At 39.9% G+C, this 554,844-nt stretch overlaps 72 protein-coding genes and 1 long non-coding RNA gene across 111 annotated transcripts; 36 read left to right on the top strand and 37 right to left on the bottom strand.

The window, feature by feature from the left end:
* Positions 1 to 152: 152 nt before the first annotated feature.
* Positions 153 to 2,216, bottom strand: LOC108100003 (voltage-dependent anion-selective channel-like). Its single transcript, XM_017203705.2, has 4 exons — positions 2,156 to 2,216; positions 1,066 to 1,663; positions 558 to 788; positions 153 to 506 (listed from the first exon to the last, which is right to left on the bottom strand). The coding sequence occupies exons 1-4, from the start codon at positions 2,214 to 2,216 to the stop codon at positions 206 to 208; spliced, it is 1,191 nt and encodes a 396-aa protein (XP_017059194.2). The 3' UTR covers positions 153 to 205.
* Positions 2,217 to 2,481: 265 nt separating this feature from the next.
* LOC108100081 (voltage-dependent anion-selective channel) lies at positions 2,482 to 3,972 on the bottom strand. The gene is made up of 3 exons (XM_017203822.2): positions 3,469 to 3,972; positions 3,015 to 3,239; positions 2,482 to 2,952 (listed from the first exon to the last, which is right to left on the bottom strand). The coding sequence occupies exons 1-3, from the start codon at positions 3,798 to 3,800 to the stop codon at positions 2,604 to 2,606; spliced, it is 906 nt and encodes a 301-aa protein (XP_017059311.1). The 5' UTR covers positions 3,801 to 3,972; the 3' UTR covers positions 2,482 to 2,603.
* Positions 3,973 to 4,341: 369 nt separating this feature from the next.
* LOC108100082 (voltage-dependent anion-selective channel) lies at positions 4,342 to 8,368 on the bottom strand. The gene is made up of 4 exons (XM_017203823.2): positions 8,252 to 8,368; positions 5,681 to 6,000; positions 5,183 to 5,410; positions 4,342 to 5,112 (listed from the first exon to the last, which is right to left on the bottom strand). Exons 2-4 carry the CDS (start codon positions 5,998 to 6,000, stop codon positions 4,812 to 4,814), a joined length of 849 nt encoding a protein of 282 aa, XP_017059312.1. The 5' UTR covers positions 8,252 to 8,368; the 3' UTR covers positions 4,342 to 4,811.
* Positions 8,369 to 8,842: 474 nt separating this feature from the next.
* LOC108100092 (SET domain-containing protein SmydA-8) lies at positions 8,843 to 12,808 on the top strand. 2 transcript variants are annotated; one of them, XM_017203836.1, is made up of 4 exons: positions 8,843 to 9,262; positions 10,966 to 11,295; positions 11,763 to 11,989; positions 12,048 to 12,808. In XM_017203836.1, exons 1-4 carry the CDS (start codon positions 8,907 to 8,909, stop codon positions 12,644 to 12,646), a joined length of 1,512 nt encoding a protein of 503 aa, XP_017059325.1. In that variant the 5' UTR covers positions 8,843 to 8,906; the 3' UTR covers positions 12,647 to 12,808. The 2 variants fall into 2 exon arrangements, with proteins under 2 accessions (XP_017059325.1, XP_017059323.1); XM_017203834.1 differs by lacking the exon at positions 8,843 to 9,262 and adding an exon at positions 10,215 to 10,595.
* On the bottom strand, positions 12,647 to 14,944 carry LOC108100093 (palmitoyltransferase ZDHHC3). The gene is made up of 3 exons (XM_017203837.2): positions 14,438 to 14,944; positions 13,932 to 14,375; positions 12,647 to 13,651 (listed from the first exon to the last, which is right to left on the bottom strand). The coding sequence occupies exons 1-3, from the start codon at positions 14,551 to 14,553 to the stop codon at positions 13,381 to 13,383; spliced, it is 831 nt and encodes a 276-aa protein (XP_017059326.1). The 5' UTR covers positions 14,554 to 14,944; the 3' UTR covers positions 12,647 to 13,380.
* Positions 14,945 to 15,168: 224 nt separating this feature from the next.
* On the bottom strand, positions 15,169 to 16,486 carry LOC108100077 (aurora kinase B). Its single transcript, XM_017203817.2, has 3 exons — positions 16,221 to 16,486; positions 15,451 to 16,168; positions 15,169 to 15,388 (listed from the first exon to the last, which is right to left on the bottom strand). The coding sequence occupies exons 1-3, from the start codon at positions 16,352 to 16,354 to the stop codon at positions 15,251 to 15,253; spliced, it is 990 nt and encodes a 329-aa protein (XP_017059306.1). The 5' UTR covers positions 16,355 to 16,486; the 3' UTR covers positions 15,169 to 15,250.
* A 242-nt stretch (positions 16,487 to 16,728) lies between these two features.
* On the top strand, positions 16,729 to 20,235 carry LOC108100076 (signal transducing adapter molecule 1). Its single transcript, XM_017203816.2, has 4 exons — positions 16,729 to 17,101; positions 17,566 to 17,843; positions 17,902 to 19,099; positions 19,162 to 20,235. Exons 1-4 carry the CDS (start codon positions 17,059 to 17,061, stop codon positions 19,716 to 19,718), a joined length of 2,076 nt encoding a protein of 691 aa, XP_017059305.1. The 5' UTR covers positions 16,729 to 17,058; the 3' UTR covers positions 19,719 to 20,235.
* A 6,981-nt stretch (positions 20,236 to 27,216) lies between these two features.
* LOC108100013 lies at positions 27,217 to 27,794 on the top strand. The gene has a single exon (XM_017203720.1). The coding sequence runs from the start codon at positions 27,284 to 27,286 to the stop codon at positions 27,704 to 27,706; it is 423 nt and encodes a 140-aa protein (XP_017059209.1). The 5' UTR covers positions 27,217 to 27,283; the 3' UTR covers positions 27,707 to 27,794.
* Positions 27,795 to 40,667: 12,873 nt separating this feature from the next.
* Positions 40,668 to 41,300, bottom strand: LOC108100014. Its single transcript, XM_017203721.1, has one exon. It carries the CDS (start codon positions 41,230 to 41,232, stop codon positions 40,822 to 40,824), a length of 411 nt encoding a protein of 136 aa, XP_017059210.1. The 5' UTR covers positions 41,233 to 41,300; the 3' UTR covers positions 40,668 to 40,821.
* A 14,664-nt stretch (positions 41,301 to 55,964) lies between these two features.
* On the bottom strand, positions 55,965 to 57,192 carry LOC108100011. The gene is made up of 2 exons (XM_017203718.2): positions 56,617 to 57,192; positions 55,965 to 56,560 (listed from the first exon to the last, which is right to left on the bottom strand). The coding sequence occupies exons 1-2, from the start codon at positions 57,118 to 57,120 to the stop codon at positions 56,240 to 56,242; spliced, it is 825 nt and encodes a 274-aa protein (XP_017059207.1). The 5' UTR covers positions 57,121 to 57,192; the 3' UTR covers positions 55,965 to 56,239.
* A 6,483-nt stretch (positions 57,193 to 63,675) lies between these two features.
* On the bottom strand, positions 63,676 to 66,644 carry LOC108100120 (protein I'm not dead yet). Its single transcript, XM_017203873.2, has 9 exons — positions 66,493 to 66,644; positions 66,294 to 66,435; positions 65,970 to 66,235; positions 65,801 to 65,915; positions 65,511 to 65,560; positions 65,321 to 65,443; positions 64,580 to 65,249; positions 64,012 to 64,128; positions 63,676 to 63,960 (listed from the first exon to the last, which is right to left on the bottom strand). The coding sequence occupies exons 1-9, from the start codon at positions 66,498 to 66,500 to the stop codon at positions 63,883 to 63,885; spliced, it is 1,569 nt and encodes a 522-aa protein (XP_017059362.1). The 5' UTR covers positions 66,501 to 66,644; the 3' UTR covers positions 63,676 to 63,882.
* Positions 66,645 to 68,583: 1,939 nt separating this feature from the next.
* LOC108100020 lies at positions 68,584 to 68,989 on the bottom strand. The gene has a single exon (XM_017203726.2). It carries the CDS (start codon positions 68,987 to 68,989, stop codon positions 68,681 to 68,683), a length of 309 nt encoding a protein of 102 aa, XP_017059215.1. The 3' UTR covers positions 68,584 to 68,680.
* Positions 68,990 to 76,676: 7,687 nt separating this feature from the next.
* On the bottom strand, positions 76,677 to 124,014 carry LOC108100115. The gene is made up of 8 exons (XM_017203864.2): positions 123,277 to 124,014; positions 120,103 to 120,402; positions 87,294 to 87,565; positions 85,306 to 85,383; positions 84,825 to 84,957; positions 78,870 to 79,113; positions 77,740 to 77,837; positions 76,677 to 77,669 (listed from the first exon to the last, which is right to left on the bottom strand). Exons 2-8 carry the CDS (start codon positions 120,254 to 120,256, stop codon positions 77,416 to 77,418), a joined length of 1,233 nt encoding a protein of 410 aa, XP_017059353.1. The 5' UTR covers positions 120,257 to 120,402; positions 123,277 to 124,014; the 3' UTR covers positions 76,677 to 77,415.
* Positions 96,225 to 103,534, top strand: LOC108100116. Of its 2 annotated transcripts, none has more exons than XM_017203865.1 (3): positions 96,225 to 96,339; positions 102,959 to 103,121; positions 103,183 to 103,534. In XM_017203865.1, exons 2-3 carry the CDS (start codon positions 103,053 to 103,055, stop codon positions 103,456 to 103,458), a joined length of 345 nt encoding a protein of 114 aa, XP_017059354.1. In that variant the 5' UTR covers positions 96,225 to 96,339; positions 102,959 to 103,052; the 3' UTR covers positions 103,459 to 103,534. The 2 variants fall into 2 exon arrangements, with proteins under 2 accessions (XP_017059354.1, XP_017059355.1); XM_017203866.1 differs by lacking the exon at positions 96,225 to 96,339 and adding an exon at positions 102,794 to 102,834.
* A 726-nt stretch (positions 124,015 to 124,740) lies between the features above and the next one.
* LOC108100074 (transmembrane protein 214-B) lies at positions 124,741 to 129,914 on the bottom strand. Of its 4 annotated transcripts, XM_017203810.1 has the most exons (8): positions 129,717 to 129,914; positions 129,348 to 129,649; positions 128,671 to 129,285; positions 128,402 to 128,606; positions 128,163 to 128,308; positions 125,870 to 126,286; positions 125,636 to 125,754; positions 124,741 to 125,572 (listed from the first exon to the last, which is right to left on the bottom strand). In XM_017203810.1, the coding sequence occupies exons 1-8, from the start codon at positions 129,835 to 129,837 to the stop codon at positions 125,458 to 125,460; spliced, it is 2,040 nt and encodes a 679-aa protein (XP_017059299.1). In that variant the 5' UTR covers positions 129,838 to 129,914; the 3' UTR covers positions 124,741 to 125,457. The 4 variants fall into 4 exon arrangements, with proteins under 4 accessions (XP_017059299.1, XP_017059300.1, XP_017059302.1 ...); XM_017203811.2 differs by lacking the exons at positions 128,163 to 128,308; positions 128,402 to 128,606; positions 128,671 to 129,285; positions 129,348 to 129,649; positions 129,717 to 129,914 and adding exons at positions 126,369 to 126,489; positions 127,901 to 127,988; XM_017203813.2 differs by lacking the exons at positions 128,163 to 128,308; positions 128,402 to 128,606; positions 128,671 to 129,285; positions 129,348 to 129,649; positions 129,717 to 129,914 and adding exons at positions 126,369 to 126,489; positions 127,872 to 127,927.
* Positions 129,915 to 130,160: 246 nt separating this feature from the next.
* LOC108100075 (vacuolar protein sorting-associated protein 72 homolog) lies at positions 130,161 to 131,647 on the top strand. Its single transcript, XM_017203815.2, has 4 exons — positions 130,161 to 130,413; positions 130,469 to 130,601; positions 130,716 to 131,016; positions 131,081 to 131,647. The coding sequence occupies exons 1-4, from the start codon at positions 130,280 to 130,282 to the stop codon at positions 131,566 to 131,568; spliced, it is 1,056 nt and encodes a 351-aa protein (XP_017059304.2). The 5' UTR covers positions 130,161 to 130,279; the 3' UTR covers positions 131,569 to 131,647.
* An 839-nt stretch (positions 131,648 to 132,486) lies between these two features.
* Positions 132,487 to 133,253, top strand: LOC108100029 (circumsporozoite protein). Its single transcript, XM_043209400.1, has 2 exons — positions 132,487 to 132,723; positions 132,758 to 133,253. The coding sequence occupies exons 1-2, from the start codon at positions 132,557 to 132,559 to the stop codon at positions 133,152 to 133,154; spliced, it is 564 nt and encodes a 187-aa protein (XP_043065335.1). The 5' UTR covers positions 132,487 to 132,556; the 3' UTR covers positions 133,155 to 133,253.
* LOC108100027 (DET1 homolog) lies at positions 133,182 to 135,261 on the bottom strand. The gene is given in 3 exon segments (XM_017203743.2): positions 133,182 to 133,976; positions 133,978 to 134,085; positions 134,182 to 135,261. Coding segments are annotated over 3 exon segments (1,638 nt in total). The 5' UTR covers positions 135,133 to 135,261; the 3' UTR covers positions 133,182 to 133,397.
* Positions 135,262 to 135,778: 517 nt separating this feature from the next.
* LOC108100030 (ATP synthase subunit g, mitochondrial) lies at positions 135,779 to 136,449 on the bottom strand. The gene is made up of 3 exons (XM_017203747.2): positions 136,373 to 136,449; positions 136,260 to 136,314; positions 135,779 to 136,179 (listed from the first exon to the last, which is right to left on the bottom strand). Exons 2-3 carry the CDS (start codon positions 136,297 to 136,299, stop codon positions 135,920 to 135,922), a joined length of 300 nt encoding a protein of 99 aa, XP_017059236.1. The 5' UTR covers positions 136,300 to 136,314; positions 136,373 to 136,449; the 3' UTR covers positions 135,779 to 135,919.
* Positions 136,450 to 136,706: 257 nt separating this feature from the next.
* LOC108100026 (wiskott-Aldrich syndrome protein family member 2) lies at positions 136,707 to 142,477 on the top strand. Of its 5 annotated transcripts, XM_017203742.2 has the most exons (7): positions 136,708 to 136,923; positions 137,949 to 138,757; positions 138,926 to 139,027; positions 139,642 to 139,722; positions 140,445 to 141,115; positions 141,309 to 141,555; positions 141,750 to 142,477. In XM_017203742.2, the coding sequence occupies exons 2-7, from the start codon at positions 138,013 to 138,015 to the stop codon at positions 141,926 to 141,928; spliced, it is 2,025 nt and encodes a 674-aa protein (XP_017059231.1). In that variant the 5' UTR covers positions 136,708 to 136,923; positions 137,949 to 138,012; the 3' UTR covers positions 141,929 to 142,477. The 5 variants fall into 5 exon arrangements, with proteins under 5 accessions (XP_017059230.1, XP_017059231.1, XP_017059227.1 ...); XM_017203738.2 differs by lacking the exon at positions 138,926 to 139,027; XM_017203739.2 differs by lacking the exon at positions 138,926 to 139,027 and having other exon boundaries at positions 136,708 to 136,940.
* A 194-nt stretch (positions 142,478 to 142,671) lies between these two features.
* Positions 142,672 to 150,838, bottom strand: LOC108100025 (protein piwi). Its single transcript, XM_017203736.2, has 8 exons — positions 150,671 to 150,838; positions 145,316 to 145,966; positions 144,931 to 145,251; positions 144,713 to 144,867; positions 144,449 to 144,649; positions 144,188 to 144,379; positions 143,953 to 144,063; positions 142,672 to 143,816 (listed from the first exon to the last, which is right to left on the bottom strand). Exons 1-8 carry the CDS (start codon positions 150,743 to 150,745, stop codon positions 142,934 to 142,936), a joined length of 2,589 nt encoding a protein of 862 aa, XP_017059225.2. The 5' UTR covers positions 150,746 to 150,838; the 3' UTR covers positions 142,672 to 142,933.
* A 101-nt stretch (positions 150,839 to 150,939) lies between these two features.
* LOC108100028 (putative nuclease HARBI1) lies at positions 150,940 to 152,319 on the top strand. The gene is made up of 3 exons (XM_017203744.2): positions 150,940 to 151,289; positions 151,426 to 152,116; positions 152,178 to 152,319. Exons 1-3 carry the CDS (start codon positions 150,969 to 150,971, stop codon positions 152,297 to 152,299), a joined length of 1,134 nt encoding a protein of 377 aa, XP_017059233.1. The 5' UTR covers positions 150,940 to 150,968; the 3' UTR covers positions 152,300 to 152,319.
* Positions 152,320 to 152,717: 398 nt separating this feature from the next.
* Positions 152,718 to 161,016, top strand: LOC108100023 (tubulin polyglutamylase TTLL4). 5 transcript variants are annotated; one of them, XM_017203732.2, is made up of 12 exons: positions 152,718 to 152,921; positions 152,992 to 153,179; positions 153,395 to 154,073; positions 154,337 to 155,154; positions 155,275 to 155,625; positions 155,676 to 156,033; positions 156,228 to 156,352; positions 156,412 to 156,851; positions 156,913 to 157,083; positions 157,148 to 157,426; positions 160,656 to 160,746; positions 160,814 to 161,016. In XM_017203732.2, exons 3-11 carry the CDS (start codon positions 153,478 to 153,480, stop codon positions 160,719 to 160,721), a joined length of 3,204 nt encoding a protein of 1,067 aa, XP_017059221.1. In that variant the 5' UTR covers positions 152,718 to 152,921; positions 152,992 to 153,179; positions 153,395 to 153,477; the 3' UTR covers positions 160,722 to 160,746; positions 160,814 to 161,016. The 5 variants fall into 5 exon arrangements, with proteins under 5 accessions (XP_017059221.1, XP_017059219.1, XP_017059220.1 ...); XM_017203730.2 differs by having other exon boundaries at positions 153,369 to 154,073; XM_017203731.2 differs by having other exon boundaries at positions 152,989 to 153,179; positions 153,369 to 154,073.
* On the bottom strand, positions 160,994 to 165,847 carry LOC108100024 (protein aubergine). The gene is made up of 9 exons (XM_017203735.2): positions 165,675 to 165,847; positions 164,043 to 164,172; positions 163,485 to 163,978; positions 163,231 to 163,423; positions 163,033 to 163,160; positions 162,817 to 162,971; positions 162,369 to 162,758; positions 162,202 to 162,312; positions 160,994 to 162,142 (listed from the first exon to the last, which is right to left on the bottom strand). The coding sequence occupies exons 1-9, from the start codon at positions 165,765 to 165,767 to the stop codon at positions 161,242 to 161,244; spliced, it is 2,595 nt and encodes an 864-aa protein (XP_017059224.1). The 5' UTR covers positions 165,768 to 165,847; the 3' UTR covers positions 160,994 to 161,241.
* Positions 165,848 to 166,944: 1,097 nt separating this feature from the next.
* On the bottom strand, positions 166,945 to 168,462 carry LOC108100058 (60S ribosomal protein L9). The gene is made up of 3 exons (XM_017203790.1): positions 168,328 to 168,462; positions 167,819 to 168,069; positions 166,945 to 167,341 (listed from the first exon to the last, which is right to left on the bottom strand). Exons 2-3 carry the CDS (start codon positions 168,057 to 168,059, stop codon positions 167,010 to 167,012), a joined length of 573 nt encoding a protein of 190 aa, XP_017059279.1. The 5' UTR covers positions 168,060 to 168,069; positions 168,328 to 168,462; the 3' UTR covers positions 166,945 to 167,009.
* A 357-nt stretch (positions 168,463 to 168,819) lies between these two features.
* Positions 168,820 to 174,059, top strand: LOC108100056 (nuclear pore complex protein Nup154). Its single transcript, XM_017203788.2, has 12 exons — positions 168,820 to 169,088; positions 169,146 to 169,308; positions 169,368 to 169,861; positions 169,919 to 170,091; positions 170,166 to 171,127; positions 171,185 to 171,421; positions 171,537 to 171,698; positions 171,760 to 172,306; positions 172,499 to 173,018; positions 173,083 to 173,549; positions 173,614 to 173,736; positions 173,800 to 174,059. Exons 1-12 carry the CDS (start codon positions 168,990 to 168,992, stop codon positions 173,930 to 173,932), a joined length of 4,080 nt encoding a protein of 1,359 aa, XP_017059277.1. The 5' UTR covers positions 168,820 to 168,989; the 3' UTR covers positions 173,933 to 174,059.
* On the bottom strand, positions 173,994 to 175,249 carry LOC108100057 (probable protein arginine N-methyltransferase 6). Its single transcript, XM_017203789.1, has 2 exons — positions 175,124 to 175,249; positions 173,994 to 175,063 (listed from the first exon to the last, which is right to left on the bottom strand). The coding sequence occupies exons 1-2, from the start codon at positions 175,160 to 175,162 to the stop codon at positions 174,077 to 174,079; spliced, it is 1,026 nt and encodes a 341-aa protein (XP_017059278.1). The 5' UTR covers positions 175,163 to 175,249; the 3' UTR covers positions 173,994 to 174,076.
* Positions 175,250 to 175,377: 128 nt separating this feature from the next.
* On the top strand, positions 175,378 to 176,171 carry LOC108100005 (deoxyuridine 5'-triphosphate nucleotidohydrolase). The gene has a single exon (XM_017203707.2). It carries the CDS (start codon positions 175,451 to 175,453, stop codon positions 176,015 to 176,017), a length of 567 nt encoding a protein of 188 aa, XP_017059196.1. The 5' UTR covers positions 175,378 to 175,450; the 3' UTR covers positions 176,018 to 176,171.
* Positions 176,172 to 177,774: 1,603 nt separating this feature from the next.
* LOC108100033 (1-phosphatidylinositol 3-phosphate 5-kinase) lies at positions 177,775 to 246,043 on the bottom strand. 5 transcript variants are annotated; one of them, XM_017203754.2, is made up of 7 exons: positions 245,612 to 246,043; positions 232,639 to 232,795; positions 207,036 to 207,765; positions 200,883 to 201,308; positions 199,770 to 200,286; positions 198,344 to 199,123; positions 177,775 to 179,164 (listed from the first exon to the last, which is right to left on the bottom strand). In XM_017203754.2, the coding sequence occupies exons 2-7, from the start codon at positions 232,691 to 232,693 to the stop codon at positions 178,715 to 178,717; spliced, it is 2,958 nt and encodes a 985-aa protein (XP_017059243.2). In that variant the 5' UTR covers positions 232,694 to 232,795; positions 245,612 to 246,043; the 3' UTR covers positions 177,775 to 178,714. The 5 variants fall into 5 exon arrangements, with proteins under 5 accessions (XP_017059243.2, XP_017059247.2, XP_017059242.2 ...); XM_017203758.2 differs by having other exon boundaries at positions 232,639 to 232,792; XM_017203753.2 differs by lacking the exon at positions 245,612 to 246,043 and adding an exon at positions 233,870 to 234,917.
* Positions 180,482 to 181,600, top strand: LOC108100034 (accessory gland protein Acp32CD). Its single transcript, XM_017203759.2, has 2 exons — positions 180,482 to 181,447; positions 181,516 to 181,600. The coding sequence occupies exon 1, from the start codon at positions 180,497 to 180,499 to the stop codon at positions 181,433 to 181,435; it is 939 nt and encodes a 312-aa protein (XP_017059248.1). The 5' UTR covers positions 180,482 to 180,496; the 3' UTR covers positions 181,436 to 181,447; positions 181,516 to 181,600.
* LOC108099997 lies at positions 181,577 to 184,187 on the top strand. The gene is made up of 3 exons (XM_017203698.2): positions 181,577 to 181,589; positions 182,202 to 183,477; positions 183,677 to 184,187. The coding sequence occupies exons 1-3, from the start codon at positions 181,577 to 181,579 to the stop codon at positions 183,993 to 183,995; spliced, it is 1,608 nt and encodes a 535-aa protein (XP_017059187.2). The 3' UTR covers positions 183,996 to 184,187.
* LOC108100036 lies at positions 187,987 to 197,774 on the top strand. The gene is made up of 2 exons (XR_001771966.2): positions 187,987 to 197,428; positions 197,509 to 197,774. It is a non-coding gene; the product is annotated as an uncharacterized LOC108100036 (long non-coding RNA).
* LOC108100035 lies at positions 204,466 to 206,340 on the top strand. The gene has a single exon (XM_017203760.2). It carries the CDS (start codon positions 205,878 to 205,880, stop codon positions 206,256 to 206,258), a length of 381 nt encoding a protein of 126 aa, XP_017059249.1. The 5' UTR covers positions 204,466 to 205,877; the 3' UTR covers positions 206,259 to 206,340.
* Positions 246,044 to 251,378: 5,335 nt separating the features above from the next.
* On the top strand, positions 251,379 to 251,851 carry LOC108100016. The gene has a single exon (XM_017203723.2). It carries the CDS (start codon positions 251,396 to 251,398, stop codon positions 251,756 to 251,758), a length of 363 nt encoding a protein of 120 aa, XP_017059212.1. The 5' UTR covers positions 251,379 to 251,395; the 3' UTR covers positions 251,759 to 251,851.
* Positions 251,852 to 257,990: 6,139 nt separating this feature from the next.
* Positions 257,991 to 258,525, top strand: LOC108100017. Its single transcript, XM_017203724.2, has one exon. It carries the CDS (start codon positions 258,009 to 258,011, stop codon positions 258,201 to 258,203), a length of 195 nt encoding a protein of 64 aa, XP_017059213.1. The 5' UTR covers positions 257,991 to 258,008; the 3' UTR covers positions 258,204 to 258,525.
* A 243-nt stretch (positions 258,526 to 258,768) lies between these two features.
* On the bottom strand, positions 258,769 to 264,718 carry LOC108100119. Of its 2 annotated transcripts, none has more exons than XM_017203868.2 (4): positions 264,516 to 264,718; positions 259,781 to 259,896; positions 259,583 to 259,722; positions 258,769 to 259,520 (listed from the first exon to the last, which is right to left on the bottom strand). In XM_017203868.2, the coding sequence occupies exons 2-4, from the start codon at positions 259,877 to 259,879 to the stop codon at positions 259,391 to 259,393; spliced, it is 369 nt and encodes a 122-aa protein (XP_017059357.1). In that variant the 5' UTR covers positions 259,880 to 259,896; positions 264,516 to 264,718; the 3' UTR covers positions 258,769 to 259,390. The 2 variants fall into 2 exon arrangements, with proteins under 2 accessions (XP_017059357.1, XP_017059361.1); XM_017203872.2 differs by having other exon boundaries at positions 258,769 to 259,517.
* A 2,731-nt stretch (positions 264,719 to 267,449) lies between these two features.
* LOC108100109 lies at positions 267,450 to 269,342 on the bottom strand. Of its 2 annotated transcripts, none has more exons than XM_017203856.2 (4): positions 268,921 to 269,342; positions 268,112 to 268,292; positions 267,969 to 268,054; positions 267,450 to 267,894 (listed from the first exon to the last, which is right to left on the bottom strand). In XM_017203856.2, the coding sequence occupies exons 1-4, from the start codon at positions 269,290 to 269,292 to the stop codon at positions 267,712 to 267,714; spliced, it is 822 nt and encodes a 273-aa protein (XP_017059345.1). In that variant the 5' UTR covers positions 269,293 to 269,342; the 3' UTR covers positions 267,450 to 267,711. The 2 variants fall into 2 exon arrangements, with proteins under 2 accessions (XP_017059345.1, XP_017059346.1); XM_017203857.2 differs by having other exon boundaries at positions 267,450 to 267,873.
* Positions 269,343 to 271,145: 1,803 nt separating this feature from the next.
* On the top strand, positions 271,146 to 275,326 carry LOC108100107. The gene is made up of 2 exons (XM_017203855.2): positions 271,146 to 271,585; positions 272,903 to 275,326. Exons 1-2 carry the CDS (start codon positions 271,530 to 271,532, stop codon positions 274,962 to 274,964), a joined length of 2,118 nt encoding a protein of 705 aa, XP_017059344.1. The 5' UTR covers positions 271,146 to 271,529; the 3' UTR covers positions 274,965 to 275,326.
* A 585-nt stretch (positions 275,327 to 275,911) lies between these two features.
* Positions 275,912 to 279,691, top strand: LOC108100038 (GATOR complex protein Wdr59). Its single transcript, XM_017203762.1, has 6 exons — positions 275,912 to 276,330; positions 276,398 to 276,608; positions 276,664 to 276,947; positions 277,007 to 277,180; positions 277,236 to 279,089; positions 279,456 to 279,691. Exons 1-6 carry the CDS (start codon positions 276,013 to 276,015, stop codon positions 279,528 to 279,530), a joined length of 2,916 nt encoding a protein of 971 aa, XP_017059251.1. The 5' UTR covers positions 275,912 to 276,012; the 3' UTR covers positions 279,531 to 279,691.
* A 43-nt stretch (positions 279,692 to 279,734) lies between these two features.
* Positions 279,735 to 285,881, bottom strand: LOC108100037 (enhancer of mRNA-decapping protein 4 homolog). Its single transcript, XM_017203761.2, has 11 exons — positions 285,675 to 285,881; positions 285,335 to 285,594; positions 285,064 to 285,272; positions 284,384 to 284,784; positions 284,069 to 284,322; positions 282,277 to 283,865; positions 281,848 to 282,085; positions 281,547 to 281,787; positions 281,321 to 281,486; positions 280,671 to 281,193; positions 279,735 to 280,602 (listed from the first exon to the last, which is right to left on the bottom strand). The coding sequence occupies exons 2-11, from the start codon at positions 285,577 to 285,579 to the stop codon at positions 280,413 to 280,415; spliced, it is 4,056 nt and encodes a 1,351-aa protein (XP_017059250.2). The 5' UTR covers positions 285,580 to 285,594; positions 285,675 to 285,881; the 3' UTR covers positions 279,735 to 280,412.
* Positions 285,882 to 285,982: 101 nt separating this feature from the next.
* Positions 285,983 to 291,786, bottom strand: LOC108100040 (ralBP1-associated Eps domain-containing protein 1). Of its 2 annotated transcripts, XM_017203763.2 has the most exons (7): positions 291,189 to 291,786; positions 290,728 to 291,132; positions 290,326 to 290,645; positions 289,433 to 290,217; positions 288,862 to 289,292; positions 288,315 to 288,401; positions 285,983 to 288,164 (listed from the first exon to the last, which is right to left on the bottom strand). In XM_017203763.2, the coding sequence occupies exons 1-7, from the start codon at positions 291,333 to 291,335 to the stop codon at positions 287,619 to 287,621; spliced, it is 2,721 nt and encodes a 906-aa protein (XP_017059252.1). In that variant the 5' UTR covers positions 291,336 to 291,786; the 3' UTR covers positions 285,983 to 287,618. The 2 variants fall into 2 exon arrangements, with proteins under 2 accessions (XP_017059252.1, XP_017059253.1); XM_017203764.2 differs by lacking the exon at positions 288,315 to 288,401.
* A 313-nt stretch (positions 291,787 to 292,099) lies between these two features.
* On the top strand, positions 292,100 to 296,280 carry LOC108100078 (coiled-coil and C2 domain-containing protein 1-like). Of its 3 annotated transcripts, XM_017203819.2 has the most exons (7): positions 292,151 to 292,168; positions 292,226 to 292,288; positions 292,374 to 293,963; positions 294,021 to 294,452; positions 294,510 to 294,661; positions 295,291 to 295,435; positions 295,504 to 296,280. In XM_017203819.2, the coding sequence occupies exons 2-7, from the start codon at positions 292,232 to 292,234 to the stop codon at positions 295,621 to 295,623; spliced, it is 2,496 nt and encodes an 831-aa protein (XP_017059308.1). In that variant the 5' UTR covers positions 292,151 to 292,168; positions 292,226 to 292,231; the 3' UTR covers positions 295,624 to 296,280. The 3 variants fall into 3 exon arrangements, with proteins under 3 accessions (XP_017059307.1, XP_017059309.1, XP_017059308.1); XM_017203818.2 differs by having other exon boundaries at positions 292,100 to 292,288; XM_017203820.2 differs by having other exon boundaries at positions 292,101 to 292,288; positions 295,345 to 295,435.
* On the bottom strand, positions 295,776 to 298,472 carry LOC108100080 (alpha-L-iduronidase). Its single transcript, XM_017203821.2, has 4 exons — positions 297,865 to 298,472; positions 297,403 to 297,805; positions 296,354 to 297,309; positions 295,776 to 296,131 (listed from the first exon to the last, which is right to left on the bottom strand). Exons 1-4 carry the CDS (start codon positions 298,319 to 298,321, stop codon positions 296,052 to 296,054), a joined length of 1,896 nt encoding a protein of 631 aa, XP_017059310.1. The 5' UTR covers positions 298,322 to 298,472; the 3' UTR covers positions 295,776 to 296,051.
* A 1,471-nt stretch (positions 298,473 to 299,943) lies between these two features.
* On the top strand, positions 299,944 to 301,557 carry LOC108100069 (gustatory and pheromone receptor 32a). Its single transcript, XM_017203804.2, has 4 exons — positions 299,944 to 301,105; positions 301,166 to 301,228; positions 301,290 to 301,379; positions 301,451 to 301,557. The coding sequence occupies exons 1-4, from the start codon at positions 299,966 to 299,968 to the stop codon at positions 301,547 to 301,549; spliced, it is 1,392 nt and encodes a 463-aa protein (XP_017059293.1). The 5' UTR covers positions 299,944 to 299,965; the 3' UTR covers positions 301,550 to 301,557.
* A 17-nt stretch (positions 301,558 to 301,574) lies between these two features.
* Positions 301,575 to 306,107, bottom strand: LOC108100068 (endoplasmic reticulum transmembrane helix translocase). Its single transcript, XM_017203803.2, has 7 exons — positions 303,952 to 306,107; positions 302,984 to 303,893; positions 302,724 to 302,920; positions 302,464 to 302,606; positions 302,265 to 302,397; positions 302,068 to 302,211; positions 301,575 to 302,012 (listed from the first exon to the last, which is right to left on the bottom strand). The coding sequence occupies exons 1-7, from the start codon at positions 305,965 to 305,967 to the stop codon at positions 301,893 to 301,895; spliced, it is 3,663 nt and encodes a 1,220-aa protein (XP_017059292.1). The 5' UTR covers positions 305,968 to 306,107; the 3' UTR covers positions 301,575 to 301,892.
* Positions 306,108 to 306,476: 369 nt separating this feature from the next.
* On the bottom strand, positions 306,477 to 308,470 carry LOC108100113 (dynein axonemal assembly factor 4). Its single transcript, XM_017203862.2, has 2 exons — positions 307,327 to 308,470; positions 306,477 to 307,153 (listed from the first exon to the last, which is right to left on the bottom strand). The coding sequence occupies exons 1-2, from the start codon at positions 307,491 to 307,493 to the stop codon at positions 306,598 to 306,600; spliced, it is 723 nt and encodes a 240-aa protein (XP_017059351.1). The 5' UTR covers positions 307,494 to 308,470; the 3' UTR covers positions 306,477 to 306,597.
* Positions 308,471 to 308,665: 195 nt separating this feature from the next.
* On the bottom strand, positions 308,666 to 309,438 carry LOC108100114 (exosome complex component CSL4). The gene is made up of 2 exons (XM_017203863.1): positions 309,195 to 309,438; positions 308,666 to 309,138 (listed from the first exon to the last, which is right to left on the bottom strand). Exons 1-2 carry the CDS (start codon positions 309,351 to 309,353, stop codon positions 308,683 to 308,685), a joined length of 615 nt encoding a protein of 204 aa, XP_017059352.1. The 5' UTR covers positions 309,354 to 309,438; the 3' UTR covers positions 308,666 to 308,682.
* A 124-nt stretch (positions 309,439 to 309,562) lies between these two features.
* Positions 309,563 to 314,981, top strand: LOC108100070 (nuclear pore complex protein Nup160 homolog). Its single transcript, XM_017203805.2, has 14 exons — positions 309,563 to 309,736; positions 309,800 to 309,902; positions 309,957 to 310,448; positions 310,510 to 310,694; positions 310,800 to 311,209; positions 311,279 to 311,945; positions 312,012 to 312,117; positions 312,186 to 312,347; positions 312,405 to 312,647; positions 312,706 to 312,824; positions 312,889 to 313,503; positions 313,562 to 314,077; positions 314,137 to 314,534; positions 314,795 to 314,981. Exons 1-14 carry the CDS (start codon positions 309,640 to 309,642, stop codon positions 314,918 to 314,920), a joined length of 4,239 nt encoding a protein of 1,412 aa, XP_017059294.1. The 5' UTR covers positions 309,563 to 309,639; the 3' UTR covers positions 314,921 to 314,981.
* Positions 314,917 to 316,254, bottom strand: LOC108100071 (replication factor C subunit 3). The gene is made up of 2 exons (XM_017203806.2): positions 316,090 to 316,254; positions 314,917 to 315,997 (listed from the first exon to the last, which is right to left on the bottom strand). The coding sequence occupies exons 1-2, from the start codon at positions 316,147 to 316,149 to the stop codon at positions 314,987 to 314,989; spliced, it is 1,071 nt and encodes a 356-aa protein (XP_017059295.1). The 5' UTR covers positions 316,150 to 316,254; the 3' UTR covers positions 314,917 to 314,986.
* Positions 316,255 to 316,502: 248 nt separating this feature from the next.
* Positions 316,503 to 322,181, top strand: LOC108100090 (MPN domain-containing protein CG4751). The gene is made up of 6 exons (XM_017203832.2): positions 316,503 to 316,937; positions 316,999 to 317,356; positions 317,412 to 317,499; positions 317,738 to 317,907; positions 317,972 to 318,220; positions 318,538 to 322,181. Exons 1-6 carry the CDS (start codon positions 316,611 to 316,613, stop codon positions 321,588 to 321,590), a joined length of 4,245 nt encoding a protein of 1,414 aa, XP_017059321.1. The 5' UTR covers positions 316,503 to 316,610; the 3' UTR covers positions 321,591 to 322,181.
* Positions 322,182 to 322,592: 411 nt separating this feature from the next.
* On the top strand, positions 322,593 to 325,322 carry LOC108100084 (homogentisate 1,2-dioxygenase). Of its 2 annotated transcripts, XR_001771969.1 has the most exons (9): positions 322,593 to 322,653; positions 323,390 to 323,659; positions 323,721 to 323,907; positions 323,975 to 324,095; positions 324,174 to 324,304; positions 324,368 to 324,649; positions 324,714 to 324,895; positions 324,959 to 325,142; positions 325,218 to 325,322. XR_001771969.1 is itself a non-coding variant. In XM_017203827.2 (8 exons), the coding sequence occupies exons 1-8, from the start codon at positions 322,639 to 322,641 to the stop codon at positions 325,082 to 325,084; spliced, it is 1,314 nt and encodes a 437-aa protein (XP_017059316.1). In that variant the 5' UTR covers positions 322,593 to 322,638; the 3' UTR covers positions 325,085 to 325,147. The 2 variants fall into 2 exon arrangements, 1 of the variants encoding a protein (XP_017059316.1); XM_017203827.2 differs by lacking the exon at positions 325,218 to 325,322 and having other exon boundaries at positions 324,959 to 325,147.
* Positions 325,323 to 325,417: 95 nt separating this feature from the next.
* On the bottom strand, positions 325,418 to 339,712 carry LOC108100083 (guanylate cyclase 32E). 2 transcript variants are annotated; one of them, XM_017203825.2, is made up of 23 exons: positions 339,554 to 339,712; positions 331,819 to 331,952; positions 331,622 to 331,733; positions 330,713 to 330,787; positions 330,547 to 330,654; positions 330,372 to 330,495; positions 329,953 to 330,102; positions 329,772 to 329,880; positions 329,309 to 329,393; positions 329,058 to 329,210; positions 328,796 to 328,948; positions 328,554 to 328,735; positions 328,390 to 328,498; positions 328,231 to 328,297; positions 328,041 to 328,138; positions 327,675 to 327,985; positions 327,344 to 327,513; positions 327,091 to 327,280; positions 326,734 to 326,874; positions 326,482 to 326,674; positions 326,215 to 326,421; positions 325,931 to 326,089; positions 325,418 to 325,878 (listed from the first exon to the last, which is right to left on the bottom strand). In XM_017203825.2, exons 1-23 carry the CDS (start codon positions 339,710 to 339,712, stop codon positions 325,507 to 325,509), a joined length of 3,561 nt encoding a protein of 1,186 aa, XP_017059314.2. In that variant the 3' UTR covers positions 325,418 to 325,506. The 2 variants fall into 2 exon arrangements, with proteins under 2 accessions (XP_017059314.2, XP_017059315.2); XM_017203826.2 differs by lacking the exon at positions 329,772 to 329,880 and having other exon boundaries at positions 329,949 to 330,102.
* Positions 332,538 to 333,378, bottom strand: LOC108100086. Its single transcript, XM_017203829.2, has one exon. It carries the CDS (start codon positions 333,327 to 333,329, stop codon positions 332,694 to 332,696), a length of 636 nt encoding a protein of 211 aa, XP_017059318.1. The 5' UTR covers positions 333,330 to 333,378; the 3' UTR covers positions 332,538 to 332,693.
* Positions 335,380 to 336,251, top strand: LOC108100087. The gene has a single exon (XM_017203830.2). The coding sequence runs from the start codon at positions 335,448 to 335,450 to the stop codon at positions 336,069 to 336,071; it is 624 nt and encodes a 207-aa protein (XP_017059319.1). The 5' UTR covers positions 335,380 to 335,447; the 3' UTR covers positions 336,072 to 336,251.
* Positions 339,713 to 342,819: 3,107 nt separating the features above from the next.
* Positions 342,820 to 347,406, bottom strand: LOC108100085 (D-3-phosphoglycerate dehydrogenase). Its single transcript, XM_017203828.2, has 6 exons — positions 347,200 to 347,406; positions 346,616 to 346,666; positions 345,249 to 345,403; positions 343,933 to 344,152; positions 343,738 to 343,870; positions 342,820 to 343,291 (listed from the first exon to the last, which is right to left on the bottom strand). The coding sequence occupies exons 1-6, from the start codon at positions 347,281 to 347,283 to the stop codon at positions 342,936 to 342,938; spliced, it is 999 nt and encodes a 332-aa protein (XP_017059317.1). The 5' UTR covers positions 347,284 to 347,406; the 3' UTR covers positions 342,820 to 342,935.
* A 2,392-nt stretch (positions 347,407 to 349,798) lies between these two features.
* Positions 349,799 to 366,721, bottom strand: LOC108100043 (voltage-dependent L-type calcium channel subunit beta-2). Of its 5 annotated transcripts, XM_017203773.2 has the most exons (12): positions 366,226 to 366,721; positions 364,655 to 364,681; positions 361,896 to 362,146; positions 361,066 to 361,182; positions 360,463 to 360,684; positions 360,276 to 360,390; positions 357,855 to 358,351; positions 357,628 to 357,795; positions 357,033 to 357,147; positions 356,312 to 356,575; positions 353,917 to 354,361; positions 349,799 to 353,742 (listed from the first exon to the last, which is right to left on the bottom strand). In XM_017203773.2, exons 1-12 carry the CDS (start codon positions 366,299 to 366,301, stop codon positions 353,262 to 353,264), a joined length of 2,778 nt encoding a protein of 925 aa, XP_017059262.1. In that variant the 5' UTR covers positions 366,302 to 366,721; the 3' UTR covers positions 349,799 to 353,261. The 5 variants fall into 5 exon arrangements, 4 of the variants coding, with proteins under 4 accessions (XP_017059262.1, XP_017059260.1, XP_017059263.1 ...); XR_001771967.2 differs by lacking the exons at positions 349,799 to 353,742; positions 356,312 to 356,575; positions 364,655 to 364,681; positions 366,226 to 366,721 and adding an exon at positions 355,726 to 355,938 and having other exon boundaries at positions 354,284 to 354,361; positions 361,896 to 363,164; XM_017203771.2 differs by lacking the exons at positions 356,312 to 356,575; positions 364,655 to 364,681; positions 366,226 to 366,721 and having other exon boundaries at positions 353,729 to 354,361; positions 357,855 to 358,339; positions 361,896 to 363,164.
* Positions 366,722 to 367,150: 429 nt separating this feature from the next.
* Positions 367,151 to 367,668, bottom strand: LOC108100044 (vitelline membrane protein Vm32E). Its single transcript, XM_017203775.2, has one exon. It carries the CDS (start codon positions 367,650 to 367,652, stop codon positions 367,320 to 367,322), a length of 333 nt encoding a protein of 110 aa, XP_017059264.1. The 5' UTR covers positions 367,653 to 367,668; the 3' UTR covers positions 367,151 to 367,319.
* An 8,487-nt stretch (positions 367,669 to 376,155) lies between these two features.
* On the top strand, positions 376,156 to 377,257 carry LOC108100045. Of its 2 annotated transcripts, XM_043209343.1 has the most exons (2): positions 376,178 to 376,243; positions 376,332 to 377,257. In XM_043209343.1, the coding sequence occupies exon 2, from the start codon at positions 376,482 to 376,484 to the stop codon at positions 377,106 to 377,108; it is 627 nt and encodes a 208-aa protein (XP_043065278.1). In that variant the 5' UTR covers positions 376,178 to 376,243; positions 376,332 to 376,481; the 3' UTR covers positions 377,109 to 377,257. The 2 variants fall into 2 exon arrangements, with proteins under 2 accessions (XP_043065277.1, XP_043065278.1); XM_043209342.1 differs by having other exon boundaries at positions 376,156 to 377,257.
* Positions 377,258 to 417,212: 39,955 nt separating this feature from the next.
* LOC108100032 (protein abrupt) lies at positions 417,213 to 470,838 on the top strand. The gene is given in 9 exon segments (XM_017203750.2): positions 417,213 to 417,726; positions 429,675 to 429,938; positions 440,501 to 440,939; positions 440,941 to 441,338; positions 441,955 to 442,582; positions 442,688 to 442,978; positions 443,315 to 443,513; positions 467,376 to 468,080; positions 468,654 to 470,838. Coding segments are annotated over 7 exon segments (2,754 nt in total). The 5' UTR covers positions 417,213 to 417,726; positions 429,675 to 429,938; positions 440,501 to 440,840; the 3' UTR covers positions 469,088 to 470,838.
* On the bottom strand, positions 470,779 to 478,859 carry LOC108100031 (kinesin-like protein KIN-7O). Its single transcript, XM_017203748.2, is given in 13 exon segments — positions 470,779 to 471,230; positions 471,286 to 471,779; positions 471,840 to 471,957; positions 472,016 to 472,264; positions 472,322 to 472,468; positions 472,527 to 472,820; positions 472,879 to 476,512; positions 476,731 to 476,895; positions 476,996 to 477,129; positions 477,132 to 477,914; positions 477,972 to 478,318; positions 478,375 to 478,497; positions 478,558 to 478,859. Coding segments are annotated over 13 exon segments (6,783 nt in total). The 5' UTR covers positions 478,706 to 478,859; the 3' UTR covers positions 470,779 to 471,083.
* A 252-nt stretch (positions 478,860 to 479,111) lies between these two features.
* LOC108100104 (zinc finger protein 182-like) lies at positions 479,112 to 480,269 on the top strand. Its single transcript, XM_017203850.2, has 2 exons — positions 479,112 to 479,238; positions 479,305 to 480,269. The coding sequence occupies exon 2, from the start codon at positions 479,309 to 479,311 to the stop codon at positions 480,242 to 480,244; it is 936 nt and encodes a 311-aa protein (XP_017059339.1). The 5' UTR covers positions 479,112 to 479,238; positions 479,305 to 479,308; the 3' UTR covers positions 480,245 to 480,269.
* On the bottom strand, positions 480,266 to 482,589 carry LOC108100105 (ras-related protein Rab-30). Of its 2 annotated transcripts, none has more exons than XM_017203852.2 (2): positions 482,251 to 482,589; positions 480,266 to 482,112 (listed from the first exon to the last, which is right to left on the bottom strand). In XM_017203852.2, the coding sequence occupies exon 2, from the start codon at positions 482,038 to 482,040 to the stop codon at positions 481,360 to 481,362; it is 681 nt and encodes a 226-aa protein (XP_017059341.1). In that variant the 5' UTR covers positions 482,041 to 482,112; positions 482,251 to 482,589; the 3' UTR covers positions 480,266 to 481,359. The 2 variants fall into 2 exon arrangements, with proteins under 2 accessions (XP_017059341.1, XP_017059340.1); XM_017203851.2 differs by having other exon boundaries at positions 482,262 to 482,588.
* A 362-nt stretch (positions 482,590 to 482,951) lies between these two features.
* LOC108100073 (RNA-binding protein 39) lies at positions 482,952 to 488,354 on the top strand. Of its 2 annotated transcripts, XM_017203809.2 has the most exons (6): positions 482,952 to 483,080; positions 483,145 to 483,268; positions 485,622 to 485,782; positions 486,034 to 486,432; positions 486,624 to 487,164; positions 487,228 to 488,354. In XM_017203809.2, the coding sequence occupies exons 2-6, from the start codon at positions 483,215 to 483,217 to the stop codon at positions 487,864 to 487,866; spliced, it is 1,794 nt and encodes a 597-aa protein (XP_017059298.2). In that variant the 5' UTR covers positions 482,952 to 483,080; positions 483,145 to 483,214; the 3' UTR covers positions 487,867 to 488,354. The 2 variants fall into 2 exon arrangements, with proteins under 2 accessions (XP_017059298.2, XP_017059297.2); XM_017203808.2 differs by having other exon boundaries at positions 482,961 to 483,268.
* Positions 488,355 to 488,484: 130 nt separating this feature from the next.
* On the top strand, positions 488,485 to 495,819 carry LOC108100106 (dedicator of cytokinesis protein 7). The gene is given in 13 exon segments (XM_017203854.2): positions 488,485 to 488,625; positions 488,709 to 488,790; positions 488,846 to 489,015; positions 489,067 to 491,546; positions 491,597 to 492,186; positions 492,245 to 493,441; positions 493,500 to 494,231; positions 494,289 to 494,420; positions 494,484 to 494,664; positions 494,725 to 494,903; positions 494,965 to 495,043; positions 495,046 to 495,334; positions 495,500 to 495,819. Coding segments are annotated over 13 exon segments (6,195 nt in total). The 5' UTR covers positions 488,485 to 488,584; the 3' UTR covers positions 495,543 to 495,819.
* Positions 495,820 to 496,244: 425 nt separating this feature from the next.
* Positions 496,245 to 517,123, top strand: LOC108100041 (trafficking kinesin-binding protein milt). 5 transcript variants are annotated; one of them, XM_017203766.2, is made up of 6 exons: positions 496,245 to 496,527; positions 498,742 to 499,055; positions 499,461 to 499,670; positions 511,731 to 512,009; positions 512,372 to 513,977; positions 514,597 to 517,123. In XM_017203766.2, exons 2-6 carry the CDS (start codon positions 498,875 to 498,877, stop codon positions 515,705 to 515,707), a joined length of 3,387 nt encoding a protein of 1,128 aa, XP_017059255.1. In that variant the 5' UTR covers positions 496,245 to 496,527; positions 498,742 to 498,874; the 3' UTR covers positions 515,708 to 517,123. The 5 variants fall into 5 exon arrangements, with proteins under 5 accessions (XP_017059255.1, XP_017059257.1, XP_017059254.2 ...); XM_017203768.2 differs by having other exon boundaries at positions 496,245 to 496,608; XM_017203765.2 differs by lacking the exons at positions 496,245 to 496,527; positions 498,742 to 499,055; positions 499,461 to 499,670 and adding exons at positions 501,254 to 501,381; positions 505,294 to 506,258.
* Positions 517,124 to 517,406: 283 nt separating this feature from the next.
* Positions 517,407 to 519,353, top strand: LOC108100009. Of its 2 annotated transcripts, XR_006245883.1 has the most exons (6): positions 517,407 to 517,553; positions 517,771 to 518,228; positions 518,290 to 518,325; positions 518,417 to 518,602; positions 518,719 to 518,872; positions 518,930 to 519,353. XR_006245883.1 is itself a non-coding variant. In XM_017203715.2 (5 exons), the coding sequence occupies exons 3-5, from the start codon at positions 518,546 to 518,548 to the stop codon at positions 519,103 to 519,105; spliced, it is 387 nt and encodes a 128-aa protein (XP_017059204.1). In that variant the 5' UTR covers positions 517,407 to 517,553; positions 518,290 to 518,325; positions 518,417 to 518,545; the 3' UTR covers positions 519,106 to 519,353. The 2 variants fall into 2 exon arrangements, 1 of the variants encoding a protein (XP_017059204.1); XM_017203715.2 differs by lacking the exon at positions 517,771 to 518,228.
* Positions 519,354 to 520,372: 1,019 nt separating this feature from the next.
* On the top strand, positions 520,373 to 528,237 carry LOC108100047 (menin). 2 transcript variants are annotated; one of them, XM_017203778.2, is made up of 5 exons: positions 520,373 to 520,477; positions 520,686 to 521,000; positions 521,516 to 521,977; positions 522,253 to 523,058; positions 525,550 to 528,237. In XM_017203778.2, the coding sequence occupies exons 2-5, from the start codon at positions 520,733 to 520,735 to the stop codon at positions 526,276 to 526,278; spliced, it is 2,265 nt and encodes a 754-aa protein (XP_017059267.1). In that variant the 5' UTR covers positions 520,373 to 520,477; positions 520,686 to 520,732; the 3' UTR covers positions 526,279 to 528,237. The 2 variants fall into 2 exon arrangements, with proteins under 2 accessions (XP_017059267.1, XP_017059266.1); XM_017203777.2 differs by having other exon boundaries at positions 520,403 to 520,515.
* LOC108100048 (basic-leucine zipper transcription factor A) lies at positions 523,072 to 525,527 on the bottom strand. Of its 2 annotated transcripts, none has more exons than XM_017203779.2 (2): positions 525,349 to 525,527; positions 523,072 to 525,289 (listed from the first exon to the last, which is right to left on the bottom strand). In XM_017203779.2, exon 2 carries the CDS (start codon positions 525,173 to 525,175, stop codon positions 523,415 to 523,417), a length of 1,761 nt encoding a protein of 586 aa, XP_017059268.2. In that variant the 5' UTR covers positions 525,176 to 525,289; positions 525,349 to 525,527; the 3' UTR covers positions 523,072 to 523,414. The 2 variants fall into 2 exon arrangements, with proteins under 2 accessions (XP_017059268.2, XP_017059270.2); XM_017203781.2 differs by having other exon boundaries at positions 523,072 to 525,225; positions 525,349 to 525,370.
* A 347-nt stretch (positions 528,238 to 528,584) lies between the features above and the next one.
* Positions 528,585 to 529,078, top strand: LOC108100050 (probable 26S proteasome complex subunit sem1). The gene is made up of 2 exons (XM_017203783.2): positions 528,585 to 528,805; positions 528,857 to 529,078. Exons 1-2 carry the CDS (start codon positions 528,694 to 528,696, stop codon positions 528,982 to 528,984), a joined length of 240 nt encoding a protein of 79 aa, XP_017059272.1. The 5' UTR covers positions 528,585 to 528,693; the 3' UTR covers positions 528,985 to 529,078.
* On the bottom strand, positions 529,038 to 530,484 carry LOC108100049 (microtubule-associated tumor suppressor 1 homolog A). The gene is made up of 3 exons (XM_017203782.1): positions 530,121 to 530,484; positions 529,642 to 530,002; positions 529,038 to 529,581 (listed from the first exon to the last, which is right to left on the bottom strand). Exons 1-3 carry the CDS (start codon positions 530,419 to 530,421, stop codon positions 529,068 to 529,070), a joined length of 1,176 nt encoding a protein of 391 aa, XP_017059271.1. The 5' UTR covers positions 530,422 to 530,484; the 3' UTR covers positions 529,038 to 529,067.
* A 327-nt stretch (positions 530,485 to 530,811) lies between these two features.
* Positions 530,812 to 535,244, top strand: LOC108100022 (dynein-1-beta heavy chain, flagellar inner arm I1 complex). The gene is made up of 6 exons (XM_017203729.2): positions 530,812 to 530,875; positions 530,928 to 531,626; positions 531,776 to 532,115; positions 532,179 to 533,697; positions 534,072 to 534,753; positions 534,865 to 535,244. Exons 1-6 carry the CDS (start codon positions 530,812 to 530,814, stop codon positions 535,242 to 535,244), a joined length of 3,684 nt encoding a protein of 1,227 aa, XP_017059218.1.
* A 791-nt stretch (positions 535,245 to 536,035) lies between these two features.
* Positions 536,036 to 537,632, top strand: LOC108100121 (UDP-glucuronosyltransferase). Its single transcript, XM_017203874.2, has 2 exons — positions 536,036 to 536,721; positions 536,780 to 537,632. Exons 1-2 carry the CDS (start codon positions 536,060 to 536,062, stop codon positions 537,630 to 537,632), a joined length of 1,515 nt encoding a protein of 504 aa, XP_017059363.2. The 5' UTR covers positions 536,036 to 536,059.
* Positions 537,624 to 554,290, bottom strand: LOC108100122. Its single transcript, XM_017203875.2, has 5 exons — positions 554,160 to 554,290; positions 553,132 to 553,613; positions 543,221 to 543,329; positions 538,856 to 539,366; positions 537,624 to 538,497 (listed from the first exon to the last, which is right to left on the bottom strand). Exons 2-5 carry the CDS (start codon positions 553,522 to 553,524, stop codon positions 538,347 to 538,349), a joined length of 1,164 nt encoding a protein of 387 aa, XP_017059364.1. The 5' UTR covers positions 553,525 to 553,613; positions 554,160 to 554,290; the 3' UTR covers positions 537,624 to 538,346.
* Between the last annotated feature and the right edge of the window lie 554 nt (positions 554,291 to 554,844).

Here is a 554,844-nt window from a genome sequence, read left to right as displayed (position 1 = left end):
TAATAATTAGTAAAAATGCATAACTTTAGTTATACAATGTAAATTATTTGTATAAATTATACATTACTAAAGAACAAGTTTATCTAAATTACAATTTTAAAATACAACTAAAGAAAAATCAGTTAGAAAAAAACATTTAAAATCAAATATAGTTTTGATTAAAATATAGTCTGTATTTAATTAAAAACCAATGATTATTTCAATTCTATTCATTGAAATACCAGGAAGTGCCGATTGAGTGCTTTCCATTAATGGGATTGTTTCCATCGAAGCCAACGTGAAACAAAACTGCAATATCTTTACGGATTCTCCGTTGGAAAGAAAACGCAATACGAGAATTGCCTCTCAATTTTGCTTTAAGTAAGGTACCAGGCTTCCATTCGTATTGTCCTCCAAATGATAAATGCCTAGCATTCACGTTTCCATAAAGGTTAGTCTTCAAAGCCAAGGCCCACTTCTCTCCAATGCGCTGGAATATTGATCCTCGGAGATGCTCGAAATTCTCCCTAAAAAATTGGAATGTAAGTAGGTTAAACAACAAGTCGGGATAAACCTACAGTTTAATTCCCACTTCCGTTGAATTATTGCTGAAGCCCGCACAAAAGGCGTGCATTTCGAATTTTCTATCCTCCACGTTGAATACTGTGCGGTAACCTAGCAAATAATTTGTGGCTGGCTCTATAAGAATGTAGCCCATCAACAAGGGTTCCCTATAAATTGGAACGAATAGCTCCACTTTTCCCGGATTGCGTTCAAAGCCGCACTTCAGCTTGCACTGACACTCACATCTGTAAAGATATAAATATGAAGGGAAATTTAAAAAAAAAACACATAAAATACACATAATATTTTTATAGTCCTTGGTTCTACAGAATCTCTTACCGATCTTGCTGAATTCAAAGGTTTAAAAATTGTTTAAATTTTATTTAGCTTTGTTTTACATACCTATGTATATGACTTTTTTTTTAAGTTTAAGAATCCTTGAAAGATTCTTAAAAATACATTATATGCGTATGTATATCTAATATGGAGAGAAATCAAACTAATTGACATTTAAGGACTTACCCGTCACTCGTGGTTAGGTTGGTCTTTAGAATGGAGGACCATATTCCTCCCAAAGCTTCACCACGAGCCCCGAGATCGGACAACAAAGAACGGTCAGTCAGCCAGGCTAGGGATGCGTGATAGTTTCCCTTCTCCTGGTAGGCCTCCAGTCCTCCGTAGATCGAGTTCCACGTCGGGTAACCCTCGCCAAAACTGGTCAGGTAGAAGTCGTTCTCCGTCTTCGAAGTGGTCTGCAGCTTCCAAACGCCGTGGTCGTAGCCGTGGATAAGGCACATCTTGGCCAGGAATCCCACATGGAAGTAGGAGGCCATTTCACCCTCCACCGGCGACGGGGGCAGGAACTCCAGATCCTTCTCGGCATTTTCCTCAGTTGTTTTATCACCTCTTTCACCTTTATCAGCTTTTTTATCTCTATCACCCCTTTTATTTCTTTGAGCTCTTTCATTTCTTTCACCTCTTTCATCTCTTCCAGCTCTGTCACCTCTTTCGTCTCTTTCATATCTTCCAGCTCTTTCACCTCTTTCAGATCTTTCATCTCTTTCACCTCTTTCACTTTTTTCACCTTTTTCATTTCTTTCACCTCTTTCATTTCTTTCACCTCTTTCATTTCTTTCGGCTCTTTCATTTCCTTCAGCTCTTTTATTTCTTTCACCTTTTTCATTTCTTTCACCTCTTTCATTTCTTTCACCTCTTTCATTTCTTTCACCTCTTTCATTTCTTTCGGATCTTTCATTTCTTCCAGATCTTTCATTTCTTTCGCCTTTATCATTTCTTTCACCTCTTTCATTTCTTTCGGATCTTTCATTTTTTTCAGCTCTTTCATTTCTTTCCCCTCTTTTATTACTTTCGAATTTTTCATTTCTTCCAGATCTTTCATTTCTTTCATCTCCTTCATTTCTTTCGGATCTTTCATTTCTTTCAGCTCTTTTATTTCGTTCAGCTCTTTCATTTGTGTCAGTTCTTTCATCTTTTTCACCTCTTTCAGCTCTTTTATTTCTTCCGGCTCTTTCACCTCTCTCATCCCTTCCAGCTCTTTTCCCTCTTTCTTGTCTTTCAGCTCTTTCAGCATCCTGACTTTCCTCTGTCTTACGTTTTCGTTTGTTACACTTGCACAAGTTGCGTATAAAGTCCCTAACCGGCCCTGTGCACATCTAAAAATGACTTCGAATTTAGAGGCTGAGAAAAATTTGATTAATCCAGCAACGGTAATCTGATCAAATAAAATGCAATACTGGACATTACCTAAATTTTTATCCTGTTAAGGCTTGGAAGGCAAAAATTTTAAATTCTACTGATCGTTAAAAGGCTATCAAAAATATGACGGATAATAAAAATGGATTTTGAGATTTGTTAGACGTTTTATTTTTATAAATGTTTGAATTAACAAACGTAAGTATATAAAATAAAAGACGAAAATTTTGATTTTAAAACCTTTTTTCCCGATTTTGCATCTTATAAATAAATAAATTGCTATGATGCAAAAAGTTGAACGAATTTGGAAATTGAAATCATTGAGTTACTGCCATTGGAGATGGATCCTAGCACTGGAGGGCCACGCCCACGCCCAACCGATGGTTGCCGTCCTTGATGTTGTTGCAGTCGAGGACCGTGGAAATGGATGCAGTGATGCCCTCGCGGAGTTTCTGCTCGTATCCCAGGCCCAGCTCCACCACGTTGTTGATCTTGGCGCGGATGAGGGCGTCCTCCTCCAGGTGATAAATCATGCCGAGGCCGACAATCAAATCTCCGCCCTGTTGCTCCTCTGGAGGAGGAGCTCCATCGGCAGGAGCCTCACCACCTCCTGCTCCTTTGGTCACCTCGACACCCACATCGATCTTCTCGTTCGCCTTGTAGAAAAGCGAGGCCAACCAGGTGTCCCCATTCTTCCTGCAAGGTGGAAAAAGATCTCAGAAATATTCAAAATATATAGAATCCTCTCCAGCACTTACAGCTCGCCATGAAGGGTGGCCGTCTCGTTTGTCCAGCCAAGGGCCACTTTCCAGCTCTTGAGCTCGGTGTTGCCAATATCGAACTCGGTTCCAACGCCACCGAGGAACTCTTTGTGTCCCAAAACCAGGGAGCAATTCAATATCGGCTCCGAGTTCAGACCAATATCGGCCAGGAAGTTGAAGTTTTCCTGGGCATAGCCCATCTTGAACTTGCCATCCGCCTCGCTGTTTAAACAGAAAAAATATTTTCACTAAAAACAAAAAATACAAACGGAGGTTAACTGATCAAAAAATATAAACATTCCACCTATAAAAACAGTTTATACTAGTATAACATACCTATCAAATTATATCGCAAGTTATTAACGAATATCTAATACTTTTTTAAACCCTTTTCTGATACAATCCCAGTCCCAGAGATTATATAAGAATTTATACTTCACCAATTGCGTACTTTGATCCCGGCTGGAACTTGGCCTCGACGGCCAACATCAATCCCTGTGCCAGCTTGTCCCGCTGCATGATCTCGCCGAAGAGCCAGTTCTCCGTGTTCCATCGCTCCGTGAGGGTGAGACCTTGATCCTCGATCTTGTACTTGCTCTGCAGGGAGCCGGTCACCTTGCTGTTGTCCTGGCTGGCGAAGCCCGTGGTGAAGAACTCGATGCCCGAGCTGGTCAGGGTCTTGCAGTCGATCTGCCAGATACCCGGGTGGTAGCCGCGCTTAAAGAGATCGCGGGCCAGCTTGCCCAGGTCGGGATACACCGGTGGCGCAGACGTTTCGGCCATTGCAGGAGGAATGAATAGGTGGTAGGGTTTTAAAGGCCCGACTGATTTCAAAATTTTTTTCTCTACGCTTAAACAGCCTCGATTAGCCGAAAATTTTTGTATAGTGCTGCCTAATCAGTATCGAGTTTTGTACAGTCTACAGGCCTCTGAACTAAAATACATGGTGTCCTTAGCTAAACTGAAACTTAACTTGTGATCCGCAAACTATGTTTTCCTAGGTTGCTAAAGGTTTAACATATCTCATATAATGAGTATTATAAATAAATCTTTCACGTTTAAGTACTTGATAAACTCCACTTCAAAATTATGATTGGTGCAATCCAAACCAAAACGTATTGAATTCTTCAAATCAATCCGATCCCAACGCTGACATCGTTGTATTATTTGCTTCTCAATTTATTTCTCAAGTAAATGCACAACGAAAAGTTAGAGATGGTTAATAAATATGTGGTTTGGGGTTAAGTGTGTCCTAAAATCGCCGTCAGTTTGTTGGAAAAACCCCTGACAGCTACAAAAAAGCAACTCCCCTCGAGCCATAGTATTCCTTTTGAATTTTGTTTTGTATTTTTTTTTTTAATAGGTAAATGTATTTTTACTGTACTTTTGCCAACAACAAATTTGCTAATTTCAATGCACTAATCAAAGCTACATCCAACGACGTCGACGGACTGACCGACCAACCGACCGATCGATCCACCCACCTCCTTGCATCGTTTGTTGGCAGTGTCTCTTCTGCAGATTCGGGTGGCTGGGGGCAGGAAGTGGGGGATGCGGACGCGGATGTGGATGTGATGGCCGGCGACACTGATCCAATCTAATCGTTTAAATGTGCAGATTCTCTGTATATTTGACTGTGTATTACTTTTTGAAGAATATCTGTACTCTTTTATTTTTGCTTGCTCTTGTTGTTACTGCACTTTTGTCTTGCTGCTGTTGTTGTTGTTGTTGTTGGGCGTGTGGGGATGTTAGACAACTTTCAAGGATTCCACGACTGACGGGGAAACCATCAACTTAGGCCTCCAGCTCCAGACCAACACCGATCTTGTGGCCGCCGGCGTTGAAGTTCTTGCCATCGACCAGCGTGGACAGGGTCAGAGTGACTCCGTCGCGGAGCTTCTGCTGGTAGCCCAATCCAACCTGGCTGGCGTTGTTCACCTTGGCACGCACGCTGGCATCGTCATCCAGCTGATATTTGGCGCCGATGGCGAACTTGGTGTTGCTAGTGCCGCTGGCCCACGACAGCTGCACACCCACATCCAGCTTGTCCGAAGTGCGTTGGAAGATCGATCCGCTGAACTCCTGGCCATCATTGCTAAACAGGAGAAAATGAAACCATTAATTTATATTCCTCTTGACCAAAATAGTTGGTAGTAAGTACTTACACAGCTGTGTGCAAGACAAAGTCCTTGGTGGTGTAGCCAAGGGCAAAGTTGTTGGTGGTAAGCTTGGACTGTTGTGTGTCAAATGCGGTCTGGTAGCCGGCCAACCATCCCTGGTAGCCGAGCACGGCAGAGGCATTGATCAAGGGGCCCTTCAGATCAATGTTCACATCCGAATCGGCCTTGACGTTCTCGTGGCCGTAGGCTACCTTGAACTTGCCGTTCTTGTTGCTGTTGAAGGTGGTAAAACAATAAAAATAAGTAATCTGATGCAATCAAATCAAAATGAAGAACGCCACAATTGATGGCAAGATCGTAAAATAAAACTTTAAGACCCAATAAACGTTATTACGAAATAAAACCATGACTAGCAGTGATATTTTTATGGAAAGTTAAGAAAAATTAACATCATTTTAATATATATCAAAAAAACCAACCCTTTAATAGTGTTATCATAATTATATTCTAATCATTACTTTAGATTTCAGTTTTAAATCTTACCCAGACTGGGGAGCGAAGTTGCCCTCCAGGGACAGCTTCAGACCCTCGAGGAGCTGATCCTGGACAGCGACCTCGGTGAAGAGGGTGTTGTCTGTGTTCCACTTCTCGGTGAGGGTCAGGCCATAGTCCTTGACCTTGTACTTGGTCTCCAGGGAGCCGAAGACCTTGCCCGACTCCTGGTTGGAGTGGCCGGCTGTGTTGAACTCGATGCCCGACGAGGTCTTGGTCTTCAGATCAAGCTTCCACAAGCCGAAGTTGTAGCCTTTGCTGAAGATGTCGCGAGCCTGTTTGCCCAAATCGCTGTATGATGGAGGAGCCATCTGGAATAGAGTGGATTTAAGCACGCCGCCAATTAGTTGGTGAATAATCGATAGTAGTGACGATGAGGCTATTTAATGCGAAATCATTTCACTCGCTGGACATTTATTGCGCAAAGCGAATGATAAGTTAAGTGCTGGGGGCTGGTTTAATCTTATCAGCAACATGATGATAATTACATTCTGTTTGACTCAATTTCAAAGCGTTCTATCGCCCCAAAATAAAAGTGAAAAGTATAATTCAGCATCGACATGGGCGAAGAATTTTGCAGGCCATTTCCTCTTTTCTTTTCACTTTGGCTAAATGTCAATTTTGTGCGGCGAAAATAAATAAATCAATTTAAATTAGTGTTCAAGGCAGCCAAAGGCACAGAGTTTTCCAATGAGGCAAAGAAAATTGGCGAGTGCCTGAGAGAGGGGGTCAATGCACGTCTGGGGCCAAAAGAAAGTGACGAGGAAAAGTAGAAAAAGAAAGACACAGAGAAGGAACTAATCGTACTCAATGATTGGTTTTTATGATTTGTGAAAGGGCTGACTAACGTGTGAATAAATTAAGGAATAAAAAAGAAATTACAGTACGCTAACTGCATAAAGGCTTATGTACTTATCCACGGTATGGGTCTTTCGATATAATATATTCTAAATTATTTTAGGGAACTTGAAATGAACTGTTTAATATTTTTCTATCACCTCCGGAATTTGAAAACCCAATTTTAGTAATTCTTGTTTACTCTATTTATTGTCGGCTGCTATTACGCTCTACTCCTAATCAATTGACAAAAGGGTCGGATGATATTTTTCACATGATGTAAAAATATTTGTTACGATGCTCACATCCACCAAGTTATCAATATTATATTAATATCATTTTTTTTAAATTATGAATCAACAAAACTATGCAAAGCTACGTGAGTCGATTTTTTAAGAGCCTTCTAGATCTTTAAATAAATCTATCCCTATTTGTGTGGCCGTGTATGTGGGCATCTATGTTTACGTTTCGTACTTGTTGGCATTAATTGCTGGTCAGTTCATTCCGCTGGGGAAGCGATCATTGACACAGAAGCTAACTGCAAATTTGCAGCCTCTGCTTTGGGCTCTTTTTCGCTGTTTCTATTTGCGTGACGTCAAGAATGCAAGGCAAAGACACGGTGGGGATATTGGACACAGTTCATACAAAGGAAGATATAATTAAAAAAAAAAAAAAAACTATTTCATATGTACATATATTTAAACAATTGAAGTTTTTATGCGCTGTAAAAAAACCTCCAAATAGATTTTCTTTTTTGCAAAATTTTTTTTCTGTGTATACCAAAAGATGCAGTGGTTGGGAAATATCAAACGCGACAGCCAAGGCGGAAAATTATGAAAAGTGGCGTGCGGCAGACAAAAGTCGTTATGGCCAGCAGCCAAACGGGAAATGGGATAAACTTATTCGGATGTCAGGTGATATAACCTGGTCACTAGATAATGAAAAACATCCCATTGTATTCCCTCCTTAAAAAATTGAATTGGCATCTTTTTATGACCTTGACAAGGAGGTTATAAAGTGGGAGGGGGCAGGCACCCCATTTACCCCAGTTGCATAACAGTCAGCGAAATCGATTGGGAAAGCCAAACTACACAGCACGAAAAGGTGTCATACCGAGCAGTATTGATTTTCCAGGTGATGTCACTGCTAGAAAAACTACCACCCACAATCAAAAGTGCACCACCTCACATGACCACAAACAAACAGTGATAAAAGAACAGTCGAGAAAGAGAAAATCTGAAATGTTTATTGAGGGACGAGGTGGGTGGCAACATAACGATAACGAACGGAATTGATCAAAACAATTTAAACGAGAGCGCTACTAACACATTGACTGTGAGTGTTACGTAACAAGAAATTCGCCAGGCACTTTTCCATCGTTTTCTGCTTCTTGTCTTCTATTTTTTCATACGCCGGCTGCCAATGAACTGTATCTGCAGTAGTGTGCGTGTGTATCTTTTGATGTGTGTGTTAGCTGACCGGTAATATTTCTACTTTGATTTACCGTTTATCAATTAATTATTGAGCAAAACACTGATAACAAATTCGATTTTTGTCACCCGAAAAAGATCTCAGCCCTTTCGCGTTCATGCGCGTGTCTACTTGCAATTTTTTCGTTTCGAGGTTATGAAATCACTTGCAGCGAAAATCCCAATTCCCGGTTCTTGGGGGCTTTCCATTGTTTTTTTCTTGTTTGGAATATAGGGTCCATTAGGCTTTACTTACTTTTGATGAGTTTTAGTTTAGTAAAGTGTAATGCGAAACGCAGAGGAACAGAGACACGACAAACGCACACCACAAAATTTTTTTGAAAATTCTGCAGTGTGGCCGAGTGGAGCTGCGGTCTTCCCAAACTTGCAATTTACTAAAAAATCCATATTCTTTAAAATTTGTTTTCTAAACCTTGGAAGGCAGTGGTTCAAGGCTCGAAAGGTTAGCCTCCGCTGCTCTGATACCGTTACAAAAACGTTAAGTGCATTTACGTTATTTAACACAGAAGATTTAAGATTTAATTTAAACTCTCAGTTTTAAGTTTTGTTGCCCTTTTATTGGATAATATAAATATTTCTTTTTGTTTTTCGTAAATATACATTTGTAATTTAATATTAATTCAATTTTTACATTGCTGCAGTTGCAACCTCGTAACAAATGTCCCAAACAATTGCAAACAAATTAACAAATTTTAATATATTTTGACTATTCAACCAATAAGTAAAAAGTAATAAATTACCACCTGGCTCTTTGACAACACTCGATTGTTTGTTTTTATTTATAGAAGTCGCATTATGCACTCGTGCAGGGCGGCAGCTAATCGACCGAGTAAACCGAATCAGATGGGCCTAATCGAGGGCAGTGATTTAAGTTCTTGTGCGGCGACAGCATGCTGAAGGCCCGCCTGGAGGAGGACGCCGTCCTGGGTCGCTACTTGGCCACCTCCTCCGCCGTGGAGCGGGGCGACCTCGTCCTGGAGGAGCTGCCCTTTGCCCGCGGGCCAAAACGGGACAGTGGGATCGTGTGCCTGGGATGCTATCAGTTTCTTCAGTTCGGTGACGATGGTGATTCGCTGGATCGCTGCGAAGTCTGCGATTGGCCACTGTGCGGATCGTGTGCCGACGACGATGACGCCACCGACCATGAAGGAGAGTGCCAGGTCTTCTCCGCCGCACGTGTCACTTTCGCCGGGAATGTGAGCGATGACGGTGTCTGCCCGCAATTAAATTGCATAACAATATTGAGGTTAGTTCGATGGTGCTTCCAGCGGGGTGAGGGTGGTGCTGTGGCATCTCGGGGTTCCGGGGCTTCTGGGGAACCTGTCAGAATATTAGTTTTGGCAGCCGCGGCCCATTTCTCAGAGATCATCGCCTGCCGGTTCGGCAAGCGAAAATTCACGGCGACTACGTCAAGAAAGACGATGGATCATGCACAAAGTAAAGGGCACAGTGGGGTTCATCTCGGATGAAGTAAACAGAATCTTTTTCTGTTTTACTAAAACAAAATATATATTGCACAATTTTTATGTTAATTTAAATCACAACAAATAACCTTTATGTTTACCAAAATCACAAATATCAACGATCGTAAAAACTAAGCTAAAGCTAAATTAAATAACTTTTAACGTGTTAAAATATAGCTTAAAAAATATATTTAGATTTTTTAGATATTTTAATTCACCTATAAGGCAAATTAAAGTATGCTCTCAATATTTTATTTGTTGTATATTATCAACAAATGAATTGCCTAAATTATAATTGTTAACCATTATATAATTATGTATTATATGTTATTCACTAAAGATGTTAATAATCATATATATATGGATACTTAAAAATGAAAACATCTTATCAGTATGTATTATTAATTTGAGTGAATTTTTAAAACTAAAACGCAAGCATGTGAATTATTCGTTTTTGTGTATTTAGTTAATCCACCGCATATTTTATTATATACGTAGAACATATAATATGTACAACTAGACAAGAAAGTCTTAGCAACTCAAGATATGTGATTAGGGTGGACCTCTATGTATTTATAAAATGTATGAATTTGTCTACAGATGAACCTTTATTTCCACTGTGCCCAGCCGATATGATGCTTTATGCCCGAGCAGCCTGAAATTCAGCTGAGTAGTGGGGCATATAGCATCATCTGAGAGGTTGGTTGGCCCAAGATATGAGTTCGGTTAGCCGGCGTCAGTCAGCGAAATGACATCGAATCCAACGCTGTCGGTGAATCGGACGTCGGTTGAATGGAGTCCGCTCTGCGGACGATTTCTGGTGGCCAAGAGTGCGACTCCTGGTCGCGAAATCCTGACCGAGGAACTGCCCTTCGCCCTGGGACCCAAGTGCAATGGACCAGTGGTGTGCCTGGGATGCTATGAACCCGATCCTGATCCCGAAGAGGAGCACTGCCTCGAATGCGGATGGCCGTTGTGCGAGGACTGCTCCCGGAATGAGGATAACCACCATTCCAAGATGGAGTGCAGTGTTCTGAGTGATGCTCGTGCCAGATTCTTTCCTCTGCCCATCGGGAGCAGCCACTGCCCCCAGTTGGACTGTATCTTGCCGCTCAGGTGAAGCCCAGCGGGAGGAACAAAAATAGACCCAGGCAGCCAAATATTTTCGCATTTTTCCGCACATCGGGGGTGTTTAAAGTAATCTCTAGACGTTCGCAAATCGGTTGTGTATAAAACTTGCTATAAAAAGTTTTGCAATTAGTTCATTCAAAAAGTTATCACACATATAAATAATAAATTGTAAAAATGCTAGTTAAAAAATTAATTCAAATTGAATGATCTAAACGTAGCAAAAGTTTAAAATTTATGATCATAGTTAAAGATTAAAGCTGATTGTTTTCCTAACTTATGAGTTATAAGTTCCTGTTTAAAATAGACTAATTTATTAGCAAGCTTTTTAACATTTGTATGTGTTTTCCTCTTTCAGAGTTCTCCTGGCCAAAGAGGAGGATCCCGAAAGATGGGACAGCAAAGTGGCTCCAATGGAGCATCACGAGGAGGAGCGGAAAAAGGACGCTGATTTGTGGCATGCGGATCGTGTGAATATAGCTCAGTATCTGCGGGGTCCTTGCAAACTGGCCTCCCGTTTCAGCGAGGAGCTGATTATGCAGGTCGTGGGAATCCTGGAGGTAAACGCCTTCGAGGCAAGGAGCTCTAAAGGATATCCCCTGAGGTGTCTCTTTCCCTACACAGGAATTCTGGCCCACAACTGCGTGCCCAACACATGCAGGAGCATCTATCCCAGCGAGGGCTACAAGTAAGTAAATAAACATCTCGAGATGTTTTGGCCGAGAAATATGTCAGAGATACAAACATTTTTATTTTTAAAGTTCTAAGAAAAATGGCATCGTTTACAAAAAGTCTAGAATCACATTACACATAACTTTTAAAGACAACAAATCTAAGAAACATAATACAGATCATTATAACGATGATGTTAAAAATGGCTTTCTTGTGTTTTTGAGTTAAGCCAAACATATTTTCAACAATTTACACACGAACATAATTTAAGACTCGTTTAACTTATGAAAACAAATAAGGACTGAGTTATACAAACAACTATGAAGACTTTTTAATATAATGAAGAAAAGGCAAACATATTTGCGATACAAAATTGGTTATAGCAATACCTTAATCATAATAATAAATAAATATTTTAATGTGCCAGTTTTGGAGACATTTTCATGATCATTATTGTAAACTCTTAATTGTTTTCGCCGATAGAATCCGCCTGCGTGCCATGGTGGACTTGGAGGAGGGTCAGCCCCTCCATCACAGCTACACTTATACCCTGGATGGCACTTCCCAGAGACAGAACCACCTGAAGCAGGGCAAGTTCTTCAGCTGCAAATGCGATCGCTGTCTGGATCCCACAGAACTGGGTACACATTTCTCCAGCCTAAAATGTGGCCAGTGTGCAGAGGGATTCCAAGTGCCCAGGGAACCCACAGGTGCGCTCTTCAGTTACCAAATTCTGTTACCTTATCAAGTCAGAACTTTACCTTTTAGAAACGGACACCAGTTGGATCTGCAGCAGCTGTGGCGCCACCACCAGCAACACGGAGGCGCAGAAGATGCTTCAGTCCCTTCAAGCCGAAGTGAATGCGGTGCAATCCCTGGAGAATGGAGCCAAGCGGCTGGAGGAAGTGGAGCGCCTGCTGCGCAAGTACAAATCCCTGCTCCATCCACTCCACTACATCGCCACTGGTTTGAGGCAACTGCTCATCGAGATGTACGGCAGGGTGAAGGGCTACGAGATGGTCCAACTGCCGGACCAGAAACTGGAGCGTAAAGCGGAGCTCTGCCGGCAAGTTCTCCGGGTGCTGAACACCTTTGAACCAGGTCTAAGTCGAACTCGAGCTATGAATCTCTATGAGTTGCACGTTCCACTAGTGCTCCTTGCCAAAAGTGGTTTTATAGCCGGCAAACTAAAAGGCGGAGAGCTGCGAGCCCGCCTTGTGGACGCCATAGATCTCCTCACGGAATGCGTGGAAATCCTGGAGTTCGAGGACAAGAGCTCCCAGGAGGGAGTCCTCTGCGGCGTGGCCAAGCAAGCCCTGCAACAACTAACTCTTAGCGTAGAAGGCCTGGGCAGCGAACTGGATTAATTACTTATGCATATCGGTTAGCTTTATTGGGAACAACTGTTCAAGGGGCACAATTTGCGGATGACGGTGTTACATTCAAAATCTTGTTAGTGCTGGTTGATGGTCGTGAATGTCAAAAAAACAATAAACTACAACTAAAGAAGGTGATTACAAACATTACAATCTATTGCTGCACAGTATTTTATACGAGTGTTTGATCTCCTTTGTTTACTTGGTTTTTGGTATATGCGTCTATCTTCGGGTTTATCGTAAATGCTTTCTTAAGGACTTATACCCTAGCTCGGTACATAGCTATTTTAGTATTGTATACAATTGAGATTTTCCTACGTCTCATATCAGAATGTGCTGCTTAGTTGGATACTGGTAAAAAATACCACGGGTGGCCGAAGATTTCATTGGTGTTCCGTTGACATCGGTGTACCAATAATCTACGCATGCATTTCTAAACAAGCGATTGCAAAAAGTTCCTTATAAAATAGCCATGTTCATTTTGAGTATGCTCCTGCTCCTGCTTCCTTTATATTTATAATTTCAAACGATTATAAACTAAAGCATAAATTAAGTGGAATCTGCATATAATACACAATACGATTTACGAATCAATTTGACTGGCTGCGGGTGGGGAGGCTGATTAAAAGAAAATCACACACAATAATTAAAAACTAAAAACACTCGCGGGCCGCCTTGGCCGCACAATAAACACAAGGACAAAATACAAAGAATATTCCCGGACCCTAGACCTCGTGGCTCAAAAGAGGCGTGTCGTGGTAGCGGGAGGCGTGGTTCAGACTGGTGCAGGGCAGCAGCCACAGGGCCGGATGCCCACGTCCAAATACATCCGCCAGCAGCTGGTACTTGCGCCGATTGGGCCGGTAGGCGCCCTTCTGCTGTATCGCCTCCACGGCCGTCTCGTCGTACAGAATCGCGTGCAGCTGGTCCACCATGATGGCCGTTACGAAGAGGCCAAATAGTGCCGACACCAGCATTAGGATAACCGAGTGAATCCTAAAAGGAAACAAGTATTATACTATTTGCAAAAGAGAAATGTTTCATGCGTAAGTCAGGAGTGTCACAATAATATCTTTCTACCGTTGGAACTCGATATAAAAAATATCAATGACACACCTGAATACGAAATATAGTTATTTTCCAGCTAAACTAACAAAGATTTTACTCTATCTGACAATGCAATTGAAATTCTACTTTGTATGCAAATCATTCCAGCCCAAAAAAGGCTGCAGGTTCCCCTTTTGTAATGGCGGACCACCTCCTCTCTAAAACTTACATTCGCAACTGGGTTTCGATCACGTTCTGGCTGCACTCCTCGCAGGGCCACACCCACGAGCCGACGATAAGGGCGATGGAGTAGAGCGACAGCAGGGCCACGTAGATGAGGAACTGCAGGAAGTACTTCTGGTTGCGCTCGCCCACGCAGTTGTTGATCCAGGGGCAGTGGTGGTCCATGCGTCGGATGCACCGCTTGCAGATGCGACAATGGTGGGCGCGCGGCGGCCTGTAGGTTTCGCACCGGGTGCACACGGTCCACTCGCTGCTGTGGCCGTTTCCGGGCGCCGGATTGTTCTTGTTGGTGGTGTGCAGGTCGGAGAAGTCCAGTCGGTTGGCGGGCAGGGGCACGGTGCCGGGATCGGAGAACACCGCCTTCGAATGGGACATGGCCAGCAGGAAGACGACGGTGTTGAAGAGCACCACATGGAAGGACATCCACAGACTAGGAAAAGGTGTTGAATCATTTGATATGGTTTTTATTGAGTGCATCACTTGATTACTCACCTGCCCGGCATCGTAGTCAGGATGATCCAGCGAATGACCACATAGTCCGCATATAAAACTGCGCCGTAGGTGACCACCAAGCAGGCGATGCCACAGGGATCCCGGATGAAGACCATTGCTAGGTTTTATTGCACTGACCGGGGTATTATTGCCTCTTCCCACCTTTTTTTTTTTTTTAATTCAATTAGAAACCGAAGGGGCTGATGTTCGTAGCCCCCTCCCCCAGAAAATCAACGGGCGAAAAATAACAATTGTTGCTGTACTTCCTCGACGCTTTGAATGGCCCTTGATCCGTTTCTGGTCGAGATTTTAGGCTCCTGGTGACGGTAGCCTCGTCTGCCGCACTTTTCCCACTCACTGGTGGGTGCACAATTCACAAATCGAGCGTTTCATTGACTTTTTACGGGTTTATTTTACGCTTGAAATTGTCATTTATTTATTTAGGGTGACCGTTCGCTAGAAGCGCGAAAATATTGCACTGCCCATTGAAGGGAAACCGCCAGCGGTCATAGATGTAGCGCACATAGATTGAGAAGGGATCAAGTAAGAGGATAGTATGAGAAAAAAAACAATAATTTTGACAGAAAATATTGTTTTTATGGTAAGCAAATCTTGCCTACTTGATCGCATAATTTCATGTTTTAATATTATACCTCTTTTAGCAAACAATTTATAAAATTTTAAAGGTATTTAAATATCTGAAACATTTAAAAATACCAAACTGCAGGACGTTTTTTTAATTGCTTAAACCGTTTATTTAACATTAAAGTAGAATTGTAAAAAAGTCGTTAAAAAATTCAAGCTCGAAACCATTTAGTTTCTGGCCGTGTTCTCCTTCCCGCGCTTTCGTTTCTCGAGCTCCATTTCCCTTAGGGCCATTCCCTCCTTCACCCAAGGATGCGTCATAACTTCCACCAAGGTGATACGGCCAGCGCTCTGCTTGCGGAGGAGCTACAAGGAGTAAACCAACGTTAAGCAATGGGTTGACACCTTGATAATTTCCCACTTCTTACCCCGCCAATGAGTTCCTTGCAGCCCTTCGACAAATACGATGGATAGGCGATTTCCATGCGTCTGATCTTGCTGTAGGTGCTCTCCGTGCTGTTGGATTCAAAGGGTGGACTGCCGACAACAAACTCGTAGCACAGAATGCCCAGGCACCACTGATCAACCGAGTCGTCATACGAATTTCCATCCACCATCTCTGGCGGCAGATAATCCAAAGTGCCGCAAAGTGTCCTCCGCTTGTTGTTAGGAGTGTGCGCAGACCAACCAAAATCGGCCAGCTTTAGATCATCGGTGCTGGTCAGCAGGATGTTCTCCGGCTTTAAATCGCGATGGATTACGTTGTTCAAATGACAATAGTTCAGGGCGTTTGCCACCTGGTAGGTGTACTTAGCGGACCTCGGTTCATCGAATCGGTTATTGGGTGCTCCGCGCAAGTGTTTAAAAAGCTCTCCTTCTGAAGCGATTTCCAAAGCAAGGTATATTCGGCTCTCGTCGTGAAACCAAGTGAGCAAGCGCAGAATGTGTGGGTGCTTCAGTCGAGACTGGATCTCGATTTCACGCAGAACCTGGCGTTGCACACATCCTTTGCGGAGCTCCTCCTTAAACATGACCTTCATGGCCACCAAATAATGGGAATGCCGCTCCCGGGCCAAATAAACGCGTCCAAATTTACCACGTCCCAAGTGAGCGCCCATTTCGAAGTCACGGGCACTCCAGTCGTACCTAGGGAAGCCAAATTGAGATGCGGTCTTTTTATTTTATTAATAAAACATACGATTTTCCATAGGCGTCGTGGGACATCATCTTGAGGCACATATTTTTGATCGGCTCCTGGTGCTCCTCAGGCACTTTTGTCAGCAAGTGCGGCAGATGGTTGCGGTTAGCGTGCTTTGTACGGGAAAGCGTCATGGCGCTTCTTTTTAAATTATTGTTTATCAACAATGAAGGAAATCGAATATTTTTATTTTATTTTGTATTTTTCCTTTCGGCGTCTCTTTATTTGCGCGTTTTTTTCGAATGCTGCGATTAATGTGGCCGCATGCTACAATTAACTTATTCAGTGACTTTTCACCAAAACTGACGAACTCCTGTAAATGTTACTATGACTATCGAAATAAATGTTAAGCAGAATTAAAATATTAATAGTTTTTAAAATTGGGGTCACTATGACTTAGAAGTTAGTAGTACTTAACCTTCTAGATATTTGGTAAAATGTTTCACTTACCAGTCACAATACTCCAAGAAACAAACACCCCTAACCAAGATATCGATATTTCACTTTTTCCTGAATTCAAGCCAACTGGTCACATTTGCCATTAGTCACTTTTTTACACAATAAACGTAAATTAATCAAGTTACTAGTTCTTTTTGCCGTTTAAAGCAAGACAGAAGAAAGTATAGCAGCGAGAAAGATATTAAGAAATCGGGATAATCATTTCCGAAGGCAATAGCAACTCGAAAACCTTTTTTTAGGCGGCGTGACGCACCGAAAATCGATTGGACAGGAAAAACAATAGGGGAAACCAGACAAAGATTGTACTGATTTAGATTTTATTGACCCCGAAGCAGCGGAGATTGTTTTTAGGTAGCTGCGCGTTTGTTTGGTCATAAAGATGGGAATCTTTGGGCAGTCGTCGCCATTCGATGCCGATGTGGGTGAGTATAACAACAGACGATTGGTTTTGCTGATTGCTGGAGGCGCAGTTTCCAATTGGACTGCACATCGGACCATTGCATTTCATAGTTTTCTATTCTTATCTAGGGGTTTTAACCCTCGCGAACATAACCCCCATTACCCTGGAAAACCGATTCCCAATTAAACAGACAACAAAGAAAGTCATGTGAGAGATGCTGTGCGCAGCTTTCAATCGTTCGTTGAACTTCTTATTGGAGTTTTTTTCCTCGTCTGGCAGTCGCTGACCTTGAGTGACGTAGGCAGACCACCACCCCCTTTTTCTTCCGCAAAGTCACCCCCTCTTTTAATGCAATTTAGCAGGCCATATTTGTATTGATTTTCTTTTATTATTGCAATCAGTCTTATCTTTGTTATGGCATGAGTCAGAACTCGATTTCTATTCAACTGATAAGCTAATTCGTTCTTTTGTTTAATATCTTTATAGAAAAAGCCACCAGTGAGACCAACACCAATGATAACTGGTCTTTGATCCTGGATGTGTGTGATAAGGTTACTACTAATCCCCGTTTGGCAAAAGATTGCTTGAAAGCGGTAATGCGCCGAATGGGACACACCGATCCTCATGTGGTGATGCAGGCTATTACTCTACTGGATGCTTTGTCCAACAACTGCGGAAAACCTCTTCACCTAGAGGTGGCTTCCAGGGATTTCGAGACCGAGTTCCGTCGACTGTTGGCCAAAGCACAACCCAAGGTTTCCGTGGTAAGTAAATAGAAACTAATTCAGTGAAACTCCCTTCTAAATCTATATTATTCCTCAGAAAATGCGACAAGTGCTCAAGAACTGGGCTGAAAACGACTACAAGAACGACCGGGAGTTGGACTTGATACCCGCTCTCTATGCCACGCTGCGCCAAGAGGGCTACGACTTCAAGAACCTAGGCGATAAGGCCAGCAAGACGGTCGCTGAGAAGGCAGCCGCCCTTCCCAAGGATCCGAATGTGGTGAGCAGCCAGCAGGAGGAGGACGACATTGCCAAGGCCATCGAATTGTCGCTGAAGGAGAACAAGGGCAGTCCGAAAACGGGAAGTGCTGCTAGTGCCGGTACCACCAGTGCCTATCCTTCGTTGTATCCCTCTTTCGGTGGCGCTGGAACCTCCAGTGCACCCGAGGCAAACCCCACTCCTGCTCCGGAACCGAGAAAGGTACGCGCCCTGTACGACTTCGAGGCGGCGGAGGAGAACGAACTGACCTTCTTTTCGGGCGAGATCATCCATGTGCTGGACGACAGCGATCCCAACTGGTGGAAGGGCTACAATCAGCGCGGCGAGGGTCTCTTCCCCTCGAACTTTGTCACTGCCGATCTGTCTGTGGATCCCGAGCGCCTGGACATCAATCAGCAGCATAAGACAGCCGCTGCCGGAGGGCAAAAGGAACTGGACTCCGCTGCGGCGCTGCAGCAAAAGACTGAAGCGGCAGCTGCTGCCGCCGCTGCTCAGCCCGTGCAGATCGACGAGTCGAAGATCGATCGACTGCTGCATCTGCTGCACGAGGCCAATCCCGAGGATCCCTCGCAAGATAGTGATGAGATGCTGCAACTGGAGCAGGAGGTCCACCAGATGGGTCCGCTGATTGATGCGGAGTTGGAGCGAGTGGATCGCAAGCACGCCCAGTTGACGCAACTGTCCAGTGACCTCGTGGATGCCATTAATCTCTACCATACCTTGATGCGCGACGATCGTGTGGCGGCTGGTCAGTTCGCCGCTGCTGGTGGATTCATGCCCGGACTGGCTGGCTTTCCGGGTGCCGCTCTGTACGGAGCTCCAGGTTATCCCGCAGCTGGTGGCTTTCCTCCGGCCCAAAACTATCCGGGAATGCATTCGCTGCCCTATGGCGCCGTTCAAAATCCTCCCGCTGGTGCTCCATCGCAGGCCCCTGGAGCTCCCGGTGGCTATCTGGGTCAACCGCAGAGTCAAGTGCCACTGCCCTATCAGAATGGACATGCGGCACAGATGAATTGTGAGTATAAAGCACGTTTCGAAAGAAATGTTATGATTTTCATATGCAATCACATTTTCCAGCGCTGCCACCTCATTTGGCTCAGCCGGCTGCCCCTGGACAAGTTCCCCAATCTATTTACAACTCTCAGCCCACTCCTGTGACCACCCAGCAGCAGCAGCAGCAGCAACCGCTGGCCCAGCCAACACCACAGCATCCCCAGCAGGCACCGCAGCATCCCCAGAACAGCTACCACATCGACCCCCAGTCGCAGTACGCGCAAGTTCCGCCCGCAGTAACGCAACTCCAGCAGTCGCAACAGCCGCCAGCTCCCCACGTTTACATGTCGCCGCAGCACCAGCAGCCGCCGCCTCCGCAGGGATACCAACCAGGACCAAATCTGTATGCGCCAAACGGATCGCCGGCCGTCAATCCGCAAAGTTACATGTCGCCACAGCCGCCGCAGCATCAGCAGCCCCAGGCACCGCAGCAGCACCCACCACACGATCAGTTTAGTCAGCTGCACCAGCAAATGGCGGCCATGTCGATGGCCGGAGGCCCGCCCGTTGGCGCTCCTGGCTACCACATGCAGAACGATGCTGTCAAGAACAACATTCCAATCTACCAGCAGCAGCGGTAAAACCGCTGGATTTAAATAGAGCCCTTCACCTGGTTTGCTTAGTTTGCCCAAACCGAACTATGTGTCCTAATTTGTCGAAAAAGATGCAAAATGTATGTTAATTTCGGATAACTTTCTCATGAACGGAAGTTGTCACATCTCTACTTTGTATATTTAATGAGGGGCAAACAAAAAGCAATTTTCAGGAACCAAAAATTTTGTTAATCCTTTAAAAAGAATGAAAGAAGCCAAATTAATTTAAAAAGTGTACCCTCACATTTTTCGTTTTTTATTTGTAATAACATTTGATTTTGGCCAAAACGTTTTGCATCCAAACAATGTATTTTTATGGAAGAAAGGGAAACGAGTCAAAAACGATATATACCATATAAATATTCTATATTCAACGCCCTGTATAACTTTGTATTTAGTGAAGGAGAGATAACTATTATGTATTATGTTTATTGTACGGTTTATGATATGATAAAAATAACGAAACGAATCACATTCATTAAAATCATAAAAATATACTAAGAAACCCACGTCTTCAATAATTTTAAGGAGAAGACTGAAATACCAATTTATGGTCTAGTTATCATCTTCAGTCTTTTCCAGCTTGAGCGTTCGGAAAGAAACACTTTCAGTCGGTAATTAAATTTTATTTTCTGATTCTTTACTGATTTTCTGCTTATGCCTAGTCATCGCTTCTGCAAAATGATTTATATGTTTAGCTAATGAATTCAAAAGCTATTTAAAGCCTATTACAAATTTATTTAGTTTTGTGTTTGATGAACAGTACTAATATTTAGTTCCTTGCAATTAAATTTAGTTTTTTAAAAGACTTGACATTGAGATTATGAATCAGAATCTTTGTCCCAAAAAAAACACGAGTATTTGATATATATATTATTTTGCAAAGACAGCATTATTAATTAAAAAATAAACATAATAAAAATGAAAAGCAATCATAGAATCTCAAATTATTTTTTCTGTTCTTTTTTGGATGCAAAGCAAAGCAACAAACTAATTTTAAATACTCACATTTTTTTAGACTTCAATCAAAGTTGAAATAACTGTTAACAATTCCCTTTAGATGTTGTCTAAGTCAACGTGGTTGGCTTCAATCAACTTGTCCCGTCCACTTTTAGTGAGGAAACCAACATCCGTGCGTGTCAGTGCACTTTTCAGATGGGATTCCAATATATTTCAAACAATCCTTGCCACATGCCAATGTCTCGCATGCCAGCTAACATGCAACAATTCAGCAAATTCCCATCCGGCGCTCAATGCACAAATGTCCCATGAAATAAACTGTCAAAATGGGAGACAGTCTGAGCCTGGTAAATAGAAAACGTCAATAAATGCGAGAATGTCACAGGATCCGAAAAACAGGGCAAAAGACAGGAACGAACAGGTTATGCAAATATTTGTTGATTTCTATGCCCTGATAGTTGCCGCCTGGCTGCCTAACTGCAGAAATGTCAACAAATGCAGGGGATATTTTTTAAATTAATTGATTTTGCTGCCCTTGTGTCCTTCGATGATAGTGGGTGGTGGAGTAATTGGGTGGCGTGGGTGTGGGCGTGGGAACACCTGCATCTTGTTCGTCCTTTGCCCTTGGGCAATGCAATTGTGTGCTGTTTGTTGCCTTTGTGCAGCAGCTTCCGTTCGTCGTCAACTTTGATGCCGTTTTGCTCAGTTTCGTTGTCGATTTGATTATTCCGCCGGGTGATTTGCATTTTGTGCCGTGCTCCGCTGCATCCTTCACGTCGGATGGCATTAATCAGAAACAACTGGCTCAAGGACGACCCTTCAACCCATCGCCCATCACCCATCGCGCGGAAAGGATCTGTCTGCTCCTGCTGCCTGTTTTTTCACGTTTTTTTCGGGGCTTTTCCTCCTGTTTCAACACTTGGCAATAAAATCAAATGATGCGGGCATCGTAAAGCTTCGCGCCCTTCGCGTTTTCTATGTCGTAAAAGTCGACACGTTACCGTTATTGCGTTATGTATCGTATTGCCATTTTTGTCCCCGGCCGAAAATATTCCCATGGACCGCGGACCATGTGGCCCAAACCCTGACTTTTTGGCCCAGCGATTGTGGCTTTTAAAGCGGCATAAATGATTCCCTTTTTCAGCTCTTCATTCGCTGTCAATGGCTCAAAATATTTTCCCGCCATGCGGGAAAGCGGTGAAAATCTAATAAAAAAAATTGTCGGAAAAACCGTGCCGAAATGGGGTAAAGAAAAAATATTTATGGCTATTTGCTTTTGATATTTATTCAATGGTCTATTGTTTGCCGATAAGCTGTGAATAGTTTTTTGGTTTGTTCAGTTAGTTTTTTTTTTAGACGTTGTTTAGTCAACAGTTAGTTAGGTTGTGAAAAATGTGAAGTATTTAAACGGAAAAAATGAATGAACCCAAAATAGTTATTTTTGTTCGAGAGTTAAATCTTTACCAGTTTAACAAAAAAGTGGTTTTTATTTCTACTTAAACGTCAACCGTTTTTGACAATTGAAAAATCGTGTGGAGTATTGGGAAACATTTTCGCAAACGCTCCAGTGCAATTTTCTCAGCATATGAAAGTGGCATGTGAACTGGCAAAGACTATTTATTATTCGCATTTTCACATTTTCCACAAGGTCACAATGTATACTGTTTTAAATCCTTCAAACGTCTCGTTTTCGTTCAGTTTTTTTTTTCCAAGGAAACTTAGTTTAAATCTATCTATGATGAGCTTGCAAAGTTTGCCAAAGAAAAACTTTGTTTTTAATGGAAAGTGGTTGGGAAAACTACGCACATAAAATAATATCCGCTTGATTGGGATCGTTTGTCATATATTGCTGCACTTTTAGTTTCTTTCTTGTCTATTTATTCTTGTATATTTGCATAAACTAAGCAAATAAATTGATGTTTGCAATAAACAAGTTGATTTCCAATTTCTTAAATTTAATGCAGGCAAAAACCAGCAAGATGTGTAAACAAAATTCGCAAAGCTGTTTTCCCAGAAGGAAAAGAAAAAACGCAAGCAAAATGCCTAAATGAAGGCGTGTATAAATTTGCATACTCTTTGTTCTGTTTTCCCTTGTCTTGTGTTATTTCCTTTTTTTTTTTCGTCATTTTCATTTGGCACAACACACATTGGGCTCGCATTCCATGTGCTTACCTTGCCTCTCCAGTTTATCATGCATTAATTAACGATTCAATCCAACTTCCATGGCAGCTCTCTTGAGTCGTGCGAACAGCGCACACAAACTTGAGCGAACGGTTTGCACTGCATTTGGATAAGTTGTACTTGAGCCACACTACAAATATCCAGAAGTGGGGAAAGTGGCGAAAGTGGGCGGTGGGTGGTTGGCAGTGATGCCGAGGTCTATTCAAGGTTGGCTTCACAAAACGCAAATATTGTTTTCAGCAAGTCACTTTAAAGACTACAGAAATATTAATTTACTACATTTTTAAGGGTAACCTAACTATTAACTACATTTATAATGCTAACATATTGTCTTCAAAAAGGTTTATCTGCCGTAAAAATGCCAAAAGAAATATTGCATTCATCCTCAAAATGCATATAACTCTATTACTACAAATGAACAGTTTTAAAACAAACAAACGTAAAGAAAAAACTTTTGCAATGCAAAAAATTTATTTAAATGACTAAGTTTTAAAATACTGTTTTTTAAGTGTGACCTTTATTTTTTACCCCGCTCCTCCTAGTAATTACTAAAAGTAAGTACCGTTCGGTTAAGTGCGTAATGGCCAACACTACTTCTGGGCGGCGAATTGTGGGTGGGCTGTAGTTTCTAAATCACAAACACGGGCACACACTCATTCACGCAGTTGCATATTGACTCCCGTTGAAGTTGAGCGCGTGATTGAGCCAATGAGTGATTGGAGAGCTGTGAATGATTGAAAGCCTTTGTCTGAGTGTAATTTAATTAAACAAATCAAAGTTGTGCGCCGACTGGGAGGCGCTGCTGTGCCATCCGAGTGTTTTTCTGTTAATTGAAAATACGTTCAACGAACGCGAACAAATATGCCGACAGTTGGAAATGGAAGGGAAGGGGTTTTGGGCTTGGGTTTTGGTTTTGGGGTGGCTGCTTTTCCCGGCCTTAAATAATTAACGAGGAAATTCGCATATTCGTTTGGCTGAATTCCCTCCACTGCCGCCTTTTAGGCAGTTTATTATACTTCACTTTTTGCCTGAATTTGTGTTTTGTAATTGTGTTTGTTATCGCGTTCTATTTGTGTTTAATTATTTGCACCATCACCTCGACGAAATGTAATAAATATAAAATCAAATACTTATGCATGAGGTGTTTTTCTGTGGTTCCAGACGAAAATAAGTGCTGCAAAAACGGCAAAAGTTGTTATGCTCACTTACAAACATACTCACTTGCAGTCTAAGTACTTTGCTTAATTAAAATTTGTAAACAATAAAATGCTTTTTGTTTCTGGGCAAATAAACAATAACAAAGGAAAACAAAAGAAAATGTGAAACTTTTGTTGCTCTGTTTGCCAAACTGGTTAAGAATTCGTTCATTTAAAGTTGACAACTTAAAGCGAGAGTTAAAAATGTATTAACAAAAATATTAAAAATTGTTTTTTTTTTATTAAACTTTAACTATAAACTTTATTAATCCAAATTTATGAGGATAATTAAAAAACGATTTCTCAGATTTCTTTTTTATTTGTTATATACTGTAAACAATAGTAATAAACTTAATATACTGTGGATAAATGGTACAATACTATTACTACTATGACTTTTTTAAATTGAGAACAATTTGCAATAATTTATTATTCTAAATCATCAGCTCTCCTTAACTTTCATATGTCGCTTTTCTTAAAGACGTTTGTGTTTGAAGAAAACTTTAGCATTGTTTCGCAGGATTCTGTTCATCCTGTTGTCCTGCGAGCGGCTAACACGCTTGCCGAACGAACACGATAACTTGGCTTTGATGCATCCAGCCACTTGCAGCTGCCGTTGACACATTTTCCGCCCACACACACACACACACACACATACAAAACGGAGTCATTAGGAAAGTGAGGGAACAAAAGAATTTGTTGGCCCGTTCTGCAGCCAGCCGCTTTATTGAAAACTTATTCGCCAGCAGGGCTGCAATTAACAACAAGAGAAGTGCAACAAAAACAGCAAAAACAAGAGCAACATCAGCGGGAAAAGTAAAAGCAGGCAAGAGTTTGATGCACGAGTAGATGGCGACAAAGTGGATTTAATGCCGAAAGGGTCCAAGGCAAGTAAGTTTTATGCAAATTGCATATAGCATATATACACACCCAGTGGACGGGGCGCAAAAAAGATAAATTACTTTTAAAGTGCGCAGAGGCAGAAATTGCTATCCTCCTTCTCGGTTTCTCGGTTCTCATTTCCCAGTTCCCTGGGTTTTTCCGAAAATTCCGGTACTACGAAATGCAAATGGAGCTTTCCCTGCACTTCTCGTACTTCTGATGATGACTTTCTGATTTGCTTTGGCAAAACAAGTTTCACATGTGCAAGTTTCTAGATAGTTTTGCCCTTTGGGCTTTTCTGTTTGCCAGCTGTATATTATTTGTTAATTGATATGTCGCAAAAAGTTTACGCCTTCTATTTCTGTGTGTGTTGGTGTGCGTGTGTGTGGGTGGTAGTCCATTTGTTATAAAAGTTTGTAATGCCCGAATCATTGCAAAGCTTTTAAAAATGGCCTGGGTTTCCTTTCATCGATTGGCAAATTCGTTGGTTTGCTTTCATCAAAACCACTTTACATTCTCGCCCATAAAAGCCATATATTTTGCCTTAAAGTAATCACTTTATAATTTTACATATGGCTGCAGGGCAGGAATAATCAAATTGTGAAGCTAGAGGGAACACCGTTTGCCCGGAAAAGTTACTGGACAAGGTGCCGGTTGAACTTCGACCCGGGATTTCTGTCGACCCAAGCAAAAAGCCGGTAAAATAACGCCAGGAGTGGCAGAAATTCTGGGAGGAGCACAGGTGCAGCTGCTCTGCATTCGGGCTTGTTTAACTATTTTCTATTCATTTATGCATTTTGCTAATAAAAATTTCATTTTTGCTTAACTAAGTGAAACGAAAAGGTTAAAGGCTGTGAGGCAAGGCAAGGAATCCAGGGAAACGGTCTGCGAACAAAGGAGGCTTTTATCTTGGCCGACTGCTGTTTGGTCAAGCCTTTCCGCCAGTACAGTGGCCACTGGCTACAGTGGCCAGTTATAATAAAAACGAAATCACTTGGAGTGTAATTTCGTATTCCTATCGGACACAGAAATTATTTGGCCAAGAGCTCTGGCACTGTACTTCCGCTTTTGTGCCCGTTGTCTTGTTGCCCAGATAACATTTCCGTCATTCCCTTTTGTTGCTCCCCTTTTTAGTTCCTGTTTGTTTGCAAACATTTTTTAAATTGTTTGCTGTAATTTGTTTCCGGACCCGAACAACAACCAAAAGAAAAAAACAAAAAATAGGCAAATGGCCTTTGCGCCATTTTTGCGATAGTAGTGGGTGTTGGCCAGGCTCGCCTTTCTTTTGGCCAAAAACGTACTAGCAATATTTGCAGCAGTCGTTGTGTATGTTTTATGATTAAAAAATTATAATTTCGATGTTTGTCTCAGCACGTTTGGTCCTTTTTTATGGTTTGTTTTTTTTTTGTGGCGGCAACAGCTGCGGGTAAATATCCTTTCACCTCTCCCCACTCCACAATTAATCGGCCACGCCCCCCAGACAAACGCCCACTATCCAAATCAACCTCTGCACGTCCCCATAACATTTATTAGTTTCACTTTTTTGCCGGGGATTTATGGCGGATTCTGTGTATCTATGCAAATGTTTTACATCTGTGTCACCCAAACGCGCGATTTTGCAGACGGGAATGAAAATATTTTTGTTTGCTTGGCTTGTTGCTGCTCAATTATTAACAATTACACCGCTTTCCCATTTAACCAGTTGAAATTGGGTAAAAGATCAAATTGGGACCAATCAGTTATTTATTTTAATTATTTTGTGTAAATGAAATATCAATTACAAGGTTTATTTGGTTAGAAATACAGAGAGATATGTTTAAATAAATTCAGTTTACTTTATGAAAATCCCCGCTTGTTTACGTGTTGACTTAATTTGACTTGAATTCGTCAACTTTTAATTCCAACAAATATTTGTGGGCAAACATTGACGTCATTTCTAGTCTAATTCCGAACAAACCGAAAAATAATCAAGTAAAAAATAAAGTTTGCGGCTTTAGTGGCAGCGTGCTGCACTCAAAAGCAATCGAAAGTCACGTAGCATAGTGACTCAAAGTTTATTATTAAAGTAGAATAACGAAAAATAATTTGCAACGCAAATAGTGAAAGTGGTAGGACAATCTAAAACTCAATTAAACTCGTAATTTCACAAAAAGTTATAATTTGATAAGTTTCCGGTTTTAAATTCGCTGCAACTGAACTGTCATTTGAAGAACCAAGCACAAATCACGTAGAAATGTTTGAACAGTTGGTATGGTTTTTCAGTTCAAAATCAAATTTGCTTCAGCACAGTCGCGAATCCGAAGAAAAAAACTCCAACGATATTTTCTAAAAATCATGAGTCATCAATCTATTAAATTGCTTATTTTACTCAGTTTTTCTTTTCATTTTGTTGAACTTCAACTGGTTCCCTTTTCCGATCCCGAATCTCTGGCAGAGAACGAGATATTTTACCCAGAGTTGGAGGACCACTTGGATTGGAGTCAGGCCAACTGGAAGCTGGTGATCCCGTGGCTAATGGAACGCCAGCAGCTGCGTTTTTGCTTTGCGTTGGCCAAATTTGATGAGCGACTGGTGCCCGGAACAGCCTGCCAGGCCATTTTGGCCAACGGGCCGCCAATGGCCAACTGCGACATTGGCAACATCGAGGATCTGACCATGACCATGCGATATGCCTTCGGGGGAATCCTGCTCGATACGTCGAGAAAGTGCCGACCAGGATTGGTCCTTTTTGGAGTTCGCTGCAGGCGAATGGCGTAGTTGAGAGAAAGCCTTTGGCAAGGTTTTATTATTTTAAAAATTGGTATTCAATTTGACCATTAAAGCAGAAAACTTTATAATGTTTAAATTTATAAATTACTCTTAAGCGCTTTAAAACAGTTTTAAATCATGAACTACGTCAATATATATTATCTTTTCATATAAGAAGTTGAGGAGCTATCAGTTTTTTTATAAATTATTGAGTAAGAGCCATAAAGTATTTAATTATTTTATTTTTATTTTCTCAAAACAACACAAAAATTTGTGAAAGATTTAATTTTAACACTTTTTTGACCATTTTGAGGTGCAGTTCAATTTGAATTTATATCTTTTTATTTTAATGTCTGTATAATTTTATTAATTCTTTTTATAAATGTTTCCCTTCTAACGGATTCAAATCTGTCAAGAAATCTTTGGTACTTTCCCCAAATCGTCAAATTAGCTTATTATTGATAAGTCATACTTAGTGCATAAGGCCAGTAAGTTTATGTGACATTTCTGCTGGCTGTTAAAAACTACTAATTGTTCCCATTTCGTCTCCTAAGTGCATTGCTAATTCACTTTATTGAGCAATTTTTCATCGTCTGCCCGCCTCGGTCCCCTGTCATTTCGACGTGTCAATAAAAATCAGAAAGGGACACTCCGCCACTCCACACCCCGCATCGCATCCTGGCTGGAAAGTGGGTGAAGGACTGAGTCCGAGTGGCGAGTCCTTGTCGAGTGCAGTGCCTCCATGACAAATGACGATTATAATTTGTGAAATGCGCCCATCTTGTTATCCCCTCAAATCCTTGCATCGCCCCTCCGATTTGTTCGACTTGTGGCCTAGATGTTGCTGTCCGGCTTTTTATCCATTTCTGTTTCTATTTCTGCTCTCGGATTCAGTTTGGTTCGCTGCAATTGTTGTTGCAATTAGCAGAGCTGGGGAAACATAAGCAAAACTGATGGCTTCAATGGGAAAAATGGCACAGTGCAAATATAGTGGCAGTTTGTGGGGGAATGGCTAAAGTCGTATTGTTGCTTTTGGCAATTACCGGCAAATGTTTAAGAGTTGCAGCTCCCATTGAGTGTTTTCCAATTTCAGCCCGAGTGGTGTTATCTTCTGCATCGGACTTCAGTCCATTTGCGAAACACCTTCAATCAGAGGAACACTCCCGAGCGGAGCTGCCAACAAAATAAATGCTTTTTCAATCAGTTTCAGAGCTGATTTTGATGGAATTTGTGAATCGAAAGTGCACAATAATACACAATAAATAAAATAGAATTATAAATATTATATAGTTTAATAAAAAATTAGTTAATAATATATTAAATATTTAAAGCAAATTTTTTTGATTAATTCTGAAAGATTCGGAAAAGCTAGATTTATTTCTGTTTTTTAAACTAAAGATTTTAAACGTTATTTAAGCATTTATCTGTCACTTTCGAGGACTTCTCAGGCTGTTCCCTAAATTATGGACAGCTTTTCCAGAACACAGCCAAAGCTAAATGTAAATTAATGAATTGTTTAAAGTACTTAAAATATTTACGCTCAAAGCAAGTGGATGAGCACTGCCACGCCCCCTGGCTTCCGCCCCCCGCGGACTAGCTTCAATTGAGGATTCAGGATTCAGGATGCTGCGAGCGCGGCTGCTGACCAATGAATATGCAAACGATTCCACCCCCCATGGCCACTCCTCGTCCAAGTTCGTTAAAAACGCAGCATAAGGTCAAGGAGATGATGCTGGGGCAGAGCGATAGGCAGCGGAAGGACACTGGTTCCAAAAATAGATATTTCTACCAAGTTTAGGTTTCTTTCCAGAAAAAACAATCAACATTGCCTTTACAAACATTTGAGATCTATTTTTTTAAAGTACATATCCGTAAATAGTGTGTGAAAAGATCATTGATTATAGTAAGAAACAAAATAACTTTAATGAAAACCTAATTTAAATTCCAATAAACTTTAAGCAACTTATATTTATATTTAAAGAAATTGTTAAAAAAATATACTTAATGTTCATATCTAAGAAGAAAGATTTTTCTTGGCTTCCTCTAACAATTTCAAATATTTTTAAATATTTGTGTATTAATATTTTTCATCAAAAAATAACCCAATTTCCTGTTGAATATACGCTATATAATATCCATTTTGAGCCGAGAGGGTCATATTTGTGTTTGCAAAGAATTTTAAAAATTTATTTGGATTGTTTATTTGCATTGTTTTCTCGAGTGCTCTTTGTTTTCTCCTCCTCCGTTCCACGGTGCGTATACTTGTTGGTGTCGAACGGTCATTAAGGCGGCGAATAGAGAGCTGAGCTCGCTGTTTACGCAACGAGGAAAGCAGCAGAGGCAAAAAAAAGGAGAGGAGCGGCATCAACTACAGTGGCAACAGCCTGTCTTGCGACTTTTGCTGTACAGTTTCTTGCCACTCAACCCCCCACGGTTTTCCCGCCCACAGTTTTCCCGCCCACGCTTTTCCCGACTGAAGCATCCTGCGGAGCCTTCGGTGCCCCCTGCTTTCCCACCCGTCGCTTTTCCAATTGCTGACTGTTAATGTGCAGCCCGCTTGCTCCGTAAAATATGCATAAACAAATGAAACGAACTGACTTTGCTACTTGCTCGGCGAAACTGCAGCTTTTGATGCGCGGCAGCCTTGTGTCCTTTTGGTCCTGCAGCTCGAGTTCAGCTCGAGTAATTAAATTTTGCTCGAAATTCTTCGCATTTCCTTCTGCGATTTCGAGCGCGAGCTACCAAACTGTCGGATTCCTCTGCGCTATTTGCATTGGCAAAAGTGAAGAAAATGAAAAATCTATTAATGGAACGCGACTGGATGTAATTTATTCAGCAGTCAGCCGATGGCTGAGGTTCATTTTGATAAGGCGAAAGGTCCTTTAAATTGGTCCTGTGTCTCCTTGGAGTGGGTCACAAATGGCCGGAATATGGGGTCGAACGTCTTCGAGGATTCCAGGCAAATGGGATCGAAGCAGATTGCAATCACTGGCCAGACGGACACTCCCCTTTGCATCCTTTTGATTTCGGCCAGGACACAACAAACTGGCAAACTGGCCGAAACGAATTGATTGCATTACGGCGGGGCCAACGAAAAGCGATAACGGAAGACAAAAGAATCGACCCATAAAGCCCGATGATTTCACGCAACAATTTTAAAGGGCCACATGACAATACATGTGATACTCGTACCAAAAATGGAATATGGATGTCCCCTGACTTCAACCCACCAAAGTGGTGGAAACGAGTTGATTTACTTTTTAAATAACTTAGTTTTTAAATAGCTTTTAGTTTTAGGAAATATTAGATTTATATAAAATGTGATTTTATAAGTTCTTTAAAAGGTTAATAATTATTTACCTTGATGTTTTTTACTGATGTTTTTGTTTAGAGGTTTGTTGCATTGAAAAATAAACTTCTTTAAAGATAAGCGAACTATTTTAATTCTCCTCTTGAATTTGTTCAACCAAAACATTAATTGTTGGAATTTTATTATTAAAATAAAATTTTTTTTATACACATCGTTTTTTTAGTCAATTGTAAGAATAATTTGTTCATTGAACAATAACCTATGAATATATCTCAACCTCAAAAATTACATTTTCATTATTAAGTTAGTCGAATGTTATTTTTTTCCAGTACAAATCTATTCATCCTTTAAACAACAAACGACTCAATATTGTGCTAAAATTTAAACAGATTTCTAAATCAAAATATAATACTCTGTGAAGAAAGAGCTCACGTTCCTAGATTCAAACTCCCTACCGCTCCTCCTCAAAATAAAATGAATTATTCCGCACATGTTTTTCGAGATTATAGTTTCCCTTACCTTTAATTTTTCTCTGCTCCTTCGAATCGCCGGAGGACATCGCCGAATCCTGGCTGACTGGTTTGTCGGGTGGCATCCTTTTGCGGCAAGGATTCGATGAGTGTGTGTGTGGGTGTGGATGTGCGATCCTCTCGAGCTTTTCAAGGCTCATTTATGACCCTCATCGCTGGTCACTTTTTATGCATTTTCCCACGCTGTTTGCTTTGTATACAAACGAGTGGCACTTACTTATTTTGTGCCACATAATGAGCGCTCCTGATGGCCGCTTATAAATTATAAAGCATACCGACTCGTACACTAACACAAAGACACAAACACATATAGTATACATATACTCTTATACTGGGTCCAATAAACTTACCGCTCACACCCACCCAATTTGATTTGTATGGCTTTTCAATTTGTGCTCTGGTGCTCTTTAGTTGCTTTCTACTGCTGCTGCTTTCCCCAATGCTTTCCCCAATGCTTTCCTCGCATTTCCTTTTATTTCTCCTTGCTGCATTTGGCCATTGTATAAATTTTTGGTATTTGCGCCAATTTCATTCCAAATTGAGCGCTGCCCACAGTCGTTTATTTTTAATGCACCCAGGCCATCCGAAGCGAACCGAAACGAAACCAAGCAATATGGCTTGGTCCTCAGGAAAAAAGGGGTTTTTTGGGTTGGAGGTTTTTTGGGGGAAGGGGGAAAGTTACGCCATCAGGAGTTGATTTTTTTCCACTTTCAGCATGCCTTTTCCCCTCCTTTCTATTTCTATTGTGAACCAGCAAAGGGATTTTGGCTTTATTTGGTTATATGTTTTTAGATCGGAACACGTGTTGATGTACCAAACACATGGCCATAATGTTTTGCCATGTTTTTCCCTAAAAAAAAGAACAGCATTCCCCATTGCAACTAAATATCAATTTTTTGCTTTTTACTTTAAATCTTTTTGTGAGGGAATTACGGTTCCCAGTTAGAGCACCCAAATTGCGTTGCGCCGCCCACACGAAATCCCATTTTTTCCCAATTTGGCCCTTTGTATTATTTGCAGTGTGCATTTTGGACATTCTGCTGCTGCTTTTGGATGCCAAACAGCAGGACACTCAGGCGAATTGCAGTGGCAGGAGCTGGTGGGAGGAGACGGATTAGGAGGACCTCCAAAAGAAGAGGAGGAAGCAGGAATCCAAGTGCGCCCAAGATTTATGGCTCAGAGTCCTGCTTTTGCGGTTCGGAGGGCACAACATTGCTGTAGAGCCATCAAATACAATCAAATTGATTGCCTTTTCTTTTGCTGGGAAGGTGGGTGGCTGGCTGACCTATAATGCGATTTTGATTTTTTATTAATTTCTTCATTTGCAATTAGTTAATGACTCACCGAACGCCACAACAAAGGTCGTCCGTTGTGTGTTCGGAATGTTTTGGAATTTCAAATATCGAATGCAGAATGTAGCCCAAATAAATAACAAAATGGCGTTCTTCAATATCCGGCGAGCGGAAATTTCAATAAGGCAGCGAAAGCGAAGGCTTTTTTCGGGAATCCAAGGGTGTAATCAGGATATGAGCCCAAATGACTGGACGAAAAAAAAAAGAAGAAATGTGTGGCAATCAAAAGTTCGTATATGGGCGGCCTGAATGGGGCGTGGCAAGTTTTGAATTAGTTGCGCCGGGAATTTCTGCATAAATCATTTCCTGTTTGTGTCAAAGGAACAAAAAGGAAAAAAGGCAGAAGATAAAAGCCTCGCAAAGACAACGACGGAATGGAATAAAAAATGAAAGGCGAAGGAAGCTCCAAAATGACATGACAAAGTCAAAGAAAATAAAAAAAAATTTGGCGAAAAGAAGAAGAAAAATAAAAGCAAGACAAAGCAAACAGCAACAATAACATTAAATTAGCATTTTTTATTACTTGTAGTTTTCTTTGCCCTTTTGTATTTTCATTCCTTTGTGTGTTTTTTATTCCGTTATTCCGTTTCATTGCCAGATATTTGCATAAGTTGACACGAGAAGCACTAAGTAATATTGCGCATTCGACATGTTGGCCAGCGACTTTAACCGGCAAATCAGTCAATACAGTGGCTTTAACTATCATTACGAATGTTATTTGGGTCGTGGATATTTTTACAGAATAATTGTGTTTTGTTGCAAAATAGATACATTCAAAACATCTGAAAATTAAAACAAAATTAATTACAATTTGTTGTAATTTCATATAATTTAAGCAATATTTTAATATTATTTAATATCATTTTTGTTTTGAACATTTTAAAACCCTTTGAATTATTTTTTACACATCAGAATTTGCCAAGTTTAATTTCTGGTACTCTTCAAATTAAATTTATAATTCATTCATGTTGATATATTTTACAGAATAATTATGTTTTGTTGCAAACTAGATGCAAAACATTTAAATGTTAATAGCAGCGTTCTTTTTTAATTTCATTTAATTTTACCTTCACTGACGTGCAAAATTGTAATATCCACAGCATGTTTATTTTTAACAATTTAAAAACCTTTGAAATATTTTTCCACATCAAAACTTCCAAGTTATATTTATTTCTGGTACTCCTCAAATTAAATTTATAATTCATTCATGTTGAACTCGCAAATCTTAGGAGCATGAAATACATGTTAATAGCTTGCCTCGTTAGTATGTATATATTCAAAAAAATGTTAGTACAACCATTTAAAGTAATTGCAAATTGAATCGCCCGAAAGATGGAAATGGAAAACTGCAGCGTTTCGATTTTCCATCTTGAGAAAGACGTAAATGGTCCCTGTTGTACGATAGTTTGACTGTTATGGCTCCTGTCTTCCCCCCCGAATCGCCTTCCTTCACTCCGATGTCTGCTGAAATATGTATGAAATCTTACACATTTATTACAAAAGAGCGGAGGAAAACAAAAGGCGAACGAATGGAGGAATCCTGGGCACATCTGCATGGATTTCCACAGCTCCCCGGCTCCGGTCCACGTATAAATTTTATGTACACTTACTTACTTCTGCAAACAATGAAGGCTCCGTGACGTGACTTAGTCCGGTGGCTGGTCAGCCGGAACCGGAGAGCCGGAGAGTCCTGCCCGAATCCGAGTCCGAGCTGTCTGCCAGTGTCCTTTGTCTGTCGGCCACAACTCCTTACCATCCTTTGCATCCTTCCCATCCTTTGCATCCCTTCTGGGCCGTCCTTTCTGGGTCGTTGGCTGCCAAGTGCAACGATTTCGGTTTCCATTGGCATTATGTAGTTTAAGATTTCACCCAAACGGGCATGCATATGTGTACTCTGTGTATTTACATATATTTATTGTTCTCGGGACCGGACTAAAGTGAGGCATGTCCTGCGGCCGAAAGAAATTGTAAACATCAACGGCTTTGTTTGCGATTGGAGCACAAGTATGAGCCGTTGGCCGGATACTCATCTTTGCGAATAATTGAAAACTTCGGTGACTTTTCAATAACCTCTTCGGGGTGAATGCCTGTCAAAAAAGTCAGTTCGAAGTATGTTCAGATACAAGACAATATTCACAACAAATCCTTTTTTTTTAAAGAAAATTCTTTACATAGTTGTGAAGAATCTTCTTTACAAGTTTCTGTAAACTTTGGGGTCTTTTCAATAACCTTTTTTGTTTGAATGCGTTGCAAAAGAAGTCAATTCATACATTTCTTTTAAATGTCTTTTTTTTCCTTAATAAATATGTGATTTCCGAGCAGTTAATATTCCTTAATATATGTAAATACATAATGGGAATATTTTTTTTTAATAAAGAAGATAGCCTTAATTTTTAAGATTTATATTATGTGTCTTTAGTCGTCTTATCTATCTTCTATCTTTCTTAACTATGAAAACACCCATCAATCTTAAAACTTAAATTGTTGCAATTGCAAAACGCAATAAATTTTAATTTACCTTCCCATTTAATTCAATTCATTTAAGCAAATTAATTAAGCCGCATTAAGCAAACTTCCGCAACAATGGCCTCATCACTCATCGCACTTATCATCGGCCATTAGATGGCTTTAAGCCGCAAATAAGCTTTAAGTGGCCTCTCGTTCCAGGCCCCACTGTGCCGCGCCCATTGATCCTTTGGGGAGACAGTGAACCAGGACACCGCCCCTAACAACATTGTCAACATCGAACAAATCGCTGCCATCAGTTCTGCGAACATTGTTTAAAGAACATTTTAAAATTCAGCATCAGCAGCAGCATCTCAGTAAAAGCAGCAGAAGCTGGAGCAACAAACTGTTTGTTGTTGTTGTTGTGGCACGAAACATGTCCTTGCCCCGCCGACTGGTGTCCTTTTTGTATATTATTTCATACGCACGCTTCTTAAGCATGGCAATAAATTGTCGTGCGAAATTTTCATATGCGTCGCCGTCAAACCGGAGGGCGCTGAGCCACGCCCCCATCTGACCCCATCCTGCCACAGGATGTCCGCACATCACGCGTCCCTGCGGCTTCACTGGGACACCGTGCCATTCTCGAAGGCTCCTCGTTCCTCGTTTCTCGTTCCTCCTTCCTCGTTTCTGGATCCTTCCTGCTGGCTCCTCGCTCCTCGGGTTGCGTGCTTGTTTGTATCGCTTTTTGTAATTTTCAATTTAAGCTACACAACGTGTTGCTCGCCACTACCACATGGCTACACTGGTAAAAAATTAGCTTTAAATATTGTGTAATAAAAAATAAGAATAATAGAAGTAAATACTTACAGGAAATATAACTTTTTTTTATTTAAGTGACAGAATCATCATACATTTAAAAGAAAATTTTAATTTACTCAGTTTTTCCAAGCTGGTAGATTTATTATAATATATTCTTTGTTTTCTGGCTTAAGAAAGTTTTTATTTATTAAAATATTATTGCATAAATAACTTTCGTCCTTAAAATTACTTTTAAATTACTTAATTTGATAGCAGCAAAAGTAATGTGATGAAATAATTTGTAAGTTTTTATAATTTTGTATTTATAACTTATAATTGCATGTGCTGAAATTTCATTAATATACTCGAAATTATCATTTTTCCAGCTTTAAAAAAAAAGTTAAAAATTAAAAGAAAAAGAACAAAACCTAATATGTTGATATTATTTTTCTTTTTGAGGCGGTTTTTTGAGAAGATTATCAATATATCTTTAACTTAACTTTTTTATATTCAATAGGGCTAATTTCCAAGTGTAGTGCCTCCTGTTTTTTAGCGTCTTGGGGGAAGCCATTTAGTGACAAATTAAGTGCCGTCGTATGCGTGTTAATTTCGCAACTCTTAGCAAATGACGTATACGACACGTGTGCCCGGTCCGTAGCTTAGTTGCAATTTATTAAACGTTTCGGGTACAAATTGATTATTTTGTTCCCGGGCTTTATGATCCCTATTACCGCCCCTTCAAGTGTCGATTTACGATTCCCGCAATCGCACTCGCACTCGCTTTCTTTTTATGGGACAACCAGCGAATTTATCGTTCGCATTAAGATGACCTCGGAATGTACGAAAAAGTGCCACACCCTCGCACACACAATGTAGTTGCCACTCGCTTCCTGCACTTTATGATTGCCGCAAATCGCATTATGACTTAATTTTTACGCCGCCGCGTTCATAACATTTATGAAGTGTTAAGAGTACTCACATGCCGCGCATTCGGTTTGGGCCCCATCAAATATTTAATTATCCGCAATGATCTGCGGCTGTGGGCCGCAAAACCGAAGCCAACTTGTTGCTGGTCACGTCGCCTGTCGCCTGTCAAATGCAAAACTCGGAAAATTGCCACCTGGCGACCAAGCTGCACTTGTCATTGTCACTTGTCTTGGCCATCTGCCTGGCGGGAATCGGGCTTTCGGGCTTTCAGCTTTTCCGGCGGTTCAAAGGGCCGAGGTTGAGGTCCTCAGGCTTAATGTCCTGCCAAAATAGTGCCCGCAGATGCTGGCAACAGTCACTGCCACAGCCGCTGGAAGTGCAACTGCAACTGCAGCTGCTGCCCGTATGATATTAAGCCATTAACGAAATCCGACCGGCCACAAATTGGTCATCACCTGGCATCTGCAGGTGGACTGAGGTTTTCCCGGACACTCTGGGAAATATAAAGGTCAGAATCGGAGACAAAAATCATAGGGGAGTGTAATTGGTTTCTGGTTAATACCAGAGATATTTTGATAGACATTTTGGACAACAATGCGTTTGACAGATTTAGTCCAATAAAATAACCATCTTGTGACAGCAAACTGATAGTTATAAATGTTGTTGTTTGTTACTTTAAGCTACTAAATATGCATGGCAGTTGGGTAAATTTCAAAACACTTTTAATTTCGTAGTTCATTTATGATTTATTTAATTAAATAGAAGTGTAATAAATATAAAAAAAAATTAGTTAGCTTTTCTTTTTAATCAATATTGCTCATTAAAACAATGATTTCTTATTTTATTTGAATGAAATAATATTTTTTTAATAGTTTGTTTTGACTTTCACATCCTTCTCCGCAAACAGGTACGCAACAGTACTCCGCATGCCAACCTAATAACTTAAGTAATAATTTAAGGTGCTTACGTTGGTGGTTACCTCGGTTAGGCCTTGTCGCCCCACTTAACTTCTTACTGCATTCGCATACTGCAAGATTGCCGTGCTGCGCAATTACGCAAATTAGCAAAGCGGAATTCAATATGCTTGGGCATTCGAAATGGCAGGCAAAGGAGGTCTCCAAGCGCACATTATCATTCCGAGCTGCTGGCACATGTAATTGCCATTAAATTGATGCGATTCAATAAGCCGCACAGAGGGTCTCAAATGCAACTTCCAGATTGAAGGGAAGCCTCATAAGAAATAGTAGAAAGGAATTCAATAATGATGTATTCATAATTTAAGAGTAACATACGAAGTCAAGAAACACCTAAGATAATTAACAAATTTATTCTTAGCCCTAAGCTAATTAGTTAGTACGATATAAGGTACGAAGAACTAGGAACTTAAAACATAATACTAACTTAAACCACTTTTAGTTGGAATATATGTATTTATAGCATTGAATCCCAAGTAATTTATTTCTGTCCCTTTACTAAATTTTTCTAGTCGCATTTTGTTGAATGGTTCCATTTACTATTTTCCTACTTCTTGTTAGCTTTGTATTAGATACTTTTTTGTATGCCATTTATTTGATTTATGTGTGTAACGGCTGTAACTAGGCTCTTTTTTCCTGTTTCCCCCATTGTTATGTGGCAAAAATATTCTTATCTGCAACCTTATCATACTGACCGTATTTTATGCCCATTTTGGTATAACTTAGTGTGCCAAACAGGTTTGCCTATTTATGCTTGCCAAGCAAATTGAAAACAAATTGTTCTAATAAATTCAAGAGCTTAGTTGGTTTTTACATAATTGTATTCATACCAACCCGAAATTGTTATGCTTCTATGATTATTATAATCAATACTTATCGACATCCAATCTGTTGCTGGGTAATTAAAATAAAGTATATATAAAAGAGGGTCCTTTTTGGGCACAATTTTATTTTGATGTTTTTGTGTAAACGTCCTTTTTATGTTCTCGAGTTACAAACCTATGGTGTAAGGCTTCAAGGCGAAAGCCTTGAAAAAGGCAACGTTGACGGTGAAAGAAAAGAAGTTTAACACTCGCCCATTCTTCTGTTTATTCAAGGTTGGCTTAGGAACACGAAAAAAATAACTGACCGTCATTTGTTTTCTTGACACTTCTGAAGGCTCCTCAACAAGAGGCGGCTTAGGTTTTTGTTTTTTTTTTTTGTTTTTTAAGGGTTTTTAGCAGTCCAAACATTTTCTTATACTCTTCGCCTTTTTGCATAATGCCATTTGCCTGTGGCACCAAAGGGGTTTTGTCACTAAATAAGTCGCAAGTTGATATTAATAACATCTCATTATCGCCTCGTTCTAAATTTCAGCGCTTAGATGAAATATGTTCGCATCGTCAATTTATCATAATGAAGAGAAATGACGCCGAGGGATGACCTTCAAAAAGTTATGATCCAAGTTTTTTAAGTTGCGGCAATTGTAATTGATGAGCTTGAAATCTTCAGATTAGTTAAGAAGCGATTAGAGATTGATAATTGAACAAGTTCATATTTGGGAAATGATAAGCTGCTAGGAAAGACAAAAGGATTTAAACTTTATAAACCATTTTTGGATGACTAAGTGGTTGTAAAGTTTTCTATACTGCAAATTGCTATTATTTTTTTAGGGAAATTTATCTTTCACCTGTTTCCATTCTATAAGTGTACCCTTTTTGCAAATATTTCAGAAAATGCTTTGTTAGTGCGAATTTTCCAATTGACTGGGATGAAAGGCAATCAGAGTCACAGCGATACAAAGATACAGTGAATGCCAAGCAGGGACCCAAAGTGTCTTATTCTCGGTTCACTGACCAGTCGAGATGATTGACTTCATGCAAATGTTCTCGTTAAGCCCCGTGCCTGGTTAGAAATTTGCATTTGGCTTGTTTGACCAGTCTGCTGACCACTGAAACAAATTCGAAATGGTTACCTCCTCCAAAATTCCAATTTAATTAATTAAAGTAAGTAAAGACAAAGACAAAACGGTCTGCCATTGTTTAAATGTGTCTCTGGCACTTCTTATTAATGCTTAACCAATTCGAAGTAACAACAAATATGTAATCAGTTTCTTGTCTCAGACTTATTTAAATGTTTCCTTTCCCATTTTGTGGTTCTTTTGGCCATTGAAGTTTATTATTGCATTGCCTTGTCCAGTTTAAATATTATTTTAGATGCTCAGTAAAAGGAACTTTTTTTTTTAGACTTAGCTGAATATTTTTGCAAGAGAGCCTTGCTTTAGATTTTGTCTGCTAAGTCAATAAATTAAATAAATGCAGGCCACTTTCATGGCGCAGGAAATTCCATAAATTTTCAAGCTGTAGCTTTATCGATCGGCCGAGTCTATATCTTTTTCAGCCCGTTGACACCGCCAGACGCTCGGCATTATTGAATTTATGCACTTAACGATAGAGTCAACGGAGCGTATCTGCATCCATGGAGGAAGTTGTGTTCGCGACTGCAGTGGCAACAGTGCGTATACGCAATTAAGTTGGCAGTGTCTTCTGCTCCTCGTCGGATTTTCCGTGCCAGAGTGCGTTAAAAATGCCCGGAAATGAGATTATTGTGGTTTTAAGTGGTTTAAGGGGGCCAGTAAAATAAATAAATAGATTTTTGCCGGGAATGTAACATATTTTTACAGATTTTTGCAAGTTATCTCTCTGTTTTCAACATTTTTATACAGCATTACCCATACAGATGGTCTTTAATATAGTAAATGAAACAAAAATTTGAATATTCAAATAGATAAACTGGAATAATCGCTTCACATTGAGGCTGCGGCTGCAGATTCCTCATTTGCCGCCGAGATTTCCTTTTCAATGGTGCCCTTTAGCTTTCTGATATCGGCGTCCATGTAAATAATCCGTTCATATACGGCGGATAGCTCATTGATAATCCCACCGAGGTGATTCTTAAGGATGCTCTGAAGTTCATCCTCAGTGGGTCCTGCGAACTGCTGACCCCTCAGATTGCACTGAAACTCATCTTCGGCGAGAGCCTCGGCCAAATTATCCTCGGTGTCGTCCTGCTGCTTACGCAATCGGCTCAAATCATTATCCAGTTGAGATCGCTCGGCGGTCATGGCCTCGAAGGCCACTATCTTCTGATTTAGTTCCGGATGGAGAACCACGCCCGGATTTATTAAGCGAGCAAATCCCTTGGTCCCTCGGGACATTATCAAATCAATCAAATAGTGTATTTGAAAAAGTTTGAATTGTATTTATTGAACTGTTAATAGTTACCTACTTGGTAAACAATAGGAAACTATGTTAGTATAAATTTCGTCTTCTAGATTTGCAATTCCAACTTTATATTTAAATAAAATGAATTATATTAAACCTGATTAACATTAATTTGTTATTGTTTTTTCTCTATTTTATTATTATTTAAATTACACTAAATGTATGGCAGATATTTGATACCTAAATAAAACTTTTTTCCCATAAGGTATTGCGTGAGCTACAAAATATTATTGTAGTTTTTTCCTGGCCCATTTGGCATTCTTATGCAAATGGAATTTGGCAATCAGGCTGAGGCGGCTGGGAAAAAATGGTTGTGCATTTAAATAACAAAAAACCGCTGTCCCTTTTACGGTTCACGTATATATATGTATATATAGAGTGGAGTATATTTGGGAATAAATATAACTCAGGGCGCGTGTCCTAATTAATAAGACCACCTCGACGCCATCATTGCCATTTGAGCCCAGTAGATTTTCCTCCTTTTTCTTTTTGTTGTTGTTGGTTACACGAATTTCCCAGCGGCATTTCGCGAAATGCAAAAACAACAAGCACACACTCCGAAAAGCAAAAAAAAAGCACAATGGACGGAGTGTAGCAGAAAATGATGAAAAGAAACAAAGGAGAATAGAGATATCTCATTATGGACAAAAGCGGGCCAAACGAGTCCAAAATAAAATGAAAAAATTATGCAACCGAAAAAAAAGCCAGCTGGCCTGTTTATCTGCCCCATCCGGATTCTTTTCCCGTTCCCGTCCCCTCAGAATTTTCCTTTCGTACTTCGAATTTGTTTACAGCACTCGGCGCGGAGTTCCTCGCTCTGAAGTCCGGATGGAACACGCGTGCCAGAAATAATCAAAATATAATAAGCAGACTCTTCAGACTCTTCAAGGCGCCGGCAAATGAGGCATGTAATAATTTCTGCCTCTTCCGAGAGCGCTGTCCCTTTCTGCTGGTCAGAAGATTTATGGTGGGTAGTTTGGCAGTCCGATTGTTCCGGAGTGTGGGTATATAGCTCAGGGACAAAGAAGAACACTCCGTTTTTTTGTAACTTTAAATTGTGAGTAGGAATAAGATGAACAAAGCAAGCTCAATTATTAGTTGTATTTATTTTTTTACCCATGTTTTTTTTCTTTGTTATTTCCCCTTTACTTTTTTAATTTTTGTTACATATAATAAATCAAAAAAAAAAAAAAAATACATAACAAAAACAAGTATATTATATTGTGAAACTCGGTACTGTGCAAACAATATTACTTTCAACTGCATTTATTCAAGCCAAGCAACTACATTTATATTTATAAACTAGTCTACAAGCGTAAAGCATTTTGTACTTTGTACTTTTTACCTGAGAATACTTACAATGGATTTATTATAACTAGTATACTAACTTTTTAACAAATGACACCCTTGTACTCCACAAATATCAGGTATGATAAGTCTTTGTGTTATATAAATTATAGTTTTAATAATATTTTTTCTTGTACTCTCGAAGACTAAATTTGACTAAATGAGTCTTATTTAAGAATACATTTTTGTTGCACATTTATCCACAGTATCCAACAGTCGAGAGGTACGATTCTAATCCCCGTCTCGTCAAATTAAGCAATTTCCAACTGAGTTATGGAGTTACATTTTTACGAGTAGTTCACAAACAATTCTATCTGCTGGGATTTTTTCATTTATTCGCCTTTTGCAGCTTGATAGGCTTTGCACACTTTTAGGTTATCAGTCAGTCAGTCAGTGAGTAAGCTGGATTACCGAAGGATTTCGTGGGGTTTTCCCCGGCATTTCTCTATTACTCGGTCTTTTGGGGGAATACAACAATGGGGGAGCAACAGTAGCCTACGGTTATGCAAACCGCTTGCGGCGAAACTTGCTCGAGTTTCCCCAAAGGCCAAAAGGTGGTCAGCTTAAAATTGCAAACGGAAACGGAAGGATGGCCTAGTCGTCCTTGGAATGGATGAAGGTGCACCTAGTTTACCTTAATTTCCGCTTCTCCTTCTCCGCTTTTTTCTCTGTTGATTTTTTTTTTGGCAAATATATGCGTTGCCAGGCGAGTGCTTTTTAATAAGTTAGTTGCCCGACATTCGCGCTGCTCCGTTTTCGCCTCGGCGCTCTGTGTGCGCTCGCATAATTAAAAATGTACACACGTGCGCTGACACGAAGACCACGTGTTAGAAAAGGCGGTGGTTGGTGGGGGATTTCGGTAACCTGCGGTAAAGGATAATGAGTCCGGACTCCGGATTCCGGACAGGTAATATTTACTCGACGCCCAGCTGCCTCCCGCTGAAAGTTAAAATATAGAAACCTTCGCATCATCATTGTTGCCGGTGGCGTATACTTAATACTGAACAGCACACTAAGCGAGATGAAGTCGTCGAGTGAGCTGAAGAACCGATGTGGAAAGTTGCAAGCTCTTTTTTGAGGTAATAAATGATCCCCTCCACCGAGAGCGAAACCGTTTGAAGGAAGTTTTCTTTGAGTCCTTCATTATCTGAAAATATTGATTATTAATCATGAAGGGAATATTCTATTTAAGAAGCAAGCAATCTTTGCTTTTTTAATATCTGAAATACACCTACGAAGTATTTTAACTATTCATATTCATATTCATTTCGGGTAATAAAGAACCCAATAGTCATTTAAAATATATATTTTATTTTTTTTTTAAAACGGTGTTTTGATATTTTGAATTAAAATTCATTTTCACATTTTGAAAACGACCCCGTAAAATTACAACAAAAGCCAATTCAAAATGTTTTACTCATTTAATTTCGTTTAGCTCACGAATTTAAGCCAAAATATAAAAATTAAAGGCTAATGCACATATATCCAATTACCAAATAATTGGATTTTAGTGAGCGGATATCCACCCTCCCTTTTTGATTACGAATCATCTGAACAATTGCAATTGTTATTCAAACGTTATAAATAAACCACATGTTGCATATCTAATTTCCAATTCAAAAGGAAATTTAGTTAGGGAATCGAGTGAGAGCAGAAATCACACACGCGCAAACAACTAACCAATTTGTTTGACAAATATGTGGGCCGTGGCCCGGATTCCCAAATGTGATATTCGTACTCTTGACTTTTAAAACCCGTGCGTGACCCTCGTCAGTTGAAATGATAAAAACCAACCAATTCCGTGCGAAACATTTAATATTTTTGCATTGGCTTCAAATTGCTGTTATTGATCGCTTTCGCATCGATGGAAGATTTTAAATTTTTTCTGGAATTCTGGGCTACATTTTTTCATTGCTTAATTGGCGAAACTAAGAGAAGCCTTATCGTTGGCAGCCGATGATATTGGGATTTTGTGAATTTCTGGTTTAAAATCAATTAAAAACTTCATTTAATAATTGCGAGCACGCACAACCGATGCAGAAACAAATGCCATTAATTAATTTTAAATTTAGCTAGACGCGTGACATGCCGATGGATTTCAGGCGGCTGATTTACCAATTGAAGGTTCATTTCAGCTGTTATTCGGCGGTTAAATGTGAAAACTTGATTAACACCGCTTAATTGACAGCTTGGAAAGTGATAAATAATTGTGCTTTTCATGAGTTTAATTTATCAATATGGTTAAACAGCTTTTATGGCATTTTTGATAAATATTTTTGTTTTAGCAGTAATTAAACTGGTAATTAGTTTGGAAAACCTTTAAGCCAACAATTGTTGTACAAGTTTAATTTTATTTTAGCAATTTCTCAGTAAACACTCAATTAACAAATATATTTTTAAAAGAAAACAAACGATAATATGGCATTTAAATATCTATTTTAGATGAATTTTGGTTCTATTATATTAGAATATAATTTCTTTAATGTAAAAAAAACTGAAATACTATTGTTATGTAAGGTCTTAGTTTTTCAAATAACAATTAAAAATACTAACTGGAAATACAAATCAAAATTTTTAAAATAAATTTAAAAGTATATATATTTATTAAGAGCTCGTTTCTTTTGTTTTTAAAGCCAAGCTAAGCAAACAAAAGCCCATATTTCCACCTTTTACGACCGCCGAGGTCGGGAAACCCTTTGGAGCATTTTCGCATATGGCTTCTGCTCTGGTTTTAGCGGTTGGCAATTAAATATTTTCGGCGCAGTTTAATTAAATGCACGGCTTATGGCGGCTTAAGAGGACCATAGAAATGTTTTTGGCAGCTGTCAACTGGGCCACTAAAAGCGCGCATAGACTTTTCAATATTGGTGACGAGCGTGGCGGCGGGAAACCTTGAAAATGTTGAGTGCGGATTTGGCAGCTAACCCCGTTTGCCACGCCCCCCCTAGCAAAAACGCCCATGCATAATCCATGGGTGTGTCTGTGCCTGTGTGTACTATATGTGTGTGTGGGCGCAGTGGGCGTGGCCGGTCAGCACTCATGTGCGAACGCCGCTGCTGATTGTGCGTGACAAAATTTCGAGTCGGCATTTTGGCATTTTAACGCACTGCCTGGCGGCCCTGGAAAATAACTAAAGTTTGGGGGAAAATGGAATTGCTCGTTCACATCTCCATAAACGCGGAGCTTAGGCACATCAATTTGGCTACGGACAAAACCCCATTCCCTTACGGCCAACACATTTTACCCACCAGCAGAGAGAGAGCCAACTCAATTAGCGCTCGCACAAGCTTTTAGCCAAACTAAGTTATTATTGCCTGTGGTGCTGAATTGAAATGTTTGCCGCGACTGCAACAAAATGCATCCGAATTAGCCTGTGCATTATGCAACGTCAAGTGCGCTCAAATATTAATTATCGAAAATACGCAATTTATTGCCATTTTGTTTGTTTTACATTATGCCATGCAAATACAGCAGGAATTAACATATCAAGTTGAAACATTGCTGATTTTGCTCCGCTAAAGTGGATTGTCCGAAAATTGCTCTTATTTATTGCTGAGTTTTCTTTGTGGGCTTGGAATCGATTACAATTTAATAACTTGTAAAAACTTAAAGCATTATAATCATCTTGATTGATACTAAATAATAAAAGGGTGTGAAAAGATCACTTGAAACAACTTTACAAATATTGGAAATTTATATTTTCATTCAATTTTGGATTTTTTTTTAGATGAACGAAGGTTTAAGCGAAATTAATTTGTAAATCTTATAATTTTTTAAAATGTTAGGATGTTGGTAAAAAAATATTTACAAATTAAAAAAAAACTGAGTAATAGAAGTAAGTTTATCTGTGAGTTGAAAATCGATTTCTTATTAAAGAAAAATAGAATTCTTTGCTCTCAAATATTTTTCAGAAATAAGTTACTGCACAGTTGATGAAGTATATAGTATACAACTCTCAAATTTATGATGGATTGCTTGTCTCTATATTATACTCAACTCCATCAGTTCAGTTCCTTAAGTACAGATGTAGTTGACACTAAAAGGCTTATATTTCCGTAAAAGTTAAGCAAATTCCAGGTATTCATTAACATTTTTTTTGAATATCGCAATAATCGATTCTCATTCTGCGCGTTGTTCCTGCGGAGCAGCTTCGAAGACATAAAGCACAGAACGTGCCTTAAAGAATGCCAGGCATTTTAATTAAAACTCGTTTGCGCCATCCTTCCATTTACCAACTCGCTCTTCAGGTCCCCAAAAAATGGTAGCAAGCGTTGTTCCAGCTCTTGCCTTACCTCAACTTAATGGCAGCTGCTGTCGTGCTTGATTACCCAAGTGCCACGCCCCCGCCTGCCATTCCCCCCCTTTTCCTTTGCTCACCCTTGCAGCACTTGAAAACTTTTACGCTTGTCATGTGCAACATGTCCAACTATACCGTTGTCGTCCGTCTCCTTCGGATCCTTTGGCAGAAGTCCTGCTCTTCCCTGTTGTCCTGAACGTCCTGAATGTCCTGAACGTCCCACAGCCTAGGGGCAACAAATCCACAGCACAATGCACATGTAGCCACCGAGCGGAAATGAAAAATCAAATAGAACAACTCATAATGGCATATGGGTTCTGGTTGCCAGAGAATCAGGGTTGCAGATAAATAAAATAAAGATACGCAGGGGATTATTAGCTGGCAGATTGTAAAAGTTTAAAATTCATTTTCAAATAAAAGTAAAAGAGCTTTTTTTAACATTTTTTTTAAAAAAAGGAAAAATCTTAATGGGTAGCCCTAGAACACAAATGGGAAACGATTATAAAATTATAAAGTAAGTAGTTTTGTCATACTAGCCAACATTTCTTTTAGTTAGTAAAATAAACCATACAGATTTAATTGCAATATGAGTGCTCACCATTTTTCATAAGGTGAGTTGGCATCTTTTACAAACGAGTATTTGCAAAAGCAACTCTGTATTTGTAAAAGCAACTCTGTATTTGTAAAAGCAACTCTGTATTTGTAAAAGCAACTCTGTATTTGAGATTACTCGATTACTTGAAGTTCTTGTGGGACGTTTGCAGCCCTGGAGAGCAACTCTTCCGTCGTCTGTGGCAATTTTCTTGAGCATTTTTTCGTACAGATGCCTGCTCCCTGTTGCTCGTGCACCGTCCACTTGGCAGCGTCGGAATTGTCTGTTATGTGGCACTCAATTACACTTTCGTTGTCACTAAAACATCTTTGCTGGGGAATGGAGAAAGAAGAAAATGGAGGAAAGTGGGGAAAAGCAAAGGAAAGCAGAGCTTTGCATACATGTGTGTGATTGTGTCCCGGCTTTGACACTTCAAGTGGAGAACTTTTCAGGGAGATGGAGATCGAGATGGAGATGGAGATGGAGCCATGAGTCTAGTGTGTGTGTGGGACTTGACATCCAATAAAGATTACCAACGATTGTTAAACACAAATTGTGCTCAATGATGAGTTATCTAAGGAGAGGCTTCCCTGCTCCATTTTTACCTTCTTTTTTCTCATTTTTTTTTTGCCCAGCAAATCAGCTTTTGCCGCTCGAAGTCCTCGGAAGCCATAAGGTATGCGTTTTGGCCTCCGAAAAAGAAACCTCCTGGCAAAAAAAAAGTTTCCAGGCTTTTGACGAAGTTGTCAAATGAATTCCGAGCATGGGTGCCGCATTATCAGAAAATGAAATTTAAAACGTTTTTGTGTTTGCCAGGGCAAGTTTATTGTACTTTTTTTCTTTTTTTTTCTCGGGGAAGCACACACAAGTTATGGGCTGATTTTTTCGTGCCATCGCATGTAATTCATCAGATGGGAGATGAATGAGCCGTATTCATATACCTTCGTATATCGTAGCCCTTCGATGGGTATTACTATCTCTTTTTTTACGGCATACTTCGCGGTTTGCCTGCCTTTTATTTTTACGGCAGAGTTTTCACTTTCAATTCATAATGATTTTACCCTTCGAGCAAATTTCTTTATATCAGATTGCAGTACATGTTCTCTGTTTTAATTTTTTTTTACAGATTCGATGTGTGAGCATATCTGTTTCGGAAAATCTGGAATTTCCATTTGCACAATTGAATGAGTCCAGCATTCGGAGCAGTTGGAGTATTTTTCCGTATGTTCATTAGATGTGGCTTCATGCAAATTTGCTCTCTTATTTCGGTACCCATTTGGTAGGAGATACTCCTCGTCCTTTTGTTCCAGCTGCCGTTCATTACTGTGCTCGGTTTAAGCCAACAATGCGAGAATCGAGACCACAAGGAAGCTGCCATTGTTTGGGGCTCGTTCCAGCTGACTGGGCCAAATCACAAATAGATTTCTGGTTATGCATTCTGCTTAGGGGCATCAAACCGAGCAAATATTTTTTCAGTAACAAGATAGACAAATAAATGCAAATGAATGAACTTCTGCGGGAAATGCAAAATTTCAATTAGAGCTGGCATGTCATTTGGCAGCCAGGAAACTCGACACTCGAACTTCATTAAAATTCTATTATTGCATGTAAAGAATGCTGATTTTGTTAGCGATTGCTCGGCAATTGATTTTGCGAAAATTAAACTTGACTGTTGCACTTATTTTGTAACGAATAAGTCTTTGGTGAAATGATAATGTTACTTGAAATATTCATGCAAAATTGCACTCAATCAAATAAATTATGCCTTTAACAGTACCTTAAGTAAATGATTCCTTCTAATTTAATTATAATAATCCCTTTACCTAAATGTGAAGTGAACTTTGACAGACATCTTGATATTTGCCGTAAATTATTAAGCCTCCTTTTTAGGTGAGAATGTAAATCACTTTATATCTGAAATCGACTCCTTAATGTCCAACTTTGTGGATCTTACTACCAGTAATTATTCCATTCGCTGGAATTAATTAACAGAAAATGTTGAATGGCCGTGCATGCTGCTTAAATAATGCTGTGAAAGGCAACCTTTTAGCCTAACTGCGAAATGTTTTGAATTGCATTGAAGCCCCTTCTGTGTTCGGTGTCCTGTATTCTGTGTCCTCTGGCGAATCCTTTATAATTCGGACAGGAGAGCAACATGAGTCTTCGCTTTATCCTCGTTAGTTTTGCGACGCCTTTGGGGCAGTATTGTCGTGGCCATTACTTTAATTAAATTACGAGCATATTCGCACGGGCTCGACGTCAATCGTAAAACCAATACGCCTAATGCATCTGTCAACGCGCTACACACCGACCACAAAAAGTATGTGGAGCTGTGCTAAAAATGTTCAAAAGCAAAATCACGTACTTAAAGGCAATAAGCATTTTTATATCCCAAACCCTCGGTCCTTTCCCCCCTGAGAAAATGTTTAAAAAAAGAAAACTCCATCGCGAAAACATGCCGCAACCCACACTCAATGCCACCAAAAAAAAAGCGAGGAAAAAAAAAAAAACACATTTCTATTAAAACGCAAATTTCAACAGATTAACACGGAGACCGCGAGTTGCGGGGATAAATTCGAATCTGGGGAGCTGGAAATCCAGCGCGTGTCATTCGCCGTGTAACAATTTGAAACTTTTATAGAGTTTTGCGCGCTGAACAAAAAACCAAACGAAAAAAAAAGAAAATCCATCGATGGTCGGCGGACAAGTTTAAGAACACGTTGAACTTTTTTACGACCGCCGTAGATGAGGATTTTGCGGCTCGAAATGTATGCGGAAGCGGAAGTTTGTTCCGCTTCTCCAAAGATAAAGCTGCAGTTGGGAAATTTAAGGCAACAGCTGCTACTAATTAACCTGGCCATTTGGACCTTGATGCCGCCGAGGCTTGCTGTTAGTTAAAAACTCATAAAAAATGCCATGAAGGCCGATTGAAAAACACCAAACGCTGCCGATGGCCGATACTTTTTGCGTTTTTGCCTTCGGATGCCAAGGAGCTTTAAGCCGCTCAAACTTCATTGCATATTTATGGGCTCTATTCCCCACACACTGGCTTTTTTGCCGCTTTTTAAATATTTAAATTCCGCTGCTGCCGTGTGGGAAACCAAACAGAAGACGGGGCGCACATCTGGCATAAATAAATAGACTGTCCTTTTTCGTAAGTCGAAAAGGTGAAAGCCATGTTAAGACAAAAAGGAATGGGGCTCCGAGTTTGGAATGATTTCGCGCGGCAGAAATCCTCTTAAATTGAGCGTGAATTCAACTTTCGGCGATCCTGCAGCAGCACAATGCCTGCGTAATTTAAGTTTCCCCTTGGAAATGCAATTAAGGCCTGACTGCCGAAAGTCGCGATGAGTTCCGGGCCATCAGACGACTTCCATGTCAGCATGTATCTGAATGCGGGCTCAGCTCTTGTAGCACTTTTATTTAACTAGTCTAAGCGGCTTTCGCCTAGACAAACTTTGCCCCCCAACCAAATCCGCTTGACTTTTGGCCAAGTCTTTATGGCGAACGAAGCTTTGCATAGACGAAAATGCAGAGGAGTTCTCTTTGGCGGAGTGCGAAAGTTGGCCTTTGCCAAATATTAATATGAAGCATATGAAATACAATTTAAATACAGGAAATGCATAGCGGAAATCACTTTGTTCTTGAGAGTTTATAAAAATTTAAATTGAATTTCTGAAGGGGTATTTTCCAAACATAATTTAAAAAGAAACTTATAAGTTCCATATAAATTAGTTATTAATGCAAAACTATACATTTATTTACTAATTTATTAATTAGTGGCAGCTGTCTTTTCTCGATGGTTGGGTTTTTGTAATTATTCTTTGAAATTTAATTGTACTTGTGCATAAATAATTTAATTCTATTAAAGGAGCAGAAAAACAATTGACAAGCTAAGACAAGGTTTTAATGTATTGGCTTGTCAAATAAACTGAATAATTAACACAAAGAATATTTAATTGCTTTGAGCTTTTATTTCATGTTTTCCAAGGGTTTCAATAAATAAATTACAAGACAGAAAGAAAATTCCTGAGCCCAAAGCAATAGTCTCTTTCCCTAATTTTGCCTTTTCATGCAACTAATCTGTTGAAAGCATTAAATTATAAAGAGAGTGGGAGCTGAGAAAAATTAATACTTGACTTCCTAATAAGTATACTCCAATAAAATGCTTCCTAGAAACGTATGCAAATATTTAAAATGATTTTCCACGGAAAGAGCACATGTTAAATGCTCTAATTTTTTTCGGATTTTGATGGAGCAGCTTCCACGAAATATTTCGGCGCCTTGGCAACGAATTCCGCATGTATGAATAGCCGGCTCTTATTTTTTTGTCGGCTGTTGCCACTCGACAATCAAAGCTGGCCACAAAGACTGGCCACATTATGTGCTCATGGGCCTAGGCATGTGCCACACAAAAGTTCCAGTCCAACAAAGGAAGCCCAACTGCGTCAGATCTTTTGTACGGCTTCGCGTGTAATTTATTTGACAGTTTGACAATTTGGAAAAAATGGTCGCTAAACAGCGCAGGTCGAGCGGTGAAAACGCGTGAAAGTGGCCGCCGGTTCCACAAAAGGTTCCAACGCAACGCAACGGTGGGAAAATGGCTGAAACTGCTGCTGGGAAAATTCAGGGGGGGTGAAAGCCTGGGGAAAAACACCTCGGACCGCTGCAAGGCGCTAATGTTGAATTAAACGAGCGCTGACAGCGGCATAAACAAAAGCGAGAACCGCGTCGCCCAAACAGCAGCAGGATTTATATGCCTCACATGCCGTGTATCCTGTATCTACATATATACTATATACATTCATATATATCTTTGCAGGAGCAACATATATGTATGTTTGGGGGGCATGCATATTTATGATAAATTGTCGCCGTAGGAAAACGTGTCGCTGACATTTTGGCGCCTACGAAACAAAAAGGCAACACAAACAAAAAGCAAAACCAAAAGCAGCCAGCGAATGAAAGAAAAACTCGGCGCGCACACAAGTCAAAGTCAGCATGAATGTTTGTATGAAATTTTAATAACCCGGCAAACTGGTATTATTATTGAATTGCCGAATGACTTTGTAATGCGAAAAAAGAACGAAAAATGGAAAGAAAAAACCAAGGAGCGTCAAATATTGCGAAGCGAATTTTTATGAAGCTCAAAAGCCGTTTAATGTCACGCTGGCGAAATAATCCAGCTTCGGAGTTGATTGGAAAATGCTTAAAAATAGCAGAGGAAATAAAGGCGCATAAAATGAAGCGAAAATGCGAAAATGCGAGCGGAATGAGTCGGCAGTTGGCTCATTGGAGCCGCTCTAAGCTTTATTGTCTCAGTCGCTGCCATTTGCACACGCTCAAATCTCTGGTCGCATTCAACCTGTTAGCCTGTTTTTCTGTTTTTTTTTTGGGCCTGGCTCTTTGCGGCTGCTCAAATGTAGTCGTAAAAGCGCTTTTACGTAATGCGACATTGTCGCTGGCACCGGGACGATAATGGTCCCCCAAGAATTGCGACTCGTACGTGTTTGCCGGCCTTGAAGCGAAATTTACAATCCCCAGTCTTAAAGACAAATTCTGAGGGATTATACAAGTGGCGGAAGAAAATACGAAGGCAACTCCTTTCGCTAATCTCATCAGGCTTCGATTTTGTTTAAGCCCTCTTCAGTCGTCTTCAATTTACTGACATTTCGGAGTACAAAGTACCATTTACTATTTCCTAAAAAGCTCACTTTCTAAAAGAAATGAGAACAATTTTATATTTATTTTTGTTTTTAACAATAGGAAAATTTGCAATCGAGAACAGGTTGTTCTAAAATTAAGGTTTTACAGAATAAAAAATAAACAACCCTTTTGAAGGAATATTTTCCTTAAATAAAAATGAGAACACTTTTATATTTTCCAAGAAAAATAAAACATTGGCATATAATCAGGTAAATAAAGAGTTTCCTTTCTTCAATTTAGAAAACAATAAAGGGTTTCTTTTTTTTGCGCTGAGTTGATATATCTAATGGTACTAAAATACAACAAATTTAAAAATAAAATGCCCAAATTAAATATTAATGGCCAGCTAAGAGCCATTTGTGAGCTAGCCCACACAGGGGTTTACTTACCACAGTTTCCTCGGCTGCAAATTGTTAGCTTAGATTGGCCAAATTAATTATACACATTTATTTGGTTACGTTCCCCCAACTGACGAATGCTCTATTTGCGCTGGGTCTTGTTTAAGCAGCAGCCATTCAGCCTCAGATCGGTCTGTATCTTGTATCTTGTGCTCCAAATCTGGATCTGAAACCGAGCAGGTAAATAAACTTAAATGCTTTGACTGCTGTTTGGCCAAAGAGTCGGCTTTTCGGGGAGGAGAAATGTCTGGTAAGTTGAATGCAGTAGCAGTTGCAACTGCAATTGCATACAATTGTGGATTTTTGTGTGTACTTTACTTATGCAAATGGTGTGCGCCTCACAGGACAGTGTTCACTTTGCACACACGAGCATTTTGTTGCACTGTTTTAATTAAACCAGCTTCAGTTTTAGTTTCAGCTTCAGCTTCAGCTTCAGAATTCCTATTCCTTGTTGCTGTTGCGGTTATTCTATGGTAATGCCCCGTGATGCGACCCATTTCGCTATTGCATATTTCTCGCATGGCGAGTGGTTATTCCTTTTTTATCCCCACATATCCCGTCCTTCACCTCTCTTATTTTTTGCCCGGCAACCACTGCGATTTTATTAATATTGCCAGCGAAAGCTGCGTTTTTGCATCCCATTGTTACCTCCCCTGTTTCATTTAGAAAATTAGAGGCGAGCGCTTTATTATTTGATGTGTAACTATAAAGACTATACTCGGGTTGCTATCATTTAGCATCGTAATTTTATTTCATTTCATTTAATTTAGAGCATTACAAAGGAAAGCTTTGTTACTGGATATGCAACTCTAAAATACTTCTCTGATGTTGGTTTTATTTAGCATGTGGCATCAAGAGTTCTATTTGATTTGATTTGGTGTGTTTTAAAAGAGATATGTTTTACATGCGACCATAAAGTTGAATACGAGTTTTAGTTTAATAAAAGTAACAAATAAAATCGAAAAAGAGTTGAAATGGAATTGCTGTAGATATTAAGGAAATTAAATGTGATTAATTTTGTTAACAACTTTGATTAATATTTTAAATTGCCTTTGAGGATTAAATAATAAATTCTACATTTTTAAAAGATTCAAATTTTTTGTTAAAAAATGTATAAATTTTTAAGTGCATAAGAAAGAGGTTAATTAAGAATTAACTCAAATTTATTAATAATAAAATTTCTAAATTTGCGAATGTATAACAAAGTGATTAACTATTTAGTAATTAACTAATATTTAAGATAAATTAATTGATAGCTCACCTAATGTAATGCATTGCTTTTGATTGGAAAAACATTTCTTAATTGTCGTACTATATTTCTTTACTCTAATTGAGTAAAGGTTGAACTTTTCCAGTGATTAATCCTTTTGACTTCCACCAAGTGACATTTAAAGGAAACGGCGAGGAAAAGCGATTCAACGTAACGATAACTCCGATGCGACTGCAAATCGGTCGGCTTACTCTTTCTGTGTCCTTTAACCAAACCAAACATTACGGCGTTACACCCTTTTATTGTCGGATGCAGATTATCCGCTTTCCTCGGACTCGGCCGCTCACTTGTTTATCATACTGTCAATTACTTTTAACGTTCGCATCTTAACGGCGAAATCGCAACTGCTTTCCAATTAAGAGAAACGCATTGCGGGTAAGTAAAATAAAGTAAGGGGAAAATGCGAGGGCATTCGTGATCCCTTCTCTCCAGCTGAGTTTTCTGGCCTGGTCAATTCTCGAGAGCTGCACTTTCTGCGCCCACATGTCGTTGGCATTCGCATTCGCGACTTTGGGGAGCACCACCACCCCCAACAACCACCCCAACCACCCATCCACCCATCGGAGCAACCGACCAACCGCTTATGCAAATGGATTTTCAGATGGGAGCGAAGGTCACTGCGTCCTTTGCGGTTGTTAAATGCATGCCTGCTTGGTATCTTACCATTTTCTTCTTCTTCTTCCCATACTCCTCCTCTTCCTCTTGCTCCTTGATCCTGGCCCAGAAACTCATTAACGGCAGTGTTGCTTTTTAAGCCGGTTCCCCGTTCTCGGTTCTTTGCCCCCTTGGTGTTCTGGCCCAAAGTCACAATAATTAAGTAAAGACGTTTGCTGATGGCAGTGAAATGCTTTTAACTGCCGTAAAGGTCCTTTGGCATTTACTTAATCCGCTCAGCGGGCTGTTAACCCCTATTTTCGGTGAGTGTATTTCCGCTTCGGTGTTAGAACTTCCGCCTTGTTTTTGCTGGCTTTATCGCATTTAAGAATTTTTTACCCACACCAGACTAGTTCCAATTTCTCTTGGCAGGAAGAAAAAAAAAAGTATGGGGAAAGTGGTAAGGGGAAAGCCGCTTAAACGCAACTCGAGACTTTTTAATAATTTACGTCGGCTGAGGCGCGAATCAAAGAGCATTTGGAGTGCCCACTTCGTATTTTTTTTTTTTTTTGTTTTGCTGCGAGGCAGGTGCACAAATAGAGATACAAATAAAAATAAACATTAGCTGGAGCTCCAGAATTTCCCATTAAAGTTTATGCAGATCCCCCCAAACATTAAAGGGCGTGGAAAGTAAGGAAGAAGTAAAGATAGAACTCAATCCGCTGGATAACGATTTTTAGGCAGGTGGTTGGTTTTTGACGAGTCGGTAACCGCCTTTCTGCTCCCATTTCTCGGCCTTCCTGTTCCTCAATCCGTCCAAGGAAAATCTGCCTCCTCCGAGCTCGGAAAGCATCATGAATCCACCGATTTTACAAAACAATAAGGAGAAGTACTGCAACGAGAGGAGAGTATCATTCCAGCCAAACAACATACTCCAATGATTGCTGAAAACATCGTGATACAGCAAGGCGATTACGGTCAGATAGGAAAACAGTTTGCATTGGAAGCCCAAGCTTATGAAAAACAGCAGAACAAATGATACAATGGTGAAAGAACTCTGGGAAAAAATAAGAAAATTATTATAATGTATGAAGGTTAAGAAACCATATTTACCTCCAGTTCCTCATCCATCCACATAATAAACAAGCTGGACAAGCAAAGTCTTCCTCCCAATAATAACAGTTGATACTTCCACTTTTCCATCTGCGGCCACTCCTTTTGATCTCTCAATTTGCTTTTGGCAGCAACCAACATTAATAAGGAACCCACATCCAAGCTGTCGTTGACCAGAAAGTAGAAAAATATGGTCCAAATGGAGAAGAAGAGTCGATGGATGACTCTTCCGATGAGCAAGAGGGTCACTCCACTGGCCTCCTTTTTGGTGCAGAGATTGATGAATATGGCCGCGATTGTCAGCAGGATATCGAAGAAGGTGTAAATGTATCCAAATGCATCGTGGACATCCATCACAATTGCTCTTTCTCTTCCCACAAGGGAAGTATGCACCGCTGCATAAAGGACCTCCATGAAGTAATACGACATTACGAAGTAAGGCATAAACTTCAGAACAAATGGCCTTATCCTTCGCTTAACACCTTTTATAGTTTTTAAAATCATTTTTAGTTCGCTTAGAGATCACAATTCGGAAATAAAAACTTCGCTTTGTAATATACAAACATGTATACTTTAAATACTCAGCACACTTTGTTTACTTTGAAGTGTATTTATCAATAAATTCTTCTATCTACTGTATAAAATTTAAATTCTACTTAATAAAAGGCGATGGTTAATATTAAAAAAAGAAGAGATTTTAAACACTCAAGATTATAAGCCTTATAAATGGATTATAGTTAAGAAAACATTTAATTAAGTAGTGAATATTAAAATATCAGATTAAAAACTTAATAAAAGAAGAGATTTTAAACACTCAAGATAAAATGCCTCTTAAATGGATTTTAGTTAAGAAAACATTTAATTAAGTAGTGAATATTAAAATATTAGATTAAAAACTTACAAAAGGAACAGAAAATGCTTTACACTGAACCGCATTTGAAAACTACATTTCAATGTGGCAGAAGCCACCTTAACTTTATCAAAAAGTTATAAAGTTTTCAAGAAGAAAGTATTGCAGTTGAATATTTCAAAAGACATGGCCTCCTCACTTCCTTTTTGCTTAAAAAAATATAGTTTTAAGCAAGTTTAATCTAAACGAATTAAAAACTCCGCAGATTCCTTATAACATGACTTGTTAGTTTGCATTGAAGTTGCAAACTCCGCCCAACCGCCCCGTTTTAATTAGTTCATCAGCGGTGAACGCCAAAAAGCCCGTGGGCATTGTATTATGAACAATGTTTGTGGCTCAGATCTGGAGGGAGTCTTGATAATGTGGCAAGAGAAAAGACGCGGACTGCAAATCAATGCCGGGCCTAATTGTCTGTAATTGTTGCCGATGCCCTGGGCAGGCCTCAACTGGCACATTAGCTAATTGTCGGCAAACAGGCAGTTGGTCATCTTGACACGCCCGATTAATTTCTGGGCTTACTACACGTACTCCCCATAGCAACTTCATTCCGAGTCTTAACCGGAAAATGCATTTGGGGATCTCGTTTTGTTGGTTTCCGGTTGGTCGCAATTTGGTTGCACAAGAACCTTAAATAATGTCATTAAATCTCTCTCCTAGGTTTAGGGTTCACCAAAAAAAAAAAAACCTAATATTTAGTTTTGATAATTAAAAATAAATATCTTAACTTGCAAGCATCTAACTTCCAAACATTCAAATTTAATCAGAAATAATATACTTAATTTTAATATAACCATTCATAACCATTCATAAATGCATAACAAAGTTACATATCTCGTTGTGTCATAAGAACTTCAGAATGTCTTTACATAAAATATTAACAATTCCGAATTTCTGGGCCTCTTGATAAACCTATTGGTTGCCAAGGAAGCTAATCACCTTTCGAAACATTTTCATTTGGCAGCAGCTAAGGAAATTATTACTGCACCATAATCCGACTGCTTCGACCTCCACAATTTATAAAGCGTTCAAGTTTACTTTTGCTTCTCGATAAACACCTCGACTTGCTTTTTGGAGAGACTGAGGGTCCGGCAAAGTGACTGGATAGCATTTTAATGCCAATGACTGTCAACAACTTTTGACATTTTGCAATTTATCTGCTTACACAGCAGAAATTAATGCCACAAGTGGAAAACATTGAAGCTGCTTCAAGGTAATGAGCAGTTGGGCGAGAAGAAAAGGAAAGATACTGTGAAAGCGGAAAATGAAAAAATCAATCCTTGTTGTTGACATCTAAGTGCTCCTTTATCCCCTTTCTTGTAAATGGCAAAAAGGTATTTACCAGAAACTACCCAAGGTCCTTGGAATAAAATAGGAACAGCCCAATGGCATGGAAAAAAAGAAAATCTAATACGCCAACAAAGGCCAGTTGGTATACAATTCTTATGGCCAAATAAGTCTAAGAAAAAGAACAACAATAGCACAATATGTAAACAAGATGATGACCCTTAGTTTTAACCAAGCAATATTCATTTTTTCCATCCTGACAACTTGATCAAAGTGAAACTATATCCTGAAGCCCTCATTACCACTAAGATGGCAGTGAAAAAAAATGGCAGTAGCAGTGGCCTTGGTATGGATGGACTCGGATTTGCAATGAATGCTTACCAGTAGCCTTCGAAATAAATGAGCTGGAGGAAAAACTTGGTAAGCAACCATCACAAGTTGACTTGCCTGGGGAAAGTTTATTAATTGAGCCTATTAGTTCGCTTCTTCTTGTTGCGAGGAAAGACGTGATGAACGTTTTCTAAAGCCATTTTAAACAAGCGAATGGCATCTGAATTTTGTGAGGAAAATAAATAAACATGATACAGGAAATTTAGATGGTTACTATGGAAATGGTAAAGTATGTAATATATACTACTTTGTAAATATTAAATTTAATTTTACAAGAAAATTAGCATAAATGTATGTATAAGTCATACTAAAGAAATATAATACAAGCCAATAATATTTTAGGTATCCTAATAAGACATTAATGTTTTTAAATAAAAGGAAAAACTTCGAAATAAAATATCTTTAAAACTTTCTACTTTATGTTCATAGTCATTTTTTATACTTGGTTGGTTTTTGTTTTATTAAGTACCCTCTCATATTTTCATTGAAAGAGCATAAGGCGGTTCATTATGTGGTATTCGCTGGGACATTTTGCCGGGCAATCAAGTCACCAACAAGTCCTTGGGGCGTGAGAGGACTGAAGGATAAGCCGGGCAAAAAGGGGGCGTGGCAGTGGAGAGAAGGGAGGAAGCGGAGTGGACACAGTTCGTTGATTTTGTTACAAATAATTTAAATCTATGTCAACATTTGGAACGCGACGCGATAATAATTCATTTTTGCCTTTCGCCGCAGTTTCGTGACAGCTAATCACCAGAGCGAGATGGCGATAGACAGACGCCAGACAGACAGAAGGAGAGAGAGAGGGAGAGAGAACGAGTGACGAACGAACGGAAAGGCAAATAAAAATAGACAGCAAGAACCATTTTGAAAAATGGCGTCATGGCTGCCCGATTTCCGGCAGAAAATGAATTTTCCCTTTTCGACTTGGTCGTCGATGTTTTGTGTGCTAATTTAACGGCTCTCTATCATTTCGATGGTTAAATTAAAAACAACATAAAACCAATAGGTCGCTTATTATGGCTGGTCAAAAATGAAAATGAGGACTTTATCGCGACGAGCATAAATTTAATACAATTTGCCATGATGTTTATTGGTGTGTGCACATGCGCGACGCCATCAATGGCCATTGTTTATTTGTTTCGATAAAATCGCTTTAATTTCATTAGTTTCCTCTTTATTGTGTGTTTTGTTGTCCGAATTCCTCACCGAGTTGTTTGCATATATTTGTTTGTTTCGCACTCGAAAAAGAGTCGTATTGTTCGCCCTCTTTATCTGTGACAAATGTCAGACATCCGATTTTATCTCAACCGTTCAATTGTTATGGATATTGTTATGAATTCAATTAATAATGTTCATTATGAATGGTTGAACTGTAGTTAAAGCTTGTGAAAAAACAGGTTTTAAAAAATAAGTTCCTGATTGCCCATGTAAAACACGGTATTTATAATTGTTGTCCAGCTCGAATTAATTATGTAAATAAACAAGAAAGGAAGCTAGCTTCGGCAAGCCGAAGCTTATATACCCTTGCAATATGTCTAACAAAATACAAAACGGCTAAACAGCATCAAATCTATGACGATTTTTCTATTAATTTTCCATATTGTTCATATGACAGCTATATGATATAGTCGTCCGATTTTGATAAAATTTAATTTGTAACTCAAGACTCATAAGAAAACTCTATATTCCAAAAATCATGATTGTCTGATGAAAAACATCGAGGTAATAATTTTGTTTCCGTTATTTCTATATAGATTTTTCGATCTTTCCTATGGCAGCTATATGATAAATTACTCCGATTTTTCTGAAATTTTTTTCTCGATTTAAGAGTATTTGAAAAACTTGATGTTCCAAAAATCATGCTCGTGGGATTAAAAACAACGACGTTATAATTTTTTCCATTATTTATATATATATTTTCTGGTCTCTCCTATGGCAGCTATATGATCGAGTTATCCGATTTTGATAAAATTTAATCCGAAATTCAATAGTGGTTAGAAAACGCCATCTGGAAGGAATCAATTCGATCTGATCAAAAACAACGGAGTAAGAATTTTTAATTTCATTCCCTTGTATGGGAGCTATCCGATATAGTCGGCCGATCCGGCTCGTTCCGACCTATATACTGCGTGCAACAACTAGACAACTTTTGGGAAAGCTTCAGCCAGATAGCTTTAAAACTGAGAGACTAGTTTACATAGAAACCGACAGGAGGACAGACGGACAGACGGACAGACGGACAGACGGACAGACGTACAGACGGAATTGGATTCAGATGGTGATGCTGATCAAGAATATATATACTTCCTCGGGTCTGAGGTGTCTCCTTCACTGCGTTGCAAACTTCTGACTGAAATTATAATACCCTTTTGCTCTGCAAGGGTATAAAAAAGGTTTGGACAATTAAGAATGCCTTTGGGGTATCCTGTATTATTACATTTGAAAAGTACTATTTATCGGATTAATTGTGTTTGTATTTACCAATTTAATCTGCACACTTGTGAGTTTACCTGCAATGAAATCCTAAAATCCCTCTCTCATTTTTTCCAGACTGAATTTTCCATGTGCAAAAGGACAACGACCGATCTTAGCTTCCTGTTCGGTAGTTATCTTAAAACCTTCGGGCTGTGTCCATAAAGCAAACAATGAAACCCAAGAACCCCCAACTAACAGCAAGAAAATCTATTATACTTCGGAGCACATGTACATACATATATAAAAAGAGTAAACTCGGAGAGTTATAATGAATGGAAATAATGGCGCCGCAGGTGAATAATCCGACACCATGTTTGTTTCCAAGGAGCTCTGAACTGACGTTCATATTTTTTTCCCCATTCAAACCTGTCCGTTTTGTATCCCAATTTGCATTGTGACTTTTTGTTTTAAGACAATAGTAAAATATTCCCCGCCTTTTGGCATTTGTTTCCCTCGATTTTTTGTCAGCACATCAAAATCAGTCACAGAGGCGATTGCACTTGACAGCGCAGCTGGAAAAATAATCGCAGAAAGCATTTTAATTAAAACATTCAGCATTATCTTCATTTTAAACATGAATTTTTTTATAGAATCACAAATCTGAAAAAATTGCAATCATTTTTATGTATGAACTACATATCTTTAATAAAGGAATTTGTTTCCAATGGCTTAACCAGATAAAATTAATCTTAAAATAACAAAAAAATAGTGGCATATTATCAGAAGAACAACCATAATAGAGACAATTTTATTTGTAATAAAAAAATCCATGTACTCCAGAATTATTTCGATACAAAAAAATTCCATTGGTGATAAACCTCTAAGAGGGAATAATTTTTTTTGCCAATTTTTTCGCGAATCCCGTGCAGAAGTCAAGAAGGATAATGAGCCTAGATTTGGGAATGAGGAAATTCCAGTGAGCTTGGTATTTGCCGACGTGGAAAATCAGCTTAAGGCGTGCATGATATTTGAATATATATACATAATTTGTGCGATTCCCTTTTGGGTTGCCAACGTCTTTAAGATGAAAATTCCGCATTAGTCTAAGAAGAATGAAATCCTTGGGGATTTCTATAACAAATTGAAAAGCATAACAGAAAAAAAGGGAAAAGTGTTTTATTAGGCAAATTCCACCTTTATTATTTGTATTCCAATTTGAATAATAGTTTCGAAAATTTCAGTGGCAAAAGTAGCGGTCATTGCCCTTGGCCAAATCAATTAAATGAGCCATTTTGAATAGTCGTGAGTGTTATGAATATTCATGAACTATATGCCACGAATTTAATAATTAAATAGTTGGAATATAAATGCGGCCCAAAGCTAGTGACGCCAGGACCTCCGGCGGCAAATGTATTTTAGCAGGATGGTAAAAGGACCATGGCCCGAGCAGAAAGTATTCAGCCGGAAAGAGTTTGCCGACGAGATACATGAGCCAGGGTCCGCTGCCAAATTAACAAATGAATAATTTAGTGCCAACACTTGTGTGGGCAATGTTTGGATTAGAGCAATGTGAATTAGGTGCGAATGACCAGGAGGGGATTACCCTAAATGCGAAACTGTCTAATTTGCCCCAAAGCATTTGCTGCTCTTTAATGTGGCAATTAAATTGGCTTCAATTTGTTTTAGTTTAATAACAGAGCGATATATTTACAGGTAAAAAAAAAAAACAAATTTTAAAATAATAAATAAATACCTAAGTTAAAGTTTACATTTGTATTATTTATTATGTCACCTACTGTTTTGTGCTATTTTATTAACATTTTAGGGGAAATTCAAACTCGAAATCTTTATGCACCTGTGTCGGAAGGTTCCAGTGGCTTGTTTTTTTTTTTTGTTGTACAATCCTTTTGACTTTTATTCCTTGAAATGTCAACTGTGGCAGCTTCCTTTTTTGGGATTTGATACCACCTTTTCTAGAGATGAATATCCTCTCAAACAGATGTTGCCGAGCAATTTCAGTCCAAATGTTGCCCAGATTGTGTATGCAAAAAGTCAACAAGTTGGTTTCTCAATTCAGTAAAGCTCACTAGGTAATTTTTAATAAACGCACTTAAAATCGAAAGATAAATTTGGTGGGTTAATATGAACTGGAACGGATTAATCTTAGCTTAAGACCATTAGTAAAGCTCACTAGGTAATTTTTAATAAACGCACTTAAAATCGAAAGATAAATTTGGTGGGTTAATACGAACTGGAACGGATTAATCTTAGTTTAAGATCAGCAGTAGGGTGAATGCGCCAATCATAAAGAACATGATTATGGAAATGACGCTTCCAGCAATCAACTAAAAAGTGGGTGAGGTATTAATATATTTGATAAGACACCAAGTACTTACGAATTGAAAGGGTCTGATGTTGCCCCATCCCGAGATAATGGTGTTCGATGGCGTACTGACGGGCAGCAAGAACTGATTGTGCAAAGCGGTGGAAAATGCCAGTCGGAAAATGTCTCCCTGTAATTTTATTTGCCATACATACATTAAAGTGTAAGTTATTTCAATTAAAATTACTTGTAACTCAATCAAGAAAATCTAATTTTAAACAGCCATTAAATGTGGCATACTATTTCTTAAATACATTATAAATCTTTTATAAATTGGGTTTAGTTTGATCATCTCTAAGCTAATAAAGATCTTGTTGGTTTCAAATGAAATCAGATTGTATATAATTTTTTTTTTTTTTTGACTTAGAAATAAAATTTCTATCAAGTTTTTTTTTTAAACAATGACTACCGCCTTTAAAGAACTAATTTGATAATGGTTGATAATGAAATGGTTTTTTCATCATTAAATTTCTCTAATATATATTTACTTAAAATATAAAAAGCAATTATTCAGCTTAACGAAAAGGTATTTTGTTTAATATTATTATTAATCTTATTATTAAAATAAGAAAACTACTTACAGCGTTTAGTTTGGGAAGTATTATCCTGCAAATGGTTGTGGAGGGGGCGAGGTTCCCCATGACGGTCCCGGCAAAGGTGCCGTACAGAAAGGCCATGGAGTCGCCGTGATCCTCGATGTTCACTCCCGCGAAGCTGACGAAGCCGCTCTCCCGGGCACAGAAGACGAGGCTGAAGGCGGCGCCCAGCATGAAGATATCCGCCCAGGGAGTATTTGCATTCACCGCCTTCCAGCCCAGAAGGGAATTGGCTGTGCCCTCCTTGGTTGGCTTCCGGCAGACATAGTATCTGCAGAAGAAGTAGTTGGCCGGAATGGCGAAGAACAGAATGGCCATTCCAATCGTGGGAACCGAAGAGCCGGACTCGATTTTCATGTTGAAGTCGGCCCAACCGGGAACGATGTAGGGCTTTCGAGTGGCCACCAGCAAGAAGGTGATGAGGATCAGGATGAAGACCAGTATGGGGTAGATTGTCCAGGGCCCCATCGCCTCCTTTCTGTTGTTCATGGCCTGCTTGAAGCCCGCCTTGTTGCCCTCCAGCTCGGCCAAGTCGCGCTTCACTTTGCCACCCAGAAGTCCAAGGAAGATGAATTGAAACCAGAAAACCATTACTGCAATCCCCAAAATTCCCGGTCCAATCATAGCCAACGCCAAGGTCCCAATCGACAACGATCTGAAAAGAGAAGAAGAACAGGATTCAAAAGTTAAAGCAATCCTTTTTGGAGTTGCAGGATCCATAATTACTTGGAAAGGGCATCGGCAATGCAGCCATTGGGACTCATTAGGGGTGAAAAACTAGCAGCCAAACTGGCAGTATAGCAACAGGTTAGATAAATTCCTATGACAGGACGTGTGGGATATGGTTTGCTGAAAACAAAATTAGTAAATTACTTTAGATATAGAGATATAGCCAGAGTAATAAGTATAAACTTACGATCCCGGTTCGTAGGGCTTTTCTTCAGAGTCCATTTTCACAATGCCCGCCTGAAATGTAAGTTGATTTGGCTCAGGTAAATTAATACTGAGATTAAATATTACATATATAAATGAAAAGTGTACACAGAGGTTTAAAGCACTTTTTCAACTTTTTAACTGAAATTAAAAATTATATAAATAAAAGATGTTCGGTTGAAATATTTTCAGTTACCGAAAATTAGAAGAAGGAAGTTTTTTTTATAAAATCTACATTTAATTAAAAAATAGGGTTAAATATGAGTTCCTTACATTATTATATTCCGTTATCACCGCTTGAGAAACCTTCATCCAAAAGGCAGCGGCAACTGTGGGATTTACAAGAAAGGCAAGCCACAAAACGTTGAGAGTCAAAAAAATCTGTAGACTGTAAAAGGTATGTAAATATTAAGCTGTATAATTTCTCCGTTTAGTAACCTACAATTTCAGACTGCTACCCACAATGGCGATGACCCAAGCCGCCAGTCGTTCACTCAGCCCCGAAGAGTCCATCATAATGCCCAAGAAAATAGCACCGAACACCAAAAACAATAGGTCAGTGTAATAGGAAGTACTGACCTTTCCCGAAGATGCGATTCCAGCGATCGGTATAAATACGACATAGAGAAAGGCTATAGCTCCTCTGGCCATCAAATTGAGTATGTAGATCAAGTACAAGCATAATGTCAAATATATGAAGCGGCATGCCTTCAAAAAAGAGCTAATTATAGTAACTTATTTTTCATCAGGTGAGCCAAACTCTTACCAAAACTGGATGTCCAGCCAAAATCGGTCCAAGTAAAATAGGTATTAGTACAAGAAGAACACCTTTGTAGTGAAATTTACAGAACAATCTTCGATCATCCTGCTCTTCCAATGGAACTGATCCCGGTTTGTAATCTTCAGCTCTGGCAATTAAATAAACTGTGTAGTTAAGCCTCTTGAGAAACCAATAATAAACTTACGCTGCCATTTTTAAACGCAAATATTTTTAATTTTCTCAAAAAACAAAATTTTTGTTTTAAACTGTTTGTGTCATTGACGTAAGAAAGGTTGCTGTTATGTGCTTATAACTTAAAACCACAACTTTACTTTTACGATACCAAATCAAAACTAATTTTGTTTCAAATTGTTTATGTTATTGACGTAGAAAAGGTTGCTATGCGAATACATTTCAAAACTAGAACTTCACTTTTATAATACCAAAACTAAAGCGATTAAATAATTTATTAAATCCTCTGCCAGGATATAAAAAGTTAAAGTAAAAAAGTCCGAAGTAAGAGTTATTTATGGCTTGCATTCGATTGTGCCTAAAAACACGTAAAACTCCTTTTAATGCAGGCTTAGTTTTTTCTTTGGAATAATTTAAGAGTATTTCTTCTTTCTCCCTAGAAATATTTAGCAAATCGTTGGAATTTTTATTGGTAAAGTTTTTTTCCTAATGGCCAAGTTAACTCACGTAGTAGGTCAAGATTTGTGCACCGGTTGAAAAGTGCAACGCGAACATCAGCAGGGAATTTGGCCAATAAAAACTTTCGCCGGCAGTGCGGTGAAAGCGGAAAGGACACTGCAACGCAACGCATTGCAATTCGGGTCGATTCTGATTCTGATTCTGATTCTGACTCGGATCCTGTTCCTCATTCCGATGGCGGTGGCAGTGGCAGTGGCAACTTTGTGGCACCACGTGGCGCGTAACAACGCGCGGTCGTCGGCAATTTTGCGTAACTATTCGCCGTTCCGCTTCGTTAGTGTTTGAGCACAAGTCGCAGTCATTTCGCAATGGAAGCTGCTTAAAGTTGGCCAGTTGTCATTGCAGGTAGTGCTGAATCAAGTGTTTCACGAGCTCTTTTTAATTAGGCAAAGAAAAACTATCCGCTGAAGCAATTTAAACCACAGGAAGTACATAGATTGAAAAATCAAATTTGTACTGTCAATGCAAAAGCACTTAAAGCTGTATTTTTAAAGTTAATTTTAAATCTGTTGGCCGATTTTTATAAATATTTATCATACAACTCGAAATTTCCAAAAAAAATGGTTTGCTGAATTACCAATATTCACTAACTTTAAGTACAAACTTTCCATACGGTAATCAGATCTTGAAATGGCATACCTTTAACAATTTGTATTTTAATTCTCTAACAAACTGCATCATTAGAAATTTGTTTATTTTTTTTTTTTCCATTTTTCCATAGAATAGGTTTGCTGAAATTTGACCCGAATTTACTATAATATAATTTATAATTTTAAACAGATTTTTAAGTGGCATACCTCTTAAAGTTGTACTTTAATTCTATAACAAACTGCATCATTGGTAAAATTTTTATTTATTGGCCGATTTTCTTCCAGTTTTATGAAATAATCCCTTTTCATATTTCCTAAAAATTCTGTTTCTATTTCTAATTCCGAGGGCATAAACTTTTTAATTTTATTCCATTTTTGAAGTGGCATACCTCTAAAGGCTTTTATTTTAATTCACTAACCAACTGCACCAATAGTAAATTTTTTATTTTTTGACCTCTAACTGTAATTTGTTTCTGAAAGTAATTTTTTGCATAATAATAAAAATTATTTTTTCTTCCACGAGTTATTCCATTTTCGACATACTATTAAAAGCAGATATTTTCGCTGTCGGTTAACGAAACCACCTACAACACGGGCGTCAACACTCCGTTTTTGGTTCTCGGACTGACACTCGGTATTTTAGCGTTTTAGTGGCGATGGCAACCAAGCGAAACACTAAAGAAAGAATCCATAGACTAACTGGCCAAACAGCCAAAAAAAAAAAAGAGAAAATGGCAACAGCAAAAACGGAAGTTGATTGACTCCTTTGGAAACTTTTTCCATACGGAAGGTTGATAAACAAAAATGGCCGAGAAGGCTCTTTCAGCCTCATCCGTTGGCCATTGTTGTTATTTGCCCGAGGCGAGCTGACAAGCCAACATGACGTATATACACACAACGAACCATTTCTTGATTAGGGTTAGCACGACTATATGATGGATGCTTGAGTTTTATGGCAGACGTAGCCTGAAATCAACTCAAAAATCTGCAACCCCTTTGCCATTCGCCATTGTGTTTCTTTATTTTCGTTTGCTTAAAGTGTTGTGAATTTGCTTATGATTAGAGTGAAGGTGAGACTTAAGGACTCCGGATTCAGGCCAACTTGCGGCATCTCCTGCCAAAGAGTTCCCATCCGGACCAGCAACGCGGCAGAGTCTCGAGTAGCAATTCACCTGTCATGCCGAGTTGGTTGTTCAGAACGGAGGCGCACTCGCTGTTTCGGAGTGAAGTCCGCAGGTTCTGGTTCTGCTGGAGTATCCTGCAGAAGGCCAACTTGTCCGGCTGCTCCTGCAGCTCCAGATCGATTTGAGCCGCCCAGTTGGCCGTTCGAGTGTCCTGTTGCATCAACGCCAGTGGCAGGAATATAACCAGGCCAAGTGCGGTTGTCGGCGACGTTTTCATGGCGACAGCTATCAGGAAACTGAGCTAATTACAGGTTGACTTGCCACTCTGGCTCTTAAACAGCTGTTTTGCTATTTAACTTCGATTGCAACTGGAAAAAATTCTAAAGAAAAAAATACAATCGTTGCAAGTTTGCTTTTCGGTTTCAGGTTTAATTTAATCAATTGTCTTCTGTTACTATTTTTACTAGCTATCTGTAATTTGTTTGTCCAAAGGCATTTTTTCTACCTAAAATGCTAACAAAAATTGCTATGGAAATAATAAATTCGATTTGATTGAGCGAAATACTTTTAATAAAAACATTTTCACTGCAAAATTCCTTAGTTCTTGACACATTTTTAACATAGTTTAATTATTTTTGAATATGTAATTTATTTGCTATTCGCAGACAGATGTCGAAATATTTTTTTGATTTTACCTTAGCCTCTTAAATGTTGTAAAAAAGTGAATCATTACAATGTTGGTTTTGAAAAAATTTTTGTAATTTCATTAAATTTGCCACCCTGTGCTCTCAACAAATTATTTCTTTCATTATTCGTTTTTGGGAAACCGAATTTTAATCAATATTTTTTCATCACCCCAAAGGAAAATGGCCTTTAATATTACCACTCACCGTTTCCCCTTCCCACGCTTTAATTTGCACAAAGTTTTCGTTTGTTTTTGGCCCCTTTCAATTGCTTGTTAGCCATTTTTTCTTTGTTCGACCCTTTCATTATCGCCACCTCTATTTTTTTGTCGGACGCCGTCATTCTTCTGGTTGAAATTGCATTCGGTGAAATGAATGCCCGTTCCGCGTAACTTTTGCCACTTCCCGTTGCAACATCGACCTCGAATGATGCATGCAATCGAGTGTAAATTTCTCCGTTTTATTATTTAATAACGTGACTGGGGAAGTAACTTTTACGCTATCTATATGATGGTTACTGCTGGTTCGAGGCTGTCATATTTACGCGCCCATTTCCCGCATTTTTTCCACACTTGTCAGGCGATATAAACAAATTGTCCGTGTTAAATGCAAGTGCAAATTGGTGTCTTACCCATGAAAAGGCAATAAGCGAAGGGAATTTGCAGTAAAATAAAAAACTACTATGCAACATAGTTTGTGACTTGAGGAATTGGTAATTTATTTTTGATTTTTATAAGCGTTAAGTAAAAAAGCTTAAGTATTACCTCCTGCTGAAATCTACGCCGCTTGGTGGAAAAATCTCAGCATGAAATTCACTTGGAATTAAGCAAAGGATTAGGGGAACTTTCTGAAAAGGCCAGTGTTCACAGGTCCTTTTTACACACCGTTTGTAGCTTAAGTAGAGAGTCTGGCAGCCATTGAAAATAAGTGCAGTTGGAGGCCCAGAAGCGTACTTAAGCGTTTAAGTAAATTTAAAAACTTGTTAAGCCCCATAATGAAGCGATTTCCAGCAGAGTTCGTGGTGGAAGGGCCGCGAAGGAATCCAATTTCGTTGGGTACTTGCTATCTATCCTTTCTAGCCTTTCTAACAGCGATTTTCGCAACTTTTATTAATTAGTCGTACTATTAAATCAGATGGCAGGCCAACGAGCTTAACCTTTAGGAGGTCCTCGCAAACGGCTAATGATGTTTGTTCAACACGGTTGAAACTCAAATGGTAATGGCCCAACCAGCCAACCAACCAACCAACCATGTGCCAAACATCGATCCTAGCCCAAAAACAACTCCATTAGGGCCAAAACAGACACAAAGGGCTGTGAAAGCCAAAAATGAAGCCCACCTGCTGGCTCGCTTTATTGTTGATGTGGGTAAATGCTGAAATTAAAAATCCTCAACAGAAAAATTCAATTATGCCTTTCATTTCTGCCACTGAGGTGGTTCTCAGCCTTTGTTCGCTTCATTTAAATGAAAGCCATGTTTAAATTGATGTATAAATGTCAAAAGGCAAGTTTGTCCTCTGTAACTTGGTTTTGATTTAAAACAAATTCAATGGATTTAATTAATTTATAATTATAGTCTGAAAAAACTCAAACGATAACGCTTGCGGATCTAAAATAATGAGTATAAATTAGTTGTTCAGCCATTAAGAATGCGTTTCTATATCACATTTCAATAACTTCGAAACAAAAAATAAAATAATTACCGTCATGGCAACAGATAAATGTTTATAAAAAAAAATTACTGGTTTCCAGAACAATAAGAATTTTCTCGTACAATTAAATATAAATAGTTATGGAGTTCAAATATTTGTATTTGCTGATTTACATACTTCATATGTTATTACTTAATTAATATTAATTGGAGTTCAAATATTTGAATTTACTAACTTACATAATTCACATGTTCTTACTTGTTGTTGTATAAAAAATGTTCCTTATAATAAACAAATTGTTTACAAGCCCACAAAAACATTAAACATACTGAAATGAAATCAAAGTAATAAAAACAAAATTACAAATTTATTATAAAACCCATTTTCAATCAATTCATTTTCAGCTGTAATTGTTAGTTTGCCTGAATTTATTTCAAACTTTCCCAGTGAACATTTTAAACAAATCCCTGATTGACTCCTTTGAATCGCAGGATCCATTTGAATTTGATATAATATTTCTGAGCAACTCAGCGGAGTAAAAATGGAGCGAAAGCTAATGACGCGCAGTAATTACTCCCTGGAAATTACTGCAATTATTCCTACGGATCTGCAGTTGTTTTTGGAATGCAGTAGTAATCGCAGTGGTAAGAAGTAGTGGCATAAACTATCCGCTGGCAAGCACACACATACACACATATGTCTAATGCCCCATAAATCTTCATTCATTCGCTTCATCATGCAGAAGCCACGGGGCGACAATGTGCGCATCATCAACATCAACATCATCAGCACTGCGAACATCATCGTCGATGTCGACTTATCCGCATCTTGCCGCACATTTGTTTCTCTTTTGGCCATTTTGCCCATTGTGCACCCTGAGGAGGCGTCATTTATCATTTAGGGGTCCCCCGGCTGTCATATTGCCACTGCAGCTGCCGGTTTCCAGTTGCCGGCTGCACTTTTGGTGTGAGGCGATGATTTTTCACACAGCGCATCGACAAAAGTTCGCCTGGCAGTCAATCGCCTCAAAATGAGTGGGGGGCATTGTGGTCAGATTGCCATCGGACATTAAAGTCATGCAGCAGAATATTCATGGTGGCATTATGACACCCACACAATGTGCGGAGTCTTAATTTCCGCCGGAAATAATATCATTTAAAAAGTGCACTTTTCAAGCCCCCCAAGCTCCGTGCGTCATAACAATGATAATAAAAAGGAAATGAGCTCGAAAACAACATCCTCGTAATGATAGCCATTGTTAATGGCGAAAATGTCAACACCACCCGGAATCTCATAATGCAATTTAAGCCTTAAACAGCGCAATTCGTTTAAAACAATAATTAGTTTGACCTCCCGTTCCGGCTTCTTTGTGCGAATTCGATACCATATTGTGGTGCGGATGGAATTTTCCTCTAGTCTCTTAAATAATAAAGGCTCTTTAGCCAAATGATGATGGAAGCATATTTTCGGCATCCACAACATTACCATACTTCATATTAAATTGGCAAACGAGTAATTTAAAACACACACATGCTATTTTTACACATTCCCGCACACGAAGCCGTATACCCTACTTATAGTAAATGAATATTGTGTACAGAATGTTTTATTTAAGTGAATATTAAATGCCATGAAATTGACCAGGCCACTTAAGGGCTCAGCACCCTTTTGCTCTGTTTGCCGAAACATACTCGTATTTAATTTTCTCTGCTGGTCCTTTTGCTTTAACAAACTTATTTACCAAGGTGCGTGGCCTAAACGCCCACAAGCTGGTAAATATAGACCGGCCGAAGCGCAAACAAGTGGCAATATAAGTACGTAAATAGGTGTATTTATGTATTTGCCCATACATGAATGCTGACTGATCCAGCCGCACCAAATAGGCAAACAGAAGTAAAAAACAGCTAGAAGAAGCTTAGCCCTTTCGTATACCCATTAAAGTACACTTTCTTCAATACGAATTTATTTACAAAATCACGATTAGAAAAGCTAATTATTTGTATATCTATTTAATAAAATTTTTGATTTGTCTTAATATTTTCATACTTTTAAAATAACATTTTTAACATTGTCTTTTACTTTAAAGCTTAAAAGCAAATATTTAAAATCCCAGGATAATCTGAAGATACTTCTAAATTCATTAGCTTTAAATAAAAATTAGATAGATTAATAAAACATAAACTTAATTCTCTGTATATTTATAAGTTCAGCAAAAGAAAAATTAAAAATTTATTTAATATAAATAAATATCACTGCACACTGTATTGCATTCATAATAATCAACTACTAAGTTTATCCAATTTATTAAAACAAGATTAACATAATTTCTTACTACAAGAAACCAATAAATCATCGAATTTTATATTTCAAATATTTTAAGGTACTAGATACTACCCATCTGTACCCCTTAGTTTTATTTTCAAACCCGCAATTTGTTCTTTAGCTCACGGGCAGATCTGTAAAATACAGAATGTGAGTTAGTGTTGTCGGCCTTGCTGCTGATGTGTTTACCCTTTTTAGCATGAGTTGCTCTTTTTCAGTGGCTGAACGTGTAAATTTATAATTAAACGCCAACATTTTTTTCCCAGTCCCTGGCCCAAAACTTGGACTTTGGGCCGGAAAACTGGCAACTGAGAACGGAGAACAGAGAACGGAAAACGGAGAAAAGGGAAAACTCCAGCCGATGCCGGCTGTTTCCGCCTTCGTTTTCAATTTTGCGTTTACACTGTGTGTGCTCTGGCCATTGCGGCATTGTGTCCCTTTTTGCTTTGAAATCTTTCGTGTAAGCACTTAATTAGTGGTAAAAGTTAAACAGAAACCGGCGCAAACACGCCGCACAGAAGAAACGAGAACAATAACATCAACTCGGTTTTTAGTCCCATCCCGCAAATGGGATGAATTTATTTCATTGGACGCAGATTAGATTAAATCGTACAGGCTTTTGCATTTCGGCCCGTCGAAGGTGGGGAACACACTTTCATGTAACTGGCGATTTTCCACCACCCAAAAGGCCCCACACATCTGTGGTTTTTCCGGGCAAGTGCCAACGTCAGTGGTTTTCCCGTTTATTTATGCGATAGTGTTTTGGTCGCCGGTTGGGAAGACACCGCTCCACGGGGTCAGCAAACATTATTGTTAATAGATGGCAGTTTTTTGGCATGTAATTTATTTTTATCTGGCTAATAATGCTTTTTAATAAGTGCCTTGTTATGCAAAATTTCCCGTTATAAACTTTGGAGCAGTTTTATGGCCGAGATGCATGACTAGAGATGGCCAACTGTGGGTGAATTAGGGAATCTACATGGAGAACTATAAAGAAAATATAAAGAGGAATTTAATTGAATTTAAATTAAAGATTAATAAATGATTTATCTTTGGTTTTAATAGTTATTATTTATAGATTCCTTATGAATTTTTTAAAAATAAATAATGGTACAAAACAAAGACTTTTAAATGCATTGAATTATATGAAAAATATGTATTAATTGTTTAATGGATTTTACCTTAATGATGATCTTTATCCATAAAGTGTTACTATTGCTAGGAAAATCAAATAATAATAGCTATTAGATATTATTTTTGCCACTTTTTCTAAAGTTTTAATCTGGGATTAATTATTTGAAAAACAAGAAAAGATAAAAATAAAATACGAAAATAATTTTATCATTTCATTTAAATACTATAAATGATTTTGTAATAAATATTTTTTAAGTGTTTGTGTTCCTTTGATTTACACTTTCCTCAGGTTTCTTAAAAGGATTTCCCCTAAAAGGTTGTCCCTGTTCCACAGTACCTTTCGCTTCCAACTTAAATGGAACTCGCACAACGTAATGATTTGTATCTCAGAGCCATTTGCACGCATGCAGCAGGTTAAAATTGCAAAAAGGAATATTTCCCCCCCAGGCACTCTCTGCCCCCAAAAAAAAATAAAATAATGCTAAAAGTGACTTACAACTCCCTTCCTTCGTGCTATTTGCTTGCGGTGCTTAATTAACTTTCGCAGTGTAATTGCTCCGAGAACTTTAAAACGATAAAACTTTTTACAAGCTGCCGTTTTGGCCCGTTTGACTTTTGTCTGCCGAAATTACAATATGAAAATTTAGTTTCGCATGAAGCCTCGAATACAATTAAAGTTGAGCAGTTGAGCAGCGCCCGCACAAAAACGACTCCTGGTTTTCGCCTGGTTTTCCCTTCCATCACTGCTGACGTTACGAATTGCATAAATGTTTGCCTTTGATGACAGAACAGGACGAGACAGCCAGGAACAGGGAACAAGGAACAAGGACCCAGGACCCAGGACCAAAGGGATCAGAGGGCAAGGAGCCAAGCCCAACGGGCAGACAGGTGACGAGTTGGACTCCTTTTTTTTTTTTTTATGGTTTGGTTTGTGGTTATTTTCCTCGCTTCTGTCTCGTTTATTGCGGGCCTGCGGTTATTTCTCCGCAAGTAAACAACAATGGCAGCGGGAAAAAAAAAAAACAAAACCAAAAAAAACAAGCAACATCAACTGGACGATGGGTGAACTTTTCGACTTTCCGTGCTAATGGTTCAATTTATTTACCCGAGTTACCTCGACAGTTTGCAAAATATGACAACAACGAATTTAAGTAGCCATGAAACTATTTTCTGATTTTAATTGCAGCCGCTCACGGGAGTGCCATCCCAAAATTAGCTGCAAACTTTGTTTCGCTTTTCGTTTTAAATTTCTATCTTGCTTTTGGGCTAAATGGCTTGGATGGCAATCATGAAGCGACGAAATTAGACGGTAAATAAATTTTAGAACTACAATCAGGGCTTACCTTTATGCAGTTTGTATTCGCATTCGCATTCGCATTATTTCCGCACGGTAGCCATTCATTTAAATCGCAGGTAATTACATTAAGTGCATCGCTTGTCAGTGGATTCTAAACCATTTTCAAATTAACAGCAAAGTCAGCAGCTGAAACATGTATCAATCAGTGCGAATTGCGTTCGTCTGGAAAATATTTGCACACAATTAAGTGAAAGGCCGGCGAGCGTGTGCGGATAATTTATGATTTCATTTAAGCGACTCAACTACGCGTAATTATGCGGAGCCACACACGCAAACATACTCACACAATCACACACGCACCCTAACATGCAGACATGTTGTGCCATCAGATAATCGCGCATACGCCCCGTGTGGCAGGGAAATTAGAACCCCTCGATGTATTGTCGTTGACCAACGTGACCCGTGGCCCAGCCTTTTTTACACCCCTCTATTTACCCTCCCCCAAATGCCAGTCAAGTGGCGCAGGTGAGGTCAAAGTTCGGAATTAAGTATACGCCGCGGTGTGCCTGAAAATGCGTCTGCGAACTGATGACGCGTGGCGATGGCTTATCGAGATCCGCTTAATTCCAAATGAGTTCAACGTGGCTCTCTCTGTTGATTAGACATTCCGGGTTTTCATGTCGCGGCACAAATTAATCGAAATTAAATTAGGCCTGTTCGCATTATCGGGACTTTAACGATGTAATGATTTAACAAAGGGCATTTCCCAGTAACCTTAACTCGCATAATTACACACTTCTGCGCTGGCAGACAAACTTAATTAATGTTCTGGAAAATCAATAAACGTTACAAAATGCCAGTGTGTTTGTTCAGTAAATGTGGTTAAAATCAGGTTTTTTATTTCAACAAAATACATTTTATTGTTTCTCATTGAGAAATTCGATATATATGGTTACAAATCGTTCTCTTTTGCAGACTGATTATCTATAACTAAATTGAGGTGAAATTAATTGTGGGCTTTTCATGTTTTTCTGCTGATAACGTAATTTAATACAGTAATTTCTTTAACACTTGTCGCTTTAATGAGAACTGATTTCAATTAGTTTTCGAGTGTTTTCGCAGTGACAAATATAATTAGCTAATTGCAATAACAGAAAATTCCCGAATAATAATAATATTTGCATTCTGAAATTAAAAATGCAATGCTGTTTTCCCTCTGTTATCGCTAATGTATGTTATTATCGGGCGTAAATTTGTTTAATGTTCAATGTTACACTTGATAATTACTCGGGCACCATCTTTTAATTTTATTGTTACATAAATTTTTACGCTAGGCATAAAAATTAGCATTAAATGTAGTTTATAGTTTACTGTATACTGTATGCCAGATGGGAAACCACTTGAATTCTGCATAAAAGCGGGGAGCTGAAATGTTTTACAAACAATTCGTAACAAAAGGGGTGAAGCATGGAGATAAACTATTTATTCGGTCGATTTTACAGTACAACGGTTTTCCCATCTTCCATTCTCCACTTTCCGGATTTACACAATTAATTATGCTTAACTATGAATTCAGTTTATATACAAGATGCTTAAAAGTGGCCACTACTTAATTATCATGATTCGGCTAAATTCCGATGCGGCTTCGAGTTGCTGGTGATTTTTGCGTGCAGGTTGCAGTAATTGATATGCAGAGTGCTTAAATTCGAGCAGGAAATGTGGCAGCTGTTGCTGCTTCTCTCCAGGTGGCAGCCACCACCGATGAGCCACCGCACCACCGAGCTGGCGACCAAGGCCAAAAGGAGCACCAGTCGTCGATGGCAGCGACTCCTGTCACTTGCGCTTTTCTGCATCGCCGCAGGACTCTCGTCTGAATGGGGATAAAATCGGAAAGTAGGGCTATATGATCCACGGGAGATACAATGGTGGTTGAGTCTTACCATTGATGACGTTGACCACCACGCTGGCCGCTTCCGCTGTGGTCGGCATGCACGTATAGTTGCCCGTATCCAGCAGCTGGGCATTCGCAATGCGTAATCTGGAAAACATGGAAACCAAAGCGCAGAGGAGCTTAAGGCCAGCTTGAAGCTTAATTGCGTCAACTTTGTTGTCATCCCCTCCCCCCTTTCCCCACCCCCTTTCTCCCTCCTTCCTCTTCGATTAAATCAACTTCATCGATCAAAGCTCAACATACCAGCCGGCAAGCAACTGGAAAAACTCGCACCTGATGGCACGTTAAATCTGCCCTGGCATTCCATCTGCGTTGCTGCGGGAAAATTCCAACACTCGAAAGTTTTCCCCCGACTCTTCGTTTGATCCCTTATGAAGTGGGACTCGTTTTCCCAGACCATAGAAAAATTAAAGGTCACCTTAAGTCTCTTTTTCCTTAGCTAATTAGCCAATAATTTAAGAACTAGATTTTCGTTCAGAAATCGACTTTTAAGCAGCAAGTTTCTATTAAATTATGTTGAAGGGAAGAACCAACAAATTGTTAAGTCTCAGGCATGTGTTTTATATTTTTTAAAATTTAAGATCTTGAAAAAATTTATTTCTTGTTAATGGTTGATTCAAAAAATTAAATGCCGTAAGAATTTAACAAAAAAAAAACTATTATTTATCTCAGAAGTTGATATAAACACGAATACTGAGTGTCCGACTAGTTAAAAAAATATTATTTGTATCGCAAAGGTATTGAATATTTTGTATTAATGAATCCTTCATCTCCAATCTTCAATAATTTTAGTTAAGTAATTTATTTCTTTTTACTGGCAAATAACAAAAAAAAATGAGAATCAAGGAGACCTTTAATTATAAATAATTTTTTTTTATATATTTTTTTGATGTCATTCTTAAAGGCAAGACTAGCAAGACATTTGATTTACGAACGTTGAATCAACAAATATATTTAAGAAACTAGTTTGGCTTAAAAAAAAGAGCATCTCTTCTTTTATTTCATTCATATTTTACTGCTCTGAAACTCTCCATCTTTTTTTAGTGTGCCATGTGGACTAGTTTCCCAATGAAGGCACTCAACGCCTTGTTTGCCCCCAATGGATTGCTCATTGCTCACCTGCTCTGGAGCTTCTCGGCGAGCGTGGACTCCATGGAGATGCGCTGCAAATCGATGGCTGCGTCATTGGGATGGGCCACGAAGGGGGTGAGAATGTAGGGGCCGCGGTACCAGTAGATGGGCCCGATGTCCTGGGCCGTCGACGTTGGCTGCTTCACGAGGCACGTGAGTGTCACGCTGCTGCCCACTTTGACGTACAAATCCGAGGGCCCGGCAATAATCGCCTTGGCATCCGGCGGCGTTACTGCGATTCCCCGTTGCAGATCGGTTTGGAATGGAACGAAACGAGTGCCCAGAATTGATTAATAGCATTTCCAGGTGGTCCAACACCCCCGAGGCTCCGATTATGAGGTCGGTTTGTCGGATGCTTCGCTGGGTGGGCAACTGCATCTAATCATGCGTTCAGGCAAACGCAGATTTCAATGGGTCTCAATTGATTGGGGTTCCGAAGGGGTTGGCTCGGTTTGGGTTTGATTTGGCTTGGGAATGGTTACGGCATGGATTCGGTTGGGGGATTGAGTTTGGATTGTATTGCTGGCAATTCCAGCAGGGCCAGCATGCAAACCGCCCTCAGATGTCCATTGAAGTACGTGTGCTTGTGGTCGAGTTTCATTTTGAACACGGAATACCTTGCAGGCACAAAGGTAGCAACTGAACAGCCCAGATTTCGACAGAAAATGAGCTGCTACTGGGTAAACCGAGAACCGAAAGGGAGCAGTCCATTCTGCCAGCAGGCTGCTCTAATAAGCTGATCTGAACTTTGACCCTAGAACAGAAACCGGCTCTAGACACAAACATGTTCCGCCTTTGGCTAATAAAGTTTCTCATTGTGATTAATTTCAAATTCAATTGAAATTTCAAATCGTTTGAGTAAATTGATTTCTCCAATGGATTTAAGTGATTTTATAAACATCACTTAATTGTTTCATTTTGAAATGTGTCTCCTATTGAACTTAATTAACTTAAGTGTTTATAAGGAACCGACTATTAAAACTTATATTTACCAAGGTATATATTGACATTCACATTGAGACCTTAGGATAAATAGAAAGCCAAAATGTAAAGATTTGTAGTGCAATCAAAAACAATTTCAGTTTATTTAATAAATTTATTTAATTTATTTAGGCGTTATATGGCAAAACCTTTATTGATTATAAAGTCTCTAAACTCTGTTCACAAAAACCTAAGCAATTTAAATTTCACACTAAAGTCTGCAAAGTAGTAAAATCTGGCAAACATCTTAAGCACTTTTAATTTTACACGGAAGCCCATGGAGTAGTAAAAACGTTCAATATGGCCGAATCAAAATTTCATTCCTTGATGGCGAACAAATTTTATAGTTTCTGGCAGTGGCAAACGCATTTCCCTCGATCGTTCAAAAGGCAAAGAGCGAAAATTAATGAAAAAACTAACACATAAAAATTTGTTGGGTTCCTTTGATGGCCTTGGCTTTTTTTTGGGGTGTGGAAAAAGCACCTCCCACTTGCCACTTTCCACTTGCCACTTGCCACTTGCCGCTTGCCATATCATTGACCCATTGTTTGTCGATGAAGCTGTTGGTTTTTGCTTTTTGGCTGGTGGTCTCGCATTTTACACACATTTTAAGTGTTGTTAGCCGGTTGTTATTGTGAGCCAGCCAGTCGGACGGTGTGTTGTGGTGTGGAGCGATGTTGCCCAATGTTGGCCGATGTATTAGGAAGCCCAGACTGCGGACGTGCCATTAAATGTTGTTCCCGCATGCGGATATGTGTGTACGTGTGGCTTTTCTAATATTGGCGCTGGGTTTTCCGAGGGGGGGGAGAGGGGGAGGGGATAAGCCCGGCAGCTGCCGCAGACAGAGACAAATGTGTGTGTGAGTGGGGAGAAGGGGGAGGGGGTTTGGTGTAAGGTCCTAGCCCCTTTTTAGCCTCCTGTTGCCACGACCACTGCCACGTTATAGGCACTGAAAATTGGTTTAATGTTTTTTCCGTGCGTCGACCGACCGACCGACCGTTTTTGGCCAACACAGCAGGCCAACAGGCAGGCAGTCAACAAAGTCAAATGTTGACGTTGTTAATGATGTGGGGGGCAGGGAGAAGGGAAGACCAGGACTCCGCAAAGGACTTGGCCAGGACTTGGCGGCACAAAGCGGATTTCGGGACACCCAAACATTTGAGCAAAGACCAAGCAAACTGCACACTGAACTCGGTGGCCAAAGAGAGAGCGATTCAGTTAGTTAGTTAACTTGGCATTAGTGGATCCCATTGAAAAGCCAGCAGATAGCGTCTCAAATGCCATCGACTTTCGAGGCACCGAGATTGGAAATTCGGAGAATAAACAAGCGTAAGTGTTTACTATTTTGAACGAGGGTCGACGGGAATGGTGGCTAAATCCTTTTACTGCCTGAGCTAAAAAATGTTTACCTCCCCGTCGACATAAATTTAATAGATAATTTAATGGCTCTGCTTTGCTAACTTCTGTTGGAAAATCAATAAATTGATAGATGGGTTCGTTAATGTAAAGGATTTATAGTGCAAAAGATATGGTAAAGCCATTAAAAAATGTTTTCATAAAAAAAAAAAAAAACGCATTTACTATTTTCTAAAATAAACAAACCATAGAACCAATATGCATCTAAGATTAATTAAAATGTTTTCAATTTATTATCAAATAATTAAAAACATTATTAAACACTAAATATTAGAAATTATAATTTAAGAAAATTATTTTAGTAAACATTGAATAACTATTTCATTGCTGTCTTTAATAAAAATGTATTTAAAATTGATAAACTAATGTTTTAAACTTAAAATCATAACGTCTCTCTCTAAAACATGTTTGTCATTTTAATTTACTTTGGCAAAATAAATTTTGTGTGGACTCGCGGCATAAATCAGTTGAAAATATTCCTTTGCCGCGCCACGTGATTCGCGTGACGACGGGGCAAATATTTTTATCACGATTTCATCGCCGTTGAGCGCTTCCAGCGGTGCAAATCATTAGCATAAATTCCTTAACTTGGCAGCAGCGCGGCGCTTAGAATTCAGCTTTTCCCAAGGATAACAAAATGGCTGTCGACTTCCTGTCGCCGATGAACTCGCCTCCTCGAAAGAACCCTTGGAAGCTCGCCGAAGGATTACTACATCCGCAGTGCAGTTTCCCCGGCGAGAAGGATGTTCTGGATGTTCCACCATCGCGTTGCAAGTTGCGAGGAGCTGCGGAAGCTGAAAGGTTGATATTCTACGGCCTTTGATGAGATTTACACCCTTTGACTCCAGTTCGTTACAAACTGGTGGCATGCAGCTCGCCGGTGGCAGGCAATTTGTTGCCAACAGTCCTTTATCCTTTTATGCTTTATCAGCGGGGGTTGCACACCCATTAAACAAGGTTTTTTTTAAGATGCTTACATGAATTTACTGCCGACTACGTTATTTTAAATTTATGTTTGTATTTATTTATGTGTTGGCCAATAATTTTCGTATTAATCCTAGCAATTATTCGATGCCAAATTGTTATTGAAAAATATTTATTTTATTTAATCAGGTCAATTATCATTTTTTTTGTATGTATGTATGTTGAAAAATAAAAAGGGATTGATTTTAATGAAACAGTTAATTTACAAGATTTCCTTTTGTTTTTATTTGTTAATTCATAAGCTAATTATCAGGCTTTAAAGTTTTGCTATTTATACCGCAATGTGCTTTATTCAATAATAGATGAAAAATAAAATAAACAATACAGATTATACAATAATTAATAATAACTAACACTAATTAGTTTTGTTTACATTTTTAAAAAATTTCATAAAATATATGTAATTAAAAATGTTTTCCTCCGTGTATCTAATCTTCGCGAAACAAACATCACAATAAAACAAATGTCGACCGAAAAACTAAGCCAATCACTGCCAAAGTAGCAAACTCCCCGCGATTATTTCAATTAACTTTCCCGCTGGTCAAACAAAGTTTGGAGGTCCTTTTGGACGACAAACGAGGAGACTAACTGCGCGGGACGTGGGATTTTCCGGAGATTCCCTCCGTGGAAAACTTGCTTGTTCGCTTCGCTGGCAACGCACGGCGAAAAAGTTTCAAATCAATTTCACGTACATGAATGAAACATGAACGTGGATGCTTTGTGTAGCAATTTATAGGAACACACGGAGCCACAAACAAACAGGGTATCCTTATCCTATTCTATTATATATGCTCCGACTTTTGCATCGGTTCGCAGCCGGAAATCCATTGTGCGAAACTTGTGAAATGGCTGAACAATGGGTGAAAAGGGGGTGGGATAACCCCTCAAGGCAGGGGAGTCGAAAATACCCCCCCCCCTTTCCCCCCTTTCCCCCACAGGTAACCCCTTCAATCGGTTCTCTGGTGTGTATTACAACAGCCAGCATATGAATTTAGTATTGAATTTAAATGCAAATTGCGTTTGCATGCAAAGCGTGTAGAAAAATAGACAAGTTGAACATTGAGGATGAAAGGGGGCGGATTGCGGGGGGAGGGGAGAGGGGGGGGGGGTGGTACAAGTAACGGGGTTTGGCAGGTGCCAACAGTTGTTATTCTGTAGTCTATAGTCTGACCTACAGTTGGCAAACAGAGCATCCACTTCACCTTTAAAACTTAACCCCACAACACTTGCGAACGGCAGCCTCTGTGCATACTAAAACACGAATATTTGATCAATTTATTTGTGGGAATTTTTACTGAAACGAGTCTCTGGGTCTTCGGCCTGACTTCGATTTTCGTATTTTGTATTTATTTAAAAAAGAATGCTTAGTAGAAAAATCTAGGGTCAACGGAGTAAGAAGCTGTTACAGGTAGTTTGTTAATAAATAAATGTTGAGGTGTAAAGTGATTATAAATAGTATTTTTGTATGATAATAATAAATAAATAAATAGTAATAACTGTATAATTTTTGTATCATATTATGATTATATTAACTTATAACAATGTCTTTTTTACTCTATTTAAACATAGTTTTTGTTTTTTTTTAAGTTTGGTTTCGCTACAAAACTATTATTCTTTCACCTCAAGACTAACAACTAAAATGAAATGTTTCCTTTCAATTTTAAAGCTTCCCTTTTCTAGCTCTAAAATTGTATTTAGTTTTGATTTTTTTAAAGAAATAATTGAAATGCCTCAAGTTTAAAAAACTTTCCCGCTGACCACTATAATATTCAACAAAGTGAAAAACTTTCGCTTTCCGCAAATCGAAAGTATGATAATATCCTGCAGCAAACCTCGTTTTCTGCCGTTGACTAACCGGCAAGAAATATTCCACTGATGCCAAGAAAGCCCTAGATGGCAGGGATAAACCATTATGACGAACGGGCAGACATTTCCATATAGCGAAGAATGAACTTTTGCTGCACCCACTCCGCATTCAGTAGATCTTGCCAAGCCCTCAAAAAACTAGCAAAGTTTACGGCCAATTTACAAAGCCCTTCGCTTCTGGGAGTGAAATGCAGAGTGTATAAAATGTTGCCATTGCAGGTCCTGCGAATGCCAGCAACTTGCTGACAATGCGTATGCATTTGGTGAAGGAGGGGTGCACTTCGAGAAAAAAAAGTACACCAAGAAATTATATATAATTTATGATACACATACAAATTTAATAAAGTTTTTTGTATATATTTTTTTGGGAAGAGTTTACACAAAAATTTTTAAGAAAGACAAAATAAATATTTAAGTTTCCAAGAATCCGTGTCTGTATATACATACTTAATAATAAAATTTATACCGCTTTTAAGAAGTATTTGCTTTCATAAACTTAAAATTAATTTAATAAAACAGTTCTAAAAATGAATAAATTTTCAATACAAATTCAACATGACTTCAATGAATAACTTTCTCCACTTTGCAAACGTTTATGAGTTTTGTTTCAGTGTAGGATTGTGGGAGAGGACAGGGATTGTGTTTCCAGGTGCCTTCGGAATGGGGAAATGGAGCAGAGAGGGCTGCTTTACTCACCTATGACATTCAGGCGGAATGCCATCGAAATCTTTGGCTCCGTATTCACTTGGCATTCGTAGATGCCGCTGTCACGTGGCTGGGCATATTTCACATGCAATGTCCAATCCTTGGAGTCGGCGGTACGCACCACCTGCCCGGGTGGGAAAGAGATGGCATTAATAGAACACAAAGCAGACAGGGAGAGAGAAAGAGGGAGAGAGAGCACAAGAGAGTGGGTGAAACAGGATGCCAAGATAAATCGTAGATGGGGAATGGGTTTGGGTTTCGGGGGTCCTGAGTCCTTGGCAAATTTAATCAATGCATACAAGTTGCTTTTGGCCCGAATTGCATACGCAATTAAGCTGACTTGGCTTACAAGCCTGGCGGACATTTAATAAGCTACAGCTACAGCTACAGCCACCTAGCACTCTGCCTTGGCCAAGATTGCGAATAAGGGAAAGCGGTTGGGATAACTTTGGCCCAGATTACGTATACGCACCTTGAAACGCTCGTCAGAGGTGTAGGTCAAAATGCCTGCAGTCAGAATGTGCAAATCGCGTTTTCGTATCCAGGATACCTGCAATAGAATCACAAAAAAAAAAATATATATATAACGATGAGGAGGAAAAAAAAGGGACACCAAATGCTGTTAGTGCTTAAGTCAATTTTCAAAATTGCCTCTGGTCCTGCCACTCGACTGCTCAGGAACTCGACGAGAGCTCCCAGATACGAAAATTTAATAAGCCAAGCGGCAAAATGAACTAAGCAGGCAACTCTTAAACCTGCTGACGGTTATTGCAAATACAGTGGAACCTGGCGCAAAGTGGCACCTTCTCCCGAAAGATTATTACATTTTGAAGGGTGACTGTCTGCGAAGTTTAATGGGATTCGATATTTACGAAAAAGACAATCAAATTGAACTCTGGAATCGACTGCAAATGGTTCGGAAATGCCTGCGATCTTAACTGAAAGCAGATTTCACCGTATCTTATACTGAGTCAATTTTCTTCACTTTTTTCTCTTTTTTTTCTCCTTTAGCCAGTAAAAGACGGCAAGCTGGAGAAAAGCACGGTGGAAAAAGAGCAGATGGGGGGAAGAAAAATGGAGACAAGTGCGTGCCCAAAATGTCAGCGGCTTAAAGTTGCCAAAAGCCCCGCAAAATACCAGGCGAATTGAAAGGACATCCCACCATCGCCACTGCAGCGGGCAAAAAGTAATCTCCCAGACGGCCGCGGGCAAACAAAACTTTTCGGGGCCCCAAAAGGCTGCGGAAAATAAAAAAAAAAAAAAACAAAAAAAGGGGGAAAGGGGGAAAAGCGAGGAAAACCAGACGAGATATAAGCGAAACTAAAAGTGTCAAAGTGGCGAAAGGGAACGGCATCTGAGTCGCGCTCCCGGGAAATAGATGGACCCACAAGGTGTGCGATAGTAAATCTGGATCAGACCACGCTGCCGGTGAGCAGGAGATTGATGGTGATTGCAAAAGATGGTTAACACGGTCACAAGAGGTGACGGAAGACTGAAGACCCAGACAAGCTGCACTTAAAAATTACCCAAAAAGGATTACTAATTAACCTTTCAGGGAATACTTGAACAGTTAAGAGTGATTATAGAGCTAAATGGGTAATAATAACATGGTTTCAAATAGTTTTAATCAATTTCTACCTTCTTAAGCTTTTAAATCCAAAGTATTGTATAAATTTTTGTTTCATTTTTTTAATTTGTCAACACTTTCATAACTCTTTAAGAATTGAATTTTAAAGTAGCTTTACATTAATGATATTAAATATTTCATCTTTCAATTATTGAAAGATTCCTTTGTAACATAACTGTTCTAAACAAGTTTCTGAAAAAAAAAGTTACAATTTTCAAAGACAACAATTATTCGTAATCAAACTAACTTGCCATAAAAACTATCTGTACAGTGAAAAAAAATGCTCTTCAAAATGTAAGCAATAATATAAAGAAAACTTCAAATCAGAAATGTCAAAAGTTTGTGTCTCGATTATCAGTAGCTTTCTTTCTTCTTATGAAATTTTTCTCTTGTTTTTATCAAGTGCAAACTAGTTTTATAAAGAGAATCGAACGAAAAATCGGATTAAACTCAAACAGTCGCGGGAACATGAAGCTTAAAGAAAATGAAAATGAAAATAGGGGGAGCTGAGTGAAAAGAAAATGAGTTCACAAAGTAAACTCGGCGATGGTCAAAGACCAGAATGGAGGAGGTTCCGAGGGGCGGGGCATAAACTTTGTCATTGAACCGGCAAAACAAGGGTGGCCAAGATCCAAAAGCGATGAAGAAGGCAGATAGAAGTTGGTTGAAGGAAAACTGCATGAGGAAAGTTAGCGCTAACTTGATTTTCAGCTTGACTGGCGATGAACCAAATATTGCCCTTAAAAATGCATTAAAATGAAAATCCGCCAATGGAAAAATGTTTTCAATGATAAGCTGGGGAAAATGCAATCACTTGACTCTCCGCTACTCACCGATTTATCTCCCAGATTTTCCACGCGGCAATTGATGGCCGCCGTGTGTCCCGTCCTGGTTGTGATATTCCTCGGCATCCCGAAATCAAAAACTGGCGGCGGATAGGTGGTCTCATCTGGCTGCTGCTCCTCGGCATCCTGGTCATCGTCCAAAGCGTTTCCGAACTGGGGAAATTTGCTGTTGACCGAAGCAATGTAAACGTAATCGTTGTCGTTGGTCGATGGCGCAGAAACAATTGGCAACAGGTTGTTATTTCCGTCCACAATGTGAGCTGTAATAAGAAGAAAAATTGGGTTAAGAAAATTTAAACTTTTAAAGCAATTTATATTAAATTCAATCTTCAATTTTAAGAACTTAAATGCTCCTATTTCTTCAGTTTATGTGTGCTTTAATCGGTTTACTAATGAAAATTCATTACCAAAATAAAAACTTCTCTTTTAAAGTACATTAAATTCAATATTAACTTAAGAGCTTTCCCTTTTATCCCTTCATCACCCCTTTAAAAGCCACTAAACCCATTTGAATACCAATTTGTGATGGCAATCTCGCAACTGCTGGCCAAAACATCTAGATAAAGCCAACCAGTTCTAAGGGAACTGCATTTTCTGCTAACCCTTTGGTGGTTTTAAAGAGGAAAAGGAAAGGAAATAGCTTAAAGGGGAGAACATTAATTAAATGCCACTCGATGCTCAGTAAAAATGCTTCATCCTTAAGACCAGAAACTATTTCCCAGAGTTAGTTCTGTGTGTAAACGGGTGCTGTCACTCGAATTCATTTCAAAAATGCACGATGACATACCATTTTACGGCTCGTTAAGATGAAAGGACAAAAAGCGAGAGACAGAGCAATAAAGCCGGCACAATGGGGAAATCGCTCGTGATAATTATACACATCTCATATGGCAAGCAATTAAATGATTTCCTTGCCTCTTTCGACTCGGAAGACACAGCTTAACAATGGAAATTGTTTTCAATTAAAGAATGTGAGTGCTATCAAATGCCTGGAGTGGCAATACTTCTCTAAACAAGGATGCAGAAGCATAAGAGCCGGAAAGACCCCAAATCGTCACTCAGTTCAGGAAAAGAGAATTTAAAAATGAAATCACGACAGGAAAAAACCAACAGAAACTTGAACTGCAAGATAAAACTATAATATTTTTCTGTGCCAACTAAAAAAAAAAAAAAATCGATTCAACTTCAAAGATACTTAGTAGAGACCACCTGTATTCAAAGTTCGTTTTACTATTCTCATTGCCAAACCGCAACGTGCGAGGTTCAGCAAAGTTCAAAGAACGCGTTTAAATTATAAATCACTGAGGAGCAGCGATGCGGCACGGACTATCTACTATATATTCCGTACTCCCGGTGAAATTACCGCCTGCAATTCACACCTCACGTGCGAAAAAGCCGTGCACTGGCATTCCCATTCGCATTTGCACCTTCTGGCGAGAAGCGAAAAATCATGTTTTCTGCATTTGAATTTATTTGACATTTTAATGAGCGCATAATGGCAGCGGAGCAGTCGCCGAACAGCGACGCGACTCGCTTGTTGATAATGGCCAGGTATTCGGTGTTAACTCACCATAACTCGCAAACAGCCAGCCAGCCTCCACATCTATATCACCCATCCCAGTCCCCTTTCCCCACCCACATTCCCCCTTTCACCACCCACATTCACATCCACTTCTATATCCACATCCATATCCGTCCACTTCCTACTGCCAGTGCTTCGAATCTCTAACTGGGTCACTCACTTTTGCCGGCTGCACTTGAATCTTTTAGGCCATTGGGGTGGCACTTGTGCATGTTAGACACAAAAATCTAAATTATTTAAGTGCCCACCCCCCGCACACACACACAAGCACACACATACAGGCACACTCATGCATACGTATGTGTGGAAGGTGGGAGGAAGAAGGGGACTGAAATAGCCACACACAAATATATTTACACACAGTGGGTCACGTCTTAGTCACATCCATTTTATACTTGTTTATCAACTAAGGAGAAAACAACTGTGCTCTAAACAATTGACATTAATTTGGTAATTTGATAAAAAAAATACTATTAAATAATCCAATTAAAAATTTTGTATTTGTTTTAAAATTTATGCAAACAAATGTGCACTTTTAAATATTGCGTATACGTTTAGGATAACAATACCTATTTAAGATATGTATGTTCAATTTAAGTTAAACTGATTAGGTTTTAAACATAATAAAATATATACGTATGTAAATACGTACCTATATATAAACAGGCGTATATATTTTATAATAAAATGTGATATGTAAGATATGTAAAAAAATGTTAAATGTTTTTTTGAAGGAGGATTACAAATTCAAAGAATAGGTTTTAAAAATCACTTCTTTATATTATTAGTTTTCATTGACATTTCAATCAGAAAATACTTCTTTGTAAAGATTTTTTAATTATTATTATTTTTTATATGTTTTTATAAGTCGTAAAGTAGTTTTAATAATTCAAGTCATTAATATTATTCCATGTCCTCCAATTTCACATTTATTTAAATTTTTACATTACACCTTAACATCGTTTTAAAAAACTTTCCAATATTTTAAGTCCATAAAGAGTAAAGCCCAAAAAAGTGGCAGTAACGATGGAAAGCCGATTACAAATACTGAATCGGACTGAAGCACCATAAAAACTATAGCAGAGTTTCGCTTGGACAATGCTCACTGTAAAATGTGCGGCAAAAGAACTCTACGCTTTTATGGAAAAGTAGTCTAAACATGAAAAAAACTCTCTTGCAAAAAAATAAAACTAGATACGAAATGCCAAAGTGAGTGCAGCACTTTTTGCAGCTGCATCCTGCACTCCTTTCTTCTGCCCCAAAACTGCCGTTACTGTTGTTGTTGTTGTTGGCATTTGTTGTTGTTTTAGCAGCAATGCTGCACTCACACAGTTGCAGTTTCAGTTTTGGCATCATTTAGATGCTCGTGGAGCAACTGATGCAAATTTAATTTGGACACCTCGCAAAAAATGGCGGCGCATGCGAGTGCCTCAAAAAGCGAGGGAAAACTGGGAAACTGGTAAAAAAAAAAAAAGAGAAAAAAAAGAGGTGCGCTCGATGAGTTTCGGGTGCGGTTTGGGGCAACTATCTGGTGGCATAACTTGCTCTTCAGCGTGTGTGAACTGCAACTAATGATGTTGCAGGCACTCGCATGCGGCTTTTTGATTTAACGATCGACCGTTGCCTCGCTTTTTTTCGTTTTTTTTTTTTTTTTGCCTTTTGCCACATTTTCTGTGTTTGTGTTGTTTCGGGCCAAAAATGTTGACTTGATTGCAAAGCAGCGGAGGAGGAGCTTAATGGCTAGGTTTGGTTGGTTACCCGATGGCTGCGGTTGATGGTCGTCATCCACTCCGCTTTTTTCCACACTTCTGTCATAAACTTCATGCTTTGTTTCCGCCGCCGTACATTTTTATTCTCCTTAACTGCTGTGCAAATATCAACAGCAGGCAAAAAAATTATTTTACCTCTCAAGAGGGGTCATAAAAGACAAATAAAGCCCTCGGTTAACCGGCGCAACAAAAAACACCGCGTTGATTGTCCCCGAAATCGATCTCCTGCAGACGGAAAATCGGCTTTTCTTTTGAGTGCTAAGATTAATTTGGCACCCCTTGTCAGCATAATGAATTTTGAGACGAGTTTACTTTTCGGCTTTGGTGTAAATATATAAGCGGATTCAACCTTGAAGGATTTTCCTGGTAATAGACAATGATAATGGAATGACAAAGGTTCACCAGACTGAGTATAATAGTGTTGATGACCCGTCTTCTTCAGATAATGGAGAAAAAAAAAGATCTTAAATAGTTTTATGTTGACTTTTTTAGCGAATTTACAGGTAATAACCTAAGGTAAATTTAGCTGACGCAAAGTACAAAACATTTTTGATTAACATTAAGCAGCTTTTTTGCAGTAAAATTTAATGGTTATTAGAGAGAAATCAAAAACAATATTGTTTTTATTACAATAAAAAAAGACAAATTTTTCAATACATTTTTGTTTAATTGCAATGAGAATTAAAAAGAATAAAATATATGTAAATTAAGCCTTTTTTAAATAGTTTTTATTGATTTAATTTATCTTTTCAACAGTACAACTTATTATCCAGAAATCAGCTTCAGATTATATTTTTATATCGTAGGGCGGTTTTCAAATGCCTTCTTAATCCGAAAAAATCCGACAAGCACCTTTCTAAAGGGATGCAGCCAAGCTCTTTAAAATCAGTTGGCTTAAAACACTTTAAACACGTTCTGCTCGAGGGAAATGGCTAACAGCAGAAAAGAGCTTTTGAAAAATTCAATAAGCAGCCCGTTCTATCAATGTCCTCGAGGAGATCTCTAGTCGTCTGTCTGTCTGTTTTCGGTCTATCGTCAATGGCGAGTGGGTGTGTGGGGAATATTTATTAAAATCGTTGTTCACAATTTTTATTTTGCATATCAAAAGGCGTCCGTGGGCGTTTTGCCCAACATTCTTGTGCGGAAGCATGTCCCAGAGGTTTTCCATTTCTTTCTCGCTGCTATTTTTTTTTCTTCTGCCTTGCTTTTCTTTGGATATATTTGTTTAAGCGGAGTATCGTTTTGCCAGTGGCCAGCCAAACATATTTGAGGCTCAGACCCATTGAAGTTTTCTGTGGCCAAAGCAAACTCGCCTTCGGCTAGGGAGTCTCTGCTAAATGGACCCGGCCGAGATGGCCCAAGATTATACGGCTTATTTCGCATACAACACATACGAGTACTCGTACCATACTATTCAACACATCCGTTCGCGACTTTCGTTCTTTGGGACTCTGCAACGTGTTGAAGTTGAAAGTGCACCATCGCCGAAGGCTGTTGGCAAATGTCTCGCTCACATGAATTCCTATGTGGCAGCAAGATTAATGTCCTCACTTTTCACAGACATTTTCTGCAAAGGCGTCGAACGAGCATAATGGCTCGTGGAGGAAAAGTGGAGCGTTACTTCATTGGTGCCCACTGGCTATTAATTGCCAGGAATTTGCTTGAAATCTCAGTCATCAGTTACTTTTTAAATTTAGGAAAAATTGAAATAATTTATAAAAGCATGGACATTTATAAGAGCTCATAGATTTACAATAAGTCAATATTATTTATTGTAGGAATGGTTAACAGTATCACACAATCGAATTTATTTAGAATTTATAAAATTAATGATTCAAAATTCACTTGGTTACCTAACTAAAAAAAAAAAACAGAAAAGATAATTTAGAAAAGCAGTTTAATACAAATTTTGTACGGTTAATTATAAATACATCTTTTAAAATATAGATCTTACCATTATAGATTTTTTATTAAGTCAAAAATCGTATTTTAAAACCAAAAGAACTGAAATTGAATGTTACCAACAATTAATGTGTGAATATTCCATATAATTTTTCAAATGAAATTTCATTAAAAATACTACAAACAAATTTGTAGTATAAAAAGATCCTATTTAAAAATCCAGTGAGCTGCAAGTATGCACTACAATTCTTTGGATATCGAAAGTTTTATATACTGGCGAACCGTTACTCAAAGGTTTAACTGTTATTACCATGTTAACTCACCCGGCCGAAAGCCATTTGGAACAGCCCTGACTAGACTTTGAAAATCCCTTTGTTAATGAATGCTCCGCCAGACCAATTGCTTTGAGTTCTTATACTTGCGCTGCCAACATTGTCACAAATTCTGGGCCGGCAAAGTTTCAATTTAATTTCATTAGCAATGCAGGAGGAAGGCATCTCGGCTGCCTAAATCCAAAGTGGAGATTTGATAAAAATCGGTCTGGCATCGCAGAAGTACTGAGATTGAACTGCTACCCGCTGCCATTGCAACTAAGTCGCACTGAGCTCTTTGGACACATTTCTAAGCTCAAACATTGGCACACATAAATATTTACGACTATTAGTTTTTACTCGAAGATCAAAACTTTTTCGATTTACCCCGGAGTCACTTGGACTTGCCCAAATTTGCATATCGATGTGGAGCAGCCAAACAGCCAAAAACGAAAAACGATGGAGAAGGCGCCAAAAAAAAAACAATTAAAATAAATTTAACATAAGTCCCCGGCACATTGCTATTACTTTGTCTAAATGTTTTCAATATTTTATGCTAAATCTTTGCGAAAACAATTTTGCTGCACGAATTGAGCCTAGCAAAATGCAAATTAAAAGCCAGGCAGTTCGAGCATGAAGCACCGCCAACTTGAAACCTTGTAAATCACAAGACCCAAGACAAGAAAAGATACTTTCACGTACACCATCATCATCGGCCGGAAAAGGTCCCAAAAAACCCCGAATATGTCATGTTGTGTTTGTGTGTGTGTAGAACCTTGTGTATATTTATTATTTATGTAGCTCAACTAAACGTTTTGCCGCAGGAATTATGGCATAATATGTCAAAAGGCAAGCCGAGCCCCACGCCTTAAATAACAAAGGATGGGAAGCTCCCCGGTGAGCTGTCCAAATTATGGATACCCTTACCCCTTATAAAATATGAAGAAAAAAGAAAAGAAAAAGATGAGAACTCCAAGGGATTTGGTAAGCTTCTAATTGGTGACCCAAAACCCAAGGAACTCGAAAAAGTATCACATTGCAGTTGTGTCTTATTCACGATACCATCAGCCGACAACCAAGGCGGAATAAATATTAAGTCGACCCGCTCGGTGGGGCAATCACTTCGGCCTCCTAAGCCGTCTGCCAGTCCGAAAACTCTATAAATTTTAAAGCCGCTATTAGCCGAGACTTAGTAGCCGTAATGGCAAAAGCAGCAAAAGCAAAAGCAGAAGCAGAAGCGTTATAGCCGAGGCAACAACTCATAAATGCCAACGGAAAGTGGATTTCTGCTGTCTGGCATGAATTTAAATGTGTTAAACGAGCCGCAGTCCAGTTTTCTTGCGGTGCGGTGCGAACTTTTGAGCCTTCGCGAGCGAGCAAAGGAATCACCTTTAATCAGAAGATTTAAGGCATATTGTCTGGCAGGCATAAAAGTTTCCATTTATTGTGTGTGGTATTTGGGCGGAACTTTTCTAGGGTTTCGCCTGGCTTCTCCGCCGAACTTTTAGTTCTCCCCCACAAAAGTTGTGAAAACGAGAAGGGGCGAAAACACCCAAGTCGGCTAAACTTCCCGGCCATTTAAATCATCGCCTGCCAGGAGCACAGGACGCACAAGTGAAAATCGTCGGCACACCTGCACAGTCATAGAATAAGACAAATAAAATGAATTTACATCCCGATATGTACGAGTATGGGAGAACAAATGGGCAAAGTGATGCCTTTCGAGTCGCTTTTGCTTACTTTCAGGCGACGAGCCTTTTGTTCTAATGTCCTTAGAGGTTTCGCGAGTTTCCTGTTAAGCGTTTAGTCTTTTAGTCTAACGATTAGTGACAACCTTCTTTAACTACGGGGAGTGTTAAGAGGTATTAAAAATGTACATAAAAGCAGCGGGTTTTAAAACAGAGTGCAGCCATACAAAAATTACATATTTATAAAAATCAAACTAAGCGTTTAGGTAAATGAACTACAACATACGTGTTTTGATAATTTTATGAATTATATTTGCATTGAAAATTTTCGACAGCCAGATGTCGCAACAAAAATACATTGCGATGCTGCTAAAATAAAATAATGAGAGCTAAAACTGATAACCAAACAATGCTTTTAATTTAATCAGAATAATAGCTAATGTGCATAAATCTTCGTATTTTGTACGCTCTATCAAAAAACTTGCATGCAAATAATTTTTAGCTAATTTTGGCTGAATATTTTTTTTTATAAACAAACAAAACAAACCATTTGTGAGCTTGAAAAAAGTTGCAAAATTGTATGTTAAATATTGTTATTATTATAAAATTCAACACATTGTAATTATGCTTATATTTATATGAATCATGCTGGCTTTAACCGATCTTACTTTGTAAGTTGTATCGATACTTTTTTATTCCTTATTTTAAAAGGAAATTCCGATATTCCTTAGCTACTCTGTCAACTCTAAATCGCACAGCTATAGGAAATACATTTCGGGGTATTGGCATAGGCGCAAAATAATGGCTGGCAATTTGTAGAGCCTACTTTTAGACACTGCCAGACAATGAAATATTCCCCGGCAAACACACGATGCACACACACGTGGCACACACACGTGGCACACACACACGTTGCTTTTTGTATATTCCCCTAAGCACCATCATCAGTTGCAAGTGTGAACAATAAATTGTCATCAGCTCGATTCGATTCGACTCGACTCGACTTTGCTTTGCTTTATTTCTTTTCAGTCAGTCAGCCTCCGTTCGCCAATTTATGGCGGATTTCAATTTGTGCGGGGACAGGCTTTCTTCGACTGCTCACATAAGTGTGCTCTACAAATTGGCACGCACACACACACACACTTACAAAACGGAAGTCCTGGAAAAGGAAGTTAAGCAAAAAGCAGAAAAAAAGAAATAGGAAAAACATGTGAAGTTTTCGTTTGTAGCTGACATTTATTGCGCACATGGCTCTTGCCGTTGGATTTTTTATGCGTTTTTGAAGAAGTTCGGGGCACTTTGAGGCCCGAATAAGTGGGCCACAGTTTTTTCAATTTCCATTCTATTGTTGCTGTGGCTCCTCCTCGATTATCAGTTGTGCGGCACACTCTGCTTTATGATGCCGCATATTCCGTTGAATCCACTAATGTTGACTGCCGCCGAGTGCTTTTTAATACGGTTAACGTTCGGCCGGAAAACTAATAAAAGTTTGTTTTTTCTCTGTCCTCCTGGGAGGGAAATTGCGATGGCGATGTCGATGGCGACCTCCATGGAAATGGGGATGTGGATGTGGATGTGGATGTCGATGGAGCGAAAACACGAACGCAACTGAATTGACAGGCAACGGCAAATAAGATTTACTAAGTTGAAAACGCCAACGAAAGTAGTTGGCCATGAATTTCCTATTATGTTTGACTGACATTTCAAAATTGTGTTTTCATCTTGCTTACAACTTTTTTGGCACCGGAAGGAAAGACGGGGATTTACCATAAGCACTTTTTGGTGAGTATGCGAGTGTGTTGCCTTTTCATTGGAATTTTGGGATTCCTCCAACCGTTTTGATTATCGGGTTGTGTGTGTTTTTTAAACTTTTTGGGAAAACATCCGGCAGAATGGGATTTTCCTCGCTTTTAAATTCATATATGCATTTGAAATATGAAAGACAAGAACAGATACTTTCCGTCACTAACCCTTTCCCATTTAAAAAATGTAATATTGTTTTGTTAAATATTTTTTTACGGAAATAGATATGGTTCAACAAATCATCTTATGTTAAGAATTCGTTGTGATAACATTAGAGAGTCAATAAAATGTTCAACTAAACCTTCTTATGATATTATTTTAGCTATTCAATAGAATACTCAAATAAAAACAACTAATATTGCTTTAACCTATTTCTAAATACATATACCTTTTACTCATTGGCCCACCCTGTTCCGCCATTAAAGACTTAAATAAACACTTTTTAAAGAAACAAAAAAAAACATAAGGAAGAGTTTCAAGATAATGAACCTAATATAATAAAGTTAAGCCTGTAACGATTTAAGCCACCACATTTCGGCAGCAACAACTTAAATAAACACCTTTCGGTGGCTCAAAAAAGTGGGAAACCCATCTCATCATCACTTTCAATCCCGCCAATTTGCATTCGCCTCGCCTTTGGTGTCTCGCTCAACTAATATAAATGTATGACACAGACACGAAAGCCAAATGGAAATCAACTGGGGGCAGTCATTATGGCGGCTTTCACTTTCGCTAATGTGTTATGAGGGGCGAGAGTGGAAAGTAGAAAGTAGAAGACGTAGCCAGCCATTTTCCAGGGGGCGCAGCTCCTTCCTCGGGGGCGTGGCCAAGTGGAGAAATGAGGAAGTGAAGAGAAAGGGGGGCTGAGTGCCAGTTAGAGTGTGTTTAAGCAAATAGGTCGGCACACACAGCCCCATTTCCCTTGGAAAAAAAGAAAAACCCAGTGGAAACCCACACACAGTCGCACTTTAACGCGCCGCAGCTTACATTGTAATCTGAAGAACGGAAAAACCACAAGAAAAGACGCAAAGTCGCATTTTTGGGGTCTCAAACTTCAAACACCCTTTCATTGTGAAAAGTATTTCAAACTGTGAAAAGAATTTTAGCAATGTACAAGACTTCTAACTGTCACTGAGATTAAAGACATATAAATATATTAATTACTTTGATAAAATGTTATTAAAAAATACTTCGGCATTTCTTTCAAGTTTAAAATACCCAGATTAATACTCTTACAAAGGGCTGAACGTTAATGAAATCCTACAGTAAGCACTTTGAATTTGTAAATATTGTAATATGTAGATTATTTTAATCATTTAATAAATAATAATTGTGAGTCTTTAGAATACTGAACGTAAAATCTTTAAATACCTTTAAATAAATTAAACATATTAGAAATATTCTCAGCTTAAATTAAGCATTAAAAAGATCGGGCTGGATATCTTAAAAAAAAACTTAAAATATATTTTGTTAACATATGGGAAAAAAATATTTATGAAAATCAATTCTTAAAGAAAATCAAACTGAATTATTTTGATAGTTTGTGAAATCCTCTTGTCTTTTAATTAACAAGTTGTAGGATTGTTATCTCCCGAGGCCTTACTGTACTTAGTGTTTTGAGTGTGCATTGCAGAAGTCAAAGCAGGAATTAAGCTCGAGCTTAAGGCAAAGCAGATGAATTCAATTTTTTTTGGGCAGTTGAGACCCAAAGGGGCTGCAACTGCCCCCGATCCTCCACGTCCTTCATCCTTTGGGGATAAGAGTCATATAAGAAGGCCCCAACACACACACACATACGTACTTGTATTTAATCAGATGCGCATACATACATATTTGAGTGAGCATTTCGGAGTGTGTGTGCGTGTGTGTATGAGTGTATTTTTGTCGTATTTACACTTATTTCATTTCGCCCAACGTTTTGTTTACTATTTATCCTGGGGGGCTGGAAAAGCGGATGGCAGCCCATCTTTCCTCTGACGTAAAATTTGTTTTTCCTCCGCTGACGTTTCTCAGGCGTTTTCTTTGGCGCCACGGAGCGTATGAGTGATTAAAAGTTTTAGCATTAAGCAAATTGCGTCTAAGCCTGCTCTTTGCTTTCTTTTCTCTTCTTTTTTTTCTTTTTTTTTTTTTGTACTTCCTCTGGTTGGGGAATCCGTGTCGATGTTATGCTAATTATATCACGCCTCAATAAACAGCTGACAGGGAAACGTGCCGGGCCAATCAACAGAGATTTGACTTTGCCAATCTGGCGTATTATTTTTGGTTTCCGGCCTTGCGATTTTTGGCATTTCAATTCGCCGGCGAACGAACAGTGGCTTCCAGTGGCTCCCCAATTATTATGCAACAAACAAATCTCATTTTTCCATTCGGCAGCTGTCGACTACAAGTTTTCCCTTTTGATAGCTGGCTGATAATGCCTAGCTGGGTTTCCCCCGAAAAAGTTTTTAATCGATGAAAGTTTCTGGGTGGCCAACATCTTGGGATTCGGCCACGTTGATTTACGTGATTCGAGTTTGACTTCAACCCAGTCAATCGGGTTCAATCGACATCTGTGCCCATGTATTTATCAAACAATTCGATCGGATTGGACTTAATAGGTTTGAATTTATTGCTAGGGACAATTAATTATTATTAATTGGGAGTTCCCTGAATGAATAGAATTAAAGTGAGTTAGGCACAGAAAATAAATTCAAAAGATATTATATTTATTTAAATAAAAAATAGCTTCAATTGAATACTATTATCAGTTTCAAAACATATACCAAACCATACGTTTTTACTTATAATAAAAAAATAATATTGATTTAAGTGAATAAATAAGTTCTATAAAATCATTGCAAATCAATGTCTCAAGTCTCTTTTGTGATTGGAATGATTCTGCTTTAAGAAATTTTATAATTTAAAACACAATAAGTCTTAAATTTTTCCTTCCCAACTTCTATTGATTTAAGAATCTTTTACTTGTTATACAAATAATCCCACGCAATCCGGAATAAGTCTGCCAGAATATATTAACTCGAAGACATGAAGAATATTCCCAAAATAGCTATGTAGATTTCGTTCATAATTTACTAACTCAGACATGCATATGTTAATGGAATGCCAATCCCGAGAGCAGACCTACTAACTTTTATCTGATGTGTCGCATAAATTCACTGACGACTCGGGGACAGGCATTCAAGTGGATAATTACATGTAATAATTGTTAGGCACACGTACAGACAGTGTTGCCAGATTTTGAGAGATAAAATAAGCTAGATTGAAGAAAAAAATAAGCTAGAATAAGCTAAAAATTAAAAAAAAAAGCTTAAAATAAGCTAACCATGGAAAACATTAAAATAGTTGATTTTTTACTTTTAATAATACGATATTTATATAACTATTAAATTAAAGAAATAATTTTATCAACTTCCTCATTAGATTCATTATATTTTGCCGAAGATTGTATTAAAGCGAGGTATTTTGTTGGCAGTTGGTACTCATGGCAACATTTTCCATGACGTCGCAGTCCATATCTATAACATTAAAACAAAAATACTTTGTATTTTTTAAATAATTTAAAATTTCAAAAACAAACCTTATTCTTAAAATTGCGTTTAAGCTTTTTAAAGACATTTTGTTGCGCATTTTTGATTTAACAATGTTCATACTCAAATAACTTGGCCCCAATCGACACCTTACAAAAGCAGCAGTACGCTTTTGTGGAGTCAGTTGGCACTTTGGCAATTCTTCGAAATTTAACCAAGAATCGCGGAAATTCTGTTTGTAAGTCACTTTCGGCATGTTTCTAAAACGACGCAACAACAATCGCAAATCAAACATGTGCAAAATTTCAGTGTGACCGAGACTTGCTAACGATTATTATTAAAATACCAACAACAAAATATGCTTTTGTCCAAATTATCGATAAAAATTACCAAAAATTATAATACAATTTTTTAAGCCAAAATTAGCTAAATTAAATTTGAAATAAGCCAGATTTTAAGCTATATGCATTTCAAGTATTTTTCAAGCTATTTCATTTTAAAATATGCTAAATCTAGCTTAAAATAAGCTAAAATGGCAACAATGCGTACAGACAAAGGAGCAGCAAAAGGACTCGGAATCGCAATCGGAATCGGGGAGTCCCCAGGAAAGATAAGCGAGACACACAGTGACATGGGCCATAAATAATAATTAAATGCGTGACTAATTACTTGTGTAATATTGCTATTATTAGGGCCCAGACAAAGAGGCGCTGGCAATGGATGGGAGGCCAGCCGCAGAATAAGTGGAAAACTGGCAAAAGAAGGCATGCCCATTAGACACGCCCACACTTGCAGACAGTTTGGGGCGTAATGAGCTGGCAATATGTCCTGTTATCGCCAGAAAAGGAGTTGAAATTCCACTCCCGAAGGCGGCGATGAATGCGTTGTCCTGACGATGATTAAGTTGACATCGACTGTCGACTTTGCTTTCGCCTTTGCCTTCGGTGCACTGAAATACTGAAATACTGAAATAGGCGAGATCGCACATGCGAACGCAAACAACATGTGTCGTGTTTACCTCGAGGCTCCTAATGAGCCCTGATTTATTTCATTTCCTTTCCCCTCCCTCCCCCCTTCTTCCTCTCCCTTCCCTTTCCCCCGAAAGGACTCCACAAAGGCCAGGACTCCAGGACACCAGGCGGCGGCTTATTGAGTTCCTGGCTGTCAATTCTGCGTAACATCGGCATGTGTGACTGCAACAATTTAGCTTATACCTCGGCGTCTAATCAAGACATAATTACTTAATTAAGTGAATTTAAATATGTCTGCTCAGAGTGCCTACGGTAATTGGGGTTTGCCAAACAAATTACTTTTGTGTCTTACAAAAGAATTTAAAATTAATCTTATTACGACGCATAATCCATGTTCATCATTTTCCTAATGGAGTTAGGTTTCAATTAATCAAATGATTATTTACATTTTTAATTTAAGGTAGACACATTTATAAAGTTTTCATCTAGGATCCAAATAATAATTACAAATCCGTAAAATATAACAACAATGTTGTAAATAATAATTCCTCTTCCATTACAAAAAATTATATAAATTCTATTGTGATAACAGACTTCTTAGAATTTGCAGTTCAATAAATGTTCTGCTAAATTTTTTTAAATAAAGAATTCATACTTAATCAACTGTTCCTAGTTAACTGACTGCCCAAATTTTAGAAAACACAAAAAATTACCTTTTGTTTTCTTGTTGTTAAAAGGCAGTTCACTTTCCCAGTTTTACAAAAGCTACGCAAATTCCAACTGCAAAACCACAAAATGTTCCATAGAATTTTTTGTTATTTGGTTTAGTTTTTGTACTTTTAATATATCTCAAGCACTTCATTGTTTTCTTCCTCTTTTGGTTATTCCTAAAAATTTATGCAAACAAACCGTAAATACCGAAGTATATACATAAAACTGAAATTTTAAGTTTTATTAGTCCGACCTTCTGCTTTTCCAACTCTTCTCAAAAGGCATTCTCAATTCTCATTCAATATTTATTTATCTAAGCGCCAGTCGATGCCTTCGTTTTATTCCTGGGTCTGTTTATATTTGCTGGCTTGAATTTCACGTGGCGTTATATCTGTTTTATTTACTTTTTCACTGCAGCAACTTGAGGATAAAGCCTTCCAACTTTTCTTTGGGGTTTATTGGGTGATTCAATGCGAGAAATCAAAATTTTACCGGGTAAACATACTCCTTGTGGGCGCCCAATTCGAATCTGATTTATTGCCAAAGCGCGCTTCACTTTTGTTTGTTTATATTCATAGGAAGGTTGACAAATGAATTTCGCAATATTTGGAATAATCAACAAAATTGAAATCGAGTCTGAGCAAAGTTTACGAATTGGTGGGGGAATATAATTGTCATATTTCAGCGGCATTTAAGATTCTTAGAAAACATTTGAAACATTTAATAGAAACGTTTAATGTTTTTATGCCCTTGAATTGTTTATACGAAAATTTACTCAAAATACATGCTAGGGCATACACCTATAAATTAATTGTAAATCAGAACAATTGAACTAAGTAAGAGTGGCATTCCAATTAAATTTAAGTTCAAATAGGTATGAACACATTAGTACTTCAGAGTTTATTTTGTTGTTGTTTTATATTTATTAAACGTCAAGATATTTAAAAATAAAAGAAAGGCTTATATTAAAAAAGAGTATATTTAGTAAGCAAAACTTGACTTATTTAATAGTCTAATAAAAAATGTAATGAATGTTTATTTTTTAGATTTATTCAAATTGCATTATTTAAATTTTTTCTCCCTGGAGAAATTACTGTTTAGAGCTAGCCTTGTGTATATATTATTGCACTTTTCTGTCTAACTAATTGCAAGTCAGGGATTTATTGCAAAACACTTGCCAGCTGAGTAAGCGATTCTGTTTTCAGTACGTGTCGAAACGCTCAGCTTTCAGCATGTTTAGTGGGACTAGGCGACATCGATAAGTGGTAACGAAAACAAACATTTAGGAAGCCCCGGGAAGGGGCGGTGATATTTAGGGGAAGGGGGAAGGGGTGGAGGGGGTGGCGAAGCAAATCAACTCACTCCATGCATAATGTAAACAAATTGCAGGCCAATAAATGGTGACGAGCCCGAAGTTCCGATAGCGAAGACAGTTTGCCTCAGAACGCCGACGAATCGGTTTGCCAATCTGGAATCAGCAACCATGAACAGCTTCGAAAATGCGGTTGAATTCGACCACGATGAGAACCTGCTAAACAGCAAGACAAATGTGGTAAGCCAGGATTAATTAAATGATATTCCAATGTAACTACACTTCTCCGCTTTTCCCTCAGTCTCACCTGACGGAATTTCTGGCTTTGCTCAACCTAAAATCATCCGAGGAGCACAGCGATGAGAAACTAATGCAACTTAAGCGGGAAGCGGATCTACTGGACTGGAATAGCAATTCACCCAATTATTATTTTCAAAAGGAGGAATTAATCTTTAAGGTCGTGTGCGAAATTAAGGGTATTGACCACGACGAGTGGCTTAGAATGGAACAGGGATCTCCATCCGCCGACTTATTTGCCGATTTTCTCGCAGACCAATTTGTCTGCGATGGAATTTGACAAATAGCCGCCCTAATTTAAGCTCACCGATCGATGCTTTTATTATTTTAATAAACGTTTATATTTTCTAAAGGTATACCTTTCTCTTTAACTGATTTATAAGATTTATGGTTACCTGAAGCTCAGAGAAAGCCTTAATTTAAATCATCAGCTCATCACTTGCTTACCTTTTTGCGGGATTTGCCTTTAAGGACTCCCTTTTTCCTTAAGCCACAGGGCTCAGGACCCAGGTGCTGCACAAATTGTCCTGGTTTAGTCAACAATTAATGTTTATCTGGCAAGACATTTTAATTCAGGTTATTGCTCCAATCGCCTCGCATTTCGCCCTCGTTAGTTAACCCAAAGCCAAAGTGACTGAGGCCCCAAAAAGAACACGACTCTGAGGATTCGAGACTTGGGATTCGAGATTCGGGAGTCGGGATGTGATTGTGCATGCGGGTTGCCTGCCACACCGTGTCCTGATATTAATTTAAACTAATGCCGCAAGACCAAAAACCCAAGCAAACACCCTGCCAAACAAAAGGAAATAACCGAAGCATTCAAATCCGAGACGTGTAATTTGCCAGCAAAATGAGACTGGGCTGAGTTTTGGTCGGGTTGTCCTTGTTGTTGGTTTGTTGTGTTTAGTGGGTTGGGTTGGTGGGAAATGGTGGGTTGGTTGGGTTGTCAGGATGTTCGAATGTGTGTCTTGACGACAAAGTGACTTAACATGTCAGTCCGCCCGGCTGATTATTCCGTTGACAGTGAGAATATGCCAGAGCAGAAAGATTATTTGCTAACATCGACGGGCGGGGCTCATCAATGCCTTTGCCAAGTCAATTTAGAAGTACATGCAAAGAAATTCATTACTACCAGCTATACAATATATGAAAATTACCCCTTTCTTCAAGTGAGGCTTTTAGTTGCGAAATTTAGCTTAATATAGATTTCATTTGTTAAGATTATTAAGGGTTTTGAATTTGAAACAAGGAATATAAAATGTTTAAATAAATGAATATAAAACGTATAACATATAAAAATTTAATATGAAATTAATTGAAAAAGAAATAGATATATTGCTTTTAATTGGATTAGTTAAAAAAAATAGTTACTATGATTAAATATTTTGTGCACTTATATTAAGTATTAATATTTCTTTGAATAAAAAACAAACAGTTCAATACTAAGCACAATTCATCGTTCTGTAAAGTTCGCATTTACTTCTCTCAAGTATTTTTTCTAGTGTATCAGGTCATGCGGGCTTACGTAAGGTTTCCTAATTTGGCAGTTAAACATGATAAGGTGAAAAGTGAGTTTTTTTTATTGAAATTTCTGAGAACTGACAGAGAGACAGGCGGACAGGCGGAACTGGCCTTAAGATGTCTGGGAAATTAGCCACTAAATTAGATTCCCTACTTCATTTACATTTAGTGAGGCTTGTGCGCCTTGCGCATTTCAATGAACTTGTGGCCGAAGAAATTTCTCCTTATTCAATTAGGCCAACTCTTGCGGCACAACCTGTCTCTATTTGTGTAACACAGTAACACATAAATTGCCATTCGAATTTTAAGCAAATAAATACAGAGCGAAGAGCAGTATCCTGTTGTAGAAGGCAATCGTTACACTATGTGACGTTCGAAATTAATTTTGCCTTCGGAATCCTTGGGCTGGCAGCCCTTTCCACGTGGCAACCGCACTAGTCGGGTGTCTGCTGTGGATAAGCCGTGTAATTAAGCAAAATTCGCCGTCATTTGGTTAGCGGTTTTAGGTGCGTGCGTGGCACTCGAAGCCCCAGCGTATTAATAACGTCAAAGTGTTGCGCATGGAAATTTATTAAGATGCCGTCGCCGTCAACGGCAGCCACTTCACGTCGACCTCGACTTCGGTCTCCCCCTTTTCCTTATTCCCTCCCCCTCCCTTGAACCCTCCCCCTTCCCCTCCTTCAACTTTCACCATCTAGTGGAAATCCGGCTCGGTTTCAAGCCGGTTATACACGGTCCCTCGGCTCAAGGACCAACAGTTTGGGACGCCATTGCGCCTGACGACTTCACGTCCATAATTTGGGTAATTTATTAACAACACGCCGTATGCGTGATATTTAAAGCCACCTTTTAAAGCGAAAGAGAGAGCATGGAATTCTTAAGGAAAATATAAAATAAAATATTCATTTCAATGCACTTTTTAATAAAGTAAGAATACTAAATTTTTTAAGAAAGCTTACAATAAAAAAAAATGCTTAGTTCGATGCACAAAATATTTCAATGATTGCTTAAAATTTTTAATAAAAATGTTAAATATAATTTATTTATTATTTATTTATTTATTTTTTATGATTTATTTTTAATATAAAATAAAAATAATAAGAAATAATAAAATTTCTTTTTAAATATTTAAGTGACAAATAAATATAAAATATATTTCGATTTCAAATTGTATACAACATAAAGAGACTTTTAAGAAATATTTAATTTCTATGCAAATGATGTGCTCAAAATGTTTACGTTTATTTGTCAAAGGCTACATTGAAAATAATTCTCAAATTTGTTGCAGCCATTACTTGTGCATTCTATCAGCAAAACGAACCGATACACATTACTCTCCATTAAAAAGCGGAGTCGAGGGGGAAAAGGCTTTTCGAGTGAGAATCTGAACGCTCCGCAGATGCACGACAGTAAAATATTTTATGGCGCACATTTGGGTGCAATACAGAAAGCGATCCGAGGCTCTGGGGCCGACTGGCCTTTGACCTTAACTGCTGGCCAAACGGCTCTAAAACTTTTACGCCAATAAGTCACCAGGCGAACGGCAAAAGGGGTGAGAGTTTTGGGGCCAAGAGCTCAAAAGACGGAATGATGCGAGCCATAAAACTGTCCAAAAGTCGCAGTTGAGGTCCTTTGAAGAATGGGGCAGGACGTGTGTGTCTGGACGTACTTAAATAAAAACATTTCGTGGGAAAAGCTGAAGAAGAACAAGCCCCGCGTGAACAAAGCCCCTAAATCATACATTTAAAATTAGCCCCAAACAAGCTAAAAACAGCAGCAAAAAAATATAATTATTTAATTATTTTATTACTTTAAGCCGCATTACAAATGAATAGAAAGCACGCGCCAACAATTAACAATATGAACAATACAAAAAAGGGAAAAAAGCGACCGTTGCACCAGTCAACTTACATAAAAAACACAACAGGCGAGTCAACATCCGTTTACTTACTGTACTTAAGTGGGGAAACAGCCGGCTAAAAGGACATCTGGCTCTGACACAAAGAAAGAGGGCCAATTTGATGGAGTGAAGATTTGCTGCTGGACTATTTAAAGGCCTTTGCGATTATTCTTATACATTCATCCATCAAAGTTGTTCAGGAATTTTAATAAAATGTGAACAAATACGAGTACGTGATAAATAAAATGTTTGCTTAAATTTTTGCTACTTCAAAAAAAAAACATTTAACGATTTAAATCTCTACTATGCCAGTTTCGAATCTTGCCTTATAAAAAATAATTCACATTTTTTACAAAATCAAATACATGTTAATTGAATAAAAAAAATTTTTCATAACAAATTTGTTATTTAATTGCATTTAAAAATTAAAGTAATTGCGAGAGCTCAGTAAACAGACTCTATATGTCCCGTATAGATTTAATTCATTATCTATCATTTAAAATTCAAACTAATGAGCTATGGATTTTTAAATAAATAATTTTAATTTGCTACTCCATTATAATAATGTATCTGATAGATATTATTTTAATCATTCTCTTTTTATAGTTTGCTTATTTACTTTTCATGTTCTTCCCCCTAGATTGAATCATAGATACTAAACCTTATCTTGACTGTTTATTGTCTTATATATAGAGTGCTTAAGCAGTCTGCTTTGCCGTTGAAAACGTCACAATTGTGCCACGAAAAGGCGTTGCCGCAATTACCCAGCCATGAAGGCAAACATGAACACAAAGGCTCGGTTTGCGAGTGGGATGTGAGTGCTCGCATACTTTTTAGCCGCACTGTGTTCTCTGCCTGTTTTGCTGGGGAGAAGTCATCGCATGGCTCTATTTCTATTTCAGCAGAAACTGAAAATGGAAGTGGAAGGGGATGCCTCCATGGGATTCAGGGGGATTCAGGGGGATTCGGGGGAATCGGGTAATGGGAATACGAACACTGAGCAACTGTGTGTGATCATAATTGTGGGGCAGAAATCACAAAGCAAACAACAGAAGCTCTGTTCCAGGCGGTTTTTACTTCACTCCTTCTGCAGAACATATAGTACATATATAGTAGTACTTGTACTCGTATATCCCTTTCATGGCAATGCCTACTTAAAATGTCAGAGCTGAAAAGCCATTGCAGAAAAGCTGAAAAGTCTGCCGAGCTCTGTAGTTGAAAGTGTAATTGTTGTGGGTTGATGCTTAGTTTGCCAAACAGCCGGCGTGGCACTTTCATTTAATATTTATTTAGCCTGGCAAATGAAAATCAAAGAATTACAAGCTAAACAAATTTAAGCAAAAGAGAAACGTCTTTTGCCGAAATGCATTCCATTGAAGGCTTTTCGCAGTTCGAGAAAAAAAAAGGGAAAGGGTTAAGTGAAACAAAAGAACTGCGGCTGGCATTTGAATTTATTTTTTGTGGAAAATGTCGCCCATGGAAATGGAAAATGGCTTCAGAAATTCATACGATAAATGCTAAAAGTTTTCCCATGTCGCAGCCAGAGCGGAAACGGAAGTCGCCTGGACGCCATGTATGCGGAAAGGTCGCCTGGTTTCTGCTCCCTGCTCATAAATATCCCTAAAATATGCGAACGAAACCGCAGTTTCAACGAGTTAAAACCTTACGGGTGTGGGGAAACTTAAATTCATATATTCCATTTATTCCACTTATTCCTCCTTTTTTACCCCCTGATTGAAATTATTTATCATTATGGCCGGGGAACCCCTTTCAACGGCTCAGATCAATCAGGAAAACCATTTATAAGGGAAACCCGATTTCATGCAGCCCAAGGGGAAATATGGGTCAAGCAGATTTATTCCGAATGTATCAATTATGAGCAGCGTTCAATCAAACGAAAAACCCCGGCAAATCGAGCGAAAGGCAGACAAATGGGAGTGAGTTGCTGACGGTTAAATTGGGCCTAGAAACACCCCACAAGATGGCCAAAAATATACGACTCTCTGTATAATACATAAATATAAGCACACATACGCTGTCCGGGCATTATAAAAGCTATTAATACATTCCGATCCGGGGAGCCAGAAGTTGGAAACCAAATCAAAGTGTGAAGGCATATCAACGCTTTTCCCACAAAGGAAAATCCACGATTGCGAATCTTGACCAACACATGAAGGTCCTTTTGGTTCTTTTGGCCAGGCCACAAACAAATTTACTGAATGGCCGAAGCATTTTATTGTTTGGCCACAATAAAACTCCCGGGAAAAAGGGCGGAAAATCGTTCATTATTCATTATAAGCATTCACCCACAGCAATAATTTTCCGCAGATACACATAGTCAAATATATAGGAACACACACAAACACACAAATATAAATATATTGTAGGTATAAAAAAAGGGAAACTCAAGTCATTTATCTTGACAGGAATTTTTCCTCTGGGCGGCTGCTCACTTGATAGTTAGAAAACGAGAAAGCCAAAACTCCTCGGCCGCAAACTTTCATCAATCTTTCAATAATGTTTGAGGGGCGCCACCAAAAGTGTTTTAGTGGGGGATTTTTTGGTTGAGGAGTGGCAGGAGTGGCAGGTAAGCACCTTTCAGTTCAGTGTCATGTAAATTTGTTTGCGCAGTTGCACGTAGCCAATAAAATACTCATGAAATGTGTGGGGAGGCCTCATCCCCCGCCATTTGGACCACAAGTTGGGGGTCAAGAGTTCGCCACGGAAGACATTCAAAAGTAAATAAATCATGATGGTTTTTTCCTTGGTCCTTGGTTCTTGGTCCTTGATCCGCTTACCCTCCACCGAATTCCTTTACATTTTTTTTTCAGCACTTTGACGTTGACTTGCCAGCTGCTTCGCCTTGGCAAGTTATCCATTTATTGGTGCTTGTAGCCAGCGATTTATTGATTAATTTCTTGGGCGAGAAGTGGGGAATCTTGTCCGCTTTCCGGAACTGATATAATATATCGCGTGAACCCGGCTCAACGCTCCAGCGAACCTAATGAAGTTATGGCTATGCTCTCCTCCAGCAATATGTTTTCATTAGCCAGTGCTGTTTGCGGAGTTCGGTTTGGTCCTTTGTGTTTGTCTTCCCGCCAAAGGCAGTGAATATTATTTTAATTCATTTAATTGGCTAATGGACGACCCGATGCTAGGTTCCTCGGAACGCTTCATTAGCCTAAATGAAGCAGATGGCGGCATAAAAACGAAATCGTTGTGTAATTCAAGGATTACAAACTCTAAAAATTATGACTTTAATTTACGCTCTCCATTATGGCATTTTCAACCATTAGCCGGCCATAAAAACATAAAAATTATAAGTGCCTTTTTTTGCGTGGCCAACTTGTTGGATTGAAGTCAAAGTGAATGCTTCAATGGGCTGCCGTCAATTAATGTTTAATACTTTATTTTATAGACAAAATGTGAGAGGGTTTAATCCGACATATATGATTAATATTACATTAAAGCAAATACATAAATTATTTATTTATTATTTTTTTTTTCTTAAATAATTATTTTCCTCCACATTAATATCTTGAACAGCTTCTTCAATCCATCCAGAAATTTTTGCCTGAATAATCTCCAGTTGAAAAAGACTCGAGGTTTTATCTTCATTTTCGTAACTGGGGAATGTTTTTTGGGTTTCTTTTGAAAACATTGATGATTACCACTGATGTCACTTAACCAAATGCGAATGGATTTAATGCCAGGCGATTTGGAAACCGATTTACTAGATCTTTCAACGGAAATTAAATGCTCAATGTGTTCCAGGAATATTTGGGACGAACGATTCATGGCGACTTACAACCAGCAAATGTGGGCGATTCGATTTATAATGTAGAATTTATACGAACAGTTGGTCGTTAGCGAGTAGAGTCCCCGATTGCTCATAATATGATATTTGTTTTGTTTATCTTTCAATTTGCATTTATTTACCTATTTTGATTGGGTTTAATTACAGAAAACTTCGCATACAATAAAACTTGTACTTGTATAATTACGTATAATTGAATAGGAAACCTTTTATTTTGGTTGTAAAACAGATTAAATATTTTCCCATGGAATGCCAACAGAAGGTTCACTCTTGATACCAAAATCACCTAATTTTGTAATCAGACTATTTTGCAGTTGAAAAAATAACATGCGCAGTTTACATTTACTTGGCTGTGGTATTTTGTAATTCAATATTTTTTCTGGCATAAATTGTAAAATCAACAAAAAACTAGTTTAAAATCCACTCAACTCCACTTAAATGATATCCACCTATTTTACTATTTATCGCAAACTCTACACTTTTGTCCTGCAGCGAATTTGTGGAGGTTTCGCTGTATTTCGCAAATTCTGACAGCTTTTCGACGGAAAATACCGTGGCAATGCTTTTGAAATTTTTGAACGAACAGTGTTTAAAATTTCATCCTCTAATCATACCCCGCAGCAAAATGCCGTAGGAGCATCGTATGCTTTCCCCTTAACATTGCACTCCGATTTCAAACCAGTATACCGCGAAATGCGGTAGATCCTGACAGGACTCAAATAGGAAACATACCTCGCCATTTCAGCGTTAAGTTGCACTTAATTATTCTCGACGCTGCGCATATCACAAATCGAACGGGCTGTTTAACTTGATTGAAACATAAAAGGCATTGGAATAGTAGAAATTTTATGTACTACCTACAAACAATAAATTCTGGAGCTTGTTATTATTTTCTTTGTCACTTAAGACTGAAATATTCCAAAATCATTTTTTATTCCAAAAGTTTCAAAGTACACCATTAACTGGAGAATACATATTTTAGTATTTTGTCAGATGGGATGTTTTAATTCCGCCAAAATTTATTTTTATAAAGTGGTTATAGAGTGTTCATGGGGTTGTAAATAAATCAAAAACTTAATTCATTTTTTGCAAAAGACTTTCACAAAAGAAAACTATAAATTTTGTTAACAAATGTAAATGATAAACACATAAATAATTTGTATTGTAAAGAATCACAATTATAGACTTTTAAACATTACTCATACGCACTGCTGTATTTGTATTCTTGTTGTTTTTTTATTGAATATTCCCATGGTAAAACTTTTACAAAAGCTGAGAAGCGAAGACACAACAATCTTCGCAAAATGAGCGCATAAATAGATATTTTGACGAGAAACTGTCGAACAACAAACAAAAGAGTGCCTTAAACACACATTCACCGACAACAAGGAGAATTCCGAGCCAGTGTTGCACAACCAAACAAAGCTGCCTCGTCGCTCATTATTTTTCTTCGCCCGTCCAACTTGTTGCAGCTAATAAATTGCGAAACAAGCGAAAGTAAGAGACCGACAGCCAACTGTGGGCGAAGTTTCGATGCATTCCTCTGGAAGCCGTGTAATCGAGACCTGAAGAGCATAAACTCGAAATTAAGCAGAGCACGTATCAAAACTCGAGAAGATGAGCAGGCACGTAGCTATATGTTCCTATTTGTGGCCAAAACATATGGATAGACCAACTAAGGCAGCTCGCTTCTTGAATTTCCCGCAGCTTTTCGCAGTTCCGGTTGACGCCAAACGAAATCATTCTGGCGTGAAGTTCACTCCTTCATTTTCCGTCGAGTGTTTTCTACCGTGTTTATATGTGTGTGGGTGTGTGTGTTTTCTGTCATACAAGCCAGCTTTTCCACTTTCCCCCCTCGCTTGTTTGTTTTGCCAGGCAACTAATGAGGCGCATATTGCTTAAGTGTTGCTCAATTACATTGAGTGCTTAGACGCCTTTGACGTTTGAGACTTTCGCCAGGGGAAAACTCTTCGGAGAAAATGAGCGAGCTTCTTTTCTTACTATTTTCACTGACACTACTCACCTTTATGCAACAGAAATGCAAAAGTTTTTCTCAATGCTTTGTGTAAAGTTCTTAAAAAACTTTCATTGAAAAGGTAGAGAAAATAAAAAAGAAGCAACATAAAACTTCGTGTTTTCCAACATTAAAGGTGTTTTTTCAAAAGTTTTTTTGTAGATCCATTTGCCTTTTAATATACGAGAATATTTAAAAGAGGAACCTTTAGATTTTATAGTATTTATCAGATCAATATTAACAATTTGTAATTTAAAAAAATATTTACTTCCTCATAAATGTAAAAAAAAACCTTAATTGAACGAAATTCCTTTCTTTTTAACCCCTTTCAAGCAAAACTTGGAAACCATTTCCTCCATTTGTCAGCCATCAATTCACTTAACAAAAATGTCGATCTCGAAAACTAACATAGTAACCAGAAATAGCTTTTAATTGATTGGCTTATAGGAAACTTCCTTCGCCGATATTCGGCACAAAACTGTAAAAGACGTCAAAAGAAACTCAAGAAATTGGCAACTTCCGACAGGCATGTAATCGAAACGAAAAACTTAAATGAAAGTAACAGAGCAAAGCAAAAGAAAATAAGAACTTTTATAATTTCGGAATACTCCTTTTAAAAAGCAAACATATTTTTTATTAAAACTTATTTGGTTATCTGTACAATTTAACAAAAATAATCGAAATCAATGCCCTTTAAACTCTCAGATTTCAATGGTTTGGGTAAAAATATGTTTCATGTGATTTTTCTATGCAATTGGAAAAGTTGACAGTGGCAACATGCATGAAAACTATTTCTCTCAAATGGCTTAGAAACTGCAAATTTTGATTTTACTTTTCGTATTGACAAAAGTTGCCAAATTGATTGCAAATCAAAAGAAGCTTATCTATTACCTTTTTACATTCATTTAAAACAGATATGGAAACTGTTACTTTGTTTAGTTTGAACAAAAAAAAGAGCCAAAGAAACCAATATGTGAGTTATTTTAATAAAACAGCTCCTTTTAAATTGTGTGATTTATTGGTTGTACTCGTAATTTGTTTTCCTTGCTTGTTTCCCTTTCGATTTGTCTGGAAAGTTTGTACTGCGAGTATATTGATTTAAATTGCTTTTCTTTAACCGAAAATCACCTGACAATTGTGAAGAGTATAATGGCAATAATTCGGCTCGACAAACAAACTTTCTGGCCGTGTTAATTGAAAAACGTCTGCGAACTCGACGGCGACAACTTTTCAGAAAAAGTGGCAAATGAGACGAGAACAATCAGGTGAGTCAGACAGATGAACATAACCGACTTTTTGGGGGCGAGGGGCAATGGCTTGTCAAGGACAATTTATGGCGTTGATTTATGAGAAAGGAGTGGGGAAAAAGGGGGAAAGGGGGGTGAAGAATCCTTCAGTGAGTAAATACGTAAAGGGATGTCAACGGCACTGCGAGGCGCGTTCAATCACAATTCTAATTACCAAGCTCCCCGAGGTAATTAACTTTGCATGCATTACACAAATTACACAAACAATGCGACCGCCGCACCGAAGCTTTATCAACTCAATTACAAATGTGGAGTGGAGGGGAAAGGGGAGGGGAAGGGAGGCTGAAAGGGGGATCCCCGCCATTGGATCCTGGGTCCTTTCCCTTCTGGCAAGACTTTCGTGGCCTGAAAGTGTCACAGAGATGCTTTACACAGATAAACAACAAATAAGCATTGTTTGTAATTTAGCGAAATGGTTGTTGCTTTAGCTTTTCCTCTATGTTCCGCCTGGGGCTTCTACCCCCCGTGATTTCCCACCCCCTCCCCCTTTCCATCCCCTCCCCGCACATTTCCCCAACTTTGTCCAGGAGCTTACTTTATCAGCTGGCAACAATCGGTTGTATGGCGATGGGACCGACAAAAGGTTATTATACTGCTAGTTCCGAGAACTCCGGAAAAACAGTGGGCATTCGCAGCTACTACGTTTTATTTTAATTAATTTTCTGCGGCCCTGATGGCCATCCCGTGTCTCGTCATTACCGGAAAGCATTTCTTCGCACCTTAAAATAATCGAATTGGTCATTAGCCCCAAAATGGCCTTTCTCTGTTACAAAAAGAGAATTTCGCAATCAAACCGACCTAAATTAAGTTCTGCGTAAAAAGCTGTGTATTTATTTTAAAATCAGTACTATTTATACATCAAATAACACCAGCAAACAATCGAAACACTGCATTTGCCTCAATCAGTACTCAAAGCATAAAACTACGAAAAAAAAAAAATTAAATATTTAATTTGATTAGTCAAAAAAGGATCCCATTTTTCAGCAATAATTGTTCATGTCTATTAATTTTCGTATTTATTTAAAATAACTATTTCTGCATTAGGAAAATATTTTTCTTTTATAAGAGTACAATGAAATTCATTGAATTGATTACATATTCTTATTGGCGCATAAATGTATGCTATAAAATATAATCTTTAAATGTTTCTTTATTTGAACAAACTAAAAATGCAGTTTAAAATTAATGATGAAATATATAATGTAACATATATTTTTTTTTTGACAGACAAGCTTTGTTTGGTCATTTTAGTTAGCAAGGTATTATTGCACATATTGAGGGTCCACTGTTTGTGTGCGTGCATGTGTGTACTTATTTTCCTACCGTTAACTTGTTAACTTGTTTTCTCCTGCGTCTTTTGCACTCTGCCCCTTTAGTTTTAAGCCGAGCATCGTTTGTTATCGTTGCGAACATTGCAACTGCTGGTTTCAAATACTTTCAGCAAAATTCCCTAATAGGGTAAATTGTATCTACATAAAAGTATATATACTCGCTATGGGTATCATATCACAGTTTTCTCTGCAGAGCGGCCCTATAACAACATAAGTTTTAAAAACAAACAACAACAATTATTACCAGTTGTTTTATTTTCATCTCCTCAGAATAATTACTAATTTAAATAAAATTTAAGATTCTAAGGAAACCAAAAATGAGGAGCTTACCCATTTAATGGTTTTTATTAGTTTGAAACTTTATTAATCTGCTTTTTGGGGTAAAAATGCTTTTTAAATTGATGCCAACAAAAACCGACCTTTTGCTACCGAGTTGCCACGCCCCAAAATCGGTATGCATAGCACTAAACTAATACCAGACCCTCCCGCAAACATAAACCTAAAGTACAAAAAGCATAAAAAAAAAACACTCGAAACAAGAACAAAACAAAAAGTTGCAACAAAAGTGAGAAAAACGGAAATAAATCTAACAGAACGGCTTTAGTAGGGGTTTTCGTAGGGGAAACTCCCCCCACAAACTCCGGGGAAAACCCCTCCCCCCTCCAGAAAATTTATTTCCATGTATGTGTGCCTTGCTTTTTGATTTCATGTTTCTTTTTTGGCTTATTGTCACAGCCAATACAGACTTTTCCATTGTAGATTTGTTCCCAGAAATCCCAGAATGTATGTGCGTCGTCTGCTACATATGTCAACTTTTATGCCTCGTAAGGGTAATGTTTTCACAGTGGAAAAGATTTGTTACACATTTCGCCACACCAATAAAGAAACTCAGCATCCAAGCTATTGAATTTGCACTTTGAAACCGATGAACCGATATCCTCACTTACAAGCTGGCTAATAAAATAAGACGCTTTCAAATGACTTAAGTTTAATAAAACAAAATCATATATATACAATTTTGTATAATTTTTTTAATAAGTTTTTGTACTTCAAACATTTGTTTTTCTGTCAAAGTCACCTACAACTCAGTATACCCATGCGTATAAAAAAGTCACAATACGCACAGCAAATAAAGTGTTTGGGTTTTTGTTTTAGACATGCTTTAGGTGAACCAAAGGCACCCAAAGCTAATATTTTTTGGAGGCCAAATTTATGTGTAACGATTATTTCAGTTGAACGATTGCAACTCACTCCCACGACCGCAGAGCAAAATCATTATTTACACATGTACCGAAATTGGTTTTCTAGCCCGGTGCTCGAGTTCTACAAGAGTTCATTGTAATTTGGAAAATGTTACAAAAAAAATTGGTTTAATGAAGATATTGCGTTTCCAAAACATGCGTTGATGCTTACTTGTTTTAAGATATATTTTTGTAAAGTTTAGCTTTAAAAAGAGGTGTATTTTATGGTATTAATTTCAAAAAAAGAATGTTGCCAATCAAATAATTGCTCTATTTCTTATTATAAAATATTTATGAACTTTTAAAATATAAGTTTGATTCGGAATTCTGTATTGTTCTTGAAATCCTCTAATAAATTTTTAAACCTAACTACTAAAAGTAAAATTACACATGGATACCATGATGGGCCTATCTGCTGGATCTCTGACTGCAGGAGTTTTATTTCGGCATCTGCCACATGTGCAACTCTCATATTTTCCCAAAATGGAACATGGCATCCGTTTGTTTTTGTTTGTCCAATTCGGCCCTCCCGTTAAGTCATTTAAATTAGATTGCATTTCGGCCAACGTGCTTGGCATTTTCGATTATTTTGTGACCCTGGCTGGATATTATTCGCCACTACAAAAATTCAGGCTGCATTTAAAAATTGCAACAAATTTATTGGAATTGCAAATCATGGCTTAAATCAAAAAATACGACGTAATGTAGTAAATGTCTAGCTGCTTGTGAATCAAAAGTGAAAACCTATTTTCCTGCAAGGTGAAAAGTCTTTTTTAAAATAAGCTGACATCTTTAAGTTCAATAAATTGTACACATTTCTTTTTAACCATTTATATATATTTATTTCATAATAAAATGATCTGGTAAATACTTCACGGCACATTTGTAAATAAAAATAACAAACATGTGGACATACGGACTGACCTAAAAACACACAATTGTTAAGGCAGGACCAAAACCCACAATTCAACACAAAGGACATGCAGCCATGATTTTTATGAGCTTGTATTTATATGGTTTCCTTATGCCCAGGCCGTAATGGCCGAGGGTCCTGCAGCCAGGACTCTAGGACAACACACAAACAGCAAGGAAAAAAAGTAGAGTCCAGCTAAAGTGGAATATAGGAATATAGGATAGGAAGCAAAATGGCTTTGTCCTACAGATGTATGTTTGTTTTTTTTGTCTTGCTTTTGCCTTTAACATTTATTATTGAATTTATGATTATTGAATAAAAAACATATTGTACTCCTGGCAGAGGAATTTCATTTGCGACTGCTACATAATTAAAATTACATTAAATACGTTAAATGAAAAGTTATTTCCACTTGAAATTAAAATAATTAACTACTTAATCCCTTAGGTCATTAAATTAATAACGATTCCCCGCATTAAAATAATTATCTGCACTTCCTAGGCATCTGTTTAAAAAGCCCTTTTTTGTATATACAAAGAACAGCCATAACAAGAGGTCCTTAAAATGATTCTTGAAAATATTTAAAACCACTTAAAAGCATATTGCATGAAAACCCTTTTTATGGACGTTTTAATGGCTCTTTGTAAGTGAGGCAACTATAGTCTGAATGGCCGCGATTCAATCTTTTTTACTGCTACAAAATAATCGTAACTTTTATTAATTGACACGACAACTGCTTGTGCGGAATTTTTGAATTTTAAATAATTCCCTTTGATGGTTTAAGGATTTCGCACGAATTCGAGTTTAATTGTGCGGCCAGACTGGCTGGCAATAAAATAATTTTACGATCATTTTCCGGCCACCCCACTTTTCCTAAGGGAAACAAGCGGGAAGAAGGAAAGCTTGAGTTGATTTTTCCGGACTCTTGAGTCAGGTGGCTAGTGAAAATCCCCTGGGAAACCGTGGGGTTTCCCGGACATCACTTGCATTTCCCACGACTTTCTTGTCTGCTGTTTGTGGCTGACTTTGGCCCAAAAGTGGAAAACAGCCGGCTGAGTTTCCCTTATGACGGGTGCTTTCTCCACTCCGGACTCTTGTTGCCCACATCACGAAGTCAGTGGCAAGAAAAGTCAATAGCCACATAGAGGGAACAATGTGGACAAGAAAGAGAAAACTCTGTACAAGTGCAGGTGGTCCACAAATAGTGCTGCAAGAATACTCGTAAATTGTTTTTTCTCTGGGCTTATTGGGCAGATTGAAAGGGAGAAGTGAGGCGAACATCCAATAGAAAGAAGGTGAAACACTTTCCAATACAATTCAAATATATTTGAGGATGCTCGCAAGGCGAAAAAGTGAGGACAAGAAGAAAAGTATCTGCAATGCATTTATTGATCTATCAATCGGTTCAGTGTGATAAACATTTTACTCGGATACAAAATTTAAGGTTTTCAAGCTTTACAATGCGAACTTGTAATTTAGTCAAAAACCTTTTTGGCCCATGAAATAATTAAATTTTAGTTTGTATAGACTTAAACGTTTAGTACGTAATACATAAATAAAATTACATTTAATAATATATAATCTACACTATAAATTACATATAATCAACTAAATTTCCAATTAAAACTTAAGTAAACAACTTTTAAGTAATTGTGTTAATTATTTACAAATATGTGAATGCTTTAATTTAGTATACCAATATCAAACCATATTAAAGCTGTTATTTATATTTCAAATGAAATTGTCTGCAAAATTGTCTGCAGAGTATATTGGGCAAATTCAATTAAATTCGATAGCACACGTTTAAATGAACACATTTGTGAGTCGAGAATTCCTAGACATTAGTAACTCAACACCTTTATCTTTTCTAACAGCGTATCAGGATTCACTTTTTAGCCCGTCGCAAATTGCAGAGCATTATTGTTGTGGTTTTTTCTCGAGAAGAGGGAAGGGGCCAACATGACCAAGTAACGCCAGGCATAATCATAAAAAGTCGGGGCGCGTTGACTGCCGACGTCTGAAAGCCGCAACCACGACAGAGTTCACGGCACAGCACTCTTCTTCTTCTTCTACTACTTCTTCTTCTTCTTCTTCTTCTTCGTTCCCCCCAAAAAGTATCTGAAGGATGTGCTCCGGCTGGGTGTCTGCAGATTAGGATGAAGGCCAACATAAACCGTCGCTGCCGCTGTCTATGCGCCACTCCCCTTTTGGCCATGATTTAATTAAAGTCTACATGTGCTAAGTAGATTTTATTCTTTGCTTGCTTATTTGCTTTATTTGCCTATTTGCTTGAGTCCTCTGTGCGTTTTCCGCCTGCTGGCCATAATTGATTTAGGCATTCGCTGCATTAAGCCAAGCCAAGCTGGAAAAAACGTTCCCCATACACAAGGAATTCAGTAAAGGAATGAATAGGTAGCACATGTTTATGATTTTTTAGGGGAAGTGATCTGTGTCATCTAGGTAAAGTTATTATGTACTCTGAAATATTTCTTAGACTTCCCTTAATATTTTTTTTTAAAATTTATAAAAATCTGTTACTAACTTAATTTGCAAACTCTTTTAGAAACCTTAAGGCTGTAATTTATAATCCAAAACCAACTGCAATGTATATATTTATTCCCCTAATGAAATTAATCCACTTTGTTGACCTTGTTTGATTGATAATTGAGGTTTGATCGATAAAAGGGAGGCCATTCTATGTGCGATAGCAACAATTTAAGTAATCTAAATCTCTGGCATAGCTTCCGATAGCCACTTGGCAGTAGATAATTGCAGCATCACATTATTAATATCACAAGGGAGAGAATCAAGAGTGTTTGCCTACCTGTGGAATTCAATTAAAGATACGAGTGTGTGTGGATAAGCGTGTGTGCAACTTACATAATGATTTAACTCCAGGATGCTGTTGGATGGCAGGACTCAAGTGTTGTTGCTGCATTGTCCAGGCTCTCGAAATGCTTATCATTATGACGAGGATTGGCGTACAGATGCAGCCGAAGGATTTCCCATCCATCGCCATCGTACTTTTGCCCATTTGGTTGTGCTTGACTTTATTTATATATAATTATTCTCCTCAAGGACTACTTGAGTGTTATTTTGCACCTTCACTGCAGGTACTTTGGCTCACATTACTGCAAGTGTTTTGGTAAAGAACAATCTCAATCGTCTTTGAAGTGCATTCTGTAATGGGAGGAAAACATTTTAATTAATCCAATTATTTTTGGAAATTTATTTGAGTTGCTTTATTAATTGACTCTATTGTGATCAGAGCATTTGTTTTTGTTTTTTGTTATTTAGAAATGTTATAAATAATGCAAATGCTGCCAAATAATAAAAGGATTTATGACGCTTAATTCCATTTAAATAATTTATCCCCCTTTAATGTTATTTTGCTGAGTGGCTCAGTTTTAATGCACATTATTTTTTTAATAAACCAAAATATTTCTAAATAAATCATTGTTGTCAAAATATCAACATTAGTTAAGCACACAATTATTCATGGCTTTTATTATTAATCCAATTAAATAATTGATGCCCATTTTTATTTGAAAAAAATATCCATTTATTTATTATAATCTGGTCAGCAATCTGCTTTGGTCAGACAAAACAAATTGTTTTGTTATCGATTTAAAAAAAATGTATAGATTTTTTATGCATTGTTAAATTATGAATTAAATGTGACAGCTTCCATCAAAATAAATACAATTCAAGCTAATAATATAGCATATACAAAATGAAAATCTTTCTGCCACAAACTGGTTAAATTTTTTGGGTTCCATCGAATTCAATGTGCGCACACAATTTAACTTCAGCGAACATTGCTTTTAAACGTAGGCCTTCATAATAAATGTCCCTCATTCGCATCATTTATCCCGTATCAAATTGCTGTCGCATTAATTTATTTTTTCTGCTTCGAATTTTGTGTTTGTATTTGTTGAGCCCCCATATAATATTGCTTGTCTGTTGGCATTTCACAAGGATGGTATTCCTGTCCAGCGAGTCCTTATCCATTGCTAACCACTGCATTAATATTTACATCCCGCTGATAGCACTCAAATAGTTTTTTATTGGGCCATGAAATACACAAATTGTGCAATTCAAAGGTGTGCATGCGGTGGTGGCCTTGATGACTCAAAAATATTACATGTAAAGGCCAAAATCCAATTAAAATGGTAATTTTTTCACAAAAGGCGGCCTGGTGTGTATAAATTTAAGCCCTTTTATAGATACTGGATTCAATAGATACTGGATCCAAAAGATACTGTATGCGATACTAAAGACCAAATCGAATCGACACTGTTGCCCTCTGACCCTTCAGGTAATCACAGCTATTAAATGTTTTTCATCCTCATCTTTGTGTAATGAGCTGTTTTTTGCGTAGCCAGTGAAACAATGGTCATCAAATGAACGTGGAATCAGTTTAAAGTTCATGCTGTAATTGTTATATTCCTGGCATCGATGGTTAATTGAATTCAGTGATTTTCACAGGCTTGGCGGCTTATTAGATGATTAAATACCAATTACCACTGCATTTGGGTTATTTCCTCAGGACACTAAAAGTGCCACAAATGCAATCTGTCACCAAATTATGTGTGTTTGGACTCACTTAAATAAAAGTGAGGCCACTTATCAATGTTGGCCTCTGGCTTTTGTCCTCGTCTGTGTGCCTCAGACATGAATACAAGTTAATTAAACAAACCTGGCTGCACATTAATCACCTGGACATCGGCCAAAAAGCCTCAACAGCACCTGGAGACCACTTGATCTTAAAGAAGAAAATTCAAACAAAAACTCTTGTAGGCAAATTCAATTAGATGAAAAGAAGAGCCGAGAAAAAGGCCTGGATTCGATTTCAATGTATATATACATTTATTTTTTTGAGATTGTCCCTAGACATATGTCCTGTGAAGGCCCTTCTTTATTAGGTTATAAGATTAATGAGAGACAAACTCATCTACTTCTATTCCTTCAAGCGGCACTTAATTTAATGGCCAACAAAGGGCGTATGCAAAAAGTCCTAGAAGGTCCTTGGCCTCTGTCGAGTCCCTTTAAAGCCCTCAGGACGGTTTCATTTAATTTTTTGTGAATTTTAAAGAGTTCATGTTTAAGTAAATAGGGCGACAAAAGAGCCTTCTTCATTAAAAGGGTCTTGTATATCAGCATTTCTACAAAAAAGTAAATTTAAAGCACCTAAATTAAAGATATACATAAATACAAGAAGTAAATTAATAAGAAACAAACGATTTAAATGAATATTAATAAATATTTACAATAATTAATAATTCCCAGGATTATATATATACTTTGTATATATACATTTGACCAACAGGTCTTTTGTTAACATTATTTAAGCCCCATTGAATATGCTCATCCTTGGGGAAAAGTCATCATGGAAATTATCCATGAATCAAATGTACATATCCGTTAAAGTTTCAAAAAGTTCAAAACTGCACTTATTATTGGCTGTTGAAAGTTTATTTACCAAACGCTTCGAAACTTTGACCTTTCCAACTTCCCGTTCTCCTGTTCCTTGCTTTCAGGAATTAATTACCCGTACTCAATTTATACCACCACCGAAAACTCAAAAGAAATCAGGACTCATTTCAATCCATAACACACGTGCTCATTAGGTTCTTCTGATTTTTTTGTCTTGGACTTTGGCGAAAAAAATGGCGAAGGAACTTCAAAAGCAGACAACACGACGAAGAACTTTGAAAAACTTCCAACTTAACATGGAAAAACTTTGATTTGGGTGCAAAAAAAGCAGAAAATACTTTGTTGTTTATGCAACTGACACGAATTTGAACTGAGGTCTGAAAAAGTGTTTTTTGTTTTTTTAGCACCGCCATCCCGAAGCGTTGGATTTCGCAGAAACCTGAGAAACAAATGCATTTTCGATTGGCATTAAATCACGTCGCAAGTTTAAGTTCATTTCCGATGAAAAATAAATGTCTTTCTCTGATTTATTTCTGATTCACGCAAAGGAAAGAAAAGTGAACAGATTCAAGGTGCGAATAAAAACATTGGGGATAATTAAGGCGTTGTTTGACTCACTTTGGGTTGTACTTTCATTAATTGAGTTTGTCAGTAATTTATTGAATTTGTTTAATTGCTGGCTGGCTTGTGGACAATATCTTTCACTGGCCGCATAAAGCGGCCTCCAATTGAGAACTTCACTTTCCCTTAATCACATTACATTCAATGAAATCGAACCCGATCGATCCCCTTTGCCTTTTCAGTGTCACCCACTACTCGGAAAAACGTGCGAAACGTGGTTCTACGGCGTTTAAAAGTTGCCTTCCGCGAGAAACCGCAACACCGCAAACGAGAGCGGCAACTACGAGTTATCCTTGCGTTGCGATGCGATGCGATGGCTGGTTTACACTCTGCGATAAGGACTCGATGTTGAAGCCCCGCCAAAGGACCAAACACGTGCGCCGCGACTTGGAATTCATGTGAGACTGCGGCAACCGAGGCCGGAGCTTTTCCGTATTGTTGTTTCCGCCGTTTCGCTGAAGTAACCGTTCCGATGTTAACCGAGTCCCGAAAACCACGAGCAGGACGAACGGGACAAGCAGGATGGAGAAGGCGCACTCCGAAAGTGTTCACATTGCGGCAAATTGGGAAATTCCCTGTGTTCCAAGGAGGGGTTGATAGGGGAACATTCAAAGCAGTTTTTCAATTGTTACCGGTCGCTGGACATTTCGAATTCTTTAAGTTAAAATTAATATTTTTTTTACGATTGCAGAATTTTGAAGGTATTGTTCTTATATAATACCGCCTAAATTTATTCTTTTCAGGGTAAGTCAAAAACATAATTCGAATAATTTAAAACTTCTTTGTGAGTAAAACTAAAACCTTTATGTACATAAAAATATTTAAACGTTTCCTAAATCTCAAAATTCCATTTGGGTTTTACTGCTTTAATTGTATAAGCGCTGCTTCATTATTTTCGTGGACCATTTTTAGTTTCTAAAAATGTCCATTTAGACCCTGAAATGTTGCTCTACTGCTTTCACACCGGAAGACTGTTTAGTTCTTGTTCTAAAATTATTTCCCCAAGCGGGGGAATTTATGCATAAGGGATATTTACTGCTTTAAATGTTCTTTCTGCACTGCAAGCAGTGAAAGCAGTTTGGGGAAAACTAAATAAGATCTAAAATTTCCGTGCAAACTGTCGGAAAAAAACGGTGAATTTTGCAAGTAAATATTACATATATTGAGCCCACTTTTTAAACATCGTACAACAAATTTCCAGGCGAAAAGTTGCCATTAAGAACGCTGTCAAAACGGTTGTGGCGCACCTGTTGAACCAATCAGTGCTAGCCATGTTTTTTTTAGCCGAAGTGAGGCTAGTGATTTCTGCACATTTTTTTTTACGAATAATCGAAAAAACCACAAATGAAGATAACAAAAACCCTGCACAACATTTGTAACAATGCCATTAAACGTAATGTAACGGGTAGAATCACGAAATCAGCACCAAAGTCAGAACATTAATCCAATAAAACACTTACATTCTGTACTTCACTTCTTTCAACTTTATTTTATTTATGCAAAATCGTGTATTCCATTAAATATACAAATGAGATTTAAAATCAAATCCAAAGGATCGCGCTTTTATGCAAATATGGGGGAGTCTAAGAAATGCACACACAAATATAAGAAAACTATAAGTAAAAATATAAAAGTATCTGAATCTATTGTTTGCTTTCAAAATGCAGATGGAATTGTTAAGTTTAGTTAACCTCATTAGTTAACGCTTCGCGTATCGCCACAAAAAACGCACTTAAATAATTACAAATACAAAATTTTGATAATGGTAGAACTTTTTACAAAACTTTCAAGCCGTTGTAAACAAATTTAAAAATAATGTTTTCTCTTCCCGGAGAAAAATGTTTAAACGAGTGTTGTACAACAGAAATTTTATCGGGTCTTTAACTAATTTATCAGTATAGAGGTTGAATTTACTAGGTTGTTAGTGTACACTATCGGCATCCACAAAGTTTTGCTCGTATTGCTTTTTCTTAATTAGACTTGACGAGAGGTTTGTTGATGAGTGTGAATGGCTTCTTGAGTTACGACTGATAGAACATTTTCCGGTTTTTGAACTAATTGCGAAAAATTAGGGTTTCGTTTCCTTCACTATTTACTATGACGCGTTTTCGTGTTTGCTTATGCTGCAGCTGCTGATGATGTTGCTGTTCGAGAGTTAAGCGTGCCTGACGCTTAGAATCATTTGAGCTTGGCGTATGCGTCGACCTTTTTGTGAAACTGGTTGAAGTACTCCAGGGCGGCGTTGCGCGTCTGGTTCAGCGCCTGATTGATGTTCTCGGGCGAGAGACGGCCACTAAAAGAAGCTCAGAGTTATAAGGGATGCATTCTGGCAGGGAAGAAAGCCGCGCAAACTTACACAAGCACCTTTTCCTTGATCAACGCGGCAGACTTGTCGTAGCTGCTGACGGCAATATCGCTCACGCCCGCAGCAAAGGCTTCGATCTTGCCAGACAAATTGGGCACGTATTGGTCAATCTGTGAAATAGAAACGTATTAACAAAAGGAGCCCGAAAATGATAGAGATTAATTGAAAACTGGTTTGAGCATATTCAACCGTGATATATGACCTCATCAGCTTGAAGATACTTACGAATTTGGCCACAACGGGCCACTTGGCGGTGAAGTATCCCTTGCCGTTCTGGTACACGTTGCAGGCCGCGTTCCTCGCCAGCTTCCAGAGGTCGCAGGTGGTCTTGATCGCCGGCTCCGCGTACGGCGGCACATTCACCTCCGCCCACTTGTAGCCCCGTGCTCCGGCGCCCATGACCGTGTACCACGTCTTCTGGACATGTGGCAGCACTCCAGCGTTCTTCAGCACCTTGCCGGTGGCCGACTTCTCGAAGACTCCCTTGCCGTTGACCTCGGTGTCGTAGTACAGAGCTCCGGCGATCAGGGCGATAATGAAGAGGCTGCCCAACGTCCACTTGCAGCATCCGCATTTCTTTTTCTGTGCCGCAGCATTTTGTTTGTTCTTCTTCTGCTGAGCGCTGCTCTTCTCCTGAACGCTCTGTAAGGTACGAAAACCATCAAATTAGCAACACGAAAATAATTAATTAGAGGGAATCGCTTTGGGAGTTTCTTTTGTTTACCTTTTTGGCGGCCGGCGCTGGTTTGCCGCCCTGTTTGTTACTTTTCGGTTTAACCTGAGCCATTTTCTAACTTAATTTCACTTAGTTTCGATTAGCAAAGAGTATTTCTAGATTTCCTTAGCTGTTCACAAAAGATGTTGAATTATTCATAGTGTTTATTATTGCAATGGTGTTTGCTAAAAAGAATGACTGGGCTTTGTGAGCTTTTAAACCGAGCTTTTTCGTCATTGCTACGAAGATTGCTAGCGAATACTTTGGCGGATAAGAGCGCGATGACCTAAGATGCGAAAACAAGCTAAAGCCACCAGTGGGGATAATTAAAAGTTTCAAATGCATATAGTCAAACGAATTTGTCCAGAAGCTCTACATTAATATTTATACCCCGAGTTGATATTCAAACTGCGTACTGCTTTTAAGTACCTTTTGAACCAACGATGAAAATGTTTAAACATTGAATAAGTAAATGCACATATCTACAGATATTAAATTCTAATTAAATTTGTGACAAATTTGAAATCTAAATATTATATACAGCAAGGTGACCGCCCCCATCAATTTCTATACTTTTAACTCAAGAGTTGAAGAAACTCTCTGGCCTTTGGCCTCTACATTTCTTTTCTTTTGTGTTTTCCGAGTGAAAGAAAGAAAGGTAATGAAAACCGCTTGAGAAGGCCGCTGAGAATCAGGGTCACAGTGGACATGCCACGTGTTGAAGCAGCCCAAATTCTTTCTTAATTTCAGACAATCGCGTCTTCGGATGTATTTTTCAGGTGAGGGTGCGAAGCTGCACCACTGTGCAATGAGAGTGAGAGTGCGAAGAGGGGGGAGCGGAGAGAGAAGTGCGCACAATCAGCCAGAGAGTGGGAGCGGGGGAAAGAGATGACCAATCGCAGCTGGAACACATCACTCAATAGGAAAGTAGAAAAAGTGGCGCCGGCTTTAACGCCCCGCCAGATCATCGAATTTCGGGCGTGCTGATAAGGAGTCGAATGTTGCTCGATAACTTAAGATTTATGATGCTCCTAATCTCTCTTTTCGAAAGCAACACGTACGCTGGGAGAAATTTTTAGCGGCAACTGGAACCCGCATGGCAACGCTATGGGGAAAAGTGCAGCTATAACTGCCACCAATACAAACATGGAGGGGCGCACGCATACTCAACCGTTAATGATGACACGCACACACAAACGTATGAAACGCACTTTGCACTGCAAAAAGCACAACAACGCGATATTTAAGGTGCGGACCAATAATTAAGGCTTATTCTCTTTTAAAAAAAAAAAAAAAGCCAGTTCAAGTGGAGAGAAATTTCGGGCGAACGCCGGCTAGCGTTATCCGTCTCTTTCCCGCATGGACGTCGTGTTGGCAGCGTCCCTTTTGAAGATTCGTTTGACTGGAACACAATTATCTTGTGTTTTTCTATCTAAAACGCATTGTTTGACTGACTCCAGTTTAATAACACCAATTCATTCTTTTTAGCACCAATAACAATTAATTATTCACTTTTGGTTGCCAGTTCTACAACTTTATACCTTCGTTTTTCTTTTCACGAGAGCAGTATGACCAGACTAGATTTGGCAGAAATGCGGGTTAACTGATAGAACTCCTAGCCGGCAGTGTGGCCAAACATGATATCATAAAGGCGGAATATTTAAATCGTAATTTTTTTTGCTCTCTATGAGCAATTTTTAAAATGTATACATATATCGTTTTTGTTTTTTTCTTAGTTTAACTATGGCTTAGTTTAACTATTTAAAATTTTATAATGGTAAAAGTTATCAGACATAAACTCACCAGCAAAACTTCTTTCAAACTTTCTAGGCTGCCTTCTTTTCGCTTGCTCGACTGAAGTTCTTCATTAAGATTTTCCACGTCTTGTAGGAAAGAGTGATATAGGGGCGACGTAGCCAATTCATGGGTCGATGTGGTCCAGTTTTCGTCTAAAAAGGGGTTAGAGTTAATAAAGGCACTTCGACAATAATTAAAATCATAAAGCTATTGTGCCAATTTAATGTTCGTACAATAATCCTTACCTATAGCTTTCATTAGCAATAGACTAGGCAACTGCTGCTTTTTATAGTTCATGCGCCACACACGCAGACAATCATTTCTGCCGCTACTGAGTAGGCAACTTATACAGCCTTCGATCTCGTTATTATGCTTTGAACTAGCGCTTATTTCGCGGAGGAGCGTCAGGAATATATTGGCGTGCTTCACAGGACTATTAATATAGTTTTGCTAAAAGAACAGGAGGCAAAAGTCAGTCATATGATAAAAGCAGTATCAACTCTAAAAGGCTTACAAGCAACAGGCTCGCACTTCGCTTCAGACTTTGCTGGAACTCTTTGGACAGGTTGTTGTAGGAAGCATTGAGCGCATTAAAGGTGGCAAAGAACTCTTGCTGGTTGAGCTGAAGCGTATCCACTGGCTTTCTTGCAGACGCTGCACTTAAAGCCCGCTCCATGTACTCCACCACAAACTTGGTGTACTGCTTCAGTTCCAGATTGGGGAACATAAGGTTCTGCCACACCCGGACGCCCTCGTTTAGGGATTGATAGCCACCCTGACCAATGGCCCACAAGATGCTCAGGCAGATGTTACTACGGTTCTGGTAAGAATTTCGTAGCAGTGCAGTCTTGGCCAGGTTTCGAGAACAAATGCTGGGCCAGTTCTGCCCAATCAACTGCAAGATCAGTTTGTAACCGACAACCGTCTGGTTGTTATTCAGATCGGTGGCCATGCTGTCCAGCAGGGAGTAGAAGAAGTACTCCAGATTCTGTTCGCCCACGCTGCCCAAAAACTCCACAATCGAGTACTTAAGCGAGGCACTGGCCAAATTGCTAGGATACTGGGCCGAGCGACCGGAAAATATGGGATCGCAGTCGTAGGACAAAGCGCCATTGAAGTATAGAGCAATCTGGGGAGATAGTAAAACTTATTAGTCAAAGTCGCTTGCAAGGAACAACTTAAAGCACCTACATGACTTAGCCAGCGCAACTCGGATCCTGGACAACTCAGCTTGACCTGCTCTAGTTGAGAAGAGAAATCATCCCTTGTAATATTCTTTAAAGCAAGCTCCAAAGTTTTTGGCTTGGCCGCCAATGACGACGTGGACTTTTTTTGAGCAGGAGCCGAAGCATTCTTGACGGGATTTTTCTTTGCTGGCGATTTATTAGTTTTCGAGGAGGACGAGGCACTTGAACTTGATTTAGCGGGGGAATGGGACTTGTTGTTGTTATCGCCGCCGGAGCCGAACAAGTTGCGATATCGCTGAGTTGGCACTGTGAAGTAAGATAGTGGAAAAATTGAAATCTCGCATTACCAGGTGCAATCTATTTAAAATTTTACACAGCTCTTCCAGTTTCGGCAACTGGGCTGCAATCCGCTTCTGCTCAGTGTGCGCCAACACTTTCTTGTCCAGATTTTTTTGCTTGCGCGACTTGGAGACCACCTCCCATTTCTCCGACATGTTGAATGCAGTCTTTTAATCGGTGGAACTTAATTAAATTAAACTCTGCTGGCGGCCGGCAGTATAAAAAGCAACAAGCCGATGGGAAAAGTGTTGGAAAGTGTGTGAAAAGTGATGTGGCCGATCGGTGTGACTGTTAATTCTTTTATTGAGAATAAAGGAAGCGTTACCGGAATCAATCATTTTTAACCTTTACTCGTCTATACTTTATAAAAACAAAAAAAACAACAGTTTAAAGAAAACAGTAAAGCACTCATATTAAATAATTAAGCAGGGCTACAGCATTTTTTAAATTCAACGATTAGTAAACCGCTTGAACTAATTTCAAATACTGCGTTTTGGTCACTCTAAATAGCTTGTTTACATTCATCATTTTATCAATTTGTCTTAAAATTGTTAGTTACCTTTATTTATAAAAGGTTTCTTTGAAATATAACAACAAATGGCTGCCTCACGATCCCGGCGCAACAATGCTGGAAACAAAATAGCCCATTTACTAAACGAAGAGGAGGAAGACGACTTTTACAAAACATCCTATGGCGGCTTTCAGGACGAAGAAGAGGACAAAGAATATGAGTGAGTTCTTATAAAATGTAGCAAATAAACCGATTTTAAAACACACTTTTCGTAGGCAAAAGGACGAAGAGGAGGATGTGGTTGACTCGGACTTTAGTATTGACGAGCAAGATGAGCTAATTTCGGATCAGGAGGAGGAGCCCGGCAAGAAGCGGAAACGTGGAGGCGTCAACACAAAGGCTTACAAGGTGCAGCTTAGTCTATATTTTTTAATGACACATTTTTGAAAATAGTTAAGACTAGTTTTGGAAGTAATAATACTCAGGAACACTAATTGTGCTTTAATGATGTAACTGTTTTAGGAAACCAAACCGGTAGCAAAAAAGGAAACGAAGGTCGTACCAGCCTTGCATAAAAAACGCGTCGGTGGAGGCGTTGTGAAGCGACGGGTACGTCCCCGCTTTACGGTCCTCGATTCCGGTCGCAAATCCATAAGGACTTCAACGGCCATTAAGACACAGGCAACAAAAATTCGCCTTAAGGAACTGGACGATGCCCGCAAGCGCAAGAAGAAGAAGGTTCGTGTGGAGGACTATATGCCCACGCAGGAGGAATTGCTGGAGGAAGCCAAGATAACCGAAGAGGAGAATATTAAATCTCTGGGTGGGTCAACCAAATTATTTTCCCATTGCATCAGTTTAATATTTTTTCTCGATTGACTCTTTAGAAAAATTCCAGAAAATGGAGCTAGAGAAGAAGAAATCGCGTCCAACAAAACGCACCTTTACAGGACCCACAATCCGGTACCATTCATTGACGATGCCCGCAATGCGAAAGCCGACTCGTGGCGGCAATCTTTGTAACGATTCAAAGGACTCTGCGGGAAAATGCGAGCGCACATTTGTGACATTCGAGAACGATTTCAACGACAAGGTTTTCCAGAACATCTTCCGTCATAAGCCGCCGCCCAAAGTTAGCAATGGTATCTGTCCGATCACCAGACTGCCAGCCCGTTACTTTGATCCGGTCACCCAGCAGCCGTACTACAGCATTCAGGCTTTCAAGATCCTGCGCGAGGCATACTACATGCAGCTGGAGCAGCAGGGCGGCAGCAGTGATCAGCCGGAGCTGGCCAAGTGGCTCGAGTGGCGAAAGTTAGTCAAGGAGAATCGCCTCAAGGCTTCAGCGGCTGCCACCAAAAACGGAGAAAACTAAAACTGATACCAGCTTATTAGGTTATTAAGTGAAAAATCGAATGAAACCGCATATTAAAGTTTTATGTTATGCACAATGATGTTTTATAGTCAGCTCATTTTTATAAATTTGTGGGGTCCATTCCACGGCAATGTTTACTCGGTACGTTCATAAGAGTATACCGATTTCTATTGTTTTGGCGGCCATGTAGCAGTAGATAGGGTATTTCCCAAAATCTTATCTCTAAAGAGCTATTTATAATCTATGCACAGGCTGTTTTGATTTTAGAGTAAGAAGCTTCACCAAAACCATTTATTACCAGCATCCGGTTTATTGACTTAACAAGATGATAGTGGTGTTTACCTTAAACAAAATTTTAACTTGCCCCCTAGTTGTATAAAATTTACTTACTGCTAATTTTAATTTTAATTTTAATATTGTACGTAGTTAAGTTCTATTAGCTTGCTAGACGTTTGTTTATTTTTTTTATGTGTATTGTTTTGTTTCCATCAAATGGTCAAGTTGATAAGCACATAACATATGCCTATTAAATAACTAAAATCTAGAGGAAATGCGATTGTTCCGACGCCCTGGCTATATATTGTTTAAAAAGGCACTCAGTTCTTGCATCATCTTGACACTCAAAAAAACTATATGTATTTGATTTAGATTTTTAGCTTTTTGACTTAATATTCCCTATGTTTATTAGAAGAAAATGTTATAGTTTAAAGTTTATTTTATTTTCGCTAAAAGCCGCGTTAGTTAGATGATACACATATTAGATAGGTACTATTGCAAAAAATCATTTTAAAATCTTTCAATGATACACAGATTTTACGAAGTGGACTCGGGGCCACCTTGTGGCATCTCTGCTTTTTGTCTACTTATCAAAAAGCAACGCACGCGCTGCCTATTTGTCTTGTCTAAACGGACAAGGTATTACTATGTCTGAGATTTAGTCAGAACCGTGAGCTCAGATTATACAAACGTCTTGCGGTTAACCGGAAAAATGAAAACCTGGGCTGCAATTGGAGTCCTTCTGGTACTGGGATTCCAGTACGGGGAAGTTGTGCGAGCGGACAGCGATAGCAGCGACAGCAGCAGCAGCGGAGAGCGAAAGCAGAAGAACAAGAACTCGGATCATAAGTACAATAACCCCGCCTATCCACAGGGGGGGATTTGGTTATGGGGCACCTCCTCCGCCTTATTATTACAACCCGTATTACTACAATCAACTGAATCCGTCGTATCCGCCTCCCCCAATGCCCGGCTTCGGTCCTTATCCACCTCCGCCGATGCCAGGCTATCCCCCTTATCCCTACAATCCGTATATGCAGGCTCCACCTCCGCAACAGTCCAATCCATCGATGTACCTTCCTGATCCTGCAGCTAGTCGCGCAGGATACCCAGCATCTCCGGGGGGTGGACAGAATCCCGGCTGGAACCCCAACTCGCCCCCAAATCAGCAGCAGCCGCCGCAACCGACAGCAGGACCAGGGCCCCAACCTTCTGCACAATATCCTCCAGGAGGCTCAAGTGTTATTAACCACTCCCTCAAAGTCAACAAGGAATACAACGAAGATGGCCATCACACAAGCTCAAAATAGTTTAACGCATATTGAAAATATATAATATTATCAGTTTCGTATATGCTGTTTATTTGATAATGAAATAAAAATCTTTTAACGCAGTAAAATAAAATTCAACAAATGGTATTTTGCACTTTCACATAAAAACAAGTTTTCAGTTTCTCAAAAGACAGGCGGCAATGATTATACTATTTGTAGGCAAGCATATCACATACGTTATACAATATATAAACTACATTTATATACAAACAAATACGTTTATTAGGCACTTGACTGCTCAACAATTGTCCCATGATTGTACAAATGCACATGATAAGCGTAGCTACTCATACATTTCTGTATGCTCAATACGAAGGGCTCAAAGGGATGCCATATGAAGGCGCAAAGTTCCCGCTGCGCCATAGGGTTGATATGCCTGCGTGCCGTCGCATGTAATCTAAACTTGACCGACTGCGTGGCCCGATCTCGGAACACAATGGGCTCGGCGGAGCAGGGACTGGGTCGCTCCAAAGGCGAAACGTGCCGATCGTCGAAACTAAATTCGTCGAACCTCAAGTAGGGCGACGGCGAGAGGCTCTGCGAACTGACTGGAACGCTGGGGTTAAAGCGCAACGCCGCGTGCCGGACGAAAGGGATCGACTCGTTGGCAACCGAGAAGTTTTGCTTCAAGAAGAAGTGCAACGGCAGGGAGGGTGCGTCTCCAGTTTGTAGCGATCGCACATTGCTCATCTGATCGTAGAACTGCAGTATGATCTGGAGCAGGTCGACTGAATAGTCTGGATACACGCCCACCACTTCCTCGCCAGATATCGTGTAAAAAACATATAAGCGGCGGGGGTGTTGTTATGGTCATTGATATGGCCTCGCTGTCTTTTGTTCGTTCTTCGTACCGCAATAATAGCAGATCCTTGCTCACCAATTGCATCCTTTCCATTATCATGTGTTCCACCTAAAAAATTAACGTACTGATTTAATTTTCTTTTAAATTAGTTAATTGGACATTATTGCATTATAAAAAAACTACAATAATAACAAGCCTACTTACGAAGTCAAAGTTTTTGTAAAACTCCTTTCGTTTCTCCGTGGCCCCTGGGCTTTCAGAATCAATTTGGCGGTACAAAAAGCTCAAGACGCGTTGTTTTATGTGTGTAATGGGCAGGACGGTAGTTGCGTCTAGGTTGTCTAGATTAATGGGAGCCATTTCGATAAAGTTTCGGGGCCGTGGACCAATGGTTTCTTGCTCGAGAAACTTGCCCTCCTTCACCCAGTAGACGTAAATGCACTGATTAAGGCGAGACATGATCGCTACATGGGAGCCAAACACCGAAATGCCGTGATTGTGAGCAATCACTATGGAATCATGGGGCAGAAAGAGTCTGTCGGTCACCTCACCCAGTTTCAGATCGACCACGAAAAAGACATACGAGAAGGCGTCCAGTTTGTCGAACATATCTGGATACCGAACATATAGTTCGATTGGAAGAGCTCCACGGAGCACGGACATCGCCGCCAGTAGAACATACCGTCCCTCCTCAAGGAACACACTAAATTCCCGGTGCAGATAGAAGAGGCTGTAGTCGCCTTGGCACAGTCGCAGACTCATCGCCTCCTTGGTGGCAAACAGGCGCTCGAAAATTGAGCTCTTTAGGATGTTGTCCTGGCTGCTGAAGCATTCACCACTGCCGACATTTGCCTGGCGTATCAATTCGCCTACCGCCGCGCAGCTGAACCCCCTGTAGCGATAGATGTGCAGGCTGCGCTGATCCTGCGAGAAGGCCAGAAGTTTGCTGCCATCCGGTGTAAACTTCCTGAGGTAAACCGGCGGAATAGAGATCGAGTCAATGGTCAAACAGGGAGTAATGCACTTGTAGAATGGACGCTCGTATGCCAGCCGGGGCATTCTGCCCGGCTGTTTGCCCAAGCAAGTGAATCCAGACTCCCGATTCTGGAGGTGATGCACCAGGTTTTGCGATCGGAGGCGCCGCTCGTAGGCCATTCCGGCATCCTTTATAGTTTTGTTTGATCAGCTTAAAGATTTGTGGCGCTTTCCCTTTAGGAGTTTTTTTTGTTGATCGCAGCTCCAAGATATTACATTTTAGTGTGACCGTGGATGTAGCGCAGAAATATACCCAATCTAAAAGATGTTGCCTTAAATTAAAAATTATAATTTTATCTAGAATAAACAGCAATTAAAGCTCAAAAAAATTACTTCAGGTTCTCAATTTAAATTTAAATTGGGAAAAACATTTTTCTAAATAGTTTTAATGGGTAGGCTTTATAAATAAGAATTATTTAGGAAATCCTGAAAAATGTAACAATTTACACATTTCTTTCAAAATGTTGCTCTTATGTTTGCGTATAAAAAGGAATAACCCGTCATTTTGAAGTTTTGTTTCTAATTATGAAATAGTTTTTTTTCGAAATTACTGTGCTGGTAAAATTAATTAAATGATGCAGTAGGCATAATTTCTCTAAAAATTAAAAGTAAATGGGTGAAACGTTAGCAACAAAACCATATATTGTTTTTGGGTGCACGTAATATTCCAATTTAGCATAACCAAACTGGCGTTCACATAATCAAACACTGGAAATCCTGACGACGATGTAGATGAAATCCAATTAAGTTTTATAAGTCACATCACTTGTTTTTCGACATTTTTTCGATTTTTTAATTACTACTTCATTTTATTCAGAGTCGAAATGTTCGCAGACGTGTAAGACTTAAAATTTTGTTTCCCATTACAGAGACTGCCAAGCGGAGACTAAATATTCACATAGTAAATTTAGACGTTGTAGCCAACAATGTGACGCTTGCCGATGCACTCGCCGATGTAGAACCAGAAGATGACCTCGGCGGTCACTAAGGTGTTAAGCCAGGCCTCGCGAACGGTGAGGTTCTTGTAGGCGCCGGTTTTGGCTCCCTTGATAATGTTTCCCAGTCCTTGACGGATTGCCGGAATATCGGCGGGCGTCGGGGGCGTGAGCTCCACTTTGGCGTACTTCAGGAAAACATCCAATTGGGGTCTCGCCTGAGTGAGGAGCCCTGCAAAATTTGATCATTACATAATTTGCCGATTGGTAGCCGTAACATGAAGTCGTTAGCTAGGGAATCACGACACTCACGGTTAACCAGTCCTGATCCCTTGGTAGCCAAACTCGCCATGTCTAAAATTTGGTTCTACAAAAAATGGCAATTATACAAGAGGAAATTTGCAAAATGTGGGTGAAAACCTTACCTATTTAGTGTGCGACGAAACAGAGATGTTATGGATCTAGACCAGGGCTAGACGAGCACTTATCGATTGACGGTCATATACTAAATTATTCTACACAAAAATACTGATTACTTTTGAGTGGGAGGATATGTAAAAAGTAGATACAAGATTTGACTTTTAAAACCTTAAAAAAAAAAAAACAGTTTTGTTTTTCTATTTTAAAATTTTAGTTATTTTTCAGTTAATGTATGATGTAGTAATTTGGATCCTTTTAATATTAATATTTATTAATGTATTGAACAAAAATGTATTTTTGTTTTGACCACAAAGATACAGTACATTCCAAACTAACTCGGTCCTGCGGTATTTGCAAACGGCAAAGCGGCGGTCACACTGCAAAGGTGTGGAAATCATAGTTCCCACAAAACGAGCAAATATTTGCATTTTTCAAGCCCCAAATTGGCTAATTAGAGTTTTCATTGGATCGAATTTGACACCGTTTCCCCCGCAACGGAAGTGGCTGTTTAATGTTTGTTGTGGTGCCTGCTGCAAAGCGAAACGTGTGACGGGCGGTGAGTTTTCGGAAAAGGTGCGAACCAGTGAACTAAACCGAGCCGTTCGGGTGTTTAAAATCGAAGTCGCGAATAGAAAGTGCTTGTGCCTTCGCAGATATATACATATGTATTGTATTGTTGCGATTTAGTGCAAATGCTCCAGTGCGAAAATCGCGTAAAGTCGCCCCAAAAGCCACACACTCACAATCGTATGTACTTGGGTGCCTCTGTTTTTGTGTGTGAGTGTGTGCGTGAACGTCTAATTTGCGTTGGTGGGAGGCCTAAAGATATACGTATACGCGATGTACTTGCATAGGTGCCCACGTAAAGCCTTCAGGTCGGAGCCCCCAGATAATGCCACCAAAAACGGGGCGCATTATCGACTAATCCGGCCGGGAGTGTAAAATGCATCTTGTGGGGGTGACTTACGCCCTTATCACCGCACTGTGAATAGCCATTTATGTGGGGTGTGGTCCAGACGTCGAATCTACCAGCCGTGCATATCACAAAATAATTCAAATAACGAAGAAATCTTAAATGATAAAACATCTTGAGCAAAGAGACTGTATGATTCATAAAACGGTGTATGGACACTTACAAATTTATGTAAACGGATTATCGCGATAGTGACACATTTTCAAGCCGATTAACTTTGGTTTTTTTTTTCATAAATTCATACCTTAAATTAAATAAAATAAAATAAGTGACAAAAGTTGCTGTTAAATAATGAATTAATTTATTGCAAAATAAAAAGGCAATCTATTATATATTATTTTTCGAAGCTTAATTGTACTGAAAGCATAAAAACGCCTATTTTACGATGTGAATAACTAGTGGCAATTGCTTCTTCAACTGTAGTTAAAACCGTAAACCTTTCAATTTATTAAATTGAAGATAAGACACGTACAAATGCATCTTATTTTGGAAATTTTCTCTCATTGGATATGAAATATACAATCTGATATTTAATTAAAATATCAAAATTTGATCACCAAAAATGCGGTTAATTGTACTCACTTGAATTTTTGACTTATTAATTTCAGTCGATGAGGACGCGTTAATTCCCGGGTGTGTCAAGTTGGAGATAATTGTCAATTGGGCCCGACCATGCCGCTTCCGAAGCGATCGATAGAGCCTGTGCACGTAGCCCGATCCGTCTACCAGCAGGATGAGCTGCAGTCCGTGGAGCTTGAGACGGTGACCAACACCACGCTGACGAACATCATCCGTCAGCTGTCCTCGCTCTCCAAGCACGCTGAGGATGTGTTCGGCGAACTGGCCCGCGACGTGGGCAACATCGGAGATCGGGCCAACTCACTACAGGCGCGCATCGATCGGCTAGCCATCAAGGTGACTCAGCTGGACAGCACCGTGGAGGAGGTTCCCCTGACGGACATCACGCGCAAGAAGGCCTTCAAGTCGGCCAAGGTGTTTGACCAGCAGATCTTCTCGCGTGCCACTATGCCGGCACCGATGCTGGACACCTATGCCCAATGCGACAAGCCGCCGCCGCTGGACAAGCTGAACGTTTACAGGGACGACGGAAAGGACGGGCTCAAGTTCTACACGGATCCTAACTACTTCTTCGAGCTGTGGCGTCAGGAGATGCTGAAGGACACCGAGCGGGTGATGCACGACAAGGGCAAGAAACTGAACAGACCGCGGCAGGAAGGTGGTGCCGGCGGAGCCGCTGGACGTGGCAACAAGAAGCAGAAAACCAAGATAAGGGTGCCACACAATACGCGTGAACAGCAGCGACAGCGGGCCCTGGTGCATGGCGAAACGTTGATGCCCAACAACGTTATCTACCGCACGCCAAACTCCATGGTCAACGAGGAGGCCGGATACGGAAGTAAGTACTCAGCATTGGGATTGGTCGACGGTAGAGACAAGTACTCAGTGCGATCCAAAAACAATAGGCTATTATTGGAACGTTCGTTTCACGCACTGATTATTTGCACTTGTCTTGCAACCGAATGGAATATTTTAATTATCAATTATGTCCTGTCTGCCCGTGTAGTCCAGCTAGTCAAAATACAGACCGTGGGCGAGGCTGACATCGATTTGCGGCTAAGCACTCTCGATGCGCACCACCAAGTTGTCGGTAATATCCAAGACGTAGGTACGATGATGGGGCCACGTAGCTTTCATTTGCGCCCGGCTGACATCCCACGATACAGATGTTCCCGCCATTCATTCACCTACTTCACTCAAAAGCTCGCTAGTTTTCGATACGCCTCAGAACCCCGTTTGAGGATCACTAATACGTATAATTTTGCAGTTGCTGTTAATTAGAAATAACCCATGTAATCACTCCCGAGAGAAAGGTGATCAAATCAAAGTTTTCTGAGCCTCCGCGCTCTCTCAGTAAAATATAAATAAATCTTTCAGAAGTTGAAAAGTGCTCCTATAGTTGTTACTTTATAAAGAAAAATTACCTTAAAGAGCTGTCACTTTACAAAAAAGAACTGAATTTACCTGTGACTATAAATAATTCTTTGTTTTGAATTGGGTGACCATTTCTCTTACTTAGTTATTCTTGGTGATGTAAAGATGATCAAAATGATACTTCTACTTCATAATCCAAACCACCGACTACTTTTCACCGCTTTGGTTTATTTGCATGTTGTTTTTAAGAACTCTTTCGATGTCTTTCGTTACGATATTATTGAACTTAAACATAGTTAGCCCTTTAATTATGTATGGATCAAACGCGCATAATCATCTCATTTACAGATACAATAAAGCCTTATAATATGCTTTCGCATTTGGAGAATAACAGTAATGTCACCAAGCAAACCGCCGTTGCGATTGCAGGTTAGACATCCCACACACCTTAAAGCAAGCTCAGTAAAGACTATAAGTGTTCTTTCACACGCTTCTTTCCTTTCCCCTACTACTAGCAATCCTTTTTGATTTTGTTAACATATAGTATGTGTGTACAGACTCTGTACTGCAGAGAATAATATCTTTGCAAACTATCGACCGAAATCGCGCAGATTTAATGAGTTCCACGTACCTCAGACCTCGGACTTCTTAAAATCTAAGCAATTCCAACATTTCTTGAAACTCTTTCCTAATATGTTGCACATTTTTATAATAATGCGTCTTGCAGTACGTTTGAATTCATTTGATACTCGCGATTGATGGTTGAGTCGCAGTTTTTGTTAAGGATCCTCCTATCTTTCTGTTGTAGTTCAGTCAAATTTCCACATCTACGTCTTTTTTACAATCGTACATGTCACTTTGCAGCTTAACTAATTCCTTTTTGTCGCCACATCTTGTGTCTCTAAATTTGTTTCTGTGCAAAGAGCTTACAAAGTCTTTTAATCGGTATTGTATGTATCAAAATTTGAATTCGAATCCAACGGAGGAAGGTCTTAACTGCACAGAAATTCTGAATTGCTTGTAATTACATGTCTTATTGTTCCTCAAGTGTAATTACACAATAATTGGCGTGTTCTTAAATAAGATGTGTGTCCTGTAAGAGAAATATACTTGCCTATAATAACACTAATACTTTCCATCCGTTATTCTAGATATGGGTATGTACGATACTCGTCCGCCTCGTCCCAACTCGATCGAATTGCGACGCAGCTACCAGTCTGAGCAGATCGACGGCAGCACCTACGAGCAGCTTCCTCCCCAGATGGCCAATCAGTATGCGGCCACCTTCGGCAACGGCATGGGTGGCCCCCATCAGATGCAGCACCAGCAGATGTACGACGCCGGGCTGTACCAGTCGCACACGCTGTACGGCCAAACGGGCCAGGGAATGATGTCGCCGGAACCGATCTACGGACCGGGCACTCCGTCGCGCTCCAAGCCGCGTCCCTCGCAGCCGCCACCGGCTCCGCCATCGAATGGCAGCGGTGGCGGTACGCCCACAGCCTCAAATGCTAACACACCTACCCGAGGCAGAAGTATGTCGACCAGCCGGGACGCCTTGCCACCGCCTCCGCCAGTTCCAGACGTCATTTCGCCGATGTCCGGCATGAACGGAGCCAACAGTGGCCACATGGCGGCCAAACTGCTGGGCCGGGCAAACAGTTCGTCAGGAGCTGGATCTCCGCAAATGACACCCAACGTGCAGAACGCCAACGACATGGTCATGACGCAGCTGAGCAATACTTTCCACGGCCTGGGAATGGCGGGCAACCAACTGAACTCCCTTAGCGACTTGCCGCCACCACCGCCGGTGCCCGATCAGGTTTGTGCATACCACAGTACACAGTTGAAGTAAATTTTAACGTAACTCTATAACAAGACCCAATTTACATAATTTTTTCTTTCGTACAACTATTGAAAATTGAGGCACCTTTTTTCAAAATCCATAACGTTTTCAAATAATGTTACCTGATCGGTGTTAATCGGTTTTGCTAATATTTGCTATTCCTTTGCAGCACTCGCCTAAGATGTCGCCACCTAATGCCGCACCACCGCCGCCGCCTCCACCGCCACCCGTGGAGGAAGGGTTGGGCGGTGGCAACCAGCACACGCTGCGCCCGCACCAAATTCTGTCAAAATCCCTGGCCAACGGCGACATGCAGCCCGGACAACAAAATGGCGTGGCGCACATTGTCGCGCCTAAAAAGATGTTGCCTCCATTCCATGACCCACGCAACGATTTGATGAAGGCCATTCGAGATGGTAAGTTATTGTACAAAATCCGGATGTTACCAACCAATTTGTTAAGGCTATCAAAGAAATTTAAAGATTTAAAGAAGTACTTTAAAACATGTAAAAACGACTTGCAGAAGGCACACTTTTATTTTCCCTATAGTCTTATTGAATTTGTTTTCATTGTACAAAAGATGTAATATTAAACGTATATATTTTTTTAGGTATTACTCTACGAAAGGTTGAGAAGTCGGAGCAGAAAGAAATTGAACGCAATGCGGCGCCACTGGATGTGGCTTCAATCTTAGCCAGACGTGTGGCTATTGAGCTGTCTGAGTCGGAAGATTCGGATAGCGAAGACGACAGCGAGGGCTGGATGGAACCGAACGAAACATCGGCTTGATCCCTGATTAACTCGTTAAAGCCTGATATAATTCTAAAAAACAAGAAGAAAAAGTAATTCCAAAGAGAATTAATCCATACGATGGTCGAAACCAAGCGTGGTATATAATTGGATTACACAAAAGCACCAAAGCTTTTCTACCACCCTTTACACAATATACGCCTAATCCTAATAATACATCTAAAATCAAAACTTTAATAGAATTGTATATACACCAACGAGTAATTATCGTTAAAGTAATCGCTATAGTAAACGCATTTGAATTTTAGGCCTAGACAGCAATCCAGGGAAAGGGATAAGAGCACTTAGATGTCGCTTTGTCACTTTCTTTGGAGTCAAGGTCTTAATCGATATGGGCTTCTGTATCATAGTAGTCGGTGTTTGGATATTAAATTATAAATAATCGATATTATCACTGAACTCAATCCTATCCCAACTTGAAATCGATACGATTAATATAAAACATTTATCCAAAACGAAAATTTAGAATTTTGTAAATACAAATACAATAAAATATCGAACTCCGTAGCATTTCAATATACTCAACAAGCTATGAATTTGTATTATCCTTGTGAAAGTTAATTACCTGTATTATTAATAACATGTTTCACGTAAATAAGCAGCCATGGTTCGGTGGTTATACAAGCGAACATGGATGTATGTAATTTTTCTTTTTATAAAGAATAATATATAATATAAATAAAGTAATTATACTCCAAATTAAAAGAAATTGTCCAAAGTAATTTGTATTTTTTATTTCGAAAATTGATCATTTTATTGGGTTTTGGGTTTTGAAGTTGAAGTAGTCACAAATGCATAAGTAACAAGTAGGTAAATGCAAAAATTTAAACATGGTTTCTTTATGAAGAAGACTTTATTTAGGTAGGTCAACTTTAATAGAAACTTTCTTAAAGAAAAAGTAAACAAGTAAAGTAAACGAAAAAAGGCTAACTTCGTTCACTGCCTTAGAAGATTCAAGCTTTAAACTTATATCTATATATCAAATTAGAGATAATAAAACTTCTTTTCAAGCGCATTCTGCGGAATGGCGTGCAAGTTCGTACCGACAAGGGTAGCTAATTTCTTGGCATACTGGCAAACAGCCGGTACACGTGTGGTGCCTGACCAATTGTAGTACAAATGGCACATCTTATAAGTAAGCATTTGCATTCTATCTGGGCTTATTCCCATGGTACTATAAACCACATTGTAGGTAGTGGGAGACACGGTACCCTGGTGGACTTGTTGGGAAACGAGGTAAAAGTCATACCTCTCGGGAAGAGTAATTACGTCGTCGACGACTGTTCCTGGCGGAGGATTTTGGCCGTTGAGGAAAAAACGTGCGTTCATCGATCTTGTGACCACAATATAAGCTAACTGCGGGGGTGCGAGACCGGCTCGCTTGTACTCAGTCTCCAACTTCTCCACGACGTCCTTTACTTCGTACTCGAAAAGCTGCTTAAGAGAGCCCGAGCTGACACCGTCTCGATAAAAAACGATACGAGCAGGGAGATGATTATGCTCTCGCTGGTACTGACGCAGCGCCTTTGCTATCATTGGCCAAAGGGTGTTGGCCAGCACATCGAAGGCGTTGCACTCGGAAACGGTGCTGAAGTACGTGGAGTTTTGCTGAAGGTCCATGGAAGCGACCAATGCCCCATAGGCTCTCTTGCGGTCCCGGGTGCTCTTCGCAATGTCGAACCCGATCGTCATCAGCTGAGACAAGGGCAGCTCAATCATCCATGGGGTATACCCCAATTTGCAATTCAGTTGAATTGCAATTTTGGTGGCAATGCTCATTAGACTACGCACGTTAGCCGTTTTAAGCGTTACGACTTGAGTTGGCACTGCTTTGTCAACATATCCTCTCTTCTTAATTGCCGAGTATCTAAACAAAAAAAATAGTTGTATAAATAAGAAAGAAGCTCCTTAATAATAGCTAAGTCTTGAATGAAGATTAAAGAATACTTAGAAGTAAATATTGTATAAAAATTAAACAAAAAATAAATAAATAAAATTTAAACCTTTCAACGTTGTTATTGGGAACAAGGCAAAGGATGAGTTTTGGATCCATGCGAGCACAATCATCCAATGCTCTGATATAAGTTCCCGTGCGATCATCATAAATTAGAACTCTGTAAGGAAAATGTTATTAATAATAAATAAATAACACGCGCATTTAGGATTTCACTTCTATGAGCAATATTCTGTCTATGACAGTGAACTCCTAAAGCGAAATATGGATTTTGTATTGCTCACTCATGGGGGCTTCTTATGTTAAGGCCCATTCCACCTGCTGCTCTAAACAAATTCTGAAGCAAAGTCCTTAGACTATGGGAGCTTTTTTCGGGCGCGATGATAGCCCAACGATCAATACCGTTACTTGGAGTGGTAAGCATTCTTTGGTCTCGGAACTGTCGGGTCCAATCTGCGGTTTCACCAGCAGAAACCCTGAAAACATTATTTAGTATGAAAAAATATATATAAAAAGAAAAATATATATTATTTATGCCGACTTACTTGGAGTCGAGAAACACAATTTTTTGCGGTTTTATTATCCGGCCTTGTACTTCAGTAAGCTTCCTGTCCAGATCCATGTGCCAGTCTTTCAAAACTTTAACACTCTCGGGAGTGCTTTGTAATCGTTGGTTGAAAGAGCGCAATCGGTCAATGCGTTGCTGTGGCTTCATTCGTGTGTAAGCCGCCATGGATCGCATTAACCTGATAATAAGAAACTCAATTTTATATTTAACAATATTATATAAACACACTCATATGACGTACTGGAAATTTGCACGCATGTCGTCAGTTAACCCTGTCACTCGGCAAAGCTCTGGAATTAGGACTACTAACTCATCTGCATTGGTTTTCTGAGCCTTGTCCCTGTTTTTTGAAATCAACAACGGTTGATTATGGTCCCGTATGCGGATGTTGTATTTCTAAATAAAGAAAAGCTCTTTGAATAAGAAATCTTCATTACTCTAGGCGAATGACAAGCATACATTTTGATAATAGTCCACAAAACTGATATCCCTTCCTTTGCAGCTGAATGTCGATTTTGGAGTTTGACCAAAGTCTACATCATTGACGCGGTATGTTTTGTTGTTGTAATCTGTGAGAACAACTAGATCCAAGACACTACGACGAAATTCGTCCTGATGACGCGAGGGATTTTGAGAACAACGTCGCAATATATCGTATACCGTCTCAGTGCGCATGACCTTGTGCGCTATTTCGGTGCACAAAAGAATGTCTTTTTCGTGCTGACGGATCGATGTTTCGTAGCCCGGCCATAGTTCCATTCTGAATTCTCTTATTTGAATCTAATAATTAAAATAATCAAATTAAAAATTTGTTCAAAAAAAGAAACGTAGCAAAGAGTTTTACCTTAGCTTGGGGATCAAAAAGATTACGACCGACCAATTCCAGGTTCAAGCCTTTCATGGAGCGTCTCAAAATTAGGTTGAGAACCTGCAAAAACCGAGGCTCGGCCGACGATATAAAACCTACACACTTAATCTTTATTGTGTATTCGATGTCTAGTTTAGACCTCCCCTTCAGCATAGTTAGTTCTTGTTCGAATTTCCGGGTAGTGAAGAGTTGCATCCCATCAAACAGATAGCCTGATCCTAAGACATCTGCGTGATTTGACAATATTCCCATACGGACACGAGGGTTCTCGATGGTCGGCTCAAACTCCACATGGTAATGGACAATACGCCAATCTGGCTTAGTATTTAGTCGAAAGAAGTTGGTCTGCAACAGGACCTTGTTTCCCTCTGCTCCCTTCTTAGATACCAATTCAGCCGGACGCGTGTGCACGATATCAAAGCGATCGCGCCGCGATCTACCTTCTGCCGAACCACCTTTTTCCGATCTCTCTTGACTGGGAGCTCCCAATGATGGCGCTCGGCTACTTCCAGGTCTTTCTTGATCGAACGGATTGTCTCTGCGATCGGTCGAAGAACTAGATCTCGAAGGCCCTGCTCGATCCGTTCGCAATTCATCGGATCGGTCTTCCTTGAATATTTTGCTGCGCTGTATTAAAGCGATTAAATAAAAACTTTTATATTTTGCTTGAATATTTTGCAGCGCTATATTAAAGCGATCAAATAAAAACTTTTAATTAATAAAAATTGTTAAGTATATTACGACTATATTCCAGATAATTTCATTGTTTTTAAAGACTTTTGCGTATGAAACCGTTGCTTAGACAAATAAAGTCCTGTGAAAAAATTTGATTTTCAGCGTGAATTATAAATTAGTCCCCCCACAAAATTTTAAATATGTAATTTAACGTAGTCATGTCCTTCACTGACGATTTACATAATCTTTAAACCTAAATAAGCGCATTTAAGGCAGATTCTCACCTTGTAGGGCCGAAAAATTGACATCTTTTACAAAAATTGTTTTGAGAAAACGGTCAAAGATAAAAATCTGAAATTTTTAACTTTATTTGAAAACATATTTAATTTGCGAAAAAAAATTTCAAAATTTAAAAATCAAAAAAGGGGCGGGGAGGGCTTTCCTCAGTTGCAACATTTCGGAAAAAAAGGTGTCCCGCTTACGGAAGTGATTCAGCCAAAACGGGTAACCGGAAACACAAAAACCGAAAAGATTCTTAAGGTGTACAGTACTGTGCATAAAATGAACTAGGATCAGAAGAAAAAAATTAAAATTGTAAAAGTTATTGGGTTGGCAAGAAAGTCATGTCGTTTTTTTCAATATTTTCAGAGATGATTTATTTATATCAGGACTCATAATTAATCAATTATGTATTGGCCGTTTTGTTCGACCACTAATGACCATCTCTCGGGCAGCTGCATAATTCCGCGCTCGAAGAACTTTTGGTCTTTTCCAGCAAAGAATCGAGACAAGTGGTTTTCGACAGCCTCATCTGAATCAAAGTTTTTACCATTCAAACAGTTTTGAAGAGAGCGAAACAAATGGTAATTTGAAGGTGCTAAGTCCGGACTATAAGGTGGATGTGGTAGCACTTCCCAATTCAGCTCCGTTAAGGGGGGTAAGGTTTTAAAGGCCAAAAAAGGGCCATGTTTGATTTTTTTTTGCGGCGAAATGAGTAAGTTTATTTTGTTGAGCTTAATTACATGTTATTGTTTAACTTTTGAAGAGTATTAGAAAAAAAATTATTAAAAAATACTAAGAAATAAGCCTGTGGCGGTTAATCTTCCGAAGCGCCCAAAGAAAAGTTGTTTTGCGGTGAACATCATAGGGCGTTAACGGATCATCTTAAAAATAAAATGTGATATGCGTTGAAAAGATAATGAATTTCCCGAGGTAATCAGGAAGGGTTTTTTTAAATTTATTTTTGTCTATTTTTGGGAGCACTTGAAAGTGAAAAGTGCGATTTTAGTATAAAAAATCGCTGCTAATTTATTTTTTAAAAATAGAAAAAATTAAAAATTAAAAAAAACTCTTCCTGATTACCTGCGTATTTATATTAAGAATTTGTGTTAAAAATTTGAAAAGGATCGGTTCAGTAGATTTTGAGTTCTGATGTTCACCGACTTTCAAAATAACGTCTTCGGCAAAATCGATTCAAAGTATTTTTATACGTGAAAATTCGTCCAAATACGGTTCTTTAAAACGCTGTAACTCTGTTAGTTCGACTTTAATTGACTCAAAATTTTTACACAATGTTCTCGACACATTGGTCATTCAGAAAAAAATAAAAAAAAAAAATTAAAAAATTTTTTTTAAAACCTTAACCCCCCCCTTAATTTTTGCCGAGTGACCAAAGATGTGTGGGGCCTAGCGTTGTCATGGTGAAAGACTATACCCTTGCGATTAGCTAGTGCCGGCTCCTTTTCTTTAATTTTTTCCGCCAAATTGGATAGCTGGCGACATTACACATCTGAATTGATGGTTTCATTCCGTCCCAGCAGCTCAAAGTGCACTACACCCTTCCAATTCCACCAAACAGACAGCATAACTTTCCTCTGATGGATATCGGCCTTTGATGTGGCTTGGGCTGGCTCATCTTTCTTGCTCCATGACCTTTTTCGTTGGACATTATTGTAAACAACCCACTTTTCGTCGCCAGTAATGATCCGCTTCAAAAAAGGATCGTTTTTAATCCGTTGCAGCAGAGAATAGCAGATGTTGATACGCTTAGTTAGGTGAATTTTCTTTAAGTTATGCGGAACCCAAACATCGAGCTTGGCAAGTTTCTTCAAATGGTTTTTAACCGTTGAATCCGACACACAGAGCTTCACTGACATCTCCCGCGTTGAATAACGCCGGTTTTCATCCAGCAAAGCCTGAATTTGTTCGTCAAAAACGGCCGATGGTCGACCAGAACGTGGGGCGTCTTTAACTCCAAAATCTCCAAGCCTGAATTTGGCAAACCAGCGCTGACATTGGCGATCACTCATGGCATATTTACCATACACTTCGCACAATTTTTCGCGAGCTTCGACCGCTTTTTTTCCTTTTTGGAAGTAAAAAAGCAATATATGCCGAAAATGCTCACTTTGGTCCTTCATGTTTAATTTGCTATAGCTTCCACAAATGTTATCGAATAATTACCAAATTTTCGTCGATAGTACCTAAGACAATAAGCTTTAAAACGTGTGACCCTGGTGCTCGATTAGTCGTAAATAAATTAGATTAAAAACGATTACTAAAAAAAACGACATGACTTTCTTGCCAACCCAATATTAGCTTTTCAAAAAAAATTTCGATTTTTGCGCTTTTTTCTCACTAAATGTTTTCTCAATTAAACAGTTTCCTAGTTCATTAGTTAAAGGAAACAATTAGGAACATTAAAAAAAAAAAATTGATGACGATTGGTTAACCCCAACGCTTTTAATTACTTCCGTAAGGTCCGAAAACGTGGTTCCGAGATAAACGCGTTTAAAGTTTTTGCTTCCAATGGCCGGTTATAACATGGAGTTATAAAAATCATGCTCGCGGGATTAAAAACAACGACGTTATAATTTTTTTTTCATTATTTATATATATATTTTTTGATCTTTTGTATGGCAACTATATGGTGGAGTTATCCGATTTTGATAAAATTTTACCCGAAATTCAATAGAAAACGCTATCTAAAAGAAATCCAGTCGATCTGATCAAAAACAACGACGCTAGAATTTTTTCTTTCAATCTCATGTATGGGAGCTATCCTATATAGTCGCCCGATCCGGCCCGTTCCGACTTATATACTGCGTGCAATAACTACACACCTTTTGGGAAAGTTTCAGCAAGATAGCTTTAAAACTGAGAGACAAGTTTGGGCAGAAAAGGACACACGGACAGATGGACAGACGAATTTGGGACAAGATCGTAATGCTGATCAAGAATATATATACTTTATGGTGTCTCCTTCACTGCGTTGCAAACTTCTGACTGAAATTATAAAACTCTTTGCTCTGCAAGGGTATAAAAACACGTTCGTTAGCGGAAAATATTCTTTACAGTGTGACCAAGTTTTTTAGGGTTCATCGAAGTGCATTTACCATGGCCGCATTGTCGATCAGCTAAGTTTCTTGACAAACATTAAACCATGGTACAATTATACAAGGTAGTCTCGTCGGCTGTAGAATTGTTTGGGTTCTTTCCCCCCATGGCTCAGTTAGTTAGTCCCTAGAAAAAGTTCATCAGCTTTTAATTTCTTTATGTTGGCAGCGCCTTTTAACATTCTAGTAATTTTTGTTTTGCTCATCTTTGTAACGGGTTTCAAACAGACTATGAGAAACTCAGTTTTTTTTATATATGTACATATTTGCCTCTTGCTCAATCTCATAGCTGAACTTCATGTTTTTTCGATCTGCATACTAGGCTTAAGCATGATACAATTATACAAGGTAGTCCACTCGGCAAAATCCATAGTCCCCTATTTTTAGCTTTGACAAGTAAGTGTGAGTGAAACGGCAACAAACAAGCAGGCACGCACAAGGAAAATAAGGGACCAAACCCGAACGACTTCGGCAAGCCGAGTGGACTACCTTGTATAATTGTATCATGCGCTATACCATTTTCTTTTTCTTGTTCTCCCTTCTCACGATTTGGTTTGGAAAAAAAATTGGGCTGATGGCGTCGGCGGCACTGTCGACCATTTTTTAATTGAGGAACTGCAAGAGTTCCGAATTTTTGTTTGTTCCTTTTTTTTTGGACAGACATTTAATTTTGAAATCAACAAAATAAAAATTTTCCCAAGTAGCATTGGTTTACATTGGAACTTTGGGCACGATTTGAATTACTGGGGCGCCAAGATTTGAGGACATATTAATTTAATTGGCCCAAAATAAACGCTTTTAAAGAATAAAATTTTTCGATGTACCGCACCGCTTACGAAATACCGAGCCCTAAATGTCGGATTATACTGCTGTTTACTGATAACTAAAAACTCCCCGAAATATATTGCAGATGTCTTAAAAAAGGTCTTCAAATGCTTGAAGAGTATTGGGTATTCTTAGAATGGATAAAGAATACCGTCGAAAAGAATCGCTTGCCAAGCAGAAATATGAGTTGATGGTACCAACCAAAAGTATACGGCTGTTTCTGAAGCAAATTCAATCTGGCGATTTGTTTGTTTATTTTAAGATGGTGAAGATTAGGTAAGCAAGCTTACAAATTCTTGCGCATACGCGGCTACAGCGACCGATAAAACTGTATTTGCTTATTTTCGTAAATTATGTGCGACATAACGGCACTTAAGTTTTCATTTTTATATAAGCTTATATTCCATATTTTACCTAAGAATACAATTTAACTTACCGGCTCATCTCCACTTCCTCGGGAATTTAAGCGTTCAATTAAACGTCTGCGTCCTCTTTCCTGGTCGTCAGCCATAATTTTATTTAAGAACTCCTGAGCACACGAGAAAACTGATGAAGAATGAAGTTAGCAAAGGAAGCTTCAAAACCGACGCGCTGCAAGAAGTGGCTATCCGACAGTGTTGCCAGACGATAAAAAGCTGGAGTAGCCCTTACAAAGCCCACTGAAAGTGTGTTTTTTCGAGGTATTTTCAAGCACTTAACAAACAATCACACTAAAAAAATATAAACAAGTGAAAATGGAAGACTTACAAATTTTTGAGCGGTCTCTTAAAGACTTTGAGTACCTAAAGGACTTCCAACAATTTCCTCATCCTAAAAGAAACGTTAAAGTGCGAGCGACTCATTTAAAAAAGTCGCACCCTCGGTTTAATCCCTTGACCGATCTTAACGAAAACCAATTTCGCATAAAGTATCGGTACACCAAGGAAAATCTTCGCCGAATAATTGAAATTGTACGGGATGACCTTGAAATCGAATATTATGAGCCATTAAAAAGGGAGCAGGTTCCAATTGACCTGCAAATCCTATCCGCAATTCGCCTATGGGGTGGAACTGAGGTAAAACCACTTTTTGTATGCAAGATTTTCGTGAGTTTGTATGTACATCAAAACCGCGATAACACTTTTCAAAATTGTCTGGTAGAAAATCGCTTATAAGATCATAACTTTATTCTATTAAATTACTCAATTTTAGCACCCAAAACTGACTGCGATGGCTCATGGCGTAAGGTTACGGACTTTGGCGAAAATAACACGGCGTGTTGCTTCAGTTTTGTCATCAAAGGCGTCTCGATATATAAGGATGCCGGCTACTCTTTCCGAAAAGGAGAGAATGATGTGTTCATTTCAGGCCATTGCAAATATGCCGCAGGTTATTGGGGCATTATTGCAGACAACTGTGAGATTTCAACCGGAAAACACAGCACCAGAAGATCTGGATGAGGAAAACCCATTTCCACCAAAGGATGATGAACTTCACTTGCAAATCGTTTGCGATGCTGCCCATAAAATAAGGGATCTTGATATTCGACTGATCGAAGAAAATTCAATGCCTTCCGATACTGAGATGTTTGCTCTGTCTAAAATAAAGGAGCGCTTTGAACAAAATGAATTTCGCGGACGCATTCTGCTAGGAGACGAAATGGTCCGATGCTCTTCATCCCTGTTCACTCCCGTTCGTTTTCCAAAAAACGAGTCCGAGGAGCTCTACAATCACGCCCACTCGATCACCTATGCATCCGCTAGGAAATGCCTCAACTTGCTGATGAGTCGCTTCGGCATTCTAAGTACCGAAATTGCGGGCTCCTATGGATCGGCCAAGCAAACGATTACGGCATTGTCCATTTTGCACAACATGGCAATGGAGTGGGCAGATCCCAGTATAGGCAAGCCTCTATCATTAATTTATCTTTACGGTTACTTTTAATTGATATATTTGAATTTCAGATACAGAACAAAACATTTCACCGTTTAACTCCACATTCTTTAATTCTATAGGAAGAGCTTTAAAAACCGGGGAGGACAACAACAGAAAACAATTTATCAAAACCCATTTTGCGTGCCAGTAAATAGCATACATAACAAAACACCCAATTTGTTTATAAATAAGTTGTTTTAGCATTATACTCATTAAGCAACAAGCAGAAAGTAAAAAAATTCGATTTTTATGATACAGAACAAATAAACATCTTTCTTATATAATTTAAGTACTTATTTTCCCCACTCAAAAAAATGCCAAAATGTGTAAATTACGTTCTAGTCTCTTAAAAGAAACACGTGCTTGTAAAAAACTTTATATTTAACCAATATCTTTGACCCAATAACCAACCAAAAACCAACTAACTAGTCGGTGATTACGAAAAATAAGAGAGTAAGACGTAAAATGTCTTAAAAATATTATTTCACCTATCATTTGTTAGGGAATTCCCCTAAAGATCTATCGACTACTTTCGCAATCGATAACTATCGTCTGAAATTGCTTAGAATTGCTCACGCTGTCAGCTCCAAACTGTGCACATGGACATTCTTCAAAAAAACAAAAAATCCAGTAGTTTAGTTTTTTGTTGTCGTAGGCTGTGAAAAGTTTTAGTAAAAATTTAAGAATTTCAGTACAAACGTGGAACTGGAAACTACTTTATAAGCCAAATAATTGTAGACGAAATTGTGCATTTGCTATTAGTTATATCGTAGGTGGGTATGTTTTGCACAATTACACAAATACATTGTTTCGTAAACACAGGATACTTCGTTTTTTCAGTAGTTTTGCTTCATTTACATGGCGCTGTTTTTTGTGCTGGCAATGTAATTACACCGAGCTGACGACAAGTGCCAGTGACCTAGATTTTGGGAGTCCTGCGCTTGAGATACCACCGCCACCGCAATTCTGCTCCGTTCGCCTGTCAAATCCTTCCTGCAGCAACAAAGTAAAGGTCACAAATCGCGAGGCAAGTAAGTTTTTGTACATTTGACCTGGTTTATGGAGTGTCACGAAAGGGGGCCGTTAATATATAATGTATATTCACTGTCAGAGTGCATGCATCGTGCATTCTGGCTTCTCTCTATTCACCAGATTATGGTTAATCCGCATCCGCAATCTAACGATCAGAAATCATTCACAGCATATAAACCTCTTCTTAGGCTTCTCTCTTTTTTTGCGGGTTTAGCGGAGATCAGAGATCACAGAACGAGCTTAGTACCACCCACTGTACCACTATATATGATTACTGGGTGACCAGGACCACCTGACATGCGTAACAACAGCGGCTATAATATCCCCGCCAGCAACAGTCTGAACAACAATGGAGCCACTGCACCACGTTACGGCAATGCGGACAATTCGCTCTGCTACTACAACCTCGATAACTGCAACCTGATCGGCCCCGCGTGGAGCAGTCGTCAGAACTTTAATCAGAATCAAGTACCTAACCAGAACCACAATCTGCCGTCGAAGCGAATTCCCACCAAGCAAGCAGCCAGATCGAGCTACCATCCATCGGCGGCCAATTCGGCGCCGGATTCCTCACTCTACGCCGATGCATTTGGCCAACATTCCCTGGTCAGTCAGCGAATAGCTGGCAACAAGAGCTGCGAGTACGTCTACCAGGCGGTTCGGCGATCCGACGACCTTCATCATTCCAATGGTCAGCAGTATAAAGTGACAAGGCAATATGCCGCCGAAAAGGAACAGATGTTGCTGCAGCCACACATCGTTTACTTCGATCCGGAGCTTAAGAAACGAAAAGCCCGAGTGGGACGTGGTTCCGCTGATTATCTGGACAATAGTCCGGACCGATATCGGGCCGTCAATTCCCAGTCACCAGAGCCAACCTGGGATAACATACTGTAATTTTTTAAATTGCATTTTTGTTACTTGTCCTGCTTGTTGAAAAACTACATACCTCCAGTACACGCACACACACGTATTTTGTTGATGTTGTGTTTGGAAAAACTACTACAAACCGATAGATACCACACAAGACTCTAGTTGCGAGTACATATAAATACATATATACCCACAGACACTCATTGAACATAGATGTGTAAACAAAAACATAAACCTTTGTTAGCCAGTTTAATTTCAACGGCGTTCTGTTCTCGTTTTTCAGCTCGGAACGGCCGGTCCAGTATCAGACGACTAACCAGCACTATCAGCACTATTTTTCATACTTTTACAATCGTGGAGCGGAGAAAGTGTCTAACTCCACGCTTGCCGTTGCCAATAGCCGCAAACTGCCAATGAGTAAGTTCCAAAAATCCAGCGCCAGTCGCCGGGATTCGCGAGAGGTTGATGACACCGTCATAATTGGCCGAAGGAACATTTCCGAGGACAGGAACTGGCAGAGTCCGAAATATGAGAAGCAAGTGCTAAAGGAGAAGTTACCGAGCAATGATTTGGAAGATGATTATTTGGACAATGGCTGGGGAGAGCCCGGAAACGACGAGGACTACCGGGATATCAAGGACGTTTACGACAATGCAGTTGCCATCGAAAACGGACTCGAACCGGTCCATCGGCGCTATTATCGAGTGTCTGAAAACACGGCACAGGATAATTCGGGCGATACTCTAATTAATAACAACAATAATGAATTAAAGGTTATGCGAAAGACAACGGATCAGCCGGTGCCCCGCTTACCGATGACGCCCAAGAGGGCCAAAGGTGGAGCCGTGTCCGCCAAGAAACAAACGCCCACGGTTCACCGAGTCCTGCTGTACAGCACGCAAAGTCCTCGGATGGGACGCAAACAACAGTTTGCCAGCCAGCGGGTCAGTATGAAGCAGCAGAACTCCAGGTCACTTGGTGGCGGCGACGAGGGACAAACGGTTATATTGCTAGAGCCGGACCTGAAATCCGACGAGCATCGTAATGCCATTGACTTTGATCGCAACGATGACTTTGACGAAGACGATGACCTCGACAATCGTAAGTATAGTTGTTTGAAGTCTCTTTGTCCTTCTGGACATTTATAACTAATTTAATAAAACCTTTGCAATCAACAGTAATGCAATTTTTTTTTTTAATTTCACCTTTTGTTTTGCACAGTTTCGAATTTCGACGAAAGCGACACGGCAAGTGTGCTGTCGGACACCGAGGATGGTTATCGTGCCCATGCCTACAAGCTAACGCATTCCACGGATCGATTTTCATCACCTCAAAGCACACCCAGCTTTCTGTCGTCTCAATCGTCTGAGGATGATCTTAAAAACCCGGACTCCCTCCTGGTGCCCAGTCTGTTTCCCTACGTGCCTCCCTATTTGTCCTTCTCGTCGAACACAAAGAAAGGCCCACGCGTGCCACCGGATCTTCATCGAGTGCTCAAGTGGCGCATCACCAATATAATGCCAAAGGTTGTTCGTCTCATTCTGGCCAACAGCGGGATGCGAATGTTGAAGAGTGAGTTGGTAAAAATAACCAGACTTTCATTCATTGCGATTTTCCTGCAGAAACCAACGATTGGATGGGCGTGTGGGGCAAGCACCTAAAGTCGCCGTGCTTTAAAGCCATTCGATCATATCAAAAAATCAACCACTTACCTGGCTCATTTCGCATTGGACGCAAGGATTCTTGCTGGAAGAATCTGCAAAGGCAGATGGGTAAGCACAGCAACAAGGAGTTTGGATTTATGCCGCGCACATACATCATCCCCAATGATCTGGGTGCATTGCGCAGGCATTGGCCGAAGTATGCCCAGCGGAATACTAAGTGGATTATCAAGCCACCCGCAAGTGCTCGGGGTGCTGGTATTAGAGTTATTAACCGGTGGGGTCAGATCCCTAAGAGAAGGCCGCTTATCGTGCAAAAGTAAGTTGTTTTGAGTTATTAAGTAAGGAATTTAGCTATATCTTTAATTTCTTCTGCATAAAAAAGTATTTTATCGAATGCCTTAAAATGCATATTACATGGTGTTTAAAAATTGTGAACTCCTTGTTAATGTTCTTTTACTTAAGTTTCAATAAATGAAAGTCTGGTAAATATTTTATTTCCTTCTCTTTCAGGTACATTGAACGTCCACTTCTTATAAATGGAAGTAAATTTGACTTGCGACTTTATGTCCTCGTTACTTCAGTTAACCCCTTGAGAGTTTTTATGTATCACAACGGCTTGGCGCGTTTTGCTTCTGGTAAGTAGTCACTATTTCACCCTCATGTGAACTTTAAAAACCAAGTATCTCATTTGCAGTGAAGTACAGTGCTAAGACGGACACTTTAAACGATCGCTGTATGCACTTAACCAACTACAGCATAAACAAGTTCTCTTCAAACTATTCGAAAAACGAAGATGTCAATGCCTGCCACGGGCACAAGTGGACCATCAAGTCTCTGTGGACGTATTTGGCCAACCGTGGAGTTCGAACCGATTGTCTGTGGGAAGCTCTCCGGAGTTTGGTCCTTCGAACAATTCTCGCTGGCGAGAATGGCATTAACAGCATGATAAGAGCAAACGTGGAATCCAAATACAGCTGCTTCGAGCTGTTTGGCTTTGATGTAATTTTGGATTCGGATCTGGTTCCTTGGCTCTTGGAAGTGAATATATCGCCCAGCTTACACTCGGAACTGCCTTTAGATGCCCATGTTAAAGCGCCTTTAGTGCAGGGCGTTCTCAACACGGCACTGTACAACGTAAGTAATACTATGCGTTTTTTAATTTGTGCTAGTTCTCAGGAGAAGTATATTTTATTAGGTACCTCCAAAACTGTCTTTGGATAAGCAAAAAGAACTGGCTGCTGAATTTTCCTTTCCTCCTGGCACACAGATGTGCTACGATAAACGGCTTTACATTAACTATTTGTCTCGCGAAGAGAAGGTCAAACATAACACTTTCACAAGAAAATCAATGGAGGATCGCAACGAGGTACGTTTCAAAATCAAATATGTATGTTCTTAATGAAAATTTAATGAAAATACATTTTTTATAGTATGTTAATGCGATCTTGAATAATCTAACTCCCGATGATGTGCGGTGCCTTATCATAGCCGAGGATGAACTAGCGCGCTGTGCACCCTTGGAGCGTATCTTTCCTACAGATCAAACCCATAAGTACCTTAAATACAACGACAGTCCGCGGTATTACAACCGCCTTTTGGATGCCTGGGAATCCCGCTACGCTAACAATCGTACGGAGGGCATTGCGTTGTTGCGCGACTATTGTCAAAATAAATATCATCTTCAAGTCCCAACACCTCCAGCCAAAAAGGTGAGAAAACTATTCGTCAATGGCGCAGAAGCTTTTCACAAGACCCATTTAAATGAATCGTAATTTATAAAACAACAAGTTTTCGATAGGTCAGGATGTTCATGAATTTTTCAAAATGTTCCTAATTTGGTTATCAACTTATGTTTACAATGAATAATTTACATTTTTTTTATTGAGTGCTTATTGCACTGTTTTCTATGTGTACACTAAGTATTGCCCTTAATTACATAATAATTTTATACACAACAAAAACTGTCCTAAAAATCAGTTAAAATATTCATAAATTCTCGACTTTTGTTAAATTTTGAGGGCTGTTGGAGATTTATACAATCGTTCTTTTGGCGGTGCCGTGCTCTTTGCCATCGTAAGTTTTATCTGTTAACCACGCAGAGTCGTCGTAAACTAAAATCTCGAATATTAGTAGCTAGAAGAAAACCAGTAAGCTTGTTATAACATCGTATTGTCTTTATTTGAAATATATCCAGGACAACAAAGTGTATTTGTCATCTCTACCGGTTAAATAACATAACGTAAAAATCTTTTGTTTTCGTTACCAGTAATGCATAGGTAAATAACGAAGCTTAAATGAAGTTTAAAAGTAGAGGGATGGTCAAATAGTGATGTTCTCTTTGGCCGACAGGCCCCATACTTAGTTATAAATGGAGATGTTTTTTATGTAATGAAAATGTTCTCATAGAATCTTAAAAAAACAGTTCACCGAATCCATAAGTATTGAATAGTGTTGCCTTCTTGAGTTTTTTTGTTCAACGTTACCATCACTATAATTTCTTTTTATTGTATTTGTGTATCAAGTATATTGAAGGTGATCACACTGCATACTCCTTACACCTGAGTCCAGAAAAAGAATTTCTTTCAACGTCAGGTGGGTTTTATTTAAAGATATTCAACTCAAACGGCTGTCCATAACTAGCTTTTCCAACGCTGACCTCAAATCTATCACCACAGCATTTTAAAAAGGCATACTTGTAAATGTAAATTTTCAATAACGGACCATCGCAAAAATAAATGAACCTGAAGAACTTATTCCATAGCGAAAGTAGTGTATGATTTCAGCTAATATTTGCGTAAAACCATCAAGCTATAAGGTTATCTCGTCTTCATTTTGATCTCGTTTGATTTTTAATATAGCTCATGAAGACGCTCTTTACTTATTTAATTAATAACATGTCTTTGTTGCCAAAGACCACCAATATTACCCGTATGACAAAATTATATTGTTCTAAGAAAAAAAAAACAATTTATAAATATGAAATTTAAAAATTCTTTTTACTTTTATTCTCGACTTTTTTTTAATTTTGGTTCTAACTGAGTATATTTTTGTTGTCACAAACAAATCCCAACCAACTCCATTAGCATATGTTTTTCAGTTAATTTGATTTAAGCCATTATGGGTATTTTTAATTTTACATTTTTCTTAGTGCCTTTTGTACAAAAACTATAAATCATAATAAGACAATAAGATATACGAGTACTAGATTCACGTGGATTTTAGTATTATTTAGAAATTATATTTATAAAAAAAATACATATGTTTTATTTTCCTGTCCATTTACTTTAGACTCAACAATAGTGCTATATACTATACACATTCTTTAGTTTTGTAATCCCTTTTTGATCAAACTTTTTTAAGCATAACACATTTAAGTGCTATTCATGCTGCTTTAAGTTTTTATTTTAATGCTTAAACAAGAAAACAACATTATAGTTTTATTCAAGAATGGTCATTATTTTCTTTGCACACAATTTTCTGAGAATTATGTTTTTTTTTTGTATTTATCCAGTCCATCTTTTAACTTTAATTCCTAGCAAATCATGGCAATGTAATCCTTTTTCTTTTAAACATAAAAATAGTCAAAAATTGTCTACTCGTTAATGCAAATTAAATCAATATGTTTTGGTGTAATTGTAAATTTGCAGGATTACTTCATCAAGTTTATGAGATGGATTTTAAAGTGACAGTCGCTGCCATCATATTATTGGTAGTCATTATTGTTATTGTTAGTGCAATTACCTTAGTCTTAATAACATATGTATATATTTGATATTTACTATTAAAAAATTCAGATGTATTTGTAAATAGGTTAATCAAATATTTAAATCAAAATGTACTCTGTTGGGACATTACCAAAATTGCATAATTCGTAACTAAATTGTGATCTGGTTTTTTATAATAGATTGGAATAGTGTTATTGCTACAACTGAACATATTATATAATTCTTAGTAATTTCTAAATCAGTAAATACGTTGTAATTAATTGATAATAGTAAACTGCCAATCATTTAAAACCCAAATAAATGAGGTGTTTACAAAATACAACTTTAATAAAGTTTAATAAATTCACGATTTACGTTATAAAGTAAATATAAATATCTTTTGTATTTATATTATTTTTGTATTTATTTGATCATTTGACCATTATAGCTATTTTTTTAATTAGGTTAAGTTGAAGTTTGAGATTTTCAATGTAAAATGTATATTGAAAATTAAACTTGCAAGGTAATATTGTTTAAGTGATCTAAAATTCGTTAATTTACATAAATCAAGGGACATAGGAAAACAATTTTTTTTTATAAATAATGTTTACTTTTACTACTAGAATTACCACACACTCAGACAAATTTTACTATTAAACAAAACTCGTTATTAATCTGTAGCTTAAAGAACGGCTTAGGGTGCTAATTGTAAGCAATAACAATTTGATATTTTAAAAATATTTTTTTTGAAATGGTAAGTACTTGTCTTTTATAAAAAACATAGTCATAAAACCCATAATAACATTTTATTTTGATTTTGTAGATAATTGTTAAACAGAGATAACTATAATGTTTGTATTAAGCATTCAATTTAAAAAAATTCTCTACAGTTATATTATATATTAAATATGGTCTACATAACCAATTTTTTTTTATAAGGGTATTGAGTGATTTTTTAATGGCTTAGGTAAACAATTATTTTTGAGTGTACAAATGTACACTTTATTGTACCTAGACCCTCTTATAGTTTTTCCCCTTGCTTGCTACTTTTCAAGTCCTGCATGGCTGTGAACTATGCACTGGTCGAAATTTCAATTTCTTTTTGTAATTGGCTTTTATAGTTTTGCATACAGTTGGTTTCGAGCTTCGGTTATCCGATAGTATATTATTCCCAATTATTCCATACTTGAAAAGTGTGTAGAAACTCGTATTTAATGCTTAATTTTGACTTTAGGACTCGAACGATGAAGGTGTGACCCTAGCGACGCCAAAAACTACAAGAGATGAAAATGAATCCTAACTCTGCATTTTCAGTTTTTCACCAGGTAAGCCAATCAATGAAAATCAACTCTTAAAGAGAGTATTAACAACTCTTTTCTCTTCTTTTACTAGACCTAGACCTAAAAATTCCGTCAGAAACAACATTTTTATACTGATGAGCGCTCTGTTTGGCCTGCAGCATATCTTTGATTTTTAAATATAATATTAGGATTGCAACGGTACTGCACGTGTTCAGCAACCATTGAAATTGATATGTAATACTAATATATTTAGTAAAAGTTATACAGTGAATTATTAAATTAAATGTTAACTAATTCTTGAGCGTTTTTATTAAATTATTCAATTCTAACCTTTTACAGAAAGCAAAACATATTTTTTCGGTAGATATAATAACAAAAGTGCATTTATTGATTTATCAATTCTTTGTGATAAAAATCATGTCATTAAATGGTTACAGTAAAATTGATGCAACCAGTTGTACTTCTTGTAAGTCCATTTACAAGAAGTACAACTGGCTGTACTTCTTGTAAATGGATGACTTACAAGAAGTACAACTGGTTCTCCAGACCGGCTGAAGGTGCACGGTTAATACTTTCGGCCACGAGGAAGGCCAACTTGTGGGCATATTGGCACACAGCGGGAACTCGGATGGTTCCCGAAATATTGTAGTACATGTGCGTCATCTTGTACGTCAGGATTTGCAGCTTATCGGCGTTCAGTCCAAGGTTGTCGGCTATTACGTTGTAGCTGGTGGGCGACACCGTTCCCTGCTGAACAGCCTGCGACACCAGGAAGAAGTCGTAACGCTCCGGCAAGGTGATAACATCATCCACCACAGTTCCTGGACGTGGATTGCGCTGGTTCACGAAGTAACGCGTGTTGATGCGCTTGGACACGACGATGAATGCCATGCGACAACCCTGCTCCTTGCCGGCAGACTTGTAGATTTCGTCCAGTTTAGCTTTCAGGAACTTGACCTCAGTGTTAACCACCTGATGAAGCTGGCCATCGCCAACTCCGTCGCGGTAAAAGAGGATGCGATCTGGCAAGGTGCCATGATGTTCGCGGTAGGCCTTAAGGGCACAGGTCATGTTCAATGACATCTGGTCGGACAATTCTTGGCCCTTCATATGCTCGGTCACCGAGGAGAAGTAGCGGGTCGAGCACTTCATGTCCATGGTGGCCACAAGGGCTCCGTAGGACTTGTTCTTATTTTTCGATGAGTGGCAGACATCGAAGCCGACGGTCATCAAGCCGCGCAACGGGAGCTCGATCATCCAGGGAGCTCCCGTCAGCTTGGCGTTCATCTGGATCACCACCTTTGTGGCAATCGACAAGAGGCCAGCCGACTTCTCTGGCCGCGGGGCAATCACCCTTAGAGTAACCACCTGCGATGGCACCGGCCTGTCCACACAGGTGCGTTTCTTAATGACACTATATCTGTAGGCAAAGGGAAAGGATAGTTTAATCTTTTGTGTTGTCAACAAAACTAGACGTACTTTTCTTCATTTTGGGTCTTCATCACAACCATTATGATCTGCGGATCTTTAGCCACCGCGTTGTCGATCGATTGGGAGTAGGTGCCATTGCGATCGTCCCTGATTTCATCACTAGAAAGATCAGCAAATTAAGTCAAAATAGTCACAAATAGTTTGGCATCACATACTAGAGCGGCTCGGAAATACACATTTTCATGCCGTTGGCTGCCCGGATGCACATCTTCACAAACTCCTGGGTCTCGCGCAAATTCCGACTCGGAGTGATCACATACCACCGTTTGATGTCCACGTGACTGAACATCGCTTGCTTGCGGACCTCATGGGTCCAATCGGCGCGATTGTCGCATAGATAGGTTCTGTTCTGTCCAAACACGACTTTCTCCGGCAAAAGTACACGTCCCGGAATCTCTACCAAGGCTGAGTCCAGTTCGATATTCCAGGACTTAAGGGTATCGGTGCTCTCCTTGCTGGACTTTAAACGCTTATTAAAGACGCGCAGCCGCTCAATCCTGCGATCCGGAGTCAGTCTGGTATGCTCGCTCATGGCCTTCATCAATCTGATCGTGCAAAGATATTAACTTGCGTTTAAGAAATTAAGCTCCCCTTTCAACATACCGGAAGTTGGCGCGCATTGCATCGGTCATTCCTGTAGCCCGAGCCAGTTCGGGAATCAGCATGATAAGCTGATCCACGCCCCCACGAATATTTTTCTCGGTGGGACGAGACACAAGCAGAGGCTGCTTAAAATCTCTGATTGTTATGTTGTACCTCTGTAAAAAATTATATATTTTAGAAAAAAGATCTAAGCCCTTCTTTTTAATCATTATTTACCTTTTTATAGTAGTCGACATAAGTTATGTCGCCCTCCTTTGTATTAAATTTCGATAATGGAGACGATTCGAAGTCAACATCGTCAACGCGATAGGTTTTGTTGTTGTAATCCGTCAGTACCACCATGCCTTTATTTAGTTAAAAGGGAATTCCATTGGGGACTTTATAAGCATAGATTTGCCAATTTAGTAAACTTACCTATTACTTCACGTTGAAAGGTGCGATAACCGTCGTCATTGTCTCGCATGGATTCGGATAAAATGTTGTACAGAGTGTCTGTTCTCATCACCTTGTGGGCAATTTCGGCACAAAGCAATATATCACTTTCGTGCTGACGAATCGAGGTCTGATAACCGGGCCAGAGTTCCATGCGGTAGTTTTCCAAGTTAATCTATTTAATATATTCAATTATTATCCCTAATTATTTATAAGTGTTATTTTTAGTGGCAAACCTTTGCTTGTGGATCGAAATAATTGCGCGATACCAGTTGCAAGTTCAAGCCCTCCATGGCTCTACGCAGAATGAGATTAAGAACTTGGAGCTGCTGGTTGTCAGTAGCGTCCACCGAGCCAGCAGCCCTAATTTTGACTTCAATGTTTTCCCCAGCGCGGCTCTTTGTCAAAAGTTCCAGAACATAGGCGCTGTTTTGCACAGCTTGAAATTGCTTTGTGCAAAAAAGTATGGTTCCATCAAATATATAGCCACCCAAAAGGCCTCGATGTTCGTTTAGAAAAGCACGGCGTAAGCGTGTATTGTCGACATCGGGCACAAAATCAACGCGGTACTGGTAGATGGTCCAGTTTGGGCGTTTTAAAACCTTAAAGTAGTTGGTCTGCACAGCTACTTTGGTTCCAGACACGCCATTTTTGGTGGCAAGTCCCGGAGGACGAGAGTGAACCACGTCCGTAATTAATCGACGACCGCGAACAGAGCCACGAGGATCACCTTGTCGAATTAAGAGCACTTTCAGAATACAGAACAGACATATACAGATTTAAAAAGCACTTGCCTTCCCCGCTTTGAACTTCAACCTCTCTCGACTTGGTCGGCAAACCTCCACTTGCTGGAACTTGACTGGCGGCTCCCTGAACTCCAGGGGCTTCGTTTCGTCCAGATTGAGAAGAATGCGATGAATGGTCCTACAATTATACATTTAAGTAAGGTTTAAGGTATTTATTCGATTTTGGACTAAGTAAATATATAAAAGATTTGTAAAGATTTTACATGCCAAACCATGTTACAATTATACAAGGTAGTCGGGTTTCAAACAGAATATGAGAAGCACAGTTCTTTATATACATATTTGCCTCTTGCTCAATCTCATAGCTGAACTTCATGTTTTTTCGATCTGCATACTAGGCTTGCGGTGCAAAACGGCATCAACGAAATGTGTCCGCCTTCCATAACTGGCCTTTGTGGTTTTTTTTTTTCATTGGAATAGAACGCTTAAATAACCGAAAACAGCTTCAAAAAAAAAAACAAAATGGATGCGCCATGATACAATTATACAAGGTAGTCCACTCGGGAAAATCCATAGTCCCCTAATTTTAGCTTTGACAAGGAAGTGTGAGTGAAACGGCTACATACAAGCAGGCACGCACAAGGAAAATAAGGGACCAAACCCGAACGACTTCGGCAAGCCGAGTGGACTACCTTGTATCATGTGCCAAACTAACCCTAATTTTCTTTAAAAAAAAATCGTAAAATAAAAAACCAAAAACAAACAACCGTTTATAGATGTTTCGATTCCATTTCCTACCATGTGACGTTTCACAATACACTTTAAACGACCTTCTTCTATCTAGTTTTCTTTGTAAATTAACACATTCAAAAAGAGCAGTTCAGCAAAACCATTTTTTTTTTTTGTTGCTTCTTATGATTCGTGTTTTTGGTCCGTATAATCTTTTTTCACCAGCGCAAAGATATTTTTACAAAAACAAACAAATGCATTCATATGTATGTATGTATAAAATGTGCTTTTGCTAAAAAGTGAACCGCACTAATACTGAGGAAGTTTTAGAGATTCATTCCAAGAAATACAACAATGCACAATTATAGCAGACAAAATTGTAAAGGTTTTCATTTTAAACATTTTTATGCATAACTTACAATCTGTACTGTAAAAGTTGTTTTTAAAGAAGCATGATAAGAAATAAAGTGCAAGTTTTCAATAATTTTAATTATTGAACATTACGAACTTGTTTTAATTTGTTCTTGAATGCACGTGTGAAATTAGAGTTTTCCGTCTGTTTATATGGAGTATGAACACACCGACATTTTATGGTTGTACATACATATATGTTCATATTCAATGGTTCATATTCAAATACACAAAATGCGCGTCTATTCATGAATGATCAAAAAGAAATGTATGTACGTGTGTATGCGTAAGAAAAGCAAAGCTCATCCTTGCATAATGATGAAATGCAATAAAGTTGTGGCAAATAAAAAACATTAATTAACTGACAAAAAGTTGTGATATCCTTTACTTTTCAAGTTGTGGTTGGAAAGATTAGATAAATTGGAGTTTTTACGTGAGAAATAATACCCTTTTTTAAGAAGAAATTTCATAGCATTTCAAAGAAAAACTTCGAAAAACGAGGTAATACATAATGTACAAATATATTTTTTAAACTCTTACCCGTTGCGGAGCCAAGCCGCGGTTGGCTTCCTCATTACGCTTTAACCCGCGTCCTCTTCCACGAGCAGTTCCAGCATTAGGTGGCAAATTCATACTTTTTTAAACTTTAAAATTCTTCTTTTAGCTTCACTGTGAACTTAACGACCTCTCGCTTCGAAGGAAAAGAAAAAAGAAAGAAAAGGAAAGAAACCGATTGGCACCTTTGAATTCGATTTTTTTTTGACTTTTAGCTTTGCAAAATCATAAGTCTCAAAAAGTATCGGTCTTTGAAATTATTCGATATTTAATGTTTTTCCACATAACCAATACAGCCTCCAAGCCCTAGCGAGGGCACCCTTGCAATCGTCCTCCCTAAGCGAGTTCGTGAACCAGTTTTATCCGTAACTGACCCAATAGTCGATCGAACTTATGCGGGATTTTTAAACTTTGAAAACCGACATAAGTGCATATTTCGATATTAATTTTAGTTTATCTAAAACCCAAAATATAACATTTTACACTCATGCACAGGATAATATAAAATTAGTTTTTCTGCTCCCAAAAATATGTTCAAATTTTTTTGGTCAAGGCCATTATACATAACCAAACCTCACTTTGAAATACCGGGCAATAAGATCTTCCAATTCTTCCAAAGTATGCCACATATTTTTATGGAAAATTTACACAGCCAAGAAACACCAAGAAACGCATTCCTGTTTTCCTGTGAGAAAGCACATTTTGTATTACCTTCAAACGTATGCTACAATTTCGATAGTTTAAGTTTATTTTAAATATTTTAGTATAACTGTTCCCTAAGCTTATAATGTAAATTTTGGGACAATCCATGTCTTGAGTCTTAGTTGCGAAAATCCGACGCTGTGTCCCCGTTCGCAGCCTAGGTTGAAGCCATATGGCTTTCCCGGATGAGTCGGGAGACCAGTTCGTCATTACTTCTGTGTTGTTTAACCTTTATGCATTTTGTTCAACAATTGTGATGGCTGCAAGGGAACTAAAAGGTTGGGCTCGCCGAAGGTAGCTTCCTTTTTTTCTTTTTTTTAAACTTAATCAATGATTAATCGGCTCAAATGAGATTTGCCATAGTTTTTTGAGTTAATAAAATGGTTTTTTTCTACAGTTTCATTTACCAACTAGATATTTTCACATTTCCATATGTGTACTTACTATTTAGCTGCGGTTTGATTTGTGCATTAGGCATTTAGTTTTTTTGTACTGTTCTTTGTCGTTTATTGTTATGTGGGTGTTGCACCGTTTGATTTCAAACACTTTTATCTCTTATTGAAAGTTTCGGCCGTTGGTATTTTATTAACATTTTAGGTTGAAACACATTATAAAAGTCTAAGACTCTAGCTTCACAACGGTCGTCTTCTCGGACACGTACAGACCGTCAAGGAATTTACGGATATCCTTGTTCTTAACGGTAGTCGACTGCTGGATGAGGGCGGCAGATCCGGAGACCGACTCGATGTCGTTTCCCTCCACGATGAGCTCGTCCTTTTGGGCAGTCGAGTTGACAACGGTGACGCCGGGAGCCATTTCCACACGACGGATGTACTTCTCGCCCAAGAAGTTACGGATCTCGATGACCGTGTTGTTCTGGGAGGTGACACAGTTGATGGGGAAATGGGCGTACACGGCGCGCATCTTGTACTGGAAGCCGAACGTGACTCCTGGGGATAGAAAAATGAGTTAAAATTAGTATTGGTGCGCAAATTCCTGGCAGGATAAATAAGTCTTCTCTTGATTTTCTTTAATTTAGCCATTACACAATTGACGTCTCTATAAAAGACTTTAGGTAATGGTAGTAAAATCAAATGCCGCAAGATGGTTTTGAAGTTCGACCTACACTTAAAGCCGTAAAAAATTGGAATAAGTAAAGCTCAAACAAATCTTTTTTTCAAAAAAGTTTCGCTATGTGAGTAGCTGCTCTCAATAAGCCGAAGGGTTTTTTTTTGGTGAGCAGTAACTTATAGTCGCCGGCAATTGTTGAACTGAAGTAGTATTTTCGTGGGTCTTCAAACCGTATTTTTGTTTTGATTCTCCGTAAATCATTGTTATGGAGCCCAATCTTAATACAAAAGCTTTGCTATACTGGCTTTCTGGCCCACACACAGAGTGACTTCTGGCTTCCCAATATTAATACGCACCCTTGATCATGTTCTCGATGTGACTGCAGACGGTGCGCACGGCGGCCAACTCCTTCTTGGTACCGAACCACTTCTCCACCTTCAGGGTGCGCTTGTCGGGCATGTACATGTCCAGGGCCAAGTGCTTGAAGCTGCGCTTCAGGGTTCCGCGGGTGCCGGTGATGGTCACCACACGGGCCTTCACTGAGGCCTTGATATCCTTGGGGATTTTCACGCACTGGTTGGAATTAATGGTACGCATTTTGATGACACTGTCGGTAAAAACAACTTATTAGTATTGTTCGTTTAAAAGTTTTTTTTGGCTCTTGGGTCAAAAGCACATTAGAAACAGTGAATCGACTGATTTACTAAATGCTTCTTATAGCTTTTATTCGTACGTAGATCATGTATTTATCATAAACGATGCGGCACAGAAAGGCGACTGTCCCATTCACAGTGCCACACTTCCAACTTCCATTTTGGTAAGTCATTCGATTCGATGTTTCGACACTTTTTGACACAAAACTTACACTCCGTTAGTCCGTCGTTTGTATGAGACAAATTCTGGATGGACTCCTCGCTGCAAAGAGTCGAATTGAAGATATTTTGGGTTAATTTTTTAACAAAAATAAAACGCGGAACGCACTCACCGGAAACGGGAAAAGAAAAGAAGGGAAATTTAGTGTGGCCGCCTCAGGCACAGAAAATTTCCTAAATTCGAGCGCCATGTGCCGTCGGCGTGCTGTTAACGTGATGCTGGGTGCTGTTAGGCGCACATGTTAGTGGGTTAGACAACACACTATTGCTGTTTATTTCGCACTTATTTGAACGAAGGCAAAAGCGTTCACTAAAACCGTTTGCAAAAAGATTGTCCTATGCTTACCCGTTTGGAATAACGTTGTCGAATTTTAATTGGACTGCTTCTGGTAGACGAAAATAACTGCCAATTCGTTTGGGTTCAGGTTCCTTCCGTTGGTGGCGCTTTTGTAAGCCCCATGCACCGCATAAGGGTTAGACAACACACTATCGCTTGTTCTTTCGCACCCATTGGAACGAAGGCGGGAGCGTGGGTATCATCAGCATCAGCCGGCCAAAAATTGCAGATTAGTTTCCCTCCATAAATATTTGTTTTCGTCAACTTTAAGCGATTTGTTCCGCACCGAGTTACTCCCATCTAACATAGTTCCACACAATGACTGCTCCGCAAGCACAGCCCGACTTTTTTCTGACGGCGGGAAGTATGCTGGAATGGCATGACAATCTGGACAGAAATAAGCCGGGTCTTCTGGAGGTGAGTTCTCTCGGTTATCACGGCTTCGAGCGTTTCTAAGGATTGTTTTCTCCACAGCTAACTGGTGTTAGCCAACATGGACGCGCCACCATGAGTGGGCTCAATGACTACGATTACCAGAGCCTGTCGTTCCTGAAATCGGACGAAACACATAACCTACAACAACTGCGAACGGTGACCAAGTCGGCCATTCCCAACGAGATCCTGGAGCACTTTAAGCGTGGGTATACCTTGCAACGTGGTACTCCTTGTCCTTATAAATATTCTCCTGCCTTGCAGACATGAAATGCCACTGCACCATGGGCCTGTTTCCGGAAATTGGTCGCGCCTGGCTGACTATTGATTCGGAGATCTACATCTGGACCTACGATCAGACGCGGGATGTTGCCTACTACGATGGACTGAGTCACTTGATAGTAAGCGTGGGTCTGGTGAAGCCAAAAGCTGGAGTGTTTGTCCAGGACGTGAAGTACCTTCTTCTCCTCACGACGCCGATCGAGGTCATTGTGCTGGGGGTAACCTTTGGAGAGGGCTCGCACAAAGAAATGCAGCTGATGAACAGAACGATTTTCGTGATCGGCACCGACAATGTCTCAATTAGCGTCATTAAGGGGACGGACGACGGCCGTATATTTTTGGGCGGTCGCGATGGCTGCCTCTATGAGATTTTCTATCAGGCCGAGTCCAGTTGGTTTGGCAAGCGCTGCAAGAAGATAAACCTCTCCCAGGGGCTGGTCTCCTACATGGTTCCCAGCTTCCTTAAAGTTTTTTCGGTAATTATTAGCAAAATTGTATAAAAGTGCATTCTAACTCTGTGCGATTTCTTGCAGGAAGTTGATCCTATCGAGCGCATAGAGATTGATAACAGCCGAAAACTACTCTACGTACTTACGGAAAAGGGTTCAATCGAAGCCTGGGACATTAGCACGGACTACAACAATGCACGACGGCTGGGGAGGATCACCCAAAGCGATATTACAAATCAAGCAGTTAGTCTAATCACGTAAGTTCAATTTCCATTAATTTACAAATAATTTTAATAAAAACAAATCATTACCGCCCTTTGTACATTTCCAGAACTGTGGACCCTTCCATATTCAAAAGTGTCAAAGCCATCTGCCCCCTAAATGCCGATGATGCTGGAAATTTACATCTCGTGGCTGTGACGCAGTGTGGAGTTCGGCTGTATTTCTCCACAACTTCGTTAAATGTGCAGCAGCAATTCAGTCCAGCAGCACCTTGCACACAGCCCGATAGCACGGGATTTGGCCAGACGGCAACGCAGCCATTACCAGGAGCGGACTCCCCGAAGGGACTGTACCTGTTGCATGTGCGTCTCCCGCCCGGCTACACACCAAATGCCAGCACCAACAAGCCAAAGCAGGTGCACGCCGCCCACTATACGGAGGGCACTATGCTGATGATCACCACGCAGCAGCAGGAGCAGGATCTGCTCTGGTCAGTCAGTTCGGCGCCGTCGGTCAACTTCACTTACCTGGTGGAGTCGACGGCGCTGGAGAGCTTGGATGGAGTGGTCTGGGGCTTGGCTGAAGTGCATGAATCGAAGCCGCCTTTAAAGTCTCCTCTGAACAGTGCCCGCCATTCTCGGAAAGTAGCGCTGCTTACCAATCAGGGCACACACATCATAGAGCTGCTCAAAATGGTCGATGTACTCAGGCAGATCCTCGTATCCTGTAATGGCCCGCACCACGAGGAGGTGAAGATGTTCTTCCAGTCGCAGAATCAGCGAGAGGCGTGTGTCACCGCTCTGTTGTTGGCCACTTCGGAGAAACTTCGTGGCTCCGAGATCGCTCTGTGGGCCACCCAGGCGTTTATGTTGTACGGCGGTGAGCCGTGCTTCCCGCATCAAAAGTTCCTCAACGCCAGTAACCGCAATTTGGCGAATCAAACACTGGGTCCGAATACGGCGACCGGCAGAGAGCGTCAGCCAATGTTTATGTCCACGCCGATGCCGAATTCGCCGGCAAACAGTCCGGTGGGCTATGCGGGACAACACTTCAATCAGCCTATCAGTCCAAGTATGTAAAACTGCTGCAAACAGTGTTAAATGTTTTCAATCATATCGTACTTTTCAGTTGGAAATGTGCAGCCTTCGCAGACGGTTAGCAATGAGAATTCACAGATTGTGTTTTCGGCCAAACACGACGGATTGTACTTGTATGTCTCCCGGATGTTGCGTTCAATTTGGCAAATGCGATGCGTAAATGAGCACTTCTGCTCCAACTTAAGTCATAGAGATTGTGCCCTCCTTCAAAACGATCTACGATCTCTGCGCAGTTTCCTGGAAGTGCATTCTGTGCACGATATTTCCTGTAAGTGGCTATAATTTTAGAGTACTTTTGCGAAATGTAATTTAATTTATCTTTAAAATTGAGCATTGACCATTGATAGTAACTTGATGAGCTTAAATTCTGTCCTCTTTTGCAGCATCTACCCGAGTGTCGTTTGATCCTCATTTGGAAAGAACCAATTCGTACAACACCATAATGATGAGCAACACTCTCTTGCCGATGCCTGAGCAGCGTGTTTTGGCCGAGCAAGCTCAAGTCGAAGAAAAACGATCGCTTTCCGCTCTTAACTTCTTTGTCAGTAAGTAAAGTTGTAGTACTTATTAAAATCATATTGTCAATTAATCTTCATCTTTGATTAGAACACGCTTGTGAGGTTATATCTCTTTGGAGCATTCTTAACTCACACTCCTTTCAACTGATATGCCTGCAACTCAGTCCAGAACATCAGAAGATGCTGAAATGCTGTACCTTCCGCGATCTTCTTCTCACACGTTCCGAGGTCTGCGCATTCCTAATCATCTCACTGATTAACCTCTACCTCAAGGATAAGGCGGGAGTGTCGGAAGTTTCCATGAACTTGCGTGAAAACTGCCCGAATCTGTACAGGCATGAGGACGATGTAACATACAAAGCCACCGAGTTGTTAATGAACGCAAAGAATTGCACTTCGCCCACCGAAAAGGAGCAAAAGCTGCGCACCACCCTGCTAATGTGCAAGGAAGCTGCTCCCACATTGCCACTGCATAGTATTTGCCAGCAGTTCATTTCCGCCGACTTCTACGAGGGCGTGATCGAGCTTTCGGCCGTGTGTGCCTCAAAAAGCGATCCAGAGGAGGTTGGAGTTCACTTCTACAATAATGGGGAACCGCCGGAAGACCGCGAGGGTTACACTTGTTTCGCCACAAGGTGAGTTAAACCAATAAAGGTATTTATATGAGTATAAATATGAAGATTTACTTTTAAAGATTATTAATTATGAATATTCCCCTCATTTTTGTTACAAAATATTTACATTTTTTTTATATTTTTATTTATATTTATTTATGTTTATTTATGTTTAAATTTTTTTGTTTTAACAATCTATATTTTTGTCTACAGAATGACCTACTACAAAGAAGTGCAACTTATGCTGGACCATATTTACCAGACTGCATGCAACAAGTCCAACATTCAGGACCAAACACAATCACCTGGTCAACTGAAAAGTGCAGGAAAAACTCCGGACGCTAAACAAACCATTCCGAAAATCGTGTCCCAAACCCTGCGCGTGAAGGATCCTCTCATCCATGTGACACTCTACGAATGGCTGCTCGCCCACGACATGCTCAGTGAGCTTTTGGACGTGGTCGAGCCATCGCTGGGAGAATTCTTGCGTCGCAGTGTGACTCGGAATGGAGAGAACGTGGTCCTAATAGATTTGTTGTGGAAGTACTACGAAAAGAATGGTCATCACTCCCAGGCAGCCCACATATTGGAAAATCTGGCGATGACGCGCAGTGAAAACATAACTCTGGAGCAGCGCATCGAGTATTTGGTGCGTGCTGTTATGTGTATGCGAAATGGAAATGTTGGCTCCTCGATAACCAATGGCATATTTCTGAAAGAGCTGGAGGACAAGGTAGGAATAAGGAATTAATTTACCTATTGTGGATAGTATTTCAAATACGTTTTGCTTTATTTAGCTGGACATAGCTCGAGTTCAAAAGTCTGTGCTTGGCGCCATGACGGAGTTGGCTCGCAGTAAACTGGAGGCTGCCACGGCAGTAAAGGAGTTGAATTACGCGTTGTACGATATCACACAGCTCTATCAACACTTTGCGGAGCCCTTCGACCTCTGGGAGTGTCAATTGTCCATCTTGAACTGCTCCCATCACAACGACCCGCTTCTGATTGAGTCGGTCTGGGGTAACATAATCAATAGCGTGGTAGATGAGCCGGGCTCAACTCAAGAACGCAGCAACAGGTTGTTCACGAAAATCGAACTCTTAGTGCGAGAGTATGGCGAATCGGGAGCCTGTTTTCCCTTTGCCTTTCTCATTAGAGAGCTGGAAATTAAAGCCTGCCAACTGCGATTGCCGGAAGGAATTGTGCCGGAGAAACTGGTGAATATGAATCTGGATGTTGAACTGCTACTGGAATATTACTCGAGGTTTGTACATGCAAAACTTACCTTAAATATTTTTAAGAGCAACCAATCAAATACTTCTTTCTAGGATGATTTCAATGAACGAACGAGTTTGGGCAAATGAGGGAAACGAATGGCATTTGATCCAATCAGCCATTCGAGTAGTCTCCCTCCTCGCAGACAACGCACAATCCATTTGGTATCGCTCAAAGTAAGTTAAAAATAATAAAACCTAAGTGCTTACGATTAATTTTAATCAATGTTGACTTTGCAGGAGGAGAATTATTGGCAAGGCTCAGGACATAGTGGCCGGCTGCTTGAATATATGCTACCAAAAACCCGATACCAATCGTCTTCAACATTCGCTCAAGGAACTTCAAAGTCGGCTGCAGCGATTATTGGTTTAATGCCCCTTTGCGGCTGTTTTAAGTAATTATTTTAATGAATTTGAAAATGCCGGACTAGAAGTTAAGTTTGACTGAGATATATTATTGTATTTGTATTAAAAATGTTAAATAAATTGATTCCCCCACAGTTTGATTGTCATTATCTTATGAGGTGTCCATCATTTTAAGGTGAGCTTCGGTAAGAATGCATTTGGTCATATGGCAGGAGCACGGCACTGGGTGCTCCTCGGTGTTGGGATCAAGCAGATCCACCTCCAGGTTGTATTTACGCATATCGGCCGCACTGCGCTTCATGGTAATTTGAAAGGCTATTGGTGACTTCTCCTCCAGGGTCTCGCAGGATTCCTCGGGCAGGACGACTACACACTGCTTCCAATGCGTTGGTGGAGAGGTCGGGGATGTGCTCAGCACTGAATCCTCGCCAGGAAATCGTACATCGAACCAAATGCAGAAGCCTTGGTGTTTTCCCGCCTTCTGTGCCGTCACCACCTCCTTAAATTGGATGCTGTCCAGTTCGTTGGGCTGAACGTCCAGTAGATTCATCCAATGAAAGACGACGCCCTCGTGGAGAAGGTCTTGCGGATTTAGATGCGTTATCTCAGGCCTGGCTGACTTTTGGATTCGCAATTTTCTGGCAAAAGTGTCCATTTTGATGCCATCCACATTGTGCCAATCGTCAAAAAGCGACGGCACTGAGCAGGGAGCCACAAAGATGGTGCACTCGCTGGGAAACAGAAGTCCGTCCTCCTTAAGGAACTTGTCTCGGGCAAGAAGAACCGAGTCCAACATGCCCTCGTGAAGCAGATAGAAGCCCATCCACTCGGACACTATGATGTCCACCTTTTCCGCATGGGCAGGCAGTGTGAACTCCTCGATCCTTGACTGAATCACCTTCACTACATTTGTTAGTCCATTATCTTCTATCAAATCCAGTGCGACTTTGGTGGCCACATTTGAAGCCTCAATGGCATAGACTAAGCGGGCTCCTGCTTTTGCGCAAAATGCGGATAGAATTCCAGTGCCGGCGCCCACATCCATCACGATTTTGTCCTTGAACAAATCCTTGTTTCCCAAAATCGCATTGTAGTAGGCTTCCTGTCGAGGTCGATCCTTTAGCATCAGCTCGTGGATCTAAAGGTTTAGTTAATATCAGCTGTGGATGTTCATGGAGCCTAACTTTATGGAACTCACCTCCAAGTTTTCATACTCATCAAAATAGGTATTTGACATGGCAGTAGATTATATTAATAAAAACATAAGCGAAGCAGATCAGGTGGATTATTCAAAACAACGTGCTGAGAATAGTGTGACCGTCGATAATATCTCTATCGATAGTTTAATAATATTTTTGGCGATTCTATCGCCATAGTGGTAAATATGAAAAAATACCATTTTGTAAAAGTTCTATGATAACGATTTCGATTGCGCCATGGACGCTTTCTCCCCGCCATTTTTCGCGAATAGGTAAAAGGAATAGTTTGAGCTTTGTTCACTCTGTTAAAAAACACTCTGCTCCAGATGCCATCGCCTGATTTCGAGGATATTCCAGCTGCCAAGAAGATGAAGATCGACAAGTGTGTCCTGCGATTCGCCAAGCTGACTGAAAATGCACTGGAACCGGTGCGGGGATCCGCCAAAGCGGCAGGAGTTGACCTGCGTAGCGCCTACGATTTGGTGGTTCCTGCTCGAGGAAAGGCCATCGTGAAGACCGATCTGCAGGTCCAGGTTCCGGAGGGTTCGTACGGCCGGGTGGCTCCACGGTCCGGACTCGCCGTTAAGAACTTCATCGATGTGGGCGCCGGCGTGGTCGATGAGGATTACCGCGGCAACCTTGGTGTCGTGTTGTTCAACCACTCGGACGTGGAGTTCGAGGTGAAGCGCGGGGATCGCATTGCCCAGTTCATCTGCGAGCGCATCTTTCATCCGGAACTCGAGCTGGTCGACAAACTGGAGGACACCGAACGCGGCGAGGGAGGTTTCGGGTCCACCGGAGTCAAAGATCTGCCGGCGGCCAAGGCTCAAAATGGCAATGGGGAGAAGGCTGCCGAGCCGGAGGCTGCTGCTCCTGCTCCCATTGCCACGTAGGAGAGCGAATCTTAATATTGTTAAGCACACATCGCCCTTTGAGGCCACACATCCTAAGGCCTTCATGTCCATAAGACAAAAGTTTCATTCCCGTATGTTTAAATGAAATCATTAAACCATGTTAAATAAAGCCTGATACTTAACCAACAACAAATCATGTTTTTTTTTGTAATTTTGTGATATATGTACATTATATTCAAAAAAGATAAAAAATGAGCCAATTTGAATAAAAAAGAGCCAAATTTTTATTTATTATTTTTTTTAACTTTTATCATAAAAAAGTCATATACAAAAAATAAACAAAAACATCACAACACATTTTTCTGCAATGAAACTAAGGATTACTTGGTAATTTAAGTCATTCTGGCATATGTTCAGAGCTACCATACCAGCGGAACAATTTAGTTTCGATCTGGCGCTTTTAGATTTCAGACATTAATCACTTTTATAATTGCACAACAAAAAAATGCATTAATAAAAAAATGAATTCTTTTTTTTTTTAAATTTAAAATATTTTGTATCGCTATTAGCAAAAAAGAGCCAAATTCAATAAAAATGGGCCAAAGAGCCAAAGAGAAAAAAAAGAGCCAGTTTTGGCTCAAAAGAGCCAAATCTGGCAACCGTGATTATATTACTCCCATTAAAAGGAGCATTGAAATGTTTTGCAAGAAATATGAGCAACAATAGGCGTCTGTCAAATCAAGATCAAAAGCAAATATGAAATTACCTTGCATAATTTAAAGCGCAAACTGAATACTTCCCTAATAACAGTTTTAACATATTTTGGTTCGACCCTGTACAAAAGTATGCAACAAGAATATAATAATTACGGTGTACTTGAAAAATTTCAAAATATACGCCAAAATTATAAATTTTAAAATGCAGATACAGAGATTTATAATCTTTAAAATATTTAACACTTATTTAAATATAAAATATTTAACACTTTAAAACTCCAAATATTTTAAATTAGTCAAAATATTCTGCAGAAGTACAGCTGTCAATTAGGTGATCTGCACCCAATTTACTAAAATCTATAGCAAAACATAAACATTTTTAAAACAAAATCTATTGAAACACTAAGGTGCATTGTTATTATGTTAATATTATTATTATTATTTACCCTCTTTTAAGAATGTCGAAAGATTTTAAGACTGTAGAAAAAAGATCGGAAAGAACTTGAGGATAATTATATTCTATATTGCGGAACCACTTACTTGCAACGGTCAGTGCAACCTTTTCGCATCTCGAGTAAAGAAGTTGCTGCACAGACATGCAGCAATTATGCTTTTTAAAAAAGCAGAGCGGGTCGAGCGAGTGGCTCTTGTGGGCTGCTTAGAGGATAGAGGGATAGGCTTATGCAGATACTTGAACCGGACGGGCGCAGTGAGTTATGACCGAGTAATGAGAGCCAAGAAGCGCCGATGGCCCACAATATCAGCTCGCGTGTCTCAAGTGCATTGCTGCACAATTTACGCGGCCGATTTTAATAAATTCAATGACTCCAATTTGTAATTAGACGCTGGAGGTGCGCTGCGTGCTTTTAATTGTTTTGCAGCCATCCTTGGTTGCCTTTTGGCGCAACGGTTCCGCTTGACCCGCGACGCATCGAGCGGTCCGGAGGTCAGCCGCGTGCCCATAACGCCCCAGAAAGAGATTGCAATTCGCCACTTGCAACTGCTAACTAGCAACTGGCAACTGGATACTTGCAACCCGCAACCCGCAATCCACAACCCGCAACTTGCTACCGCCTTTGCTTTTGTTTGTATGATAACTGGTATAATTTATTTGCTTTAGCTTGTGAAAAATAGCTATAGTTCATTAAATGTATATAATAAATCAAGTTCATTTTCATGCCTATTGTGTAGAAATATGCTTCTGTTTCTTTAAGTTCATTGCATACGGCCTAGGTATTAGAAAATGTTTTTTTTTTGCTTTTGTTTCTCTCTAAATGACTTACAACTAATTAAATAAACAATATGTACAATGCAGCTATAAAATACGTTCTCTATTTGCTTGTTGTTTTCATTTGTGTGTGTGTGTGTAGGTGTGTGGTGTGTGTTTTTCAAGTCTTGGAGCTCTTAAAAGGATGCATAGTTCTAAAAGTTGAATTTTGAATTCCTCTGTGCATGGCCGCAGAAAATTAAATATAAATTAATAAAATTTGAAAAAAGCATTGGGGCGGGGTTTCAACAATTTTTGCCGTATCGTAGGATATATATAAAAATAAATAGCCTTTTACATCGATTAGCAAAACAATAAAATTAAATTTTTAAGTTTGCTTCACATTTAGCGGAATTCTATTAAATATATATTTACTGACTAGCAGTTAAAAACGAAAAAGTCATAGAAATAAATAAAATCAATGCAAATTGCGCTTTGCACTTAAGTACGTAAAACGAAAACTCTCTCTTTAAATTGACTAATAAATTGATTAATGTTATACAAATATGATTTGTGTTTGTGCAAATGGAAGACTTTGCGATTATTGTTGTTGTCACTTAAAGTTTACAACTTTAGCTAGCCATTAAATTACATGTTTATTGTTTAATTTATACAGTAGGTTGTGTTCTCTCCAATCCGATTTTCTTCAGTGTTATGTGTGTGTGTGTGTTTCTCATTTGGTACAGCAATTGTTGCAGTTGAAATGCAATATATAATATTTAGCATAAATATTTTTATGTGGACCGCTGATAACTAGCTGGCGTCGTGGAGATTGCTGCACGGCAATACTGGCAGCAACATGTTGCTGCTGGGCGAGCTGGCTGTTGCTGGCGTAGCTGCAATATCGCTGCCCTGATTGCTGTTGCCACTGCTGCTGATGCTGCTGCCGTTGCTGCCGCCATTAAAGATCTCCGACTTGATGCTGCAACTAGTAGTAGTTGTTGCTCCTGCTGTTGCTGCTGATGCTGCTACTGCTGCTGGTGTTGCTGCTGCTGCTGCTGTTGCTGCCCCACCCGTTTGCAGTGCCAGCATTTGTTGCGCCTGCGCAACGCATGCAACACACGGGCACGGCCCGCCCAATTTCTTCGCCAATATGGAGCGCAGCTTGAGAGCCGGCCCCAACTTCATGCCCAGCGAGTTAACCAAATGGTCCTCGGTTAAGAGCGGCAGGCCAGTGCCATCGATCGACTGATCGCGGAACGACTGCAACGGGAAGAGAGTCGAAGAGAGAATTAGTGGGGAGTCTTCGCGAAGAAACGGCAGATTTATGTGCACCGTGCACCATGCACCACTTGCACAGTGATTCCTAATGGGTTCAAATAGGATTTTTAATGGGTAAATTAAATATGGGGGAAATATATGATAGACATTTTCATATTTAATGAGTTGATCTAAAATAACAATTTAACTAACAATTTAATTTTTATGACCAAAGATTTTTAGTAATCGGAAAAACACATATGTATCAATATTTATGTTCTTTAAGTACTTTGGATTTTTGGTTTGAATTTGAATTCATTAAAAACTTGTCCAGCATTATCACAAATTATTCCCTAAAACTAATTTTAATCCTAAATCGTTGGTCTTATTCGAAATTTTTCAGTGGATACCAGAAAACTTTATAAATTGGTTTCGCGATAAATTACGAGTAATAAAAACGTTATATAATCCATAATCTTGATCTTTAATATAGTAATAATATAAAACTATGATTTAAACCATTGCCTATATAAGTTAATTTAAAAGGACTATAATATGAGATATTTGTTAACATTACGACAGTTTCAACTATCAACCAAAATCTGAGATCATTTTTCACCCAGTTGGCCCACTGTGGCATCTACGAGCATTCGTAGGCGCAGGGCATCCTGTATTTTCCCTCATTCTCCATTCTGTTCTCCTTGTGTGTATGTGTGTGTGCCAGTGTGAGTGTGTACTTGTGATTAATGCGCGGCTTTTAAAATTGTTAATGAAAAACGATTTTAGCCAAAGCTGCCTGACTTGGCTGCCGTTCGCTGCAGTAGCATTTTCATATTTGCAACGCACGATCGATTGAAAGTGGGCAGAAGAAGTGGGCATTTCCCCCCTCTTTCCATATTTTACCCCCCTCCTCCTCCTTCTCCACCTCCTCTTAGCTGATCTCCACTGCCACGCCCCCTGCTGCTGCTGCTGCCGCTGCTGCAAACTCCCCCTTGGGCAAAACGAAGCTCGCGCCACATGAGATTTCTATTATAGATTGGCCCTGATTGAATTCCACGTAGCTCTCTGCGAAGAGGGAAAGAAAAAGGGGGGTAGAAAAGGGGGAAGGGGGAGAAAAGGGGGAAAGGGGAGGTGGGGGGTCAAGCAACCTGTTTCCGCGGCAGCTGCTGCTGCAGCATCTCGCAGCAACTTCGACTAACAACTGCCACTGTTTGCTGTTTGCTGTTGTTTTTTTTTTTTTTTTTTTTTTTTTTGCTGCCCCCTTTGGACACGCCTTTATCGGGCCGCCCCTTCTTTTCCTTTTCGGTATTTGCCATGGTCAGAAGGCAAGGCACCATGGCCAGAACCCGAAACCGAATCGATTCGATGCCGGTCGAATCGGGGGTCATCTCTATATATAAGGGAGGTTCGCCGAAGCTCGGGCAGCTCAGCGTTGCAGCGATGTGGCGGATGCGGATGCGGATGCGGTTGCGAATGCGGCTACTCACTGGCTACCTGGTCATCCTGGCCGTTGGCCAATTGGTGGCGCAGCACGGCGTCCTGGGCCAGAAGTACTACATGAACTTTGCCTTCAACAACAACAATCCGGATGCGAATGATGGAGATGCAGCTGGCCCTATTGGTGTTAATGCTCCTGGCGGTCCTGGCGAGGATTCCCAGGATGGACAGCCACATGAAGGGGATGACAGTGGCACCGCGGAGGGACCCATTAAAATCCCCGTGGACGATAGCAAAGCATCCAGCGGCAGTTCTGATACGAAATCCACTAATGAGGACTCCGATTCCAATTCCGATTCGAAAAGTGATAGCGATAGTGGTGATACGAGTGAAGCTGGAATTTATTCGAAAAGTGATAGCAATCCGGGAACCGATGGCGGTGATGGCGATGATGACGATAGCGACAGCAAGGATGATCGGAATCGTCGCGAGAAGTTGGCGAGGCAAGAGGAACTGGGAGGCAATCCAGTGGATCACAGTCACCACAGCAGCTACGAAATCAGCATCGACGACAGTTTCGGCGGCAGATATGTCCGTTCGATCTACGAGAGCAGCGAGAGCCATGGACACTCCGGCAGCAGAGCGGGCTCCAATCAGCGGGACAGTGGAGCCCCCGAGAGCAGCGAGGAGAAGCAGCAACCCGAGGAGACCAACGGCAATGGTCCAGCACCCGAAGAACCTCCAACGCTAACCCTTGACGCCGACGGAAATGTGGCGGATGCACCGGACAATGGGACACCTGGAGGCAAGGAGGATGACTACGAGGAAGTGATCTAGGGAGATCTAGGAGTAAGTCCTTGCTTGATGACTGAGAATCTAATCCAGCTGACTCTCTTTTTTGGTTATTTTTCTAACAGTTGGAAAAGCTCAAGGAACTTTGGAAGGACGCAGCCACTTTAATTGATTCTTATTAATAAAATGACAATAAAATGTAAATTTCAAGAAAATGTTTGCTCAAAGGGTTTACGGGTGTCTTAAATTAAGAACTATTTAAAGGGTAAATCAATAAGTCGATAAAAATAAAATATAAAAGAATAAATAGTTTTTTTAATACATTTGCAGACATTTTCCCTAAATTTTTATATATTCAGGTATTCACATAGTAACTTTGTAATCTTTCCTACCTCATGACTTCTTTTATTGTTTCTCAGGATTAATAATATTATAATTGATATGTACTAGGTATGTTAAAAATAACCCCATTTTTGATATAATCCTTACTCCTAAGAATCTTTGTACTTCTTTAATAATTTCGTTTGCAAAATCTAACTAATGTTTTGGTATTCAGAACTCAAATTCAAAAACCATAAAAATTGTATTTTTTGTTTATAAATTTAATAAATTGTATTTATTAAAATATTTTGTTTTTATTAAAAATGAGTTTATTTAAATTCTTAAAAAACTATTATGCGTTCATTTTCCAACTTAACCTTCTTCACTTGACATTAAAAACTGAACTGCGATATCAACATAAGTTTGAACATCAGCACATGCGATGATTGTGCATATCGACTGCAAGTTAAATTGATTTGTATCACATTAGCTATCAACCTGTTGGGAAACCGTTTAAACAAATTGGTCACGAGCCATAAAGCGACGGCATTTAGGGAACCCAGCTTTCATATACAACCCTTCATTCTGATTTTAGTGGAGCTGAAGAGCGCAGTCATGCTGAATTTCTGCCTGTGGACAACTCTTCCGTGGATTGCCCTTGGCCAAACGTACTACATGAGCTTTGTTTTCAACAACTACGCAAACTCTAGAATAGGTGCACCACAACTGGGATTCATGGACCCACAAAATCAGCAAATGCAAGGAGGAGTTCCACCGATCAAACAGTTCGAAAACTCTGGCAACGAAGAAACTTTAGAATTAGATTCTATGGAACATTCTCAAAAATCTGACGAAGAAGAAACTTTAGAATTAAGTTCTATGGAACATTCTCGAGAGTCTGGTAAAAAACATAAAAGAAATCATAATAACATTAAACCTATTGTAGAGGACAGAGACTCAAGTGAAACGGATGAAATTTTCATGTGGCAAACAACCCCGGAAATACGTCCTAAAAATACGAGGCGTAAAAATAAAACAACCCAGACAACGACAATTGAAACTCCTGAAATGCCCACTGAAATTACCACAGAGTCCTTAAAAGTCACTGAAATTGATACAGAGATAACCGAAGAAAATTCCATTCCAATTCCGGAAATCACAACAGAGAGTTCTTTTACAGATAAAGAAAAAGAAGCGAAGAAATGGGATGAAGTGGTGACACCACATCCCCCGGAATTTTTCGACTATCCGGAGGCAACTTGCCACGAGGACATGGATTTGCACGAGGTTTTTGGCATTAGACTCGAAAGAGATAGGGGTTTGCCCACCAAAATACTGTGTGATTTTAAAAACCAGTGGGGAGGTCCTTGGTTGCTGATGACGCGAATCGAGCTCCCCGTTCGAATTCACCTGCGTCACTGGTACTTTGGCTACGTGACTCCCGATTACAAGGACATTAACATCAACTTTCTGGCCCTGGCCCACATTATGAACTCGATGCGAACAGCCATGCTGATAATTGGCCAGGATAAGGACGACAAGTTGGTTTATAATCTGTACGACGATGTGGTAATTTCGGCCTTCAACGATTTGTTCATGATGCGCAAAGCCGAATTGGTGGAGGCCAACACCACGGAGCTGTTGTTTGTATCCGTTGGGAAAGTGATGAGTTCGTATGGCGGAACGAACCGATCGTGTCCTTTGCAGGTCCTTGGCAGCTGGTGGGGTAACCATGCCCTACACAAAATGTACGAGGGATTTTTCTGGTAAGGATTCGATACTCAGAAATAATAGAGAGATTAATTAAAGATTTTTCTCTGTATTTATTTATTTAAATTTACAATTATACAAAAAGTATAAAGCTTATAAAGGTTTAAACAAAAATACTAGCCTTCACTTTAAGGTCTCCTTTTGCTGGTTTTATATTTTTTTTAGAATCATAAGATATCTTTCTCTTTTTTCTAGTGTCTTTCCAAAGGATCGTGATATTTCAAAACCTGGCTATGTGGCAATCTTTATCAAACCCAGTGTCTTCCCTGCCAACCACACTGCACTTTACAGCAGTCCCATTACCACTCGTCGGCCCTGGAACATGAACTTTAACTCTCGGACTGGAAATAATGATACAGTTAGGAATTCAGCGGGGTCAAAAATAAAGGCAAGAAGCGATTGGGAGCGAAACAAGCAGGCTGTGAATAAGGAGTTGGCCCGCCGAGCGAGGATATTTGAGACAATAGACCGACTCAGAATGGAGGAAGGTCAACGCAACAAGAGAATATGGTAATGGATAAAGAGGGTATAGATTTAAGATCTCTTAAACTTGGAAGGAGACTTCTCTATTACTAAAGACTGAGAAGTTATAAAAAACTCATAGCTTAAGATAATACATTTTTGTGAAAGATATGTTTGATATAATTTTCCACTTGTAATTAAACTTAGTGTTGTAATAAGTTAATAAATTATTTTGAACGGAAAATTATTACTAATATTATTTTTAACTGAATTAACGACCTTTGTCTTACTCGCGTTTTAATTTTTCCATAAGGATGAGTATTTAATAAACATTCTGTGTTGATAAACATACATATATAGGCGATTGGGGACAATTAACTTTAACTCTTCGATTAGGTTAAGTATAAATTACTTTCTATAACGCTTTCCCACATTGCCTTGGTCAAAATGCCAAGAAAAAAATCCAAACGAGCTGAAAAGCAAGCAAAGACCGAGTTCTAACCGGAAATTGGTGGCTTTTACTCCTATGGGCAGCTATTGGATTCTGTCATAATTTTGCCCGGACAACGCAGAAATAAAAAAAGAAAAGATAGGGGAAATTGGGGAGGGGAAGAGGCTTTGATTTGGGTGGCTCTGTGGTTATGGTTATGGTCAGCCAAGTGCATTCTAAATTCTGTGCCAATAATTGACAGAGCCAACAATACTCGTACATAGCCAACAACAATAACAACAACAACAACAAGTTGGCATTAACTAGAGCCCAGGAAATGGGCAGTATACGTAGAGCATAAGAAAAAAAAAGAGCACATCTTGGCCATAACAATACGGGCCAAAAACAGATTTGAATTGTGGGTCTCTCAGGCTGCTCGGCTCTTGACTTTGAACTCCTTTGGACAGCAAACAAAAAAAAAAAACAAAAACTAAAAAAAATAAAGGGGAAAAAGAAGAGCAGGGCCGAGGCCATCTGCAGATCCAAACACGCAATGTAATTGGACTCCAGGTTCTGGGCTCTCCATTCGGTTGAAGGCAATTTAAGACACAACACAACATAGCAGGCTAGTTGGAAAATGGGTGGAAAATATGGAAATATGCAAATCGTTTGGCTGCATCAAACAAAAGACTTTGTTAGCGTTAGACGGCCCAGTTAAGTTTTGATATTTTCACCAGAACTTCGAGCAGCAATATTAATGAATGCGAAATGTTTGCAGCTTTGATGGCTTTCGCAGCTCATATCAATTTTTTTGGAACACAAAAGATACACGCTATTTGATTGAATGTTTAGACAAGTCGAAGAATTTGCAAACATTTTGCCTTCAAATTAATGTGTTCAGAATCGCAGACACGTGAAAACAGATACGCATCTTGGGACTCCGCCCAAAAACCAAATCAAAGTCTTCTTCTTCTTTAAAGTAATTAAACTTTATAGTTCAAGTTTGGTTCGGTTTTGGTTTTGCCGGTTGTCTTGTTGAGTAGATTTGATGTGGATGGTGACCTGAGTTGACCATGGACAGATGGTTAAATATCAATGAATGTCCACGATCAATTTGCATACGTTGCCGGATGATTCGTCAAAAGTTCGCCTCGTTTTGATTCCGAACCCTAGACCCGTCGAATCGAATCGAGCCAAAGAACTCGTAAATATTTTCTCGTTTTATACGACTTTAGATTTGCCCCAGCCTTTTCTTGCTTTAATAGAGCTATAAAGAGTCAGCCCAATAAAGTTATTTTGTTGCGCAATATTTACATAGAATTCAAGTGGGTTTCAATCGTAAAATAGCCAAATAAAATTTGATCTTTTTCTCTGGTTAAAATATACGGATAAGTAAGAGATTAGCTAGGAAAGATGGATTAGAGAAAGACTATCGGAAAAGTATTGAAAAACGATATTGGAAATTTTTGGAAAATATAAAAATTTAGAAGAAGTTATGAAACGCCAAAAAAATTTTTATTGTTTCATTAAAACATATCAAAATGATACTCCTTTTTTAAATTTATGAGATTTAAAAGATGTTGAATATTACTCATCAAATGTTCACTAATTTGTTTTCTTATTTTAAAATATTATATCAATCTAAACTATAAATTTTAAGGATGGTAAATATTAATGATTCCGTTAAAGTCATTAAAGATTAATCAAAATAGTAATTTTGATGGAATTGGAAACTTTCGAGACTGCACAAAGTTATAGGAGATACAAAGATAGAATTATTTGTTTAAGAAATTAAAAATAATGAAATCCCCTGTTGAACCCTGGTTCAAAATGGTATTCCCGTCACGCACCCATCTCCAATATGCATATAAATGGAACCAAATTGAATGGACCAGCATCTGTGGATAATCTCGAGCTCTGGAATTTTTTGCAGCGAAATAAATTAATAGCAGGGTCAGCGAATGGCGCGTCAAATGTGAAACGTGCCAGGTCCTCGGCCACAGATCTTCACCAAAAGTAAATCCAAGATCCCAAAAAAAAAAGAAGAAGTAAAATACACCGAAAGCAAGTCTTTGGCCAAAAGACACATCACACTAATAAGCAGCTACAAAAGTGCTTCTGGCTGCTTCTGGTCACCCAATGGACAATCTTCTCCCCCCCTCTCGAGATCCCCCAAAATACATTTTAATTTGAAGAGCCGACTGAGTGCAGCGAAAAATGAATTCCACCGAGTTTAAAGGGGGGGGGTGGGGAGGCTCTTCTCTGATCCGCGATGATGATGATGCTCTGCCCAATTGTATTTCTGGGCTCAATTTAGTTGTACGGATTTTGACCTGCTTAACCCTAAAGTCAGCAACCAAACAGCCGAAACAGCCGAAACAACCAGCCACCAAATGGTGGAGAAAGATCGCCCTGCTTGGTGGGGATTGTTCAAAAGGAGGGTTTAAGGGGATTGGGGGATCGAGAATTGTAAGGGGGGGAAGACAAGAAGCGAAGACAACAATTTGAATTCTAAATTGAACAGCTTTTTGTGCTACCTATGCCCGGGAGCTCGCCCAGCCGCCAGTTGAGTGGAGCGCTGATCGCAGAACGTGGGCCGACCTGCTGCCAACTTTGCAGAGGTTGGAGCTAAAAGCTAAGAGCTGAGAGCTCACAGCTGAATGCTGAATGCTGAGCTCTGTGTTTTTGGCTTGGGCCTTTGAAGCTGAGGCTTTACCTTTGGCTGAAACGGAGCTCGAACCCCAAGCCACCAAGTCAATTGCGCCCAACTACCTACTCATTGTAATTCTTCATGTCTGGCCACGTCCCCCGGTTGGGCCAAAAGCAACAACAGCAACGGCAAAAAGGCCAGAAAGCTGAAAGCCAAGACTGAGGAACAGAGACGAAGGCGACCTGATTGCCGGCAGTGGCAAGTACCAAGTTCCAGTTGCCCATCAGCAACCTTTGGCTCGATCGGTGGCTGCCCACCTAAAACAAAAAAGTTACACTGCAGAAAGGAGTGATGAACAGGGAGTTACCCTGAAAAAAGTATTCTAGGAAAACTATAAAATATAAAATATGTATTAACCTTTCAACCTTCAACCTTTTAATAAAAGAATCTAGTTATTTTGAATTAGATTAAGACATGTCTAACAGTTGAAAATAAAAAACCTGACCTTTCAAAATATAATATAAATGGTAAATGTTTCTTTCATCATTTTACTGGTATATTTTCTTATTAAAAATTATAAACAGAAAAAAAACTACATCTCAATTCATGTTTACAATATGAACAGTTAAAAGACAATAGGTAATTTTACATTAAATAAAAGCGAGCATAATAAAGCTGTAAGTACAGATATGATTAATCTATTCAACAATAGTTTGCTGTATTATTTTTAAAACTTTATTAATGAGATTAAAATAAAAAAAGTTAGTATGAACATCTATCAATTAATTTATGTTATGAATCAATTTATTATGCTCAGTTAAGTTTATAGGCTCTAAATTTTAACACCTGTAAATCTGATCATAAAAATGTTATGGCTTTTCCATGGTTTGTAGGTCTATATTTTAGTTATATATCTACGGTACTTGTTAACTGTGATATAATTTTCGCTATGTAGAAAATAAAGATTATTGAGGCAAATTTCCGTATAGCTGTATACCCTACACCCCTTTCTTTTTAAGGGGTATGGAAAAGTTGACTTGTTGGCTTCACCGACGCGGCTACACTTCACTTGTGTCTTTGGCTTTGATTTTGGTACCGAGTATTTAATGATATTTCTCTCTTTTTATTCAGCCCGGCAACCCAACAATTACGCTTAATGCCAAACATCCTCTGCGTTCTGGCTGCTCCATCCCAACCTTAACTCCAACTCCAACTCCAAGTCAAACTCCGACTTTAGCTCCAAGTTGTGAGCTCCCAAGTGCGGTGGCTGTGGTTTGATCTTGTTACGCATTCGAGGCTCGCTGTTTTTTTCAAACTCTTTCAGCAACGACTACTAGGTGGCCTTTAGATTGTGCTCGGGAATCTGGATTCTGGCATCTGGATCTGCGATCTGAGGTAGCGTTTGATTGGCATGTAGAGCAGAACAGCCTCGTCTAGCTTTCTGTCTTGCCAGATAGTTGGCCAGCTGGAGAAAACCTAAGCTGCGCTGCACTTTCCATCGAAAGTGTTGAAAATCGTTGGGATTGGTCCTTCTCTTATTGATTTACCCACTAACTATCCCTCGGCGACCAAAAACAACTGTATTCTATATCAATCACCGAACTTTTCCAGCAACAGCGTTTCGAAATTGCCCGCTTATTATTTAAATAATTTAATAAATTATTGAACAGTCGCCCAGGGGCGAGTAATGAAGTCGGGCTTCGGCTCTCGACTTAGACAGTTGTAATAAATAAGTTTTATTTTTATTTCACAGCTACTGCCGCTGGCGGACAAAGTCGCGAATGGGACAGTGGGCGCGTTGTGCAAATTGCTGATAAATTTGAGGATAAGAGAAGGTTTTTCGGGTGGGCAAACTATATGAGTGAATCTTTTGGAAGTAAGAAGTTTATGTAGCAAAGCATTGAGTTTACATAATTAAGTAATTGTGGAGCTAATAAATTTTAAATTTTTTTTTCGATTTATAAGATTTTATAAATCACCTTATTTTTTCTATTTTTGTTTTTTAGACGTAATAATTTTTTTGGTTAATAAATTTTCTTTTTTAAGGTAATGTAATATAACCAATATAAAGTGGGTTTTACATTATACTGATTTTTACAATTCTAACATTCTGGAATTGGTATGAACCCAATTTCTACTAATTATTACCCACTGTGCACAATGGGGCCATCACAGATATTACATCTTAAGGTCAAAATATTAGCAAATTTTATGTGACCCGCTCACCGAACGAAGCCGCCAGGGAAACAACAAAAAAAAAAAAAAAAAAAGGGGAGAAGGCCAGCTAGCCAATCCAATCCAACGTGAGGAGCAGAGGGATTTTGGGGGAACTTGGGGGAAGCTGCAGCAACTGAGGAGTTGGGGCTGTTAATTTCGCTTCGGAGAGCGGTAGGCACATAATCAGTTTATTTTGTTGCTTTGCTTTTCTTGGCAGCAGGAGCTGAAGTTGAAGCTGAAGCTGAAGCTCGCCAAGAAGAAGAAAAAGTGCCCCGGGTTACACGCCAAAGATACAATTTTAGATTATATGGCCAACTGCGCGCATGCGCATAATAATAATGCATGCAACAAGACGACGACGACGACGAAGACTCAAAGACGAAGACGATGGCGATGGCGATGGGCGACGACGAGTAGCCAATTGCAGGCAGGGAAGGCCAAGAAGGCCAAGAGGGCCAGGAAGGCCAAGAAGGCCTTACTCGACAACAACAACAACAACAACTGAAGGAACCCAAAGTCGGGTCGTCTTTTTAGCTGGCTTCCTGTAGGGGGCACAAAAAAGGCGTGCAAGTGGGTATAATCATCATCAGCTTTGATAACACACCACGAGCGCAGCGCAGCGACGTTGGCTGCAACGACCTGCCTGCCAGGGTCCAAAGTTTTGAAGACCCCAGCAACCCGGGCACCCTGGAACCCCTAGACCCCAAGCCCCCGATCCCCAAACCCCGAAACCCCAAACTCCAGACCCGGCATGATCTGCTGCTTGGCATTTGACTTTCGGGCCAACTTCTCTCCTCTTTTTTCGCTCTTTGGTTTTTGCTTTTGTTTTTTCACTGGGTGCTTCCAGTCATGCGCCGACTTCAACGGCGATTTGGAGTCTTGACTTTGGTCCCGAGGTCTCTGGGGTCTGGGGTTTGGGGTCTCGATGGGGTCTCGATGCTGCCTCACTTTGCTGCCTCCGAAGTTGCTGCCTGCCTGCCGACTGTCAGTTAAATGGCAGCTCCGCTGCCGTGGCCACCTTATAACCTCCGTCCGGTGCACATTTCATCTAACCTCTGCTCCAGTCCGAGCTGCACAGTGGGACAAACTGCAGCGAAAAATGGGGGAGGAACTTACTATTTATTTTCTAGAAGTATCCTGCATTTGTAATCGATTAATGTTTTTTAATTGTGGCAAGTTACCAAAATTATTTTAATTGAACTGTCACTTCGTAATTAAAAGAAAAAAAAATTAATTTTTAAAAATTAAGATTAGAAATAGTTGAATAGTTTTACCTATTATTTAACTATTCAACTATTATATATTATAAAAAGTATAATAAAAATTGTATCATTATGAATCATTACTTGTTTCTTTTTTTGAGTGTTCTATCGGAATTTATATCAAATATCGATCAAAGAAAAAATTACTTGAGAAGTGGTATTATGGAACTAAATTGTATTGATTGTCTCTACTAAGATACTTGGGGTTATAAAAGTTTGAGTGCTAATCCATAGAGGACATAGTTGCCATTTTACTTTACTTTGTTGAAAGTGCATTAATTTAATATAGCTTTAGATACCCAGAATGAAACTATCTATAACCTACTGTGCCACATAGAGTTGAAAGGAGAAAGATTGAGAGAGCCTTGCAGGTCTCGCCTCGATTGCGATCATTTGCTTTCGTGCTGTGATTTCTGGCCGCAAACCTCCGAAGGAACAGAACTTTTCCTTCAATATAGATGATTGTTTGGATCCTGTTCGCTTCGGTTGGGTTTTCTTTTTCCTTTTTCCTTTATTTTTTTCTAACTGCCACAGCAGGTCGGTTTTGCCGGCTCCGAAGGCCCAGCAGCAACATCATCAAGCAGACGACATCATTATCGTGCAACATTATCGAAAAAGAAGGAGAAAAAATGCCAAACGCGAGGCAAGAAATTGCTTGTCTTTTGGCCAATTTTTTTCCTTTCCTACCAACTTTTCGTAGGCGGCCGAAAAGTGGAAGCCGGCAGGAAAAAAAAAAGAAAAGAAAAAAAACGCCTGCGAACGGACCAATATATTGAAATATGGCGGTAAGCGGGCAATTTAAATGTGGCCCCCGCAATCGCTTCCACCCGCCGATGCACGGAATGTGGTTTTAAGTAATTCATGGATTAATGGTAGCATATTGGTCTTGTGGCAAAAAAAAAAAAAAAAAAAATAAAGAGGGGGAGGAGGGTTGTCTCTTGAGTGAATGGTCGTGTCTGAGGCCGAGACTAAAACTGCTGTCTGTCTGTCTGTTTTTTTTTTTTTTTTTTTTTTTTTGTAGGAGGCCTTGGCCGTGGTAAGAGTAGGAGTTGCATGTTTAGCACGTGCCTTCGGTTCCTCTTGTTGCACACTCAAAACTTGCTGCTCGTGTGCGGTAGTTGCTGCCGTTATTGTTGCTCGTTGCTGGTTGCTGGTTGCAACTTGCTGTTGCTTGTTGCCTGTTGCTGTTGCTAGTTGCTGTTGCTAGTTGTTGCTGTTGCAAGTTGCCGTTGCTGATAATGCGTTGACCGCCAACGCCGCAAACTAGATTGTTACGTTTATAATCATTAGGCGAGTCGGTGATTTGTTTTCCTTTTCCTACCTTGTTTTTTTTTTTTTGCTTTTTAGCAGCTTTGGTTCTTTGGGCTATGAAAGTTGTTGGTTGTTACCACAAAAGCACCGTTAATATGAGGTTGGTTTTGTAGGACAAAAGTGGAACTGCAGGCTACCTTTTCAAATAAAGGGGTTGCTTATACTATAAAAACTGGAAGCCTAACAGATGGGTTCCAAATAGTTAATCATGCGATTTTCAGCAACAGTGCAAATAGAAAAAAATATGTGGATATACTATATATTTAACTACATACTTTAAATTTGAATTAAACAGAAAAATGGATTTTATATGCTTAATAAAAAAATATTTAGTCATATTTGTAAAGCTGATTTGGTTCACTTCATATAGTTTATTTTATTTTAATCTAAAAACAAACATTGCGTAAATTTTAATTTTCTACGATTACAAACAATCAATCGCCAAGCCATAATTCAAGTTGAATGAAATCTATTTATTTTTACTGTCTGATTGGATCTCTATAAAATTAATGAGCCCATCAAATAAAGTTCAAGTGTGTGTTACTCAACTCCTAAAATTAAAACTCAATCGAATCCCCTTTTCAGTTGCGTCACAATTTGGCCTCCTCAATTGAAGTTATCTTTCACATTTCTGTCACTTGGCTAAACCGAAAATTAATTTTCAATTTTTTTCTTCGGGTTTTTTTTGGCACATAACGCCTCGTCATACTTCCTGTAGAAAGAAGAAAAAACACCAACTCACCGCACACACCAGCAAACACTAAAAGCCAACGAGAAACCAACAAATTGCATTTTAATGCAACTTTCCAAATCAATTTTCCAAAAACCAAACACCGAGCGCGGGGAAAAGGTGGAGGTGCATTTCCCTTTTGAAAATTCAAGGCAAGAGAGTAAGAAGAAGAAGAAGGCAAAAAAAGATATGGTCAGAGGGATATAGCGGGGAATCGGGTCGGAGTTAGCCACACGAGTGCCATTGGCCAAAAGGCCAATATAAAAATAAATAAAACTTAAGTCAGCCATGTGACAGTTATGGATGAGAAGGCTGCACTCCAACGTGGCCAACTGGGCACCCAACTTCGAGCTCCAAACTACAAACTCCAAGATCCAAGCTCCAAACTCCAAACTCGAAATCCGGACTTGGAGTCCCGGCCAGAGAGCCAAAGTAACGAGTTGCCGGCGCGATAAAAAATCTAACTTTAATACGAATTAAGATAAACAAATAATGAGAAAGGGAGCGGCAGGAAAAGTGGGAAAAAGGGGGGAGGGGAAAGGGGGAAATGGGGAGGGAAGAGGGGGAAAAAGGGGTGGGGAAAGGGTAAGGAGCCCATCTAATCGAATGCTTTTTAGCTGGCAATGGAGACCTCCATCCCCAAGCTCAAGTGACAAGTGCGAGTCTAGGCTTTTGACATTTGCTGAATATGAAACTGCAACTCGATGATCTTCACAATAATGATGATAATGATGAAAATAGCAGTGATGATCATCATGATGATGACTACGTGGATTTGCAGTCGTTGTTTATGTTTACTCGAACGATGAAACCTTATGCCTAATAATAGGGTCGACTTTGAAATGCATACGAAAAGCGGAGAGGTACTGGACTGGAGACACAGTTCGCCTCGCTGTTTTTTATTTATTTTTTTTTTTTTTTTTTTTATTTTCCGTTTGTCGGGGGCGTTAGCCACGGTGCAAAATGTAGAGCTGCGGAGTTGATCTCCATGTTGCCGATGCTTGACATTTATGTGAACCCAGGCAACAATAACACGTTGGTGTACCAGCGACAGAACGACACGAAACCAAGAAAAAACTTGAGGAAGGGAAGCCGAATAAATACCCTTGCAAATAAACTAAAATGTATAAAATAACCATATCAAAATTATATATTTTCCATAAAGATTTTTCAATGAATTGAAATAAATTTTTAATAGACGAAATAGCCATCAGTCTTCAGCTTTAAATCTGATGGCATATAATAATAATTATTATCTCCCAATTTTTTTTTTAATGATGAATATCATTTTTGCTAATCATTATTGGAAAAAATTGAATAGTATTTTAGAAAACAATTGCTAAGCGCATTTCTTTTTTGAGGGTAGTTTGGGTATAAAAGTAATAACTATTCATAAAGCTTATGTTTTTAAAGCTCATCAGGAAGATATATTATTAAGGAGATCGGAGGACACTGAAGTTAAACTACCCTCTAACAAGGGTATAGAAAACCAAGCCAAAAGCGAGCAAACCCGCGTTGGAGCCGGAGATCCAAGAGATCCCAGTTGATCGTGGGCAAAGTCAACTCGCTCGAGTCATGAATCTTATGACGCCTACGTGTACTTTTGGCATTTGGCATGTCAAATACAATAAGTACTGGGGGTTGGATCCCCGGTGCCAGAGATCAAAACTGCGAGTACATTGGAACATTGGGAACCCCAAGATGGAGAAGGAGCTCCAAATGCGATGATTCCTCGGGTTCAAAACTCTCAAGAGACTGCGTTGACTTCTTTTTGAGCCCGAACTTGTTTCTTATTTCGACAAAAAGGGGAACATTTCTGGTCTGTCATTAACTGACAGAAACTAATTCGCTCCAAATAAGTTCAAGGCGGAATGCTGATGGATTGACAAGGCGAATGGGTTCGCAGATGTTCTTCTCAGTTCTTGTCACAATTTGCAAGTTCGTCATCTTGAGTTTCTTGGGAAATTAGATGGAGATGTGTCGGTAATGGCTTGATTGTGAACTTTGATTAGTCGAAGGGGTTAAAGTTGTTCGCTCATTAAAAGGCGGTTCTATTGGGGGTCCATAGACCTCAATTAGATCTGGTTATCTTTGAAATTGGTAAATTTTCATTAACTAGATAAATTGATGGCACGCAACCTTTAAAGTTTTCAACACAATAAATTTTGCAAATAAATAAAATACAATTAAACAAACTTTGAAAGGATTTGTTGCTTATAAATATCTAGATATCAGAGATTAATGGATTGGCAATTGAATTTTGGTTTAATAGTAGCGATAAAAATGAATAATAATTAGATACATTTTTGGCCAAATTGATCGTTAGAACAATAACAGTAAATCATTTAAAATGACAATGCTACTTTTGGAAATATTTAATCTTATCCAAAAATTGTGAATTAAATATTCTAAATGTTTTGGAAACTATAAATATTTTAACAAAGTATTTTTTTTGTTCAAGTAATTTAACTTTTTAAAGTCTAGATTAGTTTAAAATTTTCTGGTTTATAATAGATTTAACACAAGTTTTCCTTTTCTGTATATATAATAGCATTTTGATTTATCCTATGGCCTTTCAATTACAATCCCAAGACATCCCATCTCCATCGGAAGATCTTGCCATCGTCTATTGCTCAAATTTCCAGCCTCCTCGAACTTATCCCCGCATTCCAGAGGGATCCAACCCACCTGCTACCTCGAGTGCACTTAATCAGCGAATAATTCATGATAAACCAAAAGGAAGCGGAGTAGAAAGGTAGAAAAGTAGAAAAGGGGAGTGGCTCCCTCCGTAGCTCGTGTCGCTGATCACGCATAGAAATTATTATTGTGCTTTAATATAGCCATAAATCTGAACATTTAAAATGCAGAAAATATCGCATCCTGCTGCGTTTCGGCCAAAACCTGAAATGCACCGAACGACTTGGAAATTGGGTATGGAATGGGTTAAAATGGGATGGGTTAGGATGGAATGGAATGAGTCTGGGTCCCCAACTTATGACTTCATCTGCATTTTTATGGCGAATGCCCTGGCGATAATAAACCCTGGCACAGGGATCCGAGCCACCCATGCGTGCTTCTACCAAAGAGAAAAAAAAATAGAAAAAAAAATAAAAATAAGAAAAGGGGGAGTCGCACTGTGGCAATATCAATAACACTTGCAACTCTGTCCGTCGCCATGCGACTGCAACATGATGCGACAACGTTGTTGTCGTCGTCGTCTTCGTTGTTGCTTTTGTTGTTTTTGTTGTCGTTGTCGTTGGACAATGTCACTGAACCAGTTCTCAATGTCTTCATATAGATTTCCACGGCCTGCGAGAGTCAACCTCTGCACTAAATATTTACAACCTCCACAATATCTCAACGACCGACAACGACGACAAAAAAAAAATAAAAGACTGAAGCGCAGGGGAAAAAATAAAAAAAAAAAAAAAAAAACTAAAGCGAGGCTGGTCTTTTCTATCGGCTGGCCTGGCGGAACAAGTTCATGCAACTGCAGCAGCCGCAGCTCCACAAAAGGTGTTCAGGCGACCAAGACCAAGAGCCCAAGAGCAACCAGCAACCAGCAACCGGCAACCGAGATTCAACAACCAACAACAACCAACAACAACAACCAACAACGATCAACGACCAGCGACCAGTGTCGTTGTGGCCATAAATTCAATTGAATATTACGCCAATTGCCTTTTTGTCTATCGCGAACCTCGGGGAGGAGTCAACATGTCGGCCTCCAAACTGGTTCCATCATCATCAGTTCGGTAGATATGTCCGCTTTACTTTTTTTTATTTTCTACTTTAAGCAGATTTAGTTCATCTTTGAATGCTGGGTAAGCCGCTTTCGGCGCGCTAATTAGACGACTTTCAAGGCACCCATCTGAAATCGGCGGGCTAATATGCATCAAAATGTGTCAACACCTAGAGAGTTCGGGTCCTGAAAGACCGTCCGGCTTAATTGTTAGCTCCTCTACGCGATTGAAAGCCCGAAGTTACACATAAAAAAAATAAATTATTTATAAACTAATAAAGTAGTACGACCTATTAACTGTTAAAGTTTACCACAAGAAAGTATAATTGAAACTTATCCAAATCATAAATAGAACAATTTGATTGGTAGTCAAATAATAATGAATTCTCTCGTTAATTAACAAAAAATATTAATTAAACTAGAGAAAAGAAAGTGTCTAATGGAGAGTTAATAAAAACCTTTTAAAAATGTTATCCTGAACTTGGCTTACGCGACAGTACCAGTTGAGAATTATAAACGCACAAGGGATAGAAATAGAATAATATAGAATAATAACCCAAACCTATCATAAATTTCTTTTTAATGTGGTAAACTACAAAACAGCCTAACATGTGAGCAATTTCATTTTTAGGAAACATATCGACTTTCTAGATATATTTGTCAATTTGATTCATTGATCAATTTTTCTTTGTGCAGTCCATGTTTTCACTCCATTAACGCGTTGTGAAGCTAGAGGAGGAGGAGGGAGGAGGAGGCTGGGGCTGAGGCTGAGTTACCGAGTGCAGATCCTGAACTGGGACTGGTAATGATGCCTGACGTTGACCGATCGTCGACCGCAAAAGCCAGCCAGCTAGCTAGTCAAAGCCAAAAGCCAGGGGAAAATGGCAGGGAGAAAAGCGAGATCCAGAGCAAAATACAACCCGGCCTGACCGACCGATCAAAAGTCGTTCAACTTGCCGGAACTGGTCGTAAAGATCACCTGGCCACCATTCCGAGCCAAGTCGAGCTGAATCGCCTATGTGGAGCATTTTCCTCTCGAACTTGGCCAAACGCAACTCGTAAATGGGGATCTGGACTCCGAGTTAAGGCCGCAGCTCGAGTGGCACAATATTAATGGCCGTCAGAGAGTTCAGGCCGTCCGCAGTGAGTTCAAGTCCCAAAACATAGTTAATCTTCGCTGTCCGACATTCGTTCGGTTTTTTTGGTTTTTTTTTTTTTGGCAGGAAACCCATAACAAGAGTGGAGAATCAGCAGAAATAAACGATCTGCCAATGGGTAAATGAACTTTGACTCCTGCGATGAGGTTAAGGAATGCCACTTCGATCACAAAAGGTCTCCAAGGTTCAGTAGTTGAATGGCAGCCAGGGTTAGCAATTTTATATACCTTCGAATCGATTTGATTGGAACCACTTTTTATATAAAGTATTCATCACAGTACATGAATTTACTTCTGCAGGATTAATTTAACCAAATAAATATATTTCATTAATGCTTTGTTTCCTTAACTAAACTATTAAATACTGTTAACATTTTAGGTAATCATTATTCATTTTTGGTTAAGGCAGAAGAGTAACTTATAATAAGTTATGTATTATGTATAAGATTGATATAGAAGTGAATATACAAAACCAATTTTTAATCTTCTGAGGAATGTGTTCTTTGTTTCCGTAAAAACAAAAGATAATTGCGAGTTGTGAAATTGTTCTAAAAGGAATTTTATCAGTAGCCTTCATGATTACATTTTGAAAAGCATTGAAACTTGCATTTTGTTTCAGTAAAGGTTAAAAATAATATAATTAAGATTTAGGTTTTCTTAAAACCCTCAGTTTTCCTACAACTCAGTATGGAATATTCAACCTTAACATATATTCAGTTTCTCTTCTTGGGTTCGATTTATTTACCCCTGCCAACTGTCCCATAAAACTCAATTAGTTGCAAAAGCGAGAAACGCTCCGAAAAGCTCCTTTCTCCGGCGAATCTCTTCGGCCTAATCAACTACAAATGGGCTGAAAAAGGCTGAAAAAAGGGAGAATGTTGTGTTTGGTTTGTAGGCCTCACCTGAACATATTCGGCGCATATATCAATTCCGCCCACGAAGCCGCACACATCGTCCACCGACCAGGAGTTCACCTCCTCGCTCTGCGCCTGGCATCGTCTGCGTTGCTTATTGTTGCTGGCTCCTGATCCCGAACTCAGTCCCAATCCCGAACCATTGCCAGATCCCTCACTTGAACCCATTCCCATTCCAATTCCAATTCCCGCGTTGGCGTGGCCAGAATTGATATCCTCGTGCTGCTGCTGCTGCTGCTGCTGCAGCTGATCCAACGGTGGCGGGGATGGCGTGGATGTGGATGAGCCCGTGGTCGCTGTGGTTGCTGTTGTTGCCGTCGAACTGGCACGACGCTCCGTCTTGAAACGCTTGGCTGCCGGCGGCTGGGAGCTCAAATCCAATGGCGCCGCCGACGCATTCGAGGAGCCACCACCGCCACCGCCACCCAGCGGAGGCGCCACCGCCAAAGAGTCATTTGTGGAACGTGGACTAGACTGCCGCGAAGCGTGATGCGATTGTTGCTGCTGCCGTTGCTGCTGTTGCTGTTGCTGCTGCTGTTGCTGTTGCTGCTGCTGCTGCTGTTGTTGCTGCTGCTGCTGTTGCAGTTGCGCCGAATAGATCAGTGCGGGCGTAACAAATTGGGCTGCCTGGTGCAGTGCCGCATTCAGAGTGGAACTGGAACGTGGCGTGCCCGCCGCACTCGCACTCGGCGACGAGGCATTCGACCCGGAGCGCTGCTGCTTGCTCCGCAGAATCTCCTGGATCTCCGCGTCTTTTACAGCACGCGCCTGCGAAAATTGCAATGGGAGGGGGAAAATTGAGAAAAAAAACTAAAGATAAAAAAAACGAAGAAAAAAGAAAACGCTAGCTAAAAGTACAATTAAATATGCTTCTTATTGGATACAATATATATTTAAAATGCCCTAGATGTATTCATATTTTGGAAATATTTATAAACATGTTTAATAAAATAAAAATCGTTTTCTAAAATATTAGATTATTTTGGTACTACAGTTAAAGTTAAAGATAAGAGGATAACTTTTATTAACAAATTTTAAAAACCTTCTACAAAGAAAATGTAAATGATTTTATTTTATAATAGGAAAAGTACCTAAACGATTTTACATATATTTTTTTACAAAATAAAAAATTCCATAATTTTAGTTGTTGTTAAATGTTAGGTTTTTTGGAAACAATTATGTGCTTTATGTTAATAATAATTTCAAATACAATCGAAATTCGCAAAACTGATATATTTTTAATTTTAAGTTTTAATTTTATAAAACTTAAAAACATATATAAATAGTTTTCATAAAAGATATAACCAACTCTAAAGTATTCTATCTAAAAACTGAATTTGGCTAATAACTTTTTTATTTTTTATAAATTTAGAAACTTTCTCTATTAGTTCCCAAAATACTTAGTAGTACTCACCAGGGTGAGGAGCGCCTGGGTGCTGCTCATGTCTATCAGCGGCGGGAAGATGCCGGAGGAGAAGGGCAGAAAGTTGGTCATGAACGGGGAGACGCTGGCCGCTGCCACCACGGCGGCCATTTGGCTCTTGGCCTGCTCCGTGGGCGAGGGGGCGGTGGGTGGTGGGGCTAGTTGGGAGAGGGACGATCCACCACTAGTGGCTGTTGCACCACCCACACCTGCACCACCGGCCACACTCACTTTGGTCTCCTTCGGCAAATTGGAGGCAGCCGCATTCGCAGCCGAATTCGATGAAGGGGAAAGCTTCTTGGCAGTGGAAGTGGTGTTGCAACTGCTGCTGCTTGTGCTGCTGCTCGCCGACTTGAGGGCGGTGCTTGGGGCAGAGGTTGTGGCTCCCGATCCCCCACCTCCCCCTCCTCCTCCTCCGCCTCCGCCTCCGCCTCCACTGCCAGTTGCCGTTGAAGTGTTGCCACTGTTGCCGCTGTCGTAGTAGGAGTTGCGACGCGTTGCATTGTTGCTGCACGGAAAGGAAAGTTCGGTTAAGTTAGTCAACACAGCTTTTAATAGTTTCAGATTTCTTAATTTATTATTAAAAGCCTTAATTTTATCTAGCCATAAGGTTTTTATAATTCTTAGTTCCCTCCTCTTGTTAAAAACATAGTCTAGTAGGCAATATCTTTGCCGGCTTAAAGTATTTAAAAAATGTAAAAAGTTTATAGAAACTATTCTATTGAAAAATTATTAGCTAAACTAAAAGATTGTTGGCTTTCTATAAATCAGATAGTACTATTCAGATAGATGAATACATCAAGTCTAGTCTAGATAAATATATCAAGTCTAGTTTTATCCATATAATGATTTTGAAATAACCTAAATCAACGCTTGTTAACTTTAATAAATATTATTAATTCTTCGTAAATCATTTCAAGATTTTATTAAATCGAGATTCAGATTATGAAGTACAACTAAATGAATATTAAAATCTGTTGGGAACTTTAAAAAATAACCTAATTAGAGCTATTTTTATGTGACAAAGTAAATACTTATTTTCTTCTCGTGTGATTAAATTCTAATAAGGATATAAAGTTATTTAAAGTTCGATCCAAAACTTACTCATTGGGATTTGTGTTGTTGTACTTGGCAGCGAGGCAGCGCATGATGTCCGAATAGTTGCGGGTGGAGAAATCCGTGGCATTCGATGCGGCAGCATTCTCCGCCTTGTTGGTGTTGCTGTTGCCACCGCCGATGTTGCTGCTGCTGCTGCTGCCGCTGTTGATGTTGCTGTTGCCGCGATGTTGCTGCTGACTGGCAGCCTGTTGAATGCTATTTAGCAAATTCGTTGACAAATTGTGCAGCGGCATGTGTGTTGCACTAACTGATGTTGCAGCTGATGTTGTTGTTGTTGCTAATGGGCCACTGGGCGGACTAAGGCGTTGTTGTTGCTGCTGCTGCTGGGACTGTTGTTGTTGTTGTTGCTGGCTGGGTGAGACACCACCGCCACCGCGAAATGATGACGAAGAGGGTGTGGCGCTGCGAGATCTGTTCAACAAAAAAAAAATAGAAAAAAATACAACAAAATATTAGAAATAAAATCAACAAAAAATATGTGAAACCCATATGGATTAGTTATGTTAAAGACAACATTTAGCAGGTTTTGCATAAGAGTTCGAGTGTGACATCAGCGTGATATATTTACTATACTCCACCCCAATGATCTCTCATAAATTTGCATTAATATTTAATTATCTTGAGTTCTCATTCAGCAACCGAAAAAGGTGTCGCACACAATTGGATTATTTGTCAATCTTCGAGTTCTTCGCAACCGAACAAAGTTCTCTTGGCACTTTTTTGACATGCTAATGAGTGGCTTCCGTGAGATTTTCTCTGCTAAGAAGAAAAAAAAAGGCAGAGAAGAGCTTCCAAGACTTCCAAGCAGGTGCGACTACAATTTACTTCATCTGGACGTTTGATATTTAGTTAATTTCTTTGCCGAAGTGGCAAGGCATTGGTCATAATGCGATTACAAATGCGATTTGACATGGGAACTCTTTTCCAAAGGAGTTGCTAAGCGGAAGGAGTCCAATAACTGGTATCCATGTGAGAACTCTGGGAAAGTTCACTCCAAGTGGAAATTAACTACAGTTGGTTAAGCAGATAGTCTGGTTAATTTTCTGATTCCAGAATCTAAATGCAATTGAAGTAAATTTTAGACTAGTAAGATAATAAATAAAATTGTAAGCCACTGAATGAATTAATTGTAGAAAATTTAGCTGGTCTTATAAAGATTATTATTTGTTATATTTATTATTAATAGTATCCTTATTCTTCAAAACAATTTCACAATTCTCTGAATTATTTATTCCCTACTTTTAATCCCATGTTCCTTGTTATCTATCCATAATTCTTTTGGTAATTTCAAATCTTGTTCGGTCGATCGGCGAACATTTTCCAAACAATTTCATTTTGGATGCTCTCGGATCGAAACGAAACAATTCGTGTTAACCAATGTCGAGCATTTGTGGACTGCAATCTGGTCGGGATGGCCATAACTCATATGCAACTACCGCCGGAGAGACATGCCACCAACATGGCGCAGTCGCTGGCTGCCCCGGCATAACCCTCTCGATATCCAGCCATTAGCCATTCCTAGAGCCCACTTGCAACACGAGCCAAGTAAATGCAACTCAAGGCGAGGCGAGGCGAGGCAAGGTAAGGCTGGCCAAAAGGAAAATAATCAGCATAGATTTCTGGCCAGATCGGCGGTGGCAGCGGTCACCTCCTAAGTTGCACCGTGCCACAGCCAGTGGCAGCTGCAAGTGCCTGCCTCAATTTCGGCTCGACCCGAGCGATGTGTTGCATGCCATTAGAGCTGGCACTTTGGCTATGCCATTTACTAAATTGAGTATTTTTTAGGCTAAAGAGTTTAACAACTCAGTACTAAACAATATAAGAGGAAATAAAAATATAAAATAAATTAATTGGGATTCTCCCAAATAAAATATTTGTGCAAATGTATACAAAATATTTTTTTTAACCAATATAATATATATATAATATATAATAATTAGCAACATAGTAAAAATCTTACACCCATTTAAATTTTCAAAAAATATGTCATATTTTATTGCAGCATGTTAAGACATTCATTCCACCTCATTGAAAACTATTTTTGAAATTGGAAAATTTGATCAAGAATTTGAGATTTGATCCTGTTATATTCATTTCATTGCTTTTATTTAGACAAGGTAAACATATTTATTCTTTCGACATGACAATATTCTTTGTTATTTATTCTGCTATAATTTTTCGGATTGAGACATTTATGTAAGCAATTAAATTTGAATATCTTTTGAATATCATAGATATGCAAAGTTATATATACCAAGGTATTGAATACTACACAAAAAGGTTAGATATTGTTTTTGTGTTGTAAATATTTTACTTAAATAATTTTTGAAGTCTTTATTTTAGCCAACTGCTGTACACCTCTGGTGGCTTGCCACATGGTGGCTAGGTGGTTGTGGCATGGCCCCGCCGGAATAGAGTAACTCGTGCTGCACGTCGTCGTCGCTGGTCGTTGGTCGTTGGTCATGTCGTGTCGCTCTTTCGGAGGCTGCGCCACAAATTTATATATAGCAGCTTGCCGCCCAGCTACCCAGTACCGCTCCACCCCCTCTCCCTCCTCCACCCTGTTTACCCCCTCTCGTTGTTGTTGTTGTTTTTGTTGCCATTGATTTATCGTGATCTGTTGGTTGACGATTTTTTTGTTTTTGTTTCTCTGAGCTTGCTGTTATTTTGTTCGTTTGGCGATCGTTGTTGCCTCTGCTGCTTACAACTCTGTTGTTCTTTTTTTTGTCTCGTTTTTTTTTTTTTTTTGTGTGCTTTATCTTTTTTAGTAATTTTTTTTCGGTTTTGTTAAAAATGTTGATTATTGCAAATTGCTTTGGCGATTGGTAGCAGCTACTTAGTTGTGTTTTGTTGCTTGTTCTTGGCAATTGTTTGAACAGCAACCAGATCAGGCAACCAAAAACAACAACAAGACAAAAAAAAAAAAAGAAACGAGGCAAGAAAAAATGGTTTATGGTGGCGATTATGTTGGCTACCGCTACTGCTGCTGATCCCCCAGCCCCAAAAACTTCGGCTAATCTCGATGTGTGCCTAACGGTTTGGTTTGGCTGCTCTGGTTGTTCAGCAGGCAACAGATCTTTAGATCGGTGGCATGCCTAATTGGTTTTTATTATACAACCAACCGGCAACATGTGCCCGCCGCGGTATGCAAATGGTGTCTATTGTTACGCCTACACAAGCCACTCGATAGGTCCCCAATAAAAATAAGTCTGCGTGGATACAGTGCGGTTCGAAACGCACAGTTTACAACCAAAATTCCCAAATTCAGATACTATTTATAAGATATAAGATAAGCAAGGCTTCTTCACAGAGACTTCTATTCCACATTGCTTAATCATTGTTATTTTGTAAGTAATCCAAAGACTTTTAGGAATTCCATAAAGATTTACTGTCAGATAGTTGTGAAATATATAAAACATTATTTTCCAAATAATTAGTATCAAGTTCTTTAAAATGATTTATTTCTCATAAAGATATGTAAACAAAAAATAAAACTTACTGAAACTTAATAAACCTTTTCTCACAAAAACTCATAAATAAAATTCTGAAACGCACTGTCTGAACTGATTTAAATTTTTATATGAATTGGTTGACGAAAAGTTCCGCAAAACCAAAAGTCAGAAGACAAAAGAGCAAGAAAAACATTGGTAAATTTGTCGGGTTATGCTGATACATGATATATGTATAATGCTGCACCTTTTTGGACAAGCTTTTATAAACCCACAATTAGAAATTCCATTCTTAAGTTTCTTAATGCCTTTACAACTCTTATTTAAATATGCAAATATTCTAATAAATAAAAAAAAACTAGCATTTAAAGGTCAAATACAAACTGAATGAAGCGGAGATCGAATTTTTGTGAATGGAAGTGAGGAAGATCAAGTTGAACGAAGAACTACAAGCTTGGGAATTCCAGCTTTGAGATACGTTTAATCAGATGTATGCGACAGGTGAGAATCGGCATGAAATTTGCATTAATTCTTCGACCATCTGAAAAAAAAAAACATATTTATGATATAAACACAATCATCAAACGAGATCTTTGGCCAACCCTGAGGCATTCATTTGTCACGTCGTATTAAGGCATCTGCAAGTTGACTTAATAACCTTAACTAATTTGCGGATAAAAAGTTATTAATGATGAATATTATGCGGCTAATCCAATCTTTTTTGGCCGACCACCCCGAGCGAAATTTAGGGAACCCACGAATGGCCAAATGTGAATCGAATCGAATATGTTAAGTCCGAGTCCAAAACACTCAATGTCCACACCTCAGGTGGCGATAGTCTAGCATGTCTCATTAATATTAATATGGCCAGCCAGTCAGTCGTTTGTCCAAAAACTATGTATCTATGTATCTTTGTATCTTTCCATCTGCGCTGAGGCCTTAGGCTCGCTTTTTGGGTTTCTTTTTCGCCTTCGCCGAGATAAATTGCCTTTATTTATATTAGTTAATATTTAATCTTTAACGCCATTAATTTTAGTTGAGCGTATTAATTGCTGCTGATCTCGCTTGTCAAATCACTTTTTGCCTTTATCTCAGAGTCTTTATTAATTTTTCGTCTTATTTGTGTATTTACATTTCAAGTTTTTCAACTCGTTTTTCTTTTTCAGTTTCTCAGCTTCAGTTTCTTGGCGTTGGTTCTTTGTTATTGCCTCTTTTTTTTTTTGACAGCAAAAGCGTGCTCTTGTGTAGACACACTCGTGTTGGCTGCTTTTTGTTTCTGGCTTTTGATTAATTTACTCTTGGCCGCGAACAGAAGCCGCATCGATTTGGTTTCTTTTCGAGGTATTAATTTATTAAAATGTTAATTAATTTGTCAGGCGTCGACAGCCGTCGAATCCGCTTGATAAATAGTCCACAAAACGAGTTTGGAGGAGGAGGAGGATGAGGATGGGAAAATCGAACCTATTTCCCTTGCAAACATGGCTGTGAAATTTACGTGACTTATAACTGAAGAAACATTTGTGCTTGAAATATGTCGGAGAAGGATAGAAATAAGGCGCCGGAGCAGTTGGACGATGAAACCAGTGAGGATGATTCAGGTCTGGCGAATCTTGAAAATCGACAATCGATTGACACCAATGCAATCAGCATATCGCCTTCGATTCTGCGACCGATTAATACCCCTCGACCGGATCTCTCAAATGCCCCCTCGGTTGTCCTTTCCCTGCCGGAAGATTCTGGTGTCAGCGAAGAAACGCCGGAGCAGAGGCAGCGGCGGAGGATGAGGTTCCTCGAACTGCGAAGGGAGCACTACAACAACATGCACAGTGAACAGTGCCACATGGCGGACTACGACGACGAGGATCACGCAAAGGAGCAACCGCCGACCGAGGAGAAAACCAAACCCAAATAGGAATTGGTTCCATTAAAGCTCAATCTAATTAGTTCATTCTGTAAACGTTAAATTATTATTATAGCAAATTAATTTTTTGCAAGCAATGATTGTTTATATATACCAAAAAAAATATATCGCCTTTTTATAGCTTTTACATTTCATAAATCTTTATTTGATCTGTTGGTTTTTGGTTAATTTGAACTTTAGAAAACATTTGCCTTTCCCTTTAAAAGCTGAATCATTTTCATTTGAGCAAATAGGTCATGGTTATGTCACGAATCTATGATTCAATAAATAAGTGATTCAATATGCAATGGCTTGCAAAGATTTGAAGGATTTTAGGTATAACATTGGAAATGCAAATGAAGTAAAATATTAGGACTGCACTGTACTATATTTCTGAACAAAAAAAATGTTTTCTTTTCCCATTAGTTTATGTACGTATGTAATAGTTCAAGTAAAAAGTAATCCATAATTTGAAGAATAAATGGCTCAGTATTTTGCAAATAAGGACGAAGGTTTTTATGAGAGGGGTATCATGAAATTACCATCAAAATGGCAATCGATTGTAGAAAAAATGGTGCTTGTTTGAACCAAATCAGTTAATTCTAACCATAAATAAAGCTTGGAATTTCATGTCCAAATAATGGAATACTTTTTACTAGACCTATTGTAATATCTTCACTAAGTCATTAGAATGGTATACTTAATATATTAAAACCCACAAAATAATATTTCCTATCCTTATATTTTATATTTTTTTAAGTTGATTAATTTATATAACTGTAAACTCACCTGGCGAATGAGCTGACGGTGAGTTCGCCGTTGTGGCTGCTGCTGTTGCTCCCTGGACTTAATCGCTCCCTTTTGACGCTGTGTTGTTGTTGTTGTTGACTCGATTGATGGTTGTTGGTGCTGCTGCTACTGCTGTTGTTGTTGTTGATGGTGTTGTTATTGTTGTTGTTGTGAATGGTGACCATCGGGGCATCCTTGTGATTGTCCAACTTCTCGTTCTTGACCTTCTCCAAGTAGAGAGCTGCATAGGCAGCTGCCACCGATGCGGTATTTGCATTTGTGGTACAGCTGGTACTTCCCGACGAAGAAGAAGAGGAGGCTGAGGAGGCGGGTGCACCCAGGTGGGTGGTGGTGGGCGTGGCCGCTTGACTTACCGCCCCCCCGCCACCGCCACCGGTGGCCGCTTCACTTAGTTTCTTAGCTGTACTCTCAATTGCTCCATAACCGCTGAGCAAAAGCGATCGTTCGCTAAGCATTTTGGCAGTTTCCGCAATGGTGGGAAATGTAACGGGACTCTCCCGCTGGTGACCTCTGACCCTTTGGCCCAGCTGCTGGCGCAAATCGCTGGCCAGCCGCTCGAGGTGCTTGCGCTTGGTAACCGCTGTCACGGCGATCTTGGCCGCCTGATGGTCGTCGTCGTGGGTCGCCGGTTGGGCTGCGCTGCGACCGCCCACAATCGCGGTGGTGGCCTTGGCTGGCTTCTGCTGCAGTAAGTCGGTGGGTGCGTTACCTGTAAATAGGAAAAAATAGAAAAAAAGTGGCATAAGCATTAGTCACTGAGTGCGAAATGCAGAGTGCAAAGGATGGTGGTGTTTAGCATTCAATGAATGCCTAAACTTAGAAACAAAATTCTTGAACTTAACAATTAACCCCTTCATTAGACTAAATAAAGTTTGTAATTTCAATAGATTTAAATAACATTATTATTCAGTATTCAATAATCTCAAAAATATATTGAATAATAGAATGAAATAATTTAACAAATAAATAATGTTAAAGGTCTTTTAAAGTCTCTAAAAATAATTCACCCATTATTTTATATACAAAAAAATTAAAGCATACAACTTTTTTCCTAAGCGCAGTAATAATATTTTACAGTATTTTAAAAATTTTAAGATATATTAACATAGGGAAATAATAAATCACAAATAGATGACAATCATTTTATGAAATAATTATAATTTTTTGAAGTCTTTCAATTAATACATAGTTTCTATATTGTTTTACAATTTATTTGTATATAAAATTACTTTTACCTTTTGACCTAACCCAATTCCTTCATTCATGACATGATGATATGTAGCTTTTCAATTAACGAATTTCACCAGGAAGCAAATTTAGCATTCAATTGACTATTTCGGAAGTGATTTGGTATTCGCGGGCACTTACATTTCGCTGAACTGTGCACGCAATAGCACCAATAACACCAAAAGCACCCAGAACACCCCGAACAACTGGAAACAAAACCAAGAACAACTCGCAATGACACGCACTGTTCGTCGACTGAGCCAAATACATTGTGTGGTGTAAAGCAATCGAGGCTCGAGGTTCCCGAGGCGGCGCATGCAAATCGGCCAAAGGTTAAAATAACTTATAATATGTTAACAAAACCATTGACCTGCATCGTTGAACCCCTAAGCTAATTATCGGGGTGAGCCAGGGGCCACGAGGTGCAGCTCAACTTTGCGTACAGTACAGTACGGCAGAGTGCGATTCGAGCAGTTACAGAGCCCGGAAAAAATAAAGCAAAAACAACAGTCATTGAAAACAAACAAACAGCAGCAAACCCAGCAGACAGTCGCAACAAAGACGAAAAATAAAATAAAGGGGGAGTTGGGTGGCAGCCACAATCGCACGCATTTTACTTGGAGATAAGGGAACCTCTTCTGGGGTTAAATGAGAATAATCGAGGAAAGCTGACCAGTAATCGTTAATTTTTGGTTATCGATCATTTATTGGTATTTAATTTGAGACCGGTTTCTCAATTAACTTTTAAAGACCATCTCATTCAAATTTCTTGTCAGCGCAACATGCTTTCTCAATTTGAATTTTATTTAAATAAGTTTTGTGTCTATTAAAAAATATATAATTAGAATGCATTCAACCACATTTTTATGAAGATTTGAACTTCCGGTTCATTCATAAAAGAGATATGGTTGAACCTCAAAAAATACAAAACATTTATGTAAACACTTTATATGCAAAAACATTTGATAATTCTATTAATCTAAGAAGTTCCCAAAGAGTCAACCCTTATCTTTATATACCCTTTTCTTTATATACATAAAATCTCAAATACCAAAGACATTCAAAGACAATATCACATTCGCATAAAATTTATTTTTATGTTTATTGTATTTGTGTGGTTTCAACTTCCCTCGCACAAAAATTGTTTATTTACCCCGGCATTTATTCCCAATTTTCGCTCGGCCACAGTTGACTATTTACCTCGATTCGTACATAAATAATTTAATTGTAATTTAAATGGCAAAAATGAAAAAGCAAATACGTGTAGCGATGCGTGCACAAGCATTGACCTTTAGCTGAACACCAGGGGATAGGCCAGATATCGAAACCCCTTTTCAGCCAGTAGGTGTAAATTGATGGAAGCCACACCAGTCTAAACCACACTCAAATCCCATTCCCATACCAAAAAAAAAAAGGGAAAAAAAGAGATATAAAGCGGTGCCAGATACATTCGCTCGTATGTTTGGCAGCCAAAGCACACAGCATAAATAATTAAATGAAATATTTACAAGCGAAATTAACAACAATTTGTAGTTTTAAGCTCGTTACGATCGTTACGATGCCCACAATCGGAACCCGAATCGAAAACTCAGATACAGAACCAGAATCGTGGCTTGGGGATTGCATTTGGCTTGGTCAACAGGTCGAAACGAAAGCTCCCTGCCGACTTGCGTCATATCAAATTTCACCCTTCATTTTTTCGAGCCCGGAATATGCGTATATTCGTATACGCTTTTTAACAAGTTCGCCATGCGTTATCATAAAATTAAGTTTATCATTGTTTAGCATAGAAATTAAGTTGCGGGTATATTTGAAACAGAGTTTAAAAAACCAAAATCATGTGATCCGAAATGGTGAAAGAGTGAAAGACATTCGTATTTGGCTTAGTCCAGTTTTTAGTTCAGTATTTACGTAGGTTACCAAGAATTAATTATCAAACTTATTAATTTTCCTCGTGTAGCCTAAAAATCCAGATTTGAAAACGTCATTCAAAGCCACGATTAGACAAAGATTGTTCTTAATGACTTGTAAAGGTATTCAGCATATTAAAAAGGTTCTTTCCTATTTACATTTGACATTCTAAAACTCAAAACTCGTGATTTTGTCGAATGACGTTCAACATTTCTTAATTATTCTTACATTTTTCAATCACCGAATTAATCGTTATGATGCTAATAAATACGGAAACTCTGAAAGGGATCTTTAACTATATTTATGTCTTTATCAAGAGGATTCTAGAAAGTAATTCTTCTTGAATAGCCCAAAATCATTTTACTACATAGTTTCTAGATTTCCTAAAAAAAGAATGAACATTAATGTATATCAACTTGTAAAATTATTCAGGTTTTGATCTAATATTTATATTATTTAATAAACTCATTGTGTATTCCCTGAATTTTTGCCTAGATTCGTCCCGCTGTTTCCCGCGATCATTCGCCCGTTTGGCGCGGTCATCGAGCCAGCTCCCCATAGACCTCTGATTGGCATCGCTTGGTTCCAATGGTGCTAAGTGCCGAATGTCGAATGCCCACGATCATAATGATGGTGATAATGACGATGGAAGGCGCACCGATAGGGCAGTGCGAGAAAAGAAACGCGGGAGGGAAACATCGGGGGGGAGATAGAAACCTCGACCCAAACATGTGCCATGCGCGACACTGTTGACTTTTTCCAGTTGGACGTTATGTTTTTCTCTTTTTTTTTTCTTTTCTTTTCTTTTCCCCACCGAGTATGCCCATACCTGAGTATCCGAGTAACTGAGTAACTGAGTATCTGAGTATCTGTGAGCGATCCGTGCGGTGACAGGCCGCATTTCGGTCGCCAGTCGGGTCGACAAGTGTCAATAGTACTAATAGAAAAACTTAGGACCGACCATCGAGCACGTTCACACATCGTATATATAGTATATATATATACGTATTGTAGAAAGTGATGAAGCGGAGTGCGGGTGCAGAGAGTTCTCGGTAAGGCGGTAAAGTTCATTGCCATTGGGTGCGATATAATACGTATACGCCGTAGTGGCAAACACAGCTGCCGACATGTCATGTGACTATTTTTCATTTTTCATACACCAGCAGCCAATAAAAATACAAATAATTACAATTGCAATAGACTTGTGACCCAGAACAAACAGCTGCCGCTGAAGGGTCACAAACTCGAACGTCTAGACCTTTAGTAAAAAAAAAATTCCGGAATAGAAAAAAAACGTGTGTAAACCTATAACCTCTGACGCAAGCAATTCATCGATAGTTGATTGCGAGGGCTTATCAGCCGAATTTTATTATTTCTTTTGACCTCATTTGAAAACCAAATAAACCGTGGGCCAGCCAGCTGAATTTCCCCTTGCCCTTTCTGCAAACTCTGCTGAGTTGTTATCACTGAAAAAGAGAATGCCACAGGGTTCAACCTTTGTTCCCGACTTGTTCCGTAAGAGGAGTAAATAAAACCGAATATATATAGGAGTATACGAGTATCAGTAAGTCAAGAAGGTAATATTGAAGCACGCTGATAAATGGAGCCTCCGGTTCGGGTTGGCGTATCAGCAGGGCATTCGGCCTATCTACGTCAAAAAGGCCCTGAACCGATTTCGTGTCGAGTTCGATTCGGTTTGGCCTCTTCAATGGCCAGCCATTCTATTATTCCTCTGTTGATTTTTTGCTTCAATCTATTCTATTCTGTTCTTTATATCTGGTAATCGTAGATTGCGAGGTTTATTGTGTTAGAGGGATTCTACACTGTAGAAGCATTAAATGTGACCCCTCAAACTTAAAATATTGAATACAAGGAAGTACAAAAATAACTCGCTTATCTAGGTGGTCTTTTCCACCCTTGTGACGCTAAAATTCCCAACGGATTAAAGCATTGCATGAAAGAAAGCCATCAATTAGCAACTAAAACTGATGATAGAGGTTGGTTACCTATTTAAATTCTTATTCTAGTAATATAGTTATGGGATTGGAGTAATATTAAATCGATTTCTGATTTTTAAGTTTACCAGTTTCTAGGTTACTGTACACCCAGAAAACTTAACCTTAGCATTCCCACTCGACAGCTTTGTATTCGCTTGTTTTTTGTCACATTTCTTATAGATAAACATTTATGGTGGCCTATCAGTATCTGTATCTGTATCTGCATCGCTCTACTCTGCCTCTCTGGTTTTCAGCTCGAGTTCAGTCAGTTTCAGTTTCCTTTTTACGTGATTTCTTGTATCTCAAGTGTTGTGCTCTGGTCGCGGGGTCTTATCGCCTTGTTTGTCCAAGTGCCAGTTGAACTATATACTCGTACGTATCTTCGTAATGATGATGATGATGATGATGATGATGTATGTATTCCTATATAGGGGGCTTAGTACTCGTATATGGCCTTCTCATGGTTCACGATGTTTTTTTCGTCAGCGTTTGTTTTTTTCCCCCCTCTGCTCTCTTTTCGTGCTCTCAATTCTTCGGGTCGTTTTTTTTTGTGGTTTTTTGAAAATCATGTCGCATTTATTAGATCATCAAAAGGTGTTAAAGATTGCGGTACGCGTTTCCCTGATAATATTTGGTCCGACCTTTTGTAGGGCTTTCTGGGACACCAGTTCAATTATTTGTTTGTATGGGTGAAAGTAATCCAAAGCTCATAAGAGATTGTCCATCTAACTGTTTGGTAGGCTTGTCCGAAACTCACCCATCTCGACAATCGTTTACTTTTTGATTTGTCATATCTGCTGGACAAATTCATTATCTTTATGGGATGGCAATCTCGGGGGAATCGCAATTTGGCACAATAATAGCGAGTGTGGAAATTAACCGGAATACAAATGAAAACACAATTCCGAATTTGTTCAGATTGCGGAATTTAGCAAAGGTTCAGTGGCTTGGGGATTCATGGTGTTCATTGACAGGTTCAAGGGCAGTTGACATTCTCAGAAAAATCCATACTCATTTCCATATAAATTATATGATTATAAACTTTTGCCATAATCAATTAAATAAACAGTCGAAACAAAATTAAGAACTAAATCCTAATGTAAATTTATTAAATTTAATAATGTAGCAAGGTTCAGAGGGCCTTAGGTTCAAGGACAATGGAAAAGCAAACTCTACATTTAAACACACCATAAATCTCAGTTTTTTTCATGGGGATATCCCCTCCTACAATCAAAATGTTATGATTTCCCCCAGTGTGCTGCAATTAATTGATTAACCAGTCGACGCCGCCGAATTGTAGAGTGTTAGACCCCGAGTTTGGCCTAAGGAAAACCCAATAATAAAATCCAGAGATAGCGAAGTGGAACGGACGCGGACGCGGACTGAAACCATTGGACAACCGCAGAAAGCAAGGCGCTCTAACGGTTCATGACACCGCTGCTCCCCACAGGTCCACGGCAAATTGAAATTTCAAATCAAATCAGAGCGCGGCGCAAGACGGAAATGGCAAATGATTTTCTTTTCCAACATTCTGCGACTCCATAACGGACAGCCTCAACACAAAAAAAAAAAAAAAAAAAAAAAAAATAGCCAAGAACCGAAGGAAAAATTTCATAAATTATTAACACCTCTGCCATTTGAACTGGACAAACTGGTACCCGTTTTGTATGAGTGTGTATGTATGTACATGTGTGTGTGTGTAAGACGCGCCTCTCTTTGCGCTTCTCATTGAGTTTAGCTGGTGCCGCCTGGCCCAAGCCTTCGGGCTGCATAATTGCTTTAATGGAATTTGATTTTACCCAACCTCTCAACACGCTGAGCTCAAGACAAGTGTCAGCTCTAGAGTTCCGAGCAGAAAGCTTTGCTTTCAGGAAGAGAGATAAATGCGTGATTCACGGTCTATATAACCAAATATGGGGGTTATCGTAGAGACATTTTGAAGACTTTATATCCCATTTGTGAAGAAATTTTTTGCATTAAAAACAATTAACATTTTTAAACAATTGTATTGAAATATCTACAAATGTTCTAGTCTTTATGCAAGAAAGATGATTGTAAAGTGTGATTATTATTTATTAATATCCAAAATAGCATTAGTAAAATTTAATAATATTTTCAAAATATAATAAATTTGTAAAACAAGGAAACTTTTATATTTTGAATAAGGAAGGCATTTGTAAGTAGATTGATAAGATGAAAAACTAGCATTTGAACTTTTGAATTACTATTTTAAATATTAAACAATATATTGAGAAGCTCCCAACAAAGATTGGAAGATACAGGACTTGTGGTAAAAAAGTATAATGTAATTGCATGATTAGGAAGATATATGTAGGAATTTGCTTTACATATTTCGATGAATTCAATTAACAAGCGGCGATCGTGTCACGCTTTCAGCTCTGGACCCCACCTTGTCGTTTTTTGGTCCATTGCAGATGATGTACAACCACTATTAGCATTAAAGTTTATTATCGACAACGATGCTGGTTCTGAATTCCTGTAAAACAGGTGCACCGCAGCAGCAGCGGCACACACGCACACACACACACACACACATAAATATAGTTGGTTGCACAGTGAGGCCATCAGAAGAGGCCTTTCAACTTTTAGCTAGAGATTTCTCCACCTCTGCCACACCATTCCGTGGCACACACCACCTCTCATACACACCATACACACACACACACACACACTCGATCCTAAAACCATACCGTACCGTACCGCACTGTCCGTCCGCATCCAAAGTGAACCGAACCGATCCGATCCGATGCGATCCCAAAAACCCCGTCCACATGGTTGCATGCAATGCATTTGGCCGCTAAAAGCGCCTTATTTGGTTAAATTGGTGCAGATTGCTGGCAGGCCAGCTCTAAATAATAATTAGCACAGGTTTTTTTTTCTTTCTGCTTTTTTTTTTTGCCTTTCCAACTACTAGTGCAACTCCTCCTTGCCCCATCGTCGCTATCTCACTTCAGCCGCTTCTTGTTCGCCTCGCCTTGCTGCGCTTTTGGTTTTGGTTTTAGTTTTAGTTTGGTTTTGGTTTTGGTTTCGGCTTGGTTTTGGTCATTCACCAGGCACATTGCAAACCAACAAAAAAAAAAAAAAAAAAATACTAAAAAATTAAAAAAAAAAATAAAGTATAGTAAGCGAGAAAAAAGAAACATCTTGTTGCATGCCACATACGGGGTGAAATTTCCTTAGAAATTTCGTGCTTGCCTGCTCTGGTTTTAATTTGATTTTTACTTGATTTCCCCGCCACTCTCCATCACCATCAACCATCCAGCAGTCCACCTCCCCCTCCCCCTCCCCCCAACTTGCCACATTCCCCCCTCCTGCCTCGCGTCTCCATCTGGTGGCCCAGGTTCAGGTTCATAAATTTACTAGATGTTCGCCCGATTTCTTGGCTCTGCGTTGCATGTTTAATGTTGCTGCTCCGTTGCATATTCGCGTGTGTGCCGCATGCCTCCGTGGGCCCCAAACAATGTGCGCCTGCTCCTCCTAGTGCTCCTCACGGCCACCCCATTGAACCCATCAGTCCATCAGCTCCCTTTTCGCGAGTAATTATTTTCCCGGACTGCGATTTATGAGGCTGCAGGATCAATGGTTGCCTGATGAGCTTGCTTGGGTAGCTTTCTAACTTTTTACGTTGTCATTTCCAAGTGCTGTCACTTTTAACATTACTTTTAATATTGTAGAAAAATATAGAAAAAGTATTTTCAAAGATAGAATTTAATTTACATCTTTTGAGAAACTATATAACTATTTTAATTAAATTTAAAACCTGAGAAAGTTCCTTCTCAATTTCAACGATTTTAATAGTGCCGTAAAAATTCAGTATTTCTTAGAATTCAGAAAGGTTATTGAGTTGCTGACAAACAATTCGTAATCTTTTCTCTTTTCTCAAACAAGTTCAGTTTTTTATCTTATTGGAGAACCATTATTATTGGAACCTTAGGTTATTTACACTTTTTAATGAGCTGATAAATCTTTTTAACTAAGTTTTTTAATACAAAACCCTCATAAGACTCTCTCATGGTAACTATTACATAAAAGCCAGCCCTTTTGTTTCCCAAATAATATCATCAAACCCTTTAAACTTTGAGCTAATTAAAAATTTGTATGCCCACGGAAATGTCGGGGTATAAAAATCCGTATAAAACAATTTGCCAATTGATGGCGATATGATAGTTAGAGCGAGACCCAAAAGGGGAGCGGTGTGCAAGGGAGGGGAAGGGGAAGGGGTGATAAAGGGGGGTGTGGGGCAAACCAGATGTGCGCATGCCTCAAAGGCACCTGCCAAGACAAATCGCCAAAAGGTGCGACAGAGAGCCACGGAGCGGTGGATCGGTGGCTTGGTGGTTTGGTGGATTGGTGGTTCGGTGGATTGGTGGAGCGGTGGGGCGACTTGATTCCCGTCCAAGTCTGGGGCTAAGGCGAGGAAATCAAGTGCAGATTAATTAAATTCGATAATTAAATGAACGGGCCGCAGATCGTGTCTGCCGGCAGCAGCATCGGAGTTTTGTGGCTGCCGCTGTTGGTTTTAGATGAAAGCTGCTGAGGCCCCAAGCGGCACTGCTATAAAAATAATAAAAATACAAAGAAAAAAACCAAAAAAAAAAAAAAAAAAAAGTAGAAACAGTAGAAACATTTGCACATTGGCTGCACATTTGGGATTGAGGTTGAGTCTCTCGCGACGGGTGATGATGGCTTTTTGGACCAGCCACGACTTCTTGGCTCGTCTCCGGCTAATGCACTTCTGTGATTTTAGGCGCAGCGAATTAATGTGCATCGCTCTATAAATTTGTCAGCAATTAAACGAGCCAGTCGCCCGGCTGAGCCACTAAAACTGTTTGCCCAACTTTGGCCAATATATCTGGGTAAAAGTTTCGGGGGGGAACGAAGATTTCATGTGCTACTTGGTGGATAAAAATGGTTTGAGGAGTTCATAAAAAAAAGAGATCATTAAATACATTTTATTATTGACCAATGGGTAAGGGATTAAGTTCTTTCAACTAACAAGAAGCTAATATTTTAATGAATGATGATTATAAAATTGATAAATAACTATTATATAAAATAATTCTTTGAAATATAATCTATAGTATTTGGCCTGAAGGAGGATAATACAATTGTTGTTTGTAATGTATCTGGTTGTATCTAATATATCTGTAAGTGGTCAGAATACCTTCCTGGCATAGAGTATTCTATCTACCATTTTAAATACCACTTCAACTACGACTTCCGTCAAAGAGAGACAAACTGCTAAAGCCTATTCTTCTGATCTTTTATGGATTTTGAGTCGATAAAAGCCACAAACTCCTGAACTTTATATAGTGGACGCGACTCTCTGCTCGTCGAATCCTCGAATGTGCAGCGAATTTCAACGGACTTGATTGATATTGGGCGATAAAGAAACCGCTAAGGAGGATTCTCCAGAGTCTCTAGGCATCTTGGCCTCTCTGGCAGCATCCGTCTATATGTTCCTCTATCTCCATATAACATGTGTAGCAGTTGTAATGTATAGCTGGCAAAATCGGTGCATGTTGCACATAAATTTCATACGAGTTCAAGCTCAGTTCGCCACAAATTTATGGCCAGAGCGAATGGGGAGACGACTGAGGACTCAGACTTCGGACTTGATCTTGGTTTCCGACTCTGGGTCGAATGGTTGTTTTTTGGGGGAGGTGAGTGCTTTTTGGGGCGTGTTGCCTTGTGCTCTGTCCTGTTAACAAGTTTTGAGTGTTGCAGCAGCATCCGCATCTTGTTTAATGCGTTTGTGGTGGGCAAACGTATAGCTGTTGAAAGCCAGTTAAGGCCAAAGATTGATGGCACAAGGTTAGAGCGGTCATAAAATGGCCATTGAGTGGACGGCTTCGAAATAGTTAAAAATTTCTGTTCTTTAAACTTGACACTAATTTCGTTTTATTTCATAGAGATCTATCTTCGTATCAATTCCAGTTTAGTAGGTCTTTGCTGAGTGTCGCATTGATAACGTTGCGTATACGTAATGTCATACATTGGGAAGGTCTACTGTGGAGTGCTTTCGTTTAGGTTACAGTTAAAATTCACGTTATCAACTAGTTAAAGGTACTTTATTTTATTAGTAAATTATTCAGAATCAATTTGAGTCATGTTTCTGTTGGCTTACTAGTCGTATGCTTAATATTCACTTAGAGCACGTTTACGAAATCAATTTCTTTATTAAAATTGTTATCCCATTAACCCAGCTGGCACACAACCTCTGTAATCGTTTTTCAACCCAATCCAATCGTCTGGATGATTAAACCACTTAGCATATCATTCTACACCCCCGCCGGCTGACTCGGCGTATGCTTAATATGCAATTATAAATCTTAAACACGATCGCCCAGAAGGCAGTCAATAGTATAATTTCCTGCTCGCCAAGTGTATATGGGTTATTCTGTCCACATATTGTATATATATGTATATATGTATAGGAACATACACATTTGCTGCCGTTTTGCAAGTAGACTTGGTGTGTACCAACGAGTTCAGGCAGTTCAAAACCTTTGCACGCGAACTTATCGCACAAGGCGACTCCGTCTGGTTAGAGTGGAACAAAACCCAAGTAAAACAATGTGGTTCACGAAAATAGGCGTGGGTGCGATAAGAATAGTAATACTCAAACCAGCCAGATTCAGAATTACCATGAGAAGAAGGAAGAAGTTAATTAATTTTTTTTTCCAAAAAAACCAACAAATTTCGTAAATATTGAACCTTTGAGTGATCTTTACTCATGTTTAATTATGTTTATTGTTCAAATAACAAACGACCAAAAATAAGTGATGCTTAAATGAAAACTAGTGTATTTTCAGAAATTAAATTCCCAAGAAATATAAACCCCCTAAATCCCTCTTGGTTCAAGAAATCCCTCGTGTTCCTCTCAATTTTGCCTGTCTTGTTGGGGTTTTCATTCCGTGTGGACTGTTCCAATTTTGCCCCCGAGTTGAGATTGGTGTGTATATATATTTAAAATAAAAATACAACTGGGAACGATGGCAGAGCAAAAAGTCAAAGCGGCATAGCAGCGGTCGACGCGTACAAAATGCGACAGCAACAACAACAACAGCAACAGCAGCATATAGTACACCATATAGTACACAGATCAGCCAAACAACAACAGCAACGATAACAACAACAACAAACCGTGGAGAGTGTATACACAAACGTCAAAAAAGTCAACTGCGCCGCTGCCATTTGATAAGAGGCCACAAGTGTAAATATAGACGACAACAACAACAATAAAACAGCAAATGTCCACGACCGCTGACTCGCGCTCTCTGTCTTTCTCACTCTCTCTTTGCCCTGGCCCCCCTTTCTGCACCCACCACCTCCCCATCTCTTTTCCAACGGAGAGTACTCTTTTTAGATTTCTTGCATCTCTCTCCCGCTCCTCGAATTGATTGATATTGCCATTTTGCCTTTGTCGCCATTTCATTTTTGCTTTCAGCAGTTCACCAGAGTTCATACATACATACTATATATGTTCACATATGTATATATATGTATAATGCGTGTGTAGGTGGCAAGAGAAAGGCGAAGAGAGAGGTGCGGGGAGTATGTGTGTATTTCCAACTACGTGCTGCAATGCCACAAAAGGTTGGGGGAGGGTGAGGGAAAGGAACGCAATCGTTTGCATTTAGGGTTAACCACAAAATAGGTCAACACACTTGTCGAGGGAGCCAAACCCTCTGAGTCAGATAAGAATTTATAGAAGATCGACAGCTCAGCGCGGGGGCAAAAATGAGTCAGGGATATGTCAACAAACCAATAATGCGTTTGTGATTAAAAATTAATATCAAAATATTTGTTTTTTAAAACCTTTATACTACAATTAATAATCACGCAATAAACGGCAAGACAGTCAAAAGAGTGTAAATACTTAAACATTGACTTTTTAAATATATAGCGGATAATTCAGATTATTATTAACAACTTTGTTAGTTTAGTCGGCCAAAAATACCACACAGTGGCAGTTGCTTTTTAAAACATACTCGTATATATATTTTTGAAAAAATAAAAAATGTTTTATTTATTAATATATTATAGTACACTTTTTTTATTTTATGTACCATTTTATTTATCTGTTCTTTTTTTCAGTTGTAAGTTAAGTGCTTCATTATCACTCCTTTCTTATGTAGATATTTTCTTTTCCTTATATGACCCCAGCAAAAAGAAACGTTGACATCAAAATAAACGATCAATTGATTTGCAATTTCTGCAAATGACAAAAGATTGAAACGCCGTAATTTATGCAACCTAAATGGCTATAATGATACCCAACAACATAAACAATCAACGATTTATATGGTGTCTTTAATTTTTTTCGATTATTTGATCGTTTTTTCTTTCCTCACCGCGCCAAGAATAAAGACCTAAAGAATAAATAACGCGTGCACCATACAATTTAACAGCCCAATATTTGCATAATAGCAGCGCGTGACAACAACAAAAAAGGCGAAGGTGGGGGGCGGGCGGATAAAGACAGTGGGTGAATAAGTTCGGTCAGACAAAAGATCAAGCATAATGGAGGTAATGGAAGCGGTGACAATCCGTGGGATAGCACAAAAAAAAAAACACAGTAAACGGGGGAGATGAAAGATTACCAGTTCAAAAATAATACTGAATTCTACGTTGTGTGAGACTTCTTAAATATTAATTTATATTTAAAATTTAAATAAGCATATATCTCTATATATACATACATATGTATTAAAAAGGTTAACCAAATGAAACATATAAAATATAGAATGTAAGATTTTTTGACTAACGAAGACTTAACTTTTATTTTCATGCGATTAGAAAACAAAATAGACAAAACAAAATAGATACAACATTTGGAGCGGGATCAAGTTAATCAACGATTTTCGTTCAATCTCTTTAGAATTAAAAAAATGTAGAAAATAATAAAAGACTATAATAATTTATAAATATTCCCAAAGTTTACAATATAATTAATGTTAGTTTTTTCGAGTTAATTAAGATGTTGCGTAATGTTAAAATCTTTACTTGAAGTTAAAAACTTTTAATCGTGTTAAAATGATTTCCCTGTGATTAGCACTTACTAAATGCCATGGAAAACGAAATTCCTTCGGCTAATCTGATGGATTGGATTGAGGAAGCGAGGTAAAGAGAACAACTCCTCCATAAATTCAGCGACTAAACAACGGCGCTTCAATGACGGATTGACAAATCACACAGAAAAACGAAAAGCCAGGCAAACAGACAAACAAACAGGAGGGACCCAAACAACAACAGACTGGGCAGACTTTATGTAAGTATATATATTTTTGTGACAAATTTATGACTGACTTTGGGGTTCCACACTCTGCAGCCCCCCTTTTCCAACCAATTTGTGTGTGTGTGCTGCCTGATCAACACAATAACGACGATGATGAGAATGGTAATGATGATGATAATGATGATCGTGGCACGTGAAGACATGCCAAAATGTTTATGACTTTGGCCAAGGTAATAATTTGCCAACAACAATTTTGCCAACAGACTGCAGATGGCAGGAGGCTGTCCGCCGATGATCATAACAATGATGATGATGGTGGGGATGGAGAATGGGGATGGAGAATGGGGAAGGGGGATTGGAGAATGGAGATGATGATGGGCCATCATAATGATGATAATTTGCATTTTAAATGCGCGACAAACTGCCAGAAGACAAGCGAAAACCCCGCCTCCCTTTAGCTTTTGCTGGCTGGCCATTTGAATACTGGCAGTCAGCTCACATATCTAGGCATAAAGTACTCACCATCGCAGGTCCCCATCGCAAGGAAGGAGTCACCATATTTGGCATCGAACTAAGGCCCAAAACCGAAGAAACGCCAAAGAAGCCACAAAGCCACAAAGCCACAAAGAGATCGTTGGCCAACCGAACTGGCGAGCCATACAAATTTGTCACACGAAATTGGTGTTTGTGACAAATAGAGAAAGGCTGCGACTGCAGCTGAGATGAATGCGCTTCTGAGGCGACAAGTGATTGAACTATTACGCTTCGGGCCCAAAATCGCCAGCAAGGCAGAGGGGATAATAAACGTTTGGGCCTCCTCATATGCATATTGTACAGTTACGGGAGTTTGCATAATTTGTCCCCTGGGTTAAAGTCTGGAACTTAAGAATTTGGAGTGCAGACCCAGGAGATTCTCTTCTGATGACAACTGAACGTGTGTGAACTATTAGATGAAGTATGAAAAAGGAGTGAAGAGGTAAGTTCTTAAAATGGAATACGAAGTGTATAGAACTTGTTTAATAAGTAAACTATTAGTAAATTAGTAAACTGCAAACTACAAGTAGTTCACCACCAAGCAGTTACATTTTTGTATACTACACTGCAAAATATTTGATATGATATTTTCATAAAATTTTAATTTAATACGACTTTTTTTGATAAGCTCTAGATAGGTTCTTTAAATTATCTTGAATGTGAACAAACCTACAAATACTTAATACTTAAGTAATCATTGCAAAGGAAGTTCTCGTAAATTATTAAAATAATGAATAATAAAACGCAATAAATTAGTTGATAAAATATAGCATATAATTTCAACGAAGTTTTACCTTTCATAATTCCAGCTAAATTTAAATTATTTATACAACTCTAATGCGACAAACTTATAATTATAAATGAAGAGCTAAAAAAATATCACCAAATGAGGCCATACACATATTTACTACCAAAGACAGATGACCTTTGACAATGTTTTTATAAATCGTTTATTCAACTTAGTTTACCAACCACAGCAAACTAGAAACTAAAAGTAAACTTTGCCAGCAGCTAGATAACCGACCAAAGATCATTTACAAGCAGCCAGATAAGCGGAATGTGAACTTAGACTGCCAACAATGATGCACGAGATACACAAGATATGTATCATTATTATCTGCTAGATAAATCACTATGCTCGCAATATCCGGCCAGTGGAAAGATAACGATCCCCGTGAAATGGCAAACTTGTACCTCATCTTAACTTACAAACACACGCGCCATCGCTTTTTTAATAGTTTCCACAGATCTCGGGGCAAGCCACAAAAATCCACGAGAGACCAACTAATTGAGACATCATCAGCAGATGCTGCAAACTGGGCAGGAGGAGGTGCCACAGGACTGGAAGGAGGCTAAGTAAACATTAAAAAGAATTTACTTCAACTTCAACATCAACTAAAGACGGCAGAAGGCAAAAGTGTAAATAGCTCAGAAAGCGCCAGAGGAAGTCGAAAAGGTGAACCAACTGCACTGGAAACAATTTCATAACTTAGAATTTACAATTAATTTTTATTTGAAATTTAAATAAAAGTATAATTCTATCTATTTCCATTTAACGACAGAAATTAACATTTCTTACATTTTTGTGATAAAAAGAATAGAAATCTGTATTTTACAGAAGATATGACAACAACTTGTAAGATTTTTAATTAGTTAGTTCTTCTCTCAAGGTTCTTTTATCACAAAAAAATGTAGAATTAGATTTATTAAGCATTTATTAAGAGAGGATAGTATAAAAAACAACAAAGTTTTTAATGGATCTACTTTGAGAGCACAAATGATTTTAAATAATCTTGCTAAAATCTCAACAATATTTGGTTTAAGATGAGTTCAAGTTATGTATTAAGTAATAAAAATGTTCTTTGGTTCCTTTCTAAATATCTTTTACCTACTCAACCCCCTAATTAAGCTCAGTGTTAACTCGCGAGCATAAAAATCAACAGGAACGGCAACTATTTAATGGCAATTTTACAGCTCGCCATCTTCTATCCTCGACCGAGGCTTCGTGCCAACTTTTGCCCTGGCTTTGCAGTCCGATGATGGAGATTAGATGCCGAGAGCGGACCCAAGATCAAAACCAAAGTCAAAAACCAAAGCCATAGCCAAAGCCAAAGCGATCGCGGATCTTGAGAGTCTGTTAATTTTTTGTCATTTGCGGTGGCAAGGACAGGACGACAGGAAACCGTCTTGTCCGACTGCAACGGCGTTTAACGACGGCACTGTGGCAACTCTGGCGGCAACTAATTTGAGGTTACAGACGTTTGGGGTCGTAAAAAAACGAGGGACCCAAGTGAAAACTTCATTAGAGGCCACATAAAAACCCATTCGGTTCGGAGGGGGACAAAGCAGCAAAAAAAAAAAAAAACAGCTGGCAGATAAATAATGTGTCAGAAATTCAATTTGGGTAAGAGATTTTTGGCCAAGCCGACTGGCGACTGACTGATTGACAACTCTGACTTCGAGCGTTGACCTCTGCGACGGACGGACAAATGAACGGACAAACTGATGGACAAACGGACGGGGCTGTGCTCACAATTCGGCTGCTTCGAGTACGTGATCGCATAATGAATAACTTTCAAATTGAATAATCAAACAGACTCGCACAAAACCCATCGAGATCTTTGGGGTGTGTGTGCGTCTCGTCTCGGTCGCCGTGCGTTTGGGTGTCATAAAGCCAAGTCGAGGCCGAGTTCGAGATGGAAATGGAAATGGAGATGGAGAAACATGGCCCAGAGTGTTTGCCCGAGTCGCGTTCGCTTGTCTTGGGGTCACGCGCATCGTGAAGGAGGCAAACAGAAACCAAGTCAGAAAAACAGAAACCCAGTCAGAAAAACAGAAACAGAACGAACAACTCTAACCGCTGGACAAACGGAACGGAAAATTCTTAAAAAGCCGTAAACAGTTTGACAAGATCTTTAGTGCGGTTTCACCAAAATGCGAGAAGCGTTTTTAAAACCAAATCTTTGAGGTTGATCGATGAGATAGGAACTGTAAGGGACTTATTATATGAGGGTAATAACACTAAATTAAAGTTTCATAGTCATAGCGCTGGAAGAATTTATTTAATATTATCTTTAAAAATTCTGTTAAGATTTGATAGAAGTAAAAAATGGTAAATAAGATTAAAGGCCTTTGCAAATAAAAATTATTCATTGAAGGGAATTATTTCTGAAATTCAAATACTCAATATTTCTTCTTTTTCATATTTTCTAGATACTGTTTTTAAAACACCAGTTGTTTATTATCAGTAATAACCTTTTTAAAATATAAAACTTTGAAAAGCGTTTTTATTTTTTAGTTTATGAATTTTTTCCTATGCTTTAGTATAGTAACAGGAAAATAAGATTTACTTTTAGGGTACACCTGTTCCAAACTTCCCAATTCAAACTGAGTTTTTTGAGGTCGTTTACGGGCCTCACACCCGATCTTCCTCCAATGCCTCCGTACGTATTCCACTTCACAAATTGGTTAAAAATGTTAATAAGCGAAGGCATTTTGGGATACACACAGCACACTTGCGCCGATCCCCGAACCCAACCCGATCCTATATACTATATGCTATAAACTGTATGGTGTGTCGCCCTCTCCCTTTCGCACTCACGCATCGAGCGATTGTTCTTTTGTTTTCTGCTAACTCATCAATAATTTGCTCACGTTGCGACATTTTGTCAATATCTGCGCCAATGATCGTCGCCGTTTGGTCTGACCTGCCCCGATCCCCTTCTATATTCCCCCCTTTATCCTCTGATCCAGCCACTATAATTTCCACTGCTGCTGCTTTTTCTTATGTTTTTTTTTTGTTTTTTATTTTTATTTTTATTTTCGAGCAGGGCGCGAGCGTCGTTCAATGATTTTTTAATTGAATTCTAAAAGCGTTGTCAGTCCTTTGTTGTTGTTGTTGTTGTTATTTGGGAGCTACGCTTTGGTATCTTTATATGTATAGTCGGTATGGGTTTATGTGAAGAGAGAATCAACCTTGTGGTATGTGAGTTTTATAAAGCAGAAACACAGCACACAAAAAAAAACAACTCATACTCAAAACTTGAGGCTTGGACTCGCAACTTTTTTAATGGACAAGGCGCAAACTTTGCATGTAGTATTGTTGTTGTTTTTGCTGATTTTATTGAGCGGCAGTTGTGGTGTTATTTTTTTTTGTTTTTAATTTTTCGCGCGCTCTTGGACTTGACAATTACATGGACTTTTTTCATGGCATTTCAATGACGTTCGTTAAATTTGTTACAGTCATGGCTAACACCAACACAAACACACACAATCACACACACACACGAACACGCTTAAAAATAAAGAGAGACAGATACACTTGAAATTTATGGGCGCCTAACGTTTTTTTTTTAACGTTTGTTTTTTCGTGTTTCGCTTTGTTTTGTTTTTTTTTTTTGCCCATACGGCAGCTCAGTTCAAGTTCAATTGTTAATGTAAAAAGCTGCACACACACACTTAACAACAACAACAACAGTAACAACAATAATAATCAGCCTTAAATGCCATTAACTTGTTCGTTTTTTATTTGTTATTATTTAATTATTTGCCATTTCGCTTGACCAGAATGTGTAGGCAGGTATTTTACGAACTATAAAAAAAAAAAAAAAAAAATAAAAGGAAGAAGAAACCATTGCAAAGTGGAGACCCCAAAAGCCGAAGAGACCTTTTGATATCGCTTAATTAATATCAATTACTATGCAATTAGAGATCGCTAAGCTAAACAGTCGGAATACAGAAAAAGGTCATTGGAAATTGATGAACTTTCAGCTTTTTACCCTAAAAGGTTCGGTGGGATCAAGCTCTTGTTATTTAAAAAAAAAAAACAACTTTTTCGGAATAAGAGGAAAAGATAGTAAGAAAAAAATTGATGGGCCGTAGTCTCCTTTAACTCTAATAAATATACCAACAAAACCTATCAAACATTATAATTGATTTGTAGATTGATCACAGAGGGGAACCATTTACGAAATGTATTTTTCTTGTCTGCCTTAATGCTAATGTAAACTATGCGAAAACCTAACTTAAATTATCTTTTGTATGTTTAGCAAGAAATGCTTAATCATTTTAGACCTCCCAAGTATACTTCTTTCATCCACTAAATAACATATGATGTATATAAGCCTTATTTTAGTTGTTTATTTACATTTAAATAAGGTGTCTTTTCGAACATTTCCACTCGCGTTACTATTTAAAGTTTATTTTCAAATTGTATATGCTTTGTTGTTTTGTACTTATGGGAAAAAATACTTTGACAATTGAAAATCTGATCCTAATGAGAGGTTTGATTTTTGAAAGTAAAATTGCTAATCCGTAAACAAATCCGTTTCAAAACACTCAAGGAACAGCGGACAAAGTTTTCTGTAAGGTGTGAAATCTCATTTTAATTTGGGATTAGCGATTTGTATTATTTATCAGCTAGAGTTCTTCTACCATCAATATTTGTCGACTGGAGGAGTGTCGCCAAAATCCCATTGAACACCTTGGGTGACAACAAGTGAGCCGCGAGTTCGACTTTGACTGAACTCGACTCCGACTTGAGTGGCAGCCAATAATCACACAGAAGTGTCGCTGTTTGCGACTGAGTGTGTAAGTGTGTAAGTGTGTGTACCTTCGGTCCTTACCTTACTTTGGGTCGCAGCCAGGCGGAATTTTTCGATAAGTTTTTTTTTTTATTTACTTTGGGCTGTGACCGCGACGCGTATAATTTACACGTTTTGCTCATTTGCGATTCTAGGCTCGAAAGCTGCGACCGAAACAGAAACAAAACAAATGAATTTAAATCCGCACATATTCAGTACCAGGTACAGTGAGGTCTCAATTACTAAGGCCGAGAAGTCTACAATTTCATTCACTTTTCGCTTAATATAAACGTACTGATTAACCATCCTTAAAATTTATGTGGAACTATTAAAAACAAAGTTGCAGCGAAGAAATGTAAAACATTTTGTGGATAATAAGTTGGATTAAATTTGTGTAATTTTATACCACGGGAAACCGTACATATAATATAAGATCCTATCCTACATACCTATACTTTTACATGATACTTTCTTTGTTGATATGGAATACAAAAAAATTTAGGTATTATAAGATTTAAAGTTTTAACTCCTAATTAAACATGCAGTTTTAATTAATTTTCTTTTTTGGACATTGATATAGATAAAAACAAAGATGTATTGTTAAAATAACTATTGATTATAGTTTCATAAAAAAGTAAAGGAATTTTAGACCTTTTAGGAATAAGTAAAATATAAAATAAGTTTAACAAGCATAGAAACCTTTTCTTAAGAAACATATCTTTTTAATAAAGAAAATACTGCTTGCAGAGTGCCCACTGTACTCCATACTTCGGTACTGAAAAAGGGGATAGCTACTGCTTCGGCGCGACGTCGGCTTTATCTGCTCTTCCTCTTCTTCAGTCTGAGTGAAATTCCGACAAGTGGCATAATTGCGCCCTGCGGCGGCTACCGTGCTAAGAGGGCATGAGGAAAAAGGGGAGGAAAAGGGGGAAAGATCCAAGGGGAAAGGGGGGGGGAAAAAGACTAAAAGGGGAAGCGAAGCCAGTCCAAGTGGCCATCGATATGCGGGAAAAAATCGCAAATCATAACCACGGCAACAACAAACAATAAATAAGTGCAGCAGCAACTTGCAACCCGGCAACCCGGCAATCCGGCAAACGTGCAACGTGCAACTTGCAATGTGCAATGTGCTTCAACTTGCATGCCACGTAAGGCAATTCCAATGCCAAAGAGCAACAAGTGTGCGTGTCCCAAGTCGTTTTGACTTTGCTCCGAGTGCAAAGTTGAGCACACATAAAAAATAAGAGGATGACTCCACTCCACTCCACTCTCCATTGAGGGGAGGGAAAAGGGAAGGGGGAGGGGAAGGGGAGGGGGCAGAGGGCAGGGGTGAAGTGAATCGGCTGCGCAGTCGCCTTTAAAAGTCATTGGCGACTTTCTGCACGCCATCGGCATATAAAGCATGCAGAGGTCCCAAAAGAACAATTTAGTTCACAACACCAATGCTCTTTCAAAAAGGATATGGTTTCAATAGAACCAATTAATATAAACTATCATAATCAAAGAAAAAAATTTGTTTTAAAAAATTATATAAACCATTTACATCTAATCTCTTTGAACTAATAAAGAAGAATAAACAGAAACACATGTACATGTATATTACTCATACGCCGCGTGGGCCAACATATGAAATTATTATTATTTTACTTTCATATTTGTTATGCTATAAAATAATGTAACATATTACCATGTTATGCTTTTTAAATCCCACTTGAAACATTACTTGAATTGTTTTATTTCCTTATACAGAATAATCTACTTTCAAAGTGTATTTCCAGATCGCATTTAAGGCATTGCTGGCTTCTTGTTACCCCGACTTCAAGTTGGCCAGGTCCCTCTGATTTCTGCCTGACTGCGACTCATTCTCGTTCGCCATTCTCGGCCTCAGACAGACAGCAAGTCAACATTCCATGGCCACTCGCAGGGCATAAGTTCGCGTCAAAGGTTTCGGAGTCAAGTCAAGCAAAAACAAAGAAAACAAAACCAAAACCAAAACCAAAAGCAAAGCGAGTGAAAAGCGCAAAACGCAAACAAGAACGAAGGCAGCGGATCGCCGGCAAAGATGGAGATGCATTATAACCTTTGCCAGCAGCTCATATTGATATTATGTATGTACAGTGGAGACTCAAGAAGGGAAGGATAATGCTTTTTATTTTAAGATATAGTAAAAAAATTGCTCTTAAAATGGTAAGACATACAAGCTTATAAAATCTAAAATAAGGAACTTTACTAAGCTTCTTGTTATTTTTTACTCAGCAATATTATACTAAAATCTTTTAAATATTTTCCAATATTAGTATAATATTTATATATTTTGAGTAAACTGAAACATATTTGTTGATCAAAACGATAAAACCATTTTTTTTATTGTTTAAAAATGTTCTTTAGAAATGTAAATGTAATTTAAAAGACATGTTCATGACATATAAAATTGAAATCTTCCAGGTAAATTCTGCTTTAAAGATCATTTATTCGAGCTACCACTTTAGCTTTCGGCCGACTTGAGTATTAGCCTGGCCGGAACGGAGATGCGAACGGGTCGCTTCTGTATTGGATGGACGGTTGCCCTTTTCCTCTGCGAATTGCCGACGGTGGGACTTTCAGTGCCGACTCGTTTTGCATTTTAATTTTGCCTGGCGAGCGATCTTTTTCATCATTATCATCATCGGCGACGTCGTCTTCGCCGCTGTTCGGCATCAGTTGCCTGTTTATTTTTATTTCTGATTATTTTTATTTTAAAGCTGCTGCAGCTCGATACGTTTCTTGTTTTTTTTTTTGTTTTTTTTTTTTGTTTTATTTATCGCCACTTGTCGGCCATTTGGGCGTTCATTTGTCTCCGCTTTCGTCCCTTGCCGTTTGCCATTTTTGGAGGATCCGAGGAGCCGGTCAAAGTCAAGTCAAATCGAGGGACGCATTGAAATTGCGGCTGCCTTTTTTATACTGGGAGGGGAATTTACTTTTATTTAATGAAAATTTGCATGCTGAATGCTTAATTCGTCGCTTGCAAAAATATTCGATGAACTCGATGATTTTGGGAGCGGTTTTGGCCAGATTTTTTTTGCCTGGTCAAAAGGTTGACAGCTCAAAGGAAATACAGGTACAGTTGGCAGAAACGAATAAATACATTTTCAAAAATTTGAGTTTTGCTTAAAAACCCTTTGGGATAATGTGAATAAATTGCTAATTTTTTTTACCCGATTTAGTTAGATTTTTCCAGTTTAATAAAACAAAAAATATAATGCTAATTTGTCTTAATAATTATTAAGACAGGCATGCTTTAGTATAACAGTCGATGATTAGCAAGATTATGATAAAATTGGCGTTGAAATCAAATAATAAAGAGAACAAAGCCTTCAAGAAACACGTGCGGCGGTCGAGTTCCTATAGTTATATGTATTTTAAAGACAATAAATATATGAATTTCTTTGAGAAATCAGTAATTAAAACGTGTGCAAGCTTATAATCGTGTTTGCAAACCAATTCTGACGTCAGATAAAATCCCCAATTCTCTCCCTCGTTTGGTGACTGTTCGATCTTTATTATTTTTTCGCAACCTCAGTTCTGCCTTTTACTTTTTAATGATTGTGTGCATATTGTTGTTTCGGCATTATAACTTTTTGTGTGTTTCACAATGTGCATGTCGAACAGAAATTCTCGTTTTTGCATGCTGGCTGCGAGTGACCACAGCAAAAGCAAAAGTCAAAGGTGAGACAAGATACCGAGCCATGACATCATGGCTCAAAAACTCTTGACTCCCGAGCAAGTGAAACGTCGAAAGATCTGAGCGTTAAGCCAATTCGACCAGCAGTGGTCAATCTAATTAGTTTATCACGGAGTAGCAGAAAAATGTCACACGACCATAAATAATGTCAAAATAAATAAAACACACGACCAAAGCTAAGGCAAAGGTCTGGGTGAGACAAATTTACGGCAGCGGCAGAGAAAAAAAACTGGCAGTAAAAAGAAAAAATCAAAAAACAAAAATCAAACCCAAGGAGGGGCGAAACCGAAAACGGTTGATCATAAACTGCAGCAGCCGAAACAGTAGGCCACAACTCTACTGGCCAAAGGCGTTGACAGCACCAACAACCAACAACCAACTACCAACAGCCAACAACCAAAACCAAAGGCCACAATGGCCATCGGCGTTTCAGCACAAAAAAGCGCACCAGTAAGAAATATAAGCCCGAAAAAATAAAGCGCACAATAACAAATAAAATAAATGAAAACAAATAGAAATGCTGCAGGGAAGTCGTGGAGTCTGGTTAACTTCTCAGATACCCTGTGAGTCATGGATTTAGGGTAAATCTTAGGAAAAAAGTTAGCAGACACAAATCCGGTTAGTTCTACAATTATGCATAATTAAAATTTTGCATAAGAGTTGAGAGCAGTTTTTGTCTTGTGAATCATAGTTGCCATTTGAACTTTTAGGTTGTTAAAAAACTAATCTACGAATCACTTAGGAGGTTGTATTTTAAAAAGATTGTTGAAAAAGCTAAATTATTTTCTTACTTAATCTTAGAGTTTTCTTCACGTAAAAGATAGAATGAGTGGGTAAATATCAAATGAGTTGTACTACTGCACATTGGGTAATTGTTAGAATATAAGAAAATTTTGAATTTGATCTCCAAAATATATAACACATATTATTTGGGATTTGAATTGAATTAAACAAAATGTAATATATATTTTATGGCAGGATAGTTTGGTTATTTAAATGGATGATTTTTTTTCTGATTTATTATCATTAAATATAAAGAACCCCCTTTATTATACAATCCACAATTTCATTTAAGTTTTTTATTGAGATCAGCGAATGATAAACTCCAACCGAATAGCTAACTCCATTTCTATAGGGTATTAAAGACCGGCACCGTGATAATAGCGTAAAGCGATAGCTGAACTTTCAACAACTTTCCCCCCTCCGCGAGCCACAATTGTTGTCATAATACTGCGAAGCACTCCATTTTGGAGTTGGGGAGTTGAGCGACTATAATCGAGGGGAAGTGGGAGAAGGGGAAGGGGAAAGAGGGGGGGGTTGATTCCGTGGAGCGGAGTGAGTGACTTACCGGAATAACACCAGGCTGGCCATACTACTGTTGTCTCCGTATCAATTTCCTTCATTATGGGGGCTCAACATATTGTCAAACCTCCGCCGTCGTCAACCGATTCGATTTGCCCTCTCTGTCTGGCGATCCGTGGCTATCTCTCTTCCACTTGTGGCTGCTGCAAGTGAAATAGTGAAGGCAGGAAATAAATAGTGGGTAAAATACAAAAAAAAAAAAGTAGAAATAAATAGAGAGAGAGATATGCGGTAAAGACAAATCATGGGGCTTATAAAGTTATTTTAACACTTTACGCTCGACCACTTCTTCAATTAAGTTGCCAGGTTTTGTTAGCCGTTTCAGTTGTTTTGACCATTTATGCTGCTAATTTATCTCGGTTCGTATTGTCCAAGCTTTGGTAATCATTACGGCTTCATGTACTTGTCGTAGTTTGTATCTTTGTGGGCCTGCTTGTCTTTGGGTGTTTGCTTAATTAATTTGCTGGTTGTCAAATGTCTGTCGTTGTTGCTGTTTTATTGCCGGGTTCGCCATTCTTTTGTTTTGTTTTTGTGTGATGTGGGTAATTAAATGATGTTAAATGCTGGCACAATGAATTTGTCGATTGTCGCATATTGGCTTGTGTGAAATTGTCACACCAGAGATAAAATGGTTCGAACAAAAGAAAGTCCCAAAAGTATAAAAAGATACCTTTATTATTTATTTTTAAGTCCCGCCAATCCTTTGTTATAAATTATTCAATAAATTCCTTTAACTAATAAATCGCCTTAAGCTTTTATAATACTCCATTGATATGATATAATTACAATTTGAGCTGATCAATTAATTAAAAAATAGGAAACCGACTGATAACTTTTGCAAGTAAGATAAAATCAATGAAAACCAGTAACAACTTTATCAGCTTTTAAAATATAAAGATTCGTGTATCTATAAAAAAAGATTAAAAAGTAACAAGTTTAAAAGACTGGTGTTCGACACCTATCAAAAATGACAACTAAACTTGTTTGGAACCCGGTTAAAACTGTATCGGAACTTTAACCTTTTCTGTTTTAACCAAACAATGGAAAAGTTTAAGGTCGTTCGGTGGGCTATCAAATATTTAAACAGCTTTTTGCATGTATATTATGCATTTGTTTCTCGATCGGTTGTTTTAGTATCTATTTTGTTGATTGTGTTTTTTTTTTTTTGTGAGTGTGTTATATATTTTTCTTAAACTCAAATTCAAATTCGAATTTACCTCTTAGATTGTTTAGACGTTAATTGCTTGATGTTTTTACTGCCTGACTAACTTTGTGACTGACAGACTGACTACTTGTGTTCTTGTCAATTTGTCATTCGTATTAGAAAATGTAGAAGTCTTTATTGTGACATTTACATAGATGAAATTGTATTGTTTAATTAATTGTGTTTAGGTGTTTACTTTTCAGGTGTATATGATAGATTTTACTAACTTGTTGGGAGGTGTGGTGGTTTTTATTTTTATTTGAATTATTACCCTATATTTGGCATGTAATTTATTTCCGTTTGCCAAGTTTCAACTTTATCGCTTTGCTTTTAATTTTCTCCACAATTAACATTTGTGTGTTGTAGCTTTGAACTTTTAAAGCATTGTTTATTTAATTTCGCATGCGACTTTTGACTTTTAAACTTGATTATTTGCGTTTCACTTTTTTGTCGCTCGATTTGCATAAGATTCGGAATTTTTTTTCCTTCGCGGCGTTATCACTTATCTCGCCTGCACTCTCCCCCTATTTCTGTCTCACTCTCTTTTCTGGTGCTGTCTCATTCATTAATTGGTGGTCACGTGCTCAGCTTCCCAAACAGATTTGTATCTGTGTTGTCAAAGTGTCGTTAGACACGTGAGTTTGTTGTAAATAAAGCGAATAACCACAAAAAATGTCAGAGTGATTTTTTATCTCTCTGCGGACTATTTTTAGAGGGGATTAGTTGCGCCGTTTTTTGTGACTTTTCCTGCCGTTTTTCCTGGCAAAACTGTTACCGTTACGGTTATATGATTTTCTTCCTCCGTCAGCACTTTTTTCGAATTTTTTAATCTTTCATTTTTACACAACGCCCCCACACACTCACACTTTTTTCCCCGGCGCACGTTTTCTCTACGCGTATATTTTTTTTATCAATCCTCTTGGTTTGTATTTTTCCCTATTTACGCGCGCTTTGGGGCCCGGGATCGTTGATCGTCGATCCGTCGATCGTTGAATTCTCGATCACTGATAAAGCCGCGGCTTTTGTTATTTATTTTCGCATTCGCACGAGTTGCCCGCCGCACGAACGAAATCGTACTGAACTCACTGCTTTGAGAGAGCACGAGAGCGGCCCCAACAAATAAGAAAACAACACGGGGAAGAAAGCCAGTCCCGACACACCATAGTTTGAATGCCCTCCCAGCTACAGACGAACAATTTTAAAATATGTACAGGAATGGTGAGCTATATCATATGATGATTTAAGTAAGTTATATTATATTTTTAAAATCAAGAGATAATAGATTGATAAATATCAAAGTTATATCTTATTACCTTACAATGATCCCACCACTTTGTTACAAGCATCTGATCAAAACTAAAATGCTCTATATAAGGGTACCTAAAGAAGAGGAGAAACAACAACAAAACGGCAGATACTCCAAGCCCCAAACGGGCACACACGTGCAGGTCAAAGAGAAAGAGAGAGAGAGAGAGCTGGGGAGTATCAAAGAGCCGGAAAAACAGCTGTGTAGCAAAACAAACGAAACGAAGAGATCCAAACCTAAGAGAGCATTGGAGGCGCTTTATCAGTACAGTAAGTGCTGTGCGCATGCGACAGGTGCATTAGCTTGGTTAAAGTTTTTCCTAAAACAATGTAATAGTTTATACGGCGAAATAGAATTTATCAGTAGGCTTGAGTCTAGTTGTCTAAAATTACATCATTCATTTGACTAAAAAATTACGAAATGACCGGGTTTTAGTCGGGACAGTCTTCCTAAATAAATGGATCAAGATCTTGTCAGTACAGAAATGACTAGTAACACAATTATATATTATGTTTCTCCAGTAATCTATGTGGGTACCACTGTATGTTGTGCTCTGCCCCACCACTGTGCCTCTCTGCTTCTATTTCCCTCTCCATGTCCGATCCCCAACCCCCCCGCATACACACACACACACACACATCGAAAAGGGTTCACTGAAGGTCAGCTGGTCAGAGTTCAAGTGGCAGTGGAAATGAGCTGGCACGACAACAGAGCGATAGAGAGAAAGAGCGCGAGCAGCAGAAACGCAACGGCGATAAAGTCATAGAAAGAACAACAACATCAGCGACTTTACAACTTCAGAAGACCTCAAAAAGGGTCGAAAAGGGGGGATGGGGGTTGCAGTGGATGGGGGTTTTCTGATGGATAACAAAGTGTAGGCGTGTTTTGTAACTGTATTTGTATACGGAGGCATATCTGTGTCGTCGCTGGCCATTTGATACTTTGGCCTCGTCACTCGTCAATCAACACACAAAAAAAACAACACAAAAAACAAAGGGGGTGGGGATGGGTGCAGTGGAGTGGGTGGCAGCGGGTGGAAGCGAGACGGGGCGAGAGTGGAACAGACATATTGCAGTTGTCTGGCGGTGTTGCATTGCACTTTCCTATTTGCCCAGTTGTTGTTCGATTGAACTTCGCAACAAAAACCAACAAACCGATCGAATAGGAAACATATGCATATTAATTGCCCATATCGCATTATTCTAATGAAAAAAAATCGCTGTTTCCTTTGTTTCCTTCGCCTCGAAAACTTTCGTTATCGAGAGACAAATTTCAATGTAAATCGAAATCGATTTGCCTGAAAAACTGAACGACCTGAACAACCTCAAGAGTCGCAGACGTCAAACGAAGGAAGCGATATCGCGGGCATTAATTCCAGATCTGAAACAGTGGACACCCTTTAAAAGCATAATGTTACAATGTTGTCAGAAACGCTATAAACTACAAAAATGCGAACGAGATCTATAAATCTTTAGATATGTTTAGTAAAATAATATTGAAATTATTTTATATGTATTTTGAACCATGAGGTAGTATTTCTTTGATCGTGATGCAGAAAAGTCTTTGTTAATGTTAATTTAATTAAACTGTAATAAGTAATTTAAAAAGAATATGCTTGGGGGAAGTTAAAGTTTCTTGCAAAATTTCAAAGTTAGCCAAGTTTGAGACATTTGACCGAGTTAATTATAGACTGCCCCTCCCCCCTTTCTGCCAACTTGTGGGCCAAATGGTATTACCCTGTGCCAGGGTATATCGAGCAGTATATATACATAAATATATATAGGTATAGCATGGACGCGTTCGTATATATAGCCAGGCTACAGATGCGAGATCCGCACACTTAACCCAAAACGAGACCAAAAAGGCGAACAGAGGCGACCAGAGGCGACCGGGCCATGACGGGATCTCGACGACGACCGACGATGCGACCTGAGTTGGCGGCGAAATATTTTTAGAACTCTGCGACCGACGGCGACGACATCGATGGACGGGGTGGGGGGCGTCAGCGGGGGGAGAGGGGGCGGTACGGGGGCAAAGGGGACATGCATATATTGTGGTACTTCGGTATCTGTATCTCTGGCAGCCCCAACTCAGTCTGTTTTTGTTTTTATTTTTTACTTATTTTTTTGCTCGTATATATTTTTTGCAGGGCGCTCGGCGAAAGAGCGAGAGGTCAGAAGGTCTGTGATCTTTTGCAAGTTCGCTTGAGCGCAAAAAAAAAAGAAATTCTCCGAACTGCCAAGAAGAACAAAAGGCAGCCTGGCCCGTTCAAGTATCTGTGAGATACATTTCTGCCGCTCATATATACACGAATATATATGCGATATAAGCATATCGTATATGTTGGCCAGGCAAAAAGTCAAATGACAGCAAACTTTCGGTTAGATAAATAGGTAAATACAATGAGATATTTATCTTTTTATCCGAAAGATCTACGCCAGCTACAAAGTTTGTTTATAAATTCCGCAAACCGAAGTAAAAATGAATTTTAATTGGATTAAATTGTTTTACTTGATGTCTAGTTTTCACGGAAATTGCTCAGTTCGCTGATAACTTACATGACTTGATATGTTTTCCAGTTTAGAGTCAAGTGTTAGACCGCTGTTGTTTTTGACACATTTCAGATTGCACTATTTGCTCAACTACTTGTCAACTACTATTTATTGCACTTGTAACGCAGCCATAAATAATTGATATACAGGTGGTTGAATCACACTCGGTGTTTAATGTCTGAGATTTAATTTGTATAAGTCATATAATCATTATGTACAAGTAGAAATAATTTAGTTCAAATAACCATTAAATTATAATTTTGAACTTTATTTATTTAACGTTTATCAGTGGTCCTTAAATCACATCCTTATAACAAGGAACTGCAATTCATCTCGAATCATAATGAATATTTTGCCAGGGTGTAGGCCATATATTCGCTGTGCCAAGATACATATACAATTCCGCAAATAACGAACGACATCCACGCAGTACATCAATGAATCAAATATGTGAAAAAGTGAGGAAAGAAACAACCGAGAAGGAGGAAAAATAGCAGCAGATCGAAGGTTTACCTGGGGCAAGGTGAGAGGGCGCAGTATCTTCCACAAAAACGAGAAGAAAACCAAAAAAAAAAAAAAACGAAATAAAATAAAAGCAAAAAATACAGTTGACAACTCGGAGGGAGACACCACAGAATGCCGCCAGGTTGGCTGATGAGGGGCAAGTCAAGGTGTGTTGAAGTATTGCCCGTGTCTCCGATCGCATTTGAGTGGGACGATCTCCAAAGTTTGCCAAATCGCAGGCCCCAGAAACACACAGAGAGGGAAAAAGCCGCACGACAAAGATGGATGCAGATGCCGCTTTTGTTGCCCCGAAAACAAAAAAAAAAAAAGAAAGAAGGAAGACAGTTCGACAGTTCATACCAATTGACTCGTTTGCCAACACGCGTCTCCAGGAAAACCAGCAACTGACTCTGACTCTGAAAAATTGCTAAAAGCTGCATTGCATACGGACAAAGACAAATATCGGGGATAACACGTTCTTAACCTGTCACCACCGATCCCTCTAATCTTTCTTTTCGGTTTATTTTATTTGCTTTTAAAGGAGTTGATCAAGGTATCACTAATAAGGCGAGAAATCAATTTCAATTTGTTTGACATGATTTTTAAAAGATTTTTATAAGGCTCCCTTTGAATTGTGATACGTGCCTTTTTCTATTTTTTCAGTTATTTGCAAATACCTACTCAAATTATGGGTTTATTGATGTCATTAAACTCTACACTATTTACCCAGACCCATTACCTTGAAAAACGATTATGGTTTAAATACATTCATTGCCAATAAACCTTTATCAATAAATGAAGACTGCGAAATATCTTCAGCGTAAACAAACTATATTTATTTTAAATTAAACAGCATAAGATCTGTAAGCTGATTTTATCTTTCATAAAAATAATTTATTAGGGAACTATATTTTCTGTTTGAAATTTTCTAAGAGTAGCTGGAAAATCTTTAAGTTCTCTCCGCTGATATTCTTTTTCTGATCAATTTGCTTTCCTCAACACAATTTGGTTATTATCTTCTTTAAAAATAATGTATGAAGGAACTATCTTTTCTTTTGATACTTTTCTAAGAGTAGCTGGAAAATCTCTGAGTTCTTTGCTTTGTTATTCATTTGTTCATTTTGCTTAAAGAACCTCAACAGAATTTGGTGCAAGATGCCTTTCGGCCACTGCTGGTCACAATGTCAAAAATGTCGTCGGTCGGGCAGTTTGTCTGTCATTCCGTCAGTCAGTCAGTCAGTCAGTCACCTCTGAGAAATATCGAAGACACACAAACGCAGACACTTGCAATTTTTGTTGCCGTTTTTGCTGTTGTTGTTGTTGTTTTTGTTGGCTTTATTTTTTTGCGCGCATCTAAAAATAAAGCAACACTGAAAATGCTAATGCCAAGCGACCGACCGATCGACACCGACATCGACCGATGCCCAGACCTCAAAAACGAACGCCCGTTTGCCCTCACACAGATAGGCACACACACGCATGGAGCCCCAAGCACACACACACAGAAATACTCGAGAGGCACACACATGCGAACATGTCCCCAAAATGACAGCGACATATTGCGCGCCTCGCGAGTTCACTTCACTCGAGAGTTTGAACCGATCTGAATATAGTCAGCATGGGCAGGGTGTGAGTGCGAGTGGGGGTATCTGGCATGTACGTGGATATAGTGGATCTAGTGGATATAGATACCCGTAGACTATATACGCTAGATGTGCGGCACACGCTGCTCGAATCTCGGCCCAGTCTGCCAAATCGCTAGGACATACTCGTACAGTGCGTGACGGCACTTTAATGCAGCTGGAAGTTTGGAACACTGTGCACTTCAAATTTGATAAAATTTAAACCAAATAAATGGTAAACTATAGAATACTTTCATAAGGAGTATTTAAATTTAAAGAAACTCGATAAAGAAATAAATAAAGTGAAAAACTAATCACCAACTTCTACTGAAATATTTTTTTGGAAACTTTATTTCTGCTGAATTTAAATGTAATGAGCTGAGCAAAAGTATTCACAAACATTTCTGGTTAAAACTTTTGGGAATTAATACAAATGAAATAAAAGAATTTTTTAAACTACCACAAAGTATTTCAACTTTAATTTGTCATCGACATCATATAAATTTAATTTTTAAGCATGCATACCAACGCAAATACCATTTAATCAAGCTATTAACTTGATTTAAACCATTAATTTGTCAAGCCTTGTCAAACAGGAGTTAAAGATGAATTTATTTTCTTTTTCTTTATAAATAGTCTTTACAAAATTGTATTGGCTTCTGCGATTTTTTAATTGCTCAATTATTTAGTATTTATTGCATTAACGTTCTAAGCCAGTTGCCATAGACCGCACTGTAGAAACCTACAAAATATGTTTATCTTTTTGCCATTTTAATTTTTTTGCGAACCAAACTACAACTCAACTCTGTCAGGCGACAGAGTCTTGAGTTTTTTTAACTTTTAACTTTGGGTAGAGGGACCTGAGACCGAGACCTGGGATCTTTGAGACGGGCCAGGTCTGAAGTCAAGTCGATGTTTCGAGGCGTGTGGGCAGCATCAGCGTGTTGGGTTCAGTTTTGTGCTTTCTGTCCATTTTTTTTTTTGTTTTTTGCATGTTTTCTTCATTTTTTTTGCACCAGTTTAGGCGAAGCCTGTCGCCGGGGATGTGAGGCAAAAACATGGCAGCTACAAAATCAACGAACGAGCCAGCGAACGAGAAACTTTTAAGGCGAAAAGTGCTGGTCGAGACGACAAAGATCGTTTTGGGCCAACTCAAAGGGGTCAGGTCGGTCGGTCGGTCGGTCGTGTGGCAACTGTACTCGGTAAGTGACACCTGCAACAGGTCCAAAGAATGGAGGTCAAATACGAACGAGGCGGAAGCGGACGACCAAAGTGTTTATGGTCATGACTGACGGGTTCTTTGCGTGCTGCAAGATGGAAAAGTGGAAACCTAAAGGCTCTGAAATATCCTTTTAGGATTGGTAATACATATAAGGTATTGTTAGGTGATTGCTTTTTGTTGTAAATGTAAACATTGAATATGTTATTTTTACCTTAAGAAAATTAACATATTCTGTAATATACTTGTAACAAAATTATCTTTTTAAAAAACATTGATAAAATTAGAAATCTAAGACCTAAAATGTTTTTAACAGTAAGTTTTTCCTAAAAAAGACTTTCACACTATTTAGTTTTTATAAAGAAGAATAAGCAAAGTAATCTGTATTTCCCTCTTTAAAATTTATAATCACCTTCTTTTTTCTTTCCCATACACACCATTCAAAGCCTGATCCAAAGCCCCATTGACCCCCTTCTTAGCATATTTAAGCCATTCAACAAGCTCCCCTTATCATGAGGCATCTTTCAACTATTGACCTACCGAAGCGAATACGCTTAGATTAACCAATTCCAAGCGCCGGCAAAACAAAACAACATCTGTAAGCTATAAAGGAGATAAAAGAGCCTACATATAAATATTTATACTAAAAACCAAAACAAACTCTAAATAAAAAAAATGCGACCATTAACACGTTTCTGCTATAAACCATAAAAGACACAAGGGAACCGCCTAACAGCCATAATTTTTTAATAAAATTAAACAAAAAAAAAATTTTATAACCCTTAAATCTTAAACGGTTTATCCGAAGCTCGAATTGGCCAAGCTAGCCGATGGTAATTTATGCGTCTGAAGCCGAAAAGCTAAGCGAATTAAAAATGGTAACAAACCTACGTCAGAGGTAAACTAGATTCAGAGAAAAGCACGCATGGCCCTGATTAAATATCCACACATGATAGTTTTTGCTTACCTAGGGAATACTCGATTTTCACTGGAATCCAAAAGACAAAACTTTGAAGGAATTCTAGAAAATCTTTCTGACCTTTGTGGGAAGTCTCAACTTCCGTTTAGCCGACAAATTGTGAATGGAATTTGCCAGATCATTGAAAAGTGTATGGCAAAAAACACGCAGAGGGTGAGAAATGGCTCGGATATCATCATATAATCAGGCATATAACTGCTTACCTCACAAACTCTCTTGTCACTTGATAGAGGCACCGCCGAAAAAAACAAAAATAAAACCGAAAAAAGATATATAAAAGAAGAAAATCCCCAAGCTGGCATCGTAAAATATAAAGAAATAAATGCTAATAATAACAAATTCAACAGTTTCCTGCGGCTCACATCAGAATTTCGCGTCGCCCTCGTCCGTTTTGCCGTTTCATGTCATTAGCGGACTCCAAAGTAAATATTTGACGAAGACAAACGAACCTCCGCCGCACAGCAACTTCATCATCTTATAACCCGTTCTCCCCGAAATAAAGAGGAAAAATAATAATAATAATAACAATAAAAAGCAAGTGACGATCACTTTGAGGGCATTGAGGGCGTTCTTTGCTTGGCTTTTGGGTTTTGTTTGCCCGAAAATCGGTTCCCCCTTTTGTTTCCATTTCAGAGATGAGTTTGGGAGTTGAGTAAACCGATCACTTCATTTTTTTTGTGTTTTTTTTTTTTTGCTGACTGTGACATTTTTGTCACATGAACTTGCCGCCGCCGCCGCAGCCGCGATCTCAGCAATCCTCGAAGCCGAAGGGGTAACTTGAAGTTTGCTTTATGTACTCGCCTTATTTAGTCAGCATTTTTTTTTTTTTTTTGGTTTATTTTTTTCCCCCGCTGGAAAGATCAGTGCTTATAATTGAACCGATTGCCGGCGTTTTGTTATGGTCCCTGATTTTTTGTAGTACGTTTTCATAATTTGATCTTTTGACAGATCAAAGATCTCTGCTTGAACCAAAGGTTAATCACTGACCGCAGCACCACAAAATATGGCTTGCCGGCTGTTTCTGCCTAGGTTCGCTGTTTTGTTTGATTCGAGCCGCCGCATGAAATCATATTTCTCCATAAAGCATCCACTTTGTCTGTCCCATCAGCTCACCAGATGATCGAGTGCCGATCTGGGCGCCCACACTCGATCGCATGTGTGCCTCCTATACTCTTGTGTATATCTGTATATATTTTCGTGTGGCTGTGTTAATGATCGCAAATGTCGTGATTTTAGTCGAGTGGGTTGAGTGAGGTGCTGAACTTTAATTAAACGCGAACCGAAATGTGTTTTTTCACATTCTGAACTTTGAGACATCAACTGCAACCGGGCAAATGCATTGCAGTCACTGTGAGATCGGTTAATCAACAGATGGCCTGGCCTTATGTCTCCTATGGGGGTTATGAGACTCGCCGAACTCAAGGAAAACCTTGAACAAAATTGACACACATCAGAAGTGTCTGAAGTATTTTGATTTATACGATTAAGCCTATCCACATTTTGGGTTAAATTGGAAAAGCTGTCGATATTTAGGAAGATTGTATTCTTATGTAAATCCTTTAAGAAGATATTATACCTCACTACGGTTTCCACAATATATTAGCAGTCTAAGTTACAAAAATAATATGTAAGAGTAATTCATTACCTGAAATTAATGAATTAACAAAAAATGTACTCCCTTTTCTCAAGAAAAACATTATTCTTTTTTCAATAAAAGAAAAGTAATAATTAAATAAGATTACATCATTTCATGAAAGAAAACAAGTACAATCAAAGTCAATAAAAACTTTACAAAAAGGTTCTTAATGGAAAACATGTTTCAATGCGGCGATTATCCAAAGAATGAAATTAGCCCTGTTCAAAAACAGTTGGACATTAACGCCGACTAACTTTAACTGAATCACAAAGGTTTTGGAACAATTTCCCAAAAAAAAAAAAAACAATGACAAAGGTAAAATCGAAAAGGCAAGGCCAGCGAATCGGAAAAAGTGCCAAGCGCATAAAAAATGTTGTAATCAAAAATGCTAAATGCAAATAAAATGCAGGTAGTTTTCACACACACAACCACACTCACAACAACTGTAACAATAACGGCAACAACAAATGACTAACGATTGGAGCAGGGGACGTTTGGGGAGCGGTTGGCAGTGAAGGTGAGTGCGCTTATCAGGCCCAAAAGCAAACGGCAAAAAAGTAAAAATAAAAAACAGCAACAACCACAAACGCCGGATATGAGCGCCACTTAAAAACTGTAAAAACAATGAACAAGCAACAAGTGTACGTCTCGTCTACACAGAAAAAATAGGCCAATATCAAATAGAGACGCATTGGTCATATGGATATTAAAAATGTATTTTGTGTAATATTTTACTAAATAATTCATATGAATATGTAAAGAAACTGAAACAGCTTCGAGATTAAAACGACTCTCAAATAAATATTGATCTAGCTACAGCTTAAATAGTAAGAAAAAATCTTTTAAGAAATGTTTATATTATTCGCATACATTTTTATTTTTTTGTGTAAAGAGACAGACAGTGTGGAAGCCAACTTGCGGAGAGAGCGTTAAATTTACACTTACCGTTCCACAGAGAGCCACCGGCAAACAACAACAAAATCTACAAGAGGAGACAGGTAGCCGTTTCGCAGGCAGGCCAATTAATGAAAGCGACAAAATGGCAAATAATACTTTGGAAAACGTCCACGGCATGACCATTAAAGCCAGCTAAGTACAGGTGGACCTGGCTGGTTAAACTATGATAGAATTACAGTTCGGGACTCGTAGTAGTTTCAAAATCTTTTCTGAACATCTAGAGCTCTTATAAGTACGTGTTTAGCATCAGTAAAATTGTCTCATTAATGAAATGAGACCATTTCCGGTGTAATAACTTTTAAAAAGCCTATTAAACATATTATTTCAAACTACCTAGCTATGCATCTTTTAACTGCAAAATTTGTTAAGATGCATCTATAAATCTCTAATTATATGGCTATGAAAAATTAAACTGTAATATTCTGGATATGAGAATTTCCAACAGTTATAATTTTGTTAGGCTGTTAGAAAATGCCTAACTGGACAACTCCTACCTTCAGGGTTTTTTTTTAAGCTTAAACAACGAAACGGAAATAGTTGTATTTTTATAAATTAGAAGAATTCACATTTTAAGAAATATAAAAACTTTATCGTTTTCTTGAGTCAATTGATTTTTTTTTGTCATCTTCTGAATAAGGAAGTACGACCTATCTTTAGGGTTAAATAAAACAACACCTTGGTCAGTTTGTTGAGAATTCACTGTGATTACGCGGGGGAGTCGCAAACTAAACGCACAAAGGGAGTGCGGAACTTTGGGAGAGAGAGTGGAGCTCTGAAGAGAGCAGAGGTGGATCGAAACAGTTAGCCACTAATTGCAAGCATGCGTTGCCCCAAGTTTGTCACCCGTCAATGTAAGTGTAGTTGTAATTGTGCTCAATCAAATGTCTCGCAGCGCAGTATTTACAGTTTACAGTTGCTGCCTCGGACATTTGCTGAATCATTTGTTTATGGCCGAATCAAGATGTGTTTGTATTAATTACCGTTTTAAGCTGCCTCCCGGTTTTCCTCTCGCTACTGCGGCTTCTTCTTCGTCCACGCTGGAATTCGGAATTTGTTGCTGTCAAACACTTCAATGAAAACTTTTATGTGGAGCAATTGATAAAGCCGCTCACGCACACACCGACACTTTGCTGCCGGGGGACTCTACGCACACACATACACGCACGTTAAGCTCACTGGCAATTTGTACGTTAAAATTAAGTACAATAATTCACTGGCACTTGTTGTCGTCGCTGGTTTTCTGCGCCTGGCATATATGCAATTAAACAAACAATTTGATGTGTATAATTCTCCTGCAGTCGCAATAAAAATATTCGTCGATCGGCGCGTTTTGATTAATTGTTTAAATTACGTTTATTATTATTGTTTGGCTGGGCCACGAGTAAAGCTTCCGCATCGAACCGCACTCGAGAGCTTTTGAAAAATAACTGTGCAGCAGCGCAACTGATCAATCGTCTTTGGGGCCTTGTTTCTGCCTTGCTCTTGGCCGCTCTCCACTCTCCAGCTCTCTTTAGCTCGGGAGTGCACTTTTTGGGGAGCGACAAGTGGGGATTACAACAACAACTGATCGTGCCTATGAATGAATTTCGTTTGGCACGCTCTGCTTTAAGAGAGCTGTGGAGGGCGGCGCTAAAGAGAGCAATGCTCTTAGGACTTCCTCTTTAGCGTGTAGCAGGTTATTTCTGCTGAGTGATTATTATCATTATGAAGTGATCTGATTTGCTGCTGATATTAAAGCAAGACCGGTCAATAATTACACTGGTCAACAAAAGCAAATAGGTTTTTAAAGAGTTCATTAAGTAAATAAAGGGATTTTTTATTTATATTTTATACATGAACAAGAAAATACATTTTTAATTAAACACAATATAATTTTACATATAAGATACTACAGCATAGATAACACTTCTTTCCCATCTTTTATTCTGCATCACTTAGTTTTTGTAACCCAGTGTAATTATAGTTCTTACAAGATCCATTCCAAGCGAAGAAGATTAAAACGCGCTTTAAATAATGATATGGTATGTGATTAAAACAAGGGCACATCGTGTTTCCGATGGGATCATCAGAGATCCCCATTAGGGCGACAAGATGGAGATATCTCCCCCGCAAAGAGATACAATGTATGAGGTGATAATTCACTTGTACGTCACCCGTTTGCATTTGCATTCGCCATTCGCCATTCGCTATTTGCGATGCCATCCCAGTCCACTAACTACGGTTATCCTCAATCAGCTAATTTATTTCGCTGGAAAATATCGCCCCCACCACCTCGGAAAAGGCGAACGATTTTCCCTGCCAAAGGGGCTCCACCTCCATTCAAATGGGGGAAACCAAACAATTAAGCAAACAAAACGACAGCGACCACGGCTGCAGTCTCCAAACTGCAGATCCAGCCCCAACTTCAGCTCCAACTCGCCAGCTCCGACTCTTGATAGCCCCTCCAGATAGAAACTGTCAAACAAAACAAACTACACGATAGAAGCCAAACAAAGCGGGCTCCCAAAGTGTGCTGCGTTTCAATACCCGGCCATTGGAAGGTATACCATTGGGTTCTTGGATTTATTTTGACCCTTTTTGGGTAAAGCACTTAACAGTAAGTCTAAATATTGTGCCTCCATTTATAAAGGTTTTTATTTCGGTTCTTCGAAATATAGTTACTAAATATACACATTTTAATAATGATAAATTAATGTTATTATTTAAAAAATAGTTTATTTTACATTTTGAAGGATTTTTAGTCCCTTATATTTTAAAATAGTATTTAGAATAGTAAGAGTAATAATTTAAGTTAATGACAACATTCTATATAAGTATTTGTGTTACAATTTTAATTTTCTATTGCATTATATTAAATTAACCGATAGGTGCCTTAAAAATCATAATCTTAAAGGGGTTTTGGAACTGATTGATTAAAATGCATAATATACTTACAACTATTTAATCCTCTTTGATAGGTTTACATAAGCTTACATACATAATGAAGGCGTAGACTCAAATTTTGAAAGGAGTCCGGTTGGAAGAAAGAACTACCTACCTACAACTATTTAATCCTTTTTACCAACAGGTATTTAGTAGTCGAAATGTCCAACTCCAGCTTACTGGCTTGTTTATTGTTGCCCTGCCTTAGTCTTTTGTTTTTGCATGGCAAATGGAAGACTAAGTACAAGGAAAGGCGTCAATGACGACCGACGAAGAAGAAGACGACTGACGTCGACCTTCGGCAACAACGCCAGCGGCAACAACAACAAAAACAAGTACAACAACCACATCAAAAAGGAAGTCCAAAATGAGAAAAATAAGAGAACACTATAAAAATCGCAGACGCAAGAAAAGGAGCGAAAGATGCATCGAATATAAATTAACTGCCATGAACGAGGTAATGGGGCAACAATGGCCAGAACCACAGTGGCAGTAGTGAGAAAAAAATATATGTCCTTTAAAACTCCCTTAAATTTCAGATTTGTGTAAGGATTATAGCATAATAATCCTGTTGGAGTTGCTATTTCAAATACAAATCTATTGCTATTTGATGTGAAGTTAAACTAGATGTTGACAACATTAAGTATACACCCCATTATTGAGATTTATGACTTAAGTTAACTCCTGATTAAAAAAAGAAAAAGGATGTTTTTTTTTTAAATAAAAATTCAATGCTTTTCCAAATATGTACTTAAATAATATCACCGCCAAATTAACCATTAAAAAACGAATAGTGTGGGTTATTATGAAATCATTTAAGATATTTTCCTATTTAAAATAATTAAAACCTTATTCTCGTTTCTTGGAAAACTAATATATAGTATCTAATTGGACTTAAGGTTGTTCATTATTTAATAACATAATTTAATTGAATAAAAATAATATCTTATTGACTAACTATGTTTAACTTTTAATTTAAAGTGCCTTTATTTTCGAGTGCAGTGGAGAGAGAAGCTCAACAACAATGAAGGCTGCACAAAAAGCCAGAAAGCAAAACGACAAAGCGGCGGTGCTAGTGGGCGTTTACCGCTCCCCATCCGCCCACTGCTACCCCGCCCCCCTGCTCTCTTCCCTCTCCCCACCTCTTCTCTTTCCCTTCCTCTCTCCCCCCTCTCACTCTCTTCGTTGCAATTGCAATCTATGCCAGCGATCGGCCAAGTACAAATGGTTAGGAGATGCAGCAGCAAGAGCGAAAACAGCAACTGCAACAGCAACAACACAACGGCCACAATGGCTGGCTGACTGGCTGGAGGTCAAACAGCAATCAATAAAGGTCACCGACTACCGCCGGGGCACGCCTGAGTGCCTACCGTCAATGCCGCTTTGCCGGATTGCCGGACTGCACTGGATCATCAAAGGGGACGGGGCCTGTAGCGACCGAACGAAGAGGTGGAGAACCAGCTCCCAAGCCCACACCCAAATCCCACTCCCTCCCCTTTCCTTTCCCCACTTTGTTTTTTTTATTCTTGCAGCCACTACTTGCCCATTCATGCGGCCCACGATGAAGATGCTTTATGTTGCAAATTGAAAGCTGGACATCCAATCGACTGAAGAAGAACAAGACGAACAGCGGCGAGGCCGTGCCAGAATGGGCCAGAAGAAAGGGGAGGTGGGAGGTGGGAAAGAGAAGGCAGGCCGACAAATGTAGACAGTTGCGACTGCGCAGACGCAGCAGCAGAAAACTTGAAGAAGCTGAAGGAGCTCGAGAAAAGCTCGCTGATGGAAGACCGATTAACCCCTTGGTGGCTTCGGGATTTTTATGGTAATATGTGGGTACATATTACCTAATTTACTCTAATAACTTACTCGCTTTGAGGAATCTCAGATTATGTTGTTGATGAGCATTAGCATACGATCCTTATCCTGATAACAACAAAATATTAAAAGAAAAATTTTGTAATAAATTTTATTGAAAGGTAGAAATATTGGAAAAGAAAAAACAATAAAGCAATGTATTAAAATGTTACTATATTTTATAAGATCTGATCGGCAGGAGCCATTTGTTCAATGAATAATGGTTCTTATGATTTTTACAAATTATTTAAGCAAAAATTTATTTAAGCAAAAATACTTTATTTGAGTTCAATGGTTTTTTTAAAGTAATTTTTAGTTATTTTAGCTGATAAAAAATTGTATATAACTTATTTAAATATATATCGTTAAATTTAATTAACCGCTTTCCGATTTAACTTAAACGTTGAATTGCTTTTTAAATATAATGTTCTTAAAATGTTTCTGCTTTTGTCTAAAGAAAATGTCATTGTTTTTCTAATCTCTTAGACATTATAGTTACAATTTTTTGTCAAAATAAAAATAGTAATGACTTCTTTTGGAAAAAGTCCTTTGTTCTATTATTGCTCTACTGAATTTTCTTCTTTTCTTGCATTTTAGCAGACAAGAACCCCTTTTGTTTCCTTGGGTTAATTAGCTAAATGGCGGATGTCGATGACTGTGGCATTAGGCGTATGTTTCTTGGCTATTCCTTGGCTGCCCCCTCAACTCAACGGTTGATGCCCCGCCGACCTGCCCCGCCCCCGCAGGCGCTCCTTTCGGGAGGCGGCGGCAGCAGCTCCCGGAGCTAAAGCCTCGGCTTAAACCGATGATGATGATGATGATGAGGAGGCTACCAAGTGGCCTCTGCCTTTGCGGCTGCATCTCATGGCGGCTGCTATCTGCCGCGCCGTGGCATCCACAAGATATTTTTAATGGCCCAGCTTCCTTTTTGCAGATGCTCTGCTACTTTGCTTCTGCTCAGTTTTTTCCTCCTTTTTTTTCGTTGGTCCGATTTTTGTGAATGAAGTTGTTTTAGATACTCGCGAGCTGGAGGAGAAGTAGCACCATTATCGCACTGACATGTCTGCTGGATGTCGCCGCTGCCCCAACCCCACTTTCCCCTCCCCCTGCCGCTCCCCCTTTTGCTACCCACCTCTAGCCGCCCACTTTTGCGGTGTGTGTGTCACCTGTTGATGGATTTCGTTGTTTGATTAACATGAAATGGCATCGCATCCAATCCCAATCCCAGCCGATCTTGATGCCTTGAGTGGACTCTAAGTGACTCCCCGTTTTTTTTTTTTTTCAGCCGGATCGACTGGCGGATAGTTAGCCAAATGTCCGAGATTGATGAGGTGGATGGGTTAAGTGATGGCCCCGGGTGGAATGGCCAAGGAAATTGTGCGCTTTGATGGATTCCAAAGTACTTACTCTCTGCGGGCGTTTATCTAAATGGCTTGCAACCTTTGAAGCCATTCGTCCATTTATTTTGTACGTTTTTGAAAGCAGAAACCTTTTCGTTGTGCAGAAATATTATATTACATTAAAAAACATTGAATAATTTTGGCTAGTTATTTAATTAATTTTTTAAAACAATATTATGAAACGCTTAACTGCGATTAAACTTTTATTTACATTATTTTACACTTCATTTATATTATTACTTTGCGAATTTATATTGATTTATATTGACCTAAGTATAACAATTAAAATAATACTGAATTATACATAATTTTCTATACAATAACTGATATTCCTTTGGAAATATTTGATATTTAACTATTCCAGACTATTCCAGATGATAAGGTTGTAAAATGTTTGAAATCATGTTTTAAACGGACTTGAGACATTTGTTGGCAATAAAAGATAGGTAAAACCAGGTAAACCCAACATATGGCCTCATTATAAAGTACTTAGAGGATTAGCTACCTGTGACAAATATTTTCTGCTATAAATTCCTGATGGCAGTCACTTCTTCATCACAGTCAAGTCACAACTGCCAAGCAGTCAAGATGTCGAGCCCTAAACTTGCCCTTATTATTCTGGTCATCGTCTGTTTGTTCCTGATCGCTTGGGCACGACCCAGGTCGAGATCTTCGTTATATAATGAGGTAACCTCCTTGCCGGCGCAACGAAAGATGAGCAACGAAATAATGGACCAAATATCGCCAATGAGGAGGCCACACAAGAGGGACTACTTCCTGAAAAGGCGTTCCTTCGGCGGTTCAAAGATGACGAAGTCAAGGAGTCCCTTCCTCGAACGATTCTACAACGATCCTCTTCCCGAGATCGCACCTGGTGGATTTAACTACTTCGGAAACGAAGCCCAGCCGATGTCCACCTACGAGATCCTGGAACCAGAAGCCTTCTTCTAGGAACAGATGATGAATTAAATCCAATTTAATTTTATGATTGACATTTCTTTACAATAAAGAATAAAATATAATAATTATGTAAAAAAGTAAAGTCACAAAATATGCAGAAAAAATAAAACAAAACTATTAAATCTAAATAAAGTTTTTTTTTCAAACTAAAATATTTGTGTTATACGTATCTTAATAGGTTTTAAAGAACAAATTTGAAATGATTAAATTGAAAATTATAGGATAAAAGAAAATGATTTAACAAATTTAAATTTAAACAGCATTAAAAAAATATTTGCAGGAATATTTTACAATGTTTTTCTATATTATTTTTATTTGAATTTTTCTTTTGGTTCAAATAATTTTTTGAGGTGAAACTGCTGAACCAATTTCCCAAAGGTTAGGGAAAATTAAAAAAAAAATCAACTAAATTTTAAAATTACCTTTAAACATGTTCGATTAATCTTTAACAATTTGTTTAACAATTTGATCGCAAAGGTTGAGATATAAAAAGTTATGAACTCCCGGAAAACAGAGATATTTATTTTCCCACTCACCTGCAACACCTTTTCGCAGCGATCCCCAGCGGATCTGGCATTCGGCATTCGGCTAATCGAAGCCAACAGCTCCGAGGGACGAGCCCATTCCGCTAACAACAATCAACACTCAAATCAACAACAATCTGAACAAACTACAACAACATAATCAACGGCGGCCACTCGAATGCGAGGCCAACAACAAAACGCTTAAATACGCAGCGATGAGAAAAGGCCAAAATAACAAAAAAAAAAAAAAAAAAAAAAAAAAAAAAGAGGAAAAGAAAAATATAAGAAAAGTAAAAGAATCGAGGAGGTGCATCCGAAATGCCATGTAGGAATCCATGTAGGAACATCGTGTTGGGTTTGCCGTGTGTATCTGTATCTGTGTATCTGTGTATCTGTATCTGTGTATCTGTGAATCTGTGTGAGTGGCCATATCCCCAAGGAATGGATGTTTCTGGTTGTCGTTCTGGCCCAGAGGACAAATCCCGATGGCCAACGGCGGAGTGCGCGCCGAATGCAACAAGTGTTCCAAATCAAAACGGAAGCACAGCCAACTGAACTGCAGTGGCTCCGTTCAACCAGGCCGGGCCAGGCCAAGCCAAGCCATGCCGCTCCTTTATGCCACATATGTACATGGCTTTTTGGTTCGACATGGCAAAAGCATTTGGAAAATGTAATTTACAACGCTCAGCTCCAAGCGGCAACCACTTCGCACACACATAATACATATACACTCTTGCCCGGGGAACTGGTCAACTTTGGTTGGACACTGGGTCCCATCAAGAGCCACTCAACCTCGGACTCAAAGTTGAACGGCATCGGCATCACCTGCCACCGATCTCACACCGGGCGAACAGCGAACAGCTCACAGCCAGCGAATCGCGCTCGGATTGAAATCCAAGCAGCTAACAAAAAAAATAAATAAAAAATAAAAAGGAAACAGGAGCCAGCAGGTGGGACAACTTTGATCGAGTGGGATGTACCCTGTGGCAGAGGTTTCCCCAGAAGATTAGGATTCTTCTGATAAAGTGTACCGTACATATTCGTATTCCAAATAATAAAACTCGTCATCAATAAAATAAAAGTCATCAATCATACCAATGACATATTAATAAACTAATTCAACAGATACTTTTATAATGCATTTTAAGATTTATTATAATACAGAATGACAATGATTATTTCTTATACAAAAGAATTTTCAATATGCCCATAGAAAAAAAATATTAAACATTTTCACAAATCAATAAAAATAATAAAAAACCGCATAAAATATAAAATAATGTTGCCAACGTTAGGTCACAAATTAAAATAATGATATAAAAAGGATAATAATTAGAAAAAACTTATAACGCTCTAAGACGTTTTTGAATTATAAAGAATATTTTTTTCATGATAAATAGTTCAAAATCTTTTTTTTTCAAATATACTCTAAGGTTTTCTTATAAAAATGTTTATACAATATTTCAAGCATGTTTTCGTTTAAGTTCAGAAATTAACAATCCCATCATTATCCACCAACATTTCCTTAATTTTTCTGTTACCCATAATTGATTTCCGGTAAGCAGCCTATCCCCATTTTGTGATAAACGTTTCTTAATCTCAGTTCCCACCAGATCCCCCTTTTTAATCTATTGCAACAGGGTATTCTGAAAAAAAGTGCTTAGCTGAGAAGAACAAGTGAGTGCAGATTTTAATTTTAACCTTTTTGTTCTCGTTTCTCCCCTTATTTCCACTGCTCGTCGACGGCTTCTGTGCACTCAACTTTTCCTGGCCAGTGCTTCAGTTTTTTTCTTTCTGTATTTTTTTTTTCTTTCTGTTTTTAATTTGCTGCACCGCTTCATAGAGCATTTTTCATTAAATTCCTGAATTAAGGCATTCCTCCGTGGCCTCCCATTGGACGGTGGTCATGTTCTGAAATAAGAGCAACGTAGCAACATTGTCCAAGTCGACATGGTGACGACCATGGCGATGGCGATGGCCAAGACGGCGGTTTAGGCCACGGCCAAGTGGCCAAGGAAAAGCCAACAGCCAACAACCAAGAGTAAAGAGCCACGACACCGACTACCGGTTACGTTGGCAGTTCGAAAGCCAATTGGATCACACGTTAAAAAATAGTGTTCTACCTTAATTGGCTATTTAGAAAATATTTGGTAACGACAAGCATATAATTATGATCTTGAAAGCATGAAAATTGTTTTAAATTGCTAGCTTAACTAACAATTATGAACTGCAATTTGCTTTTTTTTGCATAGTTTTAAACCTGTTAGTTAGTTATTTAAATGTTATTATTATACAGTTAATATAATGTATTAACTGAATTTATTTTAACAGTGGAGCAGTGCATTTGGTGCCCCAAGTTGTTTGGAATTTCATATTTCCTCTTCCCTTTTGGGGCATCTGAAGATGCATCAATGCACCATTGTCAATACTTAGAGTTGCTTTTTGGTGATCTGAGTCCGTCTGTAGCCAAAAATTAAATCAGTGTCAAAAGTGCTTTATGATGCCTAAACATATTTGGTTGTCATTCAATATGGGATTGAGATGCATTGGCGAATTGCATAGATGTCACTTTATATTCGATGAGATGCATTTGCTTTAAGAAATTCATTTGTTGATAAGTTTACCAGGGAAATATAAAATACTTACCATGAAATAACCTTATGTTCGTTTCAAACACTCTTAATCTGCTAAGGAAAAACGTTAGTTTGTAAATCTTTAAAGTCAATTCTAAACTCGAACATTTTTGTTTCTTAAACTAAAATAGATTCTTAAGACTTTGATATATATTTTTTAAATACTTTTTAGCAACTTACATATTTTTTAATTAGACATTAAACTGAACGGATATACAACATCCATTAGTTGCCTTACCAACTCAATAAGCAACTAAATACGTTTTCCAACTTTCACTGTTGCCAACTGAATTAAATATTGGCTACTGCAGAGTTCCCTGACTTCAGAACAGAACAAATCCATGTTGAAAGTCCCTTTCTGGGATCTAAACGCTGGGATGGCCCAGCTGGCATCCAGAGCACAATTCACTTAAGGCCACCGCCTCGGCTTGCCCCGCGAATCGAGAGCATTTTTCTAACTTCCTTTTACCAATAGAAGAACAAAACCAGCACAAAGCGCCGCGGATAAAGTGGTATGACAACGAGCTGGCGGAGATCGAGGGACCGGCGATTGGGAAGATGGAGAAAGAGCCAACCGGTGCTGGTGGCGACCCAAAGCTATGCCGAACGGGAAGAAACGGGGGCGAGATCAAGCCAGGTGAAGTCAAGTTCGAGTCACCGGGCTCCCGATCTCCCGAGCTGCTGAGCTCCCGATCTTCGAGCTGCCGAGCTGCCGGTTGCATAGTTCACCAGATCGGGACCAACGAGAGCTGGCGATCCCAAGACTTGCCACTCCATTGGCCAGAGATGAGCGGGATTCGTGAGTGGGAAAATCTACTGGTGAAGATTTAAAAGGGTCAATATATCAGTACGTTTGAAGCTATTTAAATGCGAGGATTTCCAGATTTCCATTGAGTCGGTAGACCAGTTTTTCGCCACTTCCATGACCTAAAATAAAGTTACAAAACAAAACTGCATAAATAATCATTAGTTATTTTTTTAATTTTGGCCTATTTTTTTCAATTTTTATGATACAACACCTTTCCAAATTTCGAAAAAAATGGGTTGGCTGAAAATTGACCATAATTCTCAAATGTTAAGCCCATAACTTTTCTAAGAATTTTTTATGTACAAACCCTTTCTGAATTTACAAAAAATTGCTTTGCTGAAAATTGACCAAAATGCACTAATTCCGAGGGCGTAACTTTTGAAATTTTAATCAGATTTTGAAGCGGCATATCTCTAAACGTTTGTCTTTTAATTCGCTAAGAAACTACATCATTAGAATTTGATATTTGTTTGCCTTTTTTTTTCCATTTTTATAATACAACCACTTTCCGAATTTCCAAAAAGTGGGTTTGCTGAAAATTTACCAAAATATACTAATTTTCTAAATGTAATCAGAGTTTGAAGTGGCATACCTCCAAAAGTATATCTTTTAATTCTCTAACTGCACAATTAGAACATTTTTAAATTTTTTGCCCGATTTTTTTTCATTTTTATCATGCAACAACTTTTCAAATTTCCATTTAAATTTTTTAACTTAAACATCTTTCCTGCTGGTTTTAGTAAAAATTTTTTTTTTCTGGATGGCAAGCATTTAAAAACATTTAATACAGTTAATTTATGATTGAAATTTAAATTTTAAGTTAACATTCAACAAATTTAAGTCAGCTAATACCTACTCATATTAAATGATTTTGGATCCCTTTAGTCGTGTCACGAGATCAGATCTGGTTGAAGCCACCGACTAGATACAGATATGCGCGGCGAGCGCGACGAGTGCGCAGGCGCAGCCAGCGGCAACTGCGGCTGTTGCTGCTGCTGCGGCTGTTGCTGCTGCTGCGACTGCGCGGTTGCAGATACACTTTAGGGGCATGACATGACTCGCATACGAATTATTATAAACGATCTGGCGCAAAAACTAACAAGCGATGGGGCCGCGACTGGACTGGAATGGAATGGACCTCGCTGGCCGCTCTGTGGGATGTGGGGATGTGGATGTGGATGCGGATAAATGTGGATGGATGTGGAGGCAGAGATGCAAGTGGATGTGGATGTGGATGGGCGGCAAGGTGACGGAGAAGTCGGGATAAGGGGAAAGGGAAGGGGGAAAGTGGAAAGTGGAAGGGGGAAGGAGAAAGGGGAGGGCGGTCGACCGACGGACGAGTTATGGTGGCCAATTGCAAAGTTAATGGAGTTTGGCTACTCCAGCGGTGAACGGCCAAATGGAGATCGGAGTAATGGGGGGGTGAAGGGAACACAGAGGGGGAATGAGGGGGTGGTGGGGTATTGGGGAGTGTTTGGGGGGCTCTTGGGCGACTCGAGCGGATGCTGAACGAAGAGCGAGAGATATACAGCTACTGGTTCGCGACTCGGCCAAGATTGAACTTAATTTTGCACAAATGCAATTTATAGAAAATTGTTGCCACTTGTTTTCACGTTGATGGCACTCCACTCCACTCCACTCCACATTGGAGTAGATCAACGGGCGGGTTGCAACGGCGGGCAGAAGAGATAATAAATGCAGGTAGCCATTGGATTCCTGGATTCTCGCTGCCACAGCCTGCAGCTTGGCCATTATTTAAATTTTTCCGAACCCCACCTCCCCCCATCCCCTTGCGTTTTTGCAAAAATTAACAATTAAAATGTCTAATGGCAGAGCAAAAAAAAAAAAATAAAGTAGAAGTAAAGAAAAGAATGAGGCTGGCGATAGAGAAAGAGGCATCATAAAGGCGAGATGTTCTGTGCCATCAGGTAGGTCGACTTGGTGACTCCTTCTTGGAACTTCCACTCATCAGTCGAGGCAATTAGTTTTCCCTTTTTGTATCGGGTGCAGTTCATCTGGGGATTCATGGCGAAGAATCGAGGATTTCGCGCAGAGGAAGTGGAAATGAGCGAATGGATTAGCGCGGAATGGTTTATTGGCGAGTCGCGGCCATAAAATCGCATCCTAATCCATTTGGGAACTCTGGAATCTTCGCGAAGGAAGGATGTCGACGGACAGGTAAGCGATACCTTTTCATGAAGAATTTCGATCTATAAAAAGACCCTCTGCATCCTGTAAACCAAACAGTCTTGATTTCTCCCAGCATTTGTCACAATATGCTAATCGTTCGCTATCTAATCGCCTTGGTCTTCTCCATTTTCATGGTGGCCACATCGCTGAAGATCGAGGAACGCCATCGAAGGTGCAATGGCTACAAGATATCCACTCCGGATCGGTTGGTCATCAAGATGGAGCGACCCGGCGGAAAGTGCCAATCCAAGAACCTGGAGAGGAGGCGTCTGAAAATCTAAGGGTCCGACCTGGAAAATGTGATAGGAATGCAAAGCACTGAAGACCTCAAATCAGTGATCCGAAATTCGGAACTCAATATCGAATCAGCTTAAAAGAATATAAAATGATACTGCCTCAGAGGCAAATACAATTTAAGCTAAGCATAAAAATACACAAAACAATTATTTTATAAAACACTCATAAATATGATAAACATTTACTGCGATTCATTTTCTAATTAGTAATTACCAATTAATGCTAAGCAAAAAACTAAAAAAAAATCTGTACAATTTATATTATGACTTGACTAACTTTCTTAAATAAAGCAAACAAAAAACTTCATCGTTTGATTTTACTTGGTTGTATCATCTTAACAAGGAAAAAGTAAAGATATAAGAAGTAATACTTAAAATATATAAATCATCATACAAATATCAGCAATATTAATTTTGATAGTAATATGTAAAAAATTTTAAATAAATTGTAAAGCTAATAAGCCACTAGAAATGCTCATAATATGCTCATAAAATATTTAAAATGCTATCAATTACCTTGCCATTCCGCTTTATTAAAGAAGTATTAATATATTTTTCTAACATTTGGGCGCATTTATTTCATACGTATATGATTATAACATTATTACATTAATTTAGGAATTTATTTTACATGTATAGTTTTTGTAGGTATTAAATGACTCCAAGTTCGCGTTCTTCATTGTTTTATTTAATAGTGTTTTGTATTATACAAGAGCTGGGACACTTTAATTTACAAAAGCACGTTATTATTTCGAATATGTTCTTAATACATGAATAGCTTCGGAAAGCGATGTATTTTATTTTACCACACCATATGCAAAGCGAAAATCAAGAAACGAAATAATATAATTTGTAACATTTGTGCTAATATTCAAATAAATACACGATTTATTTTTTTGGTAACTACAATGGAACATTTTTTCAATCATTTTTAGACATTTAAATAGATAAGTTACACATATAAACTTCTGTATATATATATAAACGGATATAGTTGAGTCTTAGCTTTAGTTTAATTGCACTAGATATTTGCGTTAGGTTTTTGTTGTTGATCCATTATGCTAAAGTTCGTGTTTGGCTTATTTTTGGTTGGTGGAAATGCTTGAATTGTTAATCTATCCAAGATCTGTAGGATGTTGGTTGGATAATCCTCCGGCTGGCTGGCTGGGGATTTACTTCCTAAAGCAGGAAATGGGATTGAAGTAGCACTGCCTGTATCTAACTTGGCGTTTGCTCTCGGGCAGCCGGTAAAGTTCGTTCATGTTGCCATAGGTGGGACTCCTCAAGTAGGCGCCGTAACTGCTTTATAAATTAACATATTATTATCCAATATTTAGTAATATTTACTAATGGGCTTAGCTTACTTGGGTCTGTATTGAGCGAAGAGCATTTGCAGTCGGTCCATGGGAATGTTGGGGTAAATTGCCTGGGCCGGCATGTCATAACCTCCGCCGTAGGCTCCTCGCACCTCCTCAGCCTCCTGGCCATCGAGTCCATCCGAATCCTGCAAAGGGAATCCAATAAGCTTTGCTGTTTATTAAAGCCAAGTCGGTTCTACTCACGGGTCCTGTCTCGCCCGCCGAAGGACGAGCCTCGCTGAGGGCAAAGAGCACGGTCAACAGGAGGCCGTAGCACAACAGGATCTGCACGAACTTCATCATTTTGTAGCGGTATAGGACTGAAATTAAAATGAACAAAAATAAATTATTAATTAAATTATTAAATGAAATGACAATTATTCCAAAAAATATTTACTTCAAGAAAAAAGGGTTTACTTGGTTAGTCGATTATTTAAAATAGCATAAGTTAAATATCGAACCACTTAGTTTTAATTAAGCCCATTTTAATAAAATTTGTATTGTTTTATCATAAATAAACTTTTATTTTAATGTATGCAATCACTGTTGTATCATAGCAAATAAAATATGAGTCATGAAATTACTAGAATTATTTTTGATCATAAATATTTAATAACTTAATTCCCCCTCTTTCGTTGTTATTGCACTTTCTGTTTCAAAATAAATTTCACCTGCACCCCTTGTCAAAAGTTGTAAGCCAATTAATGTAAATTATTCAATGGCAATATACATAGTTACGCACTTTTCTAGTTTACCAATTAATGCAAATGTCAGCACAACTTCAAAGGGAAAAGCGACGACTTTGTCCCCAGCTAATCCCCAAGCTCAAAGAGCTGTCAAGAGGGCAATGTGAAAACAAAAAACAAAAAAACAGAAGAAAAAAATGCCACAAAGTTCCACTAGCCGCATTTTTAATTAAAGGTCAGATTTTAGTGGAATTGTTTTTATGCCCGTATTTACTATTTTATTACAATTTGCGTCAGGATGGCTCGAAGGGACTTGCAACGCGTAACAAAGCGGATTCGAGTAAGTCCAGAACACTTGTTGCCACACAAACGTGACCTGCATTTGTGAGAGTTTGAAAAGGGATTAAAAGGCCGCCTCAGACTTTTGTTTTTTTCACCTTAGTCCGGCTTAAGTGCATTTCCGCAATTAAAAACGGATACGGATGCGAATACAAGCCTGCAACTCAAGCGTTGCAACCGAAGCAGCCATTCGGACACACACTTATTGCATCCGTAATGCCATGTCGATTGTGCAACGTGTTGCAGCCACACAATGGAACAGACTTTTCGACCAAAGGCCATGTTGGTCAAACTTTAATTGATTTCGTCAGAAACTGACAAATAACGTGATGCATGTTGATATAGTTTCACTTGCAATCGAAAAGTGAGATTGAGTAACTTTCATGGTCACTTTCTTGAGAATTCGAGGTGAAAGGGTTCTTTAAAAGCATCAAAGGTCAGAGGTTAATGTATGAAAAGACATGAAGTTACGTTTTCCTATCAAAAATGTTTATCCCTTTATGCATGTATAACTCTTTTTTTATGCGTGATGTCCAAATTGAATTTAAAATGTAAATTAGTAAATGGAATAACCAGCTTGAAATTTGATTTTAAGTGTGAATACTTTTTGTTTAGTTATTTAGACTAGAACGAATCTGTTTTATATCTTTCATAAGGAAAATAACTTTTCTTTTATAATTTTCATATAAAGCTGTCAAATCTAAATAATTCTCCTAATGTGACTTTATTATCTCCCAACCTACTGCCTAATAAATTAAATATATTAAATAACGATTCACATCAAAGGCAAAAACAAATGAAATACAGCCGCCGGCAATTGCCATACATTCCCAGACGATTACAATCAGCAACTAATTACATAAATTATGACATCATTGGTAATTGAAGTGGGTGTGAAATCAAAAGGAATATTTTGCCCGCAGGACATGAATACGTAAATAGCCGCAGCTTAAATAAAGCAGGCGAGACATAAATCCGCAGGATACGTTCGTTTAGTCGAAGGAAAATGAGGTCATCAAGTGACTTTCAGTATCATCATCTATGTTGCATGCAACAGGTAAACACGAGGGTTCGGCATAAAAAGCTATAGACTTGGCCATTAGCCATCGAGGACCTCAACGATGTGGGCCGTAAATGTTAATGACTTGTCTCGTTTGCCGCTGCAGCTCATAAAATGCTGCTGCTCCTTGTTGATCCTGTAAAAGGAGCTGCTCCTTCTTAAATTTCCAGCAGCTGCTAATGTGAATGCATTTGCGGGTGAAGGTTGTTATGGTTTGAAAAATCTGAATTGCAAATTAACTTCTTCACTCTCGTTATTCAAAATTTCATTGAACGTTAAATGCAACCATTTTATAAAGTAAATTTGTTAGAAGGTTGTTTTGCTTTTTAAACACACATTTTTATCTGGGAATTTTAAAAACTAAAAGCAAATTTTAATGTTTAAAAAAATGTAAATGTAAATGTAAATGTAAACTGTAAAAATGTAAGATTTACGTGTACCTACTTAATTTCTTTAAGTGATAATAAAATCTAACAGCAAAAACTAAAACGTGAAAAAAATGTAGCTATAAGATTTATGTGTATTTAATTTCTTTAAAGTGATTAATAATTTTTCAGTTCACTTCATTCTGTTGTAGCACCCTCTAAGTTTTCTAATCTCAAAAAGGGTCAATTAATTCCTGTCATAAAAACAATCACGTATTATAGATTAAAACAACACCAACATCTGGATACATTTCCGTGTTTTTTCCTGGCCAAAGTGCAACTGGAACTCTTAAAGCACTTTGCAAATGTATATAGGCTGCCGGAGATAACTATAATGCCTGCAAGCCGATATGTTCAACTTTGAGCTCATAAAATATTTGTTAGACTAAACAGCCAGTGGGTGATAAATAAAAACTAATGAAAATAAGGCTAATTTTCACCCACCCTGCTCCAACTTTAGCCGAATCAAATGGAATAATAAAAGGCCAAAAGCAGACAGCGCCAACCAAGCGGCAGAAACTAAAGCCGAACCCAAAGCCAAACATAATCAGGACACATTTATTGCCGCCGATAAATAATGCTCCAGTGTTAATTGGAAATTTAATCTCGTCGCCGCAGCGCAAGAGTTGCAAGTACTGAAACAAAAAGTGGCGGTATGAAAAACAAAAAAAAAAAAAAATGAAGAAGGTAAAAGGAAAAAAAGAAAATGCAATTTTCACGTGCGGTTTTAGGCCCTGACTAATCCGTCGACTTAATCCCGTTTCCACTTTGAGTTCCCATCGTCATTTTTTTGTCACATTTTCCGCTTGCGGCGATGGAGAACTTTAAAATTAGCCGAAGACCAAATGTCGCTGGGCAAATATTTGCCCGAAGGACCTGGCGTGGGCTTCATTAAATGTTTGGCTGTCAGGACAGGATGGCCGTGTCCGTGTCCTTGGCCATGTGATTTATCTGGTCATATGATATTTTGCGAGGGAGCAAATTAAAATTACGTCAGTCAGTCGCCGAAAACTGGAAACTTCAGACATCATCAAATACGTATCAAAATGTTTTTCATGTTTTCGTTATTTTGGGTGCGGGAGTGTGAAACACTTGAAGTTGTATCGAGTTTCATGAGGATCTTTTGTGCGGTTACGTACTGATTTACGGAAAATGCGGTTCAAAGTGGCTTTTGCAGAAGAGTTATTTACCCAATTAGACTTCAAGTTCGAAAGCCGCGTACATTTTTGTCTCAATTCCGGGAAAAAAGTTAGCAGTTTGAGAATTTACGTCACTTAATTGTGGTAAATCGGCAAGGTGATTTGCCCAGAAGGTCTGTAGTTCAATTTACCAGCTCATCTTTGTTTTAGCTTATTTAATATTAAAACGAGAAGTATTTTTAACAAGGAAGCTATTTAAGCAAACAAGGAGATAGACCTCCTTCTCCGAATTTCGCCCACAAATTCAGTGGAAAATGATCTGATTTAACCCGCAGGAAAACCACCATGAAAACTGTAGGCGTATTCTAATAAATATTAAATTTGCAATTTGATTGCGGTTTCGGCGGGAATCGAGCAAACCGAGACGTCTGAAGCCAAGTCAACTGAAGTTATTTATTATCAGCAACTCGAATCGAGATTGAAGTCCAAATCAAATGAAGTGAATGTTTTGTGCGTGTGCCTGATTTCTCTACGCTTCATTAATAATTCACATAATTTTCAATGAGCACAGGAAGCAGTTGGTCCTGCTTTGGTCCTGTCATTAGGTCGGTCTGGGAAAGTCCCTCAGGGAATGGCATATTCAAAACAAAAAAGGAGCCGAAATTGGGGTGGTGATATATGGCCTATGAATTGCATATATTCGTCAACTTGTGAACATTTTTTCAACGCAAACACGAACCTTTCTTTACCTACAACGTTGTTAAAGGCCCATCAATTTGCAGGAACTTTTATGAACTCAATTTAGGGGAGCAGCTTTGAGTCAATTTAAATGCGAGACATACAAATTGGATTCAATTATTCATAAAAGAACTTATTTTTTAAATTGGATTTTTTGTAAAGAGTTGTGTAAGTTTAAAATTCAGCTGGACATATTTTTAAGATTTAGATTGTTTCGAGAAAAGTGTTAAATATTTAGGATCTTTAATGCAAAACTTTTATTTCGTAAAAAATGATTTAGACAAGTTTAAATTTTAATAAATATATGTATGTTTAAGCACTCTATTTTATATAGTTATGTTTTTGCTAATATATTTTTCGGATATAGCCAACATATTCTCATATTACGGGCAATAAATCTAGTGAGCTTCAATTATTCACCTGTGGCACAATTTCCGCGCCCACAAATTAATTTTGGGCAACACAAAACTCCTAATTTCAATTAATCGCCACAATCCCAGTTGGCTTAGGTAAACACACAATCTGGTCGGCATGGTTTTGGCCGATACTTACCGATACTTTGCGACTGAATGAGTTGGGAAATGGACGGCGATTCAATTGGCGTCGGTAAATTGGAGAAAACTGGCGCCGGGAAATTTGATAATCTGATTATATCGCGAACTGTTTGCTGTGAGTTTTAATAGTTGAATCGATGATCAGATCCTTTTGGCTTGATTTACTTGTTGCTGATGCCGCTCTCGATGTGAACGCCAAGAAGGGAAATTGGTAACTCGATGTTGGCGATGCCTGCTACCGGGCTTTATATACAAAATAGCAAACAGCACCCAAGGCAGCGACGCCGGCAGCGGCAGAAGCAGCAGCAGCAGCAGAAGCAGCAGCAGCAGGAAGCACGAGTTGCCGGGAAAACAGGCGGGAAAATGGGAGGGAAAATCTGTTGGGGAAAACAGTAGGGAAAACAGGGGGTGGGCGTAATTCGTTAGGGCGACTGCTTAGGCAAAGCTTTATGCCCCATGTCAAGCGGCACTGCAACCAGCAGGAACCACACTTGCACCATTTCACAGTACCTGGTTTACGAAGTGGGCACATGAGGTGCATATAGTAGATCCTTAAAATTGAAATCTACCAGGATTTGACGGCATTCGTAGTAGAAGTTTCATAGAATTGAGCAGAGTGGTTTTGAAAAACTATTTGGATCTTTTTAAGAGTGTTAGATATGAAATCCTGAAATAATGATGAAGGTAAAACTATGCATTTATTTAATGTTGAGTTTCTTGTTGAACCTTACATGTTTTTCTTGGAGTCATTATCATGAATAAAATCAAAGCATACTTTTTCGGGCTATATACTGGACTATAAATTAGGTTCCTAGACTGTAAATTTAGTTACCAAAAAAATTAAATGTTAAAAAAAATATATTTAATACCATAAGTTTATAAAATTCATTTATGTTTATAAGCATTAAGCAAATAAATTCTTAATTTTTAATTTAAGAAAAAGATGTAAAGTTTGGTTAAAGAGAAAAAAACCTTTTTATATTTACTTTAAACAAATAATTTTTATATCAATACATATCCCATATTTATTTTCAACCTAGAGCATCAACTAGCCGCATATAAGATCAGAATGTCAAAATGCCAAGTGCTTTCTGCGTGTACAATGGTGCGTATGAACAATGTGTGACTTATTAATTCACCACACGGACATGGACACTGCGAGGCGAGAGTGTGGACCGCACTCCAACCGCCATTCACCACCCACCACCCACCAAATTGGCGTGGTGAGTAGCGGCAAGTAACGGCACCTGTTGCTGATTAACTGGACACCCATACGAAACCTGTTGCATACTTAGCAGCTCAGCACGTATGACGTGAGATAACGGTGAACTAGTGGAAATGCACTTGGACAGTTGGCTCACCGAGTGGCTTTGCATTCGCCGTTGATTTACGGTTATTCGATAGCAAAATCGCGCCATGTGCCAAACTAAGATAATGTCATAAAGACACATAACTACAGATATTTATTAGCTGTAATCGAACAATATAGGGTTGTATAGCATTTGTTGGAAATTAAGCATTTCCGCTTCTAGAAGCAATACATTTTTTTCCAAAAAATACATATATAAAATGAAAATTTCTTGTAATTAACTATTTTTTATAAAATATTAATAAGTATTTAACCTCAAGTATAATTAATACATAAATACAAAAAAACATGAATGCACAAGAATAAAACAACTTTAAGACATTGTAAGCAAAACTCTTAAACAATAATTTTTGTAACAAGTTAAGTAATATTTTTATAATCAATAAAATAATTTTACAATTTAAAATAAGCATATGTAAATGTATTATATCAAATATCGATAAAATCAATTTTCATTTCTTTATGGCCCATGAAGTGCCATATAATTAAATGCAGTGAGTTAGTCGCCGAGCATCTAATTGCCAAAAATTGTAGTTATGAATTTAGCACTTTTGTGTTTTTTGGGAAGCGACTTTTGCTGTTCCCGGCAGTAGAAGTCAAACGAAGCCGAGCCATCAATTTACGGAGACAATTAGATGTACATAAAAGTCTATTAATGTGTGCTCCAACAAACTCATTAATGGCCGCTATTGGCCAATAAAACTTTGCCGTTCGACTTCGCAACCAAGGTGGCCAGGCCATAAACGTGCGTCGCACACTTAAACCGATCGCCAGTTTAACTTTACAGTTCATTGTGGGAAGGCAGTTGACCCACAGCTAATATTATGCATCAACTTTGAGTTGGCAATCACCGGCGGATAGTTTGCCAGAAGTTCAAGTAGTAAATTTGCATAGAAAATAGAGAAAGTCTGTGGAATGAATAGAAGGTTACTACCTTCTCACCTTACAGGAACATATCTATTACTTTAAATAAAATTTACCCAATTTTCTTTTAAAGGTTAAGTGCATAGGCATTAAATATTAATTTTTGTTTCATACAGGTATAATAAATAGTATTAGTAGTTTCTGCTGGTTTAATCAAAATTAAATTATAACAATGAAATTCTATGCTGAGCAAATGGACTGGTTTAACATTGCCTTATTAGATACTACACCCTTTTAATAAAATATTACGTATACGTACATAATTAAAATTACACCACTAGCTGTTTAGATAAATCAGAGAAATAGTGCACTCCACTCATCATCCTTGGCAATGAAATAGATAAAGACCCAAATATCGCCAGATATCGATAAAAGCTACTACTTCCGCTTGGATCACGCCCACAATTTGCCACCGAAAATAGATCGCAATGGGACACGCGCTGAGGTCGTGCGATGGACTTGCTCGGAATCGGATTCGCGATTTATGGCTATGTCAATCAGCATTAGGTTGGTTAGGTAGGATTACCTGTCTACCCGAAATTACCCTCAAATATACAGAATTTATACTCGCGTACCGAGTATGGGGGTTTGAATTAATTTATTTATGAATGCCGTTGGACTTATCGTTGGTGGTTTATTTATAACGCAGATTCACAGTGAGTTACAAGTGCACAGATACATTAACAGATACAGATACTAGATACAGATACCGCTAGATACAATTGCAGAGCTCGGGGATTTCAGTTAATGGCGCGAACAACTCTCACATCGGCAGCCAAAGGAACGTGAAAATGTTTTTGAAAACACCTCTATCGACGATCAGTTGGGACTTTATACTTTGCTGGTTTTTCCAGAGGTGAATATTTTGCAGGACTTTATGTTATCTTTTGTTTATTTTTTCTTAGAAGCAGCTGACGGCATTGAAATAGCAACGCCAGTAGGCTCGGCCACCGCCGGAACCAGATCCGGATGGCTGGATACGCCGGGGACCAGTTGCGGAACCGGAACCGGAATTGGAACCGGATAATTGGGATGTTCCAGATCGATCGACGCCCGCTCTTCTCTGAAAGCTCTTTGGCATTAACTGAAATTTTCTTACACATCGCGCTGCTAATTTTATGTCTTATATTGCAATTTAGGTTTTATGTTCCAACTTACTGTTTCGCCAGTGGCGCGATTGATCTGATTCAAATCTTTGAAATCATAATCCAACATTGTTCCCGGATCATCATCGCTGTACATCCCTGGAATGGTGCTTGGGTTAACTGTACCTATTAAGTAGTATTTATAAACGATCTTACCATCCTCCCTCACTTGATGAGGCTCCAATCCGTTGTGGTATTCCCCCAATTTGCCATTGAGAGCGTTTTTGTCCCCGAAGAAGTCGCCAATTCGCTGTTCACTTCGTTCTTGTTCGAGGGCATGATGCAAGGCAACCATAAGTCGATCCAGAAGTAAAGCAGCACGCTTGGGAACCACCATCTATATAATAAAAGAGATGTAACGATATTATGGGATATTATAATAAAAAATAAAAAGCCAATAATAAAAAGTATAACAATTATTTTTACACTTAACAAATGTAAAAAAAATGCCTTAAAAATTTGTAGTTGCTACTTCAGAGTTTTTGAGTATTTGCGAAGTGTTATGTAGAACATTGTAATTAATTAAAAATACATATTTTTCTGAGCTCATTCATATGAATTTCTTTTGTTCTATTAAAAATAAAGTATTCTAACTTTCCTCTCAATTAGTTAAATGATTTTACAGGGAACTCTAACCAACAACCCACGCATCTACCCTGACCCCTCAGAGCTTTTAACTTCGAGCTGAAGTGTTTTGGTCAACCTACGGTCCGAAGAGCCCATCCCTCATTAGAACCAACACGAGATATGCACCTGGCCATAATCAAAGTGATGTGACGTCAGCTCGTCGGCTTTCGTAGTGAAATGTAGCTTGGGGTCAAAGCCGAAAAGCAATCAAATGAAAAGTATACAATTACAAATTGTGTGTAAGGTGATAGGGATTCAAAAAAGCAGGCGGCAAGTGACCAGGACAACCCACGCAGGGATTTTGTGCTACATTTTTATTTTTGGGGATTTGCACCTACCGGATACTCGTCGTAGCCTTCGTCCGCCGGGGCACTGAAAATCTCCTCCGGCTGACTGGGACCTGCCGACCTGCCCTCCGTCCGCTTGCCATCCGCCGGATTGCCTGCCACCTCGCCTGCTGCACTACCTCCGATAGTAAAGGGCTTGTCCAGGGATCGTTTGTCGCCCGGATTCCTCATCAATTGCCGACACATGTGCAGCTCAAAGTTCTGGATGAGGACGAGCAGGATAATCAACAAGGCTGGCAGGTGATGGGTTCTACTAGTTGGATTGCAGCAGGACTCGTTTTTGGGAAGGCGACTCGTCCTTTTCCTGCCACTCGATTGACGCCTGGCAGCATGCAGTGGTTTCTGCCCAGGTGGGTGATGCATTCTGCTGGTGGCTCCTCTGCGGGCGGGGAACTAATTAATGTCAATGCTGTCCTGCGTTCGACACTTTTGAAAATTCAACTGAAGCGTTGGCTTTATGCGCTCGATGCTTTTATAGCTCACAATTCCTTTGCTTTTCGCTTGCTTTTTTGTCGCTGCTCCTTTATATTTTGTTGCTTTTTTTTACAATAATGAAGCATTATAGATGCTTGTTAATCGGGATGGAGAGCTGGTCCAACAGTGAAATGCTTTTTTCATACTTTGACTTACGATTGGTGCCCACACTCGGCGTCCTTGTCGTTCCTGTAATTATTGTACATCAAAATCCATGTCCTGCCTGCAGCCAAGTTATTAACGCACACACACACACACATGTGAGCTTTATGTGTGTGGGTGGGTGGTTGGATGTGTGTTGGTTGCAGCCTGTTGCGCTTTTTCGGTAGGTCCGTTTAATGAGCGGCATGCGAAAGTCCTTTGGCCCGGTTTGAATCGACTTGTTGCTCGTTAAGGCCAAAAAATGAGTGGCTGGCTGGGCCGGGGATGAGATGGCCACGAACTCGGTTGACTCGGTTGACTCCTCGCTGCATGTGGCCTCTTATTTTTTCATATATTATATGAATGTCCTGTTTGGTCCCGACTTAAGTATTTTGCATGAAGGCGTAGAACTCTCAGATTCAATGGAAGGATCTGCTCGGCTTATTCTCATTATTTACCTTTCAATAAATACAAAAAAGAAACCAAAATGTTTTGTTTAAAAAATTCATTGAAAATACATTGACAATCTATAAATAAATACCTAAAGGTACATTTGAAAAAAATCTGCTTATATATATAACTAAGGGACTATATCTCTTGCTATATCTTTCTTCATTGGGAATATCTAATTGGTATACCGCCAATGGAACAACTGTCCTGTTTTAATAATTTTTCGCGAAGTGTGAAAGCCAACAGGAAACTTTGTCATATTGTTTATATGATTTCTCAAATTAAGCTCAATTATTTCTGCTTACAGCAAAGTTAAAGTTTCCTCTCAAAGAAACAGCAGGAGATTGGCGAGTCAGAGTTCATTGGACATAAAACATTCCTAAGCAAAAGGATTCCAGCGATTAATTACCCAGTGTGTGCATTTTGGCATTCAAATCGTATTTCACCACCGCAAATAGGCCATAAACTAGAGAAAACAAGTCAACAAAAAAATAAATAAAAGTATGTGCAGAACCCCGTGGTTTTCCGAGAGTGAGTCTAACTTAAATTACCAACAAAAATACTTGAAATCCTTTAAAAAATGAGAGCAGGGCTTAATAAGTTTTGTGAGCTTTGGTTTCTAATTTTTGAATAGGAAAAAATATTATGATCATTTCAAATATGTGTACCAACCTTTAATACTATGTATTCCCTGCATGATTCTATGTCAGATCGATTAGTTAATCCGAAGAGTCGTTTTTAAATTCAGCAATAAGCTACAAAATTTAAAAAAAAAAATAAAATTATTCAGCTAATTAGTTAAGTATTCTGTGGTGTTCGCTTTCTTGGACCCTTAGAAATTGGGTAATTAAAAATACTTTAAATTTTTTACAATTAAGTAATCTACGCTTTTAATGAAAATGTTTAAATACATTTATCTTTACTTTCCTTAACTACTAGTTGACTCCCTGTTTATATTTCATATTACATCAACTCTTTGCTTTCTCCGGGTGTAATTTCTCATGTCACAGCATCCCTGGCGCGTCTGTAGAGGCATCGCGCCTGCGCCCAAACCACCCACCCGAGTAACGGGACTGTCAAAACACTGGGAGAGCCGGAGAGGCAGTAACGCTGCGAACTGGGAGCCTGCAGCCTCCGAATCCTGCGGAAGCTCAGTGCGCGATGAGGAGCCAACTGAAACGGAAATAAATCTGCAGTAATTCGCTGGCGAAAGCGTGGCAATTGAAAACTCAAACAAAAACAACACCAGAAACAGAAACTTGGGGAAAACACGGCGGAAAAGAGAGAAGGATATGCAGACAGCCGAGCGAGTGCAGTCGTGTGAAAATTGTTGTATCGAAAGTGCATAAAATGTGGCCCACAAACAATTAGCGAAATAAGCAGAGCACGGAGAGCAAAACAAAAGGCGGACTAACTAGAAAGCAAACAGGATGTCAAGGACTTGAGGCAGTGGGGGGAGTGGGGATCCAGGGGCTGGGATAGTGCGACCAACTTAAGGATTTAAGGCGCATCAGGACTCGCAAGTGTTTGCCAAGATGCGTACCTACTACACGGCGAAGGATATGCGAAAATACGGCGATTTAAGCTATGAGTAAGTACCGAACTGGGCAAACCCCCCATCCCCCTCTTTTATACATCAAAGGATTCCTAAAAAGTATGTGATGGATAGAAAAGGAAGGAAGGGGAATTCAGAGGACAGGTGTGTCATTGTGTGTCATCGCTTGTTTGCTTGAAGCTTTCAAGCCGAATGCCATTTCAACGCTTATCCGCTTTCCCCACTTTCCCCGCTTTATCCATTCGCTGCCATCCCGTTCCGTGTGTTTACTCGAGTAAAATGCAATTCCAAGTGTCAATTGAAAATTTGTTTTTGTCCACAATCGGATGGATTGGAAAGGAAATTCCTTTGAATGGATTTCAACTGGACCGGCAAAAATGGGTTACACTGCTCAAAAGTTAAGGTCAAAAGTAAACTTTGCCTTAAGACACTGACTGACTTAAAGAGGTCATTTCAAAATCTTTAAATTTGCATTAGGTATTGGTTCAATTTAAAATTTTATTTCTTAGATAAAGTTATAGTTTTTATCGGAAAGGCATGCATATTTTAATTTAATATTGTTTTACCATAATTAGTTAATCTAACCATTAAGTGTCATTGATATCTTTGGTTAGTTTAACTAACCTACCCTCACTGGCACCTTTTTTCGCAGTGTTTTATCATACTTTTTTGCTCAGTGCTTCTTACCATTCTTACACTGCAACAGCGCATTGTTTGTTCACTTTGTATTGCCTACTTCATTGGGCCTGCCTCGGGTGCATATTCATGAGTTGGTCCATGCTTAAATTGGAATACATTGACAGCGTCACGTTCCCCGGTAATTCTTGACTGAGGAATCCAACTTCTGGAGAATGTGGTGGGGTGGTAGAGGAGGTCCCAAAAGTGGGTTGAGAATGGTCTAGGTGGGCAGCGGATTAAGGACTTTCGGCTGAGTGGCCACTCGGAACGCCTCTCTCTCGTCTCGGGCATTCATTATATTGTTTGTTGCCTTAATTAATGGCTGTCGGAATAAAAAACTGTTAAGCTCTATAGAGAACACAATGAACCTGCCAGAAGTTTGCGGTATTCATAGAAAGGTCAGCGGATAATGAAAGAAGTTCAAGTAATTACAAAAGGCAATGAACTGAACTAAGTTATACAATAATGGCAAAGTTATGAAATTACTTTAATTGATTACATATAAGTATAAAGGGATTATGTTTCATGGTATCAAATAAATAAATTATTAAATATATTTCAATGAAAGAAATAATATTTGACATCACAATCTCGATCACTTCCTCTTTGTTTTTCCTGTCAAAAATACAAATTAAATCATTCACTGACTTGTTTCTTTTTTTTAATATTCCACAGAAGCAAATACCTGCTGGATCCTAAGTTTATGACCAAGAGGGACCTGCAGCAATACTATCGCTACTACAACATGAACAAGAGCCGCGGACAATTCAAAAAGGTAGTGATTGTGATCTTCTGCCTCTGCATATTTTCCTACCTGTGCGTGGACTACAATCTCAGGACAAAGTTGCTCCGCTTCCGGGATGGCTTTGATTTCATGGCCCGAATCGAGGACCATTACGGCGGGAACGTGACCACGGCCTATTTCGTGGACACGGCAGGATGCCGGATGCCGCACTTTGAGGTCACCGATGACACAATTGCCCAGTTTATGTTCAAGCCACGTTCGTATAGTTGCAATAGAGCCTTGATTCGGACCAGTGACACGGCTCCCGGCGAACTCCACCTCAATTTGGATGCCAGCGAGCTCTTAACCTACTACAACATCAGTGACCTGTCCACCGTTCATTGCAATTTCACGGAGGTAAAGCGGAAGACCGACTCCAGTAATACCTACACTCCGGGTGGAAATTTCAAGCTGGAAAAAGTGATGCAACTGCCTCTCAGTTCGGAGTTCATTTGCATGTGGTGCTACGACTCCTCGGACAAACTTTTCTACAAAGACTGTCACTTTTTTGCTGTGGAAAAACCGCGGGTTAGACCGCCCTTGAAAGCCGGTTCGGATAGAGTCAGTTTTAATAAGAGCAAGGAGGAGCAGGAACGCCTTTCTGTGATGATTTTGGGCATGGACAGCCTATCGCATCTGAATTTCCTGCGTCAAATGCGCCGCACAGCGAACTATATTAGGAAACATTTGTCCCACGTGGAACTATGGGGTTATAATAAGGTTGGGGACAACACCTTCCCTAATATAGTTCCTTTGCTAAGTGGCTTGGATGACCAGGAACTCAATCTTGCCTGCACGCCAAAGACAATGAGATCGTATGACAGATGTTCTTTCATTTGGAAACGCTATCAGCAACTTGGATATCGCTCCATTTTCGCTGAGGATGTGGCACTGCTCTCTGCTTTCAATTACAATCAAAATGGGTTTAAGAAGCAGCCAACAGATTACTATTTGCGACCCATGATCATGGAGATGGAGAAGTCCTTGGCCTTTAAAAAGGATCTAAATATGCATTTGTGCATGGGAAGCCGAAGGACTGCGGACGTGCTTTTAGAATACCTGGGGAAACTTGTTCCCAAAATGAGCAGGGATCTGTTCTTCTCCTTTTTCTGGACGGTGGCCCTCACCCATGATTATTTTAATTTTCCCTCCTTATTGGATCAAGCCATGTTAACACAATTAACGCAGTTGCAAGATTCCGGTGTGCTCAATCGAACGGTGGTGATGCTGTTATCAGATCACGGTTTACGATGGGGTTCCTTTCGAAGGACCTACCAAGGAATGATGGAGGAGCGACAGCCTTTGATGATGGTGTTGTACCCACCGTGGATGAACGAACGCTATCCCGAAGCCATTGCCAACCTGAGGTTGAATGCCCGTCGATTAACCACCCCCTTTGATGTTCATGCAACGATGATACAGCTGTTAAATCTACGAAACTTGGAGGCAGATCAGTTGCTGCGGAGATCAATAGAGCTTGAGGAACCGGACAGCACGTTGCCCAGGGGCATCAGTTTATTTCTGCCCATTCCGGCGGCGAGGACCTGCGAGCAGGCGGGGATTGCAGCGCACTGGTGCACGTGCCATCAGCGCCAGGAGCTGCAGACCAACGATCCTCGAGTGCAACGGGCGGCGAGGTATCTGGTCCGCCTGATCAACAGTCGACTGAAGGACAGCTCGCAGTGCAGGACCCTCTACCTGAACTCCATATTGCAAGCACTGATTGCCGCTCCACACTCGAAGATCGTGAAGAACATTTCCACGGACTACGCGGTGGACATCACACTCCGGCTGCAAACGAAACCCGGACTGGGTGTCTTTGAGTCCACGGTGCGAATGACGGGCTACACGACCGTACTTACGGGCACAATTAGCCGGTTAAATCTGTATGGAAGCCAGAGCTACTGCCTCAATGATCCGGCCCTCAAGATGTTCTGCTATTGCCACAGATAAAGCGGATAGGATTCTTTCCGGAGATGGGGTATTCTGACGTCAAAGACTTGAAACCCATTAACGTAGCCTTAGCCCAAAAAAAAACTAGTTTATTTCTATGAAATAGCCGAATGTTTGTATAAATATTAATGCAGTTTTAGCTTTTGCCGTAAGGGGTTCCCAGTCTTATGCACCTATATAGTCACGGTAGAGTAGCTGAATTTGTTTATCTCCCATTAAATTAGAGGACAATAAACTGAAAAAAAATAACAAAACTAATAATCGTAATATCCGTGAAAATACTTTGTGTGTGTAAAATAAATGATAAACTATTACTGATAGCGAGGGAGTTAGCGAACTTATAAATAAATACTTGTATGCGAAATGTATGTCTTATATATAGATAACATTGAGGCTTTTACATATAATTCACTTAGGCTTTAATTTTCAGTCAAATGCAAACCTTCCTTCCGCTTAGTTTTCAAAACTTACAAAAATTTGTTTCCGACTGAAAAATAATTAAACTAGTTTACCATAATAAATAAGTCAATTAAGAACCTCTCTCTTAAGAAGAAATTGTATTAACATTCAATGACAAATTTTAAAATGTTCCATATTTTTAGAATCATTTTTGACATACCTGTTTTTCTATAATTTTCATAATTAGGAATATTTATTGGTGATTGACGAATTAATAATAAATATTGAAACAATTAAACAAATGTTTATGTATTTCGCATTATTCTCTTAAAGGGGTATATTTTTTAATATGTTTAAAAAAAAAAAACCCTTATTGCTTAGGGTAAAATTAAAGGAAAAATTGCATTTAGCAAGAAAACTTCAAGAGCCAATTTAAATCTTTGTGAACGCCCAATTCAAAAACTGATAAGCGATAAATAAAAAGTTGCCATCCCCGTTGCATTTCCTGCACTGCGACGGTCACACTTATGTTATCGATGTTTGTTATTGTCCATCGTTCTTATCAGTTTAGTTTCTTCGTTTTTTCTGTTACAAAAATGGATTAAATTTGTAGTTTTTACCTTTTTAAGTACCCATAGTAGTAGACATCATGCCACCCACGGAGACCCTGCGTCCAGGGGAACGCGGAGGAGCCGGAGGTTCAGGGACAGGAACAGGAGGACCTGAACAAACCTACATCATCAGGCAGAGCAACAAATACTATGAACACCGTGATTTCCAGTCTACTGCCATGTCGGTTGACTACACTGGCCAATGGGTGCTCCTTGCCGGTCGCGGCCACTTGGCGTTGCAACGATTGGGACAGGATGATGGATCCCTGCGACGCCACGAACGCCAGTCGAAGTACGAGGTCTCTGTGGCGGAATTTGCCATATGTCCCAGTCGAAAAGAGTACTGCGCCATAGCGGTAAGGGGTTACAGGTGGTAATTAATAGGTCTGATCACTAAAGCCAATATTCTCTTTTGAATTCCAGACCAGTCAGCACATAGACATTGTGCGTTGGGGAACTGCAGAACCCCACTACGAGATGTCCTTGCGGGGACACACGCGCACAGTGACCGACATCGACTGGCATGGCAAGGATCCCAACCTGCTGGTCAGTTGCTCCATAGACACCTTCTCGCACATCTGGGACTTAAGGGAACCGCGAAAACCATCGGTGTCCTTAAATGCAGTCTGCATGTGTAAGTAAAATGACCAAAATTGCGAGAATTACATTTAATTTTCGCTGTTCCCTAGCTGGTGCCACCCAAGTGGGCTTCAATCGCGTTTCGGGCAACCTTTTGGCTGCCGCTCACGATGGAGATTTGCGGATCTGGGACATGCGTAAGGGCAGCTGCCCCACGCACTACATCACAGCACATTTAAATCGAGTTCACGGCATCAACTGGAGCCACAAAAGGGAAACCTGTTTGGCCACCGCTAGTCAGGATGGAACGGTTAAGTACTTCGATGTGTGCAATCCTCGCAGGGCCGAGAAGATCATCACTACTATGTCACCCGTGTGGAGAGCTAGATACACGGTAATTTATAACATAAAGAGTTTTAAAAGACGCGAATAATGATGAATTTCTTAACGTAGCCCATTGGTAACGGTCTGGTTAGCATTGTGGTGCCTCATTTGGGTCGTGGCGAGAACAGCTTGCTGCTCTGGAGCAACAGCAAGCAAACGGATCCCATTTGCTCCTTTGTGGGTCACACTGATGTCATTCTGGACTTTGCTTGGCGTCCAAATCGAGAGAGTTCCACGGAAATAGTAAGTTCTTTGAGGAAACCATTGTGTTCCCACTTAATGTGTTGACTTTCTTTAGGAACTGGTGACCTGGTCAAGAGATCGCACACTGAGGGTGTGGAAAATCGACGATAATATGCTGAAGCTGTGCGAGCCTTCGGCAGAGGAAGAGGAATCTCGCTTTGAACCAGACTTTAGTGAACTACGAGTTCCAACTCCGCCGGAGTTCCTTCATCCACGTTCCATTTTGGTGGCAGCTTCTTTGCCAATTTCTACGGGTGACGGAGCTTGCAACACGTTGCCCATGGCACGCTCTCCCAGCTTTGGAGGTGGTTATTATCGCCGAGAGGAGCCCCATATCGCCAGATCTCTGACAGATCAGCCCACGTGTTCTTTGCACCACGAGTTCTCGCTACTCAACACGAACATGCCTCATGTGGAGGTGGACACGTTGGATGCCATCAAGCGGTATGCCTGTTTCAAGATTTGCGCCGGTGGACACACAGTTATTCTGCAGGTGACCTTCGCAACTTCGTATCCTAGTCCCAGTGCTCCGCCAGACTTCCAGCTTTGCCAAGGCACCACGCTGCCCAGCGAGGTGAGTGGAGTACTGCTAAAGGTGCTCCGTTGCAATGCCCTGCAGCGCGTCAAGAAATCACGAACGTGCTTGGAGCAATGTCTACGCGCCCTGGTGGCGGCCATGAAGAAAAAGGTGGCAGCTGTTGGTGGAGCGGATAGAAGCCAGTTGCTTCTGCAATCCCCTCGGTTGGAAGGAGCTCTGTCCAGCACCCTGCACGATGCCTGCATTCCATACCCACGAACGTCGGGGGTGCACTTCAACGCCATTGGTATGCTGACCACATTCGCTCAGCCGGTGAACAACAAACGGCTAACCTTGCGGCAGCACACAGCCTTAACTCCGAGGACTTTCTCGGCTATTAATGGTAGTGGTTTGCTGGGCAATGTGATGGCCACTGCTCAGCGGGATGCAAATGCCTCATTCTATCTCCAGGAGAGGATGATTTCAGGGAAACCTGGCAAACAGCGAGCCATCCGGCAGATGAATGGAAGTCCGGTAGTTCACGTATACGACACAAGTAGTCTTCTCCACATCAGTCGCAGCATGGCCAGGGAGTTCTCGCTGGACAAGCACAACATAGCGGAGACGTGTCGCAAAAATGGAGAGATCTGTCGCCAGCATGGGCGTGCGGATTTGGTGCCCGTGTGGCTCTTGGCTGAACTTATAGCCACACCACAAGTCCCGCATGAGACGCTTAATGAGTTGTTGTTTTACAAGGATCCCTTTAAGAAATGCCTGCTGGAATCTCTGATTATGCATTATGCCAGTTCCGGTGACATACAGACTGCTGTCCTGCTGGTTTGTTTGTTTGACAAATGTCCCACAGGCGGAAGTGCTATCATGGAGGTGGCCAGTCGTCTTCCGCCGCAACTGAGCTCTCAGATTTCCCCGTATCATACGGTGCTACCACTCGACGTCAAATCTTCGTCTTCATCCAACACTTGGCAGCAGCTGAAGCAACTACGTAGCAACTCATGGTCGGATTCTTTGGATTTGGAGGTGAAGCACAACCAGTCGGATTCTTACGCTTGTTCTTTAATTCGACGCGCCAAGATGCCACTGTTCGATCAGTTCAAGCGTGCCTACGCCGAAGTTTTGTTTGGTTGGCAGTTGCTTTCGAAGCGGGCTTTGATTCTCAAGCATACTCAGAACATGCCACCTCCTGTCCAGGGTGTGGAGTTCGTAACAGAGTGCGGTACGTGTGCCAAGCCCAAGAGGACGCCGAAATGCGAGCCCTGCAAGCGACCCGTACTCTTCTGTGTGCTGTGCCGTTTGCCCGTAAAAGGAGCAGCCAACGCCTGCCTAGCTTGTGGTCATGGCGGTCATATGAACCACATGATGCAGTGGTTTGAGGTGCGTACCCTTTCTGAAATTTGCTATTAATTTTTGTAAGCTTTAATCTTTTTTGCAAAAAAAAAAGTTCAATTTTTAGGTACATTTATTTTTACCTAAGAAACAATAAGGAAATATTTTAATTCTAACATTAGCATTTTCTCCCAAAAAGGAAACTTTTGTAAATATTCTCAAAATTCTTCCCAGAAACGGCAAAACAAATCTCCACATTTATTAAACAATTTAAAGTTCTTAATTTAGTAAAACAACTTTGCGAAATCAGAGATCTCAGTCTTACATATATGAACAATAAAATATGAAAATTTACGGAAATACAGTAGAGATAAAATTTTTGCTTACACGTACGTGTTCTTTAATTTCTTCCAGAAACACGAAGTTTGTGCTACTTGTGGATGCAAGTGCTTGGAGCGCACATCGGAACTTCTAGCCTTGCTCAGCTGATCTGGATCTTGACTGTTGAGTGGTCCTCTCAGCTCTAAAAATGCTAAACTTTTTTTCATGTCTGTGGATATCAACATAATTAGGTGTTTTTTAGTCGTTAAGCAAAAGATTTTTGTACGATTTGCATACCATTAAGAAATATATGACCATTTATCAGCTAAGCAAGCCGCATATTGAACCGAGGGAATGTAAGCACGAGACTACAACAAAAACTGTTTGTGGAGTTTTTCAAGTACATACATTTATTTTTTTTTTTAATTATAAATTTTAGTTTTTTTTTTACTTATTTCGTTTTTAACTTATTACCTACGATTTACTTGTAGTTTTTGCATTTGCAATCATCATAAATGTGTTTGTGTTGTTCGTCATAATCGAAATCTTCTATTGTTTTGAAAATCATTTTTTAAATAAGTTTTTACAGCTCAGTGTTTTTGTTATTTTTTTCAGTAAGCGTCATAATTTTAAAAAAGAATATAAAAAAGAACGAAACTAAAAAGGCAGCACAGTCGAACTGCTCGCAGATCGGTGCAAAAATTAAATTATGAAAAACAATATTGCCATTTAGTAGGATAATCTTTCTAAGGATAATACATTTTCAATATAGCGACATGAACATTTGCCTTACTTAAAACAAAACACGCACAAAACATAAAAACAATAAAATGAAAGGCATAGATTAATTTTCAACTCTTTGAGAATGATCTTGGCTGAGAGCTTTTTAGCAGGGATGAACTGCTTTCTGGACTTAACTACAAGCGTGTATGTATCAATCTGTGTATGTGGTCCTAGATTAACTATCTGGGATTGGGATCGATGCCGGGACAGGGTCGGATGGGTTCTCTATCAGTACCAGCCGCTGGCCAGGTTGTAGTTCTCTTGATATCATTTTAACTGGTCGCGGTACGTGATGCTTGCCTTCATCAGCAGGCGGACGTTGCTGAATTGCGAGTTCTTGGGATTGTTCTTGATGAACTGCTGGCAATTACGATACAGCTCGGAGAGCACTTTGGGCGCATGCTCGCGGGTAATGGGATCTGCCATGTTGATGGCCAGCAAAGCCTCATTAAGGTACCTGAAAATTAACAGCGAAATTAATATCAGAAAATTTAAATTCACAGAATTCAGAATAAAATAACTTACCTCTGCTTAAGCTCATTATGATTGGTCATGTCAGCGGATATCTGCTGAATGAGAGACAGCAGAACCTTCTGTTCCAGCCTGCATCCCTCGGGAGTGAAGGCCTGGTTGCTGTCTGTGTGCCTGAGGGTGAACTCAACAAGACTCAAGTCGTTGGCCAGCAGAGCCTGATGGAACGCCTTGTTGATCTGTCCAGCTAGTAAGAGTTGCTTGATGCTGTCCTTGAGGTCGTATGGTGGTGCCGGCGTGGCAGCCTGCGAGCGCATTGCCATGTTCTGAGTCTCCATGTGCTTGCGAAGCTCTGTTCGGATCGTTTCCTGTACCTGGCGCGCCAGCAAAATCTCCAAGCTCTTCACCTCCCTTTGTGTCTCCAGCATGGCGTCCGTGAGTTCAGTGCGATGCTTATGGAGGCTGCTTTCAACCAGCTGCTTAAGCATGGTCAGCTTGCTGTTCAGCTCCTCGGAGTTGGCGCCCGCCGCTTGAGGTTGGGGCATATGCTGCAGGTAGGTGTTAAACTGGACCATGACTAAAACAAAAAATAACAATTTAAAATATATGTTTACTAATGAGAAGTTTCAAAACCAATAATATTTTTAAATAATGATTTTTTTGAATAAACCTTTAAAAGTTACTTGCTAATGTTTTATACTTACAGTCCTTAATGCCCACGCTAAAGGCTTCATGAAGCTGTTTAAACATGTTCTGCGAGGACTTCTCATAGGCTGGAATCAAAGTGCTGCTCATAGATTCTATAAAGGCGGTCTGGAGGCTGGCTTGGACACCAATCAAAACCGACTTGCCAAAGGTATCCAAAAATTGCTAATTGTTTATACAAAGTTAGTAAGAAAATGTCTTTGCGATGTTTTTAAAAATGAATACCTTGCTTTTGCAGACCTGGGCGATATTCTCTTTGACCGTCTTATCGAAAACACTCAACTTCTGCACAATTTCCACTTGCATTTGGGCTTGAAGTTGGTCCATCTTGGCATTAACCCGCGGGAGCAGTTGTCGTTGCAGTTCCATATTTAAAACGTTGCCTATAATGTCTGTAAAATGATTCATCACGTACTGATTCAGCACTTGAAGCACAGAGTCGCGCAGATCCCGATTTAAACCGTCACTGTGAAAGGCAATTGTTTGAACTTAGACAATAGTAGTTAAAAGTAGTCCCTTTACTTACCGTGCAGCCAGGAATTCGGTTAATTTCCTCTTGTGTTCGTTTTCGTAGCGTTTGAGGTACTGCTCCATCAGCTTGGACAGCTGCATCTCGATTTTATATGCCAGCTGGTTGACATTTTTCGCATCCAAGGAAGCATCAGGTTTGGATTGCTGGGCGACCACCGTCTCTTGCTGCTTTTGTAGCTTGGTAACCTCGTGCTCCAGTTTGTTTAATTGCTTGGATTGAGCCTTAACAAGATCTGAAAAAAGTAAAGGTCATTAATAAACCACTTAAGCTCATTACATTATTCAAAATATTAATGATTAATATTTTAAAATTGTATAATGGCTATTCTTGTATTATTAAAAGGTAAACAATTTGAGTACATATCTTTTTTAAAGGAATTAGTCATCGCGTTCAAATTGAAAATAAAAATAAAAAAAACCTTACCTAGTAGCAGTTCTATCTTGGCATTCAGCTCTCCGTTCCCATTGGAATCATCGCCCGATCCGCCTGCGTTGTTTTTGCTGCTGCTGTTGCTTGTGTTCAGCGTTGTGGCCGTGTTGTTGTTGCTATTGCTGCCCACACTAGTGTTGTTGTTGTTACCGCCACCAAGAGTGGGAGGCACATTGCCATTGTTGGTATTCTGCACCGCTTGCGACATAATCTGGGCAGCATTCTGAAGCGCAGCTGAGTTTTTGAGGGGTGGCAACTTAACAATGGGCCAGGTTCCATCAACTGCCTCCAACAGGGGCGATGAGTTGGCCAGTTCTTCCTCCTCATTCTCAAGCTCGGCCTCATAGGCATCAAGCTCCGTCTCATAGACATCGTCGTCCTCCTGAGTAGCCATTATCTCCTGTACCTCACGACTCGGACTAGAACCGCCACTTGCCAAGTTCTCAGCCACATTACGCTCGGGATTTCGGTCAATAGCAACGAACTTTTTGCGAGCGTCCAGCTTTTCCTTCAGCTTCTGCTGCTCCCTGTCCTCGATAAGTGTGTTGTTCATTAGGTTAACAAGGACCTCCGCGTTGGGATTTTCCGATGTCTTGGACGTTACGGTGGCCAGCATGCGCAGCGTTTGCAGAACTGCCGAATCAATGGACCTATTGTTTCCGCTGCCCGACGTAGAGCTATCCGTTCCTGTAGTTGTCGTGGTGCTGGAGGCCACCACCACTGCTGTTGCCGTCGAGGTTCCGCTTGCACTGAAGGCATCTGGGGTCATGAGATTCACCTGTGGATAGGAGCTGCCAAGTTGAGGTGACTCTGACTTGCTGGCCTCCTTGGCGGCGTCCTGCAGGATGACCGAAGGAGCAGCAGCTGCTGCTGCCGCAACAGCCACGATGGCAGATGAGCTGCCCGTGGAGGATCTCTTTGTTGATTTGGCAAACAGAGCATCCAGCTGGACAGTGCCCGATGTTCCGCTGTTGGGAGATTCAGGCTCCTGCTTGATCAGCAGGTTGTCCTCCGGTGTCTCTGATCGCTTGCTACTCAGACTACGGCGTTCTGTCTTTTCGGGCGCCGCAACGCAGGGTTGGTAAATGATATGGCACTCCTGGAGGCTCTTTGCCTGCACCACAAACATGTGCAGCACAAGCGCACTGGTTGAGTTGCTGTCGTCGTCGAAGTCATCGGGCTCTTCGATAGAATAGTAGCTTTCGATGGAGCTCTTCACCCGGCGCATACTGGCGTTTACAATAGAGAATGATAGGATTCCCGAGCTTAGCCTAAATTCGGCTACATTCAAAATGCGTTTGGAGTTGTCGCTTCCTTCTCCGTCGCTATCGGGCTGGCTATCTGCTAACTCTTCACTGGCAACGGTGCTGATCTGCAACACATATACGGCTCGTGATTCCAAACAGGACAGCACCAAATAATTGGCACTGCGATCAATGCCGGCGATGAAGTTTCCATGTTGCCCTGATGACGGATTACTTGACACCACGTTAATAGTCTGCAGGCATTCCCACAGCGAACAGTTCCACAGCTTGATTTCGGTGTTGGCATCGCTCGTAGTGATCACATGTTGCCAGTAGGAACTTATGAAAAAAAAAAGAAACGTTTATTAAATAACCGCTGAAAAGAGCCTAGAATGTAATAAGTGGCCACCTATTTATGATGCAAAAAATTGATTCGTGATTGAAAAAAAAAACTTTACTTTATATTACTTTATTTACATATTTCAATACTTAAGAAATCTTTTAATAAATGGCCAACAATAAAAGTAATTAAAGTTACTTACTCTTCTATTGGCTTGTTGATATTGTCCAGGAAAAATAGGGAGCACACCTTCTTGCCATCGTGCGGCTTCCACTCGTGCAGACAACGATGGTTGCGCACATCAAAGAAATAGATTTGGTAAAAGCGAACCAAACCATCGGCGCAGGCTGCAGCTACAGTAGTACCGTCCGGGGACAAAGCGGCGCAGGTGATTAGCGAGTCTTCTTCGATCTTCAAATAGCCAGTCTCCAGAGCAGCCGGTTCAATCTTACCACGCTGTTTAGGTAAATAAACTATTATAAAATTCAATTACTTAAAAATAAAAAGCCAAACGCACCCCATGCTCAGAGACAATCATTTTGACGTGGAAGCACTGGAACTGAGAGCTGCGCGACCAAATAAGCAGCTGATTCTCATCGTCCTCGTCGTTGATCGGAACAGCGGAGTTGCTATTACAAACATAGGGACACCAGGAGACCATGTCGTACTCCGGAACATAGTTGGCAATAGGGTCCTCTACCTTCAGCACAAGATTGCACAGAAGATTGCCCTCGAGTTGATCGACTTTGTAGACAAACAGGGAGCTGACATCGATCACAGCCAGAATGCGCTCTCGGTCAGTGTGGGCGAACTGCAGATCCAAGACCTCTCCGCTCATCCCCTTGATTAGGGCCCGCATACTGGTACTAATGTTGCATACGCGCACCATACCCTCCATTCCGGTGGCCTTATTATTGACTGTAAATACAATTTCAGTTTCTTTTAATTGGGTGTAATTAGGCAAGTGGGTACGATTCAAAAAGTATTTAAATTTTTAGTTAATTAATTTTTTTTTTAATAACATTAAATGCAAAATAAAATATTTAACAAGATTTTTTAATTTTGGCAACCATTTTGAATTTGATTAAAAATGACAATTAACTACTTTAACCAATTCTATAGACAGGAACAGCGTTTTGTTTGGCCAATTAAATATTAATACGTAAAAATAATTCATTTGGGAATTAAAAAGCTTACCATTAATGGCGTAGGCCAAGTGCTTGCCATCGCGGTGGACGGCCACCAGGTGACCCGGATAGTAGTACTTGCGTTCCCACTTGTAGTCGACGATGTTCTTAAGCTTGACCTTGGAGGAGCCGCGTGTGTGGCCGCCGCCGGAAGTGAGGACCTTTGTCTGATTAGTCCTAATGGCGCGGCAGCACTGCTTCTCGTGCTGCAGGAAGTTGCTGGAAGAAAATCAAGCACGTTGTCACCTAGGATGATATAATAAATAACAAAAAGTACACACATGATCTCCACATCTTGGGTATCCACCGCATTGCCATTCGCGGCTATCGGCTTTTCCTGGTCGGCGCTGCTGCTCATCCCGGATGCTTTTTCGTTAACCGAAGAACGGATGCCGACGTCTGCTGGCGGTAGATGGAACGCTCTGCCACACCTTGGCGACTGAGGGACAGACGGAGAGGGGGCTGCTGGGGGCGGCGTCTTACGAAAGATTGGCAAATGTGCAAGCGCGAAAAGCGCGATTAACATTGACACATCGGCTGACTGCAGGTGGCAGAGTATAAAATCGTAGGGGTACACATTAATTTCGCAAGTTTTTATGCCCAACAACGACTCTCACCAACCTGCCCTATCAATATGCAGCAGTTGACTTCCCCTCAGTTTCTCCTGCGAAATGCACCCAGCCAGATATTCTGGAAACGCCGGCCTACAGCAATTATTCGATTGCTTTGCGAAGCTACACCATTTAATGGCTTTCCTTGTAAACTCACAAATTTTCGCAAATTTTTTGCCCAATGCCGCAAAGCCCTAGAGATGTGTAGCGGCGTATGCTAAAGTAATCGATTACTGCCAGCGTCTGTTATCGGCGCTTCATGGCGCCAGGGATGAACGCCATTGCAAGCGCTTCTTTCAAAATCAAAAGAAACTTCCGTTGCACTTTCTTTTTTATTGCATTCTCTTTAGCATTTTAACATCAACTTAATACATTTATCTTTATTCATAGAGATGTATATCCATCAAAACAATACACATTGATTACGCAGCCACGTAATAATATGTTTACATAGTGTTTCAATATCACTTTTACTTTTCATTACATTTTGTTTGTTTCGTTTTTCGTGTGTGATTGTGTGTGGTAGATCATTGAAAATGTTTAACAAGTCGAAGAAAAACTCATACATCTAGTGGTTTAAGTATGCAAAAGAAGTGATATATGCCGGTATATCTGATAAATTCGAAGTTAGCATATACGTACACATTTAGTGGTCCGGGTAAATTAAATTTGTCTCCTGTTTCAATCTTGTTTCCTCTTCGTTAGTCGTAGAAAGAAGTTTTGGTAAATTTACATAATATCAAGTAGTTTGTGTTTTTGTGTACACTATACAGATAGAAAATATATTAATATGTATATACTTTTTTTGAAAAACCTAAGCTAAGCTTTCAAGGAAATGAATTTTTTTTTACTTTTTACTAATACTTAAACATTAAGCCTGGCTTTTTATTTTTTTTTTAGGTTCGATTTTGTGATTCTTTTTGTTTTCTTTGTTAGTTTTCATTGCCGGAATGAATAGAAGGGGACATTTTAGAGGCATACACAAATTAATAATTAATAAATAGCAAATTGGAAAGTAAAATGCCTTCGCAGCAGGAAATATTACAGCTGGGATTGGACCACTTTGTGGCAGTTTCATTAATCACTAGGGTGAGGGTGAGATACGGGTGGCTGTCAAGCGAAAGAACTGTGTGTCATTTACTCGTAACAATTAGGAGAAGCGCATATACATATATCTCTAAATATACATATACATATTTATATATATATATATCGATCTGCATAAATATCTATAGAGGCGGCATTATTGTTGTTGTTCTCGCATGATTTGTTTGTGTTCTTGAGATTTAACTAGCCTACAAATTAAATTAGCAACTTCAATGCATAAACGGACGCGGTACCAGCTTCATCTGGGGTATTTACGCCAGTCACAGACTAAACAAACTTTTGAGTAAACATCTTTAAAACCGAGAATGCTGAGGTTGGCAGATCTTGTGGTTTGTTTGCCCACATACTTTTCGCATTTTCACAAGAAAAAGCGGTTTTGACGAAAATTTCGGTCAGAAGCTTAAATGTTTGCTCAGTCTTATCACTGGTTAAATACTCCAATTAGTTAATTGTGCTTGCAACATACATAAACAACAAAATAATTGTTAAACAATTAGGGTGGATCGATTTGTTAGAGTGCAAAAACAAGATTCAACACTGCCTAAAACATCTTGATCTCTTAGCAAACGTGACCAATTCTTTTTGGAAAGAAAAATGTATACATTTACAAAAATTGTACTAATTATTCAATTAGGTTTCGTGAACTTTCTTTTTTTGTCTTATGAAATTTGGGGGAAAAATAAATAATGCCGTCCAATGCGCAATTTAAAAATAAAAGAACAAAAACATTTTTAACACCTAAGAAGGAATGTTAGATTTTGGCAAAGAGAGAACGCAAAAAAAAATTGTCTCTACTTCTTGCCGAACAAATCGATTCACCCTAGTAAACATGATTTTTTATCGCTGCTTAAACATTGGTGTAAGAAGGTCCTGCCGAACCAGACGATCCACCGGTCACATTCGCTGTCACCGGGGCGGATATCGAGGAGCTCGTCCGCCCAGTTGCATCACCTGCGGCCAGTCCCTCCAACTTCAGTCGCATTTCCTCCTTGCGCGTCTGGACGCTTAATAGCTCGTCGCTTAAATCGTTGCAGAGATGGAGCAGCGAGTTGTTCTGCTCGCGCAGTCGTTGCAGCACCTCCGTGGTGTTGGCCTGACCCTGTTTGAAGGACACGTGGCGCAACGAATCGCTAATGGCAGTCACCCGCTTTTCGAAGCTATCGGCACTGGGCAGCTGACCGGGTTGGGTGACCCCAGCTCCCACAGCTGGAGCCGGCGGTGGTGGCTGCTGGGGCGGAGATTGCGATCCGCGAGGTGTGTGTGGCTTCCGATAGACCTCGAAGGCGGAAACGCGCTGCTGAGCCTGCTGAAGGGTAATTCTCGTAGGAGGCACAACTGCAGCCTGTGGAGGCGGTGCTGCCGGCGGCAAAGAGTGTAGCTGCTGCTCGTCCACCTACAAGTTAGCCGCAGATTAGTCAGATTGAATGGCTGGTGGGTGTATTACTTTGTTAAGCTACTGAATTTGGACACAAGACACTAATGGAGCTACGGCCAATTTGGGTGGAATGCTTTACGAGTTGCATACATTAAGGATTGGACTTACGACGTTCGCGGCGCCTTCGTCGGCAAAGTGCGTGAAATCGGCAAAACCCGTTGAGGTTTGCATATCGAAGCTGGCCTGCGCGGTGATCTTAACAAAGAGTGGGGTTGCATATTTTATATACATTTCACAGGTTATAGGTAGTTAAAAAGTACAGCACACAAAGGTAGCAGAGAGGTACACAACTTCGACTAACCGAAGTTTCAAATACCCTTGCAAAGACTTCGCAAGGATCGTATTTTTATTTGTTACTATCAGAAGTATGACGATACATTTAGTTTTGGGTTTGATCGGAAATCAAAAACACGTCGTCAACGTTTTTTTTATTCTTTGCAAGAGTAAACCACAAATAGTTTTTGGAAAGGACAGAAGGATGGAGAGACTGAAATCACGTATCTCAAATTTAAAAAGCGTTGCGAGGGAAAGATATTTGCATATCTATGACATATCCTCCCGTGCAAGGCTGTAATGACCGGGGCCAATAGTACAACACAGATAATATTAAAATACACAAGTTGAGTAAATCTTCGGACAATAGGCCATAACTCACCTCCGCCTGCTGGGCACCACCCGTTGTGCCCATTTTAAACTTGTTCAAGTCCAGGCTGCTGCTTCGCGCATGGCGGTGAGGCCTCGGCGGCGGCAATGGTGGTGGCTCCTTCTTGGATGCCAAAGATGAGACGACATAAGCAGCCTGTGGCTCCGGCGGCTCACTCGGCCCACTAGATCCGATGCTTGGCTCACGTTGCGGTGGCGGTGGCAATGCACTGTTCTTGGCCGGCAGCTTTTTGGCCTGAGGCCGTTGGATGGCACGCAGATCGCTGCTCTCGCGATGGGAGCCCGATACTCCCATTGGAACAGCAGATCCAGATGACTGATTGTTGACTGTTGACGAAGAGATGGCCTTGGGACTGTCCTCGCGCAGCACCACAACGCTTTCGTTGTCGTTAGATGAGTCAGCGGAGGAAGCGATGGCAGTGCCTAAATGTTTGATTTAATATAATTAAAGAATAAAATAAAATCCAAGGAATTTTGGTTTTCGTGGTAAAATATTGAAACAATTGCATAAATCAGAAAAACTGTTTGCCTTCGAAAGGACTCCCAATAATAATTTTCCTTACCAATGGGTGTCACTCTCAACGGCACTGGGTGCAGGATTTGCGGATTGGAGACAACGTCCTGGGCAGAGCGCTTCATGTCGAACAAAGCTGGCTTGAGTCCGGGACTAGAGACGGCAGGAGCTGCTGCTCCGGCGGCGACAACAGGTGCCGCTCCAGAATTTGACTGCACCGGAGCAGCACTTGTTGTGGGAGATTCGCTGAACTTTGTCCACTGACTGGAGGCGTTGCTCGAGTCTACAGCATTCGCCGTTGAGGAAACAGCTGCTGTCACCGCTTTCTCCACACTCGGCGAGTTCGAGATGCTACGGTTCTTGGCCAACGAGTTCTGCGGTGTGGCCTCACGTCTGGAACTGTTGCTCGCCTGCGAGGACGTGGAGATGCTGCTCAGATTCATGATGTTCTTGTCACTGGGCACATTGGGTCGCGGCTTGCTGGTAGAACTACCGCCGCTGAGATTGCCGGCTATGACTGTATTGTCCGTGTGGTCGTCCTCATCGTCGTCGTTTAAGTGCAGGAGATCAGCCTCAGGCGGCTCCTGAGGCAGCGCCACTGACGACGAAGAGCTGACTCCCTGTCCACTGGCAGTCGCAGCCGCTTGGAGTACGTTCGGATGTAAACAGTTGGGCAGGCTGGTGGGCAACGGAATGTTGTTGCGTCTTAGGACCACCAGGTGCATAGCGGCGGTGAATTCGGACAGACTCAGTGCTCCATCGCGTGTAACGTCGCACAACTGCCAGATGTGACGTAGTTCCTCCACCGGAATGCGGCTCTTTTCGAAAAAGATTCTAAGGAATATGAAAAACATTAAAATGTTTTAAAATAAGGGAACTATCACAAAACAATTTTAGATATATTTATATTTTTAATTTTGATTTAAAATATCGTTTACTAACCTTGCTGCCTGGCCGGAAAGCAGTCCATGCGGATCCCTCTGGACCGTCCTGAACTGCTTGTTATAGTACTCGCGCTGCTCCGGAGTTATCTGGTAAATAGTAACCAGCTCGCTTTCGTTGTCCTCGTCATCGCTACTGTGGCGATCCGAGGATTCCTCCTCGGTGCCCAGGAGCTGGCGGTGCTCGTCGCCAAGCAGTCCTTGCCAGAGGTTGTCCTGCGCCCAGGGTCGCTCGGCCACACTGTTGGTCGGCGTGGGACTGTCACTGTTTGTGCTCCAGGCTTCGGGTGAACCACCACCGGCACCGCCCCCTCGACGACGCTAAAAGAGATAAGTGGTGGTCGCGGAACGGTCACTCGCAAGCCTATTTGCATGTGTCACATGATAAGATAGAGATACGCACCCCGACATTCTCTCGGCTGCTGCTGCTGACGACCCCGCTGCCATCGGTGCCGCGTCCGTGGCCCGTCGCCTCGTCCACGGACTCGTTTTGTTCCACCTCGGAGTCGGTGCTGGGTACGTCGGAGGTGTCCTGCAGCTGCTCCTGCTGCGAGTTACGGCGTAGCGAGTTTCTTCTGTCTGTGGGCGGCGGCGGTGGCAGGGCGGCCAGTCCATTTTCGACAGCCACTGGAGCTGTAACCGCCTCCTTCCAGCTAAAGTGCGGTAGTGGAAGCGGAAACGTGGCCAAAATCAGCTCCTGGCGCAGCGGCATGGCCGCCTGATGGGCGGCGATCAACTTTAGACATGAGTAGAACTGCGTCCGCGAGATGTGCAGCGCCGTGGAGGGAATCCCCGCCAGGCCAGTGATCTGAAAGCCCACAGCCAGATAATTAATTACTCACGATCGCTGAGAAGTGGACCTACCTCAATCACCGTTTCGTTGGCAATGTCTGCCGAGCGGAAGAGCTCGGTGGCCTTAAGCATAGGCACCTTGCCCGTCTTCTCTACGTCACAGCATTGAAACAACTCATTGTAGAAGCGCGTCTCCGGCTCTGTGAGCGACACGTCCATGCCTGCCGCCTACTTGTTGCCGCCTCCGATGCTTTTGTTTGCCAAGCTGCTGCCCAGTTAGCGAGCCACACCCCGTTCCTCCTCCGATCCGGACCCGGAATCCGATCCGTTTGTTTGTTTCCACACTAAACCCAGCAGGCCGAATCCCCGCTGTCGCGCGCCCCTCGTCGCGAAGTCTCTGCTGTTTTTCTGCTACCTTTTGGCCCCCCAAGAGACGGAGTTGGAGGAGGTTGATGGTGGGAGAACACCACTGGCAAAGGTTTCGCTAGCTTCTCGGCGTCGCCACGGTAGAGATGGTTGGAGCAATTCACGGCACTAGTCGACGGGCAACTTCTGCTTCCTCAAGCTAATCTGTTCGCAATCAATTGAGGCTTTTTGTCCAGGTTTTTTTTTTTCGCAAACTCTCTTGCCCTGTGTGTGCGCTGGCTCTTGATATCGATAGTTGGCGAGCTATCGATTAGTCAGCTGGCTGAGCAGCCCTGTACCTGTTAGCCTGTGGCAGCCCTGGTTGCCGGTAAAAGTTTAGCTCCGCATGATTACGGCCTAGAAGGTGGATTAAAATGTATTTTGTGTGATTCTGAGAGCTTAAATAAAATATTTTATTATTAGTAAAACCGATTTATTTTAATATGTGACTTTAAAAAATAATAACATTTGTCACATGACTTATAGATTTTTGAAACAAATCCATAAATGTTTATCTTCGAGAATTTCTGTGCTAGTGACGTCAGTAATGTGAAGAGTTTTCCTGCGTCACCTCCACATAAGCCACCGTGATCCCCACAAACATTCTGTTATTGTTGTCTGCGTCTCAACAGTTGCGACGCAATTAAGTAAGGATTTTAAAGGCTTTGAAGACATATTTTTGATAAATTGTAGCTCCTGATTAGTTAAAAATGTTCGCCAGAAAGAAGCCAGAGCCAGCGAAGCGAAGGCAACACGATTTATCCCAGGTAAGGCGAAAAGCAAACACTAGATCCGTCTATTTATTAATTATGAGTCATCGGCTACACTCTTACTCTCGTTTCATACGTTTAGTTTGGCCTTACGGAAATCCCGGATGATTTTGATCCCAGCGCTGGGTACGGAGACGATGACGGTGGCGACAGCGATCTGGAGGCGGAACTGGCTGCCATCGCCGGCGGAGGAGCCAGGCCAAAACCCAAACCGAAAGCAAAGTTAGTCCCCGCCAGTGACTTGGACAAAATGATCGCCGACAGCTTGCGTGACGTGAGTGACGACGATAATGATGATGACCTAGAAAACGACTCGGATTTGCTGGGCGAGCTAAGTGGAATTGGAGGAGTAGAGGAGCCAGAGGAGGAGTCTGCAGCCCAACCAAAATCTGCCAGTGAGGAGCCCGTCCAAACCTTCTTGCCCACTACTACGGTGGACACCTTGAGCATCATTAAGCAGCGCCTCGAAATGTACAAGCTAGCCGAAGCGAATGCCAAGGCTGCCGGAGAATCGGGAAAGGCAAGGCGTTTTGGAAGGGGTCTAAAGACCCTGCAGGATTTACATAAACAGGCTGCAGCCGGCAAGCCCATCAACGTGGATGATATTCCGCCGGAAGTCAGTGTAAAGCCAGCTGGTGGACAGGCTCCCCCGGAGGCTGCACAGGAATCACCCGCTTCTACTCCAGCTTCCCCTCCACCTGTTCCAAATCGGCCAGCTCCAGCTCCACCAACTCCGACTACACCAGTGGCTCCCACCAGCTCTGTGGCACCTACCACTCCTCCAAATCCTCTGGTGGCACAAATGCGCAGTCGCCAAAACGAATACAAAGCGGCCGCCCTGCAATCAAAACGAAGTGGGGACACTGCCACTGCCCTTCAGTTCCTCAAAGTGGTAAAACAGTTTGATGTTGTGGTAAAGATGTGTGAAGACGGTCAAGAAGTTGATCTCAGCGATATGCCGCCTCCGCCAGCTGAGTTCCTGGAATTCCTAAACAAGCTGAAGGAGGGAGCAGCACCGGAAGCGCCATCTGAACCTGTTCCTGAGCCAGCTCCAGCACCTGTTGCACCTGCTCCTGTTCCAGCTGCAGCTACAAACATGCTGGAGGCTCTGCAGCAACGTTTGGAAAAGTATCAATCCGTGGAGGCGGCTGCCAAGGCAGAAAACAATTCGGGAAAGGCAAGGCGCTTTGGAAGGATTGTTAAGCAATACGAAGATGCCATTAAATTGTACAAGGCGGGCAAAACTGTGCCTTATGACGAACTCCCTGTTCCGCCCGGTTTCGGTCCCCTGCCCACGGGGGATGCAGCTCCAGCAGCACCAACTCCTTTGCTACGTACTTCTCCCACATCACCGCCAGCAACGGCAAGTACATCTGCCGGGGGAACTCCTTCTAGTTCCAGTGCAACTACGCCTACAGCTCCTCGAAAAGCGCCTTCTCCTCCACAAGCCAAGGAGCTGACCACCCGCACTTCTGGCAATCAGCAGAAGAACAATCTCGCCGAGCAACAAATGAAACTGCTTCTCGAGCGTCAAAAGGAGTTTAAGCTGGCTGCTATCGAGGCCAAAAAAGCGGGAGAGATTGATCAGGCCAAGGAGTATCTGAAAATCTTCAAGGGATTTGATTCGTTGCTTAATGCGGCCAGCAGTGGGTTACCAGTGGATCTCAGCACTGTAAGATTAGTACTGATTTTTGTGTTTATTATGCTAAAGCTTTTTATTTCATCATAGCTACCGGTGCCACCTTCCCAACGCGACAACCTGGAAGCCTCCTTCGCTATTGTATCCGCTGAAGAATGCGATCCCAACGATGACATTTGCGAGATTGGTGTTCGTATGGAGGAGCAGCTGGCCAAGCAGCTGATGATGTGCAAGAATACCAGAGACCATCACAAGGCAATGGGCGATGTTGCAGGCATGAATCGTTTCGAAAATCTGGCCTTGACAGTCCAAAAAGATTTGGATTTGGTGCGATACTCAAAGCGAAAGAATGAACCACTGCCAAAGTTTCACTATGAGAAGCGAAGTTTCAACATTGTGCATTGCAACACGGACCTTACGGACTGTGAACTGGAAATTGTTGTGGTTCGGGGAATCCACTACAACGTGGCCAATCCAAAGGACGTCGACACCTATGTCCGCGTAGAGTTTCCCCTTCTTAATGTGCGTTTGAAACTTATACTTGTTATTTCGAGTATTAACTAATTTGCATTTTTTTAGGATGAATCTTTTAAAACAAAAACTAATGTTATCAGGGACACCAGTAGTCCAGATTACGATGAGCGTTTCAAAGTTGAGATTCAGCGAGGTAACCGCCAGTTCCAGAGAATTTTCAAGCGCCACGGCGTTAAGTTTGAAATATATTCCAGAGGGTAAGTTTTATGTAATAAACATAACTAAGTTGGCACAATTATTTAATCCGTACTAAGTCGCTTAACATGCATATTAACCTCGACTAACACAGGTGGTATATAATTTTTATCAAGCGCATTTATTTATTTAAGGAAGTCACGCTGTTGTTGGAAGGGGGTAGTGTATAATTTCAGCTCATTTACTCTATTCTTAAAAAAGAAACTTAACTGCTGTCGTTAGATGTAATCGTGTGATCTTATAAGAATTCAGATATTTAAAACAAAAGCTTATTTTAAATAATTGAAAATATTTTAGGAGTAATATGATTTGTAAGCAATTAGTACACGATTTAATAAGGCTGTAGAGAATATACTCTCTTAATTTGTTGTTTCCCATATTTTTCGTATAGCTTCAAAATTTATTTGCTATAATTTAATTATCTCCCGTACTCAGCATGTTCGTTTGGTCCAGTATTCAGTATCGTACCAGTCACGGCTTCACAAAACATGTATACACATTGAACTTCATATATTTTCACGTGGATCATTTTAATAAAATATTTTTCAAAATCTTTACGCCTCAATTCCCAACAAATCGCAAAAAAAAACTCATCCAATGCTACGCGTTTTATATCGTGCATAAAAAATAGCTGCAGTATTGATTGTTGTGGACTAAGTCGTAAACTGCCCCTGTGTTGTTTCAGAGGGTTCCTGCGTTCGGATACATTGATTGGAACCGTAAATGTCAAGCTGCAACCGTTGGAGACGAAATGTGATATACACGATACGTACGATGTAAGTAATAAAATAATAAATAAACTATGTGATACAAATAAATATGTATTTTTTACTTCCCAAAATAGCTAATGGATGGCCGCAAGCAAGTGGGAGGCAAACTTGAAGTCAAAGTACGCGTTCGCAATCCCATCCTCACCAAGCAAATCGAGCACATCAACGAAAAGTGGTTGGTCCTGGACGCCTAAGGCTAAAATGGACTTAGATCTTTAATAGTTTGCTTAAAGCGAAGAATATGTTATATTGTTTTACTAGAACATGTCTCTTCGCGTTTGTTCTCGATTAAGTTACTAAATTATTCCTTTGTAAATACCCCCGCAGGGAATTAAAAATATATATGTACGCTTTCGCCGATTCCCTCGCAGGATAAAGGCATATATGTATTACGAACACAACACAGATAATATATCTATTTATATATATATATATAATGTATATAAGATATTGCCGGCGTTAAGGCGAAGGCGCAAGTCCAGAAGATTGTGCCGGTGAAGTCAGTCCATTCCCAGAGAGACAGATAGAGAGTAGAAGGAGGTCCATTAGCGCCCGGCCGAAGCCTGATTATGTTTGCTTGCACTTTAAATATGTTCTTTTGATTTATAAACGGTTTGTTCAACTACAACTCCAGGTATTCCACTATTTGCGAGTACGGGCTCGTTTGATTAAAAACATCCACTCCACGAACCTTATAGAAACCTGTTAAGAAAATGAAAAACATTTGCCTTGAGGTCCATTGATAAATGCTTTTTATATCATAAAATAATTGAAATTTGAAAAAAGTAGCTTTTGTAAACATACATTTACATGCAATAAATCGTTTTAAATTTAACGCAGTTTGATTTGAATTTGAATATAAATCTTTATATTTCGTCGTTGGCAAATTACGGATTTTATATTCTTATTAAATTCTCCACTCACCATTGACGGTTCCCTTTTCTCCGGGCGCAAACTGAAACGACGGATACGGCAGGTGCCAATCACGGGAGATGAGCTTCCATTCGGCGGATAAGCCCATGCTGTCGCGCTCCTTAAACCACACCTCGTAGCTAAGAAGGCACTGCGTGGATTTGGGGTGCTCCATCCAGGTGATGAAAACCTCACGATGAGTAACCTCCACGATGGAGAGTTGCTGTGGCCGTCGCAGCTTAGGCCACGAAGCGGAACACACCCGGAGAAGCATCGCCCAGGGCAAGGGAATGCTGGCGGAGTTGATAACCACCTCGCTGTTGTACTGCCAAATCGGTCCCGTTTCGTAGAGCCTTGGTGTCTGCGCCCTTCGCATTGCTTCCCTCAAAGTGGCGTTGGGATACGATGGACTTCCCGCTTGTTGCCACACGTGATACGGATCCGTGGTCTGGGGAACCAGAAGTTCCGTAATAAATGCTGACTCGTTCGCTATGGACATGTTCAGCGTGTATTTGTGATGGAATGCTGTCATTTTAGGACCAGCTTCCTCGGGACTAAGGAATATGGTGGCCATATATTGACCAGGACCAGCTGTTCCCCCGGAAACTGTACGAAGGACCTGCACGCTGTGCTTGGTGTCCATGTTGACCAGTTCCAAATCGGCAGCCCGGCCTCCCAACTTGGCCAGCATTCCAAGGGCAGCGTAAACTGGTTTTTGAATGAATTGCGAGTGCGGTGGATTTGTATTGTTCATCCGGAAGTGGGCTAGGAGAGTACGCTGTGTGAACTCGTGGGGATGGTAACTCAGGAACGCGTTGTCGTGGCTAATCGATTCCAAGGTACTCAGTGGTCCGGCAACTAGTTTTGCATGCCAGTACTGCATCACTGTAGACATTAAAGTGACTCCATACCGAACATCCGCCTGAAACTCCCGGGGAGTACTCCATCCAGCCACTGGGTCAGCCTCACTGTGAAATTGTTAAATAATTGATAAGATAAATAAATGGAATGTAAAAAATATAGTTCATAAAATGTTGTAAATAGTTGTCTGAACCACTTACTCGTTGGCCACCGGTAGAGATTTTAGATTCGGATACTCCCCGTAGATCTTAGCCATTAAAGATAGCGAACCATTCACGATCTCCGTGGCAGTACCTTCGATTCCCTTTCGATGGAACGTGAGTACATCGATTGGACAATAAACCACCCGCTGACTACAAAGCTCCAACAACTTCCAACAAAGAGGATGTTTATTTAGGTCCTTGAAGAGTCCAGCAGGACCTCGTAAAACCCGATACATGGGTAGAGTGTCCAGATTGCCAGCTTTACTGAGACCTCGACGCACGGCTTGAACATAATCCAGATAGGATTGAGACGTAAGATTGAGTTTATTGTAGCCACGAAGGTCCGGCTCGTTCCAGGTCTCGTAGCGCCAGTTAACCAATCTCGCGGAACCATGTCTTGCTATAGGAAAAGAAAAACAATGAAGATATATTTGTAGGGTGTATTTATTTTTTTCTTACCCAACTGGTGGTTAATCGTGGTTTTTACCAAGTGCTCCCAGTAAAAAGGTTGCTGCTGGGGGTTCTCCGTGAAAACCCCACCCAGATTGCCCATCCACTCAAGCACGGGAGACAAGCGCAGTTCCTCGTAAAGGAAATCAATAAAGTCATCGAACTTGGAGTAATCATAAATCGGAGCTCCACTCTGGTCGTACTGCCAGAATTCGACCAATTCAAGCAGCCAGTGGATGCGAATGTGGGTCACCGCACCAACGGGCAGTGCGGCAATCTGTCGGAGATTCATCCGCAGGGCAGGATCGCCCAGGGCGGAGCTAACCCCTCTGTGATCGATCCGTCCGGCGGGACAGAAGCCCACGCCCGTCCAGAAGTGTGGCAGTGGGTGGTAGACCACATCCCCACTGGTGTAGTGGGCGTGGATCCTGGCGAGGGTGGCCAAAACCAAAAGGAGCGACAGCATTCCGTGCGACAAGCGATGCGCTCGACTTTCTCAGCGGGATTAATGACGGCTTTTTGTTTTGTCTTCGATTTGTCGATGCCGCCCGCTGATAAGAGTGGCTCTCTCGCCTTCCCTCCTATCTTTCAATCTCTCCGCTCCGCCTTTCTCTATCTATATCTGTATCCGCCGGAGTGTGCTAAGCCGAAAGCTAAAGCCGTGACGTCACTGGTAAATAGCACACAGTGGGTCAAGTAGAAGAACAGTAGGACAAGCTTTACTTTTAAGCTAGGTAAAACAGTATAAAAAACTACAAAAATATAAATTGTTAGTTACTTTAGTTAAAATTTAATTAAATTCGGATGGTCACAAAATTTCATTTCTTTGTTGTCTTAAAATTTAAATTGTATTGTGTTTCAAAAATCTTTTTTTCAGATCAGTAATACTTGTACATTTTTGTTTGTGTTTAACGTTTTTTTGGTGTGTTTGTTTATCCCAAAAATATTCCCCCTTACGCAGATACAAATATGATGTTGGACATATAAAAAAAAAATGGCATAAAATGGTCACATAATAATGGTCACTTATAAGAATTCATCTGCCCTTTCTTTGGGAAATCCAGACATAATAAGAAACTATTTAATCAAATTTAATTTTCCATCAAGGCAAGTTTATGCCTGGATATTTTTTTCCTAGTTTTAATTAATTTTTAGCCACAGTGCGGCGTGTGCCGAAGCAACAGCGTGCCCGTTTAGCACTCTCTCGCTATCACTCTCTCTCCCCCAAAGGTAAAGAAAAGTTAGGAATGACAAAAAATTTAGCAACAGCCCGAGCCGCATGGAATTGCAATCCCTCATTAGGGGTGGAAAAGTACATGTAAAGGTACATATGTATGTATGATTGCCAGCAAGAGAGATTGTCCTTGTGTGGGTGACTTGGGGGCGGAAAAGGTGTGACAAAGATAATATTTCACGCATCCCAGCGATAATACACCCATAACACGCTCATGTCTAACAACATCCGAGGGTGAACTGGTCCTCCGCAGGTTTTATATGAAAATGTTTCCCCACTCGTTTTTTTTATTTATGGGATTTGTTTTCATGGGATTACTAAGGGTTTAAGGAAAGCCTCGTAGCAGACAATTTAATATCGGCTTGAAATTGAAAAGCAATTTGGAACAATCTTCTAGGATTATGGTTAATAAATAAGAAAATCAGAGGATATGTTAATTACAAATGGATTTTTACTAGCTTAAAATACTCTCAGATATTAAACAATAACAAATAAATAAACTCAACAAGTTTGGAAAGCAAGCCAATAAATAAAATAGTCATGTAAAAGACTATACTACTTAAAACCTTTGTTCAACATGTAATAATATAGGTTTTTAGAACGTGTTTTATTTTTGTATTTTTTCTTAGTATATTTAAAAAAGGAGATAATTTTATTTTTGTTTAATGAAATAATTGATTTTTCAGTTCCGTAACGTTGGCAATATTCAATAATCCACAATGGAAAACAATTACGCTAATGGCACTTGAAGTCCATTGATAGCCCGTGACCCCAGTGACTCCACGAACACTATCAGATAACTCGGGACCCACTTATATGAAAGGTGGTCAGTCCTGTTAGCCGAATCCTTTTGCCCTTGTCAGTGCTTTGTTGGACATGTCCCCGAACACTTGGGTGATCGAAATGCCTACGCAGAAAACGCGATCGCGTCCGTATCCGCGAAGAATTTCGCCGTATCGAAATCAGTCTTTGAGCAGGGATGCCTTTACAAGGGACTCTCATGCTGCTCCTTTGAGGAACCCTCAGGATCATCCCGTTTTCGAGGACATTCGCACCATCTTGTCCGTGCTAAAGGCCAGTGGTTTGATGCCCATTTACGAACAGGTGTCCAACTACGAAGTGGGTCCTCCAACCAAAGCGAATGAGTTCTACTCCTTTTTTGTAAGAGGCGTTGTCCACGCCTTGACCATCTTCAACGTCTACAGCTTATTTACACCGATATCGGCCCAACTATTTTACTCCTACCGGGAGACGGATAATGTGAACCAGTGGATCGAACTTTTGCTCTGCATCCTGACCTACACCCTTACGGTTTTTGTGTGCGCCCGAAATACCAAATGCATGCTACGGGTCATGAATGAAATTCTCCAACTGGATGAGGAGGTTCGTCGGCAGTTTGGAGTCAATTTGAACCAGAACTTTGGGTTTTCGGTAAAGTTTTTGGTAGGAATCGCTATCTGCCAAACCTACATTATCGTCCTGAAGGTTTATGCGGTGCAAGGCGTTATCACGCCCACATCCTATATATTGCTTGCCTTTTATGCTATCCAAAATGGACTTACCGCCACGTACATAGTATTCGCTTCAGCATTATTGAAAATAGTGTACATCCGGTTTCATTTCATTAACGAATTACTGAATGGATATACTTATGGTCAGCAGCATAAGCGAAAGGGAGGAAGACGGAACCGGGGAAATATCAATAGTAACGTTAACCCCACTCCCAATCCAGCTGTTATGGAACATTTCCCAGAGGACTCGCTCTTCATATACCGTATGCACAACAAACTGCTGCGAATCTACAAGGGCATCAACGATTGCTGCAACTTGATTCTGGTCTCGTTCCTAGGCTATTCCTTCTACACGGTCACCACCAACTGCTACAATCTATTTGTCCAGATCACCGCAAGGGGCACGGTGTCCCCGAACATCCTTCAGTGGTGCGCTGCCTGGCTCTGTCTCCACGTTTCCCTGCTGGCCTTGTTGTCCACAAGTTGTGGTCTGACCACCAGGGAGGTGAGTAACGATATCAGCGATAAGTTTACAACTAATCATCATGAGTGCTTCTATTTCAAGGCCAATGCAACGGCACAAATACTGGCGAGGGTATATGCCAAGTGCAGGGAATATCAAAATATAGTAAGCTACTATCACAGTTTAAATAAAAGTTTGTTGTTAACGAATGGCTTTCCTGTTACAGATTGATAAATTTCTTACCAAGAGCATTAAGCAGGAGGTACAGTTTACGGCGTACGGATTCTTCGCTATAGATAATACCACTCTGTTCAAGGTGCAGCAGTTTTAAAATGTCATCTCAAGTATTCAAATATTAAGTTATTTCTTCCTTTTCCCAATACGTAGATCTTTTCTGCTGTTACCACGTACTTGGTCATCTTAATCCAATTCAAACAGCTTGAAGACTCTAAATCGGAGGACATTGAACCAGATCAGACCACTTAAAGTTTTTGACAAATATGTATTTCTCTTTTTTCAAATTTTTTCTATCTTTATTAGCATTACAAATATTACGACAATTTCACTAATCGCATATACGGTAGTCGAAAGAATCAAAGGTTCTTGCTTTGTCAAACTAAAATGATATAGGCTGGTCGATAATACACTTGCCCGTTAATACACTTTAAATGCATTACGATGATTCATTGATGCGGAATTTTAACATTTAAGAAACCGACGCCATTAAACACGATAAGTTGTTTACCATTAGAGGGATCGAAATAAAAGGGGAAAGGCTTATCTATCTTTCTTAAGTTGCTCCTTTTCTAGTACTTAGCATTAAATGGTCCTAACAGTTCAGCACCTTTGACTTGCGACGCGTTTCCCCGAACAGGAATGAGCAAATGCGGTCCAAAACGAAGGCTCCAACAATATCCACGACTAGGACACAGAGCAAAGTTTTGCGGAACTAAAAAAGCCAAGTCTTTAAAATAAAGTTCAACAACATATTGAAAAGTTCTTACATCCGTAGGGAATTCGATAATCTCAAAGAATTCCGTCAACTCGGGCGCCAAGCCCGTGGATAGAAGAATGACCAATGTGGCCGAGGCTCCGATGGCATACATCAGCATGCGGTTAGAACGCAAGCTTTCCCTAAAAGGATGGCCCTGTTGAAAGTAAATTTTAGTATTCTGTTGATTTTTTTAGTTATAGAACGCACCTTGTAATTGACCGCAATGGTGGCCACTTGCAGTGATAAGCAAATTATATAGACTGTGCTGCTCACAATGTTCGGATCGTATTTCGTCTTCTCCTCAGGATCCATGTCAAGATACAATTTCACTTTGCCTTCTCTGCAAAACAATTAAAATATAAAATATTCTTATTTTATTGTTTTTTGTTGTTCAATGTAAACATACCTAGGTGGTGCCAAAATGTTGGCTTGGCTGGTAAGGTAATAGAGCGCTCCAAAGTGCACGGCAAACTGACAGAGAATAGTCGAAATCGTGTAAAAATTGAAGATGTTTGGCAGTGGGGCCACCTTGGACAGCGTTTTAAGTGGCTGGATGAATAACAAAAGGTACAACATTATTTATTAAATAATTATGATAAATCATTGACATGTTTTCCAACAAAATCTCGAAAATTTAATTTAAAGTCAATGCTACAGTTTACCCACCTTGGCTCGTGTGATAAAAAGGAAGCAGGCGGCAATAAAAATGCCCTGCATGGTGGCCTGGGTATCGCTGAACTTAATGCCATCGATGTATAGCACTGACTGGCAATATGCCTGGATAAGGGCGTTCAGGGCGAGGATCTTAAACATCTGAAGCGTGGTTACCAGCGTGCAACGACCCTGCTTGATGATGTGGTTCACTGAACAGAGATTTCAAAATGAAATTAAAACGCAATCCCCAAGGTGAAAGCCACTTTACTTACCGCACATTATCGACGAGGACTTGCTGGTGAATGGCGCTGCAATGGAGGCGTCACCCAACTTCACCATTGTCTGCTCCTCCATGTCGGCTAATGCGCTCTGCAGACGAGCTTGTGTTTGGTTGATATGCTCCTGGCGACGACGCAGTGCCCGTTCCCGTGGCGTTAACTGTTGGTTGGCATTGGCAGCTGCTTGGGCGGCTGCAGCAGCTGCATTTGCCGCCGCCTGGCGCTGCTCCTCCTCGGTGCGCTTTCGCTTCACGGGAGCACTGGTTAGCAGGGAAACACCAACGTTGGCTTGCTTGAGGGCTCCCACATCGTTTGTGCCGTCACCACACATCAAAGTGCAGTAACCCAGTTGTTTCAGCTGCGTGATGATGAACTCCTTTTGCTTGGGCGCGAAACGAGCACAGACCGTGACTTGAGGCAACAGTTGGCGCATGTAGTGCTGTTGGTTCTGCTGCAGATACTGCAATCCCTCTCCAGTAATGCAGAGATCGTGAGTTGCCAACAAGAGTGAAATTCTCTTGTTAGCATCCTTAAAATCCAGCTCGTAAGTTTGATCCCCACCAATGGAAACCCAACTCCATTTGTCGCCCTCCTCCTGGTCGGGCGGAGTTAGGATTACCAGCTTCTTCCGGGTAAAGCGCAGCTCTTTGGCCACGTGACAGGCGGTGAGCGGACTGTCGCCCGTAATCATCACCACTTTGTGCGAGGATTGAATAAGCTCCTTAATAACGGATTTGGAGTCAGGCTTCATGGGACAGGAAATTATCACAAATCCGGCAAAGGTCAGATCGCACTCCACCTCTTCACGCTTCAATTCCCGAATTTTTTGAGATCCCAAAGTGCCGAACTCCTTAATACCTAAAGCCAGAACTCGTGCTCCACGGCGAGCGTACTCCAAATAAACCTAGTAGAATAATTTGATTATTGAATTGACCATTTTTTCAAAAAACAAATCCAATTACCTTTTCGTAGTCTGTGGGCACCTCACTTAGCATTTTCTGAATAACCTCTGGTGCTCCCTTCACCGCTCCTATGTGCTTCACCTCGTTGGAGTAGGGCATTAGGTAGCCAGCCAATACCGACATTCGCTTCAGTGCTGATGAAAAGTGGTAGCGTTGAATGATCTTCAGGGGCTTGAACTGTGGCTTTTTCGGAATGACGCTATCCATCTTGGTAAGCGTCCAATCTACTGCTGCTAGCGTGGCCTTCTCCAGTGGATCTCCCACTAGTCCGTCATCCAGAAGAGCCAATGAGTGACAGCATGCGAGTACTTGAACCGTATTCGCCTCTGCCTCTTCGATTGGTACACAAGCTCCGTTGGGAGCCAATCCGGCAATTCCTTCTACCATAAGATTATCCGTAGTCAGAGTTCCCGTCTTGTCGAAGCAGCAAATCTGCACTTTTCCGGCGAAGGGAATTCGGAAGGGTTCTGTGCAGAATACAAACAATCTGGTTAACTGGATGAGGGACGTGTTAACGGCCAAGGTCAGTTCAATGGGCAGGTCCGGGGGAATGATGGACGTCAGGATGAGAGTGCACTCCAGGAAAAGCTTGTAGCGATTGCGCTCGGGATCTTCGCTGCCCTTGACCCACACATAAGATGCGGCGGCAACGGCAAAGACCATTAGGAAAGCAATGAAGGCGAATGTCTCCACGTTGTTCTCAGTGGCGCGATTGGCACCGAATAGGATCGTTCGCAGAAGCTTGCCTTGCGATGTGTTGAAACCTGTACGAATCACATAGCCAATGCAGCCGCCATCTGGAGCACGAAGCGATTCTTTCGTAGGAGCAGTGTGCTGAACCACTTTAGTGCCACCAAATAAAACGAATAGCTTGCCATCTCCCTCGGCGTCCAGCTCAACATCCAAATTGTCCAGCGATTCCAACGACTCTTTCATTAGTGGCACCGATTCGCCCGTTAACATGGATTCATCTACGATGCAGGAGCCCCGAAGGATGACCAAATCGCAAGGTACAATGTTGTCGTTCTGTGAGCGCGTTATCGAGACCAAATCACCGGGCAACAGCTCATCGGAGCCAATGTGTCGCCACTTGTTTTGTCTGAAGGCGTAGATTAGATAAGGCTTATTGCCCATCTTCCGGATCTCGGACATGTTTCGGAGCTGCTGCTTGACAATGGTGCACTCAAAGGCGACCAGCACGAAGAGCGTAAACAGGGAGTAGTACCAGTAGTCGTCCATACACCAAAGTCCCACGGAGAAGACCTGGAACACGAAGAATGGCGCCGTAGCGCGTTCAACGAAGAGTTCGTGGAACTCGGGCACCACCATTTCCATTTCGTTATTGCCATACGTGAAAGTGGCACGCTTAATAGCTTCTTCCGACTCTAATCCGCGCGATGAGGAGTAGCTGCTCAGCAGCCCATTTACCGGGAATTCAACGGCCTGAAACGTTTTGCGATCCTCGTTCCAAACGTACTTAGTCTTCTGGAAGACCAAGAAATACTGGGTGGATCCGTCCTCCAGCTGGGAGGAGCGCACGGGTACGATCTTTGAGTTTCCGTTGTTGGCAGTGGGTACCACTTTGGCCAGAACATTGGCGCCGGGCAGCTTCACCCGACGGCAGGTGAGGAAAGCCAGCACATGCACACTCCAGTAGCAACAAAGTAGCGTGAGGATGTGCAGAAAGGCAATAGCCAGCACAGCAATGAAGCCAAAGTCATTCCAAGTTGTGGAATGATCAGTGGTTGTCTCATTTTTGAGGGGAATCACACCGGCTGTAGGTGTTTCCTCGCCACCAGTCACGTGGACCCATAAGTAGAAGGCGGACAGGTAGAGCGGCACAAAGGGCAGCACCACGCCGGTCAACGGCGTTGGGATCCTTACGTACAAGCTCACATATTGCACCAGGTCGTCCAGCTTCGGTGGCTCCTTTGATCCGCCGGAAAGCGGGTACATTTGCGTGTCTCCCGCGGCCCCTCTAGAGTTGGCGGGTCGTGCTCTTGCTGCCTCGGTCATCGGTTTCAAGTGTCTAATCCTGCTGATTCGTGTTCCCTCAGTCTTGTTCTGAGAAAATCTAAAATTCTTTTAGATTTGTAATGTCATAGCGGCAAAAGAAATTGTGGAAAAAAGCAACGTCAAATGTTTTCACCGAATGATTGCCCAACACTGACAGTCGTCAGCTGATGCTATCGATAGGCACAATTCTAAAGTTGAGCAGACGGACTTATCGGATTTTAAAAGGAAATTTTTAGTTTATTTTGCTGGTTTTTGTCTTTTTTGATTATTAACTTGCTAAACTGATATTAAAATTTAATAGTAATTAATATGTAGGCCGTTTTAATGTAAAAAGTCATTAGATAAAAAACTACAATCAATTGTTTCACATATTATTTTAAACATTAGCTAAGTTTGTTTCTCAAATATTTTCCGCACATCTCTAACTTTACTTACCTAAACAAACACTAGAACAAGCTTGAACTTTTTCCCACCTCTGTGACAAAAACCCCCTATTAATCCATATTTTATTTATGCAAACACCTGTTGATTTATTGGATGGACTAAGAAAATAGGAAACACTTTGAACAGTCTAACATACGCACGTACAGCTAGTCGTCAAGCGACGATCCTGTATAGTACATCTCGAGTTTATTCATCAAGGCTCTCCATAGGAGATTGATCGTTTGCATTCGGTCCTCCTGCAGCGGCGTACGTCTTCTCCATGGTGTCCTGCGACTCTCGCTTCGGTGTAGTCCGCTTGTGCGGGTTGGTGAAGCTCACAGTGATTCGCCCGCTGCCGCGAACAGAGTTCATGGGCGGTCGATAAAGAGGCGTAGCCAGGCGACTGGCGGCCATTGACGATGGCGGATACTGCAGGACATCTGGCTTAGGTGTCGCATTGGCCTCCTTGCGGACATCAACCACAAGGGCTTCCCGAACAGAGTTTTCCTGGAACTGCTTCAGTCTCTCCCGCATGGCAGTTTCCCGCTTAATTTCCTTTTGAACCTCCGCCCGCCGCTTATTCTCGTAACGCTCGAGTGCCTTTTCATCCCGCTTCTTGTTGCGCTCGACGATCAAATCAGCGATCTCTAGGCGCTTTTGCATAAGGGCCTCCTTGTCCAGCTTCTGAAACAACTCCGGCCAGAAGCCTTTCTCCTTCTTCACCAGTACAATGCGCGCCTCGTTCTTAAAGATACGGCAGAAGCTGCAAGAGATCGATATATTGTAACTTGATGGTATTAAAAGCTTTTTCATTTAAAATTAAAAATCACTTATTCATAATTCGGAAAAGATTTACCACCATACCAGACATTGATCATTTATTTTAGGTTGATAGTTTATCATAAAATGTTTTTTTTTATTAGAAAAGTTACTTACCTGGCCATTTCGTCGATCTCCTGGGCCAAATGGCGCTCGAAGAAAATGGGCGGATTGTTGAACTTCAAATACTGCGGGAGAAGGACAACGTCCGGCTTGCGAGTGACCAGTCGATTGAGCTCGATGGAAATCTTGATGTCCTCCTCTGTCTGCGATATCTGCACCATAATGAGTTGCTTGGCTTCCCGGTCCGTTTCCGCTACTCTTGCCGTGGTTGTTCTACTGTTGGTCTTCAACTGACAATTGACTATGTTTTTTTGGGACTGGTGATTTTACGACAACTACGACAGGGCCAACTACCCGTTCGAATGTTCACTTGCACCGCATATTGGCCGTATTCCCCCTCGATTTAATTTGAATATTAACCGGGGTTCGAACCACCAGAAAACGAACCGGCTGCGTTTCCCATCGACCAAACAATGATTGGTTGTTTGGATCAACCGGTTCGGGACCCAGGAATCGTTCAACTCCCAGCCCACCTGTAACATTTCCTATGCATTTGCATTTTTTATTGGCAAGAAAAGACTTGGTGGCCTAGTCCTGGAGCAGGAGCTCAATGCTCCTGGCTCCTGCTCCTTTGATTGAATTAGTAGAACTCTTGCACGCGAAACGAACTGCTATTTGCATAAGAATAGTCATCCATCAACAACAGCTCCCAGCGACATTGATTGGCATTGGGTTATGGGTTTTTTACAGCTCTGACGCCTGGGCCCATACTACCTTTTATTTGCGTTACTTTATTCTTTTTTGGGAACACGTGCAATGGCATGTAATTGTAATTTGGTTTGTTGGGAATAAGTACCTGTCGTTCAAATCTACAGCTTTTATGTTCGACATTCGAAAAGTGCATGTGCATATTGATTTTCGTGCCATAAGCACGTGTGTTTTTATGATTAAGGTAAAGTAAATTTTGAAAAATTCAGAAAGAATAAGTTGGACTTATAAATCAAAGAAAATGTGCGATCAGTTAAAAAGTTTAATAGTTGCATGTCGATCTAATATTAAATACGTATCTCTTGTTGAATCAGCATAACAACCAAAACTAATCAAAGTTTAGTAAAAAGCATAGACGCATAACTATGGAAACCAGAAATTCTACTCACTATACAGAACATTTTAAGTCACTTTAAGGGTTTCTGCAGAGCCATTTAGTTCTTAATGCATTAAACTTCCTAATGAAGTAATATATTATTCATATGAACTTTTTTTGTGAAAATGGCAACTCTTTAATTTTCCAACAAGTTTCTATGGAGATTCCGTTGCTCAGTAATTAAATAATTAGCTATTAATTAATTACTTTTATAGTTCCCCAATTGAGTTTAAGTCTTGAGTGGAATGATTACCATTTGGTTAAGCTTATTTCACTGCGTTTATTGAACTCTCTGGCAGGACCTTGGCCACTTTGCGTGGCTCCTTGATCGTGGTCTGGGGGCACTGCATTTCACTCCAACCAACCGGAACCATGGGCACCCGGTTCTTTCGAGCATCGCTGGCGTAGGCAATGACTACGCCGAGTTCGTTTTCAGCGGTGGTCAGAAGGAATGATTGATCCAGCTGGTTGATAACTCTGGCCAGGATCACATCGCCTGGCTTGAAGGACTTGTAGATGTCCACACGATCCTTCTCCGTCTCTCTAACATCCTCCTTGCGCAGGAGTCCACGATAGCTACTCTCCAGAAGAACATTTCGCACACAGAAAATTGCACACTTGACGAATTTTGGAGTTGTGACAAGTACTCTAGCTGTGACCACATCTCCAGTGGCTGGGATGGTCAGATGGAAGCCCGGTTTGTGGACACTGACCACTTGGCACTGCAAGGGATATATATAGTAATCACAATGATTAATTTATTGCCCAGCTAACTCACATTTTCGCCCGACTCTTCGATGTTCACGATTCCTGACTTGGAGGCGTATATATAGCCATTTTGCTCGTAGGTGCCTATGCCCAAGACTATGTTGTCCTCCGTCCGGCAAAGGCGCTCTCCGGGCAAACATACTATGGTCTCATCTTCCTGGGTAGTCATTTTTATTCAGGAAATAGATTTTAATTTATAAAATAATAAAGAAATAAAGCCGCAATCAACAAAAACACATGTGCAATAGGGATGTGCCAATTATTGAAGTATATTCGATATTATCGTGGCTTACAGAAAACCAGGGCTGGGCTCGATGAAAATAAATGCGACGATTTTGTAGGATGTGCTTCAGCTTTCATCGTTTTCCAACACTCCAACTGAGCGTGTTTACGCCGGTGCCGCCAATAATTTCTGTTTTCCTTGAATTTTTGTTTTACTTTATTGTATTTGCAAAATGCCGACATCCAAACTGCATGCCAACATGAGCTACAGGGAGGTTATCCCGAAGAACCTCAGTCCGGCTGAGTGGATCGAGGTTAAGATACACACGGGTGAGTTGCTTCCAAGATCATTGAAAACTTTCATATGACCCATCGTTTCTGTTCGCGAAATAGGAACCCAGAGCACTCTGCAAGATCTAAAGACATTTGAAACCTCTGGGGGCTACTGCTACAAGAGCAGGAAAAACGTACAGACCAGGAATCGCTTTATATACTGGTAAGTTTTATTTGAAAGGAGCAAACTTAATTTCACCGGAATGCTTAACCGCAGGCGCGCCTACCAAGATGTGCTGGAACTCTCCGAAGTCAGCTTGGACATCTCCCTGCAGAGAAATCACCTACGCATGCGCTTCACCGACTCTGCCGTGCTTAATGTGTCGCTTACGGAGCAAGCCAAGGCCATCACCCTGCTAGTTGTCACCGTAAGCAGTGTGCATCGCTATGTTTTCCCCCTAAAGATAGTCGGACAGGATGAATCAACTGCTTCACCTGAGGATTTGTTGTCCCAGTCGATTTTCTACGACGTCAACGAGAAGATAAACGATCCGAGCACGTTCTTTGTGACGGATGGATTTGGAACAATGCCCACTGTGGCGGTATCTTACCTCTCGCAAAACTCCCAAGTGGCGTACTTTGCGGTGGCCTATCAGAGCAAGCTACTGCTCCACATCATGAACTGTGTCACTGGCAACACGGTCACCCATGAAGTCAAGGAAGCGCATCTGATGCCTCGTTTCCTTTCGAATCTCAAGGGTGCCCTAACGTGAGTACATATTTGAATTCAGCTAAAAATACAAACGATTTACAATTTCTCATCCTTTAAGTGGCCGCTCTGAAACACAGGAGGCAGCCACATCCATGGCATTCAGCGAAATAGAGGAGAATATATTTATCCTGGTTCTTTACCGCAATAATGAGCTGCGATTGTGGTCGGTGGATAGTCTGCAGACCGTAGCAAGCATTAACTGCTTAGGTGAATCAGGGCATGGTGGCTCAGGCGCTCAAGGACGTGAGTACAATATACACAAAGCGAGCATTCTGTTAATTGAAATATTTTAAATGACATGATGTTAATGTAAAATACCTTGCTCTTCCCTTTGATTTTGTTATGCAGCCCAAAACAACCAGCTTCGCAAAATCAGCGATCAGAACTTTTGTTTATTCATCTCCAACGACCGTCGATCGGAGTTCATTTGTGTGAGCATCGTGGCAGATTCGAACGAGAACAGTGGTATCAGCTTAACGCAGAACTCGGTGCCGGCACCCCAAATGGATTTGATTGACTTCGATGCCACATCCTCGCACATTTGGGCTCTGTGGAGCAACCCAGCGGGAGATTTTAATGTCTCTGCCATTTACTTTGCTTCGAATAACGCCATAAAATGGGTTTCCGCTGCTCTGGAACCTCCACCGGATCGGTATTGCCTAACAATGGAGCAGGGAGTGGATCCGCGAGAGTCTTACTGCTCATACATATTTCATCCTGGTCGGTTTGACCGGAATGTGATTGCCAAGGCTCTATATGTGAGAAAATCGAATTGGAAAATTTTTACATTTCTGGTTGAAACTTATTTTATATATAACTTTTTATAGATGTTCCGTCGAGTAAACTTGCAATTTGATGTGAAGCAGCTATCCATGTCGGTGCTTAAGGAGCAAGTTTGCCAGGCCGTCGAGGATGAAATTCAGAACGAACTAAAGGACTTTGTGGTCACCGATGATGAGTACTTGGAAATTTCAATGCGACTTTGGGACCGTTTTTACTCCTGCTGCGAACAGTATCACATTAAGTTCTCTGAGCCAACTGGACTTGCGGTTCTCGGCGGCATGGACGCAGTGTGCTTGGTCAGGCGACAATCCTTTGCACTGCTGCGACCCTGTGAAGTGCTGGAGCACCTATTACTCATTGGGGAACACAATGAGGAGGTGGCCACTTACGTGGCTCCACTCTTTCGCAATGATCCCGAAATGGCCAAGGGCTTTGTGGACCTTATGAATGTGGTGACCCTTCTGGATAAGCTGATTTCGGAGGAACTTAAGATCGATTTTGATAAGCAGCTCTACCAGCGAGAATCGCCAATTACGGTGATCGGCAAGCTGGTCTCTCGAATTACTGTGGGCGACGAAGACGGTCCACTGCTGCCGTCAAACAGTTTGAAGCAAATTCAACAAAAGCTTCAAGAAATTCCAAACCTTACACCTTCCCTAGAAATGCTGCTCGATGTGCTGTGCATGATTGATCCAGATGCACCACCACATGGTATAAAACCTATAGATTTGAGTTTCTATAACAATGTTTATATATATTTTGTATTTCTATCCGCAGATTACTCCCTTTCTACACGCTTTTTGCAGCCCTCTGGAGCACTATTGGGCAGCGAATATGGACTTTCAATATTGTCAGAAACGGTTAAGCAAATGGCTATGATACGGTTAGTTTGACTTATAAAATCCTACCTAAATAAGTTTAATACTCGTAATAACTTCTCATTCTTTTCAGATTTTCCGTTTGTCGCAACCTTTTGGTATTGCAATACATGGTAAATGGCCCAGATAAAATGGGCACCGCTAACGTTTTAACAAACATTAATTATCTGAACTCGTATTATACTCTGGTTTGGATTGCCGAGATGCCCATTTCATCAAATACGCCTGCTGGATTGTAACTATATTTATTTAAATTGATGAGGTATTTTTCTCATTTTTTGACTTCCTTTAGTGAAGCTTCTATCCAGCGGTTAAGCCGGGCTCAACTGTTCAGCGGATATACCCGTCCGTATGCAAGCCATTTGCGGAACAATGGAAATGATCAGACCACGCTGCTCAGGCTCTTTCTGCAATCCAAGGGCTTATTTAGTGCTCTGTCCATGCTGCTAAGGAGTGATAGTATGCAGTTGGAGTCAGAGCAATTAAATCTTCGCCAGACGTTGCTTCAACTAGTGGGGTACATTAACAAGATGCTGTACGTAAAGAAAGCATATAATTCTGTAGAGATGTGTTTACTTTACTTATATTTTTAGCTGGCCTGATTCTCCGATTTACGTGTTTCCCGAATGGTTATTCGGCACTTGCCACCACATCATTGTGCAGGACTATGTGCGTCTTTTGTCCAGCTGGTGTACCGTCAAAGTTCACGCTAGTAAGAATATCTATTAACTTCTCTTTTCTAAGTTTGTAATTTTTGCTTTTTTAAATTTTCTTAGGACGTTTTATGCTAGCAGTATCCCTATTAGATTGCGGAGAGGCCCACAAGGCAGTGTATTTGTTCCACCAAACTGCGCCTGGCGTTGTGGAAGATGACTTCCTCTTCGAGCAAGTACTCAAAAACACTCCGCTCTACAGCAAACTACATGAATCCGTCAGTCGTGGCGAAGCAGTTTCGACTGAAGACGCAAAACTGGCTATGGTTCACTATTATCTGAAGGTTATTCAGCTCTTTGAGCAGCATTCTGCACTGGACTATGTCATCCAACTGGCTCACATGGCAATGAATGAGCTGCAGCGTGATGACCCTCAGCTGCCCATGTTCCAATCGATTGTCTTCAACAATCACCTTCAGTTGGGACACTACGAGGAGGCTTACTACGCCTTAGTCTACAATGCCGACACTTCAAGGCGAAAGGATTGCCTTCGCCAGTTGGTCATAACGTTGTTCCAAAACAAAAGTCTGCCCCTGCTGATGCGATTTCCTTACATAGGACTGCAGGACGAATTCGAGAGCATTGTGGAATCGCGGGCCAGGTCGATGAGCATCGATCAAAACGACGTGTACAACTTTTTATATGCGTTCCATACGAACAAGGGTAACATGAGGAAAGGTTAGTATTGCAAATGACTTATATTCAAACTGATCTGGAATAATTATTATTTTTATAGCTGCTACGGTTATGTACGAGCAGGCCATGCGTTTTCAAGTGGACAGCGACGCACCCAATGCACTGGAAAAGCGTTGCTCTTCACTATTGATTTGCCTGAACTGTTTGCATTTGGTGGATAGTCGCTACAGGTGGATTGCAAAGCCGACAATTGGTGACGAGAGAGTGGCCTCCATTGATCAGGATAACGACGATGGTGAACCGAAGAGCGATGAAAACGGTCAGGAGGTGGTTGTCCTCGAATTGGCCGATATCCGTAGAGAACTGGTGCATGCTGAAGCTTTAAAGGAGCTCTCACACTACCGCAAAGACGTGGCTGCCTATGAGCGGTCGACGCCAGAGGAGTTGTCTTACCTCCTGGCCAGCTGTGGATTGTACACTGCCGCCTTGAAACTTTCCCGGGGATATTCGTTCTCCGTTTTGCCCATATTCGAGAGTCTGACAACGGCTTGTGTCACTGCCACCGAGGACAAGGGCGTGGATGCCTGGAATTGGCTACAAAACAACGACATGGCAGGTGGGGATTATCGCTAAATTAAAGTGTCAAATCAATTACTATGATATTCGTTACTCCAGATTTACCTCATCGAAGTAATGCCGCCGACATGGCCTGGACTTTGCTTCAAAAACTGGTGCTGGATAACGAGGCAAAGGACTCCACTTTGATTAGAAAGAGCGTTGTGCAAAGACTCCTGGCCTTGAATGCATTTTTGCCCCAGTGGCTGGTGGACTCGTATAAGTTGTCTGATTCCCGAGAACTTCTCCAGTTGTTTGTGAAGCGCAACCGTCTGCTGGAAGCTGCCGATTTGGCCTGTGAAATGATCGCCGGCATGCTGGGTGCAGGCAGCGAGTACTTCGACTTCAAACACTCTGTGAACGTAACAAATCCCCAGCTTTCCTTCCCCATAAACACAATTGATCTACTGCTGCACGCACTGAAGATAAATGGCCAGGAGGATTTTGAATATGAAATGGTAAGACATTTTCAAGATAAAGATTTCAAAATAGTTTTTCAGTTAGTTTATAATGATGGCATTTGAACCTTTAAAAGCTTTTTAATTGGTTTTATTTTCAGGGAATCAATTTTTGTATTTGATTATTTTCAATGAAAAATTATAATTCGCTTAGTATTTAAAAAAGCAAAATTCAGACTTTGCCAAAATGATGAAAAATTAAATTAGAATTAACATGATTTGTTAATGTATTATCAACTCCATTTTAAATGTCATTACAGGCGCATGTTAAACTGGAGGAGGAGGTCCACAGGTACATTCAGACCGTAAAACGCATTACAGAAGACAAGATGAGTTTGGCCATTCTGCAAAGTCGAGAGGAAAGACAGCAGCAACTACGATATTAGTTTGTTTTCTTCAGTTTATTTAATAAGTTTATTGAATTAAATGATTGTGTGTAAATCTTAATCTGCTTAAAAATCATCGGTCATGTCCATTTCAGAAAGTAACTTTTTGTAGATGTTCATGAACTGAGCGACGAACGCTTCTAGGTGGAAGATATGCTTGGCACCCGACTGCATCCGATGCTCATACTCGGTGGCAAACTCGAGCGTCTTCGCCTTGATGGACATATCACAGTTGTTCACCAGCTGCTCGACCAAGCCGCGGAATATCAGATTGGGCGGTACACCCTGGGTGAGCAACTCGTACAGGCGTTCCCGGATCTTCTCAAGCTGTTTGGGCGTTTGCTCGCTGATAATCTGCGATGCTGTCTCTCGCAGAAACACCTGCCAATCGAGGTCAGGAATCTCCTGGTTGGCGGTGAACGGCGCTTTTGCTACCTTGGCGGCCTCCAACATTAGTAGTGCCCGTCGCAGGTTACGCTCCGACTTGTCTACCACTCGCTTGGCCAGTTCCACGGGCAGGGTGAGTCCCTCCCGTTTGCAGGTGCTCTGCAGGATGGACACGATCTCCGTTTCGTTCGGAGCAGCGACCCGAATGCCCAGGCAACGTGATCGAATGGCCGGAATGATACGCGATGTGGAATTGACGGAGATGATTATACGGCAGGTGGCCACGTACTTCTCCATGGTGCGACGTAAGGCATGCTGGGCATCTTTTGTAAGTTCGTCTCCCTCGGAAATTACGATCACCTTGAACTCCCGCTGGCCACTAATCTCTATCTGGTGCGTCTGAGCCACCTGCTTGATGAGATCGATCACCACCGTCCGGTCGTACATGCCAGCATCCGAGGGATTCACTTCTAGGTGGTAATTGCTGCTTACGGTCATCACCTCGATTTTCCGATTGGATGGCGTGGTAAAAGTCATGGTCTCGCTCCTCAGGCGCTCCACGCCGGAGCCGTACATCTCGCGTAGGAGGCACATAATTCGGGTTTTCTTTCCAGCCCCCGAGGGGCCGTAAAACATGAGATGCGGAAAATCGCTTTGTTTACAGAGATTCCGGAGGTTCTCAGCTTGTTCCTGTTTTTGTAAACAAAAAAGTTTATAAGAAAAATTATCCATTAAAGTTATCAATTTGAACAAGCAAATAAGGAACTGCTCCGCGTATTAACCTTGTGGAAATCAAGCTTGGACAGTTCCCGCGGTCGATATTTATCCACCCAAAGCGCCATTATATCTTAGCATGCAATAATTTAACAACAATTTAACAAAACAATTTAATGCGCGCCTTTTTCCGTAAATGCCGGACTTAGAGTTGCCAGACGGTTAAATATTTTGATTGGCATCACCAGAGAAATCTTGTTCTTACACCCTGCAAAACATATGTTGGTCGTGTCACGCTCTCAACCAAGCAAATTCGTATCGTTCTTATCGTAGAAACACACCCAACTAACCTAGCGAGTACATCAATCCTACTCAGCTAGGACACCCTCCACTTTCACCAAAAAAGTGTGACCACTGGTTGGGGATTTTTAAACGCCTTATTTTCCGGCCGCATTTCGCCAAACGTTTAGGCATTCTGCGTAGAAAAAGCCGCGACCTTACTGCATCCATCAGTTTTTTTTGTCGCAAAACTTAAGTATCTTGAAAGTAATAAATCTGTGGAACTGCACAAAAATCGCGACTTGAACGCATGGAGAACGGAGTGGAACACGGTGTGGACGAGGCGGGCGAGAACCAGGTGGTGAGCAGCTCGGACGGCGAGGGCGACTGTGATGGTGAGGGGGAAGTGGAGAGGGAGGTGCTGCAGCCGCCGCCGCCGCAAATAACAAATAGTGATTGTGCTGGAGAGGGAACGGGGGAGGGAGAGGGTCCACTGGCAACAACGGAAGCTATGGACGCCACTCCCGAATCCGGCGTACCACCTGCAGAAGGAGGAGCACCTGCCGCCATCCTGGAGGACAACCTGTGCGACAAGGATGGGGATAGCGATGCTGCCGACGAAGACAACGATGATGAGGTGAGCATGCTGAGACTCTACTAGTGTATGGCATCCCAATAATCCCTGTTTATTCCCCAAGACCAAGGAGAACTACGAGGGCTTCAATGGAACCGGACGCACCGTCACCCTGCAAACACTGATGGCTGCCAATGTCCTGCAACCGGGACTGGGGCTCATGACCATTGAGTATTTGGGCCAGAAGTTTGTCGGAGACCTGCTGGCCGATGGCAAGATCAAATCCCATGAGACTGAGACCATATTCCTGACACCCAGCGCTTGGGCCATGCACTGCAAACGGATCATCAATCCGGAGAAGAAGAGCGGCTGCGGCTGGGCCTCGGTGAAGTACAAGGGCAAAAAACTGGACGCGTACAAGAACACCTATCTGCGCAAGTGCGCCCTGCAGAAGGAAACGCCGCTCGATGATTGTGACCTGGGTATGTAAAGAACAATCCAATTTTGTAATCCTTGCTAATTCCATTGAATCCGCAGATACCGAAAGGAAGTCGGACTCACCGGAGATTGTCGTTAAACGAACTGTTTTCGCACACAACACCGTAGCGAATCGCAATGTTGTTCAGTAAGTAAACCAAGTGCAAGGGAAATTAAAAGGGAGGGTGGTTTTTGAGACGTATTATAGAAAGGTCTTTGGTTTTGTCATACTTCAATCAACTTTGTCATACCATTTGTCACAATTTGCCCAAGTAGTGTAAGGAATGCGTTTGTGGAATAAAAACTTGTATAGAGTAATAGTAGTTTAATAGTTGAGTTATTAAGTATTATTAACAGATTATTTCTTAATGCATTCTAACCCACAGCGACGCCAATATGCTCATTGAATCGGTGCCGTTTACATCGGTGGGCAAGCTGCAGCCCTTTCTCATCACAGTTAACTCCTCCGCGCTTCTGCTGGCGGACTTCCATTGCCATTTGACGGTGCGCGAGGTGTGCGGCTATTTGGGGGGCACCTGGGACATGAACACACACAGTGAGTCCGGCTCTGTTTGCGACTTCCTCTGCCCAAGAATTCTCTACATCTCTGCTCATTTCAGCTCTGTCCATCACCAAGACATATCCTTGCCGTAACACACGCTTCGATCGACAGCGAGCCGGCGAAGTGGAGCGCGACATCCAGAAGATGATGATCCAGGACCAACTGCTCTTGGTTGGCTGGTATCACTCGCATCCCAAGTTCCAGGCGGAACCCACACTGCGGGACTGCGACTCGCAGTTGGACTATCAGATTCGAATGCGCGGTGCTAGCGATCTCACCTATACGCCATGTGTCTCCCTTATCATATGTAAGTATTATTTAGTTGGTTGTTTTTGATTTCAAACGAGTTGGAGATAAATAAGTCCTTTTTTGTCCCAATAAACACAATCTATTTTTACAAATAGCAACTGAGATTGTTAATATATGCTGTAGTTTGCCAGGTTTAAAAATGTTATAATCCAAAAATGAATTTCTAAATTAAATTTTTTGAGATTGATAATTTAAATACGACAATTTAAAATTTTACTCTAGAGAAATAAATAATTGTGTAAAATTGCGAAAGGGTAAAGAAAGTTTTTTAATAAAATTTCGCAACTTAAACTGAAACGATTTATTTTTTTGCAGCTCCTTATTATGATGAGAATCCCACGCTGGAGTCGGTGGTCAAGTGCATTTGGATTGTGCCGCCCAACGAGAACAAGCAATCAATGGAGTACGGAAGGCCAATGCTGATGCAGTACTCGGTGCTGCCGGACAAGGAGATTCCCGAGGAGGTGCGCTCCGAGATCCAGCTGTGCGTGGACTACTACTCGCAGTACCGGGGAGAGGTGGTCAAGTTCCGGAACATTTACAACAACGACGTGACCTACAACGAGAAGCTGAAGAACACGCTCTACCCGAAGTTCCCCTCCAAGCAGAGCGACAAGGCGCTGTGGAACTGGATATGCGCAGTGCTCGATTGCGAGCAGGAAGACGACTTCATTCCACCCAAGACCATCAAGATCATCGACAACGACGAACTGGAGGTGAAGGAGGAGGACAAGCCAGTTGCTCTGATGGATCTTAGCAACGATGTGAAAATCACGGCACCCAAGGAGGAACTGTTCAGTGAGTCAATAACCGCATTGGAGGAGAGTGCACGCAAGACAGAGGAGGAGGCCAACGCGCAGGCGGAGCAGAAGGCCAGCGAAGTGAAGGTGATGTCGCTGCAGGAGCAGCTCTGCATGCCCTCCGGACTAAATATGAACCCGGTGCGAATGCTTTCCCCGCTGGCCACACCCAATCCCACGAGTCATCCGTCGGTGCTGCCCAATTTGGTGCCTCCAACCTTGCCGGCAGCCGCCACCCAGTTGCTTCCACCGCAGATGCCCGCGGCAACGGCACCTCCAGCCATCCCACCAGTTGCGACGACTTCGGCGCTGTCCTCCGCATTGAGTGCCTCGCCCAGGGACAGCCCCATCACCATCCAGTCGAACTCCGCCAGTCCGGCCAAGTTCGAGGTTCCGGTGAGGGCGTCGCCATCGCCGGCCAAATCAGACACCTCGTCGCATGCCTCCACCTCCCGCACCCGCAACTCACCGGCTCCCAGTCCGGGAAAGTTCAGCGTGAGCGACATTGCCCGGAACAGTCCCAGCATCACGCCCAACAAGTACGAGGCGGCTGCAGCTGCTCTGGTGCCTCCAGCGGCCGCTTGTCTGCCCACGGCCAACGATCTGATGGCCGCCAGTTTGGCCCAACTGGCCGGGCAACTTCCTCCGAACTTCCTTCAAGGCGATCTGGCTGCACTCTTCCAGCAGCAGCGCAAGGACTACGGCAGCTCCTCGCTCAATCAGCTGGCGGCGGCGGCAGCCAAGGTGGGTGGCTCCAAGCAGGGCAACGCCACTGCTGCCGCCGGCCTGACTGATCCCAATGTGGCGGCAGCCGTGGCTGCCTACTCGAACAGCTTCAACTTGCCGCTGCCCACGGGAGTGGGAATCGGAGGAGGAGGTGGTGGTGGTGGCAACAGCAATACGCACAGCAGCGGCAAGTCCAAGTCGGAACGGTCGTCGAAGTCCTCGTCCTCTTCTTCCTCCTCGAACTCCAGCTCAACCTCCAATTCGTATAAAACGAAGCTGATGAAGGAGCTGGACGAACTGAAAAACGATCCGCTCAAGATGAGCGAGCTCATCCGTTCGCCGGAATACGCAGCACTGCTCCTCCAGCAGGCCGAAGCCCTGGGAGCCACTACATTGGGAACCCTCGGCTTTGGATCGGACTACAGCTATTTGACGGGAGCAGGATTAGGAGTGCCCGCCGGTAATGCTTTGACTGGCGGTCAACCCTCGAACTCTTCATCCGGCAAGTCGTCGAAATCTTCGCCAGCGGCCGCAGCAGCGGCTGCTCTCAGTGCCGACTACAACAACCTAATCCAGGCATCGAAGCTGCTCGGCTACGATTCCTACATGCAGCAGAGTAAGCAGAGCAACGACTTGAACGCGTTCCTGCAACAGCAAATGGCAGCTGTGGCCGCCGCCTCGATTCCTCCGCCGCCGCAGGCTGCCTCGGGTGGTGGTTCCAACAGCAGTTCATCCAAGAAGCAGCAGCAGCAGTTGCAGCATCAGCAACAGCAGCAGCAGCAGCAGCAGCAACAGCAGCAGGCGGCTGCCCAGGCGGACTACACGGCCCTCTTGCAGACCTACACCAAGTTGTTCGATCCCAACAATCAGTTCGCAGCGGCCATGTCCTCCAACAAGCACATGGCTGGAGCCCACAACGAGCTCTCCGCCCTGCTCTCCTCGGGAGTGGGCGTGGCCGGAGGTGCAGGCGGCGGAGGATCGAAGCAGAAGCAGAAGGACATACAGAGCGATATGCTGAACCAGCTGCTGCAACTGGAGAAACAGGATTCGGAGATCAAGGCGCTGTTGTATCGCCAGAACAAAGCTGCGGCCGATTTGGACGCCCTGTTTGCCACGCCCTCGGGCGCGGTGGTGGGCGCTGGCTCCTCAGCGAATGCCATGAAGTCGGGCAGCTCCTCGGGCAACGCTGGGGTGTCCGGCATGTCATCACCCTCTTCCCTGTCCAACCAAGCTGCCTACTACAATGCGTTGGCGCAGGAAAAGATGCAGGACTATGCCGCCTTCTTCCAGCAACAGCACGGCAAATACGGCATACCCGATCCCCTGTCCAAGACCACACTGGCGGCCAACAACATGTTCATGTCGCCATCGGCTCTGTTTAAGATCCAGCAGGAATCGCTGTCGGCCATGATGATGAAGCCGCCCAAGTCGACGACGCCCTCATCGGCGCGCACCCGTGAATCCTCGGCTTCGCCGGCTCTGGAACGACTGACGCCCACCAAGTCTGCCAACAGTGGAGGAGGTGGCGGCGGGGGCAGCAACTCGAACTCCGCCGGCAAGTACAACTTCAGTGCCGTGGACCTGGCCATCTCGAGCGTGCCCTCGAACACACCATCGCCGGCGCCCTCCGACGGGAGCAGCAGTTCATCGCACCGACGACCTTCGCCGGACTTAAGTCGCCTCTACGGAGAGCTCGCGCCACCAGGATCACTGCTCGGCAGCGGTGGAGTGCCCAAGAAGCGCATGGAGTTCGCCTCGGTGGCTGACTTGGCTGCACCGCCACCGGCCAAGATGCCCAAGAACAGCATGGGCGATGATATCCTGAACCTGTCGCACGACTAGGATGTCTGAACTGGAATCCTTGCCAGCGCAATCGCAGACGCAGTATTTCCCCAACAGTATCTATTCCCATACGTAAAGCATCCATTAACGTACCAGTGTCCGTCATTTTAATCGCCCAATCAGTATCTTTCGGGAGAAATATTTTACCTTATTCTTACTTTATTTTATTTTATTTTATTTTATTTTATACCTTACTTAAGTTTACTTCTTGCTAAGTGTAAAGTTCATAGATCAGAAATATGAATCTGATTGCCAGCTGTTTTTGTAATCAATTATATTTTAAAACCTATCTTTTGGATTATTTCTACAACGCAGATATGCCGTGCATATCTCAATCGAAACAATCATCATGATCCGTAAAGATTTCGCCAGTCCTACGAGTGAATCTCCGCTTTTACTCACCTCAAGAGCGCTGTATGTCCTTGAACGTTTAATTTAATGTACTCGTACTAATTTAGGTTTAACTACCGCGTAAAAGTACTTTAAGTATTTTAAAACACAGACAGCGCACACATCAACTGTATTGTATTGCCTACCGTATTAACTATAACTTTGAATCTTTGCCGCAATAAATTAAACGACTAGTTACTTAGTTTACAAAGGTCGGTGTTTTCTTGTTTTGGTTGTCGGATGCATTCTTATACAGATTTCTATGGATGGAGTAAACAAATTAAAAACAATAATAATTAGGAATACTGAGATACTTTTCATATCTCAATTGGTGTACCTACTCTCTTTATTTTTTTATCTGGGGAATATGTAAACCTGTAAAACCGCTATGCTAAGCAAATCAGATTTTCTGTGGTGCGCTTAGTTGGTAACAAAATCAAAACAATCCGCACGCATCAACAACTGGAGGCAGGTGTTTACCTCTCATATCATTCGGCACATTTTAGGGGACTGGCCTTTTCTCGGCGACTAGTTTCTCCGGCCAGTATTCAAAACACCCGGTGGAGAACCAGTGGCCTGACTGGATCGAGCATATATAAATGGGCTCGACTATCAGCGGCGAACTTCAGTGATAATTTTAACCGCCAGAGGATCACACATGTCGCAATATAAGGTAACCCTTCTGCAAAAATGTGTTTTAGTGAATTAAATCGAGGTATCTAAAAGGATTTATAATGGCAGCAAACCTACTGAAGCTATAAAATATCCTTAACTGTTAAATATGCAAAAGAGACAAGTGGCATAGTGCAAATGGAAGGTTTTATAATGGCAACAAACTATATTGAAGATACAAGCAAAATCGATGACAACAAATTGCAAAATATGAGAGTGGTATAGTGTAAAGGAAAAAATGGTTTTATTTGTGCTCTATAAAAGTAGAAACTTAAACAACGAAAAGTGAAATAAATACTAAGTGAAATAAATACTTAAACAATTTTCTTTAAAATAATTTTGTAATGATATCCTAATATCCTAATATTTTTTAGACCCAAGTTGGTCGGGTTACGTTCACGCTCGGTTTTATCTTAAATTCTTGTCTTTGAATATAAAAAAACAAGTGGAATTATTTAATAGTCTTGTACCGGTTTATTAGGTTCAAGGTTTGTTGTTATTTAGATAAAGACTAAAGTTCTTATTTATTAAAATTTGCTATCTGCTTTCTAGGTCAAAAATCTTTTATCCAGTGTTTGCTTGAATAAAACTTATCAGATAGCGAAGTTCTTGAAAGAATAATAATGTTAAAATTTTAATGTTTAGGTAATGAAAACTTAATGGCAGCTTAACATTTTTAAAAATTATTCTAAAGCTCAATTCATATATGTGTAATGCCGGTATCTTAATTTTTTTAGTACCTGTCTGGCTTTGGGTCCCACTTTTCATCCGAGGATGAGCGGTATCCCAACTCCCTGCCAGTTGGACAGAACTCACCTCAGGTTTGTCCCTATAAGTTGTATGCGGAACAGCTTTCGGGAAGTGCCTTCACAGCTCCGAGGACCGAGAATGTGCGAACCTGGCTCTACAGGAAGTTACCTTCTGCTGTGCACCTTCCATTCCAACCCTTCAAGGGGGCCAAGTACTTTAGACAAAACTGGGATGAACAGCCACCGAACCCAAATCAGGTGAATATTATGTTACAGTATCAATATGAAACAGAATTTTATCGATTTAATTTGTGATCAGCTTCGGTGGAAACCCTTTGATCTGCCACCAAAGGATGGAAAACCAGTAGACTTTGTGGAAGGTTTGCATACGGTTTGTGGTGCCGGAGATCCCAGATCTCGTCATGGTCTTGCCATACACATCTACTCCTGCGACATATCCATGGATAACTCGGCTTTCTACAATAGTGATGGCGATTTCTTGATTGGTAAGAATTATTCCTATAATACAGTAACTATTTTTAATACTCAATGAATGTTTATATTTATAATCAGTTCCCCAGCAAGGAATATTGGATATAAAAACGGAGTTTGGAAGAATGACCGTGGCTCCCAACGAAATTTGCGTTATACCTCAAGGCATTCGGTTTGCTATTAATGTGAATTCTCCCTCCAGGTCAGTATAATATTCATTTAATATCTGCTCATTTAAATTAGCAAAATCGCCTGCTTATATTAATTATATTCTGTTAAGGGGTTACATCCTGGAAGTTTATGATGGCCACTTCGTTTTACCGGATTTGGGTCCCATTGGTGCTAATGGCTTGGCCAATCCCAGAGACTTTGAAACTCCTGTGGCCTGGTTCGATGATCAAGACGTTAAAGGTAAATATTACTAACTATTAATTATAAAATTAAATTTTAATAATAATAAACTATTTTGCGAAGATTTTCAGGCTATTTCTAAATTCCAAGGAAGCCTCTTTGTGGCCAAACAAAATCATACTGTATTCGATGTGGTGGCTTGGCATGGAAACTACGTGCCCTTTAAGTACGATCTTTCCAAGTTTATGGTGATCAACTCGGTGAGCTTTGATCATTGTGATCCGAGTATTTTTACCGTACTCACCTGTCCGAGCTTGAGGGCTGGAACAGCCATAGCCGACTTTGTGATCTTCCCACCACGTTGGTCTGTACAGGAGCACACTTTCCGGCCACCTTATTACCATAGTAAGTTTATTTCTTAGCTATATTATTATTTCTTTTACTTAAAATGAATAATGTATTCCTTTAGGAAACTGCATGAGTGAGTTCATGGGCCTGATCCTGGGCAAATACGAGGCCAAGGAGGATGGCTTTGCTGCTGGAGGGGCAACTCTCCATTCGATTATGACCCCTCATGGTCCAGATGTAAAGTGTTTTGAGGGTGCCTCCAATGCTAAATTGGTCCCAGAACGAGTGGCTGAAGGAACTCAGGTAATTTGAAAGCTAAGAAATCTTTTATATCGCTAACGAACTCTAACTCCTCCATCTTCAAAGGCCTTTATGTTTGAGTCTTCCCTGAGTTTGGCTGTGACCAAATGGGGCGAGGAAACCTGCCAGAAACTAGATGCAGCTTACTACGAATGCTGGCAGAACTTGAAAAACAATTTCCAAAAAACTTAAAATTTAAAGTAAACATAGACAAAAGGTCGACATAATAAACGCAGAATTTATTTCACAAGTAAATATATTTGGAAGATTATTTATTTGCCACACCCACAAAAATTGTAATGACAAACTAAATTTTATATTAAAGGTGGACATATCTTAATAACTGGACGGACATATTTTAATTTTCCTTTTAAAATATTGTATAAATAAAAAATACGTTGTAAATACAGATTTTTAAAATGTTTGTAAATATAAGCTTCAGCATTTCTAAACATATTTACATAAAAATTTAGGTAGGTCATTAGAATTTAAGCAAGTGCGGCATTCTCTACAATATGTAAACATTATTGGACGTCAATGCATAATTCTAGTTTAATAATCACTACATCTCAAACGTAACTATGAAGAATCTTACATTTAATATAATTGAATACTTATAGTCTAAATGTTATGCTTGGAGCGGATCGAGGACTTCGATTGTTGAACACTTGGCTGCTGTTCAAGCGACAGACACATAATTGATTGCAGTTGACCTGCGTGGGCTCACTAATTTTCGGAAATTCCGGGGTGCCATGGGCAACATTATCATCCGATCGCCGGCTATATAAACACTTGGTGTCACAATTGCAGGATCCCAATTTGTAGTTCTTCGGAGCTTGGTTGCAATATTGGTATACAGAGTGATCAATAATTTCCCTTCCCACGGAGCAATAACTATCCAACGCATCCACTGTGCTAATGAGATCCGGAGTTAGTTCGGATTGTTGACGTTTTGTCAGCCAATAGGTTCTCATGTCGCCCTTGCCCTGAAGGTTAAGGTTTTAATATAATTTTCTCAAAATATTAGGTTTTTATTACCTTAATGCTGGTCATTCCTCTTTCGATGCAGACATAGCCACCAAATAACTGCAGCAGTTGGTAGGTGACCTCGGATATGTGGATTTTCATGGAATCGCCAGTGCTTTCCATCCTAGAAGCTGTGTTGACAGTGTCCCCGAAAAGACAATACCTGGGCATCTAATATACACAAAAAAAAATCTAAATTAACTTAACTATTGGAGATTATAATACATTTTGCACTAAGAATATATAAGAATACATCCATTACTTATTTAAGTAAATAAATCCATTATTTGCCATACCTTCTGACCCACAACTCCAGCTGCACAAGGACCCGAGTGAACTCCAATGCGTAGCTTCACTGTCTCGGTGGGCTTGTGTCGTATTTTCAGATTTCCCACCGTTTCCAAGAGATGAAGAGCCAAGGAGGCGATTTCTCCTGCATGGCGATTCCCGTTTTTCAATGGCAATCCGGATACAACCATATAAGCATCTCCAATTGTTTCAACCTGAGAAGAAAAACCATCCAATTACATTTTCACAACATTTTGTTAGTACCTTAAGCTAACCTTATAGACATCGTAGTTGGATATAATTGAATCGCAGCAGGTATACCAATCGTTCAGCATTTCCACCACTTCAAATGGAGTGCTAGTGGTGCAGAGTTCGGTAAATCCCACAATATCACTGAATAATATTGTCACACAATCGAAACATTCCGCCTCTACAGGATCTCCTCGTTTTAAAAGCTCAGCTACAGGTCTTTAAGAAATAGGAACTCATATGTTTTTATTAGTTTTAAAATAAATTTAACATTTTACCTAGGCAGCATCTGATATAAAAGCATGTCGGTTTTCTTTTTCTCTTCGTATAGTAAATTAGTTCGTTCTTGAACTAAACCTTCAAGGTTGTAAGCATATTTCTCCATTATCAAGAGCATATTGTCAAATATGTTGGGTTTTCTGTATTGAATTGAGTATGGGTATATATTAAATAAATATATTTTAAATTATTAAACACATTTTGATCCTAAAATATAATGCCGGAAAATATTTCAAATTCTTACAAATGCACTTGTAAAAAAAACGAAATAAAATATGTTTAGTTTGAAAATTAATTTTGGTAAAATAATATTCTCCTGATATTCTTTATTGTTTTCAAAAACGAATATTACTCACAAGCCAGCTTGAAGTTCCTTTAGATGTATGCGAACTAGTCTGATATCGGGCCTATTCTCCGGATCTTCGTCCCAGCATTGACACAGACATTTACGGATATAGTCGGGAATGTCCAAATGAGTGTGCGTCAGAGCCGGTCGAAAAACGCCGTGCTGCAGCAGCTCTGGGCACTTGACAAACTGAATAATTTCTACAGAGTAAATAAATTATTGTTTAGTAATTGGTTGCTAATTGCCCAAGTAACGGGACCCACCCTCTTTTGAGTAGGCGGTGTCCCCCCAAGGACCTTTGCGGCCAATCATCTCGTAGAGGAGAATCCCGAAGGAGTAGACATCCCCCTTCTGGGATCCGCGTGCAGGACGAAAGGCATCCCTTAAAAGCTCCGGCGCCATGCAGATAGCACGTTTCACTTCCAATTCACTCCTGCAAACGTCATCAAAATAGAGAAATTATTTATTATTGCGATGTAAACTTGTTTATATTTTTGCAAGGATTTTCTAACATTTTCCCTTTTGTTGACTCTATAAAAATAAAATCATTTGGGATAGCTTTTGTAAAAAAAATTATTCAGTAAATTAAATTACTTGTTGGGCTCCTCTTGTCCAGATTTTAATTCGTGGAGTCCAAAGTCAGAGATTTGGCAAACCCAACGGGAGTCAATGAGACAATTGCTGGATCGCAGGTTTCCATGAGATATAATTTCCGAGTCGTGCAGATATATCATTCCTTTTAGGATATCGGAAACCAATGAGGAGATAAACATGTGGTCCAAATGCAAATCATCGTTGGCCAACACATCCTCCAAACTTCCTCGTGCACAATAAGTAGTAAAGATTATCACTGATCCATGATCGGTTGAGGCTCCAATAAAATTAATGATGTTTTCATGTCGCACCTTAAAAATACTCTTTTGAGTAAAGATAACATAGATATAGATTATTTTGATCTACCTCTCGCATGAGTTTTAGTTCCTTGCGAATCGATCGGGTGATATCCACGCTTTTCTTGTGAATCTTTTTCATGGCCACAATACTGCCACGAAAAAGAGCTGCTCGATAAGAAAATATTATATTAATTAAAATATTTTACTATAATGAAAACGTAATATTATAATTATCCAATTTAGTCATTTTAACTTACCTATATTTGTGAAGGACCTTTTGCTGGGTTCACCAACTACCAAAATGCTTTGACGGCAGATTTGAAACTGTAATTAGGAGTGATTTTCATATTTATAATATCTGTTGTCTAAACTTGTCACAAAAGTATTTTTTTTAATTCTTATAAAGGGATACATACTATATTCTTATTACTGGGGTTGTTGTACTCTCCCATATTAATAACGGTAACTTCCTTCATATCAACCTTCCACAAAAGTCCTGCCAGAGTTTGTTCATAGCGATAGTGCCTAAAAAATTTAAATTAATTAAAATAATAGATAGAGTAAGGTATATTATGTATACTTAATCAGCAGACCAATGGCCACCAAAACGACGAGGGCACTTAATGGACCAGAAACCAAATACCGCCAGTCAAGTTTTTTCCGAGGACACAATTCGCCATGAAAACCACACAGAGGTTCTGCAAGCGGAGGACGCCCATTTAACCACTGAATAGGTCTATCATTTTTTATGTAGCGGAATTCCTAAAGAAAATAGGATTTATATATGTAGCATAGTTAAATATATGTCTATAAAGATCTAACCGGTATTAAGGAGTTCTTGTCGTAGGCAAAAAACCCAACTGGTTGCATGGACATTTTTGCGAGAGATCCCAATGAGGTTCCACTGCCCAAATCATTTTGCAGAGTTATGACTGTGTAATTTCCCTCAGCATCGCCATTCGAATCGATATAGACCTTTAAAAATCAAAAATCACATTTCAGGTTGTAAGAAGTACAATAACTAATTTAATAAAATTAAAATATAATTTCAACCAGGTTCAAATTCGTTTTAAATTATACTCACATCAAATCCCTGTATTGAATGATATGACCTATTAAAAATGTGACTCATTACTAAGTTCCCATCGTATATGTCACCGCCTAGTTTTAGAACTTCTGAGATGGCCCGAACATATATCATAACACTATCGTAGAGATGTAGACCATATATGGGAACCTTTTCAATAAAAGATTAAGGAAAATATATATAAAAATTTACAGAAACCATTTATTAAAAAAAACAAAGACCACTTATATAATCTCACATTTTCCTACCGATATGTTGTCGAACACGCGTTGATGATATGGCACCAGAAATGGGGTTTTTCGAGCATAGTCTTTTATTTTTGAACAAATATCGCTGTAAGCATAAATAAACTGAGTTAAAATGTATAGTTTAAAAGATTTATTTCGCATGCAAATGGTTAACGTGAACTTATTCAAAGATTTTAAGGATAAACCAAAGTAAAAATATATTTTTTCAGGAAGTTCCTAATGTTTTCCAAACTTGGCTTTTGAATTTAAAAACATAAAATTGAGTTTGAATTCTTTGGAAATCCGACATCTTTATATCTCCTTAATAAACTTTAACTCCATGCTTGATAATAGCTACTACTTTTACCAAAAGAAAAAGCCCAAGTGATCTTGGAAAAACATCAGCTTAAAGATCAATTAACGATTGTTAGAAAGACGCAACAAAAATACGCACAGTTAGATAACTAAGAGTCAGATAAATTACCGAATATGGGGGTTTTGTGGATATGTCATGCTTATTTTTATAACTGAACGAAATGAGATTTTGTCCAGTGATTTGCTCTTTTCTTTTCTAATATAAGGATCTAAATAATCTGGAAAAGATGGTGCATGCATTAGAACTCTATCCGCACGATCCGGGCCGCCGATCCGCACAATCCACTTACTACGTTCCATAATGTTAACCCTCCGGTTGGAGTCGTAGATCTCGTCGTCCACGGAAACCACGATGTAGTCCCCGCTCTCGAGAAGCCGTCGATTCTGGAGGCCCCGAACGAAGTCCACCATTGCAATGTGCTCCCCAATGAATACATATACTGTTTGGGTATAACATTAGAAAAATATCGATAAATATTGCAAAGTGCAAGTCAAAAATAAAATTAAATAAAATAGAGCACTGGGAGCCAGTAGTATTTTATTTTAGGCAATTTAGTTTAATGTCAATTTTTTATACGCAACTATTATACATATATTTTTGAATAATAAAATAATGAATATTTTCTATACAAATTTAAGCTTGTTAACTCTATTTTATTTTAACAATAAAACGTACTGTGTATTAAAAACATGTTAAACGAATTCTTACTTCGAGTTGTTGAATAAGTTTCCTCAATAATTTTATCAATCTGCGAAAGGGTTTTGGTGGTCGGAATGTAGTCGGAAATGTATTTGAAGTGGGTGATGGTAAAATTTCTTGCCTCCGCCAATTCCTATTCCGCATAATTGTTAATCAGCAAGGATAATGAGGGCATTACACTCACCTGAATGGCACGAGCAACATCTGAACCCCAAATGGGTTTTGAGCTAACCACTATGGCGAATTTGTTCCAGTGAAAGGCGTTCAGAAGGCTTATTACACTTTTGGAAACCTTGAAAAATGTGAGATAATTTAATAAACAAAGCACAGTGTATAGTTATAGAAATTACCTTGGAGGCTGGAGCCAAAGTTCTTGCAAAAGTATGAAAAGTACTTTTGTTTGAGACTATTGAATCGGAGCATTTCTGCAGAGGACACAAGAAAATATTGTTTAAAAAGTTAATTCAATTTCTTATTGAAAATTAATTTTGTGTTTCTTATTTGTCGATTTCATATGCGTCTATAGTACTTTCACAAGCAATTGCCAAAGTAAACGAGAATAGATGTCAACTTGGCAGTGTAGTTTTAAAGTTCTTTGAAAAGACTCAAGACTGTTTATGACGTCTATATGTGCTTGACTTGAACATAAGTTTTTAAGTGTCGATTGGCCATTTTGTGGCGTTTTCTTATTACGGCAACGGGCAAATAATCGTGAATCATATTACTCAGGCTGAGTTATCTCAGCAACCTGTGGCAAAACAGGCAGTCTTTTGTTGAATGTAATGCTTTAAATTCCTTAAGAAATTGTAGAAATAGGTTTAAAGAGATTTCTAATTTAAGCTCCCCAATTAAAATTCCTTATATTCGCATGCGAGATATTAAGAAAACGATCTAATTTAATATCTGAATTAATTGTTGTGCAAATGTTTTGCTTTTCATATTTTTTAATCACCTTTGTTTTTGTTAAGCCAAATGCCACCTTTTCAAAAATGGTACAACGAAAACAAAGTACACATCAACCGAGCAATTAAGTTTTAAGCTTTATATCTCAATAAGTCTGTTATATTGGCCTTTTCTGTTTCTGCCACCAAAGCTTAGAGCACATTTTATGGTGAAGGCAAAATAAATTGTGAAACAATCCCCACGGCAGAAGCAATCTCCGTAACCTCTGACAAAACAGACTCGCTTATGCGAAAGCCAGGTATTCAATTCTTGAACTGAAGACTGGGTGACCCAGATTCGAGTAATGGGCTACTCACAAAGGAGAGCATCGGGGTGTTCCAGGCGGAAGCCAATAGGGCCTCCGTGGTGCAGCTCTCGTCTGGGCCAATAAATGCTGTCACGCCAGTTTCCCGCATTTGAGTCATCGCCCTGGAAACAGAATAACCAGAATTGGCCAATTTACCCAGGCGGGAATGCCGAAGTTATTTAATTTTGAGATAATTGAGTGATTTACCTTAAAGGCTTCACGCGGTAGGCGCTCATTTTGTGGCCAATGTCCACCGGCTTAAAGGCCAACTTCTTTCCGGGCAAAAGATTTGGGTTTTTGTTCACATCCTCGATGGCCAGTGGTAGTCCGCCCAGAGTCACCTGATATAAAGTAAGCAAATTAGAGGTCTGCGATGGGTAGTGGATAATTAAGGTGAAAACAAGTATCTCGAAAGTGCTTTTCATTGTGCGATGCACTTAATTTATGCATGTTGTTCCAGCGGTAAAGGACCCAAGCAAAACATAGTAACGCAATTCAAAACAACTAACATTTACACATGGCTTCATCCTTGAGGCTGGCGGCTGATTTAGGAATCTCTCAGGAATTTTTAATAAAAATGCAAGGAAAATTCTTGGCATTCTGTGGAACACTTGAGAACTAATTAGAATAGTAGCATTTTATGTTCACACTGTATAATGGCAGGTAAATATTATGAGTCAACTTTTCATGTTTTCATTTTAGTAACATTATTTAATTGCACCTGTGCACAGAAGGTGTTGTTTATAGAGGACATTAATTACATTCATTGCTGAAAAAAAAACAATTGTCAAGGAAACAAGCAGCAAGGTAAAATAAAACTATAATAAGCTTCAAGGGGAGATTTCTCCATATTAACTTTTCTAAACTCGAATTTCATTAAAAAATGCATTGGTTATGAAAAAATAAAATAAACACTTGTACTTCAATTTATGTTAAGACTGTACATAAAATTTCAAATTCTTAAGATTTGGACTGAATATACAATTTAGAGAATTAGTTGATAGGTATTCCCATTCAAGAATCAAAATGAATCTTAATAATTTAGATGCTCGGAATCATAATGAATCATAATAATTTAGTTGTTATGTTCCCTCATGCGTTCCCACTATCATCTCGAAGCCGAGCAGAGCGTTGATTCCTTGGGCGTAGGCGTTTAGTTCGTGGTTCCTGTTCCGAATGTACCGGGCTCCCTGCATCCGGAGGTTGAGCCTCACTGCCGCCACAAAGGAGGCGATGGCCAGGATCATCTGGTAGTTCCAGAACAGGACGGCCACGGTGGCGAAGAGCAGGAAGTGGTCCGCCCCGAGGCAGGATTCCTTCCTCAGGCACTCCCACAGGTGCAAGGGGAAGAGCGCGAGTCCCTGGAGCACCTTCATGCACCACGGCAGCAGCATCACGGGACTGCTCCTCTGCCACACGGACAGACCGGAGCTGCGGAGTCTGCAGAGGAATCCCCCGGGGGATCCCTTGGTGCGAAGGTAGATCAAGCCGTACCCGTAGAACAGGGCACCCATGGCAAACACGGAGTACAGAGGACTGCAGGCCAAGTCACTTGGCTTGGCCACCAGGTAAACTCGGGTTACGGATCGCTGGAGCTCCGCGGATTTTTCGACCTGAATTTTAACCTCTAGCATCGACAGCATTAAAGTCATCTGCATCACGCTGAAAATACAAAGGCAGCGGTTCGAACGTATAAAGCTGCGGATACGTTCACGCATTTTGTCAGCGACCAAAATAAATAAAAAATATTTTTTTTGAGGGGTTTAATCTGGACAGTTATCGGAACTGTTCCTTAAATAAAAAAATTGCTAGTGAAAAAAACGCAGCTTTACAAATTTTAAACCAAGTACAACCAATTTCATGATAGCGAACTTTAAGTCAGAAAAAAATTCGATTTGTCCCAGGAAGAATAATTGTAATTCAGATTTATTTCCCAAAACATTCCGCCAACGCAGTAAACGATCTAATGATTTAACTTAAATAATTATTTATGGTGATTAAGTCAATTAAAATGCATAATATCTTTGCGGAGAATGCCTGAAAATTTTAATCGAATCAAAATGAATTGTTTTCGGCATTGTGATAGCCTTTCATTGATTGGCTACTCAAGATTGCTGTTTGAGGCAATTATAAATATCTCAAGAGTAATTAACGTCGAAGGTAATTGAAATAAATTCGTTTTCCGAAACACAACTATGATATCTTTAAAAAGATGCAAAAAACAGGTCAAAGGAGGAAAAAATGGTCCTAAAAGGTCTCATAATTTCTTATTAAAAACAATTCAAGAGAATAAAAACCGAATGATTTCCCTCTTTTTGTTATATAAACAGACTCGCGTATGGTTGTCAAAATCCTTATTGCGAATTTTGCGTAGGCAGGAAATGTTGTAGACACTTAAGTCAACAATTTTGAAAATCACGGTGGAATTTTTATAGGAAGCTTTAAAAGTAAACGTAATATTGATTATTGTAGTCCATAAGTTGAAGGCTTCTTGTGCGTGTAAATCGAACCTGCTACAAATTTGTGAGATATTATTTTCATACTGACCAAATAAAAATAAACGTTTTTATTAAACGTTCCATTTTGAAATATTTACATTCTTTTAACATTCCTATTGTGTGTTTAATGCGACTTCATTAACCTTCATTATCAGAAATTAATCTCAATTAATGTTATTAATTGCCAATTACGAAATACATTGTAGTTTCATCTTATGAAAATGTGCACAGCCAATGGTTATTTAAATTTTTGAAGTGAAACTAGGGGGCCAGTTTCCTATTTTTATATAACAAAAAACAATAAAGTAAGTGAAGTAAGTGTATAAACAAACGCCTATTATAGTAAAGACCACATTCCTTTGAGATGAGTTTTAAGATTGTGTATTATTAAGATCAATGTATTTCAAGAGGTACTTTATGAATTAACCTAAGTGTTTTTATTTCTTGCAAATTACATTTCATTCATCAAGAAATCGGTTAAGTACTTATTTCCATTAGCAAGCACAGAAAGTAATTAATCAACAGCTACTGTAATTAAAGCTTCCTCCCACACTTTCCCTTTAAAAATGGTTGATATAAGTGCCTTCCACATTTTCTGCCTACGCAAAATTCTCAGTATGTATTTTGATATCCATATACGGAAGTCTCTTAATAGCAACAAGTACGAAAATCCTTGGAGCTCTTTACTCTTGGGTGGATTTTAATTATAAAAAACAATAGGTGCTCTTTACTCATTTTTCATTTGTTTGTTAAGAAACAAGCCCAAAGTACTCCATTTTCCTCTTTACCAAATTTTGTGTACTTGTAATTCTTATGATGGAATGGGGTTACAACATGTTTTCATTTACCTTGCAATTTTATTATTATTCTTTGGTAAATCACAACTGCAGTCAACCAAGCATAATTTGTCAAATGACAAACCCATTTTTGACACCATAAATGTTTAATTAATTTTGATAGAAATTGTTGGGCAATGGCCACAATTTTAGTCTTGATTTTGATTGGCATAATTATCAAAAATGAAATACAACCATTATACAAACTGTTTTAATGGATTAGGGTTTCAAAGGGAAACCATTTGGCTGACACGGGGATGAGTGAATATGTTTTCAAACTCCATACATTATTAAAACGTATTTTGAAATATAGTTTACATGCCTTTGTGGTTTATTCGCCATTATGCAAAATGTAGGTGTGAAAAATGTTTTGTTCGAAGTTTTCACCGCTTTTATTTTATCATCACCAGGCGGTGGTGCTTTAGTTCAAGGAACCGTTTCGATACCTGTCCGGATTAAGCCCCTCAAAAAAATTCATATTTTTATTTTGGTCGCTGATAAAATGCGTGAACGTATTCGCAGCTTTATACGTTCGAACCGCTGCCTTTGTATTTTTAGCGTGATGCAGATGACTTTAATGCTGTCGATGCTTGAGGTTAAAATTCAGGTTGAAAAATCCGCGGAGCTCCAGCGATCCGTAACCCGAGTTTACCTGGTGGCCAAGCCAAGGGACTTGGCCTGCAGTCCTCTGTATTCCGTGTTTGCCATGGGTGCCCTGTTCTACGGGTACGGACTGATCTACCTTCGCACCAAGGGATCCCCCGGGGGATTCCTCTCCAGACTCCGCAGCTCCGGTCTGTCCGTGTGGCAGAGGAGCAGTCCCGTGATGCTGCTGCCGTGGTGCATGAAGGTGCTCCAGGGACTCGCGCTCTTCCCCTTGCACCTGTGGGAGTGCCTGAGGAAGGAATCCTGCCTCGGGGCGGACCACTTCCTGCTCTTCGCCATCGTGGCCGTTCTGTTTTGGAACTACCAGATGGTCCTGGCCATCGCCTCCTTTGTGGCGGCAGTGGGGCTCAACCTCCGGATGCAGGGAGCCCGGTACATTCGGAACAGGAACCACGAACTAAGGGCCTACGCCCAAGGAATCAACGCTCTGCTCGGCTTCGAAATGATAGTGAACGCGTGATTGGATTTAGGCTGCATGTATGTATATACTCGTTAGTTCACAAAATTGTAATCTCTCTTACGAAGCTTCCTAAAATTTGTATAAAAATGGAATCCTAATTTAAAAGAATCATTTCATGAATTTATGTATATTTGATCTATAGTAAAAATCTGAATTTATTTATACATTTTGAAATGGCAATGATTCCTACATGATTTTTCTTAGCAAGAAGATAAATAATTATGAATACCTACTGATTAAAACCGATACCATGAAAGCCATTGGCTTTTATTAAAACTCGCAGCTTAAATGATATTTTGATCTTAATAAATAATGGTCAAGAGATTTATGCCACTAAAAGTCATAAGTCATCGCATTTTGCAGAAAATGTATTGTGTTGCCTTCTCTTAATTGTTATTCTCGGAAGTTTAATTTTTCCCCATAGCCTCATTTTACACCTGCTTTATTTTCGTTCGGGGAATTTAAAACGACGAAAGGTACGCATTCCCAAGAAATGTCTATATTTATCCTCTGGAAAGTAATTAAATGTTTTTGTTTGAATTGTTATGACAAATGGTAAAAGTATGTAAAGATTGCAGTTGACCGGAAAAGTTTTAACAATTTTATTTAAGATACGATTGAAACAGAAATTCTTTTCAGCAATCCTAAAACATTAAAAAAACGAAAATTACTACATTCTTGTAACATCCCTATATTGTATTTATAGTTGCCTTTATTAGCTATCATTATCAGTTATCTGTCTCATTAAGTGAAGCTAATTACCAATTACGGAATACATTGTAGTTGCGTCTTTTGAAAATGTGTACTTCCAAGACTTTGTTAAAAGTTTCGAAATAAAATTACTCTCCTGCCCTTTTTTAATATAAGGGAAAAAATTACCAAGGAAGTATGTATATAAATTAAGGGTGCAGCTGTCATAGTAACCTCCAAAAGTTGTTGAAGTTTAAGCTGCCAGATTAAAGCAATTAAAGAAGGCATGTGAGCATAAAACCATTTTTAAATATTCCCTGCTTAAATGTGGCTTTGGAAAATTAACTTCACCAAAATTGAAGAAGTATTGGTTGCTATAGTTCCTCGAATTTAAAGCATCGGCTTTGGAATATTCCAGTAGAAAAGATTACAGATACAGCTTATCAAAATTAATTACTGTTTAAACTGCGCCAAGTAACGAGTACTTAATAAACACACTATATTATTGACTTCTGTAGTTGATAATATGAAGTCGGAATATTCCGGCAGCTAAATTTACACAGATTTTGAAGTAAGTAATTTCTAGGTTACCTATGACATTTACTTAGGCTTTCAATACACTTAAAAAATTATTACTTTTGTTTTTAATTTTAATTATAATTAATTATATAAACTTAAAGTGGGTGAATCCGCAACGTGAATGAAAGAAGAAAACAAAAGAAAATCTTGACTTAGAATTTCTTAGAAGTAATCGCTGCTTAAACTGTGTCAAAAAAGTTTTTTTGTGCACACGCGACAATATTGTGTTCTTTAAGTTTAAAAGTTAAAGGTGGCTCTAATGAAGGTGAAACAAGAAGTTGTAGTGTTTTAATTAAAGTTCCTTTAATTAAAGTGCATTTCCTTTTACTTTCTAAAAAGAAATAAGAGGAGTTGCTTTACCTTGCTTTTCTTTAACAGCGGCTTTAGAAAATACCTGAGCGTCAACGTAAATATTTGAAGTACATTTTTATTTAGTTATTGAATTTTAAAAGATTTTCGGGACTTTGACTAAATAAAAATATTTTTGAAGAAGCACAGCGTTTGTCGTTTTTAATTTCATTAAAGTCAATTAAATCAGGCATAAAATGGCCCTATGGGGATAAATAAAACTTACGAGGATACAAAAGGAGAACATATTATTAATTTATAACGTTGACTTATTGCCACTATGCGTGATAAATAAATAAAATATCAGTTGCCGTTGTCGATTTTATTATATTTATCTGCTCTTGCAATCGAAATATTACGAAAGAAAGTTGCGTTAAGAAAAACCAATAGCTTTGAATAAATATAGTATCAGATTTAATTGAAACCAAAGTCCATATTTATTTATCTATTCGCACAAACAAATCATTGAGGAACCCTTGTCAGCTTACATAAAACTGAATATATTTCTATGATCCGCATTTACTTACGAAAGAAAATGAGAAGGGACGAAAAAAGATGTGAATCGTTGGCTTTAGCCAATTTATGAAGCTCAAAAGGACTCGTGATGGATTTGCTTTTAAGCTTTCTATTTCGTTAGGCAGTCAGTCAGATAAACGAGAACCATACGCACACTATTAGACGTATTGTTCGTTTTTTTCCGGGTTCCAATTAAATTCGGAATAAAGGACACAGCTTTTATTGGATTACTAGGCTATCAATAGGAAATAAAAAAATGCATTTATCTCCATTATTTTCCTAGCACAGGTCCGATGACCGCTGTCAATCCTCTTTGAAAAAACATCAGCAAATCAATGCAAAATAAAAAAAAATACTTTGAAGTATGAGAAACCCTTACCTGAAATAACATTGCATTGTTTAATACGTAGTCTAAAGTGTTTTTCTTTTTATAGATTTAATAAATATTTTAAATGGATTTAAATAGCATATTTTTAATCATGTTATAAAATGTAGTTAATTTCATGTAACCTCTTTTTCACTTAAAAAGAAAATATTTGAAACATCAAAATACATTTTCTGTTGCGATTTTGTTTAATCGGTTCGTAATATATTAATTACCTATTATTTTAATGATTTATCATATGTGATAATTTCTTCAATAAATCGATCAGCAATTAAACATAACCACCATTGTTAGGGTATTATCGACAAATGCCTCAAGGGACGCACGATGTGTTTGATTGGGGCAACACAAAAGTCCCTTCAATCACTGCGATGAGCCATAAATTTCGTGATATTTTTGGGACATAATGTGTTGACTTGTGCTCCAAAATGAGATTGGCATTTGAATTGCAAATTTGACAGGTTGATATTTTATGCATGCACATACACAATTAGTACCGGTAGCATTTACAATTATTTTTCGATAATTTCTTGATAATTTTAAGTCCCGAGGGGGTGAAGAACCAAATATAACTTGTGTTTATCTTTTTTTAATTCGTGGAAATTATACATTCAACATATCATTTAAATGCGAACTGTGAATTTTGCCACGACATCCGCAGTTTTTAGATTTAATTTAAAATTATTAAAAAGTAGAAATTATGTTTCTACTTTTATGATTGAAAAAATGTATTTTTATATTGGGGTAATTAAATGACTTTTATATTAAAACAAAAAGTTCGTTCTAAGAGTTTTTTTTAAGATTTTAATGTTCATTTTTTATCACAAACTAACCCTTAATTTTCGACTGTAATGTAAAAGTAGGGACACAATGAACTGTATGACTTTTAAATAAAACTCGTAAAATTGTTTAAAATGTTATGAGAAAAGTGAAATATTTTACGGCCCCTGATCCGGTTACTTACCCGCATCTGGGAGTATTCCGCGAGGAATCCGATATTTATTGTGTCCGATAGACGGCGCGTGGAGGCAGCCGCTCCGGAGGCCATGGGATTGCTCCGCTGACAGTTGAGAAGGACGAAGATGCAGGAGAATGCAGCGGTGGAGGCGGAAAAGCCTGGCATTCTCGACGGCAATAAAGTTTTATTTTCCACGAAACTGACACCGGGACACAAGCACTGACGATTTGACAAGCCGACTTTGGAGCACTTAATGGTCAGGGATTTTCACATGGTCTGCTGCACTGGCGACCGACAGTCATTTGTTTGACCAAATCCTTTGTCCTTAATACCTGATCCCAACAGGTGTTCGTATTACTCCGTTTGAAATTCAACTTGTTGCTCGGATTCTCCGTATTCCGTTCCGGCAAGTTAACACGCCCGTAGTCCTTAAACAACTGCGTTTCGTTTCGCCAGTGGTCCTGCTTTTATAGCCTTCGTGATTCGTGTCCTTCGGCGGGATTCGTTTCGGTTCCGGATCGGGAAAAGGGGAGCTGTTTTGGGTAGTTTTGGGGATGTGGGGGAGCAGAATGGACGCGCCAAAATTAAGTGGTCTATGAATGACAAAATCATCGGAGCCCGGGGATCAAAAGCGGAACAAGTGGACACAAGTGTCCCGGGGCCTTTCCTCCTCCAGCTGCTGGTCAGTTGGACAGGATGTCGAGGACTTTTGTTTATTTGTTCCTGGCAGCTTCCTTGGCAGCCAAAAATCATTCGTTGTAAATTTAGAGTGACCCCAAACGATGACTTGTCTGAATCTCAGCCTCGGACTCCCAGTTTTTCGGGTCACGTCAAGTGGTTTATCTTTCCTGCCGTCGAGCACATTATTTTTCTGTTCCTGATTCTCATCATTGAAGCAATTTAGCTTCGCAAACGGCAATAATACTTCCCCATACATTCTGTCTGACAGTCAATTATGGGTAAAAACTTTTGTTTTTGTCTTGTCAGATTGTGTAACCGGCTTAAGGGTTTTTAGAACTAATGATCCAGGAGCATTCCAATAGATCAAGGAGCTTAATTTTGTTTATATTTAGATGCCTTTGATTCGAAAAGGGTTTGTTTGTTGTTCCGTGTTTGTAAATACGTAACGAAACTTGACAAAAAGATTGCCTTTAAAACTTAAATCGACATATTTAATAGTTGAACTGGTTTGGTTTGTTTATCCGTCATTGAATTTTTATAATAATTATTTGCTTTTGCATCACACTTAATGCAATAAAAGGGACACCCTTTATCAAATGCGATGCAGAATTTCAAGTTCAAGGACAGCGAAATTTAAATTTCATTGGCGATTTTAAAGCTTCTTAACATAATCCGAATTTGGCTAACCACTAGAGGTATATTTAGGACTTTTAACCAAAATCCAAACGCAAATTTGCAGGGTGTTTTACTGAAAAGTGTGGCAATTCAAAGTTGCTTACCTCTTAGCATTAATTGCGTTGTACAATTACATATATCCATGCGCTTGAGTTTCTAATTAAATTGCCTCGGGCTTCTCAAATGGCATCACATAACTTATTACGAATGAAATTCACATTTGCTTAGCACCTGTCTGGGCTTTTGTTTTCAATTGCTTCGTGAAAGGTAATTTGCAACTGAATACCGATGCACATTCCAAGAAACTCAATAGCCCACAGTGCGTATCAGTCTAATGTGGCTAATAAGGTTTAACTGACAAATTCTATCACACCTAATATAATGTCCATAAATAGAAATACAATTTGACAAAGGGTTTTATGTGTGAAACGTTCAAGTTCAGTTGTCAACTGTATCAACAATATTTTATCACTTATACACTTTCATTGGAATACGTGGCTATCCATTTGGTCTAGAATGTTGTAAAAGGCCAAGTTCAATTTCAATGGTAGCTTTCAATTTAATTCGAGTTGAGCCGACACGTAAGCTGATTGAAATGAAAATTTAATTTAAGCTTTCGACGAGGGACTCCTGTTCCTCGTTGGCAATGGCTGGTTACTCCTTACTCCTTTGTATTCTGTCCAGAAATGGTTGACAATGGGTCCATGACGATTCACATTACCCTTTGAGCTGGCGAGCTGGATTGCATATGACAATACAAAATTGCCGGCGCGTTTTCGCTTCCTCTGAATAATAAATTATGCATCGACAGAAGAAGGCTCCTTTCAGCTGAAATGCAGCCAGGACATGCGGAAATGAGTCCTGCATTCGCCGACTTAAATGAATATATTTACCTCACTTAAGATGTCATTTCGCAGTTATTTATTTGCGTAATTATTTATTAAAGCCATGTCCGCTTTAACATTAAAATCATTTCGAAATTCGTATTTCTTTACTGAATTTGATGTCCGCTTTAAAATAAAATCGTTTCATATTTGTCACGAATTTCTCTTTGCAATAAGAAAAAGTAAAAGAAATGCCTTTAAACACATTTGTGAATAACTTTTTCAACCCCTTGGGAATTGATTTTGCTGAAAAATTTGTATGCAAAATTTATATATACACTACATTGTACGAATAATAAATCTGTCTATTGAGAACAGAAAAATTCTTTTCCATCGGGCAATCATAGTGTAGCAAATTTCAAGCTCTTTGTTATAAAAAAACCTGGAATTCAAATTGAGATGCTGAATATTTAAGGCGACGACATGACTGGCGAAACTTTTTGGCAAAACTGCTCGGCAAACAATTAAAACAAGCACTAAAGCAATAAAGAAGCATAACTTCCGTTTCTTGATCCCCTAACTCAGTTGATTTTGTTATTCCTCAGGCTGCAACTACCAATACAGAATAATAATGGACTTTAATTTTAAACTCGAGCGTATTAACATATCACCTTTGGTATATAGAAGTCCCAGTGAATCAACTGCAACCATTTCAGTTGGAAGGATTTATGCAAGCTGTACTTTTTAATAAATTGCAAAATAAACACAACCTAAAACTTTCTCTTGAACTGTTTTCGGTGTTTTACCAAAGGTTTTTATGTGGTACTGTGAGATGGAAACCTACCTACTCCAAAGCCACATAATATTTGTTTCTTTCTATAAAATATTTGTTAATTAAAAGTTACTGAAGACCACCAGTTATTTTCAGTGCCAATAAATGTCATGCAGTCTTTGATTTCTGTATTTTGATGCCGACTTATTCATCTTGTTAACAAAAGCACATGTTTAGCAGGAGGATATGATTTACATTTTTGTTCCGTTCGAAATAAAAAGCAGTTAGCTTTGCTTTTAAATAAAAATATTGCAATGATATGAAAGATAGTTTGTAGTGTTTATTATTGTTTGTTCTTATTTGTATTTACAATGGCTATTGTAAACTTATGCAAGGGAGTTTATAATGTGCTTGGGCTTTGCAAAATTCGACTGGTTTACTGATAGTGGGCGAGAGCATCTTTGTTGATGACACCCGCATAACTGGTGTACTTTGGCGAGGTTCCATTGAGGGCGATAAACTGCTCTGCCACCTCGACGGCCACGCGAACCTGCGCCTCCGCTGTACTGGCCCCCAAATGGGGCGTGGCCACCACCTTGGGATGAGCGATGAGGGCCTTGGTGACCGCAGACTTTGGCGGCTCCTCCGGATAAACATCGAAGGCCGCTCCTGCCACTTTGCCGCTTTCAAGGCCATCGAGCACCGCCTGTTCATCCACAATGCCGCCACGGGCCACGTTCACCACTTTTACGCCCTGTTTGCACTTGGCCAGAGTCTCCGAAGATATGAGATCTGCAAAGATTTAAAAGAAAGACATCCTTGGATTTTAAAACAATCACAGAAAAGTATAAACTATGTAAACATGTCTTCTGTGCATTTCCATTTTGATTTTTATAAATGCAACGATAATAAACACATTTTTCACATAAACCTAAGTGCAAGCTTAATCGCACTCTTAATCCCAAGCTTAAAATGTTTTATTTATTTAAAAGGTAACATATCTTCAAAAAATTATTTTTTTTCTTGGTCCTGAACATTTTGCTTTTGTTTATTTAATCTAGAATTAAAGATAATAGATAAAGTATTGAAAACAACTAACTTAAACGAAGAGGCTCAAAAGACCGAACTCGTTTCTCAGCACGTGCCAAGAGTATTAAAGCAGTTTAAAAACCTAATATATTATCCTATCAATAAATCAATCAAAAGTTCTTGCGATTCACAATAAAAGCTTAACTCACTTCTGGTTGCCGGAATGAGCGGCGTGTGCACGGTTATGTAATCCGCCAGTGGCCAGATCTCCTCGAGCGTCATCTTCTCGATGCCCGCCGCCTTGGCCTCCGCCTCCGTGGTGATGGGATCGTATCCGATAATCTGCAAAACACTCAAGGTTCGATTAGAATATCACGTGAAGTAAACACAATCCTTATCCGTACCCTCATGCCCCAGGTCTTCATGCGAATGGCGACCTCGCGACCAATGCGTCCCAGTCCAAGGACCGCCAGGGTTTTTCCATAGAGCTCGGTGCCCGAGTAGAGCTTCCTGTCCCAGCGACCCTCCTTCATGCTCTGGCCTGCGGGGACGACGGGCCGGGCCAGGGAGCCAATTAGGATGCACGTCAGCTCACAGGCCGAAATAGAATTGCCACCCGGAGTGCTGAAAGCGACGAGAGTTTAGTTAAACATTCCCTAAATGCCTCCATAGACAGTGGGTTCTCCTCTTCTATGTTTTTTGTGGGCAAGAGGTGGCGTTTGTTGTGACTAGACAGCATTATGCAAATGCCCTTCAAGGAAAAAAGAAGCGGAGGGAGTGTGTGTGGGCGAAATATGGCAATTTTCGCGCTTTCCTCCGTATCCTTGGCAATGCGGTGGGCCATCTGACATTGTCGCGACCAACCCGCAATCCTTCGACCCGAAGGAACCCCCTTTGCCACCTCCCTCGTTATCCATCTCCCCAATTGACACTCGTCGTCCCTTAATTATGCGTGTCAAACGGCGTCAATTGACCCAAGTCACGGCTCCGTCGAACAAAGAGGGCTCTGATGCGATGGCGACTGCCAATCCCGCGACTCAGAATGCGCATAATTATTCGGGCGAAGGGCCATCGAGGCTTACACTATGCAACAACCTTTCAATGCGCTTATTGTTATGGATATTTTCGGTATTTCTCAATAAATAATATATATGCAGATTATCTTAAATTGCTACCTAAGTTAATAACGTCATATAACATATTAAACGTATGTACTAAAACTAGGTGGAAGTCAAAAATATATATGATATAATTTAAGATTTGCAAAAAAAATTAGTATTTAGGTTGGGACACTGAGTTTCATTACCCTATTAAAAGTTAACCAAGATTTAAGGTAAAAAAAATATTTAAAAAAAAAATGTGTTAACAGCAATATGTTGCAAATTTTGTTTACAAAATATGCTTGTTTTATAAGTGAGTTTTTTAATGTCTTATTTTTAAAAATGTGTTTTTCTTGATTGATTGATCTTGGTTCAAAAAAAATTTATATATAATACATATATCCAAAAATTTATATGTACATAATTACCCTATTTTAGTTTATCATCCATGATTGTTATGCTTTTTCTTTTTTCTATTCTATTCTAAAATCCGAACAACTTGTGTAATTATCAACAACAGCCTTTTAACTTGAACCAATAATAAATAATAACTCTTCACAGTGTTTCAAACAATCCTTTTTCCCGCCGAGCAATGCACTTGGGGATTAGGGAGCACTTACTTCAGGACAACGACATTATGCGCCGTGGCTGCAGGGACATCGATGTTGTCTACTCCGGCTCCCGCGCGGCCAACAACCTTCAGACTCCCGGATCCGGCGGCCAGAACTTCCGCGGTTATTTTTGTATCCGAGCGAACGATGGCAGCATCGTATTTCTGAAAGCGGCATAAAATGATAATTAGCAACTGAGTAAGTATAAATATTGGCCTTTAATTCACCAAACCATTGATTGGGCTCATTACTGTTTTTCTTAAAATGTGGAATTGATACCCCTTAACACCTGCTGAAGTAAAACCGTTGTATCTTGTATTGGCCTGCCGTAAAAGTTTCTGGTTCCATTTATTGACCATTTCCAGTCATTTTCGGTTTCGCTGTCAACAATATTTTTAATGTTGGGGCACCATCGTCTGATCGGCAGTTGATTTGATAAGAATTACTCGATTAAGTGGTGATAACAGTGTCTAGCGCGGCAAACTTTAGAGTGGGTCTCGTGGAAAACAAATGAGCATATTTTTTTGTAAAACGAATATGCATTTAATCGCATTAAATTTGTTTACAATTTGCTCTTTTGAAAAATAGGGTCACAGACGTTTACATTGTTTAAATTGTTTACCAATTACTGGTTTGCAAATGAAAAACATGCAAATCCTAAATTGTTTTGCTCTTCACATAAAGCCAACAACACTTTTCAAGTGTTTTTTCGACCCTTTGAGTTTTTTGCGCAATTGTAAAATCAACAACTAAAACCATCTCCCTCAAAATCAAATAAAATTGTGCAGTTTTGCTACGTGCTTAAACTGATATGAATAGTTAGAAATAGTAGAAAAAACATTATTGCTTAAAATGAAAACAACATTTTGCATATAAAAACAAAATCAAAACAATAACGCGTTAAATTGCTTCAGAGGAAATTAAACAAAAACTCTGTTAGTCAGCTTGACTTAAAGCAATATCCAATATGATTTAATTGACAATTGTTATTGAAAAACAGTATTTAAAAATTGTTTATTCAATAATCCGTTTACTTAGAGATTGTAATATTTATTGCCTATGTTGCAAATGACCTCAAGTGTAGTAATACATTTTTAATTAATTTCAAATTGAGTGAAATAATAACAGACTGCCAATAACAACTAGTGGCGCTTATCTTTATATTAAGTTATTAATGGCTTAGCAACAGACTGATTGAAATATTACATGTTACCTATACTCGCACACAAGTGTGTAAATGTAAAATGCACTTATCACCTCTAATTCAGCGCACGTGTTTTAAAACCGCACTTGAATCGTTAGGAGAGCTTTTGTTTACTTTGGGTTATCTTTTTCATTTGTAAATTAACCACTGCTGCAATCCCAAAGCCACTTACCTTAACTTCCTGACACAATTCCTCCACGGGGAGTTTTAGCTTGTAGGTAACCTTGTCAGAAACAAAAAAAGAAATGGTCAACAACGTTGATTAAATTGTGTAATCAATTAAATGCAAGTATTTTCTGCTTGCCGACTTGTAAACACTTTAACATGCTTACATCTTTACAGTGAGGACTAGGAATGTAGAACTACATGTAATGCCATTTTTAATTATTTAAATTCTTTGAACTGTTTTTTTTTTATTATAAATATTTGTAATATCATATTGTTATTTTTATGTTGATTTGGTTGGCGTTTTATTGAATAAAAACAAAAATAATTTGTACAAATTAATGTAGGGTTATTTATTGTAAAAAAAATATTTTAAACAATCTAAAAGTGAGGTGAAGTAGAAAAATATTCAGACCATTTAAGTTTAATAATACTTTATTACTGACTTTAAATTTATGTTTAACTTAACTGAGGTATGTAAATATATTGACAGTTTGTTAATCGGAGAGAGTACTGTACTGCTGAGCACTTGTATGGGTGTAAGCTTTTGCACATAATCGCTTGTCACGTCAGGGGATTTAGAAAACTTACATTAATTCCGTGCTGTACCAGCAGCTCCACGCAGGATTTGTCCACTGCATCGCAGACCAGAACTTTCTTTATGTTCAGCGGCATATTCGATTTTGTAGATAATGTACTAAACAACAATCTGGACAACCGGTTGATTGTGTTAATTTTCGCCAATTACTTTCCGCAACTCGCGATCTTCGCCGCTGAGCAAACAAATTGAACTGACTTTGAGAGCGAAAAAACGGGCCATCGAACCTGACTTTGAATACGTTTGCTCTCCACTGCAGTGCGAATGTTGTTTTTCGTGATAACCAACTGGAAAGATCGGGGAGAGCCACTTGGGACCCAAGCTCTCTCCCTCTCTCTCTCTCTCTCTCTCTCTGTCTTTGTTCTTTGGAGTGTGCGTGCGAGTTGTTTTCGAATCGCAAAATTGATGTTGGCTGCAAAACAACAATTTTAACCCATCACCGACCCTCTGATTAAAAAAGTTTAAAAACATCACTGTTGGAAAAAAATAAATATACATACCTGATTTTCATTTAATAAAAGGGCAAGAAGTCGAAGAAAGCACTTGCAAACCCCATTTAGTATATACAATTTGTCACAAAAGTGTTTTCGCGTGAAGATTTTTTTATAAATTTCCCATTCTTATTAAAAAAAACCACTTTGCCATAAGTTTTGAGAAAGATTTTTTTAATTTTATATTATTCATGTTTTTCTTAAGAATACACAAAAAACAAAACATAAATTTTCCAACTATAAAAAAAGTTATAACAAAAACAAAAAAGTCTACTTATTCTCCACTGTCAAATAAGTGTTTTCGTTTTTACATTTCTGGAGTTTTCTCGAATTTTGCATATGCTTGTACGGACAAGTTGACTTTTAGGATCGACTAGATGATATTAATATGCATTTTGAGCATTTCAATGTCAGCTCTCCGTACTTACAGACGATAATAGTCGTATAAATAAGTGTTTTACAATGCCGGGCAAAAGAGTTTCTTTTGATGTGACCCCAATTGGTATATTACAGCCATACCATTGGGAAAAGGACTTCGGACATTGCAAATATGTTTAAATTAAATATAAGAAGTGTCCAAAATATAATAAGTCGGACAAAAAAAGAGAATAGGCTCGAAAATAAGCCAGTAAATGGTCGGCCGGGTAAGCTCTGAAACAGAGCTATTCGGATTATAAAGAAAAAAGTATACCAGAACCCCATGATCTCAACAAGAAAACTGGCTGAGGAGGTAAGGGAAGAATGTGGAGTGGATGTTTCTCATGAAACTATTCGCAGAACTATTAGGAGCCATAATTTCACATCCCGAGTAGCTAGAAAGAAACCCCTGTTATCAAAACAAAATGTTGAAAAGCGTCTTTCATTCGCTCAAACTCTTTTGGATGAGCCCCCAAGCTATTGGAACGACGTGATTTTTTGTGACGAGTCGAAAATAATGTTACATTATAACGAAGGACCCAACCGAGTGTGGCGAAAACCGTTGTGTGCCCTACAAAATAAAAACATAATACCGATTGTAAGATTCGGCAAGCTGTCCGTCATGGTGTGGGGGTGCATCTCAAGCAAAGGAGTGGGTGATATAGTATTTATCGAAAATACGATGGATGCTAAACAATATCTTGACATTTTAAAAACAAATTTGGTAAACAGCGCGAACACATTTCGTTTTGGGCGCAGCTTTAAGTTTTACCAAGACAACGACCCAAAACATAAGGCTGACAGTGTACGAATGTGGACGCTCTATAATTGCGGTAAGGTGATTGAGACTCCAGCCCAGAGCCCGGATATCAACCCTATAGAGAATGTGTGGGCGTATTTGAAAAAGAAGGTCGGAAAAAGGCATCCCACATCGCGACCAATGCTAAAGGAAAATTTTTTTGGAAGAATGGAATCAGATCCCAATAGATTATATAGAAAAATTAATAAATTCAATGAAATCTCGACTCCAAGCTGTTGTTAAGGCCAAAGGACATCATACCAAATATTGATTAATTTAATTACATCAATAATAATTATTATTATCACCCAGTTCCTTAAAACGAAAACACTTATTTGACAGTGGAGAATAAGTAGACTTTTTTTGTTTTTGTTATATCTTTTTTTATAATTGGAAAATTTATGTTTTGTTTTTTGTGTATTCTTAAGAAATACATAAATAATATAAAATAAAAAAAATCTTTCTCAAAACTTATTGCAAAGTGGTTTTTTTTTAATAAGAATGGGAAATTTGAAAAAAAATCTTCACGCGAAAACACTTTTGTGACAAATTGTATATTCTTGATCAGGATCATCAGACGAGTGTATCTATGTATGTGTTTCTGTCTATCCGCCTGTCCGTCCATATAAACAAGAACTAAAAGAGCTAGTTTGTTAGGATTAAAATGAAGGTTCTTGTTATTTATTTTACGCAGCGCAGGTTTTTTATGTTTGCCACGCCCACTCTGAAGCTGACTAGCCCAAAAATTTGTGGTGCGCACAGTTTTTGTATTACAAAAATCTGGGTTCCAAATTTGAATACGCAGCGAAATGCACCCACTTTACATTTTCATACCCAATCCATTGAGTTTTCCAAGACCATCCCATAAATAAGACAACAACCATATTATTTTCAATATTTTTATTGTATTTGCTTTTATTTGCAATTTAGCTTTCATTTAACTACGTATTTTCCAAAAACATATTGTGAACAACATTTGAATGCGGAAAATGAAAACAAAATCAACTAAACATGGCCTAGGAGATTGCAGAAGATCGTCCATATCGTTAAACAAGAGGAATATTACAAAGTTCGTAACAAAATGTTTTGATAACAAATTGAAATATCATAAACTATTTACACACAATTCTTAAAAATTGCTGATTGGATTTTAGTTACTGTTTTCTCATTTTTTTTACAATATGTATATGTTTTGCATGTATAAAATATCTATATAAATTTGGATTCTGGGTTGATATTTCCACAATTAGTTCGTGTTTATTTCTCTGGGGTAAACGGTGTTTGGTTAATCATAATATATTCAATGGGAAATTCTCAGGCGTGCGTCAATATTTCCACTTTCTCTTCCAGTTTAATAAGGGATTTAGGCTAAAAAAATAAGGTTTGCCGTTTGTTTTTATCAAAGTGGCTTGAAAAGTAGAGAAGTTATTACCGCTAAATTTAATAATATATAGGCGTATTCTTTTTTAAAGTTTCGGTATTCTCGCTATAAAATTTGTTTGCATGTGTGTGTTTTCTTTGGTTTTTAAGAGTGTCAACAAATTTAAATTGCTTTCTTTTTGTTTTCATTTGGTTTTTAATCGGAAATAAGTTTTGATTATTACAAAAAAATTCCTATATATTAGAAGCAAACCTGTTCTTTTTTTTGCAAAAATGTTTTGGGACTTCTTTTTGTCCATCTGCTAGAAGGTTATGTAATGGAATATATGAATTTATCAAGTTTAATTTTCCGAAACTTTCAAAGAATTCGAGTTGAGAAGTTTAAGGCATCTTACAAAATATCTCCAACATATTCCTATCAGATCTGATGAAATTTTCATGGCAAAGTTCGCCTTTCCGTTGCCAGAAAGTGTCTAACAATATCTGGGATAATCTATTATATTTACTCAATATTATTTTGTTCATATTTTGGTTTCCACGCTTACAAAATGCCGGCTGATGTATTTGTATCGGTTTAAATTTTGTTAATTATAGTAAGAACATACATATTCATGTATAAATGTATATGCACCTTTATAAATGTGTGTATCTTTTTTTTATTAATATATACCATTATCATATATTGAATTACCAGTTCTGTGAATTATGTGCAATATTCTAACATACACATTCTCATCAACTGACCATTTAAACTTAAGTATTCCGTTTGTCGCCTCCTCAGCTGCGAAGGATCGTATCTAGTTTTTTTTAAACTTTATGCTAGTATTAAAAAGTAATATTTCATTTAGGTTTAGCTAATACGTAGATCATTTTTGTTTGTTTGCCACTTTTTACAAGAAGTGCTTGCGTATCGTATGCTGCTTTTGGTTTATTTATAAATTGTTGTTCCTCATATTTAAGCGCCTCCAGTGCCTTGGCCAAACACCCCATCCATTTCCTCTGATGAGAAGACATTCTATCTCCCGAGTAATTTGGAACAAAACCTTTCTTTAAAGGACTCTCGCTATTTCCCCTCCTGAATTTTGCTAACAATTTCTTTTAGGTATCTGTATTTGTCGTGCGCTGTTCAAATTTGCTTTCCAAAATTTAGTTATATCACCTTGTATTTCTTATATAAAAAAGTACTAGATTTTTGCATTTACTCTGCATCGTTCTATCAACTCTGTCCGTCGTCTGGAAGTAAAACACTCCCCGTGAGGTTTTTATTATCCTTCGTCCTGGGACAGCAGGATGTGGGTTCTGTGGGTGTGCTTACAGATCAACTAACTATACATCTCAACGCTTACTTCGAGGTGGCGATCGATTTGAATGCAGTGCGGTTCATCATTGTTGGGCGCTAGCTCAGTTCGACAACTAATGATCGACAAATTTAGCATGTTAGCATGGTGGTTGGAATTGTAAAAGGAGTGCTCGTTCGGAATGGGCCAGATCAACGTTTCTCATCTCGACATTACGTGTAAGGTACTTACAATACTTGAACAATAATTTTGACGCATTCGACTTTAGCGGGTAATGATGGTTCTCTTTTCTTTTTTTGGTTTTGGGCGGGGAAATGGAGAATTTTCGGTGTGGAGTGCTGTTGTGTAATTCGATTTGATGGTTCATAAGGCACTGGTAATTTAAATCGCTATACCTAAATCTGGATCATCGAAGAGATCTTTATGGTGATCCCCATCCAGATTGGAGGCCTGTTCGCGACTTGCAAGTCCAAATCCAACTTCGATTTCGAGATGCAATCGCGAACTGTGCGCTTTGGCAGGTGTGTGGCATGATATGGTGTGACAAGGTATCTAGGTCGAAAGTATTGCTGTTGGAAGAGGAAGATCTACTCATGCATTTGGTGGCAAGACAGTGCGTTTCATACAAGCTTAAAAGGAAGTTGATGAAAGTTCTCAAAGGACTCGAAAAGGTAAGTCAGGTTATTGGATGTGTTTACAAGGAACTATTCGGTATTATTAGATATACTTTACGTGTCGAACTAAAGTTCCTAAGTAGACAACTAAATCTGGAAGATACAATTTGTTATCAGTCACCAAATATAGATACTAAGTTAAGTCCTTCGAAAATGTTTGTAGAATAATTAAACTTTTTAAAAGTTTAAAAAGTATGAAATTCATCTCGTAAATTACTTGTTATTTGAATTTGAAACGCAGTCCTATCTCACTTATATTTTCAACTAGAAGAATTCCTAGTAGATATGCTGAAGAGAGTGTGAAGATTTCGGTTCTGCGTAGAGGAAGAAACAGGATGGATGCGAGAAAAGGGTATCGATTTGAGATTAAAGAGATTTCAATCGGTTCACAGTCAACTGATTGTGTGTTGGTGTGGGTGTGTTTAAGTGTTTTTGTGTGTGTGTTGGTATGGCTCGACTTAGATTAAGACACGTTCACTAAATTATTAAAGCTGACACTTATTTATGTACTTAGTCAATCGATTGCATAACAAATACGGGACCAACAAACTCTGTTGGGTGGCTGCGGACTCGCATTAACCTTTAATTTTCCCAACTGACGACTAGCTTAACTCTTAGGCTTAGACCATTTAATTTAAATTCACATTACCCAAATAAAATCTGATTACACTTAGCTATAGCATTTAAGACACATAAGGCCCCACTTGGCATTGGGCTGCTCTCCTTTTTGGTTTTTGGTTTTTGGTTTGCTTTAACGTTTGCTCTAACCGCCACTTTAAACGCTCCCTTCAACTTTAACCGGCTACTTTGTGTGTGTGTGTGTATCTGTGTGTTTCTGTTTGTGTGTGTGTGTGGCTACTGAACTGATCTGATCATCGAATGGAACATTTACAAATGTGTAGTGTATTCTTGCTTTTGGCACTGCTGCATTTGCTGCACTGTACTCGTACTGCTCCCAAAAAACCTAATCGACGCGGGGTGGCGACTGAAATCTCTTCAATAGAACCGATCCGTGCTCAGGATATCCTCCTCGTCCTCCTCCACGATGATCTTGTTGCGAATGGCATGGGTGACGGCCTCGACCTTGCTCATGGTGGGACTGAGGAACTCATCGCGCAGGGATCTTGGTGGGTGGTTAAAGGACGTGTCCTGCACGGAGTATCGATACTGCGATTGCGATTGAGATTGGGATTGCGACTGGGATTGGGAACGCGAATGACTCGCAACCTGGTGCTGTGGAGGATTGGGGTACGAGTGGGTGGAGGTGGTGGTGTAATGGGTTCGGGGCTGTTGATACGACTGCGGCTGGTGCAGCAGTGGATAAAGCTCTCGGCGAGATTGGGGCACCGGGTCGAGGGAACCCTGCGAGGTGGAGGACAGCCAGTGGGTCCCCAGAGAGGACTGACGTGGCAGGTAGGACACGGGTGCTCTATTAGTGGGCAGTGATGATTGGCGGGGCAGGCCCAAGGGTCTAGACCTCTGCCTGGATTGTGATTGAGTTAGATTTAGAGTTTGAGATTGAGGCTGAGATTGATTGAGAGACGGAGGCTGGTGGTGAGTCATGTCAAGATCAAAACTATTGTCGCGTGCTTCCATCAAACCTGGCACTCTCGCATCGATCTGATCCCACCCCTATATCCACGATTCCTACATGGCATTAAGCATTCTCCTACTACTCCCACCACCTCTGTGCGGACTGTATTCATCGCGATCGACAACGGTGGCTCCCCGTGGCAAGTCCCTGGGGTCATCGATCCGCGTGGAGGGTCCGTAGCGGGAGCTGCTCATCCTCATCTGGGCCTCCTCCCTCTCGAAGTCCTGATCGTCTAGTAGGCGGCCACCTCTGGACAGATGGCCGTGATGGGAAGCACCGCTGGGACCGCTCCGCATCGCCGGATACTCAAAGTTGCGCTCGTCCAGCAGCTCGTCGCTGTTCAGATCGTAGTGCATGAGGTCCCGCTCGCGCCGCTCGTACCGCTCCCGCTCCCGTTCCCGCTCGTAGCCGCCGCCCCCTCCGCCGGCGCCCACTCCGCCGCCGCGCTCCTGGTGGCGCACCGAGGTCGGTTGTCGGCGGCTGTGCTGGTAAGAGGTTCCTCCTGCAAAACGGTCAACACAGGCTCTTGTTAGTGAATATATAATTATTATCTTTCTTTTGGGGGTAACGCAAAGAACGGAAAACAGAACCAGAACTAAAGCATTCAAAAAAGGGGTCAATAGGCGATAGTTGGGCGGAGGCAACAGGCCAAAGGTCTCCAAGTTAGGAGTTGGGTCAGTTAGGGTTTTGTGTGCTGAGACATCTCAAGCTAAAGGGGTAATACCCTACTTATTTCTAAAGCAAATCTTTTTATAATTGACCTCAGCTAATTCAGTTACATTAAAACTGGTGGGGAATAAGTAATAACTCAATAACGATTCTTTAATCTATTTAACATATTTAATTGGTTGACTTGGTGAACAGTTAAATAACATTAACTGTCTTAAGGGTATTTGCATGTTTTCAAGAATTATGTTTAATATATTCAACATTTTTTAAGTTTAATAACATTGTGATATTTTCATTTGTTCTTTCAATAAAGTTTTCATTTATGCAGGTGATTATAAGACTTTAGGTGGATACTTTAATACGTGATGGGACCTGATTAGCTACTACCTTCTACTACTGTGATAAAAAAAAATTTTATGAGTTTAGTGAACTACACCTTAATGAAAATTTTAACAACTCTTAAGTCTAAAGTGTTAGTGGCAAATTTAACGTTTGGTTAGGTTTTCAACATTTTATTTAAAAAGTAACATCTTAACTGAAAAAAAAAAATATAAAAAATAAACAAAGTAACAAATCCTAGCTTCAATTATGCATGGTTTAAGTTCTTGGGCAAACAAGGATGATTTCAGGGGGCGGTAACAAAGGTAACCAAAATGGAGTGGGTCAAATTGCACAAATAATGTAACGCAAAACACATCTCGGGGGTTCGGTACTCACTAAACCAGAGCTAAACGATTGCATGATTTGGTTTTGGCAACTTGAAATGGTGGAAACATAAGGATCGACAACAACGGAATACAAGTACATATACGTATTATAACTGAGTTGAGTTGGGAAAACACCCGGAAGAATGTGAAAATCGAGTAGAAGAGCTGGGCGAAGATCGCGGCAGTTTAAAGTCGCACAACGCCAGGTGTAACTAAAAACAAGTACAGAGGTCAGTCGATACAACGAACGATTGTCAGTTCGTGGGTGGTTCATGGGTGATCGGATTGGATCGATTGATGTCGGATGCCTGATAAAGCGATCGGGACTTCTACGATTGCGTGCTAATCGGAGTTAGTCGGTTAGTAGAACTCAAACGGCAGAGAGTTAATCTCAGTTGGCTAAAATTAGTGGGCAATCTATGGGTTCTAAGCATGGTTTCATCATCTCATCTGGAGTTCTTGAACGTTTTGACATGGCAAAGAGTTGTACTTGTGGAGATCGTCGGAGATGTCGGTCGGTGGGGTGCTTTAGCATTTTCCATTTGATTTGGTTTTGATTTCAATTCGGTTTCAATTGTCTTTGGCATTTTTTGTACTGTTGATGTCGCAGTTGTGTTGGTCTGGTTGGATTTGTTGGATTTGAACTCGGTTTTGATCTATAGCATTGTTGTAAAGGGACCGGGTATGTCGCGTGCTGTGAATGCTGTAAAGTGTGGTCACAAAAGAACAAAAGAAATAAACGAAAAGTTGAGGATACCGGAGTTATCAGTATTGATATGTACAAGAGGTGTCTAGAAAGCGGGAGTCGTAAATAAATGCCATGAGCTGTAGCTACATACAATCGATGGGTGGAGATGAGGGTCGATTTGTTCTATTTTTCCTCTGGGAAACCGAAACTACTTTTGATAAACGACTGGTTCAACTGGTTTATATTTCGGGACAAAATCTAGCTAACTTCAAAGTACAGTTACGGGTCCTAAAAGACCCAAGTTTATCGTTTTTGTTTATGGTTGGAATATATATTATCGGTATAAAGGAAACGAAACGGAAAAGGAACAGTATAAAACGAAATTTACCTTGGTCCCAATCGAACTCCCTATCCCAATCTCGTTCCCGCTCTCTCTCCCACTCGCGAGCCCTCTCCCTCTCCCACTCGAGGTCCCTCTCTCGATCCTTGGAGCTGCGATCGCGGTTGAACTCCCGATCCCAGTAATCCCGTTCCCTTTCGCGCTCCCGCTCCCTCTCCCTGCTATCGCGATCTCTCTCCCGACTGCCCTCGCGCTCTCCGCCGGAAATGCCCATCCTGGGATCCTGCTCATCGATAAACTCCTCGCCATCTACTGCTCGCACACACACATTTTATCGGCGGTTTATCGGAGGGAGAGAGAGAGCCAGAAGGAGATTCGATTGGTTTATCGGTACAGTCATGGGAATTTGAATTTGAAAAAGACAAATTTTAGAATTGTATTTTGTATAATTGTGTTGAGTATGTTGAGAAGCAAATGAAAATAGTTTACTGCTGATTTCTGATTTTATGGCATATGCATACATGCGAGTATTGTCGCTATGTTTACATATACTGATATGTGATTAATGGGTCGGATCGTATTCGCTTGAATAGTTGGGGGTGAGACAATGGGTGACTCTGATTTCGATACCGGAATTGATATTGGTACTGATATTTGATTGAAATTTCGCAGCTTGTTGGGCATGGACTGGGACTTGGTGGAATCGCGCGAATGAAAATGGCAATGCGACCGTAAATGAGCCCTACTAAACGGGCAGGGTTTCATTTACCTGGTGGCGTTGGACCCAGACGCGCAGGATCCGCGGAGGGCGAGGCCTCCTGCGGCAGGGGGCGGGCGATGGGCGGTACTGCTCGTATGTCCGGGTGGGTGGCCTTCCAGTAGGTCTGCAAGGGAGTACAGATTGGTTTAGTAAGTCACTAGTTGGTATAAATCATGTTATTTTATCTTGTCTTACGAAATGTGACACACTAATTCATAATTAATTGTATTACAACATTTTTACAGGCTTAAAAACTCCTACTCAAAATAAAAAACATAAATTACAAATATTTTTAGAGGGAGGTGTAGCCATATTTTTTCATTAAAGTATAAAAACTAATTAAATAACGAAATATGCGTATACGTAATATTTATAAAAATTGTAATTATTTAAAAACGACACTCATTCATTTTTTACATATAAACTAAAATTGAATAATAAACTATTCATTTATTTTGTTTTTTAAATTTGCATATTATTATCTAAACGGCAATGCCCACTTAAAACCTCCAGTGCGTATACGTTATATTTTGGAAATTGAATATTTCCCTTGCAAAAATCTCAATTCCAACCTAAGTACACGTACACCAATAATTAATCTTACCTCCAAGTACTCGGCAATGTGATCGCAGGCGTCTTCCAGCTGATTCTCGTCTAGGATTACATCGAACATATCCGGTGGACATTGGGCTAGTTTCTCGGCGGCGACCATTTGAACGGAGAGGTTTTTCGCCTGCGACTTGCCACGTGATTTGATCAAACGCTGTAAAACCTGTTAATATAAGTGATTAGTGATATGCAATTAGAATAAGTAATTATCAAAGACCTTACCTTACTACTACTAATCTTTAAGTACACTATTGTTGGCGCTAATGAAGTTTTCGCTAGTTGTGACGGATGATTGATTGTATCACAATCGAGCACGACCAGCTGGAGGGAGCGGGCCAGCTCGAAGATGCGCTCGATCTCCTCCTGGACCTTGCCGAGGCAGTCGCTCCGGCTGGACGACCGCTCCATGATGGCCCGCTTCGAGGGGTTGTTCATGATGGAGCGCTTGGCCAGCGAGATGTCGGCCATCACGCGGGTGATGATGATCCGGCCCTCGAAGCGGTGTTTCAGGAAGTCGAAGAGGGCCTTCTGCATCATGTCCGTGACCTCGTAGCCCTTGAGACTGGGCCCCACCAGGACGACGGGCCTCATCGAGGGCACCACGTCGTAGGGACTGGCCGTCTCCTGTTTCTTGAAGAACGGCTTGCGCTTCTCCTTGTTGGCCGCCGCCGCCGCGGCCTTGCCATGTCGTCCTGGTCCCATGGAATCTGATTCGTCACCTGAGCGTTAGTATCATGGCAAACAGGACGAGATAATGGCAACGGATGAGCGAGCTTATGATTGGTACGAGCCAGTGCGATCGATCAGTACGAATTGCTAGGCCAATTTCATATATTATATCGTAAATACGTAAGACGCTTGTTGTTTGTTTTTTTTTTCAGTGTTGGTTAGTATATACAGTGTTTCGAATTCGAAAGGGTTTCCCCTTTTTGCGATTTGTGGGTTTTTGTGTTCGGTGCCAGGTATACTTTTGTCTCGAAATTTCAGGTTGTTTTGAATTTTTGTCTCTTTTTTTGTTTTGGTAACCGGTCTACGCACCATTTAATGCTGTTCAAAATGCCAACTCGAGGGTGAGGTTTCTTCCTAGTTCTAACATCTTAATTCTACTCGAATATGAAGTGTTCTATTTGCTTAGACTTTACACAACTCTAGGTAATTGGTAACTAAGTATGGGTTTCAGTTAGTGGGAGTTCGAATTCTTTTTAAACGGATTACATACAGCGATTTTAAACGACAACAGAACAGCGTGTTTCGTAGCTAAGGATACACATTTTAGGTTTTACGGACAGATGATACGTATTTTGGTATGAAAGTGTAGCTGATACTGGAGTATATTGAATTTGTTACTTACGAAGAGTGTGAATAATTCGTTGAAACGATAAAAAAACGGTTAATTCTATGCTCTGATAAATCTTTATAATTCTGTTAGTTTGATAACTTGTTTTTAATAATAAGAGGGCAGAAAGCGTATAGAAGTAATTTTGCTATCAAAATATTTGCTACTGTTAATAAATGACTTATAATAATTTTTAACCGAATTTTTTTTAATTTAAATTTTAATATTTGAAAATAAAACCAGATAATACAATATTTTTGATTTTGGCATTGTTTTTTAGTTCTTTTGAGCTTAGGAAACATTGTAGCATACTTTTGGGAACCTTTTCAAGAAATTTACAATCTCAAAACCTTTGTGTGAAACCTCTGCTTTTTTTTCCTGAAACTCACTCGAAAAGCTAGCGATAGTTTTTGCGATTGAAATGGGATTCTGAGGTTCTGATGAGAGACGTGGACAAACCTGTTTTTTTCTTGCGCGGTGTTGTACTGTAGGGATCTTGGGTCGCGTTGTGGTTGTTCATTTTGTTAGTGTTGTCAACCGTTTCGGTTTCAGTGTTAGATAAAAGAGAGTTTGAGTGCATTTAATAGTGTTCACATTGGCTAGGTTAATTTACAAGCAGACCATGAACGAGGAGCTTTGATTTAGACAAACTAGGACGGATCAAATCGTGGCTATAGAAGCTCAATTAGTTGGTGTGTACTTTTGTGTGTTTACAGTGGTGAATCGGGTTGAGGGGTCAGGCAATCTGGGCCGACATCCTGGAGGACTTGGCTTTTCATGCTGGGGATCTAGGATCTAGCTCTAGGCCGATATATAGAGACCGTTTGCACAACTAGGATCTGATTTGCATCGGATTGCCAGGTGAACTCAATACAGTAAAGCATAAACTTGCACTCGTTTTATGGATGTCGCATGATATATAATTAGATCAAACACAAAAGTACAAAATTACTGGAATTTAGCTTGGCCCACTTATTTGGTTTTTTCTTTCATGGTTTCTGATTTGGTTCGCTTCAAATGAAAATCATAAAACACGCCTCCAATTACAATGAAACATCGAAGAGCTCGAAGAATCTCAGCTCTCGTCATCCATCAGTCGAAGCTATGGATGCTAATTAAACACAGTGGGCCTCTCGAAAAGCGGAGGCCCGGCTCTCTCTGACGATTTACAAAAGTAAACACATTACATAGAAGACAGCGAAAAAATATATAGATTGGAAATTAATTCGGTTCACAGAATAGATACGAACAGATACGAAATAAAACCTCGCCCAAAAGAAATCAGGAGAATGAAATGTGTGTCATACCAGGTGTGGGGGGTGTGCTACCTCGAGATGGCTCCGCACCTGCTTGTCCGCCCGCACCAAGATTCCCGCTCGACGAGCCCTTTGTGCCATACAGTCTTGAGGGTCTGGTTTGGTTCTAGAATCACATTTGATTATGGATTAATCTATAGGGTATTCAACTCCAAAGGGATGGTATCCCATGTCCAACCTGCATGCGAATGTTGTCTAGCTTAGCGGGGCTGGGTATGAAGCCCACATCACAGCCCTCCTTGACCAGCCGGCCGATCCACCAGTTATTGTCGTACTTCTCCTTGATGTGCAGGAACTCCCGGATCTCGAACGAAACTGCTCCGCCCTGCACCGGCGAGTCGTCGTCGATCGCGCCATCGTATGCTACGTTGGTTCGCACAGCGAACGCCACTGGTTTGCTCTAAAAAACGTTTCGAATTTAATCAGAAAAGTTCATTGAATATCGCCAAAAAATAGCCACAAAATCATGGATCATTGTGCTACCTAGCAATTGGTGTTTTGAGCTCGTAACTAACGTTCTACACATAGTAGATATTATTTTAAATTAACCGGAACAGATCTTATGATCTATAGGCTACCGAATGCAGAAGTCTATTATTAAACAAATATTAGGCTCGGAAAGTGCGACTTAAAAAGGTTTACGTACTCTTAAAACTTGGTGTATTTTTCTAAATACAAAATTGAAATTCTGAATTGTTTCTTAACACTCCAATTTATACTTTGATAGTTTTAAATTTTATGGCTATTTTATAGATAGTGAGAATATTTAATAAGTACTCACCCTCGCTTTATCCAACTGGCTTAAGGCCTGACGTTCCTTTTCTCGCCGAAGCGATTCCTTTTCCTCGTCTAGCGACAGATCGGATGACGGTTGTGAGTAGTTCGAGTCGGCAGAACCCTGGAAAAGACCAAACCAAAGTGGTTATTAAAGAATATACTCTGCCTAAATAGGGCTGTTTGAAAGATAAATACATTTGCCCAGCCATCTGAAAATCAAAACAAATTAAATTGGCCTGCTGCCAGAAGCCCAGCCCAAAACTCAAGAGGGCAAACAATGCAGGCCACCATGTATTATTTTGATTATTTTTGTTGCCGCTCATGAAGCAACAGTTGGTGGCAAGTACATGAGCAATACGTTGCCAAAGGAGATTATTGAAATTTTGACATGAGTCTAGAGTATCTAAATTGCAAAATTCAAAGCAATTATGATTCACGCATATTCATAGGAATATGAATATTCAACGTTAGAATGTATAATATATAATAAGGAATAAATTGTTCCTAACCAAAAAAAGTCAATATTATAGTGTTTTTTATTAAATTTTATGAGCGATATTCTTTTTCTTCCATTCAAATGCTTAGAAGTAAAAGCAATGGTCCTATCATATTTAAGATGTATCTGAAAAGCGTATACATATGTACTATGAAGGTTCAGAAACGATAATTAAGCTTTTTCAACTATTAAGAGATAAAGTATAGTATAAGTGGATAACTAGTACTTTTAATGAGAACAAAATTTTGCTAGCACTGAATAAAGGTAAAAAGGTCAATTTACAAATCAAAAAACACTGATTAATATTGAACCCATTCTGGTTTGGTGGTTTGCAGCACCTGTGTGAATAGTTTGTTGTATCCACTCTGGTAGGAGGGGTATCCAAGGCCAAATCGAGACTCTCGATGTTGGCCACCCTGAACGGAGGGTGCATCCGAGGAGGAGGCTCGCTGCACCATGGGCCTGTCAGCCCGGTAGTCTTCTTCGAACGAAGATATCTTGCCGATGTTTCCGACGAACCGGTGCGATGACAACAGCAGCAACCACAGCACCACCAGATGGTGCGATTCTGGTGCCGATGATGATGCTGCTGATGATGGTGTTGATGATGATGCTTGTGGCTGTGGATTCTGGCAAGTCGTTGAGTTGGCAATGGTTACGTATGCTCCAGGACTATTTTCACTATCCGTTTTCGTTTGGTGTTGGCAATGCGTGGCTCTCGGGGGGCTATCTTTGTACTTATTCGGAGGAATAACACTTTACACTTTATGAAACCAATCAGCAATCAGCACTAGTTTGTATACGTTGTAAAAAGTGTATAAAAGCACTCGGATTTGGTTGCTCAGGCATGTACAAAATTTCTATAGCATACTCCACGTTCAATCTCCTTTTTGGCAGGACACAAAAATTGATTTATTGCACTTTTGCGTATGATTAGCATTGACATTGGCAATATTCTTTGGTTAACGATTGTAATCATCGGGTCAGGCGGAATTCGAATTTGACACTGACACAAAAACACCGATACCCAGTGTGCGAGCGAGATAGTTAAAGAGCAAGAGAGAGATTCAGCGACAGAGAGAGGAAAAGAGAGAGGCGATTGTCAAACGGTTTGGAAGCCACAGGCGAAATAACTTTAAATTGTTAACTGGAAGGGATTTCCGCAGCCTTTTCTCGCCTTTGTTTCAGCACAATTTGCATACAGGTCTGGCGATTCCGAATTGATTCCGCATCGGTGGGGTTTTCTGGCCCCAGGCAAGTTAAAAATAGGAATTTATGTCAGTGGCGTCGGGTCGCGGTTCTCTGCTCACATCACTTTTCTAGTATATGCACACAAAATTCACTGGAAAACTCGGGCGGAGGGGGCGGTGGAAAAAAGGCGAATAGGTCGCGAAAACTGATTTCCTTTCAGCGTGGCCGTGTTCCTTGTTCTGTTTTTCTTTTCCGAAAACCAACCGAATCCTTGCGTTTTCCAACCCGTTCACTAGCTTTATCCTGTGCCGATTCGCGGTGTTATCTTCAACAGGACTTCACTCGATTCACATCCTTTGATTTCGATTCGATTGGGGCCCTCGCCTTTCCGACATTCAAACGGTTCTACTCCGCACGCAAACTGAATCGTTTCTGTATGTGGAAGGCGAAAAGTCCGCTCCGCTCCGGGAAAACAGTGTAGAGTTTTCTCGTCCGCTTCCAGTGCGTAAATGCTCCACTCGTTTCGCGTCTTACACACATATATAAATGTAAATATATATAAACATTCCTGCGCACACACCAACACCTCGAATGTAAACAAATTCGGGTTTCAAGTGCGAATTGTTATGGTTCGTCCCACTGTGCCACTGGAGTTGTTTGTGCTGCAAAAGGGTCTGCTTTTCATCACCCCAACCACCCACCGAAACCAAATCTCCATCGAAATGAGCGCGCTGTCATCGCTGGTCAGCGGTATGCCTGGAAAATCGATAGCACCATCACTCCTACGGGAGGGGGTGTGGAAAAGGGGAGAAAGCGGGTGTCCACCTGTTGGCAACCCCGACAATCGGCCGCGAGCGCCAAACGCTCCCAAAGGGTTACAGCTGTTTGTCGCAGCAAATCCATACGTAAATTTAAATACGTAATTTTCTTATCGCAGATGTAACTGCAACTATGTTGAAGGTACTATAAAGTTTTGAGTTTGGGACTTTTGTTCTTGTGGTTTTGTTGTAGCAATCTTTAGTAATTATACTTAGACACTGTTTTGTAGTTTTGGAATAATTTTTCTAATATAATTCGAAATTTGAAATGGTCTAATATAAATTCACTGTTTTGTAGTTTTGAAATAATATTCGATTATAAAATACATTTAAAAATTTCAACATTTCTTTTTAATGTTTTTGAAAAAGGGTATTTTTTACATTATGTTGTTTTCGAACACCAACCAAAAAAAGGAAATACTTCAGCTCCTTACTGCATTTAATGACATTTGGTATGGCATTATGTATCCCTACCATTTACTAACAAGTGTTGTGTAAAACTATACTAGGCTTAGATTTAAATAAATGTTGGGTTTAAATAGCAATCATTAGAATTTTGTATAAGAGTTCAGTAAGGTACACAAATCTCTGATCATTACCAATAAATTACAATGCAAAATTTAAAATAAATGTCATTGCCTTAAACTAGATAAAGAAATAAATAATTATAAAATAGATTAATCAGGTAGAAAATGTTATTTTCCTTAAATTTGAATACATCTCTCCATCACACTGTGCCCATAACGTAAACATTCCGTTTTCCATTTCCTCACTTAAAGTGACAGGAGGCGAGAGAGCGAGAGGAGGAGAGAGCATTCAATTACTTCCAGACGAGCGAGAACAGAGAATGACAATAAGGAGAGAAGACGCATGCGCAGGAGCCAATTCTCCACTTCCGCTCTGCGCAGACGTCGGCTTTCACTGCTTCCACTCTTTCTATTTCTCTTTCTCCGGCTCTCCCCAATTTAACCGTTAACGGGGAAGGTCGCGGGCGATGGTCCCAATTTGCGTTTACACATTTCCAAAAGGCAATACCAAAAACAAAAGGGGATACCCCCTTTTAATCGCGGGTGCGGGGAGGCGGAAACGGGGAGGGGTTGTTCTTCGGGTCGATTCTTTGTTTACCTTTCGCCGATTGTCCAAAAGCCCCATCAAAACTTTGCAACGGGCAAAGTGCCCAACAACTAGTAATGAACTTTGGTTGCCATCGATACCCCAGCGCCACCCACTCACAGCCCAACCCCCTCCCCCTCATTTCCCCCCTTTTGTTTGCTAGTTTTTCTTTCTGCGGGTGGGTCAACGCTCCGCTTCTGGATTCCAGTGCAATTACCCGCCCCCAGTCCCTTGGCAAATATTTTCATGGTCAGCCCGATTGCTCCCCACTTTTCCGGCTCTGTCGATGACCGCGCGTCAGCAAATTACTCCTCACCTTTCGTTTGGCATTTCATTGCGGCCACAACTTTCGGATGGCTTAAATGCAGACCAGTGGATTCCCCCACTTTCGGTTTGCCCCTGTGACAAGTTAATTAAGCAACAAATTGAGTTAACACGCAAACTAATGATTTTAAAAAACTGATCATGGAATATCTGGGGAATAAGCTGTCTGTTCTTTCCCACTTACAACAATTAAAAGGTATGAAGCTTATTGTGATTATTTATTGGATCTTAAGCCATAAAGTTTGGATGTTTAAATCTAATAATAAACAAAAATATTTAAAAAATACTTTATTACAACTGAACTACTCTTTTCCGGCAGTTTATATTTCTTCAAATTATCTGGCTTATTTGCAAAACTCTCAAACCAAAAGTGCAATCTCAGACATTTTTGAAGTCCGCACAACTATCGACAGAATGCAAGGTAAAACCTAGAATCCGTAAAGTGGTTTGCGAGTGCTGCAAAAGTATCAACATTGACTGTGTTTATGGGGCTCGCTGCAGATTTCGAATAGGAAGATTTCGAAGATGAGTAAGCAGTGTGATAGCCTCTTTGGCCCCCTAAATTGTCTGCGAGAGAACCAAGAGAATATAAAAAAAGACGCGACAAAGTTGTAGAAACACAGTGTGTTTTATAATAAAATACAGAAATGCAACTAATTTAATTTAACAAATAACTATTCATTTTTGGATGCTAAATAAACTAAATTAAATAAGAAAAACAGAAATGAGATAGATTGGGTGCCTTCAAAATTGATGTTAGCCCTATTTTAATACATAAAAAATTAACATTTTATAAAAAAGTTCAAATATAAGAAAACTGTATAAAAAATAATTTGTTATCTATATATTATTTATTTACACAACATTTAATATTTGTCTACAATTATTGGTGGAGCTTCAAATAATTAACCAAAAATAAGTTGTATTCCTTGCGGACAACGGGTCGTATGAGCAATCTCAAGTCGGTTTATCCCTAGATAATCGCTCATCCGCCTAGTGGCCACCCAGTGCTAATACGCACTGTAGGCACTCCATGTGTGTGTGTATTTAAATGGTCGCGAACAGGCTGACAAGCTGGGCGAGCAGTCTGCGAGCGATCGAGTGGATAAAAATATACGGATTCCGCCCGGGCCCCAAGGGGGCAGGGCCGCGCCATTTAAAGGGGGCATCGAAGGGGGGTTTTGGTAGATGGTTTCCGAATAGATGATCCTTAACTGCCCACTCACCCGACGGTTCTTGTTCCTGAAGGGCTTGTAGGACTTGCCCTTGTGCTTGGCCCCCAGATGCAGCTTCTTCATGGTGGAATCTCAGCTCGGAAATGGAATCACAATAAGTACGAAAAGGAATCGAAACCGCAGTGTGTGTTGTTGTCCCCCCGAATTGTCAATTATGCAATCATTTTTGGAATCGTTTTGTGCGGTCGCGCAGCAAAATAAACAAACACTCAGGCGTTATGGCCACTAATCGTCAAATGGCCAAGAACCACAACGAATGGGGTCACAATGGGGGGAACTTTTAGAGCCCGACACATGGCAGCGATTTGGATGCGGTTAACGCCATCCTGCGATGACAGCACTGCTGGAACTTATATGCACAGATATCGGGAGCTATATGGACGATTCGAGTGCGTGATCCACTTTGGCTAAGGAAATGTGGAGCAGTTTCGAGCGGTTCGCGGCGGAGACGAATAGCAAAAACAACCGACCGACCGCACTAGACAGCAATTTCGACTGACAATATTTTTGGCACCCGCGCCGCATCCATTGACAAAAATGCCCGAGAGAGAAATCCACCGCCGATCGCAGAGAGTTAGTAATGGGAAATTCAAGAGGTGAGCTGCTCGGCAAATGCTTTTCAATAATCTGCTTAATGACGGCTGCAGTAATAATACAAATATGCGGTGGCAATTTTATATCTGAGTAATGTAGGTCTATGTTTATTTGTGTATATTTTCAGGTGTCATCTGGGTGACGTTTAAATATTGAAGAACCACTATGATATTTTAAATAATGTTGTCAAAATACTCTTTACGAGTATAATTTAATTTCCTTTTATTTAAAGGCTGAAATTTATTTTGTAAATGAAAAGTAATTTGAACTTCTTTACTGAATATTTAGAGTATCATACTTTGGCACTTTTAGCTTGATAAAAAACAAACCTCGTTTTTTTTTCAATCGCTTTATTTCAAGTTGTGTTTTATGTACAATAACAATTTACATTGTTTTCCAGAGAGTGTGTTCACCAAAAAGGTGTTTCTTTAAACCAAAATCATTGCCGTTCTTGTTAGTCATTATCCTTTCAGTTATTCCTTCTCTATTATTGTTGTCCATGGAATCCCTGGACTCCCAATGCTCGCAATTCCTCCATCAAAGCTGCAGTTCCTACGCTCTGGCGAAACCTGGGCGCCTCCCGCCTTTTTGGGTTTCCCGCGTAGAGGGGAATGGGTTCTGTGTAGGCTCCCGAGGATCCATAAGCAGGAGCTTCCTGTGGCTGCGAACAGGGAGCAGGTGCCAATTGGGGCTGGCAGCTAAATAAATAGTTTGTGGGGCAGGGAGGAGCCGCAATGCCAGGAGAAGAGTATCCGGAACTCTGGCAGGAAGCACTTGCGTAGGCCACAAAAGCAGCGACGATCAAAGCCACGATCTTCATGATGATTTCTGTATTTTCCAACTGACATTTCACAACCTGAATTGGGCATTCTTATAGGGCGATGCGTGTACTAAATTAAAACTCTGCATTTTTCACGCACGCTTTAAAAACTGCAATGCCTAGCAAGCAAATTAAACTAGGTGAAAACCAGTGGCAATTGAGGTTTAGCGGTCTTGCAAAGAATTTGTCACCTTTAAAGACAAATGATTTATTGTCGCCATGCAGTCTGTCCCTATTAATGCGGATTAATCATAAAGTATTGAAATAATAGGTGCAAAGTGCTAGGTGACGGATTTCTTTTTATTTTATTTTAATGGTCTCAGCTGTTTTTCGACTGTTAGTAGTGAAGTTTTTGTGGTACTGACCAAAATATGAAATCATATTGTGTGAAATTGGGTGAAGCAATAAGAAACCAAAACAAAGAAAAATCTGTTTGCGTGATTAAGTTGTTCCGGAGCTAATTGTCATATATTAAAAAATATATATTTAATACAATTGTAAAACAAATAAAAAATATATCATCTTGTAAAACATTTTAAAATCTTAGGATTTCAAATTTTGCAAACATTGAATATACATAATACTTTCTACTTATTTCATGGCGACATCTATCGGTGTACAAAATCAACAGATCAGTTTTGTTAGCAAGGGCAGAAACCAAATTGGATTTGGAGACTTATCAGTTTATTATCGTGTTATATTAAGTTTTCTCTCCAAAACGGTATTCTATTTTCGATATTAATCACTTAATATATATTTTTATAACATAAAAAATCGTTCGATTTTAGAAACCCTGCGATTTATTTTAATACAATTGTTTGTAATACACTTATGCTTTATTATTTTAATAAACGTGAACTTAACTTTTGGAAAAATGTTTTTTTTATATACCCTTGCAGAGTTTTTTTTAATATCAACAGGACCCTTTTTGTCTGAGCTGTTGCCCTTCACTGTAATTGAGAAACAAATGGAAATTTTTACTGCAAATTTATGCTGCCTTTAAGTCATAACTCGTATTTGACCTGCGTCCAGTTATTATGGAAATCCTAATTGACCCAAAAGAATCAATCGTAAATTTGTATATAGAGTGCATAAATTGCAAGTCCAATCTTAAGGCTAAACTTATGCAAAAAAAATAAATTTAGGTTTCTTGGAAAACTCGCTAAATTTAAGTTATTTTGAAGATGATTGGTAAGACAAACTAAAGTAATTGGTATTACCATTTAAGTTTCGTTTCTCTTAGGTATTCATAGTTATTTGTTTGATCAAGTTTGTTTCCTTTCAATAATTCAGTGATTAATGCATACGTGAATAAATTAGGGATATTCATGACTTTAGTTGTACAATTTGTGGATGAAAATAAACCGTTTCTCATGCGACTGCACGAATCGAAATTGCCTTTCAAGTTGATATTGTTTTGGATCTAACTTTGGCCGCAGGTAACTTTCCCCTTTGACGAAGGGAGGAGTAAACTTTAATTTGAGAAGGATCGCGACCGCTGAATTGAGAAGGGCAATTACGCACATGCACCAGATACTATATACTATAAAGATATATATATGTATATGATGACGATCCAGCGACCGGTGTATCAGACCTAAATTTTAATCATAGGCTTTGTGGCGATCGCCTGCCGCTGGCCTTCAAAGTGGGGCACCTTTGTTGTTTTCGGACTGGATCCCCCGAAAATCGGAGGGGAGAGCCGTTTTGATTGCTCTGCCCCTTCTAACGGTAAAGAAATACCTGGCCAGTGAGTTTGGGCCAAGCAGACATGGCCCGAAGATATACATCTTAACTGGAACTCCAATTGAAGGTGCTCGTGCACTCGAAAGGGGATTATGTTTTGTTCAATGGCCTTGGGATATATTTTAGGTAGAACTTTTAATTGGCTATTGGGTAAGCAAAAGATCAATGAATATTAAAGCTAAGCTCTTAGCCTTGACTTTGGTTTATTTACTAAGCACTAAATCTTTAGTTGGGACTCCACCACCATAACTCATTGTCCTCTGCTCCTTTTTCGCTCTTCGAGCTTTTTTTAGACAATGCCCCGAGATCGGCGGCTTTAATCGGCATTGGCTCGAGCCACCTGCCTTCTTCGCTTAGAAGGCGACTAAGCCCGACCCAGCTGCTCCTGCCTTGTGCTCCTCGACCTGGTCCTGCGGCTCAGGAGGAGGATCCAGAACATACGCACACATGTGTCCGCATGGCACAACCACCGAGGGCAAAAAAAATACAGACGAGCCAATAACATGTCTCGGTACTTAGCGGAAGGCCCGGCGCCGGATCCACCACGGATCCTTCGCCCACGGCCATCATCCTTGCTCCTCCACTGAGAAAAAAATTTAATCTAAATTATGGTAGAGTGCAATTTGCTGTACAGATGTTTTAGCCCAACAGTCATTGGCTTTCATCAGTAAATAATTCAATTGCATGGAAATCATATTGTTTTGAAACAAACAATAATTTTCTTTCTGTCTTTTATAACTTTATAACTAGAACGACAAAAATCTGGGTTTGTTTATTTTGCTTTTATGTATTCATAATATATAGCTGAAATATAAATTACGATGTGTTTTTTATGAAATTATGTACACTTGTTCTGTAATTTTAAACAAGTTTTATACATTAACAATTAGTTTATTCCACAACCAATTTCCTAATTCACAGAATTTTTAAAAGTATGTATTGTGGTGGTTTTCAAAAAGTGTTGACAGTGAGTATAAAAATTTGTTTTTATGCTAAGATGAGATTACTTTTTTCAGTGCTTCTCAAGGATTGGAAAAGCAGACGCCCGTCTGCAGCCTAATGCTTTTTAGGGCATCTAATTTGATCGGGCAAAAAAGAAGGAGCCAGTGCTTGCCACACTCTCCTCGTGGTAATTTAAGACTCTGTTTCCTCGCCACCAACAGCAGCCATCAATTATGAGATGGCACGAGGGAAGAAGGGATCCTCTCGCCTCGAATCGCGAACGTTGACGAAATACCGAGCTTTGTTTTAAATTAAATTTAATTAGCACCAGCCAAAGGAAACAAGGAAACACCTTTCCCATGCAGCGCGTCCTTTAAATTCATGCCTGCGGAACGGGGCACGTGTCCTCTTGTTGGCCAAAAGCAGAGGCAGCTGCAAAGGCTCCAACACTCTTCGCCTAACAAGGCCAACAAAACTGGGGGAGAAGGGGGTTGATTGGGGAGCTGTAAAGTGGAGAAGGCGGATGAAGAGATCTGTGTGCAACCAGCAACCAGCTAACAATGCCGTTATAAGTGGCCCATTAACACGGTGTCAACCGCCATGCAACAGCAATTTCCGTCGCCATTGCCATTTATCGATTTTCAAATTCCATTCAACGCGGATTTCTATATACGAGCGGAAGGGGAGATCCCCCTGCCCTTCTCCGAGGATATAGTCGCATTGAATACGATTAATGGGGCCAACCAGTTGGCGGATGCACAGGGCCCGGATGTTCGCCACCAGGACGCTTCGTTCGCTGGGGTTAGGCCACTTGTGGGTCACAGATACAATTCGAGAGGCCATTTGTTAAGAAAAACTTTATTTATTGGGTTTTAGCTTAGAGAAAATAGGGCATCCCTAAAGATATGGAACAGTAGAGGCTTATAGCGGAATAAAAGATGTTTAGAAAGAGTTTTCCATTTGAAAAGGTGCTTTAAACTATTATTTAATGATTTTATAATAGTGTATCAAGGCTTGGATATCCACTTCCCCCATTTTTTAATTTTAGTTTAAATATTCCTAAAACTTTAAATTTGTAATATATAGGAATAAAATTCCTATTGACTATTAACAATTATTAATTAAATATTGGACTTCAAGCTGCGATTCCACTAATGAAGTTGTCATGGGTGTTCTTTTTATAGTAATTTAGAACATAAAAGAATTTATGCAGAGCCACGTGAGATTTTTGACCAAGAAGTATATATTTTTCTAAATTTTTAATAGTATTTATGAAGTATGTATCTAAGACTCAGTTTTTACCTGTTGGTTCCGCAATTCTCACGGCGTACAAAAGTGCTGCAGTTGGCTCCGTGATGGAGCTGAGAGCTTTCCAACGCGGTTCCCTGTCCCTTTGCTCGGTGCCGATCCTCTAGCTACTGCGATCAGTTCGAAGACGTTCGGCCAAGTCTCATCTGCAAGGGCAAGAGTAGAAGTAATCATTAAGTAACCAAATGGCAAGCCCAACAGGAAATCGAAAATAAAAAGAAAACACATAAAAGCTGCTGGTGATCGCACGAGAGCTTATACACTATAAATATTTATGTGGCTATGCTGGCGTACATTCTTCGCCTTTTGCAATGAGAATTTCAAAGTCAAGGTTAGCAGAAACATTTGCCCGTTTTTCTCCGTTTCTCCGGTTTGTCTCCTTTTCGCGATCGCTTCTTTTTCCCACTGTCCGCGGGCGAAATGCAAGTGCAAGTGTGAGTATCTGTATCTGTGTGTTTGGTTGTGGGTCTAACAGATACGCTGCGCATGCGCACTGCGCAGTTCGAGTTTGCACTGTTGGAAGTGCTGTCCCGCCGCCTTTAGTTGTTGTTGCTTGTATGTCTGATTCCAGTCTGCCAGACGGAGAAAACAACAACAACAACATTGGCAGATCCTCATGATTCTGTCCAAAGTCTTCGCAGCTTGCTGTTCACTTGATCGTACTCAAGTACAGAGCAGCCTCGGGAATTTTGGTTATATGCCCATATCACATCGGACAAAATATTGAACTTTATGTTTTAAAGGATTTGAGGATTCCATTTGTGGTGGAATCATATTTAAATAGGATTGAATTTTATTTTATATAATAAAGAGATTTAAACAAGGATATTTTAATGTTTTTTTTCCGATTTATTTCGAAATATTCTTTTAAAACTATGTTAAAATTTGAAGAACAGTTTTTGATTTAAATAATTACAAAATTCACTTTTAGTTTTTGCATCACATAATAGAAAAAAAGGATTATCACAAATCTTCCTTTATACATACATAAATATGTATGTTGTTTATACTATGCGAAAATCATGCCAAGTTATTGCACTTTTTGAGGGAATAAAAACAGTGTCATCGAGGCACAATGAACACATAACACATCGTACTGGTTCCCGCTGGCAAAGTTCGCTTTGTTGTTGCTACTGTTACTGCCGAAATGGATGTCATGTGTTGGCCTTCGCAGTCGTGGAATTCAATTTTTTGCCGAACAACTCTCCGCAAGGGAAAGATAAGGCGAAATAAAATAAGGATGCAACTTGTTTGGCGGGGCAGACAAGTCGCAGACATGTTCACATGCCATTAGATGCTGGTTCGCATTTCGCGTTTTTCGTATCCCGAGGCTTTTAGCAATTGCACAGGGTTGTCACCTGCGAGCGAGAGTGTCAGGTAATTTCAGCGGGGTTCAACAACCTGCCACACCCCACACTCCACCCACACAAGAGCACTAATACTTTCTCATTACGCCAAATTCCGTGTAAAGTGGCATGACTCGTCGGAAAGCTCGCCGTCTTCCAATGCAAACTGTCCGAATCGATCAGCCTTGATGAGGGTCCAAGTGCACGGGTTATCCTAAGTTGGGGAGTGAAGGTGCAGGGTCAAGGAACCACATTCCCAGCAATGCTTTTTACATAGCCACACAATTGTATTTTAAAAAGGTTGAAGAGTAATCAGGCAAGTAAGAAATAATATTTGATTGTATTTATTAAACGTGCAATAAAAAGAACAGATCCTAAGTTTATACCTAAAACACCGTAAAAATAATAAAATAACCTCCCTAAGTAATGAATACATATTTTTAAAACTATATTAAACAATAAAGTTATGGTTAAAAGGTAATATGAAATAGGAGTTTCCTAAAGTTAACGATATGTTTCATTGATTGGTAGTTTTCTTTAAAAATAATGTGATATAATTTCTAGTTTGTCATGATTCATATCCTTGGTTATATATTTTAAATTTGTATTCCAAACCTACCATATTGTTCGGAAATAATTAATTTTGTAATAATTAAAAAATTAAACGCTTCAAAGAACTGTACTTTAATGCCAGCTTCGGAGAACAATTTCAGAATACAATGCACAAGAAATTTACTGCCGTCAAAGAAGCCACTTGCAAGCTCTTGGTTCCTGCACTTTATGCGTTCCCTGCAATTAAGATTTTAGGGTCCACACCCAAGAACCTCTGAAAAGAGGAATTAAGAGGGCTCTCATTCGCAGGCAATTGGGGGAATTCTGCGGTTGGGCTTTTGGAGCTTGGAGCTCGGGTTTTGGGGTTTGGGGGTTTGAGGCTTTGGGTCTGTGGGCTGGATTCGGCGAAATATTTCCGCTGCCGTCGACGGTCCTGCATGTTAAGTGCGCTTTATATTAATTTTATAATTCATAATTGCATCATGTTGCTCACATTTCTGAGCCAAAACGCAATGGAATTTAATTAAGTTAACCCTGCAGGTGCCGCCGCTCCTTTGTGTGCAGTTTTTGCCGGCCTGTTGTGTTTTTATTTCGAAGGCCTCGGGTACTCGGCTTGAATTCTGATTAGTCACGGCCATCAAAGGGTAAAAAATATTTCTGCATGTACACACGCATTATATATTTAATATAACAGCAGAACTTTCAAAACGGCAAATTGCTAAGAAATTAATTGAAAGTTATGCAATGAATTTGATTTCATAATATTTTTTTAATCAAGTTTATAGGGTATTTTAAACCAAACAGAATAATTGAAATATTATATATCTTTAATCAACATTTTTTGTAATTTTTTAAAACTCAAGAAAACCAAAACATTTGATGCTTTTTGTTATATTTCTTTTAGAATTTGGTTTCGAATAAAATAAAAACCCTGATCAACAAAAAATTAAAATAAAATAATTAAAAAATAAAAAACGATATTAACCATTTATTTAGCGGACAAAAAAAAGACACGGATTTCGTATATTCTTACAGTTTGTTGAGCGAGCATTTCTAATTTTCCTTTTTTTTATTTTGAGGTATGACCCATATTTCTTTAGACATGATAGACAGGGCAGAATTCAGTTAAGTTCTGATCTCGCCACCCCATGAGTTGATCTCCCAACGCGACTTGACGCGATTTTATGGCCAAAATGGAGGCTGCATGTTACCAAAACACTAACCAAGTGGTCATGTGAAGGATGAGGAGCAGAGAAGGGGTTTGGATGCCCACAGGCATCGCAACGGCCATCGCATGCTGAGTCAGATGGGAGTGCTCCTCGTGCACTTGGAGAAGATGGAGATGGAGATGGAGTTGGAGATGGAGTCGGAGTTGGAGATCGAGGATGGAGGATGGATGGACATGGACGCTTGCACTTATTAATGCTTAATAAATGGCATTTCATTTCTTATTATTCCCGGACTCGGGACGAGACGTGTTGGTGGATTTTATTGCAATGCCAGTCGGCGGACTGCAGTTGTTGTCGTGGTTAATGCGAGTCGATATATTGGCCATGACTAAGGATGCAGATGCACGAAGGCACCGTCCACCACAGACGGAGTCAGTCAGTCGCTGTGTGCTAAAGTAATTATTTCATTTGAGCCAACAATGAGGCTGCAACTCTGAGTGCCGGCCAAGCTCGCCGAGATGGATGATTGACGAGTGGAAATTAAAGAAGCTGGCGGCTGGAACTGAACTCCGGTGTGCAGTTCCAGTACCAGTAAAGCCCTAAAACCCGATCTCCGAGGAGCATCTTTTAACGACCCGCGTTGCGAACGCGAACCCGAATGCGAATGCGAAAGCGTCCGCTTTTAAAGTACTTGGAATGTAAATGAAGCGGGTGCAACTCCGCCACTCCACTCCACTCCACTCCACAGCTCCACGCTGCACTCCACCCATTATCCTTTATCATCCGACCCGCTGTCCGTCCATCTCCATTTGGCCCGTTTTCGAGGTCACCGCGGTGGTCGTTGCTCCCACGCACCGATTTGCCAGACATCCGATTTTATATGCAAATTCCTCATTATCCCTTTCTGCGACATGCCAATGAGTTGACGGACTTCAATTGATTTCACTTCATTTGTTAACCAGACACCCAAATTAACCTTATTCAATTTGTACTTTTGCATTTTCGACCAATTTTTTAAAATATTTAAAAATAATTATAGTTATGTTAGGTATGCTTTTTACCGACAAATCTATTCAACTTAAATTTCCAATACCTATTATAAAACCAAATATATTATCACATGTAGGTCAAATTAGCTAAAAGTTTAGGAAAGAAGTAAAAATATTTTTATTTAATTATCCATTTGGTAGCCTAAAAAGCTTTTTTACAGTTTAGAAATTTTGCATGTTTTATATATTCACACAAACTTAATAACATGGAAGAAATTAAATTAAATTAAATCATTTCAAAAGCGGAAATAGCAGCAATACTGTGAAAAGCCTAACTGACTTTCAAATAACCCGCCAATTACCTATCGGTCTATCGACATGCGCACTGGGGTGCTGGTATTTTTCGGTATTTATTTTTCGCAAGCCACCAGCTTTAGTTGGATACGTTCACACTAAGGCAAACAAGACGATGCTAATTTGATTTTTAGCAGAAGATTTTAAATAAAAATAAGCAACTAAGTTAAATAAGAAGTTTGCCCGTGAGTGAAAAGACTAACCCTAATAGTAAACGAGTAGACATCACGACATACTCCATCGATTCATCGATTTATTGGCCCCGAAATGCAGCAGTCCAGTTCATCGCAGACGGCAAATGCGGCTTCTGGCGGGGATGCACTGCTTCCGTTGCGCGCCTGCAGCACCGCCGGCTGCAAAGTGGCCACTGTGGTTGACAAAACGAAGAGGAAGTGCTCCCAGTTTGTGTCCTCACCGTACATAATGCCCAAGCCGTTGGTCGTCAACGGGCACACATCGATCTTTCAAGTGGGCGGTGAAATGGCAAAAATGGGCGATATACCGGCACTTTCACATGCTACTGGTGGCGATGGTGGTCAGCCAATATACCGGATAAAGCCTGGAACCCATGCTCATGTCTTCAACTATGTGCTCGTCGACGAGGGATCCGATTCACTGGAGAAGGCCAGATCCGGTGACCAGGAGGCAATGCGTCTGCTGTTGGAATCGCAGAGGGAGAGTGCCGTGACCAAATTGCAAAAGCTAATAAACAACCATAGGGGCATCCCACCGTCCGTCATAGCTCATGGCTCGCCAGCGCCAGGAAGGCCTGGGGCAGCCCCCCTTTCAACTCCCGGAGGGACTTCCGCGGTCCCTGGACATGTCACTACTCCTCAAATTCACCCGAACTTCTCCATTGCCAGCGTAGAGGGTGCAGTCCCATTTGGCCGAGGAGTCGCAGCTCCTTTAGTACCTCCTTTAGCTCAAGTTCCTCCTGCGGCTCCTTCAGCAGGTAGTGGACTACCAATCGATTCCGTGGACCGATTGCAGGCGGAACTCGTGGAGCTAAGACGCACAGTGGCCCGACTGGAGGAGAACAATCGCCGCTAACTGACCGACTTTTCTTTTTTGACGAAGATAATTTTTTAGTTCAACCAAATACGCTTCAGGCAACTTTAAAGCGCCCTAGACATACAAATAAATAAACTAAGCTTCTGAGCCGTTGTTATTGCAAATAAATTATGTTTTTGTAATGGTCATTGGGTTAAGCTTTTTTCGATCTATTAATGGAATCAGATATTGATTAAAAGTATCACCAAATTTTTTGTGCCACAACCATGCCAATTTTTGTAAACATTCTTTTTGTCGTTTAACATTTTTTGAACAGTCTATGTTAATCCAAAACACCTAATTTATCAATGAACATTTGTAATTAAAAATGTAAAATATATGATTATTATTCATCCTTTTTATTGAAAACTCTTGATCGTCTACAAAAACTTTATCTATAAAGCTTCCATTTAAAATTTTTTTGGTAGTATAAATTGCTATACGAATGAAATGGAAATTTATAATAATAATTATAACAAATTAGCAACATAGATGTAGGCGAAACTAATTTGCCTTTGCATTGTATAAATCACAGCTGTTGACGACCCATGTCCTTAATACCTTTTTTTTGGGCAAATCATATCAGTAACGAATCGGATATTAATTTCTGGCAGGCGAACGGAGCAAACATCAAAGCAAAAGCAATGAGCTTCAAGGTGGATGTGCCGAGTTGCAGACTTGTCCAGAGGGAAGACATTAGCAGCCGTCATTCGGTGTGCGGTCGATCCCAGTTTCCGATTCCTGGAAAGGTTTCTCGATCCCCATTCCCAACCTCAAGTCATCGGGGATAAGGGGGGATAAGACAAGGGGCCATATAATCCAAATGGCCAACTGCAATGGCGGTTACTCTCGGTTTTCGTCTTAGGGTTTTTTAGGCAAGTAGTGCGCAATCCGAGTGAGCGACTTTGAAAGGTTTGCCTGAGCTCCCCTCTACCCCATTTCCCCCTTCCCTCCCGGAAATCGCCATTTTTCAAAGTTAACATTTTTATGTTGGCGAAAAGTGAAGCGACCGAGTCGAGTCTTAAATGCGGCCGTAAATGTGGCATTTTATGTGTCATCAACGGAGGCGGCGGCGGCGCTCTCGATCCGAACGCGAAAACCTTGCAATCGAACGTAAATTAATTTTTATTGGCTGCAAATGCAGAGACTGCCGCGGCTCAGCCATCAACTTATCCCGTATCCCGATCCCTGCCACATGAAAGGTGTCCCGGTGGATCCTTATAAGCGATCCAGAGTTTTTTCATCGAACCAAGCCTTCATAACGATTTTTGACCCCCCATACAATTTTTTACTTCCTTAAAAAAGCATATTATGTATTTAAAGATTTAACAATTCTTAGAATTGAATAAACCATTGACTATTTTCGCCGCTTGGAAAATTAGTACCTACTTATAATATGGTTTTATTCCCAAATATAAATATGTATTGTTTAATATAATATTCACCAATAATACAGAAAACATATGTTTATCAATTTTAAAATTCGTTCTAATTGGGAAAACTATTATTTATTATAATTATTATTATGAGTTACTTTTTGGAAAATTTTAAATGTATTAAAAAATATATTTTGATTATTATTTGGTAAAGCTAATTTTTTAGGATAAAAAGAAAGCAATGTTAGATTTTTTCCACATAGATATTTGGCAAAAGGACCAGAATCACCAAGTATGTTAGGTGTCCCCCAACTATATCTCAGGAATGCGTATTTTTCCAGGGATAAGTAAACAAATAAATTTATGTGTGTTTGCATAGGAGGACAGCAGGTACAGGCGCACTACTTAGCCGGCGAAGATCAGGACCCAATTGTGGGGACACGAGGCGGCCGAATCAAATTCGATACGCCAGCGAGGCCCCAGAAGAGATCCTCGCCGGGGATGTATAAAAAGTAACGAATGTGCGCAATAATAAAAATCATTAAAATAAAAATGTTTATGAGAAGGCATAAACACGACTTTATGGAGGGAGCGAGAAGGGAGCATGGAGTTGGGGCACTTGATGGTCGAGATGGCTGGCTGGCTGGACAGAAAGCCACCTGAGGATCGGGGCATGGCGGAACGAGAAGTGTCAATGGGCAGAAGTACGAGTATCTCGAGGATTCTTCGGGGAGGTGGAGGGAAACAGTCGGTACTCAGACACGAGAGCCAGCCGGTTGGCTTTTTGGGATGCTAACTCATTTTGGCGGCGGCTTCTGCCGAGCAACTGAGACGGGACCTCGGCTTGAGCTCAGGCTCCAGGAGCTGCAGGGATCCAGAGAACAGAGACCAGAGACCAGGGACCAGGGGAGCTGAGCGGACAAGGAGCAGGCGCAGGCGCTCGGCTCAAAAATAATTTGCAATTTCTTGGAAATACTCACTTTTGCGCTGCCTGCGCGAACTTCGCTGCTGTCGTCGCAGGCGCAGCTTCTCAAGAACCTTTAGTGGATAAAAGGTGGCGGCAAAGAGTGCAAACAGCACTGGGAGAAATTAATTGCATTTAAAGATTAAGTTATATCTTAACAAGTACATGAAATAAAAATTTCAATTGAAACTTAACAGATAGACATTAATCTGTGTTCATATTGCAGTGTTGAGTTTTAATTACTTCAAGGGTGGCTTTGAGGTTTACTTTTATGTTCTTCCAGAACTCTACATTTACAGATTTGTTGTAATTCCCAAGTTCCCAGTTGGTCTTAAGACTGTGTGAGTATCCAAAATTTAATTTGCAGGAAATCCAGTAAATAAATTAAGGAACAAATAATATCAAATGTAAAGTGACTTCTGTTTCAATTGTCTCTAACTTATTTCTAATTTTTGTACAGAGATGTAAGAAATCGGACCTAGTAGATTAATTTTAAATTTAAGTTTAAATAAATTTGAAATATGGCTATATAGATATGAATCTGAATCTTTTTTCGAGTGCTGTAAGGCTTTACCGAGGTGGCCGTAATGAAAATTAAAATACGAAACACTCAGCCAAAGGTCGGGCTTGTGGGGCTGGTCGGGAGAGCCAGGAGCCAATGAGCGGTACAGGGTGTCCCCTTGGCGGGGAACCCCCTCCTGATTTCTTCGGCTGGTGAGTCGCTCGGTCGGATTGCTTGTCGTTATCTTGTCATGTCAAAATGGTCTTACGAAAATGTATCTTTTGTATTCCAAGTGCAAATGAGCAGCACAGATACAAAACAACGTGCTGTCCCCTGTGAGGGGGATCCGCCCCCCTCCCCTTGACCCCCTTTAACCCCCCGCCCATGTGGTCAGTGGTCAGCATTTTGTTTCGCATCTTTTTCGCTCTGCTCGATTTTTATTTGTTTTGCTCACTCGCAATTTTTATGCCTTTATTGTGTTTACTTTCTGCCTTCGCCGCCGCTGCCTTTTGGGCCGCAAATGCTTTTAAGACTTTAAGACTTTTTAGTTTGTAGTTGAGCGTACAAATTTGTGGAGGAACAGGATCGCATCGTATCTGTATCTTCTCCGCCGACGACGACGACGGCTACGACGTTCTCTTCGGTGGCTAAAGATGCTAAAGCTGATGATGACACAACATGAAAAGGTAAAACACGCTGAAAAATATTAAATACGCTACGTCGCTGCCTCTTGACAGCGGACGTAAATTTGCTTTTGCCAGGTACCCCTTTCTGGATCCCCATTTCCGTACCTCCCTTCCCTTCCTCGGATTGTTTAATTGCACATGAGATCCGAGGATCCGAGGGACTGGTGCCTTGACTTGGCCCGGCCACTCGGGATCGTGCGGCAATTAAAATAGAGTGTAAGTTAAGGATGCATAAAACGCTCATCTTTATGGAAGCCCTATATTGTCATTCCCACTCCGACAACTCGGATCCCACAGGCTCGCTGGTCGGGATGTCGGGATGTAATAGCCCGATTTGCCAGTGGCTATAATGCATAGTTGGGGTTTCGCCGATTTCAGCGAATTCAGATTTACAGATAAGTAGCTGATTGCTCCACCTTCGGCGACTCGAATACGAAGCTCCTTGAAAATAAGCTAAGATATTTCTTTGAAGGAGTTTATAGCCTGGCTTTAGAGTGACAAATACATCACAGCCATAAAGACTTTAAGCCGAAAAATTGTTCAAGATAAAAAACATAGGAAGTCCTTTGAGAAAGAAATTATAAAATGCTGTTAAAAAAATTATTTAAGTTTAGCAAAATATTTCACTTTATTTAGATTTTACGCTCAACATTGTATATATTCCTTTCTCCAGTTTCCTTTTTTTTCGATAAGCAAAGGAAGTCATTAGTCGGAATTTGTACTTATATCGCTTATAAATCAAAATTTCCATTCCTTTTTGCAATACTGCTTGAAAGACAGCGAACACAACTTGTCTTGGATTCAATTTTGAAATGTGTCAAAATTGCGGGTAAATAAATGAAGTTAATTAAATTTTGAATGTGCCGCAAACGTCGAAATATTCATTGTGCATGTGAAGTCAAAATCAAATCTTGCATATCGCCGCCCCCACACAGACTTTGGCACCAAAACAAAACCCAGAACTAAACCAAAAAAATGAAAAAGACACACATGCGAATGGGCTTAGAAGAAAAATTCGCTCCCAATTCCCACAATTGCCTTGTTGTGGTGAAGGACAGAGTCGGAGTTACACTAAAAAATATATTGTTTTTTAATTTAAAAATATAATAAAAATAATACAAGATACAAACACGAACAACGTTGCTTAAAACTAAAGGTGGCTCGAAAAATCTGAATGAAAATAAAATTATTTACTATTTAAAACTCGGTGTAAGATACATTTTTTACTTTTTTATTTAAACTGAAACATTGACTTCATTTTTTTGGTTGTAATATTAAGTTCTTTTTTTTTTTTAGAGGATTTTTTTTAGGAAACAACGAAGTAAATTTTTATGAAATTTACAACCAGTAATTTACCCTTTTCTGCAATTTTTCAAAGTGTACTTTAAAGTATGGAATCGTTTCCTGCAGTGCCCCACAAATCGAACCCAAAAAAGAAAAAAAAGAGCAACAGAATAACAACTTGCAGGGTCTGTCGGCAACGTTGTTCGCCTTCTTCATCTCGGTTGTCGTCTTGGTTGTCCTACCGCATTCTAAGTTCTATTGGCACAAAGACCGAGTTTTGCTTTGCGGTTCTTCGCTCTGACTTTTCCCATGTATCTCCACCGGAGTGTCTGTGCAGATGCGGATGTATCTGTTAGATACGCTCCGCTCACACAGATGCAGCGAAACTCGTTTTGCGATCTGGGCCCATGGGTCGAGATGATAGGACCTGGTACTCCCAGAATCCCTTTTCCCTTCCACTTCCCCCGCTAAAGTTGCCCAACTTTTGTAGCGCCTTCTTCAGCCGGCATAGTTTGCATTTTCAAGGTCGAAATGTATCTGTATCTGGCGCTGGTCTCTTCTGCAGAATTCAGCTTTTCGCAACGGAAGAGAGCGGGGGTATTTATCCCACATATATATATCTCATCTGGTCTAACGAGCCCTGTCTGATATTGCAATCTGCTGCCAAGCAATCTCAGTGTTTCTTCATTGCCTTCTGTGCTCATTGCAGCTCAAATTTGTTCAGACATTTACTCCCGCTGAAATAAAGAATCTTTTTTATTATTACCCCCTCGCGGGGATATACGAAATCCCCACATATCCGAGTCACGTGTGCATGTGTGTGTGTATGGGTGTATGTGTGGGTATGGGTGTATAGGTGTTGGTGGAACCTTTTGTTCTGGCTGCATGGTGCAACATTTCGCGCTGCAGGCACTTTGCTCCTCCTTCCGCGGAATCGCGTTGCCCGTTTCCTGTTTGCCAGATGCCTTCGCTGATTCCTCCCCTGATTCCTCCACTGATTCCTCGGCTGACTCACCACCTCCGAATGCCCGTGAACATTCCCCGGGTCCTGCCATTCATCCATTCCATTCAGTGGCAATAAGGCCAAAAGGGTTTCGCCTCCATTATTTGGTAGCTGGAGCCAAAATAATTGTGATTGCGCAGCGAGTTTCCACCAACTTCTTTTCGCATTACTCATGCATTTCATTGGAAAACTTTGTGAGTAATTTTCACCACGAGACGGGCCAAATTGAAGGTAAAAAATGTGAACCAATAAGGAATTTAAGTGCCACAAAGTTTTGTGCGAAGACAAAAACTACTTGCGGGTATTTTCGCTTTTTTTTGTTGAAAGTATTGAAAATGTTAACTAAAGTGTTTTCCGCAGTAATCAGTTATTTCGCACAATGTTTTTAGTTTTACTTTCCTAAACTTTTTCTTTTTAAAAAAATATATACATACATTTTTAAAAAATGTTGCAATTGGGGGAGGTGTTGTAACTATAAGATTTCTTTTAAGTGCCATAAAAAGAATCAAGATCTTAGCAATCAGATAATTATACTAGCCTAATTTTTATATAAAAAATCGTCTAAAAATGTTTTTTTTTTTTCACAGAGAATGATCTATAAAATTATTAATTTCATGAAAGTTTTACAGTTCTTAACTGAACCTTTTCTTGATCTAATATTTATTAAAAATAGTTTAAAAATCGTTTGGGTTTAATTTTTTGAAGTTTAACATTTTTTAAAAACCGTTTTTCCAAAAGGAAATGAATCAAAATACATTGATCAATAAACATAAAATAATTTCTCAGCTCTTCAAGCATTTGCTCAAACAATAAACACAATCCTTTTTTTTCGAGAAAATAAGACCTAAATCATATGTAACTTATGTATGTACATATCCATGAACACAATTGGCATTATTCCATTTAAATGCTAAACTGCTCTCCTTATCTTGAATCAAGTACATGAATTACCATGAATTTAAAAAGGTTTTAGTTCTATTCATCCTTCACCAAATGAGACAGAAAATTAGAGCACTTGCTCATATGTGGGACAATTTGGTAATCTCGAAAAAGGAAGAACACGTTGGCAGGACGCACGTCCAAGGATACGTGGCGAACAAAGGACTCGGAGGGAATGCATTCGGACAATCGCAGTTCCCAGAAACGAAGGACAACGGGGGCGGAAAATCTGTCCTAGATGCAACTATCTTGAGTGCGAAATCACGTTCGACAAATGCGATTTGGGTATTCCAGTTTATGTTGGCCATAATTGGACTGAACGATCAGACGGCACCTGCTGATTAGATTCACGATCACTGGAATTGAATCCTGTTGTGTAAAATCTAGAAAATATTTTCAGGGAGTTTCCTTTCAATTTGCAAATCAACTGAATTGAGTCTGTAGTAACCAAGTTCCCGAAAATAAACCACATTCATTCCACATCTTTCTTCGGTGCAATGAACTTTCCAAACTAAGAAGAAATTTCAACTCTTATTCAAATTTCGTTGGTTAGTATTTATTGGCTCCAAAAGGGAACAATAATAATAAGCGAAATAAAAAAACTGGAAATAAGATAGAAAAATGCTTTGCGATCCCCCTTCATATACAAAGGCAATCAAATGATATTTAATTTTATACAGAGAACATGTCGTAAAGCCCCTCGGCCCCAACATCCTCCTCCGATTAGCATAACATCAACTGGACTTGGACTTGTATTTCTCAATGTATTTGTATTTGGAATTGGTATTGGAATTGGAATACAAATGAGGATGGGAATGACCGCAGATGGCCGAGCTACTAGCCACGAACTCTAAGACAAATCAGAGAAACACTCGGCCTCATACATTAATTAATAACTCCTATGAAATTAGCGACAAGACATTATTTATACATTTTGCCGTTGTACGTGGCAAGCCAAAAATCGGCGAATGTGCCACAAATGGAATTTCTTCAACGGTTAGTGCCTTTGTTCCATGATCTATTGCTCGGGTCACTTTTTTCAAAAGAAATCTAGTTATGGATTGGAGTACAAATTGTTTGCCAGACTAAAACTGAAATTGGTTGACCCAACCTAATGTCCATCCGCCACCTCCGCACAAACTTTATAGTTTAATGACCTTCTTCTTATGGGCATTAACTTTATTAGCTCTGTGATATTTTTTTGATTATATATAGTACTTAAAACGAAAAAATACTGCTATGAAAAAGGCAATTATTTTCTATTTTTCATTTTAATAAAATTATATTAAAGTTTAACTACTCAAAAATATAGGTATGTATGAAATTTTAAAGCTTTTTTTTATTTTTCACTATATGGAAACTTATTGTATTTTCTTATCAAATTTATAGTAATACATTATTCAAAGCAATCAAAATCAAATTTATGATTTGTTTTTGTAATAATGGTAATAAATTATTTATCTTTTACACCATTACCATTCCATTTAACCACTATCGAATACTCTCTCCAGACTTTCTTGATTTCCCTACAAGTTGCGCTGTCTTTGTAGTTGGTTCGTTTATTTCGATACTAGCATTAAAACCGAAATTTACATAATTTGATCGAGCGGTACCAGCAATGGAGGCGCATTTTTATGGCCCTATCCGCTGGACGGAGGCTGGGAAATTATTACGAGGAAAACGATACCGTCCCAACAGATTTTTCCCCACCCGTCACCCATCTGGCCACAAAATAATGAACAAGATGATTTCTTTCTTTTACATTTCTCCACTTATCTGGCAGGAGGATCTCGGAATTATATACCAGAGACTCCCAAACGGACAGTGGACAGAAAGAGAGGGACTAGACAAATGTTATTACCGAAAAACGAAGACAACGACCGACCCCAAAGATCTGTGACTAAATTTATTCAAAAGCGATTCGAAATACGTCGCCTTAGCCGTCGTCTCTCCCCTTTCGTCGTTAATTTGAAACAGTTTGATACTTGTGCACAGAAAGGCCAAGAAAGAAGTGGATACCCGGGCAGCCAATCCGAAAGGTAATTCTAATACGTGTGACTGCCATTAGAGGAAAGTACTTTGGAGAGCCGCCGCCTTGGTTGGGGACCCCTATCCCTATCCCTAGTTTTCGATTCCAACAGCCACAGCATCCAGAAAGAGCTCTTGCATTTCTCCGTGGCCACGTTTCTTAGTTCTCCCCTCGTTCTTTCTTTCACCTACAAGATTTATCGCTCAGTATTTGTATTATTTTTAGTTGCTTAATGTCAGCCACAGATACAGTCCCCCATTCCCAGAGAGATTTTCCTGTGTCTGCAGCCATTTGTACCTGAGATAGTTAGCTTTTATATTTGTGACACTCGGAATTCGGAATTGGGGAATGGGGAATCATTTCGGGGGCATTGAAGAAGTTTTCTGTTTATTTTTGTAGAGTGCTACATATATTTAATATTTTTTATATATATATTTTTATATTTACTTGTCAAATAAATTGATTATTTTCACTATAAGATACATATGTAGCTGACGAGTACATATTTTTTATATAGTTCATTTGAGTAATACATGAATGTAATTGTATGACACAAATAACTAATTCCAAAAATTAAAACAATAACATAAATAACATAACATAAATATCATAAATAATAAAAAAAAAATAAGGTGATATGCTACCTTAATAATAAAAATATTTTTATGATAAATATGCATTGCATTTATAATATCCAAGCTTTTAAATATTTCTTGTAAATAAAAGAAACTACATATCTTAAATATTCACCCAAACGGTAATTAAACGCTTCGAATCAATCCAGACCATATTAATATCCAAGCATGATTTTTTTATTACTACTTTTTTATTATACCCAAGATCCGTATTAAAAGAAACTAGTTTAGTTCGTTATCCATAAATATTCCAAACGCTTGGCCACAATTCCACAAGTCTCCCCGTGAAGTGCTTGGGGTTTTGTAAATCGATTTCAGCCATGATACCTGTACCAGTTTAGGAATTTCTCGATCATTGTACGAAAACACAGCGTGTGTATTTGAATTCGAATTTTGTCTCTTGTTCTGGAGCTTGTGAGTGTGTGAGTGTGAGTGTGAGTGCTAGTCACCTACACACAATAAGCGGACAAACTATAAAACTTGAATCAAATCGGACAAAACAAAAATAAAATTTTATTGCATTCCAGCACTAAAATCGTTCGATCGTTCGAATCATCTGAGTGTGTGTGTGTGTAAAGTATCTGTATCCGTGAGATACCCACCTCGATGGGAAGTGTGCAAAGAGCCTGAAGAAGCAGCCTCCGATAATTTCAGCTTGACTTCGGTGTCCCCTCTTTTTTTTTCCTTGGGCTCTTCGTTTTTACTTTTTGTCCCACTCAACCGGAGTGTTTGTGCCCCAGTGTGTCGCCATGTGCGTATGCCCCCTGCCCCAAAAATAAAACTCTTTGCCTAATATTCCATTAACGGGCTTATTAAGGCAGCACGTATTGCTGCCAACCCACACAGACTCACAGATACATCCAAACATACAGATACAGATACAGATACATTTAGACACAGAGAGAGTAGTTTAATAAAAGGTACTGATGCATAAATGGGTGTTTGTATCTAAATTGATCGAATTTGGGGACACACACAAGACAAAAAAAACAAAAACAAAAAAAAGCGGGGCAAGCAGATGAGCAACACGAGCAGAAAGAGGGCGGTTGATTGGTAAGAAAGAGAGGCAGCCAAAAAGACGCAGTACGTATTGGCCAGGTAGAAATTCCCGCAGTTGAAGGGAACTAAATAAAAACAAGTAAAATCGATATGACAAAGAATTTCAGTTTGCGTGTACCCAGCACTAAAAATTTGATATTTTTTAAGAATTAATCAACAAACCATTATAAATAAAATTATATAAAATTTAAAGAAGATTAAAATAAATTCCAATATACGTAACTGTATTTTAATTACAATAAACTAGTGTTAAGGATGTAAAAAAAACATTAATTTTAATACGTTACAAATTATTTTATTATTTTAAAATGTAGGTTATTAAAATTCAAATATTTGTATTGCTTATTGTTTATGATTTCATAAAATATACATTACATTTAAGAGTTGTTTGGATATAATTACCTATCTATATTCATGTATGGGTAAGGATCCACCAAAATAATATACCCCTAACTTTAAAAGTAGAAGGTATTAACATACAGCCGATGCGACCGCGACTTTAACTTGAAGTTGGACAGCAGCGACGGCTGCTAAAGCAGGTACAATTTTATAATTTCGTTTCGTGTTTAATTAAAGGTGAAGTTTTAGAGAAATAATAAAGAATTATCGAGGGCCAGGGCCGAGTTCGGGCTGCAGATGAGTCCCAACTCACACAATCAATTCGAACATTGATCGTAAACCGATGGGACGGGTGTGGGGAACCCAAAAAATTTCCTTCTTACTTCGACTTAGACTCACTGGACGTCGGCGATCATTATGCCATAAATAAAGATTCGTTCCGTGCTCCGGGTCCAGAGCTATGGGAAAAATCCATGCCATCCATGCCATATAAAGCATTTTTATTGTGGCTGCACATAAAATGTTCCCTAAACCTATTCCCCTAAATTGGGTTCGGCCCATAATTATGGCTCGGTTATGATTAAAGTTCAGTTATTGTTGGCGTGTCTATGTACAAATCAAAGTTCGGAAATCACTAAAACGTAATTGCCCAGGGCGGAGATCGTGTTTGGTATAATCTTTGTTTAAAATCTTGATTGTTTCTGACATTTCTAGATCAGGGAATATCTAGATTGGGGTATAGCTATTAAATTAATCAATCAAAAGTTAAGTGTAGATTGGTAGAACAAAACAAATATTTGCATCGTCGCATGCAAACAAACACACTGAATCTAATTTATTTAAAACAAATTGAAGACCATCCAACAAATTTTGGGGATTTGTCAAATTTTCAATTTCTCAAGCGAAAATGTTTGGACAGGCTAAATGACAACGCTTGTCAAAACGAGACAACTCAAACTAATCATTTTCATTCGAGCGGTAGATCGGCGAAGAGGGAACGCGTGCCAAACGTCCGTCCCCCCTCCCCTCCTCAGCCGATCACCCCTTTCATCATCATAGAACGATCCATGACGACGATGACGGTCCGCCGACGATGACGGGGCATTTCAAAAGTGATCCACGGACTACTCCTCGACTTCTATGTGACAAGTTTTCCAGTAGCACCATTAGTGGATCATTTATCTAATATAGTAGTTAATCAACTTGATTCCAATATATGAAACATTAAGAAAAGTTTATTTAAGGTTATCTAAAAAATATAAGTTAAGTAAATTGTATTAGTCCCGTGTTATTTATTATTCTAGAAAACTTTTGAACAATGTTTAAAAATAAAAATAAAATTTTGGTAATATTGAAAACTCTTGAATATCGACACTCATAAAATATAATCTAAAATGCCTCGACTACAAGGTTTGGACAAAAAATTGGAATTTAATATTTATTAATTATATTTGCAATATGTATACCAAAAATATTACATAAATAAATAAAAATATAAAACGTAAAAAACAACGATATGAGAAATCTTTAATTAAAAATTGTCGAAATACCTTCAAAATCGTTTTTTCCAATCTTTTAAAAGAAATTTTCTTGTTATTGAATTTCAGTTGATATTCGAAGTAAAATGTATTTCATCGCAAATTCCTTATACTAATATATGTAATACTACTTAGTGTAACCATTATTTCCTTTTTGAGAAAACCTAATGGATTATGTTCGTTAAATTAAAAAAAATCTAGTTGCTTTTTTGGGAGTTGGAAAGAGAGATATTACTTCTTGGCAGGGAACTTGAGGCACGAGCCTGGTGAGATTTATCGCAGTGGTCATCGGATATAGTACCAAGATATAGTTGGTCAGAGTACCAATGAGTGTCTGCACTTACGGTTTTATCGCCGTGTGGCCTTTCACCCAGAAAACAACCAAACTGGCGACCCATCGACGGGTCCGGAATGAGCTGCAAACACTTTTACGACATTGACAACGGCGACAAACAAGCGGGCAAACAAGAGACGAGCGCCCAAGACAATTGTGTTCGGGTAAGGCCGTAGTTAAATCGAAGGCAATAAAATCCTCTAATTGTTTTTTCGCCAAAGCAAACAATTGTGATTGAGTTGAGTTGAGTTGAGGGGTCGAGGCTAATTGATTCACACTTTCTTTTTGGCTGTAAAACACGATGTATCGAGAGGCGAAGGCGATGAAGTGCTCCTCCGATTTATGGTTCTTCCCCGACTCCTCGGCCGTAGATCAACAGTGATTAAATCTTTAGTACCCGGACGGACTGGGAGTGACATCTAATTGGTTTTACGTCCCCACTCTCCAGTCCGAATCTTAGGCCCTTGGAGGTCCCTCCACCCCCGCAAAGGAATTACCCATTGTGGCAGCTTAATTGGGCCAATTCAGTGTCGTCAGGCGAATCAAAAACAAACTGGCCAACAAGTACTTAACTATGACGGCTCGAGACGAGCACTTTGTTAGGCCCGAAAAATAGAAAAGAAATTAAATCGGTAATGATTGGAATTGAGTGTACCCCTTAGAAAATATATAAATAAATTGTGATACTCAATAAACCATTTATTGACTTTTAATGAGATGCTTGTTAGATCCAAATGCAACATTTCATATATTATATTTGATATATTTTTCAGCATATCACATTTTTTTCATTTAAAATATTAACAAAAACTTAGTAATCTGAAATAAACATTCAATTTAAAAATTAAAGAATAATTCTGTCAAATTTTATCGAAGAATATCTCAAAGAATTTTGTACTGTAAAAGTATAATAATAATCCTTCAGTTGGAAAATACATTTTGTCAAAGATTTTTTTTTAATTTGTTGAATGAAATTTATTTATATAAAATTACTAGTAAACCCAGCGAACTCCGTTCCGCCACCAGATGGCGATAGTTTTAGGTAAAACTTCGTTTGGTGTTTAAAAGATAAAGAAATTTTTTTTTGTTTTATATATGAAAAAGAAAAATTTTATTTCGATACCATTAAAACTTTGGCCATTTCCGAGTGTTTTGCAATATTACACGTTCGTTCCTCAATAATTTGAAGATTTAACGGTAATTTTAATGCTGAATGAGCCGTTTGGCATCCTTCTAACAATATGGCTGCTATTCCCAAAGAAGCAACTGCAACAGCTATGTTGGATCTCGCCCGAACAGTTGCTAAAGCTAATGACATGAGGAATGTCTTGTCAGTACCACCAGGGGCATCTAGGAAATATAAACCACAATATTCTTCATCGATTGCCTTCATTTAAGTATTATAAACTTTCTTCTGTTGGGAATTCAACAGGGGTACATTCGCTTGAACTAATAAATTTAATTCCTGGTGATCATATTCACGTTCCCGTTCTAATTCTCGATTAAATGCCTCATTCATTTCACGATTTGGCGCTGGCATTCTAACCTGATTAATATATTACCGCACATGAGGTAACACATATATTATCTTCGATCAAGAGTAAAACCCGATAATGTATCTCCTCATTCATCAAATTGTTCACAATCAGGATGGCGACTTCGTCTATTGTTGGAGCATTAAATGTCCTTTCGTGTGTTCCAGATGGTCGTTTATCTGCTTTTATGACAACTTTATAGTCATCATTTGGCATGCGCTCTAAAGCACTCTTAAACAACCTGACCATCGCATGATGTTCATGAAGCAGACACTGCATGTCTTGAAGAATTGCTCGCTTCATCCCTTCATTGATCGCTAGACGTCGATCAAGTTGTTCTTCCATGTTGCCCATGAAATATATTTGTAAAAATTTTTTTTGTGTATCTTCGAAAGGTAGTAATGATCCAATTCGATGGTGAATCTGCCCTTGTATCTAAGATAAAGTAAGTTATTCTTTAACTATATTCTATGTAATACAAACAAAAAAAAACCTTAAATGTCGGATTAATATCGATAATATCTGCCCCAAATGACGTCATTTGGAAACAACCATTGTATTTTCGGGTATTTGCAAGAAAGTGGCGTGATTCTTGTGTTTCACCACAAAGCAACGAATACAATGGCTCAGGTGGCGGAGTCAACAATGGCAATTTAACTTTACCATTAAAGCAGCATAATCCAGGCGTTTCTCCGGAAAACTTCAGTGCACCGCAATACTCGCAAACAACGTCCATTTGCCCAATGCAAACGCTAGGATGCAAGCTGTAATCAGTGATGCAATCGTATTGAAACGCTGCTCGATTCAAATCAGCACTTGATAAATTTCTTCTGCGTCGCAAATGATCTATTTCTTGACCTCTGTTGTAAGCTCGACGATTCTGCATTGTCAACCGAGCCGTATTACGGATTGCCTCTCTTTGCTCTGCTGATTGAGAAGCACGAAGTCGACCCATACTAACGCGGTTCTGTTCACGTTCAATGTTTTGTTCTTCTTCAGACCTTCCATTTGCAGTATTTCGTAGTCTTCTTGCATTACGGCTTTGTCGGGAAAGATTCGATCGTCTTGGTCGCGGCATTATTAATTAAACTTCCCTTCACTTCAATTCACAAAAAGCACGAAAAACTTCACTTCACTTCAATTCACCAAAATCACAAATAATTTCTACTCACTTTAAAAAAATTGAGTTAAAATGCTATGGTAGTGTGTGCTTGTCAGTTTGATGAGGTAATAACTCAGTTTATATGCGATTTTTGGTATGTCGAACGGAATAAAAAGTACCCTAACTCCTATTCCGGGCTCTAAGCTACCTTCCTACCAATTTTCAGCCAAATCTGTTCAGCCGTTCTTAAGTTATAAGTGGTGGAACTAACACAACTTGCTTTTATATATATAGATTTGTAACTTTATATACTGTAGAACCTTTTGGATATCAGATTAGCTTTCTCATAATATCAGCACTTTCTAAAAGTTATCTGAGATCATGATACCCTCTACCATTTATGCATCTGATACAATTACAAAGGGATCAGTATCGGTGGCAAAGAAATTGTTTTCTTTGGGGTTTTCCACGATGACGAAGACCAAGATGATGAGGCACATACGACTTTCCGACTGTCAGTGGCAAAGGGGGCATGGCCTCCTCCGAGGGGCATGGCCGTCGAGTTAGACGAGTAGATAATGATGTTGTGATGTCAAAACATCAGAATGACGTCCGCCGGTCGCTGATGGTTGAGGTTGAGGTTGACTGTCAGGTGACGGATGGCGCGTGAGGATCCCAGAACCACTTGTTGAACTCCATTGTTTCGGCTTTGGTTTTGGTTTCGGTTTTGAGTTTCGGGTTCCCGCTTCATTATTCAAATGCCGATCCATCTCGGGGGCTCAATCTCAACCACTTGACACGCACGAATCGCTTGAGCGGCGCCAAAGGATTAGCTGCATTTAATAAGTGATAATTACGAGTCGGCTTCTGCAGCTGATTGATCTTTTCTTTGGGAAGTAAACACTGGGTGCCAGAGGTCACGGTGGGTATTATGCCTGCTGTTGACTCTTGGCACCCACATTTTCACTGGAAACTAATGCCCCGCGGCATTCAGGTGCAATGTGTGCACTTTGCGGCACTTTTCACGAGGATTATGCAACGTGCGTGCAAACAATGGCGCGATTGACACACGGGAATTTCCTCAGGCAGTAGGGAGAAATTGTGGGAAAAATAAAATATATATTGTTCAAAGCTTGTAATTTACCCCTCCTTAAAAAAGGATTTAAAGATTTAGCAAATCCACCACAAAAGTTCCTGAAAAACATGCTTCAAAAAATACAAGCAATATGAAATCTATTGCAATTGTATTATTATTTTGATGTATATATAAATGTAAAATATAAAATAATGTTAAAATGGCTATGTGATACTAAGAAAACAACAAACAAAATATGAATTTTATGATAATAAACTGATTAAAAAAGATATTAATAACAATTTTTAAATACTCTTATATTCCCTTCTAAAAGTCTCCTTAGTTTCCCAATAAATTAAAAAACAATTTACCAGTAAAATTGGATAATATTTTTCCACTTTTTATAAAAACTCAATCTTTGTTAAGCTCTAATTAATTTCGTATGTATAATAAACAACTAACTAAAGACTCTTCGCATATGGGATAATCCAACATGAGACTTATCTACGATGATCCTATTAATTGCATATCTCATTAATCAAAATCAGCCGTAGTTGGCTAGCTAACTTCCCTTTTGGCCATCAATTTGATATTCTGTTCCCGGCATTTGGATGTCGTTGGGCGTAGACGTCACTTATACACCCATTACTCAAGTCCCGTCGTGGAAAGAGCGCCGACAAATCCATCAGCAGTCCCAGTCCCATACAAACTGAACCTTACCAAAACCAAACCAAACCGAACCGAACCGAACCAAACTTGGCCAGATGCGAAGGCGGCCTCGGGCAGGTTAAATAATAAACGAATTACGGAACGTAAAATAATTCATTTAAAATGTAGTTTTTTTCGTGAGCTCTGCTCTGTAAATGCAGCAGTTTTCCACTGAATTTAATTAGCGGCCTCGACAAATTAACGGAGGTGGATGCGGTCGCTTGGACGCTTCGCTGCGTTTTCTTTGACTTTAACTACGAATTCCACATTTCTTCTTCCAAAATACACTACGAAATATAAAGTACTAAATCAGAGGAATAAATATATAAATTTGTAGTATGATTATAACTAATAGATATTTAAATTAATTATCTCAAAGAAAAATAAAAGAAATCATAGAAATTTTATGGTCCAAATTTTGAAATCAAATTAAAATTTCTTCATTTAAAAGTTCTTTGTAGAACAAATAATTGTATTTGAAAAATTATTACTTTAAATAATACTTCTTTTTCAATGTAAATTAATTTGTTTTTATTTTTCCAGTGGATGAAAGTTTTTTTTCTGAGCATGTCGTCACTGATCGTTGAACAAACTCCCCGCTCCGTACACCCTCTACTCATCTCTGCTCTTTTATCGCTGGTCTAACATCAAACAGAGTGACCCAAGTGAATTATTTAAATTAATAAAATATGCTAAAATGTGTTACAAGTGTGCGAGAAATATGCCCGGTCTGCATATGCTTAGATGTAGTGTAATAGATCATATAATTAAAAGAATTATGGTGGAAACCCCGATCCAACAACAATTGCCTCCTGCTCAACGGACAAACGAACAATGGCAAATAATTTTCCAAGATGTGTTGGCCACGTTTTCCCCATCCGGTCAACCACTTTTTTGGGCTAAAAGCCAAAGAGAGCGGGCAGTGAACGGTGGCCAATGGTTTACCTACTTTGCCTTTTGGTGTAGTAAAATGATTTAGGGCCAATTGAGGCGCTAGTTTTTCTTTTATTTTTTTGGGAAAGTGCGTTCCAGTTTTGGGTATAACTTGCTAGGTAAACGATTTGCATAATTTCGAAATGATTTTGATGAACTGAACTGAAAATTTTGAAAGTAACTATCCAAAGTAATAAATTTACAGCACGAAACTATGCATTTGTTTAAAAGAAGTTTTTGTATTTAATCAGTGTGAAATCATATTTTCTAATTGACTTAAAAGTTTCTCCAGTTCATGTGAAATTCCTATGTTTTAACCAGGTTACAAATAAAATTGATTATTAAATATGCCTCCTTTAAAGCATTTTAAGCTATAGGCCATTATTATTTTACATTGGCACTGCTCAAACTTTATTATTTGGAATATTTTGTTCATATTGGTTCTGCATAAAAAGCAAAAAAAAAAAAAATAATTTCAACATGAAAATATCATTATAAATGTAAACGTTTTTAAACAAAACTTGTATATTATGTGTTGAGTTAATAATATTAAAATTTGCGATTGATCTTTAGAGCGACTCTTATCGTACTAAATTTATATTTTAAATATTTTTAAGAAAATTTCATTCACAGTGTCTGATTGAATATTCGATCCAAAGCAATCGCAGGATGGAAATCCTGTACATTTCCCAGTCTTAATTACTGCACTACTACCACTCTCGCACTTAAGTGCATTCCTTGGCATCAGAAACTGATTTCCTGACTGCCCCTGCAACACGCCCATCCCCCTCCTCCCCCTCCCCCGCGAAAACCCCCTGGCAGTGCCAGTGAAATATAATGTTTCACTCGGCATATTTGCAGTGCATATTTGACGGGGATATATGTGTGTACTTGGCAGTCAGGAGATGAAACAGGAGGACGGGAGGGAACAGGACCTCTCCACCACACACTCGAGTGTGTGCAAACAAAGCAAACTGGGAAAGTGCCACTAATTACAATTCCCACACGCAGCACCACCCACTTTTCCACCCCTTCCCCCTTCCCCATCCCCCCGCTCAGTATTTGCATCCTTGCATCCTGACATCCTTGCATCTGCGGCAAGTGTTTACTTCGGTGGAATGATGGCATTTGTTGACCGGCCTCCGTGGATGATGAGGATGAGGATGAGGATGATGACCGCCGGCTGTTTGTCTGTGCCTTGGATGAGGTCCTTGCGCGTCCTTGCCGAAGGCGAAATGTTTGCCTTTGCCTTTTGCCTTTGCCGCTGTCTTTTGCCTTTGGATTTGCTTTTGGTTATTCGGCGAGGAGATCCGATATCGAATTTCTGCGGTCTGACCTTTTCAACCATCCAGGGAAATCGATTGGGCGCAAACTATATGACACGGAATATCCCTCGACCGTGACCACGGTCGCTGACTCGCTCGATGATTTCATTTGCGGTCTATCTACCTGTAGTCCTGTCAACCCCCCTTCCCTTTCCCCTCCCACCAACATATTGAAATTTCAACAGCAAAAAACTATTTACCGACAACAAAACGAAGAGCACGAAGTGGAAAGTCGCTGAGGACACAAGCACACAACGCACAACTGTCCCATTCACACGCACCCGGTGGAAAATGTGGAAAAAACTCGAATTGGGGGATGAGGCCGAATTTCCGAATTTCCACCTGCGCCGGTGGTCAACGTCATCACCACAGAAAGTCGCGCGGACAGGTGGAAAGCGCATCTCGACTCGCCACTCGACTCCTTGGCCACCAAAAATGTTCCTCGTCCGTCGTCGGCTTTTCTAATTCCATTCCATGGCACATTTTGCCGGCCAGCGAAGCGTCCAATTCGAGGCCATTTAGCCATTTAGCCGGGCAGCCCAATTAGCCAGCACTCGCATCTTCTCCTCTGGCGTTTCTGGCCAATTAATTTCCCGGCCTTCCCCCGCTCGAAAGTGTTAATAAGAAGGCGGGCGAGGGCTTTAAAAGGGGAATACACCCGAAAATTGCAGCAAACGGCAGGCAAATCAAATTATTAAGAGATAGTAATTTTAGGGAAATATAAATATTACCATTTAAAGTACAGAAAATAGCAAAAGTGCTTAATTACTAAATATTAACTTCATTAAGTTTTCAGAATTTAATCATAGGAATTCCTAGAAACTAGTGTTTAAAAAAGGTTTGATTTAATGTGTAATACAAACATCATAACAGCAATTGTTTTTCTTTGCTCTTTTAAGTTAATTGCCGTTTTCAATTGCTTTTCCTAGTTTGATTTTATAATAACTATTAATCATACCCCAATGCAGTTAATTTTTATTGGCGTGTGACATGTACAACGCCAGATTTCAGAGCATAATTTGTTTTATAAAATAATGAGCAAGCAGTTTGCTTAAATATACGGAAATTGCAAACATTTATTTTGTAATAATTGCAATTTTCATAACTTGGCTGATATTTGTGCCTTTTGTAAACATTCGTAATTAAAAATTTAATTAACACTATTATTTAAGTTTAATCAGAGTATAGCTTCTGGAAGAGTTACAATAATTACAAACTTATTGTTTAACTTTCTAGGATTTCACATTCACAAGAGTGCTCCCTTTTATTTTGTACTAAACCAATAATCCGACAAGGAGCTTTCCCTTCCTTTTCTGATTTATTTTCCAGTGGATTTCCGCGGACAGAAATACATTCTATCCAGATTGAGGGTGTACGGAGTGTTTTGCCCCCAAGCGGAAGTCCTTCAAGTCGGCAATCGATGCGCCTTGGAAATGTTGAAAGGCGCCTCGCAAGATTGATGATGCTTTAGAAGCCAGCACAATTCGCATGAAATTCATGTGGGTTCAACATTATATAGGTATACATAAATATATTTATATATATCTGAGAGCAATTTGCCATGCAACCAAACAATTAAGCTGCAAAATTGGTGCGCTTGCAATTCCCGTTTTTCGCTGCGATCGAAACATCTCAAGATCTCGAGATCTCGAGCTTCGGGCCAACCTCAATTAATCTCTTTGCCAAAAGCCGACCGGCGTTGACCCGAAGATGTTGTGGGCTTAAAGCCAAGCCACAGCTGCACAGCGAAACGTCACACTTCAATCAGACAATAAAAATATTGAAATGAGCCTGGGATACTCGGCGATCCACTGAGAAGAACCGCGTCGGCGAAGTAAAAACGAATTTCGCAGAATCATTTTAAATGAAGTTCATTTTTTTTCTGCGTTGCGTTGTGCTCTTCCCAGGTAATCCGGCAAATGAATAATTGATCGCGCTCTATAATTAACGGATCCACTCAATTGCCAACATTTTAATGCAGCCACGTCGCGAACAAAGCGAACTCTATCTGAATAGTTATTTATATCCATTTCATGGTCGCCCAAATCTCATGTGCAGTTTTCATTATTTTCAGCAACTGATTCTGACGGAAGCCGCGAAGGCGAAAAAAGCCAGTTCAACGAATCCATTTTAATTTGTATCACTGTTTGCCTACCCTTTTAAGAAGAGTCTCTTTCAAATCAAAACGCTTATGGTTGTATATAAACTTTCTTTTAAAATTGATTAAAAAAGTATCTTTAAATGGAATCAATAACTCAATATATACTTAAACTGTTGTTTTTATAAAAAGTAAGCCATTAAAATATTGATTATTATTACAATTATTGTCACTTTATTATTGATTTTTATATAAAGTAGTTTTTGTAGTTCTCTTCCTTTGCAATAAACGCAATAAAACAGTTTAAAAGTATTTGAGGGACTTATAATTTCTAGAGAATTTTATTATTGATTTTTATATAAAGTAGTTCTTGTAGTTCTCTTCCTTTGCTATTAAAGCAATCTAACATTTAAAAAGTATTTGAAAAGCTTATAATTTTTAGAGCAATTTATTATCGATTTTTATACTTTATTGTAGTTCTCTTCCTTTGCTAAACTAAACAGTTAAAAAGTAGTTGAGAAATTTCTAATTTGTAGAGAAATGAGTAGGGTACCCAATATGCTTTTAATAATTTACTAGAAACTAATAGTTATCCATCCAGGTAGCAATTGCAATTTGGGTTTCTAGGAAAGCGATGAATGGGACCAGCTCTATGGAAGCTCATAATATGAAACCCCACATCAAGTTCACCAAAAAACAAAATATAATTGATAATTTATTCAAGCATAAGTTGGAATGTAATTTCTTGGGCTATTATTAAGTTGATTACTCAACGTCATGGACCCGAAGGCTGTGAGCGGACACAAAGCTACAGCTACAGATACAGATGCAGATACAGATTGAAAGACACAGATACAGATGCAAAGGCGCAGATACAAAGGTTTAGCCCCGATGGGCATGTGGGTATCTATGCGATAGACACCTGTACCTGAGGCCATGTGACATTGCTGCGTGGCTCTACTTTAATTGGCGGCGACATGAGGGCTCAGGTTTTATATTCGGGATTGGTTCACCTTTGTGGCTGTATTAAATTTCTATCTTTCCTATCTCGCCATAGAATCGTTGGTATCGGTGCTGCAGGTTAGACCGTTCTTTGAACTCCCATTGCCTGACATGATTTATGGGCACCTCTTTCGCTCCTTGGCTCGTTCCACATTCCCCGGCATGATCCAATCTAATTGAACAGAATTTAGTCAACGTTAAATTTATTGTTGATTAACTTCGTCGCACGAGCGTTTTGGGATACAAACTGGTTTTTAAACCAAAAGACGATCGCACCTCGAGCAGATCTCGATTAAGTAATGCCCCTCGATGATTGTTCCATCTGTGTACTGGTTTTTGCGTATTTACGGAAGTGTTTCAACCCGTGACTTCGAATTCGACTGCCCACCTGGCCCCGCCCCAAGCCAATTGCCGATCGGTCATTCGGACGGAACCAGTTCTCGGCTCTTTATTCTCTCGAAAACTTGGCCATCGTCACCTCATCAACGTCATTAGCCAGTCGAGAGTTGGTTATCTCTGGCCCAAAGCGAGCATTTTGCTCCATATACTTTTCAGGCATTTCCTAGATTCGCAGATAAAAGAGTATTCTTAATCTTTCATTTAAACCAGAACCATCATAGTTTGCTAAATGACCTTCTTATACTCAATCAGATTCCAAACTATTACCAATCATTTGATAACAATCAAGCGAAAAACTTGATTTTGCATAAAAGAAAAATAATCAGCATTAAAAGCGATATAAATTCGAAAAAAAAACTCGTATTCAAAAAATGTGTACAAAAGTAAACGATTTCAATATTTCATAGCCCATAATATAATTCTAAGAAAATTGTAAGTGAGAATATCAATGGAGAAAATATTTAATATCATATAATAACACACTTCCCATGTTTAAAGATAATTATATTTTTTTGGTTCTTAACTCATTTTAAGATCCTTTTAAATTGTTAGACATGTAACCATAATCTATAAGTGGATTATTTTTTTATAAATCTTTAGCACCATGTAAACTCTTAAATGTGGAAATGAAAAAAACAAAATCACAACTTAATTTTGAGGTTTTTTTTTTGAACCCGTTTCCAATCGCTTTACTTGTAAAGCCACAAATATTTAGATAATCAAATTCCAACCGCCAATCGCAGGCAAGTTAAGAACTTAAGAGCAATTACAGTGCGAGCGATAAATGCTAATCAAATCGTCTCATCGGACAAGCTGCCTTAATTTGCGTTCGGAACGGAGCACTAACTATATATGGATCATGATCTCATTGGCTGTTACTTGCGCATAGCCAGTGCCCATTTCAATATTGAATCGCTAGCCGAAACAGCAACAGAAACTGCGGTCCCCGCAAGTAGCTTCAGTTTGGATTTCGGGTTAGTGTTCGACTTCAGTTCAGTTGCCAATTTAGTGACAAAACACAGATAAAAGCGATTCAATTTGAATATTGCCAGCCCATCCGCCTTGAGCTCTCGCACACACGAGCTCCGCTTTTGGCCATTCTCTGTGCGCGTAAGCTGATCTAAGCCAAAATAGTAAAGCCCATTAAAAATTATTATTGTCCCATCTTCATTAAGCCAGAGCCACAAAGCCACACCGAGCCAATCGAGGCGAAAATACGATTCCGTCTGCATAAATTTCGTTGCCAGCTGCTGAGATAGATATTGAACTCAATGTGGAGACAGTGCGTTTCATTGATGTATAGTTTCATAATAATAAATTGGCAAGGATTTGTACTACTGCTTTATTATAAATTTAGGAAAAATTTAAAAGAGAGAACAGTTATTGAAAACCATATTAATTTAATTTAATCTAAATATGGGTACACCTTTAATATTCTTTCAATACAAAATTGAAATCAATTATCAATTCCAATTGATAACTATGAATATTTAGAAAAAGTTTTTCCTTTAAAAACACATGAATGCTTAATAAGTTTAATATTTCATTATTATACTTATACATTTTTTTTATCGCATAATAATTATACCCAATCTCCACTTATAGTTTAGTCACAAACTGTATTTAAGCACATACGTAAATATGTGTACGAATTAATAGGCAAGATTTTGTTTAAAATTCGTACTTTCAAGAAATTTATTGCTGAAACCCCGATAAAGTCGAAAAGCAACTACTAGACAATATAAACGGCTTCTTATTTACATAGAAATCTTTTTTCGGAAAAAATAGAAAAATAAATAAATTCCGTATTGAATGGACTAATCAAAGAGTTCATCTTACCTGTTGGTCGCTGGTTAGTGACTCGATTGTAACCTGCCCAGAAGAACCTCTTCTATTCGGCGGACTGACGTAATTCTCACTTGGAGATCGGGTTCAACGCGAAACTTTCACACAAGATGACGGCGATCATTACACAGAATTTCTCTTGGTTAGGGGTATTCACAATTATGAATCCATTTGAACACTTCCTGTGGTGGGGAGGTATTATATTTAGGACAGGTCCAAGCAAATGGGATTGTGGCCAATAAAATATAACTATTTAATTTTATATATAATTCTTAAACGTTATGGGATAAACATTCGCATTAATTTAATTTCCTTTTAGTTTAATATAATTTTTTTAAGAATTTCTTTTTCGGATAACGAAAGTTGTTTTCCCATGCTTTAAAATAATCAGAATTATTTAGTTAAATAAATAACTATGATAATTACTATGTATCAATTTCTTTGTCATTGAAAAATATATCTCATAATATTAGTTTCCACATTATTTTCAAAAACTGCCAATTTCAAATGTTCTTGCAGAAACTTTCTCCATGAATAACTTGCACTAAACTATTGATTGGCTTACTAAAAATTCTTTCCCTGCATTCAAAGTTTCTGTTTGCTTTGCGGATATGAAGTGTTAAGCCATGCAAACTCGGAAGTTAAATACTTATTTCCCTGAAGTTAGTTAAACCGAAAACTTGCCCTTTGAAAGGCATCATTAAAATCAAACACCTGACTTGCAATTTATAATAATTTGCAAATGTCCAAGCGGTCGTTTCAAAGAGCCGCCAAAAGAGTCCGAAAACATGGCTTTTAGCATAATGCCGCGTACGAACCGCTAAGATGACGGGCAACAGCCTCTTAAGACTTAGGCGGGAAATGGAAAATAGAAAAAGGGGAAAAGGGAAAGGGAAAGCAAGGAAAGGGGGTGGAAGGCGTCGTCGGCGGGTCGTGTAAACACTACAAAGCCGCGTGGAAACTATCTGCCAAGTTGTCACTCGTCGCTGGGAAATGCAACTAAAAGCGACACTAACCCAATTTCTGTAGGGCCTAATAAAATTATAAACTTTTCACCAGCCAAGCCGACGACGTTGCCGTCTCGCGAGCAACAAAACAAACAAACACACACAACAACACACACACACTTACACACAAAAGGGGAAAGAAGGGGGCGTGGTAATTGCTTTGCACTAGCTCCTAACATCGAAGAGGGTGTGGGTGGTACAGTGGGTGGTGCTGCGGGGTGGTGGGTGGTTCAGAGGGTGGCTGAGTGGGTGGTGCAACCTCTCGAGGCAAAACATCAGCAAGCGGTCACGACAACGACGACAACGACAGCGGCAGCGGAGATGGCAGCCAGAAATTTTGCAGATACGGGAAAAAAGCACTTGGAAAGTGGGCGGAACAAATAGGAGCTGCCAGGAGGGCGTGGCAAAAGCGGGAGCTGCTGCGGCAGAGGAGCAGCAACTCGGTTGAAACAATGGGCATAAATGCATGGGCTTTGCCACCTCTTCAAAACGGGGTTAATAAAGTTGCGCATGGCAGAGTCTGAACAGGTCGGAGCCAACACTCGCAAAAAGCAATCCATCACCGGGAATACGAGTACGAGTACTTTTTGGAGCGCCAAATTCTGGAGTGTGTAAATATTTACAAAAAAGGGGAAGTATTTATGCAACAAATCAGCGGAAAAACAAAGTCTGTGGCACAGATAAATTGAATTGCTGCGGAACAAAATTCTATCGCACTTTTCTCTCCAAATTTTATTAAAAGGATTTCAGAGGCAGTTTTTTTCATATTTCAAAGATAGTAATATATACTTAACAACTTAACTTTTAAATTAATTATTTAAAGTATCCGATATGTTATACTAAACCCAATAAATACATACAAAGCAAATTAAGCAGTGATACAGTTTAAAACGGAAAAGTATGTATAGTAAGTTAGGAAACTTTTTTTTATTTATGGAAACATTCTTTGGTCCTAAACGTAAGTTTTAAATTTATAAAAAATATTGTGAATATAATGTTCATAATCAACTTTTTAATAAGTCGTTAAGCAATTGTTGTGGAAATTACCCAGAAACTTTGCAATGAAATACATATTATACAAAATGTAAATTCTTTGAATTTATTCAAATTATTATATCAAATAAATCTTCTTTGAATTTATTAAAGTTAATTATTTTTAAAAGATTATCTTTTTTGCCAATGCCTAACTAAAGCCCTGTTTTTTGAAGTGCACAGGCATTCACCGCAGGAGCCGCAGCTGCAGCTTGCATGCAATTTGTGCGGTAAACAGAGTCCCGTGGTCGCAGCCGGAGGAGCCGCACTCGGAGACCCGGAGACTCGGAGACCCGTAGTCTCGATTCCGGGCGGGGTGCCCGGTCGAGTGCCAGCTCAGAGCACTGCCCTGCAGGTGGAGCAGGTGGGGCAGTTGGGGCTGGTGGAGCAGGTGAAGCAGGTGAGCAGTGAGATGATTTTGCTGAGGTGTCGCTGCTTCTCACCATTTTGTTGCCTGCTGTTTACTTTGCCCTGATTTTTTCCTCTTTTCCGCATGTTTATGTTTCTGTTTCTGTGTATGTGTGTGTGTTTTTGTGTTCGGTAAGCCTGCTTGTGCGTGTGTTGGTAATCCCTGGCGATGGGCCCACCACTCCTGTCCAAAACTTTTCATTTCGAAATCAAATCCATATCGTTCCTCCCATTATTTGGCACTGAAGCTGCGTAAGCAACTGAATTGTGGAATTGTGGAGTCAAGGCTAGCTGGATGCTAGAAACTTGACCCATTTGGCATGGAATTGCGGTTATGGTTGTCATGAGCCCGACTGTTGCGTAATGTTTTTCCATTTCACGTTTGAAAAATGGTGGGGAACTATGAGATGAGGACTTTTAAAGGACTTTTGGCCAGGAGATTGAGGTTCATTAGAGTTTTCTAATCATTCATTTGTAGGACTCTTTTGAAATACTCATTGCCAATTTAGTAAAAATGTCTACATAAAAAGAGAAATATGTAATATAAAGTAACATATTTGTTTAAATATATATAAGACTTCTGACAATTATAGTTTCATCTTTCTGAAATATTATTTTAACTTTCTCTAACTTGTTAAAAATTTATCAATTACTTTATAATGACTAACCTTTATTTAGATTTTGTGTGTATAGCATTATAATGTGATGATTTCTCAATTAATTTATTTTAAAATAAAATACAAATTAATATACTTTAAAAGAAGCTGTGAATCTTTAATGCAATCCCATAAATTGAAATAAAATTAGCTTTCTGGGTACAGCTTTAAGCGCACTTTTATTGATACTTTTAATGATGTTTGTCAATTAAACAAGTTTTTAGCAACCCAATTGGACCACTTATCAGCCAGCAGATATAAAATCAACATTTGCCCGAAAACTAGTGGCATTTAAAACCGCTGTTGTTAGGCCGCGTAATCAATGCTTATTCATTTCATTTCAATTTTAATTGCACGGTAAACACACACACACCACACACTAACACACTGAGCGAAATAATGGCTGACACACACATTCAAGCGAGCGGTTAACGGGTTTTTTTTTGCATTATTGCGAATACCAAAGCCACTTGGCAGCATCATTGATTTTTCTTCTCCGTCCATCTCTTTCCCCGTTTCTCTGCTTTCCTCTTAGCCCAATATTTTTGCTGGCCCTCTTTATTTCTTTTCTGCCGTTTGTTATGTTTTTTGGTTTCTTCGAATTTGTTTTCCACAGCGCTGGCTGTTGTTTTTCCAGCCTTTTGGACGTTTAGGCCAAATAACTTTGGCTGGAGAAGCACGTGCATGCAAAGGATACCCTACATACATATATATATGGATAAGTATATATGTATATATATATATGTTTGTGTGTATATCAAGCTCGGCTGTCTTTGGAGCGACTTCTGCCAGCTGCTGTGGTGGCACAGTTACCAAACTCTGTGAGCCACACACGCTGCTGCCTTTCAGCTTTTCCTCCTGGTTTTTCCTTCTGTTTTTCCGAGAGAGCGAAAAAGAGTGTGCGTGTACTTGTCTCGCGTGCCTCACAATCAAAAGTTAAGGGGAGGGGGGTAAAAAGGAGGGGAAAGGGGAAAGGACATGGGGTAACTGAACCGGCTGAAGTTACCCCTCGCTCGTAACGAGGGGACAACAATTTAATTTTAATTGCCGCACTTTTTAGAGCCTCCCCCGACCATCCATCCAACCGATGCTTTCCTCCTCCTCAGTTGGAAAAACTACTCAAAATCGATCATACGCACCGTGCGCCGCCGGATGCCCAAAACAAAAACAAAAACAAAACACACATAAAATGGGGACAAGGCGGCGCGGCGAGCAAGAGCAAATGGGAAAAAATCAATTTGTATTAAGAATGAAATTTCGATTTGCGTTCACCTTTATTTGACCACGAATCGGGGTACAAATAAAATCCAGCAAGATATGTACTGTCCCTTAAACATACATACATATATATGTATTTATGTATATGTGGATGTGTGTTTTATGTGCCTTTAGCTTGAGTGTGTGTGTGTGTGTGTGTGTGTGTGTGTGCGAGTCCTTTTACATAATTAAACGGCGGCACGCGTTGACTGGGCTTTAAAAACCTGCTGGGAAAAGCTGCTTTAAGGGGGCACTGTGCCCATTTGCTTGGACCAACCGACGAGGCAAGGACAAGGAGGATGCGAGCCACTCGGCCATGATTTCCCCCGAGCTTTCTTCCGCCTTTCACTTATCACCACATCAGGATATATATATAGGGATATCAGGATATCGAAGGGCTAATGGGCAATGGGCTTTATCTTTTTTTTTGCACACTCACTCCAACACTTAAGATCGCTGGATCGCCGGAGGATTTCACTTTTGGCCTGGCTCCTGGACTTTTCGACTCCTCGGGAGCTGGAGCAATGCAATCCTGGCCTCCACAAACACTGACACCACACCAACACACTGGCACATCCACTGGTTCACTGGCACAGACACAGACACACACACGGCAATCGGCAATCGGCAATCGACGCTGAGAGGACTCACTCGCAAAGGCGAATCGCTGGCAACTAATTTGGGTGACTGCCTGGCGGTCGCGTCGGGTCGTTGGTGCTGCTGCACCGAGGTGTCCGTGTCCGTGTCGCGTCCCACGGACGGAACTCTTCCAGTTCCAGTCGCAGCCGGGTTCGCAACCAGTCGCTCAAAAGCTTCGGAACCCAAAGGCACCCTCGACCTTTGACACTGCGAAAAATTTTTGAAAAAAAATAAGAATAATTTACCGTTTCTTAAAAAAAAGGAATCTTAAAATAAAAGTTTTAAAGACATATACTTTACTTGTGAAACTAAGTGAAAAAAAAAACAACTTGTGAATTGCCTTATACTCACATACATGAGTTTAGTTGTTAAAAATTATTATAAGCACAACAATATTTTATATTACTTATAAAGTGTTTTTCTCAACCATTTAAAAAACAAATTTAAATTACATCTAGAATTACAAATTACATTGATTAGGTATTTTGTAATTTTCTAGACTATTTTTAAATTCATAATATTTTTACCAAGTTTTGACTAATTGATTTAAATGCATAAAAGCGTAGAGTAATATAAAAGCAGTAAATTTTAATAATCTTAAGAAATTATCTTAATAATCTCAAGAAATTATATATTAAATTATTTTTTTTACCTATACATATATGAATTTTATTTCTTTAATTGTAAGCACATTAAATTTTGTACTGGCTTTCATCCTATTAAGTATGCTACACATGACCAAGAAAGGATGTTTTATTGACCAGCTACTTCGAGACTTATTTTTTCTGCCAGTGTAAAGTCCTGCTCAGAGGGTTCGCAAGCTCTGAGCGCGACCTATCCCAAAGCTTTTGGCTCGGATGGCGTCCACACGCGCTGCCTTCCATTTGCGCAGTGGTTAAGCTGCGCGAGATTGGCGCCAGCACGTGCCACGCCGCAGTCCAGCTGTTGGTTGGCGAACCCACCTCGCCCCCTGACCCTGCCCAACACACCCCACGCCCCTTTACCCTCCCTCCCCCTCTGCCACTCTTTCAGGGCAACCCTCAATCCCAGTTTGCCATTCAAATCAGAACCGAGCTGTGGGTTGACTTCTGACCATTGATGGTGCACGCAGGCGGATCAAAAAGGGGGAAGAGGCGACTCCTCAGCGAGGAGGGCAGTGGAGGAGGGGAAGGGGGTTCGGTTGGGTGGTGCTATGTGCCATTTACTATGTGCTGCGGTCGAATGCACTCGGGCCTGGCCCCAAAATTGGACGCAGCTGGAGCTCGAGCTGCTGGCTGGTGGCCTGCGGGCCGAGCACGAGTCTATATCTCCAACTCCAGCCATCGTCGGCCCTTCGCCGAAGCCTTCTTTATTGACTTTAGCCTTCCAATTGGGTTTTTAGGTCAGTCCTCAGCCCACACACAACTACATATTCATGCACGCACACACATACTATCAAATGCACCCATACAGCCATCGATTGGATGCAGTCAGCAGCTCAAAGGAGCTCTCTCGGACACACAAAATCAGCCATCCTGCAACGCATACTTACTGGCCAACTAGCATACAAATGCAGCTGACACTTGTGGGATGTCGCAGCAGATCGATGGTCGAGATAAACCAGCTGAAAAACTCACTTTCACTACGCCTAATTACTTAATTCTATTTTGAAAAGTTAGCCAGTGGTTTCAACAAAGGGAAAATAAAGTGCAGGTGGACTCGGCATTTATGATAATAAAATTGCAATTTACTTTCAGTAATCTTATTAGGTTGGCTTTAGAAAAGGTCAGATAGTTAAGTTGCTAAGTTTGTCAGGTTAAAATGCACTTTCACATAGTTAAAGCTTTAATTAGGTAAAAGATAAATGATAAAAAAAACATCCTTCATTAATGGATTAACATTTCTAACAATTTCTATAAAAATAAATTTTTCATTACAGTCGTAGAAGAATTTTTAATTAAGAAAAAATTTATCAAAATTGTGCTTTACATTCTTGCTAAATCTTTATTTAAATTGCATTATATTGGAATTAAAATATTTTTTTTTGAGCTGTATAGCCATTATAAATATTTAGATTTAAAATATTGCATTTTAATTGTATAGGAAAATACAATAATAGTATTTAGCACTTAAAGTACTTAATTTAAGAGTATTTGAGCAGTATCCCATTATTTTATTAATTTCAGTTTTAGATTATTACTGTTGGTGCACAATAATTAGCATTATTTCTATAAGTACCCTCCTATTGCAATTTATTGAGCGCAACCCTTTTTCGATGGCCACCGATGAACGATGACCGAAATCCGTCTTAAATAAATGCAGGGATTACCATCTAATATGTGTGCCGTACAGCTTCCGCTGGCTTATTTATTGAGCGGCTGTGAATCATCGAATGAATGGACTGTCAGCTGGAAGAGGGAAGATGAAAGAGGGAAAGGCGATGCAGTGCGAGGAGTTGACGCATTTTGTGTGCAAAACGTTTCGGGCTCATTGTTCCAAATTCGATGCCTCGGGCTTTGGGCACTCGAGACCCGTTCTCATCGGGCATAATTCGTTGGATCCGTCGGATCATCACAAAAGAAAAGCGATGTCATCGGCGAAAATGCAGCAGAGCTTTCCCAGCTACCAAAACTGGTTGGGGGAATCGAGGGGCTGCCTTCTAAACAATGCCGACCAATTTCCAAAACAATGTCAGCGTGCGCAATTTTAATGATTGCAGATATTTTAATGCGGCACCAAGTTATTGTTCTCATGCTGCTGAATTGCACTGAAACAAACTAATAACAGTTTGGTTGTAAGCTTTTGTGCATTTAACATAAACAAATAATCTACATTTTGGATATGTTTTTTTTAAATGGTTTCGTACAAGAATTCTTTGAAGCGACAGAAATAAAAAATGTTTTTGATTTCGGTATTATTTTTATTAAGCCCAATTGTAATGTTTAATTTTTGTTAAATTTCGTGTTATAAATTTTTTTTCTTACTCAACATTTTGTTAATAAAAAAGTTTAAAAAACAAAGTTTTAATTTATGAAAACTGGTTAGTTAGTAAACAATTGCTTTGATCAACGTTTTTTATTCGGTTAATTACCATTCCTTTATCTTTAAAATTTTAATCATTTTTACTATAGTTTATATTATTATTTATTAATATATTTTAACCACTTTTTCTGACTGTCTAAGAAATTTTATAAAATGTATTGGTATCTCAATCTGTTGGCTGCAACGTCAGCAATGGGTGGCCGAATCGCTTTGGAAATATCTGAATATCTGAACAATTATTTCACCCAGCACAACATGCCATCGCCTGTCGCAGCGCCCTCGGTGGATGGTGAATAAAGTGGGTTTGTGTAAGTGTTTTTTGCACTGTGAAACTGTTTTGGGCAAATGCAAAATGATTGATTGACTCTTAGCATCATTATTATTAGCATTTTTCGGGTTCGGGTCTCCGTTTTGCCTGCGCTTCTGGCTAATTAACAGCGCTGACCAACTCCAACTCCGATTTGGTGCTGGCCTGGTTCATTCAACTCTGGCGCTGATGGGTGAAGTACTACCGTACCGTTGGACACGAACAACCTTAGCTGGCCAGGTCACTAATTGAAGGCGAGGAGGAATTACTAGATAATTTCAATGCGTTACGGTAGCCCAGCATTAGCAAAAGCCAAAGCCAATTTTCACTTCACATCTTTGTTTCTCTCTTTGTTCGGCTGCTGCAAAGAAATCTGTGAGGCTAACCCACTGTTCATCAATTTGAATACCAATTATAATGAAAATCGGAGCCAAACCTTATACTAGAATATATAAGTGTTAGTTTGTAATAGTTTAAAATTAATAGGTTTGCTTATTGGCAGTATATTTTAATAATAACGAAATTTAATGTAAAACAAGAAAGGAAGCTAGCTTCGGCAAGCCGAAGCTTATATACCCTTGCAGTCATCAAATATGTCGAACAAAACGCATAAAGGCTAGACAACATCGAAGCTAAGACGATTTTTCTATTCATTTTCCATATTTTTGACTATAGATCATATGGGAGCTATACGATATAGTTGTCCGATTTTGATCAAATTTAACTCGTAATTCAAGAGTCGTAAGAACACTCTATATTCCAAAAATCATACTTGTCTGATGAAAAACAACGATGTTATCAATTTATTTCCATTAATTCTATATATAATTTTCGATCCCTCCTATGGCAGCTATATGATAGAGTTATCCGATTTTGATCAAATTTAATCCGAAATTCAATAACAGTTAGAAAACGCCATCTTGAAGAATTCAAGTCGATCTGATGAAAAACAATAGAGTGAGAATTTTTTATTTCATTCTCTTGTATTGGAGCTATCCGATATAGTCGGCCGATCGGGCCCATTCCGACTTATATACTGCGTGCAACAACTACACAACTTTTGGGAAAGTTTCAGCGAGATAGCTTTAAAACTGAGAGACTAGTTTACATAGAAACCGACAGGAGGACAGACGGACAGACGGACAGACGGACAGACAGACAGACAGACAGACGGACAGACGGACAGACGGACAGACGGACAGACGGACAGACGGACAGACGGACAGACGTACATACATATTTCGATTCTGCTCGTGATGCTGATCAAGAATATATATACTTTATGGGGTCTGAGGTGTCTCCTTCACTGCGTTGCAAACTTCTGACTGAAATTATAATACCCTTTTGCTCTGCAAGGGTATAAAAATCTTAAATCTATTTTAACTTTATCTAAGATTTTACTAATTTACAAGACCTCTAAGCTGATGAAGAATTCAATTTTTTTTTGTTTCATCTTTACATAAATTAATATATCATATTTTTATAAACAAATTAAAAAGTGTTAATAGCGAGTGAATCTTCTTTGAAAAAGCTAACTACTACTACATATATTCAAAAACTGTTTCGAAGGTTACAAATACAAATCGTCCACTTACAAAACGGAAATTTACATTGGAGCTTCATTTGCATCTTGTTTTGGCTAGATAAAACCGGCAGCGGTAATTTGAAATTTCAAATACCGAGTCTTCGGAGACTGCGTAATACGTATTTAAGTTGGTTTTATGAGTTATGCCCTCGAAGCTCGGAGGCAACTGTACCCCGGACACCTTGTGCAATGTGATCGGCGCCATTTTGAAAGAGGAGAGGCGAGTAATAGAGCCAACGGCACTTAATTCGTAGACTACGATGGCCGACAATCTTACTACACATTCCATGCATATAAAACACACACCGTTGGATACTCACTCATACAGAGTGAAGTACCCATTTGTCCGGACGCTTTCCAACTTATTTTACATAATATCATAGGCAGTACCCACACGAAGATATTATAAATGGGTAAATACCAACACACACTGGCCGGTACTAATACTCTTATAAGCCTTTATTTGCGTGCTTTTGTTGGCCATAAAATTGTTTTTTCTTTATCATAATTAAATTCATGGTTCGTGTATCATCTTCAAAAACCAAACCGAAAGAAACACTCTCTTCATCTTTCTCTCTACCTCTCTCTTTCTCTCTAGCTCTCCATCTCTTTTGGTATTTAATTCGTGCGCCGCAAGGTGAGTTGAGCGGTACAAATAAACGTGTGTACATATGTACAGTCATATTTACCTCGATCATTTCTATTGTCCACACACGTTCGATAGAAAAGGAGGGCAACAGGGCGAAAGAGCGAGACGGAGAGTCGCGAGTGTGTAGGCAGCGTAAGATTGGTGTGGCCGAGATGAACGGACAGCTCCAAATTACAGATGGTAGTACCCAGTAGATATTTACAATCTGGATTACAAGTATTTATATTTTACCACAAAAAATCAACTTTGAATTTTTTTTTATGTTATTAAAATAAATACCTGTATATATTCTACCAATCTGGATCTAAATTTAATTTCTCAACAAACAGCTTCAATACAATAAAAAAAATAAAATATATGAATATGTATGATGATTTTACACGACCTAAAAGTGCATGATAGTCATGATGTAACATATTTATGAAATCCACTCATCTTGTAAATATTGAAAAGTTTTAAGTTCCTAAATGGGCCATTTTAGATAAATATATATTAGAAACTCACTTTTCTACCCCATTAATCAAGGTTTGAATGAAAACAATTCGATTTCCAGGGTACACCAGACACCGTTACATAGTTCACCTTTCTAGCTTTAGTTGTTGAAATTAATTATGCTGCCGTTGGCTCTAAAAATTCCATCCAATCTAAGGCCGTGGGGTAATTTCAAGCAAAACGAAAGCGCCACCCATCCAAAGAAATTTCTCACTCCCCATCTCCCTCTAACGCTCTGTTGTTCGTTGTTTTCCCCCGCCGATTTTTCACGTACACGCATTTCTTTTGATAATTTCATAATCATGTTTCTATTTTTCACATTGATAACTCAGCCAAAGATCACCGGAACTGAGAGCTTTATGCTACGCAGCTTCGAACAAGGCCCAATGCGATTGTCAATAACTCATTGCACTGACATCGAATGCTGGTCGCCAACGCAACAGTGGATCCCCCTCACCTTACCTCCCCCGATTGGGGAAAACTCTTGGAAAACCCGCTTGGAGCTGCTGCACGAACGGCAAGATAAATAAAATGTCATTTGCCTCGTGTGCAGCGTGCAGCTCAGAGATCGGTGTCTTCATCCGACGGCTGATATATCCCCCTATTAGGCATTCGAGTACCCAACTAAGATGACTCCATTAAAACGGAGAAACTAGGCATGATATTTCTCAATTATCGATCAGTCCTGTTTTTTGGGAAGGGTACAAATAAGGTGCATTTATTAGCGGAGTTTGAAGCGAATAGGCCCTTCTTTGTTTAAAAAATGTTTCCTATGATTATCAATAAGTAGAAATATAGGTTGTTTTTTAATATACAGGAATCGCAACACCTAGAAAATAAGCTATGGAACATCTGCACGAGGAAGCACTAAAATAATATCAAAATCACAAAAGTGTCATAAACACAATCCATTAATAGCAACCTGAAAATACTGAATCTTTTCATTAAAAATAAACACGAACCACCCACGAATTCAATTGTTGTTGTTCTTATAAGTTGTATTTCTTCATAGCAATTTCTTTTCACCATTGAAATGCGTACAAAAATCATTTAGACAGATCGTGGCATTAAAATATATGTACAGCCGCACATATATCCACATATACTCGCATATCGAGCGCAAAACAACCGAATATTTTAATTAGAGTATAGCTAAAAAATAACAGCAACAAAAAAGAAAGAAACATTCAACAAATGGGAAAAAAACGAGAGAAAAAGGGGCAAGAAGGGGGAAAACATGGGCGGAGGTAGCAACAAATATTAACAATAATTATACCCAAAATATCAAGGCGCGACACCTATTCCATATAAATTTTAGCTTTCCACAATTTTTTTCCGTTCACTCTCGATAAAAATAACATTCCACACGTACACATACAACTAGGGAGGGGTTTTTTTTGAGGGGGGAGGGGGTGGAGAAATAGATTTGGGAAGTGAGTTTTGGACAGTACCTACACACCACCACCCAACCTCCCCCCGAAAAGGAAAAGCGGCTGTGGGAAATGTAGGCCGAGGGGGAGTGGCGGGGTGTGTGGGTAAAAATAAATACAAATGTCGCCGGCATCAATAAGATATAAATTAAAAGCGTACTACAATCCCGATGTTAATTAGAGAAGCACGAGGAGAACTATGTGGAGGTGGGGCTAAATTTAAGGCTAAGGTGAGGAGAAGTGGAGCAAAGAATCAGAGAATCTCCCCTTTACACTGGGAAAATAAGGCAGATTTATTTATTAACAACCAAAAGTCTTAATAACATTCAGCAAAGAGTAGGGGTAATTATCCATATGTAAATGGATCCAATGATTTCCAAAATTTGAGGAAAAAGAGAATTCCATAAAAATTTAACAATTCACCTATCCAAGCTAAAGTGTTATAATATAATTACCCTTTATATAACATCCTTTTCTTATTTTGTGTTTAATATATTTCGGCACTTAGATTAAAAGTATACTTCTTTTGGTTAGTTATTGAGAACCCATAATTATTCAGGAGTTTCTTTTAGTGCAATACTATATATCTATTGCATATCACTGTAGATTTTTCCGCTCCACTCATCCCATTCAATTTCATACCTCGCTCCAGTGGAAGCGTTTGACATGCTGTCGTGTATCTATTAGATACATTAGCTACCGCATGCCGCCAACTTGCGCTCCCTTTAGGAAGATGTAGCTGCCTCTCAGTTGCATCCACAGATCGTTGCATCCATGGATCGCTGACTTGTTGGGCCTCTGCGACAATTTCGATGTTCTCCTATTTGAAGTGTTTTTACACGTAAATTTATTTTGTTTTTGTCGAGTTTAATAAAGTTGCATCTGCCGTGGGGTGCCAACCTTATAGCTTTCCCGGCTGCCAAAGTGGGAGGGAAAACTTTATTTATTCCCGCCTCAGGCAGCTTAATGACTTCCTGCAGGGGCGCTACTGCAACAAATCGGAGGAGGGGTGAGATTATGGTGCGGTAGCGGTGCTATATCTCTTCTGTTTGGAGGCTCAAATTTTAAAATATTACTCGGGCGTATACATAACAAAAATTATGATGAATACTCGAGCTCAAATTACTAGTCGTCAAAGTAATACTATGAGGAGTAAAAATGTGAATAAAATAAAAATATGATTATATGTAATATGATTAAACCTTCTTACTTAGATGTTATAATAAGAAAATTTTAAATATAAATCACTTTAAGGCGATTTTTGTTATGATTAAGACTCTAACAATGTGCAAAATAAATTGTTGAATTGACAGTCCAAATCCGTTTTAAATGATTTATTTAATTCCTATTTGTTACAACATAAACGTATTTTCTTAGCTGCGTCACTTATATTACAATTTCAAATTAACCCAAATGATTTATTTAATTCCGTGTGACAACTACTGAACATTCCAATGACTGCAATTTTGTACCTTACACTCACATTTTATTCGATTTAAATGATTCATTTTGTAAATTCTTTGGTTTTGAAATTTAATTGTAAGCTGCAAAGAACCTTTAAAAATAATTAATAATGATCTTTACAATGTAAGGATTATGTTATCCCTACTATTTCAAGAAATGATTTTAAGTAAATAAAAATCTTATCAAATTTATTTGATTATATAAATTTCGCTTAAATTGTTCATAATGTATTAAATATTGCACTCATTTTAGTAGTTAGCACCCGGATAAAACTCCTCTCTTCTTGCCAGCAATTTTGACCAAGAAAGCTGGCAATTCTGCAATTCTATTGGTCAACTGGCTTTCATGCTTTCTTCCCGGGCTCTCTGCAGTCTTCACCTTGGCACTTCGCCTGGTTGGAAAAGTAAACACAATCTGATTGTATGGCTTAGATAATAGCCCCCTAGTGTTTGCATCTGTGTGTGTGTGTGAGCGTTGGCCAGTTGAGGAAGGGGCTAAAAAAGGCCGAAAAACCGCCGACGCGTTGCATGCAACATGTTCGCTGTCGAACCAACGAACATCGAATATCCAACCGAGCCAATCGAGCCGACGTATCCGTCAGATACGAAAACAGGAATTCTTATTACGCGCACTGCGAGTCTCGCAGTTCAATTTCGACGGGCAAGTGTCGTGGTTCAAGTGCGGATAATTTGGCTTATTACTTGTGATTTTCACAATGTTTTGGTGGCTTAGAAACTATCAAAGCCTTTAAGACTTTGAAAACAAACATCAACAAAAACTTGCATAAAATTCAAACAAAAAACAAGAACTACGACTAAATCAAATGAAAATAGTAATAAAAAGAAACCAAAATTGGAACAAATAAACAATGCTTTTTGCATAAACTGTGTGTTGTCAAATACTTTCAAAGGAAATCCACGGAATCCTAATTTCTAGTGCAAAACTATAAAAACTGAAATTGCAGCGGCAACGCGTCGGCAAATTGGCATAAATAAATAAAATCACTGTCGTTTTTTCCGCTGCTCTTTTTTTACAACCTGATTTTTATGAATGAATGCAGCTACAGCGCAAAAAAAAACCGCAACAAAAGAGCGAGACAGCGCGAGTCGCGTGCACAGGAGCGAAATCGCTGAAGAAAGGGGGCGGTGGCGCCCGAAGAGGGGGCGGAAAAAAAGCGGACAGGTTGTCCCGTTCGATTGCCGCCCACCGCCCATCGCCCACTTTTGTTTGGTGTTTCTTTTTCCGCTTTTCCTAGGCGACACACGCTCATCGCTTGTCACTTTGTTGTTGCTGTTTTTTTTTTTATTATTGTTGTTGCTGTCAGCGGTTGTCGCAAAAATACACACACAACCACACTCGCGATCAGAACGACAAGCACACGCACACACACTCACACTCGCATGCAGCAATTGTTGTCGTTGCAAAATTAATAACGGAAGTTGTGCATTTTATTAATAAAACGAAATTCACACAGAACCAGATTCACAATCACAATCAGAATCAGAAGCAGAAGCAGAAAAAAAGAAATAAAACCAGAACACGAAACTCGCTGCGAAAAAGAGCAGGAAAACAGAAATCGCAAGTGCAGCGCGACGGCTTCTTCTTCTTGTGGCGTTTTTCTTCGATTTCGTTTCGTTTGTTTTCCACTTCTCGGAAAACCCAGGAAAACGTCCTCTGTTTTGGTATCATTTCTCATCCATTTACTCTTATTGTTATTGCAGTTGTGCAGTGTTGAAAAATCAAACTAAATTCAAAATCGGCTAAAAAGAAAAGTGCTTAAGGTCCCATCAAAAAAACACACAAAACAAATTTTTAAAGGGCTGAAATCCTTCAAATAAATAACCCTTAGTGTTTCAAAAGTGTTCAAATTTTACAAGTGTCGTTGCATCACAAAAATCAGCGAGCAAATTCTGCATCATCGGGGTTTTCCAAAAAATACAGGACACTTTACAGTGCCAGCGGTAAGTTTTAAGGCAATCTTAAAATAATATTCATTTAACCATTAAAATTCTTGGAAATATATATATTAATGATGTGTTGATGAGACATACATATTTACTAGAAATAGATTTTAATTTAGCTAAGATCATTATATTTTTCTAAAAGATGATTTAATCTTTCAAGTGACAACCCTCAGTTCGAAATAACTGCATATGTCTATAAGATATTTGGTTCAGTAAATCCAAACGTTTAAAATAATTTATTTTTTATTCACAAACTTTTTCCTTTTAAATTATAAAACAAAATTTAATTGCTTCTATAGACATTAACTCTTTCAGAATTAAAATTGCGACCAGATTTTTCATTTTGTTTCAAGTTTAAATAATTTATTTTTTCTGGCGTCCCGTTTTAAGTCTTACACGCAACATCTTAAAATGCCAATGCATTTCAATTTTTTATCAAATAGATTACTTTAATACTACCTTAAACAAAGCATTTTTATTTGAATTGCATTGTTTCCAAATTACCTTTTTAAGTTAAAATCTTTAACAAAAAGAAAAACATTTTGAACACCTGAGGGCAAACTTAAATTTATTTTATTACACCAAACCAAATAAAAATCGGTTGTCTTTTTATACAGTAAAATAGAACTTTCTCGCCAGTTTAGGCCTATTCGACTTTTAAATGGCATTGCGTTTCAGTTTTGATTTTGATTTTGTTTAACATAAATTGAATTAGGTTAACAAATTTTTTACGACCATGATCTTTATTTGCGATCTCCACCAGCGATCGTAAACCGAAGTTAATGGCTTACAAAAACTGACTCACAAAAGGCGTTAACATTTAGGCATCATGGCAATGTCTTTAAAAACTAGCAAACCACTATGTGTGAATCTTTGAAAAATATATGTTTTTGGCTTTACACGCTTTCATGATTGGTCTGCCCCGAATGGGTGTCCTCTTCCAAATTGATAAATGAATCTTTGGAGTTTTTGGGAATACATTTACTGGGGAATTTTGTGCAGTAATTGCCAACTTATTCGAGGCAGTGGCAGTATGGCCAATAATGGTAATAGCAGCTAATGAACTCGGGTCTCTCGACTAGATTTTGGATTCGGTTTCGGAGTTGGGGGTCCGCGTAAGTGTAGATTCCTCGCCTCAGCGAGTGTTGTTTTTTTTTGTTTTTGGTTTTTTTGTATTTTTGTTACCGGCGTTGAAAACAAACACAAATAGATGTGGAAACCCGGGGATGCTGGAAAACAAAAGGGGAACCCGAGTGCAGAGGAGGCGAACAATTAACGCGTCGCCGTAATTACAGCAAATGGTAAAAAATGTTTGTGAACAACTAACCAGAAAAAGACACACAACGCAAAACAGATACGGCGAGAGGGTAAAATACAAAATATTAATAATCAATAGCTCGCTAAAAGGCAACGGCGGAGTCGGTCGAGTTGGTCGCGATGGTTGAGGCAATTTTATCGGTCATTGAACGGCCGAAAGACCAAGAAAAGATTTACAAGCCGAGAAAAAAAAAGCAAACGCAAAACGCCAAGCTGGAAATTATGCCAAAAACTCAGTAAGAAGCGATCGGTTTTTGGTTAATTACCCGAACTAAGGCCCCAGCCAAAATCTCCGTTAACCTTCGGGGTAACAAAATCCGGGGAGCGTTGGAGCCCAGCAGTTAATTACATAAAAACAAGTGATTTGCGTGTGCGCTGCTGCTGCTGCCCACCGGCATCGATTTCTAAGCGAGCTCCGCTTCTTAGATTTTTTACGTTGGGTAATTTTCAACTCGCCAACTTTCGGCCCGGCTAATTAGCGGAGAAAATCTTTGGCAGAAGCCGAATGCCCATTTGTTGGCTGAACGTAGAAGTGGTAATGTGTCCAAGAACAGGTGACCTTTTACCCAAGTTTAAGGCCCCAAAAATATCATTAGAGGTAGAGTCTAATTATTATAAAGTTTTACTTCAAACAATATACATAGAGTATGTATTTATATTCCGCAAATATATTAGAACACCTAACAATGATCCATAGTGACCCATTACACATTTCTTAAATTTCTTTTTTACATTTTTGTATTTTATTATTTCACAATTTACAATTGTAATTATATTTTGAAACAAGCAAATTCTTTTCCTAACATCTCACAGGAATTTCCTTCTTCCTTTTGCTTAAGTTGCGTGAAAAAAAGTGTTAAGAAAAGTATATTTTGGCAGTCATCTTTCCTCTAAAATTCTGCTTAATTTCATTATGCCTCAAATCATTACGGCAGCCTCGTTCTCCTTTTCCTACTTAGCTTCCGAATGACCTTTGGTTGGCGCCGTCTTCTCCGCATCCTTTCACTCCTTGCCCCCACACTCCTTACAATTTATCATAAAAAAATAAAAGTTTTTTGGCTTTTTTACGGACCTTTTCATGGGGTTTCTGCCCCCCTGCGGTCAAAAAATCTGAGGGGGACCAAAGGACGGGGGAGCTGGACAATCGGCGCCGTGACTGCGTTCTAGATAAATAAGCATTCTTAATTATCCCTTTGCCTCGTTCTCTGGGGTGGCAAAAATGTTATAAACAATGGAAACCGCGCACTTAATGCGTTTTCTGTTTTCCACAACAGAGCAGAACCAAAAAAAAAAACGAAACGAGGCAGCGAGCAAGTATTTTTCTTCATATTATTCATTATTTTGTGGCAAGAAAGAAAATGTTTTTATTGCCTGCGAAAAAGGGTATAAAGTGCCCCGTCGCCATTAGCCAAGGACCCGCAAACGGGACGACAACAATTCCAATCAAATGTGAAGGAGCAAGCCAACAAAAAAAAAGAAGAGATTTCAAAGTGGCCAAAAAGGCAAGGAGATATGCACTGATGGGCGGAGAATGGGGGTGATAGGGCCGAAAGAAAATGCCGTCGGTAAATGAGATTTGGATTTGGATTTCTGGCCCATGACAGGCCAGTGACTTTTCACTTTTTTCGCATGTGAGCAAATGTGTAATTGAAGTTCCGCTCGAAAATAAAGGCCGAGAAGCGGGCCAAGAAACAAAAGAAACGGGCGAAAGGACTCTAAGGACCCGGCCATTCGATTCAATTGTTGCCTTTCTCACTCGCCGACGGCGCCTTGGCCCAAAGTCGCGATTGCCACATGAGTTGGCACAAAATCACAAAATCGGTAAATCGCTCTCACAAAGTGCACACGAAAAGTGCAGCGAAAATGAGAATGATGTGGCACTTTTTCAATGCTACCTGCCATGTAAATCATCACACACAAAAATCCTTCGAAAATATTATTGCAGGAGCAAAGGATTTAAGCGGAATATAGCTTCATCGATTCGTAAAAATATTCTCATCCAAATATTTGCACTTCTTCTTCGAGAACTCGTAAGGGCTACAATTCAAAACGTAAGCCAACGTAAACACTGACCGTCAGAAGCTGCATTACAGTGGTCCCTCAGAAATAATGGCAGCCTGTACATTATTCTGAAAGTACAATGCAACCATAATGTTTTGAAAGCCTTTTATTATCAATTATAAAGTAGGAATGAACTGGAGCAAAAAACAGAGAAAAATTTCAAAAACATTTTTTGCAAATAAAAATTATACTTAAGTATTTTGGTTAAGTATTTAGCTGTTTATCTTATATCTTATTTAGCTGTCTTATCTTCTTTCGAGATTTTTTTATAGTCTTTGCCACTAAGGTTTTTGATCTTTGTGAACAATTTTGAAATATTTTACTATACGATTACTACAAATTTACAATTTGGACCAAAAAATTTGTTTAATCAGAGATTTTAGAAAACTTAATAATTAATGTACATTGTACAACTAATTAAATGTTTATTTAAGTTTATAAGGCCATAGAAACGGACTGCAAACTCTTTAGAACCAAACTCTCTGGACCAACTTAAAAATCTTTAAGATACATATTAGCATTCCTTAGTTTCCCATTGCCTTAAGCACTTGTAACGTAATCGACGCTCGAAGCTTACGACTGTAGGACGTAAGCGAACGTAAACTTGCACCGTAGGGCCGTGGATTTGTGCAGTTTGGGTTATTCTGCCTTCCTGTGCTGCCCAGCCCACGACCTAAAAAAACGATTTCTATATGTTGGCGACTGTTTTTGTGGCTGTGTGCCGTCCGTGTGTTTAGTATTATCAAATGCAATTTTCTAACGCAGTCGCACTTTCAACGATGACAGCAGCGCCGTTGACGTCGACGTCGGCTGCGGCAGCGACTGCGGCCCCCAAAAGCAGCAACAAGAACGACAATGAACGCCCCCAAACCCCCCGCCAAACAATTGCAGTTTTAAGTGAAAATAAAATGCATGACAACAGCAGTGGAAAAGCAGCACAGCAGCAGCAGCAACAACAATAAAAACAACAAAAACAACAATGCATGCCTAAAACCTAATAAAAATTCAAATTAACATTTGAAAGAGCGAGCCGGCAAATAGAGAGGGGGCGAGAGAGAAAGAGAAAGAAGGCTGCAGCGTGGAAGCGAGATGGGGCGAAAGAAAAGAGAGCGAGACAGAGACAACGACGCAACCGAAAAAGCTTATGAAATTCTATTAATTTTTGAACAAAACGGAATGTAATCCCTGCGAATGACCCATTGCCACCCAGCGGCCACTCCCACTTTTCTAATCGCCCCCATCGACCGATGGCAAACGAAAACTTTCCGATTCCGATGATGCAGCGTCCAAAATATTGTTTGTTGTTTTTCCCCATTTTGTTGCACTTTGTTTTTCTGCTGCTCTGCTTTCGTGTTGTTGTTCTTTTTGTTGTTGTTGTTTTTGCTTTGGTTCTGGTTGTGCAGATTGCAGACACTCGCATAATAATGCAATTTGCCATCTGCCATGGAGCGACGTTCCATCCGATTCGAAATCGACGTCACGCGCCAAAAAGACTGCGACGTTGTTGTTGCTTTTGTTGTTTTTGTGGTTGTTGTCGTTGTCTGGCCTCTGAATGTCTGTTTGTCTGTCTGTCTCACTTCCCCCCTTTTGGATCCCTTCTCCCTCGCACACTCACAAGCACACTTGCAGCTACACGAACCACTGATACTATTGCATACAATTGAAGGTACAGGGTTCCCTCGCAAATTGAAGTACCTTTGTAGGTTTCAAAACACATTTTTAAATGCAACTGTCGTGACTTGTAAGTCTTCTCTAAAACGTGACAATAAATTGTCACCTGTATTGCAAGCACTCGAGCAAGCAATAAATTAAAACGAGAGAAAATAAGAAAAGTTATATGGAAATTTAAAGCCAAGGTCGATAGCTAGATAATTCTATTTATTAAGAAATTTAAAATCATGTTTCGAAAATATACACTATCTGCCTTATTATTTAATTGTATTTTCAAATTTTCTTCTTTTATTTTTCTTCTGTTTCATTGGGCTTTTTTTTTTTTAAATATTTAAAATTATAAATTATTAAATTATTTTATTATTTCTTGGCTAACCCAGTGTTTACTGTGGATATAAAAACCACATATCGGTAGCCACCTGCAGGCTGCTTGTCCTTTACACACACTTGCACTAAAACTAATACATTCAAAGGATGCGACTCTTGCCATTTGATATTTGGCACTCTTTGCTGCTCTCTTTGCTCCCATTTTTGCACTGCTCACTTGTCCTGTCCACTTCCCCTTTGCCCCCCCCGCCCCCTTGACCCTACCACCGCCCCCTTTTATCCTTTTATCCATTTTCCGCTGCTGCAGCTGAAGGCCTCGAAAATCGCCTTCGGCTGTCGTCGGCTGGGAAAATTCGCGAGTCTGGTCCCTTCTTCCTCTTCCTTCGCTTATTTTTTTCTGCAGGTTGTATGTGTGTCTGCGTTCATTTTGCGATTTTTGTTTTTGTCCTTTTTTTCGCACAGTTGCGAGTTTTCCACGAAAAACAGCTGCAAAAAGCACGTGTCATCGCTGACTCGCCCATTTCAGCGTGTGCGTTTTCCCCCAGCGCCTCAGCTTTTCGCGCATTTTCCGCATTTCCCCATCGTTTTCCTCCTTTCCCACCAAAACAGCAACACTTCTCCCTTTTTCATGGTCGCTTTGGCCACCCAGCTTTATTTGATTTTTATGCTTGCGGATTTTCTTTTGATTTCACCGTTCGCGATTGTTGTTCTTGTGTGAAAGCGTTTTCGTAGACAGGACAAATCGGGGAAACCCCATGGCGCGATGATGACGATGACGAGATGATGACGATGTCGTCTGTTTTTGGTGGCAGCACTGCTTAAATGGGGGGAAATGGGGAAAGTGGTGGCTGTAATAGTAGCCCCCAGTGCAACATTCATTCGATGAATGCAGTTCTTTGGCAGACTTTGGCCGATTCTCCGCCGTTCTCGCCACAGCAGAATTATTGATTCGATTTCCCGATTTGGCCGCGAGCCAAGCGCCAACTTGGTTAAAAGCAAACAACGAAAATACTGCTTAAGATTGCACACACCCAAGATTACAGTGGCCACTTTGAAATAGTTTTTGCTTTATAATTAACCGCAGTATAGAATTAAAATAACAATAATTTAAAAACGCTGGATTTTATAATCTTTGGGGTTTTGTCAAACATTTTTAATTTCTGGAGCAGAATTCTATGCAGTATAAATTGGATAATCAGTTATTGCTTATTATAATTCCTAGTTTATATATTTCCTTATATCTGCTGATAAGAATAAATTTAAATTTAAAAAAATTAAAATATCAAGACCTTATGATTATTAATTTGTATTTACATAAAAAACTAAAGTTGTTATCTAAGGAAGAATGTCGAAATAAGGAAAGGTTGTAGTTAATTTTGCAAGTGACCACTGTACAGCCTTAGATTGCCACATAGCCTCTTGCAGAAAGTCGCACAAGATGATGGCATAACCAGTGCACCCCCGCACCACGAATCTCGGTGGCAGAATCGAAGCTGCAATAAATAAAAGACGTCTCCAGTCTTTTGGGCCCGCTCCACAAAGAAGTCGCCACTCGGACTGGCCTTCTATGGCTATTCTTTGGTGTTGGTGTTTGCATTTGTGTTTGTGTTGGTGTTGCTGTCAATGTTGATGTTGTTGCAACTTGAGACTGCAGTCTGGGCATTCCGCTCTTGGTGGCTCCATCTCTTTCGGTTCTCTTAGGTTTTTCTTAAAAGCCACCCGATTTTCTCAGCTGGGGTTTGTTATTGTTTTTCTTGCCATTTTGCCGGTTGGCGAGCGGAACCACATGAATGAATATGAATATGAGTGCGTGCGCTCTCTTTCTCCTCGTTCCGTCCCTTTCTATTGGCGTTCGGAAACTTCGGTTCGAGTTTGAAACGAATCTTTTGGAGCTTCGTGTTGCATCAAACTTGTTGGATGTTATCTAGGCGAAAAGGGGGAAAACGGCGGCAATAACCGGAAACGGAAATCATATTTGGGCAAGTTCAAATGCCATCAACGATTGCAATTAAATGGCCAAAATGTCAATTGTTTTAAGCCTGCGAAAGGGACAGACAAACGACCGAGGGCGAGAAAGAGACAGAAAGAGAGCCTGACTGAGCCTGCCATTAACCGTTAATGCACGGATCGTAAATCGAATCGAAAGGAAGGTGTGTCATGCGGACTTATAAATAAAATTAACAACCAGCCAAGTGATTCGTTTCCAGGGGAAGAGGTTAAAAGCGGAAATATTTGCGCGACTTTGTTGCCCCAGCGTTATTGCCTTGATTGTTGTTGTTGTTGGTGTTGTTGGTGTTGTTGTTGCTGTAATTAATGGCAAACAATTACAAAAAAAAGCTGGAGAAAATGAACGAACGCAGCCAAGAAACGAGGCCCCAAGTGGAATTACAGAATAAAAGGCGAAGAGCAAGTTAAAAAGTGAATTACCTGATAAAGGACAAAACGCGATTTGAGGTGTGTTTGCCGACGACCACCTTCCACCGTCCCACTGCGATTCCATGCCCAATCCATCCGGTCAACAATGCGTGTGTCTCGGGTTAAGCACCGCTGCCCAGCATGGGTTCTCAATCCGCAGAAACAGTGGGCCAAGTCTAAGTTTGTCACAGTCAGTTACCCCCTATAATTTACACCCTTAAATTACCTAAAACATGATGAAATCTTGATATACTCGTAGTACAACATTCCTTATTTTTGCATTTTAAACTTGTTTCCTACTTGTTAACACATTTAACTAATAAAAATCCTATAATAATATTTTATTTTATTAACACCTCAAAGGTAATCTTTTTTAAAGGGGTTTACAATATACAAAGTTTATTTTCTAAAAGAAAATCAATTAAATAGAAAATTTAACAAGATTTATAAATATTTTCATGTTGGGTAATGATCTTAATATTTTTTAATTAAATAACTATAAATTTGAATTGTATTTATAACACCTTTAGGATTAATATATCTAAATCATATTTTAAACAATACATTTCCTTAGCTAAATTTTTGCTTGTCCCACTGTATTTATCCTTTCATTATTGGCGTTCCTCCCCCTACTTCCCCACCCCCTAACGGCGGTCAGTGTCCAGCTGACGCGCTTAATTAATTACGCGATTGTATTTGTGACTAACTGCTTACCTCCCCCCACACTCCCCTTCCTTCCCCCGCCCACTTCTTGAGCTCAAAGTTTTGTGGTAATGCAATCGCTTGTTTTGGTTATTGGGGGGAATTGGTAATGGGGTGCGGGGGCAAGGACACCGCGTCACTGGGGGAAAATTAATACCCACTTAAGCTTAACTGGACAGTCGCCTTCTTTCTTCGGTAAAGATTCTTCTTTTTTCGGTTTCTTGGCGAAGGTGATTCACAATGCGCATAAATATACATTTCCAAGTATTTCGATACTTGACGCCAATTTAACTTTGTTCTGACTTACTCGCTGCATCCGTTTCCCTTAACCTCTTTCCATTACTTTTTAGTAATTTTCATAGTCCTGCAATTAGCGAAGGTAGGTTAATATACCCTCTATAATGCAGTCGCCTTAACGAAACATTATGGAGTAAAAAGCGTTTTTATTACCAAAAATTACAATGTGCGAACGGAAGGAAAGGCGGCTTACAGTGAAGGGGTCAATGGCAGTCGCAGTGAAGGGATACACAGCGAAAAATAACTATTATTCATAAATACAAAATTAATTGCAAACAATATATCTCAGATTTGTTAAAAAATATTATCGTATACATATACATATGTACATACAGATAAAAATAATATTTATTTGGGTACCAAATTTTAAAATTATTTTTGATATTTAAACGTTATTTCCTTTGGAGTTGTAAGATTGATATTGATATATTTCTACTGTATTTCTAAGATCCCACATATATTTTTGATAGCTTCTATCGAGGTAACCCTGTTGTTTCTCTGAATTATTCGGAAAAGGAGCAGAGGTTCCCCAGGTTTCCAGCTGTCCTTCGGTCAGACTGTTTCGGGATGGTTGGATAGTTGTGGGCCCGTCAGCAAATAAACACTCTAACCCCGCAGCCGAGAAAAGAAGCATAGCAGGAGGTTAATTTCATTAGAAATTCATATTTTTTTTCTGTTTTGGGTTCAGTTTCTGGTGGAGGAGGGAGGGTCAAAGGGGGGGAAGGACTCTTCCGAAGGGCGTTGCTTCGACATGTGTAAATGTGAGCAATAAAAAATAAATTTCATATTTCCAGCTACGTTGTTGTGCTGACCGTTCCGAAAGCCTCCTGTTGTTGTTGTTGTTGTTGATGTTGCTGTGTTATTATTGTCGTAATTTGTTTATAACGGTATTTATGAAATGGTCACAAGTCAACGCGTTTCAACAACAACAACAAGTATAGAGGACTAACCCCAGAACACGCACCAGGATAACCCCACTCTTTGCAAGCCCCCTATCACCAATTATTCTTATTACGCCTATTACTACTTTTTTAACCACTTTCTATTGTTGTTGTGTTTTGGGTGTTTGGTTGTTTGGGAGGTCGGGGGGTCAGGCTTCCCCGCAGCGCTTGCTGACCTTTTATGTTAATCGCATTTGGCTTGTAACTCGGATAGAGAGAGAGAAGTCTTGTAGCCAGTAATTGATATGCGTCCTAATCATGCAATCCTTTGTTACCCCCAACCACCCACAAATATTCCCGCCCACTAGCAGGGCAAACAACTTTGTGGCTTGTTAGTTGTAGTGGAAGAAGTAATTACAAGCATTGCTGCTACTCGGTGGTATTAAGACCAAATGACGTCAGCCCCCAATTAATGATCGGGAAAAGCGGGAATCGCATGCCATTTTTGCATAATTATGTGGTGAATCATATCGGTAATTATCTCTTGGCGATAAAACCTAAAATTAACTTTATCTATCACTACCTTAGAAATAACTAAATAACTACACAAGAAGTTAGTATCATTTTAAATATTTACCTCAATTTAAGTTACAAAACACAACTCCTATTTAAATTTAGCTTTAATCTTAAACACCTTAAGTCTGGGTTTTATTTTGTACAACTAAATCAACTTGAAACTGCGTCTTCGTTTTGGTCTCTCACAGATCTGGCATTTGCTGGCTAATTAATAAACTTTCACATATCTGATTTTGGAAATCTTTTCACTTGCAGTCGCTTGAATGGCTTGAAATCTAACCGAAAAGCGTTTTATGTAAATTATCAACGAAAGAAATGTCGAGAGACATAAGTCGCAGATGAGTTAAGATGCCACGAGGAATGAGAAGTCGGGGATTTTTGTATAATTTATTGCATTTTGATAGTTAGAGTTTAATTACAGCATTTCACTTCGCTGTTTCAGGCAGTGAAAGTGCAAGTGGTTGAGGTTTTTTTTTTGTATTACCAATCCCAAACTGATCGTAGCCTATACGGGAGCGATTAACCTTTGACCTCCTGCCGCCCAGGTAGAAAACCTTGGCCGAAACAGTTGCACTTTTCCCGCTGCCAGATTCGTGACCCCTCTGGAAATCATAAAGCAATAAATCTTTTTAATATCTCTCCTTGTTCTTGAACCCAAACTCTGTTAGCCTTTTTTTTCGTTTTTCGCTTCTTCGCTTTACATTTTCTCGTTTCTTGTTTCCCGCTTTTGTGGGCGTTCGTTTTCCTTTTCTTTTGCGTTTTACTGGGAGAGTTTCTCACGTCCTTTTCCCGAGGGGGGGTGAGGTCAGCAGCAAGCGGGGGCGTGGCCATTACTCAAGTTTGTGGATTTGAAGTAATAACTCAGTGCGTCATAAAAATTTTAATTGCTTTGGGTTTCTTTCGGCAGTGCGAAAGCAGTTCGGGTAATTAACATTAACCCAAAAATGTCCAGAGAAACAAAGCCGGAACAATGCAAAGCACCCACAGCAACATCAGCAACATCGGCAACAGCAACATCGGCAACGGCAACATGCCACGAACAATGAGGCAATAAAAATTGCAGCGCATAATTTTCCACCACCGAACCCTTTTTTTCTGAATGTTGTTATTGCTGAAAATTTCCACGCGTATCAGTAATTAGTTTGCTTATTGTTATTCTCTTTTTTTCGGGTGTTTTTCTTGGGGTCAAAAGTGGTGGAAGGTGGGCTAGTATTCCTTAATCAGTAACCCCAAAGTTTTCTGTGCACCTTGCGTACCTGGAAGTTGGTCAAGAAAGGATCACCTGAAGCAAAGATATTTTTCGATTTCGGTAAGAAGACAAAGAGCAGATCGGCTTGTCAAGCTGGAAATTTATATATGTGGGATCGAAAGGGCCAAAATCAACAGCAATTGTTGTATTACCCGTGTGTGTGTATGTGTGTGTGTGTGTTAGTGCTAAGTGGGTGCAATTAGACCGTTGAGTGAAACAGGTAAACAGGTAAACCAAATCGAGTTTTGAGTCTGGGGAATGGAATTCGATTTTCGGGGTCGGTCGATCTCGATGGTCTTTGATCCTAATGCAACGAATTGAGCCACGCATCGAAAGGTGGCAATAAATTCTGATTGCAATTGACACTTTTATCGCAGGCCCAACGAATCGGGGGTGAATTTAAACTATCTTCTAATGGTCAACTGTTTTTTTTCGATCTTTTGTTGCAGCAGAGTCAAGGTTGTGCAGCTGAAGGGAGAAGAAGCAACTGTTGCAGTCGCATAAATTCAAAAGGAACACCAACTGCAGCAGCAACATCAACAAGATATAGCAGCAACATAAAGGCAAGCTGCAATTTTAGCCATTAACACACCAGGAATATCCATAAACGAAAGCTAAGTCACATCATTCGAATCGGAATCGGAATCTTTTGGAGCAACATCCAGAGATATTGCTACTGCAACGGGGAAAGCGGCATTAACCAGCAGCAACATGTGAGTAGCACTCAAATTTCCATTAAGTGGACTGGCCAAATCAATTCGCTAATTGAATGCCGCGCAATTGAAAAGCTTCTTAATGTTGTTAAATGTGAACGAGTTGGCTGCTGGCTTCCCTCGATGGGGCTCTCTATCCCCCCACATCCCCTTCCCCCTCCTTTCGTGCCCCCCGGTTAACAGTCTTAATAGAATCAAAGAGCGACGCAATATTACTTTTAATTCGGCGTAATTGTAGCGGTCCCAGTCTCCTCTAAGACAAAAACCCTCGCCTCTTTATGCCTCTAGTTCCTATCAACTAACGCACCTCCCCCTTGCAAGTGCACTGAAAAAAATACATTTTTTTAAATTTAAATAGAACATTCTCAATACTCTTAAAAAAGATAAGCGTTGTGGCGATAATACTTCTGAAAAGTAATGATACATTTTTTAAAAGATAAAAAAATGTACGGTGCAACGAATTTTTTATTAAAAAAGAAAATAGAAAAGTTACATTTTTTCTGAAAAATATTTTTATAAGATATGAGCACAAGAAATGGTTAGTTCAAAAATCTTGAAATTCCAACGTGACAACAATTAATCACAAAAAAAATCCGTAACATTTTTGGCAATTTATATTTGTTTTTAATATTTTGGATATTTGTTAAAGGTCTTAAATATATATGTTTTATCACAAATACATTTTTTCTTTCTGTGCATTTCTCTCCGCTTTTGCGTGTCCAGTTGGCGATACAGATTTGCTTGTGTCAGTCGCTCTATGGCAACAATAAAAAGCACAAATTCGAATTGGTCAAAGCCAACGCCAAAAAAGAACTAAAATCCATGGAGAAGGGGTAGACGCCTTGGGGGTGGTGGGTGGTTGCTTGGATGGAATCAATTAACCAAATGGCGCGAGTACTCGACCGTCGGCTGACTTTTGCATTGGTTAATAACCGCTTGCAAAAAGAAAAATAAACGATGGACGATAGAGAATTGAAATCAAAATCAAAACATATACGAACACACACACATTCAAAGCATCAAAAGGGGTGCCATTCCCCAAACCCCCCCGCTCCCCATTCCCCCTTCCCCTCTTCCCCTAGAAACCTCAAAGCAAAAAACCCGCAGTCCAAAAATTTCTGTGAGGAGCTTCAATTGTCTGCACTTGAGTTCAATTTCTGTACGGTCGCGTTGGCTACCCGAAAATGCTTTTAAAGCTCGCCTGCAGAGCGAAATCGACTCGCCGAGCGACTGAGGGAGATATTTTCGTGCTAACTATAAATTTTATTGAGATTCAAATGGTCTGCGTACAAATTTAGACACAATTATTACTTACTTCAATGACGCCAGCCAGTGGAATGGGGCAAAAATTGAGGACGGACGAGGGATTCGTATTTCGAGGGGGGAATTCACCCCATGGGGTAGTTTGAACTCCAAGTTGTTGGAGTTTGAGATTCTAATTCAATTTCAAATACTTATTCTTGTAAGCTTTTCTAGATACTTGTATTTGAACGCATGTGTTGACACTACAAGTTTTATTCATTCGTAATGCAATTTAAATGAGTGGTACATTTTATTAAAATCTGAAAATAATCCGAACATTACGTTAGTTTCCATAACTACAACAAAGAATAAATTATTCCTTTTATTTCCCTAATTCCTATATGAGATTAAAACTTAGGTTTTGTATTTCATAACTAAATAAAACCCTTAATAGTTTCTAAATGAAATTCCTTATATGATTGATTTGATATTTCTTCTGTTCTGGGATTAAATTGCAGTAGCTTTATGGCAGATGTCAATATAGTCGCCTTTATCCCCCGACCACCTTTTCCACTTAATAGACAGTTCGTCAAATGACAATTACAACGACTTAATTACTTTTAATAAAGACGTCCGTATGTAGGCAAGCGAACAGAAAAAATACAGCTCTTCATTAGCGAAAAAATATACTCGGTCATTTTTGCATAATGCCTCATTATGCTTAGTCCAGAAAAAGGGGGTGTGTGGGTGGGGATTGGGGATTTTAGGGGGTTGGGGGTGCTCGCCTTAATACATACAAATTGGAAATTGATGAATTTTTCCGGTACGGTGTCCGTCCGCGGTTCTCAAACAAAATGCAGCTGGCCCCCTGAGATAGAGAGTCTATCGCACTCGAATATCAATTAGTGCGGGTGGAGATGGGATTACCGATCGATCCACCGATCGATCGATCGAACATTCGATCTCTGGATCGATCTAACGAACAATCAATGGCAATTGCTGGCAAAGGGAAATTACTAATAATAATGACTTTAATTGAATATTGCGCACTTCATTCACCCGCCGTTCTAAATTTGAATCCACAAAAAGGGGGCCAGCAGCATATTATCCATTATAAACCTCCAATCGACCATAAACACTTGGAAGCGAGTGTGTGTGTATGGATGGATGTTTTTTTATGTATTTATTTTGTGAGGTACAAGGGATCGATCCGTGGCAATGTCACAACGTGCTTTATATTTGGATACCGAACGACCGGTAATGAAGTTCGCCGGTTTCGCAGGCAGCCAAGTTGCCGAGTACTCACTCAATATATTTCCCCTTCTCCCCACCGAACGATTCAAGCATGAAAGCAATTTTTAATTTATTTTGGTTGAGCGCTTCACTTTTTCCTAAAATTATGACATAATAGCTGGCAGAGCGACGTTGAGGAGCAGCGAACCACCTAATAATGTCATATGGAAATTTACGAGTACCCGACAACCCGAACCGATCCAAAAAGCCATCCGGGGGAGCTCAGCTCGGCGACTCATCGCAAAAGGGGATTCGGCGGGGTTGGGCCCGGTGTGAACACCTCGTTGCTATTTGGGAAGTGTGGGAAAAGTATATTTGGATGCCAATGCCGATGCTCCGATGGCAAACACCTTCCGCTTCACAAATCAGCCGTGTGTGTGCTCGACTGTGTCTCTCGATTACTTCGATGCGATAGAAGCTGACCAGTTGTCAGTTGGCTAATGTTATAATTAACCTGACCGCCGCCGTCAACGCCAGTCACATATCGATCCATCCACCGGTTGACCCCCGAAACCAATCAAAGCCGCTTGCCCGGATAATCCCGGCTGTACCTAGAAATCCGATTGACACTTTCCGAGACAAAGAGATAGCAAACTGGGTTCCGATAGGTACAACTTTAGAGCCATGTTTCGCCTGGAAAATTTAAAAGTGTAATTAAGAACTTATACTTCAAGGACCGATATTAACAATTAATTTATTGTTTCGTGATTTTGTAATATTTTTATGATAGTTATATTGACTGAAGTTCTGATAATCTTATTGCTTTGCTTTTAGGGTTCAAATTTTTAAACAAAAAATAAAATATTTGTAGAAGTTGTTTTATAATGGAAATTGACAAAGAATAGTAGTATTTTCAATATTAAAATATCTTAGGGTAGTTTAGACAAGTACTAGATTGAAGGTGTTAAAATATTGAGTAGCTGCTGAACTAATTTTTCTGATGACAGGTTACCTTTTGCACATTTATGATTTTTTTTAATACCTCAAATATATATATAGAAATCAAATTTGTAACAGAAGGAAGTAAAGATCTTATCATTTAAATATTTTATTGAATTAATAGGTACCAAGTTAGCTCTGTTGATTTAGAAATCTCGTAACCCGTCAACTTGGGCAATATAATTGAATTGCCCACATCTGAATTGGCTTGAAAGACAATTTGGATGGAATACCGTGGGCGAATAAGATGGTCTAAGTATGTAAACACGATCATTAAACAAAACATTGAAAGCGAGCAAGAAACGAAACAATAAAACGCACACACCCAAACAAAAACTAAGACATTTGCGGAGGGAGAGAGAGAGAGAAAGAGAGGCAGATAGCAAAATAGAAAACGGAGGAGAGGAAAAGGAGACAGGTTAACCAATGAAATAAACGCAAATTTAATGACAACAACCGCGCCACGCACAACTTGGCCAATACGCGTTTTCCATTATGGCCAGCAGCCGAAGCACTTTACAACGACCGATCGAATCGGCCAAAAGGGAAAAAAATCACTGAAAAAACAACAACAACAAACGTCAGAAAACGAAAACTACAAAATGGAATACATAATACACAAATAGTGAACAATGAATTAAATGTTATAAGATGTAGATACGGAGAGGCCGAGATACATTTGTATCTGTGCGATCCACTGGCTGTGATCTCTCCTACTTCTACTTTGGATTCAACTTGTTTTTTTCCCCCTCCCGCCTTATTTTGTGTTTCTTTTGGGTTTTTATGGCTTTTCAATACCGAAAGTTGGCGGGCATACCAGAGGGAAAATTAATGCCAGTAGTATCTATATACATTCTTGGCTAGCCATTGTTGCTTTCTGTCGTAGTTGCTTTCTCTTTGTGTTAATTGTATTCGAATAATGATGATGCTGGGTCGCTTGTTGGCCTGCATCTCGTATCTTAACACTGGCTTCGTCTTCGGCTTCAGCTTCGACTTTGGCTAATTTAATTTATGGCTAGTTTATGTAAATTTCAAATACCATTTAGTTTGTTTCTTCCCCAACCGAACGACCGACCAACCATTTCTTTCAATCTCTGGCCGAACAGATCAATTTCTGTCTCTGCATCTTCAATTTCTACGTCTACGCTTCTTCGGTTTTTAGGTTCTTCTTTTTAAATATTAACCATTTTTAACGTTGAGGACAGTTCATTGACATTTTGTATATACAATCCGTATATCTGGCCATGTATCTATTTATCTTTATGTGTCTTAGCCGCGCTGTTGGTCAAAAGAAAGTTGAAAACTCGGCGGAGTGACGGCACCTCCGAATTGGCATTTGCATAAATTTGGCCACACATTTCTTGGCCATGCGAAACTACCAAACTAAGCAACAATAACAGCCCCAAGCTAATTGCGGCCCATTGAGATTTCTATCGGTTGCTGGACTCGCCCCATTAAGAGAGCCATTTCGGTAAAGCTGGAAATTAATTAGGACAGGTTGCTCATACCAGATATAAAGTAAAGTCTCGGAATAGTGGGTGCCAATAAAAACGCATTGCATTCGTATCTTATCTCAGCCGAGCGATCCTTGAGTAATGGTCTCACGCATCCAACGGATGAGAGATCTACCAATCCGCAATTCACAAAACTACAATCCATTTTAGAGGCCATTTCTGGTTTAAGTTTCGATTGCGTTCGCGATTATTGCGCTTCAAAATTTGGCTTTGGTTTTGCCTTTTTTATGTCTCTGTCTTTGGGCATTTTTATTTGCTCATTTAATTTCTGAATTTTCTGAAATTACTCAATTAGTTTAATTAGCAGCTGGCTTCGAATGCCCCTCAAAGTCTATCCATGAAATGGATCGCGGATTTATCTAAGCCGTGCACTGAGAAATAAATATAAACCAAACAAACCAACTATAACCAGTTTTTTGAGACTAAATCGAAGAGGTGTCAAATAGTTTCTTATTAAAATGGAAGAAAAAATGGTTAAGATTTTAGTGCATTATATAAAAAGTAACTTATAACTTGAGTTAAGAGGGTTTTAAAGTGGTTTATAAATATTTAAAAGTCGTCTTGATTCCACCTCTCTCACCTTGATTGATTTTCGCGTTTAATGTAATGAATTCAGATGATGGGACCCGTCGCCCAGTCTTTTTCCTGATATAGTTTTGCCTCTCATCTGCATCAAGTCGACGTCAAAGTCAAAGGCGACTTTGGCGACGGTCATTTGTCAAAATCATTAATGCAATTACGCGACCAGACTGCGACTGAGAATGGGAATGAGAACTGAAAAGTAGAATTGGAATGGGAATGAGTCTGCGAATGAGACTGCGACTGACTGACTGAGCTGTCTTCTGGCCTGCTAATTATTTTGAATTATTCAATTTCATGTCTCAATTTAAATTCTCGGAGGCAATTAGGAAAAGTCACTGCCAGTGTTCCATCTTAGTTCTCTTATCGTTTTTTAGTTTTTTTCCTGCCATTGAGTGCCACTTTGATGCGTGTCCAACTCGAGGGCGATGATTTTTTTGGGGGGAATGGGGCAGGGATTGGTTCCAGAAATGCAAATGAGTGTATGTGAGGCTAGCGAAAATAAAACCATTTAAATAATTGAAAATCGAACAAATCGCGCTGCTGCCAGCAGAAAAACACAACAGAATGGAAATGCCCATGATGAATAATAAGGAAAATGGAGATAGAAACGCATGCAAATTAAAAAAAAAAGCCACTGTGACAAGTGAGGCGAATTCTAAACAAAATGGTGGCCAACAACTAAATTCAACTATAACGTTTGTGCTGCTGTGTATGCTAATTTATACATCTGTTTTTGATATGTGAGCGTGAGAGATTTTTCGGCTAAAAATGTGCAGTACAATACGAATAAATCAGCACAAAAACACAAAAATTGAGGTATAAACAAAACAGAAATGGTCTTATTTTGAGACATTTTTTCTACTGCAAAATAATTTAGATAATAAAAAAAAAAGAAACAGATTATAACATTGTCAAAGAATTTATATTATTCCTTTTTTCTATAAGAACTATCTTTGAGAATATTTATTAGAAGAGAAATCCAACTAATTAAATTTTAAATATCCACTCACGGCTCACCTCTAAAATCGGTTTTATTCGCATAGAAAACATAGATACACATATAGATAAATACATACGATTGGGTGTTTGGGCCGCAAATGCGTGTTAGATTGTTGATGTGCAAAATCTAATTAATTATTTCATTAAAAATGGCATTTTATTGACATTCTAATTTGGATTTTTAGAATATTTCCTCCCGAATCGTGTGTAGACTGCACACAGGGGCAAATACATACATTTACCCTATGTACGGCTATCTAAAATATATATACATATACATACGGTTGGGAATCGCCCCCGCAATCATCGTGTGGCGTCGGCCTGGTCAACGTGGCGGATGAGCGATTTTAATTGGTTTTTAACTAATTTGCTTGCATTGAGTTGGGTCCTCTCCTTTTGCTCCTCCCCCAAAAAAAGCAAAAAAGATGTGGAAATTCGGGGAGGGAAGGGTCCTCTCTATTAGGCTGTGCTAAAATTGCATTGTTGACATCGCTTTTAATTCGATTTGACATTTGCGTCATATTTAATCAACATTTTCCAGGCAAACTAATCAAACAGAGTCCTGAAAAATTCAAATTAAATCAAACTGAATACGTTTCAACATAGTTTTTTAACTTGTTTTTGGCACTCAATCAATTTCCGAAATGGTTCTATCCTAAACCAATTTTAGTCAATTTCCTGATTTAATGTTCATGCGTGAATTTTGTTTATGGCTTCCCCATCACTTTCCCTTTATAAGGACGAACGCCCTACAATATGAAGTCATAAACGACATAAACATAACTGTAAAAATAATGAGAGAAACAACAAAAAAGATACCCACGCACACACACAGATACTTTTATACTGAAAGGAGCTACTTGTACCTCGGACTTTGTGTACATTCAATGATTCTCCCACTGACAGCTCAAATGCAAATCGTAAAAATAACAATCATCATTATAACGCGCGGCCCTTCCTTCCTCGAATCCAAGTTAGGATTGATATGGATGGATGGCTGGAGTGTACAAGTCGGAAAATATAGGGGGTTGTGAAGACGCTTGGTGGATGGGGTAAAATATATTTGCCAAGGAACTTAGTTCACTTGCCAAGGCATGGTATCATTTTACCAAAAATAACAAGTGACAAAGTGAGAGTTTAGCTACAAGAGCTTCGAATACTCAGTGATTTTTGTGTTAGATTTGCAAAGAATAATTGAATTTATTACAACATTTTATACAATATTTTTCTAGACAAAAGAAAATGATTTTTTATTTTACATTTTAACGCTTGGGGATAGAAGCAAGGCATAAAAGAATGTCTCTTCAAAAATATTATTTTATTTATTTTAGGCTGCGACAGAATATTCTACCAATTCAATATACCCTTCGGGCGAAAAGTTTTCGGGGTGTTCAAATAGTTAGTACAAATTTGATTGTGCCCATGGCCAACAGCAGTTGTTGCTGCCGTTTCCGCAGTTCTAGATACAAAAACCCCAACCCTTTTTCATACGCGTGTTTGCCCAGTCATATATATATATATAGTACTATATGTGGATCGTTATATATATATCCTGATGGGTGTGCGCATATACACACGCCTAGATATCTGTGTATTTGCAGATGATTGTGTGTTGTTTAGTAATTCGTTTTTTATTTACCATTATCATTTACATTTATTTGTTATTATGTTACGCTCAACTCCTGCCCCCCTCAGGATATTCCACTGGCAGTATTCCTTTCAATTACACACACACACACAGAAATACTAATACACATACAAATAGCTTTTGGCCTTTTTTGGCTGCCAAAACGAACTGGGTTTTGTTGTTCAACGCAAATTGTGAAATGTTTTGTTTTTAGGCAGTTGCCACTGCGCTGCCATTTGAAAGTTGAACATTTGAAGTGTGGCATGCTGAATGCAATTGCGTCCTGTACACACACACACACACACACACACACACTTTCTATACACACACACATCCTGCTGATTACATGTGAAAAGCGTATTTGTTGCTGCCTTTTTTGCCCCGTGCCCCATTCATTTACATATTTTTCGGTTACCAAGCCGGAAACTATCTGTTGTTTTATTTCGTTGTGTCTTGGCCGGGTTAGTTATTGTATGGCAGTTGCCCCTCCCCCCGCTCCCCTTCCTCCTCCTCCCCCCCGAATTTATGCGATGTGCGAGGCGAGGCGCTTCGAATGTTTGTTCAATAAACGAAATAATTGCCAGCAAATGTGTTATGATGAAATTGTTTTGGGTTACTTCATAAATTAGCGCAAACAAATGCACGCAGCTCAGCGAAGCGCAAAGCAACGCAAATGGTTTGATAGGGGGTGTCAGCCTACCTCATTGGTAATGTTTTTTTTTCAGAGGGTATTGGTTCTAGACTTTCCAAGAACACCAAAAAAAAACAACACTTGTCTCAGGATGTTTCTAAATATTATTTATTATTTAATATTATTATTATTTTAAAGAAATCTTATCAAAATATAACCTGTATTTATTTTACATTTACTCAAGATTTATAGAAAGTTAGTACACTAAACAATCCCTAAGTTTTTTACCACTCAATCCCTTGCTAAATGTCAACAAACTCAAAAAATATATTTTTTTGATCTCAAATTTCTTCGATTACTTTAGCTCGATCTAATGTAATGCTCAATATATTTATTGTACATCTATAAGGTTTTGTAAAGACAAAGTGTTAGTATAGAGAAAGGCTCTGTTAATCACTCATACTTTGGAATTCCCCAACTATTTTAATTACACTGCTCGGCGTTCACTCATTGCGCAATTAACCCTTACCAAGTGCTTCACCAGCTTCAAATGAAATGGGTGCATTGCTGGCCAGCCTCCTTCGATCGTCTTAGTCACGGCCAAAAGTGATGGCCATAATCGAGTTTAAAATACCCCATCATTAATCAATTGCCGACGTGAGTCAGTGCCGCAAAAGAGTGAGTAAGTGAGTGAGTACCCATGGAAATTGTGAACATGATTTTCGAGCGGAATTCCACATGTACCATGAAAAATTACCAACCTGCAACTGCAGGCGCCAATTGCAGCCATAGAATTTGTGAGGGAATAAGCTATTTGGGCTGGGAAGTTCCGCCTTTCCTAATATTATCCGATGGCAAAAGATGTAATCCGAATCTTCATAGTGATCGTAATCCAAGACCAGCGACGAGATGAACCCGAAACCTAGAGATATATGCGTTTATAAATATTTTGATGGTGGTACATCGATCAGGTTGGTTTTTTCCCCTCTTCTTGTAAGGAGAACGGCAGCTCATGTGAAGATGGATGGATTGTTGTTGGTTACCTCTTCTAATGATCTTGTACAATTATTTTGTGCACTTGAAAAATTAATCAGGGTTTGTATAATATAAAGGAGTATTTTTGTGCAGCGTATTGATATTTTATTATCTACAGAATAATACTTTCTTTAAAAACTAAAAAGTAGAGTTCATATATCTTGTCTTGTCCAATAGGAAAATACAATTGATGGGAGATGTTTTAAAATAAATAATTGTTATCAAAGTTAAGATCCAAATGTTCATAACAAACTTCAAAATAATTCTAATAAAATTCTAGAAAATTTTGAAGAGGAAGTTTTTTTTAATTAATTCAATTGTTTCACCTTTTAATATAATTTTCTGCAAGTGTAAGTCAAAGATCTTTGGAGTGGCGGGCAACTTCAGGTCGATTGTTTTGTGGCTTGTAAACGGTTAAATTAAATTGATTTGCGTCTAATGCCCCCGACAAGTGGGTCGCTCTCGGAGGTTCGCTGGTTCGGAGGTTTTGGAGGTTCGAAGGGTCCGGTGGTGTAATTAATGGTTTCATTAGACCAACCGCGGATCCAGCGGCAGTCCGCGTCCCAGTCCCGCTGCTTATGTATGAATAATTGGTAATAATATTTAATGATTGGCCCACCTGCCCTAGCAATTGTATTTGGATTTGAGCCACGCGAAGACTGAACCTAATTTCGATTCTTTTTTTTTTGTTGTATTGCAGCTTTAGCTAATAGCAAATAGCTCCGTCCATGGGCGCCGCGGCAAACAGAGTCCGGTGAAAATGGACAAAGGCCGTGCGAGGCTGCCGCCGAATTAGCAGAGAAGCCGGAAAATCCACACACTCGGACGGGCACTGCAAATATTTGCCAGGCTACCACAAAAAACAAAAAAAAAATAACAGAAGAAGGGAACTACACACACAATAGTGAAAAGCAAAGGCTTTTGTGTGACAATAGCCAAGGAATTAGCCCACAAAAGACGACGACGAGGGGAGCCATTAGGAAGACAGTCCTCCTCCGGCAATTGGAATCCCTAAGACCGGCGAGACGAGGTCCACTTAAATGACCGAATCCACACAGCTGCAGACGGCGGAGAACAACAACGCGGGCGTGGTCAAAATGGAGCCCCCGCCGCCGGCGACCTCCTCCGTTTCCGTTTCCCGCCGCCGCCGCCGCCCACGCCCTCTCCTCCCTCTCCTCGCTGTCGATGGCCGCCACCGGCTCCGCCCTCTCGCCGGCCACGCCCCCGCCCTCCTCCCTCAACCTCTCACACCATCAGCAGCAGCAGCAGCAGCAACAGAATTCGCAGCACCAGCAGCATTATGCCCTCAAGTGGAACGACTTCCAGAGCTCGATCCTCAGCTCCTTCCGGCATCTGCGGGATGAGGAGGACTTCGTGGACGTGACGCTGGCCTGCGACGAACGCTCCTTCACCGCCCACAAGGTCGTCCTCAGCGCCTGCAGCCCCTACTTCCGCCGGCTGCTCAAGGCCAATCCCTGCGAGCACCCGATCGTCATCCTGCGCGACGTCCGCTGCGACGATGTGGAGAATCTGCTGAGGTGAGTATAATTCGAAATCCTTTATTTAAATCCTCATTTGGGATATAATGCAGTGGGGGCTCCATAAACAATAAATTTGAGATAAAGAAAAATTAATTTCTCTATATTACATATGGTTACTAACATCTCTTGGCAAGAAACTAACTTAAAGAAACTAATTAAAAAGATTTCTTTGTATTTCTTTGGTCCAATTTTCATGATATATTGTAGATCAAGATATTGCTTTAAAATGTATACGTATCTTAGTATTATAGCATCACTTATGTAAACCTTTATAACGGTATTTGCTTTTAGTAAATGTATGCCCACTCATTTTTACAGTTTTAAAGTCATAACCTTTTAAACGTATTGTATTAAATGTATGCAACTGTAAAATGTATCCTTACTATAGTTTTTTTTTTTGTTTTTGCTTAAAAAAATTATAAAAACAAAGGTCATGCTTAGAAGTCCTACTAAATTTTTGTATGATAATAACTTGATAATCTTTCAGCCTTACTAAGCCTTAAATGCTTCAGCATTGAACTCTTCAATGTACTTTTTTTGCACCTTCAAATATCCCCACTTAAATTATTAAATCACTTGATTCATGGTTGATTTCTCCCCTGGTTTCCCATAGCTTTATGTACAATGGCGAGGTGAACGTGAGCCACGAACAGTTGCCCGACTTCCTGAAGACCGCACACCTGCTGCAGATTCGCGGTTTGGCGGATGTCAACGGCGGTTATCCCTACTCGAAGGCCCTGTCTGCTGCCTTGAGTCACAACAACAATAACAACAGCAGCAGCAGCAACACAAGTGGCAACAGCAGCAGCAACAACAACAACAGCAGCAGCAACAATAACAACAATTTATCGGAGAGCAGTAACCACAACAAAATCAGCAGCTACTTGCCGCAAAATCAAACGAGTGGCAGCAGCAGCAACAGCAACAACAACCACAGTAACAACAGCAGCAGCAACAACAACAACAGTGGATCCCTGAACAGCAGCCTGAATTCACCGTTTAGTGCGCCACCAATTCCGCCACCGGTTACCGCTTCCAGTGCAGTGGCAGCGGCAGCAGCGGCCGCTTCCCTAACCGCCGCCGTGGCAGCAGCAGCGGCAGCAACAGCGAGCGGCAGCAGCGGAAATAGCAACAGTGCCAGCGGACCCATTGGCGGTACGAGCGGTACGCCCGCCATTCAGGAGCTGAAAGCATCGTCGGCAGCGTCGCCCGTAAGAAACCCGAATCCCAATCCCAGCAAAGTAAAGTGTGCAGTTCCAAGAAATGCTTTACACTCGACTTGGTTGCTCTTCACCAGACTTTTACTAATCATTATCCATTATCCTTTTATTTATCTCCTATTTTAGGCCAGCAGCAGCAATCACTGGGATTTGGGTGAAATGGAGGGCAGTCGGAAGAGCCATTTAACGCCGCCGCCACAGAAACGCATCAAGAGCGCCGATTTGTTTAGGGCCCAACATGGCATCAGTCCGGAGCGATTGCTGCTCGATCGGGAATTCCCTGTGGCAGGACAACATCCCCTGACTCGAAACAGGAGCGGTCGAGACACCTCAAAGGATCGGGAACGCAACATGGAGTTGAGGGAATCGCTACTCGGACAGGCTCTGGAAAACAGCAACGGACAGCAGGCCAATCAGGTGGGTTAACCCAAACATATTTTAGGATTATGTTATTAAATCTAACTTAAATCCAAGTAACCATAAAATACCAATCATAAAATGTAGCAAACACTAAGTTTGCAAAAAAACAAGTATGGCCACTTTAAAATGTTTTGTTTTCGGACTAGTTTATATTACTTCAGATATTATAAAAAGCTTAAGCAAATTTTGCTACTTTATATTATATTTTGTAATCGCAAATTGCTAAACCTTAAAAATTTCAATGATTTATGCAATTTGTAATGAATAAGTTATAATTTTTTTGTTTTTACGAAACTCCTTAGATTATAAACTTGATTTTTTCTTCAACTCCAGAAACACGATCTCGGCCAAAGTGCGGGCGAGGATTCGAACAGCAGCGACACGGAGCCGTCGGATCGAGGTGATGGTCAGCACGATGGCACCCTCGACGGGATCGACAATCAGCGCTCGCACTCGTTTCCCAATGCATTCCTCGGCCTGCAGGGAATTCCTGGTCTTCTGCCAGGACCCTCCGGCATCAACAGTGATTTCGGTAAGTCCAGTCCTCCATTTCAATATCCTTCAATTATATATATCAATTACGAGCTTGCCATTCGTTTACACTTTATTATACGGAACCAAATTGAATATTTGCCTCTTGTGTATGATTTACAAAGCGATTGGAACAAGAGTGTTCAAAAACAAAAAAGATTACACATATGATTTGCATTTTGCCAGACTGTTTTGCATAGTAACTAACTGTCGATTTATCGATAAACAATTAGGGAGCTCACCTTATCAAAAACAAAACTAATTGGCATAAATCGAATATCTGATATTTTTAAGACAACAAAAAGAATGGAGTGCAGTAAGAAATAAAAACAATTTTGTATACAAATTTAAAACGATTTTATCGATTAATCGAATGTTTGCCTGTTCTGTATTATTTCAAAAGCAAACGAAAACAATAATGTTGTATATGATTTGCATTATTTTGTAAAATTTGTAGGATGTAACTAACTAAACAAAAATGACAAGCCGATAAAAATCAATCTAAATCAACAATTGGCTGCACTAAAAAAATTAAAATTATTTTTGGGCATTTATCGGTTTATGGCATATATATTGCATTCAATATTCATGTGTAAAACTATTACAAATATCTTCCTAAGCCGTAGAATTAGTCTAGCATTTAAGCAGTGAAACTCACAAGTGACCAAATCGAATATCCCCATATTCTATATCCTTAACGAATAATAAACAAGCTTAATTTTGGCCGATGTTCGATCCTAACGAGCTGACCAACCCATATGGGCGGTAATCATTAGGCCCATAACCAACTGTCGCTGGTCCAGAAAACAGAAACAGAAACCAGAATTCAGAATCCTGAATCTAGAACCTCAACTCCAGTAGATCCCAGTGAAATCCCACTCCCAATCCCGTCCAGAGTGCCAAGAAATATGCGCGGAGCACGTGTCGCATTAGGCCAAGGATATGTAGCAACTGTTGGCCAGGACATTCGGCGTGTGATTATAAACACATTCGATTTGGGGTACGTAATGTCCGGCCATTCACGTATGTGCAAATGTTCTTCACAACGGACGACAAAAAATGATTATTGCCATTACCAAAACACTATTGCTATCGACATAACTACGGCCATTGCTATTACGATTATTGTGATTATGATTACCATTCGATTGTGAAGCGGAAGGATGTGCAGATAAGTTGCACTGGGGGAAGTTTTATGGGCCTGTTTTTTAGGCACTTTGATATGATAATGTTTAAAAAGTAGTATAAAATATCAAAGATATCCTATACTCTTTTTGTAGAAAGTGTTTGTCACATCATTAAGATAATTTTAATTGTCAATATCAGATTGGTTTCTACTTGAACCAATTTGGGTGATTATTAAATTGTTTTTTTTTAACTTCACACTTTGTTATGTAGATTATATATTTCAAAAGTTACTGTTACTGTTATAATAAGCATTCACTTTTATCCACTTTTTTAATACCCCTATTCTCAGTGTAAGGAAATGCGTTACAAATATGATTCGATAAGATCCTTATTCCTGCCTCCTTTCGGGTTGTTTGTGCTCTTAAGCACATGACACGCACTTTGTCCGATGTCGCAAATGTCGCATTTAACGCGCATTAAAATGATAATAGCCCTGGCTTCAGAGCCGAACTGAGTTTCATCCTTGGACCGGTTTTCCCCAGCTCGCTCTAAGCCCCGAGTGTCGTTTAATATTCAGGGCACATAGATCATTGCAACAAATGTTGGCCAGCACTTGGTCAGTTTAGTAAGACCCATCGACCGACTGACTTGACTGAATGGAGAAAAGACGTTGGCGGTGCAGAGAGGAGAAATCAAATTTAATAAAGCATAAACATTCAATAAGCTTCGGAACGAGCCAAAGTCATTTGAAATTCCGAGCAGTAACGGTAAAAAGGGGCGGTCCTGGGACTTTTGGCCATTTCGAAATCCGAATCGAAAATATTAACGGCCCGAGCCAAAAAGGATAAACTTTTGCGCAATGATAAAAATGATAAGTTTTTCTTTTATTTTTTTTTTTTTTTTTTTGCTCTTCTTGTGCCCGCCTTCTGTTTTTCCCTGTCATCTCCACCCACATTTTCCCCCCTTTCCCCTTTTCCTGGAAAAAAGGGCGACACTCGAGAGCATACATATTTAGATTTTATTTCGTTTTATTGCTTTTTTGTGCATTCGATTTATTTGGTGGGCATTGCCAATGGCCGAAAACGGACTTGGAAATTGCGCACATGTGTGCGCAAGGACTTCGGAGCTGAAGTCCTGTCCGCCCCTCAATCCTGGCCTTCGGTAATATGAGTTGGGTTTGCATTTTAATATATTTACTTGCCACTCCCCCCCACTCCACACTCCGCCCCCACAAATGTCACACACTCGCAATCAGATGCGGGCCCCGAAAAACTACAAAAGACGAACGAGCAAAAGGAGCAAAAAGTTTACTTTGCAAAAATCCATTGCAGAAACATTTATAAAGTGGCCCCGGCCTGGCCAAAAACCGAGTCCTAGCCCCAAATTGTCTTCGAGGAGCTGGCACAAAAAGGACTAGAATAACATGGCAAAACATGCACTCGAAACAATTTCGGATTTTGTGGTTGAAACACAATAATCTTATTTTTGTAGCAGGGATTGTAAAACTACATTTTGCTGATTGTTTGCGGATGAATTTACAAATCAACATATTGGTATTAGCTTTTCAAGGAAGCAGTACTTAAATTATTAGATTGGTTTTTAAATTTACTAATTTGAGATATCAAAGAACCCTCAGAAATTATGGTTGGATATATACAAATATATAAATATGAGAACTAAATGTAACTAACATGGTTACCTTTTACCAAAGAACAAGAAACAAGAGACTTAAAAGTAAAAGATACATTTTTAAATTGAAACATATTTTAAAATTTTTATTTTTTTATATTTTAACTACTTTAAAAGAAACTCTTAAATCGTAAGGATTTCCCTCAGTGAAAAATAGAACATAGAACTGTGGAGAAGAAAGCAGGACTGAGGATAGCTGGACTCTTGCTAGGAGGCGTCTTCGCTGTCGTTGCCGAGGACATTTTAAAATGAAAATGATATCGGGGAGACAAAAAAAGAAAGCGGACAGCCAGGCCGGCGGCTGCGGCCACGTCAGGTGGGTGGTTCAGTGGGTGGTTCAGTGGGTGGCTCAGTGGGTTCCCCAAACATTGACAGCAAATAAATGGCGGCCAAAATAATAACAGCAAAGGGGTGGTGTGTGTGTATGGGTGTGTGTTTGGATGTGTGTGTGACAGGTCTGAAGGAGGATGACTTACTTCAAATCAGCTAAATCTGAAAAGGGGTAAAAAGGATTCCTGGCACTACGAATAGGTGCGAACACTGCAGTTGGCGCCATCTTCGCGTGGGCGAATAAAAATGCAAGCAAACAATGCTGAAAATAAAAAAAAAAAAACAGAGAGAAACCATTGACATATGAGGCCAGTTGCTCATTTCTTGGCCAGACCGAAATGCAAAAGTTTCCGGAAGTCGAGGGGCGGAAAGGGGGGCGTGGCCAAGGCGGTACCAAAGTTGGCCGGACCAACTGGCGCTGTCTGTCTGTCGCTGGGCATTTTGGCATTTGGAAGCTAATGCGCAAAGTTTCTTTCAATTTGATTCGGTTGGGCTCCATTTGCCAGCTGCTCACAAATGCAGTTCTTTCTTTTTCCTTTTTTTTTTTTTGAGCTCTCTGTCCATCTTATGAATGCCATTTCTTTGGACTGCAACGAAAATCTCTAAAAAAAAAAAAATATGGTTTGAAGTACATTTGCTGAGGTTTAGGTGATTAAATCGCTTGTCAGCATTTGTCATTACTTGCATTGATAGCAAAGAGCTTACAATTAGTTGCTAGAAGGCAGTCAAAAAGTTTCAAAATGCAAAAAAAAACCTTCACTAGAATTATTTCACTTTCTGCTTCTAAACATTCTAAGTAAAATTAAAAGTAAAATCACACCAGTGATCATATTAATATTATTTAAATGTGTATCTTTCAAATTTCTTAGTTGGTAAAAGGATTATTAGAATTAACAAAAACGTTTTAAAGGTAATTAATAATTTAAACATACAACCAACTGACTGACTAGTTAGTTGTTTAAATTATGGTTGTGCAATTGCATCGCACACCTTAATTGTATTTTCTTGGTAAATCTGCCAACTGAAAGTAAGTGCCTTACAAAGGATTAGAATCTGCGCCGGGGATAATTCACTTAGGTGTGTGTGTGTGTGTGTGTTGTGGCTGTTAGACCCGGCAATAGAGACATTTAATGACGTACGCTTCCAGGATCTTGGAGGGTGTTTCCCCCTCCCCCTCCTCATTCTCGTGGAGCTGCGTGAAATGCGTAAAATTAGCAGCCGGCAGGAAGGGCAATCGGCATGCGAGAAACATTACTTCTCGGGGCAAACAAAACGCACCCAGTTTGGCTTAAACCCAAAAAGGTGAAAAGGTGGGTGGCCAACGAAAAAGGTGCGTGCCGAGTTCCCCCGCTTTTGCGCTCTGTGTATATAAAGTCCTGGACGCCATTTGTTGGCGTGTTTGCATTTAATAAATTCGATTAACAACGGAATAAATACGCTTAAATGCGGAAAATAATGAAAACTAACGAAAAGCGTTTTGTTAGCTGCCCTTTGTCGGCGTCGCCTGCCCAGCGGGAAAAACGATGTGGAAGATATGCTATTTTCCAGAGATTTCTTCATACAAGCGGAAGGGCAAAAACCTCCTTCACCCCTTACATTTTTGCCGTCTCTCCTTTCAAAATACACGGGGGTGACACACAAAAGGAAGGGGTAAAGGAGGTTTCTATGTAAAAATCCACAGGTTTCAGAAACCCACCCTTATTTAGCGGACCAAAATTTTCAACTCCTACCCCTACGCCTGCTAAAAGAAGCAGGATTTCCAGTAGTCTTAAAACCGAAAACCTACTTCTAAAAACCTACTTCTCACTTTCCCGCTGGGTGGGCGCCGCTTTCATTCCATCCGGCATTCAATCATTCCATTCAGTTATTCATTTTACGAGCTGTGTTATTATTGTAAATATGTGTGGTGCTATTGCTGTTCTTGTTCCTCTTGTTGTTCTTGTTGTTGTTGTTGTTGTTGCTGTAACAAATACAAATACATTACGTGAATAAACGCACCCATTATTTCATTTCATCAAGAACCATTAACGCCAACACGCCGCACACTTATATACATAGTTGCTATATCTGCGGGGTCCTGTTCCTCCGACAGGACTCACCGCGCCTAGTGTGGCCAGCGCAAAAAATAAGAACACCTCCCCACCCCCCACCCACACTGCCACACTAGCCCACCCCCTCTGCCCCCCTCATCCCCCTTCAAGCTGCTGCAAATGAGCGAAGGACATGAAAATGTTCAAGTAGAGTCCGAACACACACACACACATTAACACACATGGGGGCCGCAAAACTTTTGCCCGGATAATGAGTAAAATGATTGGAAATACATTTGCAGTGCGTGCGTCTGTCGCATGTATCCGTATCCCTATATCCCCCGTATCTCCTGTATCCCCGTATCCTTGTATCTCGGTTCAGCTTCAATCGCTTCAATGTATCCTTGTCCAAGACATTGTTATGTCATCCCGAAGTCGATGGCCAGGGGGAAATTGGGGGGAAAGGTTGATGATCCCCGCTCATGAAGCGGTTTCTTAAGCGAAGGAAATCCATTTCCTTTAATTATATGATGGCAAGAGACCACATAGAAGTCCGACATTTATTACTTTTTAATTCGAATTAATCCCTGGAGTATTATGGCTCTAATGAAGTGATTTAAATGATAAAGGGTCATTTTAGCATTTCAAAATGAGTATTGGTATTATGAAATTATTTGTTCTTAGAGAGTAATTATTTATATTGAGATTAATCATTAGTCAATAAAGATGAACTGAAAGGATTAAAAAGGAATATTTTTCTGAATCTCAAGTCATTTTCACGCCACTTAACTTGAACTTAAATTCAAAAAAATCATTAACGAGTTGTTTCTTAACTTCTTGACACAAAAGATTTACGCTTTCAGCAACTTTGTTCCGAAATAGTTGCAGATAATTTTCAAATAAATATGCAATCCTGGCGGTATATATTTTATATATATTTTTTGGATAGTAGACCGATGCCACGCCCGGCTTCGGAAACTAAACAAAACAAAAATGTTATCAAATTAATTTCAAAAACTCCATCTGCTGCACGTCACACTCAAGTGAGTGTTGGTTGAATGAATGTGAATGTGAATGCGAATGAGTGGAATGAGTGTGTGGGTGCTCGTTGGAGTACATAAGTTGGATATCCCCTGGCCTATACAATTAGATATATGGGAAAAGCTGGGCAACAAAGTGGCAAAAGTGCCAGAACCGGAGACACTTTGGGCCCACACACACACACACACACACACACTCACATACACTTATGCACACATTGAAATCGGGGGATGGACCGAAAACGAAACCGAAACTAAAAACTTTTGAGTTAAATTCCCGCTCTAATGTTTATGTAGATGAGGGATTATGTCATTGTGCGCCCCACACACACACACCCACACACAGAGACGCATCCACCCACAAACACACTTACAGGGGGAGTCTCTCGAAGGAAAAACCAAAACCAGAAAACCCAGCAACGGACAGCGGACAACGGACAACGGACAGGTTTTCCACATACTATAAGGCAAACCCATTGCAACACTTGAAAATTCTAATTTTCTGCTTAAACTTCAAATGAAATTGTTTTGCACGCACACACACACACACAAATACACAGTTTGGAAATAGATGCGAAAAATGGAAATGAAAAACCATTATTATTATGTATGTAGGAACAGGACAGGACATCGCTATATCCATCTCGCTCTTGGACATTTCGGTGGTTGGGGAGTGGACAAGTGTTTGCCATAGGAAATACATTAAATTTAAACAAAATTCCCTCTGCTTCTTGCCGCTGTTCTACTTGAGCTTAACTCACACAGACACAAAAGTATTTTTGGTGAAAGCGGGGGGAAAGTGGAAAAGTGGGAGGAAAGTGGGCTTCCAAATGCAAAAGTTTTGCTCAAAACTATTTCGTTTTTGGGCAGGGTTGAATTTCGTTCGCTCGCCGAGAAATTCAAAAGGGTTGAGATGAGATGCTGGGATGCGAACGGCCCTTTTTGCCACGTTGTATTTTAAATTCAAGTGGTCGTATGTAGCAACAAAGCATCCATCTGGCCACACGGACCGTCTCCACACACTTGTATGCTTAAGGATTTCGTTCACCGAATCCAAACACGAATCCGAATAGGACTACGAATACGAATACGAATCCGTTTCAAATGCGAATTTATTTCCAACGAAAATATTACAAAAGTCAAAGACAGAGCTCTTTTGCCCCCGCACCGCAAATTCTACCTTGGCAAAAAGGTCATTTTTGGGCATAGAATTTACATAAATCCATATGGATGCCGGCCATGTGTGTGTGTGTGTCTGTGTGTGAGAGTGTTTCAGTGTGTGTGTGAGTCTAGAGTTGAGTCCCCAGCCGAGTCCATTTGAAGTCCTTTTGGCCTTCTTGTTCGGTTCTTCGGCTCCACTTCGTTCGGCGCCTGCAATCTGTCGGCATTTTTCGCTTATCACAAGCAGCTTCGGATTTCGCTGGCAGCCTCTATTGATAGCTGCAGTGTAGAAAAATTATGGCTCAAATTAGAAATATAAAATGCTATTATAACTTACTCTTACCAAAAAATTAAATACATTTTAATAACATTTTAGAAACATGTTTTGTAGGAAGAGATATTCAAAGATGAATTTGTTGTGATTTTCTGTAATATTTGGTCCAAAACCTAAATTTGAATATAAAATATACAATTAAATTATATTTCATTTAGATACTATATAAATATATCGCAAAAGGTGTCTTGTTTCAGAAATTAAAATAAAAGTTAAACTAACACTTTAAATTAAATACAAAGTTGCACTCTGAATTTAACTTTAACTAAAGAAATTTTATATAAAAAATTAATTAAATCAAGTTAAATACCTATATTAAAACTCTATTTCATTTCTTAGATTTTTCTTAAGTTTCTTTTTCTTTAATGGTTTTTTCCCAAGTGCATTAGGAAAGGTTTAGAAGCTGAAACGGATGGTTTTCCATGTGTGCGTGCGGTTTTCAAACGGAAGGCGAAAACTTGCTTCGGCTCGGCCTTTTTCCATTTGACCCCGATGCCACCGGATCTGCTTTCGTCTTGCGTCTTGTCTTTTCTGTGGAGAGGTCTCAGCTTGCCCCAGAACCCCCCTCCCCCTTCCCCCTTTCCCCCCTTTCGTCGTCCACCTCTGACGCACTGATATCCCTTTTAATGGATGAATTATTGCCGCACATGCGAAAGTAGTTGCTGCCCATCGACTTCACCCCTTGAAAAGGAGCGCTTCCACTCAGCGTCCTCTTCCTCTTCCTCTTACATATCCTTTTCACACACAGACACACACACACAGGCACACAAGACACAGCATTTGTTTGCATTTCATTTCCTTCAGATCTCTCTGTGTGTCTTTCACATCCCAATTGCTGGGATTTGACTGCTGTTTTTGTTGTTTTTGTTGCTGTTGGAGGATAAAAGTAAGAGGGGTTAGTTGACAGGCCATGCTGGAGGTCAGTTAATTAAGGGACGGACACCGAACAGAAATAACTCTTTTGCGGTTCCCCCTCGCTTTTTTCCCCTCCTTCCCCCTTTCGATACATCACAATTTAGGTGCGCGGGAATGCGCCAAATATCCATAATAATTGAAGGATATTACATCAATAAACCAACACGTACACACTTACATATGTGCGGGTGGGTTCTGCATTTTAATATTTCCAAATATCCCGTTCTCGCACACAAAAACACGCACACACATTCGCATATAATTTAGGCTTTGACAGGCGGCCACCTCGTACAACGAGGTTAAGTGTGCGTGTGTGTGTGTGTATGGGTCATGGGCGGAGGTTCGTGCGAAAGGAGGGGGGTCGCGCAGGGGTGTCAGTCAGGCGGGCATTCGAGCGCCAACAGCCGACGCCATAAACTAAATTTATTGCAAATATTTCCTCAGCAATGAGCAATTTGTGCGATCGAATCCTGCGCCTAAGTGGGCGAAAAGGGGGCGCCGAATCGGTGTGAAAGGGGCGTGGGGATTTAGGGGTTCGTTATGCCGCCCGGCGAACGTGTCGATGATGTATTTCCCCAAGTCCTTTCACTGTCCAGCATTTGACCCAAACACCAAAAAAAAAGCGGTGTGAGTACTTCTCCCCTCCCCAAAAAATAAAGAGAAAGAAATCCCAGATAACGGCGCATAAAACCGATACAAATCTGTATTAAATGTCCAGTTTTTCGTGCAGTGTTTTTATTGATTTAGTTTAACCCAACCCCTCCTATTTTCTGCATATTTCTATATTATTTTGCACTATTTATATATTGCCATCTAAACTGTAGAACAAAAAGAATTTATCACTTTTTGTCAGTGAATTACACGCAGAAACCGAAAAGCCGGGAGAGGCAGTCAAATGAAATTACTCATACGCCCAGTGTGCCGCAATCAAACACTCACACACACATACACATACATAAACTAAGAGGAGCTCATCTAAAGTGCGAGAAAGAGAGAGCTAGACAGGCCGACAAAATGGTTGGCCAACGACAACCAAACAACAACTAAAACAGCAATAACAAACATGAATTTTAACAAAATACAATTTCAATACAATTCAAACTTTCTAAAACCCACACACACATACACATACATTCAGAGAAGAGCTAGCCACGCATAGCAAAGTGTGCGAGAGGGAGAGAGATAGAGCTACAGCATGCCATTACTCCCTATTTACCCCCCATTTTTAGCCTGCCAACCAACCCAATCTCCCTCAAACCGCAGTGCCAACATCGCCAGCGCCCAAGCACCGCCAATCTACAAAACCCCCCGAAACCTGCACCGCCAACCCCCCACAGCAAAACCCCTTTTTTGAATAACCCCCCACCCACACTACGCCCCTGAACCGTGCGAATATGAAACTAAAACTTCCTCTACTCATTTCCTGTCCTTCCACCAACCGCATCGCCTGCTGATGATGAATTCGAAGGGGCGGAAGCAGGGGGGGAAATGGTTAAAAAAGAGGTGGGGGGTTGGTCATGGGTGGAGGGTAAAGGGGGAGGGGAAGGAAGGGGATGGGGAACAAAAACTATCTCGACCGACTGTCTCGCCGGTTTTCAGTTGCGTTCTAAATTCATACATTCATTACCATCGCATTTCATTCACACCCAACCACCCATCAAGCCATCAGCCCACCAACCCAATGAAGTTAAATACAATCGTTGGTCCGTAAACAAAGGCAGGAGCGTAGGGCGGAGTGGGAGGGGGGGTTCGCACAGCAGGGGCGACTATTTCACTGCTCATAAAGTAATAAATTGTACCGTAAATAGTGCGCAAGTGTTCGATGGAAAGGACCGATGGATAGATGTTGGGATGGATAGTTGGATAGTTGGATAGATGGATGTGTAGCGAGCGGGAAGGACAGCGATTCATCGGTTTGAAAAGCCTGAAAGTGAGGGGGTTTGTGGGGGGAAAAGCGAGGAGGTAAGGGAGTGGGGTAGGAAATGGAGCAAAGGATGTGGAAACGTTCGACCACTGACTGAAGCAATTCATCTTTGACTCGACTCTTATTTCATACGGAGGAGGTCCTTTCAACAGCTGCTCACAACCGCAAAGGATCCGCAGGCAGCTGAAGAAAGATTAGCATTGTTCCCCATTGAAACACAAGTGGAAAGGGGGTTCTGCATGCTGACTTTAAATCCCCTTCAATGGAATGGCGCTGTTATGGGAATAAAGCAGGTACTAATTAGTTTTGCCCTGTAGGGGAGTCGAAATTAATATAGTTTTTATGGAAAACATGGAAATTCGAAAATTAAAGGGCAGGATTTAAATTAATATTTACATCAAAAGTCATAGAAAAAAACGTTCAATTAGATTACAAATCAAGTTTAGACATATTAATTAAAATTGCAGTTGTTAGTTTTGATTTGAATTTGATATTTGATATTGAATAGCAACCATTTAAATAATTGACTTTAAAAGGTACATTAAAGTGCAAAGAAAAATACCTTTTGGCGTAATTTAAAAATATATTTTCATTTTGTAGGAAAATTTAAATTTAAGAAAACAAAGCTTGAGCTTATTTAGTTCTTAAAATTTATTAAAATTTATTCTGGCATGAACAAGTATTTTTTAAAATGTAAAACAAATTCTAAGGAGATTATACCCTTATGAATTATGTCTTAAAAGCGTAGTCCAGGGAATGGAACTGGAACTCCTTGAGCTATTTAAGCTATTCAACGAATGCTTGCAGCATCTAAAAACCCCCCTTCCCTCACACACACACATACACCTATCAGCATAGTAAATCCCCTCCACCCCCTCCCCAGTTCGACCCCCGCAGACATCGGAAAAGTAACCCACACCCACAGTTACACCCACACCCACTCCCAGTACCAAAACCCCTGATCGCCTAATCCCCGGCAACGTTAACCACATACGACCGCATCGTTCATCATTTGGCCGTGCGTGCTGACGCCTTTTTTGGTGAGGGGGAGAGGAGAGGGGAGAGGGGGTGGGGGGATTCCATAGTGGGCGGTGGGTGGTGGGTGGCCAGTGATATGGTGGCTAAGCATCCGGCTGCAGCCTGTACTAATGAATTACGCAATCTAAAACTATGTACATTTAATTCAAATTCACAAAACTGTACGCCAAACTAACCGAGACGAACTCCCCCCCCACACACACACACACACCCAAACACACTCACCAGCACACATGTCCATGTGGATTTTCACACACACACACCGAGACAAACTTTGGGCAAACTTTTTTGCTGCCTCAGTTGGCGTCGCTGCCACTCGGCTGCTGTATATTTTGGAATAATTCAAAGCGAATACATTTCGGACCCTCGACCACCCAGCCGAACATCCATCTTCGCTCCAACCCCATCAGCAGCTGGCCGTAGTCCACCGCCCCGCCCCCTCTACCCCCCTTTGGACCCCCTGATCGGCCTAAGCATTTTCACCCAAAACGCCCGTTTGCCCAGTTGCCCATTGCCATTCCATTACCGACACCATTGGCGTCAACGTCAGCATCCATCGCACATGTCCTTGCAATTGTTCCAAGTCCTCCCAGTGCCACCCACTCAAACCCCCCTTACCGCCCCCCCTTTCCCCCCTTCGGAAAATAAGGAAAACACGAGAGCGAAAGCGTGCGCAAAAAGCAACAACAAGTTAGATTCCCATATAATATTCGTACACACTTTGCAAACATGTTTGTCGATGATGTATTATACAAAATGCCCATAAAAAGGCCCGCATGAAAGAGACAGAAGGTCCCCCGAAAAAAAGGGATAGAGAGAGAGGCTCGACTGTGTGTGTGTGTGTTAGAATGAGAGCAAGCGAATGGCGTAATCATCGTTTGTCTCTCTACAAATACATGAGTGAGTGTGAGTGTGTGTGTGTGCAAGTGTGTGTGTGTGGGCCACTAAATCGAAATGCCAAAATGCCCATTTCTATTCCATTCCATGGGTCTAGAACCCCGCATAAGCGATACAGACATTTCGTTTTTTGGGGTAATACATCAAACTAGCCGCATCAATAGCACACACACACACACACACACACTCTCGAACACACACGCAACCCTTATATCTATGTGTGTTTAGTTGCATGAGGCAACAAGGACAACGAAAAACAATGGGCCAAGTTAATACGAGTACGAATACAAGTATAAGAGTGTGTGTGTGTGTGTTTAAGTGTGTGATGGCGAGTGTATGGAAAAAGAGTAAAATACTTCATGCAGAACCGAGCCAAAAAACCGAATCGAATAGAACAGACAACCAAGAAGAAGAAGAAGACAACGACGACGACGACGATGAAGAAGAAGAAGAAGGAGCAGTCAGGATAAAGGACATCGCAGGGGGAATGAGAGAGGAGGGGGAGGGGGGCAAAAAGTTCTTGCCACCAAAAGTAAAGGAGATAATCTTGGCCAAAGACGAAGTGAGGAGCGAATTGCTTGCCAAGAACCAACATCGCTCACCACCCCTTTCGTCCTTAGACACCTCCCCCTCCCCCTCTCCTCTCTTTTCCCCCTCCTCCCCCTTTCGTTCCCCCCCTCACCTTGTGAACTCCGTTCTAATGACCGCCAAGATAGAATGACATTTGGGGCTGTCAGCTTTCATTGTTGGGTCCGTTCTTGTGTGCTCTGAGTATGTGTGTGTGTGTGCCTGAGTGTGTGTGTAGTTGTGCGGGTAAGTGAGTGTGCGGATGTCGAGAAGAAAACTTTAAGTACACAGGTCCCAAGGAGTCGGGTTCGGTTTTAAACCAACCAAAAGAACAGTGGGGCTACATAAAGGGATTTTTGATGGATGGATTGGAAAGTTAGAACATAATTTTATAGTTTTCTTTGGAATATCTTTAATATGAACGCAAATCATATGAACTTTTTTAATTTTTTTTTTTTTTTTAAAAGAACAGTTATGTCTCCTTAAAAAACTGAATCCTTTAAAATGGTTTTCAATTTAAAGATTCTTGATAACTGATTGGGATGTTCAGCAGATAAGATTGATAATTTTATTAATGGTTATCTTAAAAACCTAAATATTTTTAAGGAAACTAGCAATCAATAAATATTATTTAGGGAAACATCTTGAATTTTGTTAAAGCTTTTTATGACACCATTTAATTTCTTTTTCTGACCATCTGTGATCTCTCAATAACCCATTGAATTCGACACCACTGTTCCTCGAGTTTTTTGGCCCACGGGAAAGATGGCAAAGGGCAACATTTTGGCAATAAGACGCCTTCTTCGGTCCAGGCGCACAACACCACACAATCACAATCGCCGAACCCAAGTTGCCCGAAAAGTGGGGGGCGGCAACGGAACGAAGGGGGCGTGGCAGAAGAGGGGGGTATGAGGTGAATCGGGGGGAAGGGGGAAGGGGCAACTGCGGTCCAAGTACGTGAAAATTGATAGATGAGTTATGGGGCCGAAGGGTGAGGACGAAGGGTTCGCATGCATATGTCCTTACACACGCACACACACCCACACATACAGCGAAGGAAGCGAAGGGAAAGAGCGAGAGCAAGATAAAGGACTTGCCTCGCCCCCTCTTCCCCCTCCCCTTCCCCTCCCCCTCTTTCTTGCCCCCTTTGCCCCGTCGAAGTGTTCGTGTAGTTGAATCTGTCTGTCTGTTTGTATGTAGTTGGGTTTTGCAAGTGGCAATGAGTCCGAAGACGTTCATGTCCGTCCCAGCTGTCCTTTGCTTGTCTGTGTGAGTGTACGAGTGTCTGTGTGAGTGTGTGGCATGCATGAGTGTTTGTGTGTGTGTGTGGAAGGCAAAGCATTTTTCAACGTTTGCCTCGGCAGCCGGGGGCATTAAAAGTTTTCGTATTTATTTTGTAGTCGGTTAACAATATTCCTTTGCTGTCTTACCCGAACCACCCACTTCTCCACCCCCTCCCCCTTTTCCCTCCCCCCTCCTCCTAAGCTCGACCGTTCGACCCACTCACACATACACACACACGGTAAGGACACACGTACGTGTAACAGTTTTGTAATTGTATGCGTGCGTTTTGTTTGCGGACGTGGTCTCGTGAATGTCTTGGACTTCTTACACACACACACACACATACACTTACACTTACGTAGAAAAAGGAGAGACATGTGGGGGCATAGATAATATATAGTACATGGATGCTCGAGTGCCTCAATGTATGTGTGTGTGTGCGTGCGGGTCGAGCTGAAAACTTTTATGTGTAATACATCAATTGCAAAAAGATAGCCAAATGCTGTTAACTTTATATACAACTCATACATGAGTGCTGTGCTGCATGTGTGTGTGTGTGGGTTAGTGGGTGGTTGGGTGGTTGGGTGGCTCGGATCGGATGTTTCTTGGTGGTTCACGGGGAGTTACTTACGCTCCTCATGCGGCGCAAGTAAAAGATACATTTATTATGTGCGAAGAGCGATGAACACAAGCGATTTATCCTTTTTAACTTGCCTGTTCGTTTTATCTCTGGGTGTATGTGTATGTGTGTGGGGTGCTTATATGTGTGTGTCCCAACTGGACCACCCACATCTGGGCCGACTGACTAATTTATGGCCACCACCAGCTTGGCTCCGCCGCTTAAACCCGGCTAATTTCGATTCCAGCCCGCCTAAGTAGGCAACACTTTCCGTTCGGTTTATATTGTTGCAATATATATTGGTGGTAGTCTACCACCACCACCACCATAAGAACACTCCTCAATCATATTAAAAACACGTTGGCCCACTAAAACTTTTCTCATTTCAAAAGTTAAAAAAAAAGCGGAGAGAAAAGAAATAAAGGCAGGCAGACAAACAAACGGCATTATCGGCGGGGTCCCATCAACATTCGTCACAGGCCAAGGAGCAGCTGTCCCGGTGAATCCTTGGCTACCCATATCCACCTACCCCCGAATCCTCATCCTCAGTGTGTGTACACAAAAGTTCTCGACTCGATCTTGGCATGTGTCCGCCTTGAATATGCATTCGAGGCGTCACTTACCATCTTTTCGCCCCTCATTTCGCCTAAAACTGCGCTGTCGATGGCGAATGTCAATGCTGATGTCGGGTATGTGTGTCTTCCCGGGGAAATTCGGGAAAAATTGGACGGCAGATTGCTGATGAGGCGGCAGGGGGAGGGGTTAGGGGGTATGGAAGTGTCCTGCCAGTTCATATATCACTCGGTGTCCTCCTCCTGCTTCGACCCCCAGGAACTCCACTGTCGTCACACATGCTCAACGGCAATTTCGCTTTCAATTTCAAATGCTATCTATGAGGGAATGCGAAACGAAGTCGCCGCCCACACTTACACTCAACCGAATGTGCAGGGACAGCAGAGATAAAAAAAGGTAGAGCAAAAGGGTACCGAACACCCAAAATACCCTAACAACAAGAGGTTACTTTGCCAACTTTGAGAGGAAAAGGATAAAATCGAGTTACTTTTAAAAGGATTACAAAGCAAGAAGTTCAGAAAATGAAAAAAAAATAATTGCATACTTAAGAGGGTTTAGAGGATAGTTATTTTCAAAAAGCTACTTTGATTTATTTCTTATTTTATTGAAACATTTTATTGAAATTATACAGAAGTTTCCATTCAGCAAAAAAATAGAAATAGAACATGATCTACCTTGAATTTATTTGGCAATCTTCCAATATTAAAATACTAAGAAGCATTTAACTAGAAAGAAGCAATACATTTGAATACAAGTTAACCAAATAGATTTGAAATATAGTTGGGATAAAGTTCAGTATTTCAAAACTTAAACTTATACCCGAAAACTATATATCCTTCCGAAGAGTATCTAAAAAGAAAAGTGAAAGAAAGCAAAGCGCACAAGCAAACTTGTTTGCAAAGTTTAAACAACATTTCGTTTGGCTTTTGGCTGGCCGTACGTGCCGATGCCCCAACCCCCCAACCCCCCTCCCCCTGCCCCTCCCCCTTTATTTCCCGCCCCCTCAGCGGACAAAAGTTTGCCATTTTTTTGTTCCTTTTTTTCCTGTTTTTCTTTTGTGGCTGCGTTTTATTTATAAGATAAACAAATGCAGAGATGGATTGTCCCGGCATGTGTCGTCTGACATCTGGGCAGCTTTGGCAATCTAAAGTGGGTTCTCCTTAGATAAATCCAATCCCCCCAACCCCCCATACCAATCTAACGCCTCCCCCTTCTATTAAACCCAGAAAGCTAATTAACTGCGGAGAGATGAAAGTGCGTATCTAATGAATTCGGTCAGCGATTTTACGACACTTGGTCGCATATGAAATTGCCGGACGAGTAATCCACTTTATCCATAATTCAATCACAACTATTTCGGGGGTCGGAGATCGTAAAAACTGCAGGACGTCGCCAATTCGTCAATTTGTAGCCACGCAGATACTTGAGGCGCAGATATTCACCCGTTTTATGGCGAAAAATTCGCAAATAAAACGAGCCATAAAAATTAATAAAAACCCAGTGTCCACGACCCGCAGTTTTATAGTTTTATTATCTGGCTAAGATTTCGGATTGCCTCGAATTTCGGATTGCCCCAACCAACCAACTTTTGGTCACTCTCAAAAATTCAAAAGCAATGGAAATATTGCTGAGCGAGCGGTCGTAAAAATCTGAGTGGGTTTGGTTTGACCAGCCCTCAAAAAAAAGAGGAAAACCGAAAACCATTCCGCCGCCCCAGAAAAACTTATTAAGTAATAAATTCCAATAAGAACAAAAGGCTGAAACAAAATTACTAGAGGCCAGGGAAAATATGCATAACAGCAATAATAATAATAATAATAAGCGAGGTGATAACGATCGCAAGACATCGAGAAATGACCGTTAAACACACCTACTATACAACACACGCCCTTTGGTAAAAAAAAAAAATGAAATAAGAAACCCTTTTTCGACCCCTGGACAGAGACAAAGCGCCGCTCGGAAATGTTTACACATTGGCCAGCGGAATGGGTGGATGGCTACCATAATGTATAATATCAATGGGCCAGGCCCATTGACGCGAGTGATTTATATAGAAAAATTCATTATTTGCCGGCACCTCCACTCCTCCTCCTCCTCCAACTTTTCACCTTCCCTCCACTGTCTGCAGTTCATTTTCGAAATGCAAAACGAGAACAGAGAAAGGAAAATTCAAAGGGGGAGGGTGTTTTTGGGGGGGTGGGGAAGTCCTTGTTATAATGGCCCCTTGGCGCGAAAGGAAATGTTACCCGAGTCGCGTCGCCGCTTTATCTTTAATAAAGCTAATTTCTATTGCCGCTAACAGGACCGCGACATGCGAGTCCTTCCTTCTCGCACAGGGATTGGAATCTCAGGAAGTCCAAGAAAGGGAACGAGTCCGAGAACGATTGCGATTGAATGCTCCACTCGTAATTGATGTGGGTGCGGAGGTTCCTTCGTTCGTCCTGCAAAGTCCAATGTCTTGCATAACCCGATGGCTTTCCTCAACGCGAATTGGCACAGAAAACGCGCTCGCATGCGGTCATAATTGATGGCCACTGGCAGTTGCCCACCAAGCCCAAGAACTCGAATATAGAATAGGTGTACACGCCCTGGAATATCTTTAATCGGAGCGGTTTCTTTGTGAACGGAAATTAACAATTACCAACCTCGAACAGATCAGACTGCGTTCCCTAGCTTTTATTCTATTAAAATGGTTAGAGCCATTGGATTAATGGGAGAAATAAACTAACTGGGGTTTTGTATTTGGGAAAGAACAGAATGACGAGATTTATTTATTTTTTTTTTTTTGCCACTATTCATTTAATAAATAAAAAATGATTGTTCGTTATGTTTTGGCAAAAATTAAATATACTTTATATTAAATGAAACCTGATTTCCTAAGTCTGCAGAAGTTCTTAAAATTAAAAAATGTAGTTAGATTGGAACTTTATTTTTCATTAAAGTATATATTATTTTCTATAGATTGGCATTATTATTCTTATTAAGAAGAAATTAAATCATTTTATTGAATAGTTAAAGTAATTTTTGCTTGAACAATCTTAAACATTTTTTCAATTAGATTCTTTATTAACTTATATGTAACAAAAAGAGTTAAAGGCTTAGAATATTAATATAATAAAACTTCACAGTTTAGTTGACAATCTAAAACTAAATTTCACTCAACTGACATAAAGTTGTCCCTCAAAGTTCTCCTCCAAGCAACCACACATTCTTGGCTTTGGTGTCTTTGTGCTTACAAAAATAAACATTTATGATGCATAATTATTAGCAAAAATTGAGTTTTGCATTATACATTTCATTAATTATGCACAGCCCCAGCAGAGGTGGTCAAAAGCTGGAGGGTTAGTGGTAAAATTACGCACAGACCAACGCACACGGTTCCGGATTTTCCAGCGAGGCTTAGGCAAGTCCTCCTCTTCCTCCTCCTTTTCCTTCTCTTCCATTTTTCCCACACCAATGGAGAGTTATCCTTACACACCTGTGTGTCCCAACGCATCTTTCACAAAAAGTGCACTTTTTTGCGAGGGGGAAAGGGAAAGGAGAAGGCTAGAAATCTTACGCCTGATTTGATCCGGGCCACACAATGTCCTCTTTCAGGACTTGTTCTTGTGGCTGTCACTTGCAGGCTGGAGGACCTCTCACACACACACACACACACGCGCGGGGCTGACATCCTTTCGGTTTCCTCAAATGTGACAAATTCGAAATGTGCTTGGATGGTCAAAGGCGATCGGCAGCCAGTGTGCTCTAATGTCCTGGCCCATCCTGTCCTGCTCGGATGTCTCGGTGTCCTGGCCAATCGACGAGCGAGCTCTCGAGGATGCTCACCGAAGAAAACTTTGATGCGGCCATGCATGTTTCATGTGCAACTAAGCATATGGCAGCTCGTTCGCCAGACAGAGCCAGCTATATACTATATTGGTATGCAAAAAAAGGACCTATCCAAGGACCTCCCCCCCCCCTCTTTTTAAGCCCCCCTTGCATATTGCATTTTCCATTTTATTCGATTGGATTTTATTGTATTTTTTCACTTGATATATTTATGCAGCCGAATTGTTTGCCTTCTCCCTTGAGTTGTCACGCACAAAGGCAGAACTAAATTGTTTAATTTGATTTCAGCCTTTCATTCTATCTACTTTTTTTTGGGGGGAAGGGGGTGGAGAGGGGGTTGCCTTGCGTCATGACCTGCACCCTGTTGTCTCTGGCCATCCCAAAAATGACTCAATATCCCACACATACCATATTCGAAAGGCCCTCTGGCATGGGCCTTGGCAATTTTGTAGACATTAAATTGCGTTTTATTTTTCAATATTTATTATTATCGAATATTGAAACGAAACCGAGAACTCTGTCCTCCCCGCTATGGAAATGAAAATGGAAATGGCGTTGCAAATGGTAGATATTTGAATCAAGGGGAGGGAAAAGGGGGAGGAAAAAGAAGAGAGGGGGGTGGTGGGGGGACAGGTGTGTTCCTGCACGCCACTCGGATATGGGCAATATGTATATGCACAATCGCAGTTCGCATATAGAGTTGTAAGTCCGTTGAATCCGACAATGGTTCCATATCACGCGATACGACTTCCCATCCTTATTCCCTTTGGATTTTACTCCACTCCTTTCAGTGCGTTTTGCAATCCTAAAAGGACTAAGAACGGAAATCCTAAACCATCATTTAAATTGCAATAACACAGTGATCTGTGAATAATTAAAAAAGAAAAACTTGTGAGTTTCACTGCCACAAAAGTATCAAATTGTAAATAATATATATTAATTTTTAGTTACTTAGATTTGCACTTGTTGTAATATTATTTAAATAATCATTTGCCTGCCTGCCTGCCAAAAAAAAAAAAAACAAAATACTGTAGAATCATATATATAGTATAATATATAAATATCCAAAATATATACATATTACATTAATATTGGCTAAACAAAAGTAAGGAAAATTGGCTTAAATCGTGTGTGTGTACTTCCAATCGAAAGAATAGTTAAAACAATATTTTAAACTTTAGAACTGAAAATGTTGACATAAATTGGCAATAAATGTAATTGGTGATCACAAAATTGATAAAAACAAAATACAACAAATGCGGTTAATTCAGTTCTGCTGTTGTTGTTGTTGCTGCTGCTAAGAAAGGAACTCAAAATCAAAATCGAAATCAAAAAATAAAATAACAAACACACACACGTTCCACACTCGAACATCAAAATTGAAGCTGTCGAATGCAAACCACAAATGCAAACTTTATTTACCAATTTCACCTTGACTTTCCCAACGAAATGCTTGGAACACAGGCACATTCCTGAGTGCCAAGAGTGGCAGCATCAAGCAGGAGGTGATGGAGCCGGAGGCGGAGGATCTGGAGGCGCCGCAGCAGCAACCGCATGAGGCACATGCCGCCGATCGTCGTCCCGCGGCCTGCAAGTTGGCCAAGCTGATGCAGCAGCAACAGAGGCAGTTCCTCGACCATCGGCGCAGTCACCACCAGCCGCACCACCACCACCAGCCGCACCATCGCCACCACCACCACCATCACCACCACAATCGCATCAACAACAACAACAATAACAACAACTCGAAGAAGAACCGCTCGGCCAACTCGTCGCCAACTCCTTCGGCGAGATCCTGGAACGATAGCGATGAAGACCAGGACTTGCCGGATGGCAACAACCCGCTGCAGCAGCAACAGCAATCCCAACAGCAACAGCAGCAGCAGCAACTTCAGCACAACAGCAACGAGGATGAGGACGATCGCTCCTCGTCTGCCTCATCGGCAATATCCTTGACCATGAAGCGAACGCGACAGGATAGCGAGTCAACACTGTACCAAACGCTGCTCATGAAACAGGAGCAGCAGCACCAGCAGCAGCAGCAGCAACACCAGCAGCAGCAGCAACACCAGCAGCAGCAACAGCAACACCAGCAGCATCAGCAGCAATATCTCGACGAGTTGCAGCAATCCCATCAGCAACAATTAACCGCCAACTTGTTTATGGCCAGGACAATAGCTTTGAGCAGATCGCGTGACTTTCCGGAACTTTTCCAGAACACAATTGCTGCGGCGGCGGCGAATGCAACAGCAGCATCGGCGAGTCCCGGCAACAATGGCAATAGTTCGAGTCAAATTGCGGGTCCCGGGCCAGGAAGTTCTGCCCCAGGAGCTGTGGGGAATGGAAATGGAGCAGCCAGTGGAGCCGGAAGTAGCAACTACATGCTGCCGTGTCCACTGTGCGAAACGCCGCTGGAGCAGAGGGTGTTCCGCCAGCACCTGGATCGTCATTATCCGCGCGACAGTCCCGTGTGTCCGGTGATCGAATGTGGCCGCCGGTTTGCCCATCCGAACTCCGTGAGGAATCACATGCGGATCAAGCACACCCTGCAGTGGGCCAAAATGAAGGCCATGCGATCCTCGGGCGGACCCTTCGCCGGCGGTCCGGACTTCAAATGAAACTGCGAGGCCGTCGGCTAAGTCCAATCTGCGTAGTCAACGCTAACGATAACAAAAAGAAATATAAGCTTTCTAGGTTGCTGCTTCTCAGAGTCAGTCGACAATGGCGACAATAATTCGAATCTAACTCGCAATCCAAGTGAAATCCAGTGAATACCCAGTTACCCAGTCACTCGAGACACTCGCATCTATCGTAGATAGCCAAAAAGTAGTCCAAGTTCCGCGGAGGGGAGTCCACTATAACTAACTGTAACTGTAAGCGCACGAAGGTCCTTGCAACGCTTCCTGCCAGCCAGTCAGCCAGCAAAGCTACTCTATTTACTCTGAAAAAATATTTAGTTTCAATCAAAACAGGTTTCAGGAAATTCAGGAAAGCCGACAAAGATTCAACAGGATTTATTTGGGGTTTTATATTCTTCAAAAAACATTTTACAGAAACCAATCAAGAAACATTCTTAATATTTCCTTTAGAACTCATAATTTTTATTATTATTTCAATTGTTTCTTTTTTTTGTATTTGTATTTGAGTGCTAACTTTTCAATATTTAGTTTTTGTCAATCTGTTATTTTTTACTATTTACTTTTGACTTCTAAACTTTATGATTTCTTCATCAATACATCAATACATTTTTTGATACTTCATTTTGGGTATTCATTTTTCTTACTTTTCATTTATAGATGTTCATTATAATCATTAATTTTCCTGCATTGGTATTCATTTTTAAATAAGTATATATATATTATATATTCGAGAGCAGCTTGTTAGCTGACGATGGCAGATGAACGCTTTGGGCTAGGATACTTGCAACAATTATTACGTTCCTATATGCGATAAAGTATTTTACAAATGCAGACACCTACAGCTCTGATTTGTTTACCTAAGGCAGGAGTAAATCTCAACTTTGAATTCCTTAACATTAGCTGAAAGAAAGAGGGATACGGAAAATCCTATATAACTCAGCTCCAGTAAAGCATGTGCAGTATTAAAGTAAAAGCAACAGAAACCGAAGAACTACTCACAAAAAAAAGAATAATAACATTAATACTTAGAGTTACATAAATACGTACGATTAAGCCATAGAAGATGAGATAACTATGTAGATAAAGAGCTAAAACAAGCAAACAAAGAAACATGATATATAGAAATATATAAAGTAGTTATTATGAATATTGATACTGAAACAAAATAGAATGTGCCTGCGTAATATATTTTTAGCCAAAAGAAAAACGAAAACGTAAGAAAATTAAACGAAAAGCGAAACAAGTAAACAAAACTTGAGCATTAAAAGTAAAAAAAAAAAGAGATACGAAATACCAAAAACTGAAATCGATTTGTATTAGAGAAAGTTCAAAATTCAAGGAGATATTTTGTTAATTACCTTAGGTTCACTAAACTGTAATTCGATTCGATTCGATTGGCGGCAAAACACTCCAAGAGCAGACATACGTAAAAAGGTTCCTATAATGTTAATCAAAACAAAACACTAAAAACTAAAACCCAAGCTCCAGCAAAACTGGCTAAAACGGGGAAAAAAAAATCATGGGTCAATCGAGATTGTATCGATGTGGACTAAAGATAAATTCTATTTCGAAGCGGACAATTTTACAATTGTAGTTTATAAAGCCTAGAGAGAAAACAAGCAGCCATATAAGTACATCGATTGTACAACAGTTTGTATGCCATTTTAGTTTGCAAAATTGTCTGAGGGGCGAAAACAAATGTATCTAGTACGAGTATCTTGTATCTGCGTTGCCTGAAGGCGGCAAATCTATTTTGGTGAACAATAAAGAGCAAACGAAGACGAAATGGTTTTCTTTTTAATGGAGTAATAAATCATATTTTTTATCTAATGAAAACTAATTTGTGATTTATTTTACTTTACAGTTTCCCGACGATCCTTGGAAATGCGAGTCCGAGCCACAGATCCTCGTCCCTGCCCGAAGTGCGGAAAGATCTACCGATCGGCGCACACCTTGCGCACCCATTTGGAGGACAAGCACACCGTGTGTCCGGGATATCGATGTGTCCTGTGTGGCACGGTGGCCAAGTCGCGCAACTCCTTGCACTCGCACATGTCGCGCCAGCACCGCGGCATCTCCACCAAGGACCTGCCCGTCCTGCCCATGCCGAGTGCCTTCGATCCGGAGCTGGCCTCCCGACTGCTGGCCAAGGCGGGTGTCAAGATCTCGCCGGCGGAGCTCAGAGCTCGGGCTTCACCAACTGGTGGAAGTGGCAGCAGTGGCGGCGGCGGCGGAGGAGGAGGTGGTGGCCAGGCCAAGTTGGATCTGAGCAACGCCAGCGGGGGTCCCTTGGACGATGCCGAGGATTCGGACGAGGATCCCGAGGACCTGACCACTGGAAACGGACTGTATGGAATGGGTGGCAGTAGCAGCGACCTGAGTCGCTACCACGAGAGCTTGCTGAGCAACTTCGGACACGCCAGGATGCGGAACGAGGCGGCTGCCGCGGCGGCCACTGCTGCCGCTCTGGGCCAACCCAAGGATCTGGGCGTCCAGATGCCGAGCAGCAATGCCGCGGGACAATCCCTGCTGGACACCTATCTGCAGTTCATCACGGAGAACACTTTCGGTGAGTGTCGACATTTATAAAAAAAATAATTCTAAAAGGGGTTGGAAGTTAATTTTAGTTGTGGATACTTACTATTACTAAGTTACAATAATTTAGACATTTTACTTGATAACAACTCAATTTCCGTTAAAAACAGTCAAACTAATTTAAATCCTTACAGAATTTTTATATTTTAAATTTTATTATTTGATGTGCTTGTGTTTTATCAATTTGAAGGGGTTGTATTTTTAATTAAATTTTTTTTTTCTTATTTACCTACCAGTAAAAATCCAACTTGGGAACAAATGAGTTTTAATATTTGAAAATATTTGTCAAAAAAATGTAAATCAGCCTATAGTTCAATACTTTCTTTTCTAAATATATAATTTGAGGAGAAGCTTAAATTAGTAGTTTACTATTTGTCTGGGTATATATATTCTTGATATTTTGATTAAGGTAAAAGTAGTTCACTTCCTTTACTTCATTTAATTGATTGTTGGTCAAGCCTAACCTAGTTATCTTTCTAATTACCTTACCATTTTTAAATATTTTTGTCCCGTAATTAATTCCTTATTTGCATTATTTTTATTTCAGGAATGGGAATGTCGCAGGAGCAGGCAGCTGCGGCCGCACTGCGCGCCAAGATGGCCCAGCTGAACGCGATGGGCCACAACCTAGACAGCCTGCCGCCGGGACTGATTCCCGGCCAGTTCGACCTGAGCAAGCTGGCCGGCGGGAACCCCGCCTTCGGACAGAGCGGACCCGGCTTGACCATCGAGCCGATAATGCGGCACGATCAGGCGGCGGGAAGCCTGTCGCCGAGTGCCCACCGACCACTGGCCCTCAACTCCGGTGGCAGGATGATGGGCCACGAGGAGATGGCCGACCACGAGGGCGACTTGAGGCGCGAGGGATCGGAGCCCATGGATCTGGGACTGGACAACAACCAGTCGGGCAGCAACCACGAGGTGGCCAACTCCGATGCCGAGGAGAACTACTCGGAGGACGAGGGAGTGCACAACACATAGGATCAGCCGGGGATGATTCCACCTGCCGGGGAACCATAAACAGGAGCACGAACATAAACACGAACAGTTGTATACCGATTACCCATGGAACATATGTAACGAGTAGCCTTATCCTCATGTATACCAGTTTACGTGTACCACATACGATACGATACAATATAGTGAAGATAGTGAAGCCTAGGTCTAAAATCATATTTGTGAAGCCTAGTAGAATTCAATGTTGTGCTTTTTAAACTACCTAAACTATATGGATATATATCCCTATATACACACATATATATATATATATATATATACATATATTTATATACACAAGTACCTGCTGTGTATACAAGTCGATGAAAATGAGAAAGGAAGGAGAACCCATCCCGCATGAAACGATTTAATGAAATGTAATGGTAGTCTAGAGTCATAAGTTAGATTTCACATTGAAAGAGAAGCCTGTAAATACAAAAGAAGAATCTAAAATCGTAAATATTCATGTTAGACCAGCCGTAGCAGCAGAACCCCAAACGATCCGTCGCATTTAACTCTTACTTACTATGTATATGTTATAGTATTGTACCAGAAGCCAGCAGATAATTCAGATGTGCCATGGATGCCACAGCCTTCCAGTTCCAAGTCTAGCCAGTCCATCGCGATTCACAGTGCTTACCATATCTCAGGAATCCGAGCAGCAACTCAACCGAACTACCTCAGCCAGCGAAAGAGTTGAAAACCCCTTTAAAAACTGAACAACTTACAACTGATAAAATGACAAAACTGAAAACTGAAAACTGAACCTGAAACGAACCTCAGACTTCCATGAGTTGTGACTGGTCCTGTACTCCATCATCTCCAGGAATCTTGCCAATTTTCAACAGCAGGAACTCTGCTCGTAGTTTAAGAATCCCCAGAAAAACCGAAAAAAATGGGATCAGCATAAAAGAAATTGATTATTTATACAACTTACGTACGGTATACAGTGCACACTCGGTATACGTATTTATACACTTAAAGATACATACATATAGTACATATGAATGCCTGTACTTATTTGTCAGAGAGAATTGAATACCTCAGCATACTCAGCATTCGGCCCCCTTAATGATATCCAGTGCGAATCATCTACTTATACATAAATTAGGCTAGTTAGTTTATGTGGCAGCACTGCAAGCAAGACATAGTTAGTTGTAACTACGCGTTTCCTGTATGTATTTAGTTCGAATATGCCTCAGTTATCCTAGGTTTATATGGTTAGCTTCAATCGGAGATGAGCACAGACTCTACAAGAGTCGCTACCACTTGCCTTATGACCAACATATGTGTTACTTTAGTAATTTTCTACCTCAATTAATTTAAATGTAATTTATGTTGTAAGTTCTTGACCGCGCAACTTAACTAATTTCTTATTAGCTACCTTTAATACGGGGGCTTACTTATTATATAGATTACACTCACGAGCAGCAGCAAAAGATTGGATTGGAAGAGTATCTTTAGTTTTTATTTGAGCAGCTTAGTTTGTACCTTTGGTTTTAGACACTTTTCCCTCCTCTCACTCTCGCCCAGAATTTTGGCGCAGGGGGAGTGCAATAGATTGCATTTTTCCTAGGCTTGAAATGCATTTAAGGCTAATGCAATTCGGTTAAGACGTTAGTTTAAAATATATTAGTTAAAAGTCGTTACATAAGCAATATAAGTAGACATCCATGTGCTTAGAAAGTTATATAAATATTTATTGACATTACAATAAAGCCGCGTTATGAAGACAATCTGTGTTTTTCTCTATTTGCGGTGATCGATTCCAAATCGGTTTTATATTATATTTATTTTAATATTTAAAGTTATTTAAAAAATATACAGAGGACGTGCGTAAGTACAACATATTGGAAGCGGATTACCGACTGATATTAAGAACTGTGCGTTTCATTAATGTGTTTGTCTTAAAGCCGATTCCAAAGAGCGAAACATAAAACCGAAATATGTACACTTAAAAAGAGAATGTTAATCTAGTGACTTATTTAGCTGCTGTAACTGGTTCGTATTTGGCGAGTCTTTCTCGCAAAACATCCATCTCATCTTTCCGCATCATTAGAACACGTTTTGCCGACTCGTACTTATTTTTGACAGCGGCCAGTTCTTTCTTCTGGATTTCACATTGAGCCTGAAATCATAATGGTTAACTAGATATTCTTTTAAATAATTAAGTAATTAACAACCTTGAGGGCACTGTTTTGACCAGCCGTCAATGAGGTGATGTTCGAGGTGTCGTCGTTTTCGTTTTGCTTCAGCTTATCTTCCAGTTCTCTTATGAGATTGTAGCGGGAGCGCAACAAGCGAAGAGCATCCTGGTACTTTCCGTTGGTTTTCTCCAGGATTTCCTCCAAAGTGGATTCTGTCTGAGTTTCCGACGTGACCAAGGCGGGTTTAATACTCTTTGTAGCTTGTTCTACTTGACCGGAAACTGATTTTGCATTAGTGAGATCATGGATCTTGGCATTGAGATCCTGAAGCTTTGTTTTAAGCCGTTTCTGTTCGAAGCGCGCTTTCTCTTGCTCCTCCTGAATTCGCTTCTTCAGTTGCGCATTCTCATCCTTTAGAGGATGGTGCTTTAGCTCCATATTCAACGCCGTCACTTGGCTTTCACGGATGAAGAGTTCACGCTGGCATTCCTGAAGCTTGTTGTTTAGCTCTGTGCACTGGCAATTGTTGTCTAAAATGACATTCATGGTTATGCTAATCGTTTTAGTCATACTAATTAAAATAGACTTACCCACGGGATCAGTCATGGTGCCAAATTCGCGGACATCGTTCCAGTACGACTTTCTGCGCTCATCGTGAACGCTGATTCGTCGATTCCTTCGTATTTCGGTGTCAGAACTTATTGATTTCTGTAAAGAAAATAACAAGGTTAAAGGAATAATCATACCCTTCTTAAATTTAATTTACCCTTGGTCCATGATTGTGATCCAGACTTTTTCGCGGATTCCCTGGAAGTGGCGAGCCATTGGAGGCACTTGACTCAAAGGATCCATTGCCTTTTAACCCTTGCAAAGTTGTCAATTCCGACTCAAGCTTGGCCACAATGTCGCTGATCTCGCACAATTTTTCCTCCAGGTTTCGCTTATCTTCTAATAAACTTGAAATAGTACCATCCATGCGATCCTTTTCTGTTCGAAAACCGGCTTCCTTGGATTTCTGAAGAGAAGATTTGATACAAAATCAATCAATTTAATCGTTTGTTGTGTAGTTTACCAGTGTTAATCGTAGCTGCTCGCTATCCTTTGAAAGTTCCTCAAATTTAGTCAACTTTTCCTCCAGACTGCGCTTCTCTTCCTTTAATTTAGAAATCGTGTTGTCCAGTCGCATCTTCTCTGTTTGGAAAGTCGCCTCTTTAGATTGCTATTAAAAAAGTTTTATAAAAAAACCTGGTATATAACTTTGTTATTGAAAATATTACCAGATCGGATCGAAGCTTATTGCATTCACTTGTGAGTTCATCGACCTTTTGACCCATTTCCCGATTTTTATTATTAGCAGCTTCCAATGTTTTCTCATTCTTGGTCAAAGTTTCTCGCAGAGATGCCATTGCTGCCTCATTGGATGCCAACTGAGCCATGACTCGAGAATTGGATTCTTCTTTCTCCTTCAAATTGGCTAGCTTTTCTTCCAGCTGCTTTTTGTTTTTTTGCAGATCGGAAATAGTCATGTTTAGCGTTTCCTTTTCTCTCTTGAAATCATTGCATTTGGTTTCCTAAAAAGTTTTCTTGTTAGAATCATGTGGTAAGAAAAGATATGGGAATTAAACTTACCAGATCGGAACGCAGATTTCCGCACTCCATGGTGAGTTTTGCAACTGTGTTGCGGCTAGAATCCAATTCATGATTCAGCTCCTTGGTAATTTTATCGACTTCGCCCACCCTGGATTGAATCTGCTCCTCGAGGTGACTTTTTGATTTCTCCAGCTTGGCGAGATTTTCTTTTAGTGAGGCACACAGCTGTTGCTCCTCTTCCAAATTTTGTTTTAGATTCTTAGAATTTTTCAGCTTAGCAACAAGCTCGTCATTTGCAATCGCAAGTTTACCATTTACTTCTTGAACGGACCGCAGCTTCAACCGCAACTCCTCACATGAGCCCTTGAGTTCAACCACATCGCGGTCGAACTTATCCCCCTGGACGTTCAACTTCTCCTCGACTTCTTTGAGTTGATTTACAAGTATCAATTGCTCTGTGCTTGCCGAAGTCTTTGCATCCAATGCGTTCGTCAGTTCCATGCGAAGCTGTTCGATTTCTATGCTTTGACTGGAGATCGCATTCCGGGATGACAGCAGCTCCGAATTCAGTTCGTTCACCTTCTGCTCCAAATTAGCAGACAATTCCTTTGCCTCCGAAAGAGAACGCTTCAGCCGATCTTCCTGGGAAGTCAGATCTTTAAGAGCGACGGATTTGAGTTCAGCTTCGTGCAGTGCTGCTGTGAGATCATTTATTTTGTCGGTCAAAGTCTGGTTCTTTTCCTTTAATTCAAGTTTGTCCACAGCCATTAGTTTCTTTTGAACATCAATTTGCGTTTCAAGTTCCTCCAATTTGTTCAGCGTGCTCAAGTGCTGGGCATTGGCATCCTGAATCTCGGACTGCAGGGACATCTTTTCCTGTTTAAGTTGTTCCAATTCCAGAACGTGCTGCTTACAATCTTTCTGCAACTTATGGATCTTCTCGTTCGCCGAGGCCATCAGCGAATCCAGTCGCTCATTGTTTGCTTGTTTCTCCAAGTTTTTCAGCAGTTGCAGCTGCTCCTCCAGTTGAGTTTTCTCCATTTGCAACTTATTCAAAGCCAAGTCCTGCTCAGCTTTTGTTTCCTCCAACACAGTAATTCTGTCTGCCATCGCACTCTTCTGACCTTTCATCTCCTCCAAAGAGTTTTTGACCTCCTCAAGCTCCTCTTTATCCTTTTCAAGAGCGACTTTCAATTCGCTAATTTCTGTTGTGCAAGCCTCAATCTTTGATTTTTGAGTTTCAGCCTCAGCCTGTTTTTCGCTCAAGGTTTCCCTGAGATTTTCCAATTCAGAATGATGCTTGTTAATCAAACTGTTTCTTTCCTCCTCGAGCTGAGTTATTCGTTCTTGGTGAGTGGCTTTAAGTGCTTCCAACTCCGCCTGGTCACGATCCCTAAGACTGGAGAGCTTCTCACTGGAATGCAAAAGCTCTTCCTTTAATGTAGCCAATTGGTTTTCATAGCGTTCTTTGGTTTCCTTCAATTCCAAAGTGTAAGCACGGAATTTTGCTCGGTTTTCGCCCTCGCTCACCTCAATCTTTGTCAGGAAATCCAGTTGTAGGGCATTAATCTCATCATCTTTTGCCATCTTCATGTCACTCAGTTCTTCTTTGGCTTCTTTCAATGATTCTTTGAGTGCCTCGTACTCGGATAAAAGGATCGGTTCTTCCTTCTCCTGTGACTCCGCTTTGATGCTTTGTTCGACAAGCTGCGCATTTTTCTCCTGGAGCGAGTCGATGAGGCGAAGGTCTTCGGATAGCTTCTGCGCCTGGCGATCCAGGAGATCCTGCTTCTGCTGGGTATCCGCTTCCAACTCGGCGAGTTTCACCTCCATCGACAAACAACGCTCACTCATTTCCTCAAATTCGCTCTGCAACTTGGCAATGTTGCCGTCCTTCAATTGCAGTTGGCTAACCTGGCTTTCTATTTCCGCCTTCAGATTGCAAACCTTGGTGGTTAGTTCTTCAATGGAAGCCTTAAGCGCAACCACCTCCTTCGAATCCTTCTTGGTAGGATATTCAGGAAAGGCAGAAAGAGTTTCGTCGGCCGCGGGAATTTGAAGCAGATTCTCGCTCATCGAGGTTTCCCTCACCGAGTTCTCCCTGATAACTTTGTCCTGAAGTTCTTCGTACACCATTGTTATCTCCGCGTTTTGTTTCTCCAGGGATTCGATCTGCCGCTGATAATCTTCCACCTTGTTCACAATGACGCTCTTCTCCAGAAGGGCAGACTCTAAGCTGGTCATCTGTTCGCGCATCTCGTTGATGGTTGCCTCGGTGGCCTCCATCAGGGCACTCTTCTCTTCGATCTCCTGCTCTAGCTGAGAAATGATACCAAGGAGTCGTGCTTCCTCGCCCACAGCCACCTGCTCCTGATTGAGTTGCATGATCTGGAACCTGTGCCGCTTGAGGAATCCCTTCAGGCAGACGGAATCGGATGTTTCCTGCTCGCGCATGTCACGTTCTATGTACTCCGCAGAATGTAGGCAAAGTTTGAGGCCTGGCGCATCCTGACCTTGTTGCATTTGATGGGCTCTGAAGAGGCGACTGCCACCGGAATGGTGGTGCAGCTCGATCTGTTCAATGGACTCCGAAAGCCTGACAAACTGCTGCAGAAGCTCGCAGTCGGGATTCGGTTCACTGCACTCGGTGCCCATTCCGGAACTCCTCATCGACTCCAAGTCGCAGATATTGGGGCGCTGCTTGAGTTCCTCTCGCAATGCGTCGTTCTCCTGAACGGATTCCATCAAGTCATTGGAGAGGCAATCGTATTCCTTTTGGAGCTCCTTAAAATTGGAGTCCAATTCGGAGATTTGGGCTTTTAACTCTTGATTTTTGGCTTTGAAATCTTCAGCAAGAGTTTCCGAATTCTTTGATTCTTCAAGCTTAGTCTGGGTTTCCTTCACTCGCTCTTCAAGGGATTTAATCTCCGCCTGGAATTTGGTGTTATCAGCTTGCAGCCGTTCGCATTCCTCGCTTGAAGTGAGTTTTAGATTTTTGTATTCCTCCTGCAACTTTTGATTCTTTTCCAGAACAACATCGTGTTCTGTTTGAAGGTTTCCAATGGTTAGCTGTTGATCCTGGCACTTCTGCTCCAGAGTAGAATATCTATCCTGCAGCAGGCCAAAGTCATTCTGTGCCGTGGAAAGCTGGTTAGAGAGGCGTTCACACTCATCCACCGCTGTTTTGGACACCTCGTAGTTGGACTGAATGCTTTCCATCTGGGCTCGAGTGGCGACAAGCTCCTCCCTCAACTGATCACATTCGCAGGCATCGTTTTTGCTTTCCAAATCTGCAAGTTTCTCCTCCAGTTCCTCACACTTATCGCAGGTTTGGCCTTCACTTGATTGTATTTTTGGACACATGGATCTCATGAGATCTTCCTTGGTGTTACCCAACACATCCCGCGACAAATCGTCTAGGGACTTTTGCAGTTTCTCTATGGCCGAATCCTTTTCAGCAAGAGCTGACAGCAAGTCATTCACCCGCAATTTCGACGATTTCTTGTGGGCTTCGAACTCAAACTCCAGGCTCACAGCATCGCGGTTTTCCACTTCCAGTTTGGTGATTGTTTGCTTCAAAGCACTCAGCTGCACCTCTTGTTCTTCGATCTTTAAATTGGCTGCCTGGTTGACTGCCTTCAAGTTGGTAACCTCCTCCTCCAGTGAATCACAACTACAATAGGATTATACGGAAAAATTGTATTAAATAAATTCATGGTATAAATTCAGAATAAAGTTAGATCAATATTGCTAGTTAAGATCCAGGCGGAGAATAAAGATTATAGACTTTTCGAGTAGTAACAAAATTTCTTCACGATACAAACAAATCGGACGACAATATGTGAAAGCAAAAGATTCCTTTCTTGTCCGAAAAAAGCCCCTTGCACTCACCGCTCCTTTTCGGCTAAAGAATCTTGCTCTAACTGATCCCGCTGGGCAGTGAGCTCAACCAGCTTTTCTTTCAAACCCTGCACCTCTTCGCACTCCACCTCGAAGTGCTTCTCTAAGCTGGTGAACATTTGCAGGTCGTGGACCTCCTTCTTGATCTTCTCCAAGCTAAGCAAGCGGATGGTTCCATGGATGAATGATTGTTATGTGTGATGTGTGCAATGAAGTATGGTTATGGTTAGTGTTGATTATGCCAAGGACTACTTACGTTGCGGGACCCATTTGACTAGCGATAGGCGTCAATGACAAGTCCGGAAGTTGTCTGCTGGTCAACATGGCTTTCTGGACATCTAATCGAGGGGATCCAAAGTCAATGCAATCCGCAGGAAGGAATTCTTCATTGTTATTCCACTGCCTGTAGTACCAATATCCAGGGATCTGAGGATGTTAATTGTCTTTGGAATGTTGTCCCATCGTTTTCCGACATTAGAGTTGGGAAAGAACACTGGTTTTGGTAAATGAGAGGCCTTTGAAAACGGAACCAAACGGTCATCCGTGATTTTAGTACTGTCAGATGTTTCCAATTCAGGGCCAGAAGCAGCGGGACACCAAGTACGACGACGCTTTTGCTTGCTATTGTCGCTCAGCGAAGTGCTCGAGATGATCTTGTGCATGTCCCGCTTGATGCGTCGCTCCAGATCCTGCACCTTCAACTGGCTCTCGTTCTTGCGCTCCTCCTCGGCCAGCTTGTCCTTCAGCATCTTGATCTCACGCTCCAGCCGCTTCATCATTGTGGCATCGGAGACCATCTCGTTGACCTGCGGCTTGATCCGAATCTTCTTGGCACGCGTGGCGAAGCTTAGAGTAGATTGTGACTCCTCCATTATCGAGGGTTTGATTGTGCAGATAATTGACGTTAAAGCATTGCCGCCCAGCGAAGCCTGCAGGATGCGCGTGAGCTTTGAGTCGCGGAAGCTGATGAACTTGTTGTCCACGTTCTCGGAAAGGCTCTTTATCACATTGCTGAGAAAGAGCAAGCTCTTGTTAATGTGTCCGCCTTCCTTGAGTCGTGCTCCTCGGGCGCCCGTCTGATCCGCCCGCTCAGAACCAGCCAGATCTACTAGGTTCAGCACACTCTGTATTACAGCATCGTCGTCGCTGGGGTCAGACTTTCGGGATTCAATAATCTAAAGGAAAAATATGATAATAATAAATGGTTTTTAATATCTATCTAAAACACTTACTATGCGGAAAATGGCGTGCGATCGACTGGATCGCTCGTTCATATTTGTTTCGCCCACGGTGCGCTCCTTGTTGCCCATGCAGAGGAGTCTCAGTAAGTCATCCTCGCTAGTAATAATGCACTCCTCGCAGTTAACGTTCACAATTCCATTGCCCGCCTCGTGGATCTTGAGATCCTGGTTCTTCTTGTTCAGCAGATCGTAGATCTTCTCGTTGTATATCTCAATGTAGCCCACGCGCAGCAGGAAATCGCGTTCCGTCTCACTGGAGATCTGCTGAAAGATCTCCTTGGCGGCCAGCACCATCACGCCGGGATTTTGGCCGTCACCCATCATGGTGTAGGTTTTCCCTTTTGAGTTGCAGGGTTTAGAGTATATTGGGTATATATATAGCTTATATACTTACCCGATGAGGTCTGTCCGTAGGCAAAAATAGTGCCATTGAAGCCCTGCATGCAGGCGTGCACAATGTGTTTGGCCATCCGGTCGAAAACCTCCTGGTTGTTGGCTCCTTCATCGAACACATAATCTGCGGAGCAAAGGATGCGGATAACGCTCTGAGGGATTTATATTTCGGTTGATTACCCACCAAAGACGCAGGGCTCTGCGTGACTGTCCACTAATTGAATTGAACGACCCTCTTTCACCTGCCACAAGGATGTTAGTCCTGGCTCGCAGGGACGCACCTTGATGCACACTTGAATCGAGCTGGCGTTCTTCGCCGACATCTTCAACATTCACAGTTTACGATACGAACAGCGCAGTTTAAAAACAAAAATAGACTTTACTGCTTCACAGGGGACGAATTGTAATCGACATTTTATTTCTCACTGTTAAATTCGAACAAATACCGCTTCGCGTGATTAGAGACGCAAACGCTTCGATTGTCGCTTGTTGATGCGAACCAGTTCAATGCCTTCTTCGATAGTCGCTTTTCCTGGGAACTAGTTCGATAAGCACGAATCTTTTAAAACCATTAGGTTTGAACTAGTAATTGGCGGGTTATTGGTGTTTTCTGAGAGTTACCCAAAATACCAAAGTTGTAATAATATTTTTGGTATATTTCTGCCAAAGCATTCAGCTTTTGTCCGAGTAACCGGCAGACATGATCAGCTGGTAATAATTTCCAAATTTTATTAACAGAAAGGCAATTAAATTTGACCGCGTCATTTTTAATTTATTTTTCGGATGTGATCTAAAACTGCAAAACTGGAAACTGGCTTACCATTGAACCTGTGGATTTTAGATTTCCTATAAACCGAACAAAACCGTAAGAAAAAAGTTTAAATGCGGGCATTACCAATATGTAATAATAAACAATTTTACATAATTTTAGGGAAATGGAGAAAACTTGTCGAGCTTGCTTAAAGTTGTCGGTAGCCTCTTTGAATATTTTTAAGAGCACAACAGAATCTGGAACCCCAATCGCTGAAATTATTTCAAAATGCACAGGATTTCAAGTTTGTAAGGGAGATCAGTTTCCTGAAGAAGTTTGTATGGATTGTCTACTGGATGCTAAAAACGCGTTTGAAATCAAGCTAATTTATGAGAAGAGCCACAAGTTATACAGCCAACAAAAAAAGGATTACTTAAGAAAAAAATATAACTTGAATTGTAAAGTAAGGATTAAGCGACTGAGAAATTCGCTAGTAAAGAAGAAAACTAATGATAATGCGGATAAAGATTCTGTGCCCGGTGATATCGATGCCTGTGAGAATCACAGCGACAACAATGACAATGTTTCAGAAGGACCTCTGTACAAGTGCTCATATTGTTCGAAGAGTTTCAAACAAAAAAGATATCTTAGACGACACCTGCGAATACACACAGGTGAAAAACCATTCCAGTGTTCCCACTGCCCCAAGGCTTTTCGACGTTCCCCACACCTTCAGTGTCATCTGCGAACCCACACAGGAGAACGACCGTATAAGTGTCCAAATTGCTTGTCGGCTTTTTCACAGGAACAAAATCTCAAAAAACATTTGCGCATACACACAGGAGAACGAGAGTACAAGTGTTCCCACTGTCCAAACTCATTTATAACAAAACATCAAGCGGAAATCCACTTGCTAAGCCACTCCACGGAAATCAAATTCAAGTGTACCCACTGCCCAAAGGCCTTTAAACATCCAATTTCTCGTAACAATCACGAACGAACGCACTTAAAAAACCCACCACATCATTGTTCTGCTTGTTCAAAGACTTTTGTCTCGGACAACAGTCTCTCATATCATTTACAAACGAAAGCACACAAAATAAATATGACAAAAAAATAATAAATATAAAAGCAAAACCACTTCTATGTAATTACAATAGTAGTTTATTTTTATTTCGTTTTTTTTTCATTTCGCTTTCTGGTCTATTCCATAGTTTCTATGTTTAATTTTTGGAATGTCATAAAATCACCTTAAACACTAATACGAGTACCATTTAAAAATTGCATTACAAATGATTGCACATTAATTTAAAATAATTCCAGATAAATACGTATAAATTGTATATGTATACGAAAATTCAATGAATTAAATATACAATACTTTTTAGGAAACAATACAAATTATAAATAATTGTGTGCATAGCATTTTTGTTAAATTCTTCGAAGCATTGGCTGTGTGATGCTCACTTGGTAGACGACCCGCAATCGGATCAATACGTTAATATAATACTAATCAAGAAAATCAGGCGCTTAAAGACGACATCTCCAATGGAGTTATTTTAACACAAATTTTTAGCATCCTTAGTCATTGACAGCTATTTTTGGAGTAGATCATAATCGTGATACTCGGGGAATTTTAAAAATGAGTCGGTAAACCTAAAGGAAGTGGATGTTGTACAATTAACTTTAAATACTATTGTTATTAAGATACTTTTTTCTGAAAATTATCAGATACGACAATTTGAAATGAGAGAGCTTGCAGCATAAATTTAACAAAATTAAAAACAAATTATCAAAGAACAATGCCATATCACGATTACACGTTCGTTATAAATTAGCTTCTCAGATTTATTTTTCGCCTACACGAGTATATCAAAATCAAGATACTTGGTGATATAAATGTTTAGTCAGAATAAAGTACTATTAACCTTTCATAATAAAATATTTTTCTGTATAAAAACTGAAAAAAAAAGTCGTTAGACTGATTATAACAAAAGAAGAACGGATTCTTTCGATTTGTCCTTCTTGGTGAAGGATAGCTGCTCAATTAGTTTCGTTTGCATATTAAAAAATACATATAAATCGTGATAAGCGTTTTTAAAAAAGAAAAGTATTGTAACAAATAATAATCGTTAGAATAGGGGAGCTTGAGGGTAATAAAAGATCAATGGAATATCACGATTAGTCCTTAACTAGTTATGGATTAGCTGCTCAGTTTCCAGTTCCGTTTGCAGCTCAGCCCGCTTGACTAGAGTTTGAGCCACCGCCGCCTCCGCTAGCGAGTCCGCCGCAGCAATTGCTCTGCGCAGCCTTGGCACTGAAACTACCTAGTCCGATGGAGCCGCCCTCAGACTGTCGTTGGGCGGCCGCCGCCGCAGCCGAGGCACTTCCGTCCTTGCTCCTCGCCTGACCAATCAGTTCGGCGGCTATTTCGTAGAACAGCCGCTCCACGTTCTCCGCCTCCTTGGCAGATGTCTCCAGGAAGTACATGTCATGCTGTTTGGCGAATTCCTCGCCTATCTGTGTGGGTATCTCGCGGTCATCCCGATCCGTCTTGTTCCCCACCAGAATCTTGAGCACCTTGGAGTTGGCGTACTCCTGGATTTCGCGCAACCAATCCGGCAGACAGTCGAAGGTGGGCTGGCAGCTAATGTCGTAGACCAGGATCAAGGCATGAGCGGACCGATAGTAGCTCTGCGTAATGGAACGGAACCGCTCCTGGCCTGCGGTGTCCCAGATTTGCAGCTTGATTTTCTCGCCTTCTACTTCCACCGTTTTTATCATGAAGTCCACGCCGATGGTGGCTCCTTGGCCAGGTGGGAAAAGTCCTTGAGTGAAACGGCGAACCAAGCAGGTTTTTCCCACGCCCGCATTTCCGACCAGGACGATTTTGAAAAGGAACTTGTAATCCTCCATTTTGGGGCTGTGGCCAAAATGAGTTTGTTTTTTTTTTTTTTTGGGTTACCTGGGTGTGATTGTGTGTGTGCTCTGCAAAGGTAAAGGAAAGTTAGTCGGAGTTTAGACACACCTCAGTCAGCGACGCGTAACGATTATATTGTGATGATGGTGAGGTGGTTGGTCGTTGGATCGGCTTACGCCATCCTCGCCGAAGACTACGCCTCTCACCTGTGGCTCACCTGGGGCTCTATTACTGGCTGGGTAGTAATTTAAGTGGCTAAAACGACCTTGTTTTTTTTGGATTATTTGGCTAAAACACTGATGACTCAACAGCAAAAGCAGGTGCTCTTTTCTCGCTTATCGCCTTGATACGGCCCTAAATGCATTCATTGGGCTTTTGGTCAGGTTCCTATAGCTCTCTATATCCGGGAAACTGCAATCAACTGGTTGCATGCTGGCGCATTAATTGCCAGCCTACTTTTCGCGTATGTTTACCAACAGAATTTTGCTGTTTTTCGACTGTGATGGTATTGAATTTGACCAGTGTGACCGAAGCGTACTGGCAAGAAATCATTGCCTATCATTTGAAGTTTATGTTCGTCGATTGTGTTTTGTAATGGACAAAAAAACTTATTTTTTAATAACCTTGCATCACATGGTGCAGAGCCAATATCTTAATAAAAAAAACTTTGTGCCTTCTATGAATTTTTTTTAAATATTTTATTTATCTCCAGTAATTATTTATATTAAATGTTAACAATGGTAATTCCTTTAGAACTAGTTAGTTTAATTATAGATCAATGAATTTCCACGAAATTAAGAATTTTTATCGATAATTACAAACCTAAGGAATGTTTCCGCGTAAAAAATTAGTCAACTGTTATTTAATATATTTTTTCTGTAGAATACCGATCTATCGATGTTACATCGCTGGTTCTATCGATAATTTTCGAGACAACCCTGAAGCCGAAAACAAGCAGCCACGCTAGAGAAGAAAATCTAGTGGAAAATTCTGAAAAATTGTACTTTGATAAACGCAAAAGCCAAAAAAGAAGTTCGTAAGTGGTACTGCGAATTGCGCTGTGCGTCCCCACCACATTTTGATTTCTCCAAACGTGCCAGACGCCGAACAGACGACTTTTTTCACGGAGCACCCCGCACATCAGCGGAAAGAACCAGGGAATTTTCAAACATGGCCGAGGACTTTGATGTGGAGGCGATGCTTGAGGCGCCGTATCAGAAAAACGTAAGTTCCGAATGCCGGAAATCATTTGATTATCGTTTAATTTAAGACCCACTCTGGTTATTTGTGCCAAAACCGAATGCGAATATTTTGCTGCTATATAAAGAAAGAAAAACAGTTACTTCATATATGTACGTTTGTATACTTCTTTTCCTCACATAGGCACCCACAGGCGCTTGTGTACGTACGTGCATTTTGTGTTTGTATGTAAGTCGTCGTATCGGGCACACACACAAACACACACACACATGTGCACTCGATGCATACTAAGTGGTCTTAAATCGATTTTTAACCTAATTTTGTTGTTAAATAAAAAATCGGCAGACTGCGTGCTGATTTTCGTTTTTTTTTTTTCATATGTTTTTCATACTTGACTGCGTGCATAGAGAAAATTATTTCGCCCACGAGAAAATCTGCCTGTGTGTGGGTTTTTGTTGTTTATTTTCATACGCGGCATTTGAAATAGTCGTGTCCTGATTGCACTGGGTTTTGGGGTACAATGGCGTACAAAATATTTTGTAAAGGGCAAACAAAACGCGTAACAAGTGTTTGGAAACCAAATATTTATTTCAAAGAAAGCATGTTCTAAAAAAATATCATTTACAGGTTAATATTACTTACATTCAGGTTTTGAGAACATTTTAAGTTGCCTAAATCTATTTAGTTGACTTGGACTTTGCTTTTTTAACCGACTGACCTAGTTTGTCTTTCGTGTTTAATATATATTTTTGTTTCCTTATCTTATCTGATAATACCAACTGCATTTAAACCTAAAAATGAAAATTTTATCCCAGTGTAAATCTATTATATGATCGTAATTGGTTTAACCTTAGCTGTAATCATAACAAAAATCTATAAATATACTTAAAAGATGGGATTATATAAACGTGAAAATGAAATTGACAGTTGGCGAACTAGTATAAATGTTTGTACAGTTTATCAAATGCACTTGGGTTCATATAAAATTCAACCCCAAAAGTACGGAATTATTTAAAGTCCCTCTCGTTCCAAATCAACCGAAACCGTGTTGAATGCTCTGATTTCCTTCTATCTGCGTCTCACAAAGAACAACCAAAACTACCCACACACAATCACCATTAAAAAATTAAAAAATCAAACCAAAATGCTAGAATAATTCTTAAGGGTGAAATGTCTTTGCAGAGAATCGAATAAGCTCAATATTGTTGCTAGAGATTGTTTTGGTCATTCTAAACACAAAAAGCTGGAGACCATTTGGTAAGTTTTGAATGTGCCAGAAGCTGCGAAAAAAACCAATTACAAAATTACAAAACGATTAAAAAAAAAAAACCAAAACATATCTAGGCATTTTGTATTCAATATGATTTGTTTATGTTTGAGTTTTTTTGAACACAATCCAATTGAAATTCGTTACTTACTGCTCTATGTAAACCATGAAACTGAACGTGCACTAAATTTCAGATATACTCCTCCTAACTTGTCTGGGGCAGCAGGCAGCACTACTACTACTCTCACTCACAGTCAGACAAGAAAGAAAGTATCGCTCAAATTACAAATTACAGATTTACCATATAACAGAAATCGATATCGAAAAATGTGCAATAATGACCAACACAAAAGCCAAAAAAGCTAAACCTATTTGAAAAATACAAAACGTAATAAGCAATTCTTAAACTTTAGCACTACAATCTTACTTATATAATGTCTATGTCCTATATATATATAGACGACGACTTTTTGAGAACCAATCAACCAGTCCACTCCACTAGCCAGCGCTAAACATTCCCCCAAAACTGAACTGATTGAGATTGAGAATGAGAATGAGCATGAGAAATTTGCCCATGTGGAGACAACATTTCTCGCCGTCGTGAACCATCTGTGTGTGTGCCATATATACAATATATTTATATATAATATATTTACCAAAACTACGTATAAGATCTCTATATATCTATATCCTTATTACTACCTTGCTAAAAATTGGCAATGATCCCCAAATGATCATTGTTGACTTAAGCATTTCTACTTTATATACTTGCAGATTCCAAAAATTTAACTAATTTACTTTGATTTGCTTTCTCTTATTCAAAAAAAAAATATTTACGAAACTGAAAAATAATATATCATAACAAACTCAAATGATATAATCGAAAATCAACCAACATCAACAACGACAACAACGTAACGAACGATCAACACCCGTTATGTGTTCCCACCCACCAACAAAAACTGAAACCAATCGACAACAAACAAAAAAAAAAAATAATCCTCTTATCTGTATCTACATTATTGCTTGCGCCCAACCCACCCCTCCTCCCTGTCCACTCCAACTCCCGAACCCATCCACAAAAACAAACAAAACAACCTATCTGTGCAGAATGTCAGTGCGGGCAGCGGTGGACGTGGTGGACGCAGGCGCAGCGGCAGCAGTCCCGGCGGAAACGGAGGTCACGACGACGACTATTCGGAGAATGGTCCGCGGAACGGCAGCGACATCCGCACGGGGAGCTCACACAAAAAGCAAAGCAAGCGGTCCCGGTAAGTGCCATTGATATCTTAAGTTGCATTTAGGGTAACGGAGACAACGAGCTTTCTAAACTACATACTTCTAAACAAAGATAACAAATTTCTTGAAAAACTATTTATTTATTTGTTTAAAGCTTTCTTGAAAATCAGTCACACAATCATTATGGAAAATTATATTTTTAAAGAGAAAAGCTCGTTGTTTTTGTATCGAATCATTGAGAATACAAACCAATTCTAACGCCATACCTTTCCCACTATCGCAGGAGTAGAAGCGGCTCACGTGACGGCAAATCCCGGCGAGATCGCGGCAGTGAACGCAGCAGCCACCGGGACAAGGATAAAGAGCGCGAGCGACATCGCGATGGAAACGATAGGGATCGTCACCGCAGAGAAGGTGAACGCGATCGGGAGCGAGATCGAGAACGTGAACGCGACAGGATTCGACGCAGTCGATCGCGGGATGAGCGTGGCGACGATCGTCGCATACGCTATGGCGATCGCGACAGGGACCGCCGCTCGAGAGATCGTCGCGGTGGCAGCAAGTCCTTGCAGCCGGATCGATCCAGGGATAAACGTCGACGCAGTCGCTCTCGTGATCAGCGCAAACGGTTGAGTCCGATTCGTGAACGCAAGCGCAGCCATTCCCGCTCAAAGGATCGAAAGTAAGTAGAACTCTAACATGTGAACAAATATGCTTTTTCCTGGATAAGATATAAAATCAACAATCCTTTTTTAAAATTATAAAGCTGTTACAAGTTGTTGAATCAACTAAGCCTGCATAGGAAAAGTAGCATTTGTTTATTTTCTACATGGCTGTTGCAAATGTTTAACATGTTTATTTTTCCAATTGCAGCAGCCGCCGTCGAGGCACCCATTCGCCACGTCGTCGCTCGCCGGCAAACGGAACTGGCGACCGAACCCCGCCCACCGAACTCAGTCCCGAGGAACGTGACGCCCGCACCGTCTTCTGCATCCAGCTGTCGCAACGAGTGCGATCCCGTGATCTCGAGGAGTTCTTCTCCAGCGTGGGCAAGGTGCGCGACGTGCGCCTGATCACGTGCAACAAGACAAAGCGCTTCAAGGGCATCGCCTACATCGAGTTTGAGGATCCGGAGTCGGTGGCACTGGCTCTGGGATTGTCAGGCCAGCGGCTGCTTGGCGTTCCCATCATGGTGCAGCACACGCAAGCGGAGAAGAACCGTCTCCAGAATGCGGCACCCGCATTCCAACCGAAAAGTCACACAGGTCCCATGCGCCTCTACGTGGGATCGCTGCACTTTAACATCACCGAAGACATGCTGAGGGGCATTTTCGAGCCCTTTGGCAAGATTGATGCGATCCAATTGATAATGGATTCGGAAACAGGTCGATCCAAGGGATACGGATTTATCACGGTGAGTTTCTGGTTTCTTTAACTATTAGCAACATTATTAAATCTGCTTTATTTTATGTTGCAGTACCACAATGCTGACGATGCCAAAAAGGCTTTGGAACAACTGAACGGCTTTGAGCTGGCCGGTCGCCTGATGAAGGTGGGCAATGTGACGGAGCGTCTGGACATGAATACCACCTCACTGGACACGGACGAGATGGATCGAACCGGGATCGATCTGGGTGCCACGGGGCGCCTGCAGCTGATGTTTAAGTTGGCTGAGGGAGCCGGATTGGCGGTGCCACAGGCGGCGGCGAATGCCCTGCTGGCCACAGCTCCACAACCAGCGCCGGTGCAGCAACAGGAGGCGGCTCCGTCGATAGCCACGCAGTGCTTCATACTGTCCAATATGTTTGATCCACGCACCGAGACAAATCCCACCTGGGACGTGGAGATCCGGGACGATGTGCTGGAGGAGTGCGCCAAGCACGGCGGAGTGCTGCACATCCACGTGGACACCGTTTCGCCAACGGGCACCGTTTACGTCAAGTGTCCGGGAACAACGACTGCGGTCCTGGCGGTGAACGCGCTCCACGGACGCTGGTTTGCCGGACGCGTGATTACCGCAGCATATGTGCCCGTTATCAACTACCACACCATGTTTCCGGATTCCATCAACGCCGTCAATCTGGTGCAGTCCACGCGCAAGAACACCGACGATTGAACAGGATAACATGAGTGGACAAAGATATTGTTATTATTCTTCGTTACAAAAAACTAATTTTTGGTCAAAACTTTTTCAATTTTTTTTAAAGACTTTCGACGCAAGCTGAAAAAAACTAGGGGCACATATTAAATTACAATTAAATACATTTATAAATATATATGAATCGAAAAATTACTTTAACACTTCTCGCCTTCAACTATCTATGACCGTGAACTAATTATATTATAGGCCGCCTGAAATGCTGCATGATCGAATTACTGATGGAAAATTACTTAGTTTTAGTGCTTGATTTGTAATTTGCTAGTTTGACCGCCAAAAATGTAAGGACACTGACCGATCCATCGATAGTTCGCTAGCCCAGAACTTGATTTTAAAGAACATTAATTATTACAAAATCACACATTCGTTAAGACAGCCTAGTTTTACAATACATATACATATTTTGTAGAAAAAAAACTAATCAAAAATAAAATACGAAATCGAAATGTTTGAGTTTCAAGCGGCGATATCATTTGGCGGGTCCTCAGTGGTTCTTAGTGCAGCCCTGATCCTTGATGGGTGTTGGGAACCAGTTTACGTTCATGAACTACCGGTTCATTTCAGTGAGCTCGCGATTAATCGATAGCTACGGGTGTCGACGCCGCTGGAAATAAACAAAAATTTCTTAAGTTCATAACAAAAGAATAGACCAACCTAAGCATACGGAGTTGGTAAAATGTCGAATGCGCAGCGCTCGTTTGTGCAAAAAGTTTCTAAGTAAGTTGACTGTCAACGGTAATTCTATTCTTAAACAAAGAAACGCCCTGTAATTGTGTCTATACCCATTTGTTCTACCCCAGGCAGTCGGCAGCGGATGTCAGAAAAAATGTTTCTAATTGCCATTTATCAAAGACAATCGACCCATCATTGTGCGCTTCCACGGTAAAACTTCAATACAATTCCAGTATAACCTTTATTAATGATTTTTTTATTAAAGGCTTCGCCGACGGAACCGCTTGACTATGAAGAATTTCTTTCCCAACATATGAATATTATCAACCGGGACCCCTTGAAACATATATTGGATTTCCCCCAAGGAGATTTAACTGTTAAAGTCATTCCTCGGAAGATCCGAACAGTTGATCATATTGTTCCGACAGAAAATTTGTATGTATGAAGACTACTTTATACTTTTGCTAACGAGAATGAATTTTTCAGAGCTGATTTGTCACAGCACGTCCAAGAATGTGTAAACTGCTATACAAGGCCATGGAAGGTAGTCGAATATGCACAGCGGCACCTGTCCAGCTCGTGCTATGTCCGCGAGCGTATCGATCGTGGAACCATAAGCCCTTCCGCGTACCAACAAGAGTTTGAGATTGATAAGGATTTCTCAACGTTTGAGGAAACATTCGCTTATAAAAGTGAGAGCTGCACTCCAAGCTCTAGACAATCCATAGCAAGCTTGGCTTCAGATAGTTCTTGTACGGATACTTTGACACCACGTGGGTCTTGGGCTAGCTTTGATCTTCGACGTTCTGTTAATGATCCACTGATACCAAACTTGCTGGACAATGTTCCGCCCGAGAACATTGATCAAACCAACGAAGCACGCCGGCAACAGGATCGCCAAGTGGCCATTTTCTCACTATATCCGGAATCGGAAGCGGAGGAAAGCGTTGAGCGCCGACTGCTCGCGGAAATCCCTGTGGAACACATGGGTCATCGCATCCAGGTCAAATGCCTGCAGCTGCGGCTTGAGCTTGAGGTGGAACCAATTTTCGCCTCGATGGCCATTTATGACGCCAAAGAACGACAAAAAATTTCGGAAAACTTCTACTTCGACATGAACTCGGATAATCTTAAACGAATGTTGTCAAGCCACGTCCAATGCGCCGACATCAGTACCCAGAGTCACTCGGCCATATTTGAAATTTCGTATCCCAGCAATGATTTGTTTCTGGTGATTCGCCTGGAGAAGGTCCTTCAGGGTGACATTAACAATTCTGTGGAACCATATTTAAAGGAAGACAAAGATAAATATCGGGACAAGGTTAAATCCAACGCTGCGGACTATTGTGAGCGATTGGGCAAATATCGAATGCCGTTTGCATGGACAGGCATCTACTTAACCAACGTTTTCAATGGCGATAATTTTGAAAGCAAAGACGGTGGCGGGGCAGACCGCGACTCTGCTGGAAGCGGAACAGGTGGTGGATTGGGCACCGCTCCGAGCTCCAATAGCTTGGACCGGAAGTCCTCAACCAGCAGCTTTGATCAACTAAGACGCAAGGCTAATGACATGAGTGGAACCCTCACCCGGCGCGGTTCTCTTGAACGAAAGGAGAAGCGGCGATCTTGGTCACCAGATGATTTTGCTAATGTTGTTGAAAACTTTCGACCCATCACCATTACAGTGCCGAGTTTCTTCAAACAAGAGGCAGATAAAATGAAAGACGAAGATTTGTATAAAATTCTACCAGAGTTGAAGAGACCTAGCTCAGTTATGAAGAAGTATAAATGCATACCAGGCTCTATTAAACTGGAAATATTACCTTGCATTGATGAAGTTAAGAACGCACTTACACCGGAACTGGCCGTTATAAACCCTCAACCAGCTGAAAACATTCGTCCAGTCAAGGAAATCCTGGAGTTTCCACAATCGGCCATTTACAATCCCCATTATACCTACCGGAATCTGCTTTTTGTGTCACCAAAGGAGTTAAATTTCTCTTCGCGTGCTGGCTCTGCCCGAAACATTGCAGTTCGCATACAACTTATGGCAGGTGAAACCCCAAAGGATGCGGTTAATGCCATTTATGGCAAATCATCTTGCCCGAAGTTTTCAACGGAGGCATTTACGGCAGTCAATTACCACAACAAGTGCCCGTCATTCTATGATGAGATCAAAATAGCCTTGCCTGCATCAATAAAGCAGAATCACCACCTGTTTTTCACCATTTACCATGTGTCCTGTCAAAAGAAGCCCCAGGACATACAGCCCTCTGTAGAGACGCCCATCGGCTACACATGGCTGCCATTGCTGGATGATGGTAAACTTAAGGTTGGCGAATTTAATCTGCCTGTTATGCTGGAATCGCCACCAGAAAACTACTCATTTATACCACCAAATGTCCATCTCCCTGGAATCAAATGGCTAGACAATCATAGAGCCGTATTTTCTATCAATGTGGAAGCAGTGACTGCAGTTCACACCTTGGACTCGTATCTGGATCGATTCTTTTTAATATGCGAATACTTGGATTCGCGCAACATCCCTTCCCATATCGGCGAAAGCAATATAGAGGCGGAGTTGAAGAAATGCTTGCTAGATATCGAGCACACTAATCGTGAACCTTTAGTGAGGCACCTGCCATTGGTTCTGGATAAGCTCATCGAATTGTTGGTAATGACACACAAAATTGGTGGACAGGCTATGTCTCTGGGCTCCACAGTTTTCGAAGTTCTTTGCTTAGTATCGTCACTTTTGTCAATACTGAACGACGACCAATACGATCAATACGGACGCCAAAGTTTGCTTTCAACTTATGTGCAATTTCAATGTAAAATTCCGCACCCATTTCAAACCAATCAGCGACTTACGAGCAGTCGCAGCACAACGGACGAATTGCAATTAACCGAAACGTACAGATTGTATGATAATGTTTTGACTAGTGGTCGGAGTTTAGATCGCAAAGGTACAAATAATATTCGTAATATCGCATAAACTAATGGTTTTACTTTTTAGATCTATCGATGGACATAAGTCACTCGATTGCTGGACGGGATGTCCAAGTGCGCCTGCTACACGAAGAGTTGGCTTTACATTGGGTCGTTGCTAGTGGAAAAGCCGCCGATTTAGCCATGTCGAATTCATGGTTTCTATTTGAGCTCATTGTTAAGTCTATGATTGAACACTTGCACAGTTCGAATACTTTAAATGGACCCCGCAAAAATCGGTTTCCGCATCAATTCAACGATGATCTTTCCACACTTGTGCACTTGGTTACCACAAAGGTAGTCGGCTATCATAGTAACGAGCCCAAACTAGCACAGTCCCTGAACGCAAGCTTAAGCTTCTTTATATTTGACATACTTAGCGTCATGGACCGGGGATTCGTTTTCGGTCTGATCAAAACGTATACCAAGGTTCTGATTTCTAAAAATGCTTCAATACCTGATCTAATGAACTATAAAATAGACTTCCTGAGAATTGTGTGTAGTCATGAGCACTTTGTAGCTCTCAATTTGCCATTTGGAACTTCGTACACGATGGTCTCGGCGGCTCCTTGTAGCCCAACGCCGAGCACAACGTCGAGCAACAGCCAAACTTCATGCGTAAGCCTAGACTTAAAGAACTGAAATACTTTTTTACTTACTTACTCACTTTTTACAGGGATCCCTCGAGCGAGCGCTTCACGCTGACCTCAGTCAGGAGTTTCTGCAGCAACATTTTCTGGTCGGACTTGTTCTCAGTGATTTGTCTGCAGTAATGGAGGTGCCCAATCCCCAGCTACACGGAAAGGCGATTCGCTGCATCCGCAACCTGATGACGTCTCACGACTTGGACACTCGGTATAGCGATACAGAAGCCCGTGCACGGGTAGCTGCCTTGTACATACCATTGCTATCCATTGTTATGGACAGCCTTTCTCAACTGCATCAGCACGGACTTGATCAGGATCGTTTACAGCAGATCGGTCAGCTAGAAGATTATCAAGGCCCACATCAAACTATAACAACAACAACTATAAATCCGGAAGTCGCATACGCAATTTCTGGAAGTCGTCCTTACTCCTACTTCAACGAACAAGTTAAAAACAAATCGCCACTGAGTTCGGAGAATACCCGCCATTTGCTGGTGTGTTTCCTTTGGGTGCTAAAGAATTTAGAAAGGAATGTTTTATACCGCTGGCTTTTGGACCTGAGTCCACACAGAGTGCACCAAATGCTTCAAGTTGTTAATGTCTGCCTGAAAACGTTTGAGTATACAGGACAAAAACACGTTCCCACTCTCAAGCGAACCAATACACAAAGTTTTAGGAAAACTGGCTCCACTGATGTTAAGGAAAAATTGGAGGAATGCATTAGGGGCACGAATTCAGCGCGTTACGATTTAATAAATCGTAGAAAGGATCGAAACTCTACGGAGAAATTCCGCTGGCGAAAAGACCAAATGCCATATCGTTCACCCTATGTAGATGGTGTTGGCAAAAGTGAGCACGAACTGGAAATAAGTCATTTTATTGAAGGCTCTTTGGCGACTGAAGTTTCCCTTGTACTACTCGACACTCTTGAAATAATTGTTCATGTTGCAACCAACCATTACCATAACCTTCTTGGAACTGTGCTCAAGGTGCTACTCCATGCACTGTCACGCAATCAGTCCACTTTGGCGCTGCAAAACTTGTTTGCCTCCCAACGCGCTCTGATTTTCAAATTTCCGAATTTATTATTCGACGACGAAACAGACATTTGCGCAGACTTGTGTCTAATTTTATTGAAGCATTGTGGATCTCTTTTGCCAGGGATCCGATCACAGGCAGCTGCATCATTATATTTATTAATGAGGCAAAACTTTGAAATCGGCAATGTAAGTTTCACTTTTGGGGAAATTATAACATTTCTAATTGCTGATTTTTTACTTTTAGAACTTTGCTCGTGTGAAGATGCAAGTGACGATGTCTTTAAGTTCCCTAGTTGGCACAAGTTCGGTTTTTAGTGAACAATCGCTGCGTCGTGCTCTGAAAACAGTTCTAGTCTACGCTGAGTCCGACTCCGATCTACAGGATACATCTTTTCCAGAACAAGTGCAAGATTTGCTTTTTAATCTCCATATGATATTGTCGGATACAGTTAAGATGAAGGAGTATCAAGAAGACCCAGAAATGCTGCTTGATCTGATGAATCGTATTGCAAAGGGATACCAAAACAATCCTGATCTACGACTGACTTGGCTGGAAAACATGGCTAAGAAACACCGCGAGCGCGCTAATCACACGGAAGCAGCAATGTGCTATGTACATGCCGCTGCTTTGGTTTCGGAATATCTTAGCATGTTGGAGTCCCAAACACATTTGCCTGTTGGAGCAGTGTCTTTTCAACGCATTTCTCCCAACACACTCATGGAGTCCGCCGTTTCGGACGATGTGCTCAGTCCTGGCGAAGATGGAATCTGCTTGGGAAACCATTTTACTGAAACTGGATTGAAGGCTTTGCTAGAAGAAGCTTCGAATTCGTTTCAAGTTGCTGGCATGTATGAGGCAATGAACGAGGTGTACAAGATTTTGATTCCCATTTGCGAAGCCAATAGAGACTTCCAAAAACTAAGCAAAGTGCATGGCAAGTTGCAGGAAGCATTTAATCGAATAGCGCAGCTACAGGTAAAGAAATATTTATAAATATTCTAGCTAAAACTGTATCTTTAGATTTATAAACAGGGAAAACGAGTTTTTGGCACATACTTCCGGGTAGGATTTTATGGAGGAAAGTTTGGAGACTTAGACCAACAGGAGTTCATCTATAAAGAGCCGACTTTGACAAAACTGCCGGAAATATTCAGTCGTCTTCAAGTATGTAATAAACGTTTTTTGGTTGATCAATCTTAATTTATACTTTACTTAAACGCCGTGTAGAACTTTTATACTGAACGCTTTGGACCGGACTCTGTGCATATCATCAAGGACTCCAATACAGTCGATATCAACAGTTTAGATCCCGATAAAGCTTACATTCAAATTACTTATGTAGAGCCCTATTTCGAAACCTATGAAATGCGTCATCGTGAAACATACTTTGAACGGAATTTCAACATAAGTAAGAACTAGAATTAAGATTTTATATTGCTCAATCTGATTTTTGTTCCTTATTGTTTAGAACGATTCATCTATGCAACGCCTTTTACGAAAAATGGTAAGGCTCATGGCGAACTACATGAGCAATGTAAAAGGAAAACGATTTTGACCACGGCTAACCACTTTCCCTATGTAAAAACAAGGATTATGGTCATAAGCCGTCAGCAAATAGTTCTTGAACCCATTGAGGTTGCAATTGAAGTAAGTTTAAGTTTAAGTTTATATAATCTCAAAGTTTTTATAATCTTAAAATTCTCTTTAGGATATTCAAAAGAAAACATTGGAGTTGGCGGCTGCTACAAATCAGGAGCCCGCTGACCCAAAAATATTGCAAATGGTGTTACAGGATGTATTGGAACTACCGTTAACCAAGGGCCTATGGAAATGGCCAGCGTGTTTCTCTCGAATTTATCTGACGGAACAACAGTCCCAACGAAGCACCAAAACAAATTACGGCTTTGCTTTAGGGAGTTTTCAAAACGCTGTGCGGACGCTTTGAAGAAAAATCGGAATTTAATACTTTCAGATCAAAAAGATTATCAACGAGAATTGGAGCGCAACAACGATCGTTTCATAGAGCGATTGACGCCTTTTATTACTCTTACTGCAGTTCAAAATAATGGCGTTGTTAGGTAAGGCTATATTCCATCATCGATTTTGATTTCCCTTTTGTTTTAATATATGGTTCTGGTTATCAATTCAATACGAGTTGGTATGGACGTGATCTATTTATTCGAAACTAACAACTTTGTATAATACTTTTTGTTTTCTTTTTTAAACATTTTATTTTATTTCAGGGGGAATGCATACAACAACAAAAGTACTCCTCTGAAATGGTAATTTCTTGCACGTCATAATGCAGCAGTAAAGTTTTAAAAATCTTTTGATATTTCATGTCTAGCGTATCGGATTATTTTAAGTAAGTGGTTTAAAAAATATGAAAAATTTCTAATTTAGATCCTGACTAATCGATCTCTATATTTGCTTAAATGTTAGATGAGACCTACACCAAATATTATACCTACTAAAAATTCATAAAAATGTATTATTCCCTTTTGTACTTTTATAATATTTTATATTAAATTAAATAAACCTCATGGTTACTTGCTCACAAGTAATTTCGTAGAAGAAAATAAATGGGTTTTATTTAAAAAGTGAAGTGGGTGATATTGTTTACCTATAAGTACTGTGCAGGGAATAAAAAAGCATAACTTTTAACACTTTCTATATTGTATGCCTGCCGCCTGAAATACCAAAATTCGAATAATTGATCGAATTTTTAAGCTACTAGTTTGACCGCCAAAAAGGTAAGGACACTGACCGATAGGTCGATAGTTGATTTGCAGGAAACTCGATTTAAGAAGTTACTAAATTTTGCAAATGAACACATTTTCCAACCTAATTTTATAGCACAACTATTTTTATTATTATGATGAGTTTGTTTTTAATAAAATAAAAAGAAAACATGAAAGTATTGAGTTTCAAGCGGCGATAACGATTGGCGGGGCGTAATAGTATCGACATTTCTCAGTGCACCCCTGGCCGTTGCATGTGTGTTGGGCAGCTGCCAATCGAACTCTGGCTAAATAAAATTAGTAAATTCTTTGCCAGCACAAACGCACACAGACGGTGCAAGAACTTATTTTAAAAATTGAGCTATTATCAAACAATTTCCAATTACTGACGAGCGCGATGTTAAAAGCGGAATTGAAGCAAATTCCATGTGACCCCTGAATTTCCCAACGGCGTGGTGTGCGTGCAAGCGTGTGTGTTTGTGAAAGCAGCGCTACGAAAAAATGGCAAACACAAGCCAACTACAACAAATGTAGGTACCAACAACAACAAGAAAGAAGGCCATAATAGAGCCGAAAATGAAAATTCAATAATTGGACGCCTTGGCGCATAGGTTAGTTTTTTCACCAAAGAGCAGTAAAAATTATTATGAAATGTGAGAAGTGTGTGTGTTTTATAATTCCTACACACATACGCACAGCTGCGCCCCCGCAAATTGAAGCGCGTGTGTGTGCGTGATAATTTTTGACCTCCCCCAAGCAGCATCCCCCTCCCAGCGCCCACAGTAACCAGCTGATTCATGCTGCTGGTGATAAATCAATGGTTTAATAACAGAAACCTAAAAAATGTAAATCAAACTAAAACGGTGTCGTCTAATGACCCTGCCCCATTAAACAAAAACAAAAAACGACGCGCGTCTTATATAAGTGAGAACCGAAGTGTCAATGTGTGTGTGTTTGTGTGCGTTTGAGTGCCAAAACAACGCAACTTTAACAAATTGCTTGGCTTTTTGGCAAGCGTTCGAGGATTGTTGCTGCTTGGAAATTAATTTTAGAGCATTATGCCATCCCCGCTAGTGTTTTTAGCCTTTGACAATTGCGCGCTTTACGCTTTACGTCTAGAAAAAATAAATGAAAAATGCCTTCCTGTGTGAGTAAGGGAATGCATGCGTGTGTGTGGGTTTGGCAGCAGCGCAGTTGCAGCGCTGCGGCTGCTCTGCCAAACTATTACCGTTAGCCGCCGGTTTCCATTCACGATTTTCTGTTTTGTTGTTATTTCTGGCTATAAGCAAATTCCTCCTCTCATTTCTTCGATTTTCTAAGTGTTATGCAATGCAAATTGCAGCCAAATGAGCAAAAAAAGTTGCGCCATTGATTTTCTTGTGTTATCATTAGGCGGTCTTAATCGCGATTTTGCAGGGAACACCTTCTGTTGGCGTCACATGCCTAAAAACTCTGCTCTTTGTGCGTCACCGATTAAAAGTCGAGGCAGTTGCAAATTGCGAACTCCAATTCACGCTCAACTGGAAATTTTTGAATTGTACACAGAAACCGATATGTACATTTTTTATATAGTTGCGGTTTGTAAATAATCGCTTTACCACTTTCGAAAATGCTTTCAATTACCTAGATGATCAGATTGTTAAATCAAAATCTAAACAAAAATGAAATTGAATATAATATCTCCATTTAAATTTGGGTTGTGTTGACGTCAATCTTTTCTTTCGGTGTGATGTTTATTGGCTAATTACACGTTTACCTCTTTTCCGCTCGTTTCGTTATTATCACCGCGGTCTTTGTATTTCTGAGTGCAGCCGACGCGCCTCCGGGCACGTAGTCTACCATTTTCACATGGTTTTGGCCATCTCTTTGGCTCTTGGTTCTGCTCTTCGAGTACTCCAGATTTCCGACCTCGAAAACATCGGTATGACTCGACAAAGCTCGCAGGCTCCACTCAATAATCAGTCATTTCGGGCCAAGAAAAATCAGTAGACGTCTGTCTTCGCTCAAAGTAGTTATTGGCTAAGATTCAAATATTCAAAGAGACAATGTGATCCAGTGTGTTTAAAAATTATTATTCAACAGGTATTTGTTAAATTCAAAAATTGGTCAACTGATATTTACTCTGAACAGTTATTGCAAAAAGGAAAATTGAATCCTTATTGTGAACTCCTTCATATTCGACAACCTTTCTTTTTATTTTTATATTATAAGAAAATTTTAAATGTTCCTGTCGATAATTTAAATGTTTGACATATGTTTTTAAATTTTTACCATGGCTAATCGGAATAAGTTTCAGTATTGGGAGCTTGTTGGCTAAATTCCGCCTGAAAGAGGTATAAAATATACAACAGAACCATTCATTCAACTTGACATTAAATTGAAATTGTAACGTGTGAAGAAGGCCAAATCGCGTATTTCATGGAAACCGCAAAGCATTTCACTCGGGCGTGGAAGTTAGCGACTGCCAATTTAGTAGTTGATAAATATTAGTCGAAAATCCTTTGACGTTTCGCTAATATTTATAGTATTAATAATCATTCACATTCACCAGCCGACTTTATCAGTCGAAAAGATAATGCAGCAGTCGCGTACGTTCGTTCCCCTGTTCGTTTGTTAGCAATGAACTCATACCCGTGGGTAAACAGCGAAAATAGAGTGGAAAAAGTCGCTTGGCAGCTGGCTTATTAGTTTCATGTGATTGCCAGAAAATTAACACAAGCCCGCCTCTCCTTCTCCACTTTCAGTTGAGCAACTAACCAGACGCGGAACAGAGAGGAGGAGCCCCCAATCCAGCGAGCAAGTTCCCACCCCAAATCCCCGAAATCAAGGAGCATCTAATCCAAGACAATACTGCAACCCAGAGGCGATCATCATTTAATGCTATCCGCAACTCTGGGGGCCAATGGCGGCTCGCAGCCGCTCAGTCCCTCCGCCCAGGCGACGCTCAGCAAGCACCTGCCGCGCCTCCAGTCGAAGCGTCTCCTCCAGCAGACGCTCTCGCAGTCACAGTCGGCGGCTGCCCCGAGACCACAGACCTGCGATGCCAGTTGCCTAACCGGTGAGCAAATAATTGGGCTTTTGACCACAGTCAAACTTCCTAAAGCGTCCTTAAGCCAAACTAAAATCTACACCCTCTTTGAAGCATAAGAAACTGTCGAGTAGACGTTGTTTTTATTAGTAGTTTTAATTGTATACGGAATACATACATATGTTGTTGAAAGCTTCAGCATTTAGATTTCCTTTTAATTATTGTTTGGAAAAATAAATACTTAATATTAGATTCAATAATCTGTAATAATCTTGTAAGCAAGGCCTTCTAAAAGACTTGTATTTTCAATTAGAAACTAAAGCTATATATCTTGTGCTGTTAATTTTGCTTATCCGAACCATGGAAGTCTGACTGTAGTTGCATTTATAAACAATTCTCACAGTAACATGCTAATTCATTCATTTTACACCGCAGAGCTGTGCAGCAGCGAGAACCTGCCCGAGGTGGAGATTTTTTCGCTGCTGGAGGAACAGATACCCAAGTACAAGGTGCGCAACGATTTCCTCACAAACTTCTCCGGCTATGCGAATGAGGACTGGTTTGTTCCGGCCCCAGCGCTACCGATTCCGCCGGAAGGTCTGGGCCTGACCAAGGAGCAGACAAGAGAGTGCCTCAACTATTTCCGTAAGTTTGCATTTCGTTGATGTCGTAGACTAAGAAGGGCGGTTGCAGAAAACAAATTGACTTTTCATGAAAAACCTAGGAGTGACTCAATCATTCTGCGTATGTGGCTGAGATCATCAAAAAGACTTTTAAATTAAAGCACAAACTGCTTTCCAGGCCCTTTCTGAGAAAGTTGGTGTATTGACTGCGCTGATATCAACTTTTAAGTTTCTATAAACGTTTAAGAGCAAGAGCTTTTATTATTAAGAAATATTCTACAATCGTTTTTTAACGTTCTAATATCCGACCCTTTATGTCAATAACTAAGTATTGTTAAAGAGCTTTAGTTACCATGGGCGGCATTCAAATGGTCGATTAATTACACATTTTTAGTAGCCAAAGAACTAAAATATTCATAGTATGGTTTATTTTTATTCACAATGTACACATTGCAAGCTTTTAAATGGGTGAAGACCATACCCAAATATGAATTTCCTAATATATTTGTTTTTTATGGCACTGGTCGGCTCTGCCTCGCCATACAATTGCCCAATTAATATGAATTTATCAGCGGAAACTTGTGCGGTCAGCTCTTGAATCATATTCAGTGTGAGTTATACAATCTCTTTATACTATATTCAAAATGAAGAGGTATCTGTGGATTTTCAATGGACAATTTTGTTATATTTCCCTTGTCAGCACGCGTAAAACATTTGTTTGTACTCGTCATTATTCTCTTGTTTTCTTGAATTCTGAAATGTTTTTTATTAGTTTTTAAGTATTTTTCGAAATGTTTATCCACCTTCGCTTGGCAAAACGCAATTTTCTTTTATCTACGCAAGAAAGCAGATTATAAATACATTGCTAAATATAATATATGCAGAATTTCTTTGTATCACATGCAAATGTTTTTTATCTCTGACATTTCTGCGAATATATTTGTCAATATTTCAAAAGCTCTTTTCAAATGATTTAGTTCATGTTTATTTTGGTTCTATGAGTTTAAGTTGTTTGATTTATAATTTATGAATTTGTCATTGTTATCTCTTTTAATGAAACAATGCGCAGCTATTCTGTATAACTTTTATATTTGTACTATATGTCAAATAATAATAGTAAACATTTTTCTGATGAATTTTCAAAAAAATGTACATTTTGTGGCCATTCTTTTATAAAATAAACTTAAGTTATAAAATGTTAATCCATTTTAGTTTAACAAGACTTAATTGAATTAAGAAAATACGTTAAAATGCAACATTTTTTCGATTCCTCACTTCAAAAAATGTTCGATCCCATTATAATAACGTATATATTAATTGGCTTGAAATAAGTTAAGATTTACTTTTTTTAAGTTCTTTGTTTTGATCAATTTATTTATACGATTTGATTAAAAAAAGTTCCCGCCAAATACTGAAACTTCAATTTATCGATTTCCCATCCCAGCAACACTTGTTGCTGTGGGAAGTGTTATAAAACGTAGGCTCACAGCTGTTACCTAGCATTCACACGCGACAGGCGCCACATGGCAGCCCCCAAAAACAGCTGACGGGCACCCGGCTGAGGGTCTGGCAACGCCGTGCGTGCTTTTGTCACTTTGCTTTTCGATTTTGTTGAACGTTTGAAATCGGTGGGGAAAGGGAAAAGTAATGGTGCTCCGCGTGCTTTTGTGTGCATTTCAAATGTCTTAGCGCCGCCGCGAAATAAATACGTAAACTGTGTGCCAAAACGAAATGTAAGCGTTGCGCTAGTTTTTAATAAGTGCAAAAATAACGAAAAACCGCGTTTGGTTGGCAGTGAAAATTGTGCGTGTGCACGTCTGGCATAATTTTGCCAAAAATACTCGAGAAATATGTTGTGTGTGTGCCAAATAAAAGCAAAAACCGAAGCACAGCCGAAAAATCATTAACGAAAAATTATTAATAATACTCTCAATTGTATTGCTCATACGCGCTGTGTGCCAAGGCATTTGGAATTTCTCCAAGTGCTTTTTGTTTCGTGCCGTCATACGAATTGAATTTATTTTTAGGACAACAGTTGTGAGTGTGTGTGTGTGCTAAACTTTTTTTCGTTCGTTTTTTCTTTTTTGTGAATTATGAAGAGGAAAATGCTGGGTGGTGTAAACATTTAAAGGGAGCGCGCATTTAATGAATGGTATTATTGGATGGAGGCCATGGGCAGGTCTTGTTTTCTGTCAGCTTAATTTGTTTCTGTCTTTAAATGGGTTCCCTCAACTTGCAGTTGTTGTCGTTTCGTCTCTTTACATAATCGTTTTTCCATGCCCCGGTAAATTCCGTTTCTCGGTTTCACGCTGATAAGAACCAATTCAGTTCTATATAGCCGCTCTATCGGAATTTCCTGTCTGTCTTTTTCTCGGATCGACATTCCGTCCCTTTTGCTCCAGCCAGCTGTTTGCCGATGTTTGTTTGCCATGGGTGTGTTTATATGTTTACAAACATGTGTGCGTATTGGACGGGTAATTTACCATTTACCGCTACACGAATTCCTGGCTTCCAGTTCTTCGGGAGCAGCCGGTTTACAGTGATCCCTGGCCAGATGGAAATTCCTTGTGGCTCAGAAATACCAAAATGAAAAATAGTTTCTGTCAAAAAGAAGTAAACAATACGCAACAAGAAGGTCAAAGTCAAATTAAACAAACACCTTATGTAGAAGTGATCAATTTTATGTGTAATCTTTTTCTTTGACACTACATATTTGGAATTTTGTGTTTTTTGTGCATACAGACAACCTTCCCTAACACGAACCAAAGTCGTACATATGTATAAGGCTCTCAATTCACTATTGAAAATATCACTAAAAAACTGACTACCAATATTTATTATTATAAATTGGGCTTTTAATGAGTTAATAAATTGTAAAATTTACAACTTTGGAGGTATTACAGTTATTTTTCCCTATTACAACAATCTACATAATCTAAGCTGCATAAAAAAGACAACTTCTCCCATTAGTCATCCATTTTAAATTCGCAGTCATTACCCATTAAAAAAGTAAATTATTAAAACATGAATCATGGACCGGTGAATCTAATCTTAGCTATATAAATGTGGCTAATTCTTCTTGCATAGCCAGCTATAACTGTACATCATTGGCGTGGCTTCTTGATCGATTGCCATTATCTTCCAGTAGCTCTTCCGCATCAATCAACGGTTTATCTTGGCCAAAGAACGCGTTCCGTTGGCTCATCAAGTTTGCCGCAGAAAACGAACCGCAAATGTTGTACAAATGGCGTTTGAGCTATGGGCCACGTTAAATGGACAGTCATAATCGCACTAGCAATTGTACTTTTATTGGTGCTAAGCTTTTGGTGAACCAAATGGCGAACACAAACCAAAAATGGTGTCACGTTCGTGGGTCTAACTTAGGTACCAAAAGCCGCTTATGTCCGACTGACCATACTGCCTTCTTTTTTTTTTTTAGCAAGCAATTGTCTGAGATGGTTTACATTTTGTGACATACTTTCGTTGCGTCATTTCGCAACACTGCACCTGCAGGCATTCGTCTAAATTATCTATGTTTTTCCTCTGCCTCTTTTGTGTCACTGACCTATTGAGTAGGACATTCACATTGCCGGCATTAATTGGTGCAAGAAAATGTGGCTCAAAGCGTTTTTTCTGCCGTAATAACCATATGATACAATAATTACGCCGCCTATCACTCAATCGCGTATCAATTACAGCGAGCATCGAACTTCCTTGACTTTGCTGTTGCTTGATACAAAGCAACTGTTTGTAAAAAGAGTATTAATGATCGAATACTTTTTATTCGAATTAAACTAGGCAAAAGGTACGAAAACACCACTGAGTTAGTGGGTATTGTGAAGTCAAATCAATTATCCATATTCTTAATTAGCAAATTGATGTTTTGGATTACTTTTGCAAACTTGTAGACCAAAGTTTTTAGTTTAAGAGTTTGGCTAACTTTAGTATAGCTCTAACTGTATTATCAGCCACTAATCCCAGGCTTTCGTACAATTTGAAAACTACTTGATTGATAAGATAATTGACTTGTATGTAACTTACATTCTCAACGAAGCTTAAGTCTTTCCAAACCTTTCCAAAGCTGATACTTCCTGATCTTGAACTTTCTGGTCACATTTAAAAGGCAGTTTTGTAAATGAAACCCATCCTGGAGTGACCATAAAAATATGCTTAAATGCACCAAAGTTCGGTAAATAATTAATTACGAGCAGCATTTGTGAAAGTTGATGTGAACCAAATACATCGCAAAAGCTGCAGAAAATAACATGCCAACGAAACAAAACATAGTTTGTCTAATGTTACTGCTGCCATTTTCGCTTCATTTTCGCGTGTACGAATTGATTGGCCTTTTTCGGATGTTTTGCCTGCTTTTCCCTCAGTTATTTATTCAGTTGTCTTTACATAATTACCCTGCGGCTCTTGAATGCCCGAATGACTGTTGCTTTCCTCCCTGCCACTTTATTTTTCATATTTTTTCAATCAGCCAATCAAGTTTTGTTGATTCCCTGGGCTCGTTTTGTCATATGCCATATGGTTTATCTATGCGATAAAGTGATTTATTCGTCGGCTCCCTTCGAGTGTTTAGTATTTAAAGTTGGGGATCGTGACTCACAAGTGCATACGCTTCGTGCATGTCGATGAACCTAAAAAAGCCGAGACTGAAATGAGTTTTTTTACGCAAAGCACATTACCGCTTTCAACTGCAGGGACAAAAAGTTAAAACAACAAAAATAATATGCAGTCTCAAAAAGGTGACTCGGATCAGTTGAATCATCTCCGCTTGGGCCTTAAGATTTTCTGTTCGCAGAGGCGGCTTTATTATGTTGGTCATCTCATGTTGGCCGTTCATTTGGCACAACCGTTAGTATCTTGTATCTAGCTCGCCAGTTATCTCAGCTGGGTTCAGCTCAATTTTCTTTCACTTTGCCTAGCTGGCCAGCCATACTATACTATACTATATATATATTATGATCGGATGGCTATTGAGAGCGTGAATGGATGGACCAGCTTCATTGGGATGATGTGCACCACTTCTACCCACTCGAGCGGGAAAAAAAAAATGTTGTGAGGCAACCCACGCTGTTCTTTTCCTCATTTTCCTAGCCGAGTTCTTGAGTTACGAGTTTTCCCAGCGACCTACGTGATCTTGGCCATGTTACGAAGCCGCCAGCTTCTCCACTCGAACGCATCTCATTCCGGGCAAGGCTAACTAATTTGTAAAACTCGTTTGCGCCCAACTTTCCTCTTTAGTGGCTGCCACTAAATTTCCACTATCGGTAGCCACAATCTGTCCACTCTTCTCCTGGGCGTTGCGGTGTAAAGTTGTAGTTTTGAAATATTTTGTGATTTATTTGCTCGTCTGGCATTGTATGTAAATATGGGGATTTATCTGCTCACACAGTTCACCATTGTTGTTTATTTTTGGGAAATGTGGCAAACACCTTCCGCCGAATCGGCGGTGACTTGCCTAATAATCCAAGAGTAACCGCCAGCTGGAGAGTTGGCCAAAAATAGCCCATCGATAATTGCAATTCCGGTCGTAAAGATAAAGAATCGTTTGGGGGCACCAAATAAAGAGCAGCCACAAATGCGCATTAGCAAAAGAAAGCCACTTGCACCACACACTAAACACACAATCTTTGTAGGTAATTTGTAGCACAAATCCCCGGAAAGCTGATAAAAAGTGAACCTTAAAATTTCCAGTTATAAGTTAATTGTTACGTGTATTACAATATCTGTTTAAATCGATCATTTAAAATAACAAGTTCGCGTTGCAAAAGCAAACAATGGACGTAAAGCAAAATGCCACTCCTTAACAGTGAAACGCGAAGTAAAACCAATCAGCCACAAGAACCGGAGCCACATTATCCCATCAAGAAACTGGAGGCCCTGCCCATAATTGTTGAGCAGGAGGCGGATGATTATGGGCAAATCTTCGAGAATGGCAGCCAGTTGAATAGCACTTTAGTTGATGCCGGCAGTTCGTCGAACTCCTCTTTGGCTACCAGCAAGTCGAGCAGTTCCCTGTGGTCCAATGCCTCCGACGATTCCCAGAACTCCATCACCCTGATCACAAGTCAGCCGTCCAACTCGAGCAAGCACTTCGAGAACACCTACAAGCTGCTGGGTCAGCATCTGGACACAAATAGCCAGCGTTCGGTGGATAAACTGCAGCAGCTCAATGGATCATCCGGCTGCGACTTTGACAGCATCTCCAGTAGTTGCTCCTCCATGTCGGCGATTGTCAACGGGATTGAACCGCCGCCCACGCGATTGGAACTTGAACTGGGGGCCGTGGACCGAATGCGATGCATTGTCCAGCAAATGAAGTCGGGACCGAAGTCGATGGATCCTCAACTGGGCGCCTCGGCTCCGCTCTTGGCCCTGCTCCATGATTTCGCATCGAAGGGGCAGCGAAAAGTGGAGGAGAGCAGTGTTCCGGGGACTCCGGTTCCCAGTCCCATCACTGGTGTCCTGGAGGCACCGCACTTCGAGTTGCCGAAGGAACTCCTGCAGGCGGCAAGTTCCTGGGAACTCATGTATTACGCCTCCAAGAATGTCGATGGCAAAAACTGCCTCAAAGTGGTGCGAAGTTTGCTGACAAACAAAGGTGAGATAGAGGTTTTCAATAGATCTTTAGATTATATTAGGTTTGATATAGGGATCTTTAGGTTCTATGCAGTGATCAGTGTTAATCCGGAAACAATTCTTTATTATAAAGTTTTAAAATCGATTTAACTTCTTCTAAGGACATTACACATTTTGAGTTTCCGAATCTCTATATACATATATGTTTAGGTAATAGCAAAAATCTGATAACTTTGGCACTTAAGTAAACTGTAATCCATTACTCTTCAATAAAAAGATAAAAGAAAACTCTAGTGGATAATTGAGTATGTGATAACCGGTCCACTCGAAAACTGCCCAACTTTGATAGACCATTTGGTAACAATATGAACTAAAGCGCTTCACTTTCTGTATAGAGTGTGACTCAAGATTCTCAGTTTCATAATTCACAACCTATAAGCTTAGGGATCAAATTTAGACGAGTTCAAAACTTAATATCGTTATCTAAAAATGTGTATTAAACCGCTTTAAACGATATCTACAATTCCTTGTTAATATACTTGAATCGCGAAGATGGTTTTAAATAGATTGTCGTTGTTATTAAAGTATTTTGAAATTATGGCCTCACATTTCCCCACTTTCTTTTCTTATCACTGAAGTGCAGCCTGCAAGACCGTGGTTTTGGCCTTAATTCCAACTTATCTTATCGAATGACTTTTATATGTTTTCAATCCACAAACTTTGTTGTTTTCCGTATCTATTTGTGTTCTTTTGTTGTGGTCGACGTGTGGGCAAACACGACAGCCATTTTTATACCCTTGCAGAGCAAAGGGTATTATAATTTTGGCCAGAAGTTTGCAACGCAGTGAAGGAGACACCTTAGACCCCATAAAGTATATATATTCTTGATCAGCATCACCATCTGAATCGAAATATGTCTGTACGTCTGTCCGTCTGTCCTCCTGTCCGTTTCTGCCCAAACTAGTCTCTCATTATACCCTTGCAGAGCAAAAGGGTATTATAATTTCAGTCAGAAGTTTGCAACGCAGTGAAGGAGACACCTCAGACCCCATAAAGTATATATATTCTTGATCAGCATCACGAGCAGAATCGAAATATGTATGTACGTCTGTCCGTCTGTCCGTTTCCGCGCAAACTAGTCTCTCAGTTTTAAAGCTATCGTGCTGAAACTTTCCCAAAAGTTGTGTAGTTGTTGCACGCAGTATATAAGTCGGAACGGGCCGGATCGGCCGACTATATCGGATAGCTCCAATACAAGAGAATGAAATAAAAAATTCTTACTCTATTGTTTTTCATCAGATCGACTTGAATTCTTCAAGATGGCGTTTTCTAACTGTTATTGAGTTTCGGATTAAATTTGATCAAAATCGGATAACTCTATCATATAGCTGCCATAGGAGGGATCGAAAATTATATATAGAATTAATGGAAAAAAATTGATAACATCGTTGTTTTTCATCAGACAAGTATGATTTTTGGAATATAGAGTGTTTTTACGACTCTTGAATTACGAGTTAAATTTGATCAAAATCGGACAACTATATCGTATAGCTCCCATATGATCTATAGTCAAAAATATGGAAAATGAATAGAAAAATCGTCTTAGCTTCGATGTTGTCTAGCCTTTATGCGTTTTGTTCGACATATTTGATGACTGCAAGGGTATATAAGCTTCGGCTTGCCGAAGCTAGCTTCCTTTCTTGTTTGCACATATATGTAGGCTTGAGCAAATTCTTAATTTCTCCGTATTTATTTTCCTTTATTTCCATCAGCGATTTTCAGACTTTGTATTTGTTTTCGATATACTATATTGATCGTGCCGACTCGTCATTAGAGCCCATGTTGATATTTGCACAACTTATGATGGCTTTTTGTACTGCTATAATCGTCTGGGTTTTTAGCAGGTTCATTAGAAAAACTATTACGTTTGAGGGACGGGAAGAAGGGAAGAACGTCAAAAAGCACATGATCTCATCTTGTGTCTGGAATTATGATTGCTAGGGCCGCCACTTATCAACGAAAGTTTGAATTAAATTAGTTTTCTAAATGTGCAGAGGAGCTTTCCGGGTTGCTTATCATTTGTTTGCCAGACACACTATCTTGGCCAATTGATTGCGGAAAAAGCTCCAGTCACTCATTGCCATTATTGCAGGCACAACCACATGACATTATTGTCTTGAAATCATCACTGAAGTTCTATTAGCGTAAAGCTGTCAAAACGCCATTAAAAACCGTTTTATGACTGCGCGCAAAACCTTTTTTCGGGATCTTAAAAAACCAAGTCTCTATAATAAAACATTACTAAGTTTCTTAGAGATTATCATTACATATATACAAAGAACACTATTTTTATTATGAATCATATTTCTAGAGTACAAAAATCACAGTATCAAGATTAAATAAGTAAAATATTGATTAGATGTTAATCTGTAAATATAGAAAGTATGATTAGTGGGAATCTAGAATACGTTTTCTTATAATTATAAACAAATCAAAATAATCATTGAGGCTTTGTAAATTATGTTAAGATATTCATATAGAGCAAAAATAGGGGAAAAGTATAGTGAATACAATACTAATTAGAACAGTAAATGGGTTATATACTATACAGGTTGCATGTATTTATGGGTTATATAAAGTAATTTGTAAACCAGAGACGTAGGGTAATGAGTTTTCCTTTGATTTTTATGGCTGACCAGCACGTGCTGTAAATCGTTAAGTGTGCCATTACTTTGGTTCACGAACTCTCTAACTAGATGTTTAATTTTTAGAGATCGGACATCCGGAAGAATCGTAAATCTACTTATCGCTGATCCTATCCCTTTTCATTCTGTGCTTAAGTTTGCTACCTGATTTAAGTGAATGCGCTGTAGTTCGTGGAAATTCATCTGGAATACATAGGTACGCCGAAAATTACCCGCGTAGTTTTTCGCGCCCTAACCATGAATGGGATTAGGATTATCCGGAAAATGGTTCCGGTTTTTAGTTGGAGTTTTCAGTTGTCTCGCTGTTTACCTGCGAAATGGGAATATGATATATGGCAAAGAAAACAAACAATTGGCAAACTGCTTCGCCTTGGGTCGTTTATCCGCTTCATTTCGCTTTAAAAGTTTCGAGTGTCAGCTGAGTAGCACTGACTTGTTATTTTACAGGGTATGTGTAGCTTAAAACTTATATGTACGTAACTGCATTTATGTTGCTTACACTTTATCAGACTAACGTTTTTTTTCACAAATTATTTGTTAAATTTGTATTCTATAATGTACATTTAATATACAAAATATTGCTAAAATAATTGATTTTTAAGGGGCCTAATTATATAATTTTTAATTTACTGGTATTGGTTAACACAGAGTAGTAAATAGTCGACCCTCTTGCAACCGTCTCTCTTGCTTGTTTAAAGCTGGCAATACTGTACTGCTCTCCGGTTCTCTCTGGCTTACTCTCCCCAATGTGGATGGTGGTGGATTCCAATACAACAAACAAAATTCATTCACTCTTGGCTTCCACTCGCGTTTTTTGTCATTCTCTCGAGTATCTGCAATCTGTAAATTACACAATTTTCGCAAAATTGGAACGGAAAATAAAACAATTTGCGAAAATTGCCAAAGTCAAGGAGTCGGGACTACGAATAGTGTGTGCATGTGTTTAAAGATGAAGTGGGCAATTCGAAGCGTTTTGCAAAAATAATATTAAGAAACAACACGCAAAAGTCATAAGAAGAAGAAGAAACAGTGTTTGTGTGTGTGCTTGTACCGTCACGAGTTTGGAGCGCAGTTTTTTCGTCTGCTTCTTTCCATCTAGATTTGAAGTTTTCGCGTTTATATAGTTTTTTTGTGTGGCTAATGTCTTTTAACCTTTGGACTTTTAAACGACGGTTTATCAATTGTGAAGTGAAGTGAAACGCAGGAATATTTGGCAACATGTGAGTTTTCAGGGGTTTTGTAGCAATTTCCTATTCAGAATTCCCAGCTGTGGCTGTAAATATTGCCATTTCCCTTTCACTGGAAATGCCTGGGAAAACGCCTTTTACTTTAAGTGATGCTGCAGTTGTTGTTGTTGTGGATTGCTGTTTCTATTGTTGTTGCCTTCGCTGCCGGTTCTCCTCAGTCGACGTCGAAGTCGCAGCTGCCATTTGTGTGTGTGCGTTTGTCCGAGCAAGAAGTTCCACTTCCAGTTTCCAAGCTGCGCTCATGGCTATTAATAAAAACAAAAACAGAAAAGATAACATTGAGCAGCCAAGCGAGGTTTTTTTTTGTAATACGTATATTTTTGGCCAGCGAAATCTTTGAAAATAAATTAACGAGCTCCAAGTAATTTTGCGCATGCTCCACGTTTAGTGGGTGGCCAAAAAAGAGAGGAGGAGAGAGTACAAAAACTGAGAGAGGGCCAACGCGATGACAGTTATTCATTTTCTCTTGTGACTCTGGACAATTCGCATTAATTTAGCAATTAGTTTTAATGTTTACGTTTTACGGCCATCAAGGCAATTGAATAAAAAAACTACAATATCATGTGACCCCTAAGAGAAAACGGATAAATAGGGGAAAACACATAGAGAAACCAGAAAACATCCCCCTCTAGTGCCGACAAACAAACCGAAAGTGCCTCGCCAGAATTTGTAAAATGCTTTAAAAATTACATAATACTAAACGCAGCGGAAATTGCTCAACCAAATGATTTAAATTTAATTTAAATCAAAGAATGCAGTGACTAAGAAAAGATTTTGCCATAGAAAAGAAGGGAAAGAAAAACAACAAAGGCAAAATGACGCACGTAAACAATGTGGGAAAGGAGATGGAGCCAGAGAGCGAGAGGGAGACTGCTGCCGGCAGCGGGGTCCATCATCGATTTTTAGCCAGTGCATCTGAGCGAGATGGCGATAGTGGAGGTGCATTGGAAGCTGCTGCAACAAAAGCAACAACAACGATAGAAACCAACTTGGAAGACTTGGCCTTTGAGGCATGCCAAAATTGGTCGCAATTAAACCAAGACTTCTTCATCACGGACGATGAACTTGAGTACGAGGATGAACTCTCTTATGGCAGCAGCAACAACATTGCAACTTCAGCAACTGCAGCAGAAAATCTTATAACGGGAGAGCAGCAGAACGAACAACTGCTAATGGAAGGTGTGCTTAAGTGTTTACTGTTTAATCGATGGATTGAGTTGGAGCCTTTGGAGAAATTTTCCAACACTGTCAAAGTCTTTCGTACAGTGACCAACCGACTATCTGAACCCAGTAAAATTCCTGGTTACGAACTATTTTATTAAAAAGTGATTTTAGCGTATTAACCGTTGAGATTTCTTAACTACATTAAGTTTAACAGTTGGGATATTATAGTTTATATTTATGAATCACGACTTGGAGCAGGTTTATATAACTCTGTCAAACAGCCTGCTGAAAAAACTTCAATTTTTCCTAATAAAAATTTATTGATTGGTTCCAAATTCTATTAGATTTAATATTATTTTCTTTTTATATATTTTATAGTTCTATGCGGCAATCGCGTTAGCCAGATGACTCGGGCGTACGATGACATTGAGGCCGTGACGCGACTGCTGGAGGAGAAGGAGAAGGACCTGGAGCTGACCGTGCAGATCGGCAAGGAGCTACTCACCCAGAACAATGCACTCGAGGCAAGGGTTGCCGATCTGGAGTCCGATCTCAAGGCCTCCAACGACGACCGCGCCCAGTTGTTGCACGAGCTGCACAAGAAGAACGAGCTAATTTCGGTGCTAACCAACGATGCGGACGATGGCACGGATACTGGTGAGTTATGTACATATTTAAAAGGCAATTCCGGATTTATATAATGGGGCTTAATGGCCATGAACTCTTTAAAGTGCAACCTTCATTGGGCTTGTTTATATTTTTACTATCGCTATCTTAGGCGACAAAAGAACAGTTTAGAACTTATGGTCTTGAATTAAACGTTTCAGAAACTTTAAATTGAAGAATGATTTGAATAGTGTTTTTTTGTGCACTTACCAACTTTCTAAAAGTAATTAAGAACTTTTAATTCGCACTTTGCAGCTGTACAAACTTTAATGATTATATTCATTACCTGAATTTGTTTAAAATAACACCATTAGTTACACGTTATGTAATAATTTGTTTTTATTTTCCTGCAGACACACCCACCATGTCGAAATCCATTACCCTGGACCTGCTGCAGCGCAAGGTGAACACGCTGCTCGACGAGAATAAGTCCCTAAAGTGCGAGGCCACCCAGCTGGCGCACCAGACGGACGAGGTGGAGGAGCACGAGCGCCAGCTGATGGCCGACATCAGTGCCCAGCTGAACGACGCCAACTCGCAGTACGACAACCTGAGTCTGGAGCTGGAGCGCCAGCGGGAGGAGAACCGGCTGCAGCACGAGCAGATCGTGAGTCTGACCGCTCGCCTCGCGGAGGCGGAGATGCGGCTGCACCAGCTGACGCAGGACAACGACGAGCACCTATCCCTGCTGCACGTGACCAAGGAGAACCAGAATGCCTTGGCCCTGGAGCTGGTGGAGTTCAAGCAGCGCTACGAAGAAGTGCTCGCCCTGCTCCACTCGGCCCAGGATCAACTGAAGCAGCAACGCAAGCGGTCGCAGCCGATGGCGAGAAGCTCCTTCCTCGGCGGACTGGGCACAAGTGGTGCCGGCGTTGGCAGTGGTTTCTACCAGCCAGACTCGCTGCATTGCGAGCTGATGGAGTCGTCGCTGTACTCGGAGAACAGCCTCGACTCGGGCATATCGGGCGATAGCCAGCGATCGGCGGACCGCATCAGCCGCATGATGATGCACATGCCGTCCGGCGGCATGAGTTCGTCCACGATGGGCGGCAGCATCTATGCGGGAGCCGGCAATGTGCCGCCGTACAAGCGGGTGTTCGACACGGTGCGGTGTGCTGGGAAGAGCGGCAACTACATGGACAGCGGCAACGTGTCGATGACCCAATTGGGCGCCATGTCGATGAGCAGCACCTCGGGGCCGCGCATGGCTTCGATGGCGTATCCAGCGGGCTCGTACTATCGCGGCGGTAGCAGTCAATCGCTGGGCGTTAAAACTCTGTCCAACGAGAGTCTCAACTCCCAGTCCGATGACGGCTATCCAGCCCAGCCATCTGGTGTGCCAGGAGCGCCCGGCGCCAAGGAGCTGGAGGCGGCGCTCAAGCGGCTCACGCCGGCGGAGGTTTTGGCCCGTCGTGCCATGCTGTCATATGCGCCGGCTGGAACCTACAACTATGATGAGCCAGCGGCTCATGGAGCCGGAAATGAGCGCAACTCGAACCTCCCGATGGGCGTGCGCACGCCGGACAGCATTATGTCCACCGGGTCGTCGGGAATGTCGGGATCCACGAATCACATGTCCGCCTCGATGTCGCACCAATGGCGCCTGCCCGAGAAGCTGCAGATCATCAAGCCGATGGAGGGATCGCAGACGCTGCACCATTGGTCCCGCCTCGCCACGCCCACGCTCAGTGGACTGTTGGACGAGCGCCCGGGCGTCACGATTCGCGGTGGCCGGGGATTGGACGATCTGGGCATGCAGATCTACACTCTGTCGGATGTTGAGGAGGATGTCAGCGACGATCTGCCCGGCAAACAGTTTGAGGCGCCGGGCTGCACCTTCACCTACACGAACAGCATGGTCATGCACCCCGACGATGGCTTCGTGAACGATCTGTCGTTCCTCTCGCAGTCGCAGATGTCCTCGCGCATGGCCTCCACATCTACATCAAGACAGCCCAGGTAAGTGATTGTGATAAATGATTGCGCTATTTATACATTATACAGGTGCCTCTTTAAGCAAAACTGATGAATACTTTATAGGTCTATTATTTGTAGAACTAGTAAATGAGAGCAGTTTTTTTAATGCTTTGAACAATTTTAAAGAAAGTTTTGTAAGCATTCGAAACTTTTGTACACAAGAAATTGTTTTAACATTTAATTCCGAGAACATTTTTAGTTGTTGACTCTGTGTTTCATTTAATTAAAATATTTGTTCACATGTTTTAAATATAAATATTTAACGATAAACGTTCTGTTCCTTTTACCAGCTGTGGCCACAATACGTTGTGTAATATAAACATGATATAATAATAATATTAATATATAATAATAATATTAATATATAATAATAATATTATTTATTCTGAGACCATGATTCTATGATTTTAACTTCACAACTTTTAAATGTTCCCCTTTTCAAAAGCTATATTTCTAAAGCCTGATAACTAACATTTTATTTTGAATAATAGGATTTAAGATTTTTTACATTTTAAGCATCTAACCACAGATGCTTAAAATGTACAAAATCGACTTAGTAGCTATTTCTGATTTGAATTCCTTGATTTCTTCCCCATTTTAGTTGTCCCGCAACGCCTCGCGCAGGACTCTCGCGTAAGAACTCCTGCTCCACGTTCTCGGTGAACCTCGGACTCGCCGGAATGCTGAACGAGAGGGGAATCAAGGCGGTGACGCCCAGTGCCCTTAACACGCCCGCCGGTCCCAACTTCTCGCCCACGGTGACGCCCTGCAACAGTCCCGAGGGATCGCCTCCACGCGCCCAGTCGCCGGAGCCGCTGTTCGGACTGCTCTCGTCGGGAGCGGACCTGATCCGCCGCAAGATCGTCGGCGATCAGCACCAGCAGCAGCAGCAGAAGCAACGCAGCAGCCTCAGCAAGCAGCAGCAGCAGAAGATCATGCTGTCGCACCTGGAGCGGCGGGCACTGCGATCGCTGAACCTGATCGAGAAGGTGGAGAGCATTGGACTGGAGAACATAATAAGCGCACAGCGAGGCCTGGGCTCGGGAATCGCGAACCGCAGCAGCTCGCCGCTGAGCAGTGGCAGCCTGCAGAGTCTGCACACCAGCAGCAACAGCATCGTGGACGACATCCACTTCGATCGGGCGCAAATCAAGGGTGTCCTGCATCGCGGATTGAAGTCGCCCACGCCGGCCGCGCCATCAACATCGGCGGCAACGGCTGGAGGAAGCATTGCCGCCATGTCGACGAGCAGCAGCACCAGCGCCTACAACAGCGACGATAGCGATGATCAGGGTCTGGTGATGAAGAGCAAACCCCCGAAGAGCACGACGCCCACAACGAAAGCAGCACAAAGTGAGCCAACTGCTGGATCGAGTGCGCCGTCAACGACATCCAACGGCACAGCGAGTGAAACGCGGCTGAAGCAGATGCAGCGCCAGAAGTCGCGGAGGCAGCTAAAGAATGGAATGGCCAACCAGAGGCCCGATCTGGGAACGATTTCTGGCGGCGGCGCAGGAGGCGGACGAGTGCGTCCCGATCTGGGCAGAGTGGCCGATAGCAGTGGCAGCAGCAGCAAGCTGGGCACCACCACCAAGCGGATGGAGGCGAAGGCCACGCAGGAGGAGGAGGAGGCGGCACCGCAGAGCATCACGCAGGCCTTTGTGGGTTCAGTTAGTTCCTTGCTTTTTGGCCGCAAGGGCGGTTGGCTGTAAAACTAAGAGGGCTAATCATTCACAACCTTATTCTTACGCTTGCTGGACTATAGTTTACTTTTAACGTAAAAACTAAAATTGAGATGCCTTTTGCGAGTTGAAGAACATTTTTATTTAAGCACAACGCGGGAACGAGTTGAATAACGAAACGTATTGTAATCGTGTGAAAGTTTAGTTCCATTTTTTACTATTTTTTTTTTTCCTTTTGTTTGAAACCCCGCAAAATGCCTGTCGTCGCCACTTTAAGCAACACTGGAAGAAAGGTTTTAGTGTTTGTAGCTGTGATTTGTAAATACATATAGAGAAATGTTTAAATTTAGTAGTTATTAATCAAGTACTTCGCATATTATTATTATTTCTTGCTTCAACTGACGGCGGCAATTAAAGAACCGAACGATGGCCAGTTCGTTGAACACCTAGTTCCAAAGCAGCTATTTTTAGTTTAAACTACACATTTTGCCAATTTTGTATTTATTTTTCCTGTGCTTATTACCACTTAAACGAAAACGAAACAAATGTATACATTTAAGTTTATGATTTCCCTGTGTATAGGGTCAAAGCAGGTGCAAAGTTGTATATAGGAAGTAAACTAAATATGAGAGATCAACCTGTAACTTGAATGTGGTTAAGCAGAGAGGTGCATATATTTTTTTACACGCGTATAGTTTGCGTTTTTTGCTTTCCACCACAACACAAGATACGTGCTCCGTTGCCCCTTCAAATTCTGTATCACAAAGATCATAACTCAAAATGATATTGCTTTGACTTAAAACTTATTTCGGTGCTTAGTGCGCTGCCATACGAAAATACAAAAATTATAGCGAGAAACGATTATTTTTCTAGTCCTATCCTGGGTCGGTGCTCGTTTGGCTATGCGAAACCTTTTGAGCATAGCTTCAAAACAGAGCGCCATCAACTCGAGACTCAAGAACTTAAGAGCACTGAACAAATGTGTGGAAATACGCGTATTATTATAGATTCATAATCGAGAAACAGCATAAAGATCCAGTAATACAATGCAAGCATTAGCATAACACATGTTATTCAAACACTTGAAAACACACATAGCTCGCAGTTTTAGTCTATTAACAGGATTCTCAAAACTGAAGTGTTAAATTAACCTTTTTTGATTTCGAACGGTTTTATTTTTGAAAACGAAAATATCATGGAATAAGAGAATATCTATTAAGATCAAGAAGTAACATATGTTTATTGGAGTTGTACGCGTTTTTCGAGGATTTATGTTTAACAGCATTTCAACTAAGGAGTTGGCATTAAAAGCTAATCGAGTGCGTGCCCAAAAACGTAAATTAAACAGAAATTTGGAATACAGAACAGAATGTAAAAGTTATTAGTTTTAATTACCAATATATTTATTTATATCTGCAAAATAAAGAGAACATCGTTAAATACAAATCAAATGGACATGCTTATTTGGGTTAGAAATTTTTGCGACATTAGCATAAATTTATTTACTTATGTTATGTCCACCGATTTTAAAAATTACTTGTTAATGGTCTTTTATTTCAAATATATGAAATGGATGGAGTACGTAAATGCATTATTGAATTTGTAAAACAATTTTTTTTTTTGGTGTTTATGTCGGAGAGATGCAACCTAGTGTGAATATGCCCTTAGCCAAAATATATATGATACTTATCATGGTATTTTTTGGTGTGCCTGCCACAGCTCACAGATTTGCCATGCTGACATTTACTGCATCACTACAACAAGATTTAAAAATTCAAAACAAAAGAGGCTATCGTTTGTTAAAAGTGGGTTAGCAATAAGTTAAAACGGCTTGTGACAAAAGGAAAGATAAATAAATTCAAGGACAAACCAACATGTATGTATTTATGTATAGAGGCACATAGTCATCTCTTCGGTAGATTCGTCATTGGTGACGCACAAATGACATACCTACATACATTCACAGGAGCAGTGGTTGTTAATGACAAATGTCAGGGGTGTCTTCACAACCTCGATAGCTGCTGCTCTTTGAGCCCGCGTCAGTTTAGAATCGTTGCTTGTTATATATACTTAAAAAAGTTCTTGTTATTAAGTTTCAGAGCAATGACGAAAGTTTGCCGAGTCTGCCTGGCAAAATCGAGACCCATGATCAATATATTTGACAATACAATAGAACCTGGAGTTCAAATTGCAAGTAGGCTCTCTGAGTTTACAGAATTTGCCGTTTCTAGAGGAGATTCATTTCCGGAAAACATTTGCCCGTCTTGCCTTCACGACTTTCAAATCGCATTTCACTTCAAAGAAAAATATGAAAGAAGCCTAAATACATTTAAGAAAAGATTAGGCCACCAGGGTTACTTCATAATACCAGATGATGAGTTCTCGACATCAGCGGAAGTGAAGCCAGAGGAAACCGATAATGAATTTCGGGAGGAAGAAATTATTGTTAAGAACGAACCAATAGATAATGATCTATTCGAGAATGAATTTTTCCAGATTGTAAAGAACACTGACATTACCAAACTTCATAATGTGGTTTCATCAATAATAAGTCAGTTAAAAAATTTTTACACTATAAGACTTTTTTATAACTATGTATGTTTTTATTACAGAGTCAGCTCAAGAGGAACTAATTTCTGGGTTAAAAGGTAATTACTTGCAGAAAAGTTTTGATAAATTGTCCTTAAGAAAGTCTGTTAAATCATACAACTTTAAATCGATTATGTTTTATAATTTTAGAAGAAAACAAAGAAATCAAAGCTAAGCTTGAAAAACTTTCAAAGGATTTTTATACGCTTGCGAGCAAAAAAAAACAAAAAGGACGATGCAGACGAGCCCGAAGGTATCATTAGTTTTCCCATTAAAAATATGGCCGAGTTGGACAAGTTTGAGACGATGTTTTTACCAGAACATAAGGACATTTATGTATGTAATAATTTTTAAAATTTCCTGATTTGCACGAAATTATTCTAAGAACGCGTCCCAGTATTCATGAATGAGTTTAAACTAAGTTATTTTTAAATCTATTTTTGTTTTAACAGGTTAAGAAGCTAAAAGTTCTTATGTCCCGCGGTCCGCTTTCAAAGAAATTTAAAAATATCATGGACGAGTACCTTTTAACCAATTTCAATTTAGAAGGAAGTTCTGGTAAACTGTCCCTTAAGTCCCGAAAGGCTTTTTATTCTGTCCTGGAAGGTGAGTCTTGTGTTTTGCCTTGTCGAACTTTAAAATAAATATTATACACTATTTCAGAAGCGACAAAATTAGTTTATCCAAATGATTCGGTCAGGAAGGTGCTTCAAAAAGCCTTTTTAAACATAAAAAACAAGATAATTAAAAGAAATTCAAGATTAAGATCAGAATTTCGGCAAACAAAAAATAATCAAAAAAATAATGATAATACCATAACATTTTACAACTGCAAATAAGGGAACAAATATTACCAAACTTTAAAAGGAGAACATCAAAATTTTCATTTGTCAGTGCTGTTACAAACCGATCACCTGTTACTTTTTAAGAACAAAATAAATGAAATGTGATGTCTACTCCAGCTCTGATTTTATGAACTGCAGTTATAGATTTAAATTTTTTCGGACTTGATTGCTTCCAAACTCGATTGCTGTCACGGATCACCGATCAACTCAATTAAAAATAAATAAAAAAATAAAAAATCATATTTATGAAGTTTAGCAGTTGTTTCTTTAATAACCAGTTTAAACATTATTTAAAAATTGCACGTTTCAAATTAATAAGAACTACCGCAAAAAATACCAAAAAGGTTTTTTTAAGCTAAAGAGCACCGCTTTGCAACACTGTTATCGGGCACGTGCTGGGTGCGGGCACACTGGTGCAGCGAAGTAAACACAACGCAATATTTCGTCGGAATTTCGCCTGGAGTTAACCTAGTCCTACCCACCATAAAACCGCCCAATTAGTGCCCGAAAAACGGCGCAGATAATGCTCGAACCAAATGGAATAAAGTGTGATGCTTTAATCGGTAAAATCCGGTGGCAAACAGCAACTGCGTGTCAAGTGGAAAATAAGTGACGGGGGGGTGGCGGGTCGACAAGAAAAACAAAAACAAAACGCGACAACAACAAAAGCGAGTGAAAGAAAGGTGCGAGAAATTCACCTGCGCCCGTGAGCCGATTAATTGGTGACGTGGATTTCGTGGACGAAGGACGCAGGGCAAAAGGATATATACATACATATTTTTGCAGTGCACATGCACATGCATGCTGCACACAGACATATGCATGCGCCCATGCAGAAAACCAGTTGTTGTTATTGTTGTTGTTACTGCAAATGAGAAGTGCAAGTGAAGCAGCAACAAAAATCCTGCTCTTAAAAGTACAAAGCGAGGAAAAGGAGAAAACAAATAAGGGGGCAAACAAAAAAAGGGCCGAGAAGAAGGTGCGACAACGACAAAAAGTTGTTTGTCAACTTGTTGCCAATGTTGCAGCCACAAAGTGGCTGGCTGTACAAACAGCAGCAGCGGCGGCAGCAACAAAAATCCAGCATTTTGCATCGGTCAAATCCAGGCGCAAGTCCCATTCCATCAACAGGATAATCAGGAGCTGCAAAACAAACTGCGAGCAGGTGGAAATACGACAAGGACATCCTGTCGTTAGGGTAAGTTAATTAACTTTCTTTCTTTAATCGTTTATTATATTTCTTTACATTTCTTGTAGTTCAAAAGCCAAAGCTTTATTAAAAAAATACAATGAATAAAGAGGTGGAAAATAAAAAAAGCTTGTGAATTTCAAAGTATCCTGGATTTCTAAATAGCGCAAAAAAAAGGTACAAATTATTTTCTTCGCACATTGAAAAAGGTTAAGGTAAGTTGTAAATCTCAAATTAATTCTGGCTTGTTATTATAGACAAAAAATGCCTTCATTCAGTAACCTAAAAAAAAAAGAATTTTTGAATAATTTTGTTTTATTTTGATAAATTTTTTTAATGCAGTAGATTTGTGATATTAATTATTGTTTATTGTTTATGTTTTTAGTGAAGTTTCCGGAATTTAATTGGACAATTAAAAACCCGCCCGCAACCATGTCCACGATCACCAGAAGCGCTAGTGCGAGTCCAATGGCGCTAAATGGCGTTATCGATGCCAGCCTCTTCCCCCTGAAGTCCACCGCCGATGTGGTTAATCTGTTCCGTCGCGCTCTAACCTCTGGAATCGAGCCCGATCTCACCCTGCTCTCCATTGTGGTTGGCTACATCGAGCTCTCCTTGACGACAGGAGAGGCTGCTGCGCAGGCCGCTCAAGCCGCGGCCGCCGCTGCCGCAGCAGGTGACATCAGTCAGGCGGCGACAGGTGTGTTCATGCGCTAGCGTTTACCGTTAACCATTTAGCAAAGGGAAACCAGTTAAAACGGAAGCGATTGCAGGCAAATTGGAAAGGTTTCTGTTCTGGTTGATGGAACAAACTAAGAAGCAGGCTTCATAAGTAAAGAAAGGGGTTTGTTAATAGTTTAAAGTTCTTAATTGATTTAGCTTGAAATTGCATTAAGCGTTTAAAATACAATTTAAGTACATCTTCTGGTTGATGAAACAAATTAAGTAACAGGCTTCATAAGTAAAGAAAGGGCTTTTTAATAGTTTAAAGTTCTTAATTGATTTACCTTGAAATTGCATTAAATATTTAAAATACAATTTAAGTAACCCGCAAACTGAATTTAATATTTTAAAGTTCACTTTTGTTTTGAATTACATGTAGAAAAAGAGGAAGTGGGAAAAGTTTTCTTTGGCTTAACTTTTGTGTCATGTTTAATATATTTTAGTTTTAAAGTTTTAATTTCATTTAAATACTAATTGTTATTTCTCTTACAGGCGGCAACGATGTCATCATGGGCAACAGCGTTCCCTTTCCGGTTGTGACCCACGAGCTGATCGCCGGGTTGTACAAGAAGTTCCAGACAATCCTGTCGGTGGTGGAGAAGCCAAAGCCTCATCGCCAGGCCACTCGCGAGGTGATCAAGAAGGTTTCGGATGTGATCTGGAACTCGTTGATCCGCAGCAGCTACAAGGATCGTGCGCACCTGCAGAACCTCTACAGCTATTTGTCCGGCAACAAATTGGACTGCTTCGGAGTCGCTTTGGCAGTGGTGGCGGGATGCCAGTTGCTCGGCTACAAGGACGTTAGATTGGCCATCTCGGAGGATCATGCCTGGGTGGTCTTCGGCCAGAAGCGGGTGGAGACCATCGAGGTGACCTGGCACGGCAAGGGCAGCGAGGATAAGCGAGGGCAGGATATTCGCCCGGGCATCGAGTCAGGATCGTGGCTTTACTTGGGTAAGCACTACGTTTTCAATAACTAAAATGAGCTACTAAACCAAATATTTGGAATTGATCACAATTACATTTCCAATATATTTTTTAAGTTCATGGCAAGTCTTTTAAATAGGAATTTTAGTCTATAAACAATTAGATAATATTCGTTAAACTTGCTTGGTGCTTTTTAAACTTTTTTTATACATTATCAAAACAGAAGGATTGTTACATTTATGTTACTCGAATCCTACGAATGCCTTAAATACGCTATCTAATATATATTTTTCTTTATTAAGGTGGACTGGCAGTGATTTGCGAGCGTGGGATGGAAGTGGCGGCCATTTGTGCCGCTCTGAACATCTCGTTGACCTCGAACAGCGACTGCGTGGAGGTGGCAGAGCTGCAGCAGCAGCTGCTGTGGCTTCTCTACGACTTGGGCCACCTTAAACGCTACCCAATGGCACTGGGCTCCCTCGGTGAGCTGGAGGAGATCCACCGAACGCATCCGAGCATCAGCTGCGAGCAACTGTATCGCGAGGCCATTGAGTCGGCCAAGACGCACTACCGGAACCATCATGTGTATCCCTATACCTACCAGGGAAACTACTACAATCGATTGCTCAAGTACCGGGACGCTTTTGCCGCCTGGGCGAATGCGGCGGATGTGATCCGTTTGTATACGTACCAGTGCCGGGATGACGAGGAGATCTACAAGGAGCTGCTGGACATTGCAAACGAGCTAATACCCTACGTGATGAAAACGGAGAGCTCCGGCCATTCGGCAAGGAGCATTTTGCGCGACTCCGAGGTGTTTGCCAATCTGCTGCGATTCTACGACGGCATTTGCCAGTGGGAGGAGGACAGTCTGACACCCATCCTGCATATCGGTTGGGCCAAACCGCTGGTGAACAACATCACCAAGTTTGACTACGACATAAGGTCCCAGGTGGTCATCAAGTTGCCCGAGGATTTGGAGGCGGAGCAGGCGAAGGCGGAACAGGCGCGGGCGGAACAGGAGGCTAAGGAAGCCAAGGAGTCTAAGGAGGCGACGGGATCAGAGGCTTTGGAGGGGAACAACAACACGTTGGTGAAGAAGGAGGAGGTAAGCCAAAGCATTTGTTTACTTCATTAAATTTATTATTAATAGAAATTATAGTTTCCAAAAAATCTTCATAATTTTGATCCAACCACGTCGTGTTTTCGCATTCACTATCGCTTCAGGTTTTTATGTAACTATTTTTTTGATTGGTGCAAGGAAGAATTGAATAGCAAATTGGGAACAGAAATTTGTAGCACCTGCTTTTGAGCTTTTTTTCAGAAGAAGGGTTGTGAATTCGTAAAGGCTTCAGCAACAATTAAACAGGATAAACAATTATTAGGAAGTCAGTCCTTACCCTCATCATCGATTCGTATTTGTTATCTGTTGAGTTGCATTTTATGATGTTTGTGATGATCGTCTTATGGTTTCTGCTTCGATTGATCATTATGAACCTTTACCTCTGCCTTTGTGGAGCTCGAGGATTCCGAGTCATTAGATTCCGAATCCGGTTCCCGTCTGGATTTCGAATGGCGAACACGCTGCCGTGAAATATGTTTGCAGTTTTTTGAGTAATGCTTATGTCTATTCTCCGAATCTCTGTCTGCGGAGGATCGTCTATAGCGCCTATGCTTTCTGCTCGAATCCGAATCCTTTGAATGACACCTATGCCTGTAATTTGATTCCGTACAGTGGTGCCTATGCTTACTGTCCCGAGCTTTGCAGGATCTTGAATGGCGTCTGTGATATTTGTTCTCGTCCATTGAGTCCTCGGAATGTCTCCTGTGTCTCCTGGAGTGGTGATGATGCCTATTCCTTTCCCTTGAGACGCTGGAATGTTCACGCCTATAACGAGTATCCCTGGACTTACAAGAACAGCGCCGACGTTGACATTCTGAAGGTCCCTCTGTAGAATCATCGGAATCTCTGTTCTTCGACTCTTTAGGTGTAAATTCGATGCAAGTCTTGGAGTTTTTGCTATTACGCGGAGGCATTGCGGGAATTGTGGGGTTGGGATTGGGACTAGGGTTGGCTTCTTTGGGCTCCCCAGATTCTTGTTGTTGACGCGGACGTACTGCTACCACTGGTGGATTTTCGAAGAGGATATCCTTTATTAACTGGACAGCGTGGGCGGGATTGTCGGGGCTTTTTATCAAGGACTGTGCCACGTTCTCCAGCTTCTCGGTAAGCCTCATCTTCTCGGAGTTTAAGCTACATAATTTGCACTTTAGTACGTTGATGTTCTCAATCATTACAAGCTGATCCCTTCTGTTCTGAGCGCACCTTTCGCTGAGTTCCTTCCAAGACGTAAATTCGCTTGGCTTTGGCTTCTGTTTTATGTCCTCCGGACTATTTGTGGCTTCAATGGTGAATGATACGCCGGCCATTGCTTTCCTTTCCAACCTAATTTTGTCTTCTGATCGATTTTGCTTATAAGATTGACGTATTTGCTTTACCAGTTCCTCTTCGCTATCCGAAGGTAAAGAAACGTTCTTGCTCTCAGATAGAAAATCAGAGGTCTTTGAGGATGTTCTTGGCACCACCGTATTCAATGATTTCGGCAGTGGTTTTTCTTCTTTCGGCTCTGGTTTTTTGTATCGGAAATACTGATAGCTGCTCCGATCCAAGCTACTTCTTCTGTCGTATCTGGGCAGGTCTTTTGCATAGTTAAAGATCATCGATTGACACTTGTGCATGGCATTCAAATTCCCAGTTGAGAAGGAGGCAATCTCGAGACTTCTGCAGAGTCCGATTTGAGAGTCCTTTCTGGCCTTTTTCGCATCATACTCCTGTCCGTTGTCGTTGAGCTTGAAGAACTTGTAAATCCAGTTGCAAAAGTCCAAGTGATTGTGACCCAAAATGAGTTCATCCACGGGAAGAAACCGCGATACTTTCAGCTTTTCAAAGCTTATGTGAAGCAACCGAAAATTCGTCTCAAAGTCGACTTTGCTGTTCGTGTAGAACTTGACTTTGTGGATTTGAATCGCCGTGGGAAAGAGCCTGTGGATGACTTGGCAGTATACTGCCCCTGTTTTCAGGTCTTCCATGTTTCGCAAGTCGCAATCTAGTGTGTTGTTCAGGAAAATCAGAAGGTTCCTTATGGAAATCTGTTCACTTCTCTGCACCGTCACATTTTTCGCAAGTGGTAGAGGCTTTGTGTTTTTCTTGGTTATAGAGGTCATATTTCTAGTTGAAATTACAGAGCTTTTATGGGCTACAATCAAGTTGCAATCTGCAATACATTAATACATTCAGTTACGCAACCTCTTACATTAAATGAAATTTTTTGTTGAATTCTAGTGGAAAAAGAATAAAGTATTTTGTTGAAATAAGTACTTAATTGAAATACACTCACCTTTTGTCCCTTGTTTGCGATGCTAAAAATGTTCTGATGTTGGTAGCTGGTTGTTTTGATACTGACTTATATTTTAGATAACTCCTTCAGACACTTGAAAGCAGGGTGCCAACCTGCTATGATTGTTTATTCAAAGAAAACTTTTAGTTTACCTCGAATTCTATAAAGATGCTTAATAAAATTTGTATCTTCCCCCATTAGAAAACAAAAAATTCCGAGCTTCCGACTACTTTGGCTGATTTGACGGCTGCCTGTGGCGAGAAGATTCTCAATCCGGACTTCCTGCTTCAGGGCGGAGGTCAGCCCTTTGCCGATCAGAAGCAACAACCCTCTGCTGGGGATTCCGATGTGGCAGAGCTCCACAACAACAACAACAACAGCAATAGCAATAACAACAATCACAGTACCGACAAAAAGGAGGCTCCAACTACAACAACAACTGCGACAAGCAATGGCAGCGGAACCTCTGTCCAGTTGCCCGTTTCCAGTGAGGCGGCGATCCCGGCTCAATCCCAAACTACCCAACTGGGAAAACCACCACAGCACAAAGAAGCTAAGAAAGAGGAGACAACCGACGACTACGATCCGTTTGAGATCATGCTCAAGAGGCCAGTGATCACCTTGTACAGCCAGAAGATGAAGGGTCTGAAGGATCTGCTGCTGGCCGAGAAGCTTAACACCCATGCTATTTCCCTCCAAGTCACCGCCCAGTCGGTGGCCTCCCGAAAGGTTCGCGGAGTGGAGAAATCGGCCACGATTTCCGCCACCATCACAACAATTTCGTCGAGTTCCGGCGACGCTGTCCTAAGTGGAGCAGGTGGTGGCGGTGGCACTGGATCAGGAGCCACCGGTGGAGCATCCTTGGCATCGTCGTCGCCGGGAGGAGACTCGATAGCCGCCTCACGTCCGAAGAGAACGCGTCGCGAGTAATCCTCATTGTTGTGTATTGCGTATTGGAAAACTCTTTATTAATCAAGTGTGCATGTTAAGGTGGTTCGATTTCTGATTTGCGTCAGAATCATACAAGCGGAAAGTAATATTCTTATGAGTGAAATTGTTTACAAATTAATAAGGTTGTTTTTTCATACACCTTTCGGATAAGATCAACTTAAGTAATATTTACACTCGAGCTTTGGAGCACAAATAATTTAAAACCAACTTTAAAGTAAAAAAAAGGTTACATTTATTTTGAAATCATTTGAATACTGTTTTTATGGTAAAATAACATAAATTAGATATTACTTTCCGCCCGAGAGATTTGTAAACGTTTTTCATTCGTAGAAAATCGAGCCTCCGCAGTAGCCGTGCATATAGAACATATATGCTATCATATTTTTGATGTTCGATGTGTATTTATGTAGTTCGTAAGCGCGAAACGAAACAAAAATGAAGCCGTTAAAGAACGCCTAGCGTTTTAAAAAAGAAATATAAATTGTGAAACACACACACAGACTTGTCCCAACAAACAAACACAGGCACACGAAACGCTAAGCTATGCTAAGTATTTATAACGTATTTTTAGCTGTTATTCCTTTTCTCAATGTATTTATTGCTGCAACTATGTATTTCCCCTCCAGCATGTTTTAACTTTTTTTTATTATTATTGTTTAAGCGTAACTTAATTGGTGCTCTTCTTCGAAATCGAAAGCAGTAGAATCGGTTCTATATTTGATTTCGTTCCTTTAACCCATGAAAACTCGGTCGAAATCAGAAATGGAGTCCGAACTGCTCATATTTATGTATTTACTTTAAAGCATTTTATTGAGGCTAAGCTGTTTTATTTTACTCTATTTACACACATACATACATATATCCTGTAATATTTAAGAATTCAAAACTTTGTTACGAACTGTTGACTTGAAGCAACACAAAACAGTTGACAAGACCCGAATGGAAAACAAAAGAATACATATTTAACACTTCCTCTATATGTGATACAACACTTTTTCTAGAAAAGCTTTCATATTATCTTATAAAACTAAATAGATTTAACCACTCTCCACACACTTTAAGCGAACACTACTTAAGTGGGCTGGCAGCAGCAGGACAGGCTCTTGTTTAGGGATAGTCCAGTCCAAAATAAATCCCGAACCCACAAAAGTCCTTACAAACTTGACACCCCATTTGGCTACAGCAATTATGGACAAAATCGGAGCTTGTAACAAATTGTTAAATGATGATAATAATAGCATTGAATTTAATTTGATTTGTGCGTAGAGCATCTGTGATGAATAATAATGTTTAGAAGAGAGAGAAAGAAAGAGAAGAGAAAAGTGGAGAGCCCGAGACAACACGAAAACTGATCAACAATATTACTAATCAAATGTATGGTGTTTTATTCCTCATATATAACATTAGCAGACTAAAAGCAACACACAAATGAAATCAAAACAAACTATTTAATTATGTAGATTTGCAGACCGCAACAACTAAATGTTAAATGTTGAACAACAGTTATATATAAATGTAAACTAGATACAGAAACTAACAACCCAACAAAGGAGTATATATTTTGGCATACAAAATTTTTAACATTAAGTAAACGGATGAAAGAAGTCGAATTGAGAAATATTTTTTATTTTCATTACATTTCGGACAGCACGAAATCCAAACAAAAATAGACAAAAACTGAAAGTTCGCTATACAATAATCAAAAGGCAGCAACTCGACAACAGAAACAATATGAAAACCTATAAGCATATAGCATATATATTTATTAATGTTAAAGTAACGTACATTTTTGCTCTAATTGTTTAAAATAGCCAATCAGCAGCAACAGTTAAATTACATGTAGCTTAAAATCCAAATGCTCAATAATCCTTTTAGCTTGAAAGTCAAATAGCCAACAGTAAAGATGTTATACAAATCATTAAACGCATAAAAACGTAACACATAAAAGCTAACAATGAACCTAAGAAAAGTAAACAACTGAAATAATTATATTTTATTTCGAATTTTACTTACTAAAAAATGTAATTGGCTGTAAGAAAAATGTATAAATTTTCATAACACTTTTCTTTGGTTTATAGATAGCTTGAATTTTTGTAATTATTTTTTATTTTGTGTGGAAGAACGAATCATTTTAATTTAAATTTCAGTTATGCGGCGGCAGCAGCATGAAGTTTCATATACGAAACCTGACAACCCTTATACCAAAGGTTTTTGCCGTGGTATTCTTATAAATCAAAATCTGCTTTAGTATTTTTTAAGAAAACGACAGTTTGGTTTTACGCTTGAGTTTTGGTCACACTGGGAATAAAAAGTGACTAGGCATCATTTTGGCAACAAAAAATCGAACAGCAATAAAAACATTGTTTAACGCCATTTAAATAGTAAACCCACATAATGTCTGCGCCGGATAAGGAAAAGGAGAAAGAGAAGGAGGAGACCAACAACAAGAGCGAGGATTTGGGCCTGCTGGAGGAGGACGATGAGTTTGAAGAATTTCCCGCCGAAGGTAAAACATATTTTTTGGCGAATCGGACACATCTAATCGCGTTTATTCTAGATTTCCGCGTTGGCGACGACGAGGAGGAACTGAATGTTTGGGAGGACAACTGGGACGACGACAATGTGGAGGACGACTTCAGCCAGCAGTTAAAGGCTCATCTGGAGAGCAAGAAAATGGAGACGTAAACCGGCGGCCCCTTGATTTGTTCAATCCTAACCATAAAAAACGAGCTGAGCTGTTTTGCAGTTTATAGAATAAAATCAGTATATTAAGTGGAAATCAACTGCCAGTTTTCACCGAGAGTCTTACAAATGTGATCCATCAAAATGGCATGCAGCTGCTCTTGGCCCAAAGTTCGCTGGTCTATCTCCATAATGCGGTTATCAAATTCCTGTAGGCGTTTGCTGTTATTCTCCATGTCAAACTTCAGACTTTCGAGCTGTTTTTGCAGCTTCTGGTCCTCCGCGTTGTGATTCTGCTTCTGGGACTCGTACTGCTGACCGCAAGTGAAGAGTTCTTGCTTCTTGGCCTCCAAAAGCTGGCGTTGCTTTTGGTAATTCGACTCCAACTTGGGCACTTGCTTCTCCATCGAATCCAGCTCCTTGCAGCTGTCTTTGTGATCCTCCAGTTTAATAAGAGAAAGACTAGCTGTGGCCTTTTCCAGAGCCGAGACTACTTCCTGGCTAGATTCAATCACCCGGCGATGCTCATTGGTTACCTGTTCTTTGGTGGCCAGCTCCGCCTTGTAGCTTTCTACGTGTGAATAGGCGCTCTTGATTTTGCTGTAAACAAAGAAGTTATCATAAGCAAAATCAACTTTAGTATTTGGTGGTATCATTTACTCTCGCAGTTCTTTAACTTGAGCCTCTTCCACGACTTGCTCTTCCCAGTGACTGATGCGCTTCTCCAGCTCCGCCTGCTGCTGTTCGAGGAGTTCCAGGCCATTGTTTTGTTCGCTGCTCGATTTCTTTAGCTGGAGGAGTTTGGCTTGGGTATCCTGCAGTTCTTTCTTGATCTGGCTGATAGCCACCTCATACTCCTTTGAATGCTCCAACTGCTGGCTTTTCGCTTTGATTTCGGCTGTCAGCGAGTCTTTTAGCTTAATGGCCTCTTCTACGGGTCCCAATACGTTTTTCTTGAACACTTTGTAGTACGCCAAATAGTTGAACAAGTAGCTCAGGGTGGCTAGCGTTTTTTTGACAGCTTTAAGGCGAAGTTACAATATGGTTTGAATTATATGGAATATGTTTGACGACAATGATAAGATGAAGTAATTTAAGGAGTTAAAATCTTGAAGATCATTTTCTTAGTATCAGAATACCTGGCTTAATTATGTCCATATAACTGTACGTTTTGTTGGGAAAACTGATCTGGATGATGCGCTCTATTTGGCGGCACAGTCGTATTAGGAATACGCGTGACTCCCGCGACGAATGGGCGGGTTCGGAAACCATCTTATGGGGCGGATCCAGGCGAAACCCAAAACACCGCAAATAATGCACCATGATCTTGGTCACGATGGCCTCAGTGGGATTGGCCAAATCGGCGTGACAAATATTGATGTCCGGCATCAGACAGTTGCCCTGTTCCGTCACCCTATCAATTTCGGCAGAAACCGCCATTTCAATAAGTTTTTTGTTTTCAAGTATTTTTAAATCGACGCTCTTTGGTTTGACTTGGTGTGACCAAAGATTGCTAACCCTTAAAAGCGTTCCAATAGTGGTATTCTTCTCTAAATATTATAAAATTTTCACTGTTTTTCAACACTTTTAAAAATGCAACTTGGTCGTTTAAGTTTGAATGTATTAAAGAAATCTGAGGGTTATTTGTTTTGATAACGCTAAATGGATTTTAGTTTGGAAGTTTCCGAATGCTTGTACGCAAAAAATGATTGTGTTTAGTATGAAATTCCATAATAAAAAAGGATACCACAATATAATGGTTTTACCGGCTTCTAGTTGCCATGGATCTATTTTGTTTATCAAGTCTTTGCCTGAGAAAAACTCTGAGAAATGGCATCCTCCAGCGCTGTAGAAGATGAGCATCTCACAGATTCGGATTTAACTGATGATGAGGGTGAGTTGTTACCGGTATTCTTATTTATAACCTTAGAGATTCCACATTCCAGAGCGCAGTGTGGAACCGCGCCAGGAAGAACTGCGACCGGAGACTCCGAAACCATCTTATAGCGACGAGGAACTGCACCAACTGGTCGGCTATATACAAAGAATGAGTGTTTTAAGTTGCTTGGATCATAGGGACTGGCACGAAGGAACTCTGGACATTATTCGCCGTTGGCTTTTGGAGGTCCATGAACCCATTCTAACCATTTATTACGACAAGGATGCACTATCAGCCTGTCTGGGAATCCCCACAATTTGTGTATCGGATCTGAGTTACTTTCGCCGGGAACCAAATGAGATTTTTAGTGTGGAGTGTTTTCACGATGAGGTCAATTTTGGCACCTTGACAAGCGATGTGGATGGTTGTCTTATGGAGTTACTGGATCGTTTGTATGTCCCCTTCTTTCGGAATTTTACCGAATGGAATGGCACGGTGCGGCATCGTTTTTGCTCCAGTATGGACAGATTCCTGGCCTTTCTCACCGGGGTGCACCATCAGATCTCAGGGGTCGCTGTTTTGTATGTACCCTATGTCATTAAGCAACTGGCGGAAGGGCCGGTTGATCGGCAGCTGGTCAGAAGCCTCGAGGGTATCGCTCTGTACTGGACCACACAGATTCGAACTTTGCTGGGAGATGATGCCTTGACGGTTCCCCATGATCTGGTCACCGTTCGCGATGAGTTTGAATTTTGGGAATATCGCTGTGAGTAAAATAAGATAAGCTCTTTCTAAGAATTAGATCTTACGTTTTTCCAATTGATTTTAATGGGAAACAGATTATTAAATTAATTATTAAAGTTTTTTTTTAATAACGAAGAATTGAATTCTTGATAAGTTTTTTTCTTGTTTCAGACGAAGTTCTTCAAGGAATCAATGACCAATTGGCTCAGTCGGATGTGCAAAAAGTATTGCTAGTTCTGCATAACGCTCATTCCGTGCATATTCCCCAAGTGGATCAACTTATAGAAAGGGCAAAGAAGGAGCTTATTAAATCCCTGTCTAACATTAAGTATCTTCATCTGCTCATTAAGCCCTGTTCTAAAATAGATGAGGTAACAAGCCCATCGGAGTTGACTAAGCTTTTACCACGAATTATCCACCTTATACGTTTCATTTGGTTAAACTCCGAGTACTACAATACCAAAAAACTTATTGCAAAATTATTTACAAATGTGAGCAATCAGATTATAAGGTAAGGAGTATTATAAATAAGAAATAATATGTGCATTGTTATATATAATTTTTGCTTAAACAGATACTGCACAAATCAAACTAAAGTTGAGGAGATTCTCTCTGGAAAACCGCGTTTCGGAATTAAAATGTGCAACACGGCCATCGATTGTTGCCTGGCTTACAAGGGAATCTATGATAAAATATCAAAAGAATCAGCCCAGGAAAATAACCAATTACCTTGGGGTCTAGAAGATGGTCTAATCTTCAACCATGTCGATGCCTTTGTGGAGCGTCTGAACGATGTGATTGACATATGCGAATCCATGATTGTGTTTGGTCGTTTGGATGAAAATGGAAGTATACCTAAACCCGCTTTTGGCGGCGCTTGTGGTGAGGAACTGGAGAAGATATCCGAAAACGTGGAGCAGCAATTTTCGGATACCTTGAAGCAACTGCAGGGCAACTCACAGGCATATATTTTGAATGTACACCGATCGGATTGGTATAAGGATGTAGCCGATTTCCGCCGCAGTATGCAAAAACTGGAGGAGACCGTTCAGCGGCTGATCTCCAATGTGTTCCAACAGGTGTCCAATGTGGAGGAGACATTGGAGGCTCTGCAGGCTATGTTATTCTACTCCTACCGCCAGAGGGGAACTCTAAGAAAAACATATCTCAAGGAAGTCAGCAAATTGTGGAGAATATTCTCCAGAGAAATGGATGCCACGTCAAGAAAACTGCTCGAGGAGCACAAGCAAGAGTCCTGGTTATCCAAGCATGTATCCTTAGCTCTTAACTACCGCATTAATTTGGAGCGCTTGACTTGGATTAGAGATCGCTTGAAGAATGCCCAGTGGTTGCCAACTGTTAAAGAATCTGCTCCAGCTTTGGCTAAATTTGAATCGCTGCGTCACGAGTTCCAAAAGGAAATCCGATTGGCGTACGAGGATTGGGTGGCCAAGTGCTGCGGATTTTCTGCAGATCTTAGCCAGCGTTTGGATCGCTACCTAATGGTTCGCAGTAGGAAATTCAAAGGCCTTCTGGAATGCAATATCGATGCATCTGTACTGGAGCTTTGCGAGCAGGCTCAGCACTTTGAAAGGATGGGTTTTGCCATTCCAAACACTCTGAAAAAACTTTACGAAAGATATGACATCATTAGATCTCTGTATAATGGTGTAATTCAAATTGCCTTGAGTCATAATCGCATTCTGAGCGTTTTAAGTGAACGAGAACGAAAGCTTTTTCGACCCTTGATCCAAGTGTGTGATCGCCAGCTGGCTCCTGGAATATTCAAGATTACCTATGGCTCCGAACTGAATGAGGAATTTTTCGAGGATGGCAAGGAGTTCCTTGGAGAGTTTCAGGAGCTAGTTCTAATATTCAAGCGATCAAATCGTGGGATATCCCGGTGTTGTGAGAAGATCTGCGACATTTGTTTGCTGCATTTCGCGTTCTCTGGCTCCGTGGATATATCAGTTTTCCAGCAGCAGTTATCCAGCAAACTTAAATCATCCGGAGAAATTTTGAGAAGCTACTACAGCAACATCGTGGAACTTTTGTCTGCTTTTAGTCGGCAGTTTCAGTCGGTGGAAGATGAGGTGGGTGGTTAAAAAAAAAGATATTTGAACAAGAAAAAATTAAAATTAAGGCAACTGCTAGAGAATTTTCAATTCTTATTTAAGCTGTTAGTTTTGCGGCCAAAGCTAATTTAGGATTACTAACAAATTTGCTTGCCCATCTCATTTGATTTTTGACCTATTTTAAAAACTGTAATTGATTCCATCAAAATATCTTTATTTGGAAAATCTTATTACATTTTTGTGAAAGCTTTTGAACAAAAACTAGATCACTGTAATAACAGTTTGCTTTTTTTGCCACTAAGTGCTGTTTTAATGATATTTTCGGATTAAATTTAATAATCGTGCCTAATTGCATGTTTCAATTTGTCTCGATACTTTTCTATTTCAACCAGATGTCTACGGAGTGGATAGCTTATGTGAACGATCTGGATGACATGCTGGCCAACTCTTTAATGACCAGTGCCCGCGGCTCCCTGAACAAGCTTTATGAAGCCCTACACTGCGATGAGGACATGGCCTCCGCTCCCATTATAGTTGTCGAATCGGACGTGAAGGATGGTCAAATAGTCTTCTCCCCCGAAATGGATGCCATTGAAAGTATGATAAACGGAATCGTGGATAGTATTCGCAGCATGTTGGATCAGTTTCCGCGGCTGGGATACAAACTTAAGCTGCCGAAGAAGCAGCAGCGTCAGGGATTCGCCGGCGTTTTTAAAGAGGATCAGGAGTGCTCGGATCTAATGAGAAGCATTCAAGCGGAGATTGCTAGGCAGCGGGATGAGATGGCCAAGTATGAATCTGTTTGGAACCAACATCGTGTCCTTTGGGAGACCACCGAGGAGGGATTCCGGCAGCGATTGCTTTCCAGTTCGAGGACAGCTGGCGTTTTCGAGGGAGGCATCGAACACTATAGTTCACTGGCGGATGATGTGATCTTTGAGGATGCCATCACAAATGTGTACTTCATACTGGTTAATCAGAACGCCCTGAAGAGCACCATCCTAGATTGGATTGAAAAGTGGCAGGCTCTCAACATCAAAATGCTGCTGGATCATGCCAGTAATTTAATCAGAGGTAAGTCTTGTAAAGGAAATGATATTCCTATAAATTATGGCTGATAAATCCCTAAAAAAATTCCTAACTGAATTCTTAACTATTTAAACGTATTTCTTATAACCTTTTTAGCCACCTACAAATATATGCGACGTAATGAGCGGAATGTGATGAAGGTTCCCCGAACAATTCGCGAAACCGTGGCTGCTAAACAACTTTTTGAAAAACTTCTCAAGGAAGTTCCAGTGAAACAATCCGCCTTTACACCAATGTTGGAACTCTTTGTGCTTCTGCACAAATATCAGGTGCAATTGACCGATAAAACATATCAGCAGGTGATGGGATTGGAGACGGCTTGGCTTAATTACCTTCAAGTTTTGGAAGAGGCGGATGAAATGTTGGACAACGAAGGCAACGAAACCAAATTGGAGTTGGCAAAACATGGTGAAAAGTTCAAGTTAATACTAAAAGAATTTCTTGAAGATTTCTACTCCAAATTACCCAAGAAATAAAATCTTAAAATATATATTCGGTACCCTAAAACAAGTTTTGTTTGCTTTCTTATCGCACTTATTTAATACAGTCTAATTGATCTTTATTTAAATAAAATATTTAATCGGCTTAGGTAGCTCTTAATCAAGTGAAAAATGTAAATTAGATTTGAAAGCATTTGATTCACACGACTGCGCCTGTTTTTATCGTTTTCAATTAGAATGCAAAAGTCGTATAAGTAAAAAAGCCACAGAAAAGCTTAAACTCCCGCGTAATTAAGTTTGTTGTTCATTGGGCATTGCTATGTGGTTTATTGTAATTAATCGCTGTGTTTAACGACTTTGCGGGTGCTGATTGAGGTATTAATTCGATATCAGATATATAAAACACACGTTCCGCTTATTTTGACTTAAAAATTTTTATTGAAATAAGCAGAGTATAAAATCAAAAGTGGAAAAAAATAAAGTAAGATAAATTATTCTAGCAATAAGAATGAATATATGTATATTCATTAAAGATTTTACTTAACAAACCATTTTCTCAAACGTAGTATGAGATTGATTCACCTTTTTAAATTATAAAACAATTGATTAGGTTTTAATTTTTTCCTGTGTATATTAAGTTTTACTGGATATCAACATGAGTGTTTTCTCAATCAACTATCTTATGTGACATTTTTGGTGGCTCTCATATCGTCACTTTCATGACGTCACGACACATGAATTGGTTTCGTTGGGTAACCTAATGGCTTGTTATCATTTTGAATGATTTATGCGGCTTTCGAGAAACTCAGGTAATTACCTGTTAACGAGAATTTGTTTCGCGGACCTCAGTCATGCACCGATCGCCGGTCAGTTTGTCACTTTTGTGGCTCATTTCCACATTTTTTCTGCTCTCAAGTAACTCAACTTTAGTGAACACCCATCACATTTTGGGTCTATTTGTTAATGTGCATCGGTCCCAGTTGCTGGTCCATTTGGCTGTGTGTCAAGCTCTCTTACAAAAGGGTCACCAATTGACTTTGGTCACCACATTGCCATTGGGGGATTACGAGCTTCAGGGAAATGTGACCCATATTTACATTCCATGGAAGCAGCCAGCGGAGGAAAATCGCCATGAATCTTCCTCGGATTTATTGGAGCGACTGGAACGCAGGTTTAAGCGGTTGGAACACGCTGGAGATTTGCTGGGTCAGCCAGAATGGAGGAACTTTATGAAAAGCCCTCCCCATACTTCATACGATCTCTTACTTATGGGCTACCACTTCAACGATCATCTTTTGGGAGTTGCCGCCCATTTTAATTGTCCAGTGGCCATAATTTCCACCCAACAGCCAACTGGATTCGTAAATTCATTGATGGGCAATCCCGAGGAGCGTTGGTATGTCCCACAACCATATGATGGTCACCAGAGGAGTGGAATCTCTGCCTGGATCTTTGGGGTTTGGGAGAAACTAATGGAAGTCATAGCGAGGAGAGTTCTGGCCAGGATATATAGGTATGCTTTGAGAATATTTATTACAAAAGTGGTTTCTCATTTAACATTTTCTTATAAGATTACACTTTCCTGAACCAACTTATCCAGAATTTGAAACCATGCGCAAATCGGTTGTTTTGGCTCTGAATAATCATCACATGATCAGCGAGGGACCTATAGCTCCTGTTGTTCCGAATATGGTGGATATAGGAGGCATAGTCTTGGAGCAGAAACGATATAGTAATTTACTGGATTTATTATTTACCAATCGATCGATTATCATCTTCAGTTTGGGATCCCGTTTCACTTGGCGCAAATCTCCGCAGAAATTAGTGCAAACTTTTACCAAGGCCTTTTCTCATTTTCATGATTATGATATATACTGGACCTACGATGGATCCAATGGAAGTGACATCAGCTCGGATTATCCCCATTTAAAAGTGAGCAAATGGTGGCCTCAACGTGAATTACTGGCCAGCGGAAGAGTTAGACTATTTATCACTCACGGAGGAAAGGGAAGCATTTCGGAAGCTCTTTATTATGGAGTTCCTATGCTTGGATTACCTTTGATTGGAGATCAACGAGCGAATCTTCAAAGAATGCAGTCAAAGAATTTTGGATTGACATTATCCACTCACAATCTTACGCACTCAGAACTTTCCAAAACAATGCATCGAATACTCAGTCACCCAAGTTACGTTGAAAATATATCAAAAGCCTCTGAAATATATAGAGATCGCCCCTTAAAATCCAGTGATTTAGCCACATTTTGGGTTGAGTACATCATTCGGCACAAAGGAGCTGCAAACTTATATAATCCCGCAAGGCATTTAAATTTCATTGAATATTACTCCATCGATATTTATGTAATGACTTATGGCTGCTTAATTCTAACGATAACCATACTCAGGAAAATAAATAAGTTGATGTGACTAGAAGTATCGTTTATTTGTATACAATATAAGTATATTACATAAGAAACTAGGAGATGAACTTAATTGACATTAACTTAAGTACTCTCGAATGTTGTTCAGCAATACTTCTTCTCATCGGAACTTGGCACTCTCTTTTAAATATATTTTTTTGTTTCTAGCTGGTTTAACTGGCATCTTACTTTCAGCATTAATTACTAAAACAGCAGATTTTTAGGAGTACCTGCAGCAAAATCTATTTAAATTGTTTCTTAGCTGTATCAGAACAAAAAATATCATTACACCCAGAAAAGAAAAACGGATAAAATCAAGTACAGTCGGCAGGACTTTGCTTTTTCAGAAAAGGATTAAGTTAGTTAAGGAACTGATTGTTTTCAAACTAAGTACAGTTGCTCAGGTGTTAAAAAAAGTATTTTTTGGAGCTTCATGAAAAATATTTAAATGGGCCGGCATTGTTTTAAAAATTAAACGGGCTTAAGGCGTTACCTTTTAAAGGGTTCTCTTTTCCGTGTAATAAAAGACTTGTTTAAATATTATGGCTCATAATACTAACGACTAATCATATGGAAGTTCCCACAAAATGCATTTGGTGTAACAATTATCATCGGGGAAGTCTCTTCGTCAATCGAAGGAGTCAGTTCTGAATACATTTCGTTCTATGGCTATTGGGCATTTAAATAGTATTATGGTTAAAGTGTATTTTGAGGATTTGGTTTAGCTCTGGCCATGTTGGCGCCTAGGCTGGAATTGTTTTTTCAGATTCATATTTCCGTTTGGGAGTCCCGGGCGCGGACAGCGCCCATTTTTCATATCATAAGGTCCGTAATTGCAGAACGGCGGACTGCTGTCTCCATTTTGAATGCGACTGAAACGGAAAAGAAAATGTGCTAAATTTTAATGGGAAAATTGATTGTAATTTTAATATTATTTAGCAGTAAAAAAGTTAACTTATAATTTTCATTTGGGGTTGAACTATATTTGAAAATTTTTTTTAGAAAACATAGGAATTTACAAACATAGATAAAGATCTTCTTGAATATCGGATTATTTTAAATAAAATTTTAAATGATTTTTAATTAAGTTCAACCTAAGGAATTGAAGCTCTTTATTTCGTTTTTTGTTATATTGCAGTGATTATTTAATTGGGCGAAAATTCCTTTTCAGTGTTATTTTGAGATTTATTTAATTGTAATGTAATATTTATAGTTAAATATTTCACTCACAGTCGCTCCATCACCGAGAATCCCTCCTCGCCGTTCTTTAACCGCTTGCAGGTGAAGTCGCTGAGGTGGCAGTCGCATCGGCATCGACTCGCCACCCGATCCCGCTCCATTTGCCCCACTGTCTCCGGATGGGATCCCTTCCAGCTGAAGTCGATGAAGTGCTTGGGGCACTGGCAGTTGGGGCTGCGTTTCCGTCGCATCCCCACCTTCACACAACCGCACAGCGTGTGGTTCTCCATTTCGAGGACCTTGGTCTGGCTGTAGTTGCCAATCCGCACGGTGAAGACCCGCTGCACCCACTCCTTCTCCTTCGCCTGGCAGGTGAAGCCCACGTCGCAGCAGCCGTTCAAGTCGCTGCACCTATTTAGGATGGTGGCACGTGGCGAGTACATCGTGTTGGTCTCCCTCGTGATGTAGGTGACCTCCTGCCTGGGCTCCCGGCAGATTCCCTCAGTGGCCATCATCCTCAGGTGCTCGGCGGCCAAGCGGTTCAGTTGGGCATTGCGAGTACCTGGAACATTAATGGAATTGGTGTGTTTTAATTGTGCATATGCATTTGAAAAAAGGTTATATAAATAGGAAATGGTTTATATTGCACCCTATAAAAGTTTTAATTTGTAATAAATATCATGTGCATTATTTCCTTAATTCCAAACTTAATTTTTTATAACTACAGCAGCTTAGCCGTGATTGCTTAAATTGATAGACATCCATTTTTGGTTTCTAACAAATTGGGGAAGCAAAAATAGACTCTTTGTAATTTTTTACATTTCTGTTTGAAATTCAATGCTTATAAAAAAAATCTTTGTAGTTATATTGCCACATAACAGTTAAATGAACTTCAATATATGTTTAATTAAAAGCATTTAAATGCACCTCGCTGCTTTAAGTGCTCTCCTTAAATGTTTCGTTTTAAATACAACCTATTTGCATAAATGCAGTTTTTTCTCTCGTATGTGTGTCATTGGAATAACCAGTCACCGGGTTCGATACTTAATAGCCCACTAAAGTGCGGTTCATTCGCCTTTTCGATCGGTTAGTTCACTAAACTGCCAGAAAATTTCCGTCTTGCGTTTTCAATGACTTTCGCGCGCGTTTCGCATGCGATTCGGTAGCGCTTTTAATCGCCCACTGCGCTTTTTTTCCATGCCATCGACTCAAGATCATTTGTGCGAACCGACTTTTTTTATTGATCGGCGGCTGGAGATTGCCCCCTAAAGGCCTTAAGGCCAGCTTAAGTTTACCGTTGCAGGCGAGTTTTATTTATCGTCTTTTGTCGCGACCATAAAAAAAAGCGATCAGAAGCTATCTTTTGCATGCGGAATTCATTTTTCTCGTGCGTCTGGTGGTCGTAAAGTTTGGGTAGCCAAGCGGATCGCCGGGGAAGGAGGAAAAGTGTGCTCAAAGACCACCCAATGTTCAGCTAACCGAGCTAATCCCAAGTCCTAGTCCCAGTCCCCATTCATTCACCTACTGGGAGAACAACTTTCCAGGCGAATCTCCAAGGGAGATTCAACTGTTGGGTCCGTATGTAATTTTCATAAATGCTCCATGATTGAATCATCAACTTAACGAGCGCGCTGGCAGGGGATTGGTGCGCTTTGTGCACTTTAATAAAAATCTATAGAATCAAATTGGAAGTCTACTGAATTTTTATGACTTCTATAACCAAAAGATCAACCAATTGTTATCTGATAAATAAAGATTTATAAGGATAAGTCATATCATCGTAAAAACTGAAAATGTAAAAACTGAAAATGGAATGGTCATCAGAATTAAAAACCACGCATTCTTTGGTTTCCCTCGGATTCCCTCTTAATTATGTTTTAATAACTGGCCTAAGATGGTAGTTTTTGTTTCAGTGTAGTTGACGTAGTTCAAAGCTGTAGTAACAAAGGGTGAGGAAGGTGTTCGACTGCCGCAGAGTTGGCGAAGCTGCTCCAGCCACAACAGCCACATGAATAATTCAAGGGGCTCTAGCCCAACAAGCCAAGAGTACTGAAAACACAGGGACCTCAAAGGGGGAAGGGGGATTGGAAAATGGGGGGAGGGACGGGAAAATTGCAATGCTGATGCCTGAGTTAAGGAGAGTCTGCTGAGCTGCCTTTGAACTTGACGGCATTGCCCATGAAAATGTGGGCCAATCTTACGGTCTTCATGGATGATGACGAGGTGCGGGGTGGCTTCCCCCCAAATTGCCATAGTTTAACACGGCTAACAGTTGGTCTTGGCCAATAAAGCAATTTTGACAGCTGCCAAATGTTACACACCATTTAATTGAAGGAAAGTTTGTCCTAGGCACAAGATCAAGTTTTGTTCATACAACATTACAAAAACTTAAATCGCAATGTTAAAACTGCGTGAAAATAACGAATTAATAAAAGATTTATTCTAAAAAGTTTGTTTACAGCCTCCAGCAAACTTTATTTTGTTATTTGTATATTAAAAACTGAATTGCAGTTAGAACAACGTTAAAAAAAGTTACTACATGAAATAAAATTGCTGCCAAAAGACTGTCAAAAATAATTGACTTCCTTCTTTTTTGTTTATTAAATTTAGCAGCATTTATTCATCACTAAATGAGTCACACGAATATGCTACCTCGAGCTAATCAGCAAAACAAGCAGCTATGACAACTAGCAAATATTTATTAAACGTTGCTACTTAACTAAAGCAAACAGACAACAAACAACAACTGCAACGCGAAATATCGAGTGTGATAAGAAAATTGTTGCATCATTATGCATTTACTGCAACATCCACAGGCAATTCCATTGACAATTTCCCAGGCTCGGTGACACACTTTCGTTGGCTTTTGAGCCGACTCTGTCCACACGCTCTTAACGGTTTTCCCAAAAACAATTTTCGCGCCCATTAAGCGACAGCAATTTTCCACTCAAATGCAAAAGAAGGAAAACATGGGCCAAGGGGGCAGAGATAAAAGAAAGATATTGAGACAGACCGAGCTCACATTTCATTGTCAGGGGTCTGGGTTAAACTTGTGGTTGTCTCGTAATTGTTGATACACTCAGAAAATAATAGGCACATTATGCCAGCAACAATAAATAAATAATCTCTTTTAAGCAGAAAGCAACTAAAAAATGTATTACAATTTCTTAAAGTGATTATTTTTTAGCCTTAATAAAATGTATGTATTTTTCATATTAAATTAAATTATAAACTTTGAGATTGTTTTAAAAACTTAAAAGAAATATTTTTTTTAATTCTGTATATATTATACCTAATTATATTGCACGATAATGTTGGTGGGATTTTTTTTCCCTGCACCTCTAATGTTTATTCTGTAAAGCCTAGTAGCTCCAAGCTTGTAATGAAGCAATTGGCAAAATGTAAACAAGTCTTGAACTTCATCATCGAAAACCAAAAAAAATCCAACTAACAACTTCAAATAAAAGAAGGCGGTTTGTGTGTTTACCTAACAAGAAAACTCTCCTTATAATTGCAATGAAAGTGCAGAGATGCATCTCTTCCTAGAAATAAAAAACGTTCAAACAACGTTGAAAAGCTGAGGAAAAGTATTTTTTGGGTAATTTTTCAACTGCTTAAGGCGGAGTTTTCACTCACTTTTCTACGGTTAGAAAGTAAAGTGCTGGAGTTAAGCTCGTGCCTGACTTTTCACCCATCCTGTTGTTGACATTTGTGCTCTGGTTTCCCATCATTCACAAGGAGAGCAGAGTCACGTGCCAAAGGATAAAACAGTCATTTTCATTTCCATTGCCATAAATAACAGGAAAAACAACTGGGATTGCTCTAGGCTCCAGTTACAGTTACCGAATTCGAAATATAAAATTCCATACAAATTTTAACTTTAAATAAAAATTTTAAAAATGAATGTATATAGGTATACAAATGTGAGTATATAAGTTTTTTCGAATGAAATTGTAATTTCAATTTATAATAAAAAAATACAACAATTTTAAGATTTCATAAGGATAAAAAGTTTAAAATTGGAACAATATTTTATCAGTTTTTTTTTTGTTTTAGCTATCCTCAATAATTATTAGAAAGCCTAGTTTTTTTTAGCAGTGATAGCAGTCCTGTATTTTAGTTCTGCTCTATTATTTTGACCTGAACTGTACGCCTAGCCCTTCTTTTTCGACATCAAAGGCCATTTCATGGCATTTTGTTTTGGCTTGTTTCGCCCTTTCGCATAGAGAATTGCATAGAACTCGCTTGGCGCATTTGCTTAGCACCGTTTTTATGGCCAGAACGTGATGATCATAGCCGGGCGCCTCGGACATCTATTTGCAGCACAATTACGGGGGAAGGGAGTCATCTTTAATGGCCCCAATGAACCCCATCCAAAGGGAGAACTTTCCAAGGGGTAAAGGCTGAAGTACTCACTATTATATGTCCTTTCCCTGAATTCCTCGACGTCTCTTTGGGTTCCCAGCATCTGCGTTTTAAATCTTGTCAAAACGCCCGGCTGCTGATCGGATTGATAGTCGTCGCTCTGTAAATCAAAGAATAAAATACAAAATATTAGGTCATTGAAAAGAAATAATTTCATGCATAAATGTTACAACATATGTGGACAAACACTGAATGTCGCTTTACCATTTATTTATTTTTTCGGTTGCGAAACGACCACGTAACTCTATTTTTCATTCACAGGGAAAACAATTTTTTGCGGCTTTCATTATTATTGCACAACATGCTGGAGCATCGCACTCCTATTTCATATATTTTTTTGCAATTTTTGCCATTTGGTATAAGCGTACAAAATAGGCTGCATAAAACATATTAAAAACAGCTAATAAATTGGATTGTAAAATGTGGTAGGCAAATGCAAAAATTCTTTTACAATATTCAATCAATCAAGAATTACGTGTGGCAAAACAGCTTGTAAACAAAATATTTCTAACTTTATTTATACAACAAGTTTCCTTAAAGGTTGTTTTCAATTATAAAAACTTGATAGTGGTATTAAAGTTTTCCGTATTGCAATAAATCGAGTTTGTTTTGTTTTAATTAAATTTATCTTCAATAAGGGCTTCCTTTTTGTGATTTATTATTTATGCTATTTTTTTTTATTAAGCTTCCTTCGCTAAGAGCGAATAAAAATAAAAATTGAATTCATGCCCTGTGATTTATGCTGCCGTGTTGTGCCAACGCAGCAATTTTGATTTATTTAACAGATTTTTAACACGCTGCACAGAAAAGCCGCAGCCAAAGAGAAATAACAAGTGCAGGTGCAAAGGGAAAACTGCGTGCCACACCTGAGAGCACCTGAAAAGCTATCACTTACAGCTCAAAGAGCAACTGCAGCGGATGCGGGGAAAACTTTTACAATTTGCATTGCCACACACTGATATCGATTTTCAACAAAGGGATGCATGCACTTGCTTTTCCCACGATTTTCTCCCAGCCCAAAAAGGCGCCCCCGAAAGTCATGAAAACTAACGACATGCATATAAGTGATACATAATGCGACGGGGAAAACGAGAGGGGAGGGGAGGGGGTGGAAAATCGGAAAAGCGGGAGTGGCTTCCTTCTGGGTGTAATAAATGAAGTGTGCATGTAAGAAAAATGACACCGGCAGGAGCAGAAAGGATAAAGCAGCCAGGATACAACTCCATTCGCATTCCCAACAGAGTCACCAAAGCGTTAAGTGAAATGGCCAGCGAAAAGGGGGAAAATGGGGAAAAGTGGGGGTTGGGGCTGCAAAAGTGGGTGGCTTGTGGATTGAAATTGAAGGCTATGCCGAGTCATGTCCCGCATGCAAAGCAGCTAATGGCTCGGATGCATGAACTACACTTTTTCGGGTTAAAGTTAATGATCTGCATGACTGCAGGGATCTTTTGTTCTAACGGAATGAAGGTTAAATTCATTTTAGTTTCTTTGAACAGCAGTTTAAATGTTTTTGTAGTTTTTTAAATTTATATTTTAGTTGATAGTTTAACTCATTTAATTTTGATAAGTGCTTGTGTAGTAACAAAGCCAATAAAAATATTCCTTAAAAATCATTTATTTTTACCGCCCTTAAATTTTGTTTGTGTTATAAATATAAAGTAAAGCAAAGTTATTTTGTTAATTGCATCTATTACATATTAAAAACTGTTAGAAATCGAGAACCTATGTATACTTTGATAGTTTTTATTGTATTCATTTCATTATTTTTCATATCATCACTACCATTTAATAGATATTTATTGCTGCCCATTTGCTTACAACGATCGTTTTGCCTAGATGCAACAAAGTCATCCAAATCCGATCTGGAATCTCCCCGTTCAATTTGCTTTCCATCGCCCCTTTCCCCATTTTCCCCTAGCACTTTGGAGGAAGCACCTTAGCTCTGTTTTTATAACCAGTTCTACTTAAGCTTCATTACGCATGCTCAGCCATGACACGGCCATTTCATCCAGGTTGGCAGTTGGCTACTTCCCCGACCCTTCGCCTTCCGAAAGTCCGTGCCATGCCTCTGGTCCCCTCGAATCACCATCAATCTGCTGTGCCAATCCTAGGAGCAGGAACCGGAGCTACAGCTACACTGAAAATTCATCCTTAAATAATTAGAAATGTTCCAAAATTCATACAATTTTCAACTGTAATATAAACTATTATTATTTTCTGATTTCCCATTTTTTTTTAATTTCCCATTTCTAATAAGGCTAATATCTGTTTTACTATAAATAAAATATGACTACTTTTTCAATATATCAAGTACAAATATGTTCTTTTTGAGGCGTTAAAATAATTAACCCTAACAATAATCATTAAAAACCGAAATTTAAATGCATTTCTGGAGTTTTAGTCCTAAATGTTTTCACTGCATAACCGAAGTTAAAGCAGGGACACATGAATGAACAGAAAAAAAAGACATTAAGTGTCTGCCGGGTTGACAGTATTCAAATACAGTTGACTTTTTTTTGTGTTAGGCCCGTACCACCTCTACTCCATATAAAATAATACAAAAAAACACCAAAACTCATTTGCATTTGCCTCTTGTTCTGTTTCGAGCGTTTGAAGGATGCTTTGGTCGGAGGAGCAGTTTCTTTATTATTTTTCACTCTTGTTTTTTTTCCCACACCTTTTTTGTTTAGCCTCAATTGGGATTCCTGGCGTGGGTGTGACTTGTGTTTGGTATTTTACGAGCCAGAAGGTAACAACAACAGCAACAGCAGCGACAACAATAATAAAGAGCCTGTCGTGGGTTTATTTGCAATCAAAAGAGTTATGAGCCGAATGCAAATAGCGCACCCAGTACCCTGTTTTATGATCCGCCATCCCTTACACTTTAAAATAAAATCAATATTCGCAAATAGTTTTCTTGAACCAAGAGCTGTGAAATCATAAAACCTTTCCATTGGTAGACAGTGAAAAAATGTTTGATATTGAAAACCACGTTAGCAACTAAACAAGAATTAAGGAGTTTTTAAGCTAAATGTTTGATTCAGTTGCATTTGATAAATAGGAAACTGATTAAGATTTTGAAGTAGTTTAGAAATAAGTAGATTGTTCTATATAAGGGCTATGACTAATAATTCTTTAATTATTTTGCACAACTATTAATACTAGTGTACTTTTTCAAAGACCCAGAACTAAAAGCGTGACAGGCGAGGTTCTGTGCATAAAGGTGTTACCTTTGGTTTGTCCCTGGTCAAGATTAAATACCCCCCTTTCCCCTCCCCGCCCCTTTCCGCATTGTAAAATGCGTGAATGAGCAAAAATGAAAAAATGAAAAAGAAACAGGAGAAACATTATCAACAGTGGCAGAGGCGGTAAAAAAGAAGTCTGGCCAACAAATTCGCCGACAACTGTGCAAATAAACAGAGGCGGTGGGTGTGAGGGGGGTTTAATAATTGCCAGAAAGGGCAGTGCAGTTGGAGAAGGGGGAGTTCGGAGTTCCATATACTACAATCCAATATTTGTTTTCGCCAAAGAGAGTGCAGCAAACAAAGCCAACTAAATGTGCACAACGTCCCGCGACCTCGCCACATTTTCATCTTTTATTTTTCCCGAATTCCCCTGGGGGTTCTCGACTAAAAACGGGCAAGTAGACTCACAATGAATCGCTTAGGCAAAATTAGAATTTTCAGTCCGAGGGGCATGTTGAAATTCGCGATTAGCAACCAAGTCGATGAAATGAAAGCACTTGACTGCAGTGCAAAATTGTATTTTTTTATTTGATAGACTCGGAAGTTTGGTTGACCTGTGGGTTAAGTGATTTAAATGGAATTTGATTTTGATTTATTCAAAAAGTAAGTGTTAAACAACACTAAGTTTTTGCACGAGCACACACATTTGGCAACATTAAAATCCCTATCAAATCTTTAAATCCGAAATATTTTTGAATATGTATTCCATTTTAAAGGGCATCCCCAGTTCATACAAAGTTTGGCTGTCTTTTAGGCCTTTTAGTTTGTGTTTCCTTAATTTGCGTTGAATGCGACGAGGAAAATGTAGCAATTGCAATTTGGCTAAAAGCTAAGCAAGGAAAATGTGGAAATGTATACAAAAGCGCAGCGAGCTGCGTTTGGTAAACTGTCCGCCTCGATAGGCTCATTTTTTTGTAGGGCAACAAACAAGGGCCAGACATGAAAGGGGGGATTTATGGACGGACCACATGGCGTATGCTTAATGTGTCATGAGTTTTTCTCTTTCTCGTTGTGTTTTCCAGCTTGCTCTTTACACTTTTGACATTAAAGTACCAATTACGCGGCCACTCACACCGCCCTCCCCCGTCGCAATTCGACCATTAACTTAAGTAATTAAAATCGGCAACACTTTGCATATTCACTAGGCTTTTTTTACATCTTAATTAAAACTACAGGATTTTTATGCCTATTCAATTTTATACTTTTTAGCGGTGCAAGCATTTAAAAGAAACAAAATTGAAATGCGAAAAGGACTGGCTGTTTAAAATGCTTTTCAATTTTTAACGAGCGAATGTAACCGCGAAATCTGCCGCGACTGCTTGGTCCGTTTATTATGACAGTTTTATATTTGTTTGCTTTCGGCCGACTGTGAAAACGAAAGCAGCCAAAAGGAAAGCATCAAGGCTAAAAGCAGAAATCAGAAAGCAAAGACGCCGCCTTTGGGACCATAAATGGCCATAATATCCATCCAATGTCAATGACAGAGAGGTGCTGTTTTGGCCAGAGATCTGGGCGCCTGAGTTCAGGGATGCAAACTTAAATACTTTTTCCACTATTACTTGATACTGTGAAGGTTATAATACAAAAATATGTATTAAATCTTTTCTTAAGAATGAAAGGGCTTGCAATAGGAACAGACAGACAGACTTATTAGGACAAATAATAATAACTTATGTTGATAAACAAAAAGGGAAGTCATTTCGAATTAATAATTTCATTATCACTTATTATCAAAAAAAGTTTATTATTGTTTTTTAGTATAAAGGAAATTCAGCTATAAAAAACAGCTATATTGTTTTAATTAACAATCAGTTGATTGCTTTAATTATAGAATTCTATAGCTATAACATCATAACAATATTGTTGAGAGCTTATCACACAAAAAACCAGACATTAAACATTTTCGTCTAAGTGGGATCGTGCCTTTGACTCTAATTTAATGGAGGTGAATTCCATGAGAATTCCCACTGTTTATTGGCTGCATCCCTACCAGAAGTTGAATCATCGACTCACAGAGGCGCCTCCCAATTAAATCGCCCATTCACAACAAAACTGGCTGCAACATGTTGCAAGTTGCTGTTGGCGCAGCTCGGCAAATGCCGGAAATGTGAACCGAGGCGTCATCATCATCGTCGTCGGAGGGAATCGATCGAGAAACTGATTGCCAGCCGAAGAACATGTCTGGGCAAATGGATGGGGGGACTCGATTGGATCTCAAGAGGGGCAGGGAGTGTCGGGTTTTGTCTGACTCCACTAATTGCAACGCCCACACGCACCGATAGATTGCAGCTAGATTGCCTACGAGATTGAAACGTTGCTGCCACACCGATCAACCGACTTGTCTGGCCTGCTCCAGATTTTCATTCTGCGATTTGTTTGAATTTATCAAAGGCGATACACTGACTGACAAAGAGGAAATATTGACTTTTTAGCCAGCAGACCAACACGCAAATAAACAGTGCGGCATACGGAAGTAGGAATTCAGGAATGCTGAGAGTACACCTAGCACACCTCTCTAGGTTGCGTTCATGAAAATGATGAATGAAATATATTTACGAGTACATATGAACTCAACAGATAGAGCAACGTCTGAGTAGTATAGAATATTTTATTATTGTTGCTTTTACACTTGAATATCATCATCACAACAAGAAATGATTTATGCTGAATGAAGTATATTTCGAAACACGATTTCTTTCATCCCTACTAAATAAAATTCACTTAATTCCGCAAAACTTTCTCAGAACAAACAAATCACCAAGGGGGATCGTTATTAAATTTAGAACAAAGGAATTCCATATGATTTATGTTCGCGTAGAGTGTATTAAAGCCTCGTCTTGGCGATGATTTATAATTTTTGGTCGGTCTTAATTGCGTGACTCTTGGCGCATGGCCCGTTTAATGGCCAGCAAGTCGCCGGCGATCAATCAGCCAGCTCGCACAGTCGCGTCCACTTAATTATGGCCAGCAGCCAAAAAGCGTGAACTCTTTGCGTCGAAATTTATTGGTTTAGCGACAAGTTTCCCTACACTTTCCCCGATCGTTTTTCCGCCGAGTTTGCGGCGTTCATTAAATAATATGTGGCAGGCTAGACAAAAAAAATCTATATAAATTTATAGATTTGTCACATATATTGGGAGCTTCCGCATTATTTATACTTGATGTGAGTTGGGCTATAAATCACGACCACATCGTACTATGTAGACCGCACGAAAGCTGTTTGCAATTATGTCATAAGCCGATTTGCTCGTCATTAGCTTTTATTTTTTGGGGAAAACTTTAGGACTGCCAATAAATCAGAAATCCCGTCGAAATTTACATTATCCCCGAATCTGTGCGTGGCAAAAGATTTCATCGTTCAACTCTATGTGGCAATCGATGGGATCAACACGAAAATAATGGGAAACTAGATTTTTATTGAGGGCGGATCACGTAGTGTTTACTGAGAATCGAAAGTGAAATGATTTCAATTATAAAGTGCAGATCCGAATTCCCGGAAACACTTTGAATTAATTTAAATATTAGTTTGAACAAAAATGAATTGGGCTTTGCTTAAACATCATTATTTATTTGAATCATTTCTATATATGTTTTAATTAGTTATTCTCAGTAGCTATAAACCATTTCCTAATTTTGAATTTGTCAGAATTTCTAATTTATAATACTTGTCACACTCTAGCTAATTAAAGCATTATTGTAATTTATTGTTCGAGCTTTGCGCCTTATCTCTCATCGAGTTTAAGCACAAATAGCGAATGTAACATCTTGTGGGTTATTAATGTCAGGGCCGGCGAAACGTTTTGATTCCAGGTGGGTGATTTTTCGGACAAACGATAAGCGGAGGTCGTCTCATTAATTTTTAATACATTTTAACATATTGTTCTGAACTGATTTTATGTTTCTTTATTTGCTAAGTCAATTTTTAAGACCACTTTAAGGTTTTCATCTCTGTTTTTCAGGTGGGTAATTACCCACCTTCCGAAGTTTCAGTCGGGTAGTACTACCCATAATACCCACGCCCTCCGCCGGCCCTGATTAATGTCACTCCCTAGTGTTGGATTCCCGTTCCCCAGAAAGTCTTTGCCAACTTGGTGTATATTTGCCGTAGATAACCTCTTTTCATTCCAATCTCGTTGAAGATAAAGGCATTTTCTAGTCATTCAACTATTGCGATTATACAATTGTAAGACCGCGATGCTGGCGACGAGATCAAGTTGTATTAATCGCAAATGTGCCTATAAATACATATGCAGATTTACTGACCTTGTGCCGGAGCAACTAAGTTCTTGATGATTAATCGGTTAAATCGATTTGTTTTATGCTCGTGTTTTTACTGACCCATTTGCGTCTGGTTTGCTTTGATTTGTAATCTAAGCAAGGTTCATTTATATCCATCGGTATTCTTAAGCGTCCCTTCTTACAATTCAACATTGATTTAAATAAAACATTTATTGTCAGGGCCACGACTTCTTTGTACTGCAATAACCACATTATTGGAATTTGTAAGCTGGTGGCCGAGATATGAGACCCATTCCTAGTTGTTAATCTCAGTGAAGTTATGCACATGGAATGTGATGGCAAATAAACTGACAAAGGTAAACACACAGAGAGAAAATGGTATGATGTATCTGGGGGAGTGCGAAAGCAAGTGCAGCGATTTCCCGGGGCGAGTGGGTGGTTGCCTGGTAAATGGGCGGGGGAGGGAAGGGAAAACGGAGTGCCGAGAATTCAGTTCCAGCGAGCAGATATTAAATTCCTCTTTTGAGCGCTCAAAGGATGGGTTTCCGGGGAGTTGGGGATATTCAGGTAAAACCATGACCATAAAACCATGCGCTTTTTATGCCGCCTGAGTGGATCAGCCACACACCAATTCAACGGAGCTTAATACAACACCACCCAACACACTGGAGAATATATATTTGTGCACCTATAAAGCGGCGATAAGAACCCAAATCAGACTCACAGACGAGCGAACAAATCGGATCTGATCGGGAGTCTAAAGCAAACTTGAGCAGCGATGATGTCAACTGCTTCGGGGAATTCCAAAATTATTTCAATTATTTAGCACTTGCAAACGAATGAAAATGAATGTGCTGCTTAACTGCTACCGCATAAATGTAATGAAATAAATCTAATAATTATTTTGTAATTAGCTTTCGTGGAAACTGTTAAGTTTTGATTGATTTGATTTCTATTATTCCTGTTACCCATATTCAAATAGCCTTATTCAAATAGCCTTTACACGTTACTAGTAAGAAGTTATTTTAATACACAACAATTCCATCTCATTTCTTATCATTGACAGATTCTTACATTTGATGTTCCATCTCAATTATGAGTAATCAGTGTAAATCAGTGAAATTGTTCCTCGTAAAATCCCACTTATTCGGTCACGATTGATTTCCCTTTAAGGGCGGCTCCAGTTACAAGTTGTCGTGTCAATTAGGCCAATTAACAAGGGACCACCATAACGGAGAGTCGTCTCTTAAAGATCCCTTGAAGAACCCGTTTACTTTGCTCCCCTTATTTTTTTGTGATCGTCGGCCAGCTGTCCAATACTGACAGAAAAAAGATAAGAAAAAAAATTGCAGCGACAGATTCTTCTGAAGATTCCCCTTCTCTCGATTCAATTTTAAGCAGAGTGGTCCAATTAAAGTCCGGAAAGTGAAACCGAATGAAACCGATCGTTGGGCAGGGATCTCTCTTCTGGGGCTTCGGTATTGAAATGACTACCGTTCCGCACACCAGTACCAAATTGGCTCGTTAACCAAATTAGTGGCTCCTACCTGCCGCAACACGTTTCATAATTGCCGCCGTTGTGTAATTCCTTCTCTCCTTCGATCGCCAGCCATTTGGGTGGGCCTTCTGATCTGCGATTCGCAATCGGCGAGTGGAGACCGCAGATCGGATCGAAGTGATTGCGAGCGAGTCCCAGGGTTAGTCACCCGTCACTGAATCACTCGAGCCCGAGGTTCAAGGTGAGCCATCTCGCTCCGATCGAGAACTGATTACCAATAACCATTACAATTCTAATGCGCAACAAGTAGCTGGAGCCACTGAAGACACTTAGGGGATTCTAACTTGACCAAAAGATCTTTGTTTCCACAAGATACTTTTTACTACTTTGTGTACAAGAATATTTTTTTACTTTCTGACTTTTGTAATATTTTAAATTTAAATATTTTTTAAATAGATGTTTTTCCAAGGTTGCCCTTATAAAAAGTTTTGTTCAAGTACAAGAAAAAATTCGTTTTTATCTGATTTTTTTTTACTTCTCAGCAAATAAATGTACTTTTCTCAGATTGAAGAATGTAATGAAAAATATAACATAAATATAATCTAATTGAATTTTAATTCTTTTTTGTAAAACATCTTCATAAAATGGCTTGTATTTCTTACAAGCTTATTTTCTCTTTGAGCATTTTTTATAACAAATACGCAACCTTTTTAAATGTCATAAAAATGTTATCTTTAAAACAAAGTCTTGTCAATTTTCTAGAACGATAACGCATACTCTATTACTTTTCTTAGGTTTTTCTTAGAGGGTATCGTTCAAGTAAGCCCCTCCAAATATTTGATAATGAAAATATTGTATTATGGGTTCTGCGAAGTGTTTGCCTTCGCCGGGTCTCCCCAGATTAAAAATGAGAGACTCACCTGCTCATCGTCGGCGGGGAAACGCAGGTGATTATCGCCGACCTGCGACCTGAACTTTTCATTGAGACTGCGGGCGTGATAGCGGCTGGTCTGCTCACGCGGCACGCGCTTGTGGAGGAACTGGGACAGGTTGTCTTGGCCCTGCGGCTCCGGATCTTCGGTGGCATCCGCATAGTCGTAGTCGTCCTCCTTGTTCTCGTAGTCGTCTAAGTCGTCTTGGGGGAGGCTGAAGCGGAGCAGAAAGCGGTTGGTGGGTGGGCGAGAGGTGGTCCTGCTCAAGGTCGAATTCCTCGCGTCAAGATTATTATTATTTATGCCATTCGATAAACTGGTATACGCGTTTGTTGTCGTCTTTAAAAAGACGACGATCACCACCACAAATATGAGGTTCATTTTTGCAGTTGCGTATTTTACTTTATTTTCAATTACAATAAGCACGCCGATCGCGAAAATTTATTTTTGGCGCACTATTAGTCACTTTTCTGAAAAAATTAAAGGGGGATACAAATTAGATTTTCTTTTTCAAAATTCGTTTTTTTTTATGTAAAACGTGATTTTTAAATATTGTATTTGTTAAATTTCGGCTCTCGAATAACATTTTTATGCACACAAATATGCATTTTATTTCGATTCCCAAAAACAGCTTGAAGAATTTTTCAAGTTAAATGTATGTTAAACTGCTAAATATTTTACTTTGGCACACGCCTTCGTTTTAATTTTATAGATTTATATAAAAACGCATAGGGCACGGTTTAAAATAATAAAACTCAAGCATTTTAAGTCACAATAACTTTGTTACATTTTAAATAAAATTAAATCAAATTTTTAATTGGATTTATACACTCATATTTTTATGGCCCAGCGTAATTTTTATTTTGATTACGGCCACCGGTTGCCGGGGTTCGTTTTTGTTTTATATTGCTCTTTTAATTTTCTTTATGCAAAATAATTATTCATAGGGCTTTTGAAATTGTTGCTTTTGTACAATTGGTTTTATTTTTAAGGACAATTTAAGGATTTAGTATAACCTTTTAACAAAAATTTTCACTTATGGCAATCATTTGACAAAGCTCGCGATTTATTTTATTTGAATTGGGTCCAACTCGAAACCAACCCGAACGACGTATACTTTATAACTGAACGAACTCAACGAACTGAACCGGCGAAGTGATCAAAATCGTGTGCCGCGCAGCAGCTGTGCACCAACATCTTGAAAAGCTCGCTCTGCCGGCGCTCTTTTGCTCTCTTCCGATCTTGTCCACGGAAAAAAATAAAATGTTTATTAAAAAAAACTTAAAATAGTGTATAATTGTGCGGTACATGCTTAAATAATCTTTTAAGTGCAAATAATTTTACATATGTTACAAAAACATGTTGTTTTTAAACAATTTATGGTTCAATTTAAATTTTCCAATTTAAGAAGCTTATACAGTAACCTTATTTTATTTAATTTAGAGTTTTTTCATTTCAGATTTCAGGAACAGTATGTGTTAACATTATGTACTAACATAATTTACAATTTCAATTTCTCTCTGTGTAACGTTTTATGGTAGTGTGTGTGAGATCCGTGTGCTTTCTTTTTAAGAGCAAGCAGAGCCGTGCTCTCTTTTAAATTGGTGAGTCACTATGTTATAAGGGGTCTGAAAACAATTAACAGAATTTTTTCAAAAGAAAGAGCTGTAAGTATTTATGAGAATTAGTAAAAAGAAGAAT

This window comes from Drosophila ficusphila, unplaced genomic scaffold, assembly GCF_018152265.1.
Source record: "Drosophila ficusphila isolate 14025-0441.05 unplaced genomic scaffold, ASM1815226v1 contig_855, whole genome shotgun sequence".
Taxonomy (NCBI): domain Eukaryota; kingdom Metazoa; phylum Arthropoda; class Insecta; order Diptera; family Drosophilidae; genus Drosophila; species Drosophila ficusphila.
This window is presented reverse-complemented; position numbering and strand designations above follow the sequence as displayed.

Bases quoted from the DNA above. Each gene is read 5' to 3' on its own strand.
- LOC108100003 (XM_017203705.2), bottom strand. From the start codon at position 2,216: ATGTGCACAGGGCCGGTTAGGGACTTTATACGCAACTTGTGCAAGTGT. The intron at 1,664-2,155 runs GTAAGACAGAGG...GAAATGAAAGAG, and splicing joins CAAGTGTAACAAACGAAAAC to GTGAAAGAAATGAAAGAGGT. The intron at 789-1,065 runs GTAAGTCCTTAA...ATATCTTTACAG, and splicing joins AACCTAACCACGAGTGACGG to ATGTGAGTGTCAGTGCAAGC.
- LOC108100081 (XM_017203822.2), bottom strand. From the start codon at position 3,800: ATGGCCGAAACGTCTGCGCCACCGGTGTATCCCGACCTGGGCAAGCTG. The intron at 3,240-3,468 runs GTACGCAATTGG...CTGTTTAAACAG, and splicing joins AAGTTCCAGCCGGGATCAAA to CGAGGCGGATGGCAAGTTCA. The intron at 2,953-3,014 runs GTAAGTGCTGGA...TCCACCTTGCAG, and splicing joins GCCACCCTTCATGGCGAGCT to GAAGAATGGGGACACCTGGT.
- LOC108100082 (XM_017203823.2), bottom strand. From the start codon at position 6,000: ATGGCTCCTCCATCATACAGCGATTTGGGCAAACAGGCTCGCGACATC. The intron at 5,411-5,680 runs GTAAGATTTAAA...CACCTTCAACAG, and splicing joins AACTTCGCTCCCCAGTCTGG to CAACAAGAACGGCAAGTTCA. The intron at 5,113-5,182 runs GTAAGTACTTAC...TCTCCTGTTTAG, and splicing joins TTTGTCTTGCACACAGCTGT to CAATGATGGCCAGGAGTTCA.
- LOC108100092 (XM_017203834.1), top strand. From the start codon at position 10,228: ATGACATCGAATCCAACGCTGTCGGTGAATCGGACGTCGGTTGAATGG. The intron at 11,296-11,762 runs GTAAGTAAATAA...TTTCGCCGATAG, and splicing joins TATCCCAGCGAGGGCTACAA to AATCCGCCTGCGTGCCATGG. The intron at 11,990-12,047 runs GTGCGCTCTTCA...TTTACCTTTTAG, and splicing joins AGTGCCCAGGGAACCCACAG to AAACGGACACCAGTTGGATC.
- LOC108100093 (XM_017203837.2), bottom strand. From the start codon at position 14,553: ATGGTCTTCATCCGGGATCCCTGTGGCATCGCCTGCTTGGTGGTCACC. The intron at 14,376-14,437 runs GTGAGTAATCAA...ACCTTTTCCTAG, and splicing joins CTGACTACGATGCCGGGCAG to TCTGTGGATGTCCTTCCATG. The intron at 13,652-13,931 runs GTAAGTTTTAGA...GTTTCCTTTTAG, and splicing joins ATCGAAACCCAGTTGCGAAT to GATTCACTCGGTTATCCTAA.
- LOC108100077 (XM_017203817.2), bottom strand. From the start codon at position 16,354: ATGACGCTTTCCCGTACAAAGCACGCTAACCGCAACCATCTGCCGCAC. The intron at 16,169-16,220 runs GTATGTTTTATT...TGGCTTCCCTAG, and splicing joins CACGACGCCTATGGAAAATC to GTACGACTGGAGTGCCCGTG. The intron at 15,389-15,450 runs GTAAGAAGTGGG...TACTCCTTGTAG, and splicing joins GCAAGGAACTCATTGGCGGG to CTCCTCCGCAAGCAGAGCGC.
- LOC108100076 (XM_017203816.2), top strand. From the start codon at position 17,059: ATGGGAATCTTTGGGCAGTCGTCGCCATTCGATGCCGATGTGG. The intron at 17,844-17,901 runs GTAAGTAAATAG...ATTATTCCTCAG, and splicing joins CACAACCCAAGGTTTCCGTG to AAAATGCGACAAGTGCTCAA. The intron at 19,100-19,161 runs GTGAGTATAAAG...CACATTTTCCAG, and splicing joins ACATGCGGCACAGATGAATT to CGCTGCCACCTCATTTGGCT.
- LOC108100013 (XM_017203720.1), top strand. From the start codon at position 27,284: ATGAGTCATCAATCTATTAAATTGCTTATTTTACTCAGTTTTTCTTTT.
- LOC108100014 (XM_017203721.1), bottom strand. From the start codon at position 41,232: ATGTCCCGAGGGACCAAGGGATTTGCTCGCTTAATAAATCCGGGCGTG.
- LOC108100011 (XM_017203718.2), bottom strand. From the start codon at position 57,120: ATGATTTTAAAAACTATAAAAGGTGTTAAGCGAAGGATAAGGCCATTT. The intron at 56,561-56,616 runs GTAAATATGGTT...ATTTTTTCCCAG, and splicing joins GGATGGATGAGGAACTGGAG to AGTTCTTTCACCATTGTATC.
- LOC108100120 (XM_017203873.2), bottom strand. The intron at 64,129-64,579 runs GTAAGTAGTTTT...ATAAAATTACAG, and splicing joins TACTTCCCAAACTAAACGCT to GGAGACATTTTCCGACTGGC. The intron at 63,961-64,011 runs GTAAGTACTTGG...CCCACTTTTTAG, and splicing joins ACATCAGACCCTTTCAATTC to TTGATTGCTGGAAGCGTCAT.
- LOC108100020 (XM_017203726.2), bottom strand. From the start codon at position 68,989: ATGAAAACGTCGCCGACAACCGCACTTGGCCTGGTTATATTCCTGCCA.
- LOC108100116 (XM_017203865.1), top strand. From the start codon at position 103,053: ATGAACAGCTTCGAAAATGCGGTTGAATTCGACCACGATGAGAACCTG. The intron at 103,122-103,182 runs GTAAGCCAGGAT...CTTTTCCCTCAG, and splicing joins TAAACAGCAAGACAAATGTG to TCTCACCTGACGGAATTTCT.
- LOC108100115 (XM_017203864.2), bottom strand. From the start codon at position 120,256: ATGGGCAAAAGTACGATGGCGATGGATGGGAAATCCTTCGGCTGCATC. The intron at 87,566-120,102 runs GTAAGTTGCACA...TTCTTATTACAG, and splicing joins TCCTGGAGTTAAATCATTAT to CTCACATTGTGGACGGAAAT. The intron at 77,838-78,869 runs GTGAGCAATGAG...CATGTTTTCCAG, and splicing joins GCCGAGAAGCTCCAGAGCAG to ATTACGCATTGCGAATGCCC.
- LOC108100074 (XM_017203810.1), bottom strand. From the start codon at position 129,837: ATGTCGGAGAAATGGGAGGTGGTCTCCAAGTCGCGCAAGCAAAAAAAT. The intron at 128,309-128,401 runs GTAAGGATTATT...ACCCCTTTTTAG, and splicing joins ATTGCTAATGAAAGCTATAG to ACGAAAACTGGACCACATCG. The intron at 125,573-125,635 runs GTAAGTTTGCGC...AGCTTCTTTTAG, and splicing joins ATCAAGGAAAAGGTGCTTGT to TGGCCGTCTCTCGCCCGAGA.
- LOC108100075 (XM_017203815.2), top strand. From the start codon at position 130,280: ATGGCTGCCTCACGATCCCGGCGCAACAATGCTGGAAACAAAATAGCC. The intron at 130,414-130,468 runs GTGAGTTCTTAT...CACTTTTCGTAG, and splicing joins GAAGAGGACAAAGAATATGA to GCAAAAGGACGAAGAGGAGG. The intron at 131,017-131,080 runs GTGGGTCAACCA...TTGACTCTTTAG, and splicing joins GGAGAATATTAAATCTCTGG to AAAAATTCCAGAAAATGGAG.
- LOC108100029 (XM_043209400.1), top strand. From the start codon at position 132,557: ATGAAAACCTGGGCTGCAATTGGAGTCCTTCTGGTACTGGGATTCCAG. The intron at 132,724-132,757 runs GATTTGGTTATG...TCCGCCTTATTA, and splicing joins CCCGCCTATCCACAGGGGGG to TTACAACCCGTATTACTACA.
- LOC108100030 (XM_017203747.2), bottom strand. From the start codon at position 136,299: ATGGCGAGTTTGGCTACCAAGGGATCAGGACTGGTTAACC. The intron at 136,180-136,259 runs GTGAGTGTCGTG...CAAATTTTGCAG, and splicing joins GGGATCAGGACTGGTTAACC to GGCTCCTCACTCAGGCGAGA.
- LOC108100026 (XM_017203742.2), top strand. From the start codon at position 138,013: ATGCCGCTTCCGAAGCGATCGATAGAGCCTGTGCACGTAGCCCGATCC. The intron at 138,758-138,925 runs GTAAGTACTCAG...CTGCCCGTGTAG, and splicing joins CGAGGAGGCCGGATACGGAA to TCCAGCTAGTCAAAATACAG. The intron at 139,723-140,444 runs GTTAGACATCCC...CCGTTATTCTAG, and splicing joins AACCGCCGTTGCGATTGCAG to ATATGGGTATGTACGATACT.
- LOC108100025 (XM_017203736.2), bottom strand. From the start codon at position 150,745: ATGGCTGACGACCAGGAAAGAGGACGCAGACGTTTAATTGAACGCTTA. The intron at 144,868-144,930 runs GTATGCTTGTCA...TTCTTTATTTAG, and splicing joins TTGTGGACTATTATCAAAAT to AAATACAACATCCGCATACG. The intron at 144,380-144,448 runs GTAAGTCGGCAT...TAATGTTTTCAG, and splicing joins ATTGTGTTTCTCGACTCCAA to GGTTTCTGCTGGTGAAACCG.
- LOC108100028 (XM_017203744.2), top strand. From the start codon at position 150,969: ATGGAAGACTTACAAATTTTTGAGCGGTCTCTTAAAGACTTTGAGTAC. The intron at 151,290-151,425 runs GTAAAACCACTT...ACTCAATTTTAG, and splicing joins GCCTATGGGGTGGAACTGAG to CACCCAAAACTGACTGCGAT. The intron at 152,117-152,177 runs GCAAGCCTCTAT...TTTGAATTTCAG, and splicing joins GTGGGCAGATCCCAGTATAG to ATACAGAACAAAACATTTCA.
- LOC108100023 (XM_017203732.2), top strand. From the start codon at position 153,478: ATGCGTAACAACAGCGGCTATAATATCCCCGCCAGCAACAGTCTGAAC. The intron at 157,084-157,147 runs GTACGTTTCAAA...CATTTTTTATAG, and splicing joins CAATGGAGGATCGCAACGAG to TATGTTAATGCGATCTTGAA. The intron at 157,427-160,655 runs GTGAGAAAACTA...TTTTGACTTTAG, and splicing joins CAACACCTCCAGCCAAAAAG to GACTCGAACGATGAAGGTGT.
- LOC108100024 (XM_017203735.2), bottom strand. From the start codon at position 165,767: ATGAATTTGCCACCTAATGCTGGAACTGCTCGTGGAAGAGGACGCGGG. The intron at 163,424-163,484 runs GTTTGCCACTAA...TATATTAAATAG, and splicing joins ATTTCGATCCACAAGCAAAG to ATTAACTTGGAAAACTACCG. The intron at 163,161-163,230 runs GTAAGTTTACTA...AACTAAATAAAG, and splicing joins CTTTCAACGTGAAGTAATAG to GCATGGTGGTACTGACGGAT.
- LOC108100058 (XM_017203790.1), bottom strand. From the start codon at position 168,059: ATGCGTACCATTAATTCCAACCAGTGCGTGAAAATCCCCAAGGATATC. The intron at 167,342-167,818 runs GTGCGTATTAAT...TTCTATCCCCAG, and splicing joins CATCGAGAACATGATCAAGG to GAGTCACGTTCGGCTTCCAG.
- LOC108100056 (XM_017203788.2), top strand. From the start codon at position 168,990: ATGACTGCTCCGCAAGCACAGCCCGACTTTTTTCTGACGGCGGGAAGT. The intron at 171,128-171,184 runs GTATGTAAAACT...CGTACTTTTCAG, and splicing joins CAATCAGCCTATCAGTCCAA to TTGGAAATGTGCAGCCTTCG. The intron at 171,699-171,759 runs GTAAGTAAAGTT...ATCTTTGATTAG, and splicing joins CGCTCTTAACTTCTTTGTCA to AACACGCTTGTGAGGTTATA.
- LOC108100057 (XM_017203789.1), bottom strand. From the start codon at position 175,162: ATGTCAAATACCTATTTTGATGAGTATGAAAACTTGGAG. The intron at 175,064-175,123 runs GTGAGTTCCATA...CTAAACCTTTAG, and splicing joins ATGAGTATGAAAACTTGGAG to ATCCACGAGCTGATGCTAAA.
- LOC108100005 (XM_017203707.2), top strand. From the start codon at position 175,451: ATGCCATCGCCTGATTTCGAGGATATTCCAGCTGCCAAGAAGATGAAG.
- LOC108100034 (XM_017203759.2), top strand. From the start codon at position 180,497: ATGGCCAGAACCCGAAACCGAATCGATTCGATGCCGGTCGAATCGGGG.
- LOC108099997 (XM_017203698.2), top strand. The intron at 183,478-183,676 runs GTAAGGATTCGA...TCTTTTTTCTAG, and splicing joins ATGTACGAGGGATTTTTCTG to TGTCTTTCCAAAGGATCGTG.
- LOC108100035 (XM_017203760.2), top strand. From the start codon at position 205,878: ATGTCGGAGAAGGATAGAAATAAGGCGCCGGAGCAGTTGGACGATGAA.
- LOC108100033 (XM_017203754.2), bottom strand. From the start codon at position 232,693: ATGAAGGAAATTGATACGGAGACAACAGTAGTATGGCCAGCCTGGTGT. The intron at 207,766-232,638 runs GTAAGTCACTCA...TCCTATTTACAG, and splicing joins GCCAGCCTGGTGTTATTCCG to GTAACGCACCCACCGACTTA. The intron at 199,124-199,769 runs GTGAGTACTACT...CAATTTTCGCAG, and splicing joins CCCAGGCGCTCCTCACCCTG to GCGCGTGCTGTAAAAGACGC.
- LOC108100016 (XM_017203723.2), top strand. From the start codon at position 251,396: ATGTCGAGCCCTAAACTTGCCCTTATTATTCTGGTCATCGTCTGTTTG.
- LOC108100017 (XM_017203724.2), top strand. From the start codon at position 258,009: ATGCTAATCGTTCGCTATCTAATCGCCTTGGTCTTCTCCATTTTCATG.
- LOC108100119 (XM_017203868.2), bottom strand. From the start codon at position 259,879: ATGATGAAGTTCGTGCAGATCCTGTTGTGCTACGGCCTCCTGTTGACC. The intron at 259,723-259,780 runs GTGAGTAGAACC...TTCCCTTTGCAG, and splicing joins CGGCGGGCGAGACAGGACCC to GATTCGGATGGACTCGATGG. The intron at 259,521-259,582 runs GTAAGCTAAGCC...TAATTTATAAAG, and splicing joins TTCGCTCAATACAGACCCAA to CAGTTACGGCGCCTACTTGA.
- LOC108100109 (XM_017203856.2), bottom strand. From the start codon at position 269,292: ATGCATCACCCACCTGGGCAGAAACCACTGCATGCTGCCAGGCGTCAA. The intron at 268,293-268,920 runs GTAGGTGCAAAT...TTTATTATATAG, and splicing joins AAGGCTACGACGAGTATCCG to ATGGTGGTTCCCAAGCGTGC. The intron at 267,895-267,968 runs GTAAGTTGGAAC...AGAAAATTTCAG, and splicing joins ATCGCGCCACTGGCGAAACA to TTAATGCCAAAGAGCTTTCA.
- LOC108100107 (XM_017203855.2), top strand. From the start codon at position 271,530: ATGCGTACCTACTACACGGCGAAGGATATGCGAAAATACGGCGATTTA. The intron at 271,586-272,902 runs GTAAGTACCGAA...AATATTCCACAG, and splicing joins TACGGCGATTTAAGCTATGA to AAGCAAATACCTGCTGGATC.
- LOC108100038 (XM_017203762.1), top strand. From the start codon at position 276,013: ATGCCACCCACGGAGACCCTGCGTCCAGGGGAACGCGGAGGAGCCGGA. The intron at 276,609-276,663 runs GTAAGTAAAATG...GCTGTTCCCTAG, and splicing joins CTTAAATGCAGTCTGCATGT to CTGGTGCCACCCAAGTGGGC. The intron at 277,181-277,235 runs GTAAGTTCTTTG...GACTTTCTTTAG, and splicing joins GAGAGAGTTCCACGGAAATA to GAACTGGTGACCTGGTCAAG.
- LOC108100037 (XM_017203761.2), bottom strand. From the start codon at position 285,579: ATGTTAATCGCGCTTTTCGCGCTTGCACATTTGCCAATCTTTCGTAAG. The intron at 284,785-285,063 runs GTAAGCTTTTTA...TTGTATTTACAG, and splicing joins CTTGGCCTACGCCATTAATG to TCAATAATAAGGCCACCGGA. The intron at 281,487-281,546 runs GTATTCATTTTT...ATAAACAATTAG, and splicing joins CCCAGGTCTGCAAAAGCAAG to CAATTTTTGGATACCTTTGG.
- LOC108100040 (XM_017203763.2), bottom strand. From the start codon at position 291,335: ATGGACGTGTCGCTCACAGAGCCGGAGACGCGCTTCTACAATGAGTTG. The intron at 291,133-291,188 runs GTAGGTCCACTT...GTGGGCTTTCAG, and splicing joins CCAACGAAACGGTGATTGAG to ATCACTGGCCTGGCGGGGAT. The intron at 290,218-290,325 runs GTTAGTAAACGA...CATATTCCTTAG, and splicing joins CTTTCCGGCCAGGCAGCAAG to AATCTTTTTCGAAAAGAGCC.
- LOC108100078 (XM_017203818.2), top strand. From the start codon at position 292,232: ATGTTCGCCAGAAAGAAGCCAGAGCCAGCGAAGCGAAGGCAACACGAT. The intron at 294,453-294,509 runs GTGCGTTTGAAA...GCATTTTTTTAG, and splicing joins TAGAGTTTCCCCTTCTTAAT to GATGAATCTTTTAAAACAAA. The intron at 295,436-295,503 runs GTAAGTAATAAA...TTCCCAAAATAG, and splicing joins ATATACACGATACGTACGAT to CTAATGGATGGCCGCAAGCA.
- LOC108100080 (XM_017203821.2), bottom strand. From the start codon at position 298,321: ATGCTGTCGCTCCTTTTGGTTTTGGCCACCCTCGCCAGGATCCACGCC. The intron at 297,310-297,402 runs GTAAGTGGTTCA...ACAATTTCACAG, and splicing joins TCTCTACCGGTGGCCAACGA to TGAGGCTGACCCAGTGGCTG. The intron at 296,132-296,353 runs GTGAGTGGAGAA...TTTTCTTAACAG, and splicing joins AGAAAAGGGAACCGTCAATG to GTTTCTATAAGGTTCGTGGA.
- LOC108100069 (XM_017203804.2), top strand. From the start codon at position 299,966: ATGTCCCCGAACACTTGGGTGATCGAAATGCCTACGCAGAAAACGCGA. The intron at 301,229-301,289 runs GTAAGCTACTAT...TTCCTGTTACAG, and splicing joins GCAGGGAATATCAAAATATA to ATTGATAAATTTCTTACCAA. The intron at 301,380-301,450 runs GTGCAGCAGTTT...CCCAATACGTAG, and splicing joins ATAATACCACTCTGTTCAAG to ATCTTTTCTGCTGTTACCAC.
- LOC108100068 (XM_017203803.2), bottom strand. From the start codon at position 305,967: ATGACCGAGGCAGCAAGAGCACGACCCGCCAACTCTAGAGGGGCCGCG. The intron at 302,921-302,983 runs GTAAGTAAAGTG...ATCTCTGTTCAG, and splicing joins GTCCTCGTCGATAATGTGCG to TGAACCACATCATCAAGCAG. The intron at 302,607-302,723 runs GTGGGTAAACTG...TTATTCATCCAG, and splicing joins TTTTTATCACACGAGCCAAG to CCACTTAAAACGCTGTCCAA.
- LOC108100113 (XM_017203862.2), bottom strand. From the start codon at position 307,493: ATGGTGCAGATATCGCAGACAGAGGAGGACATCAAGATTTCCATCGAG. The intron at 307,154-307,326 runs GTAAGTAACTTT...GATCTCTTGCAG, and splicing joins GAGATCGACGAAATGGCCAG to CTTCTGCCGTATCTTTAAGA.
- LOC108100114 (XM_017203863.1), bottom strand. From the start codon at position 309,353: ATGACTACCCAGGAAGATGAGACCATAGTATGTTTGCCCGGAGAGCGC. The intron at 309,139-309,194 runs GTGAGTTAGCTG...TATCCCTTGCAG, and splicing joins TCGAAGAGTCGGGCGAAAAT to TGCCAAGTGGTCAGTGTCCA.
- LOC108100070 (XM_017203805.2), top strand. From the start codon at position 309,640: ATGCCGACATCCAAACTGCATGCCAACATGAGCTACAGGGAGGTTATC. The intron at 310,695-310,799 runs GTGAGTACAATA...TTTGTTATGCAG, and splicing joins TGGCTCAGGCGCTCAAGGAC to CCCAAAACAACCAGCTTCGC. The intron at 312,118-312,185 runs GTTAGTTTGACT...CATTCTTTTCAG, and splicing joins AAGCAAATGGCTATGATACG to ATTTTCCGTTTGTCGCAACC.
- LOC108100071 (XM_017203806.2), bottom strand. From the start codon at position 316,149: ATGGCGCTTTGGGTGGATAAATATCGACCGCGGGAACTGTCCAAGCTT. The intron at 315,998-316,089 runs GTTAATACGCGG...TTACAAAAACAG, and splicing joins CCAAGCTTGATTTCCACAAG to GAACAAGCTGAGAACCTCCG.
- LOC108100090 (XM_017203832.2), top strand. From the start codon at position 316,611: ATGGAGAACGGAGTGGAACACGGTGTGGACGAGGCGGGCGAGAACCAG. The intron at 317,357-317,411 runs GTATGTAAAGAA...TTGAATCCGCAG, and splicing joins GCTCGATGATTGTGACCTGG to ATACCGAAAGGAAGTCGGAC. The intron at 317,500-317,737 runs GTAAGTAAACCA...TCTAACCCACAG, and splicing joins GCGAATCGCAATGTTGTTCA to CGACGCCAATATGCTCATTG.
- LOC108100084 (XM_017203827.2), top strand. The intron at 324,096-324,173 runs GTCAGTATAATA...TATTCTGTTAAG, and splicing joins AATGTGAATTCTCCCTCCAG to GGGTTACATCCTGGAAGTTT. The intron at 324,650-324,713 runs GTAAGTTTATTT...GTATTCCTTTAG, and splicing joins CCGGCCACCTTATTACCATA to GAAACTGCATGAGTGAGTTC.
- LOC108100086 (XM_017203829.2), bottom strand. From the start codon at position 333,329: ATGCGTGAACGTATCCGCAGCTTTATACGTTCGAACCGCTGCCTTTGT.
- LOC108100087 (XM_017203830.2), top strand. From the start codon at position 335,448: ATGCGTGAACGTATTCGCAGCTTTATACGTTCGAACCGCTGCCTTTGT.
- LOC108100083 (XM_017203825.2), bottom strand. From the start codon at position 339,712: ATGCCAGGCTTTTCCGCCTCCACCGCTGCATTCTCCTGCATCTTCGTC. The intron at 330,103-330,371 runs GTAAGAATTCGT...ATACCCAAACAG, and splicing joins AACTTATTCAACAACTCGAA to TATATGTATTCATTGGGGAG. The intron at 329,394-329,771 runs GTAATTTATCTG...TTATGCTTACAG, and splicing joins CCACAAAACCCCCATATTCG to CGATATTTGTTCAAAAATAA.
- LOC108100085 (XM_017203828.2), bottom strand. From the start codon at position 347,283: ATGCCGCTGAACATAAAGAAAGTTCTGGTCTGCGATGCAGTGGACAAA. The intron at 346,667-347,199 runs GTAAGTTTTCTA...GTTTCTGACAAG, and splicing joins TGGTACAGCACGGAATTAAT to GTTACCTACAAGCTAAAACT. The intron at 345,404-346,615 runs GTAAGTGGCTTT...TGCCGCTTTCAG, and splicing joins AATTGTGTCAGGAAGTTAAG to AAATACGATGCTGCCATCGT.
- LOC108100043 (XM_017203773.2), bottom strand. From the start codon at position 366,301: ATGAAGAAGCTGCATCTGGGGGCCAAGCACAAGGGCAAGTCCTACAAG. The intron at 362,147-364,654 runs GTTTCCGCCTCC...CACCATCATCAG, and splicing joins CCGAAGAACAACCCCTCCCC to CAGCATCATCATCGGCACCA. The intron at 357,796-357,854 runs GTAAGGTCTTTG...TTATATTAACAG, and splicing joins TAAAGATTAGTAGTAGTAAG to GTTTTACAGCGTTTGATCAA.
- LOC108100044 (XM_017203775.2), bottom strand. From the start codon at position 367,652: ATGAAGATCGTGGCTTTGATCGTCGCTGCTTTTGTGGCCTACGCAAGT.
- LOC108100045 (XM_043209342.1), top strand. From the start codon at position 376,326: ATGCAGCAGTCCAGTTCATCGCAGACGGCAAATGCGGCTTCTGGCGGG.
- LOC108100104 (XM_017203850.2), top strand. From the start codon at position 479,309: ATGGAGAAAACTTGTCGAGCTTGCTTAAAGTTGTCGGTAGCCTCTTTG.
- LOC108100105 (XM_017203852.2), bottom strand. From the start codon at position 482,040: ATGGAGGATTACAAGTTCCTTTTCAAAATCGTCCTGGTCGGAAATGCG.
- LOC108100073 (XM_017203809.2), top strand. From the start codon at position 483,215: ATGGCCGAGGACTTTGATGTGGAGGCGATGCTTGAGGCGCCGTATCAG. The intron at 486,433-486,623 runs GTAAGTAGAACT...TTCCAATTGCAG, and splicing joins TCCCGCTCAAAGGATCGAAA to CAGCCGCCGTCGAGGCACCC. The intron at 487,165-487,227 runs GTGAGTTTCTGG...TTTATGTTGCAG, and splicing joins AGGGATACGGATTTATCACG to TACCACAATGCTGACGATGC.
- LOC108100041 (XM_017203765.2), top strand. From the start codon at position 505,451: ATGCCACTCCTTAACAGTGAAACGCGAAGTAAAACCAATCAGCCACAA. The intron at 512,010-512,371 runs GTGAGTTATGTA...ATTTTCCTGCAG, and splicing joins GGACGATGGCACGGATACTG to ACACACCCACCATGTCGAAA. The intron at 513,978-514,596 runs GTAAGTGATTGT...TCCCCATTTTAG, and splicing joins TCTACATCAAGACAGCCCAG to TTGTCCCGCAACGCCTCGCG.
- LOC108100009 (XM_017203715.2), top strand. From the start codon at position 518,546: ATGGCCGAGTTGGACAAGTTTGAGACGATGTTTTTACCAGAACATAAG. The intron at 518,603-518,718 runs GTATGTAATAAT...TTGTTTTAACAG, and splicing joins CAGAACATAAGGACATTTAT to GTTAAGAAGCTAAAAGTTCT. The intron at 518,873-518,929 runs GTGAGTCTTGTG...ACACTATTTCAG, and splicing joins TTTTTATTCTGTCCTGGAAG to AAGCGACAAAATTAGTTTAT.
- LOC108100047 (XM_017203778.2), top strand. From the start codon at position 520,733: ATGTCCACGATCACCAGAAGCGCTAGTGCGAGTCCAATGGCGCTAAAT. The intron at 521,001-521,515 runs GTGTGTTCATGC...TTTCTCTTACAG, and splicing joins CATCAGTCAGGCGGCGACAG to GCGGCAACGATGTCATCATG. The intron at 523,059-525,549 runs GTAAGCCAAAGC...TTCCCCCATTAG, and splicing joins CGTTGGTGAAGAAGGAGGAG to AAAACAAAAAATTCCGAGCT.
- LOC108100048 (XM_017203779.2), bottom strand. From the start codon at position 525,175: ATGACCTCTATAACCAAGAAAAACACAAAGCCTCTACCACTTGCGAAA.
- LOC108100050 (XM_017203783.2), top strand. From the start codon at position 528,694: ATGTCTGCGCCGGATAAGGAAAAGGAGAAAGAGAAGGAGGAGACCAAC. The intron at 528,806-528,856 runs GTAAAACATATT...CGTTTATTCTAG, and splicing joins TGAAGAATTTCCCGCCGAAG to ATTTCCGCGTTGGCGACGAC.
- LOC108100049 (XM_017203782.1), bottom strand. From the start codon at position 530,421: ATGGCGGTTTCTGCCGAAATTGATAGGGTGACGGAACAGGGCAACTGT. The intron at 530,003-530,120 runs GTATTCTGATAC...TTCGCCTTAAAG, and splicing joins TATGGACATAATTAAGCCAG to CTGTCAAAAAAACGCTAGCC. The intron at 529,582-529,641 runs GTAAATGATACC...CTTTGTTTACAG, and splicing joins CAAGTTAAAGAACTGCGAGA to CAAAATCAAGAGCGCCTATT.
- LOC108100022 (XM_017203729.2), top strand. From the start codon at position 530,812: ATGGCATCCTCCAGCGCTGTAGAAGATGAGCATCTCACAGATTCGGAT. The intron at 530,876-530,927 runs GTGAGTTGTTAC...TCCACATTCCAG, and splicing joins GGATTTAACTGATGATGAGG to AGCGCAGTGTGGAACCGCGC. The intron at 531,627-531,775 runs GTGAGTAAAATA...TTCTTGTTTCAG, and splicing joins TGAATTTTGGGAATATCGCT to ACGAAGTTCTTCAAGGAATC.
- LOC108100121 (XM_017203874.2), top strand. From the start codon at position 536,060: ATGCACCGATCGCCGGTCAGTTTGTCACTTTTGTGGCTCATTTCCACA. The intron at 536,722-536,779 runs GTATGCTTTGAG...TTTTCTTATAAG, and splicing joins GTTCTGGCCAGGATATATAG to ATTACACTTTCCTGAACCAA.
- LOC108100122 (XM_017203875.2), bottom strand. From the start codon at position 553,524: ATGAACCTCATATTTGTGGTGGTGATCGTCGTCTTTTTAAAGACGACA. The intron at 543,330-553,131 runs GTGAGTCTCTCA...TTTGATTTACAG, and splicing joins TCCCCGCCGACGATGAGCAG to AGCGACGACTATCAATCCGA. The intron at 538,498-538,855 runs GTGAGTGAAATA...TTTCCGTTTCAG, and splicing joins TTCTCGGTGATGGAGCGACT to TCGCATTCAAAATGGAGACA.